Source organism: Stegodyphus dumicola, chromosome X2 (assembly GCF_044657685.1).
Source record: "Stegodyphus dumicola isolate Sdum_Otavi_A_Nest chromosome X2, ASM4465768v1".
In the NCBI taxonomy this organism is placed as follows: Eukaryota; Metazoa; Arthropoda; class Arachnida; order Araneae; family Eresidae; genus Stegodyphus; species Stegodyphus dumicola.
This window is the reverse complement of record NC_140781.1, coordinates 186116627-186693342: the sequence shown is the minus strand read 5'-3', so window position 1 is coordinate 186693342 and position 576716 is coordinate 186116627. Positions and strand designations below refer to the sequence as shown.

The following is a 576716-nucleotide window of genomic DNA, read 5'->3' as shown; positions in this document are numbered from 1 at the left end:
GTACATACATATAAACACAGGAGAGTTCCAGCATTTTCGGTGATAGATATAATTTCCATCTCACAAAGATCAAACTTTGTGTACTATGCGGCTTCAGGAAACGACATTTTTCTCCCTTTTATACAAAAATAAGGGAATAAGCATTCACATTTAATAAAAATGCTAGCTGCAATTTATTGAGAAGTATGCATTCCTTCCCGTGAAGTGGAAATGTTCCTTTCCTTCTTCAGTTGGAAACAAGTTTCAGAAGTTTACACAATTCGCACTTCATGTATGAAGTAATAGCCGATATATTTAGGCCATTCTACTGAAAAGGTTAGGAATGCATCACAGCAGCTCATCTGTTAAAAAAAATCTTATTTTGTAAGGTAGTAGTGCATTCCTATGAAAGATTTTCTTAAAGTTTATCTAAATACCAATTTATAAAACTTTTCATATGTTGTATTCCACTTAATAAATCCATTTGTATTTTGTTACCGGTCATACTTTGCTGCTAAAGTGACTTTCCTATGCATTCAGATCGTTCAGGAACAAAATCAAATTTGTCAAATGGGTTATCTCTGTATGTTGAGCATTAACGAATAGAATGTAATAAGCTAACCAAGGATCACCTGTCTTCTTTGTATAAGAAATTTAATCTTCCAACACATTAATTTTGTATTTCAATCAAATTAATTTCACTTCAAACAAATTTCACTTCTAAACCAGTTTTTTTTCAAGGTTTTCCTGAATAGAAAATTTTATAATACATATATCGTCTTTAAAAATGCCCTGGAAAATGCATTTAAGCATTCTACGGTCATACATATTCCACGTGCGCCAATGATTGAGATGTTAGAAAATAATGCACAAAAATACTTTTTGCTGAAAGAAGTCGTTTTATTGGTTTCTCAAAACATTTGCCTTTAGCATAAATGCAATGTTTCATTCGAAAAATGCATTTTTAAAAACGTTATGAGAAACATTCCGACAATTTAGAGCAGAAACTTCTGAAGCTTCAACTACTTCTTTTGAGTTGTTAAACTTACGAAAATGCAATTTATATTTGATTACTGAGAACTAAAAACACTTGAAGAGGCAAATAAGGACAATCAAATATTTTTTTATTTCTCGAGTAGCTGTTGGTTTTTAAATGCAGCTTGTGCTGTCATGCTACAAAATACGATGTTTCATCCCTTCTCTCGAGTTCAGAAGCCATTTTTGGCATAACTTGTCTCACACCAGTCAGAATGTTTTACCAACGAACGCAGTTATACATTAAAGCATCAGCATTTAAGGTTCTATCAGACGTCGAAGAACAGTGTTCTATATGGCCAAATTTACGAAACCTCATAGCAACTATTTTCTTTGAAGCAACAAACAGCCCACCAGCGGCAAAGTCGTTGAACACTAATGGTTCTAATTCCATGAACGGGCTGGCTGCATGGGCATTTTCGTGGTTTTCCCCATGCGTAACGTGTATATGAGTCAGTTTCTTTTAGAAAGTGCCTGCATACAGGCATGCTTCCCCTTAGGTAATAGCCCTTGAGTGCTTTGCAATAATCAAATGAACCAAACTAACTCGAAAACAACCGCGTTTTATTGGATTTGGTTCATTTTTAATACTGAAACATTAGACTGTTTTTTCGTTTCAGGCGTATAAAGAAAAATTCATATTTCATAACTTGATACAATGTTAAAGACAATTTTTACTAGAATTAAATCTCGCAAGATTTTCCACTGCGCCGTTTGACACAAACATGATTTCCTTAATTTTTATTAAATTGTGTGTAATTTAACGCCAGCATAACTTTTTACTTTGAAGAGTTAGCGTAAAATTAAATGTACTTGGATCACTGAAACGTTCAAAGACTTCTCTGTTTCATGTATGTAATGACAGTCTGAAGTGTTGATTTGTTACTCAGGATAGGTATTTTCTAGCCTGGCAACAATTCTGTTTCAACCTTCATGAGCATTTAACTTCATAACGACACCATTAGTCGAAAACTATAGTTAAGGAGAATCAGGGAATAATATTTTCCTTGCCGACAAAATATCAGATCAAAACTCCAATGGGTCTGCGCACATAGCAATAAAAAAGGTGACGAAATTGCCAAATTGGCAGCCACGGACGAATGTACGCGATACTGTACATACCATGGCCAAAGTCGCACATAAGAACGACCACTAGAGCTCTTTTGATGGAGCGGTGACAAAGCTCCTGGGATAACGACGATACTGGCATTTTACCTTCCCAAGATCAGAGATAAATTACTCAGTGGTACTTCTGAGCTGACACAATTCCTGACAGGACATGGCTCATACATGAGCTATTTATTTCGCTTCGGCTTTCGGAACAGTGCGCACTGCATATGCGGAAGGATTGGAGACCCTGACCATTATAGTTTTCACGGTCCAGAAACAATTGCTTATCCTCTCCACATTCCATCAGCTGAAAACAAACATGCAAGGGCAAATAACATCTGCTGATACACGACGCGCTCAGATGAATCCAGAAATGCGCTGAAATAGCTCCTGGAATCTCCAATCGACTACATAACTAGATGGCATCCTGCTAAAGCTAACAACAGTAAGAGAGATGACATAAACTTGAAAAATGCATAATATGCATATTTTTTAAAGATACTGGTATATCAATGAACAAAGTTAGAATCACTGGTAGAGTTTAAACAAACTGATAAGTACTGTCTCCAAATGGACCAGCTGCTTTGGCGGAGTAAAATAAAGTATTTCTCGCTTTTTAATAGTCAGTACTCATGAGAAAGACTCAAATTTTAAAAAAAACTATGTGTGCTGAAAACTGCTATATCAAGTATCATCATATTATAAAACTTACGTATTGGTCTTACATATTATTCGATAGATAAATTTCATTACTTAAAAGTTTCAAATATAACCAGAAGAAACGAAGAGCCTTCTTCCCTTACGTAAAGGTTTTTTTGGTGGCTACCAAAGTCCGACCGGTAAAACTGCTGAGGACCGGAAGTTTAACTTGTGTACAAATCTGGGCTGATTAGAAATTTTTGCGCTTTTCCCAAGTGTAAAATGAAAACGAGCCATCCCTTAAGACGTCTTTACGAAGACGTGTCTCCCTTTAGGAAGATGTCGCTTTCATGCTTTGCCATATTCTAAGCAATCCAATGCAATCTTATGTTTTCTAGAAACTGCGAACTATTTCGAATCAGTTTCTTAATATATAAAATAAAGAGTCGAATCAGTTTCTTAATAACAATACATATGTTATCGGTGCTTTGCTTTGCATGATAAAAATTTACATTCATGAAACATAAGAAAGTATAAATTAAATAGAATGTTATTCGAGTGATTATCTAATGTTAACAGTTTTCCCTTCGAAGTTCCGAAACTTCTTTGCCTACTTATCCCAACAATCTACAAACTAGTCCTGTATTTATAATTTTGCTATTGACCTAATTTTGCTGTTCTGCAAATGAACGGGCTTCAGTGGGGATTAAACCTAAGACCTCGACATCCACAGCCAACACAATAAAGCTTCCCTACTGCAACCGGGCACATTCTCTTTTGATAGCTACTGGAAGTTCGCTGACTGAGTGCACTATTATAATTCTGTCAGAAAGCAATAGTACCTTACAATAACTTTAATGTTTCAGAAGCTTTAACCCTTTATTTCTAAAGTAATTGTTTTTATCTATAAAAGATTTATCAAAGCCGCAAATGCCATTGAACGAGTCAGTGTTGATATCAGAGATGTGCGGATTATAAACGTTGAATAAAAAAAAGAGACCTTGGAAGAAAACTCCGTACGGCCTAAATTTTACTGCTTTTCGAAATCCTATCTATTAAAGGCTCATGGGCTTTATATTTGATATTTTGCTTAAAGTCGTCACCGTGTCTGTTCAATCGATCTGTCCTAACTGTAGTATAGCCCTAATGTTAGGAGTTGAGACATGCTATATGGATATAATTTTCAACAAAAACAATAAAGCTCATCACGTCTCCTCATCACGTTCCATTAATGCTGTTAAAAAATATTAATCATCTTTGTTATCCTCGTAGCATATTTCCCATCCAGCTCCCAGATGCCGGAGCTGGAAGCGTCGGCTGATTCGTATGCAGTAGCATTATCCGGATCATGTATTGGAATTCTCATGGAAGAAATAATTGTCAGAGCTTCAAGAGGTTGACTTGCCTGTTAGTCCACGAAAGTTATTTTATTTTCCTTTTACCTTGTAGAGACATTAGGTATTTTGGAAGCAGGAGTGATGAAAAATGAACAACGCCTTCGCCGGAAATCGAACCACGGACCTTTGGTATAAGCGCTCAGCGAGCAGACCACTACACCACAAAGGCGGGAGAAATACTTTATAACCTCCCAAAGGAGGCATTCCGTCGTCCGCCAACCGAGGAACGCTCTCTAGGCTTTCAAGCTCCCTCGGCAGAGCTGGCATACATATAATGCTACCTAATGGATAGCCGTGAACCATAAAATTGGTATGGGCACCTTCGCCTCAGATTTCACCAATGAGCTAAGAGCAATTAACAGAACCTTACTTGAATATTATCTACTTAAAAATACTGAAAACGCAAATGGTTTGGTTGTCTTCTGGGACTCCAGATCTGAGGCAATATATAAATGTCAATCAACACTTGTCCAAGGTATTCATCATTAATTGTGAGAAATTGGCAATCTAAATAAGATCGGCATTTTGTCGTAGATGCTTCCTCACATTGGCATTTCTGGTAAAGTAAATCGCAGACAGGTTCACAAAAGAAACAAGATCAACCACAGTAGTAATAATCGAATTATTGACGATGCAAATGTCATCCCAAGGTATCAATTTAGAGGCAATGCTATCAAAACGATTTATGAAATTAATGCTAATCGAGACATTACAAAAACTATAACTCGAGTTAGAACCCAGATCAAGACAGAAAGAGATGGCACAAGATTCTACAATCCCTGCAATAACTGTGAACAAATGACATTAAACACCAAACACCGGCCATATTTTTCACTGCTCTGCATTAATTATACGATCCGTGATTTTTCTTGTTCATGCATAGGAGGTTCTTCACGAAGGCACTCCTCCTTTCAGGCAGATAGCCATCGAGGGCTTTGCCTTAATCAAATAAACCAAACCAAACCTTTTGTTCATGTGCAGCTCTATTCTGGGAACATCACTGAAATAGGAGGCTTACGCACGATCCTTTGTGATCAATTTTTGGTTGCTATGGGCACGAGACCATCACAACTTATGAAAGTTTCTTATGCAAAAAGAAATAATAATCCGTAATTCAATTAATCACGGTGTTAACTATAGCATCAATTTTTTTTCATTTCTAGTGGGAAATTCTTTCGAATCATGATATTATTAACATCAGTGTTAATAATGGTGGATAATCGGTCAAGTTAACAAAAATATGTACGCGGATGAAGCCATAAAATTCTTAAATAAAGGCTCATATTTCTCTTCTTTAATCATTCTCATATATTAAGTCAGAATTCTGTACGGATATTATGAAGCATAATTTCAGATATATATATATTAAATCACTCACTCAAAACAGATCTAAATGAAGGCCAGAAAATGATTGTTTTATAAGGTATTTCTCCAGCCTTCTTAGTATGCCTTCGTGGTGTAGTGGTCAGCACGCTCGGGGTGAATTCGGAGAGTCCGTGGTTCGAGTTCCGGCGAGGTCACTGCTCATTTTTCATCTCTTCTGCTTTCATTCTGCTTTCAAAAAAAAAAATCTAATGTCTCTACAGTTTAACTAAACAATAATTTCAATATAATCAATGATTAGACTTCATTTCTCTGTTCAAGGCTCGTTTTTATTAAGACAAACTTTCGCAATAGCAATTTAAGCAGCGAAATAAATTTTAATTGTAGGAAAATATTCAAAATAATTAAACTCGGCGAATTAAAATTATATTAGGGCATCGAGGCTTAAGTCAAACCCAAACAATATGCACTTTACATGGAAGTGTTATTTTCTCCATTGTGCAAATTATTTATTATTTATTCTGACTAATTCTTCAGACGTTTTTCAACGATACTGCCGAAATCAGAAAGGCTTTGGAATTTCAAATTTTATTGTTCTAATGCATCAGTTTTTGTTATTACAGTAACTGATATGCAAAGATGTTGAAGATGGAGCCTTCAAATAGAGCAACAATGTGCTAAGGAGAAAGAGAAACAAGATGTAATGTTAAATGACGCTTAAAACGTATCCAAAAGAATTTCCAATACACTAACTGAAGGAGATTTTTCATACGGCAGAAAGTGTTTCTGACATGATTATGAATGAGAATTCCATTGTTGAAAGAAGCATTAAAATGAGACAAAGTTTCTAAAATTCTATTCAATAGTGAGACGAGGAAAAATCTTTGAATACCATATTATTAAATTTTCAGTCGAGTAAATTTCATGTACATATACCTATTTAACCATTAAACGACATCAAGATATATGTCTTTTTCAAATAAATTTTTAGTGCGCTTGGACAGATCTAATAGATTATTACTAACTTATTGTAAGTACCATAATTAAATAGATTCTGGAACGAATAAGCATAGTAATTATAAAATGATTTAATTTGCAAATTTAATGAAAGAAATACTATACGGGATACTTAATACCTCTATCTTTGTAATATCTATTTCATTTCTGGCATTATAAGTTTTCGCCAGTTTGCGAAACCAAGAATTTCAGTGAAATTTCCGTAAACCGAACTGACGTCAAAGTAAAACTAAGATATGAATTTGCACAGAAAAACATTTTTAGCGTTGTCAGCTTTCAAACAAGCCTCTAAATCGTACAAAATAACACATAAAACTTCACCAACGTGAACATTAAAAAAATAGGCATGGCATGATGAAAACAGAAGTTAGATAGAGATGTAATTATGTATAAACAGGGTAGTTTCACATTCTATAAAAGTGAAAACAACCATAAGAAAATTCAGAATTGTCGATAGTGAAGTTATGTGCCAAGCTGAGTGCCAGAGGTCTAGTGATGAGAGGTAAAAAATACTTCAGCAGGGTATTATTTATTAACATTATATACAATTTTCTGTCATTCAGTTCCTCGAGCGCGTTCAAAATATCCTACTAGTTTAACCTAAATTTGAATACCCTTTCATATTTTTCCGTTTCCTTTACACAGAATAGATGTTAAATGGTATTATTTTGCATTTTTCCGTCTCATAGGTACGAAAATATTCCTTCTGTTTGGGGGGGGGAATTTTACTAATGTAGATCTTTCGTAAAAATGGTGTACAATGAGGTTTAGTAAAATGAATGATACTGTATGCCTAATATTTCCTTTATATTCACGTATCTCTGCGATGCTTGACAGCATTAAAGCACTATAATAAATAACATTACTTTGTCTAATAGCATCCTTCTGTTTGGGGGGAAATTTTATAATGTAGATCTTTCGTAAAAATTTTGTAAAATGAGGTTTAGTAAAATGAATGATACTGTATGCCTAATATTTCCTTTGTATTTACGTATCTCTTCCATGCTTGACAGCATTAAAGCACTATAATAAATAACATTACTTTGTCTAATAGCATCCTTCTGTTTGGGGGGAAATTTTACTAATGTAGATCTTTCGAAAAATGGTGTACAATGAGGTTTAATAAAATGAATGATACTGTATGCCTAATATTTCATTTATATCCACGTATCTCTGCGATGCTTGACAGCATTAAAGAACTATAATAAATAACATTACTTTGTCTAATATCCACTCTAAGAAATAACTTTAATGTTAGTTTCAGTGCAATTTCATTTAATTGTAATTTTTCCTAAATAAAGTTGTTATAACTCTGGTATACCTAAACTCTGCTATGAAAATTTACGTATTATTTGTCACAAACGGGTAATAATGAAAACATTATTACCCGTTTGTGACAAATAATACGTAAAATAGAAAGAGCATTTTTGCCTTTCATCGTACGTAAAGCAAAAACATCTTGTGTCTAATATTATGAGATATCTTTGCATCAGTAATTTGTAATGATTTCTAATGCACGAAATACTAGTAGAAAAGATAGAAAAGTCTCATTTTGTGATAATTGGATTCCTAATTACACTTATTTGTAAAAATTACAGAAGTTTTCCAAAAAACTTACAAGTTATAAAAGCCATTTCCATTCAAATTGTTGTTTCTCTCCTCAGTTTAAAAATTTTTGCAAATTACTTTCGTCCCTTTAACAATGAGTTCTATAAGATCAAAACAGAGTTAAATGGATTTTGTACTACATTAGGAACATAATGTGATAAAACGTCTTTAAAACAGAGACGCCTACTTGTTGTAACCCATTAATCTTAAATTTTCCTATGCTCGATGACAAATAAGTTTGGATTCGGTGTCTAAAGATTTGTATCTGACATTTCCTTCGTAATAAAGAAATAGGCTTCAAAGTCTTAAATAAAAGTAAAAATAAAAGACCTAAATACAGATATCTGAGATTACATGATATTTCTTAAACGAATATCTGGCAGATTTCCAGTATCTTTGGAAACATGCTGAAATCTGGCAGCTTGTGATTTCATTTAGATTATGGTTTATGAAATAATTTATAAGAATCTGCCATTTCGGAAGTTTTATCGCATGCAGGATAAAATTCAAATAAAAAAATCTTGAAACGTTTGGAAATATGCAATGATGAATCCTTAAACTGTAGCTAACTTCTCATTATAAATTATTATTTTAGAACTAGGAATCAGCAGCAAGATATTTTGTAAATCACATTAAAAGTTTATTATCATAATTCACTAAAATAAAAATAATTGTCATATCCAAGTCAATACACCTAATCTAAGAAAACTGAGTAAATTATGTAACGTTTGTAAATATGTTTTATTATCATAATTCACTAAAATAAAAATAATTGTCATATCCAAGTCAATATACCTAATCTAAGAAAACTGAGTAAATTATGTAACGTTTGTAAATACGTATTTTATGCGAAAACAAAGTTGTTCTTTCACAAGATTTATTTAACTAACCAGTTATTTTCCTGTTCATTATTTTCTGTAACTTCTCTTATTCGCCGACCTTCAAAATACAAATTAATTTACAAAATCAGGTGCTACCATCATTTGTCAACGCTGCTAATATTTTTTGAACCCTACATGTGCTAGCTGTTACAATGGTTATTTTATTGAGTGACTAATATTGTCTCTTCAAAGTTTAGCGCTTACATTTGTATGTTGATCATTAAATACCCACAGTAGCTTTAAAGCATGATAATTTTCCGGAATACTATGAAATTGAAAATTGTAAGACATGTTAAGATAACCCTCATTCCTCCAACTACGTACCATTATAAATGATAATAACAATGATAAGATATTATCATAATTATTTCGCTGTTTCACGAATCCTGCACAAGAGTGAGCAGCTAGAAGAAGCGCAGAATTATCTATGAAAAGTTGGAAATTCAATTTTAAAAATAAACAATGATTGTTAACTTTCAACGTTGAAACACATCAGAAGTACCGTTTTAAAACAATATGCTTAAGGAAACAAAGCTTTATTAACACTGTTTATTAGAATATGTAAGGATGACATACTTGATGCTTTGTTGTGGAAAATTAAAACAAATTTTTCCATTAAATTTTCAAGTTACTGTTTCTAAGGTTTGGAAAACGCGAATATTTGTCAACGCCGAAAATACCGGAATGAATATTCTTGATACTGACAATGATGATACTAAATAAGCATACTTTTAGTAAAGTAATAGTAGTAAAAACTAAAGTAAAATTTTTATTATAAACGTTTTCATTAAAAGAGAAATAAATTACAAATAAGTGAATAGTACTCTTTAATAACTAAAGCTCTTAGAAAATAGATATAATACATTTATTTTCTCACCAGTGGCCCAATAGATAAGCTTACTGAATACAGGCAGTTTGACCCAGGCTGAAATCCCGGCGAAAGGACATCCAACGTAGGTGCTTTCGTATCATATGTAACGTGAACGTAAGGGTTGGTTTTCATTAGAAAACCCTCCACTAAAACTCTCTGCTTAGATTGCCTTCTCTTACTTTGTCTTAATCAAACCATATAACATATTTAATGTTTAATATTTAAAACGTGAAACAAAGTCAGTATCTCGTATTTTATATGATTTTTAACTCGTTAGTTATTCAACTACTATACTAATGCATTAGATAATATAAAGCATAAAATGATAAATCATCGTAATTGTCTGAAAAAAATAACACCTCGAAACAAATCAGTTTAAAATTTTTATTCTTGTTATTTTAAATTCCAAGAAACAGAAAAAGAAAGTAAAGGTTTGCCATCAAAAACTGCCATTCGACAGAAACCTGAACTCTTAATAAAATGATTAATCTGGGTTCGAATCCAAGTGAACTGACTGGACGAGAGGTTTTTTTTTTTCTTGTGATTTTCCTGATATTTGATGTAAATAGTACGAGACAGTAGTCCATACAGAAAATCCTTTATGAAGACATTAGTTTCCTTAGGTAGCTGCTCGTATACTTTGCCAATCTATATTAAATAAACAAAAACAAAGGGATTATTACTTTCTTCATAGAAGATGAGATCAAATATTTCAGAAATATTAAAATTTAGTTTAAAATTCATATGTATTTTTTTATTTAAAAAATATTTAAACTCCTTGTGGAACATATAATGTAACATTTTGTATAGCATAACACAAAATGAATATATCAACAAAATTTGAATGCAGAGAAAGACAGATTAACAATTTGATTGTCAAGAATCAGTCGACAAAAGAACTAATTTTTCAAAAAATATTTATCATCATCATAAAATTAAAGAAGTAATAGATGTTTTTTTTTCCTCAAAACTGACACAGATTAAATGGAATAACTTTCGCTCTTCAATTTTTAACTAGTGTAAAACTAATGTCACTGCATTTAGGTCATTTAAATAAAGCAGTTCTAACTTAGCACTTAAATGCCCGGTTACTGCACAAATTTCATCAGAAATATCTAGCTCTAAAAAACCAGTTATTTCTAGACACTAAACAGCTTAATGTTTCGATGTTTCAAATCAATTTTTCACGAATAAAATTGAGCTGAGTCATATCAGAATTTTGACTCAGCATTAATATTTTTATACTTAATGTTTCTAGTAATGAAATAGGCTTTAACAAACTTAAATAATAAACATTAAGTAACATCTACACTAGAATGAAGCAAATATTTGAAACATAGGTAGCTTTTTCCCACAGAACATGAATTAAGTAAAACGGATTATTAAAAATATTATTCATGGTTTTCCTTTATTACAATCAAGAAAAGTTATTTTAAAAAATGCTTGATTAGTGCAATACTTTTTATTTTAATTACATTACTATTCATATAGGACTATTTTCTGATTATTATACTTTTTAAGATTTATCATTTAAAAATGATAAATTACTTCTATCATTTTCCTAAATATCTAAATCAACAATCAAAACTACTATTAGGGTGTTATGATTTAAAATAGCTGCCTTAACTATAAAAATAAATATGTATAGAGATGTAATTAATTTGAATTTTTATATAAGGCCCTGAATGAACGTCAAGGTGAAAAAATATCTAGGTGCGGCTTTGTGTTTCATTTCAGATATAGCATCTGTATTGCATTTAATTGAGTCACTGTTCTAAGAATAGTAATTCTAATCGTATAATTAATTACCTTTTTGGCTAAGAAGTTCTTTAAACTTCACAGAGTCTAATATCTATCAGAATATATTTCTTTTTCACTGCACAATTACTTTAGTATGAACTGATTACTGCAAAAGAACTTGTTTCATGTTTTTAATAAAATTTATGGGCATAAAATTTAAATTAGTTATTGATTTTCTATGTTCGGTGATTATCTCTACCTACTATTTTACCATGTTTGCTATAAAATGCAGTTTACTGTTCGGTGGCTAGTCTTAACATCTCGTCTTTTGTGTTTCCGTCTTTTGTTTAAATTATTTATCCAACATTTCGACATTACAACAACAGAACCACTATTTGGTCAAGAACATGTCAGATTACCGGGACTGTGTTGTATGCAAAATAAATACTTGTTAGTTTCTCTTAAAATTATTTCCTCTCCTCTACTCATAACAAAAATTTATGCAATGTTTTGCCATTCAAAATTAGCTGAAATTTTGTGTGAAAAATTACTGAATCGCTGAGTTACTCACATCGAGTTACTTGATTTATACTTCGGAAGGAATCGTAATCACATGAACAGTTTTCAACTAACTGTATTTCCAAAAGTTAATCAAAATTTTTAATTTATCCTTTACAAATGTCAGAGACATTATAATAGAATAATTGTTCTCCAAAAAAATATTATCAAAGCAAAATAAGTAAATTCAAGAAGAACATTGATGCAAATTTAAAATATAAAATTTTGTTTTTAGCTTGTTTTCCTACAAAGTAAAATTTTCTAGCAGGTAATGTAAATTAAAAATCTGTAAATTTTTCTTAAAAGTAACTTATTTGAATTCAAACTAAGTTAAAAACAAATTTCTATTCATGTACCTAATTCGTTCTAAAAATTCAAAGCTTTCTTATGCGCAGTTGTATTACAAAGTTGCTATAAGATGAAGGCCAAAAAAGCGTGGTTCTCGTCGTCAGTTGCAGTTTCATTTAAAATTCATCTCTTATAAATAGGTTTCATTTTATGCGAATGAATTCAAAATTTCTTATGAGATCAAATTTCCGTAAAGGTGTCAAAGTTTTCCATATTAAAATTTTTTACCAGGTTAGAAATTTGCATCAATTTTCTTATATAAATTCTCGTTTTAAAGCAAATTTATTTTATTTCTAAAACTTACATAAACTTACAAAACTTAACGCCCTGATGGTACAGTGGCTAGGGGAGCCGACTGCGATACCGATTAGCCCGGGCTCGAACCCGGAGAAGGCATGGTTGTAACTGTCTGTCCCCTTCAGAAGGTGACGGTGGCCGCTTATTATGTGCCTCCATAATACCACCACTTCCGGTCTTTGGCGTGGACAATATCGAAAAATTTTACATTCCAAAGTAGGTTTATTAAGCAAATGAATGTCTAGTGCTTTCGAAAAAATGCTGAACGAATGCAAATTATGCTTTCAAATAAAATAAGCAAATCTTTTTATGTCTACTTAAGCTTTTGACCGCGTCTGGCTTCCAGGTCTCATATATTAGCTGATCAAGTTGGGACTGCCTCGTAACCTGGTTCTGCTGATTAAATCTTTGTTGGAAAGCTGCACATGCAACGTTAAACACGAAAATGAGATCTCCAGCGTTAAAAACATACATGCGGGCATTCCGCAAGGGATATTTCTTGGGGGCTGATATTTTACATTCTGTATGTCAACGACTTCTGTATGCCAGCAACCACAACACGCTCCTAGCTTGCTACGCCGACGATACGGCGGTTGTTGTCAGATCCATGTCGCCAAATCACGGCTTCGTCAAAATACAGGAAAAGATCCACGTCATTGATAAATGGTGTAGCAAATGGAAAATCAGTATTCAACCTGACAAATCGAAAATTCTCCTGGTTAGGAAATATCGCAAAACGAGAGCTATCACGAAAGATCTAAGGCTCTTTAGTACCCTGGTTCCCAGAGTGCACAGCGCCAGTTATCTGGAGATTACCTTTAATAGGTCATTCACATGGGCAAAGTGTGTGGAAAAGTATACGTAATAATGTTCAAATTTTTCCTACTGCTTAAAAATGATCAGCTTTCTATCAATTGGAAGAGAAGAATCTACATCACAGCTATTAGGCCTATTATAAAGTATTCATCTCCCGCTTGGACTACTGCCAACGAGAAAGGCTACAAAATCTTCAGGTGTTGTAAGAGATAACGAATGAAAGATATAGATTTTGTCTGTCAACACGCGGTAATTTATAAAATTTAATCATTGAAATATTAAGTCAGAATAAAAGAAATTTTAGAAAATATTCTGTCGCAGGAAGCTATGAGATACTGCAGTTATTTTAAAGTGATAAAGATAGTACATGCTTTACGTTTAATAAATGAGCTGACTTCAAATTCAGTACATGATACAGATGACGTAAACCAAATAATCAGTAACTAATTTTACACTAGCTGCAATTACCGAAATAAATCGAATTATAAGTTTTGGAGCTGCAAGTCTACCGGTGGGCGAGCATGGGTTTTCTCCATGGCTAATGTGAATACAAATTATTTGTCTTGAAAATTCTTTGAAGGAAAATTTTTTCGGCTATTTTTTTAATATCTTTTTCCCAATAATAAAAGTGCTGCAAATTTTTCGATATAATTAAGTCTCCCTGTCTCCAAATTCATTATTTCACGAACTATCTGTGAATTCACTTCCAGACGTTTTATCTGAAAGATATATTTCACATGTTTTATTAGCATCTACATTTTCAGAATTTATGAGGCGGATATTTTTTTCCTATTTGGCTTCTGCGACTTTACTTAAATTTTTTAATTTCAGAAATAAGATTTTTCTATTAAATGGATTCTTTTAAAATGTCTCTTAATTTCAAACGTCTGACTGTATAATTTAAAACAATATCCAAACTACATTGCATGTATTTATACCTTCAAGTAAAGACATATTTTAGACTTAAAATTCTAATTCAATGTATACTTAATTTTTAGATTTTAGCAATCAACTTGACTTCAAGTTAAAAAAAAAAACTTACAACTTGCCTCTCCCCCCCCCAAAAAAAAAACAATTACGTACAAAATACTGACTTTAATTAAAATGCATTTAATGAAAGGTAAATGTACTATATAATGTAATATAAATAAATAATAAATAATTTGACTTTTAGATTTAATTTGATTAATATTTTATCATTTGATTATAGCATTGTTTACGGCATTTATTTACATATATTGACAGAAATTTTAAATTCTCATTAAATGAAAAAAATGATGTTTATAAAGCAATAATTCGATCAATATATCCATTCACCAGTTAGGAACATCGTAAGCAATAGGAACGTAAAAAAATTACAATTCCTACGAAATCAAATGTTGTGCCTTACGCTATTAAATGCGTAACAAGAAGCTGTATAAGTATCTCAGTATCAATTGCATCAAAAACTAACTTCAACAAAATAACAACTTCTAAAATAAATCAGTTAACTCTGATGGAATATTCGGTAAAATACAGCTACGAAATTTTCGAGGACAGTTACAACCTGGGCCATACTCGTTTATTGAATGTTAATTAAATTACCATTGCAGGGACTTCTACTTGTCTATTATTTTTCGTCCGAAGTATTGTCACAGCTAGCTGAATGCTCAGTACATTGAATAGCAAGGGGAAAGGTCGCGATTTCGGACATCCAATTGTAACCAGTGTAATTAAAAGCTTCTTTTAACCCCTGCGAATTTCGGTCTGTCAATAGCTTTTCTCATTTTTTAAAAAGTATTTCTTATATTTAATCATGAATCATTTTATTCTTATTTTACTATTATTGTTATTGTTTTCAATCCTAATTTAAAAATGTGCACTGCATATAAAAACCAGTAATCCATTATGTAAAGATATAGCTGCACTTCTTGCATAAATTACCCCTTTATTTTTATCTCCTGCATATTTTTTCTGCACGTAACTTTACATAAACTATTCAAAGTGTGAACCTCATTCAAATTCAAAAATAAAAATATATACACCAATAATAAAATTATTTGCATATTATATTGGCAGCTTCAAATCATCAACTTCCAACTGACGATGAATATTCTGTTAAGCATGGAAAAATATTTACTGTCAATAAGAACCAATAAAAAACACAGTTTGATAATTCAAGTAATGAATTTAATCACGGAATGTTTGGAATAAAGAATAGTATTATTAAAATTACTAGAAAACTTTAATATTGCTAAAATTTTCAATAATATACTGAATATCTTGTATATTTAATAAAAAGAAAAATATCTAAAGAATTATAGCCACTTTTCCTACGAAATCTTTTCATAGAATGAATGGAAATGAAACAGCTGTTATTCATATCTGATATTCACAGAACATAAATATTTTAGGAGTGTAATGTTTTACTTTAATTACAAGCATATTAATTCGGGAATATTATTTTAATAAAGGTTGTGAGATATATTTTAATTTTATAACCGTCATTTTAATTTCAAAACCCTTTCCTATCAGTTCTTGTTTCCACTTACAACTCCCTACCAGAATGAGTGTTTAGAATCGCGTTGAATATAAATGAGTCAGAAGAAGTATTTAATTAAGGTTTAACTTACTTGAATAGAGAGTGCTAGGAGTCCTTACTAGTGCCTGTTTGCCTTCTGGTTAAATCATTCTCAAAGCTGCTACGTTCGGCCGTATATTACGTGGCTTTTGATATTCGCCGGTTAATTTAATTTAAGGGTCAACTACGTTAGATAACTGTGTTTAGCTTCGGCTAAGTCTCGTTTAGCCAATTATAGTTTAGTTCCTTATTTCTTATTCTGAGTTAAAGCCCGAGTACAGGCTTCCTGTAAGCTCAAGAAGGGAGCCTGCTGTTATTCTTGTTTGAATGAATAAAATGGTATTTTAACACTTCTGGAGTCTACGTCTTAGTTGTTTTGGACTCGGTGATTAAGTCGCTACATAGTTCACTAGGTTCCTCGACGTTCGCCTTTGACCAGGAGTTAGGAACCCTACAAGGTAATACAGAAATTAGTGGCATTTCAGTCTATAAAAATAAGCTGTCACTTAGTTTCACTATAATTCAAAATGTAATATTTTAACAGATTTACATTTTTATATAAAGATGCATATTTACGCTTTTTTACAAAAACAAATTACTTCATTTTGATCTTTTGTTGTGAATGCAATTTTCTCTATAATTTATTAAATTTTTATTTGCTACAAATAAATTTTATCAGATGAACATTTTTCTTCTAAATTATATGTGAAATAGCATTTAGACAAAAAAAAATTATAACACGTTTTGCTTAGTACAGATCCCTTTACAAATATTTCTACACCACATATAAGCAAGCAAGCCAAGGGAGGGGAGAAGAAGTATTATAAAATATGAAGGTGATTTTGTTATATGATGGTTGGTGTTTCAAGTAATTCAGTTCTCTTTATATACAGTATTTCAAAACAATTTTATAAATCTTAATTTGCATTAAAACATATTCGTGCATATACTAATAACTGTTTAGTCTTATTATCCTTATTAAATTGCTTAATAAACAAAATTTCACAATAAAACACTCGTGTGTGACACTCTCCTGATCAGACTACGAAACAGCAGATGGTGTTGGTGTTGGTGTATTTAATTATGGCAAAGCACACGAGGGCTATCTGCCTAAAGGGAGGGATGCCTTTCGTGGAGGACTTTCTAAGGAAAACTGGCTCGTATACACGTTACACATGGGGAAAACCACGAAAACGCCCATGCAGCCAGCCCGTCCGCGGGATTCGAACCTCAGAGCGAACTACCAGTGTTCAGCGTCTTTACCGCTCGGCCGCTGGTGGGCCTCGAAACAGCAGATGAAACGCTTTGCTCTTGCAACCTTCTATGAGTATCATATGATTCTTTTTTTTTTTTTTTTTTCTGCTCAGCAATTTTATTGGCTAAGCGTAGACTTCGCTCGAGTCTTCGTTTGGCCGACATTCTGGGCGAGCTGCGAGAATTAATTATTAAATTTGTTTTACTGATTAGTATTTTTATTTAAGGCAATGGAAAGTTGAAAATGCCTTGTTAAGGCTGCGCATCAGATGAAGCCAATTTCAAAATAATTTGAATGATTTCTTTGAGCTTAAAAATACTCTTTTCATATCTATTTAATCTCATACTGTGACCTTAATTATCGCACATATATTCAAATGAATAAATGAGAGAGCCATGTATATTGATATCAGTTATAGTGATATTCGTAATCCTATCTAAAATTTAATAGAAATAAACTTTCAACATTTTTAGAATATTTTCAACTACTGAAGTAATAACGAAAGCTCTATACATATTTGATTCGCTGCATAAATCGATTAAATTTTTCTTAAATCTCTTTGTGTAATGGCTTCTCCGTAAAATGTAAATGAAGTAAAAATATTTCGCAAGATTCCGCTACTCCACCTGCTAAAATTAAAAAAGTACTAGGGCAGCTTAGGAACAGAGCCACCCACCTGGGAAATCATTGACAACCTCCGGTTTTATTCGAAAGGAACAAATAAAAACAATGACTTACGGCCGGTTATGCCAGCAAGCATAAGATTGAGCATTGTACAAGAATTGCATAATGCACCGCTATTATGCTATTTCGGAATGAGAAAAGCCCGCCAGCTGCCAAACGGTAATGTCCTGAACACTGGTAGTTCGGTCCGAGGTTCGAATCCTGCGAACGGGCTGTCTGCATGGGTGTTTTCGTGGTTTTCCCCATGTGTAAAATGTATACGAGCCAGTTTTTCTTAGAAAGTATACCACGAAGTATCCCTCCCCTTAGGCAGATAAACCTCGAGGCTTTGCAATAATCTCAAGAAACCAAACCAATCGGAATTAAAAAAGCAATTCAGAGACTGAGAGAAGTTGTTTGTTTTCCACAGCTGCAAGAATTTGCAACTGAATATGTAAAGTCCAGTAATGCTTGTCAATTAATTAACAAAATTAATTGTAGCTCGGCCGGGTACCTAAGTAGCATGAAAGCCACACTCCCTGACAAAATCGTAGGAATTTGTTAGGCTTTTACCCTAGTGGTGGAAACAAAAAAACATATATTCGCTTGTGCTTCTTAATCATTTTTCAAAGTGGGTATAGTTAGTTCCCCTCAGAAGAGCATTTATGAAACTTGTCAATTCGTTATTAAACAAATTTATATTCAAATTCGAGACCCCAACAAAAGTAATTTCCGATAACGGTCCAAAGTCGTAAGTGAAATGTTTGATAAAATGGAAACGGGTCTTGTTATAAAACATTTTAAGATGGTCCCGTATCAATCACAGTCAAACACTGCACATCGGGTAAATAGAAATATAATTAAACTTCTCCGTAGTTATGTAATAAATTGCCATCAACACTGGAATACATATGTTATAAACTTATCTATATGGCTAAGATCGGCTACCACCAGCAAAACACCCGCTGAATTATTTCTCAGAAAAAAAAATTGATTATGCCGCTTAATAAAAGATTAGGCTAGTGCGAATAAAAATTTTACTATGATAAGAAAAGACGGGAGTAAGATTTTAATGTTAGAGATAAGATTTTGAAAATTAAACATTCACTTTCTTGTGCATCAGAAGAAAAAATGGAGAAATTTTGTAATAACTTCAAAGGCCCTTTCGTAACTGAGAGGATTAAAGAAGCTGTATTATATTTCAGAGGTAAGAAGAGGGCCGGCAACAACTAATAGTGGCAAAATTCAACCAACTCAGTTTTTCCAAACTTTGCCAAATTCAGTTAAATCGCGCCGTTTCAAGTTTTGACAACAACAACAACAAAAAAAAAAAAAAAAAAAAAAAAAAAAATCCAATTTAGATCGTATTTTCATTTTTCTGTTTAATACCCGCAAGTGAGTGTAAACGTTGCGCCTTCTGTTAAATTCAGCTTTCAACAAATAGGTTTATTTAAATTCTTCATAGGACTCTATCATATTTTCACAGACGAAGAGATAAACTCACTTGGAAGTCTAATAGGGTGTGGAGGGAAATTAAGTTTGTATTACACAAGTTAAGACCTTATAACTATTACACAATTCTATCCTAGAAAAAGTGAAAGCTCTCATACACTAAGTGCTTACCGATCAAATGGGCTATGAGGAAATATGTGATTGTTGATTCCCCTAATTTTAAACTGAAGTTCACAAACAAAGAGGATGGGAGCAGCCCTTGGTTTTCTTTGTAGCATAAAGATTCTGACGACTTTTTAAGGGCATTGTAACAGGAAAGGAGACATGGTTTCATACAAAACATTTGAATCCACTCGATAGAGTGGCATCAGAAAAGGTCTCTTTCAAATTCTAGAAAAGGAAAGGCAAATCTGATCAGAAGGAAGTTGACTCAACTATCTTTTGGCACCAAAAATTGCCAACTGCTTTCTGAATTCATCCCAAGAGAGAAAACAACACATTCTATTGTGATCCTCTTTAATAACTTGGATGCGGCATCCAAAATAAAAGGCGTGGATTGTTTTCTGTCTGAATCGTATTAATTCAGGATAACGCTTGACCTCATACATTTGCAACCAACAGAATAAATACTGCGGTAGTTCAAATTATAACGTTTTTGAGCATCTGTTTTACAGTTCCGACTTGCTGCCAAATGACATCCAACTTTTTTCCAAAAATAAAGAGTTTGGGGGTGGAGGGAAGCACTTTAAAAATTATGAAGACCTGAAAGAAGGAGTAACTTCGTAGTTACGGTAACTAACGGCAGATTTCTACAAGAACGGCACTGAGAAGCTTGTGCCGTGTTATGACGACCCTTAGTAACAATGGCGATTATACTGAAAAATAAAAGTTACTCCCGCATACAGAATTTTACTCGGATATTTTTTGCTTTAATCGATAGTAGCTTATATTCTTTAGTTTGGGGCGAATTGCATAAAATTGCATGGATTACAACTTTGTCCTGCTATGCCTCGTTTCAGTTTCATTTTACTAAGCAATTCAAATTACTTGATACCACTAGAATAAACGCTTTCTGGTCTGTTTTTTGAAATTCTTGCTGATTTTTGTGTATATTTTTATAGCATTTCTATTATGTATAAATATCACGTGTGAACTCTCCTAAAAAGATTCTTCATCCCCCTTCTCAGAGATAACTTCAGTATTGTAACTTTTAAATGAAATGTTTTCTCATTATTTATATTTCCATGGATAAGTGGCATTTTCGGGTTCATAAACGTCATCTTTAGCGTACATTTTTTATCTTTTGTATTTAAACCTTTAAACTTGATGTACACGAATGATAAAAGTCCCAAATTCTTTATCTGGTTTAATATTGCATTCTTAACACCTGTTTAGAATTTAAACGTGCATGTAGAAATATTAAATTAGCCACAGTTCTATCTTCGGTCTGCCTTAGCGGATAAAGAACTCAAATAGGACCATCAATAATCATTGTAGTGAAATTTCATGTCCTAATTGATTTTTCAACTCAGTTTTTCCCGAAGAAACGTTATCAGTTATATCCATTTAATTGAAAACTCCGGCAAACGATCCGACAATAATTCACATCAGAGGAAAGATAGAGGGAAAAGACTCTCTCATCCAATCAAAATAAGCTTACCTTGAAGACATTCATCTCCCATGTTCGATAGCGTCGCGCGCGGAGGGGGGTGGAGGAAAGAAATTTCTTTCTTCCATTCTAAGGGCGGCAGATTACTTCCCCTGATTTTGTCACATGCGTTGAATACTGGATGAGATTTCTATGATGTACTCTTGACAGAAAATCCTTTATTCCTCTTTTCTGCATGAATAAATAAAGTAGCTCTGCGTCATTTCCTGCAACAACAGGAACGAAAGAAAAAGCAATATCAGTTGAAATTCTGACATTAGAATTTTTTAAAGTTTGACGTTCAGACAGTTTCGATGGAAGAGAAAAAAATGCTTGATATCAGTTCAGTGTTTGATTTAGATTTTTTATGTCAAAGTGCCGTATTAGAAAATAACTCAACTAGCAAATGAAATTTCAAAGTAAGTATAAAAAGATTATTCATTATCATGAAACACGCGGAAGCTGCTCTCAGATTTTGAAACATAATTGACATCATCTCTCGCTTTTTGCTTTACTAAATCAATTTTTCACCTTCTCTACATACTATTAAATTTTTTGCTTTTGGAAGAATTTTAATAACAGCGTATCAGTGGATATGAGAATTATAACAGATTCAGATTCAAACACGAATTTTCACATTTATTCCATTTAAATCGTAATACTTCTTAACGGATTTTCTTCTCACCATCTCCTTCTCTCACTAGTAGCTTTTGCCAAAACTAGTTGAAACCTTCTCTTATTCCAGCTGTGGGATTCAACCAATTCGCACTGGCTGCTCCAAACAGGCTTCATTTAGTTTGACAAAACTAAATGGAGCCTGTTTGGAGAAGGCTTCATTTAGTTTTGTCAAACTAAATGGAGTGAAACTCAAACTCTAAAACTAAATAAAACTAAACTGTGAACTGCAAAATTTTTACGCAGTTTATCGCAACTGTACTACTATCATTATCGCTCATTTAGACAATGAACTGATTCTTAAAATTTTCAATCTGACGTATGCTTATTTCATGACGTATGCTTAATGAGTTTTCAGTGACTAAGCACGAATAAAGGACCCCCACAACACAATATTATTATTTTAGTATGAAGTCTGTCAGTCAATGTATGTGTCTGACGATTTTTTGTCCGCGATAAATCTTATATGAAACTTCCAAAAAATTCCCATTTTCCGTATTTCAGCTTTCTTCATTCATATGATGAGTTGATTAGATTTGGGCTAAAATAGGGCAACCGGAAATGGTACTGTAGATAGAGCCCATAACAATTTTAATGATCAGTTGGAAGTCGAATTTTACTAGAAGCCCATCGCAGATTTTAATTAACTAATGTGTTAAAATATAATCCAAAGTTTTCCAATTTTAATACTTAAGAATTTTAAATCTATGGAATATTTTATTAGGTTTTGCTTAAACTGGCAAAACTAAAGTGATACCTTACTTAAAACTCTGAAGAGATTTTCGTGAAAAACCATTAATGATATGATCCAAAACTTCTCAAATTTCTTATTTAAAACATGTATGGGATTCTGAACAGCATATTACATTTATAAGCATTGAATGCATTCTTGGAATTGTGACAAATGCAACGAGAATAAGTGCGTTATGAAGAGAAGCTCTCGTTATGGAGCAACGAAATGTGTTAGCCTCAACCTCCCAATTCTGTATCCGTTTCATTCAAATCGCTTTTCAAATAAAAAGATGCTGCCCCAAAATATTTCGGCTGAGTATTTATTATCTTTAAAGAAATAATATATTAAATATAAATAGTGCAGCAAATTAATAGATATATATATGCCAACACTTGACATTCTATTGGGAACGCTATGCTGTTTTCAAAGATTTTGTGATTTTGCTGTTAAATTTTATTAGGCGTAAGTGCGAAGAAAGAGGTGTTTAACTGAACACCTCTTTCTTATTAAGAATCTTATTAAGAAAACTGAACATTGATACCATGAGTTGAGAAAAGAGTGAGGAAAATGTATGGCGAGACTTAATAATATCGGGAATAATGAAGATAGGCTGCTTTTAAACATTTTATGATTATTAAATCATTGATTTATATACCCGAAACACTGTCTGATGAGATGACATATTACTACAATCGACGCCATATTTTCAGATGAAAGCATGAGAATACCGCCCAACTGGAATAGTGGTTAGCCAAGGGGCCCGGGTTCGAATCCCGAAGAAAGCATGGATGTTTGTAAATGTATAGTATCCATAAGGCATGGGGACACTCTAAATATGCGACGAGCCGAAAGTCTTCTTGAGAGATTAGTGGTAGGGGAAGACAGGTGGGACACCCTCGGCCCAGTTCCCCCGTCCGGGGTGCTCCCCTTCAAAATCTGGGACGGAACTGAGCAAAGCCCTACCGTCACCTGTATGGTATTCATGGCTCTTGCCAATGATAAGCGCAATCTTGCACTCCTTGCTACGATCAATTTCGTTTGCTTGTTATTATGTTACTGTCAGACAATTGAGATAAGTAACAACAAGCATGAGAATGGATGTGTACATAATCTCGTATAGTTACTATTTTGCATTGCATAGGAAAATAGAATGATAAAAAACGGGTAATGTTTGTAATTAAATATGTATTATTTTTAAAGTAATAATAAAGAGAATATAAAAAAGTTTGGCAACTCAAATAAAAGGATGTTGCCACCAGATGTTATCGCTATGTTTCATTTTTAAAGAAGTAATAGAACGAATATAAAATATAAGGTATTTCTCGCGCTTTCCTAGCGTGCCTTCGTGGTGTAGTGGTTCTGCACGCTGGGCCGGTATTCCAGAGGTCCGTGGTTTGATTCCCGGCGAAGGCGGTTGCTATATTTCATCTTCCCAGCTTCCAAAAATATATCTAATGTTTCTACAAAAAAAAAAAAATGAATGGTACTCTATCCAGAATTCTTAAAGTATCTTATATAAATATTTTTAACTTCCAAGCACCAATGTTTTAGCATTTGGCGAAACGTAACATATTTAATTTTTCTTTTGAATTTAATTATCTTGCTATTGATTAAAAACTGAACGATGTGAAAGCAAATTTATTAAAAGCGTAATATATATTTCTTTCTCTTTTATAGTAGCCCTTTTACGTGCCCGCACTAGAGGCTAGTTATTTGAAAAGTGAAAAGAATAACAAATGTTATTCTTTTCACTTTGCCGTTAGTTACCGTAACTACGCCAAAGTAAAATTCAGGAATGATAACCTTTCTGGGCTAAATATATGTGTCAATACTTAACATTGTATTGGGGATTCTAAAAATATGCTGCTTTCAAAGCGTTTGACATTTTGCTGTTGAATTTTATGCGGCGTGAGGGCGAAGAAAGTGATGTTTAATAGCAACATTAAAAAGACAAAAACGGTGAGTCAGCAGGAGTGAGTTCAGGAGCAGACAGAGCTGCGATATAGGATAATTTTACAGCACAAACTTATTGTATAGTAACATAACTTTATAAAAGTCTTTTATTGTATATATTCTTTGTATTGCATATATAGAATTGAATGGTGTGTATTGTATAATGCATTTGTATCTATATTTATCCACTTATTTTATCATAGTACAGAACTGTATCTATAGCATAATATCCTATAGTACTCATTATCCTTTAATAATGTTATGTAACTTATAAATACTGCAATTGCATCTATTTATGTCCTTTTTGTATCATATCGTGCTACACTCTTAGTATCAATACTGTATTAGTACCATTCAGGCAAATACCGTACAATTTAACAGCCTAGAATTAATTATTGTAATAGTATATCTTCCGTATAGTATGATTTGTGTATTGTATAACATCATAATCATAATCTTATGTATGTTATATTTTATTACTATTTTATTACTATTGTATGCAAACATTGTATGGCATATATTATATAATCTGGCATCATTCTGTGTTCTTATATATTACATTGTAATATATCCTGGTATAGTGCGGTAATATTAACATACAGTAATGTTCTATATAGTGTTCATCACTCTTTAATAGTGTTATGTAATTCTGAAATACTGCAATAGCAACTACTTATGTCCTTCTTGATTGATTGTTAATTCATTAATAGGGTACTATTATGTAAATCTATTTCCATACTGCATAATATTATCTGTATTGAAAATGTATTGAAATCATTTAGTCTAGAATAGTATAGAATAGTATAATCTAATACCCTAGATCTATTATGTGGTACTATAATCTCATGCAAATCTTTCTGTATTGTATGCAAATAATGTATGGCATATTTTGTAAAATTTGTACGGCATCATTTTAACAATTGAGTTCAGTACTTTAGAAATGTTTCAATTGCATTTACTTATATTTCTACCGTATGATGGTAATCTTTCTTATTGGCAATCATATAAAGTATTGTAATGTATTCTGATATAATACTGAATTGTAAACTCATCTTCTCTTACCAAGGTCATGTAATTTAGAAATACTGCAGTTGCACCTTTTTATTGTCTTCTCTGTTTGAATGTAATTTATTCTGATATAATACTGAATTGTAAACTCATCTTCTCTTACCAAGGTCATGTAATTTAGAAATACTGCAGTTGCACCTTTTTATTGTCTTCTCTGTTTGAATGTAATCTATTTTAATGACCACATATTGTATCTTATTTACATATAGATAACTATCCTAGCGCAACTATATAAACTCATTGCACTATACTGTAACGATTTGGTATAGCGTTATTATATAAACCTATTTTCATATCGTGATGTACTCTTTGTTTAGAAATTGTGTTAGTATCATGTAATTAAGTACCGCACAATTTAATAGCCTAGAATTCTTGTATAGTATAGTATCATAATCTTATGTATAGTATAATTTTGTGTATTGTATAGTATATTTTATTGTATAGTATCATAATCTTGTGCAAATTATATATTTAATTACTATTGTATAGCATGCAAACATAGAATGGCATATATTGTAAAATCTGCATGGCATTCTTTTGTATTTTATATATTGTATTGTAATATATTCTGGTATAATACAATACTATCAACATAGCATAATGCTCTGTAGTATTCATCATTCTTCAATAGGGTTGTGTAATTTAGAAATACTGCAACTGCAACTATTTATGTCTTTATAGTTTTCTCAAATTGGCAACATATTGTCTTTTCAGTCCCATAAAGATAATTTACCTTGTGCAATTATAAAAGTCTCGCATCATACTGTAATAATTTTGTATGGTACTGTTATGTAAATCTACTATTATACTGCATTATTTTCTTTGTGTAGATATTGTAATTATACAATCGAGTCCAGTACCATTTGCTCTTTTAGTTAGTCATTTAATATTTAAATGGTTTGTAGTACTGTTTTATGTTATGTACAACTTATCATGCCTGTTACAGTCGTTTATTTCTGTTTATTTATGAAAATGTAATCCTTTCATGGCAGTATGTAAATTCATATATAATCATTCCAGCCCTTGTTTGGCCGTGTATTTGTTGTTTTCATATTCAATAAATATGGCTCTAGATGGGGGTGGGCACGGTGCTAAACCGATTAACCTAATGGTAAAGGGACAGTGCCCGTGCCTCCCGTCACCTATCACCTACAGAAGCATTTGCAACAATTTTTTATGTTAATTAAGTACAACAACAGTAAGAACTATATCATAAGAGGGTAGTAACGTATTAATAACTATAACAGAGAATACCAGGAAAGTAATGTAATTCCACTGTTTAAGGTTTTTATTGATATTTCATGAAAAAATATGCTAACAGTTTCGTTAAACTTTTACAGCCTAGGATTTACACAGATAGGTTTACGAAAATTTTGCTTCCAAAGATTTCAAAACAACATTTCAAACAAGTTCATCAAAACAAAGCAAAAATATAAATAACTTGTAGAGACATTTGGTAATTTTTGGAAGTAGAAGAGATGAAAAATTAGCAAACGCCTTCGCCGAGAATCGAACCACGGACCTCTGGAATACCGGCCCAGCGTGCAGAATCACTACCCCAAGAAGGCATGCTAAGAAGGCGGGAGAAATACTTCACATACTCCTCCTTTTAAAGGGCGACTGGGGTTTTTAGGGGACCCAATCGCCAAATCCTAGGTGAGAAGAATCATCATCCGAAACCCTTTTTAGTTCGGGCGCCACTGTAGATACATTAGATTAATTGGAAAAGCTGGAAAGATGAAAAATTAGCAACGCCTTCGCCGGTAATCGAACCACGGACCTCTGGAATACCGACCCGGCGTGCAGAACCACTACACCAAGAAAGCACGCTAAGAAGACGGGAAAAATACCTCGCAAACTAATAAATAATTAAAAAAGCAATATATTACATATTTTTAATAAATCCTTTTTCATTTACGAATCCCTCAGATTCGCCAAACTCTAGCAACACGACTAAAGCCTTACATTTTATTTACATAGATTTTCCTACAAGTGGAAGTTGTTTTTATGTATTATATTATTTTATATATCCAAAATTTCTTGTTTAACACAACATTTTTCTTCCTGAAACAAGCTTATAATTTCATAAAGCTATTCTTCCATACTATTTGTGAATGTTAACAGACGACAGATGTCACGATTTTATGCAGCTTAGAGAAACCCTCTTCCACATTCAAGAAGTCTGATAAAGCTCCACTTCATCTCAATCTGACCTGGATAAGTAATTTAGGATTACTTTATCCAGGTCTTAATTATTCTCAAGAAGTAATTTAGGATTCGGAGTTCTAAATTTGAATTAGAGGTGGATTACTTTACGGTATTTTCGCATAAATTATAATGAAGGTAAAATACTTTAATATAAAAAATATCCTGTGTTACAGAAATTTAAAAAACATTTAAGAAACATTCACGAAAAATTGATGCTTGCGAAATCTCAGAAAACTTCCTGAAACCGCAAAACTAACTTGAAGAAACATTAGGTATTTTTTGGAAGCAGTAGTCATGAAAAATGAGACGCGACTTCGCCGGGAATCGAGCCGCGGACCTCTGGAAGACGCGCCCAGCGTGCAGACCACTACACCACGAAGAGACGCTAAGAAGGCGGGAGAAATACCTTATAAATTGAGTAAATTCACATTTCGATATATTTGCTACCTATGGCGACTTGCCTACTACAACTCAACGCTGCCAGTCTGGTAACCCATAGCAACAAAAAGACAAAATAATATTTATTCTATTCTATTGTTATGATTATTAAAGATCTGTCTCAATTATTGTACTACCATAATAAAAATTATATTACCATAATTGGTGACCCGTATTTATTACGAATAGCAACCTTCAATGTTGCACGAATATGGAGTTTAAATATCAAAATTCTGAGCAACAGTAAGCTATCCAATGTGATGAGATGCAAGTAAGATATTTCACCTCTGATTTCAAGTGTTGTGCCGCATTCCAGAGTCAACATATTTCTATCATAATTTTAGCGGATATATGTATCGTCTGCTGCATTTTGAGCCGCCAATTTCTCTTATTTCAAGTACCAAGAAACTGTGTCACTATATACATATTGATTATTTTTCTACACATATTCTATACATAATATTATTGTGCATATTGTATACATATTATTATTGCACATATTCTATACATATTATTATTGTGCATATTCTATACATATTATTTTTGTGCATATTCTATACATATTATTATTGTGCATATTCTATACATATTATTATTGTGCATATTTGATTGATCTAAAATGGTTGACAGCGATGCTGCTTCATAGTTGGCACGAATGGCAGTTAAGCCACCGCCTTTTTGTCGCCAAGACCCATCGTTATGGTTCATTGAATTGGGTGCGCAGTTTAAATTGAGTCACATTACTGCCGACGAAACTCAATTTTATACAGCGATCGCCGCGTTAGATCAGAGGTACTGCAGTCAGCTTGTGAAATAATTTTGAATCCACCGGCGACGGACAAATACAAATCTTTAAAAAAAAATTAATTTCTGTTTATGAAGAATCCGAGACAGTTAACATCAAGCAGCTGTTGCACGATTTACAGTTGGGTGATAGTTGTGGCCTTCTCAATAGCTGTCTAAAATATCAGACTTAGCCGCCGGTAACCTAACGGATAATACTCTTAAAATATTATGGATGAATAGACTCCCATCTAACATGCAAGCCATTTTAGCGGCCAATAGCGAGCCACTTAAAAATCTATCCGAAATCGCTGATAAAATTCACGAGCTGGCCCTTCCAGCGCAAATACACGCAGTGCAGGCTCCGGGTCCAGGTATTGGGGCGCTACAGACTCAAATTGATGATTTGTCCAAACAGGTTGCTGAGTTAGTAGCCATCCAAGCTGAACCTTTTCAGCGCAACCGCTCCACATCACGTGGTCGAAATACATGCCGTAGCCCACTGAGGAAATGTTATGAAAGCCCTCCTCCGTGTATTTGTTTTACCACCACAAATTTGGAAACAAGGCAAACAAATGCTGCCCACCGTGTCGTTATAACGACCAGGGAAACGAGAAGGGCCGTCGCTCGAAGTCGTGAACGACAGCGGCCGGAATTTTGCACGCCTTTTCGTCCCTGATAAGAATTTGGGTTTTAGGTTTATTGTAGACACCGGGGCTGATGTTTCTGTCAATCCACCACATTATCACTCTACGTTGACGCATCAACAACAGGTATAGCAGTTTTACAACAGAAAGATCCAGATTTATGGAGACCACTTTCATATTTTTCTAAAAAACTCTTACCAGCACAAACCAGATAAAGCACTTACGATCGCGAATTATTAGGAATTTATGAAGCTCTCAAATATTTTCGACATATGCTAGAGAGATGCGTTTTCATAATCTTCACAGATCACAAACCCTTAACCTATGCTTTTCAACAGCGTTCGGATAAAGCTTCTCCTCGTCAAATGAGACACCTAGAATTCACAGGGCAATTTTCAACAGATATCCGTTATATTGAGGGTTCGCAGAATATTGTTGCAGACACCTTGTCTCGTATTGAAGAACTAGCCGTTCCTTCGCCAATCAGCTTTGCTGCCCTTGCGGATGAACAACACCAGGATTCAGAACTATAAACCCTCTTTAAAAAAAAATCTTCCACTAATCTCAACTTGCAGCCTGTGCAGCCGTCACCTGGAAAATCACTTTATTGTGATGTTCAGGATTCAAGATTGTGACCTTATGTTCCCTCCGGGTTTCGCCATGCCATTTTTAGTCAGTTCCATCGTCTGTCACATCCTTTCATCAAGGCTTCGAGGAAACTGATACAGCAACGTTTCATATGGCCTAGCATGCAAAAGGACATAGCCAACTGGACACGTTCGTGCTTGGATTGCCAATGATCTAAAATTGTCAGACACACCACCAGCCAACTTAAAAATTTTAATTTGCCCTCATCTCGCTTCAATCACGTGCACCTCGACCTGGTCGAGCCATTGCCGCCTTCTAATAGATATTCCTATATTCTTACTTGCATTGATCGATTTACTCGCTGGCCCAAAGCCGTTCCTTTGGTAGATATTTTAGCTGATGCGGTGGCAAAGGCATTTTACACCATTTGGATTTCTCGATTTGGAGTTCCGGAGCAGATTTCTACTGACCAGGGGCGTCAGTTCAAGCCCCAACTCTTCACGTCACTAACTAAGTATTTGGGCACTTACAAAGTGAGAACCAGCCCCTAACATCCAAGTTCCAATGCAATTGTCGAGAGATTTCATCGCTCCTTAAAACAATCAATTCGATGCCACGCTACATTGCAGTGGACTGATGTGTTACCTACTGAACTTCTAGGTCTTCCATCAGCGTTAAAAGAGGATCTGAATGCCTCTTCTGCCGAACTGGTATATGGTACTAATCTCCGTTTGCCTGGGGATTTCGTACATTCAGTCTATCCATCTACCTGCAACGTCGATTCTGTTACATTCGTGCATCAGCTTAGAAAGTGTACGTCAAAATTGCGACCAGTTCCTGCCAGCGCTCATTGCAAACAAACTGTGTTCGTGCATAAAGAACTTAGAAACTCATTTCACGTTTTTCTCAGATGTGATGCTTTAAAGCCTTCTCTCGCACCACAGTATTCAGGGCCCCACCAAGTGCTAGCTCGAAACGAAAAAACATTTAAAATTCCATCTCAAGATCCACATCTATCTCCAACGGACTTCAGTGCAAGCTGTTCCAAGCCTTCGACAGAAACCACGACTTCCGACTTATCAGATGCTACGACAAGAACACGCACGCTCGGGTCATCGAGTTCGCATCAACTCAAAGTATTTGTAAGGTATCTTTAGCACTGGAGGGGGAGTACTGTGGCGACTTGCCTACTACAACTCAACGCTGCCAGTCTGGTAACCCACAGCAACAAAAAGACAAAATAATATTTATTCTATTCTATTGTTATGATTATTAACGATCTGTCTCAATTATTGCACTACCATAATAAAAATTTTATTACCATACTACCTATTATAATATTTTTGTTCACCAAATTTGCTTTATCAGGGCACTAACATAGCTTTCAATATACACAGTCTGCTATTACTAACAGATACATTTGTCTAGAAACAGAATCTTTTTTTACGTTTTAGCATTGATATTAGTATATATTTTTATAGTTATGGGTATTTGAATACGTTCTAAACATATTGTATAAAAACTTTGCATTCAATTAAAAATAAATTTATGCTTACACTAACAGCAGATTTTATGCATATAAATTAAAATGCAAAATTTTATTTTATTCTACTATTAACTTGTTTGTTTGGTTTGGGTTTTTAACAAGCGACTGATTTAATGTCAATTAATTCTTCCAAACAATCAATTAAGAAGTATAAATTTTGCTACTTAGTGTATTTATAAATGGAAACTACGCTGTTTAAAAAGAATGAGGGATATCGCAAATATGATGTACGACCACTGAAGCTTTCCTCAGAAAAACGATAGGAGACTTGTAATATGAAATACAAGAAACGGTAAGCAAGTACCTTAAGGATTATTCATTTTTTTCACTTTCTGTATAATTTTCAATTTTAAAAGAAGCTGCTGAAGATTTATCATATCAGAAAAATTGTACAAAAAAGGTTAAAACATTTTTAACAGGTTGTATAACATTGTTTGGTAATATTCAATCAAAGCTCACTTGGTTGAAACTTCTTTGCTGAGTAGGATTTCATAGGCATAGTTAATAATCAACAATTCGCCTTTTCAGTAAAACTGTAGCAAATCATTCTGATTTAAATACAGTTTACACATTGGGTTAATTTATGCATTCCACGGCTTCGTCCTTTAGCTAGTCACAAAAATTCAAATGATTATACGTAATCATTTGGGCTTTTGTGACTCAAGCTCTTTCACATAACAAAAAAAGAACTTTCGACTGCAGTAACAATATTATGATAAAAGGTTTCTTCTATGTGTACGTTACTGAAATCAGTTAACTTTTTCTTGATAACCCAAAAGTCAGCAGGACCACCAATACGTATATTTCTTCTTCCTACTGCTTCCCTTCAACAAATGAAGCCTAAGGAAGATACAAAGGAAGTGTTGCTGATGGGTCTTCTCTCACGCCGGGTGAGAACTCATCGATTATTCGTCATCTGCGAATGAAACAATCGCTATTTCTCAGCATCCTTATCTCTGTGTTCTAAAGCCCACACCTTTTTCAGCTTCGCCTTGATTATTTTGTCATATCGAGAGTATGTCAGTGGTTTCTGAGCATAGTGTTCTTATTCAAATTTAGAAAAGTAAGTATTTACATGAAGCGCGCTATGACCTGTTAAAATGTCTGAGCATTTCTATACATTCCGTAGACTAATAAAAGCAGTTAGTAACTAATAACTACGTAGGCCCTTTTTTTGTCCCGTGGCACTGACTTCTACATTTTTATGTTTCTTCTGTTTTATTACTTCTTTTACCTGTATTTATATAATTTAATCCGCATTTTGGAAGTGAGAACTGCCAGGGCCTACAATGGCATCTTCCGTTTTAGAACCTTCCAACCTTGCTCTTGCTTTCTAATTTACATAATCAGAGTAATTAAATTGACAAATTATAACTAAAAATCTCTCAAAATAAAAGCTTCCTTCTCAGTAGAATACTGTACAAGTACCGAATGTTAAACTCAAAAGTAATTTCCACCAATTAAAATTACACTCACAAAATGCGCTGCAAACGCAGTTTCGCTTATTTTCTAACATATGATACAGAGGCAATCAGTCATTTAATGCATACTGCTTATACTTATGTCTAAAATTACGGAGTTGGCTGTGTAATTTTCTCTTATAATGCATTTTCTTCAATTTAGTTCAGCAATATATACTACTTCTGTCATCTCCACGGTTATTTTCTTTCGCAAAAGTTATTATTGTTTCAAAAACTAAATTAACTTAATTAATTTCTTTTAAAAAGTTACAGAAGTTGTATCTATACTTCGTAGGTCTTTAAATATTAGCTTGCATTTGAATAATTGCATGAGCATTGCAGCTGAAATTTGTAACACTAAATCTTTAAATTACTCTTCTAAGAACTTTTACAGCTATAAGTTATGGGCAGTGTCATGGCAGTTAAACTTCATCGAATTCAGTATTTAAATTTCCCATTAAATACCAAACTTGTGAATTGTAATTCTATGGTAAGAACTTTAGAAATCGTTTTTCTAGCGTTTAACTACATTAATTTATTCTGCTTATAAAGGTACAGTACGTAAAATTATAACAAAGTAATTCTTTCAAGAAAAACAATCAATGATTATTAAGGATTCCGGCTTTCTATATTCTTCATTTATACAAACGTAGAAAGGATAATCGAATTAATCAGTTGATATTACAGAAATATTCAGAATACTGCAGTTTTAAGAGAAATTCACCTGTTTTAGATTATTAATTTTTGATTAAGTGTTACTATTATATGGAAAGTTTAAATGTAAGTCCATACACGTTGAAAGGTAAATCCATACACGGTGAATGTTGAATAAAAATACTTTTGTTACGTTTTTAGATTATAATTTGTTATTAAAACATAATATAATATATGTCGAATTAGGAGTAAGCTTAAATAACAGCACATGTAAATAAACTGTTAAACTTAAAATGAACAGCATATGTAAAAACAAAGAATATATTGTGAATAAGGAAAGAAAATAATACCAGTAAAGAACTTACTTAGTTATGTGACTGACGTTATACAATCGTATTTTTTGCAACAACTTAAACTGTTAAGACACTTTGTATTGCAAGACAGTCCTTTGCTTTTACAACTGCATTTAGTCTTGGAATACTTCTCTTTTCTCGCCTTCTCGTTTCGACCTCCACCAGAGAAAATCTGTGCTTGTCTACATACATCTGTGATAGTCGGAATGAATAAGAATATAACCATATATTAGGTCTTTTTCCGACATATTTGGTATGTATTGACATTCACCGGAAAATGTCGACATTCTCCAATTCCGGTCTTACGTGGTAAAGGTAGAAATGAATTTGGCATAGTTGATATTTTTCCATCATGCCTAAGGATGTAAAATTGGTTTGACACTTTAAGGTTTAGTAAAATCCAAATGTCTCGTTTACAACTCTCCATTTTCATATCTGGGTTTGGAAAATGCATGTACTAAGATTAACGGCTAGGCCTGTCAGCTGGACGATGTAGTTCTAGATAATTTATCTGTTTGAAATGAAGAAATATGTTGACAAAGCTTTGGTCATCAGAATAAACGCTAACCATATCTGGCGTTATGATTACTCACGCCGCAAAGAATTAACATGTCTGAATATTAAAGGGGACAAGCTTCGCGACATCAGAAAAAATTGATCTACTGCTATACTTTATTTCAACGTTCAGTTGCTGAACATGCAAGGTTATATGCGCCTTATATCACGACTGGGTGAATAGTTGACATATAATCAGGCACTGAACTTCCAATACATTGCAGCTGGTAGCTGCTGCTCGCTAGCACGCCATCTTGTTATCAGTTCATAATACAGACCGATATGTCTTAACGACACTCAGCCATGCAGTAACTAGTCTAACTAAGCATGTCCACATACAGTGGAATTGCAGATGCAGTCCATCAGCGCAACGATCAAGCAGATTAACGCACTTGGCCTTACAACTACTCCCACAATGCTGGATCGATATGTAATAGTATCTCTTCACTGTTCTTTGAAGCATTCCTCTGTTTTGCTTCTTTGCAGTCAGGGAAGTCCGTTTTAATGGATACGTACCTAATATGTATAATCTGCAACAGTTTATTCCAGAATAAGAAAGAGAACAATACAGACCTTTCCGTTGAATTCTGTACCCTTTATAAAATTCTGTCAGCAGTTCATTAAATATCTCCGTAATTGCATGCTTTTGTATGGTAGGCTTATATGGTTCTATAACACTCTGCGCAATATCTCTCATTTTCTTTTTTAAAATGCTCGTTAGTGTCTTTAGAAAATTTAAGTTTCCATCTCTAATCAGTAGCACTCATATTTTAGGCTAAAATTCCAATTACGGTTCTACGTTTGTAAATTCATCAGGTTTCTCCAAGCAAAAATTCTTGAAAACTCAGCTTTCAACACAGAATTCAGTGCGAGTGTCCCATTGTTAGTCTGATACTTTGACCATCAGAGACATTATGAATGTCTTGCATTGCCTAACTATCAAGGCTTATTGGAGGGAGAACGAGACACCCATTTGACAAACCTGAGTTAGATCATCACGCATTAGTTCGGGTGTCGCTGTAGAATTATTTGGTGTTTTAAAGCAGGAGTTATAAAAAGCTCGAAAGGCCTCGCTGAAAAATAAGCCCAGATCTCCCAATAGAAACTGAATGCGCTAATTACATCAATAAACGAGTACAGGGGGGTAAGAGTTTGTTTTTAATTGTTCTACATCCTTAAAAGTTTTATTTATTATTTGGTTTGCAGAGAAAAAACTGTCTTTGTAGTACTAGAAATGCTGAAAGAATTTTTTCAATTTAAAATATTGTTGCGTGCGTACGGGTTCGTTACGAAATGAATGCACAAGTCCGATGAAAAATGAACAAAAATTTATTATTATCACAACAAATATGATTAAATGTCCTCAAATAATCGTGCAGTATCACAATATATCACAGTAGTTATCTTCTAACTACTCAAACGTTCAAAAGAACTTAATTCAAAACAGCTAAAGAAAGCTAATCCGCGAATTCGCTACAGTCAACAAGAGCAGTTTTCTAAACAACAACAAAACTAAGTAACTCACTCGAACTGAGAGGTTTTCCTCCTTTTATAAGATTTTAAAATCGCGTGCGAGAATTTTCTAGTACTTTTTCGAAATCAAAAAGAGATATTTATTAAATGTTTAATGCACGCGCTCTTGTATTTTCAATTTTCCGGCTTAGCTTTCTTTTAATATTCGTCACGCGCTGCACTGCGCGGGAAATAAAACCATTTAATTTATAACTGAACTAACATTAGCTTTTTAAATACCAAATTCGTAACAATATTTTCCAAGCTATTAAAAATTTCAACTTGGTAAGGGTTTTGTTTAGCAATGAGGATTAACTTAAACTGAGCAGTTACTCTTTGGTTAAATTTGTTCCCCTATGTGTAACATAAACGTGAATTGTTTTCCTTAAAAAATGATACACAAAGACATTCCTATCCTTAAGCAGATAACTCAGTGACAAATAATGATAATTAAGGTTAAATTGTTGAAGATCTGTTACAGTAACAGTTTCTGAGCAGAATATTAAAATATGTAGAAAGGTACCATGCACAATATTTGGTTCAATTTTTAACTCATTTTAGCATTTTTTCTGTAATTTAATACAGAGTTCTGTCAAAAAATGGTATTTAACAAAGTAGCAGCAGAAAGACCCAATCTGTGCATTTTCAGCATTTAGAGATAATCTTTCGTATAGCTCTCAAATGGAAGAAAAGCATTAATAATATTGCTTCAACAAAAAATAAACATTCTGTACACTGCTTTGCTCGAGACTATAATTTTAACCAAAAGGCAGCAGGCAGCAGCAGTGAATAAGAGAATGAAAAAACATTTAAAGATATTATTTTAAAAAACGATATGATAGGTTATTTAATTATGACAATGCACGAAAAACTTTTCGGGGTAAGGGGGAATGCTTTCAGTAAAGGCCTTTCTGAGGAAAACTGTCCCATATTCATGTTATAACCACGAAATCGTGAAAAGAAGAAACCACAAAAACCAACTACGCAATCCAACCCGTACGACTGGGTTCGAAACCAGGTCAAACTTCAAAATTCAGCAGTCTTAGCTGCTGGAGCATTGATGCAGCAGTACTTTAGATGCATCCAGCGGCAAATAACCTAGAGGAACACATCTCGCTTATGAAACCAAATGACCTCAATAGTGCAGATGGAATATATACTGACGGTTTTAAATCCCTAGAGAGAACAGCCAGTGGCCTTTGTTATATCGAAAACAATAGAGTTACTTACCAGTGGCAAAGGGAAACTGGGTACTTTTAACTCAATTTTTCAAGCAAAGTTGCTAGCGAATAGAGAAGCCGTAATTTATTTGTCAAAAGCCCATCTGGCATCTAATCACATCTATACAGACTCAGCTTCACTTTTAACTGCAATAGCAGGGACTGCTTCACGCAGTCCATTAGTGAATAAGATTAGACATCTGCTGCTACAAGTATTCCGTTTAGGCAATAGGCCTCATCTGCACTGGATCTCCGCACATGTTGGCATGTATGGCAATGAAATGGCTGACCATATTGCCAAAGAAGCGGCATGTTCTACCATACTTCCAGAAATACCGGCTCTCAAACCGGTCTCTTTTCTCAAGCAAGAAACTAGGTCTCAGCTTATGACTGAATAGCAAGACGAGTGGAATAAAAGCGCCACAGGACAAAGAGTACATAAATACATCCCTAGGGTATCCCTGGACAGACATATTACGCCTTACTATACCACTCACTTTTTGACAGGCCACGGCCCCTTTCCTTCTTATCTCTACCGCTTTAAGATTAGAGATAATGCAGCTTGTGAATGTAGTCAAGAAGGCATCCCGGACCATTTTGCATTCAGCTGCTATCTACTTAACAGATCAGAGACTCAGGCAGCCGAGTGATAATGATAAGTCCATGTGGTACAAGAGCCTCCAATATAATAAATATGCTACCACCCGGCTCAAAAACATTATTGACAGGTGTGCAGATAAATAACTCTTAGCATAGGCAAGCAATCTTAGCATAATCAGTTCATTAAGGGAATACTGTAAATGAATATGAAGGATAGCCCATTTATAATTGTACGAAGATTATAGAAAATTAGAATGCTCCATGTCTATGGCAGTAGATTTGTACTGTGCTTGGTACAATACACTTCATAATGTATTTGCAATTGAACGTGCCTTGTAATATATCAGTAATTGCATTATATATTGGTAACTATATTTTGGAAATCGCACATTAGTATTGGCATTTGTAAGGTTCTTTTAACATTTTAACTATATTATAAGTAATTATTTAGTAGTTTTTGCATTAGTCCAAGGATGCGTTATAAGGTACAATAATTGTTTAAGTATTAGCAATTGCAAAATTTCATAATGTACTGGACTTGTTATAATCGTATAATGTACTGAATTTTTTAAGATGGAATATGTATTTGTGTTTCAGTTTGCGCCAAAAAAAAGTGGTAACTGAACAAAATATTAGTATGTAATCAGGATCGTATCTATTTAAGTTATATGCTGATGAAATATTGTGCACAGTAATTGTATAATGTAATAGCGATTATAATATATACTAGATATTATAAGATGAAATTATCTAGTAATGTATGAGTATTTAATCAATAAGTGAATAATAAGTATCATAACTGTATTTGTAATTAATGCACTTCTGTCATTATCCGTAAATTTACCAGTTGTAATATACTTGCAATTGTATTAAATATTGGTAACTACGTATTTGTATAATGTACTGTATTATAGATGTACTTGGAAATTTGTTTTTGTTTTGTATTATGCGCAGTAATATTATAAAGTATAGGAGAATGGATAAAGTACTATATACTGTAAGGTACATTTGCATGTGTGTAATGTATCAGTACTTGAAACAGGTTGTAGTATTTACCTAAGAATGCGAAAAATACTTGTTAAGAAATAGATTGATAAAACACCGTACTTGTACCTGCTGTATAATGCATTTCTATGTAAAAATACTTCTGAATAAATAGATTGATAATACATTGTTCTTCTACTTGCTGTATAATGCATTTTTGTAATAATATGGTACAAGTTATTGGTCAATCAAATATTGGTAAATGTATAGTGTATAGGTATAAAGCGCAGGTATTGGAAGCATAACAGTAGTTTCATAAGAAGTAATAATTTTTGTATAATGTGTTTAACTCATTTATGCTTTAGTACTTATTTACGAATGTATTAGCCTTTCCTCAAGAATGTGCTGTGTATTTGTATTATGTAATTGCTTCATATATTTGAATCTATATTTTATATTTGTATTATGCATTAGTAAGTATGCATGTATGCATGTATTATGCACGTTGGGTAAGAGACTTGGCTTCCTAAGAAACATAGTACTTTAATATCTTCAAGGACCTTAAACTGCTAAGTTGGTAACCAATTCTGTATGGATTATGTAATACTCTGAGAGGGAAGCCAACTCAGCGGATTTCAGGATTTCAGTACTTTAGATGCATCAGTGAAAGTCTAAGACCAATACTTTAGATGCAGTACCTTAGAAGAAGACTTTAAAAATGATCCGCATTATTTTTGATTGACTCAGATGAATTATATTTGAATGATGTGGTGGCAACATATGCAGAAAGTGGGGAATAATTTTGCAACAGTATTTAACGCAAAGCATCGAACTGACCCTTCTTAAATATACAGAAAGTATTCTAAATTCTTTTCTTCTACAAAAGAGCTGCTTTCAAAGACTATAAACACTGCGGCAAGAAAGAAAAGGAAACATGCATACTTTCACAGACGATTATAAACAGAAAACCTGTTTTGTAACTAGTAGCTATAGTTTTCATTTGCAAGCAAAAAGTACTTAACTGACTAATTCGGCACAAATACAGTTATGTCTTGGCTTTATTTTAAAAATACTAAAAGAACTTAAATAAACTATCCAAAAATACTTCGTATGTTAAAATGAATGTCTTCTTCTACTACATTTTTTTCAGTTTTTGTTTTTGTAATCTAATGAAAACAAAGATGTAAAAGTACTGAATAATTTAGTAAAATTAGGTATTTTGAATTTATTTTAAAATATAAGATGAAATTATGAGGCAAATCTGACAAACGTTGCTCACACTATCCCTATATCTTGTTCAAATTTTCAATCTTTAATAAAATACTTTTTATTCATCTATTCAAGTTCAAATGCACTTTTTTATGTTCAAATTTTCAATTTTTAATAAAATACTTTTTATTCATCTACTCAAGTTCAAATGCACTTTTTTAAACTTTTAGTGGATGACACTTGATGTTAATTCAGTTTTTCACATATTAAAGTCAATTCCTATTTATTTATTCCTGTTTATCGGAACTAAAGATATGCGGTTTTTATTAAATATATTATAAGACTTACAAATAATGACCGTTTATTAGGAATTCTCACGTGCTGAAAAAATTAATTTTATAGCAACTTATAAATAATAGCACACGACTGTGCTCAATAGAATTGTAATATTTAACAAAAATAAGTGGCAACGGTAAAACAGAGTTCTAAATATTTTTAAAGTGTGTGAAATTAAAGAATTGTAGCTTTATAGAGTTGGATGAAGCGGATGTAATGTCCCATTATGTAGCAAAAATTCTTTCCCATATTTCTGTGTTAACGTGATAATAATATATGTTTAAAATATAACCCTTTAAAATGCCCTTTACTTACAAACAGAGAATGTGAAAAGGAAGCGAAAAGAAAGTACAACACAACGCAAGCGACGATTAGAGAAAGAAAAACATAAACGCCAAGAAAAGCTTCCTACGAAAACTCTTCGCAGCAGGTGAAGCATATGTCGCCTTGAGTCGTGTGAAATCATTAGATGGAATATTAATCGAGGAACTGGACTACTCGAAACTCACTGGAAAGGTTCCTTGCAATAATGAAGTATTACAAAAGATGGAGAGAATGAGAAATTATAGACCACCATCAGCTTCATAAATTAGAAAAAATAATAAAAAGCAACTAAAATAAAATTTTCTTTGATGATCTAAGAATTGACTTTAAAAAAAAATTATATTCCCATAAATGTTTAAGTAACCCATAAATGTTTTTATGTATACGTGGAATAATACACTTTATATTTAAAAGTTATTTCGCTGAACTGTATTTTCTATCGGCAAAATATAAATATTTGCCACATTAAATTTTATTTCTCGTCACAAAACTCCTTGTTTCTCATAGAATTTTTTATTATTGTTTATGAACAGATCAGTACTTGCGAGCCTTACACATAGCCATGCAAACGTTTCTTCCTTATTATTACAGTTGCTAAAGAACTCGAAACGTTTCGAGAGCAAGGATAATCAGAATGTACTGTAATATATCCTAACAACTTCAAGTATTCCTTCGCCCAGGAATCGACAGATATTGCGAAGATTTTATAATTATGGAAATAAAATTGATTGAAAAGAAGTATTGATGGATGGATGGGGGAAAGTAATAAAAGAGTAGATTGAATCCCTTACTGCAGCAGCAGTAGTGTTTAGCCCGTATCGCTGCGCCCGGGTTCGAATACCGGAGAAGACACAGATGTTTGGTATTGTGACTTATCTAAACAGTTATATGAAAGCAAGTCCATGACTTTTATCGTGGCCAAAAGCGCAGAAATTAGTCTGTCGTTAGCACATTATAGAGGCTTCGGCAGCTTATAGGTAACAATAGCATAACTCTGTCCGAGTTTCGTAGGGAAATCCCCCGAGGAACGGGTCCAGGAGAATTTCCCACCACTAAACATCTCGAGAGGACCTTTCGTGCGCCATGTATTTTAGATGCCTTTATGTTGCACATACACAATACAATTATAAACATCCAAACCTTCTCCAAGATTCGAACCCTGCCCAGCGTTACGGTAGCTTACATCGTTACCAGTATACCGAACAGGGCGTCATGCCTTGCCTGGTTTGTAAGCGTATAATGCGTGTGCAGCATGAGGGCACTTAAATTACTAGCGAGTCGAAAGTCTTCTTGAGAGGCTTCGTGACAGGAGACGAAGGGAGAGAGTCTTAGATTCATCCTTTGTCGGATTTGTTTCCTTTCAAAACTTAGACAGAACATCACCGCTCTCGAGTGTTAAAATCGGTAACCCATTGACGCATACTTTGAGCAGTATTTCCAGTGACAAGATGGCTAAATGACCGATAGGTATCAGCTATTTCCGAAAAATGCATTAAATTGCAACTGTCGGGCTATAAGATACAACAAAAGCATCTTATTGCAAAAATAAATAATTTCGCTATATAGTGAAGTAATAAAGAAATTATATCTAAGTCAGGACTTGAACGCCTTTTCAATCGAAAAATCATATTTTATTCAATTATAATTACGACGGCTCTTGACATAATTGTAAACGAAATTATCTGAAGAAATAATGAAAAAAAACTAGTAAGAATGGATAAAATTTGCCATAAAATTATTCTCCGTGTATTTTTATGTAATGAAATAAAAGGATTTTGTAATTGAAAGAAAAACTGAAAATTTTCTAAAATTTTATTCCAAAAGGCATTATTGTCTCAAAAGATAGTAAATTGCCCACTACATTATCCCATTCCCAGTTCTAGAACTGCCACACTTAAGCAGATAAAGTCAATTAAATATGCATTTTGTGATGCAGTCGTTTGTCAGGGACTAATGAGTAAACATCATAGAGCAGAAAAGTAATTAGTTTGGGGTATCTCAGTCTAATTAGAATAATTAGTAAAATTATTTAAAAAAATAGAAACCAGCAAATTATTGGTGACAGAGAGGGAAAAGGTTAGAATTTTTTACATTTAATATCTAAAAGGTACTTTTCTCTTTGTATATAATCAACACGTCTGGCAAAGAAGTATAGTTATATATTTATTGAAAAAATTAATTAAAACTGTATGGATGGGGTTAAAAGATTGAAAATATGCAGGATTATTAGAAGACGTCACTTACGCAAATAAAGAGAAGATATATCTGCTTACATTATATAGCATCTTAACCTGAAAACAAGAAGGATTATAAGAGACAAAAGGTAAGATTGTTATGTAGCACGATTATTTGAATATGGGAAAGCACACGATGGCTATCTGCCTAAGAGGAGAGGTGCCTTCGTGGAGGACTTTCTAAGCGATACTTACTCGTATTCGTGTTATATGTGGTTATCTCACAATTAAGACGAACGTTCTCAAACTTTGCGTAGCTACTTTCTTGTTAGGAAAGCTCAGAAGTTCCAGTATTTTATAAATAATTGCGAGGGAAAACGCATGACCTAGGAACTCACTAATTTTGCTTATATTCTGCCTAATTGCATGACCTTGGAACTCACTAATTTTCCTTATATTCTGCTTAATTGCATGACCTTGGAACTCACTAATTTTGCTTATATTCTGCATAATTATGCAGAGAATGTTAAATATATATAAAGAAATATGTAAAGTGCAGAAGTAAGCAGTACTATCAATGCTAAAAATTTAGCATAGTACTGCTATCAATCTAAAAATTTAGATAATATTTAACATTATATTTTGTTTGCGATTTATCCAACAGCAGAGCTTGATGCATCAGGGCAGCAAAACTGAAGAACGCAGTTTTAATCTTGAGGCCGTCCCTGCAGTTGTTTTATCGATGCTCGTGTTCCTTTTTATTAACCCAAAAGGCTTTAGACCAGAAGGGCTATTAATTTCGTTTTGGCATTTTGCGTTGATTCACTATAAACGGCGAATCGCTTTTTAAATTGTTGCCACCAAATATTAGAGCCCTGTATTATATTTAAGGAAATTAATAAATAGTGAAGAATCTGCATAAATGTATTATGTTTCTCGTATTGTGATAAAACAACGGTACCTAGAGTCATCAAGTCATCAAACTTTGAATAACGTACGAATAACGTTACGAATAACGTGGAATAAAGTACGAACGTGAATAACGTCCTCCACCCGAATATGAGCATCTGGAAGCCCAAATCTGGAATTTGTTTTATTATCTATTTCATAATTTGTAATCATCTATGAGTTTTTGATTAAGAAACTCAAGGATTTCAAAGCGAGCAATGGCCCCACTGTACGGAAAAAAAAAACCTTATCACCAGCGTGCGAGACTGTGTATCAGAAATTCTAAAGATATGCTCTTTTAAATGTTTTGTGATATTGCTGTTGAATTGAATTTCATGGTTTAAGTGCGAAGAACATGATATTTAACAGATAAACGGAACACACAAAACGTTAAAAAAACGCTCCTTTGGGCGTAATATAAAATCTGAAGGCTCTCAGAATTTTTTCTTTATTTTAAAAGGAAATGTACATATGAATGATATTCTTAATGCTGTTTAGCAAAGAAGGATGTCGCCTAAAAAATGTTAAGTAAATTAAATTTTTATTTATTTGTTCTGTGACATCTAGTCGCTTTTGTTAACATATACTGCTACTAGACGTACTTGAAAACTTGTAACATTAGACTTATTGCTTATTAGCGACTTATCGCTCAAACTAGAAGATGAATACAACAGGGAAAGGGTGTAAAAGACCCTTTTATTAAACTGAATTATTTGCTAACGGAACGGTCTCATATGCTTTCAGTTTCAAGACTGCACAAATTAGTTTAACCCAGCAGGTTGACTCAGAAACTTACGCCGGGTGATACTAACTGGCAGGAATGCGAAGCGAAGACTCAAAATTCAAACAGCTGGTAGCAATAACAGCATGTGCACTCTATAGCGAAAGAACCCTCTAACATTTTCGCTACTTCAGTTTAAATACACTCTCGTTCACCCCCATTCATTTATATCCTGGCGAGGAAACACAAGAGAAACCAGAATGCCAGAGAAAAGGAACCAGAGAGCCAGAGGAACCAGAGAAAACATTCAAAAATTCAAATAACTATTAGTAAAAATAACATACCTCACATTTCTAACACATTAAACATTCGCCGAAATGTGCTCATAGTTTCTCAATTATTATATATGTTATAAAAAATTCAGAGCATAAATTAATTCGTAATATCAAACACAAACTTAGCAATATTTTTATACAAACCCTGGTTAATGAGATTAATCAGGAGTTTACTGTAATTAAAAGATTTCATGGTGATTAGATTGTAGAGATATTAGGTATTTTTGGAAATAGCAAAGATGAAAAATGAGCAACGCCTTCGCCGGGAATCGAACCAGTGACCTCTGAAATACGCTCCCAGCGTGCTGACCATTACACTACGAAGGCATGCTAAGAAGGCGGGAGAAATAACTTATATACTCCCCCTTTTAAAGGGCGTCCAGAGTTTTAGGGGACCCAATTTCCAAATCCTGGGTGTGAAGAATCATCATCCACCACCCTCTTACTTCGGACGCAACTGTAGAGTCATTAAGTTATTTTTGGAAACAGGAAAGATGACAAATGAGGAACGCCTTTGCCGGGAATCGAACCACGGACCTCTGGAATACGCGCCCAGCGTGCCTACGAAGGCATGCTAAGAAGGCGAGAGAAAAACCGTAAAAGATGACTTGGCAAAATTCTAAGAATGACGGCATCGAATATTCATAAATTTTAATTTATTTTTCGGAATTATTCTCTTTGGAATACTTTTTCATTGATACTTTTTCTTTTAAAATAAAACAGTTTAACTAAATTAATAGTAACGATAAATTACAACTTGCTAGTGCGACCTCTTGCTTGTAGAGAGGTACATTGACGCAAGGCAAATGGAGAATTCGACAGACCTAAGAACTTAAAAGACATAGCATGAATCATGAATATTACTTAGGTTTTTAGCATAGAAATTTTTGCTTCACTTCGAGAGGCACGATCTCTGACTTCACTGTTTAAAGTGTCTTTGCAATTCTGCAGAACTTGGGCCAAATTTGTGAGTCCAAGTTAATATACTCCCCGTCTTAATATTGAGCATATTATGTTTATCAATGTATTGCATTATTATTATTTATTATTATCAAATAGTGAAATATTATATATTATTATTTATTAGGCTTGGGAGCTAGTCAGGTGAGTTCCATCGACGAATCCTGAGATGTGGGTTTATTTGCAAACTATATACAACGACCATTCAAAATGCACAGGAAATTACGTTCCATATGATGGAGACGAGGAAGAGAGAAAATTGTGAGCTCACAGTATTGTGTTATCATTGATTATTGTGGTCACATGGGTTTGAGTGAAACAAATGAGTAGCATAATAAGTATTTCCTCTTCCAGAATCTTATAGTCATGATGTCAGCTAAGTTTGCGGGGTTGCTCCTTATTGATCTATTGGAGAAATTTTCATTTATCCTGGTGATGAATGTTTTAATGGATTCTATCATCAGATCTGAATGAAGGCTTCTATTGCGAATGAAATACGGGAGCGTTTGTTATGATCCTTAGAGCTTGTTTTGGAGAACCTGAAGTTTTTTAATGTCCTTATTGCTGCCGTTGGCCCAGACGGGTGAAGCATATGAAACAATAGGTTTTATGATCGATAGGTATAATCGTCTCTTCAGATTTAATGTGAGTCTATGACTTTTGAGCAGCGGGAAAAGCCTGATCATCATGCTAGTCATGTGGTTGGACCAGGCGAAGCCCTTATTTAGGGTAACCCCCAAATAATTAGCAGCATTGACTCTAGGAACTTGGGCTCCGAAGAGCCTTAGCTATTTCTTAATAGCGTCTCTTTTGCGGAATTTTCTGATTAGGAGAATTTTTGACTTCTCGGGTTGGATGCTAATTTTCCACTTGCTACACAGTGCTAGATGATAGAGAATTTTTAAATAACGATTTAACCTACCTCCAGATGGATCCAACGTCAAAGTTAATTTACTCAATCTTTTCATTTCATGTATTAGTCCTGTGCGATTGAATTAAATGCTTAATACGACGATTAAGCCTATTGCATGGTCTTAGCAATATCTAAAAACATAGCCAGGGCTGCAGTAAGCTTTCAGATAACAGTATTAACTTCGTGGAGCTTGGATTTTAGCTCATCAAGCTGTGGGAGGGTAATAGCTGTTGGTGGCGATCATTGTGGGATATTCCCTTCTGCAACAGCGATGACCTTGGTTTAGGGTAATAGGCACAGCCTCTGAAATTTGCAGTGGGTTCCAGATCACAATGGCAACAGCGCGGAGGCTCCTCTTTTGGTTTTTTGCAGTCTTTTGATTCAGGGTCTGCCCCACATTTCACGAAACGAATGCATGACGGCACTGGTTCTCGGGGTGGAAAAAAGATTGGCAGCGGAAACACTGCGCAATTCCGTGCCTCTCCTTATAACCTTTAATTTGAAGTCTCATGAGATAGTTCACATTGTGTATTTCCCTAGACTTTTCACTCCTGCAAAGAATGACCAGAAATAAGGGCATCTTGACAATTTCCACCCCTTTGCGGCGAGTCATCTGCACGACTTTGTGTACTTGAAAACGCTCTGTAGTCAAATTTTCTCCGATATCGTTGATACCGGTGTCGATAAGGAGACCTCTGATGACTATTTTAACGTTTTTATCCGATGCGAACTGGTAGGTGTGGAACTTAATTTGTTTGCTGTCCAACAAGTCGGTTACTTTTCGGTAGGCTTCGATGTTAAAATCTTTTAGGTGGAATTCAGTTCTAGCTTTCAGTTGAGCCTTAAAATCTTTTATCCCAGAGTTTTCTAAAATTTCCATGAGATCCTTCCATGAATGCTGAGAATCGTTGATAACTATCGGCGGAAGTTTCTCACTCTTATTCGGGTTGATGAATTCTCCAGTACGTGAGTAGCTTGAGTCTTCTTGATTCACTGGCGAATCACCTGGAAGCGTGGCTTTTCCGGAGCCGGCCTCCTGCGCTGGTGTAGCAAGCACAGTGCTGCCCTGAGTTCTCTTTACTGTATGTAATTCCTTAAGGATAGCAATCAGTTTCTGTTGTTTAGATTTTGGTGCGACTTTTTCTTTGCGAGGTTTTGGTTCTGAGTGCGAGCCTTATCATTATTAATAGTAATTTCATCGCTTTTATTCGGGGGGAATGGCGAATCTGCTTCCACTAGGCAGAGCAGGCGAGTTTGGGGTTCTTCTGCTTTTATTTTTAACCAACTGGAAATCCATTTCGGCATTCTGGGCTTCCTAAGTTATTTCATGAAGATGAATAGGTTCAGCAACGTTGGTAACTGAAGAATCAGCAACAGCCTGGGGAAGTGTAAATAACTCCGGGAGCTAGTCCTTGTAAATAGGCATCTCATACACTATTAGGAGTAAAAATTTCCGAACGAGGCGGTATACCTGTTGATCCTCTTCTTTTAGAGTATTATTTGCGTCACGATTTCTTAGTTCAACATAATCTGAAAATATTTGTTTCACAAAAGCCATTTTCCAGTTCCGTCAAAAATCAAACCTATCTAAATACAAAATTCGTAACAATAGAAACAGTTCCAGATTTTAGCAGACAAAGTGAGCACAAAAATTTGTAAATTAATATTTCTAATGTAAATAGTCATAACTTCCAAAAATATACAACAATTATTTCAAAATTTCTTTATATAATCGATTAATTTATACAGATTCTATGATGTAAAAAGTTACAAAATATTGTGCACATGAGCTTTATTTGACTAAGAATGTAAAATTCACATTGCTTTAAATTTCGCTTAAATAAATTGTAAATAATTTAAAAGGCATCATACTTCTTGGCATCATACACACGAAAACTAAACCAGCTACAAATACTTACAGAAATGCGGATGTCCAAGAGCAACTTAGGTCTCCTTCGCTAAATAAAAGTTTACAGAAATTTTTATAGCGCAGCAGATTAGATTGAACCCTTTAGATTAAAATGCAGTTTATAACAAAAAGCAGTTAATAGTAGCAAGAATAACAAATTTTACAATACGCATAGTTAAGATATTCTATATAAATAGCTCCTGAAGTATTTATATGCAGAAGAACAGTACAAGCTGAATCGTAACAAAGGGGAGGAAAGCTATCTTTTAGCTCGTTGATAAAAATGTAAGCTTCGATTCCGAAATAAATTGGTTCAGAAATATTGCCAAACTTGCATTCAGAACGATTTTTTCAGAAGAAAACTCGAAGAAAATGATCTGTCACTTGAATAAAGAATTACATCTTTATATATTTATAAAGAGTCTCTTAGAGGTGGAAAAGGAGATACCTTTTCTTGTTTCTCTTCTGTGTTTGCGTCATGCAGATAATACCAACAAAGGTTCGAAGTGCAATTTCCTTCCACACAGCCTTTATACTAGATGTGATAGTCTTGATAAAATTCTTTGTGAAGTTTGTGTACATATGATGCGACAGAAAAAAGAATGTTACGGGCTATAATTTCCTTGTTTTAATATTTTTTTCTGATGAAAATGAGTGACAAATACGTTCTTGTCTAATATAAGCTATTTTTCCCTTAAAATAAATAACAGTTAAAGGTTTGAACATTAGAGAAAAAAAAGGTTTAAAAGAAATATAGAACTGCTATTGTCAGAGGTTGGAAAATAATATGAAATAGTGTTGAATTGTTTCGAACTGGTTATAAGAAAACAATGAAGAAGAGTAATCTACAAATTGTTTGGAACACAACAAAAAAATGTCGTGCTTTAAATGGGTTGCATTTTACACTTTGCTTTTTAGAAACTTGGAAGATCCGTTAATTATGTGAAAACTTAGAACCTAAAACATTTCTTCTGCTAGCTATAAAGCTGTTGAGGGTGAGACATGGGTCTCTTAATTGTAATAGCAATGACTGGATCCCGTACCCTTAAAGCAGTCCCTTCGTTGAGCGCCTCTCTGAATTTCTGGAATCCGGCTGGGGTTTGAACTAAGAAATTCCTCCTCTGCATCTCCAGATGCCACTTTTTTTTTAATTTTCTATTCTAGGATGAATTAATTTTGATCCTAATGACGCATTTTGTCATTAGTTAGTTAACTAGCAACAGCAATTAGTTAGTTAACTAACTAATTTAATTAGTTAGTTATTAATTAGTCATAAGTAACCCGTTACATGTCAGGTAGCTTTGAAATCAGGTAGAGTGCAAAATTATATTACGTTTCCTGAATTAAAATTTTCTTTTACAAAATTAAAACTTTTAGAATTCCAGCATTCTAAGACAGCCTATACAAACTCTGATTAAAATTTATAAACCAAACTCTTAAGGAAAGCAAAGCTTTCAAATTAAAGTACAAAGTATTTGGTAAATACTTTTTATTAAAGTTTTGTTAAATTTTTACTAACAGACTTTACTTTAATAAGAATTTAAAAAAAACAATGCGATTTCAACCAAAAAATAAAGAAAATGTGAAGTGTAAAATTTAAAAAATTTCATCTAAATTTAAATCCTCACTAGAATAATTTAGTTAGAAAATTTTTTAAATATGTATCATATATCATTTGAAATCAGAGAGAAATTATAAGAAAAAAGATCACAATCTACCAAAATGTTCACCAACGCCAACGACGCATACATATATACTTAAATTTCAAAACCTTAATTCACTATAACATTACTACCTTTCTTCTCATAGCTAAAAAGCCACGTAAATGCCGTACTCACTCGCATAATTCTTCCCGTCGCGTACTTTTCCCCCTAGTTTCTTCAGCATGTGACTTAGAAAATTCTGCTTTATCGTAACAAAATATTATAAAATTATGTAAAATAGAAAAGTATTTATGTAAGTAAAAGGAATGTTATTGAAATTGATAAATCCTTTGAAATGCATAATGTAGTGTATATAATATTCCTTTTTAATGTGCTATGTTTATCATTTAAGCCGTCTTTTCAGAAATAGTATACACCATGCATTTTCCCCTTTCAGTTTTCAAGTGGTAAAATTAGGAAAGATAGAAAAGAGGATGAGTATGCGAGGAAATACGGTAAGTGATTCTATGAAGCGGTAACAGAGACTGTGAATTTCCTCCTGACGAACACTGAAACACAGGAAAGGAAGTAAAAATTCAGAATGATAAGAAATAAAAATAATATATCGTTATAATTTATCCTGATTTGTTCCATTAATGTAATTAATAATGAATATTCTTTTTCAAATTTAGTGCAAACGGAATTTCTGCAGAATCTCTTAAATTAAACTTAATATAACATAACAATTTGCTTGAAAAATAAGGAAATTTTTCAAGTTTCATCAATTGTTAAATCATTTAAAACAAAACTTGAACAGTTTTAGGATTGATTCCTGTTAATTCTGAAGCTTTAACAAATCAGACACGTTTTACTGTTTAAAAATGCTGCTTGGAATACTATATTTAAGTTGTGAATTTAAAGGTCGTGCTTTACACTACTTCGATTTACTTTAAAGCCAAAGATATCTTTTAGAGTCATTACACTGATATAAGCAGGGGTTTGACTGCGTGTTTTTGCAGTTGCATGTTCTAACTCATGCACAGCTACAGCACTGTACTCTAGCATGTGTAGTAATAATCTACGAAAAGCTTAATAATTATTAACACGTTATTAATAATATCAACAACAAATTAACAGTCAACAATTAAATGCATTTATGTGATATTTAATTAACTTATAAGGTATTGCTCCCGCCCTCTTGGCATGTCTTCGTCGTGTAGTGGTCAGCACGCTCGACGCGTATTCGAGAGGTCCATGGTTCGAGGCCCGACGAGGGCATTGCTCATTTTTCATCTCTCCTTCTTCGAAATAACCTAATACCTTTACAAGCTTTCAAAGGTAAGTACAGTTAATTCGTTTCACTGTGCGAAGAAACATTTCGTATGGTTTTAATTTCTCTGTTTCAAAACTCTCCGATTTGCTGAAGATACCAGATCCAGCTGCAGAATTATTGATCAGCCTTCTGATATCAAGAGGATTTAATGCCACACACAGTGCAGGTTGGTAAAATTCTGTGACACTGGTAATGAAATTACGATTTTTTAAATGTCCAGTAGAGATATTTTGAACAAATAATTGCTACTGTAATATTTCACAACTCTTAACGGATCGAATCTCTGACGTCGGCCTCTAGACTGTGATTTGTGAAGGGACCTCACATGAGTGTTATCTTCGTGCGATCTGCTGTATTAGCAGTAAAATTATTATACTGTATTATCGCATTTCATTGTATCAGTGCTTTTTTTCATGCTTATTACTGATGACTAATAAAATTAATTAAGAATTTCTAGAGATGATTAACAAAGCTAATTAATGTTGACGACAAATAATTTGTAAAAAAATTAACTAAATAAAATTTTAAAAAAAATATTGAGGGATTATTAGATTCCCAGTGAAAACTTTCCTAACTAATTTTTTTCCATAAATCGCTTCACCCAGATCTGAAAAATGTAACATCGAATTTAGCATAGTTTATTCACCGTTATCCTCTAAAGGGAACGGAATACTGTGACTTAAAAGTGAATATCCTGTACTTCAGGTAACTATACTAAATCTTTGAAATGAAATCTTAAAACATTCCGTGATTTAAAAGCTTCTGAAACACTCAGAAGTGGATATCCCTGCTTAACTCGTCACAAGAATGGTACATACTTAGTTGTACTTTGAGAAGACTAAACATTTCCCAAAAAACGGCATGTTGCAGAAAAATACTGTTTACAAGCAATTACGAAAAGCTCACAATTTCGATATTCAACAAAAACTCAACACTTTTCAACGACTGTATCTTACTAATATTAAGGTTATATTTTTTCTGTAGATTACAAAATAAAAATATCTGCATTTCTTAAAAGTATTATATTTTGGAGATACTAATAACTGAAAGGAATAGTAGTGGATATCAGTGTTTTGCATGAAAGGATGTTAGTGTTTTGCACGAATGGCATGAAATCTTGTACCTATGTAGTATACTTTAAGTTCGAGTACTGGTTTAGTGTATAAAAAACGCTGAAGTTCGACGTGCTTTCGAATTTTGAAGAACACGGGCTAGCTTCATGGATGTTTTAATTGTTTTTCCCAGGTATAACATGAATACAATCCAGTTCCTCTTAGAAAGTTCTTTATGAATGCAGCCCTCTCCTTTTAGGAAAACAGGTATTGTATCTTTTGCTGTATTCGATTAAACGCATCAGTTGTAAATCTACGAGAAGAAATCTATTACAAATAAACTTAAAACTATGGGTTTTTAAATATAAAATATAAAATTATTTATCTGTAGCGAAAATTTATTTATTAATGTATAATATGGGTTTAAGCGGCTGAAGCTGAAACATGAATGCTTTCAATATTATTTAACACATTTTAATCTCTTAATGCTCTCAACCCTTTTATAGCCTTTGATTCTTATTTTAGCCATTTGAGTCTACATAGTTCCCTGCTGAACCAGTGTCCGTTGTTAGCGCAATTACCGTAACTATTTTTAAAAAGTACAGTTTTATAGCATTCAAATCATAATTTCCGTCTGCCAGTGGCCTAATGAATAAAACTGCTGAACATTGATAGTTCAGCCCACGTTCAGAGCCCTACGAAGAGGATTAGTTGCAGGAATTTTTATTGTTTTCATTGTTGTGTATGGTAAATACGAACTACTTTAACTGAGATGGTCCTTCACGAAGGCATACGTCACCGTAAGCAGATAAGTGTCGTGTACCTTTCTTTAATCAATTAATCAAACAGATCTTATTATTTATCAATTAAGGATTTGAAATTTTAAATAATTTGAATTATGTATTAATAGTAAATGAAGTTTCCTTTAATGCGAAGTACGAAGGTATACAGAAATATTTAAAACTCTCGATCTAAAATATACATAAAATGGTAAGTTGTTTTAAACATTAATTTATAGGTAAATACAATGATGCTGTCTGTTCCAGATCAAGATTAATTGCTGTGTGTGGGAGAGCAATGGCAAATTCTTAGTTAATATAGAAGCAATCCTGATTACTGGAAGTTTTAATAATATAATGAGTTTTAATAATATATAATCAATATCTAACATGATTGAGACACGAAAGCAGTCTTCATAATGAAAATGGTAAAAAGCACAAGAGATATGCACAATTTATGTACGCTTTTATCAGAAACTTTTCTATAATACATTATTCTATTTACAACATTGTTTTGAAATTGTTTGAAATTGCTGAAAGAGTATATATATTCCTATAAGATTAAAATCTATTTTAATTTTATTTTCATAACATTTAAACCACATAACAGCGATATAACTAAGATATGAAGGTGGTTTTTTTTTAACATTTACAATCTTTCCGTACACCACAGAACTACAACACGGGACTTACAAAAGTAAGTTAACTAAAAAAAGTTAAGTAAAGTAAGTTAAGGCATTAAATGTTACATGCATAAATAAAACGAACAAAAACAGTGAACAATAGTCTGGACTTCACGAAAACAGATATGTTCACTGATACGCAGTCGCATGGACCTCCGACCTAAGGTTGTACACCAATCAGAGTTATATGTCCATGCGACGGAAAAGAATCTACCATCCATCGCCAGCGGCATTCACTGAATCAGTGATAGTAATATTACAATGCTAAATTGACAATGTCATCTATACAATAATTGTTACATAATAATCCGTATGAAAAATAAATATACGATCAATTAATAATTACATTGTCATGGATAGGATCTATGTTGTGGAGAGTGGAACTTATATATTAACCAGTTTTTAAACCTATATCTTCTTCAAGACGTCATAACTTCATGTTCTTATGAGTTACACACCTAATGATGTGTGTCTGTATTATTTTTGCAGTTATCCACAGAGTAAGCCAGTCACATCAGTTCAGGCAGTTGATAGTTCCATAGCCCAAAGTATATGATGTTGTGTAGGCTATTCTATGTTCACTTTTGTTAAGTTCATCGTTCAAGTAAATACTACTTGTCCACTTCGATACATCATAACTTCGTGTCCTTAACAGTTTGCACACCTCATTATGTGTGTCCATAGCAATTTGCACACCGCTGTGTCGCAATTATCCACAAGTCAATCACGAAATTGCAATTGGGAAGTTCATTGTAATATGTACACTATTTTACTATTATCCACAGAAGCAAATGTTTTGTAAATAATGACTTGGCTCCCAGATGATAAAAAAAAGAAGGAAACTAATTCTTAAATTTTTCAATACAATTCTAAATTGTGCAAAACTACAAATTTGTTAAACAGTTCCAGTCAATACAAATTGACTGGTATTCCAACAATATAAAGCACATATTCTAAAATAAAACGTCTAATGGAAAACAGGAACTAATTCCCAATTAAAATAGACATAAAATACATAGTTATTCTGCACATATTATATACCAATCATCATACCATAAAAATACACATGTTTCAAATGCTGCAACTAATTTTTCATTACAGTTAGAATATTTACCAATCAAACATACTACAAATGTACATGTTTAAAAAAATTGCAACTAATTTTTTTTTCATGGCAGTTAAAATAATAAATTTCTATTATACAATTATAAATAGCACAAATAAACAATTTCAATCTATACAAATTGACAGGTATTCCTACAACATAATAACACATATTCAAATATAGCTAATCATTCTTGTAAAATGGCTATAATAGAGCCCAATTTCTTCAAATAATTAAAATCATCTACAGAAAAACAGGAACCAATTCCCAATTGTAAAAAACATGACCAAGTCATACGTTTTTTGAACATTCCTATAAATTAGTTTATCTTAGATTAAAACGAAACAGATAACTTCCAAATTTACCGTGGCCAGGTAAAATCTGAGAAGCAATAGAGAAGAAAGACTCGGAATACAGTCTATGGTAAGTAAAAGGAAAGAACGTTTTGGTGCCCTCAGCGTTGCAAGATAAAATACATATATTCCTCATTGTACTTAGCTAAAAGCTTCTGATAATGATAGGACTTCCAATAGCTCTTTGGAATGCTAATATTGATATCTATGGGTAAATATAAGGCATCTTTAGTTAAGAAATCAACTCTTTCATTTTCGTAGAATCCGTGATGAGCACATTAATAAACAAAATGGATATCAATTCCCTATTTCTAAGCGAACTGACAGTTAATAAGGTTTCGATTACTAATTTGTCGCTGCTGGTAATACTGTTCAAAAGGTGAAGAGAAAAAAGAGAATCAGGACAAATAAAGTACCTTGAGGATGCTGTTCTATTATCCTTGATCCACCCGACGGCAGGATAAATACACAGAAGTTCTGCTTGAAAAACTGTGCATTCATTCCGTATACGGTGTTTAAAATAACAAACCTCAGATTGGCCTTGAAAACGAACAAATGCAAGGCCAAACTTATTGTTCATTTTACTGCCATGAGTAGAGAAAATCATATGAAAACTTATTTCAGTAGTTTCTTTATAATCGCAGAAATTTATCGGCTCTAAAGTAGCTGGATGAGGAAAATCAGGGAAGGAAGTCTCCCAAAGTTATCAGTTGCCAGTGCCTCGAAAATATTCTTATACTTAGTTTAGAAATCAATAGGAGGTAGTTCTGCAAGAACAAAATTAGCCTCATAATTTAAGGTTCTATAATCACTAATTATACTTAGAATTCTTCGTTGAATTTTCTCAGATTTCTTTTGTTAACCTTCTTTGCAAGAACATGTCCCCAAGCACGACAGCCGTACGAAATGAAAGGTACAGTACACTGTTTCTTTGACATCGTAGCTTGCTTCAAAAGTTAATATTTTTATATTTGGGTAGAAAGGAATTCAGTGTTCATTTCCCATGTCAATTTTTGGTCAAGAATGACTCCAAGATACTTAACACTATATACAAATTCCAACGGAGAATCATCGAGTATCAAAGGAGCAATATTTCGTTCATCGAAATGTTTGGAAACAATCATAGCTTTACTTTTTGAAGGATTGAAAATAAGTTTATGAGAAATCGCCCAGTTGGAGACAAAATCTAGCACTTCTTGTACTCTCAAAAGTCGTCTGCAAATGCAATTTTCAAACAACCGTCGATATGACTTAAAAAATCATTTATTATTATGTCTCAAACAGTAGGTCCGTACATAGAGCCTCGAAGGCAGCCTTTTTCCAGAGAGTTGATTTAGAATTGAGCTCCATTAAGTACATGCTATACATTTGATGTCCTCAATCTCAAAAATATCCTCTGTTTCATTTATGTAAAATTAAGTTTTAACTCAAATATTTTTACAATAATGAAATTCAAATATTTTGTAAATGTTTAACGCAATTTTTTTAACTCAAAAAATTTTTAGTTATTTGAAATAAAGCTGCTTCAGCTTATTCTAGCCACTAATGCCAATATATGTTATATATGTGCTTAAATCGGAAACTATAATTATTTTTATTGGTTTTATGAGAAAAATATAATTATTTTATGAAAAATGTAAACAAATATAGTCACAGATTTCTGACACTTAAACTAATTTTATCCAGAACACGTTATTGTAGCTTTTCAGAATGAAATAACTGTCAGCAAATTCTTTGTGCCTATTTTTATGGACATCTTCCGTCTCACCTTTTTCTCCGAAATTTTCGTAGTTTCTTTTGGGGACATCTTTTGAGAAAATTCACATTCTTATCTTGCATATAAACCAATTTTCTTTTTTGATTTCGTAAGGACATTCAATGATTTCATTTTAAAAGCTTGAAGTTTCCTGACATAAATTCAAGTAACGGATCATACATTATGCAACCTTAATCTTGGTTTAAAATCATTTTTGCGATAGAAGAAACTGAGTTGTAGTTGAATATTTTGAAAATAAAATCGTTGTGAATATATATATTACGATCCTATAGAATTCAGAAAACAGCATTTTATATTATGCTTTTAATGTCATGCTCAAATATCGAGTATAAAAATTGTAATTATTTGTCTTACATAAATGTTCCTTTTTGTTGAATATTGAAATAATAATGTAAGAATATTTATTTTCAAAAAATAGTCGCTAAAGTAGTAGATGATCGAATATACATAAATAATATAATAATATAATACATAATGTATGTAAAATTCTAAGGTATTTCTCCCCCCTTCCTAGGGTGCCTTTGGGGTGTAGTGGTTCTGCACGCTGGGCTGGTATTCCAGAGGTCCGAGGTTCGTTTCTCGGCGAAGGCGGTTGCTAATTTTTCATCTTGCCTGCTTTCGAAAAATACCTAATGTCTCTACAAAATTATTATGGATTACGTTTTTATAAACCATTTTCAGCATTTTGCCGAAAGATAAGCAATTATTTATGGAGAAAAGCAGGCTATTTACCTGAAAATAAATGCCATAATGGAAAACCTTTTTAAAAAAAATCTGATTGAATTTTCATTTTTCATGGAACTAATCAAGAAAATTTCTAAGCAATTACCTTATTCTGCTACCCCTATTTAGGTAAAATTTCCAGATTTCAAAGATTTTAATCTTTCATTCTCTAGTGAGTGTAAAACAAAAAACGATTATAAACATTTTATCACATTTTGCTATACAGAATGTTTTATTACATTTCTAAAATGTCTTATCTATTTATGCAATTGAATAAAATTTTTGAACTCGTGGGTACTAAATAAACCTCCATGTAAAATACATCCGGGATTATCTTAAATGCAAAATTCATCTGCGTTTAAAGTTATCTAGAATAATTTAATTTATTAGGTGGACAAAAATATTATAAATAAGATCTCTACTTTCTCATGAAAGAAATTTTAAGGTTCAATACAGAAGAAAAAAAATTTCTTTTAAATTTTCTTTTCAGAATTTCTATTGGTAGAATATGAAAATTAGTAAAACTTTAAACTGATACTTCACTGTAGGATATCTCTGCTTTATCAAAGAACTGTACTTAGGTATTTCAATGCTAGACATTGAAAGCTTTTGTTACCTTCAAAGACCTATTCCGTTTTGAGGACCGTGAAAAATTGCAGCGAAAATATATCCGTAAAAAGCGCCAAATCTAGCAAACGCGCCCATTTAACAGAGCGCTAAATCTAGCGTACGCACTGATTTCAAATTGATAAGTTTAGATAATTCTATATTTCTTAAGAAGCCATTGAAATACTCGTTTAATTTTTAAATCCTTTTTTGATATCCTATGGATTTAAGAATTTGGGAATTGCCCATGACGAAAAGTCTGCAATAGAATTTTTTCAAAGAAAAGGCATCATTCATTATAGAAAATTATGTTTGAACAACAAACAAGATGAAATTAAGCTATAGCGATAACTCGGTAGCGAAACAGCGATGCAGGAATCCATTCAGTTATGTTTAGCCTTTTCTTATATAAATTATAACAATGAACTGAAATAGTTATTTACTCTTATGCTTCCATTCAGTTATGTTTAGCCTTTTTATATAAATTATAATAATAAAAAGTATTATATGAAATTAATCTTTCATATAAATTAAAACAATAATCTTTAGATAATTATTTACTATTATACTTCCTTTCTTGCGCTAGGGTTGCCGTAATTATTTTTGGCAGCACTGGCATCAACAATAGTTTGGCGATATTTTTACGGTCCTCAAAACGAAATAGTACCCATTTTTCTTATAAGAATTCCTGAATAAGGAAATAGAATTGTGTAAACAGTATACTACACATAGGTGTTTTCTCTAGGAGTCATAAAATAATTGACAAATTCCTAGATGCCGAATTCTCAAAATGTTTTATTTATAAATATTGTCTTGTACATTTTTTTCTCTAATTCTTAGCCCTAATGCCCAAATAGTGCCCTATTAGTGTGAATGAAAGTCATTACTATAACATTATCATTTTATATTAAAATTCATAAATATAAGAAATATTTTACAACAGATAAAATGCAGGAGTTTCTGTTCCAGAATAGAAATTGTCTAATAATTCTTTTGCCAATAATTTTATGAGTGATAATGTTCAGTAAAACATTAAGCAAGGTACATGCAATTTTTTTTCACTAAATAGTGCTTTTCTTCGTTATCGTTGATTTATATATATTAGCGTGAAAGACCGAAATTGGAAAATCTCGACTTTCACCGGAGAATGTCAGCATTCACCAAATACGTCGGTGAAAGATCGAATATTGCATTACATTCTTGTACATTCGGACACTCCACCGGTGTATATCTACAATCACAGATATGCTCTGGTGTAGGTCGAAAAGAGAGGAATATATACACACGCTCTCATTGCAAAAGGAAGTGTTCCACAAATAAATGCAGTTGAAAAAGCAAGGGCCTCTTGTGCAATTCAAAGTGTCATAATAGTTTAAAATTGTTGCAATAAATAAGATTTGAATCACATAATTTAGTAAGTTTTTAACTTCTGTTATTTTCCTTTCTCATTTTGAATGTACTGTGTGTATTAAGTTCTTATGTTCTTACTTTAAGTCTCAAGTGCGTTTTTTCCCGACTGAATTACGGAGAAGAAAGTATAATATTCTTATATGTTCAACTTTCACCATTAGTACATGGTGAATGCCGATATTTACCAATGTAAGTCAGAAATAAGAGTATTAGGAAAATATTTCGGACATACACCAAGCGTTTATGTGAATGTTGACATTCACCGGTGAAAGTCGACATTCTTCAGATTTCGGTGTTTCACCGTAACATATACACCAAATGTAATGAGATATCTAACATGCGTGAGACTGGAAAAAACTTTTCCGAGAGACGAGCTCCTCTTTTTCCTACCACTGGAGGTTTCCTATACGAAACATATTTTGGTGGTACCCATGTTCTGGCTAGTTACACGGGGCATTTTACATTATAGATGAAAATGTTTCGCTTGAAGATTTGTCCCAAAAAGGTTTTCCCAAAAGAACTGGTTTTCACACAAATCGATTAATCGTATATCCCAAAAGCTCAATTTCTGGAAAATGTTTCTTTCGTAACTCCGTTGAAGGTAGGTAATATATGTGATACTGTTTAAGAAACAGTTAAAATTTCATAAATACTTAAGATTCATCACAGGCAATGTCTCTGGAAAAACTTTGCGTTTGTTAACATTTATTATTTCGGTAGACAAAAATTGTTCAGCGGTCTGAAACAAACTTCGCGAAATTTGTGGAAAACTCAAAGAAAGTTCCGTTATTGTGAAATTTCGATTTTCACGGACTTTAGCATCGACTTTTTCGAGAAGTTCGGCGGTCACTATGCTGGGTCTCCCACTTCGATCTTCGTCGTGAACACATTGGTTCGGCCATTTTGAAATCTTATGACCCACTGACGCACTCCACCTTCAGTGATAATGTTGTCCCCATACACTTCACGAAGCTGCCGATAGATTTCTATCGGTTTACAGTTTTTTGCAGTCAGAAACCTTATTACTGAGCGCACCTCGCAGCTCGCGGGATTTTCAATTAACGCAGACATTTCAAACCGTCACAGTATCTGAACGGAGCACAGCATGAACCTCTCACTAGCACGGCTAGATGCAGACTGAGCTGCGCAACGCTCTGACCCCAAGATGGCCGCGCTAGCCCCGCCCCTAGCGGACACAAACGGAAACGTAATCTACTTCCTGGATGGCCCTCGTATATCGGTATGACAGCATAATATGTAAATCATTAGACCGACTGAGCTGGTAGTTCTTAATAAATGAAAATTCTTGCTTGCGTATACATTCACAGCTTTTAGTGATAAATTCAACGAAAGTTATTAATAGTTAAATAGATATTAATAGTTATTAATAGCAGATTCTATTAAATACAGTAAACTCTATATACATCTAATATCACTAAATGCAGAAGCTATTGCTAAGCTTCAACATTTCAACTATAAAAAAGAAAATATCCGTAATTTTAAATTTCCCTCCAATTAAGTGGGATTCTGAATTGGTTTTAATACAACTAAAGGCATGCAATTTTAATTTTTAGCCAAGATGTTGCAGTCGATTATCGAAGCTTTTTATTTTATACTGCGACAACGATTAAAGAATCAGATGATGCAGAATATCAGTCTCTCAGGGTTAATTACATCAGCATTAATACAGCATTTCTAAAAGTAAATTGGGTATTGCATAACTGCGTACTGCATAATTTATTTTTTCTTCAAAATGCGTCTTAATGGAAGCATAAAATTATAATTTTTGAATACGAAAGCAGTGAGAAAGTAAACAAAAGCAATGTACAAGTAAATTTTCGCTGCGAAATTTGAAATTTCGCTGCATACACTTCTACGGTAATCACAGGCAGAAAATGTGAAAAAGTAGCTGCATCCTCATCGAAAAGCAAAGCACGAATCTTTCACTTACTAACTAGAAGTGGTAATCTCTAACAACAAAGAGACGCACGGGAATAATGCTGCAGTTTATTACAGTTACCCAGCCTGTAGAGTGGTTATTCACGTAAGCCTCTGATTTGGCTCCCCGCTCAGGTATATTTCCTATATCCACGCAGAATTAATTACCGACTCATCAGATGTCAACCACAATTTACCAAACCTCAGCCCCAAGGTCAGTCCGATAGATCAGGCGAAATTTATTAAATCATGTAAACACAGATTAAACCATATACATAGTTTAAAACCTTAGTAAGATGTAAATGACCTGAATAGACGGATGAACCTGAATAAGAAGTAAATGACGCCATGAAATGGGCGAATACGAAGACTGCTATCACATCTGCTCTAACTGCTTGGGAAGTGCGTTAAAAAACATTTCTCAGAATCCGCATTTCCATGAAATCTACGCCCACCAGCGGCCGAGCGGTAAAGACGCTGAACACTGGTAGTTCGGTCCGAGGTTCGAATCCCGCGAACGGGCTGGCTGCATGGGCGTTTTCGTGGTTTTCCCCATGTGTAACGTGTATACGAGCCAGTTTCCCTTAGAAAGTCCTCCACGAAAGGCATCCCTCCCCTTAGGCAGATAGCCCTAGTGTGCTTTGCCATAATTAAATACACCACCATGAAATCTACGCTACCACTGTCAGTTGTTAAACAGACTTGAACACCAAAGAGAAATTATTTATCTCTCAGATTGGCGAAAGAGATGTTTATTTTCAAATTTCGTGCTGTATTGCTCACTCACGAAAGCATTTCAGTATTTTTTTATTTAATAGTTTAAACCTGTTTTTTATTATGGCAGATAATAGAAAGGTAATGGCCATAAATTTGATCACTCTGGTACCCTTTGATGTTAAATAGGGTGATTAAGTGATGGAACTTTGGGATCAAGGTTGTTTAAGACTTTCGATTTCTAACCATAGATTGTTTTATATCACCTTTTGACAACATAGCTGATTGGCATGTCAAACTCGTAGGTTATTAGTCGATGATCACTCAATGTCGGGACATCCTCTACGCTCCGGTTCTGAATATATGAAACTGTCTGGGCTATGGTAATAGTGAGAACTGGCCGTTCTTCCGAGAGTGTAGCCCAGAAGATCGGTGGCAAATCTGTTAGCATTGATTTGAACCAGGTTATTAGCGGTCATCAAATCAATCACTAGGCTAGCTCTGACATCCCCTTTCCGGCTCCCATGGAGGTAAGAATTACGTCCTACCTCCATGCCGGCTCCGTAGAAAGGTCCCGTGACTATGAAATCACCTGCGATGATACTATGAATGACTGGAAAGGGGAGTCCGCTTTCCCGTTCTCTAATGAGTGTTTCCATGTCTACACTCGGCGGGAGGTAGAATGAAGTGACTTTTAGCTTTTGTAAGCATGCTTCTAGCACTATATTGACTGTATGCTCAGTTATTAGAAGAAGCGCTGGTGACAGAGATCTTTCTTAGGTAATTCCTGCCAGGCAGTTATTAGAGAAAAAGCAATTGCTTGCATTCGGCGTCCCAGTACGTAGTGAAGGGCTTCTAAATCATTCATAATTTCGCTTTCAAGTGCATCATTACTTGCATGATGTAACGTGTAGCTGGTAGAGACCACTGTAAGTTCCAATGCATAGTACAAGCTAGCCCTCGCAGAGATTATTGTGGTGCTAAGGCCATATGGTGAGGTTCTGTAAACTATCTCCGAATTGCTGCAAAGTGTTTTTGTATGTATGACATTCCGTAGCGCTAGCTTGATGATTTATACAGCAGTCGTAGTTGTAGTTGGAGTTGGAGAGTTTTCACCCTTTTAAGTAGCCTAAGCGAAGTCAAGACTCTTGAATAGACGTAAGCGACTTATTGCTATGTCTGGTTAATAACAAAGAAACGTAAGAAGGATGTAAAAGACTCTTTTATTTATAACTCAAACAATTTTACTAAAGGCACTTCCTGTGTTTACAAAACCAGTCAGCAATTACTGCGTAACTCACAAGTAACGAATTTCAAATTACAACTAAGCCCGTAAGTCGTTAAGGCATAAGTCTTTAAGTAAACAAGCCCACCAGCGGCCGAGTGGTAAAATCGCTGAACAGTGGTAGTTCGGTCCGAGGTTCGAATCCCGCGAACGGGCTGGCTGCATGGGCGTTTTCGTGGTTTTCCCCATGTGTAACGTGTATACGAGCCAGTTTCCCTTAGAAAGTCCTCCACGAAGGCATCCCTCCTCTTAGGCAGATAGCCCTCGAGGCTTTGCCATATTCACACACACACTTTAAGTAAACATCAGTCCAAGGCTACGCAGAAATAGTTGATGAGAAAATTGGCTCAAATCTACACCCCGTTATAAGCACTATTGGCAAGAATAAAGCAATGCCAAAGACATAATGCTAAAGTAGAATATCAACTAGTAACGCGGCCTTCAGCAGGCTGAACACGTTCTGACTAAACTATCTAAAACCTCTCTTTACATACTACCCCTTTCTACTTCATTCAAATATGCGCGAGTTAAAATTGCATTCTGGCAAAAAAAAAAAAAAAAAAAAAAAAGGTAAGGGCAAAATGACAGCAAAGATGCGTAACATAAAGTAACTGGTTAATTAAAATAAATAGATATTTTATATCTTTCCGTGAAAAATTTAAGTAATCGCACCGAAGGTCTTTAACGACCTTGTTAAGATCTTAAATTTTAAGTGACAATAAGCCAATTTTTTATCTTCAGCTCTAACTTCTGCCAAGGGCTGCTTATCGGAACTATAACTTTATTTCCTAGCATCTCTTGAATGTGAGCTTTCATAACGTTTTCTTTAATTTTGTCGTAACAATAGGGCTTTGCTCTTACAGGGGCTGCGTTTCCGGTGTCAAAACTGTAGTTCACAATCAGGCTGTGACCAGGCTTTTCATCAAATGAAGTAAAAAAATTACTGACAAAACTCTCCGACTTTTCCTTTTCTTCCGCTGTTAAATGGTTTAGGTCAATCATAGGTGGCTGTGTTTTCCGTCTTTCGATTTCTTCATCTCCAATTGCATTGTGCATTCCTGAAAAATTTAGTTTTGCGCCATTCCTGTTAAGAAATTCATATCCAAGATTACGGACGCTCTGAGATTTTTCAGGACAAGAAATACGATCTTTTGCTGTTCGTTTTTAACCTGAACACGCAATGTTACGTTACCAATTTACTGCACGGCTCGATTTCAGTGGCAATAACTTTTGCTGCGACCGTGCCGAACTATCTATGCCTTCTAAAATATTTGTGGGAAACATTTTCGGGTAGAAAACCACACTAAGCCCCAGTGTCTAGCAATGCATCTGCAAGGGCATTATTTAGCAATACTTGTAGTACTGGCAACAGCAGATTTTTAACAACTACAGTATTTAATTTAATTTTAGAGGGATTTTCTTTCCTCCGTGGTAACTGTACCCCTCTTACCTTCAGTGCCCCTCAGTTTAAATTTTTCTTATTACTTTCCCCTTGCTTTCTCTTTTGTCCTTCATTTTGGCAGCCACTCGCAGTTGAAGCTTTTTGACTAGTTCCAAAATGCTTATTCTGGCCAAATTGTAGCTTGGCTGTGGTCAGGTCTAAAACGTTGCCCATTTGGCCTCTGGCCATATCCTACCATACGTGTCTTTTTCGCACTCCGTTTGCTTTCAAATTTCACGACGAGGTCAAACAGATTCTCAAGTATCTTTGGATTTCTTAATTAGAAGAAATCTTGTATTTGAGGCAGCAACCAAGGTAAAATAACCTGTGTTACTTCTTCGTCAGGCCTTTTGCCGTGCAGCAAATTTAAAATTCGAATTTTCCACCAAATGAAGTCAGTCAGTTCTTCGACTTTAAACAGATATTTACTGAAACGCTCTTTATCTAGCTTAGCCCTATCTTTTACAACGGGGAACGCTTTGATGAGTGCATTTTCAAATACTTCGAATTTGTAGGTGTCATCCCCTGGATCAACCAAACAAATATGCCGATGCATTTATACCAAATTATAGCCAGTCTTCTTAACTCTTTGCGACGCACTATACGTTAACGTCGGAATTTCAACATCTATCTATTCTTGCTATTCTTTTATAAAATGGCTTATGACTTTCAAAAGTGTATTACTTGTCAGATATGTTTAAGAAACTAAACGATCTCAAGTCTTTAACGATCTAAACGATCTATTGTGGTGTGGTGGTGTATTGAGAATAAGGCAAAGCACACTGGGGCTATCTGCCTAAGGGGAGGGATGCCTTCTTGGAAGACTTTCTAAGAAACGATCTATTGTCTCTTCAAGGAAAAAATTAGCAATATATTTGCTTCGAATGATAAAATTGAAATTTTCATTAAAAGAAATCAGTATTTCGAAGAACAGGAAGGAAAATAATTCATTCAAAATGTTTTCTGCTATCGACAATATTATAATTGAAGAAAGCAATTGCAAAAATTATTAACCTTAAACCTTTTCAGACACAGTTTTGCAAATACTTTATACGGAATTTTGATTTTAAAAAGTTTTCATGGGTTCAAAAAGAATTTTTACCGGTATTCATGAGATTAATATAATACCCAAGAGGGATCTGTTGAGCTATCGAGTGACTGAAACAAAAATCCTTGGGTGAATCCTGGGTATTAGAAAGAAATGAATTCCCACAACTTCTAAAATGGCATTCAATATGGTATATTTATACATATGTATAATGATATTCAATATCATATATTTATTTGAAACGACTTTTCCAAATTTAACGCCTATTAAATCCAAATATCAAAGCTTAAACTTCAACGCTGTAAAACGTTGAAGATGCTTTACGTCCAGCACTGCTGAATATTTCAGCAAGATTTAATTTGTTACGTAGTAAAACTCAAAGCACATCAGTCTCATTACAACATGGTTTTCTTTCATTTATTTTTATACACTTAAAACAAGTCCCAAAACTACATCTTTTCCTGTGTATATTTTTTACTACAAAATCAAATTACTTATGGGAAAATATTTTTTTAACTTTATTTATTATTCAATGTCTGAGATCGCGAATAAAATTTTGATAATAGAAAGGGGCCAAGAATGAAAAAAATTAAGAAACGCTGTTCTAAGCTGTTTTGAGTATGCTATTAACAAAAACAGTTTGAAAATCCTACCTTTTTTATCTGTTCTTTTGTTAGATTGTAGTGTAAATAAACTAATAGCACAATAGAGGTAATGCACAGGAATTGGTACACTACTGTTAGCACTAATTTAACACACTTAGCGCATTAATTACTTTTAGATTTCTTATGAAGCCACTTTAATAAAGTGGAGATACTCACTGAAAACACTTAAAAGACTTTAAAAATTCAGCTATCTGAAATATTGGTGCAAATCCGGTTGAAATTTATGTTCTCTTGTTCTTCGTTAGGTGTTGATTTTATTAAAATTGAGGTACTTTTAAACCGTTAATTAGTTGCTGAAATATGGCTAATTAAAACTTAGTCCAGTTCCTATTGTCCACATCAATAATTTGCAGATGTTATTGTCCTTTCACGTGAATGGGGGTTCAAAGCTTTCGGTTGCGTTGGGGAAATTGCTTCATTCGCTAACCTGGGGTTATTTCGTGTTTGTTACGTGATAACTTCGTTGCTATGTTGATAAATTAATAAATTTTCTTCTATCTTCTAAACTAATGTTTCGGTATTGAACATTTTTGAAAACTTGGATATGCTTGAAATCAAGAAGGGGAATGACACACAGTTCAAGTTTCTAGCTTTAATACTGTCAGAAATTTCCGATGTCGCTAATTGCTCCGCTATTTGTTTATCTTTCACCTCACTGATTATTCCCATGTAGCTGGCTGCCGAGCTAAAGGCATGCTGAGTTGAAGCTTTTCAATCCTGTCGGTCACTTCACGCTTGATTAAATATTGCCCCGTGTTAAATATTAATTTTCACTAATAATTTCAAAACTAATTAGCAAACAAAACACCAGCTTGATTCGGACTATTGCCAAGGTGATCGCGCTTACGTCGATATAACTTTCGTGCTCCATTTTACTTGTCGACATCGTAATACTATTGGCTTTTGCAACATCACAATATTATTAATAAGTCCTTACTAATTAGATGCATCCACAAAGTATAAATGTCGTCGTATTTCTCTTGATAGCACTTTCTTGTGAAATACTTATTCTTACAATACTTTAAGATTATCCGCTAATTGCTTACAAATTGTCAGACAGCTAAAAATACTTGCTGTTCGCTGACTGCCGTGAAGCTGACTCAGTGATTAGTAGCGCTGACTGCCGTACCGATGCGCCCGGGTCCAAATCCGTACTGATGGGCAGAACGTACAATTGTTTGTAAGCGAATAGTGTTTGTGCGGCAAACGGGCACTCAAAATACACGGCGAACCGAAAGTTCTCTCGAGTGGTTGATGGTTAGGAAAGAGGGATGTGAGACCCTCGGACCACTCTTTGGTGTGTTCTCCCCAAAATTCGAGAGAAACTGCACAGTTAGTGCGGTGCGACTACACCTGCATGATTAAGAGAGAATTTTTGATGTCCGCCCACTTCTGCCTGTAACTGTACATGTAATTTCTTACAAAATAATGAAACTGTTCTCAGGCCTTTGTAAAGAAGAAGATTAGTTTTCTAATGCAAAGTAGCATTATGTGAAGAATTTAGCTAAAAGGAGTTTTTCGCATAAGAAATGATCAGGAATGAAATTATTATTTCTCTATTCTCAACGAACTGAAACGACGACTAAGCAATTCCTACTGGTCATCGCTACATTACAGTTAGGATGTTTCAATTAACTATTTTATATTATTAATAAATTAAGCGAATTTGTTGCGAATAAAATTTGGAACAATAAAATCCAGTCTTACAGATTATTTCAAGTACTAATAGTTAAGTATTTGTGTAAAATCCTCTTACGTTACAGATTTTTATTAATACTAATAAATTAGATTTTTGTTGTTTCCAACATTTCCTTCTGGTTAGAATTCTCCGTGACTAAGTAGCATTGCTTTTCATGTTAGTAGCTGTAAATGTGGACACGAATATGTCTAAAGAAGTAGATGCGACAAAAATATCAATATTACTGTATGAAGTAATAATAACCTTGTACATTTCGTAAATAACTGCAGTATGACCACTTCACTTATCACTAGCCTTATGGAATCATAAGCCATGGCCGCTTCTTAAGCAACAACAGGTGTACTTTTACTATCACATCAACGTCGACTAGATAAATCACATGAGAGCCGCAGTCACATCTTCAACATAACCGAAATCCACTCATCTTCCATCTTGACCTATTAAATCTATGAAACCTACTGTCATTACAATTTGTGTGCTCATTTTGCAGGCAGATAACCCAGTCATAGATCAGACTTTAGCTGCTCTGATGCCGACAGTATCCAAAAGTTGCAGCTAAACTCTATTTTTACTTTTCTGATAACAGAAGATCCTTGTAGCAGCACTGCTCCTTTTATTATCGTAGAGCAAGTTTAAACCTTCCATGTGCATACTAGCATACACAGCAACTAAGTGCCAGACTGATTGTGTTACGTGTAAAATACAGAAAAATCACTATGTGATGTGATTATAAGAAGTACTTGATAGCTAGAAAGAAGCTAACAACGCGTCTCCTGGTTATAAATTTGCAGCCTAACGCAGGACACAAATAATTTACCCTGTTAAAGAGCAGCCAACGTTTAAGAATTCAGGAGTTGCTTTGTTTAAGAATTCAGGAGAAGTACGAGATGATCCAACCCCATACAGTGAACTTTTCAAGAATCATCCCGATATTATGTAATTTATAGAATCATAAGGATTTTTGAAGCGGGAGACTTGAAAAATGTGTTCAGAAGACAGAATGAAAAATGTGCGCAAAAGTGCCCTCGCCGGGACTCGAATCCTGGACCTATCGAATACACGTCGAGTGTGCTACCGTTACAGCACGAAGGCATGTACGAAGAAAGGAAAAAAGTACCTTATATACTCCCCATTTTAAAGGCGACTGAGGAATAGGAGACACAATCGCCAAATTCTGGTGGTGACGAATTATTTTCCACCACCTTTTAGTTCGAGCGCTACTTGTAGAGTCATTTTAGAATTTTTCGGAGTCAGGACACTGAAGAAATCCGCAATGATCTTACTAGGACTGGAACTCTGGATCTCTCAAATGCTGCCGTTATGCCGAGTCTCGAAGGCCGAGTATTTTAGCGTTACACCATGAAAGCATGCGGAAAGTAGGGAGAAAATACCTTATAAGTTGAATGAATCATCCCGATTCAATGAAGCTTGAAGAGAATCATTCTGATTCTATCCAGTTAAATGAATCATCCCAACTCAGTGAAGTTTGAACGGAATCATCCTGTTTCTATGCAGCTTTAGACGAATCATCCCGATATAGGGTGTCCGCCGATAACATCGCGGCAAAAACATCGTGGACGAAAACGTCGCGGAGAAAACAACGCAAGGTGAAAACGTCGTGCTACAAAACATCGTGGGAGAAAACATCGCAAAGAGAAAACATCGCAGTTCTAAAACATCGGGGTACAAAACATCGTCGTAGAAAATAAAGTGATTCAAAAACATCGCAGTTTAAAAACATCGTCGTCGAAAATATCGTGGTAAAAATAAAGTATCTACAAATCATCGCATGACGATAACATCGCAGACATGCTTTTTTCAGGTTTTAATAACTGTAAATGGATATTCCCATAATGATTTGTGAGCGCAAGGTGTAAAGAAGGATAAATTTTACTTTCACATATTTTATTAACTAATAAATTTTTGCTGAAAACGTAAGAAGGAAACTTAAGCATAGAAAATTAAATGTAACTTATAGATTATACTTTTCATGAAATATTACCAGTAAAAACTTTATAAAAATGATTTATTAATGGCCTTTGTTAGTTAACTATGTCGGTTTAAAATTCTATTAAGTGCTATAAGTTGCATTAATTTTTTAATTAATTAAGTTTCCTTTTTATTTTCTCAGCAAAAATGTATTAATTAATAAAAAATATGAAAGTAAAAATTATCCTTCTTTCCATCTTGTGCTCACAAATCATTATGGGAATATCCATTTACACTTATTAAAGCATGCCTGAAAAAAGCATGTCTGCGATGTTATCGTCATGCGATGATTTGTAGATACTTTATTTTTTACCACGATATTTTCCACGACGATGTTTTTAAACTGCGATGTTTTTGAACCGCTTTATTTTCGACGACGATGTTTTGTACCACGATGTTTTAGAACTGCGATGTTTTCTCCCACGATGTTTTGTAGCACGACGTTTTCGCCTTGCGTTGTTTTCTCCGCGACATTTTCGTCTGCGATGTTTTTGCCGCGATGTTTTCGGCTGTAACCCGATATAGTAACGTTTGGGAGAATCATCCTGATTGTGCAGTTAAGTCAATCATTCCGATTCATTCATAGGAATTGTAATATAGTCGAAAGTTCAATAAGTGTCATGCATGCTTTGAAATTGATTGGCTTTTTTTAATTAGTTTTCAAAAGTTTGTCTTTGGTGTCTAGATTGCCACATTTTTCTGTTATCTTCCACAAAATGGACACTGGTGACGATGAACTATGTGATACTAATTCTGGTTGTAGAGTCATTAGGTTATTTTTTAGGCAAGAAATGGAAAAAAGTGTGCAGTGGCTTCGCCGGGACTCTCGAATCCTGGACATCTCGAATACACGCCGAGTGTACTACCGTTACACCACGACGGCATGCAGAAAGGAGAGAGAAAATACCTTACATACTCCAACTCTAAAAGGGTGACTGGGGATTAAGGACCAAAGCCGAAAAAAGAAGCCTTCAAACATATCATCAAAAGATTCCCGGTTTACACCTCGTACAAAAGAATGTGAACCACATTGCTGGCTCTTCGACGAGGCATAGTACGAACCAGAGGGGAAATTTGTAACCTCACGGCTATCAAGCGCGTAGTCACCGCAAAACAGGTTTTTTAAAAATTTGTTAATAAAAGGTGACAGGAGAGAGAGCCTGTTCGGCCACCCGGGCTGCTTATTAGGACTTTTTGTATACCATCGGGAATCCACAATTGTGCAACGCGAGAACTCTTTGGCGCCGCACAAGCGCGGCGTCGGGAGCTTAATAGAAACGTTTTTTGATGCTGTATACTGAAATAGGAGCACTTTAAACTGATATTTAAGAATTTTACACAATACAATAATTGTATACTGATGCATACACTGTTGCTTTTATATAATTATTAGGCACTAATATTTAAGCATTACCGTGGTGCATTGTTGGTGCACCTAGGTTTAGACACTGAGAATATAGTGTTACAATAATGTATGTTTTACATATGCGCACGTTGTTGCGCGTACATAAACATTTCACATTAATGGTTAAACATTTCACACTAATGGTTAAACATTTTACACTGATTTTACTCTTAGCTACTGGCCAGTTCTCAAGGAAACATATATATATATATATATAAGTAGTAGTATATAAGTAGTGTACTACTTATATATATATATAAGTAGTACACATAAGAAGTTACCCTGGTGCATTTTACATATATAGTTGCTGTGGATATGTTAGTTACTTCAGAGTCTTCATGTACAAGGTTCCATCATATGCACACTAAATAGCACACTAACATGCCGCGGGAAAACACTAGTACGATACAATGAGACACCTAAGAGTAAGGTAATTGTTACTGAAGATTGGGATGGAATCAGTAGTGTACTAAGTGGCATGACAAAGGTTCTGTCCCATGTATAGCCCCTCGTTATATTACTGTATCTAATAAACTTAAGTGTGAGAAAATTATCAAGATATTCCATTGCTAAGTAAGTTTGCTTTTTTTAAGCTTATAAGGTATTTTTCCAGCCTTCTTAGCATGCCTTCGTAGTGTGGTGGTCTGTACGCTGGGCGGGAATTCCAGAGGTCCGCGGTTCGATTCCCGTAGAAGGCGTTGCTCATTTTTCATCTTGCCTGCTTTCAAAAATATCTAATGTCTGTACAAGCTAAGTAGCAGATACCGTAAGTTTTTGTCAAAAAAGGCAGATTTTACAACAAATAGCTTCTCTTCTATAAATGGTAAGTTTATTCGATAAATAACTTTTTGTACAAATTTATTTTCATTGTGAACCGTAAACTTTTCTACGGATCTCCCTAAATACGAATATTTAAATTCTAATGATTTTGCGAAATAAAAAAAAATCCTTTTAAGAATTCTAATCCATATGTGGAAAATTTTCATTCCACATATGGATTAAAAATTCTGAAAAAGCTTAACTTTATAATACTACTTTATTAATTAACGTGATTACAAAAAAGGAATTCTGTCAATCATTGTGAATTGTTGGTTCATAAAACTTCGCTTTTAAACAGACTAGTCTCTCTTAGATTTCATATTTTCCTTCTCAGATTTATCAGAAATATTTCTCAGATTGTTATTTAATATATTCTCCAATTAAGTAATCCTCAAAATAATTGCATTTGTTCAATTCAAATTATTTTTTCTGAATGGTGTGTGTATTTTGTTTAGAAGAATCATTTGACAATACTTATCAATTAAATAAAAGCGATTACCGACTGCATTTGTTTTAATCATAGAAAAGAAATGCATTAAAAATGTGTTTTAATAGCTCAATTAGTTGCATACCTTTTGCACCGAAATATGCATTTTTCTCCTTTTGAAAATGTTTCCTGGAGTGAAATAGAAAATATTCATCCGTTCTTAAAGGTGAAAAACGAAAACAGCCATAATTTTAATTTTATTTTCATCTGATAACTGCCTTGTGTGTTTTGCGATGTATCATTAAGAAGCAACATTATATAATTATTAATCATAAGCAATTCACGTGTTCTTAAGAAATAATTATAAAGAGATCGCTTGAGAGTATGATTATTTCATTGCCTTCTGTAAGTTTTTGGAGACATAAAATAATTCATTTAGCACCTAAACATAGTGTTCTATGTGTATTTATGTATAATTTTCAATTTCAGGCATATAATACCGAGGTATCATTGAGATTGTGCTTTTTCAATTGCTACGTTGGCAAGGTCATCCTTAAAAATGTAAACCAAGCAATGCAATTTTTTCAACTTATTGAAAGAGCAATTAGATCGTAATTTATCGCAAGTCTTATAAACATCTCTTATTGCAAAAATTTTGATACAAAAAGAACAGGGAATTTCTTTTGAAATTTTTTTTAACTTTATAATTTTTCTGTTAGTCTGCTAAAAGTTATAGTCATAGAAATGATATTTTAAGGAAGAAACAATGGCAATACTTATATGATGTAATTCGATATGTTATTAATCCTTCCAAGCTTTGTCAAAACATTCGATCATGAAATTTTTATTCGACTATTTCACGTAATATTGTATGCTAGGAGTCGCAAACTACAGACCACCAAGCGGTTTTACACAGCTGGTGAGTTAAGAATAACTTGTGCAGTTTCGAAAATTTTAAATACAAGCACAGAAGAGACTTTCTTATTTAAAATTTCATTTAAATGAACATTTGAAATGCTTTGAGGTCCACCAATGGTCGAGTAGTAAAATTTGAATTCAGATAAAATTTAAATCATTTACCTGATATTTTGAAGCGAATTTTTCTCGGGTTCTGTTATTAATTAATCTCAATCTCGCTAGTGTTTTCTTAAATGCATGTTAATCTTACAAACGGTCTACATATCTTATACATCTCTAATGTAGTAACTATCCACATTTAATTCGCCAAACATCACCCCTTTCTTTGCTGCTGACTCATAATTTACGTATACTGTTGATGAAGTAAGCAGTAGATTATAAAAGGTTTTCCCAAGATCAAAATAATTAGATATACACTTCCAGTATTGATTTGTGAAGTTCAAGGAATAAGGTATGCAGTTACAACGAAAAAATTACGCAGTTACAGTAAAGTAACGAAGTATGCAATCAAAAACGATTTCGGCCCCAGATCAGTTTCGTTCAGTGCTCGAGACTTAGTTTCACAGTTCTTCAATGAGATTATGTCATTATGTCATTTGGATGGTTAAAGAGGGCAAAACATTCTATGGCTCTTAGCTTAGAAGGAAAGATTTCAGGATAAAGAAGAGAGCCTCGACTTAACATTTTATTTAAATATACAGAAAATTCGAACGCTTCCATTTGTAGAGACATTAGATTAATTGGAAGCAGGAGAGATGAAAAATGAGCAACGCCCTCTCCGAGAATCGAACCACAGACCTCTGGAATACGCGCCCAGCGTGCTGATCATTGCACTACAAAGGCATGCTAAGAAGGCGGGAGAAATACCTTATATACCCCCCCTTTTAAAGAGCGACTGCGGTTTAGGAGACCCAATGGCCAAATCCTGGATGTGCAGAATCATCATTCACCACCCTTTTAGTTCGGGCACCACTGTAGAGACATTAGGTTAATTGTAAACAAGAGAGATGAAAAATGAGGAACGCGCTCACCAGGAATCGAACCACAGACCTCTGGAATACGCGCCCAGCTTGCTGACCACTACACTACGAAGGCATGCTAAGAAGACGGGAGAAATACCTTCTACATTGAACAAACCCGCTCGGACACCGGATATCTAATCCATAATTCAGTTACAATGTTCTATGCTTCATCTCTTCTTGCCATAATTAACTTGTTTTATGAATTGTAAAAACATAATATGAAGGAGGAATCACAACTCTGTAAAGTATCAATGTATAATTTCTTCGCTAACTAGCTACACTGGACGTACTAACAGCGAGTTAAATTTGAATTATGGACTAGAGTGGGCTGAATTATATAATCATGGCAAAATACATTAGGGTTCCCTTCCTGGCTCCACCGCAGTTTTCATCAAAAGTTCTTGAAGGGAAAAACCTAGCTCTAGAAAAAAATTAAAATTTGCTCAAATGAAACTGATACTCGTACCCCACATAACAGCCCAAGTAATGTGTTAAAAATTATTTTATTACTGCGGTAGCATATTTATTGTCCTATTACACCGTTTCTACAGTACTAGAGCTTATCAATTAAAGTTTCAAGGAATGCGTATTTATAGTAAGAACACTTTATGAAAATGTCCGTTTGTATGTTATAGCTTGACAGGAATTTAGTAAAGTGAAATCTCGTGAAGTATGGGTTGTACATGGGGTTATGATTTTAAAATTGATTCATTTTGAAAGTGACCGTATTCCTAAATACACTAGACCAGCGGTTCTCAACCTTTTGACTAACGCGTACCGTCTAAACAAAAATCGAAAACCTTTCGTACCACCGCTACAAAGTACTACTACCACCACCGCTCCTGAACAAAGCTCAGACCGCATAAATTTACGAGTGTTAGAGAAAAAACTCAATCAGGATGTTGGGGTTTAATTTTTGAATTTAATAGTTAAAAATACTTTGCATCTTTGCGTACCATCTATTTTTCTCCTGCGTACCACCTATTGAGAACCCCTGCACTAGACTAATCAAACAGAAACCTCACAAGACAAACTAAATTTTGAAATCAGATGGCTATCACACTTTCGGAGTAGCTCCCTTCTGCACTTATATACCGAATCCACCATACCGAATCTATCCATAGTTTAACTGCTTACTTTTTAGGCAGCTTAATGTTTTTTATTACATGCTATTGATTCATTACATGTTTAATTATCCTGATTGTAAAAATTGTACGTAAGCTAAGTCAGATGTTTTCGTTTTTTCCAGTAAACAAATATCAAATAACATAGAAAAAGCTTAGAAATAAATCAATTTATCTTATTCTTCGGTACGTCCATTAACTAGAAATTAACTTCATAAATTAAATTAGCAAATATTTTGTCGTAAGTAATAGCTATAGGTAAAATTTGTATGTATCCAAATTACAAACACTAGTCTATACAAATTCATATGTGCTCTATTACTTTTTTGAGCCAAAAGAATGTAATTAGACACACATTTTGAAAATTAAAAAAGTTTCTAATTGCCAAGTTTTATTAAGTATGCAACATCAGTCATTTATTGCGTTTATGTGTGTATACATGCATGTGTTATTAATACATTTACCTAAACAAGCGTGTATACAACATATATATTTATGAGAGATGTAATTGTATTAAAGCTATTCTTTTTATTGTTGCAAACAAACTGAAGTTTTTTACGAGTTAAAATCAGGAGAGTTTATGTTTAAAAATTTCAGAAGAAATTTATCCCAGGACTTCTTACTGGCATTGTGAAGGAGACTTAAGACATCCGTTCTCGAATAAAGTGAGAATCGATTTAGCTGTCGACCTGCCATCTATTGTACGAAATGAGATTTAAAACAGAAAAGTAATTTTTCGCATAAATTTCATTTCTTGAAATTACCTGGTTAGTGAGCAGAAAAAACATAATAAATGTAACATAAGTGGTTATATCAATATCTGTTTCTGAATGACATCTACCATTTGTTATTAGAAAGACTCATATTGCAAATTCTAATGTAAGTTTTAGATGTTAGTGATATTATTTCGGTTTTTTCTAACAGCTATTGTCTTTTTTATTGAAAATAAGACCTTCTTTGAATATAATACCCTTCTTAAGTTTTGTGATAAATTTTAGACAATATAAGTACAGGTGAAAATTAATCTTGTCTTGCAGTAGTTCTGACGAAAAGGATATTAGTCCATTTTCCCTCCTTCAAACTTTCCCTAAAGTAACAGCACCGTAAAACTGTGATCACAGAATGTTGTTAGTAATACATTGTTACCTGTTTGCTTTCAGGCATATTATTTACCACTATGGTAAATGCAAGCTGAAACTGGAATCGCTCAGCTGGTCGTAATTATTATAACTTGCAGCAGTTATGAGGTATATACTCTCTCTCTCTTTGAATATATATAAATATATTTGTATTCGGGAAAAGAAAGTAGAAATATTTAATTGAATAAATAATTCCTACGTTTGAGCTGTAGAGGAATGAATTTTAAAAATTCTTATAATAAGAAATTTAAAAAAAAAATATTTATAAGATTATCCCATCCTAGAAAAAATTGTTTAGGAAAAAATTGTTTTTGTGCAACAAAGAGAAGAAGAATTCAAACAAAAAGATATACAGAAACTTATTGATCAGGCGGTTAAAAGTTCGGATACGGCAAGAAATAGACAGAAACTTTACTATGATAGAAAACGCCGTGAAGCAGATTTTAAAGTAGGGGATAAAGTTTTAAAGCGAAAATTTTCTTTATCAAGTGCCCCAGATAATTTCACTGCAAAATTGGCTCCAAAATTTGAAGGCCCCTATGTAATTCAGGAAATCAAGGGAGTCGTATTGTACCTTAAGAACGAGAGAGAGGAAATCTGTAAAGCAAGTCCCGACCAGGTGAAAAAATATTATAATCAAAATGATTTTGAAATCCTTAAAAGTTTCTTGCAGGACTCAAGCGCAAAACAAGTGGAAGGTCCAGAAGTAACGCCACCCGCTCCACCACCCAAGAAGCAGAGAACAGAAGAGGAACCTAGCCCTTCTACAAGTCATGCTAGGGTCCCGAAAAGAAGGAAGGAAAATGGTCAGACTCCAGCATTCAAGAAATGCAAGAAATCAACGCCGCCGCGTAAAGAATCTTTGGTAAATAGGAAAAGACCAGATACAACTTTCCACAATAGAAATTCTGCGCCGAGGAAACCACTTCCAGGGCCAGATAGTCAGGAGCAAACAAGGCCGCCGTTCACGAGAAGAAAAAGACAGAAGGAGGAACGAAAAGATTGGCACCAACAGAAGAAATTCAAGCAAGAATCCAGACCGGAGGCCGCCAAGACCAGCCGTCCAGGGGCCAAACGGAAAATAAAGGAACCCGAAGACTACCACCCCAAGAGGCCGGCGTACAGAGGGCGAAAGAGAAAAGTCACCATGGAGGAAACTCAAAAAACCCAAAAGCGGAGATTGACTTCCATGAATTCTATAACTTGGAATCAATTTTGCCAGAAGAGGATGTCGGAGTTCCAAGCATAGTACAATACAATGAGACACCTAAGAGTAAGGTAATTGTTACTGAAGATTGGGATGGAATCAGTAATGTACTAAGTGGCATGACAAAGGTTCTGTCCCATGTATAGCCCCTCGTTATATTACTATATCTAATAAACTTAAGTGTGAGAAAATTATCAAGATATTCCATTGCTAAGTAAGTTTGCTTTTTTTAAGCTTATAAGGTATTTTTCCAGCCTTCTTAGCATGCCTTCGTAGTGTGGTGGTCTGTACGCTGGGCGGGTATTCCAGAGGTCCGCGGTTCGATTCCCGTCGAAGGCGTTGCTCATTTTTCATCTTGCCTGCTTTAAAAAATATCTAATGTCTCTACAAGCTAAGTAGCAGATACCGTAAGTTTTTGTCAGAAAAGGCAGATTTTACAACAAATAGCTTCTCTTCTATAAATGGTAAGTTTATTCGATAAATACACAAGAACAGAAGAGGAACCTAGCCCTTCTACAAGTCATGCTAGGGTCCCGAAAAGAAGGAAGAAAAATGGTCAGACTCCAGCATTCAAGAAATGCAAGAAATCAACGCCGCCGCGTAAAGAATCTTTGGTAAATAGGAAAAGACCAGATACAACTTTCCACAATAGAAATTCTGCGTCGAGGAAACCACTTCCAGGGCCAGATAGTCAGGAGCAAACAAGGCCGCCGTTCACGAGAAGAAAAAGACAGAAGGAGGAACGAAAAGATTGGCACCAACAGAAGAAATTCAAGCAAGAATCCAGACCGGAGGCCGCCAAGACCAGCCGTCCAGGGGCCAAACGGAAAAGACAGGAACCCGAAGACTACCACCCCAAGAGGCCGGCGTACAGAGGGCGAAAGAGAAAAGTCACCATGGAGGAAACTCAAAAAACCCAAAAGCGGAGATTGACTTCCATGAATTCTATAACTTGGAATCAATTTTGCCAGAAGAGGATGTCGGAGTTCCAAGCATAGTACAATACAATGAGACACCTAAGAGTAAGGTAATTGTTACTGAAGATTGGGATGGAATCAGTAATGTACTAAGTGGCATGACAAAGGTTCTGTCCCATGTATAGCCCCTCGTTATATTACTATATCTAATAAACTTAAGTGTGAGAAAATTATCAAGATATTCCATTGCTAAGTAAGTTTGCTTTTTTTAAGCTTATAAGGTATTTTTCCAGCCTTCTTAGCATGCCTTCGTAGTGTGGTGGTCTGTACGCTGGGCGGGTATTCCAGAGGTCCGCGGTTCGATTCCCGTCGAAGGCGTTGCTCATTTTTCATCTTGCCTGCTTTAAAAAATATCTAATGTCTCTACAAGCTAAGTAGCAGATACCGTAAGTTTTTGTCAGAAAAGGCAGATTTTACAACAAATAGCTTCTCTTCTATAAATGGTAAGTTTATTCGATAAATACACAAGAACAGAAGAGGAACCTAGCCCTTCTACAAGTCATGCTAGGGTCCCGAAAAGAAGGAAGAAAAATGGTCAGACTCCAGCATTCAAGAAATGCAAGAAATCAACGCCGCCGCGTAAAGAATCTTTGGTAAATAGGAAAAGACCAGATACAACTTTCCACAATAGAAATTCTGCGTCGAGGAAACCACTTCCAGGGCCAGATAGTCAGGAGCAAACAAGGCCGCCGTTCACGAGAAGAAAAAGACAGAAGGAGGAACGAAAAGATTGGCACCAACAGAAGAAATTCAAGCAAGAATCCAGACCGGAGGCCGCCAAGACCAGCCGTCCAGGGGCCAAACGGAAAAGACAGGAACCCGAAGACTACCACCCCAAGAGGCCGGCGTACAGAGGGCGAAAAAGAAAAGTCACCATGGAGGAAACTCAAAAAACCCAAAAGCGGAGATTGACTTCCATGAATTCTATAATTTGGGATCAATTTTGCCAGAAGAGGATGTCGGAGTTCCAAGCATCGAAAAGTCAAAGATAAGTTAAAATCTCTTATATTTGTTTTCTTTTGTTCTAAAATGTTATGCGTAAATACGAAGTTCTATGTGTTGACGGGGGCCCACCAGCGGCCGAGCGGTAAAGTCGCTGAACACTGGTAGTTCGGTCCGGGGTTCGAATCCCACGAACGGGCTGGCTGCATGGGTGTTTTCGTGGTTTTCCTCATGTGTAACGTGTATACGAGCCAGTCTCCCTTAGAAAGTCCTCCACGAAGGCATCCCTACCCTTAGGCAGATAGCCCTAGTGTGCTTTGCCATAATTACATACACCACACCACCTATGTGTTGACGGAAGTCAATTTGTCTTGGTTGAGACTTAGTTTTGTTTTATTTTATTAAGCTAAGGCAAAAGCATTATTTTCTTTAAGTGTAAAATCTAAGGGCAAGCAGTTCCTGCTGGTCAAAAGACTAATTCTGTTATGTTAAAGCCAAAATTTGGCCGAAAGTAAAATAACTTCGTATTCTTGTATTAATGAAAAATTTAGTTTCAGTACCGCCAGCTTGGCGAAGAAAGCGTGAAGTAAAATTTTATTTTTATCTTATTCATTTTATGGTAAATTGTAAAAATCATATGTATTAGAATTTTGTAAATATAGGTAAATACTGAAAGTTATGTAAAAGTAGAATTTAGTCTAGAAGCATAAAATTTTAGATGCTAAAAGTAAATGCTCAAAAGAAACGAATTCAAATTTAAGTATTAAACTGTAGATAAAATCATGCTTTAGACCGAAAGCCTGCATGTAAAAAAAAATGAATAAGGGGGAATTTAGAATGAATGTGTTTTGTAGAGTTCTCCACCTACACTTGAATTTTAAGAATATTAAACATAGCTCATCGAGTTTCAGTATGTCGGATTAAGGTGTGTCAGATCTGGTTGTTGGAATTCTAACAAATCATTGTGGTTAGGGGAAGTGTTGCAATACAAAAACACGAAGATTCCCGTTTGACACCACACATGGTGGAGAACCAGGGTAAAATTAAATTCATGTTTGAATATTTGAATGAATGTGAATGTAAGCAGTTAATTAAGGAAAAGAAAAGAATCAAAAACGAAAATGTATCGAGTGTTAAGAAAGTGTAAATCATAATGTATTTCGAATATACTGATACTTATTCCTTCCAGATGCTGGAAGGAAGAGAAAAGATTGATTGCTGAAGACCAGAAAGGATCATGTAAGAAGATATGGTAATTTATTCATCTACAGAAATGATTGTAATTATTGAGGAAACAGTTTGTTTTATGTAAACGGAGCTCTTGAGTTTTAGGTCAGAATATGGAAACATTTTCAACAGGTCGTTTCTAGGACCTGCTTCCAAGTTTACCAAATTGTGGCAGCGGCAAATGTAGGGTTTATATTTATTTTAACTAACATTTATTTTAAGATATCTTTCCTGTCAAGAAAACTTTCCCCTAGAATTGCCAATGCCAGAGTATGTAAATCGTAGTAGAACGCGCAGAGTATTCAAATTTTTAGCAGAAGTAAATTGAGTTAAATAGAAGGGAAACGAGATTGTAAGTGTGCTTCTTGAATCGCGAGCGGAAGGTTGCTAGGTAGAAAATTTAAGAACCGCGCGTTTCGGCCTGTGTGCCTATTTCGGCAGTTCGTTGAATCTTTCAACTTCTTAAACAGTAAGTTTTCTGAATCTCAGCTGTATCTTAGAACGCGGTTAAGTTAGTTACGATTATAGAGCCTAGTAGATAGTGATTTTGTTATTTATTCATCCTGTTATTTATTTTTAGTTGTACTTTTCTATTTTGTTTAACCGCCGGGTCGGCGTAGTTTGTGAGCGTCCAGTGAACGCAACTGTGATTTCTAAAGTGGAATAAAAAGGGATTTAACCCTTCTTACGAGTTTGTGTACTTTACAGTTCATAGCAGTCACTACTACTGTTGCTGACAAGTTGGGACCACGCAACATCATAATATTAATGGGATTTTTTTTTTTTAATTTACTGCAAAGAAGATTCGCTTTAATTTCTTCCTTCCTGTCCAAACAATGAAAGTAAACAACCGTATATTTTCTCTACGACATCGCTTCCCCATATATTTTCTCTGCGGCGTCAGAAAGATCATGAAGATCAGTTCCAGAGAAGCAATTCGTTAACACACAGTGCGGTATTTTAATCTTTTTCCATCAAATTTCTACGAAACATTTTACATTTTTTCTTGATATGGGAGTTTCTTAATCCAATCAATTTTCATTTACCATAATATTTGCATCAATTTTTAGCCTGTGTGGTAACTGGACTTAAGAAACCCAAAGGGTAAAAAATTCGAGCAATTTAGGACATCACTGCGCCTTTTGTTGGAAGCTCCGAAGTACAGGACATGTCAAAAATACCCCTATCTATGGTAAGCTTTTAGATACAAAAAAGCACTCTGATATATCAGTTTGCTGATTTTATGTGCTTTATTTAATTTGTGTAAAGTTATGGAACATATTTTTAAAAAGAAATCATACAAACACATCAGTAACAGAAATAGAATTTCTCTAATTATGATCCCTTTTTAAAAATATTATATAAAAACACAAATGAATATTTTAGTTAAAATATGAAGTAATAGAACATAATAGAAAAGTTTATCAGTAAATGCCAATAACTTTAAATTCAAACACTGGCTGGGAAAATTAAATTCAAGATGAATTGTAATATAAACCTTTTTCCCTCATATTAAAGGAATGTAACATCCACATCATTTTTATTTCTGATATTAAAGAGAGATATTGAACCTTCACCTAAAACACAATTCAAAAACTGCGATTAAACTCAGTTTAAAAATTGCGATTAAAGTAATATTTATTGCTTCTTAAGCTGAAAAAAAAATGCTAACGGTAAAAGGCTTGTGAAAAAAAAAAACTGTGAGGTGGCCGAATAGAATAAAAACATAAATTTGTTTCCGAAAGAAATAAATTCGGAACTGCCGGAATCATCCGAATTCTAGCAACATTACTGATCAATCGAGGACGTTTTCTGCTTTGACCAGATTGGCTGAGATAATTTCCTTTCTGGAACGCGATCGTTTCCTATTTCGTGTCACGTTTCTCAGAGTTGTCGGGAAAAATTTTTTTAAATCGTGTTCAGAAGAGTTAAATAGCTTCAGATAGAAAATAAAACTGGGAGTATTGAAAATTTGTAGTGGGGAGGGAGATATTTATCTGCTGAGATATTTAGTTCCGTTATCCTAAGATTTTAAACACAGCGTCAACAGTAGATTGTAAATGGAGTTTATGAGAGAGTTAAAACATGTTTTCTATTTTCGAAAATAAAAAAAAAAAAAAAAATGATATCGTGTTTAAGAAACCTTATTCCAACAGTGGAATAAAATCCAGAAAGCATTTTCTTTGCTATTGGAGTTTATTTCAAATTGATTTTGAAATTCATACCTTAACGAAGCATACATGTAAGCCAGTTTTAAATAAAATCCAATATTTCTTTGCCATCACTTAACATATTTTTATTTTTTTTAATGTATACTCTTTTATTATGCTTTCCCACAAGATTAGCTGAGAATAGTTATTGCTGAAAATCACTCGAAAATCTTAAGCGAGTGCTGTAGATTGTAAATTATCAAGTCCACTATATTTTATCGTGACAACGTGAGCATAGACCCAGTGACAGTACGCGTTACCTATAAGGTCTTATCCACTAAGTCACTAAGGCACCATTTCTCTTTAAAAATATTTGCTTACGTTATTGAACACAACATCTGCTTCAAAATAATTGCATGCTGATGTTGCCCACCAGTAACTGAGTGGATAAGACCATTGAAATCTGGTAGTTCCACCTGGGTTCTAATCCCGACGAAGGGACTGGCTGCGTGGATGTTTTCGTGATTTTTCCTGTGTGTAATGTAAATACTAATCAATTCTGTGAGATAAGGTATTTCTCCCGCCTCCTAGCGTGCCTGTGTGGTGTAGTGGTTTTGCACGCTGGGCCGGTATTCCAGAGGTCCGTGGTTCGATTCCCGGCGAAGGCGATTGCTCATTTTTCATCTTGCCTGCTTCCCCCCAAAAAAATACTTAAGTATTTTTTTGGGGGGAAGCAGGCAAGTATAGACATTAGTATAAAAAAATACTTAAGTATTTTTTATACTAATGTCTCTGCAAAGTGAATACCATCACTTGCTTTGCCGTATGCAATTAAACAAACAAACACGCTATGTTCTTAGAAGGAATATTGTAATTGTTTCTAATATCACTCAAGAAAATAATGTAAGGGAATAATACCTGCTCAAGAAAAAGGTAATGAGATCAAGACTATCAAACATGGATTAAATTCTAATTTCAGAAGTTATTATAAATTGAGAGGAAGTACCACAACTGACAGTTGTGGTACTGGGGCACTTAATTTTTCGATATATATTTCTCAGTTTGCACAGAGAAATACATCAGGTCCTTCAGCTGATAAATTTGTTCTGTAGATCACCTGGGAAAATCTGGACGAGAAAGAGCTGGATCGGTTCTCGTGTTCTTGCAGTGATTAGCTGGGTTACCCTGTGTACGTTAAAAAATCTCTCGGTAATTGGTTTGGCTATTTTCTCAACGTTAGTGTACATAGGAAGCCTTCTTAAAAACACCTTTAGGAATCGCTTAAATTTTGGGTTACTCAAGTTATAGTCTACTCCGCTCTCATTCAAAACCTCCGCTACCTCCACCGCTTTCTATGACTTTCATCAGTTGCGGGAAGAACTTTGATAAAGTCATTTAGGGGCCTTGAAAATTTTGCAACGGTTGAATTAAACAGTTGATCTAAATAGTCATTCAAGTTATAATTTTCTGCAAGTTTGACCGTTGAAAGGGGAATATGGCGACCTTGGGTCTCCACCTGTTGTTTCCGCATCTATTCCGTCTTGTTTACATTTTCTTTCCGAAATTCGCATTAACATTATTATTTTCAATATTTGCATTCACATTATTATTTTCGACATTTGGATTTACATTATTATTTTCACCATTAGTATGATTGTTACATTATCATTTTCACAATTAGTAAGATTGTTAATAAGATTTTGGATGTTTAATTTTGCTCAATACATAGCGCATCAAATTAGTTTGAAACATTAATACACTTTCGAACGCTTTCGCGTTTAAGGTGTTTCCTGTTTTAGTAGATGCTACAAAACCGTCAGCATCAATTTTGCTACTGACAGCATGACATATTTTCTCTAAACTTAATATTAGAAACACCTTTAACGATTTAGTATTAGAAACAATTTTAGGTGGAACAAAAGATTTTGAAAAAGCACTGGTAGACTTGACACTCCTGTTGTAGACTAGATGTTACATGAAATTTCGGTGGCGTCCTAATAAACCATCTACGAAAGAGTCAGGTTGTTGAGGTAGTTCGTTTTTCTTTGCATAGAGTAACGCGCCTTCGAGATGTGTACATTGCGCAGCTAAATTCTGAACTTGGTCTGTGTAATTCTGATGTTTAATCATTAGCTTCTCCTGAGAGGCGACTCCAGAACTATCCAAGAGGGGATTTTGTCAGGGGACCCTATCGTCCAATCGCTGTTCGCCTTCCGCACATAAGGGAGGAAAATCGCTAGATATCTCTTCTTTACAAGCTTCACTTATGGGATCAGGACTTGGAATGACTTAATGCCACCGCAGGCCACAAGAAACGCGTTCCTGGGAAACGGGGTTATGCACATCGCACATCTTTCAAGCCCAATATTATCATAATTGTTCAGAATACTTTACGGCTGATTTAAAAGATGCAGATCAATACTCAAAGTTAAAAGCGACGAAAATGATCGCTTGAATAAGCGAAAAATTATAAGAAGTGATTTTAATGCCCACTTGAAATCGCTGTCCAAGTAGGCAAGGAAAACATCAAAATGAGGAGGATTACGCAAGAAAATAATTTACGTATGTATATATCATTTAAGAAACTCTGTATCTTCAAATAATTAGGCCGATTTTACTCTATGTTTCTCTTGCCTTTGTAGCTTTGGCTTGAGGAAATCATCTAATTATTCAGAAATTGTAAAACAAAGCTTTTCGTATAATTACTTCCTTCCTAAAGAGAGCAATAATTGATCGCGAGGAGAATTTCAAAAGTATTGATCATGAAATTCTTGTTATGGTTCATAATTTTCATAAAAAATGTGAGAGTCATCCCTAAGAAATTACATACAATCTTGGACATATGAATTGTTAATTGAGCAGCCTCACAAATGCCATCATAAACCATCTATGGTGGACAGCATCGTTTGTGAAGCATTACCTTAAATTCTGCGACAACGGTTGACCCTTGATCGAATAATTCAGTAAGCATTTATCAATGCAGATAGTCGCCTACAGTTAGGAATTGTGTTCTAAGTCGATTGTGGTGAATCGAAAATTCGCGCAAAAGCTCGCGCATAGTGGAAAAAATTGGCTTCAACAGATGCTGATAAAACATAAAATTTGAAGGTCTTGCTTGTGCTGCCATCTAATGGCGCAAAAGTAAAGTTTTTTATTACTACGTTTCAGTAAAATTTATGGTTATTTCTGTTTCTTTCAAAGGTATTAATTTGTTATCTGTACGCAATTTGGTTTGTTTGAATTTCTCTCAAGGAGGAACGTCGAGTTTGAGGGAGATGTCTCCGTAATCGGCACAAAAACAAAATCTGGGATTCGTTAACTGCTAACATCATATGTGCTAAACAAACACCATCCTGAAGAATTTATCTAGAAGGTGTTTTCTAAGCCATGAGAACATTAAAAACTATTCCGTAACGTATCACACGGGGAACTTTCCTGAAAAATAAAAAAACAATTTTTAATTTTTTTTTTTTTTTTTTTTTTTTTTTTTTTTTTTTCGTCTCTTGTACTTCTTAAAACTTACTCCCAGGTTCGTAACATAAAAAGAAGAACAAAAATTAACCAATCATTATTTTTATAATTTTAAGTTTTATCATTTAACTATTTCTATCGTTACTTATTTTATGTATTTTTATTCATTATTTATTTATTTATTTTTAGGATTTTGTTTGCAATAGCTTGAAGTTATTTCAATAGCTCGAAAAGTCATCACTTAAACTGTTTTATTACAATCACTTCAAAATAATGTACTACAGTTTCTAATTTAAAGGAATAAAAGTTGTTAATAAAGTAATGACCTATAATACTAATAAAGTAACACGGCGTATTTAGTCCAAATAAATAGAACAAATATCATCATAGGCAGTTATTTCAAAAGTCATCGAGACGTTGGGGTGGGAGGAAAAATAAACAAGAAAACTGTAATCTGAAGACTGAAGATTTGATAAGTGCTTATTGCTACTTATAACATTTCTAGTGAAAAATATCAGCTTTCACCAATATCACTTTTAATGTAAGAAGATGCGTTGACGACAATATTTACGATCCCTAAATTTAAACTCAAGAAATACTTGAATAACCATTATCTAAATAACTGAATTTAATACATCGCAACTAATTTGATTAGCAGTATGCCAAACGGGGCAGTGTGAAAAAATTAATAATACTTTTTCAGCAATTAGTTATTAAACTTTTCTTTCAAGTAAAATCATAAATTATTAAGTATTTTAATAAATAATTTCTTAAGATTCAACAGATTGTCCTTTATTTTGCTCATTTTAGATTGAATTATTTGTTTTAAAATTTAAAATAGTTTTTCGTTGGTATTACCTTTCTAAACGACACGCTTCGCTCTCTGCTGTGCAAATAATATACTTTTTATGTAACATTCAGTACTCTAACCGATTAATAAGAGAGAGCCGGCGCCTCTAGCCTTTTTAAGAGAAACAACTCCTCTTCATCTCCATGGGATTAAATATCTTGAAATGGGACACGCCTTTCTTGTAACTTCTGTATAGAATGTACCTTTCACTTGCGATATCTCTTAGAAATTTAACAGTGAGAGAACTGTTATGTACTGTTAACACTGAACAAAAAAATGATTTAAAGTTTTTTTATTAAGAACGTAGCTTGCGAAAACTAAATTTGAAGTCTTTTTGTTTCGAAAAAAGAGTCTGGGACATCAAAATTCAATAGCAACTATTTTTATTCCTAAACACCATATACAGTAAGACCCCGCTTAACGCGGAGGATACGTTCCATCAAAGTAGAGCGTAATGCGAAACAGCGCTAAACGAGGCTATCTTTACATGTAAATATTGGGGTTAGGGGAAGATGGCTAGGAAATTGGTTAGGTATTAAATTTAAAAAGTATGTTTTTTTTTAATAAAAATAAAACCAAACATTTATTTCTTAAAGCCCAACTTAATACCACATTATTATTTCTTGCAAAAATAAAAAAAATATATAAATAACAAAACGAATATTCTTAAAAAAAACAAATAAAATTCTCAGTCATATTTAGTTAGCCTTCCGCGTTTTCAGTGTTCTGCCTTTTTGTGACAAAAGCATCTAATGTTGTTTGCCTTTTTCTTTTGCGTTGTTCTCTTAAAAGTTCTTCATAAACGGATAGAGCATCACTAACACCACGCCTTACTTTTGAGCTCCTGTCAAAATTCGGATCATTTTCAATGAATTGATCCATTATTTCAGTTATGGTAGACAAACTCCTTTTTACAAACGCCATCGAAAGTTCTTTTTGCTCTTCTTCTGAATCACTGCTGTCAACATTTTTGTTTTCTTCTTGTTCAGTTAATTCCTTGAGCTCATCATTAGAAAGACTAGCCGCTGCTTCTTGAATTATTTCTTCGACATCTTCCACATTTATCCCTTCAAAATATGTCTGTACAATACCGCACCAAACAAGAAATACAAATACACTCTTTCGGATATGTATTTGAAACCTATCGCTGCATAACATTTCGGGGAATCCCCGTATGCTGCGAGCGATTTCGTGGAATCCCCGGGTTGAAATAAAAGAGCGCTAAACCTAAACAGCGTTAAGCGGGGTCTTACTGTACTTATCGACTTCCACTGCTTTGCGCGGCCCATATTTTGAACATTTAGTGATATTCGGTGGTGTATGCATTTGTAAATTGTAAAAGTGTACATATAATTCTTATTATATATTCCTAATTACTTTATCATTTTCGCAAATTGTGATCCATTTTTTTCATTATAAACAATTGTTAATTTTTTCTGATAAAATGTGACTTTTCTCAATATGTGCTACAGATGTATGAATATTCATGCAATGTAACAATAAAAGATATATAGTATTTATCAAAATCGACCATTTGCAGCAGGCAAATCTAGAATTATTTAAACAAACCTCAAGTTTGATTTTAAGATAATTTCTGTACACAAGTTTGATAAATTTGTAACGAAGAATTACAGTGTTGAATTTCATGGCTTGTATTTTGTTTAATTATTAGCATCCTTTCTCTTTACAAGACGGATGATCCGAGCATAGCATTTATTTGCTATTAAGGGGGGGAGAGAAGGAGTGAGATTTGCCTTTTTTAGTGCATTACAGTTACAGCTCTGAAATGTAAAGAGTCTGGATATAAAAGCAAAGTAAACGGAGAATCTTTCCTTAAAATGCGCATCAGTTTCATTTAAAATTATTTAATGTTATATATATATATAATTACAAAAAAATTCTTTTGAAGACAAAGCACAAACATGCCTAGTTATTTTCGCGCATTAACCTGGAGAAAAATTATCATTAAAGACATAAAGTAAGAAATTTAGAACTAATATTTCACAAAGACCAGAAATTGAAATTCGTAATAAATAAATTTCAAGTAATCATAGAAATGCAACAATAAATTTAAAAATTCTAAAACCAAAATATTTCAAACAAGCAAAACCACTCTTCAAAAATTATGAAATTTAAAGAAATGTGAACAAAAACAGAAGAGGAATTCAATCAATCTCATTGTCATATTGAAATCTCTCTTCTACAAAAATCCTTGCCGAACCATAATTATAATAGTTCACCTGAAAATTCTGGCCCATTCCCAAAGCAAGGGAAAAACATTTCTAATTATAAACATTAGAATAATCTTAAATAAAGAGAATTCTATCCCTTTAAAAGAACTGAAAACGAGAGTGAAAAACAAAAGCGAAAAAACAAAATACCTCAGTGAACTTTTTCAAAATTTAAATGTGAATCTTTCAACAGGAAATCCAGTGAACTAAGATGTAGTTGAAAAACCTATTTAGAACATACAAAACAAAATTAAGAACTCCCTTCACTCTCATTAGACTCTAGTTTAAATTTAAGAGGCGATACAGAATCATACGTACATTTTTGCTATCTTGGTTTCATTGGCGAAACTAAAAAACTTTGACAAGAATTTAATCGCTGAAAAGTCTAAAATCTTTTAAGTAAACGTAATTTTGAAACCAAAAGGAAAACGTTTAAATATTTCAAGGAAAATTTTGATTTTACATTTTAGTGAAAGAAACAGAAAGCATACTTATTGAATGAAATTAAAAATAAATTCTTACTCTTGTAAAACACAAAGGGAAATAAATAAAATTATTTAGTGAAAAAACTAATAAAATTTTGAAAATCTCAAAAAGAATTCTATTCTTTTAAAAGTATTAAAAACGAAAGTGAAAAAACACAAGTGGAAAAACGAAATACTTCAGGGAAAAATTTCTTAAATCAAAATGTTTACCTTTAAACAGATAATCCAATGAACTAAGAATGTTGTTGAAAAACCTATTTATAACGTACAAAAAGTAATCATGAACTTCCATCACTCTCATTAGACTCTAATCTAAATATTTGAGGCGTTACATAATGGTATGTACAGGTCTGCCCTCTTGGTTTTTTTGGTGAAACTAAAAAACCTTGGCAAGAAATTAATCGCTCCAAAAGCTAAAAGTAAGTAAATGTAAGTTTACATAAATGTAAGTTTGAAACCAGAAGAAAAATTTTTAATTATTTTAAGGAAAATTTAGATTTATTTTTTAGTCAAAGAAAAAAATGCATAATTTCTTTTTTAATTTAATTAATTTTTTTAAATTTTACTCTTTTAAAACAAAAAGGGAAAAAATACTATTTAGTGTAAAACCTAATTAAATTTTAAAATCAATTAATCTTTTAAAAATTTTCCAAAAAATGATCAGATAGTTATTAATTAGTTTGGTAGATATGAGCAATACATCTATAAAATTGAATTTTAGTAATTAAATTTTATACATGAATTACAGAAAGAGTGGAAAAAAGAAGTAAAGGAACTATGTTGGAAAAGTAAAAAGTCTACGTCATGGGCTTCTCATGACGACTTTGAAAATATATAAGGCCATGTAAGCAACAGAATAGTAACTAAAAGTATAAATAAAAAATAAAAAAAATAACAAAACCTATACACCTCTTAAAACATCCTTCTTTATCCCTTTTCTTTTGAGACCGCCAGCGGCCGAGCGGTAAAGTCGCTGAACACTGGTAGTTCAATCCGAGGTTCTAATCCCGCAAACGGGCTGGCTGCATGGGCGTTTTCGTGGTTTTCCCCATGTGTAACGTGTATACGAGCCAGTTTCCCTTAGAAAGTCCTCCACGAAGGCATCCCTCCTCTTAGGCAGATATCCCTAGCGTGCTTTGCCATAATTAAATACACCACACCTTTTCTTTTGGAGCATCCAGATAAAAAATTCATACTTTTAAAAAGTATTATAGGGTGTAGACTACTCCTGATTTCTTTAACATACTATTAATGAATTTTAAAGGAATTTCATTATCTTTTAAAATATTGATGAGTATTAGAATTTCTTCGTTTTGCTTTTCTATTATACTTTCTTAATTCTACTAATTTGGTTAAAAATAGTATTTGCAATAACTTTTTAGATAGGTTAGAATTCCAATTAATAAATTTATTAGTAGAAAAATCAAAATCTTTGCTTTTATCAAAAAGTTTAATTTCCTTGAGTTTATGAATACTTAGATCAGGATAAACTATTTCTGTTTGGTTGCTATTGGTTTTATTTAGTTTTAGACAACTTGGGTAGATGTTGCTGTTTTCTATGAGATCAAAATTGTTGAAGGTAATAATGTCATCAATGTATCAATAATTGTGTTCAAATTTGCTGAAATCGTCATCAGAAAGGCTTTTAAGGAATTTAAATTCTATAGAAAATAGAAATAGATTACAAATCTGAGTAGAATATGAACTTCCCATTGGAATTCCTTGTGTTTGCAGGTAAAGAAAGTTGGAATGTTTGTTATAGTTACAGTGAAAAGTGTAGAAATGCTTTCCCTTTTTTTTTTTTTTTTTTTTTTTTTTTTTTGTAAATCAAGTAGTTTAAGTATTTCAGGAAAGAATTATGTTATGTCTATAAGACTTTCGTAGATTTCTTGGAATGGCAGGGTCGAGTAGAGGTTTTCAAAGTCATATCAGTTAATATTGTAAATTTTAAGATTTTTAACTTCTTCAAGGATTTTCAAGTTGTCGTAAATAATCCAGCAGAAGTTTTTTTTTTAACTTGTTCAAACACTACTTTACAAACTGTCTTAAGTAGATTGGTAAAAATATTATTAAAATTCTTCTTAAAGTTTCTGGTACTATTAGCGATAAATCTAAAGTTTACAGGATTTTTATGAAATTTTGGTAAGGCATAAAGAATAGCAAATCTGTTATTTGTAGTGAAGAGAGAAATTCTCCATTTTTTGTGAAAGGCAGAAATTTTGTTAATAACAGTTCTTTCTTTATTTTTGTAGGTACTATAGGTAGTAGAATTTGTAAGTTCATTTTCAATTAAATTATTATGGAACTTTTTTCATAAAATACTGAAATTATTGTTTGCTTTATTAATTTTAGTTATGGTAAATTGCTTTTTTAATTGTGAAAACTTTAGAAGTAAATTTTTCCAGTTTTTAATTCCTTTAGATCCTTGAATTTTCTCAATTTTCTTTTTGCTTTCAGTAATAATTTCATTTTTCCATACTTTGAATAGATGTGAAGGCAAACTAAGTTTAGAACTAACTTTTAAGATGAAATTATCAATATCAGTAGAAATACTTTCATTGCAATGTAATTTATTAATGAATTTAATAGGTCTAAACTTTGTTCCTTTTTTCAAAAGCATTCTAATCTCTTTATCTTGAATAATGTCCAGATTTCCTGTTATGCTTGTGCTTTTTGCCAACAAATGGCAGAAATTTTTCTTCATCATATAATCATGGAGTTGCTAAATCTTCTTCATTATGGTTAGAAACAAAACTACTTTGATTTTTCCTGTAAAATTTATTGTTGCATTTCTATGATTATTTGAAATTTATTTATTATGAATTTCAATTTCTGGTCTTTGTGAAATATTAGTTCTAAATTTCTTACTTTATATAAATATACTGAGTTCGAGCATTTCCTATTGTCGTTACGTAGTCAACCGTTGTACATTAGAACAAAAATTTAATAATACCTTCCCATTTCGTGGAAAACCATTATATGTTCTAACTCGAAAACCTATTTAGACAACTATACAGAAATAAATACATTTAAGCAGTTTGTACAGATGTTTTGGTCTTGCAAACTGGACAGTCATTTACTAGACAGGCTTCAATTTTAGTTAGTGGGAAAAAAATGGAAACTCTTCCTCCTTGATCATGCTGGACGCTACTTGCAGCTAATAAACCTCAGTTATACATTAAAACCGCCCTCTTCATGCTTTACGGCAAAACATTGATCATAATACAAAATTTACCTTTGCGTTCGGGAAAGGTTCTGCTCTCAAATAAATGTCTCATCTTATATAAGATAATGACGTAAGGCAAAATATCACTCGATCAGCTAGAAATCTTAATGTCGAATAAATATCTTTACATCTAGTAGTGAAGGATAATGTTTAAAACAAGTGAATTCTGTCTGAAATATTAAGGTGTATAAAAACCAAATTAGCCTTCCAAAAATCCATTTTCTATCTCTGGTTTAAAACTATAAAGTGAACATTGCTGATTCCGAAAATGTAAAGCATGTTTATATTTTAAGAACCAAACTCTAAAAGATTAAGATTAAATATTAAATTAAGACAGCCAAGCATCCTTGCTAAACAGAGAATTTTTTAGAAGTTTCTTTTAAATACATTTTAACTAAGACTTATCACTGTTTTTCTAATTATTGTGTCGTAATTGTATTGTGCGTGTTTATTTATGTCAAAAGTATTGCGCATAAGCATTTGCTTTCAGAGTTACATATCTTAGCAGCGAAAATACATTTTAGAGGTCTGTGTTCAAAAGAGAATTTACTTAAATATATCCATGGAGGTATCGAAAATTCTAAAAATAGGTTTTGTTGAAATATCGTTGAAAACTGGAGAGAGGCTTAAATTATATGTTTTAAAGAAGGTATTTTTATCCAACTGAAATTCTTAAAATTTCAAAGTTTTATATAGACGTACAGCAGTAAGTGTAAGGGACTTCGGAAAACTGAAAAAACTAATTCAAAAGTTGAAACAATTGTTTATAAAATAACTCTGAAACCAAGAATCCTTGAAAAAACAAAATAAAGGGTAACGTAAAGCTCCAGAACAGTCATCATAATATAATTATTGTACAAAAAACTTTAAACTATCTTTAATCGTAGCTTGTAGATAGATTTGTTTGGTCCCCCCTCCTTAAAAAGAGTATATAAGTTCCTTCAAGTTTTTTTCCTTTTAAGTCCATATTTATAAAGTTCTATCTATCAAGCAAATATGAAGTTTTATTTTCTAATGTTACTTATCTAAATTCATTGAGTGTACCTATTTAAATTTGTTTGCAAAAAGAAATGAGTTACTGAGACACTGATTTTTGCCCCCCCCATGCAAAAATTTTTCGACCTTTTCAAATCTGAATAAAAATTAATAAATATAGGTTCACTTAAATTCCTGAACATACTTGTAAACATAAATGCAAATTCAAAGTAAATCTACCGAAGGAAAAAAAATTATGTGTGCCTATATATGATCATGTAACTAAAATCTTTTATTTCAAGGACCTTGTACATTTTTTTCCCAAAAATATAATACCGAATATAAAAATTCCCCAAAAATGTAATATTGTAGATAAAAATTTAATTTTTAATTTATTATAATAATATATAGTTTTCCCAGATAACAATTAACTATACGATGTGTTTTTACTTGGAAAACAGTCAGGTTATTTAATAATCGAAATTTTCATGTTTTTCGCTGACGAAAACGTTTTATTCTCCTATAATCTGTTTCATTAATAACAATTTCGTTGCATTACAACACATAAAAGTAGAAAAACGTGATGTGGAAAACATTGAAAGTGCTGCTATCCTGACTCCATCGAAACACAGTCCTCAAGAATACAGTTCAGCGAATTTCAGACAGTTTCTTGGCTCACATAATTTAATTTTCATGCGTGTGGACGCGAAGCTGTGCAAATATGTCAGTTACTCAGAATTAATTAATTTCACGACTAATTTAAAAGGCGCCAATCAATGGCGTAGCTAGGGTGGGGCAAACGGGGACATCCGTCCCCGGGCGCAGCATCCAGGAGGCGCCAAATTGATGATACACATTTCAGAATGAAATGCTTTCCATTCTTGGAACACAGAAAGGAGAGCAAAATTTTTAGGTGTCCCCGGACGCTGAATTATGCCTCTGGCGCCAATTTAAAACTCAAAATAAAGAGCTAATAAAATGATTGTTTGAATAAGCAAGTGAAAGATCAAGACAGAAAATGTCATTCCAGGAATTTAATGTAGAAAAAATTCTTTTCAAACATACATCAGAGTCACGGCTTAATTAGAACTGATTCTGATATCTGTTTGAAATGCTTTGTAGATTACCCGGTAGATGAAATTACTAAAGAACTTAAAACTCTAAATTTTCATGTGAAAAATTTTGCTAGAATACACCGTCTTAAAACTAAGGCTCCTATATCAATTTCAGTTTATTAATCAGCTAAGTGAAGAAAAGATTTTTATGATAAATTTTCTACATTATGTATTTTAATATCGTTGCTATCCCGTACCCGATAAAAAGATATATAATTCAATAACATAACTTTCAGTTGTTCAATTACTCGTCCGAGATATGTAAGTTAAAACCTAGGTGCGTGAAGTGTACTGCAGCACATAAATGTTCTAAATGTTAAGCCAAAAAAGATTGAAATTTATAATGTTGTAGGGATTTATTTTAATTTTCTAATAGTTATTTTTATTTTTGAACAAGCCTTTCTTTTACGTTCTCGTTTCCCACCTGCGTTTCCTTGCAAGAATCAATTTTTAGGATTACATTTTATGTAAATGAGATAGAAACAAGTATTTAAGCCGAAGTCTGGATCACTTCACTAGAAGAGCCTAGTAGAGCGTGCTCTGCCCTCCGGCCACGTTGTTGCTAAACGTCTAATCTTACTACTATTCTGCTGTACTCATACGTCCTGCTAGCATCCGTCGGTGATTTAAAATAAAGGCCAACTCTCTTAGTTAATTCTGTTCAGCTTCGGTGGGTTTTATTTTAGTTAGTATTAGATTAATTCTTATTTTCTATCTTGAGTTAAGCGCAAATGGAGGTTTATTGTAAGCCCGGGAAGGGGCTATCCCTTCATTTATTTTTAGTTGAAATAAAGGAAGAATTAATTTTTTCTAGGACTTGTTATTTGCTTACAGAATTTTGCAATTAGTCGCTACACAGTTCTTCTAACCTTCAAGGACTTCCAAATTAGTTAGGATATTACAATGTGAAGCGCTGTAACTATCAGCAGTTTGGACATCTGAAAACTTTAGAGGCTCTTCAAAAGTCCCTTCTGTTACCCAACAAAAAGCTTGAAAAAATGTAACTAAAGTAATGAATTTCAAAACAGCATGCCAACAAAGATGATTGGGGTGCCATACTTTTCCCTACAACTAAGAGCAGGCTATACTCTTATGTGGTTCAAAATAAAGCCTTCCCGCAATTGCACCAGTGATTTCTACTACATGAAAAAAATTTTGGAAGGGAAAAGCATGGATGGGGTTCTTCGTAACCCAAGGATTCCAGTTTGGTATATCAGATCCTGGTCAGCATTTTCTTGTCGTAGAGTTCATAATCTATTGACGCTGCTGCTAAGAAACTAATATACAAAAATATATCACGCAAAGATTGTTACGCATTGAAAAAGAAATTACTTTTTCAAAAATAATTTAATAATTCATTAAAAGAGAAGGTTTAATAAGAGGTGAATATATCAAGTTAATATTTAATTTTTAAACTACAGGATTCTTTAAAAGCCATTTTTTCCTTCTCTGAGACGCAAAAGTTGCTATAACGATTTATTGGGAAAGTAAAAATCTTTAGTTCTGGAAGCATTTCAGTATTTCATAAGAAGGTAGATGCTTTATTCTAATGTCAATGGTTAACTATTGTCAATGGTTTAACTTTTTGTAGTGCGAGATTGTTTCCCTTAGAAAATCTGTCACGAAAGCATACCTCCCCTTAGACAGATCGCCTTCACGTGCTTAATAATCTAACAAGCCAAACCAAACACAACCCGAGCGAGGACTCGTAGTCAAGGCACGTCATCATGAAAAGCTAACTAAAATTGGCTCATATTCACATTAAACATGCTCAACAAACATTCGCTAAAACTGGTATGCAGGCAATTCATTCATCAGGATTTGAACCCGCTTCAAACTATTAGTATTCAACGATTTTACCGCTACTTCGTTGGCGGCCTTTTGTAGTATCTATAAGAAAAGTAATCGCAAAGACACAATCATCGCGTACCGACGGATGAACTAAGTTCGGAATTTAAATAACTTTCATTCGTGCTATTGCTGTTAGCATTGACATTTGGACAGATGTTAATTTATTTTAAATTCTTTTAATGTAATTAATTTATATCTTTAAATAATTGATCTTCTGACTGTAATTTTTTGTGCGCAGTATATCTAACCCTTTCGTACACTAACTGTTTTAATTAATTTACACTCCATTAATTTTAAGAGATTTTATATGGATAGATTTCTTTCCAAAAATGTTTCAAGGATTACATATTTTTTTTTTCTTTAGATTTCAAAACATTTTGTATTTAAAATCTTAATAATAAAATTTTTAAAACAAATATTTCTAGAAATTCCTTCGGCGTATTCATTTATTCCATTTAGTTGAAGTTTCGAGTGGAATATCTTCCTTTCAACATTCATATAATTTTTATATGTCAGTTCGCCATTTCTACGGAGCATAGAGCCACACATACGAGTACAAAACTCAGGCATGCTGAAAGCACAGTTTTAACATTTAAGAATGTAAAAAGAAGAATATACCATTATAATAACGAGCATTTCAAATACGAAGGCAAACAAGAAAGCTGGTTGCAACATTTTATATTTTTCCTGGCGAATCAGAAATTGTAATCATTTTTCAATACAAAAATAAAATATTTGATTCTATAACATATAGGCATAAAGGCGTCCTCCGTTACAATTCTTATTTTTTCTTGGTTCTACTAAAATTCGGCAATGTACTATAACAACGTCAGATCCTGTTTGACTTTCATTTGTATAAAGTACCACAAGGCAAACAGTTGTAAAACGATTTATCTTCTTTCGCAAACTTTTAGTCGGCACACAGATAATACATACCTGCTGTCTGACAAAGATACTTCACTCTAAGGACTTTTTCCTAAAGTGCTTTTTTCAAAGAGACTTCACACCTTATTAAGACCTTTGTGTCAACTGACAGCCGCCTGCAGAAAGGTAGGGGAAGGAAGACCAGATCGCGTGGTCTAAACACGTCTTAAGCAATCTTCGCGAAATTCGGGCTTCGTGTATACACGTCTTAAGCATTTTTCGTGCCATTTGAAATTCGTGTAAAGACGTCTTAAGCATTTTTAAAGAAATTACAAAAACGTTTAAACACGTCTTAAGCAGTTAAAGGGTTAAAAAGGAAATGGAAGCCGTTCACGAAAAGTTGGAAGCTGGTCAAGTAACTTTTAAAGGAGATATAAAAGCTGTTAAGGAAGAGATTACTTGCATAATAGAAAACAAATTTGATTTTATGGAAGGCAGAATAGACGCCGTTGAAAATAAAGTTGGAGAAATTCAAGAAAGAGTTTCTTCTGTGAAGGAAAAAAATAGAAGAGAAAGTTTCTGCTGTGGAACAGCAAATCGAAGGAAGAGTTTCGGCCGTCCAACATCGAATCGAACAACAAATTGAAGAAAAAGTATCTGTCGTCCAAGAACATATCGAACAACAAACTGATGACAGAGTTTCTGCAATCGCCAGAGAAGTGGATACTTTAAAGAAATTCGTAGCGACGGCAGGGAGCAACTCGGATGGTTTTAAATTTTTACCAATGCCTGCTCGTCCCTCTCTGAAACTATCTACATATGATGGGAAGACCTCCTGGCATATGTATAAGATACAATTTTCTATCGTTGCGGATGTGAATGGATGGGATTCCCAAACTAAAGCCTGTCATCTCGCCGCTTCTCTGAGAGCAGACGCAGCGGATATCCTACAGACTCTTCCCGAAAACCAGAGATTAGACTTTGAAGCTCTATCCGGCGCATTGGAGCTGCGCTTTGGAGAGAAGTGTTTAAAAGACTACAGCAGGCTTCAACTAAAATCCCGTCAGCAGAAGCCCACCGAAACACTTCAGGAGCTCGCCACGGATGTTGAAAGGCTGTCACATCACGCCTTTTCGGAGTGCCCGACAGAAACAAGAGAAATCCAGTCGCTGTAATATTTCATCGATGGCATCCGGGACTCTGAAATACAGAAAGCTCTGCGAATTGCAGATGTGAAAGACATAAAAAGCGCTCTGTTGTACGCCGTAAAAGTCGAGGCAGCCCAGGAAGCAACTCGTAGGGATCGCTACCCAATCAGAGCTGTGCGAGTCCACGAGCCAGTGGATCAATTGATGGCTCGTTTAGATGATTTATCCAGACAAGTCGATGCTTTGTTACGGAGTAGCAGAGAGAACAAAGTGGCTGTAAGGTGTTGGAGATGTGGTTCTGAAGGTCACCTACGACGGTATTGCAGAACACCCCAGGGCACGGATAATAAAACGGATGAGTCGACAAGACCAGTGAATGCTTTAAGACGGAATAGTGGTGAAAAGAAACCGACCCTAAAGTGTTGGAATTGCGGTGTTGAAGGCCACCTACGAAGGAACTGCAGAACACCCCAGAGCACGGAAAATAAGGCATAATAATAATAGACAATTAAATGCCATGGGACAGAAAAGGATTTACAAGAAACCAAAGTGCTGGAACTGTAGAACTGAAGACCACGCACGAAAGAGTTGCAGAACACCCCAGGGTACGAAAATTGAGACCATTTCTCAGCAACGGCGCAGGAAACAAATTAATGACCATATCAAGGAACGGAGGTTGCCAGATAATGAAAAACCTTGTTTTAAAGCACTCAAGATTTCTACAGTGAGTGGCAACAGTAACGGACTGTCCATCAATGGGTACATCGATGGAGTTCCTTGCAATATGATCATTGACACAGGAGCTAATGTTACCATCATTAGGAGAGATTTAGCTCAACAGTTTAAAGATAAACTTATTTGTACGCCCTCCTGTGTTACCCTTCAGACTGCGTCTGGTGATAAGATCGACATAGCTGGGAAGTTAAACGTGAGCATCACGTTTGGAAGTTCCGTCTACCATCACACTGCTTATGTGGCGGATATCACAGATCCATGCATACATGGATTGGACTTTTTAAGGAAATACAATTTTTCCTTAGACTTCAAAAACAACAAGCTGTTCTCAGCATCTGAGGGCATGACTATCCATACTTAAAAGGGATCCTCACCTGGAAACGCCGACGCCTTGCCTGAAAGACCCAGCTCAGAAAGCTGCTGAAATCATACTAGGATTGGAAAGAAACACCAGACTACCAGCTATTCTCCATCCCAGATGCTCTTCGGTCGAGACCTTCGTCTGCCTTGTGACCGCCTATTTCATCGCCTGAGGAACACATCCAAGGTGTCAAGGCCCGTTTTGAAGTGATGCACCGTTCCGCACGAAAGCGAGTGAACTTGGCGACGGAGAAGGTGAAGACCACATACGACACGAGAGCTACTGGACATAAATTCGAACAAGGAGACAAGGTATGGTTGTGGAACCCGATTCAACGAAAAGGACTCAGTCCTAAATTACAGTCACCTTCGAGTAGTACATATACAGTGCTGAGTAGACTGAATGACGTCATGGTTCGGATCCGTAAGTCTTCGAACTCTAAACCTAAAGTCGTTCATTACGATAGGTTAGCTCATTACTATGGCCATAGTACGTAATGTAAATAATTGTAAATAGTGTAAGACCATGGTCTTTTTTGTTTCTAAATGCGTATTTAGTATTTGATTTGTATTTTGCATTTGATTTGTATTTTGTATTTGATTTGTATTTGATAGCATTTGATTTGTTTTATTTATTGCATTTATTGTTCATGTTGTTTATTATTGTAATGTAATGCTTATTAATGCATTTGTGCCACAGTTGTAAGTTTAGCTTCCTGTCCAGGGATTGTACTGCCCGGGACGTACAATCCTTGGGAAGGGGGCAGTGTTACGAATTTGGTATTTAAAAAGCTAATGTTAGTTCATTTATAAATTAAATGGTTTTATTTCCCGCGCAGTGCAGCGCGTGACGAATATTAAAAGAAAGCTAAGCCGGAAAATTGAAAATACAAGAGCGCGTGCATTAAATAAATAAATATCTCTTTTCTGATTTCGAGAAAGTACTAGAAAATTCTAGCGCGTGATTTTAAAATCTTATAAAAGGAGGAAAACATCTCAGTTCGTGGTAGTTGCTTAGTTTGTTGTTGTTTAGAAAACTGCTCTTGTTGATTGTAGCGAATTCGCGGATTAGCTTTCTTTAGCTGTTTTAAATTAAGTTCTTTTGAACGTTTGAGTAGTTAGAAGATAACTACTGTGATATATTGTGATACTGCACGATTATTTGAGGACATTTAATCATATTTGTTGTGATAATAATAAATTTTTGTTCATTTTTCATCGGACTTGTGCGTTCATTTCGTAACGAACCCGTACGCTCGCAACAATATATTCTTTTCTCCTTCTTCTTCTTGAAGCTTGGCTTCCTTTTGGCGCCTTATGCTCCAACTCAAAAATAAAGTTATTTACAAGTTAAACCACAAGGACGCATTCCCTCCAATTCAGGGGGGGAACGTGGATCCGAAAACCAAACCCTTACACTAAAGAATGCTTAAGAATTCTTTAAGATGTATTTGATGACAAATTTGCCTAGGAAATAATATCTCCAAGGTTTCTTATTACAATGATTTAAAAGATCAGCTAAGAGGTCAATATTGCTGATTTTTCATATTCTTGAGCATAATGTTTCTGGCGCTATCGTACTTGTTGCAGTGAATAACTGCATGTTCTGTACTGTCAATCGTATAACATGACTCACAAAATGGCGAATTCGCTCTACGATACCTGCACAACAGTTGAGTCGTGTCCAACATTTGCAATCTTATTTTACTGATTACAACTTCCATTTTCCTATCGATGTTTAAACCTTTATTCCACACACAGTGAACATTACAGTAGCTGAATCTGCGGCCGGTGTAAGAAGTCCGCCAGCTGTCGACTTGCTCTTCCTTAATACTTTCATGTCCATAAATTAAGAATAATGCAAAATCAGGCAAAGGAAGAGTTTGAAGCAAAACAAATCTGACTTATTTGTAAAGCTTATTTATTAAACAAAAGGTAAAGAGCAAAAAAGATGCTATATGTTTGATATTATTAAAAAAATTAGCGATTTTTTCTCCTTGGAGCAAATTACAAAAAAAAAACCTATTTACAGAAAACCAATATTACATGGTTGGTATGATTGTTAATACATTGTATGTCTCCCAGACGATGCAATACAGTCTGTACAACGCCTAGGCATGCTGAGTATCAAATTATCGATCTGATCTTGGGGGATACTACACCACTCAAAAAGCAATGCTCTCCGAAGTTCCGGTAGACATGTAGGAGGAGGTTGACGAGCTGCAACTCGTCGGCCAAGCATGTCCCACAGGTTCTCTACTGGATTCAAGTCCGGTGAGAATGTGGCCAGTCCATACGGGTGATATCCTCCGATTGAAGGCATTCGCTTACGATGTTTGCACTGTGAGAACGGGTGTTGTCATCTATAAACACAAATTGTGCGCCCATGGCGCCCCGAAACAAACGTACATGTTGTTCCAGAATGACGTCCCGATAGATTTGGCTTGTCATGGTTCCAATTTGAACATGCAGGTCAATTCTGGAACCCAGAATAATTACACCCCAAACGAGTACTCCTGCACCACCGTAACGGTGTCGTTCAATGATGTTTTCTTGGTGGTAACGGGTACCTGGAGCTCTCCATATGAAAGTCCGGCAAGAATCAGACTGCAAGCTAAACCTGGACTCGTCGGAAAACATCACACAAGCCCACTGTTGCGGTGTCCACAATGCATGTTCTCTACTCCAGGCTAACCGCAGGCGACAGTGAGTTGCAGTAAGTGGAACGCATCTGACAGGTCTACGAGCATATAGACCAATCTGCCCTAAACGTCTGTACACGGTCTGACTTGAAATTGTCGTACCAGTGGCTGAAGAGAACTGATGAGACAGGTCTGAGGCTGTGCTCCGCCTGTTTCTTTTGGCAGTATCTGCCAAATACCGGTCCTCATTCGGCGTTGTAACTCTGGGGCGACCTGTGCTGTAACGTCTACTCACATTACCATCATCTTGAAATCGTTGCCAAAGCCTGGAGATGACACTCTGGGCAATTCCAAGTTCGTCTGATACTTCCAGTTGGGTACGCCCACATTCCAGACGGCCGATAATTCTACCGCGTATAAAATCATCCAAATGCGTCCTTTCTGTCATAACTATTCGGTTATTGCATTGAAATGCTTATAAAGCGCCTGCGAACAATTTTACTTCTTTGCCTGTATTCCTTATATATCACTCTCTTACACTCTCGTCATAGTGACGTACCATCGGTGTCATCTGGTTACTTCCTGAAATTTGCATATGATTCTTGAAGATGTGTGTAGTGATTTTACAGGTGATATATTTATTTTAGATTTCGATTTCCGCGTGACTCCAAATTATCCTTAATTTATGGACATGAGTGTAGTATTCTCGATGAACCTACACGCATCCTCTGCTGAAAGATCCCCCGAGTTATTCATATTTCTTCTTTTCGCAACTTTATCCGCTCTTTCATTGAACCCTATACCCTTATGGCCAGGAATCCAGATGACTGTGAGGTGATGGAAAGACTTAATTCGCTCGAAGAGCTTAAGAATGAGAGAGTTGGATCCCCTGTGGACACAGCTCAACGCACTGACTACAGATTTGCTGTCTGTAAGGATAGCAATCTTATCGTTTGGATTCAGTATTTCAAGGAGCTTACAAATGGCCCAAGCCTCAGCTGAAAAGATGGAGCTTCTTTTGTCTATGCGCTGACTGAATATTGCCGCGGTACGATCTACATCCGCAATGCCAACTCCTGTATCGGACTTGGAAGCGTCTGTAGCGTAGATTTTAAAACCTTGATTAACGTAATCATTAATAATGGAACGGAAAAACTGCTGTATCTCCACATCTGAAAGATTTTTATTCTGCAACTTATACTCATTAGTTTTGAAACAACACTTAACTTCTTCAGAAAAATCTAGTTCATTGTTAAAAATAATACACTTACTGAAATCTAGATCGAGATTGCTTAGCTTATCTTTAACACACTGGCTAATGGGATTACGTATTTTCCTCCACTTGTACTTGCATCTTTGCAAACAATTTTTCAGATTTTCCGCAGTGGGAGAAGCTGCTGACAGAGCGATATTCTTTATTAGGAACTTCATTGCGGTGATGCATCTTCTCGTATCTAAGGCAAAAACCCCTGCTTCAACATATAACAACGGGAGAGGGGTGCTGATAGGCGCCCCTACAGCCAGTCTTAAGGCGTGATTATAAACTATTTCAAGCTTTTTCTTATTTTGTTGAGAGGTAGACATGAGGAGACAGCTGCCATATTCTATTCTTCCTCTTATTGTAGCATTTGCAATATTAACGAGATCCACTTTAAATATATTCTAAGAAGTACAAAAAATGTAAACAAGATTTTAGTCCCTTCTCCAAATCAGTCATTTAAACAATTCCAACCGTTCAGGAAAACGATAAACATTGCGAACAGAAAAAATCTGCCTTTTTTATATATACATAAAGGAAATGCGTCCCTTCTTTTTTATATATACATAAATAAAGGAAATCCGTCCCTTCTTTTATATATATATATAGAATATATATTCTTTTTTACATAAAAAAATTTTTTATATATTCTTTTTTATATATATTTTTTTCCTTTCTAATCTTTTGTAAAGTCGCCACCGCTTAAAAAAATGATAACCTACGCCAACGTAAAAACCCGCCTTTATTAAAAGAAAAAAAAAAAAAAAAAGACTTACTGCAACAGACAGGCAGTTCGCGTACTTAGGATTCGTTCTTTTCGATTCCGTTCAAATGATGGATCCTGGGGCCGTATCCTCATTGCCATATCCTCATTGCTCATTATTTCCAAACCCTATCCCCCTTTTAGAATTTTTGACGTCATGGAAATATCGACTAGTTTCACCTGGTAAGACGGCCTACCCCATTTTTGACTGCTAGGGCGCGCTTTCGAAAGAATTGTGGTACTGAATAGTGTGTTTAGGTGCTAATTGTGAGATTTTCGCAATTTAAATTATTATGAATGGAAATTTACGAAAAATCTTTAGTGAACGGTTATTGTTTATCGCCGAAGTGTATCTGAGGAAAGAGGAGAATAATTCACTGCTGATGTATACATTAACAGTATGAAAAGTTTGGAAGGTGATACTCGGCAATAAATGTGATGCATTTATCGCAAAATTCAGCGACGCCAGTAAAAGAAACGAGATTGTTCGAAAAACTTATCCGCATCTGAAGCCACTATACAAAAATTGTATTTGTGCCAATACAGCAATTTTAATGAAAAAAAACACTTGCAGAAAATTTCAAATCAAGGAATAAGAAAGAATTGCAGTGCCTCTATGTGAACTACAAAGAATTCTGCAGACTTTCGTGCCAAAATCAAGGTTGACAAATATATTAATACATTTTAATGTTTCTTTTAGTGTATGTATTTCAAAATTATTAAAATAACTTGCACAGTTGTTTAATTGCTTAAAACAGCAATAAAGTCCATCTATAAAGATATACAAGGAACTTCATAATTATCAAAATACTTCATTGCTTTGGTTAAAAACTGAAATTTACTAAATTACCTAACTTTATAACATTAAATATCTTAGTAACTGTAGTACAGTCAAAATTCTTTAATCCAGACGTCCATAATCCGGAATGATCTATAATCCGGACCTCAAAGCTACAAACTTTCTGCGCATGCGTAAACGCATTATGTGTTTACGCATGCGCGTTTAATGTATAACGGACGGTATAAGCTAAGCTAAAATTATCTAATTATCTATTTCAGTTAATTTTGCAGATTGCGTTGTTCCTTAATCTTCGAATTGGATCCGGCTTATTATTTTTTGCAGACTGTTAGAGCAATTTTATAAAAAGTAAGCTTGAACTTTCGATTATGTCAAAAAGAGTTTCCAATTCTGGAGCTGCCAAAGGATCTACAAAGCGAAAGCATGTTTCGATGTCCATTAAACATAAAGTGGCATTGCTGCAAAAAATGGATAAAGGCATGAAGAAAGTGACAGAGGTGATTTGTTTCTCTAACAATTCCGAAATCTGTTTATCAATTTCACGCTGCTCTGCGGGGGGCGGGGGAACGTCACGGCGAGCAATGAACGGGAAGTTGATCTTTCAGCACTATCCTCATCTTCAGGGCAGATGTTTTTATTTTATTCGGCTTATAATTCCTCACTAAATGTAGTGTTTCATCTCGATGTACTCCGATATGATTTAAATCAATTTCCTTGTCATTATAAATATCACGAATGCACATAAAATAGTTTTCTGGTTGCAATTTTCTAATTTCGACTATGCGTAATATATGCTTTACGCATGCGCGTGTTGAAAGAAATGTTTAATAAAGTAAACAAATATTGTGTAATGAACTTTTGATTTTCATGAACGAAAAAGAAATACAATCTCCGAATAGGCACTTTTCTGTTTTCCAGTTTCTGTGTTTAGCTGTAAAAGTAAATTCACTTCAAGTATGTGTCTGTGCACTTTTGAAGATGTAAATACTGAAATGTGTGTACAGTAAAAACTCAACTAAAAAAATATCCGGAAAGCTCTTGAAATTTTAGGTAGTCGAGCATACAAAAATTAAATACTGTAGAAAAGTAAGTGAATGGAAGAATAGACTACTAGTCTAAAATCATAAAAACAGTTCATCTTATTTGTATCAACTTGATTATCAAAAGCCAATATTTAATATTATGCATGATTTTGAAAAAAATGTATGCTGCTGATCTTTGGAATATATTAACGGATGATTTTTTGCAATGGTTTTTAAGTGGATTAAGATTGCAAGTTGAAATATTAAATATGAACAATAGTAATCTTAAAATTTGAAGTAGCAATTTTATATCCAACAATGTCTGCCAAATAACTTCGATGTTTTAAGTAATTAAAATATATATTTTTAACCACTTATTATTAATTTTATAAAATAAATTCTATAATTTAAATTTTATTTACTTTCATCTATTTTAATATTTGCCATTATAAATTTCATACTACTTTTTTAAGATTTCATAGTTGCTAATTAAACTTCCTTTACAATTTATTTAGTTATTTTATACATACATATATATTTTATGTAAGAAAGGGATTTATGTGCAATAGATATACAGTGAAAAATCATTTAACACAAAACTGAGGGGACTGAAATATTTTTTCGTGTTAAAGAATATAGAAAAAAAAAAAAACATATATTCAACAAAATTAAGCTTCTTAGAGTACATTTTATTTGCATTGATATGTATATATGCATGTATTTAATAAAAATCAATGAAACAAAAACATCCACAAGAACTTAATGAAATTTAATGCAAAATTTTCAAGTTTTTTGAAAAACAAAACATTGAGTTTCGGGAAAATAATCTGATATTTTTCTTTGCATTATCTTTTTTAGCATCAAATTGTTAACAAATTGTTCAATGTCGAACATTTGGTTATTCATTTCACCATTGGAATGTGCGTCTAAATAATTTAATATAAATAATAAGAAATTTATGATGTTCCTCATTTCAGATGACGTGGGAACAGGAACTGCATTATTCATTTGATTTTTGTCGTCGGAATCTGCATCAATGATATTATTTTAGCTTTGAACAAACTCCAAAATAACTTTGTCTGCCATAATTGCAGCTGTACACACACAAATTCTTCCGATAGTACAGTAGAACACTTCATTAATACAGAAACTTTATCAAACATTTCATAAAGTGTCAGCTCAATTTCAATATCCTACTTCTCCATTTCTTTTGGCGCCAAAGAATCTGATACTTTTGAGAATGGTGTTTAATGAAAACAATTTTCATTTGTCCTTGGAGTCACTGAATTCCATGCAGAGTGCAACATATGAACCAAACTCGCTAATTTTTACTCACACTGCCATGTACTCGTCACCGAATTCCAAAGCCAACTGATGAGAGATGAGATGTTTGTGTGGCGTTTGTAGAGGTGGAAAGCGAAAGTAGCATAGATAAACAAAACTGGCTCGTGTCACAGGCTATTCTGAGAGTATTTCAAAGCCAAGTTAGCCTCCTTTCTACGAAACATGTGAAACCACCTCTCTTTCATTTCACACCCCGCTCAATTCTTGCCTGTGATGCCGGTGTTTTCTGTATTTTGTTCATTTTCAGAAAGGATATCTTTTCGTAAAAAGCGAGTTTTGTTTCGTGTTAAGAGAAACAAAATGCATGAAAATACATAGTTTGCCGGGACAGTTGCATTATTTCGTGTTAACCAATATTTCGTCTTAAGTTCACTTTAAACGTATTCCACTGTACACAGATGTGTTTGGACTATATATATACAAATAATTTTTTAAAAGGAAAATTTATAATCCTTCTAAAAATTTTCGTGCTTTATGCTGCTAAAAATTCATTAGTAAATATATAAAGAAAGAAATTTAGAACCAATTTTTCACAAAGAATAAAAATTCAAATTGAAATTAACTTGATAAAATCCGTAAATGTAGAATATCAAATATTCTTTTTAGACTAGTACAATATTTTTAATGATTTTACTTTCCGCCCCCCCCCCCCATTTTCCTTTGCTACTGCTGTTTGATAAGAGGTTCTAGTAAAGTTTTGCGTTAAGATTATTTTGAACTTTCAAAGATTTTCCACTATAGGATTTTATTTTTTTTACATTTTTAAGGGCATGTTTTCATTTTTTTTAAGATTCTTTTTAGATTAGAAAAATATTTTTAAATTGGAAGATATTTTTAATGATTTTCCTTCGCTTTGAGGAGAACCAGAATTTTCCGGTGAACTATTAAGATAAAAAATGGTTCATCAGCTGATTCTGAATACAGAAAAGCAAGAATCTTGTAAGGGGAAATGTAATTAAATTCGACATACCTCCTCTTGATGATATTATTATGTTGAAGTTGGTTCGATTCCTAGTCTTACTTGTTCTTTTATACTAATTTTTTAGGTTTCTCTTGTGATGGTTTATTTTAACATGTTGACTGCCGTGGGGATCAACGTGTTAATTTTTACATTTTAAAATATTCTTATTTTACATTTATAGGATTTTATGAAGCTCATTTGAACTTCAATTTTTTAGCCTTTGTGAGTTCTAATTTGTTAATAAGTTGGTTCTAAATTTCTTTATATGTACAGTACAAAGTCCGTAATCCGGACCTCAAAGCCACAAACTTTACGCATCTGCGTAAAGAATGCGCATACATTATAAGCGCATGCGCGCGTTGAAAGAAATGTTTAATGAAGTTCACAAATAAATATTAAGCTTTATTTTGGGAAATTTTGATACCCTTTAGATTACAACTGCTTTTTATTTCATAAATTAAAGTTTCATATTTTTCATAGTATAATTTTTCCATGCTATCTTACCAGATTTAAATTGATGATCAATCAATTTAGTCCTGACGAGTCCGGATTACGGACTTTGTAGTGTATGTATAAGAACTCCTAGAAAAAACTAATTTATATATTTATTTATCCCACGTTTTCATTTTGAAACATTTTAGTACCTGCTTTTCCTCAATATTTTAAAAGTTGATTTTTTTGTTGAACTGAAATATGTAATATGGAAAAATTCTATCAAAAAACATAACTCAGAATTGAAACAGGCGATAAATAGAGATAATAATAATAATGTGGGGTACTTGATTCTCTTCCCCTAATAGTCATTTGAAACATTTTAGTATGTTTTTCCATTCAGCTGAAACAGTAAAAATATAGAAAAATTCCCACAGAAACATAATTCGGCTGAGAAACAAAACAGGCAAAAAAAATGGGATGGCGTCAGGAAACTGATTAGTCTAAAGCAAAGCTTCTTAAACTTTTTTTCAGTCATGACCCGTTTTTATCACAGATTTTTTTCACGACTTCCAAAATATTTACGAAAATTTTGTGGGACCCCCATAAGCATTGCAGTAGTAACCGCAGGTAACCGCGCTACGGAAGTGACGTCACAGAAAAGGGACGTGGCTTGGATCACGTGACCGGAAGTGCCACCATGTTGTCGAGTGGAGTTGAGTGGTTTCGAAGTGGAAGTGTTTGTTTGAAGGTGGAAGTAGGAGTGAATAGAAATTTCAGAATTTAAGTTTTTTGGAAGTTTCATTTTTATTTTTTGTGGCATCGTATATATATTTTTTAGGCTTTCTGGCAACGAACTCTTGAACCACGTGTTTGGAATGACATCACTTTTAATTTATTATTTTTAATTATTTGACATGTGATTAATATTATTTTGTTATTTGATTAATTTTTAATACGTCATTAATTTTAACTTTTTAATTATTAACTATTTAGTACATCATTATTTTACTTATTACCTTTAATGATTTTTTGTGGAAATTAATATTATTTTCCCTGAATTTTAAAAGTAACTCCACCGCTGGGATTCGAACTCGCTATCTCTGGGATGGGAGTCTAGCGCTTTACCGCTCGGCTACCCTGTCCTCTTATCAGATTTGTTATTTGAAACTCTCTTTCTCCCTTTGAGTTTTTGCACCATTGATGACATAAGGCTGAAAGTCTGCGCATGCGCTTTGACATGAAAACCGCGTCACACATTTGTTTTTACACGACGGCTAGGATTTCTTTTGGCTTCTTAATCATTACTTTATTCATTGCTGTTTTAAATGTAAGATTTTCCCACGGTTTAATTTTTTTATTATTAAGATATTTTTAATTGTTTTCAATTTTCATCTCATTCTTACCTTTTTTAAGTTATTAGTTAATTTATTAATTTTTATTTTATTTTTTTCCCTTTCCCAAACATAAATTTTATTTTTAACTTCAACAAAAGTGAATTTAAATTTTCTTTTTACTTTTTATCTTGCAAAGTTTATTTTTTTTTATATTTAATTTTCTTTTTGGTTTTACAAAAGTAATATCTATTTTTACGAATTGAATTTTTCCTTTTCACTTTTTTATTTTGCAAAAGTTTTTTTTTTTTTTTTTTTTCCAAAATTTTTTCCTTTTTGTATTTTTACTTTATTTTAATTTTTTGTTTAACTTTCTTTTTGGTTTTACAAAAGTAATATTTTTATTTACGAATTGAATTTTTCTTTTTCACTTTTTTATTTTGCAAAAGTTTTTTTTTTCCCAAAATTTATTCCTTTTCGTATTTTTACTTTACTTTATTTTAATTTTTTGTTTAAACTTTTTTTTGGTTTTACAAAAGAAATATTTATTTTTCCAAATTTAATTTTCCTTTCCGCTTTTTATTTTTAAAAAAGTTGTTACTACATTTTTAACTTAATTTTTTTTTTACAAAAGTAATATTTAGTTTCATAATTTTAATTTTTTTGAGTTTTTTGTTTACACAAATGTTTTTTTGTTACATTTTTATTTTACCCTTAACTTTTTTCCCTTGTTTTCAATACAATACGATGTTACATTTCCATTTCTCCAAAAGTAAACTTACCTACATTTCTGTGTCTTTGAAATTTTAAGCTGGAATTTACATGCATATAACTTCACTAGATAATATTTTCTGTAACATTAAGCCAATATACACAATGCTCTTTCTATATAGTTTAACTGGTATACTACATTTCTTACTTTTTTTACTACTAAGTTGGAGATACTCAGAACTTTTCCTTCTAATGCATTGTACTAACTATTAATGCCTGTATTAACTTTTTTGGCCAACTATACAAAACTTTGTTGATTCCCTTTTACACGTCTTACTTTTATTCAAAGGATTCACCAAACTATGTCTGACAAATGTAATTTTTACTCTTTCCATTTACACATTTACCCTTATATTTAACTTATAAAACATATTCATGCTGTATTTCTGATTCCTTTTTCCCACAATAAATACAGACTTACACATGTTTCTTTATTGTAAGACTTACTAACTTTAAAACAAATCTTACAAGGAGCAATAAATTTTCATGGTATGAAGCCCACTCAAACCAATGCATGGAGCATTTCTACCCAGTTAAGTTTAGATGCATACCAATAGTACTTCAAATAACTTCTACAAATAACTTCTGTCAAAAAACTGAAAATTCTACACTCAAAATTTACTTTGAATTCAGGAAAGAAACATTAGGGGTTTCGAAATGAAGGTACTCATGTAAACTTTCCGGAATGAAATGTACAGTATTTCAGGAAATATTCATTTAACTTCTAACTTGTTCGTAATTTTGTTAAATCATATGTAATGAGCGTATGTGAGACACGAAAATGCATTCGTATGCGAAAAAATAATAAACATTTAACTATCTGACAATGAATCAAATTTCATTTGAAATGTAATGGCATGAAAAGTAGTACAATATATCTGTATGGAAAATCTTGATGATAATTTCTGGTGTGTTTTTTTCGAATAAAAAAAATAGTTAAAGGCTCCTAGGTTAGTAATGAACTACTAAATTCGGTCAATTTTCATCGAAAACGCCGTCGCCGTAAGAAGTTCTCCGTACTGGTAAAATATTACTTAAATTCTCTAGCTTTGTGACTTCCCTCAGACATTGGCAAGACCAACGGCTGTCTGGTCAATACAAGATAACTATGTGTTTAATAGGTTACTTCAAAGCTATGAAAGAAATAACAGTTGGGTAAAATTATGGACATTTTCAAGAAACAAATGTTCTCTTATGTCCTTTTGTTATTATATTTATAAACAAAATGCAACAATTTAGTAAATACATAGATAAAATGGTAAATTAACATGAAATGTTTACTTAAAGTCTATGTAAAGTTGGTGATCGTAATACATTTGAAAAATAGTTCATATACAGTGCATTAAAATTTTGCACCCCATCTATGAATTCATGAAATTCAGCCCAAAAAGTCATTTATCACGTTCGCTTGCTTGCAGTATATTCTCTTGTCGTTTTAATCTTTTTGCTTTTGAGTTGTAGTATTTCTGAATTTGAAGCTTTAAAACACAAAATCATTCTGATTTATCAACTTAGGTCTGAATATAAAGTACAGTCAACCAAAATGGAAGATTTTAGCATAAGTAAATGTACTACAGACAAAATAAAATTAAAAATTCATCATTATTTTTCATGCTCTGTTCATGAAACTAGTCCTGACTTAAACCATTCGGAACATTTTCAGAAAAAATATTCGTTTCTTGTTCATGTTTTTGCATACTCAGATACTAATTTTGTTTGAAATATGGGATATTCTTATTCCCTTTTGTATTTCACTGTTAAAAGTCTGGCTTGGGAAAATTGTTTTCCTTGGAAATGGCATACTTGTCCTATATGTCTGTGACTGTTCTAATAAATTACAGTACTAACAAGTGTGAATAAAATCCCTAGTTATACAGGAATTATCTTGAATGTTTCCTTAATCTGAAATGCAAAATGTAACCCATGTGCAAAAATAGAGCAAGTTTATCTTAAAAAAGTTCTCCACGAATACATCTTTTTCTCGGTCCTTACATGCTTTTGTGTATTTTTCACTCAAGTTCATTGTGTACCTTTCTTTCATCTAATTTGTGAAGTATTCCTCTTTGAATACTAACATTTGAATTTGTTTAACTGATTTTAAAGTACATGTATATTTTGGTCAAAGCGTGGGGAAATGTGGAACTGTGGCCCTGAGTGTTCTAAGCATTCCATACTGCATTTTTCTTAAGAGTACAGTTCAGTTAAAAAGAGAAATGTGTTTCGTACTTTGTGAAAATTTTATTTACTTATTATGTGTCATGCTCATGATAAATAAAGATGTTATGCATGTGCGCAGGACTGCGTGGCTCCAATGTTTAATTAAAATAATGCTTTTCAAAAAAGTGTGGTCTTTCTTATATTAGAAATGCGTTAAAATTTTTAAAGTTGGTGACTATAGTAGATCATTATATGGACTTTCTGTCATTATTACCTATTTTGTATAATTATTTGTGTGTAATTTTATTTATTATCTATGAGAAGTTAAATGTCAGTCAAAAAAAGCTGTAAAAGTTCATTAGTAAGCAATGTCAGTTTGAAATTTCTATCTTAAAATTATTTGTGTTAGGTCTTTTATGTTAATTACTATGTTAGATCATTATTTGGAACTCTACTCAGTATTTCGTGTAATGTATCATAACTATGTAGGAGTCTTTTGTCAGGTATGATAAATTAAATTTCGTTCTCAAAAGGCTGTAAGAGTTCAGTGCTAAATAAATTATTGACAATGGGAAATATGAGTATTTTTCAGTTAAGTTACAATGAATACGTTAAAAATATTCCAAGTTAACAAATTTTTGTATTCCAAATTGGAAAAAAGGCGATAAAGTTTCATTTCCATGGCTGAATATTAATTCCATGTGTATTATAGACTTTAAGTTCTCCTTCACAAAATGTGATTATAATTCAAATTTAAAATAATTCATTACAATGTGGATATTCTTCTCTGTAGTTAAAATATAATTCAATCTTCTGTACCTTGTTAAGAGAGTTAGGCTGTGATAAGTTCAAATAGAGTAGTGTTTATAAAGTTCTGCGGTAAATGGTGGAATCATATTAAAAATCCGAGTGACGTTTTCACATGAAGGAAAAATCAAGGTTCAGTGTATGTTTGGTGATTTAAGTAGGATGTGTGCAAGAAAACACAAGATATTTTCGTAAAATATTTCAAAGAGTTAGCAAAATTTGTGTTAGTAGTATAAATGAGTCTTACTGAATGAAAGGGAGTGTTCTGAATATATATGTATAAATACCTGTAGAGTAAAATAAGAAAAAATGAAGTACTATTGGTATGCATCTAAACTTAACTGGGTAGAAATGCTCCATGCATTGGTTTGAGTGGGCTTCATACCATGAAAATTTATTGCTCCTTGTAAGATTTGTTTTAAAGTTAGTAAGTCTTACAATAAAGAAACATGTGTAAGTCTGTATTTATTGTGGGAAAAAGGAATCAGAAATACAGCATGAATATGTTTTATAAGTTAAATATAAGGGTAAATGTGTAAATGGAAAGAGTAAAAATTACATTTGTCAGACATAGTTTGGTGAATCCTTTGAATAAAAGTAAGACGTGTAAAAGGGAATCAACAAAGTTTTGTATAGTTGGCCAAAAAAGTTAATACAGGCATTAATAGTTAGTACAATGCATTAGAAGGAAAAGTTCTGAGTATCTCCAACTTAGTAGTAAAAAAAGTAAGAAATGTAGTATACCAGTTAAACTATATAGAAAGAGCATTGTGTATATTGGCTTAATGTTACAGAAAATATTATCTAGTGAAGTTATATGCATGTAAATTCCAGCTTAAAATTTCAAAGACACAGAAATGTAGGTAAGTTTACTTTTGGAGAAATGGAAATGTAACATCGTATTGTATTTAAAACAAGGGAAAAAAGTTAAGGGTAAAATAAAAATGTAACAAAAAAACATTTGTGTAAACAAAAAACTCAAAAAAATTAAAATTATGAAACTAAATATTACTTTTGTAAAAAAAAATTAAGTTAAAAATGTAGTAACAACTTTTTTAAAAATAAAAAGCGGAAAGGAAAATTAAATTTGGAAAAATAAATATTTCTTTTGTAAAACCAAAAAAAAGTTTAAACAAAAAATTAAAATAAAGTAAAGTAAAAATACGAAAAGGAATAAATTTTGGGAAAAAAAAACTTTTGCAAAATAAAAAAGTGAAAAAGAAAAATTCAATTCGTAAAAATAGATATTACTTTTGTAAAACCAAAAAGAAAATTAAATATAAAAAAAAATAAACTTTGCAAGATAAAAAGTAAAAAGAAAATTTAAATTCACTTTTGTTGAAGTTAAAAATAAAATTTATGTTTGGGAAAGGGAAAAAAATAAAATAAAAATTAATAAATTAACTAATAACTTAAAAAAGGTAAGAATGAGATGAAAATTGAAAACAATTAAAAATATCTTAATAATAAAAAAAATTAAACCGTGGGAAAATCTTACATTTAAAACAGCAATGAATAAAGTAATGATTAAGAAGCCAAAAGAAATCCTAGCCGCCGTGTAAAAACAAATGTGTGACGCGGTTTTCATGTCAAAGCGCATGCGCAGACTTTCAGCCTTATGTCATCAATGGTGCAAAAACTCAAAGGGAGAAAGAGAGTTTCAAATAACAAATCTGATAAGAGGACAGGGTAGCCGAGCGGTAAAGCGCTAGACTCCCATCCCAGAGATAGCGAGTTCGAATCCCAGCGGTGGAGTTACTTTTAAAATTCAGGGAAAATAATATTAATTTCCACAAAAAATCATTAAAGGTAATAAGTAAAATAATGATGTACTAAATAGTTAATAATTAAAAAGTTAAAATTAATGACGTATTAAAAATTAATCAAATAACAAAATAATATTAATCACATGTCAAATAATTAAAAATAATAAATTAAAAGTGATGTCATTCCAAACACGTGGTTCAAGAGTTCGTTGCCAGAAAGCCTAAAAAATATATATACGATGCCACAAAAAATAAAAATGAAACTTCCAAAAAACTTAAATTCTGAAATTTCTATTCACTCCTACTTCCACCTTCAAACAAACACTTCCACTTCGAAACCACTCAACTCCACTCGACAACATGGTGGCACTTCCGGTCACGTGATCCAAGCCACGTCCCTTTTCTGTGACGTCACTTCCGTAGCGCGGTTACCTGCGGTTACTCCTCATTGCGAAAATCCACCACGCGCGTGAGCGAAACTGTCAATTTTTTCACTTGTACTGTAAGATAGTATTGCAGTCTTACGTCATTAACTTTAATTTCTAATTTTAAGACATAAAATAATGTGAAAATTTTTATTAAGTAACATATGAAATGACAGCGTAACGTGCAAAGAAAGTAAAATGAACATTTATACTATAAAACGAATACGTCGAAACATTTTCGTTTTTCTCTTTGTCTGTATTGTCTTATCTTTATCTATTTTCAGATACATTGTGTAAAAATATTGGGTAATTGTAAAATTACTATATTAAGTTAAAGAAATACACCGAAACTACTAACATTTTTTGCGACCCGCTGCTATAGATGGGGGTTGCAATCCAGAGTTTAAGAAAGTCTGGTCTATAATAACGTTACAATATTTGACTTTGTTAGAACATTTGATAACTGAGGCCACAGCCAGTGTGGTTATGGCAGGTGTGGAAAATTTTGAAATTTACAGAGATATCAATTAGCAAATTTTTTAGAATTTAGGACCCACAGAGATTGTATAGCACAGCAAAATGTACCTGCTGAAGCTAGGACTCTAGTGCATGGTTATAGTCTTGTAAGGAGTGTATGCCTTAATGCAGAGATGCATTTTGAGTCATCATCATTAGGTCACCAGCCTACACAGCATTGTGTGTTACGTCATTCATGTAAATAAGGAATAAAATTGATTGCACTTTAGTTAAATAACCTAACTCATTCCTTGTAAGTATTATGCGAGAGTACTGTAATTGTTGAATAAGAATACAACACGTGCTTTCTGTTCATCTGATAGCAGTTATTCCGGCAGAAGCTTGAAAAAGACGGATCATTCTGTATTTAATTAGATAATCAAAATACACAAGCTATGGACATAACATATTAAACCGTAATTCACTTTTCACATTAGAGAGCCAATGTTTATCCATTTTCACATAAGTCGTACTTTCCCGTAATTTTGAAAATATTGCATGCTGTTCTGTTGAAGACAAGTCTGAAATCATTTTTTTTTCCAAAATGCAATTGAAAACTTGTATTGTTTTTACAAAATTTTAACCTGAGAGTCATGAACAAATTTGTGGTGGGTCACCAAATTCAAAGACATTTATTTGACAATAAAAGATATACGGAATTTGAAGAAAATTTTGGATGTTTTCTAACATTTGCCAGGAACTTTAAATTAAACATTTCCATATTTTAAATTTAATTTTATTACTTTCCACTTGATTTGTGTGTTATGCTTGATGATTTCCAAACAGCTCGAATCGAATTTCAAAGCAATTGCATACGCACAGCTAAGATGTAGTTTTTTCGGCTATCTGAGTAGTATCTTGCATGCAATTTGTAATTGCAATACAGTCAAAAGTCGTTAATTCGGACACCCATAATCCGGAATGATCTATAATCCGGACCTCAAAGCTAAAAACTTTCTGAGCATGCGCCACGTTGACACATGCGCATAGGCGTTTACGCGTGCGCGTAAGACCTCTACGACTGCGCATATGCGTGTGCGCAAGCGCAGAATACCTTTTCGCGTGCGCGGTTTATGTATAACGGAGGGTATAAGCTAAAATTATCTAATTATCTATTTCAGTTAATGTTGATGATTGCGTTGTTCCTTAATCTTCGAATTGGATCCGGGTTATTATTTTTTGCAGACTGTAAAAGCAACTTTATAAAAGTAAACTTGAACTTTCGATTATGTCAAATAGAATTTCCGATGCTGGAGCTCCCAAAGGATCTACAAAACGAAAGTATGTTTCGATGTCCATCAAACAAAAAGTGAAATTGCTTCAAAAAATGGATAAAGACATGAAGAAGGTGACAGAGAGGTTAGTGAAAACGAAAAAATTTCGATTGACAAGTTAGTCGGTATTCTCGGCACAGCAATTACGGGACTTGAACAGCGGAACTTTGTAACTGAACAAGAAATTATGTCTGTTTATAGAATTAAAGAGAAAGTATTATCACATAATACGAAGCAACTTAAACAACTTACATTGAAAGAAATGTTTAATATAGTAAACAAATAAATATTAAGCTTTTTTTTTTTTTTTTTTTTTTTTTTTTTTTTTTTTTTTTTTGTAAATTTGGATACCCTTTAGATCATAATTGTTATTTATTTCATAAATTAAGGTTTCATATTTTTAATTTTAGAATTTCTGCATGCCATCTTACGAGATTTAAACTGATGTACTATAATCCGGAAAAATCGATAATCCGGAATCGCGGAACTCCCGACGAGTCCGAATTAACGACTTTTGACTGTACGCATCATTTATAAACTATGTTTCTTATTTCTAATCCAATTTATTGTCAAGTAAGCACATAACATTTACTAAGTATTGGAAAATTCAGCAGTGTCTCGAAGGATAATAAAACAAATTTTGTTTTAGTTGCAATTTTGTTCATGATGGTTAAATGGCCCAAAATAGATACCCAATGTTCACAAGAGAAACGGGATGGATGGACCAACATCAAGTAGAGAAAAACTATTTATGAAAATGCAAACAAAAATCAATCCACTGGCTCTCTTTCTACTTCTAAAAAGAAATTGAGTAATTATCAAGAAGAGTTTATTTTGAGTTTGGATGGACCAACATCAAATAAAGAGAAAAACTATTTATGAAGAGTTTATTTTATATACTGTTTTACATGTTTCATTATCAATGGCAAATGAATATCCATTGTATGTTAAATGCAGTGAAAACTTGGCGCATGGAAAGCATGAAACCTGTGAAATTAAAAACACATTTAGAAACGGTACTTTTCCGTTTGGTCAGCACAAATGATAAAGTCGCCAACAATGGTACAATTGATGCCAAACGGAATATCTTCGCTGGTTACCTTTTACGCCTCATTTTCAAAACAAGTCGCATCCATTTCTTATCAGATTGATTGTTTCTTTCAATACTGGCATAGAATTACACAGAATTTTTACAAGATAGTTAAATTTTATGCCTTAAGACCATTCGCGGTAATTAAGTCAGAATGCAATCACACCGCTCACCCGAAGGTGAAAATATAGAAATGGCAAAATCAAGGGTTAAATTCATCAATTCTAATGAGAATGCACTAGTGAAGTAAAGCACTGCGGTTTTACATAATTTCTGAGTAAACTATTTGTACGAATTGAAATAATTCTTGCATTTAAACTTGTATTCCAAATTAAGATTTAAGTTGAAACTAATGTAGATAATTGCTGAGAGAATTAGATTTTTGTAGTGTAGTTTACGTGAGATGAGGTCACGTGATATGAACCGGCGGATCAGGATGTTGAACCATGAAAGCATAATAAATTCTTAATGTCTTTTTACAAATTTATTGTCTTTTTACAAAATTTTAAACCATATTAAAATGTTTATGCCTTCAAAATAAAAATTCTTAGAACTAACGTTTGTTAACATTTTTTAGATGTATACTGTATGTTGTCGCCAACAAAATCTGCTTGGTGAGATTTGCACCGGCGAACCAGAAAAGTAGCTCAGAAACTAAACGTAAAGATTTAGTAAATAAATCTGGAGAATTTTTTGTAAGGAATGAGCTGAAAGTATGAAAAATTAAAATGTATTTTTGAAAAAATATACAACAGTTCCTGAGAAGGATTTACAGGCATCCTTAAAAGTTTCATATTTAATTGCAAAGAATTTAAAACCTCATACAATTGGAGAATCGCTCCTTCTTCCTTCAGGAATTAAAATGACTCCATTTATGCATGCAGAAAAATACGGTAATGATTCAAAAACAATAGTATTATCCGTTTCTCACCAAATTTCTGTCATATCCAACACTATAGAATACAAAATCCTGTCTTGATATACAACTTGATGAAACTACCGACTTGAACTATACAACTTGATGAAACTACCGACATTACTAAAATGTCTCAATTCATCGTTTACCTGAGATACGTTTTTGAAGACGATGCAGTAGAATATTTTTTATGTTATAATATTTGGGAAGGAAAAGTAACTGGCGAGAAAATATTTGAAATTATCAACGGATATTTTGAAACGAATAATCTTACCCAGACACAGTGTGTCGCAGTTTGTGCTGATGATGCTGCAGCATTAACAGGTTGTTCAAAAATTCTCATCAAATTTGTTACCTCAAGAACTATTTATTACTCGGAAATAACTATCTATATCTCTTTAGTTACTTATGACTCTACAATAATTAAATAATTCATTTACTCATACTCTCAAATGAGGAAAACAAAAGTTACACTAACTCTGTAAAAAAGAAGAACAACATAGTATATTGCCATTCTCTGAAACATAAACTGTTACAAAACATAGCTAATAATAATATGAATAGATAATGAATAAAAAGAACCTATAGAGTAAAGAAAACGGTTACATCTGCTTGAAGCTCGTGCAATATTAATCAGAAGCTGCAGTTAGAAAAAATATAAACAAAAATATTAGAGTTCACAGGTAATTATAAAGGACCAAGAGGTTTAATAATGAAAATTGCTTCCCATATAATATTCCATCATTGTGAAGAATTGCACAAGATATTGCAGGGTTATTACTGCAATTCATTACATTAAAAGGCAAGATCATAAACAGTTGTCTCTTTTTAATATGATGTAATGAGAAATCTGTGTTCTGTGCATGAGTTCTGTGTATGAGACATTATTACCAAAGTCAGTTGGCTTTCACACAAATACTGAATCATATTTTCGATTTGAGAATACAGTTTACATATTTTTGGAAGAAAAGAAACATACATCAGCAAGTTCATTCATTAATAATGATTAGTTAGGAAAACTCAGTTTCATAGCAGACATTTTCTAAAAACCTAAACATTTTAATACCGAGCACCAATATTGAAGCTTTTAAAACTAAGCCTAATACTTTGGCAAGGAGAATTCTCATCAAATTTGTTAATCAAATTTGTTCTCATCAATTATTGAACAAAAACAACAGAAACGTGTTTTCAGAATTTACTAAAGAAAATAATACAGATTTCTTGTTTAAAACAACGCATGATAAAAATTGACAGAAAACGTTTTGAAACATTTCCAAATAAGGAATTAGGTTGGATCCGTGACACATTTTTCCTTTGGTATTTTCAATTCCAATATATCTCTAAATGAAAAAGAACAATTAATTGATATTTTAAGTGACGGAATACTGTGTATTCAAGTTAAGTCTCTAACTTGCCAAAAGTTTTAGTTACCTATTGGAAACGAATATGCCGATTTAAAAGGAATGAAACTAAATTATTAAGTTTCTTTCATAAAATTGTATAGCTTATATTTAAAACTTCCCAAAGACTTATAATACATTTCCCCATTATATAAGCTTTGAAAGCGGATTTCTCACTGAAATAGAAATAATTTTGCTATTGAATTAACATGGAGAACTTTTTATTGAAATATTTTTTCTCTGTGCCATATAATTGCATCTACTACAAAGTAAAGATTAAAGAATTGTTTTCAAAACATTTTGAATTCGTTGTCATATTGATCTGCGAAGCACTAGATTAGTGAGTTTTTATTACATTATTGACAAATATAGTTTTTAAACAAATAAAATATTTTCAGCGGAGATAAATATTTGTCAAACATAAATGTGTATTCAAAGCGAGAATAAATAATAAGTGATAAAAAGAGAACCCGGTTAGAGCATTAATATCTCTAATTACTCTAACAAAGCAATTTGCTTTGATTTAATCTTTATAATACAATATAGTTTACAATGATAAGGCAAAATCCAATGTGAAAGGTTATGTGAAGATTACGATAGTACCTACAGTATTCAGCGTTTCGTATAATCCTGTAACCAGATAATAATATTAAAATAAATTTTATCTGAATGAAGTTTTCTTATTACAGAAACAGGGTTTAATCCTAGTATCCGGTGCACACGGGATTTGGGGCCGTATCCTCCTTGCGTGCGACGAGATCTCGATCCGAGAGTGACGTCACATATGACGGGTTTTTCGTGCGGAGCGACAATTTGCAATTCTCGAGCACCGATCGAAACCATTTCGTGCGGAGCAGCGATCGTCTGGTTTTCGGCTGCTTATGTGCAACCGTTTAAAAATCTTGCGATCGAAAAGTAATGGCGTCAGATGAATGTTTAGCGATGTATCTTTTAAACTGAACACATCATCGTAATTCAATTCAAAGAAGAATGTTCCGAAGCAGACTGGATGCGTTTGCATTATCTGTTAAGCAGTTTATAAAGTTATTTAGGGGAGATAAACAGTTGTATTCTGTTCTGACCTAACAACTTTTGTTCGAAAACTTTTACCTTTCACTGGATTGCCACCTGAGCTAAGAGTAAGTTACTTACTTGAATTGTTCAAATTTCAGTCTAAAATTGTAAATAACTTAATTAATTATTCTATAATTTATGTTTATATATTCTACATGTGTCATGATTTTTGTTTTCTGATCAATTTCAGTTGTAGAATCATTTTTTATGAATTCGTGTATACTTTTCGAATAATTTTCTGCTTAATATTTTTTATGTATCACCTGAAACATTCGAAAAATTTAATTGGAATTAAGTTCCGAATTGTATAATAGTAAACAGAGAAGTTAAATTTCTCTCTGGTTTCATAATAAATTACATCTTTGGTACATAACATTCTCATTTGTGTTTTGTTGTCAAAAATCAGGATCTGAAAATTATTCTTGAAGTCATCTGTTAATATTTTATCTAATTATAGTGCTTAAAAATTCATGTGAAAAGGGATTGTAATTTTTTACCTATTGATGTAAAATACCCTGTTTCTTCTTATGAAGGATATGTTGTTATGAAATTGTTTGAAAATAGAGTATTCTTTTCTCCATTTTACTTTACCAGTATATTATTATGCTATTTTAGAAGTATCGTGTGAAAATATTACAAGTTTCTCGTGTGATAGATTAATATAGTTTATAAAAACAATCAGTAGGTGTTACATTTTAATCTCTTTCGAATCTTGATTTTTGACACCACAAATGAGAAGGTTATGTTAATATATTTTTATGGGATTGTACTCATAATTGTTACATATATGTAAAACTATAAAACTGTGTATTGAGAATTTTCTGAAGTAGGATTAGTTTTGAATAATAACTCAGCTTTTATAATGTTAAAAACATGTATCTTTCCATAAATTTGAAATGAGATTTGTATAATGCTTATGTAATTTATTTTCTTAGTAAACCCAAGGATTTTAATGAACACTCCTCCATAATTTTGTATTGTAGAATATTATTTCATATTAAGTAGATTATTATCATTTAGCTAATAAGTTTCAAAACATTTAAAAGTTATCAAACATGCGTATTTCTAAAATCCTGATAAACATTATATTTCCTGTTATTGATAGCATATATGTATTTACTTTATTCTTGTTTAAGCCTTTAGATAAGATCTATATGTACAACAATAATATTTTGCAGGTTTCTGATGATAATATGAAGATCTTGGCAATAAATGCAAAATGTTCTTGTGTTCATGACACTTTCATATGCACAAATAAGCATTTTTCAGGGACAGAGGAAGAAACTGAATGTCAGTTATCAATACTTCCTCAATTCTTGTAATCCTGAAATAAGATTTTTTGGTACTCTTCTGTTATCGGAACTGGATTCAGAAATAAGTGTATATGTATATTATATGTACGTATGTATATGTGTACACATATATGCACATACACACATGCATACAATTATACATTCCTTAATCCAGTCACGACAACAGAGTACGAAGTTTTCAGTCTATATAGAAAGTTTTGATTACTTTTGTCTGCATTTAGAATGTATTTGATATTATTGTTATAATATTATTCCTTCAGATTATAGATGGATTATTTATCTTGTTATAGAAATAATAAATAAATATAATTTTTTACGTGCTAGGATTTTTATACAGTATATTACACTAAGTATTATATTATCAGTATCAACATGCGAGTGGATAAATGCTAATAAAAGTATGATTTCATTTTTAGTTCTATAGTAGTATTTACCCATATCCTTTTTTTTTCAATAAGTAGTAATTAAAATATTGGTGGAATGTGAAAGAAATAGATTACTAAATTTTATTAAACATGAAATGTACCTAATTTTTATGCATTTAGATATACATGCAAGTTAAGAAATTGTGTGTTCTCAATAAATGCAGATAAAAGACAATTCTATTATAGACTTCTATCTTCCATGTATCAAATTGTTGTACTTAAAAATTATGCATTTTTTCTTTCGGATTAATGAGTTTAAAATGATTTTGCAATGTAATGGGTGACAATTTTTTTTCTTCTTGAAATCTGATACTATTAGATTTCCCCACCTGTACAAGGAATTTTTATTTCCATATATTTATTTTTTAGTACTTCAAGTGATAAAGGTTATCCGTTGGAACTTTGGCTTTTGACACCAAACATATAAATCCCTCTTCATATATAGAAGAAAATTATAACCAAAAGCATGCAGTAGCAAGAAACTGTGTGGAAAGCTACAGTGGTGTACATAAATCAAGGTTTCGTTGCCTACATCATCACAGAGTGTTGATGTACAGCCCAACACTATAAAGTACGAGGCTTCTATAAAGGGAAGCTGACGCATAGTCCATATTATAGCCAACAAAGCACACTTGTTGCTATCCGCCATTGGATCAGCATTGTTATGTTGACATGTTTGTTGATTGATTCCGACCTAATTTTGAGAAACATGGGTGGATGTGCTACACCAAGTTGTTCCAGTCATTCTAAAAATAACATAAGGATATTTCATTTTCCAAGAAATGAAGAAAGACAAAGAAAATGGATAATTCTTGTCGAGCTCAATAGATTCCCGACTCAGGAGTATGTATTTGTGAGGTGAGTTCAGCTTCGTATTTTTCCATAGAATGTTAGAAAATCACTCTTCGTAATTCTTCAAAATGTATGTTTTCATTTAACTGCCACTTATTGACGTTCATCTGATTTTTATAAATACAAAATCAATTATGGAATGTGTGTGTTTGTGCAGTAAAATATTGCTAATACTGTTTGAGATGTTATTGTTCCTTTTATTATTATCACGAATAGTTTATACTGTTTGTAAAATTGTTATTTTTGTAAACAGCACATAGGAAAGTGATGTTCTTTTTTTATTTAATTCTACTGTACAATTGGTGATTTAAAGTAAGATGTATTGTCGCCAAATCTGTTAGTTGGCACCAATGTTAAAAACTGGATAGTATGATCTAAATTATAAATGATTTTGCTTTTTCTTTATAGTAAGATAAATATATTCTGTATTTTTAAGGTATTTTGAAGGAGTTAAGTATTAATTTAAATATTTGACAAATCATTTTAATCCCATTATCATGCTTGATCTAGTAGTAAATCTTCTTGTGGTATTTTTAAATATAGTTACTTTAAATTTATTTTCAATGTGTTTTCATTGTGTGGAAATATGTTTTAAGTAGCTTTACAAACTTACTTTTTCTTAATTTTGTTCTATTTTCATATAAAAATTCAAATTTACCAGAAAATTGCATTCTTAAAAGCGTGATTAAATTTATTTAATACCTGTAACTGTAATTAAATACTAGTAATTTAAATGTTAATATTAAATTTCATGCATGCTTTTGTTAAATTTGCGGGTACATTTTGAAGAGAGTCAATTTGCTCATAAATGACATAGTTCATAAATTTCTCATGGTCTGCTAAATCAAATTTACTTTTGTGTGACCTTAGATCTGAAGCACCGATCGTAAATCTTTTTTGGCGTATTAAGAACTTTGAATAAAAAATTTATTGCTACTGTAAAAGAATGATCAACTGATGTTTACCTTGCTAATCAATGTCTTATAGTATTGTAATGACTTGCAAGATTTTTCATAATGTGATGTTGCATATGTTTTACTCTTCTTTGTTATCAAATAAATAAAAATAGTATATTCCTAATCGCATATTTCTTCTTTAAAAGAATTATATTCTTTTAAAGAAGAATTTCTCAACATATTTCTTCTCTTTTTCTTTTTTGTAAGAGTTTTATGTATCATGATGCAATATTTGGGATTTGTTTTTAGAGTACATAACAGTACTCTTTTGAGGTGTTAATACAAGGGGTGATCAAATCAAAAGGTACGAAACGACGTAAAAACGTAACAGTTAAATATTTGCATATCCCGCCATGGGAGAACGTAGCGAGACATCTCGGGAGGAGGCGATTGGAGTCTCTGACTGGGATCGGAGCATGCGCGGGAGCCCGCATGCGCAGGAGAAAGCAGAAGCTCTCATCAAAAGCGGCGTCCAAATGATGCGGCAGTCCGCATGGAGAGAGGATGGCGTTCGCGTTGCAAAATTCGACGACTGAGGAGCAGCGAGGTGTTATCCTATTTCTGACAGCTATTCATCGCCGGATGGTGACAGTTTACGGGGGAAATGTGTCTCTGACAAGTCTGCCAGAAAATGGAGTGCCCGTTTTCGTGCAGGCAGTGAGAGTGTGGGTGATGATCTGAGATAAGGCCAGACAAACACTATCATCACGAGCGATCTCATCGACAAGGTGGAACGGTGAGCAACCTAGTGAACATCGAACGGTGAGCATCGACCTAGTGGGAATTGATCGGCGTGTCACATTGCGAATGTTGGCGGTGAAGGTGGATGTTAGCTATGGATCCGTGTGGACAATTGTTCACGACAGGTTGCGATATCGGAAGGTGTGTTCCGCTTGGGTTTCGAAGCAGCTCACCGACCAGCAAAAAGAACTGCGTATGGGGCACTGCAACATCTGTTTCGGTATCAGGAAGATCCCGCTTTCATGGAGCGGATCGTACCAGGTGATGAGACCTGGTGCCATTACTACGAGCCAGAGACAAAGTGGGACAGCATGCAGTGGAAGCATGCGTCATCACCTCCCCCTAAATAGTTCAAAGCCGTGCCGTCAGCAGGCAAGTTGTTGCTCACCGTCTTTTTCGACGTTCAAGGCCCGCTACTTGTGGAATTCCTCGACCACAGAAAAACCATTAACTCCGATGTGTACTGTGAGACACTCCAACGCCTACGCAGGCCCATCAAGAACAAAAGACCGGGCTCCTCACGGAGGGTGTGGTTCTGCTCCATGATAACGCGCGTCCACACGTCTCCAGAGTCAAACACATGGAACTGGCCAAGTTCAAGTGGGAGACGTTTGACCATCCGCCCTGCAGTCTGGACATGTCGCCCTACAATTTCTACGTGTTTGGTAACATGAAGAAACACATGAAAGGGAAGCGCTTCAACTCGGACGACGTACTCAAGGACGCTGTGAATGACTGGGTCTCGTCACGGCCACAGGAATTCTGGGAACAAGTAATCCTGCGGCTTGTTCATCAGGTGGATCGTTGTGCTGAGGCCTATGGTGTGTATTTAGAATAAAGTCTACATTTGTACCCACCGTGTCGTTTCGTACCTTTTCATTTGATCACTCTTGTAGAACCAGTGTATTTTATTTATTTACTTATTGCTTTAAAACAAGCTTCAATTTGAGGCCTTTTTCCCTCTCCTTTCCATATGCACATAAAACCTACTTAAGCTATATTTTTAACATATTAATGAGACATATGTAAATAAGTCTCTTATTTCATTATTTATTATTATCATATTAGCTACTTTACTAGAAAAAGAGCTAAACTAAAATGATATCCCTTGAAACTTTTTGAGTTATTTTTTTAACTATTTAAAAAACATACGTTATCTTCTAACACTTACTCTAATTTTTTTATTTCTTCAGTATTTAATATTTTCTTGTTTCCTCAGTACAGTTTCATTTAACATCGTCTTTTTAACATTTGCAAATTTCAATAACATATTACTTGAACATCTGCTTCTGTTTTGTCCAAACACATGAATCATTCTGTTCAACACAAATAGATTCAGAGTTTCTAGTAATCAAGCAAACAACCTACAACAGAGTTATTACAGTTGCCTTACATGTAAAACTTGCATTTCAGTTTAGGAATTCATAATTAGATGATATATTTTTAGCCTCAATTTTTTTAGTCATTCAAATTATACATAAATTATTGAAATATATCTTCAGATTGTGCTGCAAGATATTGCTGTTAATAAAAACTATAAGTAATCGAATTTATATTCTCAGATCTGTTTAAAAATATGTAGTAGATACTTTTAAGTAACCAAACAGTGTATAAACCTGATCTAAATTCACTGACCTAAACTAAAAATTTGTGTATGAATCAGGCAGATTTTTCCCTTGAATGATAAACTGTAAAAAAAAAGTAATAATAATAATAATAAACAAATTTTGTACAACTTAGATTAAAAAACTTAAAACTGCCTAAAGAACTTCAAATGAACAAGATTACACAAAATTTAGTTATTTAATGATCCTAAATTTCTTGAAAAGAAAAGTCATGGTGGAAATGAATTACAGCAGTCTAAAAAATAATACATAAATCTGCATGTGTGTAATGTGTATAAAATAGTATCTTTCATGATGCTTTTCCATGAAAGACACAAATGTCTCTAACTGACGAGAAGTTATCCGGGATGACGGCTTATTCTAAAATGAGATGGAAAAAGATACGTTTTTTACAAATCTGTTTACAAAAAAAGAATTAAAGTTACGATTATTTTTCAACAAGTCTTCTCATTAGTTGTTGTACTATCGTTTGACGTCAAAATGTGAGTGGTGCGAAGGAGGAGGTAATACCTCTTTCGATCGGCGAAAGCCTTAACGTTTCGCACGGTAGAGGCGCTTGAGGATACCAGTTCTCGCTCAATCGTTAGTAGCAGTCGAACGAGAAGGAGTCGCTTGCTACGTCACTCTCGTATCGAGATCTCGTCGCACGGTAGGAGGATACGGCCCTTGGCTACTTTTGGCGACTTCTATGATGAACAGTAAACACGGGACATATACGATGAGTAGTAAACGGGTCATTCAAAGAATATATTATAGTTATACATAGTATATACTATGTATATAGTGTATAGTATATACATAGACGTTCTTTGGGTAATTTTTGGTGTTCGCGATAATTTTCAAAATCGCGCCAAGGCTGCACCGTATACTGGGATTTTACCCAGAAACAGTCAAATTATGCAAGTACATAAACGAATGCACTTTGAAACTATATGCTTTAATACTGTGTACAAACGCAAGCCAAAGTTCTGTTTACGTTACTTCTCGCCCGTCAGCGCATGCTCAAGAATTACCATCCAGGCGAAACTAGTCAATTTTCCCATGACGTCAAAAATTCGAAAAGTAGGGTTTGGAAATACGCCTCCTTGCCTGATCCGACAACTCAATGCGCATGCTTGGTTAATTTTGGTGCGAATAGCATCGGCCTGACAGCAGGATCCAGCTCTGCCGTTTTGGTTTTCAATAGTGATTTTCGTTCCTAGCATGGAATTCTCCTGACGAATTCCTTTGCTCTTTTCACATCTGCATAAAGTAACAAGGGATAAGGTTCGGAGAACAGCCTTCGCTGCGCCTCCTTTAAGGATATAGGCGACATTTCATTATGCCAACGGAAGTAAATATCATTTGGGCAAAGAATCTCTAAGGAGAAGAATGAAAGCTTCCATAGACGCAATGTAAACCTGTTTCGCCTCTGCGCCGCTGTATCGAAGAGCCACGGCTATGCAGTGAAACACCAGCGCAGGGTGAAATTTAAACAGCGCAGTTCGAGGAGATAGTAATTTTTTTACTTTGAAATTGTTTGAAATAAATCAAAATGTTTTATTTTCATACATTTCTGGAGTTTTATGAGCAAAAGGATGTTAGTTGGAATTTTGGGGCGAATTATAAAAATCCTGTCCAATGTTTACTTTCAATTTAAACAGCAAGCCGTACGAAGACAAAATTTAAATGAAATAAATTTCTTAATTCTTTTCTTCTGTAAACTTAAAAAGGGGCAAAACACATGCCATACAAAACGTAATAAATTTTTATGGATCCATAGTTAAAATTTTACAGTGAAATTTTAAAAGCAAAATTTGCAATAACTAACTGAAACAGAAAAAAAATATTTAAAGGCAATTAAAGGCACCCCTAAATAAATTGAAAACACTGAAATACATTATAATTATCCGACAACAACTTTAAAAACAAATTACCATGAAAACGTTTAGACAATTATTTGGAATGACCATTGTGAAAACCAAGAGCAAAGTTTTCACCCAATAGCCAAAACCATTTCACTTACAGCATTACATTTAAAAAGTCTTTAAAAGAATTTCACATAGCTAAAACCAAATACCCTCTGACTACAACAACAAAGAACGTTTTCGAACAACGTGGTAAAAGATTGCTAACATGGCCGACGGCATGCTGCATTCTTTGATGCTGCTTTGTTGCCTCCTGATGTTATTTCGCACATGCGCAGTGAGGTACGGAGGGTGGATAGCTTTGGAATGGTTTGCCCCTTTAAAGTAAGTTTCAGGGATATACATAATGTGTCTCTTCGGTCTGACGGAGCCACATTTGCCCCGAGGAACCTTTACTTCTTCTTTTTAGAGATTCTTTGATTTGGGGAATAGGTGCTAAGGAGAAAAGGAAAATACATGGGGAAAAACGGGATTAAGATGTGTTTATATTTGTTTGGTATCCGATTGCTAATTTGGTTCTGTTATGTTACTAAATTAGCATTAAAAGTCGAGTAAAGTGCGTCAATTGGGAAACGCATGGCAATTACTTTTCGATCCGATTTTATATATGTATTAATATATCACATTCCTGCTCATATGATCTACATATGTATCAGATAACTAGCTACTTTTGACACTTATTTCTCGATGTGGGCTTAATCCTAGTATACGGTGCACATGAGAATTGGCGAAATTCGGGTTAAGAGATTAATAAGCGCGCCAATTGTGGTAATTAAGCCGATTTTGGACGCTCTGGACGAGAGTGCATTTGGGAGCATTTTCGCGCATGCTCATTAAATATTTTAAATTGAGAAATTTTGATTGGTGCAGATGGAAGAGAAGAATTATTTCAAACCATTGTTTGAAATTCCGTTAATCTTCGGTCTTCGGCTGAACTGAATGAGAAAGGATAACGTATGTTCAGGTAAAATTTATTTATCTTTTATTTTTTGTGTGGTTCCGCCGAGTTTCTGATTGGTTAATATTTTTTAATTAATCGGTTTTTGGTCAGATACTGAATATTATTTTAGTTTGATAACGTCTTTTATTCTACAGTTCGTGTTGCTAACGTATTTTGTTCTACAGTTCTATATGCTAACGTATTTTGTTCTACAGTTGGATAACGTTACTTTTCGATTATGATGTGCAGTGCTATGAATTGCGAATATTTAAACGCGAAATTTTTTTGGAAGTTAGAACTGGAAGGAAAGCTTGCTGTAATTTAATGGGCAGTAGATGCCGGATTGCTGCCGAATTTTAAAAATCGCGCCATGGCCGCACCGTATACTAGGATTTGGAAGGAACGTGGAGTGCTGTTAAGCGTGGAATGAAGGGGACGAAAAAGGTAAGCGAAGAGTTTGACTCTTATTTGGTGGTATATATGTGGTGGCGCCTGAAAAATAATAAATCGTCATCCGAAAAAATGAAAGACTTTATATGTGCAATAAAAGCAATATCTCCGCCACCCGAGTTAGAGGGCCATGGCATTTGAGTTATGACACAGACCCTAAAACATATGTGAAACTGAGCCATGGTATTTAATTTATTATATTTCATATGTGAATGTTTTGTATTTGTTGCGATGCATGTTGAAAATTATATTTTTATTTGTTATAAAGTCTGTTAAAAATTATTTTCAATTTCTAAATGCTTGCGTTTTTTCTTGTGTCTCACCGTATGCTTAGGATTTATTATCTTATGATTATCATTTTGTTTACTTTTTTTGCCAACTCAAACTTGTGGTGACGCTTTACTTTGAGGTTGCCAAAAATTTGGCGACAAACGTAAACGCATCATTTTGGTGTTGGCGACAATTTTAAAAATCTCGCCAAGGCCTCACCGTATACTAGGATTTTACCCTTGCAATCAATGCACATAAAATAAATACTAAAAAGCTATACAATAAATCATGTTTGAACATCGATGAGTACAGGGAAGCATAACAAAGCAAATGAAAACAGAAAATAAAGCATTAAATAAATATTTACAGGTGCAAGACACTTATTTTTACATATATTCTCGATATTTTATATTTTATTCAATTATGTGCTATTTCTAATTTAATAGTCTTTGCTTGATAAGCAAACAGCAAATATAATAATATTTTCCGAATACGTATCCCGATCTTCTGCTACAGATAATCCCTTAGCAGAGAAAAAGTATCACGCTGTAGAGCTGGAGCAAACCGCATGTATTCGTTACTGAGTAACGGGTACATCGGTTGACTCGAAGTACCGATTCGGTACTCACAAATTCATTTCGTTACTCGCATCTGTTCGTTACTCGCATCTGTCGTACGATGCGGTTTGTTCGAGTACGAATGATGCGGTTTCTACGCGAATACGAATGCGGTTGCTGTTCGAATACGAATGATACGGTTGCGTCACAATGCGCTCATATTTTTCATAGATAATTTTGAATTTTTTTGGGCATCCGGCAAACTCTTGTTTACATTATGTGTTTTAGTTGAAATACTATTTAGTTGATGATATTTAAGAAAATGAGCAATTTTGATAGCGTGAAGCGTTATTTTGTATTTGCTTTTTACTATTGCTATTTATGTTTGTAATTTGAAAATTTAGATGATTCATCTTTTTTTTTTTTTTTTTTTCCCTTGAGCGTGCCATAGTCAGATTTTATTGATTTGAAATATTTATATACTGCACTTAGGTATTGTTTATATAAGAATATGTAGGTTAATATAGGTTCTTTACTTCCTTGTATCAAATAAAATGGTAGTAATTATTGTAATCGAGAAAACTTTTGGGAAAATTCGAGAAAACATATTTTAACGGAAATATCCGTTTTTGACGATTACAGAATCCATGTGAATTATTTTTTGGGCTGACGCCTGTACGTACGAACACAATGAAAGACTCTCTCTCTCTCTCTCTCTCTCTTTTTTTTTTTTTTTTTTTTTTTTTCAAAAAACTTATTGTTAAATGTAATCCCATTTACTCTAAGCTGATACTTATGACTAATGATTATGACTTTAAGTTGATACTTGAAAGGAATTTTTTTCGTGATGTGTAAGTACGTATATATGCATTTTGCATAACTCAAAAACGGTTAGTTATAGAACGTTGAAATTTTGTATATGGGTCCGTGATAACATCTAGATGTGCACCTCCCTTTTTATTGCAATCGGTAATACTACCAAACGTAAATATGTATATATATATCAAATAAATTATAATTAAATGTAAAGTACACATATATATGTCCTTATAATTAAATGTAAATTACACACACACACATACTTTGCTTATATATATATATATATATATATATATATATATATATATATATAATAAAAGCCAAGTAAGGCGAAAATAAAAGCTTTGGCTTTTATTTTATTTAATTATCACTAAATAAGTTACTTGACTTTTATTTTCGCAATCATTGGTTTTAGTCAGGACTTAATTTTTAAAATTAGAAGTGCTGGAGCTCTATGGAAGGCAATCAGGAAAGATGAATAAATAAATAAATAAATAAAAATAAATAAAATAACTATTACAATAATAAAATAATTAGCAACTAGAATATTAAATGATTATTATTATAATTCAATAAAAATTTAAAGACAAATGAAAATTTAATTAATGAATAACTAAGTAATGAAATAAAATACCAAACATCGTCTTGTTTGGGGGCTGTGGCTAAAATTGCAATTTAAGAACTAAGCCGAGCATAAGCTAAATTTAGGCTTTTGATGAGCAAATAATATACTGTTTACCAGAGTATAGATAGAAATTTGGTTACGTAGCCCATTCTTCTAAAACGACGTTTCGTAGCTGCCTTCCATCACCAATTCTTTTTTTTTTTTTTTTTTTTTTCGGTTTCGGTTTATTCGGTTACAGCAAAGCACACTACGGCTATTGCCTACGGGAAGGGAGGCCTTCGTGTAGGATTTTTTAAAGGGAACTGACTCATATGCAAGTTACACACGGGAATAACAATGAAAACGCCCGTGCAGCTAGCCGTTAGCCGGGAATTGAACCCCGGACCGAACTATTAGTGCTCAGCGACTTTACCGCTCGAGCTCTGATGGGCTCTTTTTTTTCTTTTCATTCGCTGTTTGAAAACGGGTGTTCACGATAAAGTAAGCACCTGTTTACTTCAATTAAAATGGGTTAGACGATGTGACTCTTCCTACTTTAATCTCACTTAGCTTTTGATTTCTAATATTGATTCAATGTTTTCTGTAGACAAAGTATTCTGATTAGAATAATAGCTTTCAAACATGTTCAAAAGATGTGTATCTGAATAAAATTAGGTTTTTATAACATAGGGCCCATTTTATTAGTTTCACATAGTTCTAAAGCAATCGAACCACAGCATCGTTGTTTTGAAAGAAAGTAAAAATGTGAGAAATGTATAATGAACATTAATATACAAGCTTTATTAAAAGTAGTCAGCCTTTTAAAACGTGATCGTCTATGCTTTTAGAGGATTTTTGGAGCTCTGTGCATTTGCTCTGGCATCTTAAAAAAGTGATGTTCAATATCAACGTATGTTTATGTTCTCAAAAATACAGGTTTCTTTCAGAAAGCGACCTCTTAGAAGTCATCAATAAATGATTCAGTATAAATATTTTCTAATAGACCATAGAATAAATTTATTTTAAGTCAGTTTAAAAATGGCTGCTTGTTAAAGCAAGAGTTAAGAGCAATAAGACTCTAATTTTTCTTTTGCAATTAGCTATCATGCCAGCTGAATTGTTTTCTGCATAACCTTTATTGTGTATAATTGAAATATTTAGCTATGCATTCAACAAATATACAACAAATGTAAGACAAATCATTAAAAAAATTAAAATTTGGAACATTAATGATAATTCTTTTGTTATACATAAAATATTATTAATGAATGATGAATTTATATCATATTATATATAAATCAATATTTAAACTCCTATTCATTTATAATAAATTGAAGAAAAGCTATAAAGTGAATTAACTTTTAAAAACAAAACGAAAATTTAAAAAAAAATTTGTCATATACCTAGAATCTAAAAATGACGAATACTGAATTTTACGACTCGTGTGTATGGGTGCATTTAATTATGGCAAGGCACACTATGGCTATCTGCCTAAGGGGGGATGCCTTCGTGGAGGACTTTCTAAGGGAAACTGGCTCGTATACACGTTACACATGGGGAAAACCACGAAAACACCCATGTAGTCGGACCGTTCGCGGGATTCGAACCTCGGACCGAACTAACAGTGTTCAGCGACTTTACCGCTCGGCCGCTGGTGGGCCGTTTTACGACTCATATAATAATAAATGCATGTTCATATTGTAACAGACATTTTGTTAGAAGTCTAGCATATGTATAGTTATTTGTGATCTTTTAAAACTGTCGTAACATGATGCATATTTATCATTATCGTGAACCAAAACAGTATGCTTTACATCCTTACAAATATACGTGATAGATTTTAATATTTATTTCTGCATATACTTACGTTTCCCAAAGACACGAAAGCAAGTCAAGCAGATTTTTGTTGTATTAAGCAGACTTAAGTTCTCTGTTAGCTAGTGTAACATAATTTCGGATGTTAGTGTAACATAATTTCGGACTCTATGAGCCTTCCAGAATTATTAGCAAAATAGTGGAAACGTCTTTACAAAGTGTTTTTATAAGCAAACAACAGATGTACACTGAGCAGTGATCAACTGATATATTTCTTAAATGATTTGGTTTAGTTGATTATGACAAAACACACTGGGGCTATGTGTCTAAAAGGAAAAATGCCTTCGTAGAGCACTTTCTTAGGAAAGCTGGCTCGTATGGTACGTGGTAAGCTGGCTTGTAAGCTGGTACGGGAAAAAAAACCACGAAACGCTTATGAAGCCAAGCCAACCCGTTTGCCTGAGATCGAACTCAGGTCGGAACTACCAGTGTTCAGCGATTTTACCACTCGACCGCTGGTGGGCCATTTTTTAAATGAATAAAGGTATACTCATAGCATTATGAAATATTTAGTGCTTCACTATTATCTCTAATAAAGTAACATAAAACTTTCCTTACCTTTTATAGATTTCTAAATTTCTTTTAAGTTCTTATTCTTACTTAACCTATACATTTGCGAATGTTTTTATCAATTTTATTGTTAAATGTAAAAAGCAAGTTGACATTTATAATATAGCATTCCTTGTCTCAACAAATAACAGTCTCAACAAGGAGTTTTTGGAGAGGGTATGAATCGGGGAAATTTCACCCTTTCGTCATTAGCGGTTCTGATGAAGGGAATGGGGGAAGCAGCAAAAGAAATAACGAATAACGGACAAATAACGAAAGCTAATCTTTAATGCGGTCTCCCAGTTTCTGTATTTGTATTTGGGAAAGTTTTATGGTCATTATGAAAAAGTGAAAATTTGATATGGATTCCGCATGACTTCCTTCTACGACTATTTAAATTATGCTTATTTTTTCTGCACTTCATTTAAACTTATTTCCTCGAATTATTCTAACTCAATTAAGCGATACCCAGAGGCAAGTTACAAATGGCATCAAACATTGCAAATTTTGAAACTAAATTTCCTGGTCAATCTTTGTCCTACGGGACTCAAACTTCTTGTATTTTTCTTTTTCATAACGAGTATAAAAGTTTTCCAAATATAAATATAGAAACCAGAAGACGACATTAAAAGTTAGATTTCATAATTTGCCCAAAACTAATTCTTTTTTAAATTTGACATTGACAAAATATGAATATTTACTAATTAATGTTATTATTGTAATATTTATTTCCTTTCTTTCTTTATTTTTTATTTTATTTTTTCCTGTTTTCCTGACGGCCTTCCGTAGGCCCTTCTGACTTTAGAAACTAAGCCCTAAGTTTAAGAAACATGATAGACAGACACTGACTGACTGCGACGCTTGAGTTGATTGACTCGCGTAATCTCGTATCCTTTCAGTTTCAGCTCCTCGGCGATTTCTTCAGTTTGAAATATGAGGGTAGACTGCGTAATACATCTCCGTTATTCTCACTTTCGGGTAATTCGTAAAAGTTAAAAAGGGTTGCTTCATTTATGAAAACTTTAACAATTTGACGATACGTAGTTGGCATTTTTGCTTGAATTTTATTAACTCCCTGGATTAATTATCCGCAGTAATCTCTTTCACAGGTATATGTCTTAGCAATAATTTTCTATATGCGACAAGGTAATAAGAGTTTCACCTACTCTGCTGTCTGCGAGAACTCCCGCCACACATTGTGGCGGGTGGATTTTTTACTATAGCAATAGGGCTAGTATATTTCAAATAGGGGCGAACCAAGGGTTGCTTTATTGTTATCTTGTTTTTGGCTACTGTTTGCTGAGGGGAAAAGAGTTTATCATTCGTCTTCAAGATATCCCTAAGGAAAATGGGTCAAGACTACTTTCTTCGGCAACAGACAGCTGCAGACTAACTGGGGAGAGCTTTGATAGACAGACTGTATTTCTTTATACTCCGTGGACGCACTGACGAGAAAGAGCTCTAGTGACGTCTCAGCCAAAAGAGAACGAGAACACACTTTTGTTTCTATACACAAGGTGATCTGCAGAGCTTGGGAAAAGTCCTCCCTCCCCTAAAAAATATCCTTCGATGGCGAGTATTTTGTTTCGTGAATGGCAACGTCATATTAAAAAAGTTCAAGTTGTCCGAAGGTTTTGTTGACGGTGAAGGCATGTGTAATGTGAATGTTTTTATGTAAAATTCATATATATGTTTTCTTCATGAGACGCTTTCAAAATGACCAACATCCCCAACTTCATAAATATGTTCATTAACTACTTTTGCTCTACAGCCGGCGTTTAAATAAATTTCTGGTGTTTCTTGTATATAATGAAAATTTGCCAACATGAGAACTATATTAAGAGCTGATATTACATTATATATTCGATTATATATGTGAAAATACTGATGTACTTATGAATTTTTGTCTGACTGAATCAGTGTATGATTCGATTATTTGATTCGAGAAGTTAAGAGTTAGACAGATGAGGATTTACGTATGGCTTGTCAGAAGTATTTTATAGGTGCATTGCTAACTGCTTGATTTTTCGTAGCAGTTTTCTTGTTTCCTGGTTCTGTTTCTTGAAAAAGTTATGGTACTCAGTCAGCATGCAAAATTTTATACCCGATTTGCGATTTTATTTGTGATAACATCAACTACCATCTTGTATTATGCTACTAGTAAAAAGGAATCTATTTCGTTAAAGACCACATTTTATGAGAAACACATAACATCCAAATCCCCTGAGAAGCAATACTTCAAAAATGTGACTAAGTTTAAAACTATTCCTGTAACTAACGAAAGGTTTGATGGAAAAGTGTACAGGTATTAATTTTCTTAATAATATTTCTTTTATTTTGCCTCAATGTTTTACTTAAATTCGTATTAGTTTGAATAGAACGTAATGCTTTTACGTGAATATACATGCTGTAATAAGGATTTATTATTTACTGAGGCATTAAATATGGGATGTCAAAAGTATTCATTAGCACTGTAAGCACACATTTCTAAGTTCTGCAAAACTGCTCTTGTTACTTTAGGCAGCATTTTTAAGCCACCTAAGATTCAATAAATGATTGCAATAATCATATAAATTGTATAGTGTGGTGCAAAAAGTAAATAAATATTGTTCTTTTAGGGCAGTAAATGTGTTTTTACTGCCCTTTGCGGCACAGTGTGTGGTCTGGACACACCTAAAAATATCCTTCTGTAGGCACAGAAAAATTCAATGAAAAAAGATTTATATGTTACCGTAGGTTACTCTGAACCTTATTTATTTGTATGGCAGCTCAACACAAACCAGCCCATATCGTTTTAGCCATGTTTAGTTTTTTAAGACCCTCATTTTTCAAAGAAATCTTCCAGTTTTTTTTTTTTTTTTTTTTTTTTTTTTTTTTTTCTTTTTTTAGGGTATAAGAGGAATTGTTAGAAAAGAAATTTCTATGTTATTTTTTTTTTGGCTGTATGCTAATCTCTTTATTCTATATTAGTTTTAAATTTTTACCTTGAAATTTTGCCTAAAATCAAATAGCAAACCCTAGGTGTGCCCAGACCAGACTCACCGATAATCTAGGATAACTGAGAGTCTGTATTCTTTGTTTCTCCGCATTTCATCGGTCAGTTCATTGACAACAATGCTCGTTTCAGCACTCTTTTCGAAGGTCTATTCAGTCAGTATGGGGCACACCCACAGAAATAAACGATAAGTGCTATCTTCACAAAATTTTACTTGTGTACTCCTCTAGGCCTAATTAGACTGCCTGTCTTTTTTTTTTAATCAAAACTCCGACTTTAAAATGTTGCATGCTGGAAAGGGTTAAATTCAAACTTTGATCAATATTTATTTTTAAATGAAAAAAAAAAAAAAAAATCCCTCTCAATTTTAAACTGTTATTTTTAATAAGTAATACTTTGAATGCATAATTAAATATAACTGTACAATAATTATAGTTTTTTTCAATTCCTTAAAAAGTATATAAATTATTTATATATATATATATATATATATATTTTTTTTTAATTTTTAATTCTTCTGAAGAGTATTTTGGTTTGGAGACGTGAAGATGCCATGCAAATAAAATGGTTAAAATTTATGTTTTAAAATGTAATTTACACTATTAGTTATACTGGCAATTAAATTTAGCACTTGGAAGTACAAGAAAAAGTTTGATTTTAGTGGGAATATTACATTAAGATGCGTTGAAATTTAAAGTGGAATTTTATTTCTGAAATACTCTTAATAAAAAGTTTTGAGACTTTTTTTTTTTTTTTTTCATAAATGCTTGCAAATCCTGATGACCTAGAACTGTACACCAGAGATATAAATTCCTCAATGTCGGGGAAAACATTATGTTTACCTACTGGTTACCCTGTAAATCATGGATTGCTAAAACTGGTTAAAACCTGCCATGGCAATCTGAAAGCACTGCCCCTGGTTTTTATCAAATGCATAGTTACTTGAATTTTCATTGTCTTTAATGAAAAATTGTATACTTTATTTCTGATCAGGAGGAGGGTAATTTTTTTGTATACTTATACATTAGTGTAACCACTGTGGCACAATTTACTGATTTCTTACAGATAATATTAAATATATATATATATATGACTTATAATTGCAAAACATTTGGTTGATCTTTACATTATGGTAACTTGGCGATTTTTTGGCGAAAATTTGGCAAACAACTCTCCTACAGCAACCCTCTATTTTTTTTTCCCGCCGCCATTTTGTCTTCATGAAGTAAAGACATGTTTCTTTTCTTTTTATCTCCTGAACACTTCTTCCAACAATCTAATAGCCGAATTACACTTATGCTAGAAATTTTATCAAACAAAACTGCTTAATCATGACAAATATTCACTGCAAAATTAGGAAAAACTGCACAATACCATCCTCCTTACGCGTTTTTCAAAATAACACATACACATAAACCATGTACACGCCGACTTATTTTTACTTAAAAAAACATCCCAGAATTGCACAAAAAAGGTATTGCGCACACTCTTCACTATATCCATGTACACTGCTTTTTTCTCATAAATTAGAAAAATTTCACGAAAATACATGACAATTTTCTCAATCTTTAAACCCGGTAAAAAGAACATATATGAAATTACCTGATCGCGAAAAAGTTTATACCCTTTCCAAATATGAACATTTCCACATATAAAATAAATAAATCATCCAAAAACTTTTACCTCTAAATCATCTATTATATTATACACGTCACCAACGAATTCATACCGCAAGCATTACAAATACTTAGTATCAAATATTTAAATTATTTCCATGCACGTTTATTTCAACTTAAACGTATACCAAATTCCTACAAGCATAAAATTCACAAAATAACTATCATTTCATTAAAATATCACTAAACCATGTACACGTCGACTTATTTTTACTTAAAAAAACATCCCAGAATTGCACAAAAATGGCATTGCGCACACTCTTTACTATATCCATGTACACTGCTGTTTTCTCATAAATTAAAAAAATTTCACGACAATACATGACAATTTTCTCAATCTTTAAACCCGGTAAAAAGAACATATATGAAATTACATGATCGCGAAAAAGTATTTACCCTTTACAAATATCAACATTTCCACATATAAAATAAATAGAATATCCAAAAACTTTTACCTCTAAATCATCTATTACATTATACACGTCACCAACGAATTCATACCGCAAGCATTACAAATACTTAATATTAAATATTTAAATTATTTCCATGCACGTTTATTTCAACTTAAACGTATACCAAATTCCTAGAAACATAAAATTCACAAAATAACTACCATTTCATTAAAATATAATTAAATTCAAAAACACTACTTAAAATATAAATGAGCACATACATTAAATTAATAAAAATTACCTTACAATCCTAATTACTTTAAACTAAATCATTGCTAATAACAATTTTCCCAATAATACCAAATTTCTTTCCACCTTACATTTACAACAATGCATAAAAATAATTAAAAATACTATCTTACCTAATCTTCTTCAGAATCTTGATTACGTGGCGGATATACTTTTCTTCCTTCTGTTTCAGAATCTTTAAAATCATACTTATCTTTCAAAGCAAGATACCAGGTAAAATAAATAACATAATAAAACATCTTTATTTCTCTCTCGCACAACCTTAAAAAACATTTATTACTATCCTTTTCAATACCACTAAATACCCATTTCGAATTCACTTTACTTACGGCCATGGGATCCAAAAATTCACAAACACTATTTCACACAACACAGAATAAAGCCAAATACAAAATTCCCAGATTTTTCCCGATTAAAGAACAGTAATTCGTCCATTAATATCACGTGACATATCCCATGATCTCTCATTTCCCTCACACAAAATAATGCATAATCAGAACTGAATACTACTCACATTCTTAACAAAGTCTAACTAACCTAATCTTCTTCTGAATCTTCCTTACATGGTGGATACACTTTTATTATGGATTCAATAAAATTACTGAACGATTTTTTTTCCGAATTTTTCCTCCAAACTTCCTCCGCTAAATAAAAAGCAAAATTCTCCTTGTCGCAATGCCTAGGAATGGCGCTTTTTATACCACTCCAGGTGCCCTCTATTGTGTTGGTATGCGCACCACTTTCCGGATCTTTAAAATAATACTTGTGGTTTACAGCAAGATGCTTAAACCCTTCATCTTCCAAACATTTATATGATTTCCAACAATCTGAAATAATTATAGTACCCGGTAAAATATATTGTTTTATAAAACTCAATAAACAATCTTTACTTCTATCTCGCACAACCTTAAAAAAACATTTATTACTACCCCTTTCAATCCCACCAAACACCCATTTTCCTTCCACTCTCCTACCTCTCTCATACTTCCGCTTCCCAAACTTACTCTCATCAATTTCCACAATCACATTCATACCACCAAGCATACCCATATCATTTTCGCAAAATTCCACGCACACTTCCCTACAAAAAGAATTCCAATCAGCTGCAGTCCTACTACTAATTTCTAAATCCGAAATCCAATAGTCAACTGGCAATCTATTCACCCAATAATAAGAAATCAATAAAATCTCACCCATACTCAAACGACTTTCAGCAAACCACGTACCCTTCCTTATACTCCGTTTCACAAAATGTCCATTTTCACCAGATTTCTGCACCGCTATTCAAACTTATCAGTAATATCCTTCCTTTCACACAATCTCATTTCATTCCCACATTTTGGACATTCATACTTATCCGCAATTAAACCTACACTCATGCACCATTCAACCAATTCTTTTGAATTATCACACAAACGTATTAAAAATTTCGAATTCACTTTAGACAGCGCCATACAATCCCAAAATTATTCAACCCTACTTCACACAACACACAATGAAGCTTAATACAAAATAATATACATCCACAGATACTTGTCCAAATTCCCCCTTTTTCTGATTAAAGAACCGTAATTCGTCCATTAATATCACATGACATATCCCATGATCTCTCATTTCCCCCACACAAAATAATGCGTAATCGGAACTGAGTACTGCTCACATTATTACCAAAATCCCAGGTAGTAACCTTTATCGCCTCCAAAATGTCGCCAAACTACCAGTTACCATATTGTAAAGATCAACCAAACATTTTTTATTACATACATATTTTACATTTTAATTAGATATTTGGAGAAAGTCCAGAATCGCCCACTGCTTGGTGCGTTTTTAAGAATTGCACATACTCAGTATCCATATACACGTCGACCTATTTTCACTTAAAAAAACATCCCAGAATTGCACAAAAATGGCAAAACGCGCTTCCTTGACTTTATCCATGTACACATCAACGTATTTTCACTTAAAAAGTTAAAGAAAATTGACAAAAATCCAGTTCTTCTTACTCTTGTAAAAAGCGACCAACAAATAAGTGGGCGATTCTGCACTTTAGCCAAATTATTTTTAAAATCTGTCTCACAGGCAAGTTTCCTTTTGTTCTGGTGCAAATTTCCTGACAGTCACTTCAAGAACTGATTCAAAGCAGCTGCTTCATTTGAGCAATTTCACAACAAAATGCTGCGACTAATTTTTAGAATATGGTAACAGATAGTTTGACGACATTTTGTTAAGGCGATAAAGGTTTCTAGCTAGGACTTTAGCAATAATCTAAGAAGTACACAGTTCGAATCACAGATTATTTTGTCTCAGAGACATGAGAGATCATGAGACATGTAATGTGACATTTTTTGAAAAATTCCAATGATGATTTTAGTTAATGGCACTTAGAAACAATTTCGCTGCTTAAGTGCAGAATCGCCCACTTATTTGTTTAGCATTTTTTACAAGAGTAAGAAGAATTGGATTTTTGTCAATTTTCTGTGACTTTTTAAGTGAAAGAAGGTTGATGTGATGTGTACATGAATAAAGTCAAGAGTGTGCACAATGCCATTTTTGTGCAATTCTGGGATGTTTTTTTAAGTGAAAATAGGTCGACTTGTACATGGATAACGTGTATGTGCAATTCTTAAAAACGTGGCAAGCAATGGGCGATTCTGCACTTTCTCTCAATTTCGCACCTAATCTTTGTCATGATTACCGTAATTTCCGGTAGAAACGCCGCGGCGTTTACGTGTTTAAAACTTAAATTTTCAGCGGGTGCGGCATTTCTACCCATGCGGCGTTTAGGTGCACTAAAAATAAAATATTGGTTGATCTTTACATTATGGTAACTTGGCGATTTTTTGGCGAAAATTTAACGTTTATTTCAACTTAAACGTATACCAAATTCCTAAAAACATAAAATTCACAAAATAACTGTCATTTGATTAAAATATCACTAAACCATGTACACGTCGACTTATTTTTACTTAAAAAAACATCCAAGAATTGCACAAAAATGGCATTGCGCACACTCTTCACTATATCCATGTACACTGCTTTTTTCTCATAAATTAGAAAAATTTCACGAAAATGCATAACAATTTTCTGAATCTTTAAACCCGGTAAAAAGAACATATATGAAATTACCTGATCGCGAAAAAGTACATACCCTTTCCAAATATGAACATTTCCCCGTATAAAATAAATAAAATATCCAAAAACTTTTACCTCTACATTATCTATTATATTACAAACGTCACTAATTCATACCTTTACTTCATTACAAATGGTTACAAATACTTAGTGTCAAATATTTAAATTATTTCCATGCACGTTTACGCAAATTACTTTACTTCCACCTTACATTTAGAACAATGCATAAAAATAATATCCTCAAATAATTAAAAATACTAACTTACCTATTCTTCTTCAGAATCTTGATTACGTGTCCGATAAATTTTTCTTATTTCTGTTTCAGGATCTTTAAAATCATACTTATAGTTCACACCAAGGTACCAGGTAAAATAAATAACTTAATAAAACATCTTTACGTCTATCTCGCACAACCTTAAAGAAACACTTATTACCCCTTTCAGTCCCACTAAATACCCATTTCGAATTCACTTTAGTTAGGGCCATGGGATCCAAAAATTAACAAACACTGTTTCACACAACACAGAATAAAGGCAAATACAAAATTTCCAGATTTTTTCCCGATTTCCCCCCTTTTCCGATTAAAGAACCGTAATTCGTCCATTAATATCACATGACATATCACATGATCTCTCATTTCCCTCACACAAAATAATGCGTAATCGGAACTGAGTACTTCTCACATTATTACCAAAGACCCAGGTTAGTAACCTTTATCGCCTCCAAAATGTCGCCAAACTACCAGATACCATATTGTAAAGATCAGCCAAAAGTTCTAGTATAAGCGTAATTCGGCTAGCAGATTGTTGGAAAAAATGTTGAGTAAAAAAAAAAAAAAAAAAAAAGCCTTTACTTCGTGAAAACAAAATGGCGTCCAGAAAAAACTTGCAGGTTGCTGTAGCAGGGTTGGTCGCCAAATTTTCCCTAAAAAATCGTTAAGTTACCATAATCTGAAGATTCACCAATGCTGCATTTCTGCAGAAACTTTGCTGCACTTTCTTCCATTGCAAGCAAATCCCACAACTGCATATTTTACAGCTGTATTTAAGACAAAAATGCCATGATTTTTTTATAAAAGCCATTTAAATACAACAGCAAAAAGGCCATATGAGAATGGTAGCGCTACTTGCTATCAGTGAAGAATAAGTTATGTCAAAGTTTGCCGCTATCTAAAAATTTGTGTACTTTGTTAAGGTGATTAAATTAATACATAAGTACCAATTTTCTTTTATGTTTCAGTGTGAATTCTAACATTTGATTTATGAATTTTAATTTTAAAATCTTGGAAACATTCAAGGCCTGTAAATGATATTCTAAAATTGGCAATATTTTATTTTTTCATGTAAGGAAAGTTTTTAATATTAAGTAAGGGCAATTTTGTGTGTGTTACTTCAATCTTGTATGTTAATGTATATATTATCACTAGATTAGTTTATTTTTCAGTTTTGGAAATGGGATAGAAAAAATCAAGCTTGCTGTAGTGCTATGTGGAGAAAGACTAAATCAAACAGTTGTTACATTAAAGTCTGCTGTAATATTTTCAAGGAAATCTCTTCATTTTATCATCATTGTTGATGACATAAATCATGCACTTCTGAAACAAAAGGTTAGTAAGAAGATGGAAAAAAATATGAATTGTTGAGATTTCATTTTTAAAGTTCAGTAAAATTAATACTTGTATGTGCCTTTTTATTTTTTTTTTAAACCAAATAATGTTTCTTAATTTGCTTTTTGTAATGTTGAAAAGACTGTTGTATTTTAAAAGAATTGTCTTCCAATATATTTTTATATCAAATATTAACTTGTTTCTTCCCTATTTTAAAATTTTAATCAGAATGGTATTTTTTTTTTAAGAGTCACCTGTTATGAGATTATATAATCTGATACTACATATTTGCTTCCATAAAACGTGCATATTTGGATCAAAAGCAGTAGTTTTTCAGCTTTGGCAGGTCATGGGACAGCTCAAAGTTTTAAATCAGGATAAAAGGGGTGATATTGATGGTAAGCATAATAATTAAGAGTAAAGATAGACATGATGAAAAGACATAGAAAATAGACATGATGAAAATAAACTTTTCAAAAGATTAGAGTTAACTTCACATATGCATTTACACTAATCCTTGTTGCCACCAAGCAGGTTTTCACCTGGACAAGCCACTTTTTAGAATTATGGGCTAGATTAAAACTATTAGTTAGTCTAGTTTTTCACAGAATTTGTGAAATTATAATGAAATAAAATAAATTTGCAAAAGTATTTATGAGTATATTATTTTAGTAGATACTGAGTATATCTTTACCCCACCTGAACTATTCCCAAGGCCGGGAGTGACAGAAAATGTTACTTGAATTTCTAACCTGCAAATATTTGGTATTAAAGGTCTGTGCCAAATTTTCTTCAAGCACTTTCAAGTCAACGAACTAAGAAATTGTTTCAATTTTTTAGACCAGTGAAACACTGAAATATATTTCTGCCGGATGGGAAGTTTATATAATAGATACTGATAGGTTACTAAAAAATTTGCCTGCTATCACCCGTTGTTTTATAAATCAGTGAGAAGAATGTAATCCTACTCTCTGGAAATTTGTGCAAGATCATGAAAATATTATTAACGATGGTAAATTATTACCAGAACTGATGTTATATTTCATACTTTCCTTTTTACATATTTTTGAAAAATATATGCTGTACCAAGTCCAAAAATCTGGTATGATCTAGTTCCCAGACCACCAGCAAATTAAAAAAAAATTTTTTTTTGCAAAAAAGGGAAAAAGGTTCTAAGAGCAATGTTCACATTAGCATATGCTGAATGCTTCACACATATGCAGATATTCTTTCATATTAGTGCATATGGAGGGTCTTCATTCTGTATTTCACTTGATCAGTAAATAAAACACCTCCATGTTGAGGAAACACGCTCATTTACGAGCATAAATCTATATGATCAATAATTTGGCTCTGTGGGCCCCTTTTATAATTGATGTAACAAAAAAAATCGACGTACCAAGAAGGAGTTGTCTGATGGAGACAAAAATTGGTAGTTAGGAAGATTATATACAGAACAGAAAATGATTAAAATTTTGGAACAGTTGAATGATTTGTTTCATAGTTACAAATTAACGAGCTCAGTAAGGTGTTGACCCACCTCTAGCCTGGATGCAAGCTGCCACACAGCATGACATAGACTGATAAAGCTCCCAGGTGGTATCCTGCGATACTTCTTGCCAAATTTGCTGCAATTGTCGGCCTAGGTCATCAACATTCCCTGGTGGATAAAGCTGCGTTCCCATCATATCCCAAACATGCTGGATGGGAGAGAGATGTGGCAATCTGCCTGGCAAAGGAAGTGTTTGACAAGCTATAAGACAGTTCATAGCAACACATGCCGTATGTGGTCTGGCATTATCTTGCTGAAAAATAAGGCCAGGGTACTGCAAAAGCAACAGTAGCAAAACAGGTCTCGGAATGTCCTTGACGTACCGTTGTGCTGTAAGTGGGCCTCTAATGACAATCAAAGGGGTCTGGCTATCAAGAGAAATGGCACCTCAGACCATAACTCCTGGTTGAGGGCCTGTGTAGTGTGCAATAATGAAAGCAGGATCGATACGCTGCTCTGGGCGTCTCGAGACATGTCTTCGATGATCGTCACGACACAATTGGAAGCCGAATTTATCGTTAAAGACTCTATCTCCCCAATCAGAACCATTTCAACCTGATCGAGCCAAGCACCACTGTAATCTGGCTCGACAGTATGCAGGTGTGAGTGACAGGTGGAAGGCGGAAGTATTATTTACACGCCTCAGCATAGGTCACTCTCAACTTACTCACAGGCACTTATTAAATGGGAAGATTGAACCTCTCTGCCCAAACTGTAATGTAGTTATGTCATCGTCACATTTTTTAATTGAATGTCTGTATTTTAAAAGTTTTCAGATGAAGCATTTTAACAAGCGCAACTTGATCGTATAATTGAGAAAGAGGTCAAATTTGTTTCCGAGCACTTTTGGGAAGATGAGAATAGTGGAGTATAAGATGTCTTATTATGGGCATATAAAGACATTTTAGTATGCATGGCAGTAAAACACTTTTCTGTAATAATATTTTTTGGCCAATGCATATAAAAGGAATAGTCAATATTTTAATTTGAATGAGTAAAGGTGCTTTTCAAACCTCTGGAATCAAAGGAAAACTATTTGGCAATCACTAGTTTATGTATTCCTTTACTTTTTAAATACAGTTTAATAATAAGATAGTGGTTTTATTAAATGGAGAAAATAAGTGGATTTTTTTTTTTTTTTTTTTTTCTTGAGAGAGAAGGGGGAAAAGTGATTGATTTTTGTATAAGTTTGTATTTTAATAGAGTTAATTGCTAAGCATTCAGAATCTTCACAAAACTTAGTTAGTAAACATATTATGCATACATATAATATTATTACACTATCTATTACTAATATAGCTGTTATAGATATTATTACTGTATCTGACTACATGTTATTACTATATAAATGTTCAATATATAAGAATCGGGATAAATAGTAGGTTCATTTTTCACCGCATAAAGGGAGATGGAATTAACCTTCCAGCATGCACTTATGTGCAAAATTTACGACAAATTCAGTTTTTAATGTACATTTTTCACATATCGAAGCTGAGATGATTGAAGGTCATTTCTATTCTTCCCTTCTACCCTTCCCCACGTCATGGATTCCCTTATAAAGTCCTCCACAGAGGCATCCCTTCCCTTAGGCAGATAGCCCTAGAGGCTTTGCCATAATCATACACACACACATCATGGAATGTGCCAACAGGAAGTCATTTGACTTTTTTTTAAACTGGGTTTTTGTACTACGTGGCAGCTTTTTAATAAAAGTTACAACACGCGTGTTGTCGTGTTTTAAAATTCAGAAAAAAAAAATGTTTCTCAAATGTTTTGTAATTTTGTGTTATTAATTGCCGTGTGTTATTTTAATTTGAGTACGTTTGCCTCTGAATTTGAATATGTTTGCCATGAAAACTTTCTATCGGTTTTCATGGCAAACAAAATATGTGCAACCAGCTAATTTTGCTCGGATTCTACAAGAATTGTCTGATGAAGAAAAGGAAGACACGGAAACCTTTGGATGGGAGAACAATAGCAATTTCACTTCCTTATTTTCTTTTATTTCTATTATTTAGAAATAAAAAACATTAAAGTTAGTTTACAGTGTGTTTTTGTAACCAGTAAGAATTAAATTTCCTTGCAGAAGTAAGTAATGCTGAACTTACTTTTCTCCCTACCAAGGTGTATTCCTTTTTTATTGTCTATACTTGTCTTTGATGAATACTAAAATTAGCTTCGATTTCAAAATATAATTATTAAATAAAAAAATTTTAAATTTTCTATAATGAAATACATCGCATTTCCATCTCACTAACATAAGAACTTAAAAATAATTCACTTATATTTGAATGTGATATCATTTGTATTTTGCAATAATAAGATTAGTATTTTATTTCTTAACAAATTTATTATCAATACTCACTTGTTTCTGTCGTTTTTCGTGCCAAAACGGTAAAATAACGGATGTCGTAAAAAATATAGCGCGCGCGCTCATGTAAAATTGTGAAGTGCGCGTGCTAGAAGGTTTAAAAAAAAAAAAAGAAACTGTCCATACTTTTAGAAACAAATAAATATATATAATGCTATCTTTACAAAATATCTTCCATATCAAAATCCAAATTAATTTGTGATTTCCAAAAATGGAAATCTTACCTTTATTTCTCTAAGGAAATCTCAAAGCGAAATGATTCTGATTTATTGAAAGAGACAGAACACAAAGAAAATTATAATAAAGAAATATTTAAAACAATTATATCAACTATAAAATTATTAATTCTATTGAAGTTAACATTTAGAGGTCATTATGAAAGTAAGAACTTAAACATTAAATAAAACTGTTTCTACATTGTTAGTATCTCAGTGTATATGACAGTTTTTCGTAACTCCAGTTAAAAGAATGTGATAATCAAGGAATAGAAAATATAAATTATTTGATAAAAATATATTTACCGGTGCCCCTTTGGTGATTTTTGGTGGTACATGGATACCGAGTTTGTGCAGTTCTTTGACTTGTTATTTTGGCTTGTGTAGCAGCGATTTTCTCGTCAAAAATCCCCACTATACAAAGACAAAATAACAAGACAAAGAATTGCACAAACTCAGTATCCATGTATGCAACGACCTATTTTCACTTTAAAAACATAAGAGAATTTAACAAACTTGGCATTTCACACTCCCTTGACTTTGTCCATGTACACATCAAACTATATTCACTGAAAAAGGTCAAAGGAGCAGCCCACAAAAAAATATATAATCTCAATAAACTACATTTTAAATCAAACAATGAAATAACATAAAAAAAGAAAATTCATCTTTGCACTACACAAAGAAAATATCCACTTACCTTATTTACAAATTAACATGCCTTCAGTCAAACAAAATTCCTTAACAGCATCAAAAAACTTTCTAAAGATATCTGAACAAGAATCTGTATATGGGCGTCGCCACATAAATTCACAAAGTAAGAGTAAAAAATATCCTTCGTAGTGCTGTTTATCATCTGACGTTTGACCGTATGTATTTCCTTCCTACAAACAGGACACTTAATAATGGCTACTAAGTAAACCTTCATTTACACACCAGTCAAGTAATGCTCCTTTCCTCTTTCTTTCCAAATCGTACAGAAACTTCAAATTAATCTTACTACATTCAGCCATTTTATCGTCTAAACCACAATACAAGCCCTTACGAATTTACTGCAGTCATGCAACCAATTACGTCATAATAGAGTTTCCATAACATTCAACTACTCAGGCTACCGCAAATGAAACAACGGCTTGGCGATAAATGAAACAACAGCTTCGCAATAATACAAGGGGTACCCTTCTCTCTACCGTAACCAATTATTTGTCACATGATATTTGTGAGAAATTCATCAGCACCATTAAAAAATATTTAATAGCGTAAATAACAGGAGAAACTGAATTAGCGACTTCTGCCTTATACTCGACTCTATATCTAAATTTCCCATATTTATCAAATGATATTAGTTGTAAAGTATTGCCAAGTGATGATGCAGCAGAAAGATTTCTAGGGTTTATAGTGATTGCAGAATATACAGCATCATATTTAGAACAAGACATATTGCAAAAAAGATATTGATAAAGAAAATATAAGCAAGAGATATTGCTTAAAAAATGTGGTGTAGACATTAAACTTTGTTGAGGGCAAATATATGATGGTGCAGAAGAAGGCTTAAAATACTCAGAATTTTAGGCTCATATTAAATGCTACAGTTTGAGTGCAATCTGCATTCTTTTCTCTTATCATACTTTACAATTAGCGAGTAATTTTACTGCAGAAGGATGTAGTGCCATTGTTCAATATTTTGTGTTTGTGGAAAGGTTATTAGCTTTTTTATTTACTATACCCTCATCACTAGCAAATTTTGATCAGAAATCTGAAAAAAATGAAAAGGTAATTGGCAAGGGCAAATGTCGGACCGGTTATGAAAAATTGGTTACAACCATATAAAAGTATACTTATCTGACATCTGTGCTTCAAGTTAGGAAAAGAAAGTAATTGTAGTTGAAGTTATATTTTTATTTAAAAAATTATGCAGATATGAAATAGTATTGATGACGTTTGAGATGTCATTTTATGGTGAATGAATTGCATTAGCAAATCTTTTCAATCAGCTGAGTGCTCTCTATTTTAAAGGAACTGATTTTTTAAAGTATTTGAAAAATGTTACTGCACAATTTCGTCATAAATATTTTAACAAAGAAAAATAATTGCTGTGAAATATTTGGTATTTTAAGCACAGAACTATAGGCTACAAAAAGAGGGGTTTTAAACCCTCTGAGCATTACGGGTTTAGCCCTGAAATTTAAAAGTTCCCCAAAATGTCAGGAATAAGTGATATTTTCTTGATTTTAATTAAAAAATGACTTTCATTTTATACCTTGATTCCTTTCCTTCCAATATACATTCAAACTGAAATCAGATACATTAAAAGCTAGCAGAAATTTTCATGTAAAATGAATGAGGAAGGCAACCTTCTGTATGGCATTTTCCAGCCTAAACGCTGAGAGGGTTAATGAGAGTAATCAAAATTTAACTTATTTTCAAAGCACAAAAACTAGTTTTGATTCTTTTAATATTATTTGTGAAAATATAACACAACTTGTTTGTAGATATGAAAATATATAAAAAAGAATATTGTCCCGTTTTACCTTCGATATCAGAAGAATTATGATGGAAAACGAGTATACAATCAATTATCCAATGAAAGACATCTCGTCACAACACAAACAGTTTAATATTACGATTCTATTTACAAGTCTAATTAAGTATTAGTTTTAGCTTTGACACCTCAAAGCAATACTCAGAACATAAATGGCATAAAATAATACTCATGAAAAACATCTCAAAAGTCATTATTCTCATTACTTAAAATGAAAAGTAAAACTGTAGAACAAACTCGAAAGCGTAGATGTAAAAACTCAACTGTTGCCAATCGCGATTTACTAAATTACATCAAAATAAAGATAATAATCAGATAGAGGTTCAACTTCACATCCTCCTGCCTAAGTTAATATTTTTACCTCAAAAATTTAACTTACAAAAGAAAATTGTGAATAGTTTATATAAGTTACAAAAAGAAAATTATAAGTAGTTCATAAGTCCAGTCTCTTAGGTACTTTGATTGTATGACCTACTCTAGTCTTTTGAATCTGAGGTTCAAGTCCACACACTTTATCAAAGGAAGAATTTGCACAGGTTTCATCTCCCACCTTCGTGGTTGAAAATTTCTCAATAATGGGATCATCGTTGGAAACTTCAAGTGGATAAAATCTTTGAATTGGTCTTAGCAAGTGTCCATTAGCTGTTTTAAGCTTGACAAGTCTTGTATTTCCATCTTTTCCTGGAAGAATCTGAATTATTTTACCTAATGGCCAATTGATTCACTTGGTGTTATCACTTCATATCAATACAATATCACCAATATTCACTTTCTCAGATTTTTTGTTTCCTGCTTTTTGAATAAGTGCTCCTAAATATTCAGACCTAAACCTGTTTCTCAAATCCTTTTGCAAGTTTTCTCTATATTTGACTCGCTTATTAAGACTTTTATGCCCAACGTCATCAAGATCTGGAACACCACTTATTTGATTATCTTGCAGAAATAGAGATGGACTTAAAGGCATTAAAGTAGCATCACTTTCAGTTATATATGTCAATGGACGGGAATTAATTACTGCTTCACAGTCACAGAGAGTCGTGTTCATTTCTTCAGAAGTTAGCGAAGCTCTTCCTAATACTCGTCTCAGCAATTTCTTAAGAATTCCTATCAATCTCTCCCATCAGCCTCCCCACCAGGAGGCAGTTGGTGGGTTGAACTTCCACTGAATTGGTGGTATAGATGTGTCTTCAGTGATTAGCTTCCAGTTTAAGTCTTGAAGTACATTTGAAGCACTAACAAAATTGGTTCCGTTGTCACAGTATATGATTCGGCTCGGTCCTCTACGAGCTATAAATCTTCTAAGAGCTTCTAAAGCTAGTAGAAAACTCTCAGTAGACATCGATTCAACCAACTCTAAATGGACTGTCCTATAAATGGCGCAGGTGAATAAACAAATCCAAGATTTCTTGTTGCCTTTCAGGATTACTGGTCCCACAAGATCAACTCCACAGATTTCAAATACAGCTGCTTCTCGTAATCTATCTTCTGGAGGAGCCCCAGTACAAGTTTCTAGGTTCTTTGCAGAAAATCTTCTACACACTGTGCGTTGATTTATGATAGATCTCACAGTTTTACGAGCATTCAGAATCCAAAATCTCTCTCATAGAATATTTATTAAAATTTGAGTACCAGCATGGGAATTTTTCTCATGATAGTATCGCACTAGTCTCTTGACAACCTCATGATTGAATGGAAGAATAGCTGGCGTTTTAAAGTATTCTGTATCCTCACGAAAGGTAAGTTTAGTTTTTAGTCTGAGAATTCCATTTTGATCCTTGAATACTCCTAAAGTTGTTAATTTCTCATCCTTTTCATTCACAAAACAATCTTCTTGAACCATTTTGATCAATAACTTCTCAGCCTCAAAAATTTCATCAGAATCAAGGTTTCCGTGCTTTCTCACTGTTTTTTCAGTTCGACAATTGGAAGTGAATCTTAGGATCCAGGCAATTAGATTAACTATCCTTTTGTATTGGGAAAAATATCTGTAATACAGTCTCTCTTGGTAACCAAGCATGCAGAAACTAAACATTTTGTTACAGAAGAAACTATGCTCTTTTTCTTTCCTCTAACAATCTCAGTCTTATCTAAATTTAAGTCACCTTTAGGCCAATCTTCTTCAGGCAAGTAAAGCTAACTTGGACCTAACCACCACTGAGATTTCAATAAGGAGAGAGCTGAACAACCTCTACTCAGAAGATCAGCTGGATTCATGCAACCAGGAATATGTCTCCAAGAATCTTTATTTGTTAGTCTTCTTATTTCCTTCACCCTATTCTGGACAAATACACTCCAGGCGTCTTCTCTCGTTATCCAGGCTAAAACAGTAGAAGAATCAGTCCAGAAGTAAACTTCTTCACTCTGTATCTCAGACAAAATTAAGGACGAAAGGCGAGATGCTATAGTAGCTGCAAGTAATTCCAATCTCACGATAGTAGTTTCTTCTTTTCCAGTTGGTGTAACTCTACTCCTGGCTTGTATCAGTTGTACTTTAGTAGAATCAAAAGCTTTTATACGAATGAAAGCAGCCACGGCATAAGCATGCTTACTGGTATCACAGAAAATATGTACTGAAGTATTTTCACTCGTACTCCTTGAACCAAAATATCTTGGAAAATGGATCTTTTTCAGATAGTCAATATCTTTCAACCATTTTAAAAATGTAGTTCTCATACAGGTATCAACTTCTTCATCCCATGTTATATTCTGCTTCCAAGTTTCTTGAAGCAATAACTTAAGGATAAGGATAACAGGACAACATGTACCAAGAGGATCAAACAATCTATGAGCTGTAGATAAGATTAAGCGCTTAGTCACTTTTTCAAAACATAACTCTTTTATACTTTATTCTTAGAGTGTCAGATTTTTTATTCCATATTAAACTGAGCACATTTGTATCAGCAGAAGCATCAGCATTAATATCATTGAACTCCCACCCTCTAAGCTCAAATTTTCTCTCAGCCATTACCTCAGTTGATACACTAATAAAATGATTGAGTTCTTCATTTTTAACACAACTAACACAATTGTCAACATAAAAGCTATGCATAAGTTTTTGAATGACACCTTTCGTATATAAGGATTCATTGGTTTCTATTTTCTCTAAAACAGTTTGTAGGTGAAGCTGAATAGTAGAGTTTAGAAGAAAAGGGCTACTTGCTACACCAAAAACTACACGGCAGTGCCTGTACACTTTCAGTTGACCATCACTATCAAGCCATAAGAACCGCAAAAAGTCTCTATCAGTAGGTGAAACACTTATTTGAAGAAAGGCTCTTCGTATATCAGCAATAACACCAATCTCTTCTTTTCGAAAGTGTGTTAAAATACTCGGAAGCTGTTCTATTTGATTTGGGCCTTTTTCTAAGCAGTCATTAAGACTAGGAAATCCCTTTACTTTGGCCGAAGCATCAAATACCAGTCGGAGTTTTGTAGTGCTATTCTCTTTGATAACTTCTCAATGAGGAAGGTAAAGAACTTGCCCTTGATAATTTTTATCAGCCTCTTCAATTACTCCCTCTTCTAGCCATTCCTTGAAAACATCTCCATAAGCTTCATAATTGGACTCGATTTTAAGACGCTTAACAGTTTTGTTCAGTCTTCTCTCGGCTAAGTCAAAATAGTCTGTTAGTTGTGGATGATATTCCAACCAAGGCAAATCAACCTCGAAACAATCATCGACTATACGAACTGTATTTAGAAAATGTAACCGAGCAGCTTCTTGCAGTTCAGTCTGGTTTTTCTTGACTGATGGGTCAGTGATCCCAATTGTGTCCAAAGTCCATAGATCTGTTATGGTCTCCACAGTAGATAACAAGGATGTAACTAAGAACGATAATGAAAACTCACTTTTTAAGGTATTCGGCATTCGTCCCATAACTGACCATCCAAATTTGGTCTCAATAGCTACGAGACCACAAGGCACCACCTGTCATGAGTTTTCCAGCTACATCAGCCACAATAAGAATCTCAATAGGATTTTGACAATCGTCCACAATATTTATATTACAGGCTGCTAACTTTTTCAGACAAAGCTTCTTGACAGTAGGTGGCACTGACTTACAAATAATTTGTTGACTAAGAACTTTAAAGTTGCAATTATAATTCCCATGCACACTCGATAAATATAAAGTGCATACATCATGCTTGCATATCCCTGAGTCCTTCCCTCCAAATAAAGAGTGTTGTAAATATTCACAACTCTGAGGTTCATAGTTCATTTCTTTAGCTGTACTTCTTAATAAATATGATCGCTGTGAAGCAGTATCGATAATAGCTCTTGCGACGCGTTTTTCCCATTACTTCTAATTATAACTTTGAATGTTTGAAGCATTACGTCAGGAGTAGAAGATAAATTGGAAAGAGCTTGATCCACTTCAGCACTAATCTCAGTTTTCTTTTCAACTTCAGGTGATTCTTTGTTTTTTGACATAGTTATTTGGTGCATCTTTCTACACAGAAGAATATGGTGTTTTTTTACCACAACACAAGCAACCAGCTTTCAAGTTACAATCCTTTACTGAATGTCCAGATTTCAAACATAAAAAACACTTGTGAGATTGTTGAACCAGTGACTCCCTCTGCCTTAAAGGTATTTTTCTTACTTTTAGACAGTCTCCAGAAAAATGTGAATTAGAACAGAATATACACTGTTTTGATACTTGAGATGAAGTTAGAAGCTCTGTTGCACTAGGTATATTTGAAAACTTTCTACTCTTACATTTGTTCTCTATTACCTTTTTCTCGTAGGAAAGATTATGTTTTACTTCTGCTTTTGGTTTCGATGTGTTGAAACTTTGAGAGGCTAAAAAAATGCGTTCTTCAGCGTCGACTTCGGCTTGTAAAAATTCTAAAATGCATTCTGAATTACTTTTCTCAATTATAGTTTTACTTTCGTCTGAATCATCTAAATTCACTTCTCGAATTCTACGAGGAGCAGATCTATAGCGCTGCCAAGCAACGAGTTTCTTCGGGTAATGATGATTCAACTAGTGGAAAAAGCATTGCAGCATATTTTTCCCTAGTAACACCTAATAATTCAAGTGATCGCAGTTTACTCTCAAGTTGATCGAACAATTTTCTTAATGAATTTTTAGAAGTGTTATGTTTTTGAAGAACTAATACTAATAAGTCTCTGACATATACCTGAATCAATAGTTCCTCTCTGCCAAAATGCATTTTCAGCTGTTTTAAAGCTTTTTCGTAACTATTACCCCCTGGGGGATAGCTCTTAATTAATTCTTCAGCAGGACTGCCTTTTTCCATTGCTTGAGATAAATACAAAAATTTATCGTGAAAATCGATATTAATGTCCTCATCAATTTTATGAAACTGACCCCAAAAGTATAGCCAATTTCGTACACTACTGTCAAAAGTAGGTAATTTTATTTTTGGGTAACGTAATAAAGTGTTCGGCTGGAAAACAATGTTCAAATTTTCATTTTTAGAAGACAATTGTTCACTCACTAGTGTTTCTAGCTTCTGTTTTAAAGATCTCCATCGATCAATATACATTTCTAACTCATCTACTGCTTTCTCTATTTCAGTATCGGAAGTATTTTTAGAATACAACAAATGTTTATATTTCTCTTCACATGCTATCATTAATAAAGCTTTCTTGGTACTTACATATTATCGCAACCAGGTTTGCGCGATTTGTAAGTTTGAGTAAAAAAGTATGAATGGAAAGAAAATGTATATTTATTAATTACAGATAATTTTTAATACAGTTTTTTATATTATTTTGTTTTAAAATATAAAATAGCAATTAAACCCTTCCGCTTTCGAATTTGAATAAGTTGCAGAATTATTTTTTCGGTGGAAATCTTTTGGCTATTGCTTTTAGCACTGATTGAAAACTGTCTTCGCCATTAACAGCTTGAGCCTGGCGCCATATAAATTCGATAAGGTATGAGTCAAGATGATGACAGTATGAGTCAAGATGATTTTTACAAGTACGTTCGTTTGGTATAATTCCATATCCCTGCAACAATTCAACAGCATCTTTTTCACTCGCAGGCAGATCCCAAATACCCATAGTTAAAGTATTTCAGGGCATTTAATCTAACCAGTAAGAAAAATAATTTCTTTACAAAAAACTACGTATAACACGTAGGGTTGCCATAAGTAGGGTCGCCAAATTTGGCGATTTATGCGAATTTTGTCCTAGTTGCGTTAATACGTAAGTACAGCTTTCTCTTCAATTAGCTTTAATTTATTAATTTTATCAGCATGATTTAATTTGGTTTCTTCCTCATCAAAAGCATTACATTCTCGAGTAAACAACCTTCTAAGTTGCTTTCTATCTTTCAAAACAATTTCCATAATGCACAAAGAATAAAAGAAAATATAAAAATATTTTTTCACTCACTCTTAAAAATGCAGCCTTTGTCCCTGTTCGGACGCCAGATGTCCCGTTTTACCTTCGATATCAAAAGAATTATGATGGAAAACGAGTATACAATCAATTATCCAATGAAAGACATCTCGTCACAACACAAACAGTTTAATATTACAATTCTATTTACAAGTCTAATTAAATGTTAGTTTTAGCTTTGACACCTCAAAGCAATACTCAGAACATAAATGGCATAAAATAATACTCATCAGTTCTTAAATACTCATGAAAAACATCTCAAAAGTCATTATTCTCATTACTTAAAACGAAAAGTAAAACTGTAGAACAAACTCGAAAGCGTAGATGTAAAAACTCAGCTGTTGCATTTACTAAATTATATCAAAATAAAGATAATAATCAGGCAGAGGTTCAACTTCACAAATATAGAAAATTTTAAAATGTCTGTTAGTTTAAAATGTTGAATTTAGACAAAATTGTCTGCCTAGAAAAATGTGAGAGTTTTATAAAAATGATACAGATACACATTTTGAATTGGAATTATATATAGTTTTGGATAGAAAATGAAAACTGTTATTTCTGCCACATTTTTATATCATGCTGCAAGAGAATGTCATCAATTTTTCCCTAATGTAGAAATTATTTCAAACACTTTATTGACTATTCCAATTTGCCTGGAATTCACATAAAGATTGTTCTGTACCTTAAAAAGGGTAAAAAAACTATTTAAGACGTATGGTGTTAGAAAATTGGTTTATTTAATTAAATGGCAAAGCACTTGAGGCTCTCTGCTTAACGATGTCAGAAGAAAGCTAAATTACATAGCTCTATTATATATGGACCAAGAATTGCTGAATAACATTCATGTTTCAAAAATAACTAATGAATGTTTTTAGCAACAAGTCAAGGAAAAAGTTATGAAACTGTTTTACTTTATGGTCATATAATAATACTCAATTATTTTAATTAAAAAATATTCCATGAAACATTTTGGCAATTTCATCTTTTACTTTTCTTTCCACAAAAATATTTAATTTTTTATGTAATTTTAATTTTTTTATCTACTTTAGTCTTCATATGCAGAGTAAATAATACGAGAATATTTAGAAATAAAAGGGCAATTTGGAAACTAACCTGTGTTGTGGCATAGCACCAGTAGTAGTGGGTGGAGCGCAACCATTGTTACATGAAGCAATCTGTGCTAGTGAAAATGCCGTACTGCTGTGCGTGTGTTGGTTATAGTGTCACAAAATGTGCATTGCTATTGAAAATCCTGCAAGTAGTGAGATGGAAGAGTAATATGGTTTTGTTGGGCAAAAAAATCGACAGCGGCAGACATTTATCTTGAATTGTGTGCTGTACATGGCCCACACATTATGAGTGAAGGTGTAATGCATCAGTGGAGAGAGATTTTTCAAAGAAGAAAGAACAAACATTCACAATGACTCAAGGAATGGGAGGCTGTCTGCACTGAGGGAAGATCTCATCGAATTTACGACAAAATCCATCAGATTCGTCGATTCACAATCTTGAAACTTTCACAATTTCTGAACATTTCTTGGTCTGTTTTATACAAGGTAATCATTGGGAAAATTAGGCTGCTAGAAGGTCTGTCCTTGATGGATATCGAAAATTCTCATAGAGATCCACAAAACCAATCAAATGGTCACTATCTGAAGACTTTTTTTACCCAGTAGCACCTGGAAGGGGGTGGAATTTTAAACAGAATAGTGAGTGGCCATGAGATTTAGGTAGTGCTTTTGAATGCAGAGACAAAACAATGGTCAGTGGCATGGGGCTGAAGTGTATTGTAACACTTTGAGAAAACTGAAAAGAGCCATCCAGAACAAACATTGCGCCCTGCTGACATCTGGAGTTGCGTTCCTGCATGATAAAGTTCACATTCATAGTGCTTGGCGAACACAGGATCTTTTGTGCCAATTCAAATGGGATATGTTTCAACAACCCCCCCTGCAGCCCAGACTTGGCTCTTTATGATCACATTCTGTTCCCTGCAGTGAAGAAGCAGCTTAGGACACAGCACCTCGCTGATGATGAGGAACTTCAGACCGCTCTGACAAGTTCGTTGAAGTTACATGTTGCTGAATTTTATGCAGAAAGGATTGCTAAGTTGATAAAACACTGTGACAAGTGCTTGAATATACAATGGTGACTATGTTGAAAAATAGAGGATAGGTTTACTTTTCAAATGTAAATAAAAAATTGGTTGAGTCTTTGTGGATTTTTTATTTACAGCGAAACAGAGGTTAGTTTACAAACTGCCCTTATAAAACTATTTAAGTCATAATTTTGTTACAATGTTACTAATTTTAAATAGTTATATGTATAGTATATTTTTTACACTTTAGCATTTTTCAAGCATAGAAGTACATAAACACTTTCTTAGGGACTCCATGAATTTTACAATCAGGGACTCCTAACTGGCTTAACCTGCCTCTGCTTGCTGATAACAATAGAAACAATGTACAATACTTTTTGATTCCAGTTCAACATCATAGTTAGACTTTAAAGCTTTTTACTTTTTCTTATTGCTGCTGTTTAACATATGTTTCAGGTAGCCTGTTAAGCTTTTGTTGTTTCTATGAACATTTGTTTTAAAATTATTTTATGAATGTTAAGTAGTGTTATGATTACAGCACCACTTGCACCAGTTCCAGGGTTGCCTTGCTACCTGGAAAATTGGAAAAAGTCGGGGAATTCGAAAATTGACCCAAAAAGTCAGGGAATTTAAAAATTTTAGTCAAAATCTGGAGAAGTCGGGGATTTTCATGTGGCGATCCCAAAAAAGAGTTATACGCCAATGTTGGAAGCAATCACTTTCTTGGGAAACTATGTATTGTGCAAGTGTCATTCAGCCAGCTGGTGTTGAGCCAATTTTCGCAGCTCTAATCAAATTGTCTTTTAGAAAGGCAAATCCAGTTTTCAGTTACTTTAGTTTTCAGTAACCTCGAAAATCGAGAGATTCGCATGTGCATGTTCAGTGCATGTTGAACTAAAGGAAATACCTTTTCATTCTCATGTAAAACAAAATAAGTTTAATCCTAGTGTACAGTACACACACGATTTTGCGACATTATGATAAGCAGTAAACGAGTTATTTTAATTTTGGCGACAGTTTTCAAAATCATGCCAAGTTATAGCATATACTAAGATTTTACTGCAAAATTTTTAAACCTTTTTTTCCCTTTTTAATAAATGCCTTATTTGTCATTTTGCAGTAAAATAAAAAATAGTAATCAGTCATCAAGGCTAACCATTTAATATAACTATATTCGCCAATATATCATTTATTATTGTAATTCAATTTTTAAGTAATTAACTTTCATTTAATGTGGCTTCTTTCCTCTAAATTTATTTGTTATTAGTTAATAATACTTTCAGATTTCAGGCAATTTTCTCTGGCATATTCCTGAAACTACAGTGGAACCTTGAGATACGAGTTCTAGCATTGAGCTCGTATAGTGAATTTCTCGTACCTAGAAACAAACTTTTCCACTGAAAATACTGGAAATCCAGTTAATCTGTTCCGCACCCCCAAAAATATCAACATAAAAATCACTTTTTCTAATAAATAACACTGGTAAATAATATAAGCATAGTGTACCTTTATAATAGCTTCTGACACCAACCTTTTAACTGCTTCTCGTTAATCCACACAACAACAGCTTCTCAGCATCTTCTAGGAGTGTTGGATGGTGCCTGGAAGTAACGGTAACTCCTTTGGCTACATCAGGTTTCATAATTTCTTTCTGCTTCTCCAGAACACTGCAAATCGTCAGTGTCGAAAGGTTATAAGTCTTCACCAGTTCTGTCACACTTACACCACACTTGTTTATCTATGATTTCTTTCTTAGTTTCAACAGCCATAGCTTCCTTATTTTTCTTTGCAGCACCATTTGAGGCAACAGTCTTCTTGGGAGGCATCGTGAAATAATTATTTTCAAGTTAAATATAATGAACAATTGAATCACAATCGCACAAACACGTAGATCAAAGAACACCAAGTGATCTGACGAGGGGATTTCCCTGGTCAAGACAAATCAAAAAATGGTTCCATGCATACCAACAGCGTGGCTCATTGTTCGTTACTCGTGTCAATGCTGTTATTTAGAGACAAATGTTTCGCTCATACTTTCCTCGTATCTCCAGGTTTCACTGTAATTCTAGCAGAATAATGATATACTACCACAAAATTTAATGCACTTATTTTTTGCTTGTGTATACTGCTAAATAAATGTAAAATACCTGAATTTATTTTAAAATATCATTGAAGATATTTTTATTTTTTGTTTACCTGCAAAATGTATGCAAAAAGAGACTTTTTTTTAGTCTAGATTGGGCAGATTCTAATCTCAGCCTTCAGTGGAGAGAACAACTCTTATAGTAGTTATAATAGTAATGCTTTGAGGATTATATAGATGTAAGTCATATGTAATTGGTGAATTTTTGTATTTTCAAGTTGTACCATAATTAATTTACCTCTCGGCAAAGCCATCGCACTACGTGGATAGACTGGAATTTGCTTAAGATACACCTGGAAAAGTCAGAGAATTTCATTCTCCTGTTTCAGTGGCAACCCTGTTTTCAGCAAGCTAAAAGTTTATTTTGTGCCACACTGCTGCAGTCAGAATACTTTCCGGCTTTGCAAGAAGTGTTGGTTCAAGACTGTGGGTCATTACAAAAGTTAGATCTAAGGAACTACTGTGCATGTTCTGTACCAAACTGAGTATGAAGTTTTTTGTGTTCTTTAAATTTGTGCAAAAGTGTTGGTTTATGGATTTACTAATGTTGATTCACTGAATTTCATGTTTGGAATCTCGAACTTCCACCAAACTAGTATTATAAGTTCAATTTTACAATGTGCTTGCTAGTTGTTAATAACAGTCCAGTCTAATATGGTTGTTAAAAAGAATTCAATCTTGGACATTCTTTCAAATTTTTTTAAGACATGTTTCCTCCCCTTCTCTTTTTGCCCATGTTCAGGTGACCGTATTATGTCCATTAAAGCAGTTTTTTTTTTTTTTTTTTTTTTTTTTTTTATGGTTGGATTCTTAAATTTCCAACTGCTCAATTTATGCACTGAAATCGCTTCAATTTTTTTTCCATATTTTAAATTTATATATAGTAGAGAACTGAAATATTCTTTCTAGAAAATACTTTTTATATAGATTTTTATAACGAGAAACTAAGCTGTCAGAAAAATCAGATTGCTGCAATTTAGTCGACGACTAACATCTGTTGGTCATAACCTAAATTAAACATCTAATACTGTATATAATTTATTTCACTGTTGAAAAGGTGGGATGTGCTCCTCAATAAAGGAAGAAAAACACATGCCCGCAAAAATTGCGGAATGATCAAATTTTGCTACATTTGAGTTGCCGTGGAAATCGCCGGACGAGTAGCCAGATTGTTAAGCTCTGAAAATAATCCGCTGCTTGTTCTGTAGAATGCAGTTTGCAAATTTTAATCCTCCCCCCTCTTGTTTCAAAATGCCTGAAAAATTCAGCAATAACAGTTAATTTGTATCCTAGTCTCTGCAGACAAAAGGTGGCTTATTGAGAATCAATCAGGCAGAAGCATTACATTAAACATAACTATATTGTTGTGTCAAACAAAAGTGAAGATGTGTCATGCTTATCCATAGTTTGCTAAATCATGCTGTTTGGCCACAGTTTCACAGTCAGCTAGGTAATACATAAGTAATGAGAAGATTTAATATTTTATATGTCTGATTTTTAACAAATAGCTATTGTGAAGCTTAATTTTATAAAGACATTTACAAATGCTCACATAATTTTGAGTATTTATTGGTTATGTGTCCTAAATAAACTTATAGTTGATATTTCATTCTTATTACAATATGTCATAAGTAAAATGTAAAGAAACTGTAAGAGACTGGCTAACATGCACATACCGTATTTGACGGCATATAAGACGCACTTTTTTCCCTAAATTTGGTCTCAAAAAAGTTACCTGCGTCTTATACGTGAATGACACAGGTTAACTTTCAATACTGAATGCTGTTTTTAGCCTGAATAAAGGTTTAGACCCACATAACTTTTTCTACATCTGTCATAATTATTTTGCGCATGCACGAAATATTCAGCAAAAGCACCAAAGCTCGAAGCTGATGTCGAAGTTTGAACAGGTTCGACAGTCACATTACGTCTGTGGAATCTTTCCTTCTTTACATAGACTTTCTTTGACTCAGCCGACACACGTGTCGGTATCGGTGCTTAAAACTATTTGTTTTAAAAAAATACCCTGGAAATTATGACTACACGAAACAAGAGATTAAGCTATACAATTCAGTATAAACTAGAAGTGTTAAACTACGCCAAAGTGCATGGAAACAGAGCAGCAAAGCATTTCGGTCCATCACCTACTAAAAAAATGATACGTACTTGGCGACTGCAAGAAGATCAACTGAAGACTGCTAAAAAACAAAAACATAACCTTCAATGCCCAGCTCCATCTTGGCCTGAACTTGAAAATGCCGTAAAAATGTGGGTGATAGATAAGAGGAAATCTGGGGTAAATGTTTCAACCAAAATGATAATCAATGAGGCCAAAGGATTTTCAGAAAAACATGGGAATCAGAACTTTTCAGGGTCTGAGGGCTGGTGCTACAGGTTCATGAAAAGGCAAGGCTTATCAATGCGCACAAAAACAACTATTGCACAGAAAATGCCAGCAGATTATGAAGAAAAAAAACTAGCATTTCATAGGTTTGTTATAAATGCACACAAGAAAACTTCTTTTGAGCTAGGTCAAATAGGAAATATGGATGAAATTCCATTCACATTTGATGTACCATCCAATAATTAAAGGGTCTAAATCAATAACCATAAAAACCACAGGTCATGAAAAAACCCGATATACGGTAGTTCTAACATGTTGTGCTGATGGCACAAAACTACCGCCGTTTTTCATATTCAAAAGAAAAACTTCCAACGGGTGTAATTGTTCATGTTCATCCAAAAGGCTAGATGGATGAAGCTTGAATGAAACTGTGGTTACAGAACGTATGGGCGAGGCGACCTGGTGGACTCTTAAGAAATCCCTCTCTTTTGGTTTTGGATCAGTTTAGCGCCCATAGAACTGAAACCATAAAGTATAAGGCAAGAGAATTAAAAACCCAGATAGCTGTCATTCCTGGTGGACTGACTAGCCAATTGCAGCCTTTAGATGTATCGGTGAATAAGCCATTTAAGGAAAAAGTGCGAGAACGATGGAACAAGTGGATAGGAGAGCCACATCACACCCTCAGGTAGGATGAAGCGGCCCTCTATTTCACAAGTGTGCGAGCGGGTAAAAATATCTTGGGAGAACGTAAAGGCTGAAGTAATTGTTATGTTCTTTAAAAAGTGCGGAATCAGTAATGCTCTTGACGGAACAGAAGACAACGCATTATTTGAAGGTGATACTAGCGAGGGCGGAAACAGTAGTGATGACGATATTCTAATTTTCGATGATGATGATAGTGAAAAGGATTTTTATGGTTTTAAAGTGATTAATGTCTAATTTCATGATAGGCAATGTTTTCCTTGAATCTGTGTTTTTTGTTGTTTCTGCTTTATTTTGTATTATGTTTGATTGCTTGCCGTTCATTCATTTATTCATTATTGAAATTTACATATCATGTTCAAAATAGCGTGCCGTTTGTTAATTTTCCTTAGTAAAAGTATGTTTGGTAATTGCATTCAATGATTGTTTATTTGGCTTTTACGGAACATGAGAACTAAAAGAAACCACATTTTAAGTTGTCGCGCGGACTATTGAAACATTTTTCCTTGTGTGTGGCCTTCTAAATAAGGGTGTGTGTTATATGCTGTCAAATACGGTATTCATTTTCCATTTTTCTGCCTCAGACAATATTTTGCTATATTTTGTTAATAGTACTTTAAATTGGCATTCTTTGATTCATGAATTTTTGCTATAACTATGATTTACAAATTATTGCTATAACAATTTACTTTATGGTATGACTGGGAAAAATTTTCAAGAAGTCATTAGAAGTTAAAAATTTCAGCCAGCATTCATTTTATGGTCATTTGTTGTTGTGACGTATGTTTTGAGAATTTCTTTTGATACTTTCTAGTTGTACGCTCAATCCTCCTGAAAAGTTGACGGTCATTGATGACTAATTATTTCCCAACCTAAAATGCAAAAAACAAGTCATTTTCAAAAATGCCAGTACACTAAGAATTGCATAAAACAGCAACCATTAATAGAATTAAATATGCAGGAAACATCCATTATAAAACTTTAAAAAATCAGATAACTGCTAAAATTTGACATTGTACATGCTTTTTTTTTTTCTCGTATACACAGCAGTCTGTTTTCACTTAAAAAAAAATCGGAGAACAGATTTTAGAATTTCTGAAGTATAACTTTCTGGAATGCAAAACTTTGCATTCTGTGTTATTGAACAAAATATATTTCTGAAGAAATGTAATGATTCCTTTTTCATCAGTCACCAAACTCTTAGAGTCCAATTACAATTCCTTACAAGAGGGGGGAGTATTCAAATGTAATAAGCTAATTCAAATGTAATAAGCTAAGTAAAGCTAATTATAAAAATGACTGCCAAATTTGGAAAACTGAAATCTACATTCATATGCTGCATGCACTTATACCTGGGTTACCACATAAATACATTTTCATGACATTATGGGTTTCCTATCTTGGTGACATAGTATGTTGCCTTGTGAATTTTTTTCAGAGTTGGGTACATAATCAAAAAACGTCTGTCTATAATATGTTTTAAATCATTTTTATATAGTATTTAATTATTATTTATCTAAATAATTTTAAAAATTACCAATATGTTGGAAAAGGAATTTCAAATTTAACTCTGAAGTCTTAAAGACAAATGTATGAAAATTATAAATACAATTAATGCATTGTATACCTTTGGTTTAAAACTCAAAAGGATGCATTTGCAACTTTACTATTAATGCTGTAAAATGGTATGTTATTTACATGCACATGTGCACAAAATGGGAGAGAGAAAATGTGTAAGATAGCTATGGTAAATTAAAGCAGTAAAACATTGAACACTTTAGAAACTGAAATCAAAAGTGTTATTTTTTAGTTTAATTTAGATAAAAAGTTTAAAATTCTATTATTCTGTTACTAATATTACAAAAAATAATAAAGCAAAAGTTTATTTAAAATTTTAGTTTGCATAAATAAAATTGACATTTTGAAACTACTGTTCTTGAAACTCTTTCTGTTTTCCACTTCAAGCTATTACAATCAAATGTACTGCTCTAATCTCTTATCCTTTTTAAAATATGCTGCAATATTTGATTTGCTCACCAATCCATGAAAATTAAGTGGAAAATTCATGAGTTATTTTCAACTAATAATTTCTTGGAGATTGCCTACGAATAGTGCCTACCTAGTGTGTTTTATCCAGAACGAAACCAATGACTAAGGTAAACATTTTTTCTCCTTAAATTTATTAAAATTTTTCTTTAAATATTTACTTTTTATCCAAAAAGTTAGAAGTAATCTAAGCAAGTAAATTTATTCTCTAAAATCTCATGTTTTGCATGCAGATGTATGGAAGTTTTTGTAAATTTATTAAAATGTGATTTTTTTTGGCTGGCTGGAAATTATACTTTTGAAAAATTATGCAAAAATTTTGATGTTATATTTATCAAAGATCTTTCTTATCAACATTGCTGAAATTGTTTTCATAAAATTATATACCTTACTCTGAGATTTGAAAACTAGAAATTGCATATCAAACATCACAATCCCTTTATGTGGGTGCCTGACTATACCTGTAGCGACTTTAAAATCTGTGCTGTTAAAATGCATGTAAATGTGTACAACTGAGGTAACTGCTAAGCATTTTCATTAACTTTTCAAAATTGCTGACACAAGGAATAGTCAGATTTTCATTACCTTCACTTAAGATAATATATTAAGAGTTTGAAGAGAGAAAATGTGTAACCATTTCTCGAAACACAGAGGTGGCTAAAAAAAGTAGCAGAACTAATGATCTTTTTTTATGAGCTGATATTGTATACTTAATCCTTTTTACAAGAGTCTTCCACAAATTTATAAATAATCAAAGTGTGTATTGATGAGGCATAGCATGTCAAATTTTGAGTGAAATTTTCAAAATTCTGTCTCATTCAACCCATTCATGTATTCTATCAGCAGTACTCAAGCAGGATAAACTGATATCAGTATTTGCAAATTCACAAACGTTACTAAGACAATATGCCTATAGCAAATACAACATTGCATCAGTATACTTCATACTACACTTCTTAAAAAAGTTATTTTTGTTGTTAGCTCTGTATTATCCTCTAACCTGTTGTTCATAAGTTTCTTAAATGGATGTATGATCCAGAGAAATATATCAGGACATATTTACTATTTTATAAATTATATTTATTTTTTTAATTATGAATATGTATTTTTTTAAATTTTCATTCACAATGTAAATTCAGTTCATAGAATTAAATTTTGGTTTCTATTTATTCTTTTAGTTACTTCAGTGGCCATCAGCTATTTTGGAACGCTTATCCTTTGAAATTCATCCCATAAATTTTCCAAATGGATCTGAAGGAGATGAATGGAAAAAGCTTTTCAAACTTTGTGCATGTCAGCGTCTTTTTTTGCCGGTGTGTATTACATTAAATGATATGTTAATTCTTTTTCACATTCCATTTTATTGCACAAGTTGCTTGCACTTGGGACAAAGATAAGTTTAAAGCTCAGGCAAAGTGATGTGCACTGTGAAAAAAAAAATGGGACAGTTCTATATCTCCCGTTCTACTGTGTCGGTGGACGAAATTCAGCTTGCGTTTTTCATGCCTCGAAAGCGCAACTTAGGATATATATTAGATTGATATATAGCGTTCTTCTAACATAGGTATTTTGATGCAAAATTGGACTTTTTTAAATTAAAAACCAATTTCTTCCTCCATATTTTGATTCTACCACTCAAATTATGCCCATACATTAAATTTTATAATTTTTGGTGGGAAATTTATGGACAAATTTAAAAATTTGTCTTGATCTATTTTTTTCAGTTTGCGCCAAGAACTTGGCAAACTTCTTAATTTATAGCAACCTATTTTCTTTTCCTTTTTTTCATTGTACAGCAACGGGAAAAAAGTCATCTTTCATACTTTCAAATAATTTTGACAAAGTGCTTAAACCACATTTGGCGTTATTATCGCTTTAAACAAATATGCCAAATTTCAGAACATGCTAATATGTAAATTCACATGTATATTAGGAAATTTTGAATAAAAAACGCTTAATTTTTATAGGTATGCTTAGAAGTACATCTGTTTTAGGATGATGGTAAAAATTTTATGGGTAAAGTTTCAAAATTTTTTTCAAAAAATTTATAAAAGTTATTTTTAAAATGAATCATAAAAAACGGGTGAATTTTGTTTGGAAAGAACCTAAATTTTGAATTGCGAAAGAAAGAATAAAAAAAAGTTTAATAAAAAAAGAGGTATTACAAAATATATACCGAATTCAATTAACATGGAGGAGCTAAAATTTTGAGAACTAATTTTTTAAAAACTGCTTGTTCGATTTTTACGAAACTTGACACTTTGGCATCATTTGAGTTGTAGAATCGAAATATTGAAAAGAATTGGTATGTTATTTCAGAAAAAGTTCGCTTTTGTGTCAAAATACCTATGTAAAAACAGTGCTATATATAAATATAATATACTATATCCTAAATCGCGCTTTTGACTCACGAAAAACGCTATTTGAATTTCGTCAATCAGCCCAGTGGATTGGGTGATACAGAACAGTTCTGTCCCTCTTACTTTTTTTTTTGTTTTTTGCAGTGTACTTCTACAAAGAATGATGTAATAAAAAGGCAAGTTCCCTTCTCCTCTGTCCCAAATAATAAGGCAGGTTTTTCATTGTGAACAGAGATGGCGGGATAAGCCAAGTTATATTGGCAACAAATAATTTAGCAGTGTGTTGTCCAGGATATGGCTTAAAGAGATTTAACTTATAGTGTTCCTCCCTTTTATCTATTAGTTAAGTGTTGAGGAACCTAGTGAACAGCTAAGCGAATAATTGCTTAAGTTCAAAAATAGAAATGTAAACTCAAGAAGGGTTAAATTAGTCTTTTATTGCTCAAGATAAAGGTATACAGTCGGCCCCTTTCTCAGGGCATGCAGCAAAGCCTCTACTCGGGCTTAAACTCAAAATTTTATTAAACAAAAACTAACTAATGACTAACTAAGATTTAGCTGAAGCTAACACAACTCTAAACTAGTTGGCCTCTAAATATAAAATTATCTAGTGAAGCTATCAAGGACACATAATATGACTGAGCATACTAACAGCTTAGAGAGATGTAGCCAAAAAGGTAAACACACACTATTCAGAAACTCTGATTCTCTCTTCCAAAGTCAGTGGAGCTTCGGCTTAAATACTACTCCTTGTTTGCATTTAACACGATTCTAAAAACTCATTCTGGTAAGGAATTGTAAGCTGAAGATAGAAAGGGTGCGTAAACTTAAAAATAACTGTTCTAAACTTAGAATAAACCTTACAAACTATATACATGGAGTATGATAAATTTTTATATAATTATACAAATGTATGACTCTGCTCTCTGTCTACAGATAATATGTTTGTGAAGATCATTGTTATATGAAACTAGGAATAATATAGAACACTCTATATGATGCAATATGTTAGCACATATATATGATAATGTTAAATTCATAAACTATGCAGTTAAGATGTCAAGAATATTAAATAAGGTAATTATTTAGTGTGCAGTATGCAGCATTAGACATTTACAATGTACATGCTATTCCTTTTGTGTGATGAGAAGAAGGAATTCTACTATTCAAGCTTAAACCTCTTGATTAAATACTATATGATTTAAAAAAGTGAAAAAAAAAGTTCTACCTGCAGTTAGCATAATATCCTGTAGTTTTAAGGAATCATAAAACAATTAAAATCATACTTTTTCTTAGGGTGCTACAAAAGCAATGAAATGCTGCTCCAAATCACATACATGTACTTGGGTTTATTGTCTGGATTATTGGGTCATCCATTTAGAAATAACTTTATATAGTTATTTCTAAATCGATGACCAATAAAGGTATTTTTCAGTAAATGGCAACAGGGGTTTATGTTCTAGATTTTTCTCTGATATATGATGAAGCTTTAAACTACTTTTCTTTAACTATGTAACTATATGTAAACTAAAATTCAAATGAGAGAAAGCTATGCTTTTCAGTGTTCTCAAATTCTTAACATTGATTACTGTAAGAAGTTTGTACATGGTGAATAAATGTAACGTTAGCACTATAGCATTTCATCAGGTTATGCCCATTGATTGTTCTGTGGTTTACAAATAATTTCCTGTATTCATTTATTTACATTTTTCAAAACTATTTTTGTACCATGTGTGCTAGATGACTGTTTGCTGGGAGACACCAAGTTATATATATTTATATTTACAATAACTTTTTTTCCCCCCTGACTGATATCAAGTGGATTTATAATGTCATTGTTTAGATTTAAATAACATGCCAAATAGCAATTATTGGAGAAGATAAACAACAAGAATGAGCTCAGCATAATGTTTGTAAATTTTTTTCAGGACTAGTTTCAATGGTTTAAATACAGAACCAATCTTTTCAGCTGCCTAAGTGCAAATGAATGAGATAGAATATGGTGATAAGATAAGGAGGACTGAAAAGAAGTCAGTCTACCGGTGCCATCTGTTGATGAAACAAGAAAACATAACTTTCTTAACCCCTTACTCGTCGCAAAATTTTGTAAAATTTATTCAAAAATAAATTTTTTATTAATGTTTATGAAATTTAAAATAAATTCATATAAATCACTATATTTTTCCTTAAATTTAAGTTTTTTAAATATGTGAAATTTTTTATTAACTTGCTATATTTTATATTTGGCTTTCTCCTTACACCCAAGCTTAGGCAGAAAAACTTCAATGCAGGCCTTTAAGATCACATGTAAATTTTTGGAGAGAGAGAAATCACATATGTTTAAATAATGCACGCTATTATCTGCAAATGGTGATGCTTTTATTCAATATTAATAATAGCCATAATAGTTTTTCAAAAATTTAATAATTTTTCTATGTATGTGTCCTACGAAAGTATGCACAGTCCTACATTGCAATCTTTACAATAATACCTCGTTTCTCTCCTAATTCGTTTTGCATTTGCATTTTTATTTGATGAACACACTTTATGTTCTCTGGAAGTTTTTTTTTTACCCTGTAGGTGGTATAGCTTCTAAAAAATGACGTTCAAATAAATGATTTGATGGCACTTCACTCGATGGACAACCTCGTCTTGAAAAATTGGGTAAAAGTATGATATTTGTCAATTATTTCATTGATTAAATTCAGTCTAAACTTTAGATGGGACTTTTTCCCCCACCTATTTTTTTATAAACTTAAAAAGTGCTGAGAACTGCTGGGTCTGAAAGATGAAAGAATATTTTTTTATAATATTTTTTCTCACGTCTTCTTGCTCTTTGATAACTAGAAAGGTATTAACACCTCACATTGTTTTATTGTAATCAGTTACTACTTTTGATTTTGTTTGCAATTTTTTTCTTTGGGTCATTTCTTCAACATTTTCACTTCCTTTTTGTCCCTTAACCCCTTCGCGCCAACTGTCACGTATACGTGCCAGCAACGAACACACTTATCTACAGGCTGACACGCAGGCGTGCCAGAGCAATGTTGCGTTTTCTACCGAATGTCACGTATTTGTGCCAGTACCTTGGAACGTTTTTCAAACTATAATTTCTGCTACAAGATGGCACTGTTTGCCCATATGGTTTCAGATACATATACATTAGACATTCTACTCGAAATGAGAGAAGCATGACTCACATACACGTGTATTTTATTATATGAACAAACGGGGAACTAAATGTTACCGAATGGCGTGATTTATGACGTCTCTTTAAATCGCACTTTATTCGCACGTGGTAGTTGTTTATTGTAAGTAGAATTTTTATATGCGCTAAAGCGTTGAGTATTTCGGTTTATAGTTCAGTTTTTAGAAAATAATTAGATCTTGTTAGACGTGAATTCTTTCTGTTTTTACCGTTTCAATGTCGAAGCGTCGAAAATGTTTAACAGAGCATGAAATAGCAGAAATGATGCAAAATATTTCAGATATTGATTCTGAAATTCTGACATTGATTCTGAAAGATTAACTGAAAGACATTTTCCAAAACTTTGTTCAGAAGAGACTGATAAGAAAATGAGACGACGGTGCTTCGTTTGTTCACATTCCCAGAAAAATCCTCCAAAACGGCAAATGAGTTATTACGAGTTCAAGGAATGTAATGTAGGACTGTGTGTAGATCCGTTTTAAAATTTTTCATACGAAAAGAGAATTTTAAGTAATATATTTAGTTTTTAGATGTATAATGTTAAAAGTCATAAAATGATGAGTAATTAAAATAAAATGTGTAAAATATGCATTTAAACAAGAAATAAGGTAATTAAAGTATATATATATAAAAATATCTATAAAGCATAAGCCGTTTAAATACTCTATAGAGCATTATTAAACAATGCGTTGATACTTCGGAAATTTCATGGATTTAGGCTTAGTAGCAAAAAAGCCCCCGGCCCTGGAGAGACGCTCGTGGAAGACACTGCCGGCCTCCACGATAAGCACGCGTTTTCGCTACCCGGCTCGAAGGGGTTAATTTGAGAGTGAGGATTTTTGCCATGTTTAAATGATACAGCTGCATAAGTTTTTATTTTTTTTAAAGGTAAATCTTTTTTTTTTTTATCTAACAGTTCCAACCACATCTATTTGATAAGTATATCACATAATTCTGGTGAAGTATAATAATTATCTAAGGTGATGCAGTAGCCTTGTTTCAATAATGGTATCATGAGAGTCATAACAATTCTGAAGGTAACGAGAGAGATCAGAATTTAAGATAAAACAAAGTACCTTTTTCGGTATATATACTAAGTGACCATATATAACGAGATTTAGATTCACTTAGCATGCATGTTTTGATACCAAATTTTGCTTTTTTCAAGGGTATGTGTTGGTGCCAGGATAAACGTCCTTCGTACAACATCAGCATTTCATCTATGGTAATATCTCTTTCTGGAGTAATTGTTTTTTTATATACTTTATTCAGATGCTTATAGATAGACCAGATTTTGTAGAGTTTTGGGTTAGGATGATTTTCTGGATCATAAGAATCGTTCACAAAATGCAAGTATTTTCTTATTTCACAGTATCGATTATATGACATAATCTTGCAGAAAAAAAAAAGTTTCTACTGATGTTTTCTTAGTCTATGCTTTCTTCAGGTTTTTTTATAATACCTTGTAAAACTGAAAGCACAAAGAACAAATGCATTTCATATGCAGATAAGGTTTCCATTCTCTTCTACCTTTCAGTTTCCTTTCACCAACATTACGTGTTTGACCAGCATAATGATTTGTCTGTTTTACAATTAAATCCACTATTTCATCATTTATAAAATTCTCATAATATTGTAAAATACCTGCTCTATGCCTTGAAATATTAACTTTAGGCAATAATTTCAACTGAAAATGTGGAGGGCAAATATCTGGGATATGTGGCATAATTTGGTTCTTTTGGTGTCCTGGTAGAAGTTGCGTGTGATTGTTACTGTTGTCACTATTTTCAGAATCAAAAGCATCTGAAAAAGGATGCCTTCTGAACCACTTCCCAATTCTTCAACTTAAATCCTCTTGTTCACTTGAACTGCTCATTTTACAAACTTCAAGCACGAAAAAGCGATAAGCACTGAAACTGCATCTTTTTAAAATATGTTCTAACAGAAAAAAATATTCTGAATCTACATACTACTTTTATCTAATCAACTTACAAGTACTGTGTTGCTATCTGTGAGCCATCTGTGTAAATAGAATTGATACAGGTGCAATAAAAATTGGTATTCCCGTGACATTGTATTGCAGAAGCAGAGTCTATGTTAGATACGGGCGTGACAAAATTTATTCCTGTTGGTCGCCCGTATGAGAGATGGGCATGGCAAGTAAGGGGTTGAAGGCTGAGGGTAAACATGTATTCGAATTAAGGTCGTTAACAAGAACGGAAAGACTTTTTTTGAATGTGAAACTCTTCTATAAAATCTAATTCACCAGTGGAAGATATTTTTTGAATAATTTTGGCTGCAGAAAAATAAAAAATATGATTGCAGGAAAGAAACACTGAAAGTGTGATTTTCTGTGTTTCTTTTTTCCTAACATACGTCTCGTGTTCTTTAATGTGAAAGTTTAAGGCTCTTTTAGTGTGACCAATGTAAATTAAACCACAGTGGCAAGGAATCCTTTTATTACCCCAGGAAGACATATCTGGAATAGAGTCCTTTAGTATGGAACTGAGAATTTTATTGACAGAAACAAAAAGCCCTGAAAGTTGAGTTTCTGTAAAATATGTTCAATTGTATAACTAATGAATGGTAAGAAAGGAATGACAACAGAATTCTCATAATCTCCTAAAATGAAAGCATGCCTTTTGATGTGCTGAGATGAGAATTTTTTAACTGCTTGATTTATAATGTTGGGTGGAAAGCCCCTGTCAATAGCAACTGCTTTTAAATAATTTAGTTCTTGATCAAGAGTCAGTTTGGAGGAGCAAACTTGAGAAGTGCATGGAATACAAGGGAATGAAATGAAGCTAACTTCTATTTAGCTGAATGGTATGATTTGACGTGTGGTGAAGGCAAACCGATGAAGGTTTACGATAAAAAGTAGTATTGAAGTTGAATATGTTAGGTGTGACTAAAATGTCAATTAATGGAAGAGAATTGGATGTCTCAAGCTCAAAAGTGAAGTGAGCAGCAGGACATAATTCCATGCACATGTAATTCCAATCCATCTTTACCCTCAGCTTTTAAGGAAATTGTTTGTTTTTTTGTTTCATCAATAGATGGCACCAGTTGCTTGGCTTCTTTCCAGTCATTCATATCTTAACACCATATTTTGTCTCATTCATTTGCACTGAGGCAGCTGAAGAAAATTGTTCTGTATTTAACCAGTCCAGGAAACTAGTCCTGCAAAATTTACAGACATTATGCTGATTCTTGTTTAAATTCTCCAATAATGATGTTGTTGTCAATGTATTTTCTGCTGTTTTGTTTCATCTGTAAATTAATCCATAAATGTTCATTACATTATTTAGGTATATAATTAAAAACAATTCACTTGAATTTTTTTTCTTTTGTATAATTTTCAGTCCATACTTCATCACATTGACTCATTATTATATGTGGATACAGATGTACTTTTTTTACGTCCAGTAGAAGAATTATGGGAGCACTTTTATAAAATGAATAGTAGTCATATTGCTGCTTTGTGCCCAGAGCATGAAGATTTTGCAACTGGGTGGTATAATCGCTTTGCCAGACACCCATTTTATGAGCCTTTAGGTAAGTTCCTTATGAAATATTTACATGGGCAAATAAATAATTTTTATTTCCTTTATAATTATATTTTTGTTTATTGAGTTATATGGTACTGTCAGAAATTTAAAAAAAAACTTGTGAATCTGCACTAATATTGCTCTTTTTTTTTTTTTTTCCTGTCAAACATAAAAATTATGCATTTTTTTCTCTTAGCAAGTGATATGTGCAATGAACATGTAAATTTTATTCGTAAGCTGGGGAATTTCTTTTCATGAAATGAAGATTAAGCTCAGAATGATAGTCTTAATAAATTGCTGTACAAGATTAGGGTTCTTTCTAATTATTTGCACTCCCCTGAAAAGTATTCATGAGTTCCTTGTTAATGTTTATTTTTCTACTGAGTATCTTTCTTCTAAGGAACTGTAATGGGACTGTGGTTGTTTTCTGGCTGGTGAAAGTGTTGCATTTTATCCAACAGTAGAGAATACAAAAATTCACACTCCATAAAATTCTGCTTCTTAAGCAATCAAAATTTGTGCACCTGTATGTTTTTTTAAGCAAAAACATATCATTATGTTACATAGGGAAAATCAACAACATAACACAATGAAAAATTTGTGCAATTCTTTGTTGCTTTTTTTAAGTAAAAACATATTGTGTACATGTGGAGAAAAACAGCATGCAAAAAAATTACATAAGGATTTCTAGAAAAAGGTAAGTGTTTTATTACAGATGTTTCTTGTATTTTTAATTATGTTGATTCATTGCTCTTTTATGGTATTTTTATTTTCAAAATGGCTGTTGTGTTTAACATATAAGCTTGGCACAAAAGTTGGTAAATTTTGGAGGGCTTGTACCAGGAAAGAAAGTAAATAGCAGACTATGGGTTTGGTTAAATTTGCGAGTAGTTTGGGTACACAGTGTGTAGAACTCAGTACGCTGAGCTGCGATATCAGGCTGGATATCGAGTCAAACTGAGCTTGGATGACAGATATGAGTACTTCATTCCATGCAGCTTCAACTTTCTGCCAGAGTTTATCAATCGTAGGGATGGTATGCCAGTCTCTAAGCAATCCATGATCAGATGTTCTTGGTGGGTGTGAAATCTGAAGAATGCGCTGGCCAGAGCAGTAGTCCAACACCTTCTGCGTTGAGGAAGATCAGAATTGCATGGGCAACAAGTGATCATTCATTATCTGTTTGAAACAGGCCTACATAACGCAGGCCTTGAAGAGAAGATGCAGCCATGGGCCTTAAAACGTCAGAAAGGTAATTGGGGCTGTCCATATTACCACCTGTGTAAACAAGAGATGACCGGGATGTGTACCAAATGTCACCCCGTACCAGCATACTAGGTAGGGCGGTTATCCAATGACGGCAAATGAAAACTGCCAACGTTCCTTTTTTTCATTGCCTTCACACATAGGTACATGCATCATGTTGCTGTACACAGAACTAGGTTTCGTCTGAAAAGATCACGTAGCATCCTCTATGTTTCCTCTTCATCTTATTTTAATTTTCATAAAATGGCATCACAAAAAGACTGTTTGAAAGATAAATATTCATTTGAATTACATTTGAAAAAAGCCACCTGATATTTGTTCCAATCCTGTTTTCTCATTAATAAAATTGTTTAAAGAACTTTGTTCTTTATAGTATATTAATAATACTTTAGATTTTATGCAACATGACCCAAACGTTATCATATGCACTTTTCTTTCTCTGTGTGTCAATTAAGGAGCATGAGAAGAAACTTATTGGATGCATCTCTCCCTGGTCAATTTGATGAATGACGGCCCCCAATAGTTGTATCTGAAGCATCGCATGTGAGAGATATAGTACGTCAGTTGAGGGATGAACCAGCATAGTAGAGTGGCAAAGTGCATTTTTGAAGTTTTTGAATGCATTGCAAGAATCCTCGGTCCATGTTAGTGGTATTTTACTATTTCTACATCTTCCACCGAGTAGTGAGGTTAGAGGTTGTTGAAGCTTGGCACACTTTGAAATGAAGTGGTGATAAAAATTGATCATCCCTAACAACCTGTGCAAGCTAGTAGCTGATGTGGTTTCGGGTATGTTTTGTATAGCCTCAACTTTCATCGGAAGAGGTGTTATTCCTTCAGGTGTGATTTTATACCCCAAATAATTAAGTTTCGAAGTGCCAAAAATACATTTTGCAGCATTGATGCATAAACCATAGTTGTTTAACCTTTGAAAAACTGTGTGTAAATGCTCACAAGGTGACTCTTCATCTGGAAAAGTGATTAGCATGTCATCTAAATAGCAGAATGTAAAGTCTAGTCCTGATAGTACCATATTCATGAATCGCTGAAATGTCTGTGCCACGTTGCATAAACCAAATGTCATGAATGGAAATTCATACAACCCAAAATTAGTTATAATCGCAGTTTTGGGGGTGTTGCTTTCATGCGCTGGAATTTGTTGATAAGCTGTAATTAAGTTAATGGATGAAAAAATCTTCTTACCATGTAGAATATAGCGACAGTCGGTGAGGAACGGTAGAGGATATCGATCAGGAGTGGTGATATTATTAAAAGCTATGCAATCTCCACATAGCCTCCAATCACCTGATTTCTTTAAGGTGAGATGTCGAAGTGTCACTTGTTTTCACCTTCATTTGCCATTTTTTCTTTTTAATTAAGAAAGCTAACAGACACATGGCTTATCCAGATCCGCACACACAGTGCAAACCTTGGGGGAAAATTTCACCACTGGTCAGTCACAACCACGCCACACACAGTGGAAGGACCGTCATTTTTACACCCCATGTAAAGGATTATGTCTCCTCGTTTTCACTGTGAAGGGAGTGTGTAGTGTCCTCTATGTTTCCTGTTCATCTTAATTTCTGTATGCTTTAATTTTAGTAAAATGGCATCACAAAAAGAGTGTTCAAAGATTAACATTCATTGGAATTTCGGTTTAAAAAGGCCACATGATATTATTCCAATCCTGATTTCCCATTAATAAAATTGTTTAAAGAAGTTTGTTCTCTATAATATAATAATACTTTAGATTTTATGCAATGTTCTTCAATGACTTAGTGCCATTCCTGTGTCCAGTATCATTGTTCGTCATATCATTGTAGGTATTCTTTCACTGCTGCAAACGTTTTTACGCTGTCCATGTAGACATTCGTCATCCTGCATGCAAACCAAGTTCATGACTTGTGTACCTTATGTGGCTGTACTGTCCTTCAAGGCTGAAAGGGCAACATGTATGTCCTCTAAAGCTTTAAGGACCTGTGGCCACTAAGATTCTGAATTGCATTCCCTACCAGCAGTGAAACCCTCCTAAACCCATTGTTTCCATATTCACCTAAAGGGGTTATTACATTTAGCTATTGTCCCCGCTAGATGGGGCTTTTTGTGAGAAATGAGATTCTGGTAGCATTGGTTTAAACGGGAGGGTTCCTAGAAAAAATAGCTCTACTGGAAGTGAAGTCCTGCCTAGCTATGGAAAGGATGTCCAGGCTATGCAGAATATATAAAAACTTTGCTGAAAATGTTTCATCTGCAGCTCTGTTCCACATAGAGATCAACTAATTAGGTGAAAGTTCTGCTTCTGAAGGATCACAGGTAATTTCCAATATGGCGATGGCTAGAGTAGTTAAGATCACAAACGGTAGAAATAGAAGCCAATTTTATTGATGAAATACGTACATAAATTGGAAGATAACAATGTTCAAGACTTAATTTCTATTACTTCCATTGCATTTTTAAAAGTGCAGGAAGTGGAAAATAATACTGAAGTCCTGTTTGGAAAATATGTAGCTTCCTCCCTTCTAGATACTATGGGCTTGGGCAAAAGAAAGGAGCTAAAAAGTACAGTAATTGATCCTCGAATCAAAGTTTTCATCATAGCTGACTTTTTTTCAAAATATAAAATATGGATTTTTTCGTTGTGTAAATAGAATTGGTTTCTATTTCTAGATATTTTATTCTATGCAAATTTATTTTATGCTTAATTATGCACATGAATAGTAAAATAAGAATTCAACAAGTAATATTACTCTTAGTCTGTATAAGTTTATTTTGTGCATAATTATTATACACATTATTACATTAATAGAAAAATAAGAGTTCAGTGATTAAATAATATTGCATTTCAAGTTTTTATTTTGAGGAATATAAAATGTTCTAAGTCACTGATGACATTTGAGAAACATATATCAACTGGATAATTATCTACAATTACAATTACAATAGAAAAATTACAAAAACTGATTTTCTAGTTCAGTCTCACTTTTTGTTAACATTGATTATATATTTTTATATACATATCCTCATTTACTATTTGAGAAGTGACTTAGAAAACTGATTGATCATTCTGAGTTATTTTTTTTTTTACTATATTACAACATTATGGCATAAATATGAGTACATAATGTAACAATATAACAAGTGAAATAGACATATATGAATCTTGTTAAAAGATTAAGAAAAGTATTACAAAATCAACAAATGCTTAAGGAGTTTTAATCACAAACAGAATCTAATTTTAAAAAGCTCATTATTATTAACTGAATGCTTAAATCAAAAGATTTCTATGTTGCACACATTTTAAGTTTTTCTCTAAGCGATGAAACAAACAAGAAGGAACTTATAAAATTCAGAATATGTGCTATTTTGATATAGTGTAGTATTTATGTGAACTGAAAGTGCTGAAACATAGTAAAACTCATATGTATTTCACTCATATTACATTTAATCTTTCGTAATAATAAACAAATTTAAAATGTCAAAATAAAATACTGGAAGGCTTCCATAAGAGCGATACAGCATGAAATTTGAAAACAAATTCCTCTTTTGCCATTCTGAGTGATAATCAATTACTGTTTGGCATTCAAGTCTGTTTAGCAAGTGAAAATGGTAATCTAACTATGTAGGATTCATGGAAATGCGGGCTCTGAGAAATGTCCCTTTCGAAGTCCAGTCCCACGTAGCAGAAGCATATGTGATAGGGACATTACAATCATGGGATGCCTACTAACACAAGAAGCAATATTGCAGATTGATATTTGTGCAGTCCAGATTGTCCACAATCCTGCCATGGTCAAATTCCTGCATTTGCTGGTAGGAGTTTCTTACGGGAGGCATAATGCAACCTTTACATAAACAACCAATGTTCAAAAGTTATTGAAATGAGAAATGCATTATACAACTTCCATTTAAGGCACAGTGTAGGTGGCATTACCCATACCTGCTTTGTATACTTGCCCTAGAATGCTAATCATTTCCATATCCCAACATATAGTACCTTTCATGGAAATTTGATGTTTGTCCCCATTCATGCTATAGCAATTTTAATGTCCAGTAGTGTATTTCATGAGGAAATGACCATGTTTGAATAATGAGAGTGATGGCGAATGAAAATATTGTATGAGCAATTTTTTTTTTTTTTTATTCTTCAGGTTGGTGATCTTTTTATTTTCCAGTACAGGTAAATAAATAATGGAGATACTTTATTGTAATGTACCGTCTTTAACGTTCATAGTATGCTATCTCAAATGCATGTATGCTATATTACTAGTCTCAGATTGTTCCTATATACTCTAATCTAAAGAAAAAACATATAAAGATGTGCAGTTCTTCCTAGCAGAGGTTTGTAATTTTTATCAAGCATCCATCATATTTTCCTTTCATATCAATTTTCCATCATAGCACCTTGAATAGAGTTCTGTCTGCTAGCTTAATTAAAGATTTTGAATGGAATCGGAGAATCCATTCATATTTTTTGTCTGAATGATCATGTACACGATATGGTAACTTAAGATATGCTTATTACATCCTTATTTTCCTAAAGTTTAGTGTTACACCTGTCTGACATAGCTCTTGTTTAGAACAGAGTAAAGCAAGGGGTAAAAAGTAAGAAAAATAACATAAAGATGTTTTACAAGGTAACCAGAAAAGTTCTTGCCGTTTCTGATATGACATTGGAAAAGTGAACCCCAACATAAAAATATTCGCCAAACCTGGCAATGAAGGGTTTAGGATTGGAGTCCGAACATTGACCAAGAGTATAAAAGCGCTTTTCAGTATTTCAAACATAATTCACACAGCAACTGATTGAAATGGAATCTTAAAAGGCACTCGTTCGGAGTTGTTTGCTGTAAAGTGGGCCTGTCAGCAGCAGAATCAAGTCGCCGAATTTGCCAGGCCTTTGGGGATCATGCTCTTAAGAACGTACTGCGTCAATTGTTCCAGAAGTTCAGGTCAGGGAATGTCTATTAGTGATGCACCACGCAGTGGTCGGCCACAAGCACTGGATGATGAGGCCCTGAGAGTAGCCATAGAGAGTGACAGTAGCCAAACATGCAGTGAGCTTGCTGCACACTTCCAGGTATCTGATGAAATGATCAGACTCCATTTGCACCACATTAGGAAAGGCATACAAGCTGAGCAAGTGGGTACCCCACTCACTGTTCGATGCAAACAAGCAACAGCGTGTCGCTGTCTGTTTGTCATTACTTAGTCGGCACCGCAATGTATCCATATTTGACTGATTACACACCAGTGATGAAAAGTGGGTCCAGTATGACACACCCAGGCATTCCAGACATTGGTTGGACCACTGTGAGACATTATCTGTACACACGCAAGATCATGCTGTGTATCTTGTGAACTAGTTGCCAAGTGGTGCACTATGAGCTCCTGCTAGTGAGACAAACCATCACGGCAGGCCTGTACTCATAGCAGTTGAAACGTGTGCATCAGGCACTGATGCATAAAGAGCCAGCATTTTTAATCGTAACGGTGTACTCCTCCTCCATGACAATGCAAGGCCACATGTGGCTCAGCAGGCCAGGGACAACCTCCTGCAACTGGGCTGGGAGACACTACCACATCCACCATACTCCCCAGGCTTTGTGCCAACAGACTACCACATTTTCCATTCCCTCGACTACCATCTTCATGGGAAATCCTTCAACAACCGTCCAGACTTCGAAAAGACCCTCATGGACTTCTTTGTATCCATGACGCCTGAGTTTTACTGTGATGGCATCGCACAGCTAGCCACTAGTTGGCAAAAGGCACTGGATGCCAATGATGATTACTTTGAGAATTAGTGGTGATTATTATTTGTTTTATGACTTTTTCTTTCTGACTGTCCAAAATAGCAAGAACACTTTTGGTTGCCTTGTACGTTATGAATGAAATGTAAAATGTGAATGGAATGAATATAAATCCTAATATCCTAAACATAGATAATTTTAACAGTTAATAATTTTTTCCATTAACATTTGCAGAAATTGTGGAGAGAATATGAAAAGTAATATATATATATACTGTATATATATATATATTTTAAAATATCCCTACAATTAGATAACCTTACAGCAGTTTTATTTGAAGATATCCAATTTTCAAGTTTTTGCAGGTTCACTATAATGTGTATAGTAACATTTAGTGTATAAGAAACTTGACGAGATCAAAAGGTTCATTCGTTATAAGCCAGGTTTCATTGTAGTTCAAATGATGCCATTGAAAAATCTCAACCATTCTTTTGTTATATTGTCTGAGAAGTGTTCATTGATTCCCAATCCTAATGTAGAGGAATGAGGATATTAATTAATTTAAATAAAATCCTAACTGCTGAAGAGGAAAAAGAATATTATATTATCATCCATAAAGATTTTTAATAAAAATTCAAGGCCAGTAGCATTCCAGAGCAGGCATACATTGGCTTCTTTGAGGCTTCAACTGTTTATGTGCATCATGCATAAACTGCCATATTAATCTGTTGCAGTAATGCTTCTGGGGTAATATATACAACAAACTCTAGCTAGAGTAGTTGGTATCCAGAATCATTGCTAATGTGGAATCTATTATAATCAGTGAAAGTACTTTACACATTGCATTGTTATCCCGTCTTTTACGTTCTGTACACAACTGAAAATTGTATGCCAGTGGGCAGATGTTAAAAGAACTCCACATACTAGCTGTCACACACACATTTCAGTTTTATTTAGTCATTTATTGACAGTCAAACATGCATTTCTGTTGTTTGTTTCCAATGGCTTCCATGTCTCATTTTTAGCTTTTAAATCTAATATAGTAGCTAATATATTTTAAATATAATATCATCACTGAGCATTGCTGTTCATGAGTTATAAACACCATTGCTAAGCAGCAACACCATGTCATTCTGATGCTGAAGATGTTGAGATGCTATCTATCATATTGTACTCATCAGTTAAATTCCCAATATTTCAGCCTTCTTCAAGTTCGCTGCTTTTTATTCAGTGTGTCAATTCACCTAAATATTTCCAGTTTATTTCGTTCCTTGTAGTGACAAATGTAATTCGTTGAACTCGTGCAACATTGGGCTTAGTGTTAAAAAATTTTGAGTTAATTCCTGAACTTTTTTCTTTATGACTGGGATATTCTGATCTCAAAATATACCTGCACATTGCCTTCCTGCTAAAAACCTGTGGTTATGGATGGGAGACCCTTGAAATAGCTCTGCAGAAGATTCTCCTTCAAGGCTGGGATTGAGTTGGGTAAAGTTTTACAGCCACTTATAAAGTGTCAGGCAAGTGAGAAAAGTCACAGCAGCAGCATGTAGCACAAAATATCTAAATAAAAAAATTAATTTTAATTTGTGGTCCCTTAACTAGCTATTTTAATTCAGTTACCTACCTTTCCTGTCTTAAAAACAATAACTGCTCAGATAAATTGCTCTAAACTGTGACATTTCAAAATTAATCGCTAACATATGATTCTTGCATGAAGCAAATAGTGCAGACACCTACATAATTCTTCAGCCAATAATAGTTTATGAAACATAAAATTAACTGATCAAAATAAGGCTAAACTGAAACTAAATCGTTCTGAACCAGACTTTCATTTTAGACTAATTGCATTTCTTGCTGTCCTGTGAACATGTAGCTACTTACTTCTTTTTCGTAAGTGGTATTGTTATAATGATGCAGAATAACAGAAATGGGATCAAGAACGGGTGTGCCTGTTGCATCTTTTCACACTGTATACATTTAGGTTAAAAATATGCTTCCTAAGAATTATTTTATCCAGAAATTTAATATTTTCAATTGGCCATGAATACTTTTTTGGAATGGCGGACACTATTTTGTCTTTTTTCAACATTGGCCACTTCTAAGGCCGGAAGTGGTGGCCATTTTATTGAGGCTGCCACATTTGCCTTCTATGAAGGATCAGAGAGTTACAAACATGTCTTCTCTGGGATTCAAACATTGGCCCTTTGGTCACGAATACTGCTTTATATTTCACACAATCAATTTCAAAATCATCACATGCATATATACATATAGTTTGAACATTCCATAAATTTTGTTTAGTTTTTATGACACTCAGGTTAATTACCTTAACATCATTGATAACTATAAGTAAGTAGATACAGAATTAAATGAAAATTACTTTCATGCAATATTTAGAGAAGGTGCAAAATGATAAACTTACCATAGTATAAGAAAATGCGAAGTAAGGTTAGCTGTAAAAAAATTTTAAGTAAAGGATTGATTAGTAATGTTTTTGTTGCAGTATTGGTTAGTTACTTGATTCAAAGCATGAGCAAATTTTATATTGCATGTTGACAGTTATAAAAAGACTTTATTATCATTTACACAAATGCTTAAATCTCTCCATATAATCATCTATCATATCTACCACCTTCTGCCAAATACCTGGAAAGCATAGTGCCCTATCCAGCATGTCCACTTATGTTGATGTTCCACAGCAACCACCCTGAACCACATATAACCTCTTCTGTACTATAATGGACACTACTACAGTGGATCTTTTGTAGGGATTATTTCATTTTGGGCAAGAGGTCATTGCCATATGAACTTATATCAGGTAAATATTATAACAAGAATTCCAGTACCTCCTATCACCACCATCTCAACAGATCTGCGATAGCACTAGTATTATGACACCGCAAATTGTCATAGAGGATCTTATTCCAAATATGAAATCAGGGTATATGCATAATTTTCTTTACTGCTGTAATTTAATGTTCAGCGAGTCAAAAAAAATGAGACTGTTCTATATCTTTTTTTTCCCTCCCCCAGTGGCGGGCACTTGTCTATAAGGCTAGAAGTGGTGTGGCCAGTAGTTATTGTGGAGGCGCCTAATAGGCACCCACTCTTACCTATGAAGAGACTGATAATTTTACATCCAGGATTCGAACCCAGGCCCTTTGGTATCGCAGTCAGGCTCCCCTAACCACTATATCGTCTGGGCACTGTGTTGTAATTGGCCAATTAATAGAATTCAACTTGCAATATTTATGTGTGGCTAACATACACATTTTAACCCTTAGCCTGTTAAGTAATTTTCTGCAAATCCCTTTAAAACTGTCGCTAGTTTTGGACCGAACTTCCCGTAAAATGTCGCAAAAATAACCCTAAACCTCTGAAAATTGTCAAGCATTTCTTTTGTTATTTCCCATCCCTTCCAGAATTTTAGATCAATTGTTCCGCCTAAAAGAGATTGATTGCACTGTAAACATTAGTAGATGCGAACTGTCAAGAACTTTGCGAATGAATATCTTCTCTCTGACGGACCCTGGGAGTGCTTTAGGGTAATTGTCCACCAAATACTCATCAACACTTCATGAGTAAACGGTATCAGAACTAAAAGGATATTCTTTCATACAAACATCTCATTTTCGAATAAATTGCTTTTAAAATTTGCCTGTTTTAATTTTTAATTTTTATGCATTTTATAACCAAGTTACCCAGATTTCGAAGTCACTGATTTCATTGCAGATCGATTAAATTGCATTATAATTTATTAATAAAATCTGTATTAACTGGTACATGTTTCATTCCGTCTGTGACACTGTTACAACATTTAAATAGCATTATTTATTAGTTCTCTTGAATGTTACATTATTTTCCGATTTTTTTTAGCATAAATTAAAAATCTTTACAACATTAATCTTTTTCTATATTTTTTATTTGCATGCAAATAATAATTATCTTTTAACAGTTCTATAATTCCTTATAGATATATTCCTTTTTACCTTTTTATATTTTTAAGATGTTTAGCATAATATTCGAATAATTATTATAAAAAATGGTGTTTTATGATTTCTGCAAATTTAATCAACGGAATATGATGTGACTTTTAAAACTGCTTTTTAAAGAAACTTATAGTAAAAAATAAGGTATATTTCAAACTTTAGGCTTCTCTTATGCTCAAATTCGAATCTTTTTCCGAAGGATTGGTGTTTTCTGGAAAATTATTTTTAATTTGTTTGTTTATAGTTGAAAAATTTATAGAAAAGAATTTTTAAACAAATTTAAATATTCACTAACTTTGTGACTTTGTCACTTTGTGACTAAATGTCTAAAATTCAGTGTAAAGGAAAGCATTTTTAAAATTATACGTGGATTACTGATTTGAAAGAGGATAGGTATTAAATATGACTTATTTAACGAAAACAAAGATTTGGATTATTTAAGGACAGTTGTTTGAATCTCAATGCAAACTATATCAGCTCCAAAATAATACACTCTTCTTTTTAAGGATTGCATTTTTAATGGTATTCTTGCAGAACTTAGAAATTCATGCAGCTTAGAAATTTATTATTAATTGATTGAGTTTATAAATTCTTACTTTTCTGCCACTGAAACACTAAACTTGATGTGAAATAGGATTAAAACATTACTTTTATAACTTATAAGGTATTTTTCTCACTCCTTTCTTTAAGCCTTCGTGGTGTAATCGTTAGCACATTGGGCGTGTATTCGAGAGGTCCAGGTTCGAGTCCTGGCTAGGGCATTGCACATTTTTCATGTTTCTTACTTCAAAAATAACCGAATGACTCTACAAACTGAAAGCTGCAAAGGAATTATGTTACATAATTAATATCACTATGCAATGTTTTATTACACTTTATCTAAGTTATTATGCATGAACTAAACAATGTTGTTGTTTATTAACTCACATAAGTAATATAATCGTTCAATATGGTATTTTTGTATAGGAAAGTAAAGTATTATTGTAAAGAAAGTGTATTGTCGAATGTTTTGTAATAAATAAAGATTGCATTTAATAATTATGATAATGTGTTTAATAAAGGATTTGAGTAATTAAATATATATTATGGGATTCATTATCAGGGAGATATTTTTTTTCTAGTGATAATTTTCCCAGTATTCATTTTTTGCAACATTAAGCTCTAAATAAATGTCTTGTTTGAATATAGCATTAAGTATTTACACCAAACTCCTAACCAAAGAAAATGCCATACAAGGAAGAATCATTAACTTTTATTTAGAACAAATATTTTTATTATTTTAATGCTGTTAATAATTAATATATAAAAAATAAATTAAGTTCACTATAGTGGATTGAATAAGTCTGCTGAACGTTGGTAGTTTGTGACGAGTTTGGTTCCTGGCAACCAAACTGGTTAACTGCTTGAGTCTCTGATTTTTCTCATGCGTAACCTGAATTTAAATCATTTTTATTTAGTTCAATTTCTATTCTTCCTTTCATGACTGAAGCGCGGAAATATAAATTTTTTTTTCTATTTTTCTATTGCAATTTATATTTCTGTTTTTCAGTACTTTTTCATTGTGAATTGAAACAGTGAAACCTTTAAAATCTTTCTTATTCTCCATTTATGTATTAGCAACAATTATTTTTACAATTATTTTTAAAAATACCTTTACAGTTTTCTTATTTTAATAAATATTATTACAAAATGCATAGCCTATGATTTGATGAATAATTATACATAAATAATTACTTTATTAGTTACACTAAATTTTATCAACTTAATTTGATGTGAGATTTAAAGAAGTTAAATTTAAACAAAATTCAGAATTATAAATTAAGGAGATTAAAGTATTTTCATGTATATTTTATACTGACAATTACGTCTTCTTTCAAAAAGAGGACTTTCTGTAGGAAACAAGAACAAATTAACCTTACATACGGGAAAAACAAACACGCTGCCATGCCATTCGCCTGGGTTTCAACCGAAAGTAAATCGAACTACCAGTATTCAACAATTCGACAGTCTTTAACTTTTCGTCTACTGATGAGGCTCATGATCGAAGCCTCATCAGTAGACGAGAAGATTTTTTAACATCCTCACAAAATCTCAAACAGTGAGCGTAGAGGGATTCTGACTCTCTTGCTTTCATGTTTCATTTGAAAAGTAAAAGCTGCAGCACTAGATGCTAGCAGACTAATACGAGTTTTATGTGAAAGTCACTGAGTTAGTATGTAAATTGATTTTAAGCTTCAGAATAATAAGTACACTTGCAAAAACATTCATTGCATTATCGTATTTTCACAAGAGATAATTTTATCACGTTTCTTATAGTAATATTGTATTTTATTATTCTTGGGAAAAATGCCAACAGAAATACATTGTTTATGTTTTTTTTAAAGCTTTGAGAGAAATTATATAATTTCAAGTCATATTTGTAACGAAAGTTATTTATGCATTAACAAGGCTTGTTGACTATAATAATGTTACCTCTACACTTAATAATTTGTGTTATAAAAGATGCATTGAATGTGTATTATTTTTAAGAGATATTGAGAATTAATAGAATAAACCATGAAGTGATATACGAGTATAATTTCATTAACTGGATTTTCGAATATAAATTTAAGCTATACTTTTAATGAAGAAAATCGTGGGCATATATACAAAACCTTACTTACGCTGATTAATTTTCTCCACGCATCATACAGAATCGTACTTCCAATTCGAAAACATTTTGAAATATATCGTATAAATACCATTTATTCTCTAAGGAGCTGTATACGCAATCGAAATAGAAAACAGACTCTTTTTGTACATTTTTAAAGTAGATTTATATATAGCTAATAGCCAACGTACTAGTAAATATTAGTGTATGTTTTCAATTAAATTAAATAAAATTATATGGTAGTGTGAGGTCAGTATCGTGAATCGCTTTCTATTTTTCTCCTTTTTGAAGGGAACAATCTGAAATTAGCTATAGAAAATATTGTAATAATCGAAGAATTAACTCTTAATAGAACCAAGCAAAATTTTTTTAATTTACTGTCATTGGTTTACACTTTCCATTAGTTCGGGCGAGACATTAGGTTAATTGGAAAACCTGTAAAGATGAAAAATGAGCAATGCCTTCTCCGGGAATCCAACCATGGACCTCTGGAATACCGGCCCAGCGTGCACCACGAAGCACCCTAAGAAGGGGGGAAATACCTTATATACTCTACACCACAAAGGCACGCTAGGAAAGCGGGAGAAATACTTTATAAAATAGCAGAAAGATATCTGAAAATTACATTTGTTCTATCAAATAGCTGAGAAAAAATTAGTATACTCTTTTGTATGTTTTATTGCCAGTTCATGAGTATGCTCCAGATCTCACTTCTCTGTTCAGGAATCTGAAAGAGAAACTGCTTTATTAGTGTACGAAAAAGGTATTTGCGCTCTCGAAAATCCATAATTTGTACATTTCCCTAATGCAGCATTTTAAATAGAATGACGGTAAAAATATTTGTCTAGAACTACGAAATTTAGTTCTATCATATTCAAACTGTCCTTTATAATATTTGCGATTTGTTGGGTATAAATTTAGAGCAGACTATGATTGCATTAAATATAACGCATACTTATAATCTGATGTTGATGAAGGAAATAATTTACTATATTTCAAACTAATTACGAAAAGAAATAGACGAGAAGGAAAAAAAGAGCGAACGAGATTTTTCGCAGTTCTTATTATGCATCTGCACCAGGGACGAAGGGAATAATTATTAAAAAGTAAACATTTGCGAAAAGTATGGCCAAGGAAGTTAATCCTACACACTTTAGATCCATAACAAGATTTTTAAAGAACAGGAAAATAAAAGAAATATAGCATTTATAGTTTGAAAACATCAGATTGTCGCCCGATGCTTCAAATAAAAGTTAACCACTGAAACACTTTTTAAAATAAATATCAATAAAATTTAAGCTTTTACTCCCTTCTTCTTTTAAACAATAATGCAATCTGCTCTTACCAATTTATAAAATTAAATACTTTCTTTCTATTTACTCATAAGACCAAATAAAATACAAATATATAAAATTGAAACTCAAAATCAATCAAAATTTGAATTTTATGAGATCCATGGATTGTTTTTGTACTTCTTTATGGAAAAAATATTATAAGCCAAAAAATATCAAACTATTAAAAAAAGTATATTACAATTTACCATTGAAATGTAAAAAAAAAAAAAAAAAAAAAAAGGAATAGGTATGATGGTTTTTCAGTATACATTATAATATTTATTATGAAGTAATATGTATGTTGTTTGGGAGCTGTAAGATAATAACGTATATAAACATTAAAAGTAGGAATTTTGCAACTGAACGTTATCATAAGATGTTAGAAGCCTATTTTATTTATGGCACTCATGGTACGAAGAAACGCTTAGTGAAAAATGTTGCAATGAACTCCAGATAAAATGGCTTTTTGAATTTTGCGTACTGAGCAACGATTTTTTAATAATGGACAAGATTTATCGCTAGATGAAAATAATAATATTTCTTCCAGTTGCTTAAAAATAGATAAAAGTACAGAAAAATATTTTCATTCTAAATTTAATTTATACATTATTAACCTTCTAAAACCTGGCTTAAATTCTCATAATATAACCTTTAGGACGGCGCTATCCAAAACACTTTTCCCCCCTCCTTTACTGTCCCCTAATGAGAAAAGCTGTAGGAAGTACTTTCTTACCTCCATGGTTAGGCTGGATATTCGTCCCTATGCAGTAAAATTTACATGTTTGTCAGACGCTGGACAATAATCTAGAATAGGTTACTATATTTGCGACTTTTTCGAGGTTTATTTTGATTTAATTTAGGCTAAACTGTACTTATTTATAAAGAACAAAATGTATAGGATGTTTATATAAATTTTTTTTGATCAATCAGGGTAATCATTTGTGAATTTTATGTCTTTGTTTCTTCTAGAAATTAGCAAACGAGAACAGAACTTGACAAATATGAACTAGCTTTATATGCCTGAGAGTCCGAATGCAGTATTTGATAATCTATTTTCATTAATAAAATAATACTAATGAATAAGTTAATGAAATAATAATAATAATGAATTCATAATAATACTCATTACTATTACATGATTAGAATTTGATTCATTACTATTTGATTTTTGAGGTGATAATAAAGCTTAAATTTTTTTTTTCGATAGCTTTGTTATTGTTACATAAAAAAGAAAATCAGAGATCTATTAGTTGTGTTTGATTATTTAACTTTTAACAAATATTACTTTGGACTGTCGGGAAAAAGGAGGTATATCTGTTGAGAGAATTTTTTTATAAAATTGGATTTTATTTACGAAATTTACGGGAAAATTTTTCGAATACCCATATAATCAATCCATTATATACCTGCAGTGTGAAGTGAAGTCTGATGAGATAATTTCTTAAATCTTTGCATTTTCGTAGTGTCCGTAGAGAGAGAGAACTTTTAGGCTTCTTTTTAATATTTGCTGAAGAGAATTTTGATGTATAATTTAAAATTTCAGAAAATATAAATTTATCAAAAATATTTTTCAGAACAGTTTTAAATGTTTATAAAGAATCCATGTCAGTTTTCTTTCATAGGTGGATTTCATTCGAAACCATCGTTATATCCAAAGTTTGATTTTTCCTTGGTTTTAAATGAATATACATAATATTCTACATAATAAATTTTCTAATTTATTTTAAATAAATTAATCTTTCATACTTTCAAAAGAATAAGGGCATACAAAGTGTTGACATTTACAGTGTAGGAAATATGTATTTTATATTTCTTTCCATGTTCAAAAAGAGTAGCCAGGAATATTTTCAAAACAAAATTAAAGAAAAAAATTATGACAAATTTTTCATAAAGTATCCTCTTTATTGGATGATGTCCATTAAATCATCCAATAATCTCGAATGCTGTCTTTTTCAATATGCCCTGTGAGTAAGACTAATCCAAAAAATTTCTGAAGCTTATCTGATGTAACTGGCGTTCAGTCGCTTTCATGCTTCCTTTTTCCGCTTATGTTTGGTGGCAACTCTAAGATTTGAGAAGCATATTGATTCGTTTCTCTGGTTAAAATTTTAAACAATTCATCTGAAAAGTATAATTTAGAAAATCAGTAACAAGATGGGTTTCCGAAAATTCAGTCTTTATACCAGGATTACCACGAAGTGTCAATATGTTAGCTTTGTCATGCTCATTTCACTGTCTCCATTCAAATAAATTATTAGCCTTGCTTTTGAAGTCATCGGTAACTTTATCTTTATTAAAAGCTTGATTAAAATATATTTCTTCTGTATCTGAAAAGTCCGAATCTGTATCAGCAAAAGTTTCCTCTTCTAAATCTCTTTAGAAACTTATTAATTTCGTCCTGACTGGGACCTTTGACACAATGTGCCATTATAAGAACTGAATAAGACAGCGAGAAAAAAAATTACACTGAAATCACGAGAAAAAGCTCTAATGTTTGAAAGAGAGATAGCATCTGTTTTATTTTCAAGTACACTGGCATGAGACGAAACCTACAGTCTTCGCCAAAATGTAGCTAACCAGCTAAGAAACGGGAAACAATGCATAGCCAAGGGCTGCTCCGAATCAGGAATTTGGACCACCTAGAGAATCTAAAGAAAAAAGATTACTCGAAAAGGGGGAGACAGAAAGGCTGGTTGGACAGTTGTACCATAGACGGCTTGAAAGCAAACAATTTTCGCGGTACAATAGTTGTACCAAGAATCTAGGGGAATAGATACTTTGATTGTACCGCCTACTTTAGAAAGTTAACATTACCATCATATCTCTGGCCAGGGCTGAGTTCATTTATGAGATTAAAATATCATGATTAAATAGTTCAGATATCAAATCGCGAAAACATTCACTTGCTACCGATTTCAGGACAATGGCAAGTTTATAACAATTTCAGCAAACGCAATGAAGAAAAGAAATTAACATTCTCTTTTAAATATAAAATATGCGAGATAATAATTATCTATTTTGATATTAACAAAAAAAAAATTTAGTTTCTTCTATTGTCTTCTGATTTTTAAGGAAATAATCACAAAAGTTAAGATAATCCCTACATGTTAACAAACAATTTTTTCCTTAAAGTGTCTCTTATATTGCATTTTCTTTTACTGTGACAAAGCAAACTAAAGAGGTATGCTTTTGTGAAGAGCTTTCTAAGGGAAACTAGGTTATATCCTAGTTAAACATGGGAAAACTTCCAAAACACCCTTGCATCCAGCCTGTTTGCCGGGATTCGAAGCCGGATCGAACTACCAGGATTCAATGAACTTACCGCTCTGCCACTAGTTCGCCTTTTTACTCAAAGGACTAGATTTCTTTTGGAAAGTAATTTCATTTATGTTTTATTTTTCACCTAATTTAAATACTAGATTTGTTATTATTCTAATAAATCTCAAAAGTTAACGTAATTAGGAAATTTCATTAAGCGTTTAGTTTTCATGATTTCTATTATCTCTTTCCAGTACTACATTTTTATATCTCTCTTTCCAAGAAAAGTGCTGTTTAAAGCGATCCATATGTAAGAAAAAAGTAAGAAACATTGTTTCTACAGAAGCAGTTAAAAGAATAAGTGAAATGTAGAAAATAGTAAACTTGGAAATTTGCGTATCAAATACGAACAGGGGCATATTTTGACAAATATAAAAATAAATAAAGGAAATATGCAGAAGATCACTGCTAAAAATAATTTAATTATTTTGTAAAGAAAGTATATATTTAATAAATGATAACATGAACAGAAACTGCTCAAGAATACCTGCCTATGAAGACGAAGCTATTGTCGGCTCAGGCAAACTCGATGAGGTTCGCAAAACATATGCCCGTGTGTAGACGCTATCCTGGCGTAATGATTCCGACTTTCGAATCTTTGTAATTTGTAACTAATAACAAAATATGTAGATAAAAGTTGCTGGTTATATGCAAAATGCAAGTATTATAGTAATATAAAAATGATAAATATTATTTTCATGACATAATTTTGGAAGTCACTGCTTTTGCATTTCTCTTCAACAGATAATTAATATTTTCTGTCTTGAAATATCTGTTGAATATCTATTTTTCTCATAAAACCTGTAGTGTTTCGAATTTTTTTAGGCTCTCTGTTTTATACTACTAATGTTATTGTATTTGAAACTGTAATGGAAAAAAAATATGAAAAGGGGTGCATTACTTTTGCATTTTAATCTTTTATTTTAAGCGTAAATGTTTTCGTACAGCTTTCCTAAAATCACTCCCGATCATATACAAAATCCATACTGTTAAAAATGGTTTACTGGGCTTGATTTACTTTGAATTATCTTTTCAATGAAAGCCACAACCCCGAAATATACCAACTTAACATTTTAAATCTGTTACGAGTTTGAATGTTTTTAGAATGCTGTGAACAAACAGAAACTGTTCTACGAATATCCTTACTTACAGAATATCTTGATAAGCATATCAGTTTTGAATGAAAATATTTTGTAAAAGCCACGAGTATGGCATTTTTATTTAAATGAACATTTGTACGATAATAAATATAAAAAATCTGATGTGTACAGCACATGACTTCCTTGTACAGAATATTAAATTATACGCATTTTTTCTTGCATTTCATTTAAACTTAATGGATTGAATTAAATCTACTTCGCCGACAGCGCATAAACCACAATAGAATAAATGCATTCTTTAAAATTCACTCTATTTGTTTACCATAGCGACACTCTGCCGCGAGGTTAACTTAACAGTATTATATTTTGTTCATATTATAACTCAGAATGCACAAAATTTATATTATTTAAAGAATTATCTAATCGTTGTCACTTCTATTCAAATACTGTAATAAAGCTAGAACGATGTATAAAAGAAATTAAGCAAACAAAACAAAAAAGAAACAGTTTTTCACAGACGATTGAGTACTTGTCATTGAATTAATTCAGTTCTCACTTCGCGACAAGGCAAAAATACCAAATATCTGTATTAAAATTACGAAGTAAATCTGAAACACTTATTTCCTCGAAAAAATTCCAGAAAGGATTAAACATGATTTAATTCGCAATAATAAATGAAGGCATTATCTTTGCTGTTGCGAAGATAAGTTTCTTTATATTGGCAACAAATCCACTATTCTGCTGTTTCAAATGTAAACAAGCAATGACCACCATCAAAAACATTATTAGGCTTAGCGGCACTTAAACAACTTTAAAATTGTTGATTCTAAAAATATTGCGTACAGATTTACTAAAGGCATAAAAACCTTAACCGGAAGATAAGAACAATTTTTAAGGCAAAAAATGTACAATTTACAAACGTATAAGAGTAAAGAACCTCAGATCACTGAACCGGGTAACAGAGTAGATATATATATATATAAATATATTTATATACGTTTGGTGTGGCCGATTGCAACCAAAATACGCGGTGCACATCTACATGCCCTATATACTAGTTTCGATGGTTTTACCGAACCATCATCCTCAGCTGCAAAAGCGCAAATGAACGAGATAAGATATAATGAAAATTAGATTGTGAAAATTTGAAAATATAACGCTAATTTTAGTTGTTTGACTTCCAATTTAATGTTTGTTCGGCTTGTTATTGTATCTTAATTAAACAAAGCAATGTTGTTACTAATTAGCTTACAATATAATTTATTCAATATGGTATTTTTGTAAAGAAAGAGTGTTGCTGTACATTTGGTAAAGTATATATAAGCATTTCATTTAATAATTATAAAAGTTATTAATTATTTAATAATTAATCATAAGAATATGAATAATTAAATATTTTTTCGGAGATATATTTTCCGGCGATATTTTTTTTCTAGGGATCCCAGCATACATTTTTGAAGCATTATGCTCTAAATAAATGTCTTGTTTGAACATAGCATTTATTGTTGACAAATTTCCAACCAAAGGAAATACCTTACTAGGGAGGATATTCAAACAAAAATTTTCGTTATTTTAATACTACTAATAATATACAAAAATTAGTCTAAGTTCACTATCGTTGAGTGAATAAGATTGCTAGATGTTGGTAGTTTGTTGTTGGCAACCAAACAGTTTAGCTGCTTGTGGTCTTTATGATTTTCCCGATGCGTAACGTGAATTCAAGCCAATTTTATTTAGAAAATTGCCCACGAAGGTGTTCTCTTAAAGCAGATAACCCATGACTTCTTAAAAACCGTAAAATATAATCTGTGGATATTTTCCATTATACGATAACACGAAGAAAATGATTTCCTATACGAAACATATGATTAGCGCTGTTATTGCCCGCTGTTTAATTAAATGCATCCATCTTATTCCTTACAATTTATTTTCCTTTTTCAAAGAAAGTTTGATTTCAGTAAAATGTACTATTTACAATGTGTCATTTTATTTTGCTCGTTTTTTATGCAAATATTCAAATTCAGATAGATATTGCGTAAGTTCAGAAAGCCAACTAGTCTCCAAGCGGTAAGATAGCTGAGCACCGATAAATTCTAGCTGCTGCATGGGAGGTTTAGGGGTTTTTCATAAGTACAATTGATTGTGAATTAGCAGTTTGTTTCCCACAAAAAAAAAAAAAAAAAAAAAAAAAAATATCTACCCTGAAGACTTCCTTTCCCTTAGACAAATAGGTCCTGTGTACTTTATCATAATCCAAAATCTTAAGCGTAAAAATCTTTTATCATAGCCGATGATGACGATAAAATATTTTCTATCTGATGTGTCAAGTTAGCATAATTGTATATTTCTAACGAATATTGTTTGGCTCATGTTACCCTATAATGAAAAAAAGATTCAAATCGGTTTTTAGCTTAAACAGTATTTTCATTATTAATTATATCACGAATTTTATCAATTAAATATTTTTTCGGTATTCTTAGTATTAATTGCAGGCATGTATTCAAGAATATAATATACACAAAGCTGTGTCTAATGATTACGGCTAATTTTTATATAAAATTTTGTAGTCTAAAAATTTAGGTTCATAGGTCAGCCATATTTGAAAGAGCACTTGTGTATTATAAGAAAAGAGAGAGAGAAATTTAAGAATAAAAAAATTTACCACGAAGTAGTATAAAAATGCAATAGAATACAAAAGAGTACAATACTATTTCATGTTTTGTGGATATACTTGAAGACAGAAACATGTTTCAGCTGTATTCTTTCATCGGAGAAAAACTTTTCATATGAAGCTATTTTTTTCAAATCTTTCACTATACAAGTAATACAAAAGCAGTATAGGAATTTCTTTTCTTAATACCCAACCGAAGAGCTAGCTGAGGGGACGTACAATGATTAACATACAATGGGTGCCTTGAATTATTTTGCTTTACATGCAGTTTCCTTATATATGTAAAACAAAATAAACTTTCACCCATTCCAAGATTTCAAGAACTCGCACAGAGAGAGAGAGAAATATCTATAACAAATTTTATTGCTGTCTGACTGATTGCTTCGGAAACAGTAAGTCTTCCAACTCAAGCTTTCAAGCTATTCAAATACGAACGCTTCTCAGCAAAGCCATTTGGACCGCATCTGCTTTGTTAAAGAAAACGTTTTGGGGGTAAAATCATCCACTTCATCGGGATTTTCAAACAAAGCAGTCAGTGGTCCTGTTACTACCTGCTTACCTAGAGAAATTTCTCAGAAACTTTTGTTCGAAAAAAATGAGTTTTATATTTTTAAGAATTCCCATTAGCACCGAGTAAGGAGACGAAATTTAATTTTCTTTATAAATATTTTTCCCAGACAATACTTTAGTGTTTTTAAAATTACGAGAATAGCGCATTAGTGCATGCATTTTCAAATCAGATTTATTTAATTAATATATATGGATATGCCGAACAAGCACACTTTCGCACACATACACTGTATATTAGTACATACATAAAAATGAAATAAAATTTGAAAACAAGCAACTTAAAAACTACTGTATTGAAAAATTATTGAAAATTTGTTTTTACCTCATTTTTTTTTTCATTATATACATTAACTTCAGTTTTTTATATGCATTTACTTAATTTTATTTTCTTATATGCATCTGTTAGTCTTTTTGAAAAATTTTTAGATTTTTTTGAGTATGGCAAAGGAAACGGGATCTATCAGCCGAAGTCAATGAATGTCTCCATGAACGACTTTCTAAGTAAAACGTACTCATGTTCATGTTACACATAGGGGAGATCACAAAATTCAACCAGTTCGTTTGTTTGGGTTCGAATATGAGTCGAAATAGCGATAATCAGATATCTTAGCCAGGAGGCCATTGATTGGGTTTGACAGATTTGGAAACCTAATAAATAGTATTTAATAAATATAATATTATTAAATGAATCGGATTTATATAAACCAAATAAAATTCTTATATCGAACACAACTAAAACTCGATATAACTTGCACTGATAAACTGATGTGTAATAACACTGATAAATTAAAATACTAAACGGAATATACATTAATTCTACATAGATAATTTTTTGTAATGTATTTTGCTGGGAATGTCTGGCCGCAAAATCCTGATTATATATACCCTTATTTTAAGGTTATCACATATCTGATGGTTTGACTTTTACCTCAAAACAGAAAGAATCCACAAAATTCAGTAAAATTAATAACTTTATTTCCCTGTTGAAAATTCTCTGAATCTTTTCAAATATAAAAGCACACGGGCCAAGCAGTTTGCTTTAAATAAATATATGCAGCAACGAAAAGATGCACTTTTGACAGCAACTCGTTTTGAAAATCGAAAATTTTTCTAAATGTAAGAGATTAATTTTTCATTAAACAAAAAAATAAAATAGAATCGCATATTATTAAAAGAATTTTATTGATAATTCAGATTCTGAAAACAAGAACATTGTTGTTATAAAAAACAAAGAAAAAATAAGCAACATATTTCATTCAACGGAGGCCAACATTGTCGCATGAACTTTTCAACATAAAAATATTTGAACCATGTTATGAATAAAGGTTAATTTGATTATGGCAAAGTACTCGATGGTTATTTGCCTAAGGTGAAGGATGCCTTCGTTCGAGGACTGCCTAACGGAAATTGGCTTGCATACATGTTACACATATGGAAAACTAAGAATATCATCCTGGCAACCAGCCCGTTTGCCGGGATTCGAACCCCGGACAGAATCACCAGTTGTTCCGTTAGACTCCGCTCAGTCGCTGGTGGGCTGTCCGATAACGGAAAAGTTCAAAATTTCATATTAGAGGAAAAGTGGTAGCATAGTATAATTTGAAGTTATTGCCATTTCAGTAATGTGAAGAGATTTCAAGAATGTTTAATTATTTTATTTAGCTTATGACAAACTAAATAAAATAATTAAACATTCTTGAAATCGCTTCTCATAACAAACTGGTAGTTTGACCTGCATTCAAACCCCCGTGAACAAGCTGATTGCATGTGCGTTTTTATGGTTTTAACTTTTTGTAGTGCGAGATTGTTTCCCTTAGAAAATCTGTCACGAAAGCATACCTCCACTTAGACAGATCGCCTTCACGTGCTTAATAATCTAACAAGCCCAACCAAACACAACCCGAGCGAGGACTCGTAGTCAAGGCACGTCATCATGAAAAGCTAACGAAAATTGGCTCATATTCACATTAAACATGGGCAGCAAAAATTCGCTAAAACTGGTATGCAGGCAATCCATTCATCAGGATTTGAACCCGCTTCAAACTATTAGTATTCAACGATTTTACCACTATTTCGTTGGCGGCCTTTTGTAGTATCTATAAGAAAAGTAATCGCAAAGACCCAATCATTGCGTACCGACGGATGAATTAAGTTCGGAATTTAAAGAATAACTTTCATTCGTGCTATTGCTGTTATTATTGACATTTGGACAGATGTTAATTTATTTTAAATTCTTTTAATGTAATTAATTTATATCTTTAAATAATTGATCTTCTGACTGTAATTTTTTGTGCGCAGTATATCTAACCCTTTCGTACACTAACTGTTTTAATTAATTTACACTCCATTAATTTTAAGAGAATTTATATCGATAGATTTCTTTCCAAAAATGTTTCAAGGATTACATATTTTTTTCTTTAGATTTCAAAACATTTTGGATTTAAAATCTTAATAATAAAATTTTTAAAACAAATATTTCTAGAAATTCCTTCGGCGTATTCATTTATTCCATTTAGTTGAAGTTTCATGTAGAATATCCTCCTTTCAACATTCATATAATTTTATATGTCAGTTCGCCATTTCTACGGAGCATAGAGCCACACATACGAGTACAAAACTCAGGCATGCTGAAAGCACAGTTTTAACATTTAAGAATGTAAAAAGAAGAATATACCATTATAATAACGCGCATTTGAAATACGAAGGCAAACAAGAAAGCTGGTTGCAACATTTTATATTTTTTCCTGACGAATCAAAAAATTTTAATCATTTTTCAATACAAAAATAAAATATTCGATTCTATAACATATAGGCATAAAGGCGTCCTCCGTTACAATTCTTATTTTTTCTTGTTTCTACTAAAATTCGGCAATGTACTATAACAACGTCGGATCCTGTTTGACTTTCATTTGTATAAAGTACCACAAGGCAAACAGTTGTAAAACGATTTATCTTCTTTCGCAAACTTTTAGTCGGCACACAGATAATACATACCCTGCTGTCTGACAAAGATACTTCACTCTAAGGACTTTTTCCTAAAGTGCTCTTTTCAAAGAGACTTCACACCCTATTAAGACCTTTGTGTCAACTGACAGCCGCCTGCAGAAAGGTAGGGGAAGGAAGACCAGTTCGCGTGGTCTAAACACGTCTTAAGCAATCTTCGCGAAATTCGGGCTTCATGTATACACGTCTTAAGCATTTTTCGTGCCGTTTGAAATTCGTGTAAAGACGTCTTAAGCATTTTTAAAGAAATTCCAAAAACGTTTAAACACGTCTTAAGCAGTTAAAGGGTTAACACACAGCCTTTTTCTGAAATGACATGTAGATTCCCCCCCCCCCATATTGCTATTCTTCCTCTCAAATATGCCAAAGGGCCACATTTTTATTTATTTATTTTTTTTTTTTTATTAGCACTTAATTTTAACTCTGTAATGTTATCTGATTTTGGTATATACTTAATATCTCTTTTTCAAATTATATTTGCTTAATTTCTTTCCTAATTCAAAATTTAAGTCCAAAGAAAATTCACATATTTTTCTGTTTTTTAAAATTATTTTTATAAATTTTTCAAAACAATTTTTGAATTATAAAATTGTTCACTTCATCGAAATTTATCTGCAAAATTTAAGAGATTTTTATATAAAACCCTGAAGATTATGTGAATTTGTATATTGATGGTTTTAAAATTTGGCATCATTGTTATAAGTGACAAGGATGCCAAATGTGGCTTGTGCACTTTATTATAATCTTAAATAAATTCCCACAGTTATTTTTAAACTTAAATTTTCAAATACATTTTTACTGAGAATTATTTATATGGAATTTCTTCTCATTTTTACTAATAATACAAAATAAATATTTATTACTAATATATGGAAATTGAATTTTGAAATTATAAGGAATATTAATCTTAATTTTTAATATAATTTTTCTTTTTTTATGCCTGTAAAAGCTATATTTACCTTTATTACCGTCTGGTTTTTTTTTCTTTAATTTCATTTAAATCAAACTTTCCAAAACTGAGAAAGTTTATTTGGTAATATAATTTTTAAAAAGTAATTAATTAAAATGATTCAGAATTTTAAAATTCAAGATGTGTTATTCCAAAAGTATAATAACTGAATAAAATTTTCAGATTTTATAAACTGAAATTATATTGATTAAAGATAAGGGAATTAAACTTGTTTTATTATTTGATTAATTTAATAGCTTTATTGTGTAATTCAAATGAAATTTTAAATAAATTGTAAGTTACTTTTGTTATCTGAAAACATAACACATGGAAGAACTTGTAACAGTAGGTATTCCAAAATATGTACTTTTTTAATATTGGTATTGCTTCTTGAATCAGTACTTCAGAATGAATGTTGCAAGAGGAATATACATTGAAGCATTATATGCGAGTCCAAATAAAATCAAAAACCAGAATATCTTTTTATAGCTAAATCCAGACAAATGCAGTAAGGGTAATCATAGAACTATGATTCTTATTACTTGTGTATGAAAGTTAGTAAATATATAAATTGTTAATTTTCAAATATAAGGAATCCCAGCTTTGCTCTCTATTAAAAAATTGACATTATTTTGATTTTATACTAAATTATTTTTTTCAAAATTTAAGTTTCTATTTTCTTTTTCAAAATATTGTTGCATTATCTTAGGTTATTTGAATATAGCAAAACACACGATAGCTATTGCTATTTGATTGGGGAGGGAGCTGTTGGGAAGAAATGCTTTTGTGGAGGGCTTTCTAAGGGAAACTGGTTCCCATTCACATTACATGTAGGGAAACTAAGAAAATGCAGCCAGCCCATTCACCTGGGTTTGAGCCCGGGATGAACTATCAGTATTCAGTGGCCTTTAACCAGTAGGTCAGGGGTGGGGCCCAATTAAATTATGAACCAGCTTATTAGTCACTAATTTACTACTCAGTTTATGAATTTTTAAAATATTATATTTTCAGACGCCAAAAAAACAAGAGTTTTAAGTTTTATTTACATGCTACCTTTTAAACTACCAAGCTATAGTGGAAATGAATGTTCAGTTACACTTGCTGTTATTGTACTCTTTTAATGTTCTTGTAATCTAGGCTAAAGATGAGACAATTTCTCTGCGTTCAGGAAAGATTAAAGAAAGGTTAGATTTTTAGCTTTGTGACATTAGGTTTATTTTAGAAAATAATGTGTCAAAACAATTTTGCAATTTTAAACGTTTGGCTGGGTTGTTGATTTAAATAGCTGAGAATTTAGAAGACAATTTTTAATCTTGCATTACTTAGTCGGAAACCATTATTCCAAATGTGTTGTATTGCATGATAATGCGTCTTCCCTTTGATCATTAACCACTTCATAGAACTGCTTCTTCAACCCAAAAATATGTTTGTGTAGACAATCATTCCACATGTTTACCAGATTTGTCTCCTTGTGATTTTTTCTCTATCCCATAAGTAAAGTTGCCTTGAAAGTAAAGTTGAAAGTTTTCTTTTTTTTTTATTCTCTGCATATAATGCTATATATACACAATTCTTTACTACTGTGATTATATTCTAAAACTTTGTTTACATGAATTTCAGTCAGTCAAAATTTTCTATGGATAGTTTTCAGATTTAGGATTTCAAACGTAAGTCAAAATGAATATCCAAATATAGTATTTGAGACTGACGCAGTTGTTTTTCACTGTTGTTGTCTGAGTGGTTCATCCCTTTAGTTTCAGCTCATTGAAAATTGGCTATATTTGGATTGAATCTTTGCTTTTTTACCATAAAAGCTAAAATTCTATGCATGGCATACCTCTTTCACAGTATGTAGTTTCAAGTTAAGTATTTAACAAAATAAACGAAGCATTAAAAGTTTGCAGTTTGGTCGTATCTCATTGTTTAGTAAAAACATATGAAATATAAATTTTTACACTAACTCTCTTGCAAAGAATGTTTCAAACATCTAGTTTTCGTCATATTGTTCAGATAATTAAAAAATGTGTACTATTTTATATGGCAGTTACTGGTCTTTATGATGTAAATTATGAACGTTATTTGACTTAGATTATTTGTGCACCATTTTTAACATTGGATCACTAGATTATAACTCTACTCATGAAAATATTACAAAAACCGAGGTGTTTCAAAGGTGTTTGTTATATATAGCAAATAAATATATGTGTCTAATTGTGGCTATATTTACAAAATGCCTCAAAGTCTAAAGGGTTATGAGAGTTATAAGACTGGAACTTTAGTCCTATAACCTTATAAGATAGGTGAATTACCGCTATGCTTAAAATAGTATGACAAGACTTGAAAAAGTTTTAAATAACCTTTTTATTAAACAGAACTTCAAACATAATGGGCACAACTTTGTGCTACAAATAACTGCTACTTGGGGTGACCTGTAATAAAGAATAACAGTCAAATAAAATTTAAACGTCGATAAGTAATCTAAGACTACACAGAGACAATAATGTAAACTATAAGCTGGCTTAACCTAACTTCACAGGTGCATAGGTTAAATCCATTGGCTATGAGAGATCTGCAAAGCTGGTGTAGTTACATTTAGCTAGAGCTGTCTGAATTCTGACAGTACTATGTGAGCTTAAATACACTACAAGCTAATTTGCGTTCTGGTGAGGAATACGTAAAGATTAAAATCATGGAACTGGTTAGTTTAACGTAAAAAACCTTATAAGGTGTTTTTTTTGGGGGGGGTTGTTGTTGTTTGTTTGTATGTGTGTTATACTACTTGATTCTCGCAATTTTTTTAAAAATTATATTAATATGAAATATGGCTAATATTTCAGCAAACTTAAATTTGCATGATAAAATTTAATGATATGGGAAACATAACTCTGTAAAGCAATAGACTCATCTCCTGAATTCAACTGTCATTTTTCTCATTTATATGTCTTTTCTGATTGGCCCAGTGAAAGATATTAGCTGTGCTTTCCTGTATTTCTGCTTTTAATGTATGCAGTTTTCAAATGCATCGTGGCATATACTGGTTCACAAAGTATTCTTTTGAAAAAAATGCCATTAAAATAAATAAAATAAAATTATCAAAACATTTATATTATTAAATATACTTAAAATACACAGCTTGAATAAACAGAAATTGTGAAAATAATTATTTGAAAAAATATAATTCAGCCATGCAGCTCGAACAGTTAAAATAAAGTTCATAAAAATCTAAAAATAATAACTGTGGTTAAAAATGTAATATGAAGCAAAAATATATGCAAGAAGAAATAAAAAGTATGTTTCTTGCACTTGTTCAGAATGAAATTTGAAAGGAAAATATGAATGAAAAGGAAAGTGAAATAAAATATATTTCCATAAACTGAGAAATTCACCAAATTCCAAATTCACAAAGTGCACCAATTCTGGAATTGCTCCTTAAATTTCTCACCAACATGTACTAAATTTGATATTTAGGCATAATTTGAGTCATTGAATCGAAATTTAAAAAAACAGCATGTCATTTCAGAAAAATCCACTTTTATGTCAGAATATATGTTCAAATAGTGCTGTTTATACTTCTAATGAATATTCTAAGTTGCACTTTTGAGACATTAGAAATGCAAGTTGAATTTCATCAATCTGCCAAGTAGAACAGGAGATATAGAATTGTCTCCTCCCCTGTTTTGTTTTTACTTGGTGTGCATTTATCAAAAGAAGAGGCACCTTGAACTTTCTTGCTTAACATCATGAGATTTTAGTTTGTAAAAACGAAATTCATAAATGTTCTGTTGCCTGTGTTTGCCGGTAGGAAAAAAAGATTATTATCCATTTCTCTGCAACCAAAATTACTCAAATAATGTTTTCTGTTAAAATTCTTGAATGTATTTCATGTCTATAAAAATCTTTCAGTTGTGGTTATCCTGTATCCTATATCTAATCCCTTTTTAGTCCCATATGCTTTGCATTAATTTATATCTTGATGCTTTTGTTTACTTTTCAGTTAGCAGATGGCAGAAGATGGCCAATTATCTATCATTTTGCTATAATATTTCATCATTTTTTAATGCTATTCTCATATGGACATGTTTCTTTTTTATGATTTTCACTCCCTCAGCTAAGGAAAAAGGTTTTGTTTAACCTTTTAACCTTTAAAACTGTACTGCAGTTATCCTGCTATTTCACTGATTCCTCTTATGCCCCAAATCACAGTTAATCCAGACACAATTAAAAAGCAAAGGACAAAGAAATAATCCATATCAGATTTGACAGAAAAGTGCTATTAACAATTTAGCTGTATTTTCAAGTGGTTTTATGTAGAGAATAATTTCATTTGTGTACACAAATTAATATTCAAGACAAAAATAATCACACCGTAAATAATCGAAGCATACCATCATTAGAAAAGAAAAAAACTAAGATTTTAGAGTGCAATTTTGACAAAAGAACTTGAAGAATATGACCAACTACAAAATTATTTAAAAGAATAGGAACTTTTTCCTCCCAAGAATTCTGTAAGGTTGTTGATTTGTTCCAGATTACATACAATTAAAATATGTACTGAAGTAAATAAAAACAATTCCTAAATATAATGACACCATCTGCTATCACTGTGGTAATTCAACACATATGTTTATTTCATTTTTGTGTTTTTAATGCATAAGTTTCAGTTTGATCTGATGATAGTAAATTTTTCATCATTCTGCAATAAACGAAGCAATTTTTTATTTTTTTTTATTTTTTATTTTTTTTTTTTTTTAGACAGAGCCTGGTTAATCTACTTTCAGGTAATCAGGAGTTTAATGTACATTTTTCTGTATATTTGCTTCCTTTATGTAAAGTTTGAAATTTATTTGATCTCACTTAAGATGAGAGGTGCAAAATATTTATGTATAATTTATAAATAAGTATTGACATGTACATTCATCAGAACTGCTGTTAACTGCAAAAAAACAGCAAATTCTAGTTGAACCTTAATTTTTTTATGTAGTCCAAAAAATCAACTGAAAATTTCTTCAAACGACTATATTCAAATTTCATTTGAAGCCAGTGGTATCTTTAACTTAAGTAAATACAACTATAAAAAAAGTTGTGAAATAATTTTCTTGCAAATGTGATTCTAGGTGTTTTAAATCTTAGGTAAAACTCATTGCTTGTATTGTGAGAAGTAAATGATTAAATAAGTATTGTGTTTAGTATCTTTTGCATAAAGGCCCTATATTTAAATTTTTTGCCATATTTATTTTATGTATTATTGTTGGTGTTATAGGTGTTAATTCTGGTGTTATGCTGATGAATCTGACGAGAATGAGAACATTCCAGTGGGAAACATATCTTCCATCAATCATGAAGGAATATCGATTGAATATTGTATGGGGTGACCAAGATATTATTAATATAATATTTCACTTTCATCCTGGTAAGTAAAATTTTATTACGTTGATTTATCAATTTTCTTATGATTTCAAATTCTCTTTTTATAAATTATTGCTCATTTACTAATATAATACACGGAAAACTAGTGAAGTACCATTATGTGATACCCTGTCTTGAAAACTCTCAAAGGCTAAGTCTAAATAAATTTTTCTGTTGCACATATTTTCATATTATTTATACAGCTAATTACAGTTTTCTAGCATAGCATATTGTTTCAAATATAAAATGTTTTCAAGTCTGAGATACAGAGTCAAAAAATAAGTAAATGAAATGGGAAAACTTGTTTACAACACATACCTGCAAGAGCTTCATACCTGTTCTGCAAAAGAGATACATTAAATGGTTAAAGATCCATATTGAGGTAAAGTCTGTTTCCTTTTAACTTGAAAGATAATAGCTAGGTGATAAATTACCTCAAGATACTTTTTAAATCATATACTGTGCATATTAAACATAAATTGTTTTTGCAGGACATTTTAACTCAAAATTAGTAATGATATTTAGACTTCATTAATGATAGCTGTATGTAAATACTACGTGCATAGCAAATGTTTTGATTTTGTTGTATTTCTTTTTATTTTACATATTTAGAACCAAAACATATGAATGAAATTTTTACAACTTTTTAAATTCATGATAAATTAGATATGTATAAAGTTGAAATGAATGACAGAAAAATTAAATCAACTGCCAAAAACAGGAAATTTGCATATATAAGTAACAAGAGATTTATTTTCCCCCACCGTATACTGAATCAAAGCTTCTACAATACATCACTGTTATCTTCTTCATGTAATAGCAATATGTGCCATATTGCCTTAAAGGCAGAGTTAAGAACAAAATTTGCAGTTCTTTCTCATCTTCAAATTGTTATCGTGATAAAATACTAAATTAATTTACCTTTTTATTTACCATTTCCATAATAATAATTTCTAGTGCAACTTCAATTTAAATTTAAGTTAACTGGAGCTGTGTTTAGCTTAATATAAAAAAAAAATATGTATAAAATGGCCTTAGAATCCTCAGATTCTGCCATGACTGATTACATCTGGATGAGTAGAGTAGGGGTTTTCATCCTTTCACGCCTGAGAGCCACATCAATAAATTTATAAAAAGAGAGGGAGGTTTACAAAATTAAATTAATTTGAAGGGAGGAGATAGTGTTACTGATTTTTATGATATTCAGTATTTTTTTAATTTAAAAAATAAAAGTTCAGTGGAAATTCAAATTATATATTTTGTACTTTTTTATTATGTAAGAGAAAGAAGTTGAAACAATATATAGCACATAATGATGTTACAAAATCCACTGATAATAAATTCATATCACTGATGGGATGAATGTCACTTCAATGTTAATGAGAGACCTGGCACTGTTTTTGCTTTATTAAACCTCTGGTATGCAATAAAATATGTGTTGATGTGATTCATAAAGTATCCTGCAAAAGTGATCTGTCAGATGACTAAACAATTATTCAAATATGTAAGTACTGCTAAAGATAGAAGACAGGAACAATGCTTTTTTATATATTCCTGGTTGCCTGTCTTTTAGCACATGCTTTGAATAAAAATTAATTAATGTAGGATTCTCAAGAAACTTGTATCTTACTGCAGACTCTTGCTGCAGATCTATGGATTTTAATTGAAGTTCAAGTGGAACACAGTCTGTGTCTAATGAGAATAGTGAGGAAAATATTCTCATAAAAATTTCATTTTCACGAAACTTGGAAAATCTGCTTTTGAAATCCATTCTCAGATTTGAAATGCACTGTGCATAATCATCCAAGTTCAATGCTGTAGTTTAATTCACTAACTCCATCAATTTTGGAAAATGAATGCCCAGTTTGGGAGAGCTACCCCTTCATGGTCAAGGGTGAAGATTTGGTGGAACGAATTCAAGCAAGGCCATTAAAGGTGTTGCGAATCAAGGTCATCCCTGTCATCGTCCCACTGGTGTGACTAATGAAAACACTGCAAATATTCGTGAGCTTACTGAATGGGATCAATGCTCCACAGTGCTTCAAATTTCAGAGCAACTTGGTGTTGACTATGAAAGTGTCCACTCGGTCATCAGAAAGCAGTTGGGCTACCGAAAAATCTTAGCTCATTGGGCTCCAAAGCTCTGAATAATGATAAAAAGAGGAAGCATTTTTGCATAAAGTTGTTAACCTGTGATGAGACGTGGGTGGATGTACACATCTAATCAAAGCCTGCAAGCATGGAGTGGAGAAGGAAAAGTGGAGGAAATCCCTTGAAAGCCAAAACTTGATTGTCTGCTGGGAAAGTGTTGGACTTGGTCTTTTGGGACTGGAGGGGGCCCTACTGGTAGATTTCTTACACGGACGTCAGACCAGTAATGCTACTGTTTATGTACGCACTAATGTACACTATTCGAATCACTAATGTCGCTGCCTACGCATCTAACTATGAATCTAATGACTTATCTAAATGCCACATCTAAATTTCTGCAAGCGGTGGTTCAGCTATAATTCTATGATCAAGTACTCAATCTAGTTTTAAAAGGATTTATTAAAATACTAAAATTAATCTAATCTAGAATCTAGAATCGAATCTAATGTTACATCTAGGAGCAGCATTATTAACAAATCGAAAGTCAAGTTCTCACTGTTGCCATTCTGAGGCAGAGAAAAGTTTGTTTCTAATCAAACCGGAACATCTCGGGTCCCGTTGGGCGATTGTCCAACATCATTTGGAAATGGGAGTGGACTGATATTGGAGACGGCTCGGCGAAAGATTCCATCTGAAGTTCTGACGTCTACGACTCGTACTAGTCCATCTGGACCAGGAAAGGTTTCCTCGATGCGAGCTAGTGTCTTGTTTTTATCCTTTAACAAGACTAGTTGTCCTGGCTTCGGATTGGATCTCACTTGATTCCATTTTGAGCGGTTCTGCAAATGATTAAGATATTCCACGCTCCAATGGTTCCAAAAATTAGCTATAAGTTTTTGAATTAAAGTCCATGTAGAAGACAAGGTCAAAGAATCTACAGAATCATTCGGTTCTGGTATCGACAAAAGAGCTCCTATTAGGAAATGACCTGGAGTCAAAGGCTGAAAATCTGTTGGCTCAGCCGAAATAGGTGATAGAGGTCGAGAGTTCAAGCAGGCTTCTGTTTGTGTAATTAATGTATACAGCTCTTCAAAGTTTAAAATTTTCGTTTTCGCGACCTTTGTCAAAATCTCTTCATTAATTTTATATTAGCCTCCCATAACCGGCCAAAATGCGGGGAAGAAGGAGGAATAAATCTCCATGTTATACCTTATTCGGAACTAAAGCGCTGAATAGGATCCGATCTACAAATTCTAAAGAGTTTATCAAGAACATTCTTTGTTCCCTTGAAGTTCGTAGCTTTATCACTCCAAACAATGGATGGTTTAGATCGTCTGGCAATAAACCTTCTAAGACATGCTATAAAGGCTTCAGTAGACAAATCCGATACTACTTCTAGATGAATAGCCTTTGTACTAAAGCAAATAAATATCATACATTTAAGAATAAAACCTTACTATTACTTGGAACTGATTGTTTCGACTGCAGGCACTTAATTTCAGGTTGAAATTCAGAATGTTGTACACATTTGACTAGCACCTTTGTTGCATTCTGTAGTTCAGAAGCATTCAAAAAAACTTTCTTTTCTTAATGGTGGATTGGTTCTACAGTTGTTCGCAAACCTTAAACACCACGCAGTAGTTCTAATCAATTTGCTGAATGACGAATACCTTTTAATGACTTCGTTCTCAAAGGAATTTTCACCTGTGACTGTTGAGTTCACTACAGCTCCCCTTCGAAGTTCAAGCTCTTCATGATCCTTGAAATCTCTTGCTGATTCTGCAAGTTTAGGCCACGAATCGATGCTCTATAATAGCCACTTAGGTCCGTACCACCACATGTCACTATTTCGTAGTTCAGACAATCTTATTCCTTTCGTGGAATTTGTCTTTGTTCCTCTGGTCAGCACATCAACCGGATTTTCATCTCCAGGGCAATAATTCCAGGACTCAGGTGATGTTTTCTCTCGTATTTCCATTACTCGATGTTGGAGGAATTAATGTATTTTGTTGATAAGTACATGGATTTGAATAATGCAATTTAAAAAGAAATTTCCATCTTTACATGCATCACATTTATCGGAATATCACAGTCAACTTATGCTATGAATTTCATTGCTACATATTGGATGATTACCAATATAACCAGGCCCAATATTATGCCTTTTTACTGCTCAGTACAATATCTGTAGCTCCTGCGTCTGCCATGCCCCAGCAGTGGCCGAATGGTTAAGACTTCTGAATACTAGTAGTTCAGACTTGTTTGGATTCAATCTTAGGTGAATAACTCCTTGGTTGGTTTTCCACATATGTAACATGAATACGTCAGAACGTCCTCCATGAAGGCATCTATCATCTTAGGCAGATAGCCCTCATTGATTTGCCTAATTCAAATATAATTCTAGCACTCAGTTCCTCCTAAATTCTAGTGGGCGAGTGCTAAAGTTGCTGAACATTAGTAGTTGGACCTGGGTTTCAACCCTGGTGAAGTGCATGAGCTTTTTCATGGTTTTCCAAATGTGTAACATGGATGAAGGCCAGTTTCTCTTAGAATGTCCTCCACAAAGGCATGTCTCCCATGAGGCAGATAGCCATCGCCTGCTTTGCTATAATCAAACATGCCAAACCTCCCTTAAATTCTAAAATTTGCATCCATTATGGCAGCAATGGCTCTATCATTGCATTCCAGATGATAAATGACAATTACAAATCAACAAATGCATTCGAATAGTCTAAGTAAAAAGATCTTCAAATTTCTTCCACAACCAAGTATACATACAGATAACACAAATAAAGAAAAGCTTGTGGACCAAAGCTTCGGTAAGCATCTAAATCCATAACATGCTTAGTTTATGCATAAATCTGTCTGTAGTTGTCATCATCATTAAAAGTTATAAATACGTTATATTGACAGGAAGGAGAAAATTTCACTTTCTGAATTAGTTAATTCAGAACTAGCTTTATTTCATCTGTCTTCTCAAATTTAGGATACCAATTTATCTGACTAACAAAAACCTAGTATCTATATGAAATTTGAGATCAAAGTTTTGAATACAGTGGGTGATCGGTTAACGAACAGTTCGTACTGTGAACAAATCGGACAACAAACACTTTCATGAAATATCTTTGTGTTCAACAACAAAGACATATTCGGATAACGAACTAAAATGAATTCTAACAAGCACATCTCGGCTCTCAGATCATAATGTGCAGGGTTGCCAAACCCAATAGAACAAAAATTGTTTTTCATCTCTCTTGAATTATGTTGCTTGCCTATGAAACTTTAAAGTTCTATAATAGGAAAAAAAAACTAAGAGTTCATAATGGAACATGAAGATGAACTGACGACAGAAGAACTCCAACAAATCTTGAATGAAGAATACCAAGAAACACAGCAAAATGTTTCTCCTTCTGAACAAGAGGAAGACGAAAGAGTACCAATGCCGGCATCTGCCATTAAAGATCTTTTGAAAAAGTGGGAGATGTCAGAGCAGTGGTCTTAGAATGGCACCCAAACCAAGCTGATCTCAGTAGGGTTGGGAATCTTTACAACGACAATGCTATTAATCACTTCCGGAAAATCCTGAAAAAGATAGAAAAGCAATCGACATTGGACATGTTCCTTAAAGCCCCATAAACAAATAATGAAAAGGACTGATTAATATGCAAGATTATATGTATGCATAATTTTTTTAATAAACTTAAGAAATTATACATCCTTTTTTTAAATTAAATTTTTAGGATCTTCAGAATGAATTAATCGATTTCAGAAATAAATCTGTAGTGAATCGATGATTGGTTAACAAACAATTTGGATAGCGAACGTAGTAACAGATTATGTTCGTTAACCGGTCACCCACTGAACTGTATGTGCGCCCACATGATGTATGTATTCGGAGATGAAATATACATAAACTGATTGCCATTATGATCAGTAAAAACAGCAATTTACGTATGTTTTTCTTCTTACCTTTACATTCAGATATAGCTTTCAGTATAACTAGAGAAAATTTTCTGCTTTCAATTTATTACTTTTATTATTTTTCATGTTTTATATGTAGGAAGATACATATTTATATAGAAAACTTAAAATAGAGTTCGCAAAAATTCAAAATGAATTGTGAAGTACCGACCCTAGAGAGACAGCTTGTGATTGCCTTTCAAATCCTTACCACATATTATTTATATAATCAGATAAAGTTTCAAAGTAATAATGGTTTACTGATTTCATTTAATAGCTGGAAAATATTTTCTTGAATTTGTATTCAAAGAAGTTAGGTGTTATTGGTAATGAATCCTGTATGATGATTCAGGTCTAGTACTTAGGCATTTTGATACCTTTGTAGGCAATAAATTCTTTTGTCCATTGCCCCCCCCCAAATTCTAAAAATTTTGTTGCTTGATGCATCACTGAATTGTAAAATTTTTGCTGTCTTTAAATTATACTTTCATGGCACTGATCATGCTTAAAGAATGATTTCTCCCTGACTACAGTATGGATCAGGTACTTCTGCTTAAAAATTTATTGAACCTTCAAAAGCAGAGTTGGGGAAATGAATATCAAACGTCTTGCAAATGAATATTAGACATCTCCCTCTGGATAAAATTAAAGGAAAGCAAAGAATTTCATAGAGTTTCATTGACAATTTCATTTTTATCTTATTGAAAAAAGGCTTGGTTGGCCATGGGTTGAAGACTGCCTACTTTAGATTGCTAGACTGAGTAAACATCATTTTAACATTTAAAAGTGTTATCATTTAGCTTTTTCAGTATTTCCTAACTGTTTTCTTTATTCTCTAAAATATCTTCATTTTTTAGCATTGAAACTAAGCTGTTGGAAAAAAAGTTGAAGCAATTGTCTCATGTTAAAAATATTTTCAGTTGCTCATGATAGATAAAAGTTTTTTGCACATAAAGTTATGTGATTATGATCTTCCTATGTGGTAGATATTGATAATTTGTCTTTTTGTATAAAGTATATAAATATTGTTCTCTTAATTGCAACTGTATATATAGGTACAGGTACAAGTAAAAGTCTGATATGCAATCGATGTGCTGTAGTCCATCTGGTAATACCATCCCATATTAACTATCTCTGAAAAATTACCCAAATTTGCAAGCCTTAAAAGAGCTCATAAAGAAAAGGTTGAGTTCTGCTGAAAAAAATTGAGCATCTGTAGCTTCTCGAAAGATCGAGATGTGGGTTCTCAACTCGGGGTGGGGGGTGAATGTGATCAGTTTTTTATTTACCTGTTAAGTATTTTCTTTTGGTTTATGAATATAAAAAGTTACTTTTATTCAAGTTTTGATATTTATGAACATTTTCTATACTGTTTCTTGTTTATTTTATAAAACACATTTGAAAATTATCTAAATTCAAATAATATTTTATATGTACTTTTTGAGTTCTAGAAATGAAGGGGATGAATGATCATCTAGCAGTGGTGAAATTGATGCATTGACCAAAAAAGTTTGAGAATCATTGATCCAGAGTTTACTTGCTATAGTGCATTCTGCAAACCTACCATATATCCCACATCCAGCATTTATTAAAAATAATGCTTTAGGGCAGCGGTTCTCAACCCTTTGACTAATGCATACCATCTAACCAAAAATTGAAAACCTTTAGTATCACCACTACAAAGCACTACTACTTCCAGCAACCATTCTTGAACCAAGTTCAGATCGTATAAATTTACGAGTGTTAGAGAAAACACTCAATCAGGATGGGATTTTAATTTTTGGAATTTAATAGTTAAAAATACTTTGCTTCTTTGCTTACCACCTATTTTTCTCTCGCGTACCACCGGTTGAGAATCCCTGCTTTAGGGCATAATGGGATTACAATACAATTTGTTCACAAGAGAATCATTGACCTAGAATTTACCTGTTATGGTGTATTGTGCAGGCCTACCATACATCCCACATCCAGCATTTATTAAAAATAATGTTTTAGGATATAATGGGATTACTAAACAATTTCACTACGATTTGAGATTCACAAATTAATTTTAGAACATCTGTTTTGATGTAGCAAAAAAGAGCAAACAAGCAATTAATAGAACGAATATTGATAACACAGTGTTATAATGAACTGTATTCATAATGCTCGATAATTGTGCACAGAGTCAAATCATTTGACAATAAGATCAAAACCTCTGTGAGTTAAAAGTCTGAGACTTCAAAGCTTAAGAGAACTTATCAGCTTTTTAAAAAAAATTGTTTTGATGTTACAAAGTTGAGAAAGAATGTGACCTCATGGCCAGCATATGTTCATTTCATATATATCAAATACACATTTTTAGTGTTTGTAAATCATAAGATGAATTATTAATTCTATGAAGACCATGACTTCTATGCAAAATATTATAAAGCTAGTCATTAAATTGGAAATGTAGAAAATAATTTTGAAAGAAACCAACACAATTTGACAAATCTACTACAAATGGTAGGTTATTAAGGATTATAAGTGAAATCATTTTAAATATAATTACAGGATGAAGAAGTTCATTAAATTTATGAAGCATTTAGTACCTTACGGTTGGCAAAGATCTGGGTGGTGGAAGAGTGTTGTTTCCTATTTTCCATAGGAAGAATGTTGTTTCCTATTTTTTTTTTTTTTAAACTTAGGTGTATTGGTGTATTGAATTATGGCAAAGCACACTAGGGCTATCTGCCTAAGAGGAGGGATGCCTTTCGTGGAGGACTTTCTAAGGGAAACTGGCTCGTATACACGTTACACATGGGGAAAACCACAAAAACGCCCATGCAACCAGCCCGTTCGCGGGATTCGAACCACGGACCGAAATACCAGTGTTCAGCGTCTTTACCGCTCGGCCGCTGGTGGGCTTTTAAACTTAGGATATTGTTGTATATCTTTAATTAGAAACCTTTGAAATGCCAATTTTATCTGATGAACCCTTTCCGGCACGCTACCTTTTAAAGTTGGAATTTTGACAAAAAAAAAATGGTAGGCAGTTTTATCAAGCCTAGAGGAGTATACAGCTAAAATTTTGTAAAGATAGCACTTACAATTTTAATTCTGTGGATGTGCCCAGAGCAGGCTCACTGAATGAATGAAGCAAGCACTCTTTTCGAAAGATTTATTATAATTTTTTATTGTTGAGAAGCATGTAATAGAGTAAAGTGCCTACGATTAAACTATAAAATAAAATTAAATAAACCTCTACAACTCAAAACTGTCAAAATGTAGAGCTAACAAAACTTCTTTGAATGAAAGCAAAAGAGAACTGCTCTAGTGAAAAGTCAAACAGCTAGCTTAATAAAATTACCCCTGGCCTTCAGAAAATCACCCCAACAATTTCTTAGTTGATAGTCAAACCTCCCCCCCCAAAAAAAAACATTAATTTAACACAGATGTGCGTCCACGTTTCTATTGAGAATGAGCCCACTGGAGAGCTGCAGTGAAACAAAAATACAGTTGTTGGTCTGGTCCTAGTGTCTCAGTGATCCCACTCTGGGTACACCTTTTGTTCACCATTCGAGTTTAGGCAAGTTTTCAAGGTAAAAATTTAAAACTAATATAGAATAATGAGATTAGTCAAGAAAATAACATAGAATAATGAGATTAGCATATAGTCAAGAAAATAACATAGACATTTCTTTCCAAAGAATTCCTTTTATATCCTAAAAAAATCTGGAATATTTCTTTGAAAAATGTGGGGTTTTAAAAACTAAACATGACTAAAATATATGGACAGGTTGATGTTGTGCTGCCATCTAGTATAAATGGAGAAGATTCAGAATAACCTATAAATCCCTTTCATTCAGTTTTTCTGTGTGTACAGAGATAACTTTTTAGGTGCTGCAAAGGGTTAATGAGAAAGTGTAATGATCAGGAGTGCTCTGCTCCCCAGATATACAAATGTTGGAGTTTGTCATATTTCTTGCTTAGAAATGTGTGAGGAAGGAGCTGTTTCCTGTTATATAGTAATTTAATGAAGGATTCAAGTGCTTACATTTGGAATTAAATTATGTATGTGTCTTCTCTGAGTACATTATTCCATGATTTGAAGCAAATTGTTTTAGTTGGCATTTGAAATTTGAACAGGGCCGTGGTAGGATGATTTCAGTACTATCTTTAATCAGAGCTGCTTCTTTGGCTATTTTATCTTCCTGATCATTACTACATAGGCACCATGTCCTTTGATCCCTGAAATTTTAGTTTTATGGTTTAAAAATAGAGCAAGAGGAAAGTTTGTGTCAGAAACTATTGGACAGAATGAGGGGTTTCTTAAAAAGTATTTCGCGCTAAAATTACATTAAAATGCTGATTGGGAGTCAGAATTTATGCTAAATTCATTGAGGTTTTTGATGATGGCTATTTCAATCACTGTTTCTGTGGCTGACAATGAGTTTAATGTTCATGTAATTTGTATGGCAATAAAATTTAATGTTTATGTAGTAATAAAAGTACTCCCTGAAATGTGCTTGCCTAAGCAATACAGAAGACCATGCATAGCATGTCCACTTCCTTAGTGTTTAAAATCTTCAAGAGGAGCCTCATTTGTGATAATATTATACTATAAATCATTTGTATGCTGATAAGGGAAAAAATAATATCCACTTGTATTCTGCTGGTGGGTATCCTCGCAAAAAGCAGCGAGGATTAATATTGCAACTCTGTGGCAACCACGTGGAACTGACTTAAAAATGATTTGGATACTGAAGGGCATCTCAAAGAGCTGTAATGTTCATGTTAGAAATCTAGAGCTTTCTTTGAGATTCTGTCAATATCGAGAATGTTTTCAGGTTGGGAAATTTCAGTTATGAAAATGTTTTAGATTTCTAAATGAATATTTTGAACTGTGTATAATGTATTAATATCTGAATACTCTTGTAATGAATCACTGTGGCTGCCATGAGCCCTTTTATTATCTCCTTCCTAACTAGTCATAAGTGTACTCTTGTTACCATGTTCAAACATAGCTTTTTATTGGTGAGTATAGTTTCTCTGTGTAGAAACTGTATTGCACCAGATGGCACTGTGTGCGCCTGAATTCTTTTGAGTAGTTTATAACATTGCTGACTGAGAGAGATGTAAAACGAAAGAACATTAAATTGCGAAAGTCAAACTAAATTTATGTGTTTCTTTATTGTAAATGGTATTTATTTGTGTCGTCAATAAAATTTGGATAAAATGACAGAATGTGAGAATCAATGCTGCGTCTGACAGGTAAGTGACATTTCTTTATTATTTGATTTGAATATTGAGTTTTAGAATAATGTGAACGCGATATTAGATGTAAGTTGCTTATTTATACCCTTTTCAAGCATTTCCAACTAGTCATGAATATGCTTGTCTACGCTTACATTAATTTATGCATATTTTTTAGTCTGAAAGCAATTTATAGTTTAAAAAAGATATCTAGATAGTTTTCTTACTTATCTAGAATAGTTGTTCAGTTCAGTTGGTTTACATTTGTTAGAAAATGTGTGTACATTATATGTATAAAATCAACGAATTTCCATTTGCTACTGAAAAATAGAAAGGGCTTCTTCATTTGTGTCATGTTTTTCTTGCTACTTTGTTATTTTAAAGCTTTATCCATTTCCCCCTTTTTTGTCAACAGTACATTGTTATTAGCCTGTTTGTGTTACTAAAGCAAAGACTTAACAGTATGTATAATCCCCATTTATTTGTTTTTTCTTGAATTCCGTCCTTAGGGAAAACATTAAATTATTGAAAGTAATTTATGCTTGCAGTTATGCATTATGAATAATTATTGGTGATATTTATATTTTCTGTACTTTTCATTTTCCAAGTTGACACATATCTGCCTTGCAGCTATTAAATCATTTATCTCTTATTTCATTATAAGTATTTAAATCTTGTTTGTTTAATTTCCTTGCTTAAATTATATTGAAATTTTCTTCTTTCAGAAAAACTGTATTTATTTCCATGTGAATGGAATTTTCGCCCTGACCATTGTATGTACTCAAATGTTTGTAAAACTGCAGAGAAAAATGGCATAGCAATCATTCATGGAAACAGAGGTGTGTTCTTAAACAATAAACAACCAGCTTTTAAAGCTATTTTTCAAGCCATGTTACAGGTATGTAAAATTTCCTGTGGTTTAGTAATAGTTCTCATTTCCCATGTATTGAAATAGTTTCATTATGATCTGATATTAATTTATGGATAAAATAAGTACAAGAATAAAAAAAATTGTTTGATATTTCTCTAACTTATTATAACTTTACAATTACCAAATATTTTTACACAGTGTATCTGAAAATAGATAAGACAATACAGACAAAAAAAAAAAAAAAAAAAGAAAAAAAGAAAGAAAATGTTTCAATGCATTTTTTTTATAATATAAACATTCATTTTACTTGCTTTGCATATGATGTATTTATTTTAAATTTTCATATTGTATGTTTTAAAATTAGAAATTAAAGACCTAAAACTGCAGTAGTATATTACAGTACAAATGAAAAAATTGACAGTTTCACTCACTCGTATGTCAAATTAGTACCATGCTTATGGGGTTGCACGAAATTTTTGTAAATATTATGGGGGGGTCCTAGGATCACGAAAAATATCTCAGTGATAAAAATGGGTCATGAGTGAAAAAAAGTTTAAGAAACCCTACTATAGACAACAAATTGTTTTTGAATAATTTTATTAACAAGAGAGCAGGAGTAAAGCAAATGATAATGAGTTTCTTTCTTTTAAGCCAAACTCTAATGTTTATTTTTATTCCAAACTTTTTACTGTTACCACTTTAGAAAAAAGAAAATTGCAATGCCAAGAGTTTGAAAAATGGCGGTTCAGTAGTGCAAATGATGTCGCCACACACCTCCTTTCCAGTGATAGTGTTATACCTTACAGTCTTTCAGATATACAAGTATACTCACTCTTCGACCAGTTCTTGTGTTTGGAGGGTTAATGTCTTCGGAAGGATCATTGTTAATAGGAAGTATCATGAGATTTTCGAGTATTGGCTTCGAATAGAACTCGTCATTACTTCATCTCTGAGTTTGAAACATGGTTTTAGTCTATCTATTGATATTCTTTTAATTTTACCTGAAACTACCACATCAGAAAATTTATCAAAACATTGTGTAACTAAATATGGTCCAAAATAGGATGGTTGAAGAGAAGATGAAATTATGTTATTAAAGGTGAATACATATGAACAATTTGCGAAGTCCATGTGTATGAATATTGTTTTTTTTCCCATGACTGGTTGTAGATGTTTGTTCTAGATTTTGAATGTGTGAAATGTGCTGTTTTCTATACATTTGTGTGCAATTTTTGTATAAAATCTGAATGCATGGAAGTTGGGAATTTACTGAAAATTTTTTCAAGCAAGCAGATTGGTATGCTGTCACAGCTTCAGGACAAGAACAATGCAAATCTTCTTTAATAGCAAATCAAATGCCTAGAAGAATTAAAGGTGGACAACATCAGTCCAAGTATTTGACGTTTGAAGTTGGGATTTCAGGCTGTTTTACGAAGATTGATGTTGGTGTTCTATTAAACCATCATATTGTGGGAACAAGCTCTGGTGATGTTAGCTTTGAAACCTAGGTATTTGAGGAATTGTTTTTCAAACTGTCAACCTTGGTCCAATTTTGTTTTCTCTGGTATTTGAAATCTTGAAATCCAAGTCGCAACATTTGCAATGTAATCTGGTCTTCCAAAGGAACAGCTTCGATCCACCAGGTGAACCTGTAGATGATAGTAAACAGATACCTAAAACCTAGGCAAAATGATAAAGGTTAATATCAATATTATGGAGCTTGAAATGCTCACTTAGAATTTGAATTCAGCTGGAGCATGGGTATGGTTGTGAACTTGGGCTCATTACCATGCCAAGCATGCTCTGGTCCACAGTTGACAGTGTTTGTTTATGCCAGGCCAAATGAATCTTTTGTCACCTCCATTGTTGAATGAATTCCTGAATGGAATAAGTTATGTGTAGAGAGAAATATTCTTTCATGAAATTCATTAGGAATCCGGCTGGTTAAAATTAGGGGAGACAATCCAGTAAATTTTCTTACTGCTATCTGGAATAGAAATTTGTATGAAATTGAATTTCATTTAAAACTCTTGAGGTCTTCACTCTCTTGGCAATCAAGCTGCAATAACTCTGTAGTCAATTGGAGCTGGAGTAGCAATAGTTTCAATTCTCGACAGTGTGTCTGCTATGATGTTTTCTTCTCCAGAAATGTACCGTATGACTGTAGATCTCGTAGTCTGTCTGTGAATTCAGCAATGTAGTTCAACTGCTGGATTTGTCTTGAAAAGGCTTTGTCTAAATTCTGGTGGAAGGCAAAGGTTTATGGTCTGTGAGGACAGTAAATGATCATCTTTCCAGAATGTGTTTAAATAAAATGCTTGATTGCTAGGTAGATTGCAAGTGATTATCATAAGCATTGTATTTTCATTGAATTGATGATAGAGATGGAGAGAAAAAGCTTAGTGGTTGTTTCCTTTTTTTTTTTTTTTTTTTTTTTAATTTCCATTGGCTAGGCAAAAAGTTACAAAGTATAGTTATATAGCTGATGGATCTTAGCACCTACAGCAGAATCTGATGCATCTGTTACAGTGATCTGCGCATTATGGTGAGCTGCACAATGTGCCTTTGATATTAGTAAAAATATTCTGTGTGTCTTTGGTCCAAATTAAAGGTTTTTTTGCCATTTTTCTTTACTCCCTTAAGCAAGATTATCAATGGTTGTTGCAGTTTAGTATGAGGCAATGGTGAAAGTTCACCATTCCCAAAAATCTGTGTAAGCTTGTGAAGGATTCTGTTTTGAGATATAGTTTAATTGTATCAACTTTCGATGGAAGAGGTTTAATTCCTTCCGTTGATTTTTGATAACCTAAAAATTCAACTCTTCTCAGGCCAAATTTGCATTTTGCAATGTTTAAGCTCAGTTTGTAGTTACTGAGCCTTCTGAAGACCAATTTAAGATGTTTTTTGTGTTTCTGCATCTGCAGAAGCAATGATAATGTCACCGAAATAGAAAAAGCCTAGGCTGTTTAGCTGTGTTCGTAAACCTTTGGAAGGTTTGGACAGGGATGCATAGGCCAAATATCATATAAAAAAATTAAAACGTCGTTATGATGATGGTCTTTGCAATATCAGCTTCCTGAATGGGAATCTGTTGGTAGGCTGTTATCAAATCTATGGTTGAAAAAAATCGTTTTTCCGTGCGAAATATTTGTACAGTCCATTAGAAATTATAGTGGGTGCCAGTCTGGTGCGGTGTTAAGCCATATGGCCTCTAGTTACTGGACTTTTTTTTTTTTTTTTGAGCAAGATGTAATAGTTTTTGCCAGCTGCTTTTTGGTAGTCTGTAGAGAACTTCTTGCAGCATATAATCGAATTCCTTTTTCACAACGACGTTCCTTGAGAAAGGACTTTAGAGAATATGGGGTTTCTTTGGTTTCGATGTAATGCTATATGCCACGTTCTTAAATTTTATCATTTTTTATGTTGGGGTTATTAAAAAATTTATTTAAAATGTCTTCATATTGGAATAGAAGAGAAACACGCCAACGTGACAATCAAAATAGCAATAACAACCTTGTATTTAGTGTACATATATTAAAACACTCAATTGATTTTGAGGGCAGCTAAAGGTTGCTCCTCATCAGAAGAATGAAACAACTAGAAAGGTGAGAAAAGAAAAAAATAAAGCATCGGCAAAGGAGTCTCAGAAACATGTGGTCGTAACCAGATTTTTGAATCAGAGCTACACTGGCCGCCTACTTTTACTGAGCCGGGCTATCTGATCAAACATACCACATAGACTAAAACGCCAAAAAAATCAGTGAAGTCAAAAAATAGGCAGCGAGGGGCAACTGCACCTTCACGCACCAAGTCTGAAACTTGATGGTGTGCCAGCTGGCTCCTTAGACAATATATCAGGTACATTTTACAAACCACTAGCCTGGGATTCACACCAATCAGCTACTTAGTGAGTGGGAGAGAAATTTCGATCCTGAAATGTGGTAGCCCCAGAGCATGACAAGAGGCTTTTCTTAGAATAGACTTACTGCAAAGTCGGTTTGAATACCTTTTTTAAACTGATCTATTATAACCCTGCAAAGTTGTTTACACAGTCATCGGTTATACAGACAAAACTTAATGCTCTGCTGAGCTATTTGATATAATTAAAGAAATAAAAGAACCTCAAATAACTGCATTCAGCAGCACACAGAGAATGGCATATCTGTCATGCCACAACTACCTTATTAGCCAGATTTCTCAGCCTTTCATCCCATTGTTAGCTTTTATTAAGGTAGTTCTGCAAGGCCAGCATATTCAGCCACTTCAGAGTATTCAAAATGATTTAGGGGCCAGTCTGTGACAAATACTAAAACGAACATTCTCCTGATTCTTCTGGGAAAGGCAGGTGTGCTGATGGATGTTGCCTTGAAGTTGTCTAGGTAATATTTTATATTTCAAACAAAGTGTCCTTAAAGCGTTTCCCACACAACGTTTGAATATAGACACATATGTGTGTATATAAATGGGCATATGGGTACATTCTCTAAAGGTATTATCATATTTATGTCCAGTACATATAAATGTGATGATGAGGTCTTAAGAAGTAACATTTTTGTAAATATTATAATTTAAAAATTGGTAGTAGTCCAAAAACGTAACACATCAGGATCAATCTGGAAGTTATATTTCTATTATAAGTTGTACCTCTTAAATCTAGAAATCTTGAAACCTGGCCATTGCCAAATTAAGAAAATAATGGACAAGAGAAATCAATCCCATGTATCAGTTAATATATCCTCAAGTATAAGCCAGTTCACTTTGTATGCAAATTGCTCAAATGTAAGAAAGAATACACTCATTAATACCTGTAAATAAGATCTAGGACTTTTTAGCTTTCATTTCAGTTAGAGCGATTAGAAAATTGCTCCTTTTGTATCTTGTTGATGACCCAATTTCATAGTATTCTTAAATGGTAAGGTAAACAAATAATACATTTGCAGACCTTCCTTACCATTTAGTAAGTCTTCTTTTACAAGCATAGGTCAAAATTTATGATAACTCTTATTAATATTAGCATAATTTTCTCCATTTCTAGTTGCCCACCAGCGGCCGAGTCGCTGAACACTGGTAGTTCGGTCCGAGGTTTGAATCCCACGAACGGGCTGGCTGCATGGGCGTTTTCGTGGTTTTTCCCATGTGTAGCATGTATATGAGCCAGTTTCCCTTAGAAAGTCCTCCACGAAGTCATCCCTCCCTTTAGGCAGATAGCCCTAGTGTGTTTTGCCATAATTAAATACACCACTCCAATTCTAGTTCTCTAAATTGACATTGTGAAGAGTTGTAATATAGCTCAATATAAAGAATTAATAAGATTGTAAAACTATCAACTGCAATATAAATAGATTTTGTTACTAATAGCAATAGTAGGCTCAAACTGATTCAAAATATTATAGATCATGATAGTTGCCAGACCAAAATGTACTAGATTCAAGAGGTACAACATATAAATCAATGTATATTTGTTTCTGACATTTATTTTTCACTTTCAGTATAATTTAGAAGATGACCCAATGTTACATTTTCTGGAACCAGTTAAATTATATCTGAAGCAGACTGTTAACACAAATTGTGGGAAATTTCTATCTACTGTTATTTCTACCATACATCCTGAGATTTTAGAGAAAGCATCTAACAGATGACTTTCTCACCAATTTGTATCCGTCTGTAATAATTAAAATATCACATATGAAAAATTATTAATCCAATATTATTAATATATGTACATTGCTTTAATATTCAAAGTGCACATTAGCCAAAAATTGTTTATATCGTATCTCTATACTGAACCTTTTAAACAGCCTATCTGTAAACAATGCACATCATTGTGTCAGAGTTTGCTGATAATTTTAGTATTTCTGTGTCTGTCTATATCATGTGTAAAATATTCAGTGAAGTTTGGTAAATGGAAAATGCTCTTTTACTTTGCAAAGAAAAGAGACAGATATTCATAACTAATGTTTCTTTGGCATCAGTTATAACTTGAATTTTGAAAATAAAATTACAGCTATAGATTTTTGTGTATTTAAATAAAAATGCATTTTTATACTTTATATTTAAATAAGTATTATTCACCGTTATAAATAATATAAATTTTGGTAAATGTCATTTCAGTATCTTTTTGGTATTCTCAATGCTATTTCTTGTAGTCCTATTTTAGTTTATTTCAATAGAAAGGCAATTTAAAAATTTCTGTTACTTGAGGCATAATTTTGTAAAATGTTTATTAGTTGAATCCATGGTAGAAAATTGAAAATTATTATTAGAATTAGCTATCCAATACTAAAGATTAAAACTGAAAAACAAAAATTTAAACTGAACAACACAAAAAATAAACAAAACTGAGAATGAGAAAAAATCGAAACGTGAAATTGGGCTAAGTGCTAAATCGAAAAAGAAAAAATGACAGATGTACCAAAACAGGTAAAACATAAATCAAATCAGTTATTTCAATGTTTAAATATTTGACATGAGGTTATACTTGGGCTGGAGAAAGCAAAGCCGAATGATACAGAAGTAAACTATCTTTCTTTGTAATGCCATGTAGACATGTGTAGTTGACAAAGTCCTGTTTGTAGTCCTTGCTAAGGTGATAGACAATGACAAAGGACTAGACAAAGGCTTAACAACATTGCCCTGCATCTTATTCAAAAGTTTTCTGACTTCCTTTTGCAAGCCAAAGAAAAACACCAAGGATGTTGCTCGATATGTGAATAACTATTCATATCTTGGAACATAAGTAATATGTTCCAAGATTTATCAGAGATATTTGAAACCACTGATATAAAGAAACTCTAACTCATAAAGCAGTATTCATGTAATATGCATAATAAGAATTAAGATTAATTGGTAAAGTATGCATGTAAGACGTAATGTACTAACAAAGTATTCTGCATACAACAATATGTTTTATGCTGCAGAGCTGTGTCTTTGTATTTTTCACCTGAGACAAAAAGGTAAATGCACGTCCCCAATGTAAAAAGGAATTTGTTATGGTGAATGCAATTAATTCGTTATTATTAATAATAACTGATTAATCACACTGGCTGTAATTAATATATGTATATATGTAAGATGTAACAAAATATGATAGCTGCTTTAAAAAATAATTGGCAACCTCAAAATTAACATCCTAAATATGGTGCTTTCCACCTGAATTCATCTGTTCTCCCAAATTCGAGATCTTTTGACGTTACAGAATTTTAAGAATCCATGTTTATTTATCATATTTCATTCTCATTAAATTATAGAAATGTCTTGGATTTCAGTATGATTGGATAAACATCTATAGAGATAATTTGATATGTGTGGAAATAAAGACTGGAAATTTGTCAAGTTCATGTTTTATTATCTTCATCTGTAAGCCTTCACTCTCAGCCACGATGAGTGCAAGCTGATTCCTCTGTGCTTCCCTTCTTATTACATATAAATAAAAGTCAACAGGATATCTACTTATGCCGTGTCCATCACTTTTTCTGCATGCCTAATGAAACGAATTCTGATGCAAGTTTGTGCCATGCCTATTTTTAATTTCTGCGTTCATAACATCTCACTCGTGTTTTACCAGTGTCTACTAAAAGAAGAAAAATTATACTGCATGATCATCTATGATTTAAGTGCTTTGCAAGTAATCAGTGCTTTAAGCTCAATGAAGTTATAACAAATATAAACAGTGCACCTTTATGGATCTTCAGTTGGTACAATATAATACAATGCAAATAAATTCTTACTATAAAATAAAAAGATTACCATATCAACATCAAATATAATTTTTTATTCACCAGCTCAGTAGTCAAAAATCTCATCTTCAAAAATCTTAATAAACAAATCAAATTGTTAAGATAAAAACTGTTGCCAAAAATGATAATACAATAATATGCAAAGTAAACATTTATAATTATTAAAGTATTGTGAGTATTAAAATATTGTGAGTTACTTTCAAACTAATTATTTATATTTTATGCCGTTACGTTCACTCTCCTTCCAGTAACAAACATTACGTTAGAAAGATTAGAAGAAGTAATAGTGCATCATCAAAATAATAACGAAATTCATCTATAAATAAAGTATCAGTTTTTGAATCGCAATGGTGCCTTAAGAATTCTACCAGTTCGAGATTGTCTTAAAGCTGATTTGATTTTAGGTTGAGCCACACTTAATTTGGTTTGAATTTCAATCGCCGTAGGTACATTGTTTACACAATTTGGAGTTGTAGGTTTCTCTTGTTCAGGGGTTTGTTGTGGTAGAATATATGCTGGTTTCAATCTGTCTATCAATACATTTACTTCTTTATTCTTGATCCTGAGAGTAAAATATGTGGGTGTACAATTGATAACCAAATAATGAACCTTCATATGGGGGTTCGAGTTGCTTCCGAACTCTGTCAATGCGAAAAAAAACATGGGATGTTGATTCTAAATCTTTGCATACAAATAATTTAGGAATACCTTTCTGTTGTATTTCCTTCGGCTGAATCAATTCCATATGCTTTTTGTAACTTATGTATAAACGTTCCAGGTGGTGTATGACTTATTTTTTCTTCAAAGAATTCTCCAGGAAGTTTAATATTCTCTCCATATACCATTTCCGCTATAGTATATTTAGCATCGTTGCGGATTGCTGTTCGTAGGCCTAAAAGAACCGTGGGTAATGTTTCACTTCAAATTTTATTATTATGGGCTTTTAAAGCAGCCTCTATTGATCTATGGAGTCGTTCTACCTTGCCGTTGCACTGCGGGTGATAGGCTGTAGTGGGTGAAAGCTTAATGCCGCAGATTCTTGAAAGGGTTTGAAATACTTCAGATGAAAATTGAGTTCCTCAATCAGTGTTTAGATGCAAAGGTATTCCAAATCTTGCTATCCAATTGCTATAGAAAGCGTTCGCTACAGTTTCTGCTGAGATGTTTTCGAGCGAAATAGCTTCCATCCAATTTGTGTATCTATCTATACATGTTAGACAGTAGGTGTTACCATTTGATGGTGGTAATGGACCAACAAGATCAATGTGTATTTCTCAAAATCTTTCTAATGGCTTTTGATATTCGCCAATTATTGATTTCGTATGCCGGAATATTTTAGATTTTTGACATGGAATACAAGATTTCGCCCAATGCTGAACATCATTTTTGATATTTAACCAAATAAATTTTGAAGAGATTAAATTTTACTGTTGATTTGATTCCAGGATGGGATAATCCGTGAAACTGATGAAATATTTTCATACGATAACTCTTGGGTATATAAGGTCTAACATGCTGTGTTGAAGTAACATACCATAATCTTTTTCCAGATGAAAGGGAAAACTGTTTAAAAGTCAAATTTGTAGATTTCCGCAATGCTTTAAATTCGTCATCTCGCTCTTGTTCTTCGTCAATTTCGTCATAATTTATTAAGGCGATTCCTTCTATTCTGGATAATGTATTCGCTACTACGTTATTCTCTCCTGTAATGTACCTAATGTCTCTTGTAAATTCTGAAATGTATTGGAGTTGCCTAATTTGTCTTGGAGATGCTTTTATCTGGTTTTTGTGAAAATGCATATATTAAGGGTTTGTGGTCAGTATACACTATGAATTTTCGTCCTAATAGATGTTTGAAATATTTAATGGAAAGATAAATTGCGAGAAGTTCACGATCATATGTACTGTAATTTTGCTGTGTGGCGTTTAGTTTCTTGGAAAAAAATCTGATTGGTTTCCAACTACCATTTTCAAATTGTTGTAAAACTGAACCGACTGCCGAATCCGAAGCATCTGTGCACAACGAAAAAGGTAAGTCTGGATCGGGGTGACAGAGAAGAGCAACATTTGCTATAGCTTGTTTACATTCTTCAAATTTCTCAATTGCCTCCTCCGTCCAAGTTATTTTTCGATTATCTCTTTTCTTTGTGCCTTTTAGGTAGTCGTGTAAAACAGCTTGAGTACTAGCGGCGTTTTTCAAGAAACGACGGTAGAAATTAATCATTCCGAGAAAGGTTCGTAGTTGATGAACAGTGTCAGGCAATTTAACATTCAGAATATCTTTTGCTTTGTCAGGAAGAGGTTTTGATCCATCAGGTGTAATTAGAAAGCCTGAAAATTCCAATTCATTGACTCCAAAAACAGATTTAGAAATATTAAGTCTTAATCCATATTTTTGTAATCTATCAAAAACCAATTTTAAGTGCTTTTTGTGTTCCTGTTCATTATTTGATGCAATTAAAACATCATCCAAATATGGAAAAACAAACTTTAGTCCTCTAAATACTTCATTATTAAATCTCTGAAAGGTAGAAGGGGCATTACGTAACCCAAAACTTATGACGTTAAATTCATATAGTCCGAAGGGAGTTATAATGGCAGTTTTTGGCTTATCATTTTCATGAATAGGAATTTGAAAATATGCTTTATGCAAATCAATTTTAGAAAATATTCAAGTATTTTTTAAGATGTGGTTGAAATCTTCTAATTGGGGTATAGGATAATGATCTGGTATTGTTTGTGCATTCAAACGTCGATAATCCCCGCAAGGTTGAAAAGAACCATCTTTTTTTAGAACCATATGAAGAAGACTGGCCCATTGTGATTTAGAGGGACGAATAATATCATTTTCTAACATATATTGGAATTCCTGTTTTGCTATTTGTAATCATTTGGGATCCAGTTGTGTAGCTCTGGTATAAACAGGTTGTCCTCTAGTCTTAATATAATGCTCAACACCATGCTTAAATGTTGATACTGATAAATTCGGTTTTATTAAATCTAGATATTGTTATAACAAATTAGCGTATTTAGAATTTTTATCTAGAGTACTAATAGCATGATCAGAAAACACTGTTGTTACATTACTTCGAACAGATAGGTTAGCTATTCCATCAATTAATGTCATATTGTGAATGTCAACTGAAAGTTTAAATTTATTTAGAAAATCAGCTCCTATAATAGCGTTATCAACTTTAGCTAATATAAACGGAAATTGAAATTTTCTTCTAAGTCCTAAATTTAAAGTTAAAATTTTAATTCCATAAGTAGGAATTTCTGTTCCATTAGCTGCATATAATTAAAATAATCTACTTTTGTAGTACATTTAGTTGCAGGAATGAGACTAACATCAGCACCTGAATCTACTAAGAACTGCAGTCCTGTGTTTTTGTCTTTCACGAATAAATGAAACTTGCGACTGTCGTTGATACCAGCAACAGTAGTAGACGCTAATCCTGTTGCCGTATGGGGTTTTCCGACTTCTCTGGCCAAGCACATGGCAAATAATATTTCTCAGGTCAACAACGATCGCCAAACTTAAAATGAAAAAAACAATATTTACTTTTCGGATTAAATCTCCTTTTCGAACGGCTACGGCTCCGAGATATATTCTGGTGATGATATCTAAATCTTGGTCTCGAACGATTGCTTATTTGCATTGAGTTAATTTTTTGTTCTAAGGCAGCTATTTTTTCAAATAGAACATCATTAACGTTTGGCAAAACAGCATAAATCTCTTTTCCAGACTTCATATCATGAATTTTGTCAGCCATCATGGACAATTTCTCTAAATTTTCGTCACTGACGAGAAGAATATTCTTTATAAAATCAGGCATCTTATCCAACCATAAAGATTTTAGAACTTTTTCAGGAAAATCGTCTGCGGCTAGACTTTTCATTTGCAGCAAAAGTTGACTTGGTTTATAATCTCAGAGATCTAATCCAGTTATCAAACGCTGAATTCTCTTATTTTCACTTTCTTTGAAAACATTTAAAAGTCTTTCTTTCACCATAGAATATTTATTAGGCTTAGCGTCTTTAATAATGTCCCATATATTTTCAACATACTTCGGTTCAAGCTGGGTTATCAAATAGTTGAATTTAGTCTCTTCAGTCGTGATTTTATTTATTTCAAATTGGGCTTCCACTTGGAACACGCCAAAACGGTGGAATTTTAATGCTTACTTTTATTCGCTTTGGCATCCATTAACGTAGTTGCTTCTGTTACTTTTTCTGTAGTCATGTTAAATAAACAAGTCGAACGCTCCTGAATCACCAAATATAACAAATATAAACAGTACGCCTTTATGGATCTTCATTTGGTACAATATAATACAATGCAAATAAATTCTTACTATAAAATAAAAAGATTACCATATCAACATCAAATATAATTTTTTATTCACCAGCTCAGTAGTCAAAAATCTCATCTTCTATATCTTAATAAACAAATCGAATTCTAAAGATAAAAACTGCCAAAAACGATAATACAATAATATGCAAAGTAAACATTTATAATTATTAAAGTATTATGAGTATTAAAATATTGTGAGTTACTTTCAAACTAATTATTTATATTTTATGCCGTTACAGAGTATATTTCAATCAACTACAAAATGATTAAATACTCCATTCATCAGTTTGTGTTTATGTGGTGTATTTAATTATGGCAAAGCACACTAGGGCTATCTGCCTAAGAGGAGGGATGCCTTTCGTGGAGGACTTTCTAAGGTAAACTGGCTCGTATACACGTTAAACATGGGGAAAACCATGAAAACACCCATGCAGCCAGCCCGTTCGCGTTCGTGTTTATGAAATGTGTTTTGAACTGCCATATGCGAGACACTTCCATTCTGCATCGAAAATTTACAGAGGTCATGAAGTGTCATTTGCTTCACACATGTTGAACTGTGGGAAATCCTTTTAATCCATTTCTGATTCCTGCCTTTTAATATACAGCCTTATGTTTATCCAAATGACTTTCTTTCAGTCAGTGTATTAAATTACCGTTATTTCAGTGAAACAAATGCTGGTTCAGTGATTTTAATTTTGTGTGAGAAGTCTTCGTTAAAATTCCTACAATTTTATTGTTTTGAGATAAAAACGTAGTACATAGTGTTCAAAGAATGAAAATGCAAATATTCCGTTATTTTCCTTTAATGGTTTTGCATTTACTAATTTTGATGGGGCATTTTATTTGATATTTTCTGCTAATAGAGTATGTTTAAATGTTTTCATTACTGTGAAATAATTAATTAGATTAACTTAAATGTTATTTTGAAAATGGTTTATGTTAAATGTTTTTCATTATTATTAAGTAAGAGATTTTTAATTAAGTACTGCTTTTGAAATTTAGGTATCTAATGTTGTTCATATTAGATTTTAAAAATTTAGTGCCATTTTTATGAAAAATGATTGAAGTTTTACGATACTAAAAGATTTAGTTTTTCCTAATTGTTTTAATTAAATAATGAATTTAAAGATTAATAATTATTTTTTGTGAACGTTACTAAAATGACTGTAGTAATAATTAGAAATGAGATTTCTGTTTAAAAATTTTAATTTTAAGTATTTTTAATTATTTTAAGAATAAGATAAAAGTGAAAAATGAATGAGTTAATTTTGAAAAACTGATATATTAAAAATTTTAGGTCTGTGATCCACTAAATATGTGCAAAATAGGGCAAGATGGAGAGTTTCCATGTAACGGTATCACCTTGATCAAGTAGTAGCAAGCTACAACATAAACATTTTCAGTAATAATGCGATGCCTCACTTTCGAAACATTTTAGAACACAACACTTGAAGGGAATTATCTGATGTTTTTATGGAAGGCAATTTTGCATCCAAATAGCAACTTCCTCATCATTTTCCATGTACACCTCACTTTCATAGCACAGACCTGACCTGATGTCTGAATATGAAAATGTTTGGAATTCAGCTCTAAAGCATTTGAGAAGGGGTATGCTGCATATATGTGACCTTTAAATATACCTGGCTGATAAGAAATTTTCGTTTCATCAATTTTTTGAAATCATACATAAATTCAGATATAAAAAGGTGTTATCTGATTTTCGAAAATCATAGGCTAAGAAGTTAACAATGAAGACTTTCACAAAAGTGGGCTCAGCAAGTAAGAATTACAACTTCAGAAGCAGTTACAAAAGGCGATATGAGAAGAAATGCCTTCAGAAAAAGAAGAATGACGCCAAATTAATGACGTAGTTAGCTCGCCAGAGGTTTTATACTAAAGTAGGTGCACTTCTAGAAACGAGCTATGATTGGTCAATATTAATTTTAGTTACCGTTTTCAAGCAGTGTTACATAACATCTAAAGATCTCGAATTTGAGAGAACAGGTGAATTTAAGGGAAGAGCACCAAATTTAAAATGTTAATTTTGAGGTCGTCAATTAGTTTTTAAAGCAGCTATCATATTTTTTTACATATATATAGTAGTTTATTATCTCTTAGATTATTTAATATGTTCTGTCCTTTGAAAAAAAGCAGTTAAAATTATATATATCATAAAGGGTGACTGTATTTTTATGTTTTTATATGTAACTTTATTCATTATTATACTTAAGATAGCAAGCAAAACTAATAATAGCAAAACTTTTAATGTAATATTTAATCAACTTCATATATTCAGAGAAATGACACTTATAATGTTTTACAGTTTTGAAATGAAAAGCTTTAAAGAATTCTTTCTTATAAATGACAAATAACATTGAAATAGTATAATCAGTAATGCAACTAGTATAAAAATTATCACACTGAGTTTTTAAGCATTTTTAATTATTTAAAATTTCTTGCCTTTAACAAAACAAAATCATCAATAATCTTGATCAATAATCAATCAATCAAAATCTACTTGATCACGTAATTCCAGTGTTCTTTAGAATGGCTGTGTGTGGTGTTGTTGCGACTTTTCTCACTTGTTTGACAGTAACATCAAAAGAAGCCCATAAAATTCATTATGGCGAGGAGTGTAAGATTGTACTTGTCTTTTGGCAAGAGCCTTGATCATCCTGCAGATGACAGCATGACTTTGCTCAGTTCAACCCCCAGTTAGAATGGTCAGCATCCCAGGAATACTGGTCCGAGGGTCTCCAACCCCTCATTTCCACTTCACCAACATCCCAAGAGGATTTTTGGCTTGCCGCATAATTAGAGTGCCAAACATCCATGCCTTCTCTGGGATTCGAACATAGGCCGTCCAGTGAGGCAGTCAGCATTGCTAATCACTTAAATTGAGTTTACGAAGGAAGTGTCAATAGTATTGTGAACTTATTTAATGCATTTATTTTATACTATTGTTTATATATTGTTTCCTTGAAATGCTTGTTACCTTTTTTCTTATATAATATTTGTATAAGCAATATCAAATTTTGTATGATTGATTTGGCAGCATAGTATAGTAAAAACACTGTTCTAAAAATTAAACATAATGTTACCTCTTGTTAGCACTTCGCACACTGTAGATGGTAATATATGCTTTCTTAGTTGCTTACTGTTAAATTATTTGAACTTGAATATAACTCTGCGTCACTGACTGAGTAATTCTCTTTAAAGCACATTATCAAATACCAGTATCAGAAGAGTAACAATAATAATCCCATTTGGCTTGTATGAATTTGTAATGAGTTTTGATTTGAAGAATATGCCTTCAGCATTTCAAAGATTCATCATGGAGACTTTAGAGATTTAAGTTAATTTTTGCTTATTTAGATGGCATATTGATCGTATCATGTAACAAAAAAAGAGCACAAGAAACAACTGAATCTAGTTTTTGAACAATTAAAAAAATATAGCTTAATAATAAATTCATTAACTTTGGGAACAAAATGCAGAATTTTTACGGTATTTGATTACACCCAAAAGTTCTTATCCATTACCTCAAAAATTAGAAGCAATACTGAATTACAAACACTTCAAACCATCCAAGAACTATGGACTTTTCTTGGCATGATCAACTTTTATCATTGTTATTTAAAAGATGCTACAAAACCCAGTTATTTTACATGACTACTTTGAAAGTTCATAAAAATCAAAAGAAAAGCCAATGGAGAGAGGAGGAATTAAAACAGTTTGCAAAGTATAAGCAAAATCGTGCTAATGAGCATGTTCTTAAGTGCTGACTTGAACTAGTTTCCAATGAGGTGAAGGAAAGTTTTGTTCAATGATGATGGCAAGCATAATGACAACGAATGTGGGTAGCGTGGCAACTACCTTGAGGTGCGCATTTTTAAAGAAATAGGCTATAGCAGGAAAGTGAACAGTACTAGTTTGACCCAAATCAAAATCCAGGCGAACAGGCTGGCTACTTAAGAGATTTTACATTTGCCCTTCATTTAGCATGAAAACAAGCCATTTTCCTTAAAACATCTTCAATGAATGTTTCAAATGTCTGAAAAATAAATTTTTCATAATTTTGTTGTTTGTGTAAAAAGCGTCTATATGTAATGCTGGATCTCCAAAGTATTTTACTGCATTTTCTGCTTGTCAGCTTAATGGTACAATCATTGTTATTCTTGTTTTTCATCTCTTTTCTACCAACACTGTTTTCTATGTTTATGTTTTAAATATCTGAAGCTAGGTTAGTGGTCTGCAAAGATTCTATTCACTACTTGCAAGTAAAGCAGTGGAACTGTTTTTATTCTTTCTTTGTTATCCATGTTCTACCAACATTATTTGCTCTATTTATATTTAAAACATCTAAAATTTTTATCTGAATCATCTTCAGCAACCAATGCATAATGAATTATTTCTGAAGATCTATCTACTACAGAAATGAAACTACTACAAAATATCACCTGATCTGTTTCAAAAGTTTAACCGGAATCAATATATGCTGACTTACCTTCAAATATTTATTGCTTATAGAATTATCACTATAAGAATCATTAACGAGTTCTTCGTCAATTCTTTATTTGATGTTTTGACCTCATTTAGAATTTCTTTTGGTGCTCAGCTGCACCTTGCCATCCTACCAGTACTGAAAAAAAAATTTAACAGGTACTGTCAGAATATCGAAAAGTATGATTATTTAAAAAAAATCAAACAAAGCAAACATTGTGAAATAAACACAAATTTCTCCGAAACTTTGAAATCGTAAGCTAGATTATACAAAATAGCACTTTCAAAATGCACAAGAAATTAAAAAACTGGAAATCATAAATTTATCCAATAACTAACATCAGCTAAAATGTATTAAAATGAGATATTTTTTAGTAAGTTGAGAATGAGATAAGTTGAATCAGAAAAAGTAATGAAGACACCTGGTTCCTAGTGGAACTAATAATATTTATTGTTACATTTTTGGAATACTGGAACAATAATGCTTCAGATGGTAAAAAAATATTTCCCTGTCAACCACAAAAGTCAGTGATCTTTCAAAACTTGTGCCAATCATTCCAGCAGAAACTTAAGGAAAAGCTAGCTCTTTATTTACTTACATAATGAAGAGATACAAATTATGAATATAGCTTATAAAAAAATTAAAATGATCTCAAGCTTTTAAACTGTGAATCAAATTCATCAAAAACTGCTGCTGTTATCATAGTTGCCAAAAATTCCTAATGGCATTTCAGATAGAGAGGGAGAAAAATTATATATTAATTCAGTGTCATATAAATTTGCCTAAAAACAAATCCATGTGGTTCCACTGTTTTTTATTGTGCCATTTTCCTGAACCCTATATATAAGTCAATGCTGTGACTTTTTTGCATGCTCCAATTTTGGGAGTGGTGATTAATTTTAAAATGTTGATTTTGCAGCTCATAATTAATTAGTTTCTATAGCCTTCCAAGTATCCAAATAAACTGAAGATCCAACTTCTGCATCAGAAGTGGGAAAACTTCATGATACTAGCAACAGCATGTTAGAATTTAAGAAAGTTCAACAGCCACAAGTCCATATATAACTGATGGCTGGTTTCAGCAAGTATAAATGACCATTGAAATAATAATAATAATAAGTGAGAAAATAAAGGTAAGGTGGGTTTTCTTCAACTTCATAGCCATTCATCCATAAATAATGAAATAAGTGATGGTGCATGCTATGGAGATATTATTTGAGAAAGGCAAAGTATCATAAAATAAGGTTGCTAGGAATTACAAAATTCTTCTGAGAATGTTTTCATGTTGCAAATGATTACCAGGTCTAGTTCTCAGGTAAAAGACCATGGTTTGAATCCTAGTGACAGCACACTTCATTTTTTTTTTTTTTTTTTTTTTTTTTTTTTGTGTGTGTGTGTGTGTGTTTCCTGCTCTGAAAAGGTTGATTTTTCCAGTTGTACTCGAACTAAAACAGTGGTGAAGGATTATCATCTGAAGGATTTTCCCACTTAAGGAGATGTACTCCTGTTGCACTTTAAGTGGGAAATGTAAAGAAATATCACATCATTTTTTTCCCATCCTCTCATATTATAAAATGATTAACCCACCCAGCTAGCTATATGATAATCTGTGCTTCCTCCTGGTCCATAAAATAATAATAATGGTTTCTACTGCAATACAAGGACCAACATACTGAGATTAAATAATTAAATTGCATGCAAAATGAATGCACTCACACTTTGTGTTTTCTATGACCGCTACATTAAAATTTTCAGATCTCTTTAAAAATATTTGAAATTCTGATCTTATATGCAGTTATTTAAATTTTAATACAGAAATTTCGAGAAATTCAAAATTTTGAAAGATTAATTTTATCAATGCCCAACACAACCATTAATTAAAACAAAAGAAATGCAACTATTCCAATTTCAGTAGGATTTTAATCATTTTAATCATCAATACGACTTCATTTAGGGTAAGACTGGCACAATGTCTGTCTAGCATCCAACAAAATATGTCACTATTTAAGAACAATGATCTAAGAAGTGCACTGAGATTTCTAAAAAGAAATCTTAAAAACTTTCAATCTCAACAATTTTGGAGATATATAAACTACTTCTAGCTGGTCCTGGAAATTTCTAACCCATCCTGTCATAGTGCATGAATTCTGCATCACATGAATGAAAGTATATTTAGAAAAGCAGCATTCTTAAAATTTGGTTTCCATTAAAGGATTATTTCAAATTTTGTGTTATTAAAATTTTCAATAATTTTTCCATAATAATTAATTTCTTGATTAATCTGAGATTCAAAATTCTTTCTCATATAAATCTGATTTACCCTTACCTTTTTCCATTGTAATTTAAATGTACTACATATTCACAAGATTTGAAGTATATTATCACCACATTGTAGTGATAATGCATGAAGTTCATTTTAAAAATAATGCACATAGTAACTGCATAGCAAAGTGGGTGACATAATCATTACAAAGTTTGCATCTCCAGTAGCAGTTTTGTATCTAAATGAAAGGCAAAATAGAATAGAAGACATGAATAGTTATGTCAAGGGACATCATGAATTTTTTACAGATGAAAATCGCCGATATATTCTGCATCACATGAATGACAATAAGTATATTTATTGGATATAAAGTACCACACATCTGTATGCCGAAATTATTATTCATTTTTTTTTTTTCTACTTTAAAGCATATAGAGAAACAGTCTTCCTGCTCTACTCCACCTAATTATGCTTAGAAACTAAACAGTAGAATAGTACAATCAAAAGTCGTTAATCCGGACTCGTCGGTACTTCGGCGATTCCGGACTATAGATCATCAGTTTAAATCTGGTAAGATGGCATGCAGAAATTATAAAATTAAAAATATGAAACCGTAATTTATGAAATAAAGAACAATTATGATCTAAAGGGTATCAAAATTTACAAAAAAAAAAAAAAAAAAAAAAAAAAAAAGCTTAATATTTATTTGTTTACTTTATTAAACATTTCTTTCAATGTAAGCTGTTTAAGTTGCTTCGTTTTTTATGTGATAATACTTTCTCTTTAATTCAATAAACAGACATAATTTCCTGTTCAGTTACAAAGTTCCGCTGTTCAAGTCCTATAATGGCTGTCTCGAGAATACCGACTAATTTGTCAATCAAAATTTTTTCGTTTTCAGTAACATGCGTCACTTTCTTCGCTATCAGTAGTGAATTATAATGACGAGGAATTTGATTTAAATCATATCAAAGACAGAGTACATCGATATGAAATACTACATTTAGTAAGGAATAAGCAAAATAAAATAAAAACATCTGCCCTGAAGGTAAGGATAGTGCTGACAGATCAACTTCCAATTCATCACGTGCCGAGGCGTCTCCCCCCCCCCCGCCTCAGAGCAGCGTGAAATTTATAAACAGATTTCGGAATGGTTAGATAAACAAAGGATATGCATTTTTTGCAGCAATTCCACTTTTTGTTTAATGGACTTCGAAACATACTTTCGCTTCAGATCCTTTACATATTAGTAAATATATATCAGAAATTCTATTTGACATAATCAAAAGTTCAAGCTTACTTTTATAAAATTGCTCTAACAGTCTGCAAAAAATAATAAGCCGGATCCAATTCGAAGATTAAGGAACAACGCAATCTGCAACATTAACTGAATTAGATAATTTTAGCTTAGCTTATACGTCCATTATACATTAAACGTATTTTGCGCATGCGCACACGCATATTCGCAGCCATAAAGGTCTTACGCGCATGCGTAATGTTTGTAGCTTTGAGGTCCGGATTATAGATCATTCTGGATTATGGGTGTCCGAATTAACGACTTTTGACTGTATTAGTAGATCTAGCAAAGTATCCGACAATTTATAAATTTACATATTAGTTGAAGAACAAAGAATTCTGCAGTGTGTATATAATGCATATAACTTTTTTTATTTATTTCTGTTTAGTTTATTTTATTGTGTGTTAATTGTATGTTACTTAATATCTCTCAATGCAAGTCTGACCAACTAAACTTCAGACTCAATAGTACCCACACAAATCTTTCAATTCATTTTGATAGATGTTATCTGCATTTTCAATTAGGATTCTTATGCTAATTTCTGGTCAGAACAAATTGTACACATTCATATCACTCACAGTTGAAGGTTTGAGTTCTCTAGTATATGGCGTTAAGTGGGGTGTTTGAAATGAGTTTGCAAGCATGGGGATACTACGATAATAGAAAATAAAAGATGATATCATGAAAACTGAAAGTTTATGTGGCAAGCTGCAATAGAATAGCATATTACATTGCATGAAATTTGTGAGGATCAAACAGAGGAAATACTCATTTCTTTGAAGGATATATGAGCATACCAAATGAACATAGGCCAGGAACATCATCAAATGAAGGAAGTATAACACTTATTTATACTTCCTTTATTTGAAGAAGGCCTAGAAGGGAAACAGGTTGGTAGCCAACATGTGATGAAATATCCCTGGCTGTAGCAATTTTATCAGCATGAGTATACTGCATTTTAACTGAAGTTTGGTGAAAAATGTCTGCTTTGTAATAATCACTATTGACAAAATATGAATTACAGGTTCTAAAAGAGATGAAATTACCATCAATCCAGTACAGAAAACCATTCTCCCAGCAACTCCAAAATTCAACATACGCAAATTTAGATGAAATAAATGTCTAGGATTACCAAAGAATCATCACAGAATATAAAGTTCCATATAAAAATTAGCGTTATTGCAGAATACTACTGGGAACAGTTAATGCACAAAGTGAACCTGATTTACTTGGAAATAGGCAATTTATGTTAAATGCTAATGCTCATTTTGCCTTTGGCAAATCTACTGCCCAAGCACAAGTGAAAAGCTTTTGGCTCACCTACCATAAAAATTATAAGCTCTTCAAACACCAAATTAATTTTCAAATTGGAAAAGAACATGTGTGTACAGTATTTTAACTCCCAGAAAGACAAACAGGTACCGAAGCCATTTGAGGGCTGAATATAAGAATCAAATACTGTGACACGTAGAATTGTGGCTATTGAAAAGGAAAAGGGCTATGCAGAAGAAATGCAATGTGAAAAACCTTAAAATATAAAAACTAGAGAGCATTAATTTAATTCTGTGCAGTTCTGATCACCAATTCCTGCCTGAAAGTGAAGTTAATATGTTGGTATTTTGCAAAAAGAAAATTATTTGCCAATTTGTTTATCACTCTATTGATTAGCAAACAGGCTAGCAACAAAGCCTTAAATTATATGATATTGCTCTTGTTTAGATTCTGAAATCTTATGTGAAATTTTGAAAACTACTTACTTCATAATCTACTGAACTTAAATACCTTTTTTTTTTTTTTTTTTTTTTTTTTTGGTGGATCCATTTCAATACTTCCAAATTATGCACACATTTATGAATTCAGAATTATTCTTTTCTTAACTGATGAGAATTAATCCAAATATTTATGGCAAATACTATGAGAATTAAGTCAACTTTACATTTTCTCTCTCAAAATTTTAAGAATCATACAATTTATTTCTACTATCAACTGCAAACTGAAACTATGTGAGAATTAGGATTTTAAATTCTGTCCTTACGGACAATATACCTCTTGAAACCTCACTAGGTAGTGGCTACTTGAACACATGTACTTCATAAGTGTAGATCAAAACAAGATGGTTCCAAAAACGTCACAGTCAATGCTTGTGAAATACTGCAGATACATATCAGAGATATGGCCGTAAACGTGTATGTCTGCATGATAGTTATGGATCGTATGTACATATTATACTAACAGATGTATTAATATATAATATACATATATTAATATGATTGTAAAGGTATGTAATATAAATTTTATTTAAAGCTTGTTTTGGCATAATCAAATAAACCAAACAAAACCATCCCCTACATAGCACAGGAGCTTTCTAAAATAACAGACTAAGGTTATAAAGTTATTTTAGTTTCTGTTGATTACACAATAACCTGCAAAAGTAGCCATCACTTTCTGTATGGTTATTTACGTACTTCAAAAGGTTGTATAAAATTGCAAATTTCATTTGTGATTTGTAAAATTTGAAGTGAAGGGAAACAAGTAACTTTTCTCAATTCTAAAGAGGTCAGATTGTTAGTGCATCTGTAACTTCAGTTACAACATTTTAAAAATAGATGGACAAAATTGAAACATCCAATTTTTTAAAGAAATCTAGAGAATCCTTTCAGACACAAAAATATTTCTAAATAGTAAAAATACAAAAAAAAAAAAAAAAAAAATGATTTTTAAAATATGAATATTATGCAATTACTATCTGAATATGCAATTATTAACACTTTTTGGCACAGTGTGCCCAAAAAATACCCTCACGGAAAATTTGAATGGGAAAGGCTTTATAGGTTACTATAACATTACTTTTAATCTTCTTTAATAATACTAGATTTCAGCCATGTTTAGTTTTTAAAAACTCTCATTTTTCCAAAAAAAAATCTTCCAGAGTTCTTTTAGGATGTGAAAGGAATTGTATGAAAAGAAATTTCTGTTATTTTCTTGGTTGTATGCTGATATCTTTATTCTATATTGGTTTTAAATTTTTACTTTGAAATCTTGCCTAAAATCGAACAACAAACATCTGACATGTCCAAAGTAGAATCACTAAAACACCAGACATATAGATGTATCATTGTTTCGCTGCAGAATTTTCTTTGATGAGCCCATTTACAACAAACAGAAAAGTGGGTGCATAGCTGTGCTTCATCTCCTGCTTACTTTGGTTTGGTTATCACTAAGGAATTTTTGTGCTGTTTTTCTGAAGGTTGGGGGGGGGGGTAATTTTGTCAGTTAGCTCGTAGATTTTCACTACAGCAGTTCTCTTTTCTCTTTCAATTTTGTTAAAAGCAAAGGAAAGGATATAAACTTATCCTTTGTTTTAATACTATGAGCTACATATACCAATATAAGATTCTCTCACACTGTAAATTGCTATAAGCTCTCAAGACGGCCAAGAACATTTGAGAAATTTTAAAATTTCATCAGCAGTTCTCAGTTTACTGGTTACATTCCACTGAGTATCTATTCTTGTTAGTTCTACACACCAGTTTTTTAAGTGTTAATTACAAAACTGTGATTGAAATTTATCTGTTGCAACATCATTATAACTTTTATTAACTAAGTAAAATTAGAAATATATTAACAAAATTCTTGCATTAGCAAAACAAGCAGTTCCTAGAGTAGAAATATCTCCAAATTTGCATATCGATAACTTCAAAGTTAACTGGCAGTTCATATACGTAATCACCACATACTATGCAAAAGTAATCTTTAACATCTAAAAAAAATTTCTCCATACCTTGATATGGAATCTTTTTCACTTTGTTAGCTGTATCACATATGTTGGAAAAAAAGTCTGGCTTTACGAACTTCATTAAAATGTCTTTAAACAAATCAGTGAATACAAAACATGAGTAAACAATTCTTTGCTGCAGAACTCAATACATTAAAAAGGCTAATTTTCATCCAAAATATGCATTTTATTTTATTCATTCACTGGATAGATTGTTAATTAGCTTTCCGAAAGAGGTTTGCTTTTGTTTGTATGTTAATTAGAAACCGAGATATTAAGGGCACCCAAAGAGGGAATTTAGATCATTGAAAGTTTGCATTCAAAGAAAAAAAAAAAGTGTCAAAAACGTTTTCTATTTATAACTTTAAACGCCTTTAAAGAAAGAGATAAAAAGAATCTTATCTTTAATCTGTGTGGCAACATGAAATTACTTTAAATATAATATTTTACATGTTCAAAATGTATGTTCCTTGCTAGCATAGAAGTTTGATTGAAAACATATTGCAATAAGTTTTATCTTATACTACGATTACTTTTAATAACACTTTAATCTCAAGTCTAGTAATGAGTGATAAAAAAATCGAAGCCATACTCATAAATGTAATGTGTAAGAAGCAAATTTATAAAATGCAGATGGAAATCGAAACCAACACTAAAAAAGCAATTCCTACATGAATGAACCAATAATAACAAACTGCTCATCAACAGATGTTTTAATGATGTGAAAGATATTTATGTTGCAAACAGTGTCCCCAAGTATGAACATGTAAGTCATAGCAGCATTATTTTCTGATTAGAAAACTGAAGGGAAAAGTCTCTCACTAACTATTGCAGTAATACCAGCTACAACTCAACTGTTTATATATATATATATATATATATGTTTTTCCATGGAAAAAACAGTAAGCCTTTGGAAAAAAAAAAAAAGGCTCTACCGTTTTTGTAAATTACCATTATGGAATATGAGGCATATGCTAGAAAAAAGGAAACAAAGAAGTCCTCTGTTGGTTTGAAAATCACTCTTTCAATTTTTCTGCAGCCAAAATCAGTCAAAAAACATCTTCCACTAGTGAATTAGATTTTTTAGAGGCGTTTCACATTAAAAAAAAAAAAAATTCTGTTCTAGTTAACAACCCTAGTTCCAATCCATCTTTGCCTTCAGCTTTTAGGAAAATTATGTTCCAGTTCTTGTTTCTTCAACTGTTCAACTATGCTTATCTAATTCATTTGCACTTTGGCAGCTGAGGGTGATGGTTCGGTAAAACCATCGAAACTAGTCCTGTGAAAATTTGTAAATATAATGCTGATTTTTGTTGTTTGACTTCTAAATTAATATTTGTTCAGTGTGTTATTTTATCTTAGTTAAACGAAGATTCTCAGAATGCTTGCCCGGATACTTCATTTCATTAAGAACTGCGAACCAAAAGAAAAAAAATTAAGAAAACTGAGCTGACTTATGAAGAAGTTCAATCAGCTGAAAACTTTTTGCTAAAATTAAGTCAGCAGGAAAGTTTTGCCGGAAGAAAAATGAAACTCTTGCAAATATATAGAGAAGAATATATCTTGAATTAGTCAATTCCCTGTCTACAGAAGTTTTTATTATGGAAGATTCTTTACTCGAAGAGGTAGATTAAATATAATCTACACTGACAACAGTACAAACTTTACTGATTCAAACAACGATCTAAGAAATTTAGATTGGGAGATCATGTTGTTTTCCACCATCAAGAAAATCAAATGGAATTTTAACCCTCACTACCATTCATTGCTCAAGATGCTCAGAGGGATGAAAAGTGCCTCTATGCCCTGCAGCTAATGATTCAGATTCCAGTGAAGATGATGATTCATTATCCAAAGTGATTCATTATCCAAAGTCCCAGATTTTCTCAATAGATCTGGTTGATGTATTAAAATTAATTCCCAATAGACTTGATTTGTTACAATTTACAGGTATCCTACAAATTGCACGGTAGGAGTTTGAGTAATACCAGCTACAACTCAACTCTGTTTTTCAAAAGTTTAAGTTTCAAGTTCTATCATTTTTATAAATATACTGCTTCTAAATTTTGTAAATATCTGCAATTAAAGTGTTTTTTCATACTAAATCCATAGTTATCTTCAAATCTTTTAATACTAACAATGTCTTTAATCACAAACTTCAAAATTACTATTAGAAACAATGTGTATAACTTACAATGAATGCAAAGTGCAGCAATTTCTAAAATTTTTCACACCTACTCTACTGCAAAACAAACTATGCCTGGCCAGTATCTCACACAGCTGACGTAAATGTAAGAGAGCTGTGTCAGTAAGAATAATGTACTCATCCATATTGTAGCCAAAGAATATTATAAACAGTCTGTATATATGAAACAATGTCAGTGCATGCTCTTGCTCAGTGCTCACATGGAAAGATGAAATATGCAAATATAAGTTGAATGGCATTTTTTTTTTTTTTTTTAAATTTATACCCATGGACAAGTTTGTGGAATTGCAAACCATTAAAACTCTATACTTACATGTCTGTCATACAATTTAACAAAGGATTTTGAGGCTTACCAGAAACTATTTGTATCGGTACACAAAACATGTTGCATGACACAATCAAAGAATTTAATAAGCCAACAAGGAGTACATAAGTAAATCGAAATGTCACTCACTATTCAGAGTAAAATTTGAAAAAAAAAAAGCAGCCAGACTATAAAATGCAAAACAAGATAAAGCTGAGCACAAGAAAGGTACAACCTACAGATATGGGGAGTTATATGTATATGCGTGAAGATTTAATACTAAAAATACATTAAAAACTTTAAAATCCCTTCTCTCAAAACGCGCTTATTTGGTGCAAGATAAGTCAAATTGCTATCGCTTTATTTTAATGAAATGAGTGTTTCATCTCTATAGAGCTATCTAGAGAATGACCTATCATAATACTTATATTGTAAATATTTTTGAAATTGCAGCCTGTTATTGAAATATTAATATTGCGATTTTATTTAAAATCTCATACAATTTCAATAAGCTGAAAATTCTGTTAATAAATCTTTAAAATTATGTCAAAATTATCATAGCCCGCGGGCCATATTTTCTTCACCGAACATTTCGGGGACCAAGAAGGTTGATAAATGAAAAGTCAGTTTATGTTAATTAAAAAAAAAAAAAAATTTTATTTATACTAAAACGAAAATTTAAAAATATTCGTAATATATTAATGAGAACATTGTGGCTGCAATTGTTTAGCAAGAATATCTTCCACATCAATATTTGTTGTGGCAAGTCTAATTATATTTTCAAGAGTGGAATCTTTCAAACTGTTCCTATATTTTGACTTTATATATTTCATATCGGAGTATGCACGCTCGCAGATATATGCACTTCCGAACATTGATACAATTTGAAGTAAAAAAAAATTTGAATATTTCTATTCGAGTTACTCCACGAGATGTAAAAAATGGGTCAGCCTGCAGGTCGCATAATTCGATTTGATATTTAAGATCAACGAAGTTGATATCAATATTAATTGGATCACAAAATAAATCAACAGACAGTTTAAGATCATCAAATTGAGAAACTCTTTCATTGAAATCTGTAATTAGCATATCCAATTTTGGTAGAAATATTTTAAAATTCACTTCTATATTACATTCCTTCATAGATCTCTTTGCAAGATTCAAAATGAAATAAATTACTTTGCTCCAAATTAAACCTTAACAATTTTAATCTTGTCCTTGCATGGTTTTATTCAAAATATTTAAATAATTTGCAATTAAGACACAATAACACGCCGAATAAATACTACTTCAGAAGTCAAACAACAAAAATCAGAGTTAATTTACAAAATTTTCACAGGACTAGTTTCGATGGTTTTACCGAACCATCATCTTCAGCTGCAAAACCGCAAATGAACAAGATAGGAAATAATGTTTAGATAAGATAAGAAAGCCTGGACAAGAATAAGCAAGTGGCGCCATCTGTTGGCGAAACCAGAACTAAAACATAATTTCTCTAAAAGCCGAAGGCAAATTTGGATTGGAATTAGGATCGTTAACTAGAACAGAAAGATTTTTATGAATGTGAAATGCCTCTAGAAAATCCAGTTCTCCAATGGAAGATGTTTTTTGAATAATTTTGGCAGCAGAAAAATTGAAAGTGTGATTTTCGGACCAACAATGTTGAGCAACAGAAGACTTCTGTGTTTCCTTTTTTCTAACATATGCCTCATGTTCTTTGACGCGAAATTTTAAGGCTCTCTTAGTTTGGCCAATGTAAATTAAACCGCACTGGCAAGGAATCCTATAAATACCCCAGGAATTCATATCCGGAATGGGGTCCTTGAGTATAGAAGTTGGAATTTTATTGATGGGAGAGTAAACAACCCGAAAGTTAAATTTCTGCAAAATATGTGCAACTTTATAGCTAATTGATGGAAAGAAGGGAATGACAACAGAATTTTTATAATCTCCTAAAATAAGAGTGTGGCTTTTAGTGTGTTGAGATGAGAATTTTTTAACTGCTTGATTAATTTTTTAACTGCTTGATTCTTGTCCAGGCTTTCTTATCTTATCTAAACATTATTTCCTATCTTGTTCATTTGCGGTTTTGCAGCTGAAGATGATGGTTCGGTAAAACCATCGAAACTAGTTCTGTGAAAATTTTGTAAATTAACGCTGATTTTTGTTGTTTGACTTCTGAAGTAGTAATTTGCAATGTTCATTAGGAAAGCAAGTGAACAAATGAAATTTTTATCGACGGCAATTTGTGTGAGAAAAAGATGAGCTTCTTTTCGAAGTGTAAAGAATCTCCTCAAGCACTTAACCAACAAACGTTACTATGTAAAACCAGATCTCCATACCCAGTTTCCAATTCATCCAAAAACGTTTTAAGTTTTCGGTGTGTATGAGAACAATTTCCACCATGAATTAAATTAGTAATTTTGCAAACCTTGTCCATTACGTCTTCTAGTTGTAGGGATAAACCACATAATGCCTCCTGATGGATAATACAGTGTAACATACGACATGTTATTCCTTCTTTTTGCAAGTCCCGCGAGCCCAATATTTTTGCCTGCGATAGCTCTAGCACCATCGGCTACAATAGAAGTGCACTTGTCAAATCCACCATACTGCTTTACTGAACATTTTAATTGTTTGTAAATATCTTTACCTTTTGTTGTTCTGTGTAATGATTGTAATTTTAAAAGTTCTTCTGAATAATTATAGTTTTCATTTACAGTTCTTTTATAAAGATAGGCATTTGACTTGTATCGGAAATGTCTGTGCTTTCATCCAATGCTAACGAAAAATAGCAGCAACTATTGATTAGGTTTTCTAATTTATTAGTGACATGCATGCTAATATCGTTTACACGTCAGCTTACAGTCTGGTGAGAAAGTGATACTGTTTGAAATTTTCTTACCATTTCCTCGTCATTAAATGCTTGAGCCATTTTTATGGTACATTTTTAATGAATTCTCCATCCAAAAATGGCTTTTTTGCCTTTACTATTTCTAAACAAACTTCAAACAATGCAGCTACAGATGCTTCTTGAAATTTTGGTTCAAATCTCGTTTACACGTTGGCTTATAGTCTGGACGCCTATTCTAGGATCACTGGATCTGTCTACAACTTGAGCGAACAATATTGACTCAAAAAAAAAAAACGGTATGGACAACCCATCACAACTTATCGGAGAAAGTCAATCTGTGGCCCTCAGTTGGTGGGCGGGTGGGTTCATTTGACTTTACTGAAAGGGGACAAGGCTTCAAGGAGCTTTAGACCAATCGCAGTACAGACAAGTGACGAAATTTATAGCGTGCGCTGGCTGAAGTTCTAGGAATATTCTCCCATTATTTCACTAACTCATATGCTGCATTTGAAGTTCGAAAAAAAAAATTGCACAAAACAGTATTATGACCAACACGCAGCAGAATATGCTGTTATGTTATGTGAAGGAAAATCTTGTTTTTTAAGGGGAAAGTTAACGCAGGAATTTAGGACTAAGAAATAAAGTGATATGGAATGCTATGAAAGCAACGGTAAATAGATAAGAGTAAATGAATTAAGCTTACTTTAAATATTTTTAGAATTAAACAATTCTATTCATTTAAATTTATAATATGATTAACTTGCATTACAATCTAATTGCAAACTAAGTTCTTTTTTTTTTAATATGCTTACATTAAGCTGTTTTCACGCATTTTATTTTACAGTTAGAAAAATATTTCTTTAAGTAAGAAATTAGAAAGAAAATATTTCTTCCTTTTTTTTTTTTTTTTTTTCATTTTCTTTTTCTATGAAAATTATTTCTTTCAAGAAAAGAACTAAAATTCATTTGCTATTACAGTATGGCCGATTGCTGCTGCATTCAGCTATCATACACGCATGAAAATGTTTTATTTAAAAAAATTTATTCTATAATTAACATGAAAGAAAACATTTTTTCAATATAAAATATATACCAAAATTGTACTAATCTATCCTGTATGTGAGATTAATTCGTATTGTAATTTTTGTCACACAATTACTAATACTTTTTTTTAATATTACATTGCTGTTATTTTAATTTCTTATATATATAAAAACTGCTTATTTAAAATATTCTTCCTTCTCAAAAGATTTTATTCTGTGAAAATAATTAAAAGATAGTAATATTATTTTCACAATGCAAGTACTAAAATATAATCAATGTACGACGTGTATAGGAAATTGAAGAACACGGAATAAGATGAATCGTTATTTGACAAAATGTTTGACTTTTCGCGATAATTTAAACTCGGATTTTCTTTCTTTTTTTTTTTTTTTTTTCCTCTCTCGAAATAAATTATCCATTAATTAATTTAGCGGGAAAAAATATTTTCTTTACCTTTACACAAAACGATATTCGTGTTAATACTTATATTGTAACTAAATGCACTTAGATAATTTCATATAAGAAAATCTTTTATATTAATTCAGATTATTTTTTAAATTTATCAGTGTTTTTTAAATATACTGAAGGTGATTTTTTTTGTCCCGATTCGCACTGTTTCTTTAAATATTTTTCTGCAGTTGAAGTCCTTGTCAAACCAGCGTTTCGACACATTAAATAGAAAACTAATAATAATCAATATCTCTTTTACAATATAAAAATGAGAACTCTGCTATAAACAGTATTTTTTTAAAGTTTGCAAAGAAACAATGATTTTTTAATACTAATGGATTCCAAAAGTACTATTCCATGAACAAAAAAGAGGAAAAAAACATTTTCATCTCTAGGGCTTGAAACTATGTATCGCAAATTCTAAAGGTATGTCTCAGTCTTATAGCATTGTTACATTATAGCATAATACAATAATAATACAGTATAAGTCTGCTAATAAGCCCACCAGCGGCTGAGCGGTAGAGTCTCTAAACGCAGGTAGTTTGGTCTGAGGTTTGAATCCCACGAATGAGCTGCCCGCATCGGCGTTTTCGTGGCTTTCCCCACATGTAATGTGTATATAAGCCAGTTTTCCTTAGAAACCAATTTCAAAACGTAATAAAATTACACACACACACACACACACAAAAAAAAAAAAAAAAAAACGAAAGCTTTCACATTTTATATTACTTCCAAAGGCCAGTTTTTAAAATTTTTTGCATGTTACCTTTATTTATTAAATATCATGTTCTTCACATTTAAACCATAAAATTCAATTCCACAGCAAAATCATATAATTTAAAAAGAGCATATCTTTAGAATTTCCGATACATAGTTTTGCGCACTACAGATGAAAATGTATTTTTCCTCTTTTTTTCCCGTACAATGTTGCCATTGCTCGCTTTGAAATCATTCAGTTTCTTAATCAAACACTCATAAATGCTTTACAAAATATGAAATAGATAATAAAACAAATTCCTAGTTCCAAATTTTGGCCTCCAAGATGCCTATATTAGGATGGAGGATTACGTTATTCAAAATTTCATGGCTCTAGGTACCGTTGCTTTATCACAGTGCGAGAAACATTCATACATTTATGCAGATTCCTCATTATTTAATTTCTTTAAATATAATACAGTGCGATGATATTTAGTGGCAACGATTTGAAAAGTGAAACGCTACAAAATGGCAAAACGAAGTTAATAGCCCTTCTGAGCTAAAACTTATTTTTAAAAGTATCACACTAGTGGTAGTACTGCTACTGAAAAAAATATTATATAGCTATTTTATAGTTTTATAATTTTTTTTTTTTTTTTAATTTTTATTTTATAGTAGTGTGAATTTCGCGTAATAATGAACGACATTCCTTTTTGTGTACAGTATTGTTCATAAGGTATTCAACTTTTAGATTTTAAAATAAACGTAATTCTTGCTGTACATAAATCGAGTAGAAGCTTACCGGATGTCTATATGTGCTTGATAAACTTATTATCTTCTACATTTTTAAAGCATATAAGTACAATTTATATCTATAATTTCAGGAATAGTATAAATAACCTTTTTTTCAGTAGAAACTGCGTTCTTGTTTTCTGAATGTAGCTTCAAATACTCTCTCAGTTCATCGCAAATTAAAATAACTATAAATTTTGGCAATCTGAAATACGCAATGAAAACATCTTCTGTCAGAGCAAAAGCATCAACATATTTTCTATAAATTCGCCACCGATTCAGAGATCTACGACCGTATTCTCCGTTTAAATATGAAAAAAATCAGCGGCGAAAACATATACAAGGCCATTATCTACTTAGTACATCAACTGCACAACCCTGATTGACGACGCGGCAACACTTTTTTGCGCGCTTTCTACAACTTCCGTACTCAGAGAATATAGGATGTCGAGCAGACCTGTTTTTCACTAGCAGCAACATCTGGCGGCCCACAACTTGCTGTCGACTCTCGTAGCGTAGAATAACCGTCCTGGTGAGAAATATAGAAAGTGATACTGTTTGAAATTTTCTTACCATTTCGTTGTCATTAAATGCTTGAACCATTTTTATGGCACATTTTTAATGAATTCTCCATCCAAACATGGCTTCCTTGCCTTTACTATTTCTAAACAAACTTCAAACGATGCAGCTACAGATACTTCTTGAAATTTTGGTTCTTGATTAAAATAAATTGTTTGATGATCCAGCTGCTTTTTCACTTGTGGTATTTTCACATTTCGCGTGTACAATTGATACTTTTTTCATGCATGGAAAGATAATGGTGCTTCAAGTTATATTCTTTACACACAGCTATGATTTGTAAACATTCCAAACACTGTGGTTTACCATTCTTCTTCAGAATAAATAAATAATCTCTCAGCGATCTTGAAATTCTCGATTTTCGAGGTCTATTTTTCTTTTATTAGTAGCACTCATATGAAATAATTATTTTAATTAATAAATATGAAATTAAGTTAATAATATAACACAGTCACCCCTCAAGAAATTCTAAACAAGACTGCACTCGCACGACTGCATGAATCAACCAAATAGTGTAGGGTAATGTGCCCATCATATGCGCCAACCACAGATAAGCAAACAACCACAAATGTTTTACGTGACGCCAATGTTGAGCCAACCATCATCAGACGTTAAACGGATTGCTGCTGCATTCAGCCAGGTTAAGTGAAGTTGCGCAAACTAAATAGTACCTACTTTAAATTCAAATTAGATTTAAATTTTCACATAGTAAAATAATTTAATATTAATAATAATTTAGTAACAAATTTATTCATAGTAAAATGTACTCGCGGGCCGCCAGCTGGAAAGCCCTACTCTAGTTAAAAGCATTTATTCATAATTGTATGGCATTTTTAATGTCACTGCAAGTTTTCCATGTTGAATATTTAAATTTCCTTCATATTTAATATTCTACAGAATAATATATTTTAAATCTGGATATTCCATAGTTAATCTTTGTACAAAATAACCAAAAATGCCTACATCAGAGTTGCAAATACACACCCCTATTATGCCTGACCAATTTGAAAAAAAAAAAAAAAAAAAAGGAATGATCTATTTTGCTTTAAAACATTTAAAATTTCATACTGTTCTGTAAGTCAAATTTTTGATTAGAAATAAAACAAAGAAAAAAAAAAAAAAAAGAAAGAAAGAAAAAAAAAAAGAAAATGTTTGGTCACGTTCTATTGCACATGATCTGTCTGCTTCCTATGCTACAGTGATAGAATGAGAAAAACAATTTGTTGAGAATCCATAGATGATTCTTGTGAAGGCCGCCCATTAGCAGCACCAACATCAGAAAATATTGCAGGTGCCTAGAATGAAATATTGAGTGATATGTCGCTCAATGTCAGTGATACAGCAGCAAGACTGGATCTATTAAAACTGTTTTGCACATGAGCAAAGTCTCTGCAAGATGCATATTTTGACTACTTTCTGAAATTTAAAATTAGCAATGTGTCAGTGCTATTGAGAAGCAATGCGGGTTTAAGGAACTTGACTTCCCCTAGTCCAACTTTAGCTTCAAAGGATTATTAGCTGTTCCCTAAACTAAACCTTTGAGATTTAATGATGATGGTGGCATGAAATGAACTGTTATGGAACTTTTTGAGAACAAACGTTCAGATTACTTTTTCAGGGGCAAAGAGCTGCTCATTTAACAATGTGAGAACTGTATTGAAGTACAGGAAGATCATATTGAAAAATATAACTGCTCAAATTTTTGTATTTCTTTTAGCAGTATACAAGGCTGAAAACATCTACCTGCACACATTTACCGCATTCTCCACTGTAGTGCTTCCTAAAACATTGTTAAGAATGTGAGAACAATGCTGCTTGTGGAAAATTCTGCTGCCATATCATGACTCTGGAGACTTTTCTTTAAAAAAATTATGAATGTTGATAACAATATGGTGATCTGTCATGTTTTAAGTTGTAATCTTCATTCAGTTTTGAAATTGCTTGTTTTTTAACTAAAATTCATGCTTGCAAGAGAGCTAGTTCTGGTATGGTTTATGGAGAATGGTTGGCAGCATGCAACTTTTGAACTTTCCCCATGTTTTAACTTAAATACGTGATAGTTCTTTTGACATATTCTCTAGGAAAGCAACCCTCCTAAAGAAAACAGCCTCAACTGTTATTGCAATCTATACATCAAATAAAATTTTATAATTCATTATCCTAATAATATTCCTACAATACAAGCACTACTTTTAGATTAAGATTTAATACTTTACCTTGCTTCATCAATTAGTTCTGTGAACTTCAGTGTATTAAATTTCATGAATTTTATAGGTGTAACTTAATTTCTATTCACAACAATATACAAGTTTGAAATCTAATTTATTTTCATTTCAGTTTAAGTTTTGATTTCATTTTTTTTTTTTTCTAATTTTTAAATAAAACACTTTATAATACTGTTTTCTCTTTCTTCTGATTTCAATTTTCTCAGAAAGTACATTTTAAAAAATTTCTTTAGTAAGAAACAATCTTTTAAAAAATATTATTTCTACTGGTTACTTTAGAATGAAACTAAGCCTTTTAAAACATGTTCTTTTATATCAATAACATTTATATTAGCGGTAGCTAGATTGCTTAGTCTTAAAGCTCTCATAAAATTATTATTATTATTTTCTTCTATTTTCAAATTTCTTTGGTACTCATACTAAACAATTTATTCTATGGTTCCATTATACACAACAGAACAACTAAAAAAAAAGATATTCTCTTTGCTCTCCACTCATTTCAGAGAACGAGACTGCCTAATGTGCTATTCACTTAATCTGTCTGGCAAAATGTGTAACTGCAAACGAAACCAACTGTTCTGTATTAAATGTTACTGTATAACAGCAGGAGGGGGCATTATTCTGAATTGTGTGCAATTGTTGGTTTATACGATACACATTAAAATGTATGTTTTTATGTCTATTCATCAAATACCACTTTATTGCACTGCCACTGCTCGAAAGGTTTAACTGTTAAGAGAAGCCAACTACAGTCGGACTGATCAGACAGTGCGGCACAGTTAATGCATTTAACCATATCCTCTCTGATGTAATCGCCAGTACAGGTAGACAGAAGACTTAGCAGATGCAAAGCAAGACATCTGTCTGCTTTCTTTGTGATCATTTTGATTAATTCGTAAACACAATCTGAATTTCCAATAGGCAGTGAAATTAATAATTAAATTAATCATTAATTACTATATGACTGTAATAAAAAAAATATAATTATGTAGTGTACATGTACTCTATCACTGCTTTTTTGTTAGATTAGGTTACCTACTCTCTAATTATCCAGGATGTTTTCTTGCAGAGATTTGCTTACAAACTGATGACTGTAGTAACAAAGTACACAGCTAAGCGAGCATGCGTTTATAATTTTATTGAAGAACGGGAGCACCATATTTGCTTTATAAATCGAAGACAAATATATATGCTCATCACGCAAAGCCAAAAAAAAAAAAAAGTGTAGCAATTCAAAAGAAAATTAACATTAACAGACATTTTAAAACAGTAAAAGTTTGTCTCAGTGTATCCTGATCTTTGAAGAAATAAAATTTTATCATTCAACTGATCGATTTCGAACCAACAATCTACTTTTACCATAGTTGTAAACACAGGCAGCAGCAATTGCATCAATTCAAGCTTACATATTGCTAAGAAAAAAAACGCAAAGTTGGCATCTATAGATTTTAAAAATAAAGAAATTATTTTGGCCATAAATGCCATGCAATTGCCAGAGAGAATAACTGAAATAATAGCAGGCCACTTAAAGAGTTTCTAAAAATCCTACTGCTTAAAAAGTGCACACAAGAGGAAAGGATTTATTTTGTGCAATAAAAACGTTTTTGAATGACGTTAAAATACCGAGTGAGAAATTATCTTCAAAAACAACTGACAATGTGCAAGCCATGCTAGGGAAGAATACTGGATTCATAGCTTTATAACAAGATTCTTTTTTTCCAAACATTTATTGCATATCACTGCATTATATACCAGCAATCACTGTGTGCAAAAGGTCATTGAATTTTATGATGTAATTGCTGTTGTTACAAAAATAATCAATTCAATAATGAAGACAACATAAGACTATTTAAATTACTTTTGGAAAATGATGAAAGTACACAATTTATCAATCTTCTTTTGGAACACTGAGGTTTGTTAGCTAAGCAAGGGAAACATGCTTGAGCAATTTATTAATCAGTTATTAGAAATAAAAAGTGTTTCTAACATCACAGAGGAAAAACTACAAACAGCTGGAAGTGCTTCTTTGACCAATTTAACATTGAGAATTAATGAGCTAAATCTGAAATTAAAGGGCATTAAAAATTTTGTTCCTGATTTAATCAGCACTAAAAACAGTTTCAAATCCATATTAGAATTGTACAGGTCTCATCAGAAAATTGTTAATGCATTTCCCCAATACCAAAAAATTTGGAGAAAGTCCGAAAGAGCATATTAACAAAGACTTATATTTTCAAATTTTTCTGCATTGGAAACTGAGTTCTAGATTTGTTGACTTCATACCATTTAACCGACTGAATTCATACCATATTTTTAAATTCTGTATAAATCCCTTTAATATTACTGATTGAGAAAACACAGCTACAACAATATTTAACTATTTTCATTTTAACATTATGGGAATCTTAGCAAGCTTTGCAAAATGATGCTATTTTTAAATCTTCTGAAACTGATAAGATATTCTGCAGCTTGATAAACAAAAATCAGCATCTTACTTTAAAGTCATGTTCAGTAAAGATTAATTATAAATGCTCAAGTACCTGTAACTGTGAGATGTTTTCGCATATGATTTATTTCAAGTCCAAATATCATTCAAAACTTACTGATTTGCACTTAAATAATTGTTAAGAGCATGAAACTCTAATTAGACTATCAATTACAATAGGTAAGCAGAAGAATTACAAACATGAATTTCACACCGAGATATCAAAAATTTTTTTTTAAAGAGAATAAATTATTTCATTAAAGTTATGAAACATGGGTAGCACATGCTATGTGTCCTTGGTGACCAAAAGGTTGTTCAACCCCTGCTGTACAGTATTAAATGTTACTGTACAGCAATCACACAAATTAAGTACGATTACAAGAAGACAAAACGTTGAGCTACGAGTCTTAAAAAATAACACATTTCACACACAAAAAAAAAAATTGAAGCAAAATATTGAATATATGTTATATTTTTAAAGATTCTCATTTAGCCTCTTGATGCTATTCCAATAAGCTTTTTAGTGATAAGTCTGTTGCAAAAACCAGTGGTGTCGCCATCTATATATTCAGTTTGCAGACTTGATGCAAATAAGGTAGAAGATGATGGTAATTTCATCACCTTCAGCCGGCTCATTAGCAAGTCTCCAGCAGCATCATTTATATTATGGTGAACTAAGCGCAATAAGTCCTATAGTTCAAATTAAAAAAGATATAGTACAAAATAACTGATGTTAGCATCATCATGCTTTCTAGGGAAGTTTAGTTTATGCAACCGAATATGTCAGTGTAAGCAAGTGAAAACTAGCTTCAATACATTAGTTTAAATAATAAATGATAGAAAATAATATGTATAGTGATGCAAAGCATCAGCAGTATTGAGAAAAATTAACTTTATTTACTCTTCTCTTGATTAAACTGGATTGTTTTATAAAAAATTAATTTTTTTAGTATGTCTTGGTGAGAAAGAAAGAGAATTCTCTTGTACTTTACACTTATTTGTAACACACTTCTTAACGTGTTAAAAAATTTACATTTAATAATTGTAATTTCTTCTTAAAAATGAATTTCTAAATTTTCATAGTTAATTTGGCACCTCAGCACTCATACACTCGTGTCCTGACTCTGCCATTTTTAAAAACGAAAATACTCCAAACATAGGCAGATACCTTACAAACATCAAATAGTAAAATATACTGCAAAGCAAAAATCTTTTTTTTTTTTTTTTTTTTTTTTTTTACGATAAACTTAACAATAGTAACTGTCGAATGTCTCCCTTGTTTGAGATTTTTTTTTTGTTTATTTTTAGACTTCTGTATCAACTTCATGCTTATATTTTATATTATTCTGAGAAAAGCTCACTGCAGGTTACTTTTCTCACACTTAAAAAGGAAAAGGCGGAGTTTCATTGCTAAGGAACCAGCTCTTGCTATGTCCCAAAAATTGGTCTAAGGATTTTGCTTAAATATTCTAGCTTTTCAATTTTATACCAACATGATATAGGAACGGACCAATTGCAGCAATAAAAACATGAATGGTCAACAGTTTCACTGAGTTACCTGCAAATTTATGAATGTACAACTTTACCTTTCTTGGGTGGCTACGGCTTAAACCCTGTTACACAGGTGTGATATGACTTTCATGCCTTTAACTACAAAGCCTAAAGGTGCTTCTTTAGAAAATATATAAGAACTGGGTTTCACATAAAAATTCTAGATAAATATTTAATTTAACCAGCATGTATGCATGTTTGAATATTTTTCTTATTTTAATGTATGCAGCTTTGGAAGCATTTTGATTTTTATAAATACTTTTCATAGGATAATAATAAATTCAATAATGGATTATGCATTTATAACAAAAGCTACAGTACAAAGTCTGAAATCCGTACGTCCATTATCCGGAATGATCTACAATCCGGACCTCAAACTTTTTTTTGGTATGCTTTACGCATGCACATTTGATTTTTCCTTCCAGAATAAAACGTGTGGAGATTTTCAATTAAAAATTCAGATTCTTAATTTCACTTAGGCACTAAATAAAACGCATTGTTATGAAAAAACAATCATGTAAGCATAAATTTGTGAGATTGATAATTTGGCTCCGCAGCTGAGTGTCTGCTTGGCATTACATCTCAAACTGAAACATTCACCTATTTTATATCCCTGACGCTAACATGGCAAGTCATTATTTATTATATTTTGCTTTCAACACTGCATGTTTATCAATAAATGACAGCTTCAGTAATAACTCATGCAGTCATGTCTAAACTTTTTTTTTATATTAGTAACTGAATAACAAGAGTAAGGCAACCTTTTCTGCTAACATTACACTTGGCGATGATTATATATTTTTTAAATGCTCTAAGAAATGTTGACGAGAAAAAATTCAACAAAAATTTCTTTTCACATGCTAAAAATAGGTTTTGTTAATGAAAATCATAGGCCAAAAGATTACATTTAGTGCTATTTTAATTAGGAATAACTGATATGTTAATTACCATAAACCCATAAGCGGCAAGAATTTAGGAAAGACACAATTTTTGGAATTTGGGCAAGCACCGAGCGGCAAAATTAAGGGATGAGAAGTTTTTTATAATTTAGGGGGCAAAGCACTGGGATCCAAAGTTGAGGTGCGGCAAAAAGGAAGGCGCTTTGTAGCAGAATTTAAGAGACTGCACAAGGTGGTATCTAGTGCCGGCCCTAGATAAAGCCTTAAGTATATGTGGGAGTTTATTTATTCAGAACTTGGATTAGTTTTAAGCAAGTGCAAGAAATAAACACAAATATGGTAAATAACTAATACAATTCAGGCTTATTCAGTATGCAATAAGAGCAAGACAAAATTTAGTGTAACAACTTGGCTTTCATCGCCAATCTTGTGATACACAACCAATGATGTATAACAGACACTATTAAGCTAGACTAAAATTATCTTAACTGATTCTAAAGCTTTTCATTTAATGTAGCAGACTGCGCTGCTCCTTAATCTTCTAATTTGATCCAGCTTATTATTTTTTTGGCAGACTGTTATTATTACAGCAATTTTATAAAAATTAAACTTGAACTTTCGATTATATCGAAAAGAGTTTTCAGTTCTGGAGCTGCCAAAGGATCTACAAAGCGAAACCATGTTTTGATGGTCATTAAACAAAAAGTGGAATTGCTGCAAACTTTTGCAGACTGTTATTATTACAGCAATTTTATAAAAATTAAGCTTGAACTTTCGATTATATCAAAAAGAGTTTCCAGTTCTGGAGCTGCCAAAGGATCTACAAAGCGAAACCATGTTTCGATGGTCATTAAACAAAAAGTGGAATTGCTGCAAAAAATGGATAAAGGCATATATTTCTGTGTCAAAATTATGTGAGGAGTATGGCATTAGATTTTACTCTACTCCTACTCAACTGTACATGACATAAGAGAAATGAACTTTTTGAATTGTTTATGGAAGCAACTTAAAACAACTTACATTAAAAGAAATGTTTAATGAAGCAAACAAATAAATATTAAGCTTTTTTTTTTGGTAAATTTTGACCCTTTAAACATAATTCTTCTTTATTTCATAAATTACAATTTAATATTTTTAATTGTATAATTTCTGCATGCCATCTTACAAGACTTAAATTGATGATCTATTATCCGGAAAAAACACAAATCCAGAAAGTCCCGACGAGCCCGGATTTCGGACTTTGTACTGCACTAAATTTTAAAGTGATAGGCCCATCTCATAATCTAGAAATTTGAATTCCCTTCTTTCAAGATGACAGGAACACTAGCTTTCAGACCTATTTCCTTGTTCATCATATGCAGCAAGAACATCAGAGTGATCCGGGTAAACCCATTTTCCTTTAAAGTTTCAACAACTAGCTGTGCCTCCCTTCCAAAATGATGTAACAAAGTAATACATCACAAAGCAACATAATAAAAACATACATCACAAAGCAACATAATAAAAACAACACAACAAAGCATCATAAACAGAATATCCACAGCACAGCTATTTTAGAACCTCTTGTTTTACAAATAAATATTAAACAGACTATAGTAGTGACGCAAATAAATGCGAAATGTTGATCAATGAAAATAAGTACTCTTCAGATGATTTGGCATTTATACTTTTTCTTACCTCAGTGCAAGTTTATGTGCTGAGAACACCTACACAGGCCCATGAACTGCACTGCCAGTACTTCCTACATACAAAGCCAAGGCTCTAGGGTTGCTTGAACGCTCTGAAGTCACAAAAGTCGTCCTTCCACTTTGTTAACACCTGCCTCGTGCTCTGGTATCATAGTGAACCATCTGTTGTTTGAAAGTGTAGTACGAGGTAGTAGAATATTTTACATTTGCGAATTATTTTATTTTTTTTACTATGCCACACAAATGCTGTGTTGCAACATGCAAAGAAAACTACAAGAATCGCCAGAAGGTGGCCATATTTAGTTTTCCTGTGGAAGAAGAGCTAAAAAAGAAATGGATTTGGAACTGCAAACGACAAGATGGATTCCAGCCTACCAAACATTCAAAGGTAAACCATTTTTAAATTTGAAAATTCCTGAAAGATTAATGGTACTGAAACATAAGTGACTTGAAAATGTTAAACAAAAAATTCCGACTGCAAGGGAAATAAGATACTAAAATTCTATTGCTTTCAACCAAACCAAATAAAACAAACTTTTATATTATCGTTTCATTGTTTTCCATACACGTATGGTTATGTATTTATTTAATAGGCTGAAATTCCTTTTATACACATTATGAATGAGAATTATTAATGAACTCTTTAATTAATTTATATTTCCCCAGGACCATCGAGATTTTTTAACATATACATTGGTCTGCAATTCATTAATCTTGCAGGAATTTTCATTTATGTAATGCAGAGCTTATGTTGAATTTTAAAGTGATTATAAAATGAATCCTTTTCTCAATACGTATTCAATATAAAATCCACCTATCTTATGTTGTTCATATAATTTTTATTTATTAGATAAACATACAAAATGTATCAATATTAAAGACGTTAATTTAAAGTTGTTATAGATTTAAATATCTTTTTGGTATATTATTAATTGCTCTGATTTAGATTAAGTCCCATTATACCTTTTATATATTTTTTCTCTTTGCAGTTGAATGTATGCAATACCCTATTATATTCTATGAGCATTTGAGAATGCATTTTGCACATAGATCATGTAAACAGGAACTTAATGCTAACGATGCAATGTTCTAAATTTTACTAATTGACAAAAACGTTAAAAAAATTAAGTAAAAGAAAAAAAACATATAAATTGAATAGTGTTTCACTGTAGTTATTTTAATTTTTGGAGTAGGTTACTGGGTGTTAAAATAATCTGCTGGGTAAAATTGCCACATATTGTAAGCTTACTAGTTTTCACTGTGCATGGTAGCATAAATCCTGATTAGCTTATTAAAGTGTTCCATACACAAATACATATGAGTTTATTATACCAATAACACTTAACTTGTTCCTGGCATTAAGTTTTTATCTAAAAGCACTTACTGGTGTTTAATTTATTTGTAGTTGTTGCAACCGAATGTAAAAATGTTTTATTGTATTAATAAATTATGTAGATTAAAAAAATTTTGAAAAAGTAAAGAAAATCATGTGGAATATAGAAAAAGTAAAGAAAATCATGTGGAATATAAGCAATCTAAAAATGAGCAATCCACAGCAATATATTGTCAAACACATGACTGTCAAATTTTCACTCAAAAATCACATAATAGCCTAAAGCATTTGATTTCTGCAAGTGAAATCTTAAATATACAAATTCTTGTTTTTCTCTTTATTTCATTACTTTAGCACTTATACTTTTCTTAATAATAATAATAAAAAAGGAGCGATGTTTTTTTAATGATTTATGTTTTATGTTCTTAAGTACAAACATACATATGTATACAAGTAAATTTGTACTTCTGGATGTGAACATGTCAGTTCTCAAAATGTTCAGCAAAAGAGCCAGTAAATTTATATCCGAATGCCAGGAGAGAATGTGAATTGCTTTATCCATCAAATTGATGATTAATCATATTCTTTACATAACTGTATTATCAAGTTTGTGATTGTACTTCAATAACCAAGTGTTGTCTTCAAATAACTGAAAAGAAAAATATATAGGATGTAACAATTATATGTTACTTGATCTGTGCATTTGGCATATGACAAACAACTTGTCCTAATTGTTTACACTTTCAAAACTTTGCTAAAGCATCCATGGCTCTTTTTAGCTCAAAAGTGTTTTTAATTTTGTTTTGGGACTTTGCCATTTAAAGTGGATTAAATGGCTGTATCCCTTTGCAAATTATTGCCACCAAATATTATCACTATGTATTATTTTTAAAGAAATTAAGTAACGAAGAATCTACATGTAACAACACTGTTTGAAATAAAATATTTCTATCTCCAACACACGAGATTGTTGCCATTTGGGAACATAAGATATTTATCTTTTAGTATAGAATATTTTCCGATTTTGCTATTGAATTTAATTTTATATGGCCTAAATGCAAAGAACATGATATTTAATAAAGTTTATAATAAAAACAGGAAAAGAAAATTTTACACTGATATGATGAATAAGAAAAGAGTGAAAAAATAGAAAATTGTATGCTAATATTTAACACTACATCAGGAATTCTAAACATATCCTGCTGTTAAGCTTTTAAAAAATTTGTGGTTGTGTTGTTGAACTGTATGTGGTGCAAATGCAAAGAAAACTATGCTTAATAATAATGCTAAAAAAATAAATATATTAGTAGAAGTGAGTGCAAGAACAGACTGGTACACTGCGAGGTTAGTGAGAGTGTAAAAAACCCTGATAAACTCTTACTTGGATCCACCAGCAGCTGAGCCGGAAGGTTGCTGAACACTATTCATTCAGTTCGGGGTTTTTCCCAAATGTATACAAGCCAAATTCCTTTAAAGTGTCCTCCACGAAGGCATCCGTTCTCTTAGGCAGATAGCCCTTGAGTGCTTTGCCATGATTAAATAAAAATAAAACCCTTTTGGGTGACCGTTAAAATCTGTATTCTTCCAGATTTTTTTTTTTTTTTTAGGTCGGTAATCTTTAGCATACACATTATATGCTTAGATTAAATAAGATTAGACTTATAAGGTCTATGCATGTGTTTAAAAGGATGGCAAAATGCTTACCATTTTATAATTTTTTTAACTTTAATGCGTGTTTACTTATTTATTGTTTTTTGTATTGAAAGATGTGTGAACATCACTTCAAACAACATGATGTTCTGAGACAAACTGAATTCTTTGATGAAAAAACTGGAAAGAAGGTTAATTGTACCACTTTCATATCCTCGTTTAAAAATTGGAGCAATTCCAAGTCTGTTTCCTGATGGTCCAAGTCATCTTAGCTCCACTGTTTCATCAAATGAATCACCAGGGCTTAAAAGACTTAAAAGAGAAAGAGATGCACTTGAAAAAGCAGTAGCCTGTAGCTTAGCTGAAAAGGAAGAGTATGAAAGAAAATACATGTTTTATAACTTAGATGAACTAAAAATTTGTCTTCATACTGTGATGTTACCACATAACTGGATAGTTATACACAGGCCTATTCATACCATGATTCTTAATATTTCTAATGAAAATAATCCAAGAATTCTAAAAATGCTAATTATTGATTGTAATTTAAATATATCTGTGGCCATTAGAAATGTACCAATTAAATCACTGAAGCATGACCTAATCCCATCAAAAATTAATAACCTTAAAGATCTTTTAAGTATTTTAGAGAGCGTAGACTTATTTGTCTCTAATGCTTCATCTGAAGACAATATTCAACGTTACTTACAAATTGTAAGTGATTTGATGATGACCTTAAAAGAGAAAATTCCACATAAAAGCAATGAAATAAATTTTCTCCTTGAGCAAATATCAAACTTTCTTTGAAAAAACAACAATATAGGTATTCCGCAGATTTTTTAATATTTTCTACTTTACTTCACACGCATATAATTTTAATCGAAATTCAGAAAATATTTATTATGCCACATCCACGCACCATACAGAAAATGTTTTCAGATTTTAACAAACATCCAATAAATGAACAATTCAACCAAAAAATCCAAAGTTACATAAAATTTAAATTTCCAGAATTATCAGAAAAAGATCTGCCTGTTATTTTAATGATTGATGAAATCCACCTAAATCAAGCATTTGATTATAAAGGTGGTAATTTGTACGGAATGGCATGTAATTGTAAAAATGCTGCATCTAGTGCATATAATTTCATGATTCATAGCCTGTTATCTGTTTATAAGGATGTTGTACATATTTTGCCAGTGCAAACACTCAGTGCAGATAATTTGCAAATTGTAGTGGGATTAGAAAATATTGGGTTGAAAATTATTGCTGTTGTCACTGACAAAAATTCAATTACTAAAAAGGCTATGTCTCTGTTTTCAGAACCACCCAAAATTAGTATCGTTTATCCAAATCCTGTTGATAAATCTAGGCCATTGCTTTTTATTATTGATACGGTGCATATCTTAAAATGTATTAGAAATAACTGGGTAAATCAAAAAATAATAATCAGAGTATGCTTTTTCTAAGTTTCGATAATGCTTCACATATTGAAACTGCATCTTTTTCTTGTATTAAAAAATTACATGAATTTGAAACTGGTAAATTATTAAAATATGCTTATGGTCAGACAATAAAAGCTCTCTATCCAACTAACTTAGAAAAACAAAGTGTAAAGATTGCATTGCAGATTTTTAATGATAATGTTGAGGTATTGTTTTCTTTTGGGCAGCAGAAAGAAATAATAAACTTTCAAGAAATTGGAAAATTTATTAAAATAATAAACACCTGGTGGTCAATTGTAAATGTAAAATCTCTTTTTAAAGGGGTTCATAAAAATAATATATTTGAAATACCTTTCACTGTGGCAGACAATGATTAAAAAAATATTTTTATGAACAAATTTCTGAATTGGTTAGATAGTTGGAAAAATTTTGAATTTAGCATCTGGTTCCCTAACCAAAGAAACTCACTTTGCAGTATCTCACACAACATATGCTTTAATTGAGATGTCAAGTTACTGTATAAATGAACTGGGTTTTGAATACCTTTTACTTGGCAAAATACAAACAGATATGTTAGAGGCTAGATTTAGTAAGTATAGGCAACTGGCTGGAGCTCACCATAATATTTCAATCAGACAGGTTTATGAAATAGAGGGTAAATTAAGACTTCAGAGTACTTTACCAACCTTAATAAATTCTTCAAAATTTGGAAAAATTCCTCTTCATATATCACATTTTAAAGATGCCAAAGCACAAGCTTTTAATGACATTGATGTTAAAACGTTTGTAGATGATATAACAGTTGATGATAGTGACATACACAATATAAAATTGGATAATTTATTTTAACATATATAGCTGGATATTGCTGTTACAGTATCCGAAAAAAGTTAAAATGTGATGTATGTAAATCCAGTATTACTTTGATAAGGAGTTAGCTTTGGAAAATGATGAAAATATTCACTCATGGATTAAGGTTTTTGATAGAGGACTAATATATCCTCATCCTGATATTTTACATTCTGTTATATATAATTTTATTGTGAAGAAACTAATTTCAGACGAATATAAGCAAAAAATTTTATTTTCGGCTAATCAACAAGATACAGTGTGTAAAATTACTTTAAATTGACTTCACGAAAAAAATTTTTTGGAACTGAATGACTGTGCAAAAACCTCAGATTAGTTTGAAAAATATAATACAACCATCAACAAATACTTTTCTAAATAATTACTGCAAAAAGTTAAATAATAATCTTTTAAGCAATAATTTAGTTAAGCAATGGAAATTGAAAACATTAAAAAAATAGTTTATGTATGTAGCAGAAATGAAATATATTATGTGTTTAAGGTACAAAATAAGAGTAAGAGAGTGAAACTAACCTATTTTTTCTTAATATTTTCAGACTTAACTTGTAATTCATTTTTTTTAATGAATATTTTTTGTAGAATGTGTATAATATGTTGAATAAAAAGTGTTTTTTCTATTTGTGTTGTGAAATCTTTGCCACCTATTCCAAAATGCATGCATGCATACACACAAAAAAGAGAAATATTTGCAATTATCATAGAAAAGTGCTAAAGCTCTAAGGTCTGTTATATAATACACTAAGCTTTTTCATCATAAACTAAAGAAATATTCATTTTTGAAGATAAAATACTTTGTCAATTAATATTACTTTCGTTTATATTTTAAAATCTATATCTTGAAATTTTCTAATCTTATTTTAATTGAAACAGACATGTTTGTTACATTAATTTCAAACTGTAAGAAGGAAGTATGTACAATTTGTAGTCAAATACAATTCCAGTTGACTAATTTTTATAGATATTTACTAATACATTATTTTCATTTTATTCTATGTTGAATTCTGTCAAAGAAATAAAATTTCTAGAAATATAGTTGTACATATACAGAGCAAAATGCATCTGATAACTCTATAAAAAATAAGCTAGAATTAAAAAAGTACTTTCATTTCTTCCCAGCTGTAAGGCCTCATACATTTGTACTAAGTTATTTTTTCTTAAAGGGATTTACTGTAATAAAAAGTAAGGAGCATCAAGTTGCCTAAATAAACATTCACTCCCCTTTTTCTCACTATAATACATGGTGCCATTTCCTATTATTTCTAGTTATAATTGTACTGGTAGATAATTTCAGGTAAAAAATAAGTCTTTTTTTTTAATGCGTTTTGCACCCTAGTTGTGTTACTTTCTTAATAAAGATCTGAAATTATTCTGAAAATTTTAAATCTTACCTTAACACTAAACTCCTTATTCCTTACCATTCTAAAAATTCAGGGCATTTGATCTATTTAGATGTTTTAAAAGTTTCTGCTGATTATCCTGAGAAAAAAATTCCATTAAGTGCATATCAATTATATAACTTCATATTTATCATTTGCTAAAAAATTCTTAGATAAGTTACAATTAAATGATTTTTAGGAACAAAAATTTACTAGTTACAAGAAAATTATATATGTACATATTAAACAAAAGGGATGTAACAGACATTAAATGATAAGAAGGAAACTTCAGAATTATGAATTCCAAACAAGTGTAAAGTTTGTTGAATTTTTGCAATTTTTCTTTTTTGTTATTGAGAAAGATGCAATTACATATTCTTCAAAAATAGGAATCTAATTGAAAAAGCTTAAATGTATGGAATTTTTTGCGCCTATATTGAAAATTAACACTGAATAAATACCAATGCTCAAAAATAGTATTTTTCATATTGCTTAAAAATAGTACTCAAATCATACTCCAGGTTTATTATATATTACGAAATTCAATCCTACAGTAAAGTGAACAAGATCAAAACCGGAAAATTACTAAACAAATATGTGTAAATAGCAAATGTTAAAAACTGATATTGCAAAAATAAAACATGATTAATAAATTTAGGATTAGGGATTTTTAGCTTTAATCAACTGCTAACTTGCCATTATGCATTATTGTTTCCTTTTTATTAATGAAGAGGATATTTAGTAAAATATATATTCTTCAAAAAGCAAACCAGCAACAGCATCTGAAGTATGTTAAATCAATTTCTGTACTATTATTTTAAGTGTAAAATTATTTAAGAAAAGTTAAGATACGTATTTAAAATTAGGAAATGCAGTCAATGTAGGGCAAATCAGATGTACATGTTTATTTATTTAAAACCAAATGATATAAGCCTTCTGCAAGGGGGGGACTATGTTTCATTTTCTGTCGCCTTAAGGGAATAACAGCGATAAGTGGCGTAATGTGGCAACTATGCTGTCTGTAGATAAGGTCGACTTTAGTGACGTAGTGTCAGTCGTGCCGTGGCTTTGTATGTAGGAGGTACTGGCATTGCCCGCTTTCCACAGTTAAAATACAATTGTGGTTTAATTATACTTGGAGCAGTAATACTGTACTCTCCAACATGTGAAAAACTCACAAAAAAACATAAGTATCACTGACTGGATACCCATTCTATACAATCACATTTATTCAAGGGTACAGCCATGATTCCCCTTGAGTAACTTGCATCATGACCCCTATTCACTGAAATCAGATTTCTCAATTGTTATCTCATGAACTTAAAATTAACATTGTCTCTGACACACAAAATCACCAGATTTATGAACCACTATGGCTGACTAAGAGAGAGAACTGTTTTTCTTTCTCAGCATCTGTGAACCCCAGCATTGCACATGAGGCATAATGGCCCCCCTGGATTGACAGAGGGCAAAGCCACCTTCCTCAGATAGCCTCCAGGGGTTGGGGCATTTTTAACCTTGTTAGGACTGCCCTGAGCATGAGGTGTGGAGCTGGTTCCTGGTGTCCTGTCCCAACAAAGAATAGTATGTTTTTGAAAAAGGATGCTATAAAGTATCTATGACCATCATTCAAAACTTGTATATCTATGTTCTTATTTCAAGCACTTTAGGATACCAAAACAATTCTTACTACATATTTCTTCATATTATGCTCTTCTCTTACTTTGGACAACTACATTAATGCATAGAAATTACAACAATACCATTAGAAAACTATGCCTAGTGCTTTTAACTATAATACACTCTTACGAAAAACAGACAGGAATTTATGAGCACCAACAGCTCTCAAAACTACTTACTACAGAGAATGTAGTTTGTGATGGTGTTGCAAAAACTTCAAGGATTACAAAAGAATATTACTGATTATTTAGGTGATCCATTTTCTTTATAAGCATTTTATACCTCACATGAAAATATCATTCTGCAGCAATCTTGATACTTATTAAGAATAGAGAAATACAAAAATTCTTCAGCGTTGCTGACATTATAAATTTCTTTGACAAAATTTCAGAAACCATTTATAGTGAAAATTATGACCACCATGAAAATTGCGATTTATATTTACAAATATCTCATGTGGCTTTTTGACATAAATGCAATGGTATGCTTTACAGTTCTAAGACAAAAGATTTCCAAAATGATACTTTTGTGTGAAATGAAATCAAACCTTTTTTTTTTTTAAATGGCAAGTAATATTTCAACATGAAGCAATTAATGAGACACTGGATGAAATTCTCATTTAATGTTACGAACTCAATTAAGAAAAGGCAAACCGAAAAAAGCAATGACAATTTAATGCTCTTTTCACAACTAACTTTGTGATTTTTCACTCGTACGTTGAAACAAACATGAAGCAAAAATAAAACCCTATAATATTTCAATAAACTTACTTACGTGAGTGTTATATAAAAAAAATAATTTTAATCAGGAAACAGTCGAATAATTACAGATAAAACTAATGGCACAAAATACATTATTCTCATTTATACATCATAACAAAGTGAAAATGCCAATTAATATACCACATAATTGAAAACAATTTATTTTTGAAAAGAAATATAACCATAAGCACTACATAGTCCATTTGTAAACAGAACTTCAATTTTTGGAGCTATTTCAATTATCATGCTTTTCTTTTAACCCCTTAACTGCCGCGGGCGTATATATATGCCTTGCTCAGCCGATGCGTTAACTGCCCTGGGCGTTAAGTGAACCTGGTTTTATGAAAATATTTTTATCCTAAATCCTTTCATCTCCAGTTTGCTCCTCTTTCATATTCCCCTCCCCCTTTTCTAACCACTACACACTTCATGTACTCTAAAAAAAAAAAAAAGATTAACCTTTTCCCGGGGGCTGGGACACATATGTCCCGCACGTTGACTACTTTAAATGTGTCTCAAGAAATTTCAGTAAACTATGGAGATTTAAAATTTACTCCTTAATATGGATTAGGAAGTGCAATACTCTGTCGATTTGTTTTTCTGTTCCTTTCAGTTAAAATGAGTGACTAAATGGCCAAAATACATTCGAAATTGGACCCTATAGCCCACGGGAAAAGGTTAACAGAAGTTTGTCTTCTTAAACCAGTGTGGTACATGTAAATCATAAACAAGTTGATAAGAATGCTAAAGCATTTACAATCTGACCTGGTGTAAAGAGGATGGATGCATGGATGTGTTCATGATATTCGCCATTAAGATCAGCCTCTTTTCTCTTGGGTAAACAGCATGAGTGTGCTTTTCCACAATGCAATATATGCAAATACTTGTGGACTGCCACCATATTTTTGATTTAGCTGACAGAAGTCCCCGAGAACTCGTAGTATGAGACTTTCAGTTTTGGCACAGATGCTGTTTCACTTCATGCATGTTACAAAGTATCACAAATTTCTGCTTTTATTTCAGGAGATTTTTGCAACCTAACAAATTTAGATCTTCAAATTTTAACATTCGCAGCAATATTTTTAGACTGGATGTGCCTCTACTTTATTTCCAATTAATAAATAAGTTCTGGAATGACTTAAGTTGGAATTTCTTCACTGATATCAGTGAAAGAGGCAAAATATTGTGGAATGTGTTAACTGTTAGTTTAGCTCTCATTAAACTTCATACCTAGGGCATGCCCTCCTCTGTATATTTCACCACTTTTGAGCACACTTATTTAGATAGTTAGAAAGCATATCAAAACTGGCTCTACATCCAATGTGTTAATAACAAATGATGTTAAAATAATAGGCTATAAAAAAAACTTGAGTGCAATTAAAGAATCTACACTTTCAATTAAAAAAAAAATTCTCAAAAATTAGGGACGTCACTAATTTCAAATACACTGCATCTTCCAGAGAAAGAAAGCACCACATTAATCTTAGCCAAAAAAGCACTCACATTCAGTACTTAAATTACAAGCATAATTTACAAACATACTTTTTTCAAGTGTCTGATTATATCTAGATATATTAAATCATATATAAACTGATTAAGTAAAAAAAAAAAAAAAAAGCATTAACAATTTAACACAAAATTCCACGTAGAATACATTCCTAAGCGAAAGAGTTAATTATTGATTATATATTTTACATTGTTTCTATCACTTCCATTGAAAAGCAAAAGTTTGAATAATTTTTCTTCACTGAAATGATACTCGTTTAATTTACCATTTACATACATTAGTGAAAGCACATCAACGTCGCAGCCTGCCTCACCATCTGATTTTTTTGCTGCCATCCATTCATCCCAAGAAAATAACAAAATATATAGGACTCTTGACAGTTTCTTTAAAAAATGCAACTCATTTACAGATGCAATTAATAAAAATTCAGTACAACAGAACTCTAAAGCACAAGTTCAGTAAAGCGGTTATTCTCTATCTTACAAATTTGTGCATGCACTGCTCCCAAAGAAGTTGCAAATTTACATCATACATGGTATGAACTAATGTGAATAGCTTTCTGACTTATGAAAAGGAACAAGTCCCCAGCAAGATTCACATTTTCCAAACAACAGATGTGGAAAAAATCAGCAGTTCAAAGATATCTTTTTTTTTTTTTTTTTAATCAATGCTCTGAATTCACTTTGGACCTATGTGAATTATACATGGCATCATTCTTTCTTGACTGATAAGCCACATATACGGAAAAGACACAAGGAACTTATTCATGTCTCTCAAAATGGTGCAAATGACCTTCTTGTATGTCCCACACAGAATTACAAAAAGTTCGTGAACTGTTTTTAGAGAGATTGCAGTGTATCCATTTCCTCATCTTGCTGTATCAGTCCTTTTACTAAAGTCAGACACTATATTCATAGCTTTAGTTTATAAATTAATCAGAAACTAACAGAACCTCCAATTTGTTTTCCAATTACCATACAAGTGTACCGTATTTTGAGATAAATTAATTTTTTTGGTCTTAGTCCTACTTGTAAAGTTTTTTCAATGCTACATTTAATTACTGCTTTATGGGCTTCCTGTATGAAAAATCTGCTCAGAATCTGTAAAAAAACTTAAAAAGGGAAAGAACAAAAAATTAAAAATTTATTATAATAAATACGCCTGCACTATTTTCTTCTCAAATTATGAAAATAATTCTTTTTAATAGCTATGATAGTTAATACAGGCCCAAAATGTGTTTTCTCCAGCAAAACAGTTGGACTAAAAACTTTTATATGCATTACTATTATTTGAGCAATCCTCTGACCAGCTGTTTTTGCTAAGCACAAATTTTCAAAAACTACCAAAAGAGAGAATTGTTTCTTTGATTTTTAATGTCAGAATGTCCGTGAATTTATTGCCTAACTTCTTGGACATATTTTATGATGCAAATATATAGAGAGAGGTTAAGGCTGTGATTGAAAGCAAAATTGGTTAATCTTCTGTGTTCAGAAAAATTTCACATTTTTAACACATTTGGAAATAAATATTACAGATGTAATATCATGTGACACACATACCTTATTCTTAATTCTAATGTACCCTGTTTTACAGGTATAACATGGACAACAGTAACGTTTTCTTCAATATAAAGTTTATATATATATGGTAACCCCATAAAGAAGTGACAGTCTTTGTGCATTCCCACAATGTTCTGTTAAATAAAGATTACAATGGCTGTGGATGATGGGCCAGGTGGTCTCTTCAGCTGCTTATACAAGACATTCAAAACAGAAAACATTTAAATTTTAAAGAAATGCTGAATTTCAGCAGGAAGCTGATACTGCAACTAGATACTTAAAAGCATCAGGCCCAACAATATGTTCTGAGTGGGGGGAAAATTACCTTTTTGATGTGTGTAGTATCAACCACATTATCATTTATACATGTAATTAATACACTGCTTGACAATTGGGATAAAATACTCATTTATGCAATTTCCCCCTGACAGTTGCACCATCACAGGAAACGTATAGAGGGCATGGTAACCCACAAAGCAGTACACATGCATTGTCTCCTTACTCGAGCAGTAACATTCCAGAGAAAAACCATGTCAATTTCTGAAAATATTACAGTAAATTAAAAACAAAGCTAAAATCTTAAAGCAGATATGTGATCTCTAGCAACTTATATTATTACTTATTCTTACCAGGTGCCTTTTCAAGCTGCAATATTACTTTAAATTTTTGATGTGAAATACTGTCTGAAAAATATATATAATGGATCACTGACATGTGGGCTTCACAAGGCACAAGTGGTGTAAGTCGACTTAACTCCTAGACAACAAGACCTTACTCTGTAACACAAACTAGTATAAAGATTTTGTTAAATGTTTTAACCTGGTAATGCTCCTCAAGATAGTATTCAAGTGTGCAAAATTGTGGTCAAACAGGTGGACATCTCAAGGAGCAAAGTGTCACTCAAGTTTGGATCATACTTAAATGAGGCTGCAGAAGATGAAAATGCTGGAAAGCACAGGAGGATCTCAAAGCCTTAAGGGTGTCGTCACCACAGTGTATCACTTTAGTGGGAGGGGGAAGTATCCCTGATCAGATTGCAGCATAACTAGCCAACGCTACCAATACTCATGTCTCAGAGCTATTTTTTACCATTTAAATCATGCTCGCTTATATGCACAGAAGCCCACTGAATGGATTCTATTATCAGCACACCATCGTTGAGAAATACGTTGGTGTAAGGAGCATATTCATTGCAGTTAGCAACAGTGGTCGAAAGTTATATTCTCTGATGAATCCCAATTCACCTCAATAGTTCTGGACCTCAGATATTCCAGAGAGGAGGAGGAATGCATTCCATAGTAATCAGAATGTCGAGGAATATGTTGGCATAATTGTACGAGTGAGTATCGTGCAACAGTAGACGTGCATATTTCCTGAATGTAAATCACGTAAAGTTTACCTGGGATGCACTGTCCAGACGTGTTTCTCAAAAACAGAAAGCTCTTTGGATCATGCAGGATTTTCTAATTGTACCAATAAATCGGACACATTCTTTTGAAACTTTTCTCAGCAGTTTAGAGGACAATACGCATAACAAATACCAAACGTGCACCTCATGTCCAGATAGATATCACAATCTACACTGATGGACTCTTAGATCTGTTCTTATTTCAAACAGAATAAGTATTTTTTACACATGTACAAAAATGCTCTAAGGAGCAGTTCTGTTATTTAGCTTGTTTTGCCATGTGGTGATTTCTGTACCATTTTTCATAACGATACTTCAAGACCTCTATTAAATATATGGCCGGTCCCATTTCTTCAAGCCATGTCAATCATTACTTAGATGAAAAAGGCTAGTTTAGGAATTGTCAACCAAGGAGGAAGATAAAACTGCCTATTTGCTATCAAGTTATAGCACAGTATGGTTAGTGCAGGCCCACTGCAAATTTAATGAGAGGGCATAAATTCAACTGCTTTGTAAGATTTGTTGAGTGTTATCAATCATCCCTCCCAAGAAGCATAACTGTCACAGCAAGATATTCTCAATGATGCAATAACTTAAAAAGAGGTAAAATCAACCATAATTCACAGTACATACCAACCAAATTTGCTAATATGCAATTGCGATTACAGAAAATACAGTTCTATAGCACATTTCTTTTTACTTCCTATGCTAGTTATAATAATTTTTAACTCAATTTTGCAGCATAATAAGCAATAAATGGTTATTTCTTGTGAGGAAATCCTATTGCTAGTTTGTTTTATCCCTTTAAAAATTGATTTAGTGGTCTAAGAGATGAATATATTGTGACTGACGAAAAGATCCTCTCGATTGCATCATGAGAAAAATACTAGATATATTTGTTTCACCCTAGTTTTAGGAATTGCAACAGCACATACAAAAGTTTAACCACAAATAGAGGAAAAAATTATTTCACTTCTCAATGAAAGTATAACTAATACACTAAAAAATGAAAAACTGGGACTTTCTAAGTAAGAGGTATTTGAACTGCCTGACTCCACTCTCACAGAAGAACTAAAAACTGACTTAAATTTAACTCTTTAATTCAGGAACTACCTATACCTATAGTATAATTTTGATTGAACTACCTATAGCATAATTTTGATGCAAGATATATTAATATTTTAATTAGATATACAGTACGAAGTCCAATATCCAGAATGATCTAAAATCCGGACCTAAAGCCACAAACATTTTTTCTATGCTTTACGCATGCTCATTTGATTACCTCCTAAATGCATAAAAAAACATCTGGAGAGCCCTGATTTTTAATTTCACTTAGGCTATAAATAAAATACAGTACAAAGTCCGTAATCTAGAATGATCGATAATCCGGAAAATACCGCTTCCGATAGTGAAAGAGAGGTTACTGAAAACGAAAAATTTCAATTGACAAGTTAAGACGCTATTCTCAACACAGCAATTACAGGACTTGAACAGTGGAACTTTGTAACTGAACAAGAAATTACGTCTGTTTATAGAATTAAAGAGAAAGTATTAGTACAAAAAAGGAAGCAACTTAAACAACTTACATTGAAAGAAATCTATAATAATAAAAGCAAGTGTAATGTGTCTGTCTGTCTGACCGAGCTCTCCAGCCAAATCTATCGCACGCAGGGACCTGGAATTTTTTATACGGAAGCACAAAGGGGCTGGCCACCAGACCTCGAAGCCTGATTTTCGATTTTTGAATTAGAAAAATTTAAAAAAAATTATTTATAATTAATTAATCACGGTTTTTTGACTCACTGATATTATTATTTGTTTTCAAATAACGTTCGATTGTAATAATTGATTTCTTTATTCTAGCGTTAGTTTGCTGTTCTGACGATACATTAAATCGATTAATTACAATTCATTTCTTTTTTGTAGCTTATTATTTATAATTAATTAATCACGGTTTTTTTGACTCACTGATATTATTATTTGTTTTCAAATAACGTTCGATTGTAACAATTGATTTCTTTATTCTAGCGTTAGTTTGCTGTTTTGACGATACATTAAATCGATTAATTACAATTCATTTCTTTTTTGTAGCTTGTGGGGGGGGAAGAGAGAGAGACAGTCTACATGTCCTACACTACTATTCCTGCGCTATTCACTTATCTGCATTTTCTAAATGCACGGGCAACGCCGGGCGGGTACAGCTAAGTGTTTAATAAAGTAAAAAAATATTAAGCTTTTTTTGGTAAATTTTGATACCCTTTAGCTCATAATTGCTCTTTATTTCATAAAGTATGGTTTCATATTTTTAATTGTATAATTTCTGCATGCCATCTTACCAGATTTAAATTGATGATCTGTAATCCGGAATCGAAGTCCCGACGAGTCCGGGTTACGGACTTTGTTCTGTACCTCGTTATTGAAGGAACAACCATTTTAGGCATATTCGTCTCAAAATTATGTGATGCATTGGAAAGTCAACTGTATATAACATAAGAAAAAGAAAAAGGAACTTTGTGAATTTTTTGTGGATTCAGACACACCACTTGCCAGGAATAACAGAAAAATTGTTATGCTAAAAGTGACGATCATGAAAAAGTGATGATTGAATGGGTTAGACAGTGTCGCAGCGAGGGTGGGCCATTGACCGGCCCAATGCTAATGGCTCAAGCTAAAATATTTCATGAACAACTACTTAAAAACTGAGTGCGCATATTCGACAGGTTGGTTAACCAAATTTAAAATTCGCCATGGTATAAGGCAATTAAAAATTTTAGGCGAATGCTGAAGCTGCTGAACTATTAACAAATGAACTCAATGTATCTCCAGAGGATATTTACAATGCTAATGAAACCGGTCTTTTCTGGCAATATGTACCGCAAAATACCTTGGCAACTTGTACAGAAAAGGTTCCAACTGGTGTCAAAGATTCCGAAGCGAAACTAAAAATTTTAGCATGTGCAGATGCTGCAGGAATGCACAAGTGCAAACTTTTCGTAATCGGAAAATATACACAATCTTGAGCATTTGAAGGAGTATCGATATTTACCTTTATATATAGTGCAAATAAAAGAGTATGGATGATACAAGTGGTAACGAATGGATTGGTTTGAAAAAGAGCGAACTTTTCGTAATCGGAAAATATACACAATTCGAGCATTTGAACGAGTATCGATATTTACCGTTATATATAGTGCAAATAAAAGAGTATGGATGATACAAATGGTAACGAATGGATTGGTTTGAAATTCATTTTATACCCAAGGCTAGGCAAAATTTGACCTGACTGGTGAAGGATAATGTATCCATATTATTATTCTTTTCTCCAAATTGTGCATCATATCATTCAGCCTGCCAGAGTGAATGATTAAGTACTTGAGTGCATATGGTTCTAGTGAGCAGAAATAGCAAGAATTGCATAAACGCTTAGCTTGATGGAAGCTAGAGGGAGCCACATTAGCTCAAGAGAGTTAAGGTATAGCAAAAAATCATTAACTCAAAAGTTTTCATTTTTTGTAAATTTTTTTATGGTTTTTATAATTTTTTTTTTTTTTTTGTATGTTGCAATTTTTTTTGGTATTTTATATTTACATTTTATAACACATATTTACATAACATAAATTTTATATTTTTATAACAAAAAGGCAGAGAGGAAAGATTTTAGAGATTAAGAGGCTGACTGGCATATGGCACTAAATCAGAATGCAGTAAAGTTTGTGAAAACAAGGAAATATCCAAGGCAGATTGTGATTTTTAAATGAACAGATTGGTAACAATGCAAAAAAGGGCACTTTTTCATTGAAATTGGGTAGATGATAGCAATTTGGCATATTTAGTGAGGAACAGCAATTTTAGAAGATTGAGACGTCTATCCTTCACGGCACGGGGGCTGGAACTGAAGAAGCGGGGCATGTCTATGGCTTTTCAGCCTATGGTTATTGTAATAATGCATGTGTTGAAATGCAAATATAAAGTAGCATTTTCAAAATCCATGTTAAATATCTAACAGCAAGACTACTCAAGAATTTTTTAAATATTTTAACATAAAATCCGCTGCATAGAGCATCACAAGATCATAGGAGGATGTGTTTCCAGGTACTTAAAAATGCTTAGCATAACTTATGGCCATCTACACTATTCATGGCGAGGTTGATAAAGATGACAGCAGAGAATTTGAAGGATTTCAGACATCACAAAGCAAAGGTGAAATTTTCCTATTAATTGATTTTGTAAAGGAATGCAGAGAAGCAGTAATAAATGAAGATGACATAACAGAAGTTTTTCATTGCAATGGCCCAATCATCAATCAACAGATGGCAAAATCTTTTTGTATGGTTCTAAATCCAGAAAATACCACTACTAATAGTGAAGAAAGTGATAGAGAGGTATTGAAAATGAAAAAAAATTCGATTGACAAATTACTCGGAATTCTCGACACAGCTACAGGACTTGAATTTTGTACCTGAACAGGAAATTAAATCTGTCTACAGAATTAAAGAGAACATATTAGCACAAAAAGAAAAGCAACTTAAACAACCTACATTGATATACATGTTTAATAAAATAAACAAATATATATTAAGCTTTTTTGTAAATTTTGATACCCTTTAGATAATAAATGCTTTATTATTTCAAAAATCATAATTTCATATTTTTAATTTAAAAATTTCTTCATCTCATCTTACTAAATTTAAAGAGATGATCTAATATACAGAAAAATCGCAAATTGCCAAAGTTCTAACGGGTCTGGATCTCAGACTTCGTACTTTATTTTAAATTCCATTTTCTTATTTCCTTACACACATTTGTACTGAGAAAATACTGAGTACAGAAAGAAAGCTTTATCTTATCAATGTTAAATATGATGAAACTAAAATTTAAAATTAATATACATACTTTTGTGTGAATAAATTTAATAATGCACCATTTATTGATGTAAAGCAAATTTAAATACAATTATTAAATTACTAAAAATTTTTTAATCTTCATAAAATTTTACAGATTTAGACAATTCAAACTAAATAAATTTAATAAAATATTATGCTGAAAATTACTAGGCGTTCAATAAATTCAATAAATTTTATTTATTGCTGGAAAGGATTCTCCTTTACAAAGGGTAATCTTTTTAATATAAGAAACAAAAAAGGGAGATTGGGTATCTACCACGAGATGTAATGGAAAAGCAGAAGTCTCCCAGCGTGATGGGGAGAACTGGCAGCTACATTGGAACAATAAAAGTAGAATATGCAGCAAATAATAATATTGCTTCCCTGGGACACTGCTTCAGAATATCACTTCAAAGCAAGTTATGCTGATTAGAACTATAGTAAAGAGATCTGTTTTTTAAATAGCCAAAAATGTTTTACATTAGACCAATACTCAAGGGCCTAGGGAAGTTTTCCACGTGTATGAAAAGGTAAAAACAATTTGCACAAACTCAGTGGTAAAATCACTTAAAAAGCTTTAAAAGTTTGAAACATTTTCTGTGTTCTGATAAAACAGAACAATTTCTGCCACAAAAAGTGCTGTTCTTGGGTACCTCTATCAGAAAACCACGAAAATACTAAACTACATAATAAAACACAGAATAAATATAAGAGCTTTTTAAAGCAACACACTATGAGATAATGTGCTAAAGCAAAAGCATCAATGAATTTTAAATGAGCATTTATCAATGCACTTTAAATAAATGTAATTTTAAATACTTACATATGTAGACACAAACAAATCGGTTTTAAAAACCTCTAATGTCTTAAACTTCAAAAATGCAGTTTACTTCAGTTCAAATTATTGCAGTTATCATACCTACATTAAAAAATGTAACATAAATACAGTAAACTAGAGCACATATACTAATTCACAAGATGCGGAAAATACTATATGCATAACTGACGTTCTAACTTTGTTTAAATGCTTTATAAAGCCTAATGTGACATTTTTTCAAATACATTTATTTCCACAGAAAAAAACTACATAGGCTTACTTATTTTTTAACAAAAAGTGTAACATGCTTTCCCATACAATATCTGAAACAATATAACCCTTTTTACCTGTACGCAATTACATTTTCAAATATATTAACAAAATAAAAACAAATTGTTTCAATAAACTTTGTTATTGGGAACTCATAAAAAATGAAACAAGGAGCAAGATACATTAAATAAATTAATTTTGATAAAACTGTGCACTTTATTTCATCTAGAATGTTTTACATTGATTGCAGAAAACTCTTCCTGTCATGATGATGATGTGAGCATTCACACTGAAACATTAATAACCTACACGCCAAAGAACATGGCTAATTAACCCAGAAGACTGTAGTTCTTATTCAAATAATATGGGCTTTTTGTATGTAAATTTTAGCACCTAAAACTAGAGATGTCTTAAAGCAACGATATTTTGGTGAAGCAGAGGAGGGGGGAATCATTTTATTTATAACTTTTAAGTCTGATTTTACATAATTCTGTTAAAATGGCCAAGTATTAAAAAAATTTGAAACCACAGCTATCTTAATTATATCATGGTGGAACAGCAAGAGTCATTTTGTTTAGTTTCAAGTCTAATTTCATGCTGAACTAAAGCACCTGAGTATTAAAAAAAATTTGTTCTAGCATCAAAAATACTTATATCTAGTAATATGGAGATATGATAGCCTATTAAAACTGCAACCTCATTATTTTAAGAACCCACTAAAAGCTTTTGAACAGACTGAGGAACTGTAACAAAATTCTGATAAATTTATTTCTGAAAACCTTGATAAATTTCAGCAGTTTTAATTTTTAAACTATAAAATTTTGATTAATTCAAGTTGTCAATGTACAGCAGATTCATGAAGATGTGATACTTTGTGTTAATGATGCTTGTTATCTGTAAATGTTAATAAGAATCATTTATTATAGAAACTGTGGGAAGGTTTCATTAGAATTTGAGCGGAAACATCAAATCAAATATTAAGATTCAGATAAAAAAAGTTTCGTCCGAAACAAACAAACAACAAACAATTACTTGGTAATTAATCTAAACTTTTGATTATTTAATTTTATATGGATAATAGTTTAAAACTTGACATTATCACAAAGTTCAAATTCATTAAATATTTAATTAAAAAAAAGGCTAGAATTAAAAAAAAAAAAAAAACCATGAGTATTTCTAAAGAACTTTTCATTAAAGTAGTCTTTAAAAACCATTTTCAGAAATCTTCAAATACATTCCACATGTGCCAAAAGAATTGTATGAAGTAAAATGTTTAACGTCTGGACATCAAAGATGATACAAATGGCAAGATTACTTTGTGGAACGTCTTGATGGTTCTGAAGCTGTTGGTGGTGGAGGTGGACCCTTTCTATCTAAAGTATCAATGTATGACATCAAAAGTTCACGTCGTTCATCTTCTATGCATTGTAAAACTAAATAGCGTTTATCATTCTGCAAGACTTTCTCTATATCAAGAAGATGATCACTCTCTTCAATCAGTTTTCGAGATTTGTAAGTAATAATTTTAGTTTCTTTGAGAAGTTCTCTAAAATCTGCTTTAGCAGCAACCATTTTATCTTTTAAATATTCCTTAAATTCCTTTTCACACTTTCTATCACTGGAGGAAAACTTTGAACATCTAGGATCATCTTTTATTAATTTTTTTATCTCCTTCCAAGATGATGTTAATGTAATATCTGGAGTTTCATCAAGAAGCTCTCGAAACTTTTCTTTCTTTTTCCGATAAAGAAAACTAATATGTTCATCAAAAACTCTTTCCCTTTCATCTCGTTCTAAACACCCAACTATTTCCCACCTATGATCTTTTCTTAAAGTTTTCTTCACATCATGCCAAGATACATCTGGAGTACGAACCAAGTCAGTCAACAATGCCTTAAAGTGTTGCACAGCTTCATCATGCTTATGCAATTCTCTTTCTTTGTCACGTTCTCTTAAATGAGTGGACAAGGTACGTTGAACTTCTTTTTCTCGCTCACGAATACTAGCTTCAACTCTTTCCTGTTTCTCACGTTCCCTAGATGCATCATCTTCATCCCGAGACAATTTACTTGAATAATCTTTGAACCATTCCTCCCGTAAAGAGCTGCTATCAACCCCTTTATAACGAATATCATCAGAAATAGTTTTCTTCACATCACTCCACCTACTGTGCTTATCCAATCCTTTCTGTTCTTTTAAAAGCTCAATAAAATCTTTCTTAACTTTTTCTCTTTGACAGGACCTCTCATCTCTCTCTTTCCGACGAAGGTCTTGCTGGTAATCATTAAATATACACTCTCGCTCCCTCATTTTTTCAATCATTTTGAAACGCTCATCTTTACCATATCGTTGAGCAAAATCACTAAACGTTGATTTAGTAGTTAATGAAGCTTCTTCCAGGAGTTTACGAAAGTCTTCCTTACGCTCACGCATCCTTTTTCTTTTTTCATTTCTTTCTTCTTCAGCTCTTTCTTTAACATAGCGTTCAAACACCTGTTTCCGTTCCCTTGAAGTTAACAGTAGATAACGAGGATCAAATACTATTTTGTGCAATTCCTTTTCCCATGTGGAAAAAGCTGACACGTCTTTCTCCACTAACATATCTCGAAACTGTTTCATTCGTATGTCTAAAGGAATATGGGCACGCTCTTTTGCAGCTCGTAACTCAGCTTCAATGGCTGATTCTTTACCTGGTGTAATACTGTTTTTTACTACCACCTGTTCAGTTTCCGGTTTTACTTTGGGTTTTTCTTCTTCTTCGGTTTCTTCAAGTTTTATTTTTTTGGCATCTGGTGTAGACTCACTTTCAAATTTCTCAGTTTCCTTAGCAGATTCTACTTGACCTGATGGTGGAACCTGAATTAATTTTTCAACATCTGTTCGGCCTTTCAGTTCATCGGGTTTCTCCCAGACTGATGATCTTGAACTAGGGTTAAAGAAAAATACTCTATTATCACCAGTCCACACAACACACCAAGGAGTCCCAGGAATTGGAGTGCTTGAAACAGGACGCGTTTTGTCAACTGGTTTTGGAGGTGTTTCTGGTACTGGTTCACTATCAGATTGTTCTTTTTCTTCCCGTTGAATAGAAGAATCATCAGTCACTTGCTTTTCCCCATCTACATCAGTTCCATTTTCAACAATTTCTACCTTAACGACAGTCTGTGCTTCTTTTTCAGATTCTTCAACATCATTTTTTACTTCAGAAGGTTCATCAACTTCCATAGCAGTAGCTCCAGAATCTGCAACAACTTCATTTGAAACGTCTGAATTTGAAGATTCAGTAGTTACTGGCTTTACATCTTCAAGATTTTCAGCATCAATCAGAACTTGAGGCTTTTCCCATGTAGATTGTGATGTTAGTTTGTTGTAATAGTATATTCTCCCATCACTAGCTTTATACTCAGCCCAATCTTCTGTTTTGCTTTTTATATCATTAGATGGTGCAGTATCATCTATATTATTTCTACTTTCAGAAATGCTAGAAGGAACAATAGTAGAAGTATCTGCTGTAGACACACTTGGTGCTTGAGTAGGAATTCCCATAGCAACTGCAGGAAAACCTGGTGGTGGAATACCAAAAGGTGGATACCCTGGAGCAGTAATCAAACCTGGTGGAGGCATTGCAAAAGGTGGTGGAGGCATTCCAAATGCTGGCGGTGGAAGCATACCCATACCAGATGCTGGAATTGGGCCCATTCCAGGCATAGGACCAACTGGAACAAAGGAGTACTGATTAGGAGTAGGTCCCGCAGTGCTCATTTGAGAGTTAGATTTCTGAGCTTCATTTTTTTGACTTGAAACAGAATCAGAACTTGTAGCTGCTGCTGCAGCCATGGCTTCAATTTGTTCTTGGTTTAAAATTTTTACATTTTCAGGTTTTGTCCAAGCAGACTCACGAGTTCTAGCATTATAGTAATACAGCTTTCCTTCAGCCGTTTTAGTCTCAACCCAAAGTTCTCCGCTGAGGTCTATATTAGATATATTAGGATTATTTGAAGCAGCAGCTTGTGTTGTATGATTATCTGTTTGAGGACTTCGACTCTGGGGAACTCCAGATCCAGGAAAACCCGGAGGAGGTACAGCAAAAGGTGGAATCATTGGTGGTCTCGGAAATGGAGCTTTTCCTGGCTGAGGCTGACGAGGAGAATTGAACTGACCTCCTCCTATATGCTGAGGTGATCCACTACTAAAATGTGGACCAGGAGGTCCCCTATTTACATTTTGAGAACCAGACATGGCTATAGGTGGCATTCCATGCGGTTGAGTATATTCATTATCAAACATTGGTTCACGAGGACCTCTAAAATTAGGAGGAGGTGGCCCACTCTCAGGCATCAACCTTCTTCTTATTCCCAAAGTAGGTCTAATATGAGGTGGTGCTGGTGGGCCACGGCTTGGTCCATGCAAAGGCTTTTCAAAACGCATAGCACGTTGGTGATCTGGAAAATAATCAAATTCTTCGTTGAACATGCTCCTTTCAATGTTTCTTTGAAACCAACGGTCTCGGTCTTGTTCTGAATATAATTTTTTTTTCTATGATACCTAGATGTAAATATCCATTATTGCCTGCTCTGTTAGCAGTTGAAGAATAACCATTTGAATGTTCCTTCTTCAGAACTGATATACCAGAATTAAGTATCAGAGTCTTCCCATTATACATATGATGTCCCACAATAAGAATTGGTCTTTCCTAAGGAAAGAAAGGAATATGTAGTATGAATTACTTTCCAGTCATAAAAAGATCAAACAAAACAAAAATAAGAAAATAAACTATGCAAACTGATTTTCACAAAAGAGTTCCATTTTAATATTAATAAAAAGTCTCTAGCTTTCTAATTACTCTACATATGTGCGTCAGTAAAGAGATGCATTACATCCTCCTTGTACAAATCACACCTTTTAAATAAACCTCACAATTTTCACCACCACAATGACATTTAAAAGTACTTTATAAATAGAAAAGGAAAATTAATAATTTACAATTCATTTACCATTAAACTACAAAAAGTTTACTACATTCTTGTTAACTAGCTGACAGCATAAAAACTTTAATCTGTCATAGACGGCATGAATACCATCCAAAATAAAAAAAAATAAAAATTTTACCATCCCTTTCACCTAATAAAAAACTAAAATATTTTAGTCCTAGACTCTTAAGGAAAAAAAAAAAAAACTTAAAAGTAAACTTTTTAGACAAAAGTTAAATACAACCCACCCTCAGTTGAATAATTTATCTTACTTAATCTTTTCCATCAAAATTAGCGGGTAAGATTTTGGCTCTTTCTCATGCCAATGATATTTCCAAACTGGAGTGTTCAAAAGAAACACATTAAAAAGATTAAAAACAATCCTTTCTTGATCATTTTTTTATATTAAATTTTATTGATTTCAAGCTAAAAACAGTTCCAAAAATTAAATATGAATACATATATTGCTTATATACTTATTTTTAAACAATGTTTTTTGGGGGAAAAGACACTTTTTTTTTACCAATTTATTGAAAATTATGCAATCTTTAAGGAGTTACAATTAAACCTTGAAAGAAATAGTTTTCCCTCACCAAGAGATTTATACAAGGAGGGACTCAAAAATAACTAGACTCATACTCGTGCACAGTGCATTTGTAGTACATAATTGTGTCGCCAGGGTGCTAAGGCGGTTAGGCCATCATTCAAAAGGACGACCTGACGACATCGCCAAAATCGATATTCTCATTCGAGAAGATTGATGGACCAAATCGAAGACTTATTTTGTTCAGGAGCTCCATTCAACATATTTTGCATGACGATTTGGGAATGCAATGAATGGCTCCTAATTTTGGGCCCAGTCTTCTCTCCAAACAGCAAAGGGATCGTTGCATAGAAGCCAGTCATAAAATGAAAGACACAATCACAGGTGATCCAATTTTTCATTAAAACCAACAAATGATAATTTGATAGACTATCGCAAAAATAAATACAGTCAAATACCAAAAATCTGCCGATTTGAAATCCTCGTTGCCTCTCAAAATATAAACATTCAATTTATAGGTTCCAGAAACCGCAACATTAAGTGCGAAATATTGAAGAAAAAATACATATAATAAGTCATAATGAAAATAACAAATTATTGACATCATGATAAAAAGTCCCCCCTCCCTCTAATCTGCATTGATGTAAAAAAGCAGACCATTCATTCAACTCTTCTTTCAAGTTCACGATTCATGTTGCTGTATTTTCTGAGCTTTGTTATTTCACGGGATTATTTGGTGCTGCCTTCTTTTTTTATCCGGATATTTGGTGGATAAATTAAGAATATTTTAAATTTCAGCCCTTTTTAATACAATTACAGATAAGAAATGCACTCATGACTTCACTGCTTGCAACGTTGAAAAACGTAAACATGTTGCATTGATGGTAATGCAAAAAGTGCAAAGGATGGAAGCAGGTGCTACTCCTTGGTTTATAGCAGAATCGTATGGAATTGCGACACGATTGTGTATGCATACTTGCCAACCTATGACACTCAAAAATCAGGAGATTTTTCACAATGTTAAAAAGACTTTTTAAATGATAAAAATATAGTTTTTAATAATGAATTAACTTTAAATAGTAACTAATTCTTAAATGCAAGCAACACAAAAATACCTTACACATAAAAAACATTTTTATTACTTACATCGTTTGGGGGGGAAAGATACTTTAATCAGTTTTTGTACAAATGTTATAAAGAGTGGCAGATTTTGCTTTATTTAAGAAAGAAACTTCCTAATTTAGTTCACAGCAATTGCCACATAGGCCTGCTTTCGCTAATAAAAGTTTTCCTAATGTGTCATCACTAATATTAGTTCAAAATTTAGTCCTCGTTTACGCAACAACACTGAAAATCCTCTCACACTCTGCATTACTATGGGGAACTGTCAAGATGGCCAACACAATTCTAGACAGTTCACTATATTTTAAAATTCCATCAGCACCTTTCAGTTTTCTAATTAAACTCCACTGGGTGTCAAACCTAGCTGATTTTATAACTTCATTCAAATTTTCTAATTGTAAACTGCTGTTATGCAGCTGTTGGAACTGTTTCAATTTTTCCTTCCTTTTAGAACACCTTTCAAGATAATAAATACCAACAATGTGTTGATCCACATTTATTGGTAAAGAAGCTGCCCGTTTTTCAGTTGCTAAATTTAAGAGGTGACAGGTGCAACTCATAATCTGCACATCTGAATTTTCCGTTCTGAAGATGCCTGCAACACCAGTGTTGAAGCCTACCAATACTGGTATATTATCGGCACCAAGTGCTAAGCAATTATCCAGAGGGCCTGCATTTTCTTCTAAAGTTTAATAATTAGCTGTGGTATATTAAAGCCTGTCAAATGTCCTTCTAAAGTGAGGACAGAAAGTAAACTGCACTCAATTTCTGAAGACACTGGATTAAAACAAGAAACAACTGGATACAGTTTTGAATCGGTATTATTGCTTCCATCCGTAGAGAGGCAGAACAGAGCTGTTTGAGTGCAATCAATAACTCTAGATTTATTTTTCAAACCCATTTCTTTAACAACTGCACCTGTTTTGGTTCTTGCACTTGAGTATTTCTTAGCAATTTCACTATTGAGAAACATTTTTCTAAATACAGCTGCAGCGTGATCCGATGCATTCTGTGGCAGGTTTTGCTCCAGTAAAAAGGCAAAGAACAGACATTCTGCATTAATAACTTTTTGGTCCTTTGCTTTGGAAGAAAAATCTAATTTTTCGTTAACTCATGTTATCCTTGTGTTTTTGTGTTCGCACATGTTTGAGAACATCCACCCTTCCACATTGCGAAACCCAAAAATCGCAACGACAGGCGGTACACATCGCAAATTTATTACATTTCCTTGAAGAAATAATGGAAGAAAAGTCAACTGTGTACAATTTTTGAAACATACACAAGTATTTTACCTTTCTTGAAGACATAACAAAAGATGATAATTTCTAAAACTATTTCCCGAAGGCACGTGAACTCACACAACTCAGGACAAAATGAACGAAATAACAGTAATACAATGAATATAATCAATTTTATATATGTAATAATAATTTAATGCATATAATAAGTTATTGCAATAATGTATATAATAATTTAATGCATATAATAAGTTATTGCAATAATGTATATAATAATTTAATTAAATGTATCTAATATGCCGATTTATTTTGCAATTTTAGTCTGAATATTATGATTTATCTTTTCTGTCCTAAAATCCGCACAACCTCTGGTCCCAAGCTCTGCGGATTTCTGGACTTTTACTGTAACAGTCAAGTCAATGGGAGTCACCTAGCTTGCCTCGTTAAAAAAAAAAGCCGTGAGGTTAAAATCATATTTCAAGGTGCCGATTTTTTTTTGGACATAAAAGGTATCCCTACTCTCAAAAGTCATCCCTTAAAACCATACCATCAACCCACCAACCAATATTTCTATATAAACAGCAGCACAGAAGTTTGGCGTGAAAACTTGTGGAATTCGGACAGGAGGTTCTTCCATCGCGACAACTCTGCCATGCATATGGATCTCTGTGTTTGCCGGTTTCTGGCCTAAACACAGACAATTCCTTGACCTATCTACAAACCTTGACCTATGTACCCTATTTGCCATTTGCCACCCACAAACTTCTTCCTGTTCCATCACACAAAATGGAACTTGAAAGGAAGGTATTTTGCTAATGTTGGCACAGTCGAACAGAATGTCACAACACCGTCAATTGGCATCAAAGAAAACAAATTTGCAAAGTGTTTCAAGCAATGGAATGAATGAATGGACAAATATGCTGCGGGTCAAAATGGGGAGGGACAGTTCTGTATCTTTCGTTCTACTGGGCCGACTGACGAAATTCAAATTTCATGTCTCGAAAGCGTAACTTAGGATATGTATTAGATCTATATACAGCATTGTTCTAATATAGATATTTTGACACAAAATAGGACTTTTTCTGCAATAACATGCCAATGTTTTTCCATATTTCGATTCTACAACTTAAATTATGCCAAACTGCCAAGTTTTATAAAAATTAGCTCTCAAAATTTTAGCTTTTCAATGTTAACTGAATCTTATACATATTTATTAATATCTTTTTTAAAATTGAACTTACCTAATTCATTCTTCCAGAATTCCAAATTTAGGCTTAATCCAAATATCATTTGCACATTTTTAATTATTTATTGATAAAATTTAACTTTTCTTACTATTTTTTATAAATTTTTTTAGAACAATTTTAACATTTTAAAGCAGATGTATTTATAGGCACACTTGTAAAAAATTAAGAGCTATTCAAAATTTTCTACGATATACATGAATTCACATATTGGAGCGTTTTGAAATTTGGAGTCTTTTTTTTTTTTTTTTTTAGTGATAATATAATAATATCAAACGATAAGACACACTTTGTTAAAATAACTTGAAAATATGAATCCCCCATTCGCAATGAAAAAAAGAAAAGAAAAATAGGTTGCTATAAATTAAGTTCCCCAAGTAAATTATTCTTGGCAAAAACTGAAAATTAGTTATAGTTACAGAAACTCAAAAAGTCGGATGGCAATGGCAACTTTTTCCGGCTGCAATATATTCAGCAAATGAGAAAACCCTAAATAGCATTGGAAAGGTACGAATACGTCAAAACCAGATGTATTATGCAAACACACAAAAAAAAAATTCTGAAAACTGGCCAATGAAACATGATATGGGCACAAGCAGAAAATTTGCATATGACAGAGGGAAGATACCAATCACAGAACACCGACTGCCAGGTATTCAGCATAGGAAATCGATAAAATGCCAAGTGGGTATGCGAAGATGTCATTTGGGAACTCACACATAGTGATGAAATGACTATTCCTGGGAAAGTTTGTGGTGAATTAATAAAACTATCATCAAAATGGAATGAACGCTGCGAGAGCCTTGCGCGCGTATCGCTGAAATCATCTCCAACGACATGGCATATGTACTCTGCAAGCTCGGAGTGATTTAGTGCACAAATTCGAAGATACAAGCTGCACCTGTGATAAACCGCGCTCCAGATAGCCAACAGTTAGTTTCTAGGACATTGTTATGAAAGTGCATCACACAATGACTGCAGGACACAAAACTACAAGAGGCACAGCACGTATGTTGGATATTCCGAAGATAATGGTCCTTAAGCTACTGCACTCGGTTCTTCTTGTCTCCCTACCGGTACCAGCGCATCCAGATATTGCAGGTGGGGGACCTACAACTACGTCTGGAGTTCGCAAAATGAATTTCTAATATGATATGATGCTGATAACAACTGGAAACTTCGCATACTATGGATGGATGAGGTGCAATTCAACTTAAATGACACCAACACCAAGGATTATGTACACTGGGCAGAGACAAATCCTCATGTTGTGGCACCAGTACCATTATTTGACACCAAAGTGACTGTGTGGTGTGGCATTACGGCCACACTTGTTTTTGGCCTGTTCCTCTGACATTGTTGCAAGACAGTGCATCTCCACATATGGCGAGGTCTGTTAAAAATGATCCTGGAATATTATTTTGGTGATCGCATCATTTCGCGCCATTGTTCTTTTCTGTGTCATCCGCAATTCCACGATCTGACGCCTATGGATTTCTGGTTTTGGGGATATCTCAAATCTAGAGTTTACTCGTGCAATACACAAACTTTCTCATATTTAAAGGATTCTATACGGGAAGAGATTGCAAACATCCCTCATGCCATGTTGCATCCAGCGGTATTACCCACCGCCTTCCACATGCAATGCATACTTGCCTGTGATGGCATCCACATGGAAAATGTTTGATCTAAATAAAGGTATTCTTTTGTCCGGTACATACTGTCATCAATGATCGGTGCCTTGAATCTGTCATATGCAAATTTTCTACGTGCACCCAGATTGTGTTTCATAGGCTAGTTTTCAGAACTCTTTTTTGCGTATGCATAACACGTCTGTTTTTTGACATATCATGTACCACACACATACCTATATTTGCAATCATTTCAATTGGTTAACCAGAATGGACACTAGAATTGCAGATCTTAGCAAAGTTTTTTTATAACCATCCTGTATAAGTGCTTCATTATTACAGTGGAACAAAATGTTTCGAAAGATAAATAGCAGGTACAATTATCTAAATATTCATAGATTACATTAACCAAGACTTGTGAAATATAATGAAGCAATTACCAACACATGCAGCAATCAGATTAGAAATCTATGAAAAATTTCTAGCATCTCCTGCTATTCAGTTACATGCTTGTTTATTGCATAAAATATGAAATATGGCTAAATTAAATCTCATCTTTCTTTTTTTAAATATCCTAACATGCATCACAGCTAAAACAAAGAGAGCAGATCTTGAACTTTATATATGTGAGGACATATTTTTTTGACAAGAACAGTACAATAAATTTTACATAGGGAAGTAATCTTACTAGAATATATATAAAAGGTCTACTTAAATCTTTAATTATATATAAAGGGCCTAATTCTTAAATTATAATCTTGAAAAGATATCTAAATGGTATTTTTAGGGCATGCGCAGATTACCCACAATCCTCAAGAATTTGATTCTTAAATTTCTACCTCCTGTAAGCGTAAAAGCAACTTATCGCTATACAGCATACAACTGCGCAGAAAACACTACAGTTCAACACAATATTCAATATGTTTAATAATTGCAGGGTTTTTTTAGGTAACACTGCAGGAAACACAGACTAGTAATATTTTCATGTAATTAAGGCAAAAAGTAATTTGTAATAAACCTATTAAAATCATTAGTCACTCTTGTTTTTAACTATTTGTGGACGAGAAAGGATTACTACATGGATGGTCTGCCGCATTCACAGTTGATTAAAGAGGGGAGAATCCAGTTCTGCTGTTGATTGTTCTGCTGTTGTTCCAGATTATTGAACATGATTAAAAGAAAGCTCATTTAATACAATAGACACTTTAAAAACATTCTCAGCTGGATAAAATCTTTTTTTAATCTAAGATTTGGGGGGGGACAAATGCACATTCTTAATTTATCTAGCATGGAATTCCTTTTTGTCTTCATTATTTTGCTTTTGTCATGCACTAACAATGCAATTATTAATTTTAAATAAAATCTAAATAACTCAGACTTTCAAGCTTTTGCAATCAAGATTAAAATCAGAATCATATAAAATTACATACACATTCCAGAACTTTTCTCTCATGCAAAATCATGGATAATTTGAAGTTTCAAAATAGACATCTTAAAGTGTGTGCCGTATTTGGATTTACAATCAAATTTCAGAATGTACAGTATGAAATGAAACTTTTGAGCATATCTACAGAATACTACCGTTTGGCATCTTTGACATAAAATCGTGAAAGTGTACAGTGAACTGCAGTATTTTGCTTCAACATCTGATGTATATTGTGCAGTGACAGCTGTAGCTGAAATATTAATTATAAAGATAAAAGTGCTTAATTTTGGCCCAAATCTGCAAAAGGTTAATAATTTTACTCATCTGACTGTTTTTTTTTTACAACTACCATTTTAGAGAAATATTTTAGGCTGATGCGCTGACAAATATGTATTAGGTGGGTTAATGTTCATTCCTACTTCTTAAAAAAAAAAAAAAAAAAGTTACTCGAGTTATAGAAGCATGAGTGCCTACTTCAATTGAAATATAAGCATTCAAAGCAATTCTTTGTGAATGAACAATTTATAAAATATTACATTAAAAAACTTTTCCCTTTTTGAGATATCAGTTCTTTTATTATGCAGTATTAAATCTGGCAATTTATTGATGCTTTGGGGATTTCAAAATAAAACCTATTTTGCAACAAGTAGTAAACAAAATTTCTCCTAGTGCCTAATAAACAAAATTTCTCATTCACAGATTTGCAAAACTTTGACGATTTTTTTTACGAACATACTAGCACTGATAAATATAATAAAAATAATAATAATAAATTATATTTAGGAAGTGACATTAAAATAGAACATTTTTATTTTCTCCTGACACAAAACGAAGTGGCATTACATTCCATTTTGGTGACTTGATAATATTTCAAGTCTGAAAAATAAACAGGATAACTAATGCTATAAAGCACTGTTTCCGAAACATTTCTTAGAAAATACAGAAATGCTACTGTAATTATTTAACAATTTCATTTGCTGTTTTGTTTGAAAATGTGACAAACTGAAAATTATCTTCGTGGTATTTACATGCAATGGATGTGTTCTATCAAAAATTTGCAATGAATTACTTATCTTTAGGAGAATTTTTGGAACAACAGTGGGGGGGGGGAATCTGATTTTCGAATAAGCCTTCTAAATTTTACAAGTCTGTCTCTCTCTTAACATGCTTATATTCATTCCCACTAGACACAAGCCCCTATCCAATTAATGAAAGGAAAGAAACCGAGAACTGATATTTCATTAAAATATTCACCATATATGTGCACGATAGTTACATCAGTGCCTGTACTCAAATGGAATGAAATTTCCACACTTTTCCAGGTGTGTTTCAAGAAAATTCCAGACTATCTGCATAGCATGTTTTGAGGGTAAATTAATTATAAACCACTTAAAAACACAAACATTTGCCAATTACATATGACTTTATACATATAATATTAATATATACACTGAAGTGACAAAAGTCATGGGATAGCAATATGCAAATATACAGATGGCAGTAGTATCGCGTAGAAAATGTATAAATGCGAAGTGCTTTGACATGATTATGGCCGCACGACGAGAATTAACAGACTTTGAACGCAGAACAGTAGTTGGAGCTAGACGCATGGGTCATTCCATTTCGGATATCATTAGGGAATTTAACATTCCGAGACCCACAGTGTCAAGAGTGTGCCAGGAGTATCTAATTTCAGGCATAACATCCCACCATGGACAGCGCAGTGGCCCCAGGAGTATCTAATTTCAGGCATAACATCCCACCATGGACAGCGCAGTGGCCGACCACCTGCACTTAACGACCGAGACCAGCGACGTCTGCGTACAGTTGTCAATGTTCACAGACAAGCAACACTGCGTCAAATAACCGCAGAAATCAATGTGGGACGTACGAGGCACGTGTCCGATAGGACAGTGCGGGGAAATTTGTCTTCCTTGGGTTATGCCAGCAGAAGACTGACTCGAGTGCCTTTACTGACAGCACGACATCGCCTGCAGGGACTCTCGTTTGCTCGTGAGCATATCGGTTGGTCCCTAAACGAATGGAAAATCGTGGCTTGATCAGATGAGTCACGATTTCAGTTGGTAAGAGCTGATGGTAGGGTTCGAGTGTGGCGCAGACCCCACGAAGCCATGAACCCAAGTTGTCAACAAGGCACTGTTCAAGCTGGTGGTGGTTCCATAATGGTCTGGGCTGTTTTTACATGGCATGAATTCGGTCCTCTGATGCAAATGAACCGATCATTGATTGGAAATGGATAACTTCAGCTACTTGGAGATCACTTACAGCCATTCATGGACTTCACGTACTCAATCAATGATGGGATTTTTATGGATGACAATGCGCCATGTCACCAGGCCACAATTGTTCGCGATTGGTTAGAACATTCTGAAGAATTCCAGAAAATGATCTGGCCGCCTAGATTGCCCGACATGAATCCCATCGAACATTGATGGGACATCATCGAGAGGTCAGTTCGTACCCAAAACCCTGCACCATCAACACTTTCACAATTATGGACATCTATAGAGGCAGCATGGCTCCATATTCCAGCAGGGGACTTCCAACGACTTGTTGAGTGCATGCCACGTCGAGTTGCTGCACTTCGCTGGGCAAAAGGAGGACCGACAAAATATTAGGAGGTATCCCATGACTTTTGTCACAGTGCATGACCTCCAAAGCATTACATTTATAACTAATACAAGTTTTGTCCATTGAGGATTGAGATTAGAATCTGCCCAAGTAGGATTTAAAAATGTCCTTTCTGCAGATATTTTGCAGCTAAAGGAAGAAAGAAATCCATTTAATGATGTTTAAAATAAATTCAAGTATTTTATATTTATTTAGCAGCATACAAAGTAAATGAATACTAAATTTGGTGATGGTATGCCATATTATTGCTAGAATTAGTTTCACAAGTGTGCAAGAGAAAACTGTCTAAAATTTGAAAGTTTTAACTAAGAATAAATAAAGTTAGAAGGAAGAAGACAAATTAAATGATACGAATAACATTAAAATAAAGGATTAAAAACTGAATTACAAAAATCTATGGTATTTGGGCGAATATAGCTATATTAAATGAATGATTGTCATTTTTTTATATTACTGCAAAATGACAAATAAGGCATTTAAGAAAGAAGAAAAGGTTAAAAAGATTTTGTTTTATACTGGAATGGGGGGAAATTTACTTTCATTCAACATCCACTGCAGATGTGCATGCAAATCTTGGGATTCTTGAGGTTACTGGATACCAAAGATGCTGGAAACTTGCTTTGCCTTTTTAAAAGATAATGTGATTGGCACCGTGAAAACTGGCTCTACGCCAGCTGCCAAAATGACGCTCACATATAATGCGTGATTCGCCAAGGTGATTCCTTATGAGGGCGCGAAAATCGTTTTCTTGGATATCACAGTATGAAATTCACCGACTTTTCCTAAAACCTTTAACCTAAAATATTTAAATTCCCTGACAATTTTTGTCAATTTTCGAATTCATGGACTTTTCACCGCTTTCTAGATAGCATGGCAACCCAGTTGAATAAAGAGAGAGAAAATTATTCTTCAAAGGTACATTATTGAAATATTAACAAATTAGGAGATGAAGCAGAGAATAGTGGGAAAATTTATTTGTTTACTGAAACAAACTGAGAAAAGATGCTAAAGAGAAGGAAATCAGAGTAAATTAACTAACACATCTGGAAAATTTTCAAGTTAAAAATACACATAAATACTTTGTTGTTGAGACAAAATTTTTTTGTAGCTTTTAATGTATAGTTTTACTAACATCATTTTAAAAGCATTACCATAAATTATAACTGCTATGAAATGCTCTTAGTAGTTCTTCTAATGGATATATTTTAGAAATTTTTTAAAATGTAATTGTAACCAATTAAATCTCTTATGACTAAGAATATCTAATTACTTAATTTAATTACTCATAACTAACTGCTCACCCTTAGAAGTTATCTCAACATGTTTAGGTGAATTATCTCCTTTCTTTAATCCTTATTACTTATGCAGGATACATCACAAAAACTGTAAAAATTAATATAAAAATTTATTAAAACTAATGAGACTTAACACAAAACAAACTATCATCTCTGGTACTTCAGTAGCTTATTGGAACTTTATGTTAAATACTATTAACTGGGTTACTTCAGCAAAGCTACACAAAGCTATGAAACTAATTGAGTCAGGCAAAGTGTAACAAACTTTCAACACTTGCCAACATCAGGCATTCATATCTGTTCTGTCCAGTAGCTCTGTCTCTAGAACAGCAACTGTGGTGGCAACAGCCAAACTTCTGTTTTGTCATGCTAATAATATTTTATTTCACAGTTTAACTTCTGCCACTTGACATAAAACTTGCATATACCTTCGAACTGAGAGAGTATGTTACAAAATGAGGCATAAAAGAAAGAATTAATATAAAGCTAACAGTTAGTACAATTAAAAAAAGAGACGCTAATTTCCTTTAAAATATGCAGGATAATTATAAATGTAAAATAATAATGTTTCAAGAAATTTTATAACTTAATGGCAATTGCTTTTTTAAGCAATTGCCATTAAGTTATATTTTTATATTTGAATTAAGTAAATATTTTTATATTTGAAAAGTTAGTTTTATTCTTGAATGTTTTATGATTAAAAGTTAAATATTAGATTATATTTTAATAAGGTATTTTCTCCCTCCTTTACACATGGCTTTGTAATGTAATTGGGGGCATCTGAGAAGTCCAGGGTTCAAATTCCGGTGAAGGCATTGCACATTTGCAATCTTTCCTGCTCCAAGGGTGGGAAAAAGTTTTAATTTATTCTTTCAAATTACAAAAAAGAAATTCGGGCATAGATAACTGCTTTAGTTTATTCAGTTCCTATTTGCTTCATAGGTCCTTAATTTTTTTTCTTTTTTCATTGATGCTCCTTATTTATTTTCATTGAAGTCCTCAGCAGAACTGTGTATGAACACTGTTGATGCAACGAAACCAGGAAATAAGTATGTATATTTTGATGGAATTTAAAATCACAAAACAAAAGTCTGTAAGGAAAGTGGTATTAAGTATTAATCTTGTATCTGAAATCTATTTAAAGTTTATTGATCCCCTTGAGCCTACCTGAAAAACATGAAAGAACATGTACAACATGAAAGTTACTGAAACTCACAAATGAAAATTTTCACTCAAAGATATCAAGTTAATGGTTAGACTTTTATAATGCATTTGCGAATGCAATTAATTAAAAATACAACATTACCAAAACTACTAAAATTTGTTTATGTAAAGCCTCTATTCACCAACCCAACTGCTTTGCTAGATTTAATTTAATGGAATTAGATTATGATGCATGTCCTCGAAAATAAAAAGGGTACGGATTACAAATTAATAATTACATAGCTTTAAATTTAGAAACTGTGAAACGTGTTTAAATGTATAGTTTCCAAAAGCAGCACTATGATTTAGAAGCATATAGATTCACAAGAAATAACGAGCGATAATTATGGATAGCTACTTATTACCTTTTTTCCATACTCTTTGTGGATAATACCACAGCAATCCAACCAGATACAACGCACGATCTTTTTGTTAGTCAAATTGTGCTCTGCGATGCTGCAGACGGGCTCACTGGGCGCAGCCCAACCACCGTTCTGGCCTCAGTTGTTGAGTAAATTCACTTTTCCTCACAAAAGCCGATCTGGTTCAGAATTTTGTACTTGTGTTGATATTCGAGCAGATTAGTGTAGGCTCGAACACGCCTGTGATTATAAGCTTGAGTCAGCTCATGTGGCACACGGTGATTGAATTTGTACATTTGAGTTTATACAATGCATAACACAACGAAATGTACACGGCACTAACATCTAGCTTCTTATAGCAACCTCTCAGGTGCTTGCATACTGATATTCTTCCACAGGTTCTCAAATGTGAGCCTCATCAACATCAGTAGGCTGGGCAGTGCTCTGCTTCTTGAATATCATACAGTACAAAGTCCGAGAATTGGACTCGTTTCGTGATTCCAGATTAAGGGTTGTTCTGAATATTAGATCTTCAGTTTAGAACGAGTAAGATAGCATGTAGGAATTATAAAATTAAAAATTTGAAATCGTGACTTATGAAATAATGAACAGGGTTGACACTCAAACAGGAGAATCAAATTCCCTGACTTTTCCAGGTTTTTTGTACTGAAACATACTATAACAGTTTTAAGTCACTGACCTTTAATTGCTGAGTGTTTATACAGTCAAAAGTTGTTAATCCAGACTCGTCGGGACTTCGGCGATTCCGGATTATCGATTTTTTCGTATTATAGATCATCAGTTTAAATCTGGTCAGATGGCATGCAGAAATTATAAAATTAAAAATATGAAACCGTAATTTATGAAATAAAGAACAATTATGCTCTAAAGGGTATCAAAATTTACAAAAACAGAATCGACAGAAGTAACTTCTAACATGAAGATAAAACTTATTTTTGTCTTCTTCTGAAAGTTCTTCCACTACTTTTGTAGTTGCAGCTCCTATTACCAAATATTCATCTTTCTTCTGATTTTCTGTTTCACCATTTTGTGATAAGGTTACATAAAAGAAGACACTGAAGATTAATATGGATAAGGATGTCTAATGAGAATAAGCTGAAAATTATTTTTTTTTAACTTACAAACACGTTTTCAATAGTTGTAAAAATAGTCTATTAAAATAATTAAATCGTTGGCAATGTTGAAAACGCAAGCTCGAGAGCCACGAATTGCTCTCGCACGTAAAATGTATAGAATTTGATTTTTTGAAGATAGGTTTTTCTCTGCAGAATTGTATGTAGCCATTTTTTTTTTTTTTTTTTTTTTTTTTTTTTTGCGTTCAATAAAATTTTTATGCTGTGTTTTGTTTTGAACCTGATGTCACAACCCAGGGTTAGCATAGCGGTTTCGGCCACTACACCACAACATCATATATAGATAGAATTACAAGACAAAACACAGACTGGTTTTACAAACTTTGATAAAATGTCTTTAAACAGATCATAAATCATTGATTGCAAAACATGAGTTAATGGAATTATGCTTTGTAGAATTGCGTTAAGAACATTGAATGATGGCAAAATGAATTGTAAAAAAAAGCAAAAAGCTTTGTTAAGGTCCGAAGAAAAAAACATAAATATTCGTTCTTCACAAGATAAACTTACAGTAATCGGAAAATGTTTCGTGTGTTGAGCAATTTTTTTATTTTGAGAGAAATTTGTATCAGCTTTACGCTTATATTTTGCAGTATTATTTTGAGAACTGCCAGTTGAATTGCTGAATGATGCAGAAATTACTTTATTTTTCTCAAACCTATTTTTAACAATGGAAGTAGTAACTACATCTCCATTTACTTTAGGTACTTTATAACTTTCAATAGAGCCTTTTATCTTAACTCTCGAAGCATTTACTTCTTCTTTAAAAAATGCAAGAAGTGGGTTCCATTGATCGAGGATTCTAGATAAGCATTTCTTTAAAGACAGCCAGCGTGTACACACATGTTTCAAAATTTTTCTTATTTCAGTATTATGCAGCTGTTGGAACTGTTTCAATTTTTCCTTTCTTTTAGAACTTCTTTCAAGATAATAATAAATATCAACAATGTGTTCATCCACATTTAATGGTAAAGAAGCTGCCCCTTTTTCAGCTGCTAAATTTAAGAGGTGACAGGTGCACCTCATTATCTGCAAATCTGAATTTGCCTTTCTTAAGATGCCTGCAACACCAGTCTTCAAGCCTACCATTACTGGTGCATTATCGGCACCAAGTGCTAAGCAATTATCCAGAGGGACTGCATTTTCTTTTAAAGTTTTAATAATTAGCTGTGCTATATTAAAGCCTGTCGAATGTCCTTCTAAAGTGGGGACAGAAAGTAAACTGCACTCAATTTCTGAAAACTCTGGATTAAAAAAAAGAAACAACAATTGGATACAGTTTGAATCGGTATTATTGCTTCCATCCGTAGAGAGGCAGAACGGAGCTGTTTTAATGCAATCAATAACTGAACATTTATTTTTTAAACCCATTTCTTTAACAATTGCACTTGTTTTGGTCCTTGCACTTGAGTACTTCTTAGCGATTTTACTATCGGGAAACATTTTTCTACATAAAGCTGCAGCGTGATCCGATGCATTCAGTGGCGGGTTGTGCTCCTGTAAAAAGGCAGAGAACAGACATTCTGCATTAATCACTTTTTGGTCTTTTGTTTCCGAAGAAAAATTTAATTTTTCGTTTTTTTCAAAACAACTCATGTTGTCCTTGTGTTTTTGTGTATGCACATATTTGAGAACATCTGCCCTTCCACCATGCGAAATCGAAAAATCGCAACGACAGATGGTACACATCGCAAATTTATTACATTCCTTGAAGAAATAATGGAAGGAAAGTCAACTGTGTATGATTTTTGAAACGTGCACGAGTATTTCACCTTTCTCGCAGACACAACAAAAGACGATAATTTCTAAAACTCTCTCCCAAAGGCACGTGCACTCACACAACTCAGGACAAGATGAACGAAATAACGAAAGAACATAGAAATAACGGCCCAACGGCCAAAGAATTTTCTTTGCAATGGCCTTGAGCTTGCTTTGTGCTCATTGGCGAATATATGCCAGATGATACGCAGTGGAGCTCGATGCCCATTGGAGAACTGGATAACGACGTTTCTGGATACGTATGCTGTCACTCACAAAGCAGAAATTCTCACCTGATTCGCAAGGTTTTATTTTAGATATAATCTAGAGAAAATTCAGTTGCTTTCAGACGTTCAAAATCACTTTTTTTTGTTCATATAACGAAGTATTAAGCCAAGTTCCATAAAAATCGTGAGAAATATTAAGAATAAGAAAAAGTCGGGAGAAATATATCGTAAATCGGGTTGGCGGGAGAGCGGTCGAAAATCGGGAGTCTCCCGCCTAAATCAGGAGAGTTGGCAACTATGCATTATGTAAAAATATTTTGTAATTATAAAATTATTATAACAAGTTAAAGAAATTCAAAATTGCTAAATTTTTGGCGACACACTACTGCAATCCCGTGACCCACAGTTTAAGAAACTGATCGAAAGAATAACAAAATTTACAAAAAAAACCTTAATATTTAATTGTTTACTTTGTGGAATATTTCTTTCAATGTAAGTTGTTTAAGTTTCTTTTTTGTGCTAATATTTTCTCTCTAATTCTGTAGAATGACGTAATTTCTTTTTAAGTTACAGAGCTCCACTGTTCAAGTCCTGTAACTGTGTTGAGAATTATAAGTAGTCAATCGAAATTTTTTCGTTTTCAATAATCTCTCTGTAATTTTCTTCACTATTGTTACCAGTATTTCATGAATCTAAAACCATACAAGATTTTTCCGTCCCTTAACAGTCTGATGATTGGGGCATTGTCATTGTAATGAGAAAATCTTTTATTAACACCATCTTCATTTATTAACACATCTCCAGATTTCTTTACAAAACCCATTAATTGGAAAATTTCACCTTTACTTTGCGATATCTGAAAACCTTCATATTCGTCATCCTCACCATGAAATATGGTAGCTGGCCATAAATTCTGAAAAAAATGTTTTTAAAGTATCTGGGAAAACATCCTCCCACAATATTGCAATGCTCCACAAAGCACATTTTATGTAAAATTATTTAAAAAATTCTTAAATAATATTGCCATTTTTCAAGAAATTTAACATGGATTTTGAAAATCTTTATATTTGCATTTCAGCGCTTGCAATATCCCAATATCTATAGGCTGAATGACGGGTGCACAATTTGGAGGAAAGAATAATATGGATACATTTTCTTTCACTACAACTTTGTAAAGTATGAGCCAAACAGTTGTCTACATTCAGGACAATTTTTGCATCACCAAGTAATCTAACCGAATTCTGACGAGCAGTGGGTATGAAATTTTTTTCAAACCGATCATTCATTAACACTTGTGTCATCCACGCTCTTTTCTTTGCACGATTTGTCAATCGATATATAAAGGGGAAAATCTTTACTTTTTTAAATGCTCAACTTCATGTATTTTTTCAGATTACAAAAAGTTTAGACTTGTGCACCCCTGACGCATTTGCACATGCTAGAATTGTTACTCTCACTTTTGACAAACATCTGCCCTGAAGATAAGGATAGTGCTGACAGATCAACTTCCAATTCATTGTGCGCCGCATCGTTTCACCCCCGCCGCTGAGCAGCGTGAAATTGATACACAGATTTCAGAATGGTTAGAGAAACAAAGGATCCATTTTTTTGCAGCAATTCCACTTTTTGTTTAATGGACTTCGAAACATACTTTCGCTTTGTAGATCCTTTACATATTAGTAAATATATATCAGAAATTCTATTTGACATAATCGAAAGTTCAACCTTACTTTTATATGAAATTGCTATAACAGTCTGCAAAAAATAAGAAGCCGGATCCAATTCGAAGATTAAGGAACAACGCAATCTGCAACATTAACTGAATTAGATAATTTTAGCTTAGCTTATACCGTTTGTTATACATTAAATGCGCACGCATATTCGCAGCCGTAAAGGTCTTACACGCATGCATAAATGCCTATGCGCAGAAAGTTTGTAGCTTTGAGGTCTGGATTATAGATCATTCCGGATTATGGGTGTCCGAATTAATGACTTTTGACTGTAGTTCCATTCCAGACACCTTATAATGAAGGATAATGGTATTTGTTAAAAATTTCACTACAGAGTGGTTTAAAGGAAGTCGCTTTCCTTTTAAATGCCAAAAATCGTTTGATAAAATATTATGAAACACGCAAACTGTTTGCGTATACGTCATTTGTGTTGGCGGGGAAACTTGTTAAAACCCCTGATATTTAAGAAATCCTGCTACATTATACAACAGAAAATATTAGTAAATTCATTATTAATTTCAGAAATGCTGCTTTAAAGACAACTTCATAGTAAGCTATAGCAAAAACACAGCAAAAATCAGTCCCATATTCCAGGCTGACTAAATTTAAACAAGTGCAGTTTCTGAATAAACTGTGGAGGAGGCTATGGAAAATACAGAACTGCCATGCACATTTTCTAGACTTCAGGAAAAAAAGTACATCCAAAAAACTACAATGTTCTTTCCCCCACCCCAACCAACTGTACAATTAATGCATAGTATGCATGAAAAACAGAATTAAAATTTTAAAGTAATTTCTCAAATAATGCAATAAGAAGGTAAGTAAAAATGAGTACAGTGATAAAATATAAATAAATTGCAGTGTCAGAAAGTCTCAAACATGAAAATCATAATTACTGAAAAAATTAGATGTCCAAAATGTCTTCTTCCAGCAGACTGTGGACAATTACATACAATATCTCCTTGTATCTCTAGTACCAGCCATTCCCTTGTATTATTGAGATCATCTTTTCTAAAAAAGAAAAATAGAAAACCATCCTAAAAAAATTATAGTTTGGTAAAAAAGAGGGGGGGGGAATACATACTTTAACACACAAAAATTCTTTATCATATGTTAATACTAAATTTCTCATACGTCATGAGATGAATACAAGTTACTTTCTACCTCTACTGGAAATTAAATTATTTCTTAAGTAAGATCTATTAGTGTAGTAGATTTCCTGAATATACATCCTGTAGAACCTAACATGTATAAACGTCATCAAATGATAAATCCAGCAAACACAGAACTAAAATACACTTCTACGTTTTATCAACTGTTCTTGGAGATTCTCATTCAGGTCAGCTTGCACATCTCTATAATGACTCAGTTATTCAGTTATATCTTGTTCGCAGAGTTTACCATTAAATCTGAAGAATATTTTATGAGGAAATTATCAGAGTTAAAAAATAGTAATGAAAGGTTTTTGTCACTTCCAAGTGAAAAACTTTGGAAGCTAGTTAACTAGTAAGCCTAAGAATTTCCTGAACTGGGAAGGCTCACACTATTGGAGAAAATCTTATATTACCAGCAGCTAAAGATATCATTTTAATATTATTCAACGAAAAAGCAGATAATGAACTTAATATTCCCATGAAGAGAAAGAATAATCGATAGAAAAATTTCCTTGGAATAAATGCATTGCTGAATGGACCTCGGGCTTTAACAGGAAAACATTCCAGTGTTATTTCTCAAGTAAAGAAAGTCGAATCTGAAACTAAATTTACTCACTGCTGCATTCATCGTGAAGCTTTAGTAGCCAAAACAATTCTCGAAAACCTGAAAATTGTTAAATTTATTTGCATTGGGACAATTAGCATATTTAGCTGATATTCTTGGAAAGTTAAATGAATTAAATTTAGGATTACAAGGATAAAGCATTTTAGCATTACCAAGGACAAAGTGTTAATTTGTTTACCATTAAATTTAAAACAAATGCAATGATAAAAAACTAATAATCAGAGAATCGGATAATGATATTTTAAGCTTTTTACCGCTTTTAGAAAGTTTTCTAACCAAAAATAAAAGAAGAATTAGCATCCGACATTAAAAGTCACCGTTTTTCATTGATAAATAATTTCAACATGTATTTTCCCGAGGATTATGAAAAAGAAAATTGGACTAGAAAATCCATTTTGTTCAAATGTACCTGAAATTTTATTTCATGAAGAAAAAGAACAATTAACTGAAATTTCCTATGATCAAACACTCTAACTGAAGATTTCAGAAATAACACACTTGTTAACTTTTGGTTTAATTTTGGCTGAATCGGAAAAAAAGAATTTAAACGTGTTTCAAATAAAGCTAAAAGCTATTAAATTTTTATTGCCTTTTTGCACAACCTATTTGTGAGAACAAGGATTTTTTTTCATTTTATATTTGAACAAATTAGGTCTATAAGGACAGTGTTAATTTATTTACTATTAGAGATAAAATAAATGGCAAGATAAAAAATCTCAGGCTAATAATATTTTTAACTTTTTTTAGGTTTAGAATTTCCTAACTGAAAATAAGTTGAAAATAAAATAATTAGCATTCGACATTATAAAGCATTGTTTTTTGTTGATAAATAATTTCAACATGTATTTTCCTGAGGACTGAGCTAACAAAACTGGGTTAGAAATCCATTCTGTCTAAATGCACGTGAAATTTTATCTTGCGAAGAAAAAGAACAATTGATAGAAATTTCCTGTAATTGAACTCTAACTAAAGATATAAAAATAACACACTTATTAACTTTTGGCTAAAAAAAAAAGAATTTAAAGGCATTTCAAATAAAGTTATTAAATTTTGATTGCCTTTTTGAACAACCTTTTTTGTGTGAACAAGGATTTTCTTCCATGTTATATTTAAAAAATAAACGAAGAGCAAAATTAAAAGTGGACCTTAATTTAAGGTTAAAACCAGACAGTAAGAATTTCATCTCTCGTAAACAGAACAAAATTTTAGAATTAAAGTTTTATAACTTAAAACTTTGATAATTAAAATGGTAACCAATTTTAAGCTAATAAGTTTTATGTGTGCATATTTAATATAAATAGCCAATAGGTTGTGCAAATTGCAAACTATATTTTTTAAATATTTCTATTGAACAATAGTTATTGTAAAATGTGGTGGCACTAAGGTTTTTCAGTTTTTGTTTAGATGGTATGCGTTAGTCAAAAGGTTGAGAACCGCTGAACTAGATGAAACACTGACCTCGACTTCTGATATGTATACCTGTAAAATCAAATATAAGATACTCCAAAATTGAAGTAAATCTGAAAATGCTATGTGACAATCAGTCCAAAATTAAGATAATGTTTACTGTTTTCTTCAATCACTGTTATACTGCAGTTATCATAGTGAAAACTAGCTGAAATGTTGCCAGATAATATTACTTAAGTATACCTGGCACATTTGGGTAAAGCAATGAATAGAAAACAACTAGAATTGCAATAAGAATCTAATTTTACACAAAAATATTGCATATCTACAAATACATCAGGAGCATCTGTAAGGGTGCTCTATGAATGCTATAGGAAAAATGTGATTGCTTTGATTAATAATAAAATGTTGCCAACACAACACTTAAACAAGTGAAAAGTAAACACTTAAATAACTACTGAATGCCACACCTGCCACTCGACAAATAATAATGAAATGCTATAACTTTCTAATTGGCTGATATGTGCCCACCTGACCAACAATCATATGTTGCAATGACTGACCAACAATCATATGTTGCAAAAGTAACCATCAGATTAATGGTCAAACCGCTAACAAAGAACATTATCCTAGAGAGTTCTATAGCTCCTGGGTGATACAATTTATAAAAAATTACCTGAATTGTGCAAGATCTCAAATTCCAGCAGCTGCTGTCTCAATGTTACAGAAATTCCAAAAAGTGACTATTTTGACCAATAACAATGAAATGTCACTGCAGTTCCACTGTTTGAAAAAAGAATCATGTTGTGCTGTCAAGTTCTCCCAACTCAAAAATGAAGGTTCAACATACAGTCAAAGTAGCTGTTATATCAATAACAGTGAAATGTCTCGTATTCCACTGGCCAAAAAGTGACTGTTTACACAAATAATGAAATGTCACTATACTTTCACTTCATCAACTATAGCAAAATCGGCCAAACTTCAAACAACATTATTTGAATGTCCAATAATTATTCATTAAAAAAAAACACTGCTGAAGGTAGACTTCACACATTTCGCCCTATATAAACGCACATATACAAATGACAGCAAATTTTTTCCTCTATACCAGTGGAGAATTTTAATGGGTTAATCCTTTCGCGCAGGGTAGCGCAAACGCGTGCTTATCGTGGAGGCCGGCAGTGTCTTACGCGAGTGTCTGTCCAGGGCCGGGGCCTTTTCTGACATTAAGACTAATATCAATGCATTGTTTAATAATACTCTATAGAGTATTTAAACGGCTTATGCTTTATAGATATTTTTATATATGTACTTTAATTACCTCATTTCTTGTTTAAATGCATATTTTACACATTTTATTTTTCTTAATCACTATTTTATTACTTTTAACATTATACATCTAAAAACTAAATATATTACTTAAAATTCTCTTTTCGTATGAAAAATTTTAAAACAGGGATCTACACACAGTCCTACATTACATTCCTTGAACTCGTAATAACTCATTTGCCGTTTTGGAGGATTTTTCCGGGAACGTGAACAAACGAAGCACTGTCGTCTCATTTTCTTATCAGTCTCTTCAGAACAAAGTTTTAGAAAATGTCTTTCAGTTAATCTGAGCGGATTTAATGATTCTGCTGATCTTGGTGTGATATTAACGCTGGTGCTTTTAGAGGAATACTGATAAATAATTTGATTAACTAAATTAAGCCGATAATTCAGGAGAGGAAGATTTTTTTTTTTTTTTTTTACTTTTTTTATTGAAAAGAGTATTGGCGTTAAATACAGCCATATCCATGATATTGAAGAAAAGCTTCTTATACCATTTAACAGTTTTTCTGAAAGATGGGTACTGAATAATGACACAATCGCTTAAATCTACTCCTCCCATATTTTTGTTGTATTCTACGATACACTCTGGCTTCATTATAGGATCAGATGTTGCTCGATCTTTTTTACCAGTATCACACATTTTTGCATCATGCATAGTTCATATCATTAGCACTTCTCGTCTATCTTTGAAAGCAGTTAAGTTTAAGTTCTTTTTCTGCAAAACCAACATCTCACCGATTTTCATTTTGGGCGGCGGAAAATTTTCAGGCATTCCTTTCCTTCTCTTCATTACAGTCCCACATGTATTTGTTTGTAGTGCAAAGAGTTCTTCCTCTAATGATGGAGACAAAAAAACAATCAATATATAAATGGTACCATTGACCAGAAAGTTCTTCAAGTAGAGATTTGACAACTCTTTCCCCATATAATCCTAAAGTTTCCTTTAACGCCATATCTTTTCCCGTATAAATGATAAAATTGTATATGTATCCTGATTTAGATTCACTTAATTTATAAAGTTTAATTCCATATCGCGACCGTTTAGAAGGGACGCATTGGCGAAATCCAAGTCTTCCTTTCCACAATAATAAACTTTCATCTGTTGATATATTCCTCTCAGGGGTGTAAGCGGACTTGAAATTTTCAATTATTTTATTTAAAACTGGTTGAAGCTTTCCGATTTTTTTGGCATCACTGCTAGTTAAAATGTAAACATCTAAGAATTACAACGTATCGATCACGACTCATTACGCTATTAAAAAATGCCGTTGCAAGCATGGGATTCGTTGAAAAACGTTTTGATTGTGGGTTTCTTTAAAATATTCATCAAAATTGTTAGAGCAAAGAAAACAAACATTTCTTCCACTGTAACAGGTAAATACTTTGAAGAAGCTGCTCCAGATTCATCCTCAGGATATTTACTCCTCTGATACAGATTAGTCTCTTCAGTAATTAATTTCATTATTGTATCATCAATATAATACCTAAAGAAATCACTTTCTTCTTAAACCGAATTATCCACTTTAATTCCAGGAACAGCTTTAAATGGTAATTCCGATAAATTTTCTATTGTGGATGACCATGGAGAAGTACTTGCTTTCGACGTACTCGGCATACAGATGTCCAAAATGTCCTCATCATCATTAGATTCGCCAGATTCTTTACGATCAGAATATATCATAGTATCACTATCACTACTATCAGAATCTGTTTCAGAATCAATATCTGAATTTTGCATAATTTCTGCTATTTCACGCTCTGTTAAAAATTTTCAACGCTTCAAATGTGTTCGTTGCTGGCACGTAGACGTGACAGTCAGTGCGAAGGGGTTAAAAACAACTGCTTCAACTGATAAAAATGAAATGTCACAATAAGTTAATTTCACATAAAGAATGAAATGTTTCTGCAACTGCCATTCAGTCAGTTTGTGACCATTTCAAACAATAAAAATCATATGTAAAAAATTAAGTATCTATCAGCAAAGAAAACTGATCAAATTAAAGGAATTATCTATGGAACCGATTCCATTCTAAGAATAATACAAAACTATGTAGGATGCATTATTATTATTAAGCACTAACATTTAATTTAACATTAAACGAAGTTTGAGAATAAAACCAACAGCAAACACAGTTTCAAGAACTTAACATTACAAAACACATATATTTTATACTTAAAGAAAATTTGCATGGTCAGCAAAAGGAAAATAAAACTTTAAAAAAAAATTATTTATCATCTAAGTTCATTTGCTTTAATGAATAATTGATGTTCCTGCTAGTCTTTGCTTCATCTGAAAAACATTTATTTCTTTGTTAATACAAAAGAATCCCAATAATCTGTCAATGCTTAATCTGTCCTTATTTTTGGAAGCAGTTAATTAAAATTCTGATTTTCATGAAATTCAGCTAACAATTTTAAACAAATATGTATAGTATGGTGATTTAAAAATCATGGTACAGCATGCTAGAATGAATAATTTTTCCACAGGAATGTACAAACACATGTAATGCATTGAGGCACAATACACAAAATAAGGCATGAAAGAGAGAAAATTATTCGCTTTAGCATTGTTAACAAAAGTTGTTTTGCAGCAAAATTGCATTCACTGACAATAACATCAGTATTAATAAAGTGACTGTATTGTCTTGATACAAGCAGAAGGCAAGCAAGAAATTGGCTTACATTCATGAACTTCATGAATCTATGGGAACATGGGATCTGTGACCATGAAGGGAAACTACAAATGGTAAGAAAGCAAGAATGTACCTGATACATGACGGCTGCGATTGGAAATATGGTTGAATCCGTTTCAACAAACAAATAACAGACCACAAAATACTAGCAATTACACTGCCAACTATGTGAAACTAGCTGCTTCAACATTAGCTGTCAAGAAATAGGTTGTCCAAGTGCTTATGCCATTCAAATGTGGAACAACTACTGCATATCAACCCATCATTTGGAGAGAGTTAAACAAGGAATGATTATAAATGTTCTATTTTCCAAAAATTCAAGCTTTGAAAATAGAAGAACATCCTCTGGATGTGGGATTCAGTATTCCATTTATCATGAAACTGACTATCTCTGCCCTTCTGGTAAGCCCCGACATACACTATATTATCTTTCTTTCAGGGAGGGGAGTACAACAGGCCATCATATTACAATTTGCTCTTTTCCTACAGAAATAATATATTTTTATTAAATTATTTTATTATTTACTTTAAACACCTGACTTTAATATAATTATTGTATGCTTCTAGTAATTTATATAATCAGAACATATATTTCTACTATATTGCACAGTAGAGTGAACACACATCAAAAAGCAGTTGGCAAGTATGATTTTTTTAGATGATTTTAACTATATTTTTAATTTATTTTGCTAAATATTTAACAAAACATACATAATTAAAGCAAAGGGAAAATTCAAATTTATTTATTTTGTCTAAAATGTGAAAGCTGGTAGCTGCAAGAAATTTCTGTTGGTTACAGATTGTAATTAAAATACTGGGATATTAAATGTCTGGGCCAATATTAATTAATAATAATTTATTCAGTCAAGTGACTTAATTTGCATTATAAACTGGCCAAACTGTTAACAAAAAATGCTGAGTGTTTTGCAGCAAACTGAACACCCTCCGCAAAAAAAAGTACTGAAGTAGAGCAAAATTATCAATTGATCCTCCTCAACAATAATGTACTTATTTGTGAATTTTAAGCCCAAACTCAATAACTACAACTTGTATAATGTGCATATTAATTTTATAGATTATCTTGAAATTTTCTCATTTCTGCTATTAAAACTGCTGCTTTGTGGTTACCACTGAGTCTAGTGATGCAATAAAGGAAACTCCATTATGAAATCTACAGAGATTTTACGGGAACTATAAACCATTTTTCATAGCATACATGCATTCTCGCTACGTTGACCACCTTTAAAACTGACTAGTATCTGTGAGAACTGGTATTAAAACCACCAGTCTTAAACAGACATTTTACAGAAAAACATAAATCATTTTAAATTTCTGAGTACTACTGTTATTTCCTTCCTTAATAATAATACAAAATTATTGAAAGAGGCAGCTGTACTGTTGTTGCAATCCCCAAGATAATTACATGAATGTTTTAACTAACAGTTCTTCGTTCTAGAAAACTGTTAGTTCCAGAGAACTTCGTTCTTCAACTGCTGCAATCCCCAAGATAATTAATTACATAAATGTTATAACTAATAGACCACAAAATACTAGCAATTACACTGCCAACTCTGTGAAACTAGCTGCTTCAACATTAGCTGTCAAGAAATAGGTTGTTTAAGTGCTTACACCATTCAAATGTGGAACAACTACTGCATATCAACCCATCATTTGGAGAGAGTTAAACAAGGAATGATTATAAATGTTCTATTTTCCAAAAATTCAAGCTTTGAAAATAGAAGAACCTGTTCCATAATGCATACTTTAGTAAAAGCAACATAATTTATAAAGAGCAGTTGTGAGTATTTAAACACTTTTATTAAAACCCATATCCAAGAACTGATTTCTAGAATAAAACATTCTAGAATCTTGAGGGCCACTGGCCTTTTCCATAAAAATGCACAATTAAATGCATTAACTGCTTAAATTTTGTTTGGCACCATATTTTATGCTTCTGAAATATAAATCAAAAATAAAATTTTTTCATGGAGGCCTTCATATAAATAGTATTGAAATGCCTGTATAAAAGTATAACCAACAGGCTTTTATAGTTAAGAGGAAAAATACTTTCTGGATCCATTTAAAATTTAATGAATTGGCTGATAAATTCTGGCATTTTTTTCTAAGTGAAAATTTTACAAGAAAAATAAAATGTTTTGACAATAGATTTTATGTTATTAGATAGAGAAGTATATGCTCTACATAATCGTTTATTAAGGTTTAAGTTATTCAAAAACAGCAATTTCTGCCATCGAGGCATTGAACAGCTTGCTGATAGATATCTTGCTTATTTTTGTAGAAACCCACACATAAGAAACAGCAGAATAAAAATATAACAATTAACAATCCCCAATATTTTAAACTAAAGGCAGAAATTTTGTAGAATGCTTTAAGAAGAATGCTTAGAAGAATGCTATGATTACCAAAGTTCGTACACATTTCTGCACACGGAAATTAAGTACTTTTTTTAAGAACCATTATTGAAAATAATTAAGAACCTATGAGCAAATGGGAACTGAATAAATTTGATTAAAAATATTATATCTATGCCTAAACTCCACTTTTTAATACATCCTAAAAATAAAAGAGATCCGTAAATAGGATGCATTATTATTAAACATAGCTAGCTTAATTAACATAATTATTAATACGTTTGAGAATTAAAAAAATTATGAAATTTATCAAGTATCATTGAATATTTCACACTTATAATAACTGGACATATTTGAAAGGAAGATAAACGATGTTTAGTTACGTTTTACTAACAGTTAGCTTTTTTATTTTAAATGTCTCATTTTGTCCCATACTTGCTCAGTCTAGAGGTTTAGTAAATTGTAAGTAGATTTTATGTCAAGCAGCATAGGTTAAAATGAGCATTAAAATCATAATCAGCATGATTCATAACAAAAGACTGGCTGTTGTCACCACTCCTGCTTGCCTAGAGAGAGACCTGCTGATCAGAACAAACCTGAAAGAACTGATGTAGGCACAATTAGTAAGTTTTGAAAGTTAGCTGAGCTCTGTCTGATGCAGTTAGTGTCGTAGCTTCGTGTAGAGTTCCAGAGGTTGTAACTCAGTTAATGTACATTAAGGTTCTAATAAGCCACTAAAGCACTTGAGGTGATAAGTTGTTTTTCATTATTTTAAGTTTCACTGGATGCGATGAATAGGTTTTACATGCATTTTTATATTTTTGTGTTTTACCTTGTAACCCTGTAAAGGTTAATGAAAGGCAATAACTCACTTTAATATGCAAAGATAATTTTTAAGGGTAAGCACTTAGTTATAAGTAATTAGATTAGGTATCAGATAACCTTAGTCATATGGATTTACATGAACACTATCAATTTAAATTTATTTTTGAATAATACTTGTTAGAAAGCCTCTATTAATACCACAATCTAATAAAATGTCACAGTTTAAAATACATGCAATTTATGACACTGATTTTTAAACAATGTTAGGATAATTACACATTAAACATTTATGTTTTGTAGCAACAAAACTCAACAAAATAATTATGTATCTTTTTAATTTGAAGCCTTGCCCAGACATTATGGCTAATTTATATCTATTTCCTTCTCCTTAAGCATCTTTTCTAACAATTAGAAATTTGTCTCAATATGCAAAACAATGTTCTCATTAGTCTCTGCCTGTTTTGTCTCCTAACTGTTAACCTCTCCACAATGTACTTTACTTGATTTGGTAAAAGTTAAATAGTCCCCCCCCGGCGGACGTGAAACAAATTATGGCTATGTCTGAAAGTAACTATAAATCAGAGGTTTAAATAAGCTTCTTATTTAAAAAGAACTTAAAACATAAAGGCATGTTCTTATGGTAACAAAATCAATTACAGCTCGTGGTGATGTAATTAAACAAGAAGAGTGAAATTCAAAATAAAAATATGGACTAGTGGTCAAAGACAAGTGGTCAATTTAATTTCAATTTAATCTGGTTCAATAACCCTATCGCCATAATAAACTCAAATGTCAGCAGCGGTAACGGAAATTATCAGAGCTCATAGGAACTAATATAGGGAGCAAAGAGAGGTCAGAAACACACTCTTGTCTTACACTCCAAGAAAACAAAAAGAGACCAGGAGCTGTACTCCGCCATTTGATGTAGCCGTACTCAATTCTTTAGGTTCTTTTTCGTACATTTCATACCAAAAATTCATAAAATACAATTGCATTAACAATATTATTTTTGTAGTATTCTAAGACACGCATAAGTGTTGCCATCTACATTCAATCCCACGAACTTCCAATTTTACTCTCACTACTCTACCTTCCAAATTTTTGTTACTGCCACACATAATAGTTATTTAGGCCACTTATTATTTTAGTACATGATCCTTTCACTCTCATATGTTTTCCTTCGTAGCTATTTTATGGATTTCTGCAAATATTTACTAGTTTTTAACTCGAATTCTCAGTAAGAAAACATTTTTAGCTAAGCCCCTCCCCCCACCCAATGCCTGACAAGCAAGACTGTGCACTTTCTTTTCAGATCGACTATTGGTGCACGTGACCAGTAGCTCCTCCCTGCACCTCTTCGACCATCTCTGCTTGCCATTCCACCTTCATAAGAGCGCCGGACAACGTAGCAGCAGCATACGTTACTCTTACTTAGGTTTTTTTTCACAGCTCCAGCCATGAATACGACTAACTCTCCGTGATGTTTATGCGAAAGGCTCATCTATTGCTTATCACGAGGAATCTTCCTCTTTTAAGTAATATGCCATGATATGCCAGGACAAAGATATGCCACCTCACACGTGCTAGATACAGGATGCGCCTTTCCCAGCCGAGGCGCCTGAAGAAGTGCCCAGCACCTGAGCCTTCAAAAACTGTCTCAGTGATTTGCATTCTGGTGAGGAAATAGAAATGAGAAATTATAGTAAAATTATGAAATTGTTAACAACTGGATAATTTACATAAACATAACTACATATCTCTGAAGAATAATTTTCTTTCTCTTTATATATTTAGTTCGTTTCTTCAGAAAGTTTCCTTTTTACTTTAGAATTTTTGGATTTAATTAAAGATTTCTGTTATTCTAAAAAACAAAATGCATTTAGAATGTATACAAAAAGCTGCTAGTTTTATTTCTTGAGTAATACGAACATTCAGAAGAAATATGAAATACATATGGTAAGGTCTGGTCACAGGGTTGGTGTGGCATAATTTTTAGAATTTAATGACACACCGAGCAACTAAATATAGAAATGGGAAAACTTTTAGAATTTAGAGCAGACATTGGAAGCAGAATTTAGATCCACAGAAACTGCGTAAGGTGGCAAAATGCCTAGTGCCAGCCCTGTGTATGATGCATTAAGACATATTAGATGAATCTTTTGAATTGTCAGTTTTCAATTTCTTTCTATAATGCCTGTCCATATGATAAGATTAGGAGCATTTTTGATATTTTCCATGCCCGTGTCTAGTGAAAAGTAGAGAAAGAGAAAACTGATGCATATTCTGAGAAGTCTTAAAATTCTGAGAAATGGGAAAAAACTGTTATCATGAAAAAATTAAAAAGACGTTTCTGATTAACTACATAGCTATTTTGCTAAAAACTGCTTCGTAAATTGTGCTTTATAGCATTATACCTTGCTTATTTTTCAAATTCAAAACATTGTATAATATGTGGCCAAAATGGAACTTTATAATATGACAGCGAAAAATAAAAATGCTTTATTTTAATGTTAGTTCCTAAATATAACTCCAATACATTACCATTATTTTAATGAAATTTATCAGTGTTAGAATGTTCTAAAAACGTCGCCAAAAATTTCCCAGATTTCGGAATTACAATTTTTTCATAGAAACTGATCTTAAAATCACCAAAATATTGATAAGTTGCCAAATTTTTTACCATTTAATAAAAGAATTCACTTCACCAAAAGCGGAAACATGTTTGAGAGCTCTTCATTACAAAAAATGAAATAATTTCCAAATGCTCATGTTTTACTTCTTGCTCACAAACTCGAGTATCCCACCAGTTACATTACAAATAGGAACAAAACCCATGAACCCATTCAAAAAATTACCATTTTTGTCAGTGAATTGCCAAAAATATAGCTGCAAAATGCTAATTCACACTCAAAATGGCAGTCGTAAAAACCGACAGAAATTTCAGATTATTAAAATTAAGGACCTTCTAACAATTTTGGCCAAAATTAAGGACTTTTAAGGACCAAAAATCGATTCCAAAAAACTTAGGGATTTTTAAGGACTCTTAAGGCCGTAGGAACCCTGGATTAATGTAAGCTGATTAAGGATTTCGACACCGTTCATTTAAATACATATTAAAAAAGGTGAAAAAAATACTTGGAAGTGGTACTATTCGGTTTCGAGGGCCGTAAAAAATTGCCAAATTATTGTTGATGCCAATGCTGCCAAAACGTTCCAGTATAATTTATATTAAATATTACGAAAATGCTCCAATAGTGCTTAATGCTTGCAAATAAAGCTTTCACATGACTTAAAAAGCTCTCTCTATATATACATAACTCAAAATACATAAATTAAGCCCTCTATTAATTTTTTTATTCCACTAAATCATCTATAACTAAATTTTATTCAAGGCAACTTCTATATACACACAGCAATTCTGAGATAGAAGCACCAAATTAGAACAATCCTTTAACAAATAAAGTCTAAGGAAGAATGCTTGCTATGCTTTTTAGTGATTTAGCTAAGACAGTAACTGATTTTGTTACTGCTCTTCATTTAAACATGCACTGAAATAATGCTGGAATAAAATCAGGAGTGGCACCTCAAGGCATGTGATGCATGCTTATAAATTTAAAACTGACAAAAAAAGATATATTGTTTAAATCTATCACATTGTAAAATAACAACTTTTAAACTAGCTGTGCACTGCATCACAGATTTTAGAGTTGGATGTTCAAAAAAGAATGATAGTTGGAGTTGGATGAAACAAGTTGTGTATTATATCACTTCCTATGTCTTTCTACCAATGATATACATTCCGCAAAAGAGGAGGAAAAATCTGGTTATGTGCTCTAGTAAGAACATCTGCATGTGCTGTGTTTACAATTGAGTCAATAGCAGATATTCCGCTGAAAGCAATTGATTTTTTGAATTAAGAGATTTATGACTATTGCTAGAAATTAAAAAATACGCTGAAATGATTTATCTTTCCTTGATGTCAACAAGAAGGGTCTTTTGTTATTCAAGGAAAACTATGTGAACAATATTCGTTTCAAAATAATGCCGGATAGCACAGTACTTATAACAAGCTGTGTGAAGGCAGAAATTATGAAACATCTGTGCAATTTTCTGCAGAAAATGAGGTAAGATTTATAAATTTTTCTTATGCATGATGCTTACCAGTATTAATGTTTTCATTAAGTGTATATCAGTTAATTGAAAACTATACCCGAGACCCTGAATAACATTTTCCAAATGTAAGTGTAATAATAGTATATTCATAGTCCATAGTTGTTCTAAATTACTGGAATAGCCAAATTCGTGAAAGATCTGTTTATCTGCAAGAACATAAATACAAAGCCAATTTTCTCTTATTAATATTAATTAGTGTTAATTTAATGAATACACATAAATATCAGAATGTTAAATTTTTTTAATACCTTCTATTGTAGATATTAAGGATTACCAACAGCTGTAATATTAGAAGCATCCGTAAAAGTGAAACAGTTTGATATAAAAGGTTGCTTTTATAAGAATTTATACTTAATTCTAAATTTTTATGGGAGATTGCTGAGTTTTTTTAGTGTAAATATTAAATTAGCATGTATATTTAGTCCTTGAAAATCAGTGGTTGTGTTAGTCCATAGTTTGAGATAACATGTGCATTAGAATTACACTAGTCTATTTCCTATGGTAGATCTTTTCAATAAATACACTTGAAAATCTGTTTGACCTACATGATTTTAAAATAAAAAATTCTGCACATAAATTATGTAACTTAAAAGATTAAAAATAGCTTCAAATTTATTTTTTGAATATTTAAAATATATACAGAAATTATTTTTATTATAAAATGAAGAAAACGTATTATGAAAAATTATTAGTTTCACAGCTAGTACTGCAGTGAATTCAGCTGCAAAAATCTATATTTTTCTTTTTGACATTTATATTATACTATACAAAATGTGTTAATTTGCAGTTTATGCTATCAATAGGATAATAGTCAGTTGCTAAAAATTAAATTTTAAGTTGTATAAAATAAAATTATATATTAATTCCAACCGTGCAGAACATTGGCATCATTATCCTTACAGGATTTTAGGGCCGCTCCAGAAAATTGAGTATTACGATTTTCAGAAACCAACTATTTATATTTAGTGTTCTGCTTGTTAAGCTGATAAAATTAAGACTTAAAAATATTAATAGTAACTTTCTTTTCAGTGTAGAAGAGCAATCTATGTAAACATGATTTTATGTATTCATTCTTACTTTTTTATAAATGAATTAATTATCAGATCAAGGAAAGAATTCATAAATAAATATTAACAATCAAAACATGGTAAAGCAGCGAACAAAAGAGTATCATATTGATAACAATAACATATAAGAGTTACCAAAATGATACTAACCGAATGAATGAACAGTTAATTAATGGATGAAATAATAATTAAGGATAAAATGCAAATTTTATAACTAATTAAAAATAAACAAAGTTTCTGAATTTTCAAAACATCTACTGCAGCACAAGCTTGTTTGTTTACATTAGCAGTTCTTACATCACGTGACTTCCGACATCACCAGAATGTATCTCATTCCCTCACTATCAAAGGACTGTGCATGCTGAAGAGCATTGGCATTAAGTGGACGAAATACTTACAACGGGCAAAGTAACACCTCCCTCCCTGTCCTTTCCACATGCAGTGCAAGGGATTGGATGGACTTTGTTATTAAGCATGCTATTGCAGCACAGTTACAAGGAAAGAATATTCACAGTTATCATTGAATTTAGAGCAATTTATTACTATCTTTTAGTACACTAGAGGCAAGTTTTCTGTTTCGAGATGTGTACTGTATTATGCATCTAATTTAGGCTCAATTATTGCTTATTTTAACATGAAATTATACTTCAAGACTAAGGGAATATTTTTTTCTAGGAGCAATTTGGTGCGTGATATAGAATTCAAGAAATTTAATTAGTAGTGATTATGTTAATGAAAGTTTTTGTTGTTGTTCTTGGTGCCTCTTCGATTGTTTGGTAGTGACAGAATGAGGGCTTAAACTGAAGGTGAAATAACAAAATTCACCGTATCAGTCACGAAAAAAATGTAACAGATGCTACTCCACGGGCAATGTCTCCCCAAAGATTGTGTCTTGTTATCAAGAAAACTCTACTTGGTTTTTCCTGGGCAGTTCCAGTGTTGGAAAATTTCATCAAGGGCTGCATTACATGTTCACTTGAATCCTATGAAGAATGGATAAAAAATATGTCCCAATCAGAAGCTACAAATTTTGACTTATGTGTATGTCAGCTGCAAATAATGATTGTCATTGCATTCGAATGAGAACACTTTTAGCTACACCAGTCATAATATCTTTTTGCTTAAAAGTTTATTAACACAAGCATAATGATTATTTGATTCAAGTCTGGTTAGGTTTTTTTTTTTTTTTTTTTAATTTTAATTTCTGGACTTCTTTGAATTTCCTATAAAGTTCTAAAGTTGCAATAGCGAATTTTTTCTAAAAACATTTCAAGAATGGTAAAAAATGGAACAGTGTGATACAAGATTTAACTCAAACACCATTTAGCCTTAACACTTTCCTCTGAGGAAGGGGGGAAAAAATAGACCTTCTCTTAAACCACTTTATGACGTCATCAGTAACTACTATCCCATTCTCTTAAACCAGTTTATAATGTGATCAGTAACGGATATCCCACCACTGGGGGTCTTTCCTTTATCACTTTCCAGTCATTGTGGACACTGTTTTCGATGATGTCACACAGGGTTTAAGGATGAAATATTTCTGAGTGTCTTTTGACGAAGTGTGTTGGGATTATATTCAGTTCCATTCCGTTAGACAAGGCTAAGAGACCTTACTTAAAAACTTAAAAAATTTGTCCAAAATCACCGGACACTCCACCTTTCTGCCAAACTGGCAGACAGTTTCTGAAAATTTACATTGACAGAAAAGGTAATAAAGGTAGAAGATTAAACTGGATTAAAAAAAAAAAAAAAAAAAACAGGAATTTGTAAGACATTTTCAGCCCACAAGATCTAGTTAGCATACCTGCCAACCTCTAAAAATAAAAATTCAGAAGATTTCTCCAAAATTCAGAAGAACATGAAGAATTAATATCATGCTTTGATATTGAAAAAATAACAATTTATACAAATAGAAAAAGAAAATTATAATTACATTAGTAAATCTCAGTTAAGCTGTAACTAAAAAATTTATTAGGAAACATAAAACAAGAACTTAATGTTACACAAAAAAATTATTGCAATGAATTTAGAGTGCATCTTTTGGCTTTAGCCAAAAATTCTTTGGAAAATTCCTGTCATAACAATTAGTTTCCTCATAACATTTAGCAATTAAAATGTTTTCTAGAGTTTTTGGTGAAATTGAAGAACGAAACATAGTTTTGTTTTTCTTTACAACATTGAAGACTCTCTCGCACTCAGCATTACCGTGTGGAATTACGAGAATAGCACATAAAAACTCTTGCTAGTCTATCATATTTTGGTGTTCCATGAACTCTTTTTATTCTTTTTAAGGCACCAACGAGGACATCAAGTCTATCTTCTCCAGAACTGGCAAAGTCTTCAAACTGTGCAGCAGAAAATTGGTTCTGTAATTCATCTAAAGCATCATTATGGCATTCATTTTCTTTAATTGTTAACAAAAATGGAAATTTATCAATAAAAAAACGAATCTTTTCAAAAGATGAATTTTCAATTTGTCAAAAGATGAAACATCCATCTGAAAAGTTGATCGGCATGATCGGCAGCGCTTAGCGGCATGTTGTGTTCGATGAGGAATGCAGTAAACAAACACTCTGCCAAAATCGGCATCTGAATTCGTAGCCGAATTTGAAAAAAAATCATCCACTTTCTTTGACGTTGTCGAAGCCGAAGCATTAACTTCATGATTTTTAGACTTAACATGCTTCACGATGTTGCTTCTTCCACCGTGACTTATTATGAAGGCGCACACGTTGCAAAAATGCATAGTGATTTCCTTTGAAGGATTCTTTAATTGTTGGAAATTCGGCTTTGTAGGCAGGCCGAAACTATTGAGAATACAGATTTTTTGAACTCATTTCGTAACAACGACGTATTAAGAAAATTCGTAGCACGTGCTAGCACCAAAAAAAAAAAAAAAAAAAAAAAAAAAAAAAAAACCACAGAATCCGACAATCCTCGCTCGCTCAGTCCGAGCTGAGTAATTCCCTTGCTGCTGAAGCGAACGCGAAAAAAATAATCTGGCGCCCACAAAGAAAAGTGTGGGAGAAACAAGTTCAGCGCATTGTATTGGCTGGTTAAGCGGCGAGTTGGGAGAAACGGCACGTTAATGGATTCGAAGTAGTCGGTAGTTGGCGGTAAAACACGATGCAATTGGCAAAAATCGCTGAATTGGCGAAAAATTCTAAAATTTTGACCAAAAATCACTAAAAACACTTGAAAAAGGAAAAAATCGTAAAAAATGGATTACGATCGTAAAATCGTAAAGACAAACACATTTTCGTAAAAATTACGAAAAATTCGTAAAAGTTGGCAGGTATGAGTTAGTTAACTGATTGTGGTGTTGAAAGGTTGTTTCTCTTGATGTTGACCAAACTAGAGTCAACAGATCGCTTTAAGGACGAATTTAGATTTATTATCAACATATAAAAAATTTCTTGGTCATATTAAAGCAAGCTTACAATATTCCACATTTGAGTGATCAAGAATAGATCTGTTAAGTCAAGAGAAGCAAATACCTATAAAGCTCAATAAACAGGCTGTAATGAAAAATAGGAAAATTTTAAAATGATCCATAGATTATGTATGCTTGTTTGGCAAAACAAGAATTACTATTGAAATTCTATGATGAGTCTGTAGACGTATTAAGCAAGAGAAATTAATAAATTGCATGATTCGTTAAACTTTTATCTGAAAGTAAGAACTATTCTCTCCTAGACAGGTTTTCAATGATATTTTGTCACACAAATAACGCTTTTTGAGATTTTACATAAGAAAATCCCATAATATCGCTTATTTTGAGAAATAGCAAAATTTTAATATGTGCTTACATCAGAGAAATGACTTTGAAGCAGTACAGAAAAATGCCAACACATAAACAACTGAACTGTCAGCAAAAAGAATGTATGTTGAAAAATGTTAAATCTGTCAATTTTACTTTGAGATTTTAGATAAGATAACATATCCCACAAAGTATTCAAAAGATTTCATACCTTACACTTGAATTCAAGGCCCTTCTGAATGAAGAGAACTTTGTTTCTTACAATTCCATTTTTTTTCTTCAAAATACTACTAAATTAATAAAGTAATTAATACTCTATAGAACTTGATTAGTGTTCGATTTTGTAAACCTTAAAGATGAGCTGATTGCCTTATTCTACTGAGTTTGATAATAAACTCGCAGATGAACAAGTACCATATATATATAAATAATAGCCAAGTTCATAGCATAAGGGTAAAGCTTACAAATTATCTTCACTTATTCTATTAATACAATCTTCAACTACACCTGCAGAATGAACCTTTTCAGTACTGAGAAGAATTAATTACTATATTAGAGAAATGCTGTCATAAGAGAGATTAAATGTACTTAGCATATTATCAATCAAGAAATAACTTCTGAGAGTTAAAGTACAACCCTCTTTTTATGAAGATATTACAAAGGAAGTTACAATTCAAAATAGAAGAACCGAATTCACATTCAAATCATTAGAATTGTGATGATTGTAATTGAAGTGTTATTTCTAAACTTTTGATTGCATTGAAAACCTCAGGTATATACACTTATTTCCATAAGCGAAATAATATATATATCTCTAACGTAAATTATTTATGTAAATATCAATAGATTTTTATATAATACTCAGAACACCAAAACTGGCAAGTTTTAAAATTTGCATTTCACTTTATAATTCTATTTGTCTTAATATAAAAATATATTCACTTCCAAAAGTTAAGCATGGAGAGGAAAATGCTAATTTCCAGAAGCCAATCAGAATTGAAGAGGATGCAATTTGAGGTAGATGGAAGCATGCAAATATGTTAGGTAACAACCAATCGCGCTTTCATGACAAGAAATACGGAAAAAGGCAGTCTTATAAGAAGCTAGCTTTATGAAGGGTTACAGAAGTTGATTGTAAGTGCTGACAGAAGGTGTTTAAAACTTTCATACAATTTGTTTTCAAGACATACGTGTTTCTATGTCTTACAGAAGACGAATGGAAAATTCTGAGCCCTGGCGTGCTGCATGGCGCATTGAAGCAGGACAGTCAATCACAGATGTTGCTCTTTTCTTCGGCGTTCATCATTCTGTAATTTCATGTATATGGCAACAATTCCAAACCACACAGACAGTTGTCCGAAGGCCTGTAGCCGGTTGAACAAGGGTTCCAACCCCGCAGAATATATATATATTGCTATTGTAGCCAAGCGGAATCGCAGAGCGACCTCCACACGTTTGACATGTATGGTTACAGTGTCCATTGGTAAGGCGATATCTGCAACTACTGTACGGCGAAGATTACATGAGTGGACTGTACACCCGGGTACCTCGAGTTTGTGTTCCTCTATCCGTCCAATCAAGAGGGACACGATTACAGTGGTGCCGGGAACATGTCAACTGGAATGTCTCTGACTGGGGCAATGTCATGTTTACTGATGAGTCAAGATTTGCTCTGGAGCCAGATGACAAGCGTATAAGGATATGGCGTGAACAACGAACACGCAATCAGTTCCAAAACATCATGCATTCCGAGGAGGAAGCATTATGGTGTGGGCAGGGATTTCATTAGGATACCGCACCGACCTGCACATCTTTAAACAGGGTTCTTTGATGGCTGTCCGGTATAGGTTTGGTTTATAAAATTACGGCAAAGCAATCGAGGGCTATCTACCTTAAGGGAGGGATGCCTTCGTGGAGGACTTTTTAAGGGAAACTGGCTCGTATGCACGTTACACATGGGGAAAACCACGAAAACACCCATGCAGCCAGCCCGTTCGCTGGATTCGAACCTCGGACCAAACTACCGGTGTTCAGCGACGTTACCGCTCGGCCGCTGGTGGGCCCTACTGTCCGGTATCGAGATGAAGTCCTAGAACCTATTGTGAGATTGTACGCTGTAGCAGTTGGCCCTGCTTTTGTTTTAATGGACGATAACGAACGTCCCCATAGAGCTGACATTGTGGATGAATACCTGGAGAGTGAAGGGATTGTGTGCATGGCGTGCACAGCATATTATTCCGACCATAATCCAATTGAAAATCTTTGGGATGCTCTCAGCCGTGCTGTATCTTCACGTTTCCCACTTCCAGCCACTCTTATTGCGATGGAAACTGCCCTTCAAGAAAAATGGCGATTGCTTAATTCTGCAGTGGTTGACCACCTAATTAAAAGCATGGTCACAAGGTGTAAACTTTGTATACAGAAGGGGGGGATCACATACCCTATTAATGTCTTTTTTTTTTTTTTCATTTTATGCTGTTTATTTTCACTTTACACATAATTCTGTTTAAGTCTCCAGTATGATTATCTGATAATTTACAAAAATTTAATATTGTTTTCATTTCTGTGTATAATTATTGACTTTGCTTTATGCATAAATATATATGCTACTTTCCTGCCGAATTTTGTGTCAATCAAAGCAGTATTTGTTTTTTTTTTTTTTTTTTTTACATCTCTGTGCTTAACTTTTGGAAGTGAGTGTATATAATAACTAAGTACTGAATATGTGCAATGCTAATTCCAATCATTCATATGGATTTTTTTTTTAAATTTTGTGTTTAACCCTTTAAAGGCACCCGAAGTTTGTCAATTTTTTTACCCTCCTCAAAAATGATAATTTTTCTGCACCAAAAGCTGCAATCTTGAGTTTCTGGAATTTCCTTTAGTTTCCAAATGGCAGCACTACCCTATGAATGCTCAATATTTTGCATTTATGAAATTTAAATACAGCACAGAAAATCCTGAAGACAGGTGAAAATTTCTTCCAAAGTGGCTGCTATATAAATGATATTCTAGCAGACAAAGGTTAGCGGCTAGGAGTGATACCAAAGAAATTATAAAAAATAACTTTCACCTTTGAAATATGATGAGAAAGACCATTCTAAAAAAACAAAAACCATACCATATTCTTGATACTGTGTGTCATTCTCGGGTGATAGTTGGCCAACTAACTGATATTTATTAATTATCTTTTTAAGCCAGATGCTCTAATAGTGTCTCTCAGTTTACACTTTATTCACCGTAGCGTAAAAAAAAATTAAGCAATAAAATTTTTTAACTATGAATTAATAGACTTATTATATTTCCTTAAAAATATGCTACGTAAGAACAAACAAGTAAAAAAGCAAAATTAAAATCTACTTTTGAAAAAGATTCATGACACAAATCTTTGTTCTACTAAATCCATATTTATTTTTTGCTTATGAACAATTAATTACATTCCTGATTATTTTTAAAACCTACGATCATTAATGGATATTAAGTAAATCAAACCCCAGTTTCATTATCTGTCAACACTAGATAGAATGTAAAAACAGAAAAAGAAAAACAATATGAATTATCATGAAAGAAATGCATGAAATGCACATGGTGATCGTACAGTAACAGACTGCATAACAAAGCTTAGTTCAATTCTGCTAATTCTAAGGCAATTCATTGAACAGAACAGATTTCAAAATTTTACTATGCCGATTCTAAGATGACTGATTTAAAACAATATACAACTTTTTTAATCTGTGTTTAGGCTGCTATCACACATCCGCTTGTTTCGGAAGAACAACTATTTGGAATAATTTTTTTGCTTTGTCACAACAGCCAATCACCACACACTGCTTTGGGTTTAACATGTAAAGGGGAAACTGGTTCTCCATATCAAACAAGCTGATGATAGCATTAGAAGCTGATTGGTTGAAAACAAATAACTTGCAAATTTTCAAAAGAAGGGGAAAAAATTACATGTTTTTCTTTCAATAGTAAACCAGGCAGAAAAATTGTCTGAAACAGTTACCGTATTTGATGGCATATAAGACGCACTTTTTTTCCTAAATTTGGTCTCCAAAAAGTTACCTGCGTCTTATACGTGAATGTAATTGCATTCAATAATTGTTTATTTTATGACACGTGAGAACTAAAAGAAACCATGCTATTGGAACTTTTTTTCCTTGTGTGTGGCTGTCTAAATAAGGGTGCATCTTATATGCCAGTGTGTCTTATATGCTGTCAAATACGGTATTCATGTGAAACAAATGCATGTGTGATATGGGCCTAAGAAAGTTTAAGAATTCAGGTTCAGATACAGTTACCTGAAGCGGAAACAGACAAAGGAAAGTGTCTTGCTGTAAGTGATTTTTAGAATTAAATGCTAGTGACCTTTTGTAAAACTTAAGACTATTACCATTTGGACAAACTCTTACAATTACTCATACAATTGTCTGCTATGTCTACTACCTTCTGCCAAATTACTGAAGGATGCATACCACAGACATGTCTACTTCTGTAGATGTCCCATCATGATCTAGCAGCAAAGCCAGCGAAGACTGATAATTGGACCTATGTTTGGTTCCAGGCAAATAGGCTGGCTGAATGTGAATCTCCTCATTTTTCGCATGAATTAGTGTAAATACAGGTAATTTCCCACAGAAAGCCCTCCTCTTATGCAAATCGCTCATGTACTTTGCCATAATCAGATAAATAAAACTCACTGCAACTGTCCTACAGTATAGATAACCTCATCTCTTCTACTGTAATAGACCCCTCGCAATCACTCTTTCATTTTGGCAAAGAAATCAGTCACACAGTCTTGTGTGTCGTAGGTGTTTCATTATTCTCTACAGGAGTTTCACGGTAATATTTAGATAATTATACAGGATAATACACAGTCTCAAGTGTGGTAGGTGCTTCAGTACTTTCCATAGGAATTTTATGGTAATGCTCAGATAATGATAATGGGATTCATCACCAACTGCCATTACATTCTCATGAGTGCTGGACACAATGTAGGTAATCACAGTAATAAGCAATTTAAATAGTCTGTACGTGGTGCAGCATCAATCCATTAATGCTAAATGTTCCAACAGCGGCCGAGCGGTAAAATCGATGAACACTTATAGTTCGGTCCGAGGTTCGAATCCCGCGAACGGGCTGGCTGCATGGGCATTTTCGTAGTTTTCCCCATGTGTAATGTGTATACGAGCCAGTTTCCCTTAGAAAGTCCTCCACGAAGGCATCCCTCCCCTTAGGCAGATAGCCCTAGTGTGCTTTGCCGTATTCTCAATACACCACACCACACCACATAAATGTTCCAGCCACCTTTATGGCGTGTGTACATTCTGTGGATAAGGTTGACCAGGATGCCTTCATTCACTAGATTTCTTTTCCTGCATGGTTTGCAACAGATAGCCAGCCTTTTTTCTGGCATGATGAATGGAACTGACCTCTTCTACCTTGTAGAGTGTGGGGCAATTTTCTAGCATATGATTATTCTAGTGCTTAATTTGGATGGTCTTTTGATGATCAACATCCAACAAAGAAGGAAGCAGCTGAATTATATGGTTGTCAACTTGTGTGTCATCCAGAATGATATCTGAATGGCACATCTCATACTTCATGGAAAATTTCCACCCATTGGAGCACTGCATGATATGGCAATGCTGCATCATTATACCTTCTTGTCTCGGATAGCAGTTACTGTCATCTTGTGTAACTGATTTTAATCAAAGGGAGAACACCCAAGGGACCAAACTGAGATTTTTTGCATTACACTTTCTTTACCTGTGATCTAATGTATTAGGTCACAGAATATCACAAACATTAATAGAAAAGATCAGAAGGACAATGCTAAATCTTTAATTAATAGAAACAGCTTTCAAAATAAAAAAGTATGTCTAGGGGTAGAGGCATTTTCTATTTGAATATGATGTAGTATAAGAGGACATCCACCTGAGAGAAGGGTTATCCAGTGACAAACCTTTTAAGGAAAAGTGGCTTACATTTACACTTATGGATCAGTAAAATCATGCAGCTAGTCTATTCATCAGGATTAGAATCTGTGTCAAACTACCAGCAGTCTTATATACTTAACCATAACTGGGCAGAATGTAATCCAGTATCCAAAAAAGCTTACACCGTTGTTAATAACAACCTAAAATTACATTTTATTTAGAAAAACATTTTCCTGCAGGTTAAATTACAGTTTTCCAACAAATTAAAAGCTTATTTATGTGGGGTTTGTAAACCTTGTTCCTAAAGCCAAAAAATTGGAGTATCGCCTGTACGACATCATCTCGGGTGCGGAACTGTTGCTCACAAAGATTGTTATCAGTGATAAAAAACAGGTGATAGTAAGATGTAACACTGTCCAGAAGTAAGATGAGGTTAAAAAAGCATGATCATATCTAGATCACTTTCACCACACGACGTCTACAGTTGTCTTGAATAAACATCACTACTTTCCTGTTAATTTGTACTGGCTGCTTCTGATACAAAGCAGCTGCAACCTTTGGAAACTACACAAAGGTTTGAAAAGCAGCTACTACTTTTTGAAAACACTTTAGGAGGATTATAATTCAGCTGCGATGGCTTTGTCACTTTTTAGCAAGTTCACAATACAAAGACTAGGTCCATCTTAAGGCAGCATTCTGTTGAGAATATTTTGTTTGACGGCAAATGCCACAGAACCAAAGAGGTGACCAATGATGTTTTCTTTTGTGACCTAGAAATACCCAGTTCTCATCACATGTCAATACTGATGTTTTCTTCTACAATTTGGAAACACCCAGTTCCTGTCACATGTCAATACCTGGTCCAATAACGAAGCTTTCTTGTGACATTACAGCATCAAACATCGAGCTGCTGGAGTACCTTGGTCAGGAAGCCATTTACTGGGATCATGCAGATATGATTGAATTATTTCCTCCAATGTACTTAAACTCTTGTGCTAACTTCTTGCATACTTGATAAGGATTATACGATATCCTCCTTCAGCACAGCTTCATCAATACTTGATACAACTATTACTCATGGTTTGTCCTGGAGGCTTCTATTTCCCAACGCAAATCGCCTGAATAATTTTTATTTTGTACAATCACCCAGTGCTGCTTCTCTCTAAGTGCTGAGCATATATTTCAAGCAGCTTAAACAGCCTTGGCTGTCCAGTTTAAACACATAAAGCAAACGAGGCTATAGCACATTCTTTGACACTGACATGTTTACTTCAAGATTGTACTCCCATAAAATTGTTTTTGACATATCCAACTCACCTCAACTCCGCACTGACTGATGGATGATGAGAATGGCAAGTTTCAACGTCATCTTGGTGGAGTTGCCATCCCCTGATCTTTCAATTTCACTTTGTATCCCAGCAGCAATAATGATTTTAGATACCTGACACTAACAAGAAAAGATAACTTAGCTTAAGAACTGTATTAAAAGTGAAGAAATGGAAAATTATAAAGTTCTAAATTCACTGTACTTGCAGAATTCTAAATAATGACAGAAATATATCTTGATGATATTAAGAAAGCCAAATGTTTTCAATATTAAAATATATTCACTTTTTCTTGCAAGCTTTCAAGCATAACATTCTGACGAACTTTCTTCAGTCTCTGTATTTTCTAAACTTCATGCCACAGTAATTTTCTTACTTTATTAAGATAAGGTACAGCATTAAAATTCATTTTATGCTTAATTGTCAATTTCTGACCTGTGAAAATTAATGTCACAGGATTAAGTTGACTTAAAGAAGTAACTTCACACATAAATTATGATAATGGTATAGATGTAGAAATTTTATTAAAAGTATACTTTTAAAAACCATGCAACTATAGTAATTCCAGACACTAAAGCAGCTTCAAGATCTTTTAAAAATAATTCATACAGTTTTACAATATACAAATTAAAAAATTCTATTAAAATTACTGTTGATATGTCAGTTACTGCTGCCAGAGGTGAAAAGAATTTCAGCAAATTTTAAATGAAAGTCAGAGGACATCATGTGGACCGTTTCCCAAAAGCTAAACTTTGATATTTTCTATACAGAACACAAAAATTAATTAAATAAATTTTGAAAAAATATTGATGATTTTACTGTGATGAAAGCAAGAAAAATAAATTACATTTACATTTCAAAATTCAAGGTGTGCTTTTCTACATTAACTGCCTATTTGCACTTTTCAAACTTATTTTGATCGAATCATCAACAATATACTTTTTAAACTTTTTTGATTTAAAAATTAAAAAAAAAATTGTGTAATATTTTTCTGAATACAATAATATACACTTAAAATTACATTTACCAAATACAAGTTTAATTAACTTACACTGCATTTAGAGGCATATATCTTATAATCTAGCTGAGGTGTATACCTAGGCTTGGAGACAAGTAATTTTAGCAAATTTCATGTTTTTGATAAAAAATAAGATTTTGCTTTGATGAAAGCAAGAAAAGTAAATTACATTTCAAAATTGAAGCTGCATTTTTCTACTTTTAACAGTCTATTTGCACTTTTCAAAGTTATTTTGATTGAATCATCAACAATATACTTTATCTTTTTTATTTTAAAATAAAAAAATTGTGTAATATTTTCCTGGATACAATAATATACATTTAAAAATTACTTTATAGTATTTAAAACAATTACATTTACCAAATACAGGAGTAATTAACTTCTACTGCATTTAGAGGCATATATTTTACAATCTAGGCTTGGAGACAAGCAATTTTTCATTTAGCAAATTTCACATTTTTTATCAAAATAAATTGAATACATTTGTTTAAATCCTTCATTATTTCTATCAAATATTAGATAATAATTTTAATTTAATGAGCATTTTATTTACTGATGCTGTTACTGCAATATGCCATACATAAAAGAAAATAAACTTTACAAAAGGAGAAAAACAGAATATAAGAAACTTAGTCACAAGAGACAGATATGCACAAACCCATAAGCTCTCCCCTATTTTTCATGCAACATATATGACATTTTATAGGTTATGTCCTAAGCGAGCATTTTCTCAAAACAGCCTTGATTATTTTATTCCCAATTCAGCCTGAACTAAAAATATCTTCAGACCATCATTCCGATATTAACTTTTGCTTTTCACCCTTTTGCATAAATGTAAAGAAGGGTTCAGGTTATGACCTCCCCCGCTGTTCGTTATTTAAAAAAAAAGGGCAAATTATGTATCATTGTTCCTAACCCAATTGAAAACCTTCCTTTTTAGGGGGTTAGTAATACATAACAATCAATTTTTTTTCAATACGATTTCAATACAGCGAAGTGAATCTATCTGAATTCTTTTCTTAAAATGGTTTTCAACAGCAAATGGGACAATTAGATTTCTAATTTGGAAATTTTTTCAAAACGTGACATTTTAATTTTTAAAAAGATTACATTAATCAAAACTAATTCAGAAATCAAACAACAAAAATCAGCATTATATTTCCAAAATTTTCACAGGACTAGTTTCGATGGTTTTACCGAACCACCATCCTCAGCTGCAAAACTGCAAATGAACAAGATAGGAAATAATGATTAGATAAGAAAACCTGGATAAGAATAAGCAAGTGGCGCCATTTGTTGATGAAACCAGAACTAAAACATAATTTCTTTAAAGGCCGAAGGCAAAGATGGATTGGAATTAGAATCGTTAACTAGAACAGAAAGATTTTTTTTTAATGTGAAATGCCTCTAGAAAATCCAGTTCTCCAATGGAAGATGTTTTGTGAATAATTTTGGCAGCAGAAAAATTGAAAGTGTGATTTTCAGACCAACAATGTTGAGCAACAGAAGACTTCTGTGTTTCCTTTTTTCTAACATATGCCTTAAGTTCCTTGACGCGAAATTTTAAGGCTCTCTTAGTTTGGCCAATGTAAATTAAACCACACTGGCAAGGAATCCTATAAATACCCCAGGAATTCATATCTGGAATAGGGTCCTTGAATATGGAACTCGGAATTTTATTGATGGGAGAATAAACAACCCGAAAGTTAAATTTCTGCAAAATATGTGCAACTTTATAGCTAATTGATGAAAAGAAGGAAATGAAAACAGAATTTTTATAATCTCCTAAAACGAGAGTGTGCCTTTTAGTGTGTTGAGATGAGAATTTTTTAACTGCTTGATTAATAATGTTGGCTGAAAAGCCCCTGCAATAGTTATTGCTTTTAAATCCTTTTTTGATATCCTATGGATTTAACAATTTGGGAATTGCCCATGACGAAAAGTCTGCAATAGAATTTTGGGTAAACTGCAGAATTCCCCACTGCTTGACGCGTTTTTAAGAATTGCACACTCGGTATCCATGTACACATCGACCTATTTTCACTTTAAAAAAAATCCCAGAATTGCACAAAAATGGCACTGCGCACACCCTTGACTTTATCTATGTAGACATCTATTTATTTTTACTTAAAAAGTAAAAGAAAATTGACAAAAAATCAATTGTTTTTACACTTGTAAAAAGCGGCAAACAAATTAGTGGGCGATTCAGCACTTTACCGAGAATTTTTTCAAAGAAAAAGCATCAATCATTATAGAAAATTTATGTTTGTAACGACAACCAACGAGTTTGTTATACATCCAATGAGATGAAATTATGCTTTAGCGATAACTTGGTAGCGAAATAGCGATGAAAGTATCCACTCAGTTCTGTTTAGCAATTTTTATATAAATTATAATAATGATCTGAAATAGTTATTTACTCTTATGTTTCCATTCAGTCATGTTTAGCCTTTTTTATACAAATTATAATAATAAAAAAGTATTATACGAAATTAACCTTTCATTTAAATTAAAACAATAATCTTAAATAGTTACTATTAAACTTCCTTTCTTGTGTTAGGGTTGCCGCAATTATTTTTGGCAGCACTGGCATTAACAATAGTTTGGTGATTTTTGATGGCCCTCAAAACCGAATAGTACCAAGAACTGTCACTAAAACAAGAGACTGAAAGATTCATGTAAATAAGCAAAACACAGACAACAAAACAAAATTATTGACAATTCATGCAACGGATCTGAAAAACCTGCGAGCCATGTATTAAATGAGATAAGAATACACTATCAAACTAAAGGAGTTTGGTGTCTAGCCAATGTTCAGATACAAGAGTTAAACAGTGCCTTAATGGAATGGCATTTTTTTATTACAGTAACTGCAACTATCTACTTAAAGTTCCAAGTGTTTTACAGAAAAAAACAAATATCTTTAACAATAACCTTAAAACTCTAATAGTTTTCAGTCTGACTGGAGAATCCTTTTATAATTAATAATATAAATGCCTTACCTGCATTCTCAGGATTTCTGATAACAAATGAATCACATGGGTTTCCAGCAGGCATTCATTAATTCAAGTCACAGTTCACAAAACCTATATTATTACACATAAACATTTAACTATTTTTATCAGGATTTTTATATAGCAATCACAGTCACCTTCAAATATAAATTAGCTACAAGGCATTATTTTTTAAATCATTTCACCTTGAAAAAATAGTAACTATCAGACAGGATTTTTCTTTAAATGAAGCAAAATAGATGATTCAACATAAGACTGCTATATTACATTATGAGGCATCTGCAAAACCTAAATCTCTAAGAATGTTGAAAAATTAAATAATTTTTATTATTCCCATTTAATTAAAATGCCTATTAACACATATCAATGACATCTCCATACAGAATGAAACAAACTCCATAAAAAATGAAAACAAATCCCAAAAAAGGAAAATTTCTTGGAAACAACTATGTATTTCCAATAAGCAATCCATAAGCAAGTCAACCTTTTAGGGAGGTTAAGAGAACATTTGTTCCAAGTAATCAATATGTTTACTCAGAGCTTGGGACATCTAATTAAGTTGCAGGTAATGAAAACCAAAACACCAGCAACCCAGACACAAAATTAAGTGAATCAGTACAATAATTCATAGAGCTCTTCAATTTTGAAATGATCGAGAAAATGCAATATTAGAAAAATATGTGAAAAGAAAATATCCATTTCCATCATTCATTAATCATGAATTGTGGCAAACACACAGAATTGTCATTGCAATCTAGAAATTCATCAAAGTGCTATACTTCAAAATCTGTAACAAATAAATACTGATGAAAAGGATTTTACTTGAAAAAGCTTCTTATGATCTACATGATGTCACAATATCACCATGTGAAATTTATATTCTGTATTAAAACGTTTATAGTACCCACTGGTTAATAAAATGACCTGCTTATAACATTAAAATTCCCAGGAACCAAAACAAATGTATACTAGTCAATAGAGCTGCCATTTCTTATGTTGACTATTTATAAAACTCAGATTGGCATAAGACCAGTGCCAGAATATCATCCTGATACTTAATACCACACTTCACAATTCATACATTTAACATATCATGGATTGTGGCTTTACCGTTTGGGCTTATAGTGATGCTTAAATAAAATGGGTCTGACAACAATTTTGCTACTTCACGATCCCTAAATCTGTTTTCGGAAGTATGGGGACCAGTTCTTTGTTCACACTAACCTTTAGAGGAGCAGAATTTCTTTATCTTAAATGTTAACACAATGCTCTACACCTTCAGCCTGTGGCTCACAAAGCCTTTTTTTTCACTAACATAAAAATGAAACTGTCAATGCAACTGTCTCAAATTCTTTGCTTTTCCTCATAAAGAAGTTTGATATTTGTCTCACCCACCACAAGTTTTGTTGAGGGTGAATATATTTTAAGCACCCCAACGTGCTCACCTTCTTGACAGAAATAAACTCAACAGAAACAATGCCTAGGATCCTTCTCATAGATTCACAGGTACCTTCTTCAAATGTCTTGTGGAAAAGGGGAAAAGAAAAATGAATGAAATTTTATTTCTCCCAATGCTGCAATCAGCTGGCAAAGAAACAGGTGGATGTAAACTTTGCAACTGGTTGGCAATAAGCAGGGTTTATGCAATTGATTTAAGCTAATCGATTCATGCTCATTTCAGATTATCAATCTACCGTCACTACACAAGTACAGGAAAAGCTTACTGAGCGTAATGTTGGTTGTGAATAATGGGATATGGAATTATCTCAATAACATTGATGAATTCATTGCAAAAAATTATTTTCATGACTTACATCAGCTCATGAAGCATGCATTTATCAAACTTTAGAAACTCAACATGAACACAGTGCCAGGTATAGAAACCTTAGACTCAAATTCCACAATCTGTTCACGAAAACCCTTTCAGCTGCTTAGACAAAACATAGGTTTCAACTAATTCCATGCCAGATGCCCCCGAACCCCCACTCCTGTTAAAAAGAAAGCCCATCTACCTGCCACCCATCATCTCACCGTGTCCTGCAGTTACATGGAAGGAGTGAAGATCTCTTCTCACTGAGCCTGAAACTGGCAACTTCTCTGGCACCCTGATGAAAGATAAAATCCACTTAAATTTTCATTTCAACAATGCCAGAGAAAGAGGTTCTTTTAAAATTGAACTACAATTTTTCCCCTTTTGCAAGACGGAACAATCTCCCATCAAAGTCACAACTCATGGATCTGCAACTGACAAAAGATCTTAACTCCATATGCAGTGAGTTTATTGACAAGGATTACCCAGTCATTAAGCTAAAACAATTAATGAAAAAATCCACGACCAGATTTATAAATCCTTCAGTCTTTTTTGTTGAACTCAAGCATGATTTAAAAAAAGCAGAAAAATCTACCAAGAAAAACTTCTGCCCTTTCCAACACAACCAAAAACATTGCCCAAGCACCAAAGATCTACTTCAGATGCCAGAGACTCGGACATGGGCATATAGGATGTAACCATCTTCTATCTCAGGTGTTCTCAACCGGTGGTATGCATACCACTGATGGTACGGAAAGAAGCAAAGTATTTTTTACCATTAAATTAAAAAATTAAAGCCGCAACATACTTAATTGAGTTTCTCTCTAACACTCGTAAATTTATGCAATCTGAGCTTTGTTCAAGAGGTGGTGGTAGTAGTACTTTGTAGTGGTGGTACTAAAGGTTTTCAATTTTTGTTTAGATGCACATTAGTCACACATTTTGTGCACATTAGTCAAAAGGCTGAGAACCGCTGTTCTATGCTATTTACACTGTAATTTTCTAAGCTGCTGAGAGATGCCAAACCCACATGCATCAAACCATTCAGTCACCTTAACCAAATGTACATTTCATCCTCTAAACAGATGGAAGAAAATCAATTTTAACTTTAAATACACATCTGACGTGAAATATCCTTCAGTACTCTTGAAACTTTCTCACCCATACAATTCTCAGCTTGGGCAAGCAATGAAGGATCCCAAACTAAGATTTACTGATCAACTTTTCATAAATTTGGAGTTATAAAATTCCTCTAAAAATTTTTAGACTACTAAACTTGCAAGACAACAAAATCTTTTCTTAAAAAAAAAGTGTCTTTTCTGCTTTTTTTTTTTTAATCATCACGATCACCCACCAGAAGAATACCATGAAGCACTTTTCATAACCATGCCTACCGTGGAATTTTTAGGTTACAGGTAAGTATGGCAATATACAGTAGAAATCCTGTATAACCGTGCCGCGATCAAGGTATTGTTTAAGACACTCAAATTCAGAAACAGCTTTCATCTTCGAATGAGTGCAAAAGAAGTTGAAGAAGATGTGCAATTTTTTCCGAGAAAAGCAGTCTCTCCTTTTTCATCCAGCACAAAAGTGTACCTTATTTGCAACAAGCTGTAATAAATTAATATAACATCAAGAGGCATTATGATACTAACCACAGCAGGAAACATTTTGTAATGACAAGCAGTTTTGAAGCAATAAAAGCCAGTGAATCAAAGCTAAACTGTGGGCAACTTTTTTCTTCTTAGCAAACAAAAAGGCCGAAAATAGTGTTTGTGTTAATTATATGATAGCAGTAAAAATTACTTAATGTGGAAAACCTTTCGTTGATGGAAAGTTTGTAAAATAATGTCTTCACAATGCAGCTGATGCGCTTTGTCCATCACAGGCTTAAGCTACAGAGGGCATTTACATATAGATGTTCAGTCTAATAGCCTGTTTTCTGGATTATAAGGCTGCATCATGATTTCTATGATTGATGGGCTTTTTGTAAAATTTCCCCTCCTCATCCTTTCGAAAGACCAAGAACAAAAGTCCATAAAACAAGGGGATTTCGCAGAAATACTTTGAAAAGGTATTAACCCATTAACCGCTGGTGTTGCGTTGACGTAACGGTCTAAATAAATGCGTATATAAATATAACTACCTACGATATTTTATACCAGCAGATGATTTTGTGTAGGGAATATTATGAAGATTATTTCTGTAAAAAAATATTTGCCTTCAACAATCATTTTGTTTATAATAATTAATCTCGCACTTAAAGCAAAATTTCCGACCTGGTATTTTTGCTGAAAATATTTAACGAAAGAATCGCCGTCTTTATGAGTGATCTATTTTTAGTCAAGGTCATTTATCAGAACATTACATCACTCAGATGTTTATATTTGTGTTGGGAAGGAAGGAAAAACAGGTGTTGCGCTAATGCAACGTCAGCAGGAAACGAGTAGTCAATCACCTTTTTCACTCATTCCTTTCGATGTTCTGGTTGTTTAAAAACGCCTAGAACGAGGTATCTTACATTAGAAGAAGCCCTTCAAAGATTTTTTGATGAAGAAACAGATGATGATAATGTTAATAATGATCAGAATGAAACTGATATTGTTGTTGTTCCCCCAGAATTTGCAGAAGCTAGTGACGAAGAAGAAAGGAATGGCAATGTTTTAAATAATGATATTTTACCAAATGACACTGCTGATTCACATAAGAAGTAAGTTTCAGTCTTCTAAAAGCAGTTATAGTCATACTAAAAAGTTTAAAAAGCAGAAGATTGAAATCTTGAAGTGGATAAAAAAGGAACTGTTAGTTATGTCTCAGGAAGAACATGAACAAAGAGATAAAAGAGAAATTATAAAAGACAAAATACAAGGTAAAACTAGTGCGCAGATTTTCGATTTTCTTTTTGGTTTAGACATTTACTCTCTTCTCGTTGAACAGACAAATATATACGCTCAGCAAGGGAAAAAAAAAAAAAAAATGCCCAGATTTGATTGCATTTGAAGCCTATACGAGAAGATTTATTGGAATATTGTTGCTTACAGGATATCATTCTTTACCTTAAGAACAAATGTATTGGTCTTTTGATAAGGACATTTCTGTTCCTGTTGTACGAGAATCGATATCACGTTTGCATTACAGGAATATGAAGCAGAATTTGCATTTGACAGTAGTCAAATTGGCAATACTGATAAATTATATGAGGTGAGACCGTATCTAAACTTACTAAATATCACCACTTTTTTAAGTACTGGAAATATAGTCTCTTTTAGATTTCAGATGCGAGAATGCATTATTCCTTTTGCAAACTCCTATTGAGAGTGTAGAATTAGCCAGAAATAGATCAGCAACAGGAAGACCTAGTAAATTCAGCATTCAAAAACCACTGCATGGAGATGGCAGACATTTTATCATAAAGTCCGTTGATAACAAAAGACTGTTATAAAGAGTACCATAGCCAGACTGCTTATAGATGCAAAGTAATGTAGCTTTACATCATGATTGTAATCAAGCTTTTCATGCTTGAATCTTTCATTTGAAATAATCTGTACTTGTAAAAGAAATACAATGTATATTTTAATATTAAATTAATTACAAGTGAAGTGATTTGTAGATTTATAAAACGTTATACAGCTAAAAAGTAATCCTGCGCTCCATTCGAAAGAAACATCACACGAGTACAATCCTACTCACTAAACATCCGTAGTCTTATTCCGCTGACGTTGCACGAACGCAACACTCGCTTTCCTACAGGTAAGAGCATTTTTTTTTTTTTTTACTTTCAATGTAAAATTATGTTATAAATGCTTAATTTAATATTTGTTATTATTTTCATGAGAAAAGAAACATTCCTTGTAGTTTTGGCAGTTAATGGGTTAAATGTAATACCATCACTAAACTTTACTTTTTCAAGGAACACAGTAACTTTTCGAAGCATGACCTTGTTGCTTCGTCTTGATAAAGTTTCACTTTTTGAAAGTCACTGAGATAAAGTATTTGAATTCCTCTAAATATCGGATGTAAAACTTTCTTGATAGTACGTTGAGCTGAATTTAACATTTTTCCCTACTCCTCTCAACCTTAATTTTCCACTGTAAGAGAATCCTGCTACAGTCATAAATCCCTTACCGAAACTTTCTTTGCATTGATGGAATCAGGTGTGTACATTTTTTTCTCTTTTTTTTTTTTCTTTTTGATAAACCTACACTTCATTAAGGGTCACAATGTCAGCATTTATATCCTACTAAATTCATACATACATACAGGGTTCTTCAAATTATATTGTGTTGACCACATTGTATCGGCAAAAGCTGGAGAACATTGTTTTTTTAGCTTTTTTAAGTTGTAAACTTGGCAACAACTGGATATTATGGTCCAGTCTGGCTAGTTTCCGAAAAATTGCCAAGTGGTCAAATCGGTTGTTTTCTTGCGTTTTAGAAAATTGTTAACGGCTGATCTTTTGAATATGGTAACTGGTAGTTTGGCAACATTTTGGAGGGGATAAAAGTTACTACCTAGGACTTTGGTAATAATGTGAGAAGTACTCAGTTCTGATTATGCATTATTTTGTGTGAGGGAAATGAGAGATCATGAGATATGTCATGTGACATTAATGGACAAATTACAGTTCTTTAATCGGAAAAGGGGGGGAATTTGGAAAACTGTAGTACTATATTATTTTGTATTAAGCTTCATTGTGTGTTGTGTGAAATAGTGGAAGTGTGCGTGCCACGTAATGAAGATTCTGAAGATTAGGTAAGTTAGTATTTTTAATCATTTGAGGATATTATTTTTATGCATTGTTCCAAATGTAAGGAGTAAATAAATTTATATGGTATTATTGGAAAATTGTTATTAGCAATGATTTAGTTTAAAGTAATTAGGATTGTAATCTAATTTTTATTAATTTAACGTATGTGCTTATTTATATTTTAAGTAGTGTTTTTTAATTTAATTGTATTTTAATTTAATGATCGTGATTTTGTGAGTTATATGTTTGTAGTACAGTCAAAAGTCTTTAATCCGGACTCGTCGGGACTTCGGCGATTCCGGATTATCGATTTTTCCGGATTATAGATCATCAGTTTAAATCTGGTAAGATGGGATGCAGAAATTATAAAATTAAAAATATGAAACCTTAATTTATAAAATAATGAGCAATTATGATCTAAAGGGTATCAAAATTTACCAAAAAAGAACCCTAATATTTATTTGTTTACTTTATTAAACATTTCTTTCAACGCGCGGATGCGTAAAGCATATCTTATGCATAGCCGAAATTAGAAAATTGCAATCAGAAAACTATTTGATTTGTATTCGTGATATTTATAATGACGAGGAATTTGATTTAAATCATATCAAAGACGGAGCACATCGAAATTAAATACTACATTTAGTAAGGAATTATAAGCCGACTAAAATAAAAACATCTGCCCTGAAGATAACGATAGTGTTGACAGATCAACTTCCAGTTCATTGCGCGTTGCGACTTCCCCCCCCCCGCGCAGAGCAGCGTGAAATTGATAAACAGATTTCGGAACGGTTAGATAAACAAAGATTATGCTTTTATCCATTTTTTGTAGCAATTCGTTTTTTGTTTGATGGACATCGAAACATACTTTCGTTTTCTAGATCCTTTGGGAGCTCCAGCATCGGAAATTCTATTTGACATAATCGAAAGTTCAAGCTTACTTTTAGAAAATTGCTCTTTCAGTCTGCAAAAAATAATAAGCCGGATCCAATTCGAAGATTAAGAAACAACGCAATTATCAACATTAACTGAAATAGATAATTAGATAATTTTAGCTTATACCGTCCGTTATACATTAAACGCGCACGCGAAAACGTATTCTGCACTTGCGCAGACGCATATGCGCAGTCGTAAATGTCTTGGGCGCACGAGTAAAATGCCTGTGCGCATGCGTCAATGCGGCGCATGCGCAGAAAGATTTTAGCTTTGAGGTCCGGATTATAGATCATTCCGGATTACGGGTATATTGGAATACGTTGAGTATTTTCATGCATTTTCGTGAAATTTTTCTAATTTATGAGAAAAAAGCAGTGTACATGGATATAGTGAAGAGTGTGTGCAATGGCATTTTTGTGCAATTCTGGGATGTTTTTTTAAGTAAAAATAAGTCAACGTGTACATGGTTTAGTGATATTTTAATTAAATGATAGTTATTTTGTGAATTTTATGTTTGTAGGAATTTGGTATACGTTTCAGTTGAAGTAAACGTGCATGGAAGTAATTTAAATATTTGTAACCATTTGCAATGTTTGCGGTATGAATTCATTGATGACGTTTATAATATAACAGATAATTTAGAGGTAAAAGTGTTTGGATATTTTATTTGTTTTATACGTGGAAATGTTCATCTTTGGAAAGGGTATATACTTTTAGCGATCAGGTAATTTCATATATGTTCTTTTTACCGGATTTAAAGATTCACAAAATTTTCATGCATTTTCGTGAAATTTTTCTAATTTATGAGAAAAAAGCAGTGTACATGGATATAGTGAAGAGTGTGCACAATGCCATTTTTGTGCAATTCTAGGATGTTTTTTTAAGTAAAAATAAGTCGACGTGTACATGGTTTAATTATATTTTAATTAAATGATAGTTATTTTGTGAATTATATGTTTGTAGCAATTTGGTATATGTTTGAGTGGAAGTAAACGTGCATGGAAATAATTTAAATATTTGACACTAAGTATTTGTAACCATTTTTAATGTTTTGTTATGAATTCGTTGGTGACATTTATAATAGATAATTTAGAGATAAACGTTTTTGGATATTTTATTTATATTATACGTGGAAATGTTCATCCTTGGATAGGGTATATAATTTTTCGCAATCAGGTAATTTCATATATGTGCTTTTTACCGAGTTTAAAGATTCACAAAATTTTCCTGCATTTTCGTGCACATTTTTTTAATTTATGAGAAAATAGCAGTTTAGATGGATAAAGTCAAGAGTGTGCGCAATGCCATTTTTGTGCAATTCTGGGATGTTTTTTTAAGTAAAAATAAGTCGATGTGTACATGGTTACTGTGTATGTGCGATTTTGAAAAACGCGGCAAGGAGTTTGCGATTCTGCACTTTCTCCCAATTTTGCAGTTAATATTTGTCATGATTAAGCAGTTTTGTTCCATAAAATTTCTAGCATACGTGTAATTCGGCTAGTAGATTGTTGAAAAAAGTGTTGAGTAAATAAAAAGAAAAGAAACATGTCTTTACTTCGTGAAGACAAAATGGCGGTGAAAAAAAAACAGAGGGTTGCTGTAGCAGAGTTAGTCGCGAAATTTTCGCCAAAAAATAGCCAAGTTAACATAATCCAAAGATCAACCTCATTAACTCATCATATCGCCATATTAGATGGTTGCGAATTTGAATTAATTCTGTTAATGCGCAAAAAATAGATCATGTGAATATGCAAAAATATCTAAAACAGGACGACTTCAAGAAAAACAACAAAAAAGGAGGAAAGTGCAAAATCACCCAATGCTTGGTGCATTTTTATTGAACAGACTCGGTATCCATGTTTACATCGACTGATTTTTTACTTAAAAAAACCCCAGAACTGCACAAAAATGGCATTGCGCATTCCTTTGACTTTATCCATGTAGACATTGACCTATTTTCACTTAAAATGTCAAAGAAAATTGACAAAATTCCAATAGTGCAACAGAAAGCAGGCACTCATATCTGATGTGAAGGCATGTTGAAGTAGCATACTGAATGGAAAGATTCTGGTCAAAAAGCAACCTGAAGTTTCAGAAATTTGACAATAAATTGAAAAATGTTGCTGAACTTGTTTGTTTTGTATTTTTCACTAACAACTGCTTGTAAAAGTTCATCAATTTTATAATCTTAAATTTTATAACTGCATAAATAACTCAATTTTATCATTAATTTTCAATTATTTTAGGATTAATTAGTGGATCAGTTTAATTACCATTTGGCTAGATAAGTTTAATATCGAAATTTGCCAAATTTATTTGGAACGGAAATTATTTTAATATGCAGCTGGTACTGTATTTCAATTATTTTACACTTTACAAACACATATTCTCTCACATTTATAACATTACTGGAATTCAATATCAGCATACGAAACAAAATCTTATGCAGCCCAATATAAAACTGTTTGCTGTACTACTAAAGCTAATGCACACTATTAAAGTATGTTAATAAAAATAATAATAATATAATATATAGTTTAGATAAGTTCTGGCAATAGTGAGTGTTGTCGTCATCAGGAGATCGTGCTTCGCGATACCGTCGTTCAAAAAAAAAGCTATAGTTTGTAATTCCAATAAAAGCATAGTATTTTTGCTCTGCTATTTGTTTCCTCTCTATTTTTAGAAATACCTTTTTAGGTTATGTATTTTTAAGAAATACTTTTTTTAGGTTATGGGCCCAGCAAGCTCCCATATTGCGTCAAATGTTTTAAATTGATGTTTTCTCGAAGAAACGGAACTCGTTAAGCCTAATCAAGTAAGTGTTTTATTTTCGTTATAGCAATCGAAAGTTGTTTAGAAATCAAAGTATGGAATTATCTAAGGTCCAAGTAAAGCCTTTATCAGGTGAAAGCGATTGGCTTATATGGAAATACCAGATAAAATTTGTTTTAAATTATCATCCTGGTGCTTTAGAAATTGTAGAAGGAACTATAGTGAAACCAGAAATTCTTCCTGTAGATGCTCCGATTGCTCAACAAGAGAAATATAATGAAGCTGTTAAGAAGTTTCAAAATGCAAACACTAGTGCTATGACGGTATTAACGAATTCCATGACGGAAGAAACACTGCAAAAAGTTATGAGATTTCAGACTGCTAAAGAAGTGTGGTTGGAATTACATAAGTTATTTGAAGCATCATCAGAAAATCAATTGTATAATATATGCATGCAATTTTTTCAATTCCAGTGGAATGAAAATGATAGTATGGTGGTACATCTTTCCAAATTAAAAAACTTATGGAATGAGTTGAATTCAGGACTTGAAAAGAAAAATGAAAATAAGTTACCTGACATGCTACTCAATTGCAAGATTTTAGATGTCTTACCAGGACAATACCATTTGTTTAAGTCAAGTTGGTTACTCTTGAGTGAAGACAAGAGAACAGTTGATGAGTTAACAGCACAGCTTTGCTCTCATGAAAGAGAATTTAAAAGTCATGAGAAAGGCAATACAAATGAACAAGGGGCATTAGTAATGTAAAAATCTGAAAAACAAAAGCAATATAAAAAAGATAAATTCAGAAGAAAGAAAAGAAGATATTTGCAATTATTGCAAAAAGAAAGGACACTGGGTAAAAGATTGTAAACAGTGGATTGCTGATGGAAGACCACCCAAGAATAGGTTAACAATAACCAATGAAGGAAATACAGGCAGTGTAATACTGATGTCCATTGACGAAGAGGCTAAGACTGATCAAACATCTTTTTGGATTGATAGTGGAGCTACAAGACATATCATGAATTGTTTCACATACTTTATTGACTTTATGAAGTTTGATAGTCCCTGTAGCTCAAGGCTGCTGGAAAATAAACTTTAGTTGCTCTTGGTAAAGGTACAGTATGTGTCAAAACAACTATTGGTAGTAAAATCCAAAGAATTTACCTTAAAGATGTTTGGTATGTCCCTGAGATAAACAGAAATTTATTTTCTTTACTTGCTGCTCAAGATAGAAATCCGAATAGTAAATTTATTTCAACAGTTAAAGAATGCTGGTTAAAGGTTAATGGTCAAGTAGTGCTTTTTGGAACTCGCAAAGTATATGGTACTTTATACAAGGCAGCTATCGAACCTATTATGCCTGATAAAATTATAGAAGTTCATGCTGCTGAAGCAGACAATTCCTTGTTAGAGTTATATCATCAGAGATGGGGACATCAAGATAAACGTCACATTAAGAACATGCTTGAGAAAGAATTAGGAATTAAAATCCCATTTGAAAGAAAATTGTGTGAACCATGCATTTTTGGCAAAGCACACCGTTTACCATTTGGCATAAGAAAGCCAGCCAGCAAGCCTGGTGAATTAATTTCAGCTGATGTCTGTGTACCTTTTGATGAATCTTTCCAGAAGAAAAGATACTTAGTTGTGTTTAAAGATAGCTACACAAAGTTTCGTTATGGGTATTTTATCAAGGAAAAATCTGCTGTTGTAAATATGTTACAACACATGCTTGCACATGCTAAAATTTTAGGACATCCAGTCAAAGAATTGCTCAGCGATAATGGAGGCGAGTTTGACAATGACAAAGTGCGTGCTATTTTGCATTCTGAAGGTATAACTCAAAGAGTAACAGCACCTTATTCTCCTGAACAAAATGGCTCTAGTGAAAGAGACATACGTACAATAATCAAAATGGCAAGAACATTTAAGTACTCAAATTCTGAAGCTCATTTTCCTGCAGCAATGTGGGCTGAACTAGTAAACACTGCCATATATGTACTAAACAGAACTGGCAAATCATCAGTAGAAGGCATGAGTCCTAATGAGCTATAGTTTAAAAAAAAACCTCGAATTAAGCATCTTCGTATAGTAGGATCTGTGTGTTATGCCCATATTCCTAAACAAAGAAGAAGGAAAATGGATAATAAGGCTACAAAAGCTTATTTAATTGGTTATGATGGACACGAAAGATACCGACTATGGATCAAAGAAACCAATAGTGTGATCTGTTCATGTGATATTATATTTAATGAAAAGCTCACAAATTGTGAAGAAAGAGTGCAGTTACCTATTCAAGATCAACATAGCCTAATTTCTGGCTCTGAACATCAACAAAATTCAGAAAAAGATAAGTCAGAAAAGTTTCTTTGTGAAGAAGATAATTCAGAAAAAGAATACAACAAAGAAATATCTGGAAATATATCAGAACATTTTGAAAGACAAGAATGTGAAGATATTAATTTGCAAAATAATGCACAGTCAAGATACCTAAGAGATAGAGCTGACTTGAGAAAGCAAAAGCGTTTTGAAGATTATATAATGATAAGTGAAGTTTTTATTATTGATTCCGAAGAGCCCGAATCTTATAAAGAAGCGATCAACTGTAAGCAAAGTGTTAATTGGAAAGAAGCTATGGATTCAGAGATGAAATCATTGATAGAGAATGAAACATGGAGTTTAGAAAAATTACCAAAAGATGCTAAAGCTATACCATGCAAGTGGGTTTATAAGATCAAAAGGAATCCTGATGGATCTATTGATAAATTCAAAGCTAGACTTGTTGCCAAAGGATGTACTCAACATTTTGGAGTTGATTATGATCAAACGTTTAATCCAGTAACAAAGTTAGGAACTATTCGTTCAGTTTTGAGCATCGCAGCCAATGAGAAAATGCATCTTTCTCAGTTTGATGTCGGTTCAGCATTCTTATATGGAAAACTCGAAGAATCTATATACATGCAGCAACCAGAAGGATATAGTGATGGTTCGAAGAAAGTCTGTAAGTTGAAACGCAGTTTGTATGGACTTAAACAATCATCACGCTGCTGGAATAAATATTTTGGAGATTTTGTGTCACAGCTGGGCTTCAAGACAAGTGAAGCTGATCCATGCTTATATATAAGAAGCAAGAAGCTAATCGTATGTTTATATGTAGATGATGGTTTAGTAGATCTACAAGAATCTGAAAAATTTCTCAGAGAATTGAAGTCGACATTCAGAATCACAACTAAACCAGCAGTATACTTTCTTGGACTTGAAATTAAACATCTTGAAGATGGAAGTATTAAAATTAGTCAGCAAGCTTATGCAAGAAAAATTCTTCAAAAATTTGGGATGGAAGATTGCAAGCCAGTGTCAACTCCTATCCTGAAGGAAGGTCTAACTGAAAAGAAAAAGGAAGATAAATCAAACAGAGAAATTTTTCCTTATAGAGAAGCTGTAGAAGCTTTAATGTATCTTATGTTAGGCACAAGACCAGATTTAGCTTACTGTGTTGGCATTCTATCACGTTACCTAGAAAATCCTTCGAAAGATGATTGGACAAAAGTGAAACGTGTATTCAGATACATAGCAGGTTCTCTAACTAAAAGTGTTACATACAAGAATAAATACAAACCAGGAATTCTAGAATGCTATAGTGATGCAGATTTTGGAGACTGTCAAGAAACAGGAAAATCAACGAGTGGAGTAGTGATATTATATAGTGGGGGAGCTATATTGCTTCAGTCGTCGAAGTAGCAACAACTGTTTGCCTTTGGCTAATCCATGATATAGCTCCACCACTATATAATATCACTACTCCACTCGTTGATTTTCCTGTTTCTTGACAGCCTCCAAAATCTGCATCACTATAGCATTCTAGAATTCCTGGTTTGTATTTATTCTTGTATATAACACCTTTAGTTAGAGAACCTGCTATGTATCTGAATACACGTTTCACTTTTGTCCAATCATCTTTCGAAGGATTTTCTAGGTAACGTGATAGAATGCCAACACAGTAAGCTAAATCTGGTCTTGTAAATAAAGCTCTATCTTGTAAATATAAGATACATTAAAGCTTCTACAACTTCTCTATAAGGAAAAATTTCTCTGTCTGATTTATCTTCCTTTTTCTTTTCAGTTAGACCTTCCTTCAGGATAGGAGTTGACACTGGCTTGCAATCTTCCATCCCAAATTTTTGAAGAATTTTTCTTGCATAAGCTTGCTGACTAATTTTAATACTTCCATCTTCAAGATGTTTAATTTCAAGTCCAAGAAAGTATACTGCTGGTTTAGTTGTGATTCTGAATGTCGACTTCAATTCTCTGAGAAATTTTTCAGATTCTTGTAGATCTACTAAACCATCATCTACATATAAACATACGATTAGCTTCTTGCTTCTTATATATAAGCATGGATCAGCTTCACTTGTCTTGAAGCCCAGCTGTGACACAAAATCTCCAAAATATTTATTCCAGCAGCGTGATGATTGTTTAAGTCCATACAAACTGCGTTTCAACTTACAGACTTTCTTCGAACCATCACTATATCCTTCTGGTTGCTGCATGTATATAGATTCTTCGAGTTTTCCATATAAGAATGCTGAACCGACATCAAACTGAGAAAGATGCATTTTCTCATTGGCTGCGATGCTCAAAACTGAACGAATAGTTCCTAACTTTGTTACTGGATTAAACGTTTGATCATAATCAACTCCAAAATGTTGAGTACATCCTTTGGCAACAAGTCTAGCTTTGAATTTATCAATAGATCCATCAGGATTCCTTTTGATCTTATAAACCCACTTGCATGGTATAGCTTTAGCATCTTTTGGTAATTTTTCTAAACTCCACGTTTCATTCTCTATCAATGATTTCATCTCTGAATCCATAGCTTCTTTCCAATTAACACTTTGCTTACAGTTGATCGCTTCTTTATAAGATTCGGGCTCTTCAGAATCAATAATAAAAGCTTCAATTATCATTATATAATCGGTTGATCTTTACATTATGGTAACTTGGCGATTTTTTGGCGACCGACTCTCCTACAGCAACCCTCTATTTTTTTTTTTTTTCCCGCCGCCATTTTGTCTTCACGAAGTAAAGACATGTTTCTTTTCTTCTTATCTACTGAACACTTCTTCCAACAATCTACTAGCCGAATTAAACTTATGCCAGAAATTTTATCTAACAAAACTGCTTAATCATGACAAATATTCACTGCAAAATTGGGAAAAAGTGCACAATACCATACTCCTTACGCGTTTTTCAAAATAACACATACACATAAACCATGTACACGTCGATATATTTTTACTTAAAAAAACATCCCAGAATTACACAAAAATGGCATTGCGCACACTCTTCACTATATCCATGTACACTGCTTTTTTCTCATAAACTAGAAAAATTTCACGAAAATACATGACAATTTTCTGAATCTTTAAACCTGGTAAAAAGAACATATATGAAATTACCTGATCACGAAAAAGTATATACTCTTTCCAAATATGAACATTTCCACATATAAAATAAATAAAATATTCAAAAACTTTTACCTCTAAAACATCTATTATATTATAAACGTCACCAACGAATTCATACCGCAAACATTACAAATTTTTAGTGTCAAATATTTAAATTATTTCCATGCACATTTACTTCAACTAAAACGTATACCAAATTCCTACAAACAAAAAATTCACAAAATAACTATCATTTAATTAAAATATAATTAAATTCAAAAACACTACTTAAAATATAAATAAGCACATACATTAAATTAATAAAAATTAGCTTACAATCCTAATTACTTTAAACTAAATCATTGCTAATAACAATTTTTCCAATAATACCAAATTACTTTACTTCCTCTTTACATTTAGAACAATGCATAAAAATAATATCCTCACATTTAGAACAATGCATACAAATAATATCCTCACATTTAGAACAATGCATAAAAATAATATCCTCACATTTAGAACAATGCATACAAATAATATCCTCACATTTAGAACAATGCATAAAAATAATATCCTCAAATAATTAAAAATACTAACTTACCTAATCTTCTTCAGAATCTTGATTACGTGTCTGATAAACTTTTCTTATTTCTGTTTCAGGATTTTTAAAATCATACTTATATTTCACAGCAAGGTACCAGGTAAAATAAATAACTTGAACTGAGTACTGCTCACATTATTACCCAAGTCCCAGGTAGTAACCTTTATCGCCTTCAAAATGTCGCCAAACTACCAGTTATGGTGCTACTTTGGTAGACGGTTGCACGGATTTTTGGCGATTTACGTTTGCGCAATTGTTGGTGCGATTTTTACAATCGTCAGCCATCTGAATTATCTTCTTCACAAAGAAACTTTTCTGACTTATCTTTTTCTGAATTTTGTTGATGTTCAGAGCCAGAAATTAGGCTATCTTGATCTTGAATAGGTAACTGCACCCTTTCTTCACAACTTGTGAGCTTTTCGTTAAATATAATACCACGTGAACAGATCACACTATTGGTTTCTTTCATCCATATTCGGTATCTTTCGTCTCCATCATAACCAATTAAATAAGCTTTTGTAGCCTTATTATCCATTTTCCTTCTTCTTTGTTTAGGAATATGGGCATAACACACAGATCCTACTATACGAAGATGCTTAATTCGAGGTTTCTTTTTAAACTATAGCTCATTAGGACTCATGCCTTCTACTGATGATTTGCCAGTTCTGTTTAGTACATAATGGCAGTGTTTACTAGTTCAGCCCACATTGCTGCAGGAAAATGAGCTTCAGAATTTGAGTACTTAAATGTTCTTGCCATTTTGATTATTGTACGTATGTCTCTTTCACTAGAGCCATTTTGTTCAGGAGAATAAGGTGCTGTTACTCTTTGAGTTATACCTTCAGAATGCAAAATAGCACGCACTTTGTCATTGTCAAACTCGCCTCCATTATCGCTGAGCAATTCTTTGACTGGATGTCCTAAAATTTTAGCATGTGCAAGCATGTGTTGTAACATATTTACAACAGCAGATTTTTCCTTGATAAAATACCCATAACGAAACTTTGTGTAGCTATCTTTAAACACAACTAAGTATCTTTTCTTCTGGAAAGATTCATCAAAAGGTACACAGACATCAGCTGAAATTAATTCACCAGGCTTGCTGGCTGGCTTTCTTATGCCAAATGGTAAACGGTGTGCTTTGCCAAAAATGCATGGTTCACACAATTTTCTTTCAAATGGGATTTTAATTCCTAATTCTTTCTCAAGCATGTTCTTAATGTGACGTTTATCTTGATGTCCCCATCTCTGATGATATAACTCTAACAAGGAATTGTCTGCTTCAGCAGCATGAACTTCTATAATTTTATCAGGCATAATAGGTTCGATAGCTGCCTTGTATAAAGTACCATATACTTTGCGAGTTCCAAAAAGCACTACTTGACCATTAACCTTTAACCAGCATTCTTTAACTGTTGAAATACATTTCGGATTTCTATTTGAATATGGGCATAACACACAGATCCTCCAAAATAAACATGTTTAAAAGCATCTTAGTCTTGCTCAAATATAATAAACCTACTTTGAAAGCTGAAATGTTTACTTGCTACTGTTACTGTAAACCTCCCCAGCAGATGCTCTACTACATTATACACGGTGCATTCCACTTTTTGTTTGTTGGACATGGAAACATCTATTCGTTTTGTAGATCTTTGGAAGTTCCAGCATCGGAAATTCTTTTCGACATAATCGAAAGTTTACTTTTATAAAATTGCTCTTACAGTCTGCAAAAAATAATAAGCGGGATCCAATTCGAAGGTTAAGGAACAACGCAATCATTAACATTAACTGAAATAGATAATTACATAATTTTAGCTTACTTCGTCCGTTATACATTGAACGCGCAGGTGAAAACGTATTCTGCACTTGCGCACACGCATATGCGCAGTAGTCAAGGTCTTACGCGCATGCGTAAATCGCCTGTGTGCATGTGCCAACGCGGTGCACGCGCAGAAAGTTTTTAGCTTTGAGGTCTGTATTATAGATCATTCCAGATTATGGGTGTCCGAATTAACGACTTTTGACTGTATTACCTTGTTAAAATTTTACACCATAAAAATTGATTTATTCTCATAATTTTAGACGACAATAACCAATAATAAAAATAAAAGCATTACTTAATTATTTTAAATGCACATGCTTATTTTTGGAGACAAATTATTTTAGAAGTTGGAAACCTTATGGTTCTTAGAGCTGAATTAAGAACACAACGTAAACAGCCGTGTTACAAATTAGCATTCACCCCTCCCGCCGTATTTTCTTCCTTTCATACCGAACCAAGAACCGGCATCTACCTACGAAAATATTTCTATCTATTCGTTGTTAAAAAATTCAGAAAAAATAATAATAAATAAGAAAAGAATAATATAAATTTGCGAATGCGAACGACAGTGATAATTCAACAAAATGAACGCAAGAGGAATGGTTGCAAACTTCGAACAAGTGAATAGGATAAATCTGCTGGATTACCAGGTTTGAACTATTACTGCCAAAGTTGGCAATGTTTACATTTACCTGGTTCTCTGCGGAAGTGCTTCCAATAGCATAACAAAATGATGCATATATAAAAAAAACAGATTCTACACAAAAACGATTTATGTCAGATATTTAAGAGTAATAACCTTTTCGAACTAATTAAAAAAAAACACTTCTAATACAACTGAAAGACTTTTCAACAAAGGAAAATAAAATTTTACATACTCCAAGACAAAAATCAGTTATTGTGGAACAACTACTGCCAATTTCTACTCTAGGATTTAAATGTGTTTTGCAAAAATGTACCTCAAATTTAAGTTAAATTCTTCAATTAATTTACTCCAAATTATATTGGAAGACGAAAATTTTAAAAAAAAAAGTTATGGTTAAATATTTTTTTTACAGATAAAGAGCACAACAGGCATAAAAAAGTGACCATAATTTTGTAAAATCCAAGATTTAATTGGGAATTCTACATATTTTGATCTAAGGAGAAAATTAACATGCTAATAAATATTCAACTATTATACAATTTCCTTAGCCATTTTTTAAATTTGCTTTATTAATACTATATACGATTTAGCAGCTCAGCTCAGTAACTCTATTAGTCTTTTTGCAAGAATCAAATTGGTGGATTCTCATCTGTCACTTTCAAGATAATGGTAAACTGGGCGCGGAGTTAGCAACGAATACGCATAGAAACAATAACTACATCAAGAAATAATATAATAAGTAGAGCGAAAGTAAAGAAATGCTCGACTTCACAACAGTTTCACGTTATCAAATGTAAGTTGGCACTGCAACAACCTAGTTTTCCAATGCAGAAGTTTCTCTCAGAAATACTGATATAACATAATACAACAGAATTTTTAACGACAGTAGAACAGTTATGACAAATTTAAAACAACAATTCACCGATCTCCAAATGACCGAACAATAATTGATACAAAACGTGGTTTCAAAATGGCAATCTACACACAATTACACAAACAGCCGGCATCGTAGTGCCTAAAAAACAAGACAGGAGTAACAGCAAATATATCATCGAATTACCCAAAGAAAAGGCGGCATCATATATAGAGTGCGGTACAAATACTGCAACGTTACTTCACACTGATTTCAAGATAATAATAACAACGCTATTTAACCGCTTCTTAACCCTAACAGCATATATGATTATTTAAGATATTAGTATGTAGATCAGGAAAAAAATTGCAACGTACACTTTTACCAATATCTGCACCATGTTTCTATCCAGTTGACCATTTCACTGTGAACTCATTTCCACCTCAAAATCTGAACACAGTACAATTCTTTCTGTTGTTCCCGAGAAATCAAATTCACATTAACACCATTCTTAACAAGTTGAGGAGTAAAACTTAGTTCTAAGACAGAAGCGCGGCCTTTCGTCACGTGACTAGAAGTTGTAATTTTATTCAAATACCCTGAGAGCAACATAATGAAAGCCATTGTATTATTGACTGGAATGCAACTTGAATGCTTACAACAACTAAATCCATGAGTGTGTCACAATAAGCCCCAAACATAATTATATGAGCAAGAACTCGAAGTCGTTTTAGTCATTCCTTTACACACTTCAACTCGGACTTATTAACAAAGTTTTAAACACTTCAACTTCAACTTCTGTTTACTTCTTGCTGAGAAGTGAACTTGTAATCGTATGTTGTGATCAAAGTAATTTATTTAAAATTATGCTCTGTCACCAGATTACTGTTTTCATTCTTATATTTTGTATAGTTCGAAAGACTAAGACTGGTATGTTATATGCTCTCTTTCTTTATTGACTTTTGACCTGCACGTTTCTTATCGCCACGGTCGTAGGTTTGGTAAAGTGCGAATGGACTGCTGCAGTCAAACACAGAAAAGGGTTTGCGTTTTGTTTAACTGAAACGAAATGCAAATCCCCATATGTTATGGGAATTTCCATAACATTTAAGTATTTAAACATGATTTAGTATCTTTTCATATATTAATACAACTTGTAAGCTGCTGGATGAAACATTAGTTAACTGCAATTTCAGATCCTATTTCCGGAGGGTTTGCCTACGTGCAGTAGCTAACCCTCCGGTAATTAAGCTGTAGCTCATTTGGCGTCCCATTTCCTTACATCTAAATTTAAAATGCTGATTGATATTGAAATAATATAAGGTACAAAAAGACTGCAGTGGCCGAGGCGTAAAATCGCTAAACACAGTTGGTTGTATCCGTATTTCGGATCCTATCTTGGTTGCATGGGCGTTTTCGTGATTTTCCCCATGTGAAACAAGTATACGACCCATTTTAGTGAGATAGCCCTCAGCTGCTTTGCTGTAATTAAATAAACCAAATCAAAACAAACCATAAGATTTAAAATTAATGCCATATTGCACTCACGCTTGAAAAATAAGCAACGAATACTAAAAGAAAAGGTACAAATGTACAAAAGGTGAATTAAAACACACAGTTTACACATGAGATAAACAGGGTTCGTACGGTCCTTAAAAGTCCTCAATTTTGACCAAAATGAATAAACGGTCCTTAATTTTGCTCATTTGACATTTCTTATCATTTCTAATGATTGCCATTCTCAGTGTGAATTGCAATTTCTCATGAATATGGAATTAAAATTACACGGCTCTTAACCAATCTGTTGGCGGATTTGCGTTGCAAACGATAAAAAAATAAAAAAAAAAAAACGAGCTACCCAAACGAAAGTATCGGTGTCTGATTGGCTATTCACCCAATCTTTCGAAACAGGTGTTATCCATGAATTTAGGCAGATTGTGACGAAAGCGTGAAGCTGGAAGTTTTTTAAGAGGCGAAAGTGATGATGAAGGTGCTCGAGAAAAAAAAAGGGGGGGATTCTGAAAATATTTGCCAAAATTAGAGCAGTCCCAACCTGGAAGGCCACAACCCTTCCAACGCTAATAGGAAAGAGATGCCTGGAAAGTGCATTTTCAATAAACTGTGGCCTCATCAAGCTGACTATAAAGACTGGATATTGATGGATGACAATCCTTATAAAGCTAAATGTGGTCTTTGTCTGAAACAAATTGAAATTTCTAGAATGGGAGAGTCAGCGCTGAAAATTCACATGAAAATTAAGTTTCGTTTTATCATTTCAATTTGTTTTTACACGGTTTTGCTTAGCTTAATTTCTGTGTTTGTTTCAATTAAGCCATAAATTAATTTTTATCACCTTCTACAGAGTTTATTCTCTTTTGCACATACTATATGTATGGGATATCGGGATTATGAGTTTACTTCTGCACATGGTCTGTTATCGATTTCGCGGGAAGTCTGTTGGCTCCATTTCAATTTTAGGTCGCCAAGGGCAAATTCGGTAACGCTAGCCGAGAAAAAGTGGAGTTTGGAAGTACGTTTTGAAGCTTCAATAGACAATTAAGTATTTGGTTTAATCCTATGCTGTTAGTAGCAATGCATTATTTTTGCTAATGGCGTGAAAACAACTAATTAATTTTTTAATATTTTTAAAGCTGAAAACAACTAATTAAAACTAATTTTCCTGAATTAACTAGATGCAAAATTAACTTTCATGAATTATTACTAAAGTTATTGGGTAGAAGTTTAACTGAAAATATACAATCCATATTATATATATATATAATACGGACAGTACAAAGTCCGAGGTCTGGACTCGTCGGGACTTCGGTGATCCCAGATTTGAGATTTTTCCAGATATTAGATCATTTTAAATCTACTAAGATGGCACGTAGAAATTATAAAATTGAAAATATGAAATCGTGATTTATGAAATAATGAAGCATTTATGATTTAAAAGGTATCAAAATTTACAAAAGAAAAGAGCTTAATATTTATATGTTTACTTTATTAAACATTTCTTTTCAATGTGAGTTGTTTGATTTGTTTTCTCTGCTAATACTTTAGATTAATACTATAGACATATAATTTCTTGTTCAGTTATTAAGTTCCATTGTTCAAGTCCTGTAATTGCTGTGTTGAGAATTCCGAATAACTTGTCAATCAAAATTTTTTCTCGTTCAGTAACCTCTCTGTTACTTTCTTCACTATCAGTAGCTGTATTTTCTGGATTTAGAACCATACTACAGATTTTGCCCTCCGTTAATTGATTGATGATTGGGGCATTGTCATCGCAATGAAAAACTTCTGTTTAACTTCCCTAAATTCTGTCGCCTGGTGCGGCCATGCGAGCTCTGGTGCTGGTTCTGGCTTTATGTGAATAACAAATCTGTTATTCTTAATTCAAATAGCACTAAATATAATCGTTTGTCCTATGAGTATCATCAACAAAATCTATTTTTAGCATAAGGAAAGAAATTTCTGTTAAATCTCCCCTTGTCAACATTTTAGCGCATTAAACTTAAATTTGTAATCGGATAATACTCTGTTATTTGGCGTCGCTGCATGAGTCATCACTCAAGTTGTCATTCGTTGATAAACACGTGGTGATGAAAGCAAAATACAATAAATAATGATTCGCGATTTCGGCATCAAGGATATAAAATATTAGTTGGTGTAAAATTAACAAATGTTTCGGTTTGAGATTATGCCAAGCAGATACGCAGCTATGGAGTCAAGTTACTAATCACACAAATTTATGCTAAAATAATTATTTCTTCAATAATGAGATATTTTATTTAGTGCCAAACTGAGATTAAGAATCGGGATTTCCGGCATGTTTTTTTGTGATGAGGAAAAAAATCTAATGCGCATGCGTAAAGCATACCCCTTCCCTCCAAAAAAAGCCTTAAAAAATTGGTTGGTGGTGGCTTTGAGGTCCGGATTTTAGATCATTCCAGATATTGGATGTCCGGATCTCGAACTTTGTACTGTATATATATATATATATAGTAAAAAATTTATATTTTCAGTATACATTTCTTATTATATATATATATATATATACATACATTATATACATATACTATATGCGATACTTAATTTTGCTAATGCCTTGCATGTAATGCCCCTTTTAGGTGCAAAACATCTCTCCCTTCTCAACTGCAGAGTTTCTTCTAACAGTATCATGAATTTTGTCAAGCTAGAAGAACCATCTACTTCAGGAAAAGATGTAACCGCTAATTGAACATCAATACGTGTAGAAAATAATAAAATCAATTCTTTTCTTTTCAAATCTGAAGTAGTGTAAAATACACTTATACATGTTTTTCAAGAAATTATGTTCCTAATTTAATGTTATCTACTTCATAACGTGTAGGAAGTTAGTTTAATTTTCAAAATTGTTTTATGGTAAGTATTAAATTGAATTTAATAATAGTGCATAATACACACTTCTGTTAGTTTCTTAAAGTGAAATTACAAGCATGAAGTCGGTTGTATGGATACTTGCTTTATTCTAGTCGTTTTTTTGTTTGCTGATAGGTCCTTAATTTTTTCTTTGATGGTCTTTAAAAGTCCTTAATTTTCATGTAAGGAAATGTGTACGAACCCTGGATAGAGGTTGGATTGCCAAATACAAATAGGCAACCAAAATTAACATAAAACAGAATCATGCCATTATGCTTTAGAAAGGGCATGCCAAACCTATGCATCAGTTTGCAAGCAATGGTAGCTCCATGCAATCCGAGATAGCTGAAGCAGAAAGCATTACCTGAAGATATCATCTTCATAATTAAATGTGTAGGAGGGCTGTTGAGATTTTTCAAGACAATTTGCTGTTGCGATAAAGCTGAATGGGCATCATAGTGTCATCAATATGCTGTGGAATTGTTACCAGAATGATTAAAACACCTGTGGAAGATGTGGGTCTGAATGCTGGAGGATTACCACAATGGCACACAATCACTTCTTGTTGCGATGCGCAAGATGTCATGCATCACTAGCAGTACAACAGCTGGCGTCGCATCTCTTTACTGTTCCAGGATGACCCATATCCCACCAAACTGTGTCATGTCAACTACATGAAGGGGAATTGTATGCTTGCTAACCTGTGGTTTATGTTCCTTTGCTCCCCATAACAGTTGAATTGGGCCAGTGAGCATTGCAGTTGGACGCCAAAGAGCATTGTGGCCATATGCTCTTTATGGATTTGTGATTTAACATCCAGAAGAATGATTCTCGTAGATCAATGATACGGCAAGAGCAAGGGGCACAAGGCTTACTTGTATGAGCTGGGATAGCAATGAACAGCCACGTGAACACCTAAATGATTCCTGGTGGTTCTATGGCTGCAGTTATATATTATGACAAAATTCTGTATCTTTGTATATATCCTTTTACAGATGGATGGGTATGATGAGATATTTGTGGATGATAATGCCTGCCTGCATGGAGCTCGAGTGATGCAGTTATCAGTTGTGTGAATCCATTCCACATCTTCAGTGGTCTGCTACATTACTGTACCTGAATCCCATAGAGCATGTGTAGGACATGTTGAGATGATAAATAGCAGGTCAAATTGTGCTATTGCATTAATACAGGAATAAGCGCTTCTGCCACAACAAGCAATCAGAGACATCGTTGCTAGCCTGCCTCGCTATTGTCAATCGGGCTTTTCAGCTGGGGGATTACCATACATGTTATTAACATGATGTTCCCATTGCACATTCTTCTGTTGTAATATTATGTTTTTTTTTTTTTTTTTTTTTTTTTTTTTTTTTTTGTGTGTGTGTGTGTGTAGGTGCTTTATTCTTTGTTTTGTGGTTTTAGTAATGCCATACCAAGCTCTTTGATTAGTTTAACTTGTGTCTATTAAATAGTTTTAATTTTTTCCGGGCTTTGGCGCAGTTGCTTATTTTTTAAGCTGCAGTGTATTATATATATGAATGATCTAGTAAATACCAATAGTGCAGCAGAAATAGTAGCATTGATATTATAAGAAAATTGGGTACTATTCGGTTTTGAGGGCCTTAAAAAATCGCCAAACTGTTGTTGATGCTAGTGCTGCCAAAAATAATTGCGGCAACCCTAATGCAAGAAAGCAAGTATAATATTAAATAACTATCTAAGATTGGTGTTTTAATTTAAATGAAAGGTTAATTTTATATAATACTTTTTTATTATTATAATTTATATATAAAAGGCTAAACATGACTGAATGGAAGCATAAGAGTGAATAACTATTCAGATCATTATTATAATTTAGTATATAAAAATTGCTAAACATAACTGAATGGATGCCTGCATCGCTATTTTGCTACCAAGTTATCGCTAAAGCATAATGTTATTTCGTTGGTTGTTCAAACATAATTTTCTATAATGAATGGTGCCTTTTCTTTGAAAACATTCTCGGTAAAGTGCAGAATCGCCCACTTATTTGTTTTCCACTTTTTACAAGGGTAAAAACAATTGGATTTTTGTCAATTTTCTTTTACTTTTTAAGTGACAATAGGTCGATGTGTACATAGATAAAGTCAAAGGTGTGTGCGCAGTGCCATTTTTATGCTATTCTAGGATTTTTTTTTTAAGTGAAAATAAGTCGATGTGTACATGTATACTGAGTATGTGCAATTCTTAAAAGCGCATCAAGCAGTGGGTGATTCTGCCATATTACCAAAAATTCTATCGCAGACTTTTCGTCATGGGCAATTTCCAAATTGTTAAATCCATAGGATATCAAAAAACGATTTAAAAATTAAATTAGTATTTCAATGGCATCTTAAGAAATATAGAACTATATAAACTTACGCTATCTGAAATCAGCACATATGCTAGATTTGGCACACTGTTAAATGGGTGCGTTTGCTAGATTTGGCGCTTTTGTGCATACATTTTTGCTGCAATTTTTTTACGGCCCTCAAAACAGAATAGTATTGAAAATTGTAATAGAAACATTGGGTAATAGTATATTTGCAGGTACCTCTTGGCGATTTTTTGCGGTACATGGGTACTGAGTTTTTTATTTTGGCTTTGTGTAGTGGCGATTTTAGTGCCGAAAATCGCCGCTACACAAAGACAAAATAACAAGACAAAGAATGCACAAACCCGGTATTCATGTACACGTTGACCTATTTTCACTTAAAAGAACATCACAGAATTGCACAAACTAGGCACTACGCACTGCCTTTATCAATGTACACGTCGACCTATTTTCACTTAAAAAAAAATCAGAGAATTGCACAAACTTGGCATTGCACACTCCCTTGACTTTGTCCATGTACACATCGATATATTTTCACTTAAAAATTCAAAGGAGCACCCAAGTCTAGGTAAAAGTATATTTACGGAACATTCTACTACTCAGGTTACCATAAACGAAACAAGAACTTGGTGATAAATGAAACAACTTCACAATAATACAAGGGGTACCCTTTAGTCTACTCTAACCAAATATTGATATTTATATATTTTTGGGAAGTTGCAATATACTTGTATAACAAATATATTTGTCACCTGGACATTCATACGCCATTCTGTCATTTTCAAAAGGTACAAATTTATGTAAAATTTTCCTAAATTTCTGTTTAATTTAGAATCTGCCGCTTTCTAAAAGGTATTGCTGACAATCCAAATGTGATAGAAATCAATACATTCATTATAGTCTTCTTGAGAGTTAACATCAAATTAGTAGAAACTTAATAAACTGATTTAAGGTGCTTTAAAAAAATATGCTTAAATACAAATGCAAGTTATTGAGTTTTCTATGATGTTCATAGTACCTACTAAGTGTGACGAAACCTTTCTAAGATGACTACTCATTGTTCCAGATGATGATATTTTTCTGTGGAGTTGCTTGTCTAAGGTAATGTTTATACGTGCACTCAGAGGTGCTTGTTGGTTTCAAAGGCTGCTACCTTGAAAGGGTTGATTGTATTTAATTTTACATATGGAACTGGTATTATGTATAAATCGCAGATAACCAGAGAGTGGTTCTTGAGTATCTTTTCGATACTCTTCTGCTGTTGGGTGCCATGTGAACATGTGTATGTATGTGTGTATGTATACATACATATATATATATATATACATGCATACATGAGCACATACATACATTTCCGATTTGGTCCTGATAACAAAAGAGTAAAACCTTTTCTAGCCATGACTTGGTTAACGTTTATTATCATCATTACTGATTTCAGTCTTACAAATGGTATAATTAGTGACAAGAATATATGAAAATGCAAATATGCTTTTTGTCATATTCAGTCAGGGTTTAAAAATATGACCATCATTGCTGAAAACCTTGTATCAATACTCAATATAATATGGGTGTCACTGTGTGTCATCACTAACCCAAATTATATTTTAAACTGTAAAATTTGGTGTTTTACTAAAAAAATTGGAACTACTCTTATATAGGTCCTCAAGTTGCCAAATTTCTCACCAAACATTTTTGATGAGAAACTCGCAATGTCATATTACTTTCTAAATATTTTGTGGTACAACTCTGATAAACGCCCTAATTTCATCAAATGTGGCGATATGTGTTTTGTGCTGGTTTTTGGCATGATTGTGTGTTGTATGGCAACCATGTTGACGCTGAAAAATCTTTTAGTGGAGTAGTTTAATAATTGCTAGTTGGTTCGTGTCGCGTGTGTTTTTGAAATGGCCTATGTTGCGATGAAAGACGTGGTGGGAAGGTTTCAGCCGCGTATTTTAGATTGTGTGCAGAGTAAATTTAGTATGAAAAGGTACGATGTTGGAGTTGTTAACGAGTCTTTTGTTCATGGATTTTGTTATGGGGATCGTAGTGTATTTTTGGAATTTCTGTGGGAGTCGGGACTTTTAAAATGGAGTTTGACGTGTCCGAAATGCGGAGCTGATATGGGAACTTGGACGAAAAATGGTGTTTCTGATAGACTTGTGTGGGTTTGCAGTAAAATTGTTGCTAATAAAGTATGTGGGTGTCAGCGGAGTTCAAGGTTTGGATCTTGGCTTTCGTGTAGCAAGTTAACGTTGGAGGAAGTTTTTATTGTTACTTTCGAAATTTTGATTCGTAGGAAGGCATGTGATATAGCAAAATCGTGGAAGTTTTCTTCACAGACACTGTGTGACTGGCGAAATTTTATTAACGAATGTATTTTGGACTTTGTATGCTCTGTATCTGAGAAGATAGGGGGGAAAGATATTTCTGCTTTTAAACGAAGCTTTCATTATGGTAAGTGCATTTTATTTTATTGTTTTTATTTTGTAGAATGTTATATTCATTGTTTTTTGTATGAATTTCCGTTTTTATTGTTGTTTTTTGAATTGTCTGACATTTATTTTAGTTTATTTTCTTGATTTGTTTTTAGTGTAGATTGTGCAATTCGCAGATGTTTTTTAAAGTTAAAACAGAACGCTGTGTACATGGTATTCTTTGAAATTTATTGATGTTATGTTAATTTATTAAAGCGAGGTGTGCGTAGTTCGTACCCTACAGTGTGCCATTCGTAGATGTTTTTTTAAGTTAAAACATGTCGCTGTGTACATGGATTCTTGTCAAATATTTTTGGTTAGAAACTTTATGTTTTTGCTATCTAAGTTTTTTGTTTTTGTTTCGGACTTTTAGCTTAAATCGTGTGTTCAAAACGTAGTTTTTGCATGTGCGAAAACCGTGTTTTGGGAAACATTTTAGGCTTAAAGTTCGAAATGTAGACAAAAGATTTAGATAGTAATATGGCAGCGTGAAGTTTCTCGCCAAAAATATATGGCGAGAAATTTGGCGACTTGAGGGCGCATATCAGAGTAGTTCCTATTTTGTCTACATTTCAAAATTTAAGCCTAAAATGTCTCCAAAAACGTGGTTTTCGCACAAACAAAAACCACGTTTTGAACACACTATTTAAGCTAAAAATCTGAAACAAAAACAAAAAATTTAAATAGCAAAAATGTAAAGTATAAATATTTGACAAAAATCCATGTACACAGTGATGTGTTTTAACTTCAAAAAAAATCTATGAATTGCACAATCTAGGCAGCGAAAGAATCTATGAACTACGCACACCTCGCTTTAATAAATTAACATAACAGCAATAAATTTCAAAGAATACCATGTACACAGCGTTCTGTTTCAACTTTAAAAAACATCTACGAATGGCACAATCTAGGCACTACACACTAATCAACAAAATAAACTAAAATAACTAAAATTAATTTTAAAAAATTCAACGAAACAAAAATAATGACAGAAATTCATACTAAAATAACAATGAACATAACATTCTACAAAATATGAACAAGAATAAAATAAAATGCACTTACCATGAATAAATGCTTTTTTGAACAGCAGAAATACCAATTTCATGCCGCCACGTAATCACTATCGTATTTATATGACAGCCAGACACCTATCCAGAAAATTCATACTATGGTTCACAAATAAATAATGTTCAAAACCTTCTTTTCCTAAATCCTTGTAAGATTTCCAGCCATCCGAAAAAATAGTTGTACAAGGCTCAATCCACTCTTTAATACACTGCATCAGCGTTTCTTTACTTCTATCATGCACAGCCACTAAAAATAATCTCCCAGACCCTCTTGCAATCATGTCTCTCATTGCAACATAGGCCATTTCAAAACACGCACGACACGAATCAAAGAGCAATTAAAGCACTCCAGGAAAAGAGTATTCAACATCAAAAGGGTTGCTATACAACCCACATTCATGCCAAAAACCAGCGCAGAACACATATCGCCACATTTGGTGATCTTAGGGTGCATATAAGAGTAGAGCCAAAAAATTTTATTCTAATACCATTTTTAATTTCTTATGTTCTGATCTTAATAATTTTGACCTGTGTGCTAAAATGTTTACAAAGATAAATTGTAATAAAGATATAAACTTTTCTGAAATAATCTAAGTTTATGTCGCTGAAATAAAATATTGTATGCCATGCAGGCCCAATGAATTTTGCAAAAGTATATTTTAGGTTACCCCTTGGCGATATTTGGCAGTACATGGATACCGAATTTGTGCAAGTCTTTGACTTGTTATTTTGGCTTGCGTAGCGGGGATTTTTGGTGAAAAAATCGTCACTGCACAAAGCCAAGGTAACGAGACAAAGAATTGCACAAACTTGGTATCCATGTATATATGTATTTTCACTTAAAAAAAATTCCCAGAATTGCACAAAAATGGCATTGTGCACTTTGTTGACTCTATCCATGTACACATCGACCTATTTTCACTTCAAAAAACATCAGAGAGTTGCACAAACTAGGCTATGTGCACTCCCTTGAGTTTGTCCATGTACAGATTGATATATTTTCACTTAAAAGGTCAAAGGTGCACCTAATTTTACAGTAAAAGCAAGCAAAAAATACATAATCTCAATACAATAACTACATTTTCAACCAAACAGTAACATAACATAAAAAAGGATTATGCATTAATATTGTTACTTTTTTTTTTTTTTTGTTCCCCCCTGACACCAGTTGTTACATTATTTTCTTCCTTCACATTCCTATGAGGTTTCTGTTGGAGTGAATAACAACGACAGCACTTGATGAACTATTGAAACACACTTTATCTACCAATATTAATCAGGACAGCTCTAAAACACTTTTACAGTCTCCACATACCAGCAGGATTTATATAGTTTTTGGCTTATGTTCGAGAACATTCTGGGCTAAACCAGTAAGAATTTGTTCCAGTAGATTCTCCATCCGTCCATGGCATATCGGCAAATGTGGCAACCCTAAACTTGCTTTGTGGGGAAGCGACCTTCCCTTGCCTTGACATTTCCTAACACTGCCCCCTCCCAAGGACTGCATGTCCCGGGCAGTACAACCCTTTGTCAGAAGCCAAATTCAACACAAACAAAACATAACTAAAGAAACAAATATTTACACTATTTACAAGTTATATACCCAAATTAAGCACATAACAATTTTAAATTTCTATAAAATTAAAGTTCAGAATGAATTTCAGTCTCAGTCTTTTCGTTAAGCTATACCCGGGTCAAATACTTTTCCACCGCAGTTCTCAGATGCATTTCTGTTTTGCATATCACAGTCTGAAAATTCAGTTCTTTCAGACTTTTCATCCACAGGAAGATCCGAAATATTTTTTTCACCACTGTGAAGTTTGTTCGTATTATGTATACAGTTCACCTTGGTATTTTCAGCAGCTGGTACATGTTCATTTACCTTTATTTCCTGGGAACCAGCTACAAATTCTGCATTAGAGTCATGAACAGAACCCGATTCTTTACAAACGCAAGTATCCTGGTTTAGAATCAAGTCCGTGTCTGCAGAATCTGTATTAGGAGAAACACACTTAGTCTGCGGAGTGGCTGAATTTTCTTGCAATACTGGAGCACACTGCTTAAGCTGTACATCAGCTTTTTCCATCTCACCATCACATGAATTTTCAAATGGTTCAATACTTGCTAACTGCGACTTTGTAACTTCATTATCAGCTTTTATGATCGTGACAGTCGCATTTTCACTTTCTTCTATCTCTACTTCAGGCACACGAGAATCAAAATCTTCTTTCCCCTCTTTTATTTCTTCATGTTTTCATTCTTTTTTTTTAATCCCGTTAGACCTTCATTTCTTGATCTTCCTCAGGCAGTTCATTAGCTACTTCCTTCATTTCTTGATCCTTTGATTCTTCAGATGCCACTTCTCTCATTTCCACATCGCCTTTTATGGCTCTAGTTTCCTCTGTAAGCTCCACTTTGACTGTTAGAGTTGCTCTGTCACCTTTTCTGGCCGACATTTATTTCTTCTTGTCAAGCTTTCTTCTCTTCCAGATTGGCTTTCATTTCTTTCAATCCGGCTTTGATCTCAGCCCTCATGTCTTTGTATCCAGCTTTCATCTCAGCCCTCATGGTATCATATCTGGCTTTTATGTCAGCTAAAATGTCCATCAAAGTTTTCATCTCCACTGCCATGGCTTTCCTCTGCAGCCGGGTCACTGGCATTCACTCACAAATCCCACTTCTGACAATTGTTTTATTTATTTATTTTTTTTTTTTTTCTGACACCAGTTGTTACGTTATTTTCTTCCTTCACGTTCATATGGGGTTTGTGGGGATTTGAAGTGAATAATGACGACAGCACTTGGATATGGAATATCGAAATGCACTTTATTTACCAATATTAATCAGGACAGCTCCAAAACGCTTTTACAGTCGTCGAAGATCTACTATAAACACGCTGGAACAATCACACAGCCTTCACACTGTTAGGCAATAACGGTGGAGACAGCTGCACTGCAAAGCACCAGAGTACAGCTCCTGACTCTGCTCGGTTGTTCTCGGAACTCCACGTACTCTTGAGACTCCCCACGCTACAACTCACAATGCACTCGACGACACACAGAGCACAGCTCTCGACTCTTCAGTTCAGCCATTCCTAGAACTTAACGAACTCTCTCGACGATGCACTAACCGCAATACACTAAGAGACTCTTTGATGCACTAGATGACCCACTCCGCACTTGTTGAATGGCTGTCAAGTCGATTGATTCCACACGGACTGACTAACTATCTCGCGCTGTCTCCGCATACCATCAGGATTTATATAGTTTTTGGGCTTGTGTTCAAAAACATTTTGGACTAAACCGGTAAGAATTTGTTCCAGAAGGTTCTCCATCCGTCCATGGCATATTGCCAACTTTGTCGCCAAATGTGGCAACCCTGCCTATCCTTGCCATTTTATGGCAACCCTAAACTTCCTTTGCGTGGTAAGCTAGCTTACCGCACCTTCACATTTAGTAACAATATTATGCATTTAAGCATTACATAAAGCAAATATCCACTTACCGCTGTGGCACACAAAATTCCTTAACAGCATCCAAAAACTTTCTAAAATTATCTGAACTAGAATTCATGGAGCTACTCTTATGTGCACCCTCAGGTCGCCAAACATTTTTGGCGAGACACTCCACGCCGCCATATTACTACCTAAATTTTTTATTTACATTTCGAATTTTAAGCCTAAAATTTCTCCAAAAACGCGTTTTTGGCATATGCAAAAACCACATTTTGAAAACACAATTTAAGCTAAAAATCCGAAACAGAAACAAAAAATTTAGATAGCAAAAACATAAAGTTTCTAACCAAAAGTATTTGACAAGAATCCATGTACACAGCGATACGTTTTAACTTCAAAAAACATCTACGAATTGCACATTCTAGGCAGTAAAGGAATCTACGAACTACGCACACCTCGCTTCAGTAAAGTAACATAACAACAATAAATTTCAAAGAATACCATGCACACAGCATTCTGTTTAAACTTTAAAAAAAATCTACGAATTGCACGATCTAGGCATTGCGCACAAATCAACCAAATAAACTAAACTAAATTACAAACAATTCAGAAAACAACAATAACAACAGAAGTTAAGACACAATAACACGCCGAATAAATACTGATTCAGAAGTCAAACAACAAAAATCAGCGTTAATTCACATTGTTTTTTTTTTTACTATGAACAGAAGTTCATAGTAAAAAAAAAACAATTAAGGGGAGGGGGTGTTTTGTTTACACCTAGATCATGCTGACAGCAGTTTGGTGGTATTTCCACTCAAGACAGTTCTACACATATAAAAAAGCAGGGACACTTTCGGGTAAAAGAAACATCCATTGCTGGATGGATAATAGCAATATGTATAGTTTAGTGGCATTTCCCCACAAATCACATCTTGGTGTTCTTTAAATAACTTGCAATAAGGATTTTGTTCATGAATTTGTTTTATACAATTCTAAGCCACTGGACTACAAAAATGTAAACGTTTTTGGTCATCCACATAATACTGTAATGTACACTTTTTAAAATTTTTAGGGAAGAAGCTTAATAGTAGCTCATTTTAAACTCATCGTTTTATTTTTATATAATTGAAAAATAATCAGTTTGGGCTTATGTATCTTAATTGAAAAAATTAAATTATCTTGAAATCCTGTAATCCTTGTTAAAATTAATAAATATATAGACATGTATGCCAAGTCAAATTTTCCTTTATTTGTAAGCATGTATTTGTATAAAATTTTCCATATCTGCCAATATGACAGAAGTGCCATGTGCAGTCAAGGTGATGTGAGCATGTCAATGTGCCACTTCATCATGACAGCTTATTAAGAATTTGAAAATAGGGTGAACCATGGAGGTAAAAACCTTTGTGTTGTCCATCGTAGGAGGTTCTATCTCAAATGATCCTCTTATTGATTCCATATTGTTAAATGTTTTCCACACAAGTCTTTTCATCCCAGAAATTCAAGGTTCATGCTCGGTTCCTAACATTCCCAGGTCTCATTCATAGCTAAAAAGTGAATTACTGGAGCATATTACAATATTTGCTATCTGTATCATAACTAAAAAGTATCAAAATAGGTATAATTGCTAAGAGGAACTGGGTAAAATTCCCAAGAGATATACTAGATTCTCTGTTAAAATGTATTTATTAGAAAATTTGAATTTGACAATGAATGCATCCCAAAAACTTGTTTTATGTCAAAAGTTTGAAACTTGATGGCTAAATGTAAATATTAAATTATGTGTGTTAAAATATTTGTAATTAGCACATAGGTCAATTTAAGTTTTTTTTTTTTTTTTTTTTTTTTTTTTTAAGTAGGGTAAAGAATGCAAGGGCTTTTTGCCTTAGAAGAGCAATGCCTTCATGGATGACTTTCAAAGGAAAACTTACTCTGGGATGCATTAATGTATGCAGTCCAAAAAAGAAATATCAACTTACCTTATTTAGAAATTTCTGTGTCTTTAGTGTGTGGCACACAAAATTCCTTAACAGCATCCAAAAACTTTAGCATTATCTGAACTAGAATCTGTATACTGCCATCACCACATAAATTCACAAAAGTAAGAATCAAAAATATCCTCCATAGTGCCGGACTGTTGGTGGCATTTCTTTCAAAAATATCCCTTTCAATAGTTTTGGTATGAGCTCGAGTTTCCATGTCTTTAAATGTCACTGTGTGATTTACTGAGAGGTGAAAGAAGTCATTATCAGAAAGATATTCCGTTGAATTACATCCAACAAAATTTCTTTTCTTCTGTCTTTAAACACTTTAAAAAAGAAAAAGAAAAAAAAAAAAAAAAAACACATTCTCGTTTTCCGCTCTATACCACCAAACACCCAGTTTACCACTAGCAACCATTTTACAATATAAGTAATGTACGTGCTTCTTGGCCAACATCTAATACAGAAATAAGCCCTGAGGAATGTTCTTCCAACAATTAAATTGAGCACGATAACACATTACAACCACTAATGTCATGATAGCATCCAACCAATCATATCATGGTAGGATTTTCAAAACATACAGCATAAAATACTCAGGTTACAATAAATAAAAACAGCTTGCCGATAATCCAAAGGGTACTCCAAAATATAGATTACCTTAAAACTGTTCTGGGAAAAGTATAGCATTTAATTCCATTCAGAATGAAATGTTGTTTAAAAATGTATCCTTTCACATACCTAGGGCTCTGAAATATTGTACCAAAAGAAAATATGTACAGTTATACTTATGTTTATGATCTAATTACAAAATGTTTACCTCCAATCTTGTCAAAACCTATTGATATTAATGGCAAGTCACTGAATGTTTTGGTCAACGAGAGGGGTGCATCACTGCTTCGAGGGAGGGTATGAGAAAAACCAGTTGGGCCTCTCCTCTATTTCTTTTCTCCTTGGTTTTAGTTTAAAATCCTTTTCTCATATGGAAAAATTTGTTTCAAATTATCATTTGTTATATAATGAATATATTTAAAAAAATTAACTGCAAATTTCTGTCTGCACTATTTATAGCTGAGTATATCACCTTCAAGAGCTATTATTTATCTCAAGCAGGATAAAATTTTGGGTTTTCATGTTCATGTGGCTTAGTTATTTAAGATCTCTATGAGTCTATAGCATGGAATAATTAAGACCATAAGTGAATATGGCCTATACATCTTGAAGTGGACTTTCACCTGCTGCTAAGGTTAAAGGTTATCTGGTGCTCTATGAGATGTGGGATAAAATAAGTAAACTTATATAATTTTATAAAATAATATTGTAGAAATGGGTTAGTATATATTTTGTTGCTTTTATCAACTCAAAAATATCAGTATCGTCATTTAAAGTTTATATTGAATAAATGGGCTTCTCTGTGAAGTATTAAGTTAAGAAACAGTGACTGGTACTGTATTTATGTTAACACAAATGTTGGCAAATATAATTTGTAATTTTTTTACTGTAAATTGCATATGAAAGTTTTATCAGTTTCTTCATTATGGAGGACTTTCTTCTGAATGTGTTTACTGCAAAGGATTTCATCCAGTAAATTTCACAATAGTTTTTTTCTTTTTTTTTTAAATCATGGCCCAGATCATGGCTTTTAGTCATTATTAGTCTCTATCAGACATAACAGGAAACCCTTAAAGTACACAACAACTTAATACACTATAGATTTACTGTCTGCAGTGTCATTAAGACCAGAGCAGATGTAGAGGTGCTATCTATTGAAGGGACACATTCGTGAGGCCACCAGATTCAAGTGGTATATTCTTGCAAACAGGGTTGATTTAGAGACCTCGCAAGATTAGTCACATTAGATAATGTTCTTGCATTTACTGTAAATCTCTACAGTACTGATCTCAAATTAGATTGCCACTTTGTGGAAGAAATGAAATGTGAACGGCAATGACTGAAAAACATTACATAATAAGCATAAGTAAAAAATAGGTGTGATTTTTAACTGATTACAGTACTTCTCTACTTCCATCATCTCTACTGCATCATTTTCGGACGCTGAACTCCTAGAGTCCAGACCAAATGTTTCGCCTCTGTGATCTCGATCTGCCAGCGACTCTGATTGTAAGTGTATTTTGGTGTATGACGGTGACTCACTGTTGCCATGACTTAGTTCACACTTATCAAGATGAGGCAGAGTAAGGATAGACAATCCAAAAAGCACCCACTGGGTTTGCCGCTCTGGCACATCCACCATGTTTCTGAGAGAGAGCATGCATGATCAACTCATCCAAATTGGCAAAAATAGCCGCATAACATCCGAGCAACGTAAAACGTAAACTCTGTAAACCAATTAAGAATGATTTCCCACTGAATTAGAAAATGTGCACACCATTAATACTAATTTACCAGATTCCATTTCTGATGTATCCATCAATGATAAAGATTCAGAAGAATTCCAAAAACTTACCACCATTGCAAGTGACAAGTGGAAAACCATACCCATCATCCGCCTGCTATGATTTAGGCAATAAATCGCCAAAAAAGACAACGAATACTTGAAACCAGTTTGAAAACCTGCAACCTGATATTCTGCTAAATACCGACCTGAATTCTACTATTAGATATACAAATTCAGCTACTAATAATCCAAATTCTATAGCTAATGAAAGCTCAGCATGTTCCACTAAGATAAACTCACAATCAAAAGCAAAAGCCACAAATAATAATTTCAGAAGCTAATATAAATTGGGAAGTACTAAGAGCGAACTCCTTGCACTTAAGCAAATTGGAAGCAGATGTTAATCATAAAGAAATGCATCTTAAACTCACCATCGAAGAAGATTTTCATGCTGCACAGCGACATTTAAAGCAAATACAGATTCCATTTCACACATATAAACTTAAGTGACATTATGGTCAAGGTTGTCATTAAGAAACTGTTAATTACAACTGAAATAGCAGATATAGAAGAAAAGCTTAAAGAATTAAACATTCTGCAGTCAAATGCCAAACAAATGCAAAGGACTGAAAATGGAGAAATTATCCCGATTCCTGTATTTACAGTTGAAATTCTCCAAAATAAGCAAGGGAAACATATCTTTCATCTGAAAATATTTTCTAGGCCTTAGAATTAACGTCGTTAGATATACTTCACCAAATTAGCCCACACAATGTTTTCACTGCCAGCAATATGGACGTAACCAAGACTCATGTAATCCTGAACGCTGCCTGAAATGCAAGCACTTCACCTATCTTTGCAAAATTACTAAAGAAGACAATAAACAAAAATGTGTGAACTGTGGGGGGAGATCATATTTCAAATTCTAAATCATGCTCTTTCTATCCCAAAAAATATCTAAAACAAGCTGAAAATTTAAACGCACCTGCCACAAAAGATGAAAACCTGCAAAAATTTCCGAAGTTTAATTTTCAAAATGTTAATGAGGTCAATCAACCCACAGCCAACCAGAATGCTTGGTCACACAGACTGTATGCCAATCAAAATGCTCCTACTCCTCATCCTGAAATCGCAGAAAATATGCAAAGTCTACCTTCATATTCAAATCCCACAATAAATAGAGGAAATACAAATTACAGCAATTAGGCACAAAATAACAATGAATCAAATAATAATTGTAAGGAAGCTCAAAACTGAAACGATGTTATCTCTTGATTCAAGGACTTTAACTGCACTTCAAAGCAGCTCCTTCAAAACTTCAATAATGCACTAACGGATATAGAAAAAAATGTAAGCAGTCTTAAAGGTTATTGAATTTTTTACCAATGAATCAATATAATACAAATATTCACCTTCTAAATCAAAATGGTACTACTCGCAGTTTCACTAATATTTCTTTCTTCAATACCAATAGATTAAAAAGACAGTCTTAGATCGAAAGCTTTCCCTCAATATGAAGTTGACATGTGTTTTAATGAAACACACCTTATGGATTCCTTGAAAATTTGTAATTATAAGATTCTCAGGAAAGATAGAATTCATAATAGCAGAGGTGGTACTGCAATGTTCATTAAAAAGCGTATTAAATTCTCTATAATTGATTTTAGTAATGCTGGGTATACAGTACAAGTCCGTAATCCGGACTCGTCGGGACTTCGGCGATTCCGGATTATAGATCATCAATTTAAATCTGGTAAGATGGCATGCAGAAATTATACAATTAAAAATATGAAACCGTAATTTATGAAATAAAGAGCAATTATGATCTGACAGGTATCAAAATTTACAAAAATAAAGCTTAATATTTATTTGTTTATTTTATTAAACATTTCTTTCAATGTAAGTTGTTTCGTTTTTTGTGCTAATACTTTTTCTTTAATTCTATAAACAGACATCATTTCTTGTTCAGTTACAAAGTTCCGCTGTTCAAGTCCTGTAGTAGCTGTGTCGAGAATACCTACTAACTTGTCAATCAAAATTTTTTCGTTTTCAATAACCTCTCTGTCACTATCGGAAGTGCGCATGCGTAGCGGACGCGCGCATTAAAAGCGCATGCATAAGTTTGTGTCCTTGAGGTCCGGATTATAGATCATTCCGGATAATGGACATCCGGATTACGGACTTTGTACTGTATTGAGGCTACTGGAGCTCTAGTCTACAGCAGCAATAATAGTAAAAATCCCATCCTTATTATTTCAATCTACAACCCACCATAGAATATTTTAAATCCTACAGAACTTGATCATCTTTTTAAATTTCCCTATCAGACCAATGTCGTGGGATACTTTGAGGCAAAGAATATCGCCTGGAATTGCAATAACTCAAATCCTAATGGAAATATTCTCTTCACCTACATCCTGCAAAACAATGTCAATCTCTTCGCGCCTTATGAACCAATGAACACCTCTACAAATCGAACCGGTGACATACTGGGTATGCTTCTTACTAAAAGCACTAATTTCTTTCCAAACCTTAAAGTGTTAACTGAATTAGACTCTGACCATCTACTTGTAAATTTCTTGCTGCATAAGGATCCCCAGCTTATTCAGAATCACGGTAGTCATATCACCTGGAATATCTTCCAAAATACCATACAGAACATGACGCCTATTCTAAATGAAGACTGCTCCACAACCTTCATTGACAACAATATTCAGATTATTACTAAGGATATCAATGCTGCTATTGTTAAGGCTACAAGGATGAATAACTCCACAAACCGATATTCACTGCCTGAATTCATCAGAAGTAAAATTAAGGCCAGGAATCATTTTAGGAAGAGCTATCAAAGTTACTTTGATCCCTCTGCCAAAACTCGTGTTAACCGTATAAACAAGGAAATTAGATCTGTGATCCACAAATTTAACAATGGCAAATTGAAAACACGTATCGACAATATTAATCAAGAACCTAACTCCGTCTGGACCCTAGCTATGGCACTTACAGCAACTGCAAATTGAGTAGGTCCCATCATGCTCCCACAGATTTGTTTCATTACAACGAAGACATCTGTGAGCATATGGCAATATATTTTACTACTGTCTTTACTAATAATTATATAGATAATCATGATACAACTTCAGAAGTCAATACATTCATTAACAACCTCAACTCCAAGGAAATTTCTGAAAAGACTGGATACACGTATTGAAGAAACCGTCAATATCATTAAAAATCTCAAAAATTGAAAAGCCCCATGGACACGACAAAATTAACAACAAAATCATCAAATTACTCCCTTCCAGTTATGTCAAAATTTTCAATAACTGTACAACACTTAGCTACTATCTCAACAACTGGAAGCTTGCCACCATCATCCTTTTAACAAAACAGGAAAAAATTCAAAACTCTGCGAAAACTACAAGCTCATCAGCCATCTTTCTTCTTTAGACAAAAATTTTGTCCATAACAGGCTCACCTTCTTTCTGGGTATACAAGATATCATTGGTAAAAGTCAGTTTGGATTCGGGAAAGGTTATTCAACTGTTCATCGAATTACCAACCTTATCTACAATATTGGAAACTCCTTTAACTGAAAAGAAACTGATGCTGCCTGCTTTATAGATATTCAAAAGGCTTTCGATAAAGTTTGACACAATGCTATCCTGTAAAAACTCAACTACTATTAGACGTCCAAAGCCTTTTATCAAGATCATCCAATGCTGCATCACTTACAAAACCTTCCAAATCAAAATTAACAATGATTTCTGTTCAATAAAATCAACCAAAAGTGGTATTCTCCAAAGGTCGATTTTTAGGACCTTCTATCTTTAATATCTTCATTAATGACAAGCCTACCCCACTGGGGGTCAATATCTTAAAATATGCTGATGACACAGTCATCTTTACAAACTCCATAAATCTTATTCATGCACATGACAAGCTTCAAATCGTAATTAATATTGTAATGCAATAGCACCATACCTGGAAGATAAAAGTAAATCCATCAAAATGTATCACCATCATCTTCAGGAGACATAAGACCAACATTCGCATTAATAACCATATTATAATCAATAGCATAAACATTCCAAACGTCAAAAAAATCAAATATCTTGGAATCATCATTGATAGCAAGCTCAAATTCAAATCTCATGTCGAATATAATATAAAGAAAGTAAATACTGTCTTCATCAACATCTTTCCACTTTTAAAAAGAAACTCAAAACTGTCTATTGAAAACAAGCGAAAGCTCTATTTAGCCATGATTCATCCCGTCCCAACCTATACCATCCCAGCCTGGTGAACACTTAATATAACACTCAGAAAGAAGATTCAAATCGTACAAAATAAAATTCTTAGATGTTTTCTCTCAGCTCCATACTACCTCACAAATGAACAACTACATTATGAACTGAAGATCGATCCTATAGCTACATATATTGTATTAACTCAGAACATATTTTATCAACCTACAAATTCTTTGAAAATATCAATAGTTTTGCCCATGTAAATATACAAAATCTCTCATATTGTGATCTGCAAATTGTTGGTGCAAAGGCTGAAAAACATTTCATTGTGTGGGTTGGTAACTGTCAAATGAAAATTAATTCATCATGAAATATTATATATTGTACATAATGTACAAAGCATTATTTTAACCCTTTTTGTCTACAAATCTCTGACAAAGCTTATGGACTTTTTACTACTGGCAAAGCTTATGGACTTTTTTTTTTCATCATTTTATTCTAAACTTTGAATATATTTAATCAAGAATATTTTATATTATCATGAAAATTTGTTATCAAGAATGCTACTGTCAACTACATAATTCAATGTTCTCATTAGCTTAGCCCAGTTACATGTCATAAATCAGCTTACGAAGATTTCAAGTTTTATCTCAACATTCAAGCTTCCTTACTAATTATTCATTTTACTACTTACTTACTTACTCAACTGTTACCCTTTATAAATATTTTCTCACCAAGTTACTGTGCATATAAAAGAAAATTCTGTGAATTCTCACATCAGTTCATCGTCCAGTCAAAACATTTTCTCAAGTCAGGTGACTTGAGTTTCTCCATGTAAATTATATCATCGAAATTCATATGCCATTTAATTGCCATCTCATCTACTCACTAGTAAATAACCAGTTTCTAAAGATTTTCGACTTATTTTCTTCATGTATTTCTTCATTTGCCATCTTATCTCATCACTGGTAAATGACCAGACTTTAAAAAAATTTTCACCGTACGGTGACACGATTGTTCCTAATTTTCCAAATACTAAAGATCCATATTTAAATTAATGCAAGCACAAAGCCCTTCTGGGCTAGGAACTTGTTCTTAATGTAAAGATTCGATTTGATTCTACTTCTAAAAATAAAAGTTTACAGTTACTAGGGCTATGACAACTGGGCCGTTGGGTATTACCTATTGTGTAGACATAACTGCTGCACTTTTTCTGGTCTGTTATACATTAATGCACAATTGGCTTTCTTTGGAAGAGCGCGAAAGGGTTTTGGGCTTACTGTCAGTGGTGTAAATAAGGGTATGCAAAGTATGCCACAACATGGGGAGGGGGGCCTTAACCCTCTGATCGGCAAGACCATATGTATATATATATATAAGGCATAGAATACTTTTTGTGAAGAACATGTATATACTTAAAATATGTTCAAGAAATTAAGGCAAAATGTTAGAAGTACATAAATCCAGCGATAAATTACCAGGAGAATTTTGACATTAAAGTAAATAAAATAATTCTTTCTCTTGGTAGTTTTATGAAATTTGTGCTTTCCTAGCACATGAGCCGCTCAGAACTAACCCTGTGAACAGCTCGTGTGCCCGTGCTTAACTGTATTTGCATGTTTTTCTTTCAGAAGTAAATACTTCATATATACAGAGGGTATTTGCACATTTTTAGTATGATCTCGATACAAAATTTTTAAAAAAGCAAGTGTTTCGGTATAAATTCTGGCAACTGTTATTATTTGAAATAAGAATTGTCATCTGCTCCTTTTAAATTTATTCTTCTTTCTAAATATTGCGTGTAAACAAGCTGTGGATTAAAAGATAAGTGTTTGGGCTGTCTGAAGAGAAGCATTCCTATTCCATAATTTAAAAATGCTGTGAAATGCAAACTGTCAAAATTTCTAGCTGCAAAATATGCAACACTATTAATCAGAAAAAGAAAAACAGTCAATCTTTAATCCTACATGGAAAGAAGACTTGAAAAGATAGACGAAAAAGGTATGTGCTGTTTCTAAAGCTAAATCGTTGGTAGCAATAGAAAATCTGCCAGTGCAGAAATGAATTGCAAAATCTTTAAATATATCTGTAGCAATAATAATTAAAATAATAAACCAAAATTTATAACTTAAAAAAAACTAAAAGCATTGGGTTGCCAATGCATGTGGCTCAAGCAGAACAATTTGTAGATGCCTGTATGTTAACTATTTAGCAGGAAATAAATTAACACTTGTTGAAGCTTGGATTTACCTAAATGACTGCAACAAAAAAATAATACTATATATATATATATATATATATATATATATATATATATATATATATATATATATATATATACAGTACACTCCCGATTATCCGCGGAATTGGGTGGCGCGACCGCCGCGGATAACAAAAATCGCGGATAATCCGAAAAAAAAAGCTAAAAACGGGTATAGCAAAAGAAAAAACAGTCATTCCAACTTTGCAAAATCGATTTATATACAATAAAACGTAAAATAAGCAGCAGAAAATGTTTAACTAACGCTTAAGATTTTAGTATATCACTCAAAACTAACCTAAAATACATTTTGTTAATGAAAGCAGAAAAGTGCTTTGTATACTTACAAGAGGCGTCAAGGATACACAGAAAAATTAATACATATGTAGTGTTTTAATACTGTAATGTATTATGTAATTACAAAAGAATAACTGTAAAACTACACCTTTTTGAAGAAATCAGTCATTTGTGTTTGCTTCTTGCTTTGGAAGCATTTTCTCTTGATCCGAGATTGCATTTTTCGTAGCATAAGTTTCTCGGCCAACACCGCGTCGTCTTGTACTTCCAAATAGCTCAGCAATCCGTCGACTTGTTGCAAAGCCGCTTCGTGCGTCTTCCGCATCTGCACAATAGGCTCTTCTTTGTCTTCACTTCGCTGTCCTTCATTCTCGGTCTCTCCCCTTGCTTTCATCGCAATTTCGTCATCTGTCAAGCGTTCGAAGCCAGGTTCGTTGACGTCACACTCCAACCACTCGTTAATGTTTTCAGCATCGACGTTCTCACCACCCGAAACTGTTTTCACCATATCGGCAAGAGTTGCCGTGGGCGTGTCTACATCTTCATTCTCTTCGTCACAACTCAAAGGGTTTAGGTTGTTGTTGGCTTCAACATTAGGCATGAGTTTTCTCCATGATTTTATGAGGGTTGACGGTTTCACTGAGTCCCGTGCAGATGCAATATCGTAGATGCTGTCCAAGATTGTGTAGTGTTTCCAAAACTCTTTCAGATCATAACCTTCTTCAATTTTGGTCATTAGCAGCGTGGTTCCATATGTTCTTTTCATTGTTGCAATGACTCCTTGTTCCATGGGTTGGATTAGCGCAGTAACGTTTGGGGAGAGAAACTTTGCAAAAATTTGTCCATCAGATGACTAACACGCTTGTTGCTGGTTGAGAAGGTGCGTTGTCGATCAATAGCACAGCTTTTTCAGGCAGGTTTTTCGATTTAGGATGTTTACGCACTTGAAGAAAAAAGATTTTTTCGAACCATTCTTGAAAAGTATTTCGGTTCATCCATCCCCTTTTTTTTTTTTTTTTTTTTTTTTTTTTTGTTAAAGTAATCAACGGGAAAATTTTCTAACCTTGTGCCTTTGAAAGATCTCGGTTTTTTTTTTTTTTTTTTTTTTACTTTCCAATGACAACAAGTCTTAAGTTTATGACCACCGGTAGCGTTACCGCAAGACATTATAGTGATCCTTTCCTTGCTGCTTTTATGACCCGCCGCTTTAGTTTCATTTTCAAATGCTAAAGTGCGAGTGGGAAGACATTTCCACAAAAGTCTCGATTCGTGGGCATTGTAAATTTGTTCAAAAGATAGCTCTATTTTTAAAACAAATTCTTCAAATTCATGGTGGAAATCGTCGACTGCTTGTTGGTCACCACTAAGTTTCTCCCCATGAAGTCCAATTTCTCGAATTCCATGTCGCTGCTTAAAAGGAGTCAACCAGCCAGAAGACGCATCAAAATTTCCTTTCAGACCTAACAACTCAAAAAAGGTTTTTGCCTTCGCCGCAATGATAGGACCATTTACAGGAGTACTCTCTATTCGAACTTGAGCTAACCACTCTGTCAATGCCGTGTCTAGCTCATCAAAGGTAGAACCCTTCATAGTTTTTCGCGTTTTCATTGCGGAAGCACTGTCCGACATTGATGCAAAGTTCACCAGTTGGTCTTTTTGCTTTAGAATGTCACGCATTGTTGTTTCCGCGATTCCGTAATCCAATTCCATCTGCTGCCTCGTAACGTTGTTTGCTACTTTGGAAATTAATTCTAGTTTTTGCGCAATCGTCAACACAACCTTCTTTCGTTTTTCTGACATTTTAAATCGATAACGAAAAACACAAAACCAAAAAGCACTGAACACAATAAAAGATAAGAAATTAACTCGGACAGGTTCGCAAACACTATCAGACTTAAACTAACAATGGCGAGTGGGAGGAAGGGGACGTATCGGTAAGATTAAGACGAGAAAGGGCGGTGGAGCGGGCACTGCAAGGATGAGTAAGAAATCACTTACTCATCAGAGGGGAAGGTTCCGAGAAGGCCTGGGATATTTTTGCTATAAATAAGCACGATGTTAGCAAATTTAACGTTTCGCTCAGTTTTGTGAACATTTTTATTTTCTTTGCTTTACGCTTGTTAAAAAAAAAAAAAAAAAAAAAAAACTTTTGTGCGGCAGGAGCGGATAATCGGGTGTCTACTGTATATATAATTGCAAACTGGGAGAAAAATATTTACAAACCTGGTTTCATTAGTGCAAAGAAATTTCAGTAAGGAGTTTTTGATTGTTGCAAGATTTTCGTACAGAGAGAAATAAAAAAAGAAGAGTGAAAAAAGTTAAAATCAAGAGAAAGTTTTACGTCCGATATTTGCAGAAGAAATTCCATTTCTTAATCCGAATGACGTTCAAAGAATCAAACTTCATTAAGACAAAGCAAAGAGACAAACTTCGAAAAGTATCACTGCATTCTTTGAAAAAAATTAAGACTGATATAGGTATTGAACAGGCACCTTTTCTTCATATTCCTGCAGTCTCCCAATGTTTGACATATGGACTATTTGGTCTCTTGAAAAGAGTCATTGACTATTGTAATGTGGTGCAAAACATTATATGGACTAAAAGATTTAGGACATTTAAAATATATACACATGAGGAGAAGCAGGACCGCTCCTAGGTCATTGGCCCCGCGTACTTTCCTCAGATTGCCGCCTCCAAATTAGAAAAAAAAAAAAAAAAAAAAAAAGCTCAATGATTAATAAAATTTTTATTTCATACTTACTAAATGCTTGTAGGGTTTATATTTATTTTAACTTAGATTTATTTTAAGCTATCTTACCTGTCAAGCCTTTACTTTCCCCTAGAATTGCCAATGCTAGAGTATGTAAATTGTAGTAGAACGCGCAGTATATTCAAATTTTAGCAGAAGTAAGTTGAGTTTAAATAGAAGGAAAACGAATTTGTAAGGGTGCTTCTTGAATCGCGAACGTGAAGGTTGCTAGGTAGAAATTTAAGAACCGCGCGTTTCGGCCTGTGTGCCTATCTCGGCAGTTCGCTGAATCTTTCAACTGCTTAATCAGTAAGCTCGCTGAATCTCAGCTATATTTTAGAACGCGGTTAGGTTAATTACGATTTCAGAGCCTCGTAGGTAGTGATCTAGTTGTTTATTCATCCTGTCATTAATTTTTAGTTTCACATTTCTGTTTTGTTAAACCGCCGGGTCGGCGTAGTTTGTAAGCGTCAAGTGAACGCAGCTGTTATTTCTAAAGTGGAATAAAAAGGGCTTTAAACCCTTCTTACGTGTTTGTGTAAATTTACAGTTCATAGCAGTCACTACCACAGTTACTGTCAAGTTGGGGCCACACAGTACTACATGCTTACATGTGACAAATTGTATAAAAAGTACTTACAATGAATTTAAAATATTTAGTCGTGGTATCGCGAGAGTCTGGCCGCCCCTGATTGTCGCCGCCCGCATACTTTTACGTAATGCACCCCCGTTAGGAGCGGCCCTGAGCAGAGGTTTCATGGTAGAGAATGCTAGCACCAGGATATCTGGACCGAAGGCCCTACCTCTTATTGAACAACTTTGGTATTTTTTTAATTTTGCAAACCATAAAGCGAAAAAGATAATGTAAACAATGATAAAATTTTCTGAAGTTTGGAGAGTGCTAGAAATTTAAAATAAACATTTACTATGCGTGAAACCGATCGAAAGGCTAAAATGCCAGAGTATCTGAGGAAATTGTTGGAGCTGGTGACTTGAAATTCTGTAAGAGAGTTTCTTCGTACATAAAAGATAAAGACAGTATAGAAGCATTTGGTGAAATACAAGCGGCCCTGAGCAGAAGTCAGTTTTAGATGCAATAGTCTTATGGAAGTTGAAGTCATGGGGCTATCTCATTATACCTAATGAAAAAGGGTGATTCCACTGTTCTGAAAAAACGTATCGGGGTCCATCATGCTGGTGCCCCAGTCTTGGGATGTAACTGATTTCGTTCGTATGTATTGTTTTCCCAGAAGTGGTTAAAAATTCCCTTCAGAACTAAAAAAATTCTGTATTTTAAGTCAGTGCAATAAATATGTAGTTTAAGTGAGCAAGTTGTAAGTCTAACTTCATGAATTTTGCATTTAAAGGTGTAGAACTTTAAATTCATCAAATTTAAATATAATGTATTTGTAGTTAATTGGAAATGTTTGTTGTGTGAGAAGTTGCATTATATTGCTTACACAACCCAACCCAACCCATTCACTGTGAAAATGCTTAGAAAGTCCACCACGAAGGCAACCCTCCCCTTAAGCAGATAGCCCTAGTGTGCTTTGCCAACCAAGCCACTGTGAAAATGCTAGTTTCATAAAATTACATTTTTTTCCCCCTCCTAACCTGCGAACAGGCACGTAACAATACGAACGAACATAATAAGATTAGCTTAAATCAACGACGTGGCCTGAAGGCAGAACACGCTGTACTAAGAACTTCTAAGAAGCTCTTCTCCTAAGTGACAGACACTTCAACTTAACTACTGGTTCTACCTCGTTTACATAAAACATGATCCTGAAAACTCATTTTGGCAGGGAATTGTAGGTGGGAAATAAGAAATTAAAGGAAAGTTTTTTTAAAAATAAAAATAACTATATAAAAAATTAAATTAAATCACCACAAACTTGTATGTTTAAACAATTTTGCTTACAACATTTCGATATAAATATGTAGTTTAAGGTTCCGGTACATGTGTATGCATGTTTTAGTGTGTATTTATTTTATTATTATCGTATTTATTTTTTGCAAATTTATATTTATAAGCTAAAAGTAAATCATAATATATTGTAACATAATTTCTTTGTGTTCACCTAGCTTGCTGTCTGACTGCTAGTCAGTAACTTAACCAGTTATTTATTAACTTTTTAATACTGAATAATAATATTAATATCACTAGTAATAGTAAGAGGAAGAAGAACCTCAGAACATATTTTATATAAAACACAAAATAAAATTGTGTATGAATTCTTCATCAATCTAGGGTTCCTTTCCTTTGTTAAACATTTCATAGGTTTAAGACACAATAACACGCCGAAAAAATACTAATTCTGAAGTCAAACAACAAAAATCAGCGTTATATTTTCAAATTTTCACAGGACTAGTTTCGATGGTGGTTAGGTAAAACCATCGAAGCTAGTCCTGTGAAAATTTGAAAATATAACGCTGATTTTTGTTGTTTGACTTCTGAATTAGTATTTCATAGGTTTGCTCATAACCCAGTACTTTACATGGCTTGTTTTTTTTTTCTATGTAGATTTATTTGTGTGTTAACAATACATACACTGATAAGACACGGAATTATTGCGTTCCTTTTTGCTTGCTCTCGTTTTGTAACTGGTCTGGTAGCTTGGCCAACTAGCACTAGAAGATTCGTGTTTCGAATCTGGAATTGGTTGGTTTTCACATTTTCTGCCCGAAAATACATATCTCAACAAACTTATCTCCAAAAAGGAAAGCTTGATTAAGGCCAACTTATGCTTCAGTTCAGGCTAGAACGCAAGTCCCACTTCCACTAACTTGCATGAAGAACAAACAAAAAATTTTAAGTAAATTGAGCATCTTCACTATATAAGCTATGTCTGACTTAAAATTTGCCTTTCCCTGACACTAATTATACATAGAGAATTAAAGGTAACAAATTTTTGCTAGAAGCATTGTGCTAATAATATAAGTACAAAGTAGAGAGAGCAGTCAACCGAAGTTGCGAATCCCTGTCCACTAAACTTTAAAACGTGACTCTGTAGAGATGATTAGGCTTTTGTGGAAGTAAAAAACATGAACAATCAATGATTCCCTCACTGGGATTCAAATTCCAAACCTACCAGTTGATGGCCAAACGTCCTTCCAGTTACCAAATCCAGGCGGTGACGAATTACCGGCCATCGTATTTTGGTTCAGGCACCACCTTGAATAGTTAGGTATTTGTCGAAGAAAAAATAAGAAAAATTCAGTTATGCCACCGCTGGAATTCAAACTCTGGACCTTCTGATTCTAGTTGCTCGTGCTTCTAATTATTATGAAGGCACGTAGTGAGGAGGAAGAAAATTACTTGCAACTCCTTATTTTTACTTTAAAAATAGTTTGTATTCTAGTGGGAGTGGACGAAAAATAAAAGTATAGAAATAATAAAAAATAATAAAATAAAACCTTGTAAGTTGAATGTTGATCAGTTAAAGAGGATTAGGTTATTTTAATAGGGCAAATCACACAAGGCCCATCTGCCTAAAGATAGATGCGCCTTTGTAGAAGACTTTCTAATGCTAACTGTCTCGTATTAATACACAGACGAATTAAACCGTGAACACCAGCCATTTGCCTGGTTCCAACTGGGATCAAGCTATCAAAATGCCTAATTTTTATTTTCTGTAATAGATACCTTCTTGAATAATCTGTTAAAAGAATTCGTGTAAGAAAAACTTTATATCGATGGAAGGAAAGAAGATTGTTTCCAGATCTAAAAAATCAGCAAAAGTAGTTTATAAAAAAAAGGTCTGTAAATAGTAGCTTTAAAGTTATTATTTTATTTCAATAAAATGTACATGTAAACATATGTAATGAAAATGTACCAAAGTGAATTTCCATTTCAGATGGGGGGGGAATACTCTTTGTTATCCATAACAAGATTTTATTCGTTTTCACATTCTGACAGTAAACCACTCGTACATTTGCGTGTGACTACAATACCACTGTTATGGCTGTGGACATTGTCTTCATTGTCAGTTGACCTAAATCTTTCTGTGATCTTTTGAGAAAAATCAGTACGAATATCCTCTAGAGCTGAGTTTTCAGTAATATTGTGAAAATTTTGTTTAGGTCATTAGGTAATTATCTGACAAAGATTGTCGAGAACTGCATTTCCCATTGAAACTTCCCAGCAAGTTCCTCATTAGGTTATATTCGACAAAATGATTATTGAGTTTTTGATTTTCAATTCAATTATTACTCGATTTAGACCAAAAACAAATCTTAGAAACTGGCTTGATCCACTCGTGCTAAATCAAACTGACATGCGTAAAAAGAGAATAAAACTTTGAGTAATATTTTGAATTCATGTTAAGTAAAATTCATTTAAAAACAGAATTGGGTTTATTCAGTAGCCTTAACCACTCAGCCACTAGTGGGCCTTGATCAGATAATCATTTAAAGATTCAAAAATAAAATTAATGATTAGAAAATTCCTAACTACAGTGTTCATAAAACTACTTTCTTGTTATAGTAAAAACTGCAAATGTAACTCCTTAATTTGTTTAATACATAAAATATTTTAGTTTAATAACAAAATTAGACTTTTTTTTTTTTTTTTTTTTGCCTTCTTAATATATTAATGATGTTTTCGTCGGGTTAGCGAATAATTGTCGTACAGAGTAACATTATAATTACCGATTCTAGTACATAACTATGTTCTTAGAAATGCTATTTTTTGCAAGTTCATAGATTGTCGCTACAAGAAGGTTCACTATATTTTATTTATTTAAATATGATAAAATTATCTGAAAGGTGCATGTAATGTATTGATTGCTAACTTTATCTTTCTTTCAGATTCTTTTCAGATGCAAGTTTTAGAAGCCCGACAACTGTACCCATTTCGAGGTTATAAAGATGTACAAATGTTCCATTATATAGTTCCACCTGAAGTTGCATTTGCTTCCTTTCAGTATAAAGCCAATGGTAGTTTTCAGTGCCCACCTAAAAGAATTGCTGTGTAAGTTCTTTTTTTACTCAGTGTTTTTTAGCTGTTTTGCTGTTTAAGAACGGGAAAAGGGGTGCACCGGCAACTGCCGATTAAGTGCTTCTGGTTTTATCTTGCCCGGAAAAACATTTTTGAATGTTAAAGGAACAAATGGTTCATAAACTAAAGAGGGGGATTGGCAACAAGTGAAAATGGCTATTATATAGTGAAATGTAACAATTTAAATTAGCTGAGAACTATTTTTCCACTTTAAAGCTTGTATCACATCTGTGGTTTTCAAAGTGCAGTTGGTAGCATTTCGTAGAAACAGGTCTCCCTAAAGCTAGTTTGTACAACATGTTCTGAGCTGCAGTGCTTTACAACAATGGCGAAAAACCATTCGATGATGTGTTTTGCATAAGTTAACGAATCAAAAGGAAAGAAGGATCAAGGCCTGCCCCGTGGGTATGAGTTGCCCTTATGCAAGGCTGTATTTCGGCGCCGCTGTAAAATATAATTTGAAAATTAAAATGTAACTAATTTTATGAAATTTCTTTATGTGTACCTTATTAAATACAAGTTATACATATTTATGCATAAAAGTTAATCATCCAAACAAAAAAAAAAGTTTCTCAACTGCAGTAGAAGCCGCTTAATGTGATGACATATGTACATGGCTATTTTGATAACATTAAGTGATGGGGGGGGAGTATGCTGCAAAATAGCTGTAGAATTTTACTAATTTAATATAAAATAATTAGAAGTACATAAATAGGCATTTTCACAGAATTTGATTTAGGAAATGCGAAAGTTTGTTTATGAACTCTTCATAATGTCATTCATGCAAAAGTTTTTGAACTGTTCATTTACGAATGGTTCATAATTTATCTAAAAATTACTTGACCGATGCTATATCCTAATCTGAATACTCGGAAAGCATGCGTCATTAGAAGAGATCTTACCAATGTAAAATTGAAAATTAGGTAAAGAAAACAACAACCATATTTTGGCACAGATATTTTCTGGATATTTTTTAATATCCACTGCTTCGAGATAGTAGCTAGAATTTTGGCCCTGGGAGTCCGACCGCTAAAAAAAGAATTTACATTGAAGGTACGTCAGTGTCAGAAGTGTAGCCAGATCATCATGAACAGAATTTCGAACTTAAGTGTCTGACACAGCAGCAATGAAAATCCGAAGAGTTTAGTGTAAAATGGAGTTGAAATGCTTTATGTATTAAATTGCAAAATTTGCTCAGTCATTATCTGTGATATAGGTTGATTAGGGTTAGCTTTAACCCTCATTAAGGTTAGCATTAACATTTAGATTAGAGAGAATAAAGCCTGAAGGAACAAAATAACTCCACTGCTTTCAAAGTCCAACCGTATCTTTACTTTCTTTAATATATCACACAATCCGTCGATTAACTAGCTGGCTTGTCCTGCAGCACGGTTTTTTTTTTTTTTTTTTTTTTTTTTTCCAGTTTCTGATTCAAAGACTGATATCTCTCATATTCAGCTTATAAATTGTCCACTTGGTCTTTAAGATTTGAAATTTGATCATATAAGAAGGATCTGAGGTCACTCCGTTATTCATATTAGCTGGTAGATCAACGGGGATGCTTTCATCTATTCACACTGGCACCATGTGCAACAGTTGAAATCGTTCACAGGCATTTCTTCTATAAGCACACCTTCGAGCAGTGCAGAGAATTAATTTTTCATTGATATGGACAAAGACCAAAAGTTCTTCAAGAGTGTGGCTCTTAAAAAATGGGGAGAATATTCCGGAAAAAAATATGCCAGTATTAGAACAGTTTTTAATCTGGGGAGGGTTACATTTTATGCGGAGAGTTCTGCAGCCCCTCTTCCATTGCAACAAAGAACAATTGGAAACATTTTCAGTATTTCTTTTAAGAAGAAATAATCAGTCAAATAAAATAAGTAAAAGAGAAAGTTTGACGATGCTGTTTAACTGTCGAATCAATTTTTCTGTTGAACTGTAAGTTCCAACAACCTGTATAAAACCTGCAGTTTATGTATATCTGCCAATTTTCAAAAATTTTTCCTAACTTTTAAGGAACCCGCTGAAGTTTCAAGATCTTAGACGCGAAACTAATCCTTTACCAATATTTTTTTGCAAAGGCACTAAAAATCATACCAGTTCGGTGATTTTTATTTACAGCGGGGTTTTTTTTTTTTTTTTTTTTTTTTCAGACATTCAGGTAACCATTTGAATTTATTCCTTTTATTATGCCAAAAACAACCCTTTTCTCTTCTCTTAATTTTAAATCTGTTGTGTGCATTGCGAAGTGTGGAGATGAATGAACGTTTCATCAACTTTAAAATCAAATTGCCTACCAAATTAAACGGTGATTTGTGAATTTCATGATTTATTAACGAGCATAATAGTGTTATAACGATATTGTTAAAATAAAGACAGCGTACTATAATTAAATTTTTTGGAAAAAGAATGTTAAGTAAGATAAAATATTCTTATTTCCGTCTTTCTTGTTTTAAAATGTCTTTATCTTTCAATTTGCCAATTTTTATCAAAAGCAAAAAAAAAAAAAAAATGCTATCATAGCGTTAAAATTAATTTCATTTGTTCTAATTTTCTTTAATAAATATTTACCTCTGTGTAATTCTCTCAAAATATTTAGATGTATGTCAATTTTATCTGTAAAAGTCGTTTCGCGCTTTCCCCGCCCCCGAAATGTGTTCGGTTTTTTTTTTTTTTTTTTTTTTCTTTTTTTTCCTCACAATTTTTGCAACTATTTTAATGGTTAAATATCTAGAATATGTCCATGACAGGAAAAAAAAAATGTATCAGTTATGTTAACATAGAGTAGGGGTGTTTTACAAGAGGATGATAAATAGTCTATCATACTGTGTTCTAGAATTTTTAAAGCAGTGAAAACAAAGCTATCCGGATTTTTTTTTTTCCCCTGTACTTCGTCATTATTAAGGGCACTGCTATTTAAATGTCGCCAAGAGCTCTTTTGATAATGGACTGAACCAAATGGTAGCCGTGAAGGGCAGACTAACTAGGAAGACTGTTTAACGACAGTTTGCGAATAGTTCTGAGTAGAGTTGCCGCTTTAGCGAAGTTATATAATAAGAAAGCTCTTGACGCTGTTTAAAAATAATGGGGAAGTCATAATAAAAAGTAAGCACCTTTTCTCCTTTTGATCTAAAATGGCTTTGAAATTAGCTTGGCTATTTCTTCAGCGTGTTTGAAAGATGCGGTTTTTTGGAGAAAGAAAATTTAGTATTAAATCTTAAAATTCAAAGATGCGGAAAAAAAAAAAAAAAAAAACAGCGTGTTTGAAACGCATGTGATTTTTTATAGCAACAAAACTTTTAATTAAATCTGAAAATTCAGAGATAAGAGAAAAAAATATTATTAACCAAGCAACTAATTATATATATAAAAAAATAAATTCTTCTTCAAAAGGATGTTGCTGAGGATATTAACAGATACTTTAACCATCATGTAACTTGGTAACAACACTATTTTGTTTATTAATGCAAATGAACTTGGAAAAGTAGTAAAAAAGGGGAGAATGCGTGTAAATAAAGCCAAAGCAGCGGTTCTCAACCTTTTGACTGACGCGTACCATCTAAACAAAAGTTGAAAAATTTTAGTACCACCACTACATTTTACAATGATCATTGTTTAATTTCTCAATAGAAATATTTTTTAAAATGTACATATTTTGCCATTTGCACAACCTATTGGCTATTTGTATTAAATATGTACAAATAAAAATATTAGATTGAAATTGGTTACCATTTTAATCATAAAAATTTAAGTTAGAATGCTTTAATTCTAAAATTGAGTGTGAAATTCGGGCCTGTTTAAGAGAGATTAATTTCTTTATGTCTCTTATTTCACTTAATTTGAACTGTCAATTAGGATCCACTTTTAATTTTGCTCTGTATTAATTTTTCAAATATAATATGGAAGAAAATCTCTGTTCACACAAATAGGTTGTGCAAAAAGGCAATACAAATTTAATAGCTTTATTTTAAGTGCCTTTAAATCATTTTTTTCGGTTCAGCCAAAAGTTAACAAGTGTCCTATTTCTGAAATCTTCAGTTAAAGTTGGATCATAGGAAATTTCTATCAGTTGTTCTTTTTCTTCATGAGGGAAAATTTAAGGTAAAAAAAAAAAAAAAAAAAAAAAAAAAAAAAAAGAGGGATTAGAAATCCATTTTTCTTTTTCATAACCCTCGAGAAAATACATGTTAAAATTATCATCTATCTATATACACTCACTTCCAAAAGTTAAGCACGGAGAGGAAAATGCTAATTTCCGGAAGCCAATCAGAAATGAAGAGGATGCAATTCGCTGCAGAGGTAGATGGAAGTATGCAAATAACAGCCAATCGCGCTTTCATGTCAAGACATATGCAAAAAAGGTAGTCTTATAAGAAGCCAGCTTTATGAAGGGTTACAGAAGTTGATTGTCAGTGCTGATAGAAGGTGTTTAAAACTTTCGTACAATTTGTTTTCAAGACATACGTGTTTCTATGACTTCCAGAAGACGAATGGAAGATTCTGAGCCCTGGCGTGCTGTGAGACGCATTGAAGCAGGACAGTCAATCACAGATGTTGCTCTTTTCTTCGGCGTTCATCATTCTGTAATTTCACTTTTATGGAAACAATTCCAAACCACACACACAGTTGTCCGAAGGCCCATAGCCGGTCGCCTAAGGGTTACAATCCCCGCGGAATATCGATATATTGCTATTGTAGCCAAGCGGAATCGCAGAGCGACCTCCACACGTGTGAGGTCTCTGGTTACAGCGTCCATTGGTAAGGCGATATCTGCAGCTACTGTACACCGAAGATTACATATGAGTGGACTGTACGCCCGGGTACCTCTAGTTTGTGTTCCTCTATCCGTCCAATCAAGAGGGGCACGATTACAGTGGTGCCGGGAACATGTCAATTGGAATGTGTCTGACTGGGTTAATGTTATGTTTACTGATAAGTCAAGATTTGCTCAGGAGCCAGATGACAAGCATATAAGGGTATGGCGTAAACAACGAACACGCAATCAGTCCGAAAACCGGTCGCGGACACTTAGCCGACACCAGTTAGCCGACAAGACATTTAGCCGACAGGAGCACTTAGCCGACTGGACATTTAGCCGACAGGACATTTAACCGACACGGACACTTAGCCGACACTGACATTTAGCCGAAAAGACACTTAGCCGACAGGACATTTAGCCGACACGGACAGTTAACCGACAGGACATTTTGCTGACACAGAGAGTTAGCCGTCAAGACATTTAACTGCGGGACACTTAACTATCAACACATTTAGTCGACAGGACACAAAGCCGACAGTAACGTTTAGCTAGCACGTACCCAATAATTATTCAAACTTACTATCAATTACAAATTTCTCGACTTCTTCGTAAGTTCAATATTTAAGTTACTTTTTCACTATCAGTAAAATTCATTTTTCGATTCTTAAAGATCTCATATATACTTTTAATTATTGTGTTAATTTAGCATTGTTTGATATGTATCCATGGATCTTATAAGAAATAGACCAACCCAAATGGGTTTTCTCCCTTGCCTTGGCGTATTGCCGGCTGTTACCTTGACCGCATCCGGAGTAAGTAGGGACGACTTGCAGAAACTTAACAATAGTTGGCTGTTGCAGCGCGTATAATTTTCAAGAAAAAGCTGGTGATAGCACCTCATTTCACAAATTAGAATTTTTAGATAATTTTATTTTTGAAACTAAGATTGATTTTTAAAAATTTAGTGTGTTTATCAAGCGTAATTAATGTTCTAAATAATTATAAAGCTGTTACATGCTTTCAGGTCTGGATATTTTGTTAGCTTTTCCTATGCTGTAAGGAAATTTGTATCTCCTTATTTTAAAAAATAATATTTTAAATCTGAACTAATAGAAAAATTCAAACAAACAATTTTCTCTTACAGTTTTTATGCTTTTTATTGGTGTAAATAAGTAAAAATTACTAAAATCGAAAAAATGGATTTTTGAAAGCTTTTGCTTAAAATTCTTATTTGTACTGTTTTTTTAAAAGTATATCTGAATATTATAGCATAATATTCTACAAAGAAGTTTTATTTCAATAATCTTTTATAACATATAGTGATTAACACTTTTAACACTTAAATAATTTTTATGCATTTATGTTAAAAACTGTGTTTAACTGTAATAATAAATTGTGCTAGTATTTTATAGTGATTATTTTTTTTTTTTTATGTCTAGTTCTGCATAAGTTTCTTTATTTATTGCTAATTTATTTTATTAGCCCAATGGGGCGGCAGCTCAGAAAAGCTATTAGTTTCGAAACGGCATTTTGCTTTGTTTCACTATAAATGTCCGTTTCACTTTGCAAACTGTTGCCACCAAATATTATCGCCCTGTATTAAATTTAAAGAAATTAAATAATGAAGAATCTGCATGAATGCATGTATGTTTCTCTCGCACTGTGAAAAAAACAACACAATTTAGAACCATAAAATTTTGAATAACGTAAATCTCCACCCGAACATGGGCACCTGGACGGCCTAATTTCGAATTTGTTTTAATCCATTTCATATTTTGTAACTTTAACGAAGCTTTGATTAAGAAACTCAACGAGTTCAAAGCAAGCAATGGCAACCCTGTACAGAAAATAACAATCTCCAGCGCGGAAATTCTAAAGATATGTCATTTTCAAATATTTTGTGATATTGTTCTTGAATTAAATTTTATGTGATTTACTTGCGAAGAACATGATGTTTAATAAATAAAGGTAACACGCAAAACGTTACAAAAACGCTCCTTTGGGCGTAGTATAAAATTATATTGCTGAGTGCTTCCAGAGTTTATCTGTTTTTTCCCTCATTACACTCAAAATGTTTATGCTCCGAATTTTATGAATTACTAAAATAAATAATCATCTTGTAATGTTAATAATTAATGATCATATAATCAAATAAATGATCATCTTGTTATGTTATAATAATTTTAAAAACTACTGCCTGAAAATGCTCATAAAATCAAAGAAAATTATCACATCTTGTTTAATTTTACCTTATTTGTTTCAAAGCATCATATGCTATCAGTATTATTTAATTTTACTTTATTTGTACACAAAAATAAGTTCATAAGTTTTGCGTTTAGAATTTTTACCGTTTTACTAAAGTAAAGAAATTTATACAAGAATTACGCTTGAAAAAAATGCGCAAAATGCAGTAAAAAGTGCTTTTATGAGATATGTCATTTTATGAGATATGTTAAATCTTGTTTGCAAAAACTGTGACATTCATAATCTCATCACTTATACAACGCATCAGATTTAATAATTAAAAACAGTTATGTGATACAAACGCCAGCGGTTTCCGTGTTAAAGTAAGCCAGATCGCCCCTACTCTTTCTTACAGACAGCCCACCAGCGGCCGAGCGGTAAAGTCGCTGAAGACTGGTAGTTCGGGCCGAGGTTCAAATCCCGCGGACGGGCTGGCTGCATGGGCGTTTTCGTGGTTTTCCCCATGTGTAAACGTGTATACGAGCCAGTTTCCCTTAGGAAGTCCTCCATGAAGGCATTCCTCCCCTTAGGCAGATAGCCCTCGAGGCTTTGCTATAATCACACACACACACTTTCTTACGGACATGTGGGCGACGCACGCTCCGCCCACAGGGTTAGTCTATCTCTTATAAGGTTCGTGTACGTATCGTGCTGTTTGGTGTATATTGGCGAAATTGATAAGGAGCTGAAATTTCTCGCCAGGGAATATGAATGAAATTTCGAAAGGAAAAAAGAATTTTCTTAGCTAAGTACGGCGGTCACGTAATTACATTTTAATGTGAGATCTTCAAAAATTATCCATAAAGCTTCTTCATTTAATCAACTGGGTTCTTTTTAACACTTTCACTTCATTAATAATTTTTCTTGTTTACTTAATGATATTAATTTTCCAATCTCGCTCTTCCAAATGCTTTCAAAATTTTAATACCTTTACGTTCTCTTCCCACTAATGAAATTTCCTTTCCCTATCATGAAAAATCTGAATAATGCAATAAAAATTATTTTTATTCTTGAATTATACTTTTCATGGAAACATATAGTGGTGAGGGTTAGTTTAGCAAATATATTTTATTTTGTTATTAAAAACAATTTAAAAAAGTGAATTTTTAAGACAAGCAAAGGTATAAATTATTTGTGACCTCTATAATTTGCAGTTCATGCCACCATTCTTGAGATAAAAATTCTGTAACATTTTATTGACCACGCCTCTCGCTTAAAATACTTACTTAGATTAATGTTTATAGCGCTAAACTAGTGCATAATGTTTAATTTAGAAGTAAAATATTCTTTAAGGTTTTGTTTTATTCATTTTCGAGAAATTTCAGCGCTTTTTCAATTTGGCCAATGTACACCAAACAACTTGATACATATCAAACAATGCTAAATTAACACAATAAATTAATAGCACATATGAGATCTTTAAGAATCGAAAAATGAAGTTTACTGATAGGTGAAAAAAAATGACTTAAATATTGAACTTATGGAGTAGTCGAGAAATTTTATAATTGATAGTTTAAATAATTTTTGGGTACGTGTCAGTTAAACGTCACTGTCGGCTTAGTAACCTATTGACTAAATGTCGTGACAGGTAAGTGTCCTGTAGCTAAATGTCCTGACGGCTAACTCTGTGTGTCGGCCAAATGTGCTGTTGGCTAACTGTCCGTGTCGGCTAAATGTCCGATCGGCTAAGTGTCCTTGTGGGCTAAATGTCCTGTCGGCTAACTGTCCGTGTCGGCTAAATGTCCTGTTGGATAACTGTCCGTGTAGGCTAAATGTCCTGTCGTCTAAGTGTCCTTCTCGGCTAAATGTCTTGTCGGCTAAGTGTCCGTGTCGGCTAAATGACCTGTCGGCTAAATGTCCTGTAGGCTAAGTGTCCGTGTCGGCTAAGTGTCCGTGTCGGCTAAATGTCCTGTCGGCTAACTGGCGTCGGTTAAGTGTCCCTTCGGCTAAGTGGTTGTCGGTTAAGTGTCACGGACCCGTCCGAAAACACCACCGACCATCACGCATTCCGAGGCGGAAGCATTATGGTGTGGGCAGGGATTTCATTAGGATACCGCACCGACCTGCACATCTTTAAACGGGGTTCTTTGACGGCTGTCCGGTATCGAGATGAAGTCCTAGAACCCATTGTGAGATTGTACGCTGCAGCAGTTGGCCCTGCTTTTGTGTTAATGGACGATAACGCACGTCCCCATAGGGCTGACATCGTCGATGACTACCTGGAGAGTGAAGGGATTGTGCGACTGGCGCGGCCAGCATATTCTTCCGACCTTAATCCCATTGATAATCTTTGGGATGCTCTCGGCTGTTCTGTATCTTCACGTTTCCCACCTCCAGCCACTCTTATTGAGCTGGAAACTGCTCTACAAGAAGAATGGCGAGTGCTTAATTCTGCGGTGGTTGACCACCTAATTGAAAGCATGGTCACAAGGTGTAAACTTTGTATACAGATGAGGGGGAATCACATACCCTATTAATGTCGTCTTTTTTTTTTTTTTTTTTTTTTTTTTTTTTTTTTTTCATTTTAGGCTGTTTATTTTCACTTTATACATAATTCTGTTCAAGTCTCCAGTACGTCATTATCTGATAACTTACAAAAATTTATTATTGATTTTGTTTTATGCATAAATATATGCTACTTTCCTGCCGAATTTTGTGTCAATCAAAGCAGTATTTGTTGATTTTTTTGCATTTTACATCTTCGTGCTTAACTTTTGGAAGTGAGTGTATATAAAAGGAAGAGTCTGTCTGTGTGGTTGACTTTCGTTCGTGCTGCGTGTAAGCCCAGAGCTACGAGCCCAGAGCAGACCCAGAGCTACGAAAAAGTTGTTATGCAGAGTAAAATTCTGGGCAGTTTTTAAATTTAATATTTAGTGTTCCCTTTAGGCAGTTTTCCGGCACATTTAAAAGCCAGACGAAGGCTGGCCACGTAGCAGCTAGTTTATCAATAAAAAACAATAATTTTTAATGTCGGATGCTCATTCATCTTTTATTTTCAAATTATTTTTGGTTAGAAAACTTTCTGAAAGTGGAAAATGCTTGAAACATTATTATCCAATTCTTTGATTCTCGAGGTTTTTATCACTGCATTTATTGGTACTTTTCCGTTTTGCCGGAGAAAACGATAAAGTCGCCAACAATGGTACAACTGATGCCAAACGGAATATCTTCGCTAGTAACTTTTTACGCCTCAATTTCAAATGCCATTTCTTATCAGACTGATTGTTTCTTTCAATACTAGTATACAATTACATAGAATTTTTACAAGATAGTTGAATTTTATGCCCTAAGACTATTCGCGGTAATTAAGTCAATTAGAATGCAAACACACCGCTCACCCGAAGGCGAAAATGTAGAAAAGGCGAAATCAAGGGTTAAATTCATCAATTCTAATGAGAATGCAGTAGCGAAGTAAAGCACTGCGGTTTTACATAAGTTCTGAGTAAGCTATTCGTAAAAATTGAAATAATTCTTGCATTTAAACTTGTATTCCAAATTAAGACTTAACTTGAAATTAATGTAAATAATTACTGAGAGAATTAGATTTTTGTAGCGTAGTTTACGTGAGACGAGATAACTTGGATTCACGTGATACGAACTAGTAAATCAGGATGTTGAACCATGAAAGCATAGTAAATTCTTAAATTAATGTCTTTTTACAAATTTATTGGTTTTTACAAAATTTTAAACCATATTAAAATGTTTATGCCTTCAAAATAAAAAATTCTTAGAACTAACGTTTGTTAAAATTTTTTATGTGTATACTGTATGTTGTCGCCAACAAAGTTTGCTTGCGAGATTTGCGCCGGCGAAACGGAAAAGTACCCATTTATTTTATCTCTAATTATAAACAAATTAACACTTTGTCCTTGTAATCTTAAATTTAATTCATTTAACTTCCTCAAAATATCAGCTAAGTATGCTAAACGTATCAGGACTCTTGTACGTCTCTTGATCTGCTTTGGGAATATGACGTGTCCTGAATGGAAACAGGGAGCTTACTGAAGCTATGTTCAAGTATGTGTGGAATAGACGACACAAGCAGGAAGGGTAAATTTTACCCTTTATTTTCCGCAATATTACAGGTGCTCCCCACTTCGGGATACAGAGACCAACCACTTGTGGTCTGAACGCAAAAATATAAAACTACTAGCTAACTAAATTAAAATAAAAGCTAACTTTGGATTAGTTTCCACAAATGCCTAACACTAAGACTGGCCTTTTAAATTATTACGTATGTAGTACGCAAATTGCCGAGAACTACAATACGTTTTAAATATCAAGAAGACTATACCTGTGGCCTTAAAGGCAGACAGCAACTGATTGAAACTCGCGTGAAATACAGTGGCAAGGCGGCTCACTTTCTCTCCATTTAACTCCGTTCTTGGCGAAAAGCCACAACTTAAACACGTATGCGTTAGCAAGTACAACTTTGCATAAACAAGTTAACGCGTTTAATTCTGGCCGGAAGTGGAAAATAAGAGAGGACAGTGTAGTTTTTAAAACAAAATAAACGTTAGTAAAACTTAAGATCCTTACAAACGCACCAACAATATTTCACGAAATAAACAATTTTGTAATTCAAATTTTGAATCACATAGCAAAATTTGAATTTCTAATCGAAGTTCGAAAAGACGATTTGAAACTTTACCTCTGGATAACCATCTTACTTCGGAATATAACAAAAGCGTTTTATGTTCAACTGCCCATCTCTTACCATAAAATCGTAAATATTCTTGATTTTTAAGCTCAGCTTTAATAAAATTAAGAATTTTCACAGCTTGATTCAAAACGATTTTCATGTTGTTTTGGCTACTAAAGCTTCACGATGAATGGAGCAATGAGCGAGTTTAGTTTCAGTTGCGACTATCTTTATTTGTGAAATAACAGGCATGTTTTCCTGTTAAAACCCGAGCTGCGTCACTTCATACGGCAATTCACTTATACCAAGGAATGTCATTCTCAGACATAAAATTGTCAATTACTTTGAAACTTTCATTTGCAGTTACTCTATCATGAAGGGATACACAAAATAAATACTCTTCGGCAATTTGTTTATCGTCTTCGAAATGTATGTAAACTAGTAATTGAACAAAGTTCGTTATATCAGTACTTTCATCCAATTGCAATGCGAAATACTCACTGTGTTTTATTCAACGTATACCTTTTATAGAATTTGCCATTTCATGAATTTGTTGACTTACTGTATCATTAGATAATGGAATATTATCAAGTTCATTAGTCGCTTTTTCATTGAATAATGTTTAAACGATAGATTTAGCTGCTGGTAATATAATGTTTTGTCAATAGTGTGAGTCTGCCCAGTCTTGGAAATTCTTAGGTTTACTAGGTAACTATGTTCCAAAGCTATTTCACTTGAAGTAACAAAAACTTTCGTTACTTGTTTACTATTTTTGAACTCCGATAATTTTCTCTTAAAATATTCTTCATATTTATCCTTTAAACTGGCATGCTTAGATTCAAGATGTGTTTTAAGAAACAGTGGTTTCATACTTTGATTGAAAAACAGTTCACCACAAACAGCACATTGAAGTTGAGAGTCCATTTCATCTCCATTCCAAGTAAACCCAAATGATAAATAACTTTCAAACTTTTTTCTTTTCAGTATTCTTAGTGCTAGTAGATTGTCCTATATCCATCACCTGGGAATCATCACTTTCTTAATCTATCCTAGTCATTTCTCCATTTCGAAAATCTAGGTTTGTTTTATTATTTTATCACAAATATGTAAATGCACAAATATTACGAGTTCTTCAAAAACGACGATATTCTCAAATCGCGTAAAAAAGTAAGAAGTGCAGAGCAACAAGACGATACATTACCTGCTGTTAGAGGCAACAAATCGACGTAAAGAAAAAAATTTTTTAATTGAAAATAGCTCGGAAATGCTTCAATAGGAAAAACAGGCAAATTACCTGTTTTTCCTAAAAATATGAGCCCGGAAATGATGGCCACATAAAGTGTAGACATCCTTATAAATCGGTCATTTCTAAAAGAATTAATGAGATACTATTACCTTTTTAAGGGACTTATTTTTATTTCCTTTTAAATAAAGCATCCATTTCTATTATTCCTTTTAAAAACATCATTTATGACAAATGGCTAAAATATGAATATTATGTGATTTGCGAATATTTATGAAAATGAAAACGGATTATTTTGCTAAAGTCTATGAGCGGCTATTGACCTTGAACAAAGCTCAGATCGCATAAATGTACGAACGTTAGAGAAAAAAAAACTTAAAATAGGATGATAGGATATTTAATTTTTTAATTTAATAGTTAACAATATCAAAGCAGTTTTAGGGTTGCCATTGCTTTGCGGGGAAGCCTTCTCACCGCGCCTGTACATTTCGTAACACTGCCCCCTCCCAAGGACTGCACGTCCCGGGCAGTACAATCCTTGGTCAGAAGCATAATTCGATACAAACAAAAGGCAATAGAACAAACAAATAACATAACTAAGGAAAAAACATTTACACTACATACAAACTTTACACAGAAACTAGGTAAGAAAACTCATGCACAAGAATTATGGGTACCCCTAAGAATGAGAAGCACTAAGTACTATGGCCATAGTATATGGAGCTAATCTGTCATAATGAACGACTTTGGGTTTGGAATTGGGGGATTTACGGATCCGTATCACAACGTCTGTTCTCACGATGACATTTGCTCCCGTATCTATGATCGTTTTACAAGGATGCTTATTCATGTATCCTTCGACGAACAGTCCGTTATCTCCGCCGCTCATTGAAGAGATTTGAAGAACTTTCAGAGGGGCTTCATCTTTGCCTGGCAACCTCCGCCGTGAAATTGCCACACTTTAGTTTCCCTGGTTTTGTTTCGCGGGAGCTCTCTCCCAGTCTTGATTCACGTGACAGTTCCTACTGAGATGTCCTTCCAATCCGCAGTTCCAGCACTTGACGATTTTCTTCCCAGTATTGTTTTTATTAGGTCTTCTTAACGCCTCCCGAATCTCTCCTATTTCTTTTTTTAGCTTCGAGACATCAAAATTTGGATCTTGTATTTGAGCCGCTCTAACAGGATGGCGATCTCTTCGAGTCGCTTGTTAAGCCGACTCGAACTTCATAGCGTAGACCAAGGCAGATTTCAGGTCTTTCAGATCCGCCAATCTGAGAGCTTTCTGAACTTCCGCATCCTTAACGGCATCGACGAAATGCATCAAGGCCAGATTTTCTTGGACATTAGGTGTATAGTCCGGATATGCTTGATGCGCTAACCACTCGATGTCAGAAGCAAGTTCTTGAAGGCTTTCTGTGAGTTTCTTCTGGCGGGATTTCAACTGCAGACGGCTACAGTCCTCTGCACACTTTTCCCCGAATCTCATTTCCAGCGCATTCGAGAGGGTATTAAAGTTTGAAATCAGATCTTCGGAAAGAACCCCTAAGATGTCTGCAGCATCTCCTCGGAGTGATGCAGCCAACTGCGAAGCCTTCATGTGGAAGTCCCACTTGTTACTTTCCGCCACGATGGAAAACCGGGTCTTATATACACTCGATGATGATTTTCCATCGTATGTGCTTGGTTTGATTACCATATGAGAGTACACTGGGGGAACCTTGAAATCTTCAGCTTCATTCTTGGGCTCAGTCCGGTTTTCTTTCGAAACATCTACTTCCTTCCGGAATTTTCTCAATTTTTCTTCAAATCGTTCATCCACAGCTGCTGTTTTTGCTCCGGTATCCTCTTTAAGCTCCACGATTTCGCTTTTGATCTTGTTTTGTTCGACTTCCATCTGTTCGAATTTCTCTTCCATCTTTTCTTGAATGGCTTTTATTTCGCTCTTGATCTCAGCCTTTATCTCTTCCTGTCCGACTTTCATCTCTTCCTGTCCGGCTTTCATCTCTTTCATTTCAGCTTTCATCTCTTTCTGTCTGGCTTCCACATTTTCTTGGAATGCAGCAAAGGCAGTCACGATCTGTCTTAACTGTTCTTCCATCGCTCTTGTCACTGGCATTCACCCTCAAATCCCACTTCTGACACCAATTGTTGCGTTTTTTTCTTTTCTGACACCAGTTGTTACGTTATTTTCTTCCTTCACGTTCGTACGGGGTTCGTGTGAATTCGGAGTGAATAACGACGACATTTGATGAAGTATCGAATAATACACTTTATTGGCCAGTATTGTCAGGACAGCTCCAAAACACTTTTACAGTCGTCGAAAATCTACTATAAACACGCTAGAACAATCAGCGATACAGCCTTCACACTGTCATGCAATAACTGTGGAGACAGCTTCACTGCAAAGCACCAGAGTACAGCTCCCGACTCTGCTCGATCGTTCTTGGAACTCCACGTACTCTCGAGACTCTCCACACTACAACTCGCGAAGCACTCGACGATACACAAGAGTATAGCTCGCGTCTCATCACAGTCTAAGACAAAACTCGACGATACACTAATTCGCGATACACTACAAGACTCTCGATGCACTCGACGACCAACTCGGCGCTAGACTTCGAGAAACTCGCTCAATGACTGTCTATCAGCTCGCTAGACGAGGCACACACACTAACTGACTGCGAACCAGCAGGGTTTATATAGCTTATAGGCTTGTGTTCGAGAACATTCTGGGCTAAACCGGTAAGAATTCGTTCCAGAAGGTTCTCCATCCGTCCATGGCATATCGCCAATTGTGTCGCCAAATGCGCGATTTCTCGCCAAATGTGGCGACCCTGCCTTTCTTTTCCATTTTATGGAAACCCTAAAACTGCTTTGCTGGGAAGCCTGCGCCTGTACATTTCGTAACAATATAATTTCACTAAACTTATTTGCACATATTTGAAATTTTTAACACTTTTATCAGAGGGTGCGTTACTGCTAGGACGATCGATAATAAGTCTGAGAACATCTAACCTACTCATTCAAAATTGAATCCAAAAGCAAGATTTTACACAATAATCAACACCAAAGTAAATAGCAATAATTTTAATAGACTGTCCTGCTTCCAGCTGACCGACAGCACACTAGTGCTGAGAATTATGCAGTCATCGTCTTTAAGTCGTGTTTCCTCAGAATCAAAATAATTATCCTTTTTTGCATAAATTATGTGTATCAAAATAATTATTTCATTTCAGAGCTTTTTTTTTTTTTTTTTTTTTTTTTGGCTCAGTCATTAATTTCAGTTCATTAATATAATTTATTAATTTCGATACAAATGTATACAAGTATTTTTTAACTTTTATTTATATTACATATTATTTAATTTTTTAAAATTATTTATTACTTTATAGGTTGCATTAATGAATACTCTGGCATAAGTTATGAAGACAGGGAACGTGTTTTAAGATCAAAGCACTGCCTTTTTCATGTGTTTTTATCTTGTAGTTTAGGTTTTTTAAAGTGCTTGAAGCGCACTTCATTATGCTTTTATTTTAATTCTCTACATCATTTCCAGTGGCTCTTCCCCTGCAGCTGCAAGCCTTTTCAAGGAAGTGTGTTCGTGAAAAGGACCTTATTGATTTTATTTCCTTTGTGTCAGTGACCATTATGTTCCTTTATTTTTGCCTCAACTTTATCGAGTTCACCTCTATTATTGCAGCATTTGGCTCGTTGCCTTATCCCAGAAAAATTTTGACCAACGCATCATTTTTTTTTTTACTTATAGTCACTGTAATACAATGCTTAGGTCTTTCATTTTTAAATTTTCTCAGTTAACTCCCGTAGAATCGCATTTCTCTCTTCATACCTTAAATTGTGTTTTTTTCCTCATAGCTCTATAAAAAAGAAATAAAATAAAACTATGTAGATAGTATCAAATTTCTGTTTTATAAATATAAAAAGTAATGTATCGAAAACAGCTCTTCCTGCGTCTAGCTCCTTAATCCGAAACAAATTTATAAATCAAACAATCATTTTGATATGGAAGGAGTAGTTGAATATATCAAATAAAAAAATAACCAGAATCATCTTTCAGGAATTTTTATCAGCAATTAAACTCTGAGTTAAACCAATTATAGGGGTCATCTTCAACTAGTAAGTAAATTGCATGTTTGTGGAGAGTAAATCCTCATTGGTCATATCATACGATATTTGCATATTCTGTTCCACAGTGTGTTTTGGGTAATGACCTTTAAACAAGCATTTCAAAGCTCAAAATTTATATTGTATGCGTATTTGTGAATAATCTTAAGGAGAAACGGTGGAATCTGTTTTCTATGGGATTAAGAAAGATTTTTTATAAGGAAATACAATCTCGTCTTAATTAGATGTATCAATAAAGGAAATGTGCTGCTTTCTTTCTTAAATGAAATAATTTGGAATCGATATTTTTTACGAAATACAATAAGCTTTTTATTTTTGGAATGAACTCCATTTAACAGTTATGTTTCTTGGTATTTAATTTTGTGTAAATACATTATGCCTCAGGTCACTTCAAACTAATTTAATAACTTAAACTTTACATTTAGATCTCACAAAAATTTCTTTTTGCTAAGAAAATATTTTTATTCGCTTTTTAACCCTTAAAATTCTTATTACAAAAGTAGACAAGCAACTCCTTTTTTGTGTCTTAGGGAAGAAGATGCTTGTGTCTTTATAGTTCCCTTTGATAAATTCCAAAGTTCGTTTTTTAACCACTTAGCCATTGGAATATCACTAGTGACTTAAATCTTAGTAACCTCTATGAAAATAATAAAGTTTCCATTTTTAAATCTTGGCAATCACATTACGCGGAGAAACAGCTGGATTATTTTACTGCTTAAGAAGCATAAAATTTACAATAACTTTTATTTGCAGATTAATTATTTTATTTTTGTTTGTTATTTAAATCTTTCTAACATTTTATACATTATGCATTTTCCCTCCCATAAAAGCGAGTAATATTCTAATGAAATAATATTCCGACTTTAAATGCATCCCCACTGCATATGTCATTATAATCTCTTGTAGTGTGGATCACTATGAATATGTTCTGATCTGCCGCAGTTGGTGTGGTGATAAGTGTGCTGTTACACAGTCGGACTTAGAATCAAATCTTGGATAAAGCACTAATAAAGCATTTTGCTAGCTAAGACAGCTCTGGATAAGGCATTTTCTGCTTGATCTGGCTTCAGAAGCTGAATCAGTGAGTGTACGTTTAAAAGGGGACCGACAGCTTATTTTTTATTTAACTTGGAATGTCACCTTTCAGTGTGATTATTAGTTCTAGCTTCATCATTTGAGAAGTGATTTCAGTTATTTCTGTAAAAGAAAATAAAAATTACGCTTCATTTATAATATTTTTATATAGAAAACTTGTGCCATTTTTTGTTGATGTAAATAAATTTAATTCATAAAAGATATTTCTAACACCATATATTATGCACCATGTTACGTTCGTTGCGCGATACGTAATAATTAATTCTTAATCGTACAATCTTTCTGAAACACACCGCAGAAAGAGTGAAATATATTTGATAAAAGAGAACTTTTTTAAGTTCATTAAATTATTTTTAATGTTAACTCAATGAAAATTAGGTGATGTGTGTATATCTCCCATCTCGCATGTGAGGCTGAGATTAAGAGGACGATGGGAAAATGGGGAAAAGACACACTTCCGCAAATGAAAAAGGAGGGGAGAAAAATGGATGAAACGTCATTTGGGCAAAGGAACATGTAAACCGAAGGAACAGAGACAGTGAAGTTATTCGCGTCTGACCATCGAGTAGTGAGGAGAATAATTCAGAATGAAACACATTGAATTCGCTAAAGGCTTTTCAGAGCCATACTAGAAGGTGTAAAGCAAGCAGTTTGGGGCTGGTTTAACTTTAATTAATATCATTGATCTTGCTAGCCTCTTCAAACAAGTTGTGTAGCATGACGAATTTCTTTAGATTATGATTATCATTTAAAATCTGGTCTAGTTGCTTAGCAAAGAGCTTGATAAATTTTGAAATATTTACATCCGCGAAAATTTCCGAAATTTACTTAAATATGGTAAATAGATCGGAAATGATTTTAAAGTCATTAGGGATAGACTTTCCAGTAGTGTTAATACACTGGTGAAATAAATTAGAAGAATTTGAATATTTTATCGAATTGCATGAAAAGGACTGAACTGAAGGAAAAACCACTGCTTCTAGATATAAACGCAAATCATCTACGGCAAATACGTCATCCATTCGACGGGTGGCTTTCATGGGTGAATGTTGTTGTCTCCGATGCTTCTCTGGTTCTAACCACGTGATTATTTTGACGTACGTCCCTTGCTTCGTGCATATTCGCTATGCCTAATGAACATCTTTCGGTCCTTGTGGACCAGTCGTATGCTGTTCTAAAAAGTTTTGGACATGATTTGGATCAGCCTGCAAACAACGAGATGTATGAAGCTCTTAATGATATAGATGCTTTGCAGGAGCAATTAAGAAACGGTAAGCCTATGAAGCCAGCGCTACGGAAAGCGAAGAAGATTTTCTTTGCCCTTATGGAGAAGGAATGCTATGAGATAAATCAATTCTGCGAAAGATTTCCTGAAAGAGTTTCCTAAAAAGCATCCGATTGTGATTGAATATCACCGAAGACAAGCTGAAAGGAAGAGAAAGCAGTTTCTCAAATTCGATAAGTCTACAGATGATGAGTGGCAAACGCCCATCAAAACTGCAAATATTTTCGCTGCTTCTGTTAAGGAACTGTTGAAACCCCCTGTGAAGAAGACTCCCGCTGCTACCAAGGTTTCCGAAGTAGTAACGACGAACAGTTTTGAAGCTCTCGCTACAGTTCCTGATCCAGTGGCCATGTACTGTGCTGAAAATTTGGATAAAGCTGTTAATGATCTTACGCACGCTTCGGCGGTTAAGACTAATCCTAAAAGTGAACGACATCCTCCGATTTTCTGCCCAAGACCGGATGTGAAATGGAGTGATTTACGAGGACTATTCACCAAACATGGTGTCAATGATTATGTTGGTGTTTTGACTAATGATAAAATCACTCTGATATTCAACTCAGGTGATCATAGAGACAGTGCACTAGCTGTACTAATGAAAGATGAAGTGCAGTTTAGCGCTTTTCGCCCAAAGAAGAAAACACCACTTAAAGTGGTTATTCGTGGGCTGCCTGACGACTCGTCTGGGGAGGAGATCAAGGCTGAGCTGATCAAAGACGGATTTCCTGTGTTAAACGTGACGCAGTTTACTAAGAAAATTGATGATAAAGAAGTAAAGCTACCAGTTTTCTTTGATTCATTCAAGAGAAATGATGAAAGCAGAACCATCTACAGAAAGAAAACACTGCTGGACCTAGATGTCAGCTTTACGGCCACGGCCAGATGTTTTGTAACAACTCGCCAAGATGCCTCTCAAGTGTGAGCAGGGGCCTATGACAAGATGACACGTGATGCCTATGACAAGAAGAAAAAGAATTCAGCATGGAAGCCGCTGTCAGACAATTTTCCTCCGCTGACTGAAAACCAATCCGGAAAGACAGTAGTATGCCATCAAAATCCCACCCAGATGCTAGCACTCCAGCTTAATTGGATTTCGCGATGGATAAAAACTTACAGATGATTGCAGTCAAGCTCCTTCAATATCTGGAAAAATGTAAGAAAATAGAATTGCCGCAGGATAAAGTTTTACTTGCCCTGGGAATGGTCGAGCAGATGATAAAAATGGACTTGTAATTTTCCCCTATTATCGCTGTATGATGAATTTAACTTTGCTTAATTTCTAGTGTGCTCGGGCCTCAGGAGATAGCACCGCCCTCCGGACTCTGCGTTCCTGCTCTAGTTAGTAGTCACTCCTACTTCTCATGACTGACCTCTCTCTACGCCTGCCATGCATTAGGCTTCTCCCTGTGTAGTTCAGGATTCTTTCCTCTGGAATTTACTTGTCCGGCATTTCTAACGTCATGTGACTTTATGGCTTTGCTTGTCATCGAGCCGGACACGTCGCGCTTTGCGCGATATTTCGGCGATATTCGAACGGATGTGGATGTGACAAATACGTAAGCGTACGCGCGTGTGGGGGCAAAGCCAGCAGAAAAGCAGGCTTTATAAGCGCGTGGAGGGTAAGACGAATTGCGGATCCAGGAATTCTGACCCCTGACTTTACAGTTAGACGGACGCTTTTCTCCTCGCTGCTGAAAGAACGACCTTGAGCGTGATTCTCAAGTTCAACTCGGAGCGTGAAGGAGCTTCAGCCCCTCGCTCTGATTTTCCCTGCACTCGATTTTGCCTAATTCCTTTTGCTGTTAGGGGCTAATAGTAGGTTGGTGCTTTGATCCTGGCTACGAGCACCGTAAAACGGCCTAGCGAACCTAACAGCCGTGACCTTCGAGAGGGAGAAGGCCATGACACTTAATAAACATGGCGGAGCTTTCCGTCCGATGTTATCGTCGGAAAGTCATCTGAATTTTTAAATTTTAGTTGGAAATATAACTTTATTATGTTGCTTTGTTAATTACAATAGCTGAAAGAAAAGATGATTTATATATATACACACGTTTTAAGCGTTTTACAAATATTTTAATTAACTTTGTGAATAAATATAATTGAAAGAACCGAAAAACAAACGAACATTTTACAAAAATGTAAACGCTGATTGAAAATTGCCACCGTTATGATAAATTGGGAAGGGTTCTTAAGATAATAATTAATATTTTACCTAGGCTCAAGTATTAATTTATTCGCTTTTCAGAGCAAAATATATAACCATCATCTTCTATATCTCCAACGTATGTAAATGAAATACTATATAAATTAGCTAATAAATGTGATAAAAAATATTTCATACAAGAAACATACCTAAATCTTATAACAAAAAAGCCTTCCAACATTCATATTTGAAATGAAGTAACCTAACAAACAACATGCACAACTGGCAATAAAAAAATAATAAGCATATAAATGATAATCGTAATTCCCATTATCCTAAAATTTAGAAACTAAAAATATGTATATGCACCTGCATATGATTGAAAGAAATGGTGCTAAGAAACATCAGCGTTACTACTAAATATTGTAATCCCTAATTATTGCATTTTTAAATCATATAATATTTAAAAAACATTAAATTTTACATTAAGTGCAAATTGCAGTTCTGTGAATTTTTCTCTTTGAATTTGTAGTATATCTCTTGGTATGAATACGAATGTTGCAAGTTATGTTTTTTAATTATTACATTTGAATACATTCCATTTTCATTGTTAATATTTGTACATGCTTGTGATAGCAATAAAATTCAAGATGAATGGGAAAAAACTTTTTTTGTGTGCTATTTAATGCAGAGCAGATTTAAATGTGCAGTTCTTACTATTGTGTATATTATTCAAATCATTTCTGCCAAGTATACAAGGGAAAGTACACAGAGGAATGTTATTGATTTGAAAAAAATGAATAAAATGGCCGTGAGAACCTGCCTGAACTTTTAACCTTGTCTAAAACAAGTGTATCTAAATATATTTACATATGATAGAAAGAAATGATGTTAAATCATCAGCATTGCTACTAATTATTGTACTTTTAACAGCTTGCTATTTAAAAAACGCTAAATGATTTTGTATTACTTGGAAATAGTAGTTCTGTTACTTTTTCATGGTAACTTTTAAACACTGCATAGTTTATGTGTTTTTTAAAATATTGCCACATACGCTAAATATGTCAACATACACTATTTAAAAATATTTAAAACATTTTTTTAATATTTTAAAATAGTGTGTGTTGTTTGTTAGGTTATCTCATTTCAAATATGAATGTTAGAAGGCTTTTTTTTTTTCTATAAGATTTAGGTATGTATTATTTTTTAATCACATTTATTAGCTAAATTACACTCATGTCCATAAATTAAGGATAATGCAAAATCAGGCAAAGGAAAAGTTAGAAGCAAAACAAATTTGACTTATTTGTAAAGCTTATTTATTAAACAAAGGTAAAGAGCAAAAAAAAGATGCTATATGTTTGATATTATTAAAAAATGTCAAATTTTTCTCCCTGGAGCAAATTTAAAAAAAACCTATTTGCAAAAAACCAATATTACATGGGTGGTATGATTGTTAATACATTGTATGAGTCCCAGACGATGCAATACAGTCCGTACAACGCCTAGGCATGCTGAGTATCAAATTATCGATCTGATCTTTGGGGATATTACACCACTCAAAAAGCAATGCTCTCCGAAGTTCCGGTAGACATGTAGGAGGAGGTTGACAGGCTGCAACTCGTCGGCCAAGCATGTTCCACACCTGTTCTACTGGATTCAAGTCCGGTGAGAATGCTGGCCAGTCCATACGGGTGATATCCTCCGATTGAAGGCATTCACATACGATGTTTGCACGGTGAGGGCGGGCGTTGTCATCCACAAACACAAATTGTGCGGCCATGGCGCCCCGAAACAAACGTACATGTTGTTCCAGAATGACGTCTCGATAGATTTGGCTTGTCATGGTTCCAATTTGAACATGCAGGCCAGTTCTGGAACCCAGAATAATTCCACCCTAAACGAGCACTCCTGCACCACCGTAACGGTGTCGTTCAGTGATGTTTTCTTGGTGGTAACGGGTACCTGGAGCTCTTCATATGAAAGCCCGGCGAGAATCAGACTGCAAGCTAAACCTGGACTCGTCGGAAAACATCACACAAGCCCAGTGTTGCGGTATCCACAATGCATGCTCTCTACTCCAGGCTAACCGCAGGCGACAGTGAGTTGCAGTAAGTGCAACGCATCTGACAGGTCTACGAGCATATAGACCAATCTGCCCTAAGTGTCTGTACAGGGTCTGCCTTGAAATTGTCGTACCAGTGGCTGAAGAGAGCTGACGAGACAGGTCTGAGGCTGTGCTCCGCCTGTTTCTTTTGGCAGTAACTGCCAAATACCGGTCCTCATTCGGCGTTGTAACTCTGGGGCGACCTGTGCTGTAACGTCTATCACATTACCATCATCTTGGAATCGTTGCCAAGCCTGGAGATGACACTCTGGGCAATTCCAAGTTCATCTGATACTTCCAGTTGGGTACGCCCACATTCCAGACGGCCGATAATTCTAACACGTAAAACATCATCCAAATGCGTCCTTTGTGTCATAACTATTCGGTTATTGCACTGAAATGCTTATAAAGCGCCTGCGAACAATTTTACTTCCTTGCCTGTATTCCTTATGTTACACTCTCGTCATTGTGACGTACCATCGGTGTCATCTGGTTACTTCCTGAAATTTGCATATGATTCTTGAAGATGTGTGTAGTGATTTTACAGGTGATATATTTATTTTAGAGTTCGATTTCCACGTGACTCCGAATTATCCTTAAAATATGGACATGAGTGTATATAGCATTTCATTTACATACGCTGGAGATATAGAAGTTAATGGTTATATATTTTGCTCTGAAAAGCGAATAAATTAATACTTGAGCCTAGGTAAAATATTAATTATTATCTTAAGAACCCATCCCAATTTATCATAACGGTGGCAATTTTCAATCAGCGTTTAAATTTTTGTAAAATGTTCGTTTGTTTTTCGGTTCTTTCAATTATATTTATTCACAAAGTTAATTAAAATATTTGTAAAACGCTTAAAAAGTGTGTATGTGTATAAATCCTCCTTCCTTTCAGCTATTTTAATTAACAAAGCAACATAATAAAGTTATATTTCCAACTAAAATTTAAAAATTCAGATGACTTTCCGACGATAACATCGGACGGAAAGCTCCGCCATGTTTATTACGTGTCATGGCCTTCTCTCTCTCGAAGGTCACGTAACAGCACGGCCACGTGCCTGTTGTTTCTACAACCTCTGCTGTTTACCGATTGAGCAATGATGAAAAAGCTCTTTGACTTTCTCGGAGTGCTAATCACGGAGTACGAAGTGAGATCAGTGATGACAGTGATGACAAGCCACTCACTGATAAGGAGAGTATGGAACTACGAGTACTTCGCGTTTTAGAGCCACACTCCACAAAATGATTCTCCAAGGATCTGAAAACACTGACGATAAGGAAAATATACCTGCCAGGGACCAACCGGAACCTGAACAATCTATGACCAACTTGGCTGCGGAATCTGTGATAGTGGACGAGACACGGACTAGCAGTAAACGCCGCTCAGTCCCACCATTGAATTCAATATTCCATTCGCTAACAGATTTTCCTTTGCTGAAGAAGGAACTCCACTGGACATGGACAGTTCAGACGATGGAAATAACACAGAAATTAAGAAATCTGTCCGGAAAACTAGGCGATTGCACAGGAAACGCCGTACCCGGGCTATAAACCCAAAAAGTAAAGAAAAATCTGTGAATTCTGTCCCTCAGGAAGAGAAACTTCTGAATCCCGCCCCTCAGGAAGAAAAACCACGTGATTCTTCTGCCATGATCGACACTGCCTTTCAACAACCAATCAGTGCGGATGGTCAGAAACCTGCACAGAAAGCGGTGGATGACAGACAGCTGCCTCCACCGCAGGCACTATATACCAAAAAATACTCAAAGAAACCTCTGATCATAGTTAATGGCAACCGATACCCCTGGTATGATTTGATGAAAATGCTCAAGTCACATAATTTCAGTGAGAACGAATACAAATCTGAAATGATTAAGAGATGGGATTAAAGTACTAGTGCTAAACCCATCATTTACAAAGAAATGGCAAAAATACTCAGAGATAAAGGCGTTTACTTTAAAACTCATTCCCGTTACCCAAAAGTAAAAATATAAAAATGGTTATTCGAAGCTTACCCAACCACATCAAGACAGAAGATATACAGAACGAGCTAATTGAACTCGGGTTCAAAGTAGAATCTGTACATCAGCTCACAAGAAGGAGAAATGGTGATATAATTAAGCTCCCGCTCTTCCTTGTAACCCTTCCAAGGACTGAGAAATCTAAAGAAAATAATCAAGTGGAATTCTTCCTTCAGATGAGAATTAAAGTTGAAGCCTACAAAGGACGTGCGGGACCCCTGCAATGTTACAGATGTCAGGGGTTCTACCACACCCAGACGAAATGTAACCATGAACCGAGATGTGTCCGATGCGGACAAAAACATGAAACGTAGCAGTGTGAAAAGGACCGCACTTCTCCTCCAACCTGTGCAAATTGTCAAAAAGCACATACAGCCAACTTCCGTGGGTGTGAGAAGTTCCCAAAACTAAAGGACACTCCAAAAACCAGGACTTACGTAGATAGATTTGTGACAAACAAATCTTATGCAAGCGCTGTATCAGAAGGACCTCTTTTCGAAAACTTTACTGAGGCCAAACAGGTTTTAAAAGGCCTTACGGATATGCTCTCGATAATCATTGAATCGGGAATTCTTAGCTTCAACTCAGTTAGGAAAAAAGAATCAGGTAAAGACTCGTTGCGTACAGAAAATAATGGACCAGCTCACAATTAGATGTGCCCCGATCCGCATCATGATATGGAACGCTGGTGGTTTGCACAGCAGAGTTCAAGAGCTGCAAAACTTCTTTATAGATTATGATATAGACATAGGAATAATTACGGAGACACATGCTTCCGCTGGACAGAGACTGCCCAAACAATGTGTCTTACAGATGCGACCGAATCACGCACCGCGGCGGAGGAGTACTCATCTATGTTAAGAGGGGCTACTAATCCTGTTTAATTAATGTTAAACGGGAACAAGGATTGGAAATTGTTACTTATTTGTGTCACTCTCCCTTCCTTCAACAAAGTCTACTTTCGGGCTGTATACGATGCGCCTAAAAGCAAGCTTTCGCCTGAGCTTCTAACAGAGGACACCCCCGTCATCGTTGCTGGCGACTTTAACGTCAAATACAGAGACTGGCTGTGCAGAAAAAGCAATATTAACGGAAATGCTCTCCACAACATTCTGCTGAATAACCGCGTGGCTCTCCATGTACCAGAGAAATACACCTACTGCCCAGGCAACCTCACTTATTCAGATATCTTGGATATATTAATTACAACAACTTTCATTCCAATAGCTATGGAAGTAAAACACGAACTAAGCTATGATCACGTACCAGTAATTGCAGTACTCGGAGTCTCCAAATCTGAGTCACGTGAGCTTAAAACTGTCACTGATTGGACACTTTTCCAAAACTTACTCTCGGATAATCCTCCGGAAATTGGATGTTTAAAAACTAAAAATGATATTGACTATGCAGTTAAAACTTTTACTTCTTCAATACAGAAAGCGCTTGAGGAAGCCTCGGAAGTTGTACCGGCTGCTGAAAAAATTCTCAGACTCCCTGTGCACATCAGAAATGCGATTCGAGAAAGAAACTGGCTTCGTAAGAAACACATTCTGACATGGGACCGTGCCATTAAACGAAGCATCAACAAGCTTAACAGGGAAATTAAGAAGCTAATCAAAAGCCATATCTGGGAACAACGCATGGAAAGTTTGTGTCTCTGATGGATCCTTCTGGAGCACGATTAAAAACTTCAAACAGAAATATTCCTGCAATAGACCTATCTACAACAACTACGACTAGAACTACACCCCCATTGTGCAAAATTACTTGTTTATTAGGGCTTTGCGGTGTAGTCTAGGTGGTATTTACTACTACCGTCACGAGCGCGAGGCCGGGAGCTCGACAGATTCGTGGCCGAGTCTATAGCTATTGCCACTGACTCAATTGACACCGTACAAGTAAGCGAGAAGCTACAGTAATGATCAAATTTTCATCACTAACGAGGAAAAATCTAAAGTTTTCGCAAAAGAGTAGTTCTCTCCCAACTCCTGGCCTGCTAATAGCCAATCAGAATCAAGCACACTTTTCAAGGTCTGCAATTGGCTGAATGCTCCTACTGCCTGTAACAACCCAACTCTGACATCGCCTAAAGAAATTAAAGAATTAATCAAACGCCTCAAAATTAGAAGAGCTCCTGGTAAAGAAATCTCCAACTCAGCTATCAAAAATTTTCCTATGAGCACAATCTCCAAGTTTTCCTCCATCATCAATGCTTGCCTCTTCAATTCGTATTTTCCTAAGGATTGGAAACAAGCAAAAATAATCATGATTCCGAAACCTGGCAAAGATCACAATAAGTCTGAGTGTTATCGTCCTATCAGCCTTTTGCAGGGTTTAGGAAAAATTTTCGAAAGAGTGATCCTACATAGAATGCAGAAATATTTTCACTTACTCCCGCCTGAACAATATGGATTCTGCCAGCAGCATTCGACAGCCAAGCAGCTCATAAGAATCACAGAATTTGCCGGGGCTGCGCTTCACTCAAAGCTTAATATTGTGCTCCTCATGCTTGATGTGGCCAAAGATTTTGACCGCGTCTGGCATGAGGGGCTCATCTGTAAACTGATTGACCTGCAATTCGACCGAGAACTTATTCTGCTCCTGCACTCCTTTCTATCGGATTGAACTTTTCATGTTGCAATTGGAAAAGCCACTTCAGGTGAATTTCCCATTTCCGCCGGAGTCCCGCAAGGTTCAATGGTTGGGCCAATTTTGTATTTATATTACGTGGCAGACTTCCCCAAGCCTCCAAACAGTGCATACTTGCTAGCGTGTTACGCTGATGACACAGCTTTAGCTGTCAAATCAGCTAACATTAATCATGCAGTTGATCATTATCATTCAACAACTATGATGCTAACATTAATCATGCAATCATACAAGATTGGTGCCGCTGCTGAAAGGTAGCCATTAATCCGCAAAAATCTCAGCTCCTGATTATCAGAAGGAAGAAACGAAATGCTGCTCTGAAAAACAACCTGTTCTTCTTCGGAGAGCCGGTACCTATTGTGAAACAAGCAAAATATCTCGGAGTTCTACCGAATGAACATCTCACAAGGAGTGATCATATTAATTGTGTTAGAAAAAAAAAGCACTCTGCGTCCTGAACTACCTACACCCAGTCTTTGGCAGACATTCGAGATTAGATCTGGCTAAGAAGAAATTGATTTATACATCTACCATCCCACCTATCCTAACATATGCTTCTCCTGCCTGGGCGACTGCAACAGACAAGAATATACGTAAGCTACAAATTGTGCAGTCCAGATTCCTCGGAATAATGATAGATGCGCATTTTTATGTGAGAAATGATCAATTTCACTCTGACTTAAAAATTGAGTATATAGACAGATTCCCGAGAAAGGCTAACGAGCAGTTCTTCTCTAAATCCATGAACTGCGAAACTCTGAACTATTTTGGTACATTTCATTATGAGTTACTTAACAGAGACCGCTACCTTCGATCACCTGATATGGAAACTGTAGTTACTAGCCTACTTTTCTGAAACTTCACAAAATTTTTAAATAATGTAAATAGCTTAATTTCCTTAATTTGTCTGAACTTTCTTGTAGTTTGCTTTAGCAATTCAAGAAGTATGCAAGATCCTATCAGATGACTTCACACATCATCACGAGACAGTGCACACCTACCTGCAGGCTTCACGGACCAATCAAATGAAATGCAACAGAACTGCTGCTTCTTATGTGACAATGGTCAGGCCCTCTTGTCTACCTTCGCCTGTACGCCCAGCCAGGGCTCATTAGTTCGGAGCTTCCATCGTCATGTGTTACATCGACATTACATCAGAGAGCTGGAACACGTCGTGTTTTCTCGCACTATAATCGCGGCATACAATTGGAACAAAAACGAATTGCTTTCGCTAGCACAACTCGGCGAATTTCTTGGTGTTATCTTGCAGCAATCGGTTAAATTCACATCAGAACAATAAAAATGAGTAACCACCAACGTTTAGATGATGGAATGAGGTGGCGAATTGTGGGGAGGCTAGAGGCAGGTCAATCGCAAGTCCAGATATGCAGGGAGTTTAATTTAACGCCCAGCGTCGTGTGTAACCTATGGAAACAGTTCCAGAATACTAGATCCATCGAGAGATAGCCTGTGCAAGGTCGTCCAAGAGCCACGACGACCAGAGAAGATCGCTATTTGTTGGGTTTAAAAAACCACTGGGGATTTTACGCATCATCAGTTGTTCCAGTGTGAGTGTTCACATAATCGTTATTCCATTTCCTGCTCTTTGGCATCATGAACGCTAATAACAATTTAAGAAATACAACCTGAAAATATGGACCAAGTTAATTAAAAGAAAAATAACAATAGGTAAATAATACAACATAAATACATATGCACTAGAGACAGAAGAGGAATGAGTGGAGCACAAACAGAGAATCACTACAGAATGCACTCAAAAAAATCAACTAGTACATTACGTTGCAAAATGCAGCTGATGTTAACAATATTATCAGCAGATCTGTAATCGATATTGTTACTAACTCTGTACATAGAGATGACTGGTTGAACTTCCTGTACCGCCATTAGAAGCTTAACAGGGCTTAGTGGAGCTATTTAATTAAAGAAACATTCAGATCTAAAACAAGGCCTAAATCAGGCCCATGAAACAGTAGAATTACCACCTTACTACCTGAAATAACTTAAAATAGAATAAACAACTAAAATATGAACTTAAAGTCTAGGAGCTGGTAAGATTTACCAGCTGCACCAACAAAAGCACATTATTACATACTTTGCAAAATGTAACACATGCTACTTGCATGCATAAAAATATGTTACTTACATATGCAAAGAAATAAAATAACAGAATATCATAAACATTCTAGTTTTCCTTTAAACAGACAGGGAAATTATGGTGTGTATGTGTGTGATTATGGCAAAGCCTCGAGGGCTATCTGCCTAAGGGAAGGGATGCCTTTGTGGAGGACTTTCTAAGGGAAAATTGGCTCGTATACACGTTACACATGGGGAAAACCACGAAAACACCCATGCAGCCAGCCCGTTCGCGGGATTCTAACCTCGGACCGAACTACCAGTGTTCAGCGACTTTACCGCTCGGCCGCTGGTGGGCCCAGGGAAATTTTAAACACAATCAATATATAAATTCATTTCATTAACAGATAAATATTTTATGAAATTTGACAATTTCAATTTAGTCACTGTATTTTTACTTAGATCCTTTACAGTATTAAATTTTGCAATTTCTGGAATAAATCTTAGAACAATATTTTTCATAGAAGAGCATCTAAACGACAGGTGCTCAATATCGACATTACTCATGCCACATGGACAGGCACAATTTTTAATCGAAAACCTATTGTAATAAAAGGGAAAGTGTCCATGATTAGTTAAAGCTTGGTCTAGATACTTGTCACCTAGGCATCTTTTCTCACTTACAATTGAGATTAAATTATAAGTGAATCTTCCTTTAGAATCTGGGTGCCATAGAGTCAAACCTTTTCTTTTCAACAAGGATTTCAAACTGTTAAAGGAAGTCTTTACTTCAAAATCAATAATTTGATTTTCAGTGGCATCCTTTGCCAATCTATCTGCTAACTCGTTACCAATGGTACCAATATGACTCTTCGTCCAAAAGAGTTTAATATCTCTGAAACCGCCAAGAAAAATAAGCATGTCTTTTATCTGTTTAATTAGATTGTTATTTGGACAAACACTCGTAATTGAAACAATTGCACTTTCGCAGTCACTATAGATTTCTACAGGATTTATCGCAGTATTAGAAATAAGCCAATACAAGGCCTCTCGCAAGGCCACTAACTCTGCCTGATAGACAGAGGCATTGTCAGAAAGCCTACATTTCCTTTGTAAGCTTAGTTTCTCATCTGAAAACGCACAAAAGGCTGCTCCCACATGACCATTTAATTTAAATCCATCTGTAAAAATCGTGCTGTCATATTGGGGAGGCCTTTATGCCAATTCAACCGTTTCAACAAAGCTGGATGAATGTCTAAACCTTTTTCAAAGTCAAACTCTTTAGCTGAGAAGATCTCACTGAAACAATCGACAGTTTTATTACCAGCTTTTAATTTAAAGATAGCATATTCTTTTTCCGCTAAAATATCGATCGGAGGACATCCAGCCAAAATCTGATAACTACTGTGGAAACAGTTCTAAAACTGTAATCTCAATAAAGCGATTCTTTGAATTTGCAAAATTTTGTTACGCATTCGAACCGTTCCAGTCCACCATGCGCCACATGCATGCACGATCTTCCTGTCAATAGCTCTTTTATATAAATTCTTAAGAACTTTACCTTTGAGATTCATTTTACTAAGTCTATTAAGAATATGGGTGCATTCAATCTTTATTTGATCTATAAAAATGAGCTTTTCATCGATCGTAATGCCCAAATTTTTGATATTCTTAGGAACTCTAATTGGTTGTCCATACAGTTTGCACTTAGGATGTATTGATCTAGTATTAGTTTTGGCAATACCCAAAAGAAAGCTCTTCTTTGGATCAAATTTGAGTTTAACATGGAAAAACCACTTCTCCAATTCTTGAGTGGCGAAACTTAAAGCTTTATCAGTAGTATGGCGACCACTTCCCGTGGCCAATAAAACAAAATTGTCAGCATAAGCTTGTATACTAACATTTTGTGGTAAGGTTATGTTTAAAGCTATATTAGCAATAATATTCCACAAAATTGGACCAGATATTGAGCCTTGGGGATAACCCCTTTGGTAATTTCTGTGATACCACTTATTACCATCATATAAGGAAACTTTTTCTTTCATTCAGAAAATCACATATTAATAAGAAGATATTTCTTGGACATTTCATATTTTTTAATTCCTTTAATAAAATTGGCCACCAAACATTGTTGAAAGCGCTCTTTACATCTAAGGATAAAATTGCAGTATGTTTACCATTCCTCCTATTTCGAAGGATGTCAGAAATTAAATTATCTATAGCCTGGGTAATACTTTTGCATAAAACCAAACTAATTTTTATTTAAAAGATTATTTGATAATAAATAATATTGTAACCGTTGTGTCATGAGTTTATCCAGCACCTGTCCCCAGGAAGGCAGTAAGCAAATGGGCGAAAAGAGAAAGGATCTTCTTTATCCTTTCTTTCTTTGTTGAAAAAAACCAAATCAGCCTCTTTCCAACATTCAGGAAAAATCCCCCTCCGAAGACATTCATTCAGAATAGCTACAAAGAATTTTTTATTACATTCAAAGATTTCTAAAATAATATCCATTGTCAGACCATCTTTACCAGGAGCTTTTCCTTTATTTAACTTTTTAAGAGTAAATTCCACTTCATCCAAAATAAAATCATAATCATTTACGGTCTCTGGAAGTGTTCTACATTCTGATCTATATTGATAATGACATGCTAGATCACCGTAAGTAGTATCACAAGGAAAGTGATATTGCAGGAGGTAATTTACTGTTTCGTCTGTATTCTTAGTATAAGACTCATCTTGATATTTCAAAGAGGAAATTTGTAAAGCTGGTTGATATTTATTAACAACAATATAGTAAGGAATGCCAAAATGTTGATGAATATTCAACATTTTGGCAAATAAGTGTCACATACATGTAGTTGTGTTCCCAAGCACAATTTTTCCTAATGTTGATTTCTCGTTAATATTCAGCTAATTTCTTCTTACATTGAATCTTTAACAAATTTTTTCTCTATACGATTATAACATCTCTGAAATTTTCTTCGATACAGTCGAGCTTGACTTCTTAAAGCAGCCACTTTTTCGGACCACCAATACATCTGTTTACCCAGAGCGTTGCTCTGTTTAAATTTGTTCATCTACTTATTTTTCTCACATATATCCACTATTGAGTTAGTAAGATCTTTAATATAAATATTTAAATCAGAAGTATTTTCTAAATTTTCTTCGGAAACTTGATTTATAAAGTTATAGAGTTCTGCACGAAAATTTAGCCAATTCAGATCTCAAATATAGAAACGTTGAAATTTCTTCTCTCTAAGTAAGTTGTTTAAAAATCCAATCTCAATGTAGCGATCATCGCTACATGATATATCCATAGAAACAGACCAGTTCAAGACAAAAGATCTTACAATGGTAAGGTCTATCCAGCTTTCGCCTCTGGCACCGGAAAACGTAGCCGGGCTTTCAGGACTATTAAAGAACATTCAAATTGTTTGTCGAACAGAATTCAATTATCCTTTTGGATCTATTGAGTGATCATAAGGACCCCATAGGGAACTCTTGGCATTGAAATCTCCGCAAATAATTATTTCCGAGTCTTCATGCGAATCAATAATACTGTTAATACAATATAAATAATCATTAGGGGGCAATAGACTGAAACAAAAACTATGTTTCTATTATTAATGATGACTTTAATAGCCATTGTATTCGAGAAAGCATACAAAAGCATTGCTGGAGAGCTGTCACACAGAACGATTGCCACTCGTGGATAATTTTTCTCACAAAAAGTTCGAAATTTCATCGGGATTCCCCGAACTTTATTATTCACTACATAAGGTTCTTAGATCAAGGCTATGTTATAGCCTCTTTCAATAGTTTTAATATATAATTGATTTATAGCAGCTTTGGCGTGATGTAAATCTATTTGGTACTATTCGGTTTTCAGGGCCGTAAAAAATCGCCAAACTATTGCTGATGCCAGTGCTGCCAAAAATAATTGCGGCAACCCTAACGCAAGAAAGGAAGTATAATAGTAAATAACTATTTAAGATTGATGTCTTAAATTTAGATGAAAGGTTAATTTCATATAATAATTTGTAGAGTTCCTCACTTTGTAATTCTAAGTTAATGTTGGAAGTGAAGAATCTAAGAACTGATAAGCGAATAATCGCTTAAGTTCGGTGACAAGAAACAACAAAATAGAAGGGTAACTAACTCTTTATTATTCCAATAAAATTTAACAAAACTCCGCCTAGGAGTGTACAAACAAAGCCCGCACTTGGGCTTGAACTTAAATGACTAAGAATTAAACTAAAACTAAGATTAACTAAAGAAATATAGTCGAAGCTATAAAGGTTCAAATCGAGTTGGCCCCTTAACTTATTTGACTACGAAGCTTAGCAAGGGCCTGAGTACGGCCGAGCGTAATAACAGCTTTGAGAGAGAGTGGCCAAAAGGCAGACGCGCGTAAATCAGAAACTCTGATTCTCTCTAACTCAGTAAGTAACTTCGTGGTTTAAATGCCGCTCCTCCTCATTAAATATTCAGCAAGATTCCAAAACTACGTTCTGGCCGGAAGTAGTAAGTTGAAGTTAAGAATTTGACAGGAAAGGAACTTTAATTTAAAATTTAACTGTTAATAAAATTAACATAATCCTTACAACTTTTTTTATTATAATTTATATAAAAAAGGCTAAACATGACTGAATGGAAGCATAAGAGTAAATAGCTGTTTCAGATCATTATTATAATTTATATAAAAATTGCTAAACATAACTGAATGGATGCCTGCATCGCTATTTCGCTACCGAGTTATCGCTAAAGCATAGTTTCATCTCGTTGGTTGTTCAAACATAATTTTCTATAATGAATGATGCCTTTTCTTTGAAAAAATTCTCAATAAAGTGCAGAATCGCCCACTTATTTGTTTGTCGCTTTTTACAAGGGTAAAAACAATTAGATTTTTGTCAATTTTCTTTTACTTTTTAAGTGAAAATAGGTCGATGTGTACATAGATAATGTCAAGTGTGTACGCAGTGCCATTTTTGTGCAATTCTGGGAATTTTTTTTTGAAGTGAAAATAGGTCAATGTGTACATGGATACCGAGTATGTGCAATTCTTATAAACGCATCAAGCAGTGGGTGATTCTGCACTTTACCCAAAATTCTATTGCACACTTTTCGTCATGGGCAATTCCCAAATTGTTAAATCCATAGGATATCAAAAAGGATTTAACAATTAAACTAGTATTTCAATGGCGTCTTAAGAAATATACACTGGTTATCATAAATTAAGGAAAAATCACAAAAATAGCGATAACTCCCTCAAAAATAAGCCAAACCGTGTAAAATTTGAATATGTTGCCAAGTAAGAGTAGCTAAGTAAAACTCCAATATGCAAATTAGTGGCGCTGCACTCGGAATACGTCATCTGCGAGGAGCACAAAAGTCCATGTTTGAGAGCAAGCCCACATATTTCACTGTGATAGTGACATCAGAAATCTGAGATAGCCAATTCGTAACAATGATCTCCAGGCATCATTTGCCTGCAGAACTACGATGGAGAGCCATTGGGAGACTAGAGGCAGAACAAAGTCAAACAGAAGTGGCCAGATAACTAAATGTGAGTCCTTCTGTGGTTCATAGACTTTGGAGGCAATTTCAAATCACAGATTCGGCACCTAGGAGGTTCAGCCAAGGACGGCCAAATGTTACGACCAGCGCCGATGACCGATATTTGACATTATGTGCACTCAGGAGTAGAACCGCTACTCCGACTCTTCTTAGATCCTCCCTTGCTGCAGCCACCTGAAGTTTGGTTTCAACGTCAACTGTGCGTAGAAGGCTTCACGAATGTGGTCTGTATGCGAGGCGAACAACCATTTGCGTGCTGCTCAAGTCACGCCATAGGAGGGACCTATGGCTATTCTCTTTACGGATGAGTTCAGGTTTAGTCTAGAACGCGATAGTAGGCGTTATTTGATATGCAGAGAACCTGGAACCCGTTATCATCCGTCAAACATCCGTGAAAGAGATGCATACGGAAGAGGCAGTGTCTGTGTTTGGCGTGGCATTTCTTTGGGTGGACGCACAGACCTACATGTTTTTATCCTTGATGCTTATGTGCGCCCATATGCCGGGGCAATAGGTGATGCTTTCCTGTTACAGGACGACAATGCAAGACCACACAGGGCTCGCATCGTATATGATTATCTTCAACAGGAAATAATTATGCGCATGGAGTGGCCAGCTCAATCCCCGGACTCGAATCCTATCGAGCACGTTTGGGATGCTTTAGGGAGACGTCTAGCTGCTCTCAATCCGCCCCCTTAGACCCTTGCCGCGCTTGCAACTGCTTTGCGAGAGCAATGGCTCTCGCTTCCTATGGAACTGATAGACCGCATAATTGAAAGCGTCACACATCGCTGAATGTGCTCTATTGCTTGTAGAGGCGATTATATTCCATATTGAAGAAACTTTTACTGTAGCAAAGACACCTTCGATTTGTTCATTTTATACATGTGCTAATTTCTATACTACCATAATTGTCTGGTAATTTCTTTTTGTGTTATTTGATACCTTACTATGTGTTGTATATTGTATGTAAGTTTCATAAAATTCTACATGTAACTTTTTCACTAATCGTGATTTTTGTGATTTTTCCTTAATTTATGATAACCAGTGTAGAACGATATAAACTTACGCAATCTGAAATCAGCGCGTACGCTAGATTTGGTGCGCTGTTAAATGGGAGCGTTTACTATATTTGGCGCTTTTGCGCATGCATTTTCGCGGCAATTTTTTAACGGTCCTCAAAACGGAATAGTACCATTTATTTGAACCATTTTAAAGTAGTCGTTACTTCTACTAGCTATAATTAGTACGACTGATTAAAAGATCCATTTGTCGTTTGTGACAATGACAATTTTTATCTAAACTAGAATGATCAACGCTAAGCTTCAATTTATACTTTTCATTTGCCTCTTTGCAATTAATACATTTTGGACTAGCTTTACATTCCCAATGTTTATGCTCAACTTCATCACACTTAGCACCTATTTGCGATTCTAGGCATTTTGTTTGAAAGTGCCCATACTTTGAACATTTAAAACATTAAGTTACTTTCAAAAATTCTTTAATTCTAAGACGAGACCATCTTATGTTAAGTTTTCCGGCTTTTACGAATTCTCTATATTTCTTAGCATCTACACTGGCCACCCAATGTACTTTGTTATTTCTACCTTTTATCGAAAATTTCAAGTCAAAACCACAATTTTCAAAGACCATATTTTGACCACTTAGACACACAAAAATGCAAACATCCATAAGTTCGTCAAATAGTCTCAGAAACATAAAGTGTGCTATAATATCACAACCGGAACACAATTAGCTTCAAAATATCACAAAATAAAACACTATAAAATAGTATTTACGGGGAAAAAATAGCCTATTTTCAGGAGCCGAAGAAAGCACAAACCAATATGGCGCTAGCATGCGCCGTACATAGAGATAGAGGATTTTAGTGCAATTGTATGTGAAATTGTTATATTTTTCTGCGTAATGTAACATAAAAACATCTAGAGAGGCAAGGTGTGCCAGAAAAGTTCGAATACAGGGACAAGTCCATTTAACATTGAGTAAATGGGTGTCTCGGTAATTTAGCGAGAAATTGCCAAACTTGACCATCATTTGGCGACATTTTGGTACGGTTCCTGTATCACTGTAATAGGTATTGTAATTGAATAAATGTAATTGATCACTATATTAGCTGTATATTCGACCCGCATATTAACTTCTAGTTATTTGGAGAAGCAGAAAGTACTAGAAATGTCTCGGCGGCGGGGTGAAAACTATATAAGGCTGGTGAGAGCATCTGCTGTCAGATGTTGTTAGCTATTAGCTCAGATGTGGTCCGAGTACTATCTCCGGTTTAGCTTTGCTGTTTAGTTGCGCTTTGCATTTCGTTGTGTTTAACGTTCTTAGTAGTTTGAAGTGTCACTACTGATTGTACTGTGTGTTATTGTGAACACCTGCACGAGTATTTCTGAGGGAAGTTTCAAAACTCTAAATTGTTTTGATAAAATTTATTTTATCAAAACAACACTTCAAAACAATGCTACCTCACACCCCGGGTTGAGAACCCCTGCGAAGCATTTGAATGGAATTTTACCTCGATATTATTTCTGAGTTTAAAGAGTGTAATGTGATGACCGAGCTTTGTTTGGATCAGAATGTGAAAGGTATTATTTAGGTTAGTAATACTAAGCCTATTGAGTTCTGTATTTTCAGTGATAACTGTAGCAGCATCCAAATTTTCTACATGTCCTAACTTAATGAATTGATTGCTAATGAGTATTTCAGGAAGAGAAGTGGGCTTAGACCTCTTAACAACTTTCCTTGGAGACCTGAATCTGACTAAAATGAGGTTCAGTTACTCTTAGAGTTCATAAAAATGCTGAAAAATCCTTGGGTTTTTTCGAAAACGATTTTTGGTCTTATAAGTCTTTAATTTCGACCAAGATCATCAAAATATCCCTAATTTTACTCATTTGACATTTATGTCTGTTCTTTTACAATTGCAGTTTTGGAGGAATAATTTTAGGCTGCGTATTGACAAATATGTATTTGATGGGTTGTTTGAATTCTTTCCTATAAACGGTGGATCCTCGAGATTTAGGCGCGAGCCTTGCCTCGCTTGAAACGTAAACATTTAAAAATAAATTCTTTTTTATGAATGAAGAGCTCATAAAATATTACATCGAAAACAAATTTTCTCTTTTTAGGATACGAATTCTTTTACAAAGCTGTGCTAAATTTGTCGACTTATGACTATTTTGGCAAATTCCAGATCAGTTTGTATACAAATTTTTTATTTTAAAGTTTGCGAATCTTTTGACAATTTTTATAAACATAATAACATTGATAAAGATCATAAAAATAATGATAATATATATTAAATTTATGTTTAAAAAATAATATTAAAATAAAACATTATTTTCTCCTGCTGTATTTTAAAGTGACATTACTTTCCATTTTGTGATTTAGGAATATTTTGGTTCTGAAAGGTAAACAAAATAATAAATTCTATAAATCAGTTTCCGAAACTCTTCTTAGAAACACAAAAATGCTGTTGTAATCATTTAAAAATTAATTTCGTCTTGTTATATATTTTTTCATGGTAAGAGTTTTTCTGGCTTTATGATCTTACAGAGTTGTTGGGATAATTTTTCTTTTGAAATGTAGACCTTGCACCTCGAAATGTTTAGGAGGATTTGATAGCAAGTATTAGAGTCTTAAAATTTCAAAAAAAAAAAAAAAAAAAAAAAAAAAAAAAAAGTGGCGAAATAATAAGTGTCATCTTGGTATTAACACATAATTAACGTGTTTTATAGGAAATTTGCGATGAATTTCTTATCTTTTGGAGAATTTTTGGAAGAACAGTGAAAATAAAATTATTTGTATTTTTTCGTCTTGATCCCACAAGATTTTCTCTTAACATGTTTATCTTTCCTTTATTTTCTTATCTTTCCGCTAAACACAAACATTGAAGCAATCATAGAAAGCAAAGCTGCTGTTAATGCTGATTATTTGAAAACATTTATGAGGTTAATGTTATTCTTGAATTTGTTTCATAATTAAGTTAAATATTATATTGTGTTTAATAATAATGCATTTTACAAATGTACTTTATTCTTACAAATTACAAAAGTGAAGTTCGGCTGTAGATAATTAATATAATTCATTAGCTTGATAGGCCCTTAATTTTTTTTCATTGGTGATCCTTAAAAGTACTTAATTTCCATGAGCAGAAATGTGTACAAACCCTGTAAAGTATGTGCGTCATTCTCATTAAATTCTGAATTTTTAATATCCATATTATTAACGTCATCTTGTGTAGCTGACCAGTCAGTTGGGATGGGTAAAACAGGGAATTGTTTAGTACACTTACAAAATATATAGGCTTCAGGATGATCAATACCAGCCAATAAAGATTCACAATTACCTCTTAGTGCATTCGCATCAGTCTTGAGGTTGTCCTTAGCCTTTTTCATATCAACAGTACAATCCAGTAAGAGTGGCTTAACATGGGCAGTAGATCCATTCATAGGCGTCCATGCGTTTTCATAGCAATCAAAAGCCTCCTGCAGCAAAATCAGGGTTTAAATCGCAGCATCATAATTACAGATTTCTGAACTTGAATACGTGACAGAAATAATTTGCAGTTATAAATAAATTCGTTAGATAATGTAAATCTTCTTCGAAATTATCACATCTCTAACATCCGAGATGCAGAGCAACAACTCTTGTCTTTATTCAAAAAGATTTATATTAATGAGTTCCTTGTCCACTGTGGTCATTAGGGAACAGCAGATTTACAAACCTTTGGCTCAGGTTCATACACGAACAGAGCTACCCCAGTAGAACATGTCGCCGATTTTCTAACATATATAGTTCATAAAGTAAGTCAGATAGCATAAATGATTATTGCGTATTACAATTATTGTCATAAGTTCATAGCAGGTACTAGAAAAGTTGAAAGATGATAAGCCGATAGAGACTGAGCTAGGCTGAACTACCAGTAGCCTAAAGCTGATTTGTCCTCCTAAAGCTGATTTGATTTTCTGCTTGAATGAAATTTCAAAAGTTTTGAATAAAGATCTATGCAATGATTTTGTAATTGGCGCAGACTTTAATGCTAGAAGTGAAGTCTGGGGTGATCAAGAGGAAGATATTAGAGGAAAACAAGTATCGTAATTTATTAATTCACGTGGGATTTGTATCTTGAATCCAGATTCTCCTCCTACTTTTGAAGGAGCAAGAGGTTCCTCCTGGATTGATCTTACTCTTGTGCATACTTCCATAAATATTGACTGGAAAGTTATTACAGATATTTCTTGCAGTGATCATAACTATATAGAAATTGATCTTGGTGAGAAAGATTATTCTCCTCTGATGAGAAAAAGATTTTCATTAAAACACTTAAATTGGATTGATTTTAAAAGAGATGTTTCGGCTCTTTTGTTGCAATATAACAAATTAAAAATTGATGAAAAAAATTTGGAAGAAATAGTTGAAAGATTTACTGATGAAATTGTAAATATTTGCGAAAAGAATAAAATCAAAAAGAAGTTTAAAACAAAAGGGTCCTCTGTTTGGTGGACTAAGAAATTGGATCTTTTGAGGTCTAAAGTCAGGATTGCAAGAAGAAAATTTCTTAGTGCCTTTAATTTGAAAGATAAAATGTTTTTGGAGGATAAATATAAGAGAATAAGAGGAATTTATAAGAAAGAAATTAATATTGCTAAAAATCAATCGTGGGATGATTTATGTATGAAAACTAACTTGGATCAACCATATGGTATTCCATATAAAATTACTGTGGGAAAGTGTAAATCTGCACTTACTTTGAGTCGGTTAAAAAGAGATAATGGTTCTGAAACAAATTCAATAAAAGATACATTGGATTACTTGGTTAAGTTCCATTTTTCGGGTGATTCGATTGAAGATGATTTGGATTGGCATAAAGAAATAAGACAAAAATTTCGGACTTATGAAAATGACTTCAATGATTTAGAGTTTACAGAAGAAGAAATTTTGAATGTGGTTGGGTCTATGAATAAAGGAAAAGCCCCAGGTTATGATGGACTATGTCTAGATATAATAGAAGAAATAATAAAAATTGATTCTTGTTTCATTTGTAAAATATATAATATTTGTTTGAAACATGGTATTTTTCCTAAGATTTGGAAAAATGCTTCCTTAGTTTTATTTAATAAAGAGGGAAAAGATAAAATGGATCTCTCTTCATATAGACCGATTTGTTTATTACCAGTTTTTGGCAAAATTTTAGATAAATTAATGACGAATAGACTTTGGTTCTATTTGAATAAAAATAAAATACTGAATCAATCTCAATATGGGTTTATAGAAGGAAAAAGTACAACTTTAGCTATTTGTGATTTATTGAACAAAGTAAAAGAAAATAGAAGATTGAAATTGCATACAGCACTTGTTACATTGGATGTCAAGAGTGCATTCAACAGTGTTTGGTGGCCTTTTGTTTTGTTCCAGTTAAAAAAGTTTAAATGTCCTTTTAATCTTTTTAAGTTATTTGAACATTATCTTTATGAGCGTTCTGTTTCTTTTCATGATGGTAATCTATGCATTAAAAAATTTTATGGCAGAGGTTGTCCTCAAGGTTCTAATTCAGGACCTTTATTATGGAATATTTTATGTGATTCAATGCTTGAATTACTGTTTAAGGATAACGTAAAGGTGCAAGCTTATGCGGATGATATAATTATTATTGTGTCAGCAAGTGGAAGGCATACTATTGATGCTGACATAGATCATACATTGGATCTGATTAGTAATTGGTCAAAACAAGTTAAATTGAAATTAGATTATAAAAAATGTGCTATTATGGGCATAGCTAAAAGAGGTAAAATGATTACTCTTCCGAGAGGACACATTGACGGGTATTCTTTGAAGAGTGTTCGAGAATTAAATTATCTCGGCATTTTAATAGATGATCAACTTACTTTCATTCCTCATTTGAAAAAGATCAAGTTACAGTGCTCTATTATTTTGAATAAATTATATGCAATAAAAGGTCTTAATAGTGATATAAAGAAAATTTATTATAAGAGAGGGATTGAAAGAAAAATTTTATATTCGTGTGCTGCATGGTATAAAAACAATGTTAGAGTTAACAATTTGTTAATTCAAATTCAAAGGCTTGCTATGTTAAGTATTACTAAGTGTTTCAGAACAGTTTCTAATGCCAGTTTGTTTACTTTAAGTGGTTGCGAGCCAATCTATTTGATTGCTCAAAGAGATTGTATTTTATTTCATTTAAAGCATGGCAGAAGTTCTGATCAAATTTTTGATTTACAAGTGGATTTTTCAAATATTGAGATTTGTAAAATAGTTAATGAAGTTCATCCTGCTTTACTTACTGATTATTATTGGGACAAAAAGCTCCCTACTCGTGAAGGACACGAAATTTTTACTGACGGCTCAAAGATAGGTGAAAAAGTCGGCTGCTCTTTTGTAGCTTATTCAAATGGTGAAATTGGATTTATTAAAAAGTTTAGATTAAGTGATAACTCAACAGTGTTTCAGGCAGAAGTCTTTGCCATTTTTAAATCTTTGGAATGGATATTGGGGAAAGATACAAAAAATGATGTTGATTTATATTCGGACAGTCAAAGTGCATTACTTGCTATAGTTTCTGGTAAATCATCTACTAAACTGGTTTATGATACTCATGTTCTTTTGATCGAAAAATTAAAGAAAAGAAAGGTCAATCTTCATTGGATTAAAGGTCATATTGGACACGAAGGAAACGAATTAGCTGATATTTGTGCTAAACAGGCCACGCTGAAGAACTCGATTGACATTTTTCTTTCTACTTCTTTAGAAACTTTTAAAAATGTTTTAAAGAACAGTATAATTTATTTTTGGCAGGACTTCTGGGATAAAGATTCAAAAGGAAGGTATACCTATAGATTCTTTAAAAAAGTTAATAAAAAGAGGTGTATTGGTAATGGGTTTTTGGCCCAATTTTTAACAAATCATGCACATGTACCATTGTATTATAGTAGATTTAATATTAAATATTTGAAGTGTCTATGTGGCGAACAAGAAGCTGATATTGAGCATGTAATTTTATGTGACCTGTTGAAAAATAAGTGGTTAAAATTCTTACCATGTTTGAATAGAGAAAAAGATATTGTAAAAATATTTCAAATTGAAAAATTTAAAAAAGTAATAATAGAAATTATGAAAATTATTACTGAGTTTGAAAATGTTATATTTGAGCAGTCACTGTAACTTATTTATTATTGTTATAAAAGAAGAAATAATATGTGTACAAATAATCTATTGTAACTTATGTTTATTTTATAAATATTAATTTAAGTAAATTCAAGATGAATTATTATGTATGAATTATTTCTTTGTATTATTTGTATATAAAAAGAGAAATTGTAATTGATGTAATTTATTCTGTTTAGTAAAAATGTTTTGTTTAATAAAGGTATTTGCTGGTGAGGTCAGCAAATCTTCCCTTAGAGTACGAGTACGGTATGGTGGTTACATAAAAGTTTGAACGGTTCTAATAATCCCTGCTTTTGCCGCAAGGTAGCAGGTTTAAAACATCAGTCTTACCAGTAGCCTAGAAGGTTGAGTAGTAGAAGGTATGAGTATAGATAAATGCATTGTGGTGGAAAAAAATGCTAGTATTGCAGAAACAGTTCTTACAATAAAATGTATACAAATAGTAGATCTCAGACATGATGGCAAAAGGACCGAAGCTGTTTCTGTGCGTGTGTAACATGAACATGAGCCAGCTCTCATTAGAGTCTTCGAAGCCATCCCATCCCTTACGATGGGATGGCTTCGAAGACCTTGGTATGCATTACCATGTTGAATTAGGTGAAAAAATATAATAGAAGGATTAGCTCTCTTTTGAAGACCTTGATACGCATTGCCATGTTGAATTAGGTGAAAAAATATAATAGAAGGATTAGCTCTTTCTTTTTGGATGAGAATTTATCTTTAAAGATGAGTATATCAATAGAATTTGAAAAGAAGTGAAAAAGGTTACAAATCAGGTTGTCAAGTATCAAATGGTTAAAGAACTAGTGTTTTGGGGGGGGGAATTACTTTTTGTATTGTAAAAATGAAAGAAATTAGATCTTTTAAACTTGTCAGGAGATGTATGTCTTTTTACTTGCTTCGGAAACATAACGTATCCTGAATAAGAACAAGGAGCTTACTAAAGCTATGTTCCAGATTGTGTGGAATAGACGACACAAGCAGGAAGGGTATACTGAACCCTTTATTCTCTATTACTTTACAGGTGCTCCCGTACTTCGGGATACAGAGACCAACCACTTGTGTTCTAAAAGTAAAAATATAAAACTACTAACTAAAACTCTAACAAAAAGCTAACTTTGAATTAGTATACAAATGTCTAACACTAAGACTGGCCTTTTTAAAAGGGTACGTGTGTAGTACGCCTAACTGCTGAAACTACAATACGTTTTCGAATATCAAGAGGGCTAAAACTCTGGCCTTAAAGGCAAGCAGCAACCGATTGAAAACTCGTAAAAAAGGAGTGGCAAGCGGCTCGCTTCGTCTCCCTCTCTCTAACTCTTGAAAAAAAGCCACAACTTAAATACTTGGGCGTTAGCAAGTATAATTTGCATAAACAAGTTAACACATTTAATTCTGGTCGGAAGTAGAAAATAAGAAGTGATAGAAAAGTGTAAAAATAAAATAAACATTAGTAAAACTTAGGATTCTTACATACTTTCCGCCAGAGTTAATTAGTTTGAAACTGAGGTCTAAACGACCTTGTTGAAAACTTTTAGCTCTAGATTCTAAATCTAACGCGAGGCCAATCTTTTACAAACGCTCCTCACTAAAAAACTATCTAATCTAGAAATTAAAAAGTCGTTTTTACATGATCAACTCCATGAACAATTACTTTTTATCTGTACTGCATCTACAAACAGGAGTTTTCTTAGTTGAATCTGGTTCCTTCCAGAGTAGTTTAATGAAATGTTAAATAATCAAATGGCAAGTAACATGAACGCGTATATCTTTCTTTTAAAACTCTATTCTTATTTCATTCATACCATTATTTAATTATCTCCTCGTGCTCTCTGACATGTGTTGTAAAGAGAAACACCGAACACGTACAAGTGTTCAACACTACCGCCTACAATCAAAACACTAACGTGTTAAAGTTCAACATAACAAAACCTCAGAATACACCTTATATTCATCTCTGAACCCTGAGGTACTATTCTCAAGAAGCGGCTAACTCTGAAGTGTAGCGTGAGAGAGCATAACTACGTTCATTCAACCTTTAGCACATATTCACAATGTATAACTCTTCTTTTTTTTTTTTTTTTTTTAGTCATACCAATAAGTTAAAATGTTGGCAGTACTACAACATTTTCATTTCTAACATATCACAGTACTTCTTAACTTTTAAGATAACAGTTCACATTGTACATAAGAACATATTAACATGCCATTAATTTTACGCATTTCAAAAAATACATTAGTAGTAAAATGTTTGTTAACTTCTATTTCTTCAAAGCAAGTGCTAATTCTTTTACATTTAAATACTACATTTCAAAAGTCCTTCAGACTAGAATTTCTTTTCTTGACAGAATCTTTTAAATAAAATTTTATACAATATTTTTACAATGTTTTTAAGGTACCTTTCTTATAAATTACAAAAGCTTTTACAATACTCAAGTATTTACACATTACTATTATACAATAATTTTAGATTACTCACGAGTAGTTGAAAAACATGCTAACAAATAAATAAAATCTATTTCTCGCCTTCTTGGCGATAAAGGTAGACCTCACATGAGGTAAAACTTATCCTTACAATCTGCCACTTGCAGTAAGAACAAAAAATAAAAAAAAAAATAAATAACTTTTAAGTTTCGAAGTAACATAAAGTTTTACTTAACTTTGTGATATTCAGACATCCGCTTAGCTGCCCAGTCCTGGAAGGTAGCGAAGACCATTGTCTGGTTTATCCTCCGTCTTTGTGCGAGTTTGCTCTTCAATTCCTTAATGCGTTTTCTCTTTTGGCATGCTTGATGGCCCTTGAAAACGTTCTTCTTAGCTGTTGATTCTACTCTCGGACGCTTGATGGGAGCTGTTCTTGGACATATCGCGACAACTCTCTCCAGTTGGTACCTGGATCTAGTTGCTGGCTGTGCAAATTTTTGTTGCTTCCTTGCATCTGCAGCTGGACTTCCCTGGTCGATTCGCGGACATTTGCTGCGTAGAATCCTATCTGATCCGTTTTTGAGCAGTGTTATGGTTGCGGCCATTTCTCCTGCCTCTCTTCGCATTATTAGAACTTTTCCCTTCTTCATGTTGGGGGCGGTCGTGCCCTCTCTGTTCTGGTCGGTGGAACGACTTTTCATGTTACCTTCAGTTTTCCGACGGGGGAACTTTCTTTTCGTGTATACCTCTCTATTCATAGCTGACTCTTGTGGTTGTCCTCTGGCGATTGTGCCTGCCGTGCCGGATCCTGCAAAAGATCTTTAAATATTTGCATTTTATTACGATTATAAAAGGGTTTGATTTGATCAATATTTGCCGTGAACGTTTCACCATTCTTGGCTTTTAACACCACTACAGCCTGAGTTACTTTTTCTATTACATAAGGTCCTTCAAATCGTGGATAGAACTTCGCAGTTTTATCTTCTGGTGCTGAAGAAAGTGAATGCTTAATTTTTAACATTTACATTACAAGTTACTCCCCGTCGTTTCATGTCATAATACAACTTCCGTTTTCTTTGTGCTACTTCAGTGTTTTTCTTTGCTTCGTTAATTAATTTTTCTATATCGGTCATTTGAAATTCAGGGGCTTTTTTCTGAACATGAAATAATTTATCTAACGACGTTATAATCTTTCTGCCTAAAAATAACTCAGCAGGAGTTTTGCCCGTCGTGTCATGTTTGGCGGTCCTAAGGGCGAAAGCTAATTCATTGACATAGTTATCCCAGCTTTTATGAAAATTTTAACATAACTACGAATAATTTTAACTATGTTTCTATTGACCCGTTCCGCTATATCTGATTGCGGCCGATACGGGACCATTTTCAAATGATGTCTGCCCAGTTTGGGGCACATGTCTTCAAATATGTTACTTACAAACTGAGAACCATTATCCGATATAACTTTTAGAGGCGCCCAGTATTTTAAAATATATTTATTTAAAATAGAATCAGTAACTAATTTCGCCGAAGCTCGTTTTGAGTGAACAATTTCGGTCCACTTACTAAAGTGGTCAACCATAACAAGGAGATACCGACTTTTATTTAACTGACTTTTCGGGAAAGGGCCCAATAAATCGATTATTTCACTTGGAAACTCAAATCTAATGCTATTTAGAAACCCGGCCGGTCGGAAATTAACATAATTAACTGCTTAACATGTTGGGTAGGACTGGACATACGTCCTTGTTAACTTTTGCAGCGCAGGAAAATAAACTGCTTTGCATACGCGTTGGATGGATTTTTTCGAATACCATCATGAGATGCCAACGGCGAATCATGCAATTCCTGAAGTATATTTAATCTAAGACTAGCTGGGATAACAGATCGAAATTCGTTGTTGTTATTCGTAGTTTTTGTATAAAATAATATACCATCTATTAGTTCGTAATGGGCCGCCCTATTTCTTATCGCCACAATATCTTGGTGGCTAAAATTTTCAGGATCTTTTAAATAGTCATATATATTTTTAAATTCCGGATCCTTACCCAGTTCGGTTATTACAGTTTCCCGGAAATGTATCGTATATGCTGTGAGCATTGCCACCTTCACAATATTACCTTCTTCATCTATTGTTATTCTTGATAGGCCATCTGCTACGACATTTTCCTTTCCAGGCGTGTGTTTAATTATCAAATTGTATTCCTGTGTAGTTTGAGTGCCCATCTTAATAACCTTGGGGATAAGTTCTTCCCTGAATATAATTTAGTTACCGCCGCATGATTAGAATACACTGTTACTGGCGCACTTACAAAATAGACTCGGAACTTCTGCACTGCTAACAGAACTGCAAGTGCTTCTCTCTCAGTCGCGGAGTAATTTCTTTGAGTTTCATTTAAAGTTCGACTAAAAAATGCCACGGGCTGCTTATTTTGGGAAAGTACGGCTCCTACAGCATAATCCAAAGCGTCCGCCGAAATTTTTAAATTCTCGTTGCTCTCAGGAAATTTCAAAACAGGGGCTTGTGTTAACGCTTGTTTTAACTTTTCAAAAGCACTATTGGCTTCGACCGTCCACGAGAATCTGGCCTTTTTCCTTTTTAATTTTAACAATGGTTCAGCAATAGTTGCAAAGTTTTTTATAAAGGACCTATAATATGAACAAAGTCCTGGGGAAAGAAGACAGCTTCTTCGCCGTATTTGGCGGCGGATGCTTTTGAATTGCAATTATTTTTGATTTGTCCGTCTCGATTTCTTTCTGACAAATTTTATATCCCAAATATTGTAATTCAGTGGCTGCACATTTACACTTTTCAACATTAAATTTTAGACTGGCCTCATTTAATAATTAAAACACCTCTCTCAAATCTTTTATATCTTTATCCAAATTATCACTAGTAATAATGATATCGTCTAAATATATAAATGTGTTCTTTCCTAGAACAGGTCTTAACACAATGTCCATACATCGCTGAAATGTTGCCGGTGCCCCTGAAAGGCCAAACGGCATACGCAAGAATGCATAAGTGCCAGACTCAGTTATAAAAGCAGTCTTAGGCACATTTTCTGGTTTTACTTCTATCTGGAAATAGCCTGATGTTAGATCTAACGTAGTCATGTATTTCGTAGAAGTTATGTTCCGTAAAATTTCTTCAATAATAGGTAACGGATATACCGGATGTTTAGTAATGTTATTCAATTTGCGATAGTCAATTGCGAAACGCCACCGTTTTGGGTGTGTAACTGGATAATCGTAATTTTTTTTTACATAGAACAACCGGGCTGGCATAACTACTTGAGATGGGCGTTATGATCTTTTTACTTAGCATATCTCGAATATGCTACTCTATAACGATATGGCTTGTGGCGAACTGGCAGTGAATCTCCTGTATCGATTTCATGGTTTGTAATTTGCATAAGGTGGTGGAGATTTAATGTGGGGGGGGTCCGTTTTTACTTCCAGCACTGGTTTCATGGTCAGCTTAAGGGACGCTTGGTTAAAACAAAGCGTTGCTTCGGCCTCTGAAAGAAAATCTATCCCTAAAATTATGTGTGCTTGCAGATTTCTTACGATAAAGAACATAAGTTTTACCTGCTCGTCCTTAATGCGGACGTAGAGTGGTACTTTACCTATGCATTTACATTGTTCCCCCCGCGAAGATAACAGTGTCGTATTATCCGAATTATATATTCTATATTTATGAAAGTATTTCCTAAAAAAATCTTCTGCCACACAGGAACACTGCGCGCCTGTATCCAGGAGTGCGGTTGCTGGAATATTGTTCACCAATACTTCAATCTTCGGAAGAACCAAATTTTTCACAATCACTGTATTGAGCTTGAAGGAAAAGTGGCCTTCGGACTTCCGCACCCTCCCGTCAGCAGAAATCCGTTTCAGTTTAAATCTTCTTTCTTCTTTTCCAGGCCTTCCTTCTTTTTCCGCTGGCCTTCAAACTTTTTTTTGGGGGGGGCTTATTATTGAACTGTCGACGTTCGCCGTTTGTTTTTAGATACTCGGGCTTCTTTGACCACTGATTCGACTTGCTTCTGTAGCCGTGATCTTGCCTCTGCTGTGGTCTTGGCGCACCAAATTGGCTTCGTTGCTCGTGCTGGCGTCTTATTTCAATGTCCGCCGTTCTTCTACTTTCAAACTGGATTGCGAGCTCAAATAACTTTTCCAATGTCGTTGGATTCAATGAAGTCTTGTACTTGGGGAAGTAACCTACACAAAATTACTTGGATTATTTCAGGATCCGGCTGGCTTCCATACAAAAGTTTAAAGACGTGTATTTTTCTTATAATAAAGCTTGAGAGATTTTCAATTCGTTGCTGGTATGTGCTGAAGAGTTCCGCCTCCAATTTGGCACGATTTCTTACGACAGGGAAGGCCTTTACTAAGGCGGTCTTGAAATTTTCGTAAGTGTAGGTGGGACTTCCTACTTGACCCAAGAGATTTTTTCCGATGCATTTGAACCAACTAAGCACTTGGCCCCTCAAAGCGCTGGTAGCTAAGGTGACTTTCTGGAACTCATGGACTGGATATAGCATGAAGTGGTCGTCGAATTTTTCCAAAAAAATTGGTAGCCGGTGAGTTTTCGTCAAAGCTTGCTGCTGGTTTCATCGATGCGCGCATGGTCTGGACAATGTATCCAAACCCGTTCTGGCAACTGGCATTTCTGCATTCTGAGCCGCTGCTGCAGGCACCTCAGATTCTTCTTGAAACTCGGCCATGGTTAGTCTTCTTCGGGCGCCACTGTCCGGAAATACTTGCTTCGGAAACATAACGTATCCTGAATAAGAACAGGGAGCTTACTAAAGCTATGTTCCAGATTATGTGGAATAGACAACACAAGCAGGAAGGGTATGTGTGTGTGTGTATGTGTGTGTATTTAATTACGGCAAAGCACACGAGGGCTATCTGCCTAAGGGGAGGGATGCCTTCGTGGAGGACTTTCTAAGGGAAACTGGCTCGTATACACGTTACACATGGGGAAAACCACGAAAACACCCATGCAGCCAGCCCGTTCGCGGGATTCGAACCTCGGACCGAACTACCAGTGTTCAGCGACTTTACCGCTCGGCCGCTGGTGGGCCCAGGAAAGGTATACTGAACCCTTTATTCTCTATTACTTTACAGGTGCTCCCGTACTTCGGGATACAGAGACCAACCACTTGAGATCTGAACGTAAAAATATAAAACTACTAACTAAAACTCTAACTAAAAGCTAACTTTGAATTAGGATACAAAGGCCTAACACTGGCCTTTTTAAAAGGGTACGTATGTAGTACGCTTAACTGCTGAAACTACAATACGTTTTCAAATATCAAGAAGGCTAAACCTCTGGCCTTAAAAGGCAGCAGCAACCGATTGAAAACTCGTAAGAAAGCAGTGGCAAGCGGCTCGCTTCCTCTCCCTCTCTCTAACTCTTGAGAAAAAGCCACAACTTAAATACTTGGGCGTTAGCAAGTACAATTTGCATAAACAAGTTAACACATTTAATTCTGGCCGGAAGTAGAAAATAAGAAGTGATAGAAAAGTTTTAAAAGAAAATAAACATTAGTAAAACTTGGAATCCTTACAAACTCACCACTAAAATTAAGTACGAAGTGGAAAATGAACCGAGTTATCTTCGAATTTCTAGTTTTTGGTCTGGGGAAAAATTAGTTTTATCGGATTCAGGCACTTTAAAAGGAGCTGCCTTATGCTTAAAATGCAAATTCTGTAAATGCTCCAAAAATCTGCTATTAGAATAATTCTGGAGACCAAAACAAGATTATGTGTTTTAAAATATAACTTGTTAATGCAAATTTAGTTTAATCGTATCTGAACATGGAAATTTCATTAAGAATATTTTTAATGTTGCCAGGCAGTATTTCCAGAATGAAAGAATCTTCAGGAAATTTAAAATAGTATAAAAATTATGCAAAATCAAGACCTGCAGTAGGAAAATTTTCAAATATGTCTATTCTCTCCCTATCATATAAATTTAAGAAGCTAAAAAAATATTGACTATTTTGCTTTGTTAAAAATAAGAAAAATTAGAGCACTGATTTTAATATTTAATTGTATTAATATTTATATAATTTCAATGTCATTTTCTGTTTCTTAAAAAGAGGTGTTTAATATTTTTATTTTAAAAATTATAATTAATTTTCTGTATTATGTTTGTCAATAAATAAAGCTGCAATTCAAAATGATATAAGAGTTACAGTTATATAATTTAAAACAGTTAGTTACCTTTATTGAATATAAAAGTGTGCTGGCATAGTTTACTGAATTGTATGTAGAGGCATACTTAAGATACATGGCTTTCACCTCTTTATCCCTAGTGAAAAAATATCTAACCATGGCTCTATTCTCTGAATGAAACTAGACTTGCTTATATCTGTAAGTTAGAATTAATTATGATGTACAGGTAATACCTATCTGGAGTCGAACTAATCTTAACTAGCCATCTTGAAAGTTACTTAAGTATTATGTTGATTCCACAGGTAAGTTTTCACCACTAGAATAGCTAAACCTTTCGCACAGACACAAATATACGTCAACTTTAAATTAATCCTTGTGAGGCTAAAATTATATATCACAAAAAGGTAATACTCGCCTGGATCTGGCGGAATACAAGCTTCATTAGCCTGTTCTAATTACAAACAAAAAAGGTACCAGTCACCTGGATCTGCTGGAAAACACATGCTTCTTTCACCTGTTCTAATCTAACATATTCTAACAGAGGCAAGATTTCTCTAAGACTTCAACTGATATGCAAACTTCGAACTTAGCAAACCAAACCTATTTTTGCACTTTTTCGTCCAACTCGGGCTAGTGGTGCTTTGCAAAAAAAGAGAGAAATTCCATGGAAGCATCAGCAGGAATACTGTACTCCAATGCACCTTTACTCATTTAGTAAAATAATACCTGATTGGCCAGCAACATTGAGGATCAATGAAAAATTGCTCTCAAAGGAGCAAATGAGATGAAAGAAGTCACATTAACCTATGTGCAATTCATCTAACTTTATAATAAATGTGCTTGTCATTCAGATCTACATAAATTCTGAGATGAGCAAACCTTGTAGTGAAGTGAGGCAAAATAGAAAAGATATAAATTAAATAAGTATTCATTAGTGATATTCAAACATAATGCCCCAGGTGTAAACAAGTCTGATCTGATATTTGGAAATAGATTTTGAAAACAGATGAATTTTATAAAAAAAAATAAGAATCTGTAGAAATTAATGTTATTTTTGTTCTTCTGCCTTACGAAAGTTTTCTGGCTATCTATAATGTATTTTTACACCATGCAAAGTAAGTGTAGTAGTTTCTAATACTGTAAAATACAAGCAGCTCAAATACCTTTCCCCCCCCCCAATTTACAGTTAATAAGATTAGTTTCGTACTGTAATGAAAACTTTTATTGATGTTTCGAGGTAAAATGTTGTTTGTTATTAACAATATAATTTTTGAAACTATCAGAAAAATTAGTATTTAATATTTGCTCCTCATTTTTTCCCAGCTACTTACAGTATGGGAGCTTTCCAGTTATGACGCTGCAGAATGCATCATACCCAGATTTTTTTTCTGTTCGTCGAATGCATCTCCATAACGTTACTTTGATGTCTGATATGGTACCTTTGACTGTCAATGTATCTAATCCACTTCCTGGAAACTGGTATGCTGCTGCATTTCTTCTTGAAAATACTGAAAGGATAGCTCAGAAGGTTAGTTATTTATTATTGCTGTTTCTTCTTATGCTTTTAATACTATGTAATTCTTATGCTTTTAATATATTATACAATACAGATATTTTTCTTGCTAAGAAAAGATTTATTTAGGCTCTCCTCTCAACCTTCTGTTCATCTGCCTGCAGTATTTTGTGTTTCCACTACGATTTCTTTTTATGTACTTAGTCCTCTTTTATTTAGTTTAATTATATTGTTACAAAATGCCTAGCCATAGTAAGATGTCTTTCCTGCAAGGCGGGTTTAGTGTTGCCAAAATATGGCAAGGGAAGGCAGCGTTGCCATATTTGGCATAAAATCACCCATTTGCAGACATTTGATGACAAAATTGGCAATATGCCATAGGTAAAGGTAAAAGTATGGGGGACATCAGCGATGTTCCATAGGTCAACTGGTAATGCCTTCCCATACTAACTCGTTTAGAAAACAAAAAGGGGGGTAATTGCAAGTTTTATAAGAATTTGCATAGACTGAAGCTTTTCAAAAGGTCTAAAGTTTGCCTATTATGGTACATCGTGCAATTCCAAAGTACGCCCCGCATCCAGTATTTATTAAAAATAATGGTGTAGGGCATAAGTAGATTACAAAATAGTAGGAATGCAATTTGAGATTCACAAGATAAATTGAACATCTGATTTGGTGCAACAAAAATAGGAGATAAATATAATTAATAAACAAATAAACATAATGAGATAATTATAATTAGTACTGGCAACACAATATTAAATGAATTGTTATAATAATGCTAAAGAGGTAGGTGTCCATGGGTTATTTCAGATATATTGGTTTATTGCAGTTTATAAAGTTCACGAGTGGATCCATTTTGTCCATAATCACAGCATGTAAAAGTTCACTAAGTTTAAACTGTATGTGGACTTACACTTGACAGAGATCTAGGCTGTAGGAAGAGTGTCGTTGCATAATTTTCTGAAGCTTTGAATATTGATGTTTATCTTTAATTAAAAACCTTTGGAATGCCAGGAGGTCAGTTCTTGGGGATTTTATGTGAATATCCTCAGTTAAGGGGCATGAGAAAACATAGTGATCAGGAGTTCCCTGTTCCCCACATATACAGATATCAGAATTTGCCAAATTTCTTGCGTAGAAATATGTGGGGAAGGGTCCATGTCCTGTTATAAAGTAATTTAGGGAAGGCAATATGCCATAGATGGATGGAGAACATTCTGGAAAGAATTCATCCCAATTTGGCCCAGAATGTTCTCAAAGGCAGGCTGAAAGCTATATAAACCCTGCTGGTATGTGGAGTAGCGAGTGAGTTGATCGTCAGTCTAGTGTCGAGTGTATTGCGAGTTAGTGCATCGATGAATCTATCGAGTGCATCGCGAATTGTACCATACGGTCTCGAGAGTGCGTTGAATTACGTGAACGACCGAACCGAGTCAGGAACTGTACTCTAGTGCTTTGCCATGAAGCTTTCTTCACTGTTATAGCCTGATAGCCTGAAGGCTGTGTTGCTGATTGTTTCAGCGTGTTTGTCGTAGTTTTTCGATGACTATAAACGTGTTTTTGGAGCTGTCCTGAGTAATATTGGCTACTAAATTGTATTTTTTCCCTTCATCAAGTGTTGTAGTCAATCACTCCAAATCAACGAACCCGTAGAAATGCAACAACTGGTGTCCAGATGTGGGATTTGCGAGTGAATACCAGGAATGCCAGTGACCCGCCTACAGGAGAAAGCCATGGCAAAGGAAATGAAGTTCACGGACTTCGTAGCAGCTGGAAGAGATGAAAGCTGTACAAGAAGAGATGAAAACCACATATAAAATGATGAAGTTTGGCCAAGGAAAGTTAGTGAGAGAAATAAAAGCCGGCCAAGAAAAGCTGCGAGAGCAACTCCCAGCAGATGAAAGTGGAGTTTAAGAAGAAACTTGAGCCATAAAAGATGTGGAAATGACAGAAGTGGCATTTGAAGACTCAAAGGATGAAGTAATGAAAGAAGTAGCTGGTGAAATGTCTAAGAAAGCTCAAGAAATGTTGGATAAAACATCTGATGGAGTAGAATAAAAAGAATGAAGATGTGAAGAAATAAAAGACAGTAATAAGCTTTTGATTCTCAAGTGCCTGAAGTAGAAGTGGAAGAAAGTTAAAATGTGACTGTTAAGTTGGTAAAACTGATAGTAGAGTTATGAAGTGACAGTCAACAAATATTGAATCATGATTCTTTGACAACTGATTAGCCCAACAGACAACTGTTTCTTGATAGATATTTCAATAAAATTATTACTAGGCTTATCTTGTTGTTTTATTAAGGGAGCTAGCTAATGTTTTTTTTACTGTAATATTTAAAACATTTGTTACTTGCAAATGTTCATACTAACACTTACTAAAAACATGCGTTTAAAATGGTATACACAAGACTAGAGGAGAATTAGACTTACCAATAAACACAAAGAAAGACAAGCTTTATAGAAAAGAATGATTAAAAATGAAGTCCCTAAAATTAGGATAAAATTTAAATTAGGTGTTGTTAGCTATTTATGTTATCACTTTCGAACATTATTTTTTCTATAAAGAAATAATTCATAAACTAACATAGATTTACATAAGTAATTAATTTGTTCCTGTCACTGGTATTAGGTGCATGCAGATCATCATTACATTGGTAGACAATTGATGAGGAGGATCACAAACAGCTGTATAGTGCGTTAAAAAGTAAGTGTGTTTGTATGCCAAATGAAATGAAATACTACCAAAATACGAGATCATAGCAATAAAGGTAATTTACTATGCTTTGAAATCTAGAAGACTTTGAAAAGTGTTTGATGGGCAAAATGCTTATATTGTACTGTATACATGAAAGTAAAAAAAAAAAAAGAAAAAAAAATGCAGTTACTGTCTGCAGGCATTCTGGTGTAAGTTGTCAGTCCGGTACATATTCACCATGTAGGGCGATGTAAGATTCTAAGGTACTCTGTCATACTTTGCACAACATTATACAACAGCTGTTGGGTAATTTATCCCATTCCTCTGTCATACGTGGATGAGGGTGTTCTTGTTTATTGGAAGGCACTGTTGATGAGCAAGACTCCTCCCCAAAGCATCCCAAACATTTCCAATGAGATTCATATCTGGATATTGTGCTGGCGATGAGGCGTTGAATAACCTAGCTCTCTAGACACTTTTGGACTGTAACCGTTCAATGACATGCTGCATTGTTGTCCATAAAAACAAATTTATCAACGACACCGCCATGGAGTATGCAAACATGAGGCAAGACTTCATTAATGTATTGTTTGCCAGTCATAGTCCCAGTTGCAACTACATGTAGAGGCATGTGGCCATTGATCAAAGTGCTGTTCCATACCATGATACTGCATCTTGGTTACCAGTCTTTTCCTGGATATTTCCTGGACAATAAGCAATACTACTCTCATGCCAGATCAGTTGACGTCTATAATATAGTTAACAGAGTGAACTACTCATATTTAAGAATTGTGCACAAACCCAGTTCTGTTGAGTCTAATTACGATGCTTCCTAATATCATTTCATGTTTGTTGATTTGAACAACTACTGTTTGAAACATTAACATGTTTTGAACAGAAATTCTCAAAATCCATGCATTTACTCAAAATTTAATGCCACAGTTGACGAATCAAAAAAGATTTTTGTATGACCTGGAGTGTAGGACAAGTTCTGATGGGAGCTAGCATTGGGAGATATAATTCCAGAGTCAGTGCACTTTTGTTTATTTTATTAAAAAATAAAACTTAAATCATTTTCCTTTTACAGTAAGCCTACTGTTAATTTTAATCATGATTTAAACAGTGTTTGATAATTTTTCATGTTGGTGTAAATATTTGTGTTTATTTCTTTGTGCTTTATTTTATATTATATGTGATTTTATATATTTAATGTTACTCTGTAATTGTTTTTATTTATTATTTTAACTTACTTTTGTGGTTAATTTATGTTTGTTTATTTTATATTTTATGCAATCTTTCATTTCCTGGCCACTTAGTAAGGTATTTTTTCCCTCCTTACCATGTGCCTTTGTGATATAATTGGGACCACGTTTGGCTAGTATTTCGAGTTTCGGAGTGTGAATCTTGGTGAGGTCGTCTTCACAGATTTATTATATTTCATATTCCAAAATATTCTAAGACTCTGTAGTGCCACCCAGGCTAAAATATGGGGGATGATAATTTGTCACCACCAAGATCTTTCAGTTACGTCCCCTCCTTCCCAGTCATCCTTTAAATGGGGGAGAATGTGGGGTATCTTATCCCCCTCCTTGCCGCATTCTTTCGTGGTGTAATTAGAAATATGGTTGGCTAGCATTGGAATATCCGGACTTCAAATCCAGTAAAGGACCATTGCACATTTTTCATGTTTTCTGCGATGAAATGAACCTAATCACTCTGCACTTTGGTGTACTTATTGTAGCTGACTTTATTATTTAACACTAATTCTCAATAAATAGACCCTGGAATTGTGTAATAGTATATGATGCCCCAAAAGGTCATTTACAAACTTTACATGTTGGTCCATTAGACCTTGACAAACTAATTTTACGGAGTAAGTTTTGTCCAAAAATCAAACTGTATAGTGCTGCAGCACCATGATCGACATGCAGAGAAAGGAAGTCAATAGCGGCATTGATATGACTTTATTCTTTTTTAAAAAATGTAATGATATGTGTTCGATGTTATGCAAATTGTTTTTCTGTCTTTGTACTGACTAGCGGTGCAGACACAAATTTGTTAGGGTTTTTAAGCTCGCTTTTGGAGCTTTTAGGTGGCAAGGATTTACTGAAGTTTCAAGGAGGCAGAGGTTTTTCTGAGTTTGCTTTGTGATCCGCGTCTGAAGCAAGAGGTTTCAACGTGTTCTTTGCTTTTGCTTAGCCAACTTAATGTTTGAAGGCAAATAAAGAGTTTCGGTCATCATTATGTGTCTGAAGTTTCTTAAGTTCTATACTGAGGGAATATCAAGTCACATTACAGTCCACTTATATTGAAAGACGGAACATACAATATGTATGAAGGAAACAATCATAGTTACAGGAAATTTCCAGAATTCCATCCATTTACCACAATGCATATTTCACAGCATTGATGCGTGAATTTACAGACTCATTCAAATTGGCCATGAATGTCACAAACACATACTGCTACTTCCATGATTCTGGCAACAAGGTTGATCTCAGATGTTACAGGTGTTTTGTAAACCAGGGACTTTATGTATCCCCATGAGAAGAATCCATAGGGTGAGGAGATTTTTTTTTATGGCGGGAAGCCTTTCAGTTTCCTGTAGCACAGCTTCCTCTATGGCAGGTGTAGCTGTAGGACGTTGCTGGCCAATGTGGCTGCTTACTCAAGCTTCACTTAATCTGCAGTGTAATTCTTTATGCAATGGATAACTTGGCAGGCGTGTATTTGGGAAGAGCTCTCGGGTATGCATCTCATGGGTTGTTCATTTCCATCCATGACTCAATAAGCAGAATACATCAGCCATTTCCTCATTATTGAACCAATGCATCCTTTTCCTCCAACATTCTTGCTTGAAAAAAATCCCCCTTTCCGCTCTTCAATATGCTTGCAAACATCACCCACTAGGAGTGGTTAGTCACAGTTTCGGTTTAAGCTTGTAAAGTAACAGTGTAAAACTTGTTCATCATGGTCTGACAGATCAGACTGTAAATTTTGTAAACAACATTTCGAGAAACCCTATATAAGGAGAACCAATGAGATGCAGCATTAATGTCTGTATGGCTGTAGCTAGGTCTTTTGATTACCAGGTGCGTGATATTTGGTAATCGATTGCTAATCTGGTGATATTTTGTAAGTTCACGGGAAACATACTCATCCTAGGATCAATTTTTCTAGAAAGTTCTACTCTTGCCTCACCCCTTTGGTTGTGAGACAAATAGGAGGCTATAAATTAGTTGACACTTAATCTGCTTTGACTGATGTGCAGTTGAGCTCACGTATTCAGCGATTTTTAACCTTTGCTCAATGAATGATATTATAATTTGCAGGTTTTATTTCTTAAAAAATTGCAAATTTTTAACAGAAAAAAACATTCTCTCTTTTATTTGTTAAGGAAGAATTCAATTTTATCTCTTAATTCTCCTTTAACTGTTTTCAGCTACTTTCTATCACATGAAAAATAAATTGCTTTGGCTGGAATTGATAATAAAGTTTCAGGTTTTCCATTTCATTTGACCTCAGTATTTTAAGAGATCTTTAAAAGTGCTTAGTGTGAGTTTACATAAATTCCATTACTAAAAAGACGAAAGAGCATTGCCACTGCCAGTAGAAAGGACATTACTGCAAATGCGGAAATAAAAGGAGAAATGGCATTGGTTTTTCTCGGTACTTTTCCGTTTCGCCGGCACAAATCTCGCCAAACAGACTTTATTGGCGACAACATAGTACAGTATACACATAAAAAAATGTTAACAAATGTTACTTCTACGAATTTTTTATTTTGAAGGTATAAACATTTTAATATCGTTTAAAATTTTGTAAAAAGCCAATAAATAAAGACAATAAATTTGTCAAAAGACATTAATTTAAGAATTTACTATGCTTTCGGTTCAACATCCTGATTCGCCGGTTCATATCACATAACTCAAATGATCTGATCTCAGGTAAACTACGCTACAAAAATCTAATTCTCTCAGTAATTATCTACATTAATTACAATTTAAATCAAAATTTGGAACACAAGTTTAAATGTAAGAATTATTTCAATTCGTACGAATAGCTTACTCAGAAATTAAGTAAAACCGCAGTGCTTTACTTCTTTAGTGCATTTTCATTAGAATGGATAAATTTAACTCTTGACTTTGCCTTTTCTATATTTTCGCCTTCGGGTGAGCGGTGTGATTTCATTCTAATTGACTTAATTATCGGGAATGGCCTTAGGGCATAAAATTGAACTATCTGGTAAAAATTATATGTAATTCTATGCCAGTATTGAAAGAGAAAATCAATCTGATAAGAAATGGCGGCGACTTGTTTTGAAAATGAGGCGTAAAAGGTTACCAGGGAGGATATTCCGTTTGGTTCCGGTTGTACCATTATCGCCTGCGCCGGCAAAATGAAAAAGTACCGTTTTCTCTAAGATGACAAACCATGGAACTGAATGCCACAGTGACGGCATCTACTTTTCGGAACCTAAAGGAATGCATCGCCACTGTAGAAGGAAAATTGCAGAAGTAAATGTTAAATCTCGGGCTTTAGAGAAAAAAATCTGAGAAAGAACTAGCCACATCAGGGGAAAAAAGTAGGTACCTCTGATAATAAAAAAAAAAGGCTATTGTTTATGTTGCTACTTCCAAATTTACTTCCAAATCTGCTATTTACTTCCAAATCTGCTCTGAATAGCAAAAACGTGTTTAAATTCTACTTCATCTGTTACATAATGAACTACCAGAGAAATGTATCAATGCATCATCACACGTCTGAAACTGCACGTGTTCCTACATGATCAAATGGTTCTGTTTTTTCACTATGGTATCAGTCTTGTTACTTTCTATTGTGTGTTAAATCGGTTATAGCAAAGCATGTTAGGGCTATCTGTTTTAGCAGAAGGACACTTTCACAGAAGACTTTTTAAGCTTTAGGCTCTTCTGGCTCCGATTGATGTTACAAATGGAAAATTCATGAAAGTGCCCATGCAGTCAGCTTATTCATCAGGATTTAAATTTTCTTAAACTAATTAAATGTGCAGGGCCACATAAACAAGTGAAGTAAAAATAATAATGACAGATAATCAAAGCATCATGCAGTGCTCTGAAATCAGGAAATTTTCTGTAGCACCCAGAATACACACCTTCAGTGTTATTTGTCTTTGAGTGAATTAGTTCATCTTAAAAGCAGATAACACTGAAATGACTTGATCTGGACAGATTTATTCATTCATTTTTTTTCAAGAATTCCTGAATTAATGAAATTCTATAGTTTACATTCATTTCTATTTCTGGAGCTTTCTGCCCAATTATAGGCATATTTATAATAGTTTTTCATCTATTATAAATATGCCTATAATTGGGCATACTGCGTAGCTTTTGTTCCCATTTTGTCATTTCAGAGTTTGATGTCTTACTATGATGATAAAATTAAAGGATGCCAGCAGTTAATGTAATTTTTTAATGTATTTATTGCATGTAACAAATTTTGTTCAGTTCTATTTTTTATCAGTATGTGTGCAATTCATATTAACTGTCTAAATATTATGTTAACGGCTGTTTACATTTTATTAAATAATTCTGCTCTCACATAGCTCATAATCTTAGGCATTTAGTGATTTTGTGCCATCAGCTCAAAAATTTAGATCCGATGATTCTAACCTTAGTAGGAGTAGTTTGCATATAAAAATATATTGCATTTTCATTGATTATTATATAATTGTATTGACCCCCTTCCCTGCCAAAGGAAAAAAAATAAAGACGGAACATAATGTTTCAAGCAGAAATATTTTCGAAATGTTCAATTTTGACAATTCCCATGGTAAACTATTGACGATTTTTTTCCAATTAGGTTTTGAGTAATTTTGTATTTTTTCTAATTTTCAGGGTCTTTTCAAATCATGTTTGAGTTGGCTTTCATCAACGTTGAAGCTAAATATCGTTACAAATGTTATTAGTTTGCTTCAAAATGAAAAGCTTAAGCAGAACATATCTGGAAGTCAAATATACAGGTAATAAATAGATCCTATATTAAATTATAGTTTGAACTATATTGAATTTTTGTAGAAATGTCCTTGATTGTCCTTAATATATTTGCTGTAAAAGAGAAACCTTAACCCTTTAACTGTCAAGTTATTTTGATGATTTGGCTACACAAATTGTCGAATTTTTTTATTGGAAAAACCAAATGTAGCCGAAATAAACTTCTCCCGATATATATTCGGGTATGACAATACGATGCACTCAAAAAAAAATTACCCCGAGAAATACTCGGACGTGACATTTTCGAACACCAGTGCTGTGCCCGAGATAATCTTGGGCATGACGGTTAAAAGGTTAAAAGTGTAATTATAATGAGAAATTTTTACAATTGTTTATGTGCATAATGTTCCAAAATCAAGCAAACTAAAAAAATATATTGCATTTTAGTGGATTTACAATGTATGTTAATACAGCACAGAAATACAAAATTTGTCTTTTTTGAAGAAATTTTAATATATAAATTTTTAACTGCAATAGATGGCTCTGTATGTCGGTATAGTGACTGTGTCTCTGCTTTTAAACTATCATTATCAAAAGTCAGTATTATGCTGACCTGTAACAAAATAAATTATTCCTATCCTGACATAAAGCCAAGCATTTTATTTTGAAGCATATGCCCAAAATGGAGCATTACTTCATGTTACTTCTTGCTTGCTTTCAATTTTTGGTTAAAGTGGAGTGATATGGAAATACTTGTAGTCTGTTCTGACTAGTTCTGACCTCAGTCATGGGTCCTGCTTATTGACCTCAGAAAATGTAATGTCCTATATTTTAGAAAATATATTGATAGAGTTTTGGTCGGTAGCAGCCTAAGAATACATCAGAGGCCTGGGTCACATGATTCTTGAAAGAGGACCCTGCTGTAGAGAGATAATCTAACATCACTGGAATGTGAAAATATGCTATACAGCAGAATGTGTATATGGTTCCATAGCAACTTCACTCTCCATGCAGAAGAAGCATCACTCCAAAACACTTAAGATTCAAATTCACTTTTAGCTCTATTAACTGGATGATGTTGCTTATGGTTCCATAGATTTCTGATTTGCACCCCAACTCTAGCTGAGCAGCAAAGGAATCAACTGCACCCACCACCGCATTGGTAACCCAAGAATAATGACTGGCTGCTGTTCGACCTCTCAACACTTACAGGCAATCATATGCATCAGACCAACATTGAACAGACCCTTACAGCCACGCTCAACCAACTACATCATAATAATGTTGACTAGACACTCAGTCATGCCCAACCAACAGTTCTTACATGGCAGCAAGCCATGAGCCACAAGTTCCTGGTTCAAAGCCATCCAGACTATGAAAGTTGTAAAGCGTCCTATCATGTAAAAATAGCATTTGAGTAAGTCCATAAATTTATATAAAAACTATAAGCAATTTTGAGTTGCATTGAAAATATAGCATTTCTGCAAGATATTCAAGATTCGGGATAAAAATATTGATATGAGAGGCTAACGAATGGGAAACATCCATCATGGCAGTCGAGCCTGAAATGAAAGAAGACAGTGCATCAGGTGGTGAAATGAATGAAGGCAGTGAGTGCATCATGTTTTGACTGGTGGGTTCATATGGTGTTCCAAGAGTCAGGAAAGCTTTGCACTTGGCCCAAAGAATAGTTAGCATCAGAGCAAAGAAAACAAAAAGCTTTATCCCAGTAATACAAAAATGATAACTTTAAATGTGTTGCCGATAGATGGCAGCGTAAAATACAATCAAATCACAAGCCAACCATGATAATTATATGTAAAATAAAAGGCAAAAGGATGTGGGGCAAGGGAGAGACTCAGCTCAGAGGACCATACTTTTAGAAAGGAATAGGCAGAAGGATAGGAAGAAAGGAATATTATTGAGTTACAGTGAGATATAATCATCAATCAGTTCCAATTTCTGAGTGTGGCTCCTGGCCATCATCTGTTATCTACATGATGTGGATCAAAATTTAAAACAGCTGCTGAAATATTTTGCTCTAATGCAGTATTGATGAAAAACTTATCGGCTGTTTTTGCCATTGAGGTAAGCAATAGGTCACACCAAGGTCTTTGAAAATTGTTACATTGTAGTAGAGCCATCGAAAAATCTGTCTGAAAGTCATGTTTTGACTGACTTGCAGTTTATGTAATGTTGTTTTACAAACAAAGCCCCAGACAGGACAGGCATGAGTAACAATGGGACGTATCATGGTCTTACAGAGGAGTAACATGTTATCTAATCAAAGAACAGAATTCAGGCAAATTAAGGGGGGAAGAGTAAGTAGCTTTACACTTGCAGAACTTAAAAATTCGTTCAGGTGAATCTTTGGTCTAGAATAACAGCAAGTTAGGTTACTTGCTTAGACCACAGGATAACAGTATTATACATACTGATGGCTGACGATGGTCCTTTGATTTCTGAACATGATTGCCATTTGTCCATGATCTTGATTTTCTATTTTTGAAGCCAGGACTTCATTGTGTGTATGTGATTTTGTAGTGCATGAGTGACTGAACATAAAGATGCATTTCATGGAAAGATCATCTATCTGCATACATGGCAAGTGTTGCGTTGGGAGTGCGAGGTACATTGTTACCCATAAAGCAAGAATAAAATTTTGCTAATCATTGACCTTTGAGGTATACCACTTTGTGGAATATGTATTTTTTAAGCGAATGACAAAGTACCTATTGGTAAGTTAGGAATCAATTGTGTGTAATGTAATTTGGAAAACCTGGGATAGTAAATTTGTAATTCGTTCCAGATATGATAAAAGCCATTGAAATATCACAAAATAATCTACAGTGGATTTATGATTTAGCAGTCCCTAAAAGATGTTTTCGACTCCAAGGTGTTTGTAGGAGCTGATGAGCAATTGAGTGTAAGGTCAAAATCTATGCTGATCTGGAATTATGATGTTATTATCTGCAAAGTCCAGAATGCATCTCTGAATAACATATTCAGCAATTTTGCTTAGCCCAGGCAGCAAGATGATTGGCCTATACGTAGCTGGGTTATCCAATGATTTTTCCTTGTTTCGGTATCAGAGAAACAGCTGCAGTTTTCCAGACTTGAAGAAAATAAGCTGTTTCAGTCATTAAGCTAGTCATCTGTAAATTTGCAGATCATGATTGCTGCCATATTTTTTTTTATTATTGTGCAATCAATGCCAGGGCTCTTTCTGATTTTCCTCATCTTAGTATGATTCAGAACCTGCGAGAGTTTGACTGGGGTTATGTTATTTGTGGGTGGCTTTGAAAAATATTATGCAGATTTAAGTGAAACAATTTGTTACTAAGTTTAGTATGTTGTTTATGATGGATTGAGAAGCATAGTGATCTGCTCTAGACTAGGCTTTCTACAGTTTGTTGTATGTGATCCTGCAAAGGCCTTTTAAGAGTGGAATATTACTGTGGCATCTTTTATATTTAGAAGCTACTTCTCAGCTAGAATTATCATCTTGAGGTAATGAATCGAGATATCTGGTCCAATTATCCTTTTTTGTGTGTGTGTGTTGGCGTGTGAGAAAGAGAGAGACTTGACATCATTGTAATGTTGAGTCATGTGAACTTTGTCCTCTGGTATTTCGTCCTTTGCTATGTATGGCAGGCTCGTTTCATTGTGTAATTAATTCTCTGATAGCAGGATCTCTCCGTCTTTTCATGGCAAGTGCATCTTTTTGCTGTTATTTTTTAATGCATTGTGGAGCTCTTCAGTAAATGCATCAAGTTTATGAGTTGAAACTCATTCCCTGATTGTATTGTTGGTTTAGTTTACTGGGTGTTGTTCAGAGCTCTGGTGTAATTACATCAATTAGTTCTAAGAGCTCTTTTGATTAGTGTGTTATAATGACCAACTGCACTGTCCATAATGACTGGGTTATAATCAGATGAATGTTCATCTTCACTTGTAATGGGGTTCGGGTATTCAGTATTAATGATTAGGAAAAGTAAATAATATTAGCTGATATTTTACTGTGGCATATTCTGGAGCTGAAGTAGTAAGTTTAACCTTATTGGCCTAATTAAAAATTGTGTTTCTATTCAAACTAGTGGAACTTCAGTCCCATTTATGGGGGTGTGCATTAAAGTCTCCACTTATTAGTATTCAATTGTTAAGTGAAGACATTGCCTGTTTATGCAGTGTAGTGTCTTAATGAGCTGGCATGTAAATGGAGACTAATGTGGCTGGTTGGGCAGTGCCTGGAATGACTGCAAGAACTATGGCTTCTATGGCTAAAAGCTATTGTATTGGAGTATTATAATAAGGAAGGAAGTGCTTGATTAAAATTAGAATTCCTCCAGAAGTGATGTGACTTATTATGTGTCTGTTGAGATGATAGGCATTATAGTTGCTAATTGTGATCCCTGTGTGTGGGCCAAGCATGTGTTCTTGTAGAAGTAATAATACATGAGGGTTGTACTCATCTATAAAAGCCGAACCAAACTCATCTATAAAATTTATTTTATAGGATAGACCATTCACATTCCATGTGACTGTTCTGATTGGCTTTGACAAGTCAAATTATTATACATATACATACTTAGCTTTCTCATAATGTACATTCAACAGACATTTGTAAGAAGACATAAAGTACCTCATTATGTCTTCTTACAAATGTGACTGTAGAAGGTCAAGAATCTTGCGTAAAAATTGAAAGCTTATATGTATAGTGGTTTGCATGAAGTTTGTAGTGGACGTAAAATGACCTTTTGTGGTGCTTATTTTTCTTGAAGGGCAGGGCAGCATACAAAATGACTGAAGGCTAGGAAGAACAAAAAATATAAAGTGTGAAACTTGTGGCTGATTTCCTTGAAGAAGTATTTTGTCAGATGTTTGCTTGATTGCTGAGCAAAAACGGAAATGCCCGGACATTGCAAGGTTATTGAAATGAAAATCTGATATGTAAGCTGAAATTTTTCTGTCACAAATATTCTCCCTCTGTGAAATGTGAAGTAGAACCGGAGCTGAAATCGCAATCAAATCAATGGAAATGTCCATTCCCACCTATAACCCTAAAAATTTTGATAGGTGCAATCAAAGATTAAGTAAAGAGGATGGTGTGTACCTAAGATTACTAAGACATCATCATGGCAGTTAGAGTTCCATGTGGAACAAATATACCTGCAGTGTCAGACCTACAGCTAATAGAGACCTGGAGTGGAAATCTCCTTGGGGCCCCCTTTATTGGAATGATTGCTATACAAAAGGTCAACATAAATATATAATTAACATCTATTTAATTAAAATTAAATATTTAAAATGATTTGGATAAAAGAATATTATAAGACTAAAGTAAAAACAGCTTACGTCTAGCAGACAAACAACATATATTTAGAAAAGTGTATCGATAGGCCATTACTGATGTATTAAAAAGTGTTTTTTAACTTTTCTGTCAATAAAAAAAGCTAAAACTCTAAGTTTCCAATTGGAAGTATTGCCAAACCCTTAAGTCTTATTTGGCTTGTGATTGAAGGTAGTTCTTTAATCAATTCCAACTTTGGAAAGCTTCTCTCGCAAAAAGCAGTGGAAACTCTCAATGTCAAAAAGTCTTTACTGCCAAATGTAGGTTAGGCCACAGTTCGAATCCCGCAAACGGGCTGGCTGCATGAGCGTTTTCGTAGTTTTCCCCATGTGTAACGTGTATACGAGCCAGTTTCCCTTAGAAAGTCCTCCACGAAGGCATTCCTCCCCTTAGGCAGATAGCCCTCATATGCTTTGCCGTAATTAAATACACCAACACCAAATGTAGGTTAGGAACTGATTATTGGAAGCCTATTTCCATAATAAACTTTAACATTTTCAATGCAGACCACAATGTCCTTCAATTTTTGCTGCTTGAAGATGACAGCTTAAACATTTAATTTATATTCCTACATATAGGTACACCAACTCCTCTCCCCAAGAAAAAGAGAAACAGTTCTTTATCTGCCAATCTACTTGGCCTACTACTACTTTTCTCAAGAGGACATGCCAGTTTTTTTTGTATTTTAATCTGAACTTCAAATTATGCCAAAAGTTCCAAGTTTTGTAAAAACCTAGCTGCAGTCTTTTTAAAATTTGCAATCAAACTTTTAATCCCCTCAGTATTGATTGAATTTTGCATATTTAATAACATCAATTTTTAAATTAAACTTACTTTATTTCTTCTTTCATAATTTAAAATTTGGGTTTAATCCAAATGAAATTTGCACATTCATCTGCTTTATTTTAAAAATTTATAATAAAAAATTTTATAATTTTTTTTAAAAAAATTGAATTATAAAAGTTTTATCATCATCATAAAGCTGATATATTTCCAAGCATAACTGCAAAATGTTAGCTTTTTAGTAAAAATTTATGAAGATATATGTGAATTTATATATTGGCATATTTTGAAATTGGCATACTTGCTAAAAGTGATGTTGACTCCAAATGTAGTTTATGCACTTTGTTACAATCTTCAATGAATTGCAGCAGTAATCTTAAACCAAAAAGCTTTTTTTTTTTTTTTTTTTTTTTTTTTTCTAAGTTAAGAATATTAATCAAAAGTTTAAAGTTTTTTCTTTCATAAAAATAAATATTTACATGCGCTATTTTATCATCTGGTATTTTACTTAATTTCATTTTATAAGCGACGAAATTTATATCTACTGCCAGACTGCATTGTAAATTTGTAAAACAAACTGTTGTTTACATTTGAGGGAGCTGCTAATATTATCATCAAAGCAAAATATATTTTTATGTAAACATTGGATTTAGATTAAAGACATTTTTAAGAGTCAAGGTCTGGATTCTGTCTGCCTGTGTGGACACTTCTAATTTTATATCGAACAAAATTTTAACTATTGCACTTGTACTGTTTTTGTCAATTCTGCCAAATGTGCAAATAAGTGAGTTTAAACTTAATGTCATGTGTAGCTTGACATGATAGGTGAGCCATGCAATTGCAATTTGACGATGGACTACATCCCTATAATTTGAAGATGGACTACATCCCTGGAAGAGCTAATTTTGTAGCTGATATGTTATCATGCCATGTGTATAACCATGAAAGAGAATTATGTGAAGTTTGTATGATAACCATGATAGCCAGAAGTTCATGCCTTCTAACCAGAAATGCTGTAGAAATCCATTGAGAGCAGCTGATCTTAAGATCATAGAATATTTCTAAAGTGAAGTAAGAAATTAATTGTATCAATTGAGGTTAAGGAATCAAGAAATTTTGTATTGCTAAGTCTGATTCCGAGGCAGCTCAACTAATAGTATCAATACATGAGCCAGAAAGAATTCTTAAGCAGTATCATGATGCTTCTGCAGCAGGACATTATGGTTCTGAAAGACATACCGTAGAATTTCCCAAAGGTATTATTTCATGGGAATGTGAAAATACATTGCAGATTACATAAAAAATTGTGATGATTACAACTATTACAAGCCTTCAAATCAGAAATCATCTGGGTTGCTCCAAGTACTAGATATGGCCAACACATTGAAATGCTAGCTATTGATTTATATTGTCCATTACCTGAAAGTACCAGAGGGAAAAAGTTGATTTTTATTGTTGAAAATTTCAACACAAAATGGATGGAGATTTTCACTTTACCAGCTGCTACTGCAAATGAATGTGAAATTATATTAATCAAAGAGGTTTCTGTACAATATGGATTCCCTCAAAAGCTAATCAGTGATAATGGAACTCTGTTCATGAGCACTATCATGCAGCAAGTATGCTTTCTACTTAGCATTGACAAAGTGTTCATTTGAATGCATATCTATGAAGCAAATCGGGTAGAGTGAAAGAACAGGGGTTTGAAAACTAGATAGACCATACTTGTGAGCAATAAACACTCTTGAAGATTATTTTAGAGTATGTAAAGCAGTTTTTGCAATGTTTCTTAGTAAGTTTAGGCATTGATAGTGTCACCTTGCAGGAAGATGTCCTAGAGAGTCATCTGTCTCAAAACACGTTGCACTTGTATTTCTGAGTTCTGATTGTTGCTTTTATTTTAGTCCTTTATAACATGAGGAGTACATCCACTCCATAGACTGCTGTTTTGTTTGAGGGATTTTATGTAACATCTCATTCCATCACCTTTCGGCACCATATGAAGAATTCCATTGCAGTATCTTGGCGTTTGAGTTGCTCATCTGTTGTAAGCATGTATGGTACCCAACAGAAACACAATTACGGAATTACAGTCTGCCAGATGCAGTGTAATGCATTAGCAACTGGAACTGGAAGCTCCGACAAAGCAATTTTTTTTCTTTTTATTCTTTGCTTCCGTTGCATAGATGAAGTCTTCGATTAAGACAGGTGGTCACCCATTTTATTATTTGGTTGTGCACATAGCCCTGCCCTTCATTAAACATTGCACCAGTATCCATACTATTGAGGCACTCATAATGTGTTTGTTATCTGCTTCACAAATCTAACAGTAGATCTAAGCATGCATGCCTCCAAAGTGCCTTCAGCTGGCCTCTCTACTTTGCCAGTGGGCCATTGATTTCAGGCCGCATTTACACCCTTTGGAAATGGAAGTTACTTTCTGAGTTTTCTTAATTATAATATGGTTTCGGCTCCAATCCACATTTTCTCAAGAATTTTGCCATGCTTTACCCATTTTTTATGATTGTGTATTAGGCCTGTGTGACTGACACTATAAATTGCGCCAGCCAAAGACAAAAATATTGTCACAGTTAGCTTCCAGTAATGAATCAGTTTTTTATATTGCAATAAATCAACTTTGTTGCTGCATCAAAGTATTTTATATTTGATTTTTAAATTTAAATTAGCTGTTAGTGAATATTCAAATCCAAGAAATGATTTGCAAACATTAAAATTGCACTTCATGGATTTCATTGTGTTGCACACACTATAGAACTACATACTTTATGAATTTAGGCCAATGGCTGGATGTGGAGCAATATTTTGTCAGTTGTGCTTCCAGGATAATATAATATTTGCTGTTTGTATTGTGGTAGCAATGCATCTGATATCTTTTCTGTCATGAATTAACAATAGTCTAGCTGCAGTGAACTAATAATTAATAAATTGTCTGTATAATTTTATAATTCTTATATTTAATATATATTTTAGAGAAGAAAATTCAGCTCATTAAAACTTTTATGTAGTATTAGCTGTCCTGTCGACGGAAAGGAACTGGTGCAACACAGCTATTGAGGTAGAAAATGAGTACTTGCTGCTACTGGCAAGGTAATCTTCTGGAAAACTGTAGCCAGACATTTGCATTGCCTGCCCTCCTGTTGCGTGCATTCCATTGTCTAGACATCACCGTTCTGCATGTTTAAAAGGGTTTCATCTGCATTGCAATTGCAGGGAAGGACAACTAGGTTTGTGAACTACTTTCAGATGAAAGTAGGTTCAGTCTTTCGTCTTATTGTGAATAATAACTGATGTGGCAGGAAAGTGGTACTGCCTATAGTCTGGCAGACATACAGGAAAGGGACCGATATCCTACACATAGTGTCATGATATGATCTGGGATCATGATCAACGGCCGTACATCGCCCTATGTGCTTCCAGCTGGGACTATGACTGGCTGACAATACATTAATGAAGTTTTCTTCATTTTTCCATGTTCTGTGGTGCTGTTGGTGATAAATTTGTTTTAATAAACAACAATGCAATATGCCACTGAACAGTCACTGCCCAGAAGTGTCTAGGGAGTAGGTATATTCAACATCTTGTATGGCTAGCATGTTTTCCAGATCTGAATCCCATTGAAAATGTTTGGGCTGCTTTGGGAAGAAGACTTTCTAGTCAACAATGCCCTCTAATATACTAGGACACCCTCATTCATTCACTGAGAGAGGAATGGGATAAATTATTCCAACATTTGCTGGATAATTTTGTGCAAAGTATGACATGATGTGAGGAATCTTGCTTTGCCCTCCATGGTGGCCATATCCGTTATTGACATCTTACGCCAAAATGGCTGTGGGCAGTAATTGCATTTATTTTCACTTTTATGTATTCAGCCCAAAATGACCATTTTGACACTTGGAACACTTTTCAGAGCATTCTAGATTTCAGAGCACAATAAGTTATCTTTATTGTTATGTTCTAGTATTCTGGCATTATTTTATTTCACTTGGCATCCAACCACGTTATATAGCCGTCTGTGATTTTTATGCGCTATATAGCCATTTTTGATCCTTCTTTAGCAATTGTCCACCATTGTATAATCTGATTATCATAAAATTATACATGATTCTAAATTGTAGGGAAATGCTTCATACCTCATGTCTTTGTTTGAACTATAACTCTTTTTAAGAATAAAGTTTAATTTTTCACCAGTTGATAATGGCGTTTTGTTCCGTGGCGTAACTATTGGGCCCCTATGCAAAAATATTTCTTGAAACCCCCAAAAAATTTACAGACCTGAAAAAAGAAAAAATAAATCTGAAAGGTTTTTCGATTTTGACTGCCTCTCAAAATGGTTTGCTAGGGAAACTTATGATCTCTTTGAGCTTCCACTTTAACCGGCCTGCTTTTGCTCTTACTCTTGTTAACCCCTTTTTTGTTTTTCTTCTTAGCTGTATTATTAAGCACCATTTTTTTCGCATTTACGCCACAAACAGTCCAACACCAAAAATCACAAAATTTGTAAAAGCTGAATAGCAGCATATGTGTGGTGTGTTATAGCAGCTAACATCAATTTCTATTAAAAAGTTGTAAACTCTTCTGCTGATAAGGCTGGTAGAATTGCTGTTCCAAGCGTGGTGTCATGCATTCATATCGCCTCCTAAGATAATGCAATTGCTAAGTTGAAGTAAAACATTTAAATTTTATTTTTAAATCATTCAATTTCAAATTAAATCAATTTTAAAATCTTTTTTAATAATCGATGTGTGTCGGTGGTGGGGGGATAAAGGTGGAGACGAAAGTGATTGGCTGTGAAGTGGTCGTGATAGCTATAGCTTCAGTGGCTGAAAGTTGTAGAATTTGTACGTGGTACTGAGATGGAGAGTTTGACCAGAATAATTAATCCTCCTGCTGCCCTTTGATGAATGACAGTCGCTGTTGATGCTACGAATAATAATTTGCAGTACTAAATTTCTGCTGGGGACCAAGCATGTGTTCTTGTAGGAATACGATACCATGTCTATACTCTTTCATAAACTACTGAAATTCATGTAGCTTATGGAAGAGACCATTTGCGTTTCATGTAACAATAGTTAACTTACAATTATTTATTCTGACAGTTATTAATAAGGCAGTTAACTTCCTCACGAATTAGGAAAAAATATAAATTTTTCCATCATAGTTACTGCTTTATGCAGTTGTTTAAGATTGTTATATATATGAGCTGAATTAGCCTGTGTTATTTATGAGCTGAATTAGCCTGGCAAATAAATTTTTCCAAAAAAAATTTTCTAACTCTAAAGCTTTGCATAAAATACATAAATCTAGAATTTTAAAGTTTTGGGTTTATTGTCTAATTGATTTTCACTACTGCCACTGAGGACCTGGGAGTATATTTTAATACTAGTATTATTACTGCAACTGAATTTGGCCTAAACAGATTAACTGCAGGAGCTGATAATGACTGTTTTATGGCTGAGCTTCTTGCATTCGAAATTTTTTTGGCGGGATAATTTTACTGCAGTTCGCACAACACGAATTTTCGACCCTTCCTTTGTTGGGAGAGTTAGCTGTGCTATGATCGCCAGTACACTTTACACAGCAGGGTGCAAGGAAACAATTAGCTGATGAGCGATGCCACTGCTGGCAATTGTGCATTGAGCACAAAATTCTTGTTGACGTACTTTTCTATGGATACAATGAACACTCCAAGGTTGTCAATTTCATAAATTTTATAGATGTCTTAGGTCGGCCTGAGTTGCACCTGGTGCAACGGCATGGGATCCTTCGTACGTCTCTTGGTCTGTGGACAACTTTGAACACAGTGGGTGAAACTTCTATTTTTCAGGTCATCGTCGAGTTCACTTTAGTGGTAGTCGATGGAAAGTTCCCGTACAGTTTCTCGTCAGTCATGACTCTTGCTTCCAAGAAAACCTAATGTTTCTACAGTGGGGCCGAACTAAAAGGGTGGTGGATGATGATTCTGCACACCCAGGATTTGGCAATTGGGTCCCCTAAAACCCAGTCGCCGTATAAAAGGAGGGTATATGAGGCATTTCTCCCGCCTTCTTAGCGTGCCTTCGTGATGTAGTGGTCTGCATGCTGGGCGCATATTCCAGAGATCCGTGGTTCAATTACTGGCAAACACGTTGCTCATTTTTCATCTTTTCTGCTTCCAAAAATACCTAATGTCTCTACATCCTTTTGTATTGTAGTAAATATTTTGTCATTCAAACTGTATAACACTGTTTAATTTTCTTTCGTGCATTTTTTTGTGATAGTAGGTTTCTTTTTTTAAGTGTGTATTCTTTTTCATATTATCCTTTAGTTTAAAAAAAATGTAACTTTATTTTATTTCATCGCATTTTGCATTTTTCAAATGGCAGTATTAATGCAGAATTCTAGACAGCAAGAAAATTATGCAACATACGCTGAAGCTTGTTTTTTCCAAGCTAACATTCCACTGCTGAGGGAAAACGGAAGGGAATTTGTGAGTAGTGCCTAATGTCATCGGATAATAATTATCCTCAAAATCTGAAAGGTTAAGAGGGTAGAATATTTCTGGCCGATATTTCAGTAGGAGCCTTTTTTTAGGGGGAAGGGGAGACATTGTTACTGTGACTTATATTGCGGCCACTGTCTTCAAAGCATTAATTTGTCATAATTTAATTTCGCTTCTCTCATTTCTTAAGTTATTCAACAAAACCTCAGCTTGACTCTGATTAGGCATCCACATAAAACATATCTAATACAAAAGCGTACAGAAACGTCTTCTTAAGACTAAACATTTGTGGACGATTTTAGACAAAAGTTTTATAAGAAGCTTTTAGGTAATATTTTTATTTAGCCCCGGTCTGGGCAAGGTCGGCTCAGCCTTTCATCCCTTGATTTCCAACTCCCCCTGGGGGGGACGGTTGACGTAGAGAACTTTGCGAAGCTACTGGCTAGGATCTGTACCTAGGCATTCTCGGCAAAGGCGGTGTATAAAATTTATGAACTTGGTGGTTCTGAAGGCCCTGGGAAAGATCACTCATTGGCTGGCCCCGAGGTCTGGCATGTCCTGAGCAGTATGGCTCTGGTAGCCGGAGGGGGTGTTTGCTGGGTAATGACCCACTGCGACGGGTTCACCCAAGTGACTGGCAGGTAGCAATTGACGACCAGTGCTGCCTGGTGAATTCCAGGTGGTGCGCCGCTTCCCTGGAGAGGTAATTGTAGAGGTTGAACCTCTACGATGTGCCTCAAAGGGGGGTGGACCTGTAATGTGGTTCAGTCTCACGAGGCAGGGCAGCCTTTATTAGTTAATTAGCCTATTATTATTATTATTATAAGAGCACAGCCCCGATCCTCCTATCATTCCGAAAAGCATTCATTAGGTGTCTTGAATTTTCAAGAAAACATTCATTGTTTGTGTAAAATAGTAGATTGCTTTCTGTCCCCTTTATATTTTATCTGATTTGGAGAGTGAATGTCTAAATAGTTAAGATTCTAAGAAAAACGTGCTACGAATGTTAGCTCATTTGACGCTTGTTATAATGGCCGTTCTATTACAGTGACCTGGCCTACAATTGATGAGAGGCTGTATTAGGTCAATATTCGCAATAACTATCATTCCTTATAATGTACCTTTTTTACTATGCGATGCAAGAAGTTCAAATATTATTTACATCAATGCCGTATGAATCGTACTGAATAAGATTTCATTATCAGTTTAAAAAATCATTTAAACAAAGAAACTTATATTTTTTCCTTAAATTATATACATAAAAACCTAGTATTGAAATTAATTTGCATCAGAAATGTTATAAACTATTCAAGTTTGACAGCTAAAAAAAAAAATATGAAAAAGTGTGAAAGTAAGAAACATGAATTGGTAGAAAGGAAGTAGAGAAATTTTAATCCTTTTTTGAAATTTTCTTCAGGCTTGAACCAATATCATGAGATATATGTAAATGAATAGATTGTATTATAAGGTATTTCTCCCTTCTTAGCGTGCCTTCGTCAAAGAATATGTATAGTTAAGAAGGAAAACTTCTCTGCAACAGGAGTGGCTCCTTCCCAGCATAGAGGGAAACAGCTGCGCATGCGCGAAATATCTGTCGCCAAAGTGCTAAAATTCGAAGCTTGCGGCGAATTTCACAGGGGCACGTTTATCAAGAGTCCATAAAACGAACATCGTTCTAAATTTCTTTAAACTTTAAAGGAAAAGAAAATATATTTTCGTGCAAGTAAATTAATTAATGAATTAGTTATTTTGAGCAAAAAAAATGCGAAAATCCGAGTCTAAATTATTGTGAAACGTCAAAGAAGAAACATTTTGCCAGAGAATGTTTCTTCTTAATACGTGTTCCTTAGTTTCCTGTACACTTGGCAGAGGGGGGAATTCTCGCCACCAGGTTCCGTCGCCAAATCCCTTGGCGAATTTTCCCTCCTCTTTGCAGTGGCGTAATAGCAAACTGGTTTATATTACGTCTATGGAGCTTTTCCTTCTTTACATAGATGTTCTTTGCCTTCGTGGTGTGGTGGTCTGCAGGCTCAGCGCGTAATTGAGAGGTCTGTGATTCGATTCCCGTTGAAGGTGTTGCATATTTTTCATCTTGCCTGCTTCCAAAAAATACCAATTGTATCTACAGTGGCGCCTGGAGTGATGATGCTCTACACTCAGGAATTGGCGATTGGGTCCCTTAAAATAACCCCAGTCGCACTTTAAAAGGGGAGTATATAATATATTTCTCCTGCCTTCTTAGCGTGCCTTCATGGTGTGGTGATCTTCACGCTCAGCGCCTTATTGAGAGGTCCGTGGTTCGATTCCCGGCGAAGACGTTGCTAATTTTTCATCTTGCCTACTTCCAAAAAAAAAAATATCTGATGTCTCTACAGTATCACCATGTCTCAAATAAAATCTTGTGTGAAGTCTACAATGTTCAGAAGAAGTAATAATTTTTACCTCAGCCAACTCCCTCTTTTTGTATTTACCAGAAAATTTGACATTTGGCTACAATATAAAATCATTTCCTGAAACTTTGAATTCCAGTGAACTTCAGGGGTCCTGACTTCCTGTACCTTCATTTTTGTCATTTTTTCACATGCTTGCCTCAAGAAATTCAGAACTTGTTCTCACTTTACATCCATAGTTGAAGTTTGGGTGTATGCAATGCTAAATTCATCTGTTTTTTTTTTTTTTTTTTTTTTTTTTTCCTCCTTTTAAGGACACCCTACCTGTATCATATATATATATATATATATATATATATATATATATATAAGGCATGGTCCTTAAAAACTTTTATTATATATATATCCGTCTTCTTTTAAGTTTAAACATGTAAATGTAGTTCAGCAGAACATTCAAGGGCCCCTATGCAATGGCATTCCTTCATACCCTTATAAACTCTTTACACACTCTTGTCAGTACAATATAACTCTGCATGGGACAATTGAATGGTGAGTGTCCCATTTATGTTGTTTACAAACTTGATGGTGCTGTTGCCAAACTTTTTTCTTTTTTGTTTTTAGGTTTTTTGCCCTAAAGAATAGTTGGATAACCAGCATTGAATTAAAGAATTGTCTTTCTAGTGGCAGATGCTCTGTTATGATGATGTTTCGTAGATTAGGAATGCCTACATTTACTGCAGAATCTGATTCATTTATTGCTTGCAATGATACAAGTCCATGTATATTAAAAGTTATCCCTGCTGTTAGTCATTGGAATTATATATATATACAGAACAAAGAAGGGGAACCTTTGCAGTTTGACCTGGTTATTCATACCCAAGGTAGGTTAAAAAAAAATTTCTTTTCTTTTCTTGTAGCTAATGTAAGTCATTTCAAGCATTATGCACAATGGTCCTTACTGTACAGGATTACCTAAAAGAAATTCATAAAGCAGTGCAGTCAAAAGTCGTTAATTCGGACACCCATAATTCGGAATGCTCTATAATCCGAACCTCCAAACTAAAAACTTTCTGCGCATGCGCTGCGTTGACACATGCGCATAGGCGTTTACGCGTGCGCGCGAGACCTTTTACGACTGCGCATATGAGTGTGCGCAAGTGCAGAATACGTTTTTGCGTGCGCGTTTTATGTATAATGGATGTATAAGCTAAAATTATCTAATTATATATTTCAGTTAATGTTGATGATTGCGTTGTGCCTTAATTTTTGAATTGGATCCGGCTTATTATTTTTTGCAGACTCTAAGAGCAATTTTAAAATTCAATATAAAAGTAAGCTTAAACTTTCGATTATATCAAATAGAATTTCCGATATATATTTGTTAATATGTAAAGGATCTAAAGCGAAAGTACGTTTTGAAATCCGAAATCTGTTTATCAATTTCACGCTGCTCACTGGGGGGAACGCCATGGCAGGCGCGTAATGAATTGGAAGTTGATCTGTCAGCACTATCCTTATCTTCAGGGCAGATGTTTTTATTTTATTTGGCTTATAATTCCTTACCAAATGTAGTATTTCATCTCGATATGCTCCGTCTTTGATATGATTTAAAACAAGTTCCTCGTCATTATAATTCGCTTCCGATAGCGAAGAAAAGTGACAGAGGTTATTGAAAACGAAAAAATTTCGATTGACAAATTAGTCGGGTGTTCTCGACACAGCAATTATAGGACTTGAACAGCGGAACTTTGTAAATGAACAAGAAATTATGTCTGTTTAATAGAATTAAAGAGAAAGTATTATCACATGAAATGAAGCAAAACTTAAACAACTTACATTGAAAGAAATGTTTAATAAAGTAAACAAATAAATAACTTTTTCTTTTTGCAAATGTTGATACCCTTTAGATCATAATTATTCTTTATTTCATAAATTACGGTTTCATATTTTTAATTTTAGAATTTCTGCATGCCATCTTACGAGATTTAAACTGATAATCTATAATCCGGAAAAATCGATAATCCAGAATCGCCGAAGCCCCGACGAGTCCAGATTAACCACTTTTGACTGTAGTTTGTAACTTATAACATAAAATTGGTCAAAGCAGCAATCTTCTGTTTGACAGGTATTTAAATATATGCCAAACAGAAAGTTGTTGCTTTGTGTAATTTTATGTTTTGCTTTATCATGTTTCTTTTTTCACTTGATTTAATGTATAATTATTAATTCATATTGGGCCTCCAAGATGGCTATACCATGCCAGCATCATCAGACGATCATTTTGCATTGGGTGAATTTTTTTTAATGATTTAGTTTTTACTGTCACAAGCTGTAAGCCAAATTATGAGGTTTTACAAAGTGTGAGATCGATAGAGTCGGCCATTCGCCAAACTTCGAACCACTGATGAAGGTATAACTATACATTCTGGAGGTTCCATAGGTAAAATTTTTATACAGTTCTGTGTAGTTTAAAGACTTCTGTAAAATGATATCCCAAAGTTTTGAAAGATTCAGTTAAAACCGCTTTTATTAATTTATCTACTATTCTAACATTAAGTACCAGTTGGGTGGTACACTGTAATTGTAATCATATTTTTAAAAAGGAGGGGTATATATGGGATGGTTGAGAATAGGAAGTGCATACTCTTTTACCTGAATTGGCTGAGTTAAAAATTATTGTAGTCTTCTAACTGTAAGACAGCCTCCCATATAAGACGGACTGCTTTTTTGAAGCAGTTGTACTAAGAGGGATTAGCATGTAAGACAGCATCATATAAGCTTGATATTTTGAAGATGTTGACATGTAGTTAAATGGTGTAAATAACGTATCTTAAAATAGGATTAATTAAGCAATGTTTCTTTTAACATAAAAGTTAAGAAATCAGTGATTAAATTAATGCATTTTTAAATGTTAATCTTCACATCCAAGAAGGGTTTGATTTTCAGAGGAGCAGTTCACGGAAAAAAACTGAACTAAACAAACACGTATCGTTACAAATGTTGTGGACCCCTTCTCGAATGACAGGCTCAACTCCTTCTGTTTTGGCATGATAAACTCGTGGACTTGATCTAGACTATGTTCTCATCAGGAAGTTTTGTCACGAGGGGAAGAAAATTAATTTTAGATTTGTTGCTGTACTATTTCAAGAATGTATTTTATTAACAGAAAGCTAAAGAGTGCCATTGTCATTAGGAGGCAAATAGCATACTGTTTAGGTAATTTTCTAAATGTAGAAGATGTAAGCAATCAATTAGTATAAATCTAATAAAGTTATTTTAATTCTTTTATGTAACATTATAGAAAACAGCAGCTTTATGTTAAGAATATGTTTACAACAATTGATATTTTCGATGATAATTTTCAAAGCGATCAGAAAAGCTTAAGAGGTAATATTGTTGTTATCTTTCTAGAATGTGTTTCAAATGATCCAACCTTTCTGGTGTTAAAACTGGAATCTCCAGAAGGTATGATGAAGCAAATAAAAATATGTATTCACTCATTGATTGGAATTTTATTCTAACCAGGTTTAGATACTTTGAGTTCTTGGAGCATTATACAATTTATTCTGTTCCTCATATCCCAAGTAATATTAGCTGTTTCCTATTCTTAGTATTTAAATTTCGAATAAAATAAACTTTGGAAGAAGTATTGCTCATTACTAAACAAAATGCTCTAAGAAAACTATGAAAATAACTGAAGAGTTTAGAAAATTAAATTTGTTGCTATTTTTCTGCATTTTAATATCTTATCAGTCCAGTAGTGGTAGTTAAGGGAAAGTCATTAAATACTGATCAGTAAATGTTTTATTATTGTAATAATAATAATAATGATCCGTTGTCCGATGGGTTTTCCCCCCCTCCTTTATATCTGATCTCCCTTGTTTACTTGAATGTGTTCTTTCTATAAATACATGAGCAGGTAATGTTAAACAATTTTCTTTCACATAATAATAGTTCATAACATGGCTTGATAAATATTCAAGTCGTATGAATTAGATGCATTAGTAATTGGTTTAATCAGTGGTGCTTTCAATTTCCTTCACAAACTAAATTCTCTCTCTCTCTCTTTTTTTTTTTTTTTTTCCTCTGCAAGAAAAATTTCTCTACTCGTATTTTTCTAAGTTTTGAGTTGTGAATTTAACTATGACACAGTGCCAAATCATGAGTTATATACTCTGAGATGTTTTATTGATTTTATATGATGGTGAGTAAAAGTCATCAAATGGCATAATTCTGTTCATGCACCTCTAGTCATATACTATTCATGTATCAAATGGCATAATTCTATTCATATAAGAGTTATTCTGTTTGTACTTCGTTTGTTCCTCTCTTCTCACTGGCTGCAGTGCTGGATCCACAAGAACTCTTCAGTGGCTAATTGGATAAGCCTGTTGTGCATTGGAAATACTCAGTTTCTGTGAGTCACATGCGATTAGTGCTTTTTTCATACTTTTAAGCTTATAAATGTGTTTTTTATTTTCTCTTTTGAACCAGAAAAGAAGTGGAAGGTGTAGTTTTCTCAAAATAATCTTCAAAATATTTTGTTGAAATTTCTTAAAGCAGGTGAGCTTCTGCATTGCAGTTTTTATTAATATTTAAAATTTCTGAATATTTATTTCCATTGCATTATATTTAAAATATTTTGAAACTTTTACAAAAGAAGTTTTAAAGGATTCGAAAATAACTATGGATTTAATATGAAAAACACTTTAATTGCAGATATTTACAAAATTTAAAAGCAGTTATTCTTACAAAAACGATAGAGCTTATTTTTTTAAAACATAAAACTTAAACAGAGTTGAGTTGTATATGGTATTACTCAAACAACCTCCCACCTTGCAATATGTAGGATACCTATAAATTGCAACAAAAGTTATAAATCAAGTCTATTAGGAATTTTAACACGTCGACGACAAGTAACAAAATCTGGGACTTTGGGTGATGTATCATCATCTTCACTGGAATCTAAATCATTAGCTGCAGGGCACAGAGGCATATTCATAGAGTCACTTTCATCCCTTCGAGCATCTTGGGCAATGAATGGTAACTTTTCTGAACAACTGTTGATTTCTAACGGATAAAGTCTTTGAAATGGTCTCAACTTCTCTCCATCAGCTGTTCTCACTCTGGCAACTCTTGAATGACGATTCCTAAAGACCAGTTGATATGTTTGCTATCAGTTTGTTAAGAGAACGACCTCTCCAACTCAAAGATTCTTCCCGGCTCTTACCTTTATGAATCAACATTGCTAAATACTCATTCCGAAATCTTATTCTTAAATTGTGCTTTAATTTTTGTACAAAACGCAATCTTATATTTAGGCTTTTACTGTCGATGTCGTCTAAATCGGTTGTTTCACTGCTAGGAATACTTTGTAAGAAACAAGCGGGAGTTAAGGGCTTCAGACCTTCCGAATTGTCTTCAATATATGTAAGTGGTCTAGAGTTTATTGTAGCTTTGCAGTCACATAGTTTCCAACTCTTCGTAGTCAAGACTTTTCCTGCCCAAAATTCTTCTTAGCATCTCTTTCAACATTCTAACCATGCGCTCCCACCATCCTCCTCACCAGGCGGCAATTGGAGGGTTAAAATTCCATTTGATTTTCTTGATAGTGCAAAACGACATGATCTTCTTCCAATCTAAATTTTTAAGAGCATTGCTTGAACCAATGAAGTTGGTATTGTTGTCAGTGTAGATTATATTTACTCTACCTCTTCGATCAAATAATTTTATTAAAGTCATAATAAAAACTTCTGTAATACAGCTGTTCACATAAAAAGATTCTTTGAGTCGACAAGCTATTTGCTTCCTTTCATCCGGAGCATTCTCTAGATGGTAAACTATAGTTGCTTCTAGTAAAAATGGACTAGGAGAAGCACCAAATACCACTCTACAATGTCGGAGAGTGATTATTTCTTCTCGTCTTGATAGCTCCTTCCACCGCAGAAATTTAAAATATTCCCTATCCTCTGGATTCAAACTGATTTGTAAAAATACTTTTTTGATGTCTGATGTTACGCCAATTGCGTTTTTCCAAAACTGCATTATCAATTTGGGTACCAATTCTAATAAATTTGGCCCCTTTTCTAAAGAATTATTCAAGGAATTTCCTTTGGAATCTTTCGTCGACGCATGAAAAACCGGACGATTTTTGTTGTTGTTACACCAGTTTTTATCACAGGATGATGTGGTAAATAGTGTCCCTTTTTCTTGTCTTTATCTACAATTTCAGTAATTCCATCTCAAACCCACTCATTAAACACATCATTGTATTCTCTTAAATGTCCATATCTAATGAGATTTTTGGTAGTTGACATTAACCGTTTAGTGGCTAATTCTTTATTCGTTTCTAATTCTGGATGTCCACTTTTCCATGGCGAACATACTTCATATCTTTTGTCTCCGTTTCTTTTAATAGTTTTACGGAAAATATCTACTGTTTCTTCATCGGTTACCTGCCTTGACTTTACTTCTGCAGGACATCTTATACCGATGACATCTAGGCTCCATAATTCCATCAAATCTAAATTATTAGCATATACAATACTCACAAAGATTTTGAGTAGTTTCTTTGTTTACCTTGAAGCGTCCATTCAAGTTTTGTTTTAATAGCTATTATCAATGGGCTCAATTCTCCTAGTCAATAATGCACCAAGATAATCTGTTCCTATTAATAAACCTATTTCAGGCACACATTCTCCTGTATCACTGTATTTTTCTTTTTCAAAATTGTATAAATATCAGAATCCTCTACACGTGGAATTGCACCACATATCTTCTTTCCGTCCAAAACTGAAATAGTGTACTTGAAATTTGAACACAAGCTTTCTAATGTAATATTGTAGACATTGTAGGACTCTTGTTTAGTTTCATTGCCCCTAAAAAGTCCTTGACTCATCATTTCTTGATCTGCAGGTTTCAATACTAGTTTCTGCGCAATATCTTTTCGTACGACAGATCTCTGAGCACCAGTATCAAATAATCCACGAACGATTCCGGACCTGTTATCATTGATTATTTTCACCAATACAGTTAACAATAACGTTGGAGAAGTTTTTGGTGACAAAAGAACCTGTGCATCCGATTCAGACTGTTTGTTTTGTTTTGATTGATTTATATTTGGGCACATAATGCTATGGTGTATTTTCTTGCATATAATACACTTTAAATAAGCTTTGCGGATCTGAGAATTGTGTCCTAGTTTCAAACAGACGAAACAAGCTCTCCTTTTTTTCAATGTTTCCCTTTTCGCCTCCAGTGACATCTCGGCAGCCTTAAAAGATTCTGAGGTATTATGAAACGACTTGTTGCAAAATAAACAATGCTTGCCATTTTGCTCGGCTCTTTGCTTTTCATTAGATACAATGCAAGCTGCAGTGGGAATTTTTTCTTTCGTTTTAAATTTTTCAAATTTATCATTCGCAAGCCCTGATCTAGCAAATTGTAACCACTCTTCATTTTCAACTTCCAAATGAAGAAATTCTAATAAATTTCTTAACATGTTCATTTTCTACAAGGTTATGTGCATTCCCACTCCTAGATAAGAACTTCTGATAGAGCTGATTCTACTAAAGGATATAGCATTGCTTCATATTTTTCAGACGTTACCCCTAAAGTCTCTAATGCTCGCAGCTGAGTCTCCAATTTATCATAAAGAACACGCAAAGTAAAATTTTCGCTAGATTTAAACGTTCACGAACATAAATTTGAATTAATAGTTCATCTTTAGCAAAACGAGATTTCAGTTGTTCATTAGCATTGTAATAGTTTTCGCCAAATGGTGGAAAACTTGCAACTAAATCTCTGGCCGATGAACCTTCTTCAGTTGCTTGTAAAAGATACTGAAATTTGTCATCTGCATCAATACTATCATCATCAGGAATTTTTTTGAATTGGCCCCACAATCGTAGCCAGTTTTTAATATTACCATCAAAACGTTTCAATTCTAACTTAGGAAGACGAAAATTTTGCTTAGTATCATTTACTATACTGGGAGTATCGCTTTTTCTTTCAGTGGTTGATAACATTAAATCAACTTTCGTTTTCAAAGCAACCCACTGATTTCGATAGCTTTCCATTCCATATCCTTAGAAAATTCATCTTCATTAAAATTTTCCATTTCTAGCCACGTTACTTTAACTTTTTCATCTAACTGAAATAATCTGTCAGCTTTATCATTAAAAATATTAAATACAGATGTCAAATCAATCTTACTTACTGCTTCATCTTTTAGAACAGTTTCCACTTCTTTCAAAGAAGTTGTGAAATATCGCCGTAATTGTGTTCTTTCTCGTTTTAAATTATCCATAGTCCTGTTCCAAGGACGCCAGTATTTTAAAGGATTTGAAAATAACTATGGATTTAATATGAAAAAACACTTTAACTGCAGATATTTACAAAATTTAGAAGTAGTTATTCTTACAAAAATGATAGAGCTTATTTTTTAAAATATAAAACTTAAACAGAGTTGAGTTGTAGCTGGTATTACTCAAACAAGAAGTGTTAACTGGGAGAAGGAAATTTATTTCCTAATAACACACATTTTGGGGTATAATGCTTTTCTCTCTAGGCATATACAGTCTGAGTACGTTACATTTGCCATGTTTCAGAGTGCATTATACGTGAGTTAGTGCTGTATAAAATATACACTAAATCACTGATATGCTAGGTAACCAAGTACTTGATGTGTTAGGAATCTTCCCTTTGTGTTCTTCAACGAATAGAGTGGTTGCTCAAACATGCAAACAGATAGATGTGTTAAGAATCATGTGTTTGATGCCCTGCATGTGCACTGAAAATGCAAGACCAAAAAGGAGTGGACAGAAAGTGATGAAACTCAGCAAACAAGAGAGAGACAGCAACGAACAATAAGTGGTCTTTATTTCAAAATGATATGCGTAATACAGAGCGAGAACTTCATCAGCTCAGTAGGTTATAAGACCACCTTGGACGGCGATACACGAAGCAACACGTTTAGGTACAGTGTCAATGAGACTATGGATGGTGTCCTGAGGAATAGCTCTCCATTTCCTGTCAACCATTTGCCACAGTTCGTCTTCTGAACACTTCAGTGGCAGCGTCTACCAATCACATCCCAAGTGTGTTGTTCTATTGGTTACAGATCAGGAGAGAAAGGTGTGCCAGGGAAGCATCTGTACCACTTTCAGAGCTTTTTGGCCTATACAAGCAGTGTGTGGTCAGGCAGCATCCTGTTGATAAAGGGCATTGGGCACTCCCTGAAGGTAGGGGTGTATCACCGTTCCCAGTACATCATCCACATATCGTTTAGCCTTCATAGTGCCCTGAATACGAACTAGAGGTGACCTGGAATCGTATGCAATTGCGCGTAAAACCATGATGCTGGGTTGTCACACAGTGGGACCTTTCACAATTGTTGCCAAATAGGACCTGTCTCCACATCGATGCCACACTCGTACACGGCGACTATCACTGGAGAAACAAGCGTGACTCATCTGAGAACACGACCCTCTGCCATTCTGTCATCCACATCCTTCAAGCCCGGCACTATTGCAGACGTTGGTGTCTATGATTGTGAGGGTCAATAGCAGTCTTTTTAACAGATGTTACGAGTGCAGGGCACTAGCCACCAATCGACCGCAAATGATCGTGGTTGGTATGGGAACACCCAGGGCGTCTGCTGTAGAACATGCTGTAGAATGGAGGTAGAAGTGGCTTGCGAATGCACCACCGCTTGTCGGTGGGTGGCCTGTGCTGATCCACACATGCTGACATCACTGGCTGCACTGGCATCCCTAGAACTTGTCACATTTCGTTGTTCCAACCATCATCGCCACAGCCGGTGCACAGTGGACGCTTCCAGGTATATGTCAGCTGAGATTTGCCATATGAACCAACCTGCCGATCACCATGACCCTCGTTAAATCGTCTGCCTGCTGGAACTGCCTCCATTGACGACGGCCTGGCAGTCTCTGCTATTACACGCATCCTCTGGGAGAAGAACAAATTTTCTACGATGATTTTCCTAGCAGAAATAATGGCACAAAAAATTAACATTCACATCCACATCCGTAACGATATAGCCGAAATATCACGCTAGGCGCAACGTGTCCAGCTCGATGATAAGCAAGGCCAAGAAGGCACATGACGTTAGAATATGCTGGACGTAGTAAAGTGGAGGTCTAAATTGGGTAAAAAGGGGGTGACCTGGAGTCACAGTCGGAAAACGGCCAAAGACAGAGGAGGATACAAACGAATAGAAGCAACGGGGGCCAACTGAGAGGCATGTCTGCGCTATGCTAGGAGACAAAGACAAGATCATTTGCATGACATATTACACAAAACATACAAGTTAGAAGATAAATGGGAAAAAGTAACAAAATACTACTGAAATAATAGATACATAAAGGATAAAATAAGGTAAAACAATATATACATGAATATGTACAAAAATTAGGTAGGGAAGTTTGAGTCACGGGTGAGATGGACCGCGAGGGGTCTAATATCTGAGTCCATTTCGAGAATTTCATAATTGAAAACATTAAGTTGTCCCAGGTGAGATCAAGTCCGAGCATTCTTGAAGAAGTTGCCGTTCATTCTGTGGAGAAATTTATCGACAGTCTCGATCTGCAGTTCTCTATGGAGCGTATGATTGGAGACAAAGCGATGTGCACGAGTGATCAGAAGCAAGAACTTATTTTGAGTTATCTGCAATTTACGTAGGTTAATTGGGCGAACCACAGCCCATGCAGGCGATGCGTAGGCAAAAAGGGGCCTGATAATGGCAATATAAATATGCCACTTCCTCCTGAAGTCTAACTTGGAAAATTAACATTCTGCAGGTTCTTTCCCTTATAGCTTCTCCAATGTGCGCTGGAGAGCTGCGCATTTCGCATGTTTCGCATATCTCAGTGACGTGCGTCTATCCTGAAATTTGCTTAATTTTATCACATTTTCAATGTCGGGTATTGTATTTTTGAGTTTAAAATTTCAGTTTTTTCCATCAGTTTTCCCACTTATTTATTTTCCTGTAAATTGTTTTAATATGCATTTACTTCCTTTACCAATAGATTTATCAAAATTAAAGGTTATTCAGCTTCATTCATTTATCTGAAAAATATGTGCATCCTTCACGACAGAGCTCTGTCGAAATATGGAAATCATAAAAATGCAAACCCTGTTTTTAATTTGCAATGCACCATCTATCACTTCCAAATAGCATAAAACTTTATATATCCAGGTGATCTTTTGAAATAGGATACTTGATGAGGTGAAATAATATGTTTGTTAAAGCTAATTACAAGTCAAATATCTAAAGGTCAAGATAATGGAAGGCCACCTTAATTTGTAACTATATGTTAGAGATATTTTTTAGATAAGCAAATGATTTTTACTATTTATTTTAAATGTCGTTGCAGAGTGCCAAGATTCTTCATCTCTGAATGATATTTCAGAAGCAGTGGAAGTTGAAAGTGATGGGTTGACATACTTTGACACCAAATATGAAACAAACTTTACTTCTGAAAACTCATCCTGTTGGCCACGTATTCCTTTAATACGTATTTCTCTACCAACAAACTTGGCATATGAATATAATCTTCCTCCTGATAAAGATGATTCTTATCCTGTTATATTAAATGTATCAAACACTCAGTATACACTTACAGACTTTGAAGTTCTACCTATTGTTGATATTGGAGGAACTTTGGTCATAGAATTAGCTGTATCACCTTTCATGGTACTGAACTTTATTAATTTATTTTGAATTGCTAGAATAAAGAAATAATATAACTTATTGAATGTCTGAATTTTCCATGATACTTGAAATATACAAAATACATTGGTTGCTGCTTAATATGATAACCTTGGTAAATGAATTTCACCCATATCAGATAAAAATTTTACTTGTCAATAATGTCATATTTATGTAATAATAAGTATGTACCACAAAAATAGGAAGCATTTATTAAAGTTTATTTTGTATTGTTTCAAATGAACAAAGGCTATTTTGTGATAAAGTATTGATGAAATTTTCATATATATGTTGCATCTGAAAGTTAGCTGATGTCTAATGAACAATTCTAATGTTAAAAAATTTTAATGTTCTAATGTTCAAAAAGTATATAATGTTTCATGCATCTGCATACTTGTCAGAGGTTTTCCAATTTCTTTGTATAAACTTGTTCTTCAAAATTATAACTTATATTTCATCATAAAAGAATGGCAAACCATTTTTTAATCAGTTCATCGACCTTAACAATTTTTTTCTCAGTTGGCATTCAAGCACGAAAGTCATCAATGTTCGTGATGGAGATTTTGTTGTTCATGAAGGCGAGAAGCAGAAACTACTTTTAGAAATCCTTTTCTGTTATCTTTATTACTCATTTTAAAGCATATTTTCAATTGTTTTCACTGTGGTTTTGTTTCGCTGCAACGATTATCTGTGATATATTTCTTTGTTAGTGCCTTTGTCTGTAGCATTTTTATCTTTTAAATGCTCCAATAACTGCTATTTTCATTACTTTGCAGTAATAGGCTTTTGTTGCTTGAATAATGCCTTGTTATCAAAGCTGAATTGACGAATTAGTGTTGAAAGACAAGAAGTTACATGGTGTTTCATATTGAATGGGACAAAAAGAATAGCATAAGACAAATTCTGTAATTGATTTATTAAGCTGAAAGAACTTAATTCTAAAACTACAATTATGCAAGTTTGATCTGGCAGCAGCAAAAAATCTTGTTACAAAATCACTGCTAGATGCACTGTTAATCAAAATGGCACCATCCATGCAGGAGAAAGGTGTATTGTGTTTTGGAATACACCAAAACATCATCATTTATTGTCATTCAAAGGCATTTTCACACAAAACTTTGTAAAAAAAAAAAAAAAAAAAAAACTGCATCATCGCAACATCAGTGATGAGGCGCTTTCAGAACATGAGCTGATTATGTTAGAAAACCAGCCCAGGATGAACAACACCCAAAATGGAAGTACTTGAAAAAATTTCTGAAATGTTTTTACAAAGTCCCACAAAATCAACACATTATGTGAGTTCTAAACTCAATGTGCCTCATGTAACAGTGTGGCATGTGTTACATAAATGTCTACTAGTCTGGCCATACACCTTTCAAATGGTGCAGGCATTAAAACATTTCAAAAACCATTGCGTGAAGCTTTGTAACAGAATTTGCAACTTAATCTGGAGGTAGATGGTTTGGTTTCGTAAACAGACTTGTATTTAGATATGAAGTCACTTTTCGCATTTCTGGCAAAGTTAATTGCCATAATTTACAATTTAGGTGCATGGAAAATCCATGTGTTGTAATGGAACATGAGCATGATTCTCCAAAGGTGAATGTTTCCCCCATTATGCTTTTATTATTGTTTTTTTCTTGCCAACAGCTGTGTTTTGGGTCTCCTTTATCTTCGTGGAAAAATCGATTAATGGGTCATTCAGGAGCAAGATAATGCTTTACCACATTGGCATAAAAACATGCTCCTGTACCTGAATGATAGTCTACCCCATTACTAGATTGGCCATGCTGGGCCATTGCTTTATTGGCCTCCAATGTCCCCAAATCGAACCCCCTTGTCATTTTTTTTCCCTATAAGGTTTTGTTAAAGACAAAGTGCTCATGCTTCCATTTGGCCAGGGCTTAACAACTGCAGCAGTGGATAACTGAAGTGCTTGAATCATTAGCAAAGGATATTCTATCACGAGTGTGGCGGGAATTGTCATACTGCATAGATATTTGCCGTGTCACCTCAGGGGCACACATAGAGAATCTGTAGAAACTTGGATAACTATAGTTTCATTGTAAATTTTATTTATTAACATAAAGTAATTACAGCATTCACACGTGTGCTTTCTTTTTATCCCAATCAATGTAAAACACCTTGTACTGTTGTGTACATCATTATAATATTGACAATGTAGGTCTCACACTGTCTACAGACATCATGGTTCATTCACCTCCTGTATCAATAAAATTAGATCCTGGAAATCAGGCTATCATTCATCTCAAATATGGAGTATTGATTAATATGCGAGTTCTTGACAAATCATGGATATTTACTTTTACTGAACAAAACCATTTCCTACAACCAGCTGTACTAGCACACTTAAACAATATAGTATCCTTATTTAGCAGTTTTCATAAAAGCAGACTTATTCTTTAATTTGTGTATTCTGATAAATTCGGGTGGTAAAGTGTGCTTCATCTGCATTGTATGTACTTTTGAAATTTTAAAAATAATTAACATTTTCCCTCTGAAATTCAAGATTCTAATGCAGAAAAAAGCTGCATCTCTTTTTCTAACTATGAGTTCATTACTAGCCAATATAGTTTTATTTTCTGCAGTAAATTTGTTAGGCATTCTCATATTCCCCCATTGCATACTGTCATGTTGTAAGTCATGAGACATCCAGCTACCAAATGAAGCATCCGTGGCTCAAACCCAATGAGATAACAGTTTATCTTTCACGATTTTCATTTTGGAAAACCTAATATCTATGAACTATCCATTTGTTATAACAAAGTTAGCTTTTACTCCCTGCCATTAAGTCTTCTGCTTTTTTTTTTTTTTTTTTTATTATTATTATTATTACTGGGCTCTTATATGCATCATTATAAGGACAAACGTGAAGTAGTGCTTTAAAACTGATTCAGGTTGTCCATTTTCCCCTTTATGCTTCCTTTTATGATTTAAAGTTTCCAACTAATAGCAAAAAACGTATCAATGTTGAGAATAACTGATACTTTAGTTTTGCAGTTTATTATGCAGGCAAAATATGTTTTCTTGGGGTGAATCATATTTGTCTAATCCAGTATGAAAGTCTGTCTTATAGAGAGGGATAACATTTACTGTGATCATATCAAGCAGCTACCATTGTGCTTTGAAAATGCAAATAATCAATACATACTGCTTTTTATGTTCCAGAAGCATATAATAAATCTGAAATAATTTTTCCTTTCATTTTGTTTTATCTTTGCTTTCCCATATTCAGAAATTATGATTGCATACTATATTGTTAACACTGTGATAAGTGTATAAAATCTCAAAAGCAATATGCTGACCTGTGTAATTCATATGTGATGTTTTTGTGACTGATATTACTTTTAAAGAACATTGTTAGAATGATATTTAACAGCTGCTCCTTTTGGAAGCATTATGCTTTTATTTATTTTTTTTAATTTTTATTTATTTATTTATTTATTTATTTATTTTTGTATTCAGATCTTATTATATAAATATTAAATATAAATGTATATCTTTTTCAAAACATATTTATAATAGTTCTGAAGTCTTGAAACATTTTTGAATCCAGTCAGAAGCAAAAAATCTGAATTGGTTTTTCTGATTTAAAGAATGCCAAGAAAGACCGTTTGCCTAAGTTCATTTCCAGTTTTGAAAGAGGTATCCTAGTTAAAAGGGAGAGTATGATGCAGAGAAAAGTTTAGCATCAATGAAGGTTTGTATAGTTAATCACCGGTGGGTTTCACTGATGAAGCAGAAAGGTTCTGCATTGAAATCATTGATGCTTTTTTTTTTTTTTTTTTTCATATATTTATGTAAAATGCCTGGCATAAAATGCATCTTTAATCACAGATAAATGATTTAGCACATGAAATTGTCTTTATAAATTCAGAAAATGAAGATAATTTTGCATGTTATCTCATAATATAGCAAAAGTAAGGAGTAAGCTTGGAGTAAGCAGAATTCTAATGTTTTAAGCATGTTTGTCTAGAAATAATGCTGAAAAAATATTTGCACTAGCAATCCAATAATAACTAACTAGAATGAGTGAAGTTAGTTGTTCAGTCAAATAATATCATAGTGTGAAAGGTAAATTCCTGGTGTTACTTCTGAAAATCAGTGTAAAGTCAAAAAACAGGCATACTTACTAGTTTGGGGAAATTATATTTATTTTTATGCTTGGGAACGCTAATATGCAATAAGCACAGATAGCATACTGAGTATTGTATAATGAAGGTAGTGTATGAAAGCTTTATTGTTATATAAAAGATAGCAAACATAAAAGCTGGCAGTAAAATGCTCACTAGAATGTTACCACTTGCAGTTGTATTGCATTTAATTATTCCTGTTGATAGGCTTTCTTCATTGGATACTTGTAATAAGAAGAGTCACAGGAATTAATATTGGAGCAGTGAAGATTTCCCTTCTGGACTGGACTCAAATGACCTCACACTGAAGTGAAAGTGTCAATGTCCAGAGCTCTGCATTATGGCATCATCTATATTCAGAATGCTTATAGGATGGGGAATTCCAGCTCTGACTGGGTTTCATGCTCCAGTTCCTGGTTTCCAATATCAACATTTCGGGCTTTGTTCAGTATCCTGAACTTTTACGAGTCACTACATTGCAATTATCCCAGAATCCCAATATCAGCCCTTGTGACTTCTTATGTTTATTCCAGCAAATGCTAACCATTGTGACTTCCATGGGCTTGGCTTCCATGGGTAGAGGATTTATATCACAAAATTATCAGAAACATGTAAATCTGCTTGTAAGCAAAGAAAGCAAACATGTAGAACAAGAAAATAAAGATATAGAACATGTCTTGCAACAGTGGCAAACTGTGAACATTCGATTAATATTTTTTTTGATATAATTTTTTGTAATACATATTAACAATTTTATAAGCCATTTTGAGTGTGTTTTATTTCCTTTGCAACTGTGTACGTCTGAAAATGCCATTTTAGATTAGAACGGCTTGGAACTTTCAAAGCATTTCTATATTTGAGCTCAAAAACTTCATCTGTTCTTTCTTCATAACTTTTGTTTGCTGTGTAGCAAATTATTGCAGGGTCTCAGTAAAATTTCTGTTTAAATTATTACATTGTAATTAATAATTACTTGATTCTCAAAGTGGATTTTTGTAAATTTAAGAACTATTTTTGTGTGTAAAATTTCATTTTTATTAATTTATTTTTCCCATTATTGCTTGATTTTATAAAACTGTCTAGGAATGTGTTTATTTTAGGTTGATTTCATTATTTATAGAACCTTTCACATTACAATGTATCTGTATCTGGTTGCCTGTCCTATGGTGTACGACCAAGCTCTGAAGATGTTAACTGTTCCAGTGGAATATCACTAAATGTGAATACATCATCATGGGATAATCGCTTTGCTACAAGATTTGTGCCATATCCAGAAGCAGGAACTTGGTATTTTCGTCTTAACACTAAATGTTACATTATGAATGACACAAATGATAGGTAAATGTTAATTCCTGTGCTGAATACATTTTAATGACTGCTTTTAGTTTGTTTACTGTTATTAATATAACAGGACATTTATAAACTATTATGTTACTAAATATAAAATATTAAAAAGTTGTTTATCATTCTTTGTTTAATTTTGTAATTTTTCTCAAGTAGTATTGTTTAGTTAAAGGTTTATATTTTTGCCTTCTGAATCTATTAAACATACTTTTATGCTTTTAAAATTGTGTTTCATACAAATCCTGAATGAACAAAAAGCTAAAGCATGTTTCATACTTCAAATTTTGTAATTAACATTTTTCTAATTTTTTGTAAATATGTAACATTTTAGCATCGCATGTGATTTGCCCAAAACACCAGTATTTCTTAGAATAAGATCTACACCATGTGTTCTTGGACATTGCGGTAATTATGGAACTTGCTATCAGTATGTGAGTGGTGGTCTCATTTTTAGCACTTGCAATTGCATTGCTGGTAAGTTTATCCTTTGGTATTCTTATTTTTTTATTTCAAAATCAGTTCTCTCCCCAGAAACAGTACTTTAAAACGTTTTAAATGACATTTCAAAAACTTCATTGGTATAGCTAATTATGAAGCATTTAGAATTAGTAGTCAAACGTTATTTCATGATTTTTATGGAGAAATAAGAAGTATTAGAATTCAAAATTGTTTACTATTATGCTCTGCGCGAATAAAAATAACTAAGTCACTACTGCACAAATTTCAACATATGTTAAAACTTTAAAATTCAGTTCTTGAGCTATGGCAATTTCAATATGGTAAGTCATTGATTTGTTGCTTTTATCTCTGAGCATGGGTAAAATAATATTTATATAGGTCATTTAAAAAAATTTTAAGTACTTTTCTCATTCCTCATCTTATACCTTTGTGGTGAAATTGGATGCATGTCTGGCTTGTAATTGGGGGTCTAGAGTTTAAATCCTGCTACATGCATTGCTAATTTTTCATATTCTGGGTTTTAAAATATACCTAATGATTTTACAAATTTTATTCAAGTAGCTATTTTATTCAAATGGCTTTGGCTGAAAAGGCTTCAAAATACTAATATAAGTTCAGTGCTTTTCACTAAGAAAAAATTTTATAAATAAATAGATATTGTTATACTCCATAAGATTTGTATCTGAAATTTTGAATAAGCATCCATATGGTAAAGAAGTCACAAAAATTCGTTAAAGCATTGAAACAACTGCATTCCATAAATATGGGAATGAAATGAAGGTATTTCCAGTACTTCAAAAAGATCAGCATGTTAATCATCCATCAAACAAGAATAGATACTGTGAATTTAATTCCAAAATCAAAGACAAAATGCTTTTGAAATTTCACTGAGAAAATAGACACTGTTAGACATCAAAAGTTATGTTTAAAATCACAAGCTGTTTTACTAAGTTTAGAATCAAAGCCTGTGTAGAACTTATAGTTGTGCAGATTTTATAGATTTGCAGATTCTATAATAAAAATTATAAAATGTAAATTCAAAAAGTAGAAATAAATAAATTCATAAAAGTGCATAAAAGACATTTCTTTTTGATATTTTTACTGCTAAATATATATTAAATATGTTTTAATTTCGTGTAAAAAGACTAAAAGACAAAGAACTTTTTTTACATTTTCAAACCACCATTTGCAATAGTTTGCTTAAAAATTTCAGAATGCTGTAGTTTGAGTCCCAATCCCTTCAAATTAGACTGTTATTGCCACTAATTGCTGCCTGATTTTTATTAAGTCTTCTTTTTGCTAATACTGGCTGTAAAATCATGAGTTTATTTAGAATTTGCCATTCTGATATGGTGAAAAAGTACTATTTTTAATACCAATTTTGTATGAAGTTAAAAATAACTTTTTTTTCCCCAATTGTGAGGCAGCAGTTATCACATATTTTAAATGTTGGTGCAAAATGTAGCCTAGAATAGTAATGACAACCCTAATAATGTGTTCACGATTCATTGTTGCTCAAAAAAATAGTTGTGGCTGCTTGAATAAAATCCTTCATTGTGGATTTCTTTTCCTTGAAAAAAAAATTATGGCAGTTCATTCATCATTTGGGAAATGTCAAAAAATCATAATATCCATCTCAGCCCCTTTGTCAAAATCTCGCATAAAAAACATGTCTGGATCAAAACATGTTCAACTGCAGTGTTCAGTGCATTTTGTTCAATCATGACATGTTTTCACACTTTTTGACTGCAGCCTTTTTAGAGAAAGTTGCTCAATTAAAAGAACATTACCTTTTAATTTTACATTATACTTTACCTTCTAATAATTATAAGTTTAGCGACTTATAGAAAAATATTTATTTGGTGACAGTTATGAAAGTAATTATCAATAAAATATGGTAACTTGTTTCTATGCTGAATAAGGATATCTGCCACCAATAATATCCAAAAATTGTCAAAGCCACTCTCATTTCCCAATTCATGTCCAAGAGGCTACATTGGTTTCAGGCATTGCCAAATTTTTATTCTTCTGCTGTACTTTGATACCTGTGAGTAGATGAATGTTTAATGCTCATGAGTGAAGTATTTTATTATGAACCGTGAGAGAAGCTTGTTTAGGCACCTGATCTAAAAGTCTTCTTTATTTTACTTTATTTGTGACTTTGTGTTTTACTTGATCGGGAACAAATAACCCCATCAGACCTGAAGTTGGTTTCAGTAACCTTTATTATTAAACAAAAATCAAAACATAAATGCACTTGTACTAATAATATCGGTCACAACTTGTGGTGAGGCAACTAAACAGAAATAGTCAAATTTAAGTTAAACTTGTGACAGGGGTTAAAGATTACACAGTTTAAATCTTACTCAAATCTGATGTGATAATTCTACAGGAGCATCAAAATCAACTTGTTGGCAGTGGTATAATATGTAGGATATTTTTTTTCAACCTCTGATGGGGTATAAAGAAAAGATGGATAAATATACAAAAAAGATTTTTTTAACAAAAGTAATGTACAATACAGGTTATTTCTCTACATAATCACCTTGACAATTGAGGCATTTGTTATATCTGTGAACAATCTTTGCAATACCCTCTTCATAAAATGTTCCTGCCAATGATTGGAAAGTAAGTTGTGATTGTTTCTTTGAGCTCCGTGTCATGCAGCACTGCCGCCCAAGCCACTGCTTCAGTTCAGGGTAAAGATGAAAGATAAATATATGGTGGGTGTTTGAAAATGTCCCATTGAAATTGCTGAAGGAGCCATTGGGTTACATGAGCACTGTGAGGATGAGCGTTGTGGATCAGAACAATTCCAGAAGTCAGCATGCCTCCTCGTTTGTTTTGAATAGCTCTCCATAAGCATCACAAAGTTTCACAATATGAATCTGCATTAATTGTTGTTTCAGGCTGCATAAACTACACAAGCAACACACCTTTTTGGTCCCCAAAACAGTCGCCATAACCTTACGGTTGTTGAAGGTTTGTTTGAATTTTATGGGTCTGGTTGGAGAATTTGTGTGCATCCATTGTTGTGATTGTCATTTCGTTTTGGGTGTTTCATATTGAACTCATGTCTTATCACCTGTCACAATGGATTTAAAAAAATCTTCATCAGTATTGTAACGGTCAAGAAACTCCAACGCTGCAGACATTCGACGAGTTTTGTGGTCAACATCTGTGGGACCCAGTGAGCGCAAACTTTTCTGTAGCACAACTGTTCAATAACGATAGAGTACAGGGAAGATCTTGAAACTTTGGGAAAATCGATAATTCACTTATGGTGGACCTTCGATTTTCCTTAACTGCTTGGTCAACTTGTTGAACAATGTCGTCTGTAGTGACAGACTTGTGTCTTTGACCCCCCTTCATCATGCACATCAGTTCAGCCATCTTTAAACTTTTGATACTATTTATCAACAATGATATCCCTTGTAAAGCTGTCTCCATACACTTGACTCATTCTTCAATGAATTTTCACTGCACTGTTCCCTTCTGCCTGCAAGAAACAAATAACAGCTCGAAATTCACACTTGATGGGAGAATCAATAGCGACAGCCATGTTTGCGTGACTGCAACTCAACAGGAAATGGCATGTTGAACTCACCAGTGACAGAGCGTGTGGAGGGCGAGATGTGCAGTCACCTACTATGCACAACCACCTGCCGCATGCCTGGCCATCATACTGTGAGATCGGAGGTTGGAAAAAAAACCCCTCTAACTATCAAAGCATTGGGAACTAAAACTACCATGCATGTGCAAGCCAGAAACAGGCACTGTCTTAAAGTCCAAAAACTTCAATTTAGGTACTAGCTGACTCATTTACATTCTGGAGAGGAAACCAGAAAGAAGAAATTATGCTAAAGATCCAAAATATAAATACTGTCTTGATTTAAATAATAATAACTGTACAAATCTAATAAATTGTTTCCAAGAAGTTGGGTTGTCAAAAGACCAAAATTCTTTTCAAATAGATTGTATCTCGAAGTTCAAATTATCTTAAGTAGATGACAAGATTAGGTACAGTCATTTTTGTGAATATAGCCCACTCATAGTCATAAGGAAAGGCATCACTGTACTGAAAAAGGGGCAATTCTGGTCCTAAGAGTTGTAAAAAGCATTAAGGAATCATAAGGCTTCAAAATGGGAAAATTCATTTGAAAAATTTGACTATATAATGATTTTTAAAATAACACCGAAAGACTGATTTGATTACATAAACATTTTAGTAGTTTATCTTTGCAAGAATCATACCAAATCATGTCAATAAACCTTTTACGTACGTTTGAAATGCATTTTTGCTAGTGTCTTACAGTAGTGATTAGCCACAAGCATGTACCTTTTACAAGCTAAGTTCTCATAAACAGATAGATCTTAATAGCATTAAATATCTAATGTCAAGTATCTGCCATGAGTGTTTGGTAAACATTCTCACTTTCTCTATAATAAATTCTGCAAGGAGCAGATTATCTTAAATGCCTAAAATAATGCTGTTGTACCTGTAGTAAAATCAAGCAAAATAACAAAGAATCTGGTGAGATATTGCCTAGTTGCACTTACAAATTACCTTTCCAAAGTTCTAAAAAAGATACTTAATATATGTCTCAACTACTGTCTAGAGAAAAGGGGTACTCTTTTATCTTATCAAAGCGTTTACAAAAAGGTAGATTAACTACTGATAGCATCATGTTTGTAAAAATATCCATTCAAAATGCCTCTGTGAAAATATTTAATTTCCATCTGCTTTATTATCGTAAAGGCATACAATTAGAGCTGGAGACTTATGCTCTAGTTCGAATTTGTGACATATATTCTAGTGAAATATGCAGTAACTTACCAATGTTTTTGGAAAATGTTTTATTTCCAAGTAAAGATATGTTCTGTTTGATGAATCCAATGGGTTGTGAGGATTATGTTAATTTTATTAACAGTTAAATTTTAAGTTCCTTTCTTGTCAAATTCTTAACTTCAACCTACTACTTCCGGCCAGAACATAGTTTTAGAATCACGTCTGAATACATAATGAGGAAGAGCGGTATTTAACCGCAAAGTTCTTTGGTCTTAGCGAGAGAGAATCAGAGTTTCTGATTTATGCACGTCTGCCTTTTGGCCACTCTCTCTCTCAAAGCTGTTATTATGCTCGGCTCTACTCAGGCCCTTGATAAGCTTCATAGTCAAATAAAGTTAAGAGGCCAACTAGTCCAGAATCTTGATAGCCTCGGCTATATTTCTTTAGTTAATCTCAGTATTAGTTTAATTCTTAGTTTCTTAAGTTCAAGCCCAAGTGTCGGCTTTGATTGTACACTCCAAGACAGAGTTTTGTTAAATTGTGTTGGAATCTTATTGTTTCTTGTCACACGAACTTAAGCAATTATTCGCTAACTAGTTCTTAATACTCGTCACTTTTTACAGTAACTGAGATTTACACTAGTGAGAATCTTACAACGTAAATACTCAAAATTAAACAGGTAAATAAACGGGTAAATACTCAAAAGACAGGTTCTTAACTATTGGTATATATTTAATTTAAAAGGCCAAATTGCATATACTGAAAGACAAACCTCATCGAGAACTCTGTCTTCAGAATTATTTGAACTAGATCTTACCTGAAGCATGGTCTATTAGTGTGATATCTCACAGAATCTTGATAGTTACTATATTGTTGCATGCTTCAGGTTTATAGAGACCTCATTTATAACTGCATTAGTTTAACAGGAAGAAATGACACTTTACTGAAATAAATAATAGCTCATACAGCAAGATAAACACTTATAAATAGCTCAAGAAGTGGAAAAAAAACAGATAAGGTAAATTCTTCATAGCGTGTAAAGAATTTGACAGATCAACAAAACTGCTCAATCAGAGCAAGTTCTAAGGTGTTAAAACACCGAATGTGAGCTCAGTACAGTTACATGACTGTGAACTGAATACCCAACTGATGCACGATTGCAATGCAAGCACTTCTTGTAGCGACGTGAAAAAATTGCTTCTGGCCCTTCACAAATTTATTTTCAGAATACTTCTAGAATGTTGCCCAGTTGAGGACATATAAGAAAATGTCACCAGTTTTCTTTCCACAGCCACCTAATATGCATTGTTGCATGTTCAACAACTACTACTATGTGTCAGAAGTTTTAAAGCTTGTTGTCCTTTTTCTTTTCAAGGTTGCAGCTGAGTTTCAACAGGCCAGTGTGCAACCACACGGGACATGCATTGTTCAACAATTCTTTATTGCTCACCAGGTTGCACTAGTTACTACATTGGCCTTCCTGTTTCTCTAACATTTCACCCATCAAACATGTCTGGTTGATTATTGGCAGAAAAGTAGCTCAACATACAGCCCTCACATATATGCCATGTATGAACATTTTACAACATGTGAAATAACATGCATCGACTTACAACATCCATACATCCAAAGCAACTTCTTTTCAAAGTGAATCATAGGAGCTATTTCCAGTAGTGGTACCAACACAAACTATTGATTTCTTTCTATTTCACAAGTCAAATGAGTCTGTAATTTTAATCATTTCGCCCTTGTACCTTCTATTATTTGTCCAGTAAATATGGTTTTGATAGTGTTTGTTCTTTATGGTGTTGCATTTTAGATGACCAATGTCATTTTGCATTTTAAACAAACTGAATTTCCTCTACAGTGTTTTTAGAAGTATTATAGTTATTAATAGAGATTATCATTGGTGTTATAGATGTTGTTATAAAGGTGGTAGATTTAGTACCCAGCATTTGATTCTTGGCTCTGAAATGAACATCCCCTTGATGTTTCGTAATGGAAAACAAAATGTGGCGATCTGTATTTTCTCTATCATATTTCAGATGAAGAATGATATCCAGAGATAACTCAAGTCACTCTTCTGATCACTCAAGTCAGCAATGTATGATTTTCAAAGGTGTTTTGAGATAGCCTGTGCTATCAAATTAACACTCACTAACTTCAAGAAACATCATTTTAATATGCTCCATTGCTTAGCTTTTATTAAGTCTAGCAGCAAGGGCCTTGAATTGGGCATACAGAAAATTATGGCCAGATTAGGTTATGGCAGACTTTAAGTGCTTTGACAGTTAGGACTTTTTGATGTTGTGTGTGTAAGGCAAAACATAGGTTAAAGTGTTCACAATGAAGATGTGGAGAAGCTTAAAAATGAGCTTAACGAGGAAGAATTGCAATAACTTTTACAAGCAACAACAAAATGTGATTGTAAAAGAAACGTCTTCAGAAGGAAAAGGAAGAAAAGTTATCCTAGTTCTTTAATCCACGAAAGTTTGCAAAATAGGAAAAGATGCAAGATTCTTATGTAACGATATCACCCTGATAAAGTAGAAACATGTTACAGCTTAAGCATTTTCAATGAAAATGCCACCTCTCATCTCAGGAGCATTTTAAAATGTAAGTAACAAGTAATCACATTGGACAAATTTTGATTAAAACATTGATCCTGTGAGTTTCAGGCAGACTTGTGTGATGCTTAAAGACAAAGAAAAGATAAAAGAAGATGCCTCATAATCCTTCGATGGTTGCGCGATTAAGGAATTTTTTTCTTCTGAAATATGCACATTATCTGTCAGTCATAAATTAGTAATGTGAGCTGTGTTCATTTGCACCCACTTCCATGTGTAACTCGAATGCAGTCTGAGTTCATTGATATGACCATTAAAAGGTTAAAGGCAGTTACCTAATGTTTTTCTGCAAGGTAATTTCACATTCAAACAATAACATTTTCCACTTACACCATCTATTCTTCTTCATACAGATATAATAAAATTAAATTTTTATTTATCTGTTTAATATTTTTTATCATTTGTTTAATATTCTTGTTATATTTGTTATAATATTGTTATATTTGTTTTATATTTAATGATTTTCATGGGTCTTAGATTATAAATTTGTGCATAAAATAATAATGTAAAATTTAAATAAACAATCATTTGTGGTCCAGGAATGAATTAATCCATTTTTTATTAATTTCTATAGGGAAAAAGTGCTTTTAGTTTATGAACATTTCACTTGACAAATGGCTTTCTTGAATGTATCTTGAATGCATTAAATTTGTGAACCAGGGATTCACTTTTTTTATTAAAATGATATTTACTCCTGTGCAACGAAAATTGACCAAGATGCATAATTTCAGAGGTTGTGGTGTTTGCAGATTTTCAAGGGTTGAAAGCCAATCTTGATCGCTTTTCATGAAGTGTAGGTTAAATGAACTAAATTAAAATAATTTTAAAGTTCATTTTTTCCCCTTCTGTTTATTGTCTGTTATTATGTTGAAATTTTTTAGAGTGCAATGATCTTTAACTTATTGTTTTGTTTTTCAATGCTACTCACATATTCCAGATTCGCTATAGTCTGGTCTGAAAATATCCCCCCCCCAAAAAAAACTGAATTTTAAATGAGCAGAATAAAGAAATTCTAAAAAATTAATACACAAAATTATTTTTAATTTATAAATGATCAGCTTTTTTTCTTTGCTGACGCTGTCAAGTGATGTTACGACATAACACGTGGGTCATACAACTGAATATTTGTTTTATTCAAACATTGAATACTGACATCAAATCTGTCACAGAATTCAGTCAATTAAAGTTGCTATAATTTTGTGACTTCAAATTGGAAAATTTTGCATTGGCTGCTTGGCTGCAATAAAAATCCTCTGTAAACTATTTAGTGGATGAACATGGAATGAGATCTTACTTTCCATTGGTTAGCAAAATTTCACTCGGGAGATTTGAGGCTACAAAATTAACCTTCTTGTGTTTGAATCCTGCCTTGATTGGAATGAATTAAAAGATTTAATGAATCAGATCCATGACAAACTGTACAAGATATGGGCCAGGCACTACTGTATAGTTTTCAACTGTTCCAGTATACTTGGAAGTAGCAGGAAAACTTTTACAAATGGTGCCCCGTGAACCTAATGATGAAAATAAAGCATAGGTTTAAAGTATTCTCTTCTCTTTTAAAATGAAGTAAAGAAGAAACGTTACTACAATTTATTACGCTTGTGAATGGGAAGTGAATGTTGTATTACAATCGTAAGACATTCACTGTCATTGTTGGGATTAAAATTTGCTCCAGCAAATACTACAAAAGCAGCTTTGTGTTTAACGAAAAAATTTTTTACTGTTAGTTTCTTCTGTTAGTTTATTTCATTACTAATTTTTTTCCACAATTTAAAACAATAAATGCAGCTTAATATTGTGCATATATGTAAATATGCAATGACAAATTCCATCTTTAGTAGGCACGAATAGGCATGGAGTCATATTTCAGAATAGCATGTGTGTCAGTTTCAACCTTACAGAACCTCAGTGGTGTAGTGAGCATAACTGGCACACCCGGTGCAAAATACCTTTATGGCACCCCCTCCCCAAAAAAAATACCTGCAGTAATATAATGTATAGAATATATTTGTAATAAGAAAATAATGCAAATATTAATAAAATTCTAAATCTGCCATAAAATACTCTAAAATATCTTAAGAATAGTCATACCTATCTACACTAGCATTGGATTCGGAAATGTATCTGTGTCAGCTAAAAAATCAGACATACGATGATCTGGAATTGGTTAAAAAGGTATTATTTATTTTACATATTTATATAGTTGTTTTTAAAAAAACACAATTTTTAAACAATTAAAAGTTTAATATATATTATAGATAAGTAGATATATTTATTAATAATAATATAATATTATAATACATTAATACAATTAATTACTAAGTACACATTTTTCTTGCATAGATGAAGCAAATTTATCAATTACTTCATCAAAGTCAATCACTTCAAATTTTTCTCTTTCCACATTTAAAAATGCTAGATGACTAAAGGGATCTTGGCCCACTGTTGATTGTAAATAGTCAAAATTTATTTTAATTTGCTGAACAAACATACACATACATTGATAATGAAATAGTAAGTAATATTTGAAGTGCGACTCTTAGGTTTGGAAAAACATTTTCTCCATAGATCTGTAAGGGAGTTTTACGTTCAGTTTCTTTTCTACTGCGGAGTAATATCTTGCAGTCACATTCACTGCTCAAAACAATTAGAGAATATTGTGAATTGAAATAATCATATAATCGACAACCTTTACAAATGCTCTGATTACAGTAATTTGTGATAGATTCAGGCCTCATACAAATGTACAAATTAATCTAATAGTGGAGGACTTCAGGAATACTGATCCTGATACATAGTATAAATAACACTGGCAACAGTTCATTTATGCTGCTGGAGATTACCTTGATTAAATGGGCATTCTTCTGTTTTCTATTCTCTGGTCTTCTTAAGATAGACCGTTTGCAGCAACCTAGTAGTAACATCGGAAACCATTTTCCAAACTGATATTTCATTTTTTGTTATGTACAAATGAAAATATTCCTTTGTTTTTACGGTGCGAATTTCTCTCTCCTCTCAGAGTCTTTCTGGCAGTTTCACTGGGTAGGGGAGCTGCTATAGTGCTCCCGGCACAAATTTCTGTTTTGTATGTGGAATAAGTTATATTTTTATGCTTAATACTGTTATATTCTTATTAATATTGCTTGATCAATAATTAGTGACATTACAACAGGTTCACATAGCACATTGTTTATTACAAAGCAACATCAACTGACAATTACTTCACTTCAATTCGACCAGCAACTAGTGTGTTGCCACATATGTGTAACATCTCCTCTTTATGGGAGAGTCATAGGAATCAATGTATTACATGATTATCATATTTGGATGGTTGATATACATTACGACCACTTCTTGTCTTATATACACAATCACGATTAATATTATTGCTATTATCTTGATGGTGAGGATCATTATGCATTTTTGGATGTTCACTACTTATACAGTCAAAAGTCGTTAATTCGGACACCCATAATCCGGACCTCAAAGCTAAAATCTTTCTGCGCATGCGCATAGCCGTTTACGCGCGCGCGCGAGACCTTTACGACTGCGCATATGCGTCTGCGCAAGTGCAGAATACGTTTTCGCGTGCGCGTTTGATGTATAACGGACGGTATAAGCTAAAATTATCTAATTATCTATTTCAGTTAATGTTGATGATTGCGCTGTTCCTTAATCTTCGAATTGGATCCAGCTTATTATTTTTTGCAGACTGTAAGAGCAATTTTATAAAAGTAAGCTTGAACTTTCGATTATGTCAAATAGAATTTCCGATGCTGGAGCTCCCGAAGGATCTACAAAACGAAAGTATGTTTCGATGTCCATCAAACAAAAAGTGAAATTGCTACAAAAAATGGATAAAGGCATATCCTTTGTTTATCTAACCGTTCCGAAATCTGTTTATCAATTTCACGCTGCTCAATTTCACGTGGGGGGGACGTCGCGGCGCGCAGTGAACTGGAAGTTGATATGTCAGCACTATCGTTATCTTCAGGGCAGATGTTTTTATTTTATTCGGCTTATAATTCCTTACTAAATGTAGTATTTCATCTTGATGTACTCCGTCTTTGATATGATTTAAATCAAATTCCTCGTCATTATAAATATCACGAATACAAATCAAATAGTTTTCTAGTTGCAATTTTCTAATTTCGGCTATGCGTAATGTATGCTTTACGCATGCGCGCATTGAAAGAAATGTTTAATAAAGTAAACAAATAAATATTAAGCTTCTTTTTTTTTGTAAATTTTGATACTCTTTAGATCATAATTGCTCATTATTTTATAAATTACGGTTTCATATTTTTAATTTTATAATTTCTGCATGCCATCTTACCAGATTTAAACTGATGATCTATAATCCGGAAAAATCGATAATCCGGAATCGCCGAAGTCCCGACGAGTCCGGATTAAAGACTTTTGACTGTATTTTCCTCATTCTCATTACATAGATCATAAGTCTAATGTCACTAAATTCTTCTGATTTTTAGTTTTTCATAAATGCAATTTATTCTGTCTTAATTACCCTATTATCTTATGTTCTAATCCAATATGATCTAGGAGTTGAATGCTTTTTTAAAACTATAGCAGGCTCCCATTTATTTTCCCATCTCAACATTACCTTTTCCCCAGGAATAAATTCAGGTCTTTCCCTTGCATGCTTATCATAATAGATTTTAGCCTGTTTCTGGTTACTCCTTACCTTTTCTCTATATTGACCTTTTACAGTTGGTTGCAATTCTGTTTGTGTAATTGGTAATCATGTTTTTAAATTCCTACTTAATAGCATTTGACTTGGTGATAAATTTATATACCTGAAATTGGAGTATTTCTATATTCCAGTAAAGCCTCATTTAATTTCTCCAATCCTGCTTTTCTAAATAAACTCTTAGCTATGCCTACCAACTTCTCTGCAAATCCATTAGATTTAGGATATCGAGGACTGCTAGTGATTATTTCAAATCCCCAATCCCTTGCGAAACTCTTCATTTTCCAACTATTAAATGGTACATTATCACAATTAAAGTTTTGGGTATTCCATGTGTTGCAAATATCGATTTTAATTTACTAGTAACTTCCACTGCGCTTTTATTTTTTAGAGGAATTATGTCTACCCATTTAGTTAAGTAACAGCCTATTACTAGATAACTTTTCCTCGCATACTCACAGATATCAGCACAAACCTTTTCATATAGTAAACTGGGAATTTCATGAGAAACAAGAGGTTCTTTTACTGTTTGAGGCCTGAATCTATAGAAATCATGTTTTCAATGTCACTGTTGATTCCTGGCCACAATAGTTATGGTGACCAGACGTCCTTTATTTCAGAGGACAGCCCTTTATTTGAAGGCTCTGTCCTCTAACTTTATTTATTTCCTGAAATAAGCATATTGTCCTTTATTTTGAGAAATCGTCGCAAAATCAAATTTCTCAAATTAGTTTTCTGCAACTCTAGATCGGAGCACCCGCAACGTATTTTTCTAGATGCCAGTCGGGCCGGAGCAATGCTTGCTTCTCGCGTTAGTATCACCACCACATAACTAGGGACTGCTTAGTTTCTTTAATCTTTGTGTTCATTCTCCTTCTACGGTTTGTGCATAAATGATCGCAATATTTGGGATAATTTTGACCCTGCCCATCCCCAATCCCCATGTCACAATTTGTCACACCTTGGAAGACCCCAAATTAACATTTGTGACGTCACACGAACGCACAACCCCCCACCCCTAACACAAAATTATTGAGCACGAATTTAAATTACCATAACCCCCCCCTCATGTCACGTTACAAGTGTCCTTTATTTTCTCCGAAAAAATATGGTCACCGTAACAATAGTACTTGTCGAACCCTAGCTTTTGATTTTTAAACCTCACAGTGAGCTTCATGCAATAATGTTAATGCTTCCTTAATGAAACAGGTACTACAATTCGATTATTAAAAAAAACTAGCTTTCTGACATTCCCTTTTCTTACTCTCAGACATTTGCAATTGTTTTGTTAGTGTATGAACAATCTCTGTTATATCCATGTTTTCATTTGTGTGTGTATCAATAAAGGAATGTGACAGTAAATCTGCAATATACATATATTTCCCAGGCAGATATTTAAGTTATATTTTAAGAGCTTAATTTTTATCCTTTGCAATCTATTTGACAACACATTAGCAATATTTTTGTTCAGAATTGAAACTAATGGTTTATGATCAGTAAGCACTTCTACCTCTCTACCATAAATGTAATAGTGAAATTTATTAACAGCAAATAAAATACTAAGAAATTCTTTCTCAATCTGAGCAGTTTTTTTCCTGCATTACTTGAACTCCTAGACGAAAAAGCAATTGGTTGCCCATTCTGCAATAATCAGCAACCTAACCCATCTTTAGAACTATCTGCCTGTATAGTGATAGGTTTACTGCTATCAAATATTCCTAACATAGGTGCATTGCAAATTATTTTTTTTTAATTCCATGAATGCTTTAGAATGTAGCTATAACCACTGCCATTCTACTTTGTTTTTCAAAAGTTCCCTTAAGATGGCTTTTTTCTCTGAAAAATGTGGTACAAATTTCTCAAATAATTACACATTCCCAAAACACGCTGTAATTCATGCTTATTCTGAGGTTCCTGTAACTCAGTAATGGCTTCAATCAGGATCAGGTCTCATGCCTGATACATTAAATAAATGACCTAAATAACCACCTCACTAACCCTATATTGAAGTTTTTGCTTGTTGAATTTAGTATTGAGTTTTTTAGCTCTGTTGATGACTTGTGCTAAAATTTTATCATGTTCTTGTACAGTGCTAGCGGCAATGAGGATGTCATCAAAATAGATCAATACTCCTGGTATATTACCAAAACTTTCAAGATTACGTTTCTGAAGAATTTCAGGTGCACAGGAAATACCCATAGGAAGCCTTAAGAATTTATAGCATCCAAATGGTGTACTAAAAATACAAAGATCACTGCTCTCCCTATCTAACGCTATTTGAAAAAAAACCCATCCTTAAAGTCCAAAACTGAGTAAATTGATTTATTACAAAGCTATGGTAAAATCTCCTCAATTGTTGGAATCAACACATGTTCTCTTTTTATAGCTTTGTTAAGATCTTGAGGATCAAGGCATATTCTTAAGTATCCATTAGCTTTTTCAGTTATTACTAGATTGCTAACCCAGTTCAATGGTTGATCAACTTTTGCAATAATGCCCTGTCTCTCTAATTCGTTTAATTTTAATTCAACTTTAGTTTTAAACTAAGTGGTACTCTACGTGGTGGTCTCACTAGAGGAGCTATCTGATCATCTACTGTGATTTTACACAATGCATTAAATTTTCCCACATCTTCAAACACTTCTGAATTATTAAAAATAAATTCACTTTAGATGGAGGTAAAACAGTTGTATACTGATCCAACTTACCTTTATTTGATATTCTAACCTTATTTATAAACTGAATCAAATTAAGTTTAACACATGCATCAATTCCTAATAATGGACGTATATGCTTGCTAGAAACAATTAAAAACTCTAGAGTATGATCCTCACCATCTGAGGAGCATTGTAACATTAACAACCCATGAGGTTTAACCTTGGACCCCCCCCCTGAATACTTCTAGTACAACATTACACTTCTTTAAAATAAGATTAGAGTTCTTAGCACTCAGTGTTTTGTAAATTTTCACAGGCAAAACGTTCACTTCAGACACTGTGTCCAACTTAAAAGTCACAGTTGTCCCTTCAACAATTATAGTTTTAGTCCACTCTTTTGTAGATGATGTTGAGCACACACTTTTAGTTTTTTTACCATTTATGGAATTCACGAAGTATTCATCATCAGATTCACTATATATACTCATGTCCATAAATTAAGGACAATTCGGAGTCACGCGGAAATCAAACTCTAAAATAAATATATCACCTGTAAAATCATTACACACATCTTCAAGAATCATATGCAAATTTCAGGAAGTAACCAGATGACACCGGTGGTACGTCACAATGATGAGAGTGTAAGAGAGTGGTATATAAGGAATAAAGGCAAAGAGGTAAAATTGTTCGCAGGCGCTTTATAAGCATTTCAGTGCAATGCAATTTATGACACAAAGGACGCATTTCGATGATATTTTACGTAGTAGAATTATTGGCCGTCTGGAATGTGGGCATACCCAACTGGAAGTATCAGACGAGCTTGAAATTGCCCAGAGTGTCATTTCCAGGCTTTGGCAACGATTCCAAGATGATGGTAATGTGAGTAGACGTTACAGCACAGGTCGTCCCAGAGTTACAACACTGCATGAGGACCGGTATTTGGCAGTTACTGCCAAAAAAAACAGGCTGAGCACAGTCTCAGACCTGTCTCGTCAGCTCTCTTCAGCCACTCCTATGACAATTTCAAGGCAGACCCTGTACAGACGCTTAGGACAGATTGGTCTATATGCTCGTAGACCTGTCAGATGCGTTCCACTTACTGCAACTGACTGTCGCCTGCGGTTAGCCTGGAGTAAAGAGCATGCATTGTGGACACTGCAACAGTGGGCTTCTGTGATGTTTTCCGACGAGTCCGGACTTTCATGTTGCCGGACTTTCATATGGAGAGCTCCAGGTACCCATTACCACCAAGAAAACATCATTGAACGACACCGTTACGGTGGTGCAGGAGTGCGTGTTTGGGGTGGTTCTGGGTTCCTGAACTGACCCGGATGTTCAAATTGGAACCATGACAAGCCATATCTATCGGGACGTCATTCTGGAACAACATGTACGTTTGTTTCGGGGCGCCGTGGGCGCACAATTTGTGTTAATGGATGACAACACCCGTCCTCACCATGCAAACATCGTAAGTGTATGCATTCAATCAGAGGATATCACCCATATGGACTGGCCAGCATTCTCACCAGACTTGAATCCAGTAGAGCACGTGTGGTGCATGCTTGGCCGACGAGTTGCAGCCCGTCAACCTTCTCCTACATGTCTACCCGAACTTCGGAGAGCATTGCTTTTTGAGTGGTGTAATATCTCCCAAGATCAGATCGATAATTTGATACTCAGCGTGCCTAGGCGTTGTACAAACTGTATTGCATCGTCTGGGAAACATACAATGTATTAACAATTATACTAACCATGTAATATTGTTTTTTGTAAATAGGGTTCTTTTTTTTTTTTTTTTTTTTTTTTTTTTTTTTTTTTTTTTTGTAATTTGCTCCAGGGAGAAAAAATTGCTAATTGTTTTAATAATATCAAACATATAGCATCTTTTTTTTGCTCTTCACCTTTTGTTTAATAAATAAGCTTTACAAATAAGTCAAATTTGTTTTGCTTCTAACTCTTCCTTTGCCTGATTTTGCATTATCCTTAATTTATGGACATGAGTGTAAATCTGCGTTATCATGCTGAGAAACATTTTGGATATGCTTCAGTCTGCACACAGTTGAAAAGTAACGTAGTTTGCCACAGTTGAAACATTTTTTTCCCATATGCCAGACCTGGTCCATTAACGTGATGTCTGTTGCATTTTTTACATGAAAACGTCTCAGTATTTGAAGCGTCATCATGCCATCCTCTATGCTTCCTCACTGCTATGGCTGCATTGGCTCCTCTGGCCTGATGTTGCTTCACTTTCCCTCTTGTTACGCTGTCAACATTGTGTTCTTTTAACCTTTTGACTGTCATGCCCGAGATAGCACTGGTGTTCGAAAATGTCACGCCCGAGTATCTCTCGGGGTAATTTTTTTTTTTTGAGTGCATCGTATTGTCATACCCGATTATATATCGGGAGATGTTTATTTCAACTACATTTGGTTTTTCCAATAAAAAAATTTGACAATTTGTGTACCCAAATCATCAAAATAACTTGACAGTTAAAGGGTTAACATTTGAGCTCGAACTTTGCTCAATTCAGCAGCTTTCCATAATTCAATTGCTTTTTCCAAACTCGGATTTTTTTCTCGCAACATCCTCTCCTGTAAACTGTCATCTGATACTCCAAGGACAATGCGATCACGTATGGCAGAGTCACCCTGCACACCAAATTCACAAGATTTTACAAGTTTTTTTCAGGTCAGTCGTGAAACAATCAGAAGTTCCCCTTCTTCTTGTTTTCTTTTATTGAATAAAAATCTCTCCACCACGACATTTGTTCTAGGCATCGTGAAAGCTTCAAACATTTCAAGCATTTTTTCATAGTTGCCCTGATCTCCTGTTGAAAGATTGAGCGGGTTGAACACTGCAACTGCTTCCTCACCGGCAGCATTTAAAAATAAAGCGACTTTGACATCTGAATTTTTTAAAGCATTTCCTGGCGCTTTCATATAAATCTGGAACAGCTGCTTGAATCTGCAGCAGTTTTTGGTCACATTGCCATTGAAACTTAGGCCTTGCGGTGAGCGACAAAATTCCATCTTGCGTCTGCTGAGAGGAAAAACAACCAAAGGGATTGCCTGGCAATTAGTTATAATACTACTCCACATGACTACGCCATGTTATATTCTTATTAATATTGCTTGAGGAATAATTAAGTGACATTACAACAGGACAGTAATTAAGTGACATTCACATAGCACATCATTTATTACAAAGCAACATCAACTGACAATTACTTCACTTCAGTTCGACCAGCAACTAGTGTGTTGCCACATATATGTAACAAATACCGTTCTGCACTGCTTCATTAAAATATAGGAGTCAGATCAACTAACACAACCCTTCAAACATAACTATGAGGTCTACAAGGCCATATAAACAGTTAGACTTTATAATTTCTTATATTTTTTTTAATTTAAAAATTGTATAACATAAAAATTTTCTTTATTTAAATCATTTCCGTAATTGAAAATATATCTCTACTACCAACAGTTGCTGAAATAAAAGCCACATGAGGATTTCTATGATTATTGTATGTTAACTGCTTAATAAAAAATAGCAAAAGCCATAAAACCTTTTATGATTCAGTTAAAGTAGTCGTGTGACCCAGACTTTTGGAGCCATTATTAGAAGGAGATTTTCTTTACTCAGTTTTTAGTTCCTCCATTCAAAGAATGAAATCTAAGACCTTATCCCTACTGACAATTGGAAATAAAATCCATGTTAATGCTCCAAAGGAGCAGGTTTTGATGTAACTGTTTGAACACAGCCAAAACCTAAAAATTCGAAAATAGAAATTGAAACTGTGGCAGCAGTCAAAGTGCAGTCTGTAGGCAATGCATAATAAGACCACATGGTAATTCAGAATAGCACAAGTATCATGCATTCTGGAGTTAGCAAAAGTGAATGCAATTATAATGAAATTTGAAGTTAAAGTATGCATATTATTACAACAACAGACTTCATACATTGATACATTATCTGATCATGTGTACAATGCTCAATAATTGAACTCTTTTATGAGCACATCTTGAAGGCTAATGATGAGAAAAATTGAAATGATCTCCATAGAGAAAATACCCTGTAAAAGAAGGGAAAAAAAGGAGAGAATCTTGACAAGTAGATATTAGATGAAGCAATGCATTAGATGACAAATGCTTGTGTTTTGAAATAGTTACACGTCGCCCAGATGGTATAGTGGTTAGAGGAGCCTGACTGCAATATTGAGTAGGAGGTAACAGTGGCTGCCTATTAGGTGCCTTCACAATAAAATGGCCGCCACTTCTGGCCTTAGGAGTGGCCGATGTCATTATAGGCAAGTGTCTGCCATGGGGGGGGGAACAAAGAAATAGTTACACAGACCAGTTTAGAATTTTAGATTCTTCAGCTGCATCAGCCTTGTTTTACATGCTTTATGAAAGATGTCTAAAAGAAATTTCATTTGTTTTTCCCCTTTTCACTTACTTGCATGTGTTCTCGACGATTCAAGAGATTTCCAAAAGTTGTTGCTTTGTCAATTGTGCAATAATTCACCGAATTTATGAAATCAATTCTGTCAGAAGTGTGTGAAGAAGTCAGTGTCAGAAGTGTTTAAATGCTACACATGGTCAAACACATCAAATCTCAAGGTGTAAAACATAATAAAGCAATTACACATGTAAATATGCTATTAAATATACAAATATTTGCAAGAGGACAAACCTCAAAAAGAACGTAAGTAAATTTACAATGGTGTAAAATATAGAACAGATATAACCAAAAATACAGTAATGCTGAACAAATACAAACAAATCTTTGCTCTAATTTATCAGCATGCTTAAATAAAATTTAATTAAAAGAGTAAATACCATCTTTAAAAGTGATCAGCATATACTATCAGTTAATGGTAGTACTTTCAAGTAACATATTTCGATTTTTCTCTGTTTAAAAATAATAATAAAGGTATTAATATCTGTTTACAAGATTTCCAAGGTTCTTTTCATTTGCTTTAAAATTTTCTTCTTATTTGTGTGTTAATATTTCTTTTATATAGTGTACTAATATTTCTTCACATTGCATTATAGGGTGGAAAGGATGGGGTTGTACTGATAATTCTACAGCTTTGTCAGATTCTGAACTGCTGTTAGATGTTTTATTACTTACCTTAAGTAATTTGCTCTTCATACCAGCAATAATCTTGAGTGCATCTAGGAAATATTTTACTGAAGCTTTTGTTTATTTTGCCACAATGTTGTCATCCACGGTAAGAAATATTTTTGCACGAAAATAAAAATTCTATGCTGTGTGTCATCCCTTTGTCTTAATCATAATATGCATGATATAAATTAGGCAATAACATACACTATTCAATTTAAATTTATGAACAGTTTTAAGTATTATGTATTTGCATTCAGGATTTTTTATAATAACTTTTTATTACAGCTTACTTTTATAGTAGTCCATCTTTAGAAGTTTTCATGTATTGCACTATTATAACTTTTTTGGCATAAATAATGCTTCTTGTTATAACATCCAGATTCTTCTATATAGTACATTCTACCATATATTTGCATAAATTTGTTTCACTTAACCTTAACAGTGAATTGAATATTTTCCTAACTTATGTCCATGTGAATTTAATATATCATTAACATGTATTTGTTCTTCCTTAGTAAATTTATAAATTAAATCTAACCTATATGGGCTGCAAATTTTAATTTCTTTCATAGTGTGAATATATAAAAGTGTAAAAATATAAAATATATTCTGATTAATAAGGATTTTGTTAATCAGAATATATTTTATATTTCTTAGAAAATCACTTAATAGCATTTTTTAATTGGTTTTTTTACTAGCATATATCAAATCCCTATCTAATCACCATTCTGATATGGTGGTGTGCTTAAAATAAATAATTGTTTTTTTATTATTATTATTATTATTATTATTATTATTATTTTCCTTGCATTATACAAAGCTGTTCAAAACGTGAGTATAGGCTTAGACATATGCAAACACTATAATTGACAGAGCTTTTTAGAATAAAGTAAAACTATGTTGTGGGGATTATAGTCTACCTAGTGAAAAACTTTAATGTAGCACTTGTAAAACAAAAATCCTTACCATTTGTAATTATAGATAGTAATAACATTATATTTAGTCAAAAATTTGGAACGTTTTGCTTTATAAAACATTAAAATGTTTTACTGCTGGAATTTTGATTTTATGTATGAGTTTTGCATTAAATTATAGATTTTATTTCTACAGGCTTCTCACCCCCCAATCAAGTTAAAGCTTTTTTTTGCATACAATAATATGCTTTATTGTATGATATTTTGTAATTAAATGTCTAGGATAAGTAAATAATCTTTTAAAAGACTATAGTCAGTATTTTCAAGAACCTTACTTAGCTGTTACTGATACAGCATAGCTATGGCCTGCATTAAAGCTTCAAAGGCATATTTACTTTTTGCTACTTGCCAGATTCTGCAGCATATGAATAACAAATGATGACAGGAGTTGACCACTGTGCTTTGTTGCATGTTATAGCATCATTTGGCAGAACTCTGTATGCATTTTATTCTGTAATTATGGCACCTGTTTCAGGGTTTGGAGCATTCCCCATGGTGTGGTTACTTTGCAGTTATTAAAAGTAGCTGCTTCTGAACACTTTCCAGTTGTCAAAATATAGATAAATAATAAATATGATAAAATATAGATAAGTAATAAATGAAAGGTCTCTCCTTTGGGTACATAACAAAACTCTAGCTGCTCTCTTTTAGGAAATATCACCATGAAAGGTTTTTTTTTGGGGGGGGGGTCTTTTGATAGAGTGTATGAAAATTTGTCATAAAAAATTGCACAACTTGCATTATTTTTCCTCTTTATGAAAGAGTTCTTGAATTCAGCGATACTCATTTTTCTCTCCTTTTTTCACTCTCTTCTGAATTGTTGCACTCTTTTTCATGTATCCAGTTCTTTGCAAAATTTGACTAATGCCAACTTATTATTTAGGAATTGGGAACATTCTCAGCTTTTTTAATGGTACTTTTTAATTATGATGAAAATTGATAGCTTCTGTTTGACTGTTCCATTAATTCCAAAGATTTATGAAGAAAGTTACTAATCACAAATGTATTGAAACTTATTTAAGAAAACTTGCCATGTACTTAAATAAAACAAGCCAAAATTTGAGGACCTATTGCATCAAGGAGACAGGCATTTATTGCCATGGTACTGCCATTTTGGCAATACCAAAGCTCTTGGTTTGGGGCGAGTACACATACAAATTAATATTTTTCCTTCAAATAACTTTTTTAGTGTCATGTTCTGAAATCTTTAAGCTTACTTAAATCTATGTAGGACCTACTACTTATTGGTATCTTGTATAGAATGTCTTTTCGGTTCCTCTTTACAAAAATTACAAAGTAGATGGATTAAATGTGATTTGCTCAAATGGATTGTTTATTATTGGAATTGAATTATTTTAAACCGATAGTATAAAAGTTTTCTTTAAATAATAATATTTAAATTTTAATAGTATAAAAGATTTAAATTTTAATAGTATAAAAGATTTAAATTTTAATAGTATAAAAGATCTTTAATTTGAATATATAATCATGAATTTGGTAATTATTAATAAAAATAAAATTAATCATCTTTTTTATCCTTTTACAGTTTTATCATGCTTGTGATGCTGAAGTGTATTCCTACTGTTTAATTCGATTAAGTGTACTTCAATTTTGTGACTTCTATTCGGCTATCCTTTCTGTGTGGGTGACACTTATTGCTATGGCGAAATTACCGAATATTGTTCAATCTTTTACTCATATGGCTGGTGCTGTTGGTGTTGCTTTAGGTGTGGAGTATGATCGTACTGGTCTATGGGTGTTTGTTCTCCCTACTGGAATTGGACTGTTGATTCTTTTTACATCTTGGGTAAGTTTTATCGCTGTCTTAGAAAATGTACCTCTGAAGGAATATGTCTTTTTCCCCTTTTTCTGTATGTTTTTGAAGTGTATTGAAAGTTTGAAATATATTTAAATGTTTAAAAATATTGTTTTGTATTTATGAAATTACCATTTTGTTACTTCAAACATATGAAAATACTTGATTGAGTAAGAAGTGAAACTAAACTGCAACCATAATCCTGTATTTGCTGTTTAAAGCAGAAGAAAAAAATTCTTTGGAGTTTCAAATGTATGTCAAGTGATAAACAGCATATGGCCAAATGAAGCACAAGCTAAGCTAAGCACTGTATTCCCAAAGTAATCATGACTATACATGTGCATACACGTTCCTAACTCGTCTAGCCAAGTGGGAGGAGGTGGATGAAAAAGGGCACTTTCATATCCTCCTGTACATTTTTAGTTTACAGGTCGTTCCTCAGAATTGTTCTTTTCTTAATTGATTTTCTCCCCATGAGGGTTGTAATAATGTCAAGAGAAGACCACAGATATCTGTGGCCAGAACATCTTCACTATCTCCCTTCACCATGTACATAGATTTTCCTGTTAAATTTCTATCAGTTTTGCTTTTAACAAGACATCATTCTCTTGTTATCAACATTTTGTCACAGCTCTCATACTCACAAATTTTTGAGTTTCATTAACAATGGCTTCCAAGTATAAGGGTGGTGATGCTATTAGTACTTCGAAACTCAAGAGAAACCATGGTATATTATCCATTAGTATGCAGTATTATTTATTAATGTTGATAATGTGCCATATTTACTTATTAAACTTCACTGAATTTATATGCTACATCAATATCCTGTTCTACAAAGCATTGCTGCTATGCAGGAATTTGCATATCTGTGGTAGAGCTCAAATCGTGGCACAAATTAAAAAAAAAAAAAAAAAAAAAAAACTTAGATTGCAACTTTGATAAACCTAGGAGGCGGGGACTATTTTTCATAATACAGCATAGCAACACAAATAAGATAAATATTAACATTCATAAATATCTTTTAATTAATTCTAATTAGAATTTTTATGCCATTTAATTACCTCGACATTTAATTTTTGAAGTTTTTTTTTTTTTTTTTTTCAAATGTTCTTTGTATCTTTTAGGTAAGTGCCTTGTGTGACTTCTTTTACCAGTTCTAATTTAGGTTTCTATGTATAGAAAAATTTGATTAGATCTTTTAATGACCTATTTTATTATTAGTCAATCTTTCAAGGCTTAAGTGAGTTTGTGCCTTTTGTTTTTATGTGGTTTATATGAATTCTTTCAATATTAGCTAGAGAGTGAGATAAAATAGATACACTATTTGTAAAGTTTAGAAAAATCTCATGTTTAGACTTATTTAAAGACATCTTTTCCATTACCTAATAGATACCAAACTTACGGATGATTTTGTAAAATAGCTTAACTCTTGACTTAAATGAAATGATCTCCATTCTTTATCTAAATTCTAGAAGAGTCCAGTTTCTCTTCAAAAATAAGGTGAAGGAACTGTATTACTAAATGGAAAATTGAAGATGGCAATTTTGTATGATCATATACTGCTATTGTGTCAAATGCACTAAGACAAGTGATAATTTCATCATCATCTTTCTGATTTAAACACAAAATTTAACAAGATTTTTAAACAATCATTTTTAAACCTGCTTTCACTGTCGCCAAGTGGTGTTGAGTTTAATAAAGCCATACAATAGCCTCCCAAATATAGTTTATTCAAAGTTTTATGATTTTTTTTACATTTTTTGTACTTACTTAAAACCACTGAATGAAGTAAGTATAATTTAAAATCCCTAGACTTTAATTCAATATTCAGGAAACTTATTTTCAGCCGTACTTATCCTAAAAGCTGTAAATATTCTCTCCATTATCAATTTTGTCCCTCTTTAATTGAGACAGAAAATAAAAAAATAAAAAAAAAAAAAAACTAATGCATCTCATTTTTCAATAGTAATTTTTATTACATTGCTACAGGATAACCTATGCTTTTGTGGTAATTTAAAGATTTTTAAGCTTATCGATATTTATAACATCTTGAACATGTTTAATCTTTTACTGCTGCAGAAAAAAATAAGACATATCTTTTATAAATGTTTGTAAATATGATGGTAGTATTATGACTGAATGGCTACCACATAATGCAAAAGTATGGCAAACAGATCCTATAATAAATACTGGTGGTACTCCTTTTTTAGCAGTGACTGGACCCATTCTTAGTGCCCATCATAATGGTATAATTTTATCACTTCCAAAGCTAATGAGATTACTTACTGGGATATTTTTTTAAAGACCTTTTAGAGCTTGACAGGCACAAACCGTGCCAAATATATATACATCTGTTTATTATTGAAAACTTGTTGTTTTGCATATGTTAAAAATGCATATATTTTCATTATAGGCTATGCCATTTTGTATAAGATAAAAAAGACTCTTTAGTTACCTTGTTCTGAACTTGTTTTGGCATGTTACGATCATGAAATCCTTTTTACTTCCTTGTACGAAGTAAAGGAAGTATTGTAATCACGAAAAATTCCGGTACCATATTTCAACAAAAATCTCCATTTTGTCCTCTATCAAATGCAATTTAACAATGTTTTTGCTTGGCTTCTAGACATAAGGACAGAATAAAGGTCTCTTTTAGCCAAATGAATTGTAAAACTGATTTAAAATGGATTCAGAAGAGATTTTTTTGTGGCATCTGTATGTACCTACGTATGTACATATGTATCTCGCATAACTCAAAAAATAGTAGCCTCAAAACGTTTAAATTTTTTATATAAAACTGCTATAATGTGTAGTTGTGCACCTCCTTTTTTGGTTGCAAGTGGTCGCACCAAAAGTATATACTATATCGGCATACTTTTGGTGCGATCGATTACGACCGATGACATCATTATATACGTGCGATACGTATATAATGATATCATAATATAGACATCATTATATACATATTAGCCCTCTACTGCTGCTATTAGAAGCCCGTTATTTCCAAATAAGCTTTCACTGTAATTGTTTATCTTCTACAGTCACCTTACTCTTTTTTCATTTCAAAAATCAAGTTTTAATAAATTTGCTGTTCAAATGCCATATTTATAATGCCACTCTAAGAATTTAATTTATTTTCAGCTGGTAAAATTATCTTTTATATTATTCTATCTTGTACTGTATTTTAAATAGCTCTTTTGAGAAGGAATATTCTTTTCTTTCTTTCTTATTTTTATTTATTTATTGTTTTGTTTTACTATATAATTATGCTAATTAGCAAAATAATTTTCTATGTAGAGTTAGGTTTCAATAAAAACTATCTGTTGGTTTTATGTATAAATATGGTACACTTAAATTTATATTTAGTTAAGTTTTAATTTCCATGTTAGTCCGTTTGCAATGTGTGAAAACAGATTTTAAGTTACTTAAATACAGTGAGTGTAGAAATTATTTGTACAAGAGTGGTTTTGTCTAAGAAACTATAGTCTTGCTAATTCTGTTAAAACCTGTTCAAAAGGGAATAATAACAAAAAATGTTTCCCAAATACGAGTGCAAAAACAATACAGAAAAGATATTGAATTAGCTTTTAAATATGTGGGAAACTAAAATTTGGGGATTTATTGGTTCATAAAAAGTATTTGTACATTCAAACAAATGCAAAATTTTGGTAGCATTTTTTAATTTGGTCAGTTTTTCATTGATAACTGACATCATTTATCTTGCATGTTATGTAAAATGATTGGGTGTAACTTTAAATATCATAAGTTTAAACTTTAAAGACTTTTGAAGTAAAATTTTAATGTGGGTCATAAGGATAATGAAATGAGCATTTCCGAAAGGGAACTAATCTTAAGTCTTCGCAAAGGTGGTAAATCGTACAGTGAAATTTCAGTTTCAATCAGCAGACCACGTTCAACTGTGCAGTCAATTTTTCAGAAGTTTATTACTTCTAGAACAGTGCGAAATAGAGCTTGTTGAGTAGGACCATATGAACTTACATCCATTGACAGAAGATTTCTGGCACACTTATTGAAAAAAGATTTGAAAGTAAGTGCTCCTAAGCTTACAGTAGAATTAGGAAACATAGGAAGAGCAGTATCCTTAAGTAAAATTCGAAATGCATGAAGTAAACAAGGTTTCCATAGACATGTTTCCAAGACAAAAATTCTTTGTATGTGAGAGCAGTGATAAGTTACTGTTTATTATTTTTCACCAAAAAATACATGAATGCTCACAGTTCTAGAAGAACATATATTTTCAGACGAAAGTAAATTCAATATTTTTCGATCGGATGGGAGGTGAATGGTGGGGAGAAAAAATACATAAATGCATCCAATGAATTTACTGCCGACAATGAAACGTGGAGGCGAAGGTATATTAGTCTGGGGTTGTATGAGTGCTTTTGGGCCGTTAATTTAGTCCATTAATAGCATTACGAATCATCTGCTATACATTGATATTTTGAAAAATAATTTATGGTCTAGTGTAAAAAAATGGATTTGGACCATGAATATGTTTTCATGCATGATAATGACCCCATCATACAGCCCTAAATACATGACTACTAAAATATCCATGTTGACTCATGAATATTTTATAACACTCCAAAATTTATGAAATTTCCTCCTCAGTCACTCGACCTTAATCTTATCAAGAATTTATGGGAAGCGCTTGATAAAAATGTTAGAGCCAGGCACATTTCTAATAATTAATAACTGTTCTTTAACAAGAATGGGGAGTCCATATTTGGCTCAGTAACAGCAAATTTCATTGAATCAATGCCAAGGGGACTCGAAACCATTATTCATGCTGAAGGATATCCTACAAGGTATTAATTTAAATATATATAAATATATATGTGGTATTAGGAGGAAGAAATTCCAGCTGTATATTTTGTAGATTGTTTAAATTGTAGATTGTCTAATTGTGTGCCGCACAATTGTCAACAATCAGCAAAATGTTTCTTTTTTTATCTTGTAAATTTCGGTCCCAACTGGTAAGCCAATTTCGAAAAATTTCAGAAGTCATCCACGCATTTTTGTTTGCATGGTACTCCACTGGTAAACCTTAATGCTCAGCCCCTTAAAGCATCGAGGTCTAGCACTTTTTCCTATGATCAGTAGCTTTCGTTTGTCAGTACCTGACATATTTGTACAGCATAACACAGTAATGCGGTCCATCACCTTTTGATAACCAGTCAGTGCAATGTGTTTATAGCATAAGGAACCGTCTGGCGTAGCACGATAATAGAGGCCAGTTTCATCAGCATTGTAAATGTCATCAGCACAAAAATTCTCTAAAAAAGTAGGAATTTTCGTAGTTTTCCACTGTTCGGAACTTTCCTTGTCGGCACTGCCCCTTTCACTGTGTGCTTTTTAAAATTTAATGTTGTGTCTTGTTTTCCATCACGATAACCACCCGTCAGTTGCTTTGAAATCATTGCGGACCAGTTTTTTAGCTAACTCCTCTGACTTTGCCTTCAATATCGGGCCGTTGATATTTATGCCTTTGCCATTAACAATAGAAAACCATTGATCTAGTGCTTCTTCAACGTCTGGATCCTTCCCCCTCGTGTTTCCTTTTGGATGTTCCTGCTTGTCCTTCTTGTAAAACCAATTCCTCACGCAGTTGACTTTCTTGTCGTAAGACATGCGATATGGTAGATTTTGGTACTTCAGTTATCTCAGCGAGCCGGCGATAACTTGTATTAGGTGGCTGGCTTTTTATTCTATCTAGCAAAGCAATTTTGCTAGAAAGTGTCAAATCATTTCTTGGCATTTTGGCAAGGGTTAAATTTTTCAACAATAAGTTTATGCATTGTTCATGCGTGATGTGTATTGTGAGTGAATAAATATGCAACAATCGAAACAGTCATCATGTATGAGGTGTAATGGTAACTGAATAAGAACGTCCTTGCTCTTGCCTGTGATGCAATGCATACACAATCAGCTGTAAGGCAACGCATGCGCAATAAGCTGTAAGACAACGCTCCATAACAAACTTTTAATATGTACTGTAATCTTAAATTACTGTCCCAATTAAGTGGAATGTTGTCCCAATTAAACATATAAATTTTCTATTGGCTTCTTAGTTTGGTATCTGTTCTTTGAGATTAGTCCCAAATAACCGGCTGTCCCGATTAAGCAGTGTCCCAATTAAGCGGAATCAACTGTATATAAGAAAATATTCAAAATTATGTATAATGTACAAATGCTTTTTATGCCACAAGATGATTAACTGTTTTTGTTTCGAATACTTTCTAAGCTCACTATAGCTGTCTTACAGTGCACTTTTTATTTATATGATTAACAAACCTTGATTATTATTTTTTTCAGGCTAATCAGTGTCGGAAAAAACATGTTTGTTATCCAACTCATAGAGTGTGGCTTTTCTTTCTTCTTCCTGGAGCATTGCTGGCTTTATCAGGACTTATAATTTATGCTTTCTTTGAAACTAAAGATAATTACCCATTTGTGCACAGTGCTTGGCATGTTACAATTGCCTTATCTGTATTGTTTTTATTGCCAAGAAGGGAATTAAATAGCAAAAGTACACCTGAGGCTACTAGTTCTTGTAGTTATATAAGAGTAGGTGATGTTGTATGCCAGGATATTTCACAACCTTCTTATGCACAGTTATTAGCTCCTACACCATAAAAATTTCAGGTTTTGTGTGCTATGTTTAGTGTATTTTTGTGACAAGACAGTTTATTCTATTATATAATGGTAAATCTGCAGTTTAATTTTGAAGTCTTGTGAGATTTCTTGAAACTTATTTTTAATTGAAGTATTCTAGATTAATAGAGCAAATATGTATGCTATTACTCAGTTTTTTAAATTTCGTGCATTTTGTAAAATATGGAATTTTATGTGCCATGTTCTTTATGATTTTTGAGGTAGATAAATGCATTTTAAATTTAGATTCATGATAAAGATACGAATTATTGTCTTCTTAAAAACTAATTTTTATGTATGATTGATTAATTTTGGCATATTAAATGCATAAAAATGAAAAATTTAATTCCGTTTTGAAATTTTAATAGGTTATTCTAGGGTATTAATTTTTTATAAAAGAAGGCACAAGCCTCTTTGGTAGGTGTTACTTAACAGTTAACATCTGAAATGGTAAATTTTAATTTCTTCATAAATAAAATTAGTCTTAAATGAAAATTTTGCTTTCTTTGTGTAAACATGTAGTCACAACTTTACATTTTAAAGTACGTGATCTCATTACCATTTTAAAATCCTTTTACATTTTATTTGTTTTGTGCATAATGTTTACAAATGCCTTTTAGTGAATTGTTGTTTTCATGGATAACTGAATTAGTACCTTTCTGTTGTCAATTATTTAAAAATCATAACTTCCAAGCCATGAGCTTACTGGTGAGTTAATCTTTACTTAATAATGTAAGGAAAACAATGTTAATAATTGAGATACAGTCAAAAGTCGTTAATTCGGACACCCATAATCCGGAATGATCTATAATCCGGACCTGAAAGCTAAGAACTTTCTGCGCATGCGCCGCGTTGGCACATGCGCACAGGCGTTTTACGCGTGCGCGTATGACCTTGACTACTGCGCATATGCGTGTGCGCAAGTGCAGAATACGTTTTCGCCTGCGCGTTTAATGTATAACGGACGGTGTAAGCTAAAATTATCTATTTCAGTTAATGTTAATGATTGCGTTGTTCCTTAATCTTCGAATTGGATCCCGCTTATTATTTTTTGCAGACTGTAAGAGCAATTTTATAAAAGTAAACTTGAACTTTCGATTATGTCAAATAGAATTTCCGATGCTGGAACTTCCAAAGGATCTACAAAATGAAAGTATGTTTCGATGTCCAACAAACAAAAAGTGGAATTGCTGCAAAAAATGGATAAAGACATGAAGAATGTGACAGAGAGGTTAGTGAAAACGAAAAAATTTCGATTGACAAGTTAGTCGGTATTCTCGGCACAGCAATTAACGGGACTTGAACAGCGGAACTTTGTAACTGAACAAGAAATTATGTCTTTTTATAGAATTAAAGAGAAAGTATTATCACATAAAATGAAGCAACTTAAACAACTTACATTGAGAGAAATGTTTAATAAAGTAAACAAATAAATATTAAGTTTTTTTTTTTTTTTTGTAAATTTTGATATTCTTTAGATCATAATTGTTCTTTATTTCATAAATTACAGTTTCATATTTTTAATTTTAGAATTTCTGCATGCCATCTTACGAGATTTAAACTGATGATCTATAATCCGGAAAAATCGATAATCCGGAATCGCCGAAGTCCCGACGAGTCCGGATTAACGACTTTTGACTGTAACTGTGTATCCATATCTATTAAGTTTAGTAAATGAAACTTCTCATCAAGAAGAATTGAGTGATAAATATTATTTGTGAAATTTAAAATTCTGCATTCAGGAACTGACCAAAGAGTGAAATTTAAAAAGAAAAATAGAGAAGATACAGATCTTACATAAAGTTATTATATAACTTCTTGTATATTTTATAACTTCTTGTGAGTAAAACATCAAAATATGTCATTCTTAAGCATACATACAGAAAATTTACATTTCATTTAGTACTGAAGTTCAGTGTTTACTGATATCACTTTGTGAAAATTTAAGTTGTTTAATTCTAATTCACATTATTTCAAATTTGAATTCTGTAACTTAAAATATATTTTGTTCTAAATACTTTAGATGTAAAGTATTCATAGGCGTCAAAATGGAAAATATCTGTTAATTTTAATTTTCAAATCAATGTAAATACAGTGAACCTCGCTTAGTAACTGTGTTATGTACGCAACCATCTCTGAAAATGATCAGTACTTCTGATAATATAAACAAGCATTGATATTGATAATTAAATAGCATTAGCTAAATGACTGCTTTCTAACTTGACTAAAATATACAATACAGTGAACACAAAAATGTGTGGTTTTGCTTTTAAACTAAAACACTACATAAATCAAAGATTTTTGGGGTCATCCCGAAAGTTCTGTAGCATTTTGGTAAATGAGCATTACAAAAACAAGAAAATTTCATTGAATCACATGAGCTCCGTTTTGCTCTGTTACTTTTTGCCAGCCTGGCAGCTCAAAACTTCTTTTTTTAAAATTCACTAAGTTTATTTATAAAGAAGTTATCGAGGTGCTGTCTGGCAACATTTAGTAAAAGACAACACTTCTACTATTGGCCAGTCGTGATCACTTTTGCTTTGATTTCTGCTCGTAAAATTGCCATTTGGGAACGGTATTTTTCTGAATGCATTGCTTAATTTGGTATCAACAGTTCATAGTACGGTACAAAGACCAAAATCCATGCATCCATTCTAAGAAATGATCTAATAAATACCTCTGGCCAAAAGATAGCCTCTGGCCAAAAGGCTAGCCAAAAGATAGATAAATAAAATAAAAACATAAATAAATAAAGTAATAGAAAAAAATGTGTTCTTACAAAGTCTGGGTAATGAGGAATATAATTCTGGACTAAGGGAGTTGTGCTGTAAATGCCAATTTTACTTTTAATGCTGTCACTTTTAAACTTCTACAGGCTAGGGAGTGTCTGTGGACAATACATTGATTGACATTATATATTGATGTTGGCCAGGAAAACATTTTTGGCCCTTGAGTGGTTGTGAAGGGTTAACATTTTCCCATCTGACTTAAATATTGCCATATCTGCCTATCATCTTACTACATTAAAACTAATGTATTAAATTTTGGAATTCCCCAAGTCCTGACGATTCCGGGTCTCAGACTTTGTACTGCATACAGTTCCTTTGTAATCCCACCATATGCAAAGCATTACTTTTTGTGGGTTGTAGCCACTATCCCAGTGATACCAAGGGAAAGTTCATTTAGCTTACCCTATATTCTTGTAACATTGTTGCATAATATCCACTTTTCATATCCAGTAATGACCTGCTTCTGAAAAGGAGCTTCTTTATTTTGTTTCAGCTAAGAATCACGTGCCGGAAGTCTAGAAAGCATATTTTGTTTTTTTTAAATTATGGAGTACTTATACATCAAAGCAGCTTACATACCCAATTTTCTTCAAATGGTCGTGTGCTATACATCTGTATCATAATTCTTGAACTGCATAGCATGGATTTTCAGAGAAAGGTTCTTGTTTATGAAGAATGGTAGTCCAAAGCAGGTACTGTCTAGTCTCTGAAATTTACACTCTTAAATTTCTCAAATTACCTTCAAACTGCCATCAGAAACAACACTTTGTCGATAAACCATGCAAATTTTACAAGTAATGTGGTTAGCATTTTTTTCCCCCTCTGTTAACATGAAAGAGGATAACACAGTGAGAATGAGTTTTGGGGTTGTGCATACTTAGCACTGCACTAAAGCAAAACTTATGACCCAACGTATGCTAACATTATGCAGCCTGAGTAGAAAACACCTTCTTTATGTGTCTGCTTCAATTTACACATCTGCTGCCTTATTTACACATCAGCTACAATAAAATAATTGGAAGAAAATGCCTTTCATTTAAAGCAGCATTTTTTAAACTGTGGGTCGGGGCTCACGGGACCTGCAGCAGGGGATCGCCAAAATATTTGTTTGATATTTCTTTAACTTATAATAATTTTAGAATTGCTAAATATTTTTGCACAACAATCTGAAAATAGATAAAGATAAGACAATACAAACAAAGAAAAAAGGAAAATGTTTCAACACATTCTTTTTGTAATAGAAATGTTCATTTTACTTGCTTTGCATGTGACGCTGTCAGTTCGTCTGTTACTTATTTAAAATTTTCACATTGTTCTATGTCTCAAAATTAGAAATGACCTAAAACTGCAATAGTATATTACAGTACAAGTGAAAAAATTGACAGTTTCCCACACACGTGTGTCGTATATTTGTGTAATGCTTATGGGGTCCCACAAAATTTTCGTAAATTGTATGGGGTCCCCGGGGGGGTCGCGAAAGAATCTTAGTGATAAAAAGGGGTTGTGACTGGAAAAAAGTTTAAGAAATTTGATTTAAAGAGCTGCAGAACTTTCTGGATGACAGTTCCAGTTCTTATTATAACAACAAAAATGTTTCAGAAAAAAAAGGTGAACAAAAAAGGTAATCATTAATTCAATGTGGATTTGTTTGCTTGTTTATTCAACTGAGTACAACAAATCATGCAAGGACTATCTATTCAGTGTCTCACAATTTTTCACATTAATCACTTAGGTTTGTTTCAGATTATGAAATAGCTTTCTTTAAATGAATTACCACATTTTATAACATGTGTACTCCCTTTTTATTTTCTTGTCTGAGAAATTGGTGTTGTGTCACAAATCAGTGTTGTAATGGTTCCAAGTGGTAAATGAGTGTTGAAATTGTTCCAAAAGTGGTTTGTTTTTGTTTTTGATTGTACAATACTTTGTCTGATTCATTTAAGAGCAGACAGTTCAGTATATCTATTCGTCCCCCCCCAAGAAAACGAGATTAATTTTAGATTTAATATTTTGCAAATTAAGAAGTGAAAGTTTTTTTTTTCTTGGAGGGGGGTAAAGTTTAAAAATGCAAATTGTTACATAAGAAAATGCTGTCAAATACTGAGCGCTTTTGTAACTATTGAACCAGATTTACATTGTTAAGTTTTGTTTTATCTTTTTTTCATAGTTTATTATTTACGTAATGTATTTAAAATAAAATTGAGTATAAACTGATTTGTTACTTATTTATTCATTCTTTTATTTTTGCTAATGTATAATTGAGAAGTTTATGAATACAGAGGATTAATAAGTGGATATATCATACCTCTATTTCAGTGTTTTTGTCTTAAATCCATTATGCAAATCAATAATTATTTTTAATTATTATATTTCAATTGTCTTCATTTATTTCTGATATGGCTTTATCACTAGTTTCTCAAAGCGGACCCATTTAGCTAAGCATAACATGTTTCATATACGTTTTTTTCATATTTAACGAGTCTTTAAATGTTCAACTAATGGAATGATTTAAAATTAGTAAACACAGTCATAATGATTATAATCTTAATTTTGTTATCAATATAGTTTATTGATTTAATAAAAATACATGTAATTTGTAATATATCTAGTTGATAATTTTCACGAATATTTGCGGCATTACAATAATTAATAAAAGGCATTTATTATGATATATTTATGCCCAAATATTATTATATATTTATGCTCTGCTCAAAATCGTTGCTTCCCCTACCTTTTTTTCTCTATGCCAAAGCAAATGAGTTTAGCCTAATTTTTTTGTGAGTGTAAATTAAAACTAAATATATAAAGTGACCTAAAAACAACTTTTAAAATCTTTTTTTTTGTTGTTGTTGTTGTTGTTGTTGTTTTGTTGCAGATGAAACTTAATCTTTAAAAGAACATAAAATAATCATAATCAGTGCTGAATGAGACACCCATAATTATTAAGCATTGCCTGAATATGATCTAAGAAGTATGAAGACCAGAAGTAGTAATTTTCTACGAATCTTTCCCACATGTTGTCACATCATAATTTTTTCACATTACCACTGGTGTTTATGATCTCTATATAACCCTATAAAGTTCTAGTTAGTTTATGTGTTCTTGGCGACTAGAACTTTTATGGGAATATCTAGGGACTTTTCCCTGATCTCCTTACAGCTACACTACCCGACATTTAAAATGCAACACCAAGAAGGAGTGGCCTAAAAGTGATGAAACTCGGCAAACAGGAAGAGACAGCAACGGACAATAAGTGATCTTTATTTCGAAATGATATGCGTAATACAGAGCGAGAACAATGTGGCCTCAGTATGTTGTAAGATTGCCTTGAACAGCAGTACAGAGTCAGTGGAACTACGGATGGTGTCATGAGCAACGGCTATGCGTTCCATGTCAACCATTTGCCACCAGTAGTCTTCTGAAGGCGACAATGACAGGGTCTGCAGATGGCGTCCAATCACATCCCAAATGTATTCGATTGGTCAAAGATCAGGAGAGAACGGTGGCCAGGGAAGCACCTATACACCTTGAAGAGCATGTTGGCAGATGCGAGCTGTGTATGATGGGGCATTATCCTGTTGATAAAGGGCATTGGTCACTCCTTGGAAGTAAGGGAGTGTCACTGGCAGCAGCACATTATCCATGTATCGTTGGGCCGTCATTTCCCCTCAATACGAACTAGAGGTGAACTAGAATTTAACGCAATTGCGCTGCAAACATGATGTTGCATTTTCGCGCAGTGGAGCATTCCACAATTGCTACCAGATTGGACTTGTCTCTACATCGAAGCCACACTCATACGCGGCAACTATCATTGGAGAAATAGATGCATGACTCATGTGAGAACACAAACCTGTACCATTCCGTTGTCCACATCGCTCGTTCCCCACCATTACAGACGTTGGCGTCTATGATGTGCGGTCAATGACAGTCTTCTTAACGGAAGCCACGAGTACAGGTCACTAGCCATCAATCGATGGCAAATGGTTTTGGTCGGTATGGGAACCTCTAGGGTGACTTGAACATGCTGTAGAATGGAAGCAGAAGTGGCTTACGGGTGTGCCACCGCTTGTTGGCATGGCCTGTGCTGATCCACACATGCTGACATCACTGGCTGCACCGGCATTCCTTGATTTTGCCACATTTCCTTTTCCAATTTTTTTTTCGCCACAGCTGGTGCTCTGTGGACGCTTCCAGGTGTGTCAGCTGAGATTTGCCGAATGGACCAACCTGCCCTTCTCAGTCCGATTCACCATACCCCTCATAAAATCATCTGCCAGCTGGAACTTTCTCCATTGACGAGGCATTCTCTGCTACTACTTGCGCCCTCTGGAGCAAGAACAAATTTTCTACGATGATTTCCCTAGCAGACGGCACGAAAATTGAACATTCTGCAGGTACCTTCTCTTATATCTTCTTCAACATGCATACCTTGAAATTTGCATAATTTTTGGGCCACTCCTTCTTGGTGTTGCATTTTGAGTGCCGGGTAGTGTATGTAAAATATAAGTACAAAGAAGATTTAAAATACTCTTTTATTCACTCAAAGAAATAATGACAATTGGCTCCTTCTCAGGCTCACAAGAAAGCCTCCACTTAGGCTTAAACTTAAGATGGAAAATAAGAAATTAAACTAATTCTAGATAGATGAACTTTAACTGAAGCTGTACAAAAGTAACTAACCGAGTTGTCCCGTAATTTAACCTCACCGGCGAACACTAATAGGCACGTAAGACTATGGCGATTCATAGTAAGATAGGTTTAAAGTAATGACATGGCCCAAAGTCAAAGTCTGCCATACTAAGAACTACAGAAGTGACTGAACTTCCACATTAAATACTGGTTTTGCTTCATTTAACGAAAGTGCGGTACTGAAATCTCATTCAGGCAGAGAGTTGTAGATGGAAAACAAGAATTTAAAGGAAAGGGTTTCAAAATTAAAATAATCCCTACAACCTTGATTATTCCCAGAATTAGAAACCAAAAGATTTCAGGCTTTGAAATCTATATAACCATTTGTATTGAAATATATGGCTTATTGGTCCATTTTCACTATAAACTGAGAAGCAATATTGTAGTGATGCACCGTTTTACACGAATTTCGCAATACCCGATGCTTGCCTTTCTTCCAGGTTAAAAATAACATTACTTCATAATAGGTCACCATAATGTTGACTTTTGACTGAGATAATTAAAAGGCAGATATATTTAAGTTTGCAAAGTAGAATAGTGAATGAAATACATAATTAAATTCTAAAACGTTAATAAAATATAACTTCTAAACATCCTTTAATTCCATGTATTTTTGCAGTAATTGCTTTGTCTTATGCTAGTAACTCTTTGAAAGTTTGCCAACTTTTGAACTTTATTCCCATATTTACATTTTATACCACAAAAACTTATGCAAGCAGTGGTAGTTCTTAAAGTTCCCCCATCATCCCCATCCAAGTTTGCAAAATAGAATAGTGAATGAAATACATAATTAAATTCTAAAACGTTAATAAAATATAACTTCTAAACACCCTTTAATTCCATGTATTTTTGCAGTAATTGCTTTGTCTTATGCTAGTAACTCTTTGAAAGTTTGCCAACTTTTGAACTTTATTCCCATATTTACATTTTATACCACAAAAACTTATGCAAGCAGTGGTAGTTCTTAAAGTTCCCCCATCTAGACATTTAATTTAAGAAGGGAACAAAAATGTGATTTTAAGTAAATGAAAATATAAAAATGTAATTCCTTTAACCATATGTGTTTCATAAAGTGTTCAATATATTTCCAGAAAAGAAAAGTTAAGAAAAGAGTGAAGTGACATCATAATAACTTGAAATATATTGACTTTATGTAGAGCAAAAGGAAATCTAATCCATGGTTATAGTTTTATTTTAATGAACTATTCTGAAAGTTCTGTTTGAAACCAGACAGGTCTTCAGAAATTATTTATGACAAACGATTTAAGGGTTATCTACCAAAGGTAAGGGATGCTTTTGTGGATAATTTTCAAATGGAAGCCGAATTATTTTGCGTTATGTAAAAGGAAAACAAGAAGCTCATGTAGCAAGCATGGTCAGCTGCAGTAGTTTGAATTGATGACAAATTACCCATTGTTCCACCACTTTACCTATTTGCCCATAAGACAGCATGCATCTTAAAAAATGGTTGCATTTGTTTGGTTTATCAGTAGAGAGTTCAAATATGGAACATATTTCCATTTTCCTCTCAAACATGATTCTTTTAAGCATTTAGTTACTTGAAAATTATTGCAAGTGATAATGAAATAAATCAGACTTAGTAAGTGGTAGGATCCAAATATAAACAAATAACATTAGTAGGCAGTGAATAAAATCTCAGGTTTGAAAACAGAAACTGAAGCGTAACAGTTAAAAATGACTGATGGCATAAAACTCTAAAACTTAGATTAAAATCAGACATTAAGTGAAAGAAGATAGTGGAAATACTACTTTAGTCAAAAATTTCTTTTTAAATACATTTTAAATATTTATATAATGAAATAAAATAAATTATACATTTTTAATCAATAGCTTTAATGATGATAGTCCTTCAAACTTGAAGACTGTGCAGCGCTAGTTAAATACAGTAGCGAGTACTTAACCTAAATACATTTGCTTTGCAATTTAACAGCCTGGTCAGCAAATGTAAAATGTACATAAAATAAAGCAAACGAAAATAGCATAGTATGTTCAAAGTTCTTAACTATTAGACTGTATAGCAACAAGTGTGAAAGTGTGGATCAGTCATTTTTTAAGTTGTTACAATCAAGAACAGAGCTTGTGTTCTTTAAAAAAGTCAATCATTAAGTTCACATTTTCTGGAGGAACTACATTATATAGCTATAGTAATCATTGAATTATTGCTTATCTAAAGCATATCTGTGTAACACATTTTTGTTGAAATTTTGTAAAATTAATTCGTTATTTCCATGCGTTACATGTTAACAGTGCCAGTTCATCATATTTCAGAGTTTCAAAAATTTGAGCCAGTTTTAAGGAATATATTCTGATATTTTTCTAAATTTTACGTTTCTGCTTATAGTCTGGAATGTCGAATTTTATGCTTAGCATTATGCATCATTTGATTCTTTTATTGATGTTTCTCAAAGGATAAGCTGTACTATGAATGTCAATCATTAAGTTCACATTTTCTGGAGGAACTATATTATATAGCTTTAGTAATCATTGAATTGTTGCTTATCTAAGCATATCTGTGTAACACATTTTTGTTGAAATTTTGTAAAATTAATTCGTTATTTCCATGCGTTACATGTTAACAGTGCCAGTTCATCATATTTCAGAGTTTCAAAAATTTGAGCCAGTTTTAAGGAATATATTCTGATATTTTTCTAAATTTTACGTTTCTGCTTATAGTCTGGAATGTCGAATTTTATGCTTAGCATTATGCATCATTTGATTCTTTTATTGATGTTTCTCAAAGGATAAGCTGTACTATGAATGTTTAAAAATAAGTATAATTTGAATATGAGATGTATATTTCCTAAAAATCTGTGTCTTTATTATGAATATATATGTGATTTTTCAAGTCATTTTATTTTATTGCTAGAGATTGTATAGATTTTATATTTTGTTTGTAAATAATTTTTATATATATAATTTATTGATTAATACTTTATATGCATAATGTATATTTAAGAGAAAATGCCCAGTCTAAATAAAAAAAGCTTTTTATTATTGTAACGTTGTGGTTCTTTTCTCTCCTCTTTCTTTCTCTGTAGGCAAGAGGGTAATTAAGATTATTCTTTATCTATAATTTATTTTTATACAGCTCCTAAGGTCGAAGTACATTGCTGGCCATTAAAATTGCTACACTTTGTAAGAAGCGCACTGCAAACCCTAAATTTGCAAAAAAAGTGGAATGTGCAAATAATTATAATTCCACAGCATGCGCACATTACAGTCAAGAGTAATCGGACCTCGAAGCAGCAAAAAAAGAGATAAATTCCGATTTTTATTAGGGAATCGCATTTACTGTATTTAATTTTAAATACTTTTGTTTATTTATTGCTATCTCTGTGTTTTGGAGATCATTTTACGCCTTGTATAAAAAGACATTCATATTATCACGTCTCAGGATTTGATCGCGAGAGAATCCACCGGGGCTGCAGATCGTACCTCACAACTGCTATTTCGCGTTTGTCGAGATTCAGTAACTGTTATGAGAATCTGCAATCGGTGGATCCCACAAGTTATCCACTTCTCATAATTGAAATTTTATTACCAGTGTCCCTTCTCTTAAATATTATCTCTTAAATTATTTAAAGAATTCACCAAATGCTTAGTACTATCTTACATGTATTCAGTAATTCTCTTTCAGCAACTTATGTCATCAGCTCAAACAATTACCCAGATGCTTTGGCATTTTCATCTTTTCGACAGGTTTCACTCATTACTTATGCTCAATTTTAATTTTAGTACTTTATTCCAAATTCAATGTTTAAATCATTGTTTTCAATTTATGTTGTACAACAATAAAAGATGCACAAGTTTTCAATCAGGGGTAGGCCCTTCTGCCCAGGAACCCTGGTGCAAGTACCTCTACCGTGAACACTGCTCACTAACAACAGCCTTGATGAATGTAGAGTCAGTCGAGAGCGATGTGACACGATTCAGCGAAGAACGGAAAGAGTAGAATCAGTTGAACTTCTAACTCCCTCGACTCATTTCTTTCATCTGTAGCTTTGAGATTCCCCGAAACTTCCTTTCCTTTCTACACAAAACTAACAATAAAAGGTACTTTTCCGTTTCGCCGGCGCAAATCTCACCAAGCAGACCTTATTCTAAGAATTTTTTTATTTTGAAGGTATAAACATTTTATCCTGATTCGCCGGTTCATATCGCGTGACCCCAAGTGATCTCATCTCACGTAAACTACGCTACAAAAATCTAATTCTCTCAGTAATTATTTACATTAATTTCAAGTTAAATCTTAATTTGGAATACACGTTTAAATGCAAGAATTATTTCAATTCGTACGAATAGCTTACTCGGAAAAAATCAAACCGCAGTACTTTACTTCATTAGTGCATTCTCATTATAATTGATGAATTTAACCCTTAACTTTGCCTTTTCTATATTTTCGCCATCGGGTGACCGGTGTGATTGCATCCTAATTGACTTAATTACCGCTCACGAATGGCCTTAGGTCATAAAATTGAACTCTCTTGTAAAAATTCTATATAACTGTATGCCAGTATTGAAAGAAACAATCAATCTGATAAGAAATGACGCTGCGACTTGTTTTGAAAATGTAAAAGTTAAAGTAAAAGGTTACCAGTGAGGATATTTCATTTGGCATCGGTTAAACCATTACTGGCGACTTTATCGCTTGCGCCGGCAAAACGGAAAAGTAGCCAATAAAATTTTGGACTTAAAAGAGTTGGAAAATGATAAAAATTGTACTCATGTTTAACATGGGAAGAAAAAAGGAATGGTTATTTTGCTGCATTAAAATGGAAATCGAACTTTCCTAGTACGCTTTCAACAAGAGCTCCCTTAAACGGTGGGTGAGTTCTTAGAATTACCGCTCGTTTTTGGCGTTCACTCGCTCAGTGAGGTGAATCAGTTCGGGAATCAATCCCCGAACCCTAGTTAAGAATCGTACAGTTACATCACGTACATTGGGTCAGAAAATTAGTGTATTGTATAGCACGAAGTATCTGCACATACGTTACAACGACATCCGTAACGCTAAGATTGTTAACAAAGCGGTCATTCCTTCGTTTTCCATCAACGCTACAGCACAGGAATTAACGCATACGGTGGTGTGTACAAAGACGCACGCGGACGCATCAGTGGCATGTGCTTTCTGGCTAATCTCGCTTTTGTTTACGGTAATCGTCAAATCCATACGTGAACGCAACGGGAGGAACGAGCAGTTGGAGGATGTATTTATTCTTCATAGTCACCCCTAAGGCTGGCGACAAGAATTTAGAGAAGCACTGAGCAGCAAAATTTTAAGAATTTAGGGAGACACCGGACATGAAATTACGCCCAGGAAGTGAATCTTCTGTAAAATTTAAAATTTAGTTTTATTCTTTTAAACTCATGTTTGTAAAATTTGGCTGATGTGTAGGCTAGAATTTAAAACCTTAGCAAAGTCATTAAAAACCTTCGTTGCAATTACTTAAATTGTAGTGGGGAAATCTGTAAAGTCATGAAACTAACCAGTTATTTGTGCTTTCAGTCCGTACAATAAATTCTCCTTTCCGTTACCCATCAGAATGCAAACCAGTTAGATACTATTTAAGCTGAAGCTTTTAGATTATAAGGCAAACTCCAGGCGGTAGTGTATGTATATATTTACTGTTTTTCTTTTACTATATTTTTTATTAGTTACTTTACTCACTGACAAAGCGACATGGACTTTGTTCTCACTTGTCAAAGCAGGTATAGACTGAATCTGAAGCGCAACGAGCTCTACAGCATGATGGATTTAATCAGTTTTGTGAATGCATTATGCCAGGTTCGACCCCAGACGAATGTAAAATTATCGAGGTCCTGTACATACAGTTTTGTTTTATTCGTAATTATTCGACTTTACGTTATTGCTGCCGATATTTGAATCTGATACGCTGGTTAGAAGTTCTAAGCTAGCTTAGATTTAAATTTAATTGTGTAGTCTTTGAATACTTTTCTACTTTTTCAAATGGAAATTTGATTGTCACTTCAGTTGCATCGCAACGAGTTGTGGTTGACGTTTTTAGCACAAGAACGTGCATTTATGTTCAGAGTTCAAATTTAAATAAAAAGGTTAATTTTTAAACCTTTCCAAGATTCTCTAGTTATTTTCAGACATGGCGATAATTCGCTTTACGTCTATTAGGTTTAGATGCAGATAAATTTTAAACATTTTTCATTTCATCAAGCACTACACTTTAACTGTTATTCAAATTCTCTGTCTTTTTCTCCCACATTTCCTCACAATACGCAATGTCTACAGAGTTCGTGAGGTTCGAATCCCGCGAACGGGCTGGCTGCATGGGCGTTTTCATGGTTTTCCCCATGTGTAACGTGTATACGAGTCAGTTCCCCTTAGAAAGTCCTCCACGAAGGCATCCCTCCCCTTATGCAGATAGCCCTAGCGAGCTTTGCCGTAATCTCAATAAACCAAACCAAACCAAACCTACAGAGTTCGTTATTTTAATTATCTACTTATATGAGAACTAACTGTCAATTTTTATCCTTTTCAAGATGTACCAGAATTTCATTAATTAATGGCACATAACATTTCTTTGATAGCCAAAAATGATCGAATTCCACAATTTGTTTTATAAATTTCTGTAACTTCAGTTCACATATCATACCACATAAATAATAGCATTAACTAACAAGAGAAAAGAATTTTTTAATTTTTTTCCTCTTTGTAGGTACATTCATAAATCTTTTTTACAGAAATATTATCTAAAATATATAACAGAAAATTCCTTTCTGTTAAATTATTGTGAAGACACAACCTTCAGTTGAACTGAATAACCTTTACTGAATTTTAGTGTGAATGAATAACCTTTAATGTTGGTATTTTGCAACGTTAAAGGTTGTTACGAACTTCAGAGTGGTTTCAAATTTTCTGTAAACCATTTGTTAAATCTGAAATCCACAAGCAAATTCCCAAATTAGTAATCTTCCATTCACTGTTTACAAATTAAAAACTATCTTTAATTATGATAAATCTTATCAATTAATATAAAAACATGTAAAATTAAATATGCAGTTTCTTAAATTCAGAAAAATAATTAGTATGCTTTATTGACATGGTTGTTTTTTATAAACTGATTTACAAAATCTTGAGGAGCATGCTTTGAATATGTCTTCTTATAAATCTTTTAGGTTTTATTTATAAGCAGTGAAACTAGAATTCATGTTTGTCACATATGGCTGATAAAACTGTCATTAATAGACACTGCTTTCAGGAAATTCAAATTTAGAAGTCCCAGTTAAATTGTGCCTAATTCCGTTATCAGTTGACATCAAAGAATTAAACATACAATACAAATTATAATATCAGATGATAAAAGCAAAATTTAAGTAGCATCAGTTAATAAATAGCAACACAAAATGAGAAATATGAACTTTATTAGTTTTTTCGGTACTTTTCCGTTCTGCCGGCGCAAACGATAAACCCGCCAGTAATGGTACAACTGATGCCAAACGGAATATCTTCGCTGGTAACCTTTTAACTTTTATTTTCAAAACAAGTCGCAGCCATTTCTTACCAGATTGATTGTTTCGTTCAATACTGGCATACAATTACATAGAATTTTTACTAGTTAAAATTTATGCCCTAAGACCATTCGCGGTAATTAATTAGGATGCAATCATACCACTCACTCGAAGGCGAAAATATAGAAAAAGCAAAATCAAGGGTTAAATTCATCAAATCTAATTAGAATGCTCTAGCGAAGTAAAGCACTGCGGTTTTACATAATTGAATAATTGAGTAAGCTATTCGTACGAATTGAAATAATTCTTGCACTTAAACTTGTATTCCATAAGATTTAATTTAAGATTTAACTTGAAATTAATGTAGATCAATACTGAGAGAATTAGATTTTTGTAGCGTAGTTTACGTGAGATAAGATCACTTGGGGTCACGGGATACGAACCAGCGAATAAGGATGTTGAACCATGAAAGCATAGTAAATTCTTAAATTAATGCCCTTTTACAAATTTATTGGCTTTTTACAAAATTTTAAACCATATTAAAATGTTTATGCCTTCAAAATAAAAAATTCTTAAAACTAGCCTTTGTTAACATTTTTTATGTGTATACTGTATGCTGTCGCCAACAAAGTCTGCTTGGCGAGCGAAACGGAAAAGTACCGTTTTTCTTCAAAAGGTTAAAAATAGATGTGAGGACCTTTCGCATCGGGATTCAGTTAAGAAAAATCTCAATGCAATTAAAAATCTCAGTATAAGGTTCAGTGTAGAAGTATCTCAGAATTATAGGGAAGTACTTCTGTACATAGTACAGCCTAGTATAACTACGTCTGTATAAAGGCATTTAAAATAGTAGATGCAGTTTATTTTTAGGGTGTATTTTGATATCTTACAATAGCTTGAATATTACAGGACCTTAGGACTTTTCTTATCGTATTTAAAAAAAAACTAATACTAGAACACCTGCTAAACTTAACTTATAAACAGTAGAACTTGTACTGCATGTGTTAATTCAGTGTGCACATTCAAAGAAAATATTTGAAATACAAATTTTTAATTAAATCACTTAAAAATAACTATTTAAAATGAAACCTTAATGACATAATTTTGCATTTCTTGAGTCAATTATCAATTTCACTGCGATGTAGTCCCTTTTATTTAAGAGAATACTTTCAAAATATAAAAATCTAGGTTTCAGACAAACACATAATAATATGATGTGTGTTTTTAACACAAAAATAACTATACATTTCTTTCAAGTGTAACAATATGCAAGTCATAAAAATGCGATATATTAATGCTTTTATATCCAGTATTGGAAAGTCTTTTTACAAATATTAACGTGAAAAATCAAAAAGGCAAAAAAATAATTCTATTTTTAAAAGCAGCGTAATTTCAATCATAGCAGTATAAGATAAATATGTTTAATTTGTTTCAGTGAAAAATAAACAGATTTTTTAAAAAAAATTTGCATGCAACTAAAATATATAAAATACCATATAATTGTATTAAAATATATAAATACCATGCGCACATGAACGATTTTGCACCTATGTGCATAACACATAATGCAATATTATTTGTATGTCATATGCCAGTAATAAGAATTAAAATAACAACTTTAATTATGAAATTTCATACAAAACAAATTCAAAATTTTAATAAGATTTGTTGATGATAATTTTTAACTTTTCTTAAGAAATATATAAACACTCGTTCTATCGCCCCTAAATTAATATTATCCTGTTAAAGAAATCATTCTCTTCCGCTAGATTTCCGTCCAACAATCATCAAATGTGAAGAATTTTCTGCTTTAATATCCCAAGCATAACACCTAAAAAAATATGCAACACATCATTATTTTAATTGCATTGGTAATACGTTTATAAAATATATAGCATTAAAAAATGTTTTTAAAATTTTTATGATGAGGCACTTATTCATAAACTGAACGATTTTGTACCTATGTACATAATATATAATGAAAATTGTAGAAAGCTCGCCTAAAAGTTACCAAGAGCTGTCGCTCCAAAAGGTTAAAGACGTTTTCAAAAATCAATACACATGAAAAGTAAATCATTATACTATATTACATTGGTTGGATCCTAATCCTAAGCTAATTAAAATCAATGCACTATTAAAACAATAATTTCAGTAAATAACATAAAAGAAATCAAATGTTAAGCAATAAATAAACCAGTAAACTTACAAATATATATATATACAAATAGGCCCGTGGTCTTAGTAGACTGTTTATATTATATACGCTATGGCGACTACATACTATGGCCAGAGTAAGGGGACTATCGTAGTGAACGATTTTAGGCTTACAAATTCATGACTTATGGATCCGAACAACGACGTAGTTTAGCCTGTTTAGGAATTTGTTCCCAAGATTATAGTAGTATAGAAGAAAGTCATTTCCGTCAAATCGAATTTCATAACTATACCTTGTCATCTTCATTGAATCGACGTCCTTTAGCTCTTGTGTTGTATCGGGTCTTTCTCTTCTCCGATTCCAAACTGACTTGCCCTCGTGCAAAATTTTGCATGAGTTGAAACCCTACTTGGAGATGTTGAATGTACTCCTCAGGTGATGAAGGCGCATCCGAAGGGCTATCAAACAAGCTATCACAAAGCAGACGAAGGTTCCCGACGAAAGAGCATCTGGGATGGGAAATAACCGGTAGTCTCATGAGCAGAACTATGATAGGCCAGTAACAACAGAGGTAACTTCTCATCCTAGTCCTGTTGGTTTCTGGAAACCATCAGAGAGAGGTTATTAAGGCTAGTTCGATTAAACCTCTCTACAAGGCCGTCTAACTGCGGATGTAAGTGTGTAGTTTTTTGGTTTTGTCTATGCGGAGTAGTTTACAGAGGGTTTTAACCACAGCTGAGATAAAATTCCTTCCTTGAACGGAAAGTAACTGAAGAGGCACTCCAAACCGGAAATCTACTGCTGATCAATATATTAGCTGTGTTGGTAGCCTTGTAATGAGGAATAGGCTACGCTTCAGGCCATTTTGTGAAGTAATCAATGACAACAAGGATGAATTTGTTGCCATTAGCAGATCATGATGGAGGTCCGAGGATATGGAAAGCAATGTGTTCAAAAAGGTGGCTTCCATATTGTAACGCTGAAGCTTTTCCCTCGGCTGCGTTTCTTCGGTCTTTTGCAGCCTGCACAAACATCGCAAGATGGGCGTCACTTTTGCTCGTTAGCCCTTGCATTACTCTAACAGAAAAGCTTTTGAACTCTATGCAAGGCCTTCATTATTCCGAAGTGGCCTTCCGTCGGACTGCTATGTAATTCCTTAATGACATTCTAGATTCGGGATCTTGGAAGTATCAGCTGCCATCGGAAAGTTTTTCCATCATCCCATTCGAACTTCCGGTACAAGGAATATGGATTGAATCTTAGCCCAATGTTGTTTTGTCTTAGCCAGGTAGGTTTCCTATTTGAAGAGTCCTATAATTCATTATGGGTTTAATGCCGCCGTCTTCCAGCTGGTCTTTCCTGACTTCTTTATCACTTCATGCGTCTCGATCCACGGATGTTGAAGTTGTAGCTGACATTCGACAGGATTAACCAGCTCGTATTTCGCTTCGACCCTGGAAACATTTCGGCAGCTTACTGGGTACAGTCTTCTAAACAGGGCGTCAGCGTTTCCGTATGACAATCCTTTCTTATGAAGGGTACTTATGTCATATTACTGGAATGTCTGTGTACATCTGGCTATTTAGTTTTCGGGATTTCTAGTCAGGTCAACGACTCATGATCTGTGCGGAGCAGAAATTTTCTGCCGTACACATAAAGATGTAAACGTTATACGGCTTTAACTATGGTGAGCAACTATTTTCTGGTGACACAGTATGTCCTCTCAGGTTTAGATAGACACTTACTGCAGGATGCCATGACACGTTGACACGTTCTTGACCATTTATTTCTTTGGAGAAAACAGCATCGACACTGACCTTGCTTACATCCGTATTAAGAACAAATGGTATTTAGAGCTGAGGATAAGTCAGGATTGGAGTGGATGTTAAAGCCTCCTTCAATTTGTTAAACGCATCCCCACATTCTTTTGTCCACAAGAACTTTTGCTTGCTGTCTGTCAGCTTGTGAAGGGGTCCTGCGATGGAAGAAGAGGCATTCACAAATCTCCTATAGTAACTGCAAAGCCTTAAGAAACTTGCCGGCTTGATGGACATTTTCAGAATACCTCCAGTCGTTAACTGCTGATACTTTTCCGGATCTATACACGCACACACACCTGCGGCAGAGATGACATAGCCCAAGTTAAGTCAATTCCTGTCAGAATAGTTTACATTCAACGGAACTCAACTTCAGACTGGCTCCTTTTAGTTTCTGAAGCATCTTTCTAAGATATTCTAGATGATCTTCAAAACGCTTCCCGAAAATGATGATGTCATCCAACTATATCAGACAGAGTTCGTAGGAAAGACCTCTGAACATGGTCTCTATAAGGCGTTCGAACGTTGCCCGCGCATTACATAATCCAAACGACATCACCTTGAACTGCCAAACTGCTTGTCCGGTAGGAAATGCCGTCTTTTCTCGGTCATCACAGCGTAAATCTACCTGCCAATATCAACTCTTAAAATCAGGTGTCGAAAACCACTTGCTTCCAGAAAAAGTGTGCAAAATATCGTCAATTCTAGGAAGACGGTAGCTTCCTTTCTTCGTAATCTAGTTCTATCTGTGATATTCAATGTAAAATCTGGTTGAACTGTCTTTCTTTTCGAGCAGGATATAGAAAAGCCACAAGGATTTTCTGAAGGCTCTATAACGTCGCTTTCTTACACGTCCTTTAGAAGTTTTCCTACACTCTCCTGTTTAGGAATCGGTAGGCGTTTTCGATGTTGCTTGATTAATGAATGGCCTCCCGTATGAATTCTTAGCTGAGCCAAACTTGTTCGACCTACGTCAGAAGATATGCATGAGAACACAACTTGAAATTCTAGACTGACATATTCACCAGTACTGCTCTCTTCATCGCTTAGATATGCACTCTGCTATAACTCCCATGTTATGCTGTCTGAAGACACAGACTCATGAGAGCTACTGATGAATTTAGTGCATGTCAGTAGAGTACATACTGGTGGCTGCCAACTGCCTAACTTTGCCTTTCTTAACTTTCTTAATGACATTCGCCTTATCAGTTACATTGGCAAAACGCAGCGGATGATTGTCCTAGACAGGTTGACGACTGCCGAGGTTACTAGTACTCCTTTTTGGCTATTATTCTTGGGATTATTATTACATTATGCCGTAACGAAAATTTCTGTTTATCTCCATGGATCCCAGGGAGTAAAATTTCTGGTCTTGCTGGTACTGTAATATCGTCTTAATTTCTGATTTGACGGACGTATTTAGCTCCTTCGCCATTAATTCCAAACAGTGTTATGTCCTCAAAGGCAGTTCTTTATTTCTGAAGTGCAAAGAATAATTACATTTCCTTAGAAAGCCTGATCCGAGTGTGCAGAGGTCTGCCACATATGTCGTGTGATGGCAGTCAGTACTTCCAAATGTGATGTTAACCTTTTCCCGCGGTCTATTGACATTAACAAGTATTTAGGCAAAAAAAAAATAGTGAAAAACGATGTGTCCATCTCCCATTCCACTTTATTCAGCAAATTTTAAGTCTCTAAAGTGGTCTTAAAATTCTTGAGCATTATTTAATATAGTCAATGCGTGGGACATATAAGTCCCAGCCACCGGGAAAAGGCTAATGTTTAACTTTCCATTGATGTCGATTTTATCTGGAGAGTAACGCAGGGAGGATGATTCAGAGGATTTTAGTTTCCAGTTTTTGAGCCAAATCATTTTGAATGATGATAACATTGGCTCCAGTGTCGATCGCCATATTGCAAGGAGCTCCATTTATATGTTCCATAATGAAGAGTCCATTACTGCCGCCATTCATTGCAGAAATCCGAAGTGCTATAAAATCGGGCTTCTCATTATCTGCCAACCTTAGCTCCGCGAAATGGCCACTAGTTAATTTCCTGCATTCTTGTTGGGGAGCAGTTTTATTTTATGTTCTGCAGTTCTTTAGTATGTGGCCTTCACCACCGCAGTTTCAGGAATTTAGGGACGGTTGGCTTTCTCTCCCATTCCACCTCAAGCCATTGATTTGCCTGATTAAATACTTTAGACAAGTAGTCACTTGATCCACTGGCTCTTGGATTTGAGCAGCTCTGATTGAATGGCGGTCTCTGCAAGTTGCTTGCTGAGCAGCCTCAAATTTCATGGCGTACACTAGAGCGCGTTTTAGACCTTAACATTCGCCATTCGCAGCGCATTCTGTATCTCAGGATCCCGTATGCATTAGATGAAGTACTCCGGGGAAATGATGTCCCTTCTTTCTATTGGGCAGTCCGAAAAGGCGGCAAAAGACTGCCTTTCAACATTCGTGGAGAGCTCCTGAAGTGCTTCCGTGGGCTTGTGTTAGCGAGATAATATTACCTGCTATAGTGTTCTAAACACGTTTGGCCAAAACGGAGCTTCAGGGCGCCGGACAGACCTTCGAAGTCTAAGCTTTTTTGTTTCTTTTTGGCAGAGTTTGAAGGATATCCTCTGCTCTCAGAGAAGCGGGGAGACGGAAGCCTTTAGTTTCCGAATCCTATCCCATTGCGTATGCCACTAGAGAAAACTGTCTTCTTCACTTGCCAGGAAGTCTTCCTATCATATGTGGATAGCTTTAGAAAGGGTCGGGTTGGCATATGTACGAATTTAAAGGCGGCAGAATTGTGACCAACTGTCATTATGGATGTCCTCAAGCTGTCAACTTCCTTAACGATAGCTGCAAAATGTATCACCGATTTGTTGTTCGACAACAGAAACTGTATCTCCGGACTGTTGCTTGACAGCAGAAATTCTTTCCTCGATTTCTGTAACTTTATTTTCAGCCGTGTCAATTTTGCCTTCCATAGCCTCGAATATGTTTTTTATTATGGCATTAATTTCTCGTTTCATTTTCTGTTGATTTAATTTCATCTGCTGTTGACCTGCTTTGATCTCTTCTTAGACCGCTTTCATATCTGTATGAATGCAGCGATGGCCACCACCAGCTGTGTTAACTACTACTCCATCGCTCTTGTCAGCTGCATTCAATTCCACTTCTGATACCAAAAATTGTTACGTGCGAATGTGTTCGTAATGCACTCAGAAGCGATGATAGCTTGATAATGTTTTTTTGAAAAGAAGCACTTTACACTTCGTGAACTTTCCACAAAGGTTCTCGTATAATTCTTCTCAGTATGGTAGAGTACTGTCAATGATTACCACTTGAAACTACTAAGAAAGTTAAATAAAACTCAATGCAAAGCACTAGAGCGAAGCTCGCGAGAAGATCTCTCAATACTACGAATTTAACTCTAAACTAAAACCTGAGGAATGATGCTCTCTCCCTGCTCATGTAGTTTATCCCCGACCGCTGAGAAATCTTTACTATCTTCCATTCCTCGAAATTACTGGAAGGCATATACGTTTAAAATTCTACATAGGGACTGTAGACGATTGCAGTTGTTGTGTGTTGTGACATATCTCACTCGTCTGACAGTTTCATCAGAACAGGCCCACGAAATTCATCGTAGCAAGGACAGCAAGATTGCGCCTGCAGTTGGCAAGAGACTTGAGCACCGTACAGGTGACAATACGACTTCGCTGACTTCTGCAGCCAATTTTAAAGGAGAGAACCCTAGGTGCACGAATCCGAGGGTCTCCCAAACCTGTTCCCTTATCACTATTCGGCTCGCCGCATATTTAGAGTGCCACCATGCCGCACAGCCACTATACCTTTGCAAACATCTATGCCTAACTTGAGATTCGAATCCGGGCCCTTCGGTACCGCAGTAGGTTCCCTTAACCACTATACCGTCTGGGCGGCTACGATTGCAGTTACATATAGGGATCAATTACAGTTATCCAATGACAGTATGAGTTGCAGTTATATTGGGACTGGACCAAAGTATCGTCAAATGGTCGCCAAGTTTTGCAATTCTTTTCGATAAAAATTAGGCGCCAAAACCATCGTCAGCTTAGTGATATCTCGCTAATTTAGCGAGATAGCCATTTATCTTACTTTAAAATAGATTTGCCTCTGTAATCTTATTATTCCGTCAGAGCTTCTCTCTCTTCAGACATTCCTTGTTATATTATACAAAACATACTACAGTTTCACATATAATTTTACTAAATTATTTACATACATACAAAATTCATAACAATATTAACAACTTTCATATCTTGAGTTGCATTTTCTTCGCAAGGCAAACTGTTCCATTGCATTTTTTTTTTATTCTTTTCACAGGAGCTTGTATTGATTAAAAGTACGGAAGAATACCAACTTCTGCTTTTCGAATTATTGCTTTCTTCTTCTGTCGATTTTTTATTAAGTATCGGAAACACCACTACACACACGAAATTTTTTTTTAAATATAATAAACACGACTACGTATTCCTTTTAAAAAAAATTACTCCTATTGGAACTAGTTCGGAATTACTTTCAGGGGCAGGAAATCTGACAATAAAAAAATTCGTATTCTTTTTATTTGAAATATGAGTGTTGAGTATATCGCACAAAGTTTAAAGTTTGTACATCATACGAGAATACTTTCATGAACACAGATTCTGAAAGAATTATTTATACAGTCAAAAGTCGTTAATTCGGACACCCATAATCCGGAATGATCTATAATCCGGACCTCAAAGCTAAAATCTTTCTGCGCATGCGCATAGGCGTTTACGCGTGCGCGCGAGACCTTTACGACTGCGCATATGCGTCTGCACAAGTGCAGAATACGTTTTCGGGTGCGCGTTTGATGTATAACGGACGGTATAAGCTAAAATTATCTAATTATCTATTTCAGTTAATGTTGATGATTGCGCTGTTCCTTAATCTTCGAACTGGATCCAGCTTATTATTTTTTGCAGACTGTAAGAGCAATTTTATAAAAGTAAGCTTGAACTTTCGATTATGTCAAATAGAATTTCCGATGCTGGAGCTCCCGAAGGATCTACAAAACGAAAGTATGTTTCGATGTCCATCAAACAAAAAGTGAAATTGCTACAAAAAATGGATAAAGGCATATCGTTTGTTTATCTAACCGTTCCGAAATCTGTTTATCAATTTCACGCGGGGGGGGGACGTCGCGGCGCGCAGTGAACTGGAAGTTGATATGTCAGCACTTATCGTTATCTTCAGGGCAGATGTTTTTATTTTATTCAGCTTATAATTCCTTACTAAATGTAGTATTTCATCTTGATGTACTCTGTCTTTGATATGATTTAAATCAAATTCCTCGTCATTATAAATATCACGAATACAAATCAAATAGTTTTCTAGTTGCAATTTTCTAATTTCGGCTATGTGTAATGTATGCTTTACGCATGCGCGAGTTGAAAGAAATGTTTAATAAAGTAAACAAATAAATATTAAGCTTCTTTTTTTGTAAATTTTGATACCCTTTAGATCATAATTGCTCATTATTTTATAAATTACGGTTTCATATTTTTAATTTTATAATTTCTGCATGCCATCTTACCAGATTTAAACTGATAATCTATAATCCGGAAAAATCGATAATCTGGAATCGCCGAAGTCCCGACGAGTCCAGATTAAAGACTTTTGACTGTAGTTATAAATAAACTTATTACGTTTGTAAAAATTGAGACATCCTTATTAATTTACCTAAGGTTCCCTACTATTCAAAAACTGTTTCACTACTTTTGAAACTGTATAGATATCTAGTTGCAGCTCTATGAATAGCTAATTGCGGATCTTGAATATTTTTGAATTCTAACATGCGGCTTCTGCTGTCAAGAAATTTGCCATTCTTGCTGTGTCTGAACTTGGACCACCGTGAGAAGGAATGTGATATAATTATGATTGAAGAGCTATTTTATAGAAACGTGATTTTCAAATAAAGTTGCTGTTTTAATTTTAAACGGAATTTCACTGAATTTTAGCACTCGTTCCCTACAGGAGTTAAACGTGCGAGCCTTGGCATAGGCGGACGGCTCCCTCGCCTGAGGTTGAAAAGCATGAGTTAAAATTGCCTACTATTGCCGACCTGGTATGAAGCTCAAGGTACCAGTTTGGCCAACACCCTACCGCTAATATGGCAAATACTAGCACATATTCAATTGATATGCATTTCAAATGATTATTTAAAAAAGGCTTTAGCCTACCTAACAAATCTAGAGACTATACTCGTAAATAAATCCTAAAATGTTAGTAAAAGAAATAGCATCAGATATTCGATATCTATTTCAGTTGATGTTTAATCTCCTTACTGATCAATGTGTTCAGATGACAAGACTTGAACGTAAACTTCATGTTACAGAACAAAAATATAAAGAGACTTATGCAGACAAAGTTAAACATCCCACACGGGAACGTATTCCTAATAGGAAATTCTGCAAAACAATATATCACTATCTTTTACCTCACATCAGTGAGAAATAAACAGGAAAATGTCAAAACGAAACCTTTGAAAAGTGTTGATGCCACAAAGTTGAAAATTGGAATAAGTGTTTAAAACAGGTCTCATACAGAGCCCTATTAACTGAGACAAGTAAAGAAAAGGATATAGAAATTGTAGAATCCAAGATCAAGCCTTATAATTGAAGGCTGTGATTCAAATTAAAATCCTCAAAAAATACTACCGAGAATCTAATAAGACTACCAAGAAGTATAACCTTCTCGAGGATGTCTCTAGAAAGGATTTGAAAGCGTGAGAATTTCATCAATATCAAGTTTCCAATGAAGCAAAAGGAATAAATCTCTGGGTAATAGACACTTCTCCTGAAGTCTTCAAAATCATCATTAAGATTAGGAAAGCTTCTTTGATGTAGGAGTGTTTCAGTTTAAAACAATATATAAGACCTTCTCAGTGCTAAAAATGCTTCCAATATAGACATATTTCAAAGAATTGTTAAATGGAAGAGGCTGGTATCCAATGTTGACAAACTGGCCATAATTTCAGGAACTGTGAAAAATCAAGAACCGAAGTTCGTAAATTGTTCTGAATGAAATGCCACTATGACATTTATATTGAAATCATTCCAGCTTTTTAAAAAGCTGTCCGCTAAGGCAGGTAGAAATAGATGAATTAAGAAAAAGAATTAATTATAGATAATAGCTCAATTCGAAATTCAATAAGAGCAACTCAGATAAACGTAGCAGGCTTTCAAGCTGCTACAGTGCAGCTTTAAAGTCGAATTAGAAAATTGTGATTTGGCCTTCGCTCAACAGCCATTTTGTATTGATGGGGTACCATCAGGTTTTCCAATTCATTGTAAACTAATATGCCATACAAACTTAGCGCCTTGAGTATTGATAATAGTACAAAATCCGAACTTACATTTAATACTTAGCCATGCCACAAGAAATATAAAAGCGGCAAATATGAAACTGGAACAAAAACGCTTTACAATAATGAATTGCTGTAGTTCTCAGGTTATGTATCTGGCTGAACTGACGGAATTGCTGCGGGAGCTTGAGGGTTTCCTCCTCAATGGATATTACAATAAGTGATTTCAATGCAAAAAGTGAACTTTGGAGTTCACAATTTGAAGATCCTCGTGATTAACTATTAAGCGAATTTATTATTTCCATTGGATTATATGTGGAGAATGACCCGGATAGCCTCCCGACGTACTGTTGCAATCGGGTTTTCGGCTGGATTAATATGATTGTAACGGGCTCGAGACACTTTATTTATAAAGGACTGGACGGTTTTAGAAAGCGGAATATGCGTTGATCACTTTTATGTCACTTTCGAAAGATGTCCAACAAAAGTTCCTCTTAAGTTAAGAAGAAGGTGCAGTTTATAGAAAGTGGATTGGCTCAGCTTAAAAGAAAATTTCACAGAGTTGAAATATAAATCCAAGAACGTTGCTAGGTGTAGTGGACTTAAACAAATTAATTCGGAAATGGATGAAGAAAATACGGGAGATATGTGATGTCTCTTTTCCTACAAATGATATAGTGATATAGTTACCATACAACATAAAGGAGTACCTTGGTGTATCCCAGCATTATCAATCATGAGAAATAAAGTAAAAAGCAGCAAGAAGACGTTTTCAAAAATGTATTTGAGACGAAACCTTACAAGAAAACTAGAAGACAATCTATAAATGAGACTTATCTACATACAAAAAGGAGCTATTACGAGCGAAACGAAGCTCATGGAGAGCCCACTTAAATGAAATTTGTGCTAACTCTCCATCTGACGTTCACTATAATATTGAAAAGGAGAACATCCAGACTCCAATCCTACTAAAATCAATCAAAATGCCAGATGGCTCGAAAACTCAAAACCTGGACAAGCCTATGAGTCTGCTATTAGAGAATCATTTTCCAAAAGACTCGCTGCCAGAAGGGTCAAACAAATTACACTACAAGCAAGGAAAACGTAGGGAGCCCCAGAGGACACACCTTTTACAAAACAAGAGATGGAAAACACCATTAAATCCCTGAACCGGGAAAAGGCCCCGGGTATTAACAAGCTACCATGAGATATTGTTCTTGAGGTTTTTTTTTTTTTTTTTCTTTTTCTAATACTGAACTTATGACTGCATTATTTAATGAAGTTTACAAAAGTGAAATCTTCCCAAAATTTTGGAAGACAGCGAGGTTCGTCTTATTTTCCAAACACGGAAAGAAGAGAGATGCACCAGATTCCAAGAGATCATTCTGTTTATTAAATGCGTGAAGTAAAGATAAGCTCGTAATTACAAAATTAAGTTATTTCTTGTACTCAGATAATAATCTTAGCCATTTACAATATGAGTTTACGCCTGCAGTCTGCACGGTAGACGCAATTAGAGATATAATGCATATTATTGGAAGAGAACAGAACAAATAAACAATATATAGGTATTATATCTTAGAACATTAAAAGCGCATTCATTAATATCGAGGCCTTTCTTCCTCACATAATTAAAGAAGTTACTTTGCCCTGGAAATATACAGTGGATGGACAAAAATATGGAAACACCTTGTGAAATGCATGTTTGAAAAGAAAGATTGATTTTAATGAAATATGTAGGTGGCGCTGGCGTTTTTGACTACTGACGCCACCTATACAACTTCGTAAATGTACTGAACAGTTCAGTTGTTGTCGGAATACTGTTATGTGAGGTTGTCATTGCATTATGTCAGAGTTAACAGACTTCGAACGTGGTCAAATTGTTGGAGCACGTATGGTAGGTGCTTCCGTAAGCAAGGTAGCCGAGGTGTTTAGTGTTTCAAGAGGTACTGTATCGAAGATTTATTCCGCATATTTGAAAAGCGGAAAAACATCATCTGCTAAATCACAGCGCGGACGAAAGTGTGTCCTGAGAGATCGTGACAGACGATCATTAAGGGCAATTGTGACGAAAAATAAGAAGACCACAGCTGCAAAAGTTACTGCTGAAATGAATGTTGTGTTACCGAACCCTGTGAGTACCAAAACAATTAGAAGGGAGCTTCATAAACAGGGAATTGCTGGCCGTGCTGCAATTGAGAAGCCACTCATCAGTGATGCTAATGCCCGTAACAGGAAAAGGTGGTGTTTAAGTCATAAAAGCCTGGACTATAGAGCAGTGGAAGCGAGTAATATGGTCTGACGAGTCTTCTTTCACATTGTTTCCCACTTCTGACCGAGTTTACGTCTGGAGAACACCATCTCAAGCCTATAATACAGACTGCTTGTTGCCAAGAGTGAAACATGGCGGGGGTTCTGTTATGGTTTGGGCAGCCATATCGTAGTTCTCTGCTAGCCCCATGATAACTGTGTCAGGGCACATGACTGCCAAGACTCATGTGAACATTTTGGCCGATCAAGTTCATCCCATGGTACAAACTTTGTTCCCCGATGGTAATGGTGTCTTCCAAGACGACAAAGCCCCTGTTCACACAGCTCACGTTGTCCAGGACTGGTTTTCTGAGCACAAGGATGAGTTGTCCCATCTCCCCTGGCCACCACAGTCACCAGACCTGAATATTATCGAACCTTTGTGGTCTACATTGGAACGGAAAGTGCGTTCTCGTTATCCACCGCCAACATCGTTATCTGAACTTGCCACCGTTTTGCAGGAAGACTGGTATAATATTTCCTTGGCAAACATGCAGGAACTGTATTTATCCATTCCGAGAAGACTGCAAGCTGTTTTGGATGCCAACGGGTTTCCTACACCACATTAAGCAAAGAAACATGTTTTTTTAAAGATGTTTCCATATTTTTGTCCAACCCCTGTATATCTATATATGACAATTACAGGTATGCTAAAGGATCGAATGAGCCAATATGAAATGTATAATAAAACTTTACCTGAAGAAAAAATTTGTGTACAAGGGTTCAATTCAGGTCCCCTGATTTGGAACATAGTTACGAATTCAGCTCTGAATTTAAATTATGGTGATGGTGTTTACATACAAGCTCATGCAGATAACGTTCTAATCATAATAACTGGAAGTACACATGTACAAATTCAAAAATTTAACAAAATTGAGCACAAAGATGTAAACTAGACTTCTCTCTGAAGAAATCAAATACAATATTCATATAACAACTAAAAAGCGTAGAATAGTTTTAACAGCCCCAACAATAAAGATGAATAACAAAACAATTAAGCAAAAAAAGAAGAATAAAATATCTCGAAATAATGATCAATGAAAACCTAACATGGCTGCCACACATGGACTATTTAAAAGCAAAAACAAACAAGATTATCAATAAATTATTCTGAATGTCTGAACTTTCTAAAATGGTCATTAAAGAATTATATTAAAGAGAAATAGCTAGAATAGTAGCCTCTGCTCGTTCAGCATAGTGGAAAGTCACTCAACTGTTAAAATGAAATAAAAAGCAAATGTTGTTTAAAGAAAAGCTTTGTTAGGGATGACACAGAGTTATAACACAACATCGACTTCAAATCCTAGCGGGAGTGATTCCCTTGAATATTCAACTAGACACTGAAAGCTCATTTCAGAGATTGACTAGTGGATGCTGTGATTTTGAACTATGCAATTTATGTATTTGTAAAGGAGAATTCGAAAGACCAACATCGAAATGATGTAAACATCAAAGCAGAATTAAAACTTAGTTGGGACTGATGTGCACCACTTAATAATGGAATTGAACTATATTTTGATGAAATCTAAAAATGAAGATGGTACTAGAGCAGGATTCTGCATATATCGAAAGATGGATCTTCTCTCTGGATAATTGATGCTCAGTCTATCAGGCTGAAACAATGGCTCTGATAAAAGCCTTACAGTGGACTAAAAATAATAAAATATTGATAGTGCAAGTATTTATACGAGTAGCTGAGGTGTATTAAAATCATTAGAGAAATTTAATATATTAAAAAAAAATGTCATAGAAATAAAAGAAGTACTATCGAAAACGAAAACTAAATTACACTGGATCCGAGGTAATCAAGAAACCACCGGAAAGGAAAAAGATAATCTCAAAAGAAGCTAATCTGTATTACTAATTTTATATTGAATACACTGTAATAGTATGTAATATATAATTGTTATTAATATTACAGCTCATTGTATTTAAATATTTTGTAATGTATCACTTATTCGTACCATAAAATATGTAAATAATAACTTTATGTTTTGTTGTAACAAAGATGTTGGCACGGCCAACAAATCTCTACAGACAGGGGAATTCAAAATTCATTAAGTAATTTTGATTCTTAATTTTGATGTTTACCATTGACGCTTTCAAAATTTGGGCCTCTTAGCTTTGATGACACCTCACCTTTTGAGGTGGTGATAGGCTATTCCATCCTTATGTATGTGATGTCTAAAAATGGTTAACATCGTGGATTTTAAAAAGTTTAAAGTAACGTGCTTCATTGAAACTTAAACTTTTCCTCCGTGCATCCAAAAAACTGCGACTTAAATTGCTGATTTACAGAAATATACACACATCATTGAAACATTTCCCTTATTTTTAAAAATTTTCCCTGCATTTTAAAATGTGATTTATTTGATAGGAAATGTACTACAGGATATTACTACCAGTAAATTCTAAACTGTTTTCGTAACACACCTGAAACGCCTCATATTAAATTTTTAGAAATCTTAAACGTTAAAATGCTAAATATATCTTTAAATGATGAGGAATATTTATGCATGTATTTCGCATTGCGGGAAAGCGGCAACACCAAGGGCCACCAAATTTTGAAAGCATGTAATCTTCCATTCCAACATGTGTACTTTGAAGCCCGAATTTTGAATTTCGATATTTTTTTTCTCTTTTTTAGTTATGTCATATTTTGAGCAAACAAAATAAAATTTTTATTAACATATTCAGTGATTCTGAAACAATGCATTGCTGTCGGTAAAACAATAGGTGTCTTTTAAATTTAATAAAAAAATTCAGCAATTTGAACCAAATGTGTTGCCAATGTCGGAAATAATTTATTTTTATCTTCCATGTACCAGTGTTTTGCCATTTAGCGAAGCGACTTTTCCTTTCAAATTTAAGCTGCTGTTATTGATTAACATATAAAGTATTTCTCCCCCAGCATGCCTTCGTGGTGTAGTGGTGAGCCCGCTTGGCGCGTATTCGAGAGGTCCGAGGTTCGAGTACCAGCAAGAGCACCGCTCATTTCTTCAATTTCCTGATTCAAAAAAATTCTACAGTGTCTCTACAGTGGCGCCCGAACTAAAAAAGGTGGTGGATGGATTCTTCACCACCAGGATTTGGTGATTGGGTCCTCTAACCTCCAGTCGCCTTTTAAAAGGGGGAGTATGCAAGGTATTTCTCCAGCCTTAGCATGCCTTCGTGGTGTAGTGGTGAGCACGCTCGGCGCGTATTCGAGAGGTCCGAGGTTCGAGTTCCAGCGAGGGTATCGCTCATTTTTCACGTCTATCAGCACCAAAAATCCTAGTGCCATTACAAACAAACTGATTTAAGCTACTGAAAGCAGCTCTTCATCTCTGTTATTATTGATTACTAGCTAGCCCCAATAAAATCATTACATACATATTTTTTCTTTTGCATGTTATAGGCGGCAGGCCGAGCAAGCGGCTAGTGCAAAAAATAAAACAAAGTATGGGAAGACGGATTATGAAGCAGTTTAAAATATTGAGCCACCCAGTAGTACCACAAAAGAGTTTTTTAAAAAGAATTAATACACATGCTGTACCCGCTTGTATACAATATTGTTTTAAGCTTTTGGAACTTTATGCCGGATAAGGATGGCGGACGTATAATGAAAGATCGATATTTTGTAACAACGCAGTTATTGCAAGTCACTTTGGAGAAGCACAACTTCCAGCATTATTCTTCAAGCTCACTGCAACCAATACAAAAGCATCGATTCTGGTACGAAAAGTCATGATTCTGAGTAAAGATGTAGATACCTTTATGCAAATTTAAAGTATTTCATGCAGACACATTTATGTAACTTTTAATTTATGTAAGAGTTTTTTAATAAAGCTGTATGAAAAGTCGCTGCTTTTCCATTAAGATATCTGCACCTGTAGACTGATTTTGTGCAATGTCGTAGATTTATTTCAATCCCTGTTTAATTAACTGATCATTAAAGCAAATAAAAAAACTGAAATTCAAAAATGGTGTTTAAGCGTTATAAGGTCCCGCCTTCTTGACATGCCTTCGTGGTGTGGTGGTCTGCACGCTGGGTGCATATTCCAGAGGTCCGCGGTTCGATTCCCATTGCTAATTTTTCATCTTTCCTGCTTCCAAAATACCTAATGTCTCTACAGCGTAAGTAAAAACTGATCGTACCTTTATAGAGGCTGCTTATTTCACATTAAAAACTGATATGCATAAGGTGCAGACCACTTTATGCCGAGGCACCTTTATGAAGTTTCTGTCTTTTCGAACACTGCTGACTTACATAAAATTTGCTGGCACTTACATGCCGGGGCACTCTCAGAAAGCGGTCGCGTTAATAGTTGGGCAAAATGATTACCTTGCAAGAAATTATTGCATAAATTTCTGATCTGAAGTACATAAAAATCATTATTGTAAATTTTAATAAGCTTAAGTATTCTGTGTTAAAATTATACGGTAATTAATTTAACTTTCTTTCCTAATAAAGGCCATTTCAAATAAGAGGGGAAGAGCTTGAAGCTTCAGGTTCCACTCTCAGACAAAGCATGAACATTTGTAGCTCTAGTTTCGGCAGAATGGAGATATTTAAAATCTGTATATCTAGAAATCTTCTCAGGAAGTGAATGCAAGGAGAGGGCTACAAAACTTTCGGACTGTATCCCCTTGAATGCTTTCAGTCGAAACTAAGATGGAATTTAGTCCTTTCGAACTCTGCTTAGTTAAGTATTCGGATGCATTATATTCATACAGATCCTGTGTAATATATCCTGAAAATTTATATAAGTTTCTTATTTAAATGTCACTAAAATTTAAGCTCATCACAAACTTACAATACAAACCATATTGTTTCACAATTATGGTATCGAATCTAGAGTATTTTTTTTTTTTTTTTTTTTAATATTACCGTCGTAATTTTTGCTTGATTTGGATAACATCGTAATTGAAACATCATAATAATACTTGTTTCACCAACTAAAGGACTGTGGCGTTCCGGCAGATACTTCAACTTCTATTCATGAGATGGCGCCACGTGTAAAATCCAGTTCTTAATCGGAGCAACAGAGCGACATCTTTACTCACTCAGACTTCTCGTCACACAACTGTACGCGACGCTAGCACGAACTGTGTTCCGAGCTCTGTGTTGATCTCTGCAATGTAATTTAAATTGTAATTTAGTATTTAATATATTTTTTTGTTATAGGAGATTGTCTACTCTTATTTTCTTTAATTATATCATGCATTAAGCACACACGACCACCAAAAGTGGTGACCTTTTGACTGAGCACGCTACTGACACTGGATTTTCAACGACCCTAAGCCACGTGCATCTAAAATTTAAAGAACTAGAGGAAACGAAAAGTTCTTCCTCTAGTTCTTTAAATATCAAGATTAGTGGTTGAGAAACACCTGAAATTACGGGCTGATTATGCGGCTGATAAATAACTATTTGCACTTTTCATTAAATTCATCCTTCCACTTCGAACAGAATTTTATATTTTTAGCAGAAGCGTATTTTGAAATTCATAAAGGGCGAGAGTTAGTGTTATACCAGTTTGAGAGATAGTAATAAGTAATATTATTAGCATACTTAAATATTGAAAGATAATAAATGATGTGATAAAAATTCAAAATTCATATTTTCGAGGTTTAATATGAATATGCTACGGAGGATGACGTGTTTTACGATGTTCTTGAAAAACACTGCAAAATTATTGAATCAGCACTTCAATCTAAATGCAATATGCATCAACAGGTGCGCGAGGAGGCCAAGCAGGCTCTGGGTGAGTTGAAATCTCCCATTTATAAGAATTTTGAACGTATCAATGCTGTTAAATTTATGGATGCATGTAGGGAAAGTTTGAAAGACGCCATTTCAAGACCTAGTTATGCTAGTGTGGTGGTGCCATCTGATGTCACGAGGACTAATGAAAAGTCCTGGATTTCTTCGGATTATTGCTTAATTGTAGACTCTGAAAACTGCTCTTCTGACGATGTTAAGAAAGTTATTAAATTAAAAATAAATCCATTAGAAGCTAAGTTAGGTGTATGTAATTTGAAAAATATTGGAAAAGATAAAGTTTTGGTTAAGTAGACTAGAAGAGAAACACGCTAATGTGACAATCAAAACCGTAAAAAACAACCTTATATTTAGCGTAGGTATAATGAAACACTCAATCGATTTCGAGGGCAGCTAAAGGTCCCTCCTCATCAGGAGAAAGAAATACATAGAAAGAAGAAAATAGGAATCACAGAAACACGTGGTGCTTATCAGCACTGCATGTGGTTATAACTAGATTTTTAATCAGAGTTGCACTGGCCGCCTACTTTTACTGAGCCAGGCTGTCTGATCAAGCATAAAGAAATATTAGCGAAGTTAAAATAGGGAGCGAGGGGCAAATGCACATTACGCTCAAAATCTGAACTTCAAATAATGGAAAGCAACCACTGAACGGATTTTTATACCCTCCGTATAAAAATCAAGCACTGAACGGATTTTTATACCCTCCGTATAAAAATCAAGCACTGAACGGATTTTTATACCCTCCGTATAAAAATCAAGCACTGAACGGATTTTTATACCCTCCGTATAAAAATCAAGCACTGAACGGATTTTTATACCCTCCGTATAAAAATCCGTTCAGTGGTTGCTTTCCATTATTTGAAGTTCAGATTTTGAGCGTAATGTGCATTTGCCCCTCGCTCCCTATTTTAACTTCGCTAATATTTCTTTATGCTTGATCAGACAGCCTGGCTCAGTAAAAGTAGGCGGCCAGTGCAACTCTGATTAAAAATCTAGTTATAACCACATGCAGTGCTGATAAGCACCACGTGTTTCTGTGATTCCTATTTTCTTCTTTCTATGTATTTCTTTCTCCTGATGAGGAGGGACCTTTAGCTGCCCTCGAAATCGATTGAGTGTTTCATTATACCTACGCTAAATATAAGGTTGTTTTTTACGGTTTTGATTTTGGTTAAGTGTTTGACAGAAAATGATCGGAATCGACTTCAAGCCAAAATTAATGAAAAGTCTCCGGAATTAAACACATCCTTGCCAAAAAAGAGGAATCCTGTTTTACTTGTAAAAAATGTGCCAAATGAAATACCTAATGAAGATCTTCTGAAAGTGATTTTTGAACAAAATCCCGAAGTTGTTGAATCTGATGAAAACAGAAGTATATGTAGAGTTCGTTTTACTTTAAAAACCTTCCAGTTCACGAGGCACGTTGTGATTGAAACGCACCCTAAGGTCCGTAAACGTATTCTGAATCAAAGCCAGGTTGAAAATTAATTGGAGTGTATGTGAAACTGACGATTTTATTATTATCAATAGATGTTTTAAGTATCTTGGGTACAACCATCGTGCTGATGAATGCCGTGAGCGAACAGCCTGTTTTAACTGCTCTGGAGAACACAAAGCAAATGATTGTTCGAATAGGAATGCTGTAGCTTGTATAAATTGCATCCGCTTCAATCATAAAACAAATAACAGTCATAAAAAGTGAATGTTAATCGCAAACCCTTTTCAGAATGCTGTCCTAGTCATGATTTTATGAGAAAGAACATTCAATCTCGAAATGATTATGGCTAGATTGGTTAGACGCGTTCTAAAGTGTGTGCAGTTAAACCTTCATAAATCTAAATCTGCGACACAACAGCTCATTTTAAATATGGAAGCTGATAATATTGACTGTGCTTTGGTTCAGGAGCCTCATTATTACAAGAATTTTCTTCCAGGATATCCTGGCACTTATAGACTTTATTATGATCCTAATTCTGACAATGTAGAGGCGGTAATCATCATTCGATCACGTGATCTATCAACATTTCTTGATTATAAAAATACGGATTATAATATAGTCACCTTGGATATTACTGTTGGCACAACTGCGCTCAGTCTTTTTTCATACTATTTTGAACCCTCGAGAAACATTGATTTAGATCTTCATAAAATTAGTCAAGTCTTTATGTCCAAAAATCTTAATCGGCTGGTTTGGTGTATGGACTCTAATGGTAAATCTTAATTATGGTTTAGTCCCTATTCAGACTATCGTGGAGATAAACTGACTGAATTTATTTCTGCCAGCAATCTATTTGTTATTAATGAAGATTATGGACCTACGTTTCAGGCAACTCAAGGTTCTAGTTATATTGATTTTACTGTTATTTCTTCAGATCTTCTCCAGGATGTTTCGAGTTGGCGGCTGTCTGAAAAAGAATCCCTTTCTGATCACATGATGATTAAATTAGAATTTTGCCTCTCTACGTTCTTACGAGACACCTCAAAATGTTCCTTTTAAAATCTTCAATATAAGGAAAGCAAATTGGGATCGTTTTCGAAAATTTTGTTCTTCTCGCGTCGCCCATATCATTGATATTCTTAACGACTGTACTGACGGTTCTTGCCTAAATACTTTTGTTGAGACTCTTAGTTTTGTTCTTCTCCAGGCATCTCTAATTTCCGTACCTGTTAGGAATCATGGAAAGCACATTGTTCCTTGGTGGTCTACCGAAATTTTTTGTATAAGAAAGAGGCTTTCCTCCAGGCGTAGATTTCAGCATTGTAAAAATCCGCCTCTTAGAGAACTTTATAAAGGTAAATATCTTGAATATATAAAAGTGTACAATCAAAAGCTTGCCGATGCTAAATCTCAGTCTTGGAAAAACATTTCTTTCGACCATTGATGTTCACAATGTATGGAAAAAGATTTACACGTATGGAGTTAAAAGAGATTTCATGAAAAAAAAATTGAAATAACTAGTATTTGTCTTTCTACTGGAGAAACAACCAACTCTTTAGAAGAGAGAATTACTGCTGCGCTTCAGAAACCTTTTCCCTCGGATCTGGAGGAAAATGACGATGATTTGCATAAGGAATACCGTCAATCTGCGCGTACTGCTTATTCTTCTTTTGTTGATCCTATGTTTTTCCTGTGATGAAGTTAATACAGTTATTTCTATGCTGGAACTATGCTGCTTTCTATGCTATTTCAAATGAGATTATAAAACAGTTTCATGTAATGTTTCCTCAATTTCTCCATAAACTTTTTAACGTTTGCCTAAATGTTGGCATTTTCCCACGTGTTTGGAAACATGCTCAAGTAGTCCTAAAAAAATGAGTCTAGGTTTCCTCACCTAGATAACCTTAGATGTATAAGTTTACTTCCTGCTTTAAGTAAGTGCTTGGAAAAACTTTTTATTAACAGAATTTGCTGGTATTTCCGCCATGGATACCTTCTTTCTGGTAATCAGTATGGTTTTGCACCTCAAAGAAGTTCTGAAGACGCTCTTTCACGCTTGAATGAATTGTTCAGAGAGCTAAAAAGAAAACCTTGCAGGCCCCTTCGACTATGCGTGGTGGCCTTGTATTCTCAATGTTCTAAAAAAATTGGAACTTCCAATGGATATTTTTTCACTTTCTGCTGACTTTTTAAATGATCAGACGGACAAACTGCAATTAGGCTCGGCTTCTGCAATCCGTCACCCTAAAAGGGGTTGTCCTCAAGGCTCAGTTTCAGGACCTACGTTTTGGAATATTATCATTAATGATCTCCTATCTAAACTGGAAAATCTTGCTTATTGTGATACTATAGCCTTTGCGGATGATGTCTTGTTTTGCTTCCAGAGTAGGGACCTTTTTGCTACTTTTTTACAGACACAAGAGACTTTAAATCTCACCTCCGACTAGTCAAAAAGTTTTAAATTATACTTTAATCCTGATAAAACCAGGGTTATGATTATTGAAAAGCGAAACATCTGTTGAGATTCAGTTATCTCCCAACGGCACCCCTTTGACTGTGGTAAAGCAAATGAGATATCTTGGGGTTTTTCTTAACTGTAAATTTTCTTGGAAGCAACACCTAACTTATGTATCAGAGAAATGGAATAAATTACAGTGTGGATTAAGTCGTATTGCACGCAACACATACGGTATTAATTACAGCGTTCATTCGCTCATCTATAAACAAGAAATTGCACCCTTCATTATGTATGGCTCTAAAGTCTGGGGTATATCGCTCAAGAAGAAGAGAAATTATAGATATTTACGACGCGTTCAAAGGCGGATACTTCTGCGGGTCATAGGCACGAGTCTGTTTATGCAATTTCTGGCTTTCCTCCAACTGACATTGCCAATCTTCATTCTATTGCTTATATGGAAAATATTTCTGCTTCTGCTGTCTCTCAGCATGATTGTATTTTACCTCCATCTGATCTCCTTCATCCTTCAGAAAGAAATGCTGTTAATTTTATTCAGTTTAGCAATAAAATCGTAGATGATTCGCCTGTAACTTGCTAAACTGATGGCAGCAAAATTGATGGCAAGGTTGGTCTCGCATTTGTTGTCTTCAAAAATGGTCTTGAATTTGATCACTTTTAATTTAGAATTAGAGACGAATGTACCGTTTTTATAGCTGAACTTTTGTGCTTAAACTTCGCCATCCAGTGGGTCTCTGAAAAAAAATAGTGCTGTACTTTCGTAAATAGTAAAATAGTGCTTCATTTGTACTTTAGTTACATTTATCCTTTCATCCTTGGAGATCTTAAAATGTATTTCTTCTTCTAATAATATCCTTATCAAGATTCAAAAAGAACTGAAAAACCTAAAAGATAAAAATATTTCCGTTGTATTTTCATTTGTTCGTGGTCATATAGGTGTTGTTGGAAACGATCGAGCCGATTTGCTTGCTAAGACTGCGACTAAGCGGGAAATCGACACTTTTGTCAATATCCCTAATTCCTTTTATAAGAAGGTCATGTATGAAAGTATTGTGGAGTCGTGGAACCACGAATTCGTTAATTCAAATAAAGGGAGCTTAACTAAGAGACTTTTCCCTTCTATTAAAATGAGATTGTCATGACATCACTTCTTCACAAACTATAAATTAAACCAATTTCTTACTGGCCATGGAAATTTCAAAAGTTATTTGAACATATTTAAGTTGAGCCCCGAGTCTGTCTGTGATTGTAGCCTCGGTGGCGAGGAGAATGTTGAACATGTGCTTCTTCTATGTCCTAAATATGAGAGCGAAAGAAAAGTCTTGAAACTGGGACTGAAAAATTTTAATATTAACTGGCCTGCAGAATTTTACCAATTTATTTGCGAGAGAAGTGTTTTTAACATGTTTTGTCAATTCATTATAAAACTTTGTAATCATCCTTAATTTTATTTCAATTTTTTCTTATGTTTATTTTGTATTGTGTTTCATACTTACTTCTGTAAGCCCTATGTGATACTATGTGGTACATGAGGAACTTATTGTGTTTCTTTAATTTAAAAAAAATGAATATGTTTATAAAATTATGAAATAAGTTAATGTTTATGAATTGTAATGGATTATGAGAGCACACAGGTTTTGTCGGCTTAAGGTGAAAAGGATGCCTTCGTGGAGGACTTTCTGAAAGAAATTGATTCATATTCATTTTAAACATAGGTGAAAAGGAACAACCCATTCACCGTCTAGTCACCCATTCACCGGAGTTTAAACCCCGGTCAAACTATTAGTATTCAGTCGTCTTTTTCGCTCCGCCGCTGACTAGCATTTAGTAAAACAAAAAATAAATTAAAAATATCATTTAGAAGCAAGCAGAAATCTTGCAATGTATGCCACTTAGAAATAAAATTAAAATTACTTTTTATCACCCGAAATATCTGTATTAATTACACAACATTCGCATGAACATTAAAAACTGCAATAAAATGAAATAAAAACGAAAGAATGATATTAAGAAAATTTTCAGACAACAACGTAAACATTAAAAACAGTTAGATGAGAAGTAATTAAAGAAGAATTATAAATATATAATTACTTTCAAACTTTTAAAAATAGTTTCTATGGTACAGTGGAAATAAAAAATTCTTTGATATTTTTTCTTTGTGCCGAATTCTTATATTTACGATATTATTTTTTATTATAAGCTTTTAAATCAGCCTCAATCTATATCTCAGTCTTGGTATTTGTTGTTATAGTTGAAAGTTTGTCACCGTTTTTAAACAACTTCTTGATAAGCTATTGAATTCAAATTATGCACAGACTGTTTGTGCATCTCAGTACAATGTGGTGAAATTATTTTTTCAAAATTTGATTTAAGTTATTTTTATAATTTAACGATGAAGCGCTTTTTTGCACATATCTTCGTTTAACAAACAAACTAAAGATTTCAGAAATTTATTATTTGAACCATCGGATAGAGCGGAGGAAAAAATCGCTTAAATAAAATTTGTGTAAAATTTTTAACATATTTCAATTTTTTTTTTTTTTTTTCCATTTCTAAGATTTCAATACCTAAAAATGTATGGGCTAAAAGTTTTGAAATTTTAAGAGATTATATAGCAAACTCTTCGCTGTCTTAAAAAAAGTAAGACGATATTAAATACTCGATTTTCTACAATTTTTTTAAAAAAAGTGTTACAAAATAAAACAGAAAGTGAAGTATCGGGTCTTTAGTTTCAAGGTTATGATGTCACACTATTTTCTTGCTTATGCATAGATTTCTCTAAAGTCTTTTTATATTTATTTGTATATTAATCTCATTTGCCTTCCTGGGACGGAAAAACTAAGCTCATTACAGAAATCTGCCGGCATTTTATAAATGCTATATCTTACCCCCTTTCGTATAGATAGATTTTGAATTTACATTTCATTTCATTTTATTAATCTGAAAAAAATTTGGTTGATTAGGTTTTAAAATCATTTGCAATGGAATCTGCAGCGTCATTTTTAATTGCTTACGTTTCCTAAATTTACGTATATTTTTCTCAGTATTGATTTTAAAAGTTGCTTTCTTAATTTAATTTTGTCGCGATCATACCATTTTATATTTAACTCGCAAGATGGCAGCACTAAGTGAAAATATTTTCCTGCAGATACTGCCTTACGATTGGGAAGAAATTGCTGGAAAATGCCAAGTATAGTCTTGTGCCAGTTCAAACAACAGAAAGAAAAAATCATACACAAAAGATATTTTATAGAGTAGTTAAATTAAAGTATGAAGGAATGTGACTCCAGCTTCCCAGGAAATCTGCATTTCGCAATGTTAAATATCTCTCCGAAAAGGACAGATAAATAGCGACAGCTACGGTAAAATAAATAATAAAAATTATACATATATATTTTTATTTATATATATATGCAGATAATTATGTATATATATAATTTTTATTTATACTTTATTTTATTTATTTTTTATTTTACTTATAAACATGTTAATTAAGCAAGTAAACATGTTAATTAATCCTAAAAATTTGCCTAATACTTGCAGAAAAGCTGCAAAGTAATAAAATAATAATTTATTTACTAATGGATTATTTAGTGTATTATCTCCCTTGATAAAGGTAGTTAGAATTCTATTGAAATGAAGTAACTTAATAAGCTACATACATATTACTTCAGAAACTATATATTATTCGAAAAGAAACTGGCTCGCTAGCTTGCATCTACGTTAAAAATGTAGTAAACAACGAAAAGACCCGTGCAGCCAGCCCCACGCATCTGGAATCGAACTGCCAGTTTTCAACGGCTTCACCGCTCGGTGGCTGATGGATAATTTAACTTTTTTAATTCGTATTTAACATGTATTATTTGGACTTTACCGATATAACTTACTGCTTCTGCAAGTGTCGTCGACGATCATTGTGGTGTTTTGATGCCATAATACTGTTCTGTGAACTATCCCCAAAATGCACTGGACAAGAAATAGAAACACCTGGTTGAAAACAAAATGTTTCATTGGTACTTTTCCGTTTCGCCGGCGCAAACCTCGCCATTTCCGTTTCGCCGGCGCAAATCTCGCCAAGGAGACTTTATTAGCGACAACACACAGTATACTCATAAAATATGTTAACAAATGCTAGTTCTAAGAATTTTTTGGCACTTTTTCGTTTCGCCGGTGCAAATCTCGCCAAGCAAACTTTATTGGCGACAACATACAGTATACACATAACAAATGTTAGTTCTAAAATTTTTTTATTTTGAAGGCATAAACATTTTAATATCGTTTAAAATTGTGTGAAAAGCCAATAAAAAAAGACAATAAATTTGTAAAAAGACATTAATTTAAGAATTTACTATGCTTTTATGGTTCAACATCCTTATTCGTCGGTTCATATCAAGTGATCTCGTCTCACCCAAACTATGCTGCAAAAACCTAATTCTCTCAGTAATTATCTATATTAATTTCAAGTTAAATCTTGATTTGGAATGCAAGAATTATTTCAATTCGTACGAATAGCTTACTCAGAAATTATGTAAAACCGCAGTGCTTTACTTCGCTAGTGCATACTACTTAGATCTAATGCATTTAACCCTTGACTTTGCCTTTCCTATATTTTCGCCTTCGGGTGAGCGGTGTGATAGCATCCTAATTGGGAGAAAGTGCAGAATCGCCCACTGCTTGGCGCGTTTTTAGGAATTGCACATACTCGGTATCATGTACACATCGACCTATTTTCACTTAAAAAGGTCAAAGAAAATTGAAAAAAATTAAAGTCTTCTTACTCTTGTAAAAAGCGCCAAACAAATAAGTGGGCGATTCTGCACGTTACCGCCTAATTGACTTAATTACCGCGAATGGCCTTAAGGCAGAAAACTTAACTATCTGGTAAAAATTCTATCTAATTGTATGCAGTATTGAAAGAAACAGTCAATCTGATAAGAAATGGCTGCGACTTGTTTTGAAAATGAGGCGTAAAGTTTACCAGCGAGGATATTCCGTTTGGCATCAGTTGTACCATTATTAGCGACTTTACCGCCTGCGCCAGCAAAACGGAAAAGTACCGTTTTATTCCTTACAAAAATTTCAACTTCAATATTTAGTCGCAAAACCCAAACCTATGCGTTTAAGGTCTGAAGTTATTTTCTTTAGCATAGAGTTAACTATGTTTTTTTTTTTTTTTTTTTTTTTTTTTTTTAACAGGAACAGAAAAAATACTATGCATATCTGATGGATGATTCAAAATTCTTCTTCTAATACTGAAGTTCTGAACTGGATTTAGGTCCAGTGATTGGGAGAGACATGCCGAAACATCTATCCTGTTTCATTCGAACCAAATCTCTGTCAGCTTTGCTAAATGTTTCGGATCATTCTCTTGTTGATAGTGCCATTCCAGAGAGTGCCATTCTTCTGGTAACAACGTGTTCTCTAAAATATCCACATATGCCTTTTTGGTTATAATACCACCTACAATACAAAGTCCGAGGCTAGGAATCGTCGGGACCTCGGCGATACCGGATTTGGGGTCATCAGTTTAAGTAAGATGTCAGTCTAGTAAGATGAAATACAGAAATTATAAAATTAAAAATATGAAATAGTTGTTTATAAATTAATAAAGTATTTAGTTTCCCCCCCCCCCAAATTTTGACTAGGGGAATCAAAATATACAAAAAAGGCTCAATATTTGTTTGTTCATTTAACATATCGTTCAATGCAATTAGCTAAAGTTGCTTCATTTTTGTGCTTATACTTAAATTTTATAGACATAATTGTTGGCTACTGACGATGCACACTTTTCTAATGCCTATATTTAGCTGCAGTAGATTGGGAACAGTTCAAATAGCGGTTTGCGAAATAGAAACATTTTACGAACTTGCAGTTGCAGGGTCTCGTATTCTTGGGTAATATAAACTAACGAGATTTAGAAGACTATATGAGGGGTTATCCTCAGGTCTTAGTTACGACAAAAGTCAGAGAAGGAGGAAACCAATACAAGTTTCAATAACTCAGTATAAGTTTACAGAGTGCCCCACTCGGGCATACACGAAAGCCAACACTACTGGCTTAACTCAAACAAATAACGATGAACTTAAAATTAAAAGTAGTATGTTTAGCCCAACGGCTCACAGGATAATTTAACACGCAGGAAGGCTCTGATTCGTAAAAGTCGGCGTAATCAAGCTTCATTGCCAGAAGCACTCAACACCAAAGAAATCATATCCCTAGTAATTAATTCAAGATAGTAACGTGGCCTTCAAGCAGGCATAACACGCTCTTAAATCACCTTCTAAAACCTTCCTTTAATTACTACTTCTTTCTACCTCATTTGAATACACTCGCCCTAGCTTATTAACATTCTGGCAAAAAAGCGCGGGTCAAAATGAGACTGAAAGGAAAGTTGCTTTAAAATAAACATTAACTAAAAATTACCTGTTAGTGAACTCCACATCTTTCCCTTGAAAATTTAAGCAAAAGAAGACCTTAACGACCTTGTTAAAGATCTTAATTCTAACTATCTAAAATTTTCAGAGCCAACCTCTTTCAATAACATGAGATTTTAAGTGTAATAAAATTTGTGTTTACAAAACAGCTGGATCCTTCTTCCCCAAGGTACGACTTTTCAGCAGCTCACGTCTTTCCAGAAAATCTGGAAGAAAAAAGACTTTAGAAAAATGTTCTACAAACGTGATATAGTTTTACAAATATTTCATTTAAATTTATCTGCATTTTTATTCACACATTTGTTCTACAATTTAAGTCTTTTCCTCCACTGTTCTCCAGAAAAATTTGAGAGTAATATCGAGACAGTGTCTTTTGCATGCGTGGTCGTAAACACTGCCAGCTAACCGATAACTCATTGGACCTCAAAGACACCCTATTTTCAAAGCTGAGCCTAATGTGCTGACAAGAGCGTGATTTAAACTTGAGTGTTGGCTCGAGAGCGTAACTTATACAAACAGCTAGCTTTTCTTTTAGCTTACGTTTCTCTAAATTTTGCTAAGCTTGTACATAAACATCTTATTTACACAACACAATTGAATTTTTATAACTATGCAAATCTTACTTTAGATAAGCATATATATCTGCGAATACTTTTCACGAGACAAACATAAGATATACTACACTGAATAAAATGCTTACAATCGAATTCAGCTTGCATTTTACATTGCGATAAACGAGTTGCTTTGGAATTCTTTGCATTTTCATTCGCGTTTCCTAGTAACAGTCTCTCAGACTAAAATCGCATTCTTGATTCTCAAGTAATTTAAAATAGACATAGATAACTAAGGTTTTAACTTCCGACCCTTTTTGTTCTTTAACTGAACTAAATTAACTTCACTTGAGGTCAAATCAAAAGAATTTAGCAACTAGTTCTTCTAGATATAAAATAAAACTGAAACCTTACTAAAGTAAAATAAAACTGCTCTTATCTTTTTAATTTTTCGAACTCTTCCATTCTTCTCGTCACGCAGTCATTTCACCGTTGAGTAGGATTTTATTTGGCTAACTCGAAACCTTTAGCAACGCTGGTTCTCCTCCTCAGCAGCCTTTTGCTTCTTGAGGCTTTTCTGGAATCTCGGAACTTTTCTCCGGATTTGAGGGCTTTCAATCAGCTAAGCTGGACTTTTGACTGAACTAGCGTAGACTACTGAGGACTAAGCTCAAGCACTTGAAAACGTTAGACGCTCCTTAGAGTCTGAGAGGCTAGGTTCGGCTGGCTGCTTGTTCTTTAGCCATCTCGACGTCGATTCTTCCGCATACATTGGGTTCGCTGCTGGATTTCCTTCTGAGTTTTTGCGTAACCTGGCTCGCCTTTGGTAGTTTGCGTCGCCTCCTGGATTCATTGCGTCTTCCCTTTCCTTGCTTCTTGCAACAGCCTAAAGCACCATTCAGTTGACAGTGAGATTTTACTCAGTTCCCACCAAACCACGCGAGAGGACTTTCCGATCGCCGCATATTTAGAGTGCCGCCATGCCGCACAGACACTATACATTTACAAACTTCCATGCCTTCTCCTCCGGGACGCGTAATGGCAGACCGCACATTGAGTTGAACAATATTAAGCAAATTTCGCTTAATGCGCATGCTTGATGGTGTACCTTTGGCGCGGGGAGAAATATTGGCGACTAAAAGCAACCCTACGCTAGCTTATTCGTGATCACCATGGCTGTCGAGTGTGTTCGAATGATGTTTACAACTATAATGTTGTGGAACTTTGCTTATTAGTTATTTTAACTTCCATACCGATTGCACTTGCTTATTTTTCTAATATATATTTCATTGTAATTTGTCAATAACAGTGCATTTAATATTTGTTAACATATGTTCGTAATAATTCGTTATTTAAATGTAATTTATTTACATGTTATAATTCAGTAATTGTAAATTGCAGTATCTCGCTTAGTTTGTTAGCGTATATTCGCGCTTTTATTTTATCATTTCAAAGAATTTAATAACTAGCATTAAGGAATTGTAAAATTTCTTCAGTGTTATTTGCAAGCACTTGTTATATTCCTCAGTGTTTCTTTATGTATGTACGAATGGAACGTATGGTAAATCCTGAATTGTTTTTATTGCTTAAAAGTATAATGAATAAATTTTCAACTAATATATCCTAAATTTCAGTCTTTTTCTGAACGAAAATTTGTACAGTTCCAAAGGAAGGTGCAGAATTTCATTAGTATTATATTTTACATTTTGAATGCAAACACTGCTTCACATTACTTCGCAATAATTTCAGCTTTCTAGTTGTTTGAGCAGTACAGCAAAAAATAGTATTTTAACACAGTAATTAATTTACATTTACATTATACTCTACGAAGATTTAAACGCCAGATTTGTTTACAATCAGATGGAGGTACATCTACCATATACCGTATTTATCTTCTTTTCAAATCGCGCCAACATAGTAATTACGCCAAATTGTTTTCTGGGCATGCGCAGTATGCGACATTCGTTTAACACTGTTCAACTCAATGTGCGGTCTGCCATTACGCCTCCGGGACTCGAACCCGAGCCATTCGGCACGGTTGTCAGAGACGCTAACCACTACACCGGTTGGGCGGCATTTGCTTTATTGGTTTCTTTACCTGCTCCTCTAAATTTACGTTTGCCTTTCTTTTTGTAAATGGCATTTGTACTTCCACAGATAACTGCTTGCCGACGTTGCTCTTAGTGGCATTCGCTTTATCCGCTCATGTTTCCTGTAAATTATCCTTAAAGATTTGCGTTTTAGTATGGTCATAATAAGGTTTAATTCGGTACAAATTTGCCACTAATTGTTCCCCATCTTCTTCTTAGAAACACACCACAAGTTTCTTAATTCTTTCAATTATTATATAACGTCTTTGCAATCGAGGACAAAATTTGGCTATTCGTTCTTCGCCTGCTTAGGAACATGATCTTCCGCTTTGTTACAAAGCGGAAGTCAATTATAAAGCGGAAGAAGGAATGCTTAAGAACATGATCTTCCGCTTTATAATTGACTTCCCTCCGATTCCTATCACAGTATATCTTTTGTTTCTCCTTTGTCATGTTTGAATTTTTAACCGGTACAGAAAGCCTTTCTCATTCATTCCGAATAAATTCACTTTTGCTGCATCACTCCAGAGTATGTTTCTCCGTTTCTTGAGTTTTTTAGTAATTTTTGATTACCATACAATTTGGAAAGCTTTTTTGAATGTATTTTCTTCAAAGCCAGTACCTTCCTTAGACTTCGTGAATATCGCTTTACACTCACCAGTGTATATTGAATTGTTTTGTCATTTATATTAAGATAAGTTTCATCTTGATTTTTGGAGAAATATTCTTTTCTCTCTTGAAGATATTTAAGAAAGCCTACCTACGCCTGCATTTAGGCACACATTTGTTTGCAGATATTTTTTTTTAAAACTTTCTTTGGCAATATTCAACTGTTTTTGTGATTTTTTTGATTGATAATCGACTGCTATGCGTGGAGTTAAAAAAACATTTTGTAACTCCATGCTATTGCAATGTTTTCCTTGTACCCACTTTTATCTAAATAATTCTCTTAAGAAAAGCAATCCTCTAGTACGAAATTTCAGTGTTAATTGGAAAAAATGAAACATTTTATAAATCATTTATTATTTTTTAAAATAACGTTGTAAATGTTCTAAATTGTTAAAGTATTTCTGTTTTTTAACTCACATGAATTGTTGAGACAGTTAAGAGGAAAATATTATGATACAAAAACACCCGAATGCTTGGTATTGATACTCCCATAATCAAACGATTATAACACTAGGATCTAAACAATACACGTTAGTCATAAACTAAAATAACATTATTCTTATATTTGCCAAAAAAATGAAAAAATAAGTATTGCGTAATATATTCAACTTCCTACATGCATTTAAATATGAAAAATGCTCAAATTTATTCGGCAAAATGTAATTTTTGGGTATTCCAGTACAACATAGTTGAAATGCACTTGGTACAAATAGTTTCACAATTAATATGTTAGTAATGTAAAAATAAGGTGTTAATTAATTATCGAATACTATGATTACCATATTAGAAACTTAAAATCATTTAAAGTTGTTTTAGAATTTTACAACTTTAAAAATCAAGAAATAAAAAAGTGCTGTTAATGCAGCACTCTCACCATAAAATACTGAACTGGCTCATATGTGCCATATGCATTTTTTATCGTATTCTCATGGTAAATAAATTGTGTAATGGGTAAGTAACATTTTTCTTTTCATAATTATATATTCTTAAAAAAAATGAATTAAAATTTAGAATTTTGCATTTTTTTTTCTTCATCCATTGTTAATTTTCATTAATTATGTTGTAAAGATTATGTTAATTTTATTAACAGTTAAATTCTGAGTTGAACTTCCTTTCCTGTCGATTCTTACTTCAACTGACCACTTTCGGCCAGAACGTAGTTTTAGAATCACGTCTGAATGTTAATGAGGAAGAGCGGTATATAACCGCGAAGTTCTACAGTCTTAGTGAGAGAGATACCAGATATTCTGACTGCACGCGTCCGCCTTTTTAGTCTACTCTCTCGTAAGCTATTATTACGCTCGGCCGTACTTTAGGCGCTTGATAGCTTCGCAGTCAATTAGCGTTAAGGGGCCAACTCTATTAGAATATTGATAGCTTCGGCTATATCTCTTTAGTTAAGATTAGTTTAGTTTAATTCTTAGTTTCTTAAGTTCAAGCCCAAGTGTCAGCTTTATTGTACAAATCCAAGACGGAGTTATGTTAAACTTTAGTTGGAATAATAAAGGGTTATTTCACCCTTCTTACTTGTTGTTTTCTATCTCATGAACTCGAGCGATTATACAGAATAGAATTACACAGTGGAGAATCCTACAATGTAATGCACTACTTCTCATTTATGTTTGCCTCATTGCCTTCTTCCGAGCACATATGAGAATATTTTCCTTTTCTCAATGTTTTTGATTCAAATGATGCATTTTGAATAACAGAAAAGAAACTGAAAACATTTTTATAATCATAAAATTACCAGATATATATTATATATGTAATCATATTTACTAAACAGAAGTAAAAAACTTCTGTTGCTCTTTCTACACTCATGTAAAGCTTATATTTAGCATTTTCAGCTCTTTTTTGTCATGTGATATCAGCTGCATTGTAGCCAGTATTTGCTACGAGCTGTTCGTTGCAGTTTGAGTATACGCATCATTCAGAATTTTTTTGAGTTGTACTTAAAAGTAATTAATTTGATAAGGTCTTTTTTTTTTAAAAAAAAGTGCTCACAGTTCTGCTGCAACTTTTACATATATTCTAAAGTAAAGCTAACAAAAGAATACATTTTTCTTCTTTAAAAAAAATCTCAAGAATGAGTACGCTCATTAAGAAATAATATTTTGGGAATAGTGAATTTGGGTATGTTGTAAGGATCTTAAGTTTTACTAACGTTTATTTTATTTTAAATCTTTACTATCACTTCTTATTTTCTACTTCCGGCCAGAATTATAAGCATTAAAGTATTTATGCAAAGTTTGTCTGGCGAACGCCAAGTACTTAAGTTGTGGCTTTTTGCCAAGCGAGAGAGAGGAAGCAGTTAGTCGAAGCAGGCCGCTTACCTTAGAAGTTTTACTCAGTTGCTGTTTGCCTTCCAGGCCAGAGGTTTTAATCCTCTTGATAATTTTTAAACGTATTGTAGTGTTCACAGTTCTCTGTACTACATACGGCTTCCTGTTAATATAAGGCCAATCTTCCACGTTTATTATTTTAAAGTTAACTTAGAGTTTAGTTCTATTTTTATATTTTTACGTTAGACCCCAAGTAGCGGGTCTGTGTATTCCGAAGTACGGAAGTTATTGTAAATAGAGAAAAATAAAGGGTTTTGTATACCCTTCTTGTGTATCCTGTTTACTTCCCACAGTTTTGAACATAGCTTTAGTAAGCTCTCTGTTCCGAGTCAGGTCCTTGCATGTTCCCGAAGAAGGTAAGACGGAACATTGAACCTGATAATGTATGCGGAATATTTGAGTATGTAATTCGATACTTCCTCAATTTCATAAAATTATGAACATAAAAAATCACACGCTTGAATGTACACATTGATTTTGTAATTACTTCAAACATAAAGGGGTTTGGTATCATTGCTTCTGGCTCCTGATACGAATATAGATATATGGTTCAATATTGTTCAATTAAATCTTTCTACATGCCGTCCGACCGTTGATGTAAAGGAGTGGTTTGAATTTTCCATAGCGAAGAACAATGTATTATGATTTGAAAGGACTTATGCTTATTATAGATTAAGTCTTTTTTATACACAATCGTTTAAATATAGTGGATGTGAAATATTTTCATTGGTCAGAGTGAATAAGAAAAGGCACTCCAAATAGGGAAATCCAGCTCACTCCTCCAACTTCTGCGACAACTGAAAGTACTTGATTAGTAATGGCATAAGCTTCCAACCGTATACTAAAGTTAACTTGAAGAGACAGTAGGCTATTTTGAAAGCGAGAGAGATGAAAAAGGAGCAACGCCATCACCAAGAATCGAACCACGGATCTCTGGAATACGCGCCTAGCGTGCAGACTACTACACTACGAAGGCACACTAAGAAGGCGGGAGAAATACCTTATATACTTCCTGGGTGTGGAGAATCATCATCCACCACCTTTTTTAGTTTGGGCGCCACTGTAGAGACATTAGGTTATTTTGGAAGTAGGAGATGTGAAAAATGGGCAACACCTTCGCCGGGAATCGAACCACTGACCTCTGGAATACGCGCCCAGCGTGTAGACCACTACACTATGAAGGCATGCCAAGAAGGTGGGAGAAATACCTTATATACTCCCCTTTTAAAAGACGACAGGTTTTTTTTTAGGGGATCCAGTCGCCAATTCCTGGGTGTGGAGAATCACCATCAAACACCATTTTGGTTACGGCACCACTGTAGAGACATTAGGTTATTTTGGAAGCGAGAGAAATGAAAAATGAGCAACGCCTTCGCCGGGAATCGAACCATGGACCTCTGGAATACGCGCCCAGCGTGCAGACCTCTACACTACGAAGGCACGCTAAGAAAATGGGAGAAATACCTTATAAACTATGATATACTTGTTTCAGTGACGTAACTATAGGGTATCGATTTGCTCCAAGTGCGCACTTTCCACGTGAAACATATTTTCATAGGGGTTAGTCATGTGAATCATCACCGCTGGTCAGGAAAAACGTGATTCTGATTTGTGACACGGTATCGAGATGAAAAATGCTTTTTACGCTAGAAAAGGAGTTTTAAAAGAAATCAGTATAATATTATATTTTTTTATTACTTTTATATTTTACAATGATTTTATGTTACTATTATTAGAAGCTAGTTGTAGAACTTAAAATGCAGCTACAGCTCGCCTACGGCACCTCTCAAGTTTTTGAGCAAAATCCTAATTCTAGTCCCAGACCCAAATAAAATTAACTTCGTTATTTTAATTTATTATTTAATTATGTTAAATTAATTTAATTTAGTTTATTAAATTTTGATTTTAAATTTAATTTAATTATTCATTATTTATTCTTTTATGTATTAGTTCTGTTTAACTTTCCTGGAGGCCTTTCAAAAGCATCCGGCGCTTCTAATTTTAGAAATTAAGCCCTGAGTAGAAGTGAGAGAACATTCTACCCTTATTCGAGGTTACTGCATACAGAAATTAATATCTTTTTAAGTAAAACAACTGCGATTTTCTTGCGTTAAATTTAATTTCTGCAGCCATTTATTTAAATGATTATTTTAATATAGTCTTATCCTGAAAATAACTGTTGTTTTCAATGTACAGTTATATGTTTAATGTAAATTAAATGTGTGATACTCGTGGCTGGAATGGCTTTTTCCCGAGGAATGAGCTACATGAAATTGTGATATCATTTTTTTTTTTCCCAATGGTAGATTGTGAACAATTACATATGTAAACCAGTCCATTAATCTATACAAGGCCGGATGTGGTGGTCTCTTTATTATGGAGGCACCTAATAGGTGGGCCACCATCGCCTTTCCTATGAAGGGACGGACAGTTACAACCATGCCTTCTCTGGGATTCGAACCCAGTCCCTTCGGCATCGCAGTCAGCTTAATTGTGATGTCATAGTAGATGGTATTTATTTTTGAAGATATTGCAATTGCGACTACGAAATATGGAAGAGATACCGACAAAAACCTAACCGAAGTAGAAACTATTCGACAGGTAAATATTCAGATATGTGGGATTTCTTTTAGCTAACATGTTCTTCACATACTAATGCTTTCCCGTATCTTTTATTTTTTCCGTCAGTCGTCACCAAAATGCACATTTGGTTGAGTTTAAGTAGCAAGAGTATTTCTAAAAAAAAGGTGCTGCGGAAACCATCCAATACAACTATTTAGTTTGAGCATGCTGTACGTTGCGGACGAATTATTGTACCTATAAGCACTTAGGGTTACAAACTCCATTTCCGGAGCCACACTGATAGGTGAAGTTTTGGTTTATTTCTTGAAGAACTTGAGTTCCTGAAACTCCCGAATCAACGGTGGCTATAACTGTTAATTATTATCTATACTACTCCTAAGATGTTTTCTCCTCTTTATCAAGTGACTTCATGGTGTAACTGGAAAGCACGTCCAGATAGCATCGGAAGGTCCGGAGTTCGAATCCCGGCGAAAGCACTGTGCATTTTTCGCGTCTCCTGCTCTGAAATGAAACGCCTAATGATTTCTATACTAAAAGCCATAGTTTTTACAGACCTTTTAGTCAAGTTTTACCTCTTGTCTACGTTATTGATGCAACTAAAGTAAATGCGCATATAGTAAATACGATGTTGCAAAACAAGTAAGATACAAGGCAGAAAGAATAACTAAGAAACTTGGAGGGGAGCGTCACTAATACTAATACTGATTTTTTCTGAAGGAAATACTAATTTGGGGGGATACTAATCCGAGGGATACTAATTTTTCTAAAGCAGTTTAGTCTAGTGACGGTCTGAGTACATGACAACCCGAGAAAGACTCAGCATAACTGGATATGTATCAGCGGGAGCGGAAAGAGTTGATCTGATGGGCGAGTGAAACTAGTTCAACGGCAATTCAAATTTTAAAAAATTGAAGGTTTTGATAATTAATGAACAATAATTGCAAAATTGTTAATTACCATCTATATAAATGTATTATTAATATCCACATAAATACAACAAAAGCCATAAACAACATTAAATGTCCAATGATATATGGATAATACACTCTTGCTCAAAAAAAGGCAAACATGGAATAAAACAAAACGCTACGTAATGGATACGTGTAAAACTCATTCAAGAGGTTTGTGTCGCATTACTAGACCACTTAGCAAAACAATAAAGCAAAGATATACAGAAACACATATATTACGACCATCGCAACTCGAAAGATCAAATGGGCAGGAAGCGTGCAATGGAAACATCACGCTAATAACGGGTATGATGCCATCTAGCTAAAATGCATGTTTGATAATGGCGAGGCAAGCTGGCTACAGTATCTTTGATTGCTTGTTGCGACAGTAGCGCCCATTCCTGTAATAATGCATGTCGGAGTTCGTGGAGGGTACCTAGAAGCACACTAAGACCTGCTATCTGTTTTCCCAACATATCCCATATAATCTCTGGGATTCAGGTCCAGTGATCTAGCAGGTTAGAGCAGATGTGGAATAGTGTCACTCTCCATAACTCCGCACCATTCGAGCTATGAGAGGGCCGGCGTTATCATCCATAAATATCCCCTCGGTACCCATTGTAGCTAAAAAAAAGACGCATAAGAGGATGTAGAACATCATCGCGAAATCGGGGCTCTGTGATGGAACCACCAGGAATCACTTCGAGATCGGTACGTCTGTTCGTTGCTATGTCAGCCTATACAAGTAAGCCTTCTTCTCTGTAATGGTCTCTTTTGGCGAAGTTTGGCGCTCGACAGCGTATCTATGGCGCTTGCCACACCACTGCCCTTCGGGAATCGTTCTGAATTCTAAATCGAGACTCATCCGTAAAGAGCAAGTGGCCCTACTGGGCTCTGGTGCCCAATTGTGATGTTCACCTAATTCAACCGCGCACTGATATATACGATGGAGACAAAGGAACACAAACCACAGGTCGTCGGGGTACAGTCCACCTTCAGGTAGTCGATGAGACACAGTCTGTCGGGATATGGGCCGTCCTGCAGCAGCAGAGAGATGCGATGCCAGCTTTTCTGCTGCTAGTGATCTATGGCGTCTTGAATATAGCACAGGCAGCGATCGACTGCCGTTGTGGTAGTCCTCCGACGTCCAGACCCACGTCTTCTACAGGGTTTGATTTCAATTTGTCTTTTTACATTCTTACGTTTTCAGTTACATTCTTACCTTTTTTATGTTTCAATGCCCCTTTTTATATTCCTATTCTTGTCTATTGCTTATTGTTTTAGCACGAGTATATGCCCACAAAGTGTTCTAGTTACTACATACAATAATGTTTGTGAAAAATGCAACACCATGTGTAAGGTATTTCTCCCGCCTTCCTAGCATGCCTTCATGGTGTGGTGGTCTGCACGCTGGGCGCGTATTCCACAGGTCCGTGGTTCGATTCCCGGTCGAAGGCATTGCTCATTTTTCATCTCGTCTGCTTTGAAAAATACCTAATGTCTCTACAGTGGCGCACGAACTAAAAGGGTGGTGGATGATGATTCTCCTTACCCAGAAGTTGGCGACAGGGAGACCTAAAAACCTCAGTCGCCCTTTAAAAGGGGAGTATCTAGGATATTTCTCCCGTCCTCCTAGCATGCCTTCGTGGTGCAGTGGTCAGTACGCTCGACGCGTATTCGAGAAGTCCGTGGTTCGAGTCCCGGGGGGGAAGGGCATTGCTCATTTTTCATCTCTTCTGCCCATCTCTTCTTTCATCTCAAATACCTAATGTCTCTTCAAACTATTCTCAACTTCCTTTAATAGTTTAGATACTATTGTTCTCAATGTGGTTCCGTTTTAATCTATCTAGTTCCGCCATATTTCTCGTTAATACGTAAATGTACCCAAGAGACTGCAAATCATCAAAATTCAAATCAAATATTTTATTTTCAAAATTTAATATTAATCATGCTCTTACCTAATTCTTAGGGCATGGCCTGGACACATCCATCCTCATGAAGTCCTCTTCTTCGTTTTTTACAAATAGAAACTTTCCGGTTCGGATGCACCATCGTACGTAGTCACCAACACCAAACCTTAGTTCAAAACCACCTAAAATGATTGACAGTTTCAGTCGGGCAGTCACTGGATGGCTTACGTAATATTAGCCTCATTAAATGGGCGTCAGAAGCCGAAGATCCATGAGATTACCGCTTCTCATAGCATGCCACCTCGCTCATTAGTTGTCATGGGCCATATAATAATGTTGATTGGACCAACAAGGAGTGGAAGTAAACAGCATGGAGTGATGAATGTCGACTGCTACTGAATTACTCTAATAATAAATTAATATATGTCTCTAACCTCGTGAAGCCATGGCGGTCAGGTGAGAATTATACAAAGTCGTGGCGGCTCAGTGATGGGTTCGGATGTTAAGCTATGAACTCAGAAAAAATCCAGAGCACATGGCATCAAGAGATATAAAGCAAAATTCGAAGTGATCAATGATCGCTGCTCCTCTATCATAGAATTCTAAGGGTCTTTAATAGACTTACTCGAACTGATGATGTTAAACATGTGGTGGGTAAAACCAAAGACGCTCGGCTAAATCCGTCATCGGAAACTATTCAACGCTTGGACTTAATTGAAAAAAGTACAAATTTTGGTCGTGGAATTATATTCAGCTACAATGACCCAGCGAGAGTTACCGCTACTGAAAATGATGTTCAAAATTTCAAGTCGCGCGTAATAAAGCACGGAGAAGACTAACTATTAAATTTTTCTACCCAGATCACAAGCAGTTTTCATTGGGATATTAAAATTGATGACATTAAAGATTACTATTTCAAGAGCTACATAAACCTTTATTCTATGGCAATAGTTAATTTGATTAAAACTTAAATTGAATCTTATATATATTAATAAATTTTTGGAAGAAAACATTTTTCTGCGTCCATAAACTGGCAGCATTCTTAATGGTGCTTCGTTATATTCTTTTCTTTGGTTCTTGAACAAATTAATTTAAAAGATATATTTATGTTTAGAAAAATGTTACCCGATCGAAATGAGCTGATGACGAAAGTATGTTTTTTAGGTGGAATTGTCAAGCTGAGGATCTAATGAAAATTGTTTGGCGCATGTTGTCTTACAACGGAAAAAATTCCAAACGATGTCTTCCCAAAGGATTTCTTAAGAGAAATTGGCTCGTGTTTACTTGGACGAACCATAAAATCTCACTAAAACCACGAAATTTCATTTGTAGGCAAAAGGGTTAACTCTGAAAAGTTCCACATGTTGATTTCAGCATCATGGTTTCAAAAATTCGACAGTTTAGTGAAATCATGTCAGATACCTCCCATCGTTACCAAGTTTTATTGCTTAAGATCATTAATTATCTGAATCCATTACTTCTCATTTCACTGAAATAATATACATAAAGATAGCACCACTGTTTGTTAATTACTGTATATTACGACATGACACAGTTATTCGCATCTATAAAGGAAATAAATACTCACATATATTTATAGCAGTGCAAACCAGCTCTCAAAAGAAATCTTGGAAAGTATGTCAGTAGATAGAAAACGTTGGTTTGGAGCTATGGTGGCACTGGGACTGCGTGACGCTCACGGGGGAGGGAATTTACGGGGGAGCACACGAGAGTTGCTACGTCACCAACTAAGGATGCGTTGCATCCTCTTCGTGACGTCATCAGGCATTGTCACCTCGGATTATCTTGCTATTGCTACATCAGCCACATATTGCATCTCATCCTGTTTGTGTTGTAATCCGGTTTCATGTACACGTTTATCGATTGACGTAGAACTCCCCGCTGCTCTGATGTCATACTACATCCGCAACCTGATTGCAGCATGCATATACATGTTATAATTTCTAGAACATTCTATTTAGTATAGCAATGGCCTCTAGAGGGCAGTAGTCTCACCCATAACGCTTTCTGATTGGTTCTCGTGGATCCTGGCCAAGTTATTAACCATTATTTTTAATTGATTATACTATTTGACTTAATATAGTAGTATTTAATGAAAAAGTTCATATATGTGCAAGAGTTTTAAAATAACACCACGGCTGGAACTTGAACCCTACATCTATGGCATGGGAAACGTGGACGATAACACAAACCCATGCTTTTATCTCTTGAATCCTATTATTTGACCGTGTCCATCCTCTTTTTGCATCTGACTTTGTACAGCAAAAACCAGCATGAGGCTGATGGATTGTGCATACGCCATTTCTCTTCCACCTTGCTCAAATTTTCGTACATCGCCGACGATGAACGAACTCATAATTTAAGATTTATTTTGTTGCTGTGTTAGGTTAAGATTTTTTTTTTTTTTTTAATTTCCCTTTCCTTTATGTTACAAACATAATTTGCGCAAATTGCTTTCTTCTCGACGTTAAATTAAATGTACTAATTCTCACTCGATATTTTTTATATACAAACATAAGATTTTTTCTTTCCACATTTTTAAGTTTTACATCCCCCCCCTCCATTTAACTTGCAAAAGTACTATATTTTATAAAAGTTATACTTTTTCACAATTTAAATTTTTTTCTCTTTTTATTTAACATTTTTTTCCTACAGTTTAATTTTTCCTTTCCCTTTTTTTACATTATTTATTTTAAAACAGTTATATTAATTTTCATAACACTATTATTATTATTATTATTATTATTATTATTATTATTATGTTTTCTTTTTTCTTTTCTTTTCTTTTTTTTTAAAAAAAACTTGGTCTTTTTCCTATATTTTACTTCAAAAAGTAATTTTTAATTTTTCTTTTATATAAAAGTATTTTTTTTTAATTCTTTGAAGAATTTTTCTTCTTTTATTTATTTATTTTTTTTTCTTCTAACGTTTTCTTTGTTTTAAATACGTATTGATGTTACATCTCCATTTTTCTAAGCGCAAAACTAAATATATATTTCTCTGTCTATGAAATTGAATCTGGAATTTACACACATATATTTTCCCTTTAGGGGCTTTCACGACTAATATTTTCTGTAAATTTAAACCAATAAGTATGATGGTCATTCTATATAGTTTAATTGGTATATTACATTTCTTACTTTTTTTTTAGACGTAAAATTTCTTAAGATACGTAAAACTTTCTCTTCTAATCTGTTACATTATGCTACTAACACTTGACAGGTGATACTCCGAACTTTCTCTCTAATGTAATATACGTAAGACAAACATTTTGAAACACTATACAAAACATCGCGGATTATCTTTTACACATCTTATTTTTATTTAAAGGATTCAGAAAACGTGTCAAAAAATGTAAATTTTAAACTTTCTTTTTTCCATTTATACATTTTGCCTTACATTTAACTTTTATCATGTTTTTAAAACATATCCCTCTTAATATTTCTGATTCCTTGATTCCTTTTTCCCTAAAAAAAATAATAATAATAATACGGATTTTTTAAAGACCTATTGACTTTGAATTAAACCTTATAATTGAAAAATAATAAACTTTCACGACATAAAATCTACTTGAACTAATTATATGGACATCTCTAGCCAGTTTCCTTCAAATACATACGAAATTTCTTATTATTGTTTACCCCAGTCTAATGCGTACCAACAGCATTTCGTTTCTTATTATTTTATACTACAGACAGTTACATGAATATATTGAGAACACTCATTTTTATTGAGCAGGAGGATTCATTTATATCTAACACAGACTGTTTAAAATATTTTCCAAAAATATCTTGGATTTTTTTGTATACATCGTATTTAAATCACCAACATACGCTAAACCTTGATTTCCATCATGTGAAAACGTCACTCTGATTCTTAACATGATCCCACAATTTACCGTAGACCTTCATAAACACTGCTGTATTTGAACTTAACACAGCCCTAATTTTTTAACAAGCTACAGAATTTTTAACTACAGAGAAGAATATCCACATTGTAATGTAATATTTTAAATTCAAAATATAGCCATATTTGTGTAAAACATCTAAAAAGAAAGGATGTCTATAATACACATGAAAATAATATTCGTAACGAAAGTGAAACTTTGTCATCTTTTTCCCAACTTAGAATATAAAAATTTCTCAGTAGTGAATATTTTTTTTCAAAGAGTATGATCATTATTTTTACAAGTCTAAAAGCTTTTTAATACTCTTACAGCTTGGAGAAGGATTTTTAAGTTATGAGACATAGCAAATAAAATCCTGCACAACAGGAAATATTGACATGAATTCCAAATAATAATCCAACTTAACTTTAATATATTCAATTTAACTGAAGATAGGCATTTCAAACTGACATTACTTTACTTTACTTAGAGTTCTTACAGATCTCTGAGTACATCTAATAATTAATTTTTCACAGATATCAAAAACATTTTGCATAAATACCATACAAGACATTTAATATTTACATGACCTCCATATCATGGTTCAACATCGGTAACTTATGAGACATAGCAAATAAAATCCTGCACAACAGGAAATATTGACATGAATTCCAAATAAT

At 33.5% G+C, this 576716-nt stretch overlaps 3 protein-coding genes and 1 long non-coding RNA gene across 14 annotated transcripts; 2 read left to right on the top strand and 2 right to left on the bottom strand.

The window, feature by feature from the left end:
- The first annotated feature begins 140087 nt into the window (after nucleotides 1-140087).
- Nucleotides 140088-239569, top strand: LOC118188725 (glucoside xylosyltransferase 1-like). 2 transcript variants are annotated; one of them, XM_085810048.1, is made up of 7 exons: nucleotides 140088-140853; nucleotides 148496-148658; nucleotides 172229-172363; nucleotides 179981-180173; nucleotides 212030-212179; nucleotides 224169-224341; nucleotides 237702-239569. In XM_085810048.1, the coding sequence occupies exons 1-7, from the start codon at nucleotides 140621-140623 to the stop codon at nucleotides 237777-237779; spliced, it is 1125 nt and encodes a 374-aa protein (XP_085666174.1). In that variant the 5' UTR covers nucleotides 140088-140620; the 3' UTR covers nucleotides 237780-239569. The 2 variants fall into 2 exon arrangements, with proteins under 2 accessions (XP_085666174.1, XP_085666173.1); XM_085810047.1 differs by lacking the exon at nucleotides 237702-239569 and adding an exon at nucleotides 229804-230325 and having other exon boundaries at nucleotides 140111-140853.
- A 166-nt stretch (nucleotides 239570-239735) lies between these two features.
- LOC118188726 (transcription elongation regulator 1-like) lies at nucleotides 239736-359092 on the bottom strand. Of its 10 annotated transcripts, none has more exons than XR_015039251.1 (6): nucleotides 358858-359077; nucleotides 338830-338913; nucleotides 335096-335244; nucleotides 334802-334931; nucleotides 309031-309145; nucleotides 275150-285410 (listed from the first exon to the last, which is right to left on the bottom strand). XR_015039251.1 is itself a non-coding variant. In XM_085810046.1 (2 exons), exon 2 carries the CDS (start codon nucleotides 290049-290051, stop codon nucleotides 286890-286892), a length of 3162 nt encoding a protein of 1053 aa, XP_085666172.1. In that variant the 5' UTR covers nucleotides 290052-290271; nucleotides 358858-358981; the 3' UTR covers nucleotides 285536-286889. The 10 variants fall into 10 exon arrangements, 1 of the variants encoding a protein (XP_085666172.1); XR_015039252.1 differs by having other exon boundaries at nucleotides 335096-335184; nucleotides 358858-359074; XR_015039248.1 differs by lacking the exons at nucleotides 334802-334931; nucleotides 335096-335244 and adding an exon at nucleotides 239736-241046 and having other exon boundaries at nucleotides 285315-285410; nucleotides 358858-359047.
- A 172-nt stretch (nucleotides 359093-359264) lies between these two features.
- On the top strand, nucleotides 359265-526790 carry LOC118188723 (transmembrane protein 8B). The gene is made up of 11 exons (XM_085809561.1): nucleotides 359265-359410; nucleotides 390987-391149; nucleotides 445338-445542; nucleotides 454104-454228; nucleotides 469846-470105; nucleotides 480621-480940; nucleotides 486230-486447; nucleotides 486785-486927; nucleotides 506751-506929; nucleotides 509344-509604; nucleotides 515950-526790. The coding sequence occupies exons 1-11, from the start codon at nucleotides 359347-359349 to the stop codon at nucleotides 516268-516270; spliced, it is 2259 nt and encodes a 752-aa protein (XP_085665687.1). The 5' UTR covers nucleotides 359265-359346; the 3' UTR covers nucleotides 516271-526790.
- Nucleotides 526791-530499: 3709 nt separating this feature from the next.
- LOC146992992 (uncharacterized) lies at nucleotides 530500-572383 on the bottom strand. Its single transcript, XR_015038995.1, has 3 exons — nucleotides 572178-572383; nucleotides 561024-561240; nucleotides 530500-533103 (listed from the first exon to the last, which is right to left on the bottom strand). It is a non-coding gene; the product is annotated as an uncharacterized LOC146992992 (long non-coding RNA).
- Between the last annotated feature and the right edge of the window lie 4333 nt (nucleotides 572384-576716).

What these genes read in the sequence shown, in the direction of transcription:
- LOC118188723 (XM_085809561.1), top strand. Translation starts at nt 359,347, where the DNA reads ATGCTCTGTCACCAGATTACTGTTTTCATTCTTATATTTTGTATAGTT. An exon ending in TCTGGAAGTCAAATATACAG is followed by an intron (nt 454,229 to 469,845) that starts GTAATAAATAGA and finishes TTTTGTTTTTAG; the next exon opens with GTTTTTTGCCCTAAAGAATA. An exon ending in TGATTCTTTTTACATCTTGG is followed by an intron (nt 509,605 to 515,949) that starts GTAAGTTTTATC and finishes TATTTTTTTCAG; the next exon opens with GCTAATCAGTGTCGGAAAAA.
- LOC118188726 (XM_085810046.1), bottom strand. Translation starts at nt 290,051, where the DNA reads ATGTTCAACGAAGAATTTGATTATTTTCCAGATCACCAACGTGCTATG.
- LOC118188725 (XM_085810047.1), top strand. Translation starts at nt 140,621, where the DNA reads ATGGTACTCAGTCAGCATGCAAAATTTTATACCCGATTTGCGATTTTA. An exon ending in ATGCACTTCTGAAACAAAAG is followed by an intron (nt 148,659 to 172,228) that starts GTTAGTAAGAAG and finishes TTATTCTTTTAG; the next exon opens with TTACTTCAGTGGCCATCAGC. An exon ending in TTTTTCAAGCCATGTTACAG is followed by an intron (nt 224,342 to 229,803) that starts GTATGTAAAATT and finishes TTTCACTTTCAG; the next exon opens with TATAATTTAGAAGATGACCC.